At 37.2% G+C, this 484,693-nt stretch overlaps 4 protein-coding genes across 4 annotated transcripts in view; 2 read left to right on the top strand and 2 right to left on the bottom strand.

The window, feature by feature from the left end:
* The first annotated feature begins 26,662 nt into the window (after nt 1-26,662).
* LOC140138705 (uncharacterized) lies at nt 26,663-134,803 on the top strand. Its single transcript, XM_072160458.1, has 28 exons — nt 26,663-27,311; nt 27,821-28,648; nt 43,758-44,081; nt 45,238-45,492; nt 45,677-45,967; nt 46,847-46,981; nt 47,668-47,811; nt 50,030-50,326; nt 50,949-51,275; nt 54,418-54,488; nt 89,502-89,736; nt 90,188-90,496; nt 99,729-100,031; nt 107,202-107,471; nt 115,471-115,886; nt 116,526-116,845; nt 117,627-117,852; nt 119,042-119,084; nt 119,854-119,999; nt 120,378-120,624; nt 129,569-129,679; nt 130,837-131,021; nt 131,404-131,517; nt 131,930-132,000; nt 132,993-133,033; nt 133,828-133,927; nt 134,050-134,149; nt 134,533-134,803. The coding sequence occupies exons 1-28, from the start codon at nt 26,663-26,665 to the stop codon at nt 134,608-134,610; spliced, it is 6,636 nt and encodes a 2,211-aa protein (XP_072016559.1). The 3' UTR covers nt 134,611-134,803.
* Nucleotides 134,804-224,953: 90,150 nt separating this feature from the next.
* Nucleotides 224,954-439,304, top strand: LOC140145950 (protein O-linked-mannose beta-1,2-N-acetylglucosaminyltransferase 1-like). The gene is given in 18 exon segments (XM_072167688.1): nt 224,954-225,045; nt 320,490-320,564; nt 342,423-342,693; nt 401,181-401,274; nt 405,581-405,717; nt 409,284-409,463; nt 412,226-412,352; nt 413,447-413,545; nt 414,580-414,707; nt 415,616-415,718; nt 425,963-426,132; nt 427,533-427,591; nt 429,276-429,477; nt 430,355-430,390; nt 430,392-430,481; nt 431,196-431,441; nt 433,533-433,642; nt 434,167-439,304. Coding segments are annotated over 16 exon segments (1,977 nt in total). The 5' UTR covers nt 224,954-225,045; nt 320,490-320,564; nt 342,423-342,567; the 3' UTR covers nt 434,237-439,304.
* A 20,006-nt stretch (nt 439,305-459,310) lies between these two features.
* LOC140135505 (inactive rhomboid protein 1-like) lies at nt 459,311-468,457 on the bottom strand. The gene is made up of 6 exons (XM_072157033.1): nt 468,243-468,457; nt 466,932-467,096; nt 464,563-464,741; nt 464,095-464,152; nt 460,806-460,996; nt 459,311-459,928 (listed from the first exon to the last, which is right to left on the bottom strand). The coding sequence occupies exons 1-6, from the start codon at nt 468,403-468,405 to the stop codon at nt 459,467-459,469; spliced, it is 1,218 nt and encodes a 405-aa protein (XP_072013134.1). The 5' UTR covers nt 468,406-468,457; the 3' UTR covers nt 459,311-459,466.
* A 10,524-nt stretch (nt 468,458-478,981) lies between these two features.
* The window catches only part of LOC140138694 (uncharacterized), a 7,037-nt gene continuing 1,325 nt past the window's right edge, over nt 478,982-484,693 (bottom strand). Inside the window, exons 3-5 of the mRNA XM_072160448.1 lie at nt 481,637-481,815; nt 480,176-480,275; nt 478,982-479,121 (exon numbers count right to left, since the gene is read on the bottom strand). Coding sequence (XP_072016549.1) covers nt 478,982-479,121; nt 480,176-480,275; nt 481,637-481,815 — 419 coding nt within the window. The remainder of the gene's footprint in view (nt 479,122-480,175; nt 480,276-481,636; nt 481,816-484,693) is intronic.

The raw sequence follows: 484,693 nt of genomic DNA, 5'->3' as shown, positions 1-484,693 counted from the left end.
CAGATTTACCGAAGTATTTGGAGTATGGTGCACGGCTTGCAGGCAACTGTGTATTTCTTTACCTCCGTATAAAATCAATAATTCATGCTGGGAGCCAAGTAACATTCTGTCTGCTTAGTGCATATTGGTATTTTATTTTACTTGAGAGCATATAGAAATACATAAAGACGAATAAGGCGCCATGATGGAAAGCTATGGAAGGTCAGGTCGGGTATCAAAGGTTATTTTAACTTCAAATACTACTTGTGTTTCACACCTTGCCTCTGTCACGTATTTACTTCATGTTATTGACCTCAAGTCCTAATTTTGACTTTGCTATTGCAAAATGTCATTTCATATCAAATTAGTAGACTTTCTTTGAAACAAACATATCACTGGTGCCTGATGGGAATATCCGTCCGCCATTTCATTAAACTGGATCGTTTTCGCCTGGTTTGCGCCCAGATGTATTGAGGGCGCGCTATACTCTCATTGAACAGGCAAAGTTCGCAAAACTAACAACGTTGTTATTTGCCAATAGCAATTAACATGATCCAAGGGTCGAACATGAATTATTCATAACGGATCGATAACTGGCCTCACTTTCTAGCTAGTAAACCAGCGGAATTTTTCATAGGTTTTGCGTTGCTAATAGAACAACCGTGAATTTAGTGTCACCCCTTGTCAATAGTCCTTCTTGATTTGTATTGGTAGACTACTTGGTGAACTGATATATTCAATCACGTACACGTAAATTGTTTGTTATGGTGTAGACTTGGGTTCGAGTCCTTCGAAGTTTCTTAAAAATAAAATTAGAAAGATCTCACCTGTTAACTAGATGAATATCGTGCTTTTTTGCTGATAAGCTGGCTGGAAGATGGGTTGTTTCTTGCTAGTGGCTATCTGCCTGGTACGCACTGTGATAAGCTGGTTGGAAGATGATTTCTTTCTTGCTGGTGGATATCTGTCTGCCTCTTTACGCACTGGTACGGGACTGGTACAGCCGTGATGCCGTAGACTTAATTTCTGTCCTCCCAACAACAACTATACTTTTGTTTCTTGCAGAAATTATGACCACCGGATTTTTATGAAAATAAAATTAGAAAGATCTCACCTTTTAGCAAGATGAATTTCGTGCTTTTTTTGATAGTACGATGGCCGGCTAATGATAACTTCGTTGTCACACACACTGGTACATGCACAGTAGAAATCAATGGTAGGCCTACTTGTACTGTTGTCACGCCTACTGGTGTTGACGGTGTACAATGCAGAAGGTTTCTGAATTCGGCAGTATCACAACATGGGCGGCTCCCAGGTGATGATATTTTGGTCCAAAAGTGCATAAAATGAGGTTCCAAACTTCAAAGTTGACCTCACAGTAGTTGATGATCAGCAAACTTTCAAACAGAAGGTTGAAAAGCCCGTGGAATATCTCCGGGAAATGAAATAAGGTGATTTTGTCGCCAGAGAGAAACACGAACACGTCTGACCTGCGTGACGATGCATACAATAATGTGTGGTCTGTGGCTGTCAATTCTATAGACACAGTGAGAGAGTGCAAGCTTCAATTGTCCGCGTAATCAGTAGGATTATGACTCTGTTAAAATGGAATGGGAAAGACATCCCTATCTAAGTGAATTTTATTTTATTAATTCAGTTTATTTTGTAATCTGGCTCTTGATGTTATAGCGCATGATGGTGCATTTCCACGTGCTACGCTACAGAACGCATTTCTATCATGTCTGTTGGTTCATTTCCATCTGTACAAATCTAATTATTGACCTGGCGATGACGATGTACCACGATATCAATCTGTGAAACTGCAAGGTTTCTAGCAAAGTAGGCCTAATAGTTTTAATTGTTTGAGAACTCCTGGCTAATATAAGACACGGGTCGTTTAAATCACGTACCATGACCCCGGATAAGATATCGAACATTTGTGTAAAGCAAATTAATAACGTGTAAAAGTTGAATTATATGGAAATTAAAGGAGCTTGAACATGCCCAAAGTAGCCGGAAAAAGGAGAAAAGGAGACAAAGTGCTGGCAGTGGCGTAGTGTGGGTCATCACATCACATTGGGAGAGGGGAGGGGGAGGGGCACAAGCCATTTTTTTGGCAATTTTCCTTAATTTTAACATTTCAGATCGATTGGGGCGGGGGGGCACGTGCCCCTATGACGCTACGCCACTGAAAGTGCAGGTGTCAATCACAAAAATTTTCATATTCTCAAGCAAGAAAAAGCACTGACTTTAAAAATGGGTATCATGTTATAACTAAAGTTAGCTTGCCTGGAAATTTCATTAAATTTTGTTGGTTTATATTCCTAGTCGTATATTTTGGTTAATTGTAACACTTTGGGTTGGTTAACAGTTCTTTCTTTCTTATTAATTATATTCATTTTCTTATTAATTAATTAAGTTACCTCTTAAATAGCTCCTCTTGAAGCAATCGTTCCCCATATGAAAGCTTTTGAACGCCTAATTCATAAGTTGTGCGCCTTTTAAAGTGGAAATACATTCCACACTTACCACTTTGATCGATGCTTCAGAATACATCCTCCAGAACACTGTTGCTGGTCATTTTGTTGGAGGGTCTTTATTGACCTAAAAAGGTATTCGACATGGTCAATCATGTTATTTATCTTTAAAAGCATCTAATCTTAGTGATAGAGAGTAGACAACTAAGATTGGTAATGTACTATATCTGTATTCAAAATAATGTTTCAGCTTCGGTTTAGGTGTTCGTCAAGGGACAATTTTGGGCCCACTTCTATTCACGATGTATATCAATGATCTGCCTCTAACTCTGCCCAGTGATACCAAAATCACGCTATTTGCTGACGACACTGCCGTTTTTCGCTCATCAAAAGATATAAATGTGTTCAATGCGCATCTTAATGATGATCTTAAACGAATTTCGTCGTGGATGGAAGTGAACAAATTGACCTTAAATGCTAAGAAGACAAAAGCCATGTTTTTCTGTACAAAATATTTTAATAAAAAGGTTGTTGATGAACTAAGTCTTTACATGAGTAGTGAAAAACTTGAAAATGTTAATCAATGCAAATACCTGGAAGTCATCCTCCAAAATTTAAAAAGGGAGGCACTTTTAACCAAACACTGGTGTGGTGTACAGAATCAGGGAATGGCTATCTACTACAATTTACAAAGCTCTGATTCTACCAAGATTGACTTATTGTGATACCGTATGGGGAAATTGTAATAATAAAATTCTGAATAAGATTGAACGTCTCCAGAACTGAATCTTCTTTATATAGCGTAAAAATTCAATAATAAGCACGTGTGCCTAATAACGGGAACGAGTTTTTAGGGTATAGTTTGTTAACTTTTTCATTATTTTTTCTTTTAATTTACAAATATCTGTAGTTTGTTAAACTTGTTAATTTGTTTCTTTTAATTTACAAATATTTGCAAAATGCGTTTTCTATGTCAAGAACAGCAAGGAAGAGAAATGATCAATGCACAAAGGAAACTTGTAGAATTATGTGGTTTTTGTTTCAGTTTTGTTGAACTTTTCATTTTGCTCCTATGTAGCAAAAAGTTGGAATTAAATTCAAATTTCCTTGTATAGACGAATCCAACGAGCTAAGTCATGGTCAGAATTTGGTCGGACATCTTTGGGTAGCCGCTAGCACCAGCCTGGTGTTTTGAGCGTCCAATTGTGCAAATAAAAGCCGCCTAAGAGTGGGATAGCGTGGGTCATCACATTGGGGGGGGGGCGGCGACCATGATTTGGGGGCACCGGATCTGATTGGGGGGGCACAAGCCGTTTTTCGGCAATTTTCCTATGTGATTTTTTAAAATTTCAGACCGGACGTCCTTATATTACCCACAATCCTTTACGTTGCCTTATTCACCTTCACCACAACCCGATGACCGTGCGTAGATGTTGAAGGACTGGGGGATTTAGCCTAGTGTGTAATTTTGTCCTGTGAGTTCAAAAGAGGGCGTTCTGGATGTAAACATGTGACGTCACCCGTCACCTCATCTATAATAATGGAACCAATCGTAGGCCCTATTTTTATCATTTGAGGTGCAAGGATGCCAAAAAATATTGATTTCACAAATGCAGCCAAATAACATCCCAAATATATGAAACCATTATACTAACATGTATGCAAGTTGATAGTGTATATTTTTGAATGACGATTGGATCAAAGTTTTGATTTTGAGAGCTCTGTTTAGAATGTAGAAATAATTGTAGGCTAATTGTAAAATTTCTGTCGGGCTTGTCAATTTCTAAAGTTACAGGCCCACAGTTATTCATTGTATTTCTACATGCATACTGCACTCAGAACAAGTCAACCGATGGCTATTGTTGTACAAGACTCACTCAGTCTTTTAATGAGGCTCGTACAAAACGATTGAATTTGATGTTGAAATATTTTGAGTTACACGTTTTCAATGTAAAATTAATTTTCTCGGCCAAATGAAAAGCAATAATTTTTATTTTTTCAGTAAATGTCAGGAAGAACTTGATACTATATATATTTTTTCAAATCCTAATGTTAAACTTAGGTATGAAATTCAGTCATTTAGTGTAAGATTCTCGATAGGCTTCAACTTGGCCCGCGAGCTTCTTTTTTTTTTTTTTGATCAACTTTTTAGCTTTTCAAAGTAATATAGTTCGCTAATGAAAATTTTTTCCCAACTTCCTAAAGCACATCACGGTGAGCTATTATCAGCTATATATCATAATTTTGTCAGAAATTTGGTTTTGATTGCACCGATTCCCAATTTTGACAAAATCAATTCGCGAATGTATGGATGGATGATTCTGCAAGCCACAATAGAAATATCGATTATTTCTGCTGGTTATATTAGAAATGAATTTAATTATTGAGTTGGGCATTTTGGCAGTCGCAAGTGAAAAAGGTGAAATCAAAACGGATATTCTGACAAAACTGTAATATATGTGACCATACACGACGAATGAGCCGTAAATTCCTCCCCGGTCAATTTTGTTTTATTTCGTGTTTAAAAAATAATCATAAGCTTTGAAATGCACGGTTATTTTTTTAACAAAACATTATAGCGTTCAATTCTAGACCTGAATAATACCAACAGCTATCACAATAATAAACTGTATACACACATATATTTTGTAGCAATTTTTAACATAAATTTTCGTTTCTATAAATTATCAAATTATTCAACTTTTCTGGTAATTTTAATTTTATAAACTGCACATTCGTGTGCAAATTGATGGCGCTATTTACATATATTTTTAATTTAAATTAGCCAAATAATATGAGTAATACCCTACGTTTCATGATAAAAAGTTTTTTGAAAATTCCCTTGTCATTTGATAGTCTGTTTGCTGATGTTCTAATACCAATTTACAAAACTCTACCCCTTGTAAAGATGCAAACAAGACTTTAGATAAATAGCGCCATCATTGTTCAACTTTTCTTGAAAATGACTAAATTTTACATGCCATCAAACAACCGTGATGGTATATCATTTGACTTCGAACAATATCCAGAAGCGGGGTTATGGTTTGTTGAACTTTGCTCCTTCAACAAAATGGTATCTTTTTTCGTTTCTACATATGTCTCCTTTTCCACATTGCTGGTAATAAATATCCAACAGTCAAAATTGGCGGTCATTTCAAATCATCCCCAAGTCAACGAGGTTCAGGAATGTCCTCTCATTGTTAATTGTTGGTTATACACCCGGTTATACATACCTAGACAAAATACATTGCTTTGAAACCCACCACTTGAACAAGATTTAGCCAAAGCAAACAAAGACCAGAGCTATTAAGAATTCTGTAGACACCTATAGGTAGAAGCTTATTATCCTCTTTAACAATATGATTATTGATTGCTTTAAAAGAGATACATGTCGCACCAACTTGGGGTACCGATGAATACGACCTTCATGCACATTTTACGCTGTAACTCAGAATACAATTTAGGACATTTACGGCTCATTTGTGCTGTACGGTCACATATAGACCCACACGATGTGCCTTACAGAGGTGGGAAATATCTTTCTTTAGGAAACTATATTAGTTAAAAACGCTAAAAAAGAATTCCGAAAAAAGCTCGCGGGCGAAGTCAAGGCTAATAAAGTCATAATCTAAACAATTATGACTTTATGTCGGACCAACAGAAAATCGTCCCGTTTTACTACAAATAGGAAGAATTTGACAGTTTGCTCATAGATTTAAGTTAGAACATGTGTAAGTATTACAAATATGCCAAAAAATCGGTTTTGAAAAAAATAAAGGTAAATTCTGAAAAAAGATCGTACATTATGACTTTAAAATACCTAACAAATTTAGAGATTAATGGTGCCCACTGTCCACCCATTCTAATTATTTAAGAAGCAAATCTTTTGACAATACAAAACTGTTGTTTTTCAATGAATATATAATACTATGTTTGTATGCCTCATTTGAACCAAATAAAATGATTTCCGCTTTGAGATAATGTCACAAAGCTTTTTGGTGTATATCAAAACAATACTGCATTCAGTAGTAAGGTTGTGGTGTCAATTACATATATATAAGAGTGGTTGAACTACTTATGAATACGAACAGGAAAGCTCGTCCTTTTATTGATTTCAACCCATCTCTATTCAGTCTCTACGCAGGACAACCAATTCTTTTGTTATGCAAGGCTCACTCAGTCATTTAATGAGGCAATACAAATGATCGAATTTGGTGTTGAAATTAGCAAAATTTTGAGGTACACCTTTTCAAATTTAAAATTAATTTTCTCGGCCAAATGAAAAGCAATAATTTTCATTTTTTCAGTAAATGTCAGGAAAAACTGTAATGCTTAATACTGGTTTTTTTTTTAAAATCCTAGTGTTAAACTTAGGCGTGAAATCCAGTCATTTAGTGTAAGATTTTCGATTTTGATAGGCTTCAACTCTGCCCGCGAGCCTTTTTTTGGATCAACCTTTTAGCTTTTCAAAGTAATATAGTTCGCTAAAGAAGGATTTTCCCAACTTTCTAACGCATCACCGTGAGCGATATATCATAGTTTTGTCAGAATTTCCGTTTTGATTCAATAAATTTTTACTGCCGGCTGAAAATTTTTCAAATCCACGCGTGAAATCTTAGGCTAATACTAGCATTGTGGATTGATATCTCTGGGTGCCTGGCCTGGCTACAGTGTTGCCAGAACTTCAATATAGCAAAGAAATTACCTAATGTTTCAATTATAGTGCCTTTTGTTTGTGTTCGTTTGAAATTGCTTAAACCCACCGAAAGTCATAATGAAGCAGCCAAAACAACACAAGGTTAAACATGGAAGTTTATAACAACCTATTATAATGACCTAAAGGAAAAATTATTTATGGCAACAATGAGCCTTGCATTGTAAGTCATGGTTAAAATGTGTTGAGTACCACCCCTACCATTCCTACATACACCCCACTACCCACCTCACACACCTCTGCACCCACCCCACCCCCATAGGCCTACATAATATTACATACCGGTACCTAATAATATTTATATAGCACGGCTATAGCTATACATTTAGAAAGTAGGTCCTAAATTATGACAAATAGGCCTACATGTCAAATTAAAAACAAACCCGAACGCAAGTCTGAAGGGTGTAATGAAAATGCCAACCCGCGATGGGGGGGGGTCATTCAAAATTCACCTGGAGATAGGAGGGACAGAAAATTAAAATCCCCTAACACGCGAATTTTTCTAGGTTTGGACAGTGGATTTTCCCATGGACCTCATTCTAGGTAAATAAACAAACAAACAAACAGAAAAAATGGTTTTCATAATCATGGAATCCATAGCCCCTATAAATTGAAATTGCAGGCTACCACGGGAGCAAATTTCCAAAATTCACCTCATTTACCACAACATCCAATTGGGAATTTGGGCTACCAAATCGCTGGTCAGGCAATCTTGGTTTTCAATGGAAAAGGGACCTGGTTAACAACAATTGAAATATCGATTATTTCTGCTGGTTGCTCTCGAGATAAAGTACTGAGTTTGACATTTTTGGAGCATGAAGGAAAAAGGGTAAAATAAAAACGGAAATTCTGACAAAACTATAATATATAGACCCACACGATGTGCCTTACAGAGGTGGGAAATATCTTTCTCTAGCAAACTATATTAGTTTGAGACGCTAAAAATGAATTCCGTAAAAAGCTCGCGGGCGAACTAAAGGCCTATAAATATCAAAAATATCACACTAAAAGACAAAATATGATGCTTGAATTTTAACACCAGGATTTAGAAAAAAATGTATATCCAAGCACTATGTTTTTAACTGACATTACTGAAGAAAAAAAAAATATTGCTTTATATTTGACCGAGAAAATAAATTTCATAGCAAAAGGTGTATCTCTGAATTGTGCTGATTTTAACATGTATCGATCGACTTTTAGCGCGACTATGCATTTCTAAAGAATCGGTTGTCCAGCGTAGAGACTGATTTCATCTATAGCAGGGTTGGGCGTAAGACCATCCACTTAAACTATAGCAGCTCATGCTCGGGTAGTTCTGACCGTGGGCGGAAAGGCTGCATAGTGAGCAGCACTGTGCTGAGTGTAGCTGAGTGTACATGACTAACTACACTAAGCCAAAAAAGAAATTTTTCACAAGGTCATATCTTAAAATCCTGTCTATCAAAATTAACCAAAATTACACACAGGATTGCCTCAATACTCTACTCTAAACACATGTCACCAACTGACACAACAGCAAAATTTACTGACATGCAACACCTTCCTTGACCACATTCACAGCGCAACAGATTTCTTTGGCTGGGTTCCGATTATTCGCCTGTGAATGTGATCCCGGAAGCTGTTCCGTGTCAGAGCATTTTACTGTTGTGTCAGTTGGACAACTGCTTGGTTACTGACATGTGTTTAGTACAGTACAGTATTGAAGTAATCCTGCGTGTAATTTTTGTTCATGTACAGGCGAATAATTGGAACCCAGCCAAAGAAATCTGTTGCGCTGTGAATGTGTTCCAGGAAGGTGTTGCATGTCAGTGCATTTTGCTGTTGTGTCAGTTGGACAACTATTTGGTTACTGACCAGTGCTTAGAGTAGAGTATTGAAGTAATCCTGTGTGCAATTTTTGTTCATTTTTATGGAGAGGATTTTAAGATATGACCTTATGAAAAATTATAAGTTTCTTTTTTGGCTTAGTGTACTTTCTCGAAACCACAGAGCTGGGAAACTGTGCAATAGAATAAGTTTCTTATGTACTGGCTCGTGCCTCAAAATGTTAAGGTCCAGTACTGGTGTCCACAAGATCCCATATTGATCTACTAGCAGGACGACCCGAAGAGTTAAGTAACCTTGCAATGAAAATGGGGGATCGGATAGTATACAAATATTTACTGCTCATGAGGGATCTGGTGGAATTAATTGATCACCGAGGTGAACTGGAGACCGTGGGCCTACTATTTTCCCGAGACCGCTTGTGTGCTTCGCAAAGGAACTGGTACGTTCCCGAGTATGTGGCGAGTTGCACCGACCACTAGGAACTGCGACACGACTATGAGGTCATATGCGCTCAGAGGGAGATAGTACTTTGAATAGTACTCCGTTCCCTCGTAAATCTGCTTTTTGACTGCTTTGCAAAATAGCAAAACTATTTTTGGTCACATGATACTCGTTTAATCAATTAATGAGCCAGAGTATATTAATGAAGGATATAATAGTAAATAGCTAGGAATGGAAATCAGTGCAGAGAAATACAAAGTCATGAAGAATAGACCTAAAGATGATGTTTTCCGAGGCAGTATCTGCAGAGATTTGAGGGGGTGAGCTGGAGACAGTTGTTCAGAAATCAAGATCAGAAATGTTGTCGCTTGCAAATCTGAAACCTATTTATCGGGGCTAAAGCATCACAATGACAATGAGCATAAGAGCGCGGCGCTGCGGGCTGGAAACCTCAGTACTATTGTACGGGTGCGAAATTTGACGACCATAAGTAACATACTGCAGTTACTGTCCGTTTTCCTATACACAATACACAGTGCTCTTACCATTGACGCGTGACCTCTACAAATAGCGTACGTTAAAGGTATGGGAATTTGCCTAGTTAACGTCGCTGTGTTAAAAATAACCGGCCAATATTAAAAGTACTCTTCTAAAGTTCTAGAAAATATAGCTTTGTAACATGTCCCAAATTTTTAGCTAATATTTAGATGTTTGGAAATATGCGTACTTTGGTGTTTTAGTGTATGTTATAGGTAATAGTACATTGCCTAGTTAACGTCGCTGTGTGAAAAATAACCGGCCAGTATTAAAAGTACTCTTCTAAAATTCTAGAAAATATAGTTTTGTAACATATCCTAAATTTATTATTTCCAAAGAAAGAAATTATTTCCAAACCGTGTTAAGTCAACAATCATTACCCAGCAAACACAAAAACGTTTTAAAAACGTTTTAGATAAGTTATATTTTGGCTTTTGCTTCTGTCGGGTTATATAAAGGTCATGATAACGTTTTAAAACGTTTTGTATGAAAATACACTGCAAAAATATTTTTAAATGTTTTCAAAAATGTTATTGTGCAAACATTTTTTGCCAAATATTGTGTCAATACTTAAATAACATTATGTTAAAATATTTGAACCCAGCAAATACAGAAATGTTCTTAAAATGTTTTTTTCAAACCTTTTAATAACATTTAAATGTCGGGTTATATAAAGGTCATGAAAACGTTTTTAAAACGTTATTGAAAATATTTTGGGCAAACATTTTTCGCAAAATATTTTTCAACCCCAAAATAACATTTTGTTTAGAATGTTTTGTATCAAGTTTTCAAGAATGTTTTTGGAATGTTATTAAAACGTTTTTATACCCTTTATATAACCAGACATTTAAACGTTTTCTGAAAAACATTTTTGTTTGCTGAGCAGTAGATTATCAAAAAATATTTTTTAAGGTTATGAAAACGTTTTATACTCTTAATATACCCTTTAAATAACCCGACATTTAAACGTTTTCTGACAACCTTTTATAGCCTTTTGCGAATGATGTCGAAAACGTTTTGTGTTTGCTGGGTATGTTGCTCATTTTCAAGAATGCTGGTTAACAAAAAGCAGACCATTGTATCATTTCAATACCAGCTTATTGCGATACCGCACATATAAAACAGACACATGTGCACAACCAGAGAAGATCTGATTTAATCAGTTGAGCTGTTTTCAATGAGTGTTATCTTGGTTTAAGTCCTGCAAAGGGGTTTAAGTCCTGCAAAGGTCGCGGTGAATTCTACTGTAGACATGACTGCATCATGAATGCAGAAAAGCTTTCGAAGTGAACTGCATATGCGAATACTCCTGCAGATCCACTACACTTTACACACAACCAACAAACAAGGGAACAAGCTGTATTGGAGAGCGTGGCTATCTTATCTCAATTGTGAAATAAAGGCAGCTACAGTTGTTCCCCGGGGAATGGTTCATTTGAAAAAGACTACCTTGCCAACTCTATACTACAAGTAAAAGGACTGGTGAAATAAGAGAGGGGAAGATCAAAGAAAACCTGGATTGGCAACATTAAAGATTGGACATGGATGAACTTTGACCTGCTTCTAAGAACAGCAGCAGAAGATATGGTCTCCTACGTAGCCAGTTTGGAAGCGGAACCGGAAGCGGAACCAAACTGCAGTGCTGTGGAGACTACAGAAGATAGAAACCTGTGGAAATCATGTATTCTAGAGCCATCACCATTGTCGCCCCCAATAATATTTTTACGGTCATTTACTTTCACGTCAGTATCAACCCTCACAGCACATGATCATATCCACACAAAAAGACCAATATTGTATGAAAAACCATTTTATGAAATGTACCAGTAGGCCTGCATTATTTACAGTTATACCATGATATTCATGGTTTTCTAAATCTGCGACATCAAATTGTTAGAGTTGCAAAATTTGAGCGCGAGGAGAGAGTGAACACGGAACTGGGACGCGGAAGTATAAAAGTCCATCATATAGGCTTCGGTATGTATTTTACCAGAATTCTGAATTAATAATAGTATGCGTACTGCAGCTTTGGGAATATAAACCATAATCTGGGATTGAATGATGTGAATCTATTATTAAGGAATATGACTCTATTTTTATATTACACGATTGTACCAGTGTTGATGCCGATGTGCTTCGGTGAGTGAAAAGATTTGATCGCAATATATTTTCTATACGCTATTTACACCCTATTGTGTCTTTTCAATTATTAAAAGCAATATTGTAATAATATTCCCATAAATGTAGATTTTTTTCGAGAAAATGTCAGTTGTCACCATCAGATATATCCCCTTTTACTTTTTGAGCCGAATAGGCCTAAACTAAAACTAAATCTTAATATCATTCCAGCGCGTGCGTGGCCAATGCGTCGATCGTTAATGAAACCGATCGAATGAATATACATACATAAAGGTGATTTAAGGCGCTTATGCAAAAAATTGATCTAAACGCACAAAACTACATTACCAACAACAAACAATAACCAGCCAGTGGAAAACAAGAAAAGTCAATGTAAAGACAAAATGAAAAATACTAAAAATTGTACAAGTGAGTTTTCAGCAGCTTTTTGAATTGTGTGAGAGAAGAAGCTTCTCGTACGTTCCGTGGCAGGCTGTTCCAGATGGACGGTCCAGCAGCTGTAAATGACTTATCACCACAGGTTAACTTGCACATGGGAATGTTTAGGAGAGTTCTGTCCAGGGCAGATCTTGTAACAGGGCCACTGGACGGTGTTGGCTTAAGACTAATTGAATCGATGAGGTATCGCGGAGCAGAGTCAGTCAGGCACTTATAAATCAGAAGACAGAGTTTGAATTGGATGCGGTTGCTAATCGGAAGCCAATGAAGATTGTTCATGAGAGGTTTTGGATCAGTACGTCTAGGGACGGAGAAAATTAGCTTGGATGCTTTGTGTTGAAGGGATTGAAGGCGGCGAAGATCTTGAGACTTGAGTCCATAGAGAAGGCTGTTACCATAGTCCAAACGCGAAAGTATAAGGGCCCGGACAACATGATGTTTAGTGTCCGTATCCAAATGATGCTGTATTCTTCTGATGTTGCGAAGCTGGAGGTTGACAGAGGAAACGATGGAGTTCACCTGTTTTGTCATAGACATATGACTGTCAAAAATCACCCCGAGGTTACGCACATTTGGAGATGGTTTTATAATGCTTTGGCCAACTTTGAGTTCAAGATTCGGAAGCTTTTGAAGGCGATAATGGGATCCAGCAATGAAGAATTCTGTTTTGTCACTGTTCAGTTTGAGTTTATTTATATTCATCCAGTTTTGCAGTTCGTGGATACAGGCTTCAAGAGTTTGTAACGCCTTCTCAGCAGCACCCGGATGTTAGGACAAAAGGAAACATACAATTGAGTATCGTCTGCATATATATGAAATGAGACATTATGTTTACGAATTATGTCCCCCACTGGCAAGGTATAAATAACAAACATCATTGGCCCAATCACAGAACCCTGTGGAACACCAAATACAAGAGGGCTTGAATTGGAAACACAACCATCAATAAATACACGACTACCTAAAATACACGACTTCTACAATTAAGATATGTACGAACCCATTGCAATGCATTACCAGACAAACCAATTCTATCCTGTAAACGTTTGAGCATGATACCATGGTCGATGGTATCGAATGCCGCAGACAGATCTAAAAGTGCAAGAAGGACAACTTCCCTCTGTCTACGGCATTCAACACATCACTTTTCACCTTTAAGAGAGCGGTTTCAGTACTTGTGTTGGCTTTGTAAGCCGATTGATAGATTTCACCTAAATTACAGTCATTGATATGATTTGTTATTTGCTGAGTTACAACCTTTTCAATGAGTTTGGATATAAAAGACACATTTGATACCGGCCTGTAATTTTTAAGTTCATCATGATCAAGAGAAGATTTCTTAATGATAGGAGATATAACAGCTTTGCCAAGAGGTTCCGGGAAAATACCAGATGAGAGAGACACATTAATGATATGAGTAATTGATGGAATAAAACGCTCAATGTGGTCTTTCGTCAACCAAGTAGGGATTGGATCAAGGATACAAGTACTGGTGGAGGAAGCATTGACAAGTTTGCAAACATCTTCCTCAGAGACCAACATGAAATCACTGAACACATGTTCAGTGCGGTAGTCAACAAATTGAGATTGGGTACCAGGATGCAAATCAAGACATTCTCTGATCGTGGTGACCTTATCATTGAAGAAAGTGGCAAACTGGTTGCACAAACTCACAGTGGAGTCTGAGGAAGGGAGGATACGCGTATTTTGGTTCAGAAGGGTTTTTACATTCTGAAACATACCCTTGACATCGTTATTGGCAAATTTGTTTTGATAGAATTTAGCTTTCTCAGAATCAATAAGATTATTAACAGCATTCTTTTGATCAAGATAAGCTCGCTTATCCTCATCAGATCCGGTCTTGCGCCATTTACGTTCTAACTTTCTACGCACTTGCCTTTCTTCTTTGATAGTACTATTATACCATGGAAAGCGGGTTCTTACCGTGCGCATTTTAACAACCTCTGGGGCGTGGTGATCAAGAATATCCCGGACCTTGCTATCAAATAAGATAACCAAGTTGTCAATAGGATCATTAAGTTCAGTAAAGTATTCCAGTTCAGTAATAAGATCACTTCTAAATTGCTCATTATCAATGAGTTTATAATTCCTTACTCTACTGGGTTTCTTGGTTTGAGATGGCCTTTTCCGATTTAGGTAACAATGAACCATGCTATGGTCCGGCAGGAAAATGCCCTGAGAAAGACAATTGTGAACAAGATTATCTTCAGGTCTTGAAATAATCAAATCTAAAATGTTACCAGACCTGTGAGTGGGTTGGTTAACGTGTTGGTGAAACCCAGAGACCTCAAGGCATGTCAAAAATCGTTTGACATCAGATCAATATTCCGTAGATTCACACAAGGACGTATAAATAGGAGGTATACCATATAGTCTCAGTCCCAGTCGATTTCTGCTCCTCCATCACTAAACAAACTGTCTGGTGACAACCTCATAGTACGTCTTTTCTGATTGGCTGAACATCAACTCGGTAAAAAACTGAGGTAAATTGGCTGTCAATCAAGCGCTGGGCTTCAGCGCACGCAGCGGTTGATTGACAGCAATGCGGTGATATAAATCCACACATGCACGCGAGTACTCTACTTAGTATGGATAAAAATTCCCTTTTAAAGGGAAAGCCAGCTTCAATGCAGAAGAGGTCTTGTAATTAGTTTGGGTGGAAGGCATTTTAGGATCACTCTTTTTATGATCCATCATGTTTCATGACAGTTCACCAAACCAGGTGGTGTTCGCATTGCATTTTCATCGTCAACCGTGTAATCATGGGATTATTTAAAACGCTTGAAATGTCACAAACAAATAGGCCTATAATATTTGTTTGTGAAATTAACATATTATGTTAATAAATCATATAAATAAAAGCTAAAACCGTGGGGGTTCGAAAATGAACACCACAAAACTAACCGAGTATATGGAAAATGCGGTTACAAGCTGCCGGCTCTATCATGCCATTCGCCGCCTGCACCAAACCATCAACGATGAGAACATGCAAACAGAAAAACCAAACATTAACTCTTATAACTTCCTGTCAACTCTTTAATTAATTACTCCAAATTGTTCTGTCTTTTTGTCTTTTCTGCCTTTTAGGCTACCCTTAGCTCATTATTATTAATATAAAGAAATACACTGCAGTTTTTAGTTAATTTTTAGTTAATAAAAACTGTCATCCTACTTGCCTTATACATGCACATTAATTTTATATTAATTTATATATTAATTCGCAATTTATACATATCACATTATAAAATGTATAAAGACTGATATTGTTCAATAGGCCTACATGTATATAAATTATACCCATATCAAAAATAGGCCCTGAAATTACATCGAATTTTTCCTGTTGAAAAGACAAAACTGATGTTTAAGATATCAATTATTTCATAAATTACATTTTGAGTAATTTTTATCCATAAAACGATACAGGATATATAGAATATTTTTACTTTGACTTTTAAGTCCATAAAGGTTTTAATCATATTATCAATACACACATCTCATGCTGTGCTGATCTCCAGGAGGTCTGCAAATGTAAATCTAAGAACGCCTGATAACAAGGATATTCGTTGACATGCTGTGGAAACTATTATAGGCCTGGCATATAACTTTTAATGTCATATTTCCTTCAAACCATAACTTTTGAAATTCTCACTCGTTTTCATTCGTTGAAACGGCAAAACATACTTTCTTTTTCTTACAAATCGAATAACAGGTCTTACATATATTTTCACCATAAAAATTTCCGCTAAGTAATTCAAACCAATGCTAGTACCCCGTAATCTCTTTAGCAAACAAAGACGATCTCCGAATTAGATAGCCAGCTCTTAGCTGGCGAAAAGTGCCCTAAAACAACAGAACGTCTGCACGGAGTAATATGCAGTATTATGGAGGACTAGAATTATACCTTTGAGTTGGAGAATGGGCGACACCATCCTTAGTATTTCCAGTGGTAATCTTCGAATAGATATCCTAGCTCAAAGGACCATTTTGGTATACCGTGTAAGCAACACAACCACCGAATTCTCTGCTAAAGCCTACGCAGGTGCTCTCACACTGATTGCCAAAAGCCCAGAAGATTGCCAGAAGTTGATCGACATAGTCATTGATTTCCTCAGGTGGACGCGGAAGCCAAACCAATCAAATGCCGGTCGCATGCAATAAAGATGTTCGTCCCAAATACAGTCAGCTACCTGCACAACCGATTCTTTTGTTCTGCAAGGCTCACTCAGTCATTTCATGAGGCAATACAAACGATCGAAATTGGTGTTGAAATGAGCAAAATTTTGAGTTACACCTTTTCAGTGTAAAATTTTTTCTCAGCCAAATGAAAAGCAATAATTTTCATTTTTCAGTAAATGGCTGGAAAAACTATAATGCTTGATACTGATTTTTTTTTAAATCCTGGTGTTAAACTTAGGCCTGAAATTCAGTCATTTAGTGTAAGATATTCGATTTTTATAGGCTTCAGCTCGGCCCGCGAGCTTTTTCTTGGATCAACCTTTTAGCTTTTCAAAGTATTATAGTTCGCTAATGAAGGATTTTCCCCAACTTTCTAAAGCACATCACCGTGAGCTATATATCATAGTTTTGTCAGAATTTCCGTTTTGATTTCACCATCGGCTGAAAAATTTCTAAATCAACACGTGAAATCTAAAGGCTAGTACTAGCATTGTGGATCGATATCCCTGGGTTTAATAGGAATACCGGCATGGCTATAGTGTTGCCAGAACTTCAATATAGCAAAGAAATTCCCAGACCTATAGCGCTCCTACTGATCATGTTTAACCAGAACACCCAATTGGGGATTTAATCGCTGGTCGGGCAATTTGCTTTCAATGAAAAATTGACCTGATAACAACAAAGGAAATATCGACTATTTCTGCTGGTTGCTCTCGAGATAAAAGTACTCACCATTGCCTACTTTTACTTAGTTTGACATTTTCTGAGCATGAATGGAAAAAGGGTAAAACAAAAACGGAAATTCTGACAAAACTATAACATATAGACCCACACGATGTGCTTTACAGAGGTGGGAAATATCTTTCTTTAGCAAACTATGTTAGTTTGAGACGCTAAAACATGAATTCCGTAAAAAGCTCGCAGGCGAATTCAAGGCCTATAAAAATCAAAAATATCACACTAAAAGACACAATTTGATGCTTAATTTTAACACCAGGATTTAAAAAGAAATGTATATCCAAGCACCAAGTTTTTAACTGACATTACTGAAGAAGAAAAAAATATTGCTTTATATTTGACCGAGAAAATTAATTTCATAGCAAAAAGGTGTATCTCTGAATTGTGCTGATTTTTACATGTATCGATCGAATTTTAGCGCGACTAAGCATTTCTAAAGAATTGGTTGTCCAGGCGGCAGACTGAATAGTATACAAAGACGAGAAGGACAGAAAATTCAGTTTGCCGCATACGACCATGACGACCCTAAGTTAACAACTGATGGAGGATATATTGCTAGCGTCCATAGTCAGCCGATGAGATTTCTTGGCAAGTTAATCTTTAAAGACTTGAAAGACCATGCCATGAGACAAACTGGCACATATGCTAAAAACAATGAACAAGAGCCAACTTAACGTTGTCATGAAGATGTGGATCTACCACAACGCAATCATACCCAAACTGACACGGGAGTTCACCATCTATAACTTCCCAATTACGTTCCCCTATAATCTGGAGGCTACCTGCACCACACATTGAAGCGATGGGCTGAAGTATAAGGTCATGTGTCTTGAGCTCGCCACCAAAAAAAGGTGGCGACGTTACATTTTGCCAAAGTCGACTCAAAACAAATGATGATATCTCCGTCAAACAAGAAGTTATTATCATGCTTGTGGTCTCATTTTATTGCTAAATAAAATGCACTTTCAACACTGTAAAAAGAAATTTGAGAAATTTGCACCAAAAATGGTCAAAAAATGCCAAATTTTCAAAAAAATCATCAAAAAGTCTGATTTTCGCCCAAATTTCAAATATTTTTGGTGAAGTTGGTCAAAATTCAAAAAAATGAAAAAACGGTCCCTAGATATTTTTATCTAGTTTTTAAAAATTAATAAAAATTTTTTTTTGGCCAACCAATTATTTTGTTACGTTGCACGAAAAAATTTGGGCCAAAAAACCCGTTTTTTGGGATTTTCTCCAATAATGAGCATTTTGGCCCAAATTGGACCTCACAGATGAATTCATCAAGTCATTTCCACTCTAAAAATGTATACTTTTATATTCTTTAGACTAATAATTTAGCAGTTATGAGGCCCGAAAGTTTTCATAATTCCAGGGTTCAGACCAATCTTAAGTCTACTATTTACCACTCTTGGAGACACTTATTGTAGTAAAACAGTCTTTAATGGAGAAAGCAATAAGCGATACAGCTTCCGCTGGAAGGATGAAGGATGATTGAGGTCTTTAAGATGTTCAAAAACGGTAGAAAACTTGTGTAGATCTGTAGCTACGACAATCCAAGCTACGCCATGTTTACTGTCTCAACCAAGCCCCCAGAGGAGGCGCTATGGGCTATCGTAGACAAATCTAACAAGCATTAAAGGGGGCAGGACCGAATCGAGTGAGAACCAACAGTTGTGTTAAGCAAGGACAGTGGCTCAAGTGGGACTTCGCTATGCAAGTTGACACACCATGGAAGAAGCTGCTATACGCGTCTACACCCGAGCTGTTGTCTTTCCATATCATTTATTTATTTATTTATTTATTTATTAAAACTTCTTTTGCCTGGGTAACAGTTTGGCCCAGGTGTCAAACTTAAAACATCAAAAAAGAAAACAATACATATTAAAATACATTATAAAAGTATATAACAGATTGCACATTTTAACAAAATTATGAATACATTAAGATCTAGACCAGCTAGGCATAAAAGTTGCATACAAACAACAATGATATATAAAAACAGTGATATTGCACTATAGGACATCATAAGGTGAAATTTACTTGCAAGCATATTTAAAATAACCGACTGTAGCTGGCAACGGATTTTTTGCTCTGGTAGGAAGAAGATTAAAGGACAGTGCACCCCTGGAGGAGAATTTTCTTTTGGCAGAGGCACTTCTGTTAGTTGGAGGGACAAGATTACCTTTGGATGCAGATCTAGTGGATTGGCCATGACTGTTACTGACTGTGGAAAAGATGTTACATAAAGGGAGTGGGAGGATGTTGCTAAGGCTCTTATAGACCATGATGTTAAGGTGGATACTGCGACGGGCATCAAGTTTGTTCCACTTCAACGTATTTAGAAGAACATCAGTGGGGTACAGGGTGTATCAAAATGATTGGTACCGGGCTATGTGACATCTTAAAAAATATATCAAAATTATAAAATTGCTAATTAATATAGTTTTTGTACTATGAATAGAAAGGGGCATATGTTAACTTATTGATCTATTAATCTGAAGTTGATAGGTTGATGCATCTGGGAGCTATTGTCATTTAAACGAAGATCGACGTAATCATGGTTTGACTTACACAACACAAGATGAATAGGTTCACTGCTTGAACCATTTATTGCATACATCATAGTACTCTTCAATATCTCACCTCAGTATACAGAACATAAAATTGCTTTACACATGCTTTTAGAAAGATAGTTCCTGAAGTCCCTGCCTTACGACTCTGGCAATGTGAGGTGAAGCCCTATCGTGAAAGAACTTAACAACTGGGATGGGTCCATTCTGTAACTGCCCATATCAAATTTTGAAGCATTGCAAGTTATAGCATGTTTGCATGGGATACGCCTTGCTCTTAGAAACTATCTCCTAAATCTTCTCTGCACTTCTCCATAGCTTCGTGTCGACCAGTGATTCTTAACTATGAATGCACACTGTAGTGTGGAATACTGTGGAGCCATTCCAATAAATTTTACCAGGTCTAAACTAACCTACACTGTCTACAGTCTAAAGCCATTCTGCCACACCATCTAGTAATCTCACAAATACAATTTAAATTACCGCCCTGGATGGTGTTGATACACAAACTTCTTTCACCCCACCTAAATTATTCAAGTCAATAATATTACTCTCAAGCAATAAATATTGATTATTACATTAATAGGGCCTACATATTATGAATGAAGAAATAGGCAAGGAAAATGGTAAAAAATTTCCATGATTTTCAACATATCATCCTCATAAGGTATTTGCAGTAAAATAGGGTGCACTATTTGAAAATGGTGCACTACTGATCCAGCGTTACGATGAAAAGTGTAAAAACACCTACTTTCCTTTAGAATCATTAAACTTCTGAATAGAATGTGCTATCTTTATGATCTAAAATTCTTAGAGAAGATAAAACTACTATAATTACAAATATTTAAACAATTAACCCCAAACTGGCACAAAAAGTAGATTAAAAAATCGGCAAAAAATCAGAAGTCTTCGGTACCAATCATTTTGATACACCCTGTATCTACGTGGGAGACCAAGAATAATTTTGCCAGCAGTGTTTTGCAACCTGTCAAGCGTTTTCAGAAGGGTCGTACCAGCATCAACGCCATTCATGACCAACTGCCAACCCCACGAACCTGCGATCATGGGGCAAGACAGCAACTGTACACTGTTCCATATCCTAAATGGCTGCAATACTGCAAAGTGGACGATACAACTGGCATCATGACCAAACGTTAAAAGCCATAGCAACTGGTGTGATGCCCTTCATCTAATCAAAGGAAACATGGTATGCCAGAAAATACAAACTACATCACCATGATCACTACTATCGCATTCCGCACTACAGATGCTACAGCCTACTTCCAAAGAAGGAATGTACAAACATGCTACAAAAGGCTAACGACTGGGAAGTCCTGATGGATGAAGAACACAAAGAAATAGTGTTCCCTCCCCAAATAGCAGAGACAGCTAAACGTCCTGACATTACCATCTACTCTCAAAGGACAAGAATAGTTATTATAATTGAACTCACTTTTCCAATGGAGGAGAACCTGTCCAATGCATATGCCAGGAAAAGGTGCAAATATCAAGACATTGTAGCTGAGTGCCAGAATATAGAGGTTGGTGCACCCACTATTTCCCAATTGAAGTAGGAAGCAGAGGTTTTTACAATACCTCACTGAGCAACTGCCTTGCAGCTTTGGTAGTCCCAAGCGGAAAGAGAAAAATCATCATGTACACAGCCACCAAGACTGCACTCAGAGCTAGCTATGTTATCTGGCTATGCCGTCAAAAGAAAGCATTCAACCAGATGGACCTAAGTTCACCAATAAAGCAGTTGGAGGGAAGATTGACGGTTTAACCCGCCAAGTCTGGTCCCAAGTCCAGAGACCTCAATGCAAACTATACTGTGAAAATGGCTTCGATGGTGTTGATGTTCTACCAATGAAAGAACTATTTCTCAATGACACTTTTCATAGCTCTACACTAGTCCTGCCTGCTGCCTTATATCACCCGGGTCGACCGTTGCAACGGTGTGGCACTTGCTAGTGTAGCTTTAGCTCTGTTATTCATAGGCTTATAAGCTGATTTTGTTTGTTTGTAAGGAAGCAAAGATAACACAGTTAAAGGAACTATACAGTGCACAACTTATAAGTTCCCCCTAATGCATTTTAAAATAAATCGAAAATTATTTAACGAAATGTAAAATTGTAAAAAGTTATGAGTAACCTTATCTGTTTTACAAATCTGGGCCAATTTGTAGTGTCACACATCATAGCGTTTGGCCACAATGGTTCATTATGTAAAAAAGAGGGAGTTTTAAAAGTTGCACCTGAGTCCATAGGAGTCAATTGTCAAACAATACAGTATGTTAGGCCTGTCCATGTGTTTGTAATGGAAATAAAACTTAAAGTCTAGATGTTTAGTAGGGGATGTGTCCTTCTGTACTGTTGACAAGTGCATTGCAACGTCGCTGCATGCTGTTTATTAAATTCCGGACCAGTTGCTGGTCCATGTTGTTCCATACATGTTGGATTGCTCGGGTTAGCTCTTGCAGTGTTGTGTTTTCATTGATAAGACCTCATTTTTAACATGTTCCCAACTGAAATTTTGTTCTCAATTTTCGAATTGCATTAGGCGCAACTCCCATACGACGAGCAATTTCTTTCACCGGTACATTTTCATCCAGTAAACCTATTGCTCTACCGCGAAGAAATTCGGGCAAACGCGGCATTATTAAAATGTGACTTTTCACATGTGATGAACTACTGGCGATGTGGTCTATTCTCACTGCAGTACATATCCCTTCCATCTCAGACATTTATCATTAAAAAGAAAAGAATAAAACACCTGCTTTGCTTTTCAAGAAGAAAGAGAAGAATACCAAAGATTAAGTTTTCTTTTACAAACACATGAATATCCCTGGCCTACTGTATTGTTTGAGAATTGAGTCCTATGGACTCAGTTGCAACTTTTAACACTGATTAAAACGGTCTCCTTTTTTTACATAATGAAAAACTGTGATCTATTTAAAAAAATATGTAGGGGGGAACTTATAAGTTGTGCACCCTATATTCCCAAGCCACCTTCACAAGAGAAAACTACAAGGGCTCATCGCATGTGACCCTTTCTATATGTCTCACTGTGGTCTCACTCCCTCATTTCAAATCTTTAGTTTTGTTTCTCTTTTGTTCAGAAACCAAAAATCAAGGGATTAAAAAGTAGAGCAGATCTGGTCTGCAATCATAACACTATTATGCTGGGAGGACACAGTATAGGGTATATAACCAGAAGTATACAATAACCTATTACATAAATATTATCATGATTGATATCGGAAATCTATCCCGCGGACGACAGTTGATGCTCTCTGTCGAAGGTGGCATATTACACTCACGAGTTCTAGGCCTAGAAATCATAGGCCTATACATGCGCGTATATTGAAGGATGGGGTGGGGTGGGGGCTTTGTTTGTTTGTATGAAACATAAACGATGCATGGAGATGATTTGATTATGAATTAGTTTATTATCCCCGGAAGCACAACCCATACCTCTTTAAGAGGGGCTCCCTCCATATATAACCACCTCTTCCCTACTCCTTCTCCCCCTCCTCCTCCCCTGCATTCGATATCTTCATCTCGAGCTCTCCTCCCCCTTCTCTTTCACTTCCAATGCGCTCTCCCATCTGTTTCTCTTTCTCCCGGCCCATACCCCTGGCACTCCCCCCACACACACACATCTCTTCTCTTCTCCCTCTATCTTCTACTTTTGCAGTAAAATTGCTTCAGTAAAAGTCATTAGGTTATTAGGTTGTTAGAGGTCATATAATGGCCTTCCATCGATTCCGGTACATGGGATTAAGGACATGAATCGATTTTGTTTATAGCACCTATACAATTACAATAGTGGCCCCTTTTGTAAAGTCGAATGCAAATATTTCGATGGTCTATATTTTTTCACAGGTGAAATAGCTTAGGCTTATTCGATTTTGTAAACCACGTCCAGAGGGATGACACTTTTCCTGAAGCATGGCAGAATGACCCCTCTATTGTGTTTGTTCATTTGTGTATGGAGAGCCATTATACTAGAAATACCTTTTAAAAGCATTAAATTAGTATCACCCTGGCGGCCCCGTGCACTGGAAAACCAGAATCAGTTATTTAAAAAGAAACGAAAATACAAAAAAAACCAGATCCGCCTGTGTACATATAAATGGGTAGCAAAATTTGTCTCGAATATTAATGAATTAAAAGAAACATACGGGATATAATGAACCATTGACCTGACGCCATGATGGCAGAATTTATTAGTCGTTTTATTCCATGTTTTTATAGTATGTCAAAATCCCACTTCTTGTTTAAATTATAGTGACTTATTTTTTGCATGTTCAATGTGCAGTCCATATGCACAAATGAATACTTATCTTTTCGATATTGAGCTTTTTGTACAACTCATATAACATGTCATTAAAGCAGGTCATATGTGCTGACCTTCTTCTATTGTATTTGTTCATCTGTGTATGGAGAGAAGAACGCCATTGAAACTCCATCGGTATTAGGGCGTAGTTCATTGCACTCACCGGATTGTTATTCCAAGTACTTTGATAATACAGATAATATGTACTAATGGGTCGAGGCGATTGCATTATGTGCTGACCTTCTTCTATTGTATTTGTTCATCTGTGTATGGAGAGCAGACGCCATTGAAACTCCATCGGTATTACGGCGTAGTTCATTGAACTCACCGGATTGTTATTCCAAATACTTTGATAATACAGATAATACGTACTAATGGGTCGAGGCGATTGCATTGAAAAACTAATAAATTATTCATAACAGTTACGTAATCAATCGATAGTGCGGACACTTTTCATTTGCAAACCACCAAAATTCGTAATCTTTTACCGTTGGAAAAGAAACCACGTGAATAGAGTGCCCTCTCAAGAATAACTACTCTCTGCCACGTCTTTCAATGTAGATTACCATGCTCGATTTCTCTCCTCGTGAATATTGCACTGCGAAATTTAAACATGTTCAGTTTTTAACAACTTTTGTTAAAAACTGAACATTTGTGTCAGTCAGTTTCGGTTTTGGTTTCAGTTTCTTATAAGTGGTGTGAATCGTAAAGAAAATTCCTCATGACCAAGGAGCTGTTACAAAGAAAACGGCATTAAACATTCCTTCTAGCCGAGAAGCATCAGTTAAGAGAACTCCTCCTGACCAAAGAGCCTCCCCTAAAACTGTTCCATCTCACCAAAAACTCCAAAAATCGTCCGCTAAAAAAATTGACCAAGGAGCCTCAGCAAAGAAAACAACATCTGGCAACTGGACAATATGTGAAACTCCCTCAAAAATTTCACCCAGTGAAAATGCGAGTGTTCCAGTGCAACATTGTAGCGGTACGTGTAAGACCATCAAAGAGGGCGAAGTATCATGTCGTTGCTTTATTTGCCAACAGGAATTTCACCTTTCATGTGCCAATCTTAGTAGAAGACCCGCTAAGACTAGTAATTGGTGCTGTAGTAATTGCAAAAACGTGCCTTCTCTTATTAGAGAACTAAACAAAAACATAAATGTGCTCTCAGCTTGGCAAAAGACAATGTATGAACAACAGAAAGCATTAAAGGCTGAAAACAAAGCCCTCAAAGAGCAAATATCTGAAATAATTGAAGTTCAGAAAGAAAGCATGTCACAAAGAAATCAACTTCCAACCGTCCCCAGTCCTGATATTAGCGAAAGTGACATATCACTAGGCTCAGCTGTGGACAATGACGAAGACAGCCCGCCTTGGTTCACCGTAACGCACAGACGCAACTCAAAGAGCAAGTCGAAGGCAATAAAGCTGAACGTCCGTAAACAGAAGAGTGACAATCAACGTCACAGAACATTACGGTATGATTCCCGTGAATCTAGCGATCATGACATCCGCTATGCAAAACGAAACACGGAACCAAGATGGAAAAAAGAACATCCACAATTATCTCGGAAATCTTCATATGATCATGACGGGTACACCAAGAAAAATCAAAATGGACACTCAGGTTGGCATAAACGCCATTCGGAACGCAAAGTATACAGTCACGAACAATTTCGGTCTCATGACCACGGTAATCATGATCGCCGGCACAATGAAAGATATGATACATACGAGAGACCTGGAAAATACGATGAAAGAAACTCTTCCAGGAAAGCGTGTTTCAATTGTGGATTAACAAATCATACAAGTAGTGAATGTCATTTCAAATATCCAGTTCAATGTAGAACCTGTGGTGAATTCGGACACAAAAGCAGGTGGCATAGAGATCAAAATGATCTTTACCATGTTTACAGTCAAAATTGACCAATTAGCCAAAAGTCACGTGAACAAGTTTGTGAAGGTAACTTGAAAGAAACTGAGTTTTCATGTAAAAATACAGAGAATAGCTTTTGTGATAAGTATGTTAAAGCTATCTTTGGTTTATCAAATCATAGAAACCGTTTTAGTTGTTTAAGTGTTTCAAATACCAGTTTTGCTGATGATGATGACAATAATGTTAATATACTTGATCTTAAAATTAAAAGAAATTGTGAAAACAAACAAGTTGATTGTACAAGTAAGAATCCATGTACTATATCAGCAAAAAAAGGAAAAGTAATGGTCTCGTGTTTGCTCATTTAAATACTCGAAGTATGAGATACAAAATGGACGATGTAAAACTTATTGCTGCTGATGAAAATATTGATGTTTTTACAATAAGTGAAACTTGGTTAGATTCAACCGTAAGTGATAATGAAGTGAATGTACCTGGTTATCAATTGTATCGAAGAGATAGATCTGCACATATAGATGAACATAATGAAGATGATCATGGTGGTGTAGCTTGTTATGTAAGAGATTCTTTAACAGCAATTCATAGAGAAGATCTTAATGATGATGCAATAGAAGCACTTTGGGTTGAAATTAAGCCCAAGTATAGAAAACCAATTCTTGTGTGTACATTTTACCGCCCACCTAGTTCCTATGTTGAGTATTTTAAAAGGTTTGACGAAAAGGTACAAAGTATTAATGCTGATGACATTGTTATATTAGGTGATTTTAATCTTGATTGTTTATCTGAAAATACCTACAAAAAAGTTCATGAGTTTTGTACTAATAGCCAACTCTCACAACTTGTCGATGAACCGACCAGAGTTACAGAAACGACGAGTACTTTAATTGATCTAATTTGTGTTTCCAAACCAGAAGAGATTTCAAATTGTGAAGTTGTATATTATGGTGTAAGTGATCACTATTTAGTTAAGATGTGTAAGAAGTATAATAGGGTGAAACTGATGCCAAAAACGGTTACAAGTAGGTGTTATAAGCATTTTAATGAATTGGAATTTACTAATGATTTGTCACGTATTGATTGGAGAAATATAACTACCATTGATGAGCCAGATGATGCTTGGAAGCTGTGGAAAAATATGTTTCTTGGTATTTGTGACAAGCACGTACCTTTTAAGACTAGAAAAGTAAAAGGTTATCTTCCCCCATGGATAACCCCTGAATATAAAAACTTTCTCATGAACGAGATTATTTAAAGAGAAAGGCTCAGTTATCTAATGATACAAACGACTGGAAACATGCAAAAGAAATCAGAAACAAAGTTAATGAACTGAACCGTAATCTGAAAAAGGAACATTTCCGGAAGGTTATAAATGATAATGCAAATAATACACGCAAACTTTGGAAAACACTGCGTGATCATGGTGGTCTTGGTAAAAAAAGTAAAAGTATTATTGTAAATGATAATGAGAGTGAGAGTATTGATCGTGCAAATCAGATCAATAATCATTTTTGTTCAATTGGACACAAAGTTATCGATGCAAATAATATGAATAGTACCAATCACGACTGTGACTTGATGAGTAACAACCTTGGATCAATTGGTAGTAATGTATTTAGATTCACAGAAATCACAGAAAGTTATGTGCTCAAGGAGTTGAAATCAATTTCCATATGTAAATCAACTGGTATGGATAATATCCCAGCAAATCTTCTCAAAGTTGCTGCTGCATATATTTCTAATTCACTAACGCACATATGTAATGTTTCTCTAAAGAAAGGTAAAGTACCAAACGAGTGGAAGGAGGCTAGAGTTACTCCCATACATAAGGGTGGCGACAAGGATGACTTAAATAACTTCCGGCCAATTTCGGTACTTCCCATCATTTCAAAGATCCTGGAAAGATCAGTTCATGAACAATTGTACACTTATATACAGGAAAATAATATTCTTTCCAGTAATCAGTCCGGCTTCAGACCAAATCATTCAACACAAAGCACCCTTATTGATGTTACAGATCACATACTGACTGGCATGGAAGAGAGAAAAGCTACTGGAATAGTGTTTCTCGACCTGCGGAAAGCCTTTGATACCGTCAACCACGATCTCTTGTTGAAAAAGCTCTATGGTATTGGCATTCGTGATATGGAGCTTACTTGGTTTACATCCTATTTAAAAGAGCGTACACAGGCTACTGCAATTGGAGGAACACTATCTGATCAAAAATGTATTACTATTGGTGTCCCTCAAGGGACAATCTTGGGACCATTGTTATTTTCTATTTTTGTGAACGACTTGTCAAGTAATCTCACATGTAAGACTGTACTCTATGCTGATGATACAGCACTTATGTATTCAAGTAAATGTGCTGATGATATGTGCACTAAACTAAATGACAATTTAAATAATGTTGAAAAATGGTTAGAAAGAAATAAGCTTTCTCTGAACGTTTCAAAAACTAAATACATGATATGTGGTACACAAAAGGGCATAGAAAAATGTGAAAATATAAATTTATCTATAAGTGGTAAGGACATTGTACGTGTTGACAATTTTAAGTATCTTGGGACATGGATTGATCCGTTGCTAAAGTGGGATGATCATGTTCACAATACCTGTAAAAAGATCTCTCAGCGTATTGGTCTTGTGAGTAGATTAAGAAAGTCTGTTCCACCCAAAGTTACCAAATTACTTGCCAATACACTCGTAATGCCGTTCTTTGATTATTGCAATCTTGTATGGAATAATTGCTCTAAGGAACTTAGTAACAAATTACAAGTTCTCCAAAATAGACTTGTGAGGTTAGTACTTAACGAAGGCCCAAGGGCACGTGTTTTGGATATGTATGATGTTCTGAAATGGAAAACTTTGAAAAACCGTTCTCATATCAATCTTATTAATCTTGTTCATAAATGCTTGACAGGGAATGCCCCAGATTACCTGCGAACTAAATTTTCCTATGTTAACACCCACCACGCCTACGTAACAAAGTCAAGCTCAGGTCTATGTCTTTACCATAACAAGGTGTCGTCAGAAGCAGGAAAAAGAACTTTTCATTATCGAGGTGTTACAGCGTGGAATGAAATGCCACAACATTTAAGGTTAATAAATTACAACTCAAACTTGTTCAAACGGGCACTTCACAATAATTTCTGAACTTTTAATATTTCGTAAAATGTATATATGAAAAATGTAAATAATGCGCCAAAGTTTTACTTTATGACTTTTTAAAGATTGATGTATTTTGATGTATGCTTCTATATTTTGAGTGTTATTAATTATTCTACATATATTATGTTTTATGACCCAGTGAATATGTAAATAACTAGCCAATGTCTTTACTATGATTTTAATGGCTTTAGGTATTATTTGATGTATATATAAGTTGATGTATGTTTGGATGTTTAAGTTATTAATTATTTTATGTATACTAGTATTACATGTATATTTTAAGACACAGAGAAATGTAAATAACTAGCCAAAGATTTTTACTTTATGAATTTAATGACTTTTGATATTTGATGTATTTGATATATGGTTTTATTTGGATGTTTGTATTTTTAATCATTCTAATATGTATAATTCTACCAATTACTATATACTTTATATTTTATGACATGACACAGGGCCCCTGTAATAGCAGATTTATCTGAAGGGTAACCCTGTATAAATATGGTTTTAATAAATAAATAAATAAGTTACCTACTCTAAGTATACAAAAGAAATGTTTAAATTTCGCAGTGCAATATTCACGAGGAGAGAAATCGAGCATGGTAATCTACATTGAAAGACGTGGTTTACAAAACCTAAATTTTTGAGTGAACACGATAATGCGATTGATTTTCTTACACGTAAAATACGGCCAATTCAGAGAGAAAATCTTGTTTCTCGTATATTTTCTTTTTGTTGGCTGACCGCTGAGCTACATCTTTTTACTAATTATAGATACGTCAAAACGTGTTCCCATGTTGAAAGTGTACAAGCTATTTCTACTTGCTTTAGAGAGAGCACAATTGAATGAAGACGATATATTTGTGCCAGGATTTCATTTAATATATCTATTTTTTATTTTAATAATACACCATACCTAACAAGAACATAAGAAAATATTGTAAAGGCCATAAATATACGCACTCATGCATAGGGAGACAAACATGATAAAGTTAATCTGTTCTATTCATTCTCGTTCATTAACCTTTGGAACATTTCACATGCATGATGTTTGCATCAATCCTTCTCGGCAATCTAAGGCCATAGGCCTATAGTAATTTAAATCGTGAAACCGTAGAACGATCTGTTGGTTGGCATAGATATTGAATAAAATTGAATCCCATCACATCAATTCAAAGCTACACCCTTTTATGAAATACTGGTTACCACCGGCTTAAAATGAATTGACAATAACTTGAAATTTGGAAATTTTGAGATAAATCCATATCATGGGTAATGTGAGGGCGCTCTTTTCATTGGTGACATCCTCAAATCACCAAATAATGAAAAGTAATTGAACAAAGTGGTGTTGTTCAACGATGTTTTAATATAAAATTATACACTGACGTTTCGTACAAAAGTACTTTATCAAAGTGAGCAAAATAGAGAATGTCTGCGAGCGCGGAAAACAAAAATGAGAAACGCGATGTTAAAAGGTGCGTACTAGAAATGGCGCAACACCCAAATTAAAGCAGCGCGAGTGAAAGTGGTCGCAGACAAAATGCAAAGAAAGAGGAAGAGAGACTGATGAAAATAAAGGAAGAAAGTAAAGAATGAACAAAAAAGAGAAAAGAGAAAGAAAGAAAGAAAGAAAGAAAGAAAGAAAGAAAGGAAAAAGAAATGAGAAGAAAGAAAGGAAAAAGGAAAGGAAAGGAAAGAATGAAAGTAGGCCTATGAAAGAAAGAAAGAAAATAAGAAAGAAAGAAAGAAAGAAAGAAAGAAAAGAAAGAAAAAAAAAGAAAGAAAGAAAGAATGAAAGAAAGGAAAAAAAAGCAAGGAAGGAAAATGAAAAGAGAAGAAAGAAATAAAGAAAAGAAAAAGAACTAAAAAGGAAAGGAATAATGAAAGTAGGCCTATGATAGAAAGAAAGAAAAACGAAAGAAAGGAGGTAAGAAAGAAAGAGAGAAAGAAAGAGGGAGAGAAAGAAAGAAAGAGAGAAAGAAAGAAAGAGAGAAAGAAATAAGGAAAAAAGAAAATGAGAAAACACAGGAAATTAATACAAAAAACTGCTATAATGGAGAGAATGAAGATCTACCAAATGGGCAGGGCGTGACCAAAAGGAAATTAAAGTTTGAATGCAGAAAATTGGACATTAAGTCCGATGCTATCAGGGCCAGCAAGGGTGCCGTAATGGCATAGAGTATGTATATGAATGGATGAAATAAATTGATTGATTGATTGATTGTATGTTGTTTCTTCAACCAACGCTAGTAATCTGAACCTGAGGTTTGGAGAAGGCCAGTGACTTTAAGATCAGACGGTATATGGGGAATCTCGTTGTAGTGGCGCGTGATGGGAGTGTCACGGTTGTTTTTGCTCACTTTGATAAAGTCCTTTTGTACGAAACGTCAGTGCATAATTTTATATTAAAATATCGTTGAACAACACCATTTTGTTCAATTACTTTTCACTTTTTACCATGCGATGTTACGTGGGACTCTTAACTTTTTTCTGCACCAAATAATGAGATTTATATATTTTCTCAGACATTAGATCTGTTTAATAATTTATTTTATTCAAAAGAAAAACGTCAAGTGTTCAAACTTTAAAGCTCTTTTTCTCGAAACAGCGATTTTAATTTCAAGTTAGATCATTTTACCAAATCAGGGCCAAATTAGGCTGTTTAGCTTAATCATGTGAAGTGACCTCTTGAAATGATATCACACTGATCAGACTGATCTTTATGTTATTACAGTGAGGCCCATATACAAAGTTCAACACAAAGTGAACGATGTTATAGCTTGGACGGCTAACAAACCAACACCGCCAAATTCGACTGACGTGTGTACAACATGGGAAGCTATGAGGAAATTGAACACTCGTTGTCTGATCATACATGTGTTTATGGTTCGGATAACGGTTACTTAGCAGCTCTCGTTCTGCTTGGGTTTATTGAATACACTCTATATATAGTCATCAATATGTCGTTTCCAGTCCCTCGCTGAACTATTGGGTTCAGCTATTAATTTTTAATAATTCTTACCCCATGCAGCTGATTGGGGTGGTTACGGGTCGTCAAAACCACTAACCGCGAAATGAGGATATCGAACTAGGTTGTCCCGCAGGGCTAAAAAGAACCACAAACCGCGAAATATGGATATCCAACTAATTTGCCCCGCAGGGCTACAAGAACTGCTAACCGCGAAATATGGATATTTAACTAGTTTGCCCCTCGAAGCTTCAAAAAACCACTCATCGCGAAATATGGATATCCATCTAGTTTGCCCCGCAGGGCTGCAAAGAACCATTAACCGCGAAATATGGATATCCAACTAGTTCGCCTCGCATGGCTACAAAGAACCACTTACTGCGCAATATTTTTACCTCAAAAAAGAATTAATATCTACCAAAAACGTTTCAAAACGTAAAAAGGAGCCAAAGTTTAAAAAAATCTTTCCTGTGTGGCTTTTCACCCTTTTTTAAACTTGGTCCCATTTATGAAAGTTTCTAAAGACCCATATGAAGTCATCTTTAGGCTACTTGTTTGTTTTCTTAGTTGTCAGTGTTCATTGTAGAGTAAATGAATTAATGTTCGTGCGTGATTGAAGTTTTTCCGTAAAGACGTTATAATGTATTTTGAATTAAGCAAAAGTAGCAAATACTCACTTTGTTAAATTCTTCATCGTCTTGTGCGATTCTGCGCCTCATGTACAAATGTAGGGCCTATATGCAAGTTGACAGTCAATTTGCTAATATAATTCATACTCTACTACTCTCTATGAACACGCAATATAATAAAACATAAACCTTCAAATGATTTTGATAATACATAGCCTTAACAGTCTTAAACCTAATTGTAGAAATTAGGACTCGTTCTTCATGTTATTACTACTTTAGTGAATGGGACCAAGTTTAAAAAAAGGGTGAAAAGCCACACAGGAAAGATTTTTAAAATTTGGCCCCTTTTTATGTTTTGAAACGTTTTTTGGTAGATAAGTATTAGCCTATAAAGGTCGTTTTTAAGAAATTTCCATTTAATTTTATTTAAGAAGGAGATTGGTATAGAAATAGTGGCGTACCCAAAGAGGGGAGGAGGGGGTGGGGCAGATTCGCCCCTGTTAGAAGTCTTGGGAGGTGAGGAATGAGGAAGAGGGGAGGAGGGGATATGGAGAATGAGAGAGGGCTGGAAGAAGGGAGAAATAAAAAGATATAATAACGACAAGTAGATAAATAGAAATATAAGGAAAATGATGAGAATGAGAGAGGGAGGGGAGAGGGGACAAGGAGAGCGAGGGAGTGATAAAGTGTAGGCCTAGAAAGGAATAAGTACAGAGAAGGGAAAAGATGATGAATACATTTAATAATAATTATTAGGCCTATATAATAATTAAACACATAACAGCACTGGGCAGCCAATCGATGATGTCAATGCCTTTATTCGTTACGTAATTAAAACGCCCAGTCAGATGTATTTCACACCTGCCAAACACAAGTCACCCAATTTCGAAAACTGGACGTTGAATGTACACTCTCATGAATATTGATTGGCAACATTTTCCAATATGTCAGCGCTCTAATCGGAAACAATAGAACAATAAACCCTGCAGAGCGTTGGCCTAAATCCCCAATTGGGTGTTCTGGTAAATGAGTAGCCTTGTTCAAGGCCCTCTAAGTTTCCTCCCACATGACCAGCACTTTAATCCTAGTTTCTATAATCTGCACTGCTTTTGGGGCTCGCCAAGTCCATGAAATGAGGGCACAGATTGCGGCTACATATAATCATGCGTAAGATCGATATCGGGTTGAGCCTACGATCCCGCAGGGCGAGACGAGAGCCTTGTATATATTGCCACGATCCAGTCACTAATTTATGCAAGTGACGTCAACATTGACTGAAATCAGCGATCTCATTGGCCACCGGGTACTTGTGCGCCCGCCTGCTTGTCACGCCAATCAAGGAGAGTAAAATGAATATTCAGTATGTTTACTGGCCGAAGACCATAATTTAAATATGTAAATAAACAAATGCACACGCGAGTTTTAACTCAAGAAATTCCCGTCACTGCGATGATTTCATTGCAGTACGTCTCAGGTTTTCTTGTTGAAAATTGTGTTATTTGGATCATTATTATCTCGGCTTCAATAATGGTTCAGACTTCCTTTTTACGATATGGAAGGTGTGCAGGAGCTGACTCCAGCGTAGTTAGTTCCAGTCTAGTCGGACCAAGAAGCTTACCACAATGCCACAATCAGGAAACTCACCAGGAAATGGTGCATGCATAGATTGTACACAGGCGGCGCATACTGCAGTTACTGTCCGTTTTCCTATACACAATACACAGTGCTCTCATCATTGACGCGCGACCTTTACAAATAGTGTATGTTAGAAGTATATTGCATTTGCCTAGTTAACATCACTGTGTGAAAAATAACCGGCCAATATTTAAAGTATTCTCCAAACTTCTAGCAAATATATTTCTCTAACATGACCTAAAATTACAGCTAGGTTAGATGTTCAGAAATAGGCGCACTTTCGTAGAATATGAGTGAAGGCAAGGCATAGCTAGCTCATAGCTAGCCAACTCCCCGTGTTAATTGAATGGAGATTTGACCGAAAATATTGAGCTATATTGGTAACGGACCGCTCCGTTCTGAAGGATGCCACAAAAAACGGTACAAGCTACATTTAAAGTGTTCTATAAAATTCTAGAAAATATAGTTTGTAACATGTCCTAAATTTTTAGCTAATTTGGGTGTTTGGAAATAGTCGCACTTTTGTGTTTTAGGAAGGATATGTAAACGACAGATAACACCAAAAATATGAAGAAATTATTTCCAAACCGAGAATCATTATGTTGCTCATTTTCAAGAATGCTGGTTAACAAAAAGCAGGCCATTGTCTCATTTCGTGAACAACGGTCCACATACCATTGTTTCCTTGCTTTTCCTTTATAATCGGTTACCCAACTGAAGCTGTATTATAGCAGCTCATTGCGATACCGCACATATAAAACAGACACATGTGCACAGCCAGAGAAGATCCGATTTAATCAGTTGAGCTGTTTCAATGAGCGTTATCTTGGTTTAATAGCTTTTAATGGTGTTTAAGTCCTGCAAAGGTCGACGTGAATTCTACTGTAGACATGACTGCATCATGGGATGACATGATCGAGCCGGCATTTTCCAATATACTCGGTTAGTTTTGTAGGGTTCATTATCGAACCCCAACGGTTTTAGCTTGTATTTATATTATTTATCAACATAGGCCTATGTTTGTGATATTTCAAGCGTTTTAAAATTTCAAAATAATCCCATTCAATTACACGGTTGACGATGAAAGTTTACTGAATTTAAAGAATGCAATGCGGCCACCACCTGAGTGCACAGTCTATGGTGCATGATATGCAACAAAGTTTTGGACAAGAATAATTATTCGTCTAGATGCATTTATTTCGGCATGGATTAAAGAACTCCTCTGATGAAATGATCCGACTTGATCGTGTCCTTGGTCACAACATACCGTATTAAGGGATGGGGCCATCTTGTTTCAAATAGACGAGAATCGAGAGAAATTTGCCATGTTTGCTGTGAATTTTTGCCTAGCAATATTGACCACAGGATCAAAATTGATGGTGCACATCAATGACCAATCTCTCTAGTTTTATATTTGAGCATGGTCACTTGTGTAAGGTCATAGGAAATTATGTAAATAGGCCTGTATATATAATGTTCCATATCGGCTCACGCACTTTTTTCACTCAGTCGAGATTTCATAACCTTTCCTCGGGCCGATCTCCGTGTCATTTGGCTAGAATATGTTGGACACTCCCTAGAAAGAATTATGATACTTATTTGGGTCTTCGGACTTCAACATATGCCCTAATATATTTTGTCAAGCCAGACAATGTCATGTGATTTTGCAGGGTCAGAAACGATAATGTCAACATGCTATTTTGTTAATCAAAATCCACGAATTTCCCCACTTTTAAAACGAAAAAGACTTCTCTGGTAATGGCCACAGCGAGGAAAATCAAATTTGCGTGCATTCATAACCTACTTCATGCTCAAATCTTTCAATTAAGTGGCGAGTTCTGCTGATATATGTCGTATCTACAGAATTCGCTTAACGGAAATTTTGAGCATGAATTTATTAATTAAACCTTACCTTTTCAACTTCTCCTCACAAAATTGGACACGTAAGAAGCCCAACACAAGCCTTGCACTGTGAATACAATACTATTTCCGATTTGTATCTTCTGGTAGATATATTCCATATTTTGCTGGCAAACGCTCCTCGCAATACTTCGTAAATGGCACCAACTGTCAGTATAACAAGTTATTCAATCTCAATTTCATCATTTCAAGGGTTCTCATTGTAGGTTGTCGATGTAGGGGGCCTACGCTTAATGTGAATGAACTTAGTATCTGGTGGTGATACTAAAAAAAAGATTTGTTCCTATTCAACGATTTTGCTTACAGCATTGCGACTGACTCAGCGACTAATCGCGCGGGACCGTCGTTTACTATACAGTTATCATGGTTATTGTGACATGTGCCAAGGAACAATGGGAAAGCATGTATCGCTTTGAAGATCTATTCAAGTATAAACCGCGTGATCTAAATCAGTGAGTGAGAAGGACAGAGATGCTAGTTTAAAACGACAGTAAAATTCCGTATTTCATCATGTATACTTATTTTGTGAGTTTTTAGTGACGAGTTATTAGTAGAGTTAGAGCAGAGTGGGGGTGTGTTTGTCGATGGACTGTGGATTTGTTGATGTGGGTGCTGCGGGGTATGTGAGGTACACGTGTGTGTGTTTTAGGGGACTGGCATTTTCTTCGGAAGGGGGGTCCCAAATATGTCGGTGAGCGGAGTCAATTTTTTATGACACCCCCTATATATCGCGGGCAAAAGTTTTTTACGACCCCCCATCTTGGGTCGAAAAATTTTGTGACCCCCTTCCACCTACAAAGACTCAAGACAAATTATTCATCCATAACTTACTGGCACTGTCTTGAATCTTCATGAATGTTTCATTCACTCAAACAGTTACACCACGAAAGTAATGCCACAAGGCAAAGGCAAAAATTAAGAAAATGTACATTATTCGGAAGGCACAATAGATGACGTTTAACGTGATATTTGTACAATATTTCCCAACCTAATTTTTGGACATTGTATTATTCTTACACATGCTCAGCAGCCAGAGGACATTTTTTAATACCTCATTATTTTGACTTAAAATGGACAGAAACCTTTCGTGATAGTTATTACGTATATTATTTCATAATTTTTGGTAATTTATGGTCAATATTAAAATTTGAAAGGAATTTTACATTATGACGTTAAATGTCAATATGCGTAATTATCATGTGGAAATAAATGAAGGTGAAACTGCTTCTGCTATACGTCTTTGTTATTGTTTTATTGATGATGTTTTTAAGGAACATACATTCTGTATTTTACCAATGGTGTAAATCTTAACTTAAAAATAACAAGAAACAAAATGTAATGCATCCACTTCTCACAGACCCTGTGCTATTTCACAAAGGGTACGTCATACAGATAAGGGCACCCTAAAACAAGCACCCCGCGCCCATACACACCCATCACCATTTATAGGCCCTACGCCACACTATATGTACATGCTACCACACACATAATACCCCCGTATTTTATTTTTAAAACGTAGTTTAAAAACTCTGCAAAGTAAATCACAACTCGCCAATACTATATTCCACAAAATTGGACATTAATGTATTCGGATCACTGAGGTGTGTCCAAATGTATCAATTTCTTTGGGCCTGAACTCAGCAATTGTTATACCGTTACGGTTGGTTCATTCAGGGATAGACATGGAATAGTTTTAAGGTGATCGAGAACAGGTGCGTAGTTCGATTCCAAAACCATTCATACCTATCACCTATTTTTATCTGTATTATCATGCGATTGGCCCGTGGTACCTTATACGACTGTCAAAATGTTATTTCAATGAATATGATGAGATTGACTGTGCCATGAGTGACATTGTATTGTATACCCTATATTGCTTTAGACTTGACCAAGTCTTTTGACATGGTTAGAACAGTAAAATTAATGTTCAGTGAAAATTCATGTAGACTGTATTATAATAGGCCTATACCTAAATTACTAAAGTTATAATGGGTGTGCGACATTATCATTATCAAGATATCATAGGCCTATTATTTTGTATTTAACATAGGCTCTACTTTACAGTTAACATAGTAGGCCTACTTTATGAAGTAGTGTCAATGAATCATCAAAAATGAAAATTCATGTAGGCCTATATACCAAAATTATTTAAGTTCAAAATCTTTCAAACAAGATATAAAAGGTATAACTTACGAGGGCACTATTTTGGTGCCACAACTGCATGCATGTAATCTAAGACCAATTTATTGTAGGATATTGAGTTTGGATCTATGATTTGGACAGTTTCCTAAAACTTGTGAGTAGGCCTACACTATTTTTGGTCCTACATGTATGTAATCTAACAGTATGGAAAGTGGTGCCAGGTGCAATGCTAGCCATTTACATGTAAACACTAAAGAAACCACAAAAAGGTAATCAGCACATTTAGACCTATATTTATTGCAAGCTGGATTTGACCAGGGATAAGAGAAGCGTCATCATTCGTATATCATTTTGTATGTGAAAAGTAAGCACAACCCTTTTCAGCATCGCTGTCACCCAGATATCCAGTAGCGTGTCCGGGGGGGGCTTTGGGTGCTGAAGCCCCCGCACTTTGTTAAAAATCATGTAAAATCAGCCGTTTTTGGCGATTTTAGCCATAAAGCCCCCGCATAAATCTGAAAAAGGGGCTTAGCCCCCCGCAGGAAAAGATCCTGGACACGCCGGTGCTATCCCATATATTTTCTAGAACACATGCACTGTCACCCTATAACCTGTATGACCCTTTTTGCATAGTTTCCAATGTTTTGTTCAGTCACCCAACTTAGTGATGTATCATTCGAGTCCGGACTCGGACTCGAGTCCGGACTCTACTCCACTTTTTGTTGGACTGGAACTTGGACACAAAAAGACTCGGCTCGGCTCGGACACAAAAGGACTCGGACTCGAAGCCCGAGTCCGGTCCGAGTCCTGTCTAATTATCCATGTAAAATGTGAAATGATTATCTAAAAATCTCACAATAGATCTCAGATTTGTTGACTTATTTGGCCATTTTTCAAATTAATTGGGGGGGGGGGCTGTCAAATCTCGTGGTGATCTGTCATAATAAATCTACCAAATTATTTAGATTTATCTGTCACTTAGCAGAATCATATTATTGTTATCATTAATGAAATAACTGATAATAAATTAAATGCATAATTTTATTTAATATTTGGACTATATAAAATATCTAAGAGTTCTTTCATGGAACTTTCCAATCCATTTAACTCCTGAAAGAGAGAGAATGCACACTAGACCATACATCTCAGCTCCCACTCTGTAAAATTGGTACTCATCCACACCACACAGTGCTATAGGGTTTGTGTGTACTAACTGTAGTTTGTGTGTACTCACTGCACATTTGTGTGGGACAATTTTGAAAAGATGTTTAGAATTAAAGGTGAATTTCTGTTAGCATTGTTAATATTATGACAATGATGATAACGATGATGACAATGATGATGATGATGATCATAATGTTATTTTTCTATAATGTATTTGAATACATTGCAATTCATTTACACTATGCTGCATGCAGCCTGTTTCAACTGGTTGCCAGTTAACTGTGAATGTACATGTTGTGTGCCACACACACACACTTATACCCCCACACGACTGCTATTACACGGTTTCACGATTTAAATTACTATAGGCCTATGGCCAGAGAGTTGATATTCTTGAGAGGGCACTCTATTCACGTGGTTTCTTTTCCAACGCTAAAAGATCACGAATTTTGGTGGTTTGCAAATAAAAAGTGTCCGCACTATCGATTGATTACGTAACTGTTATGAATAATTTATTAGGTTTTTCAATGCAATCGCCTCGACCCATTAATACATATTATCTGTATTATCAAAGTACTTGGAATAGCAATCCGGTGAGTTCACTGAACTACGCCCTAATACTGATGGCGTTTTAATGGCGTTTAATGGCGCTAATCCTCTCCATACACAGATGAACAAATACAATAGATGAAGGTCAACACGTATGACCTCCTATGTGACATGTTATATGTGATGTACAAAAACCTGAATATCATAAAGATCAGTATTCGTTTGTGCATATGAACTGCACATTTACGTTGCTAGATATTACTCATTATATATAATGACAAATATTGGTATTATGACAATACGGTATATACATTGTATATAAAACGACTAATAGATCCTACTATCATGGCGTCAGGTCAATGTTCATCATACCCCGTATGTTTCTTAAAATTCATTCATATTTGAGACAAATTGCTGTGCCAATTTTATTGGTGCACAAGTAGATCCGTGTTTTTTAAATTTTCATTTCCTTTTAATGAAAGAATTAAGGTTTTCCACTGCACGGTGGCCACAAGGGTGATACTAATTTTAATGCTATATTTTCAAAACGAATACGTGCTCCCGGTTGGCTCTATAGCGATTTCACAGAAAAGGTATTTCTAGTGCAATGCAGCGTCGGACTCTAGCTGAGAGCGTAGCCTAAGTCATTCCGGACTCCAAAAAGGACTCTCCATACACAAATGAACAAACACAAAGGAGGGTAGTCTCCTCCGTGACCGGCTTGATTTCGATGGAGCGGAACCAAATTGGCTGCGGAGGAGACGGGTCATTTTTCCATGCAAATTTTTCAGTGTCAGCCGCCTGCTATGGCCCTAGATTGCCGAGAAGGATTGATACAAACATCATGCATGTGAAATGTTCCAAAGGTTAATGAACGAGTTTCAACGAGAATGAAAAGAACAGATTAACTTTATCATGTTTGTCTCCCTATGCATGAGTGCGTATATTTATGGCCTTTACAATATTTTCTTATGTTCTTGTTAGGTATGGGATATTATTAAAATAAAAAAATAGTTATATTAAATACAAATAAATCGTCTTCATTCAATTGTGCTCTCTTTAAAGCAAGTAGAAATAGCTTGTACACTTTCAACATGGGAACACGTTTTGACGTATCTATAATTAGTAAAAAGAAGTAGCTCAGCGACCACGTTTTGACGTATCTATAATTAGTAAAAAGAAGTAGCTCAGCGGCCAGCCAACAAAAAGAAAATGTCTATAGTAGGCCCTATACGAGAAACAAGATTTTCTCTCTGAATTGGCCGTATTTTACGTGTAAGAAAATCAATCGCATTATCGTGTTCACTCAAAAATTTAGAAAATAAATTCTGGGTTGGGTATCTATAGATTCTATAGAATTTAAGTATGATATATTTTCGATGGTAAATATATTTCACTTTCACAAAGTTTGTAGTTTTCATAATTGCAATTTCTGAATATTATATAAAAAGCACTAATAAGTCTATAAATGTAAGAGTATCGGATAATTTTGAATGTTAATAAATGCGAAACGCCGGCGGTAGACACCAGCAACATCAGGGATTGCCGCGATTCTTGCAGTAGTTTTTATGAATAGACTACAATAGCCGATACATTACGGGCAAATAAACCTCGTCGCGTTGCTAAATTTCACTTCTTGTTTTTCATTAACTTAACCGTTATTTCATTAACTAACCGTTATTTTTTAAACTTTGGAAAACCTCGACGCGAGGTTTTTAATTATGAGGACAATGAAAATGACTCCTTTATTGAGAAAATAAGACGTTTAAAATTTATATTCTGCAAATCCATCTTAAGCGGTGAGTTCCTTCGAACGAGACAGATTTGACCTAGAAAAAAGTTGACGTCATGGAATGAGATGTGCCTGCTTTGAGAGAAGGGACTGTAAACATGTAATGCACAGAACGTGTACTGTTGGTGTTCTCAGAAGAAAACTATGAATCAAGTATTACATATTTAATAGTTTTCAAACATTATGGATAAAATCAGCCGCTTCTTTTTTATATATTAGTAAATTGTGATGTTACAATTCATATGTATATCAACAACATGAGAAATATTTAGGCTAAAAAATAAAAAAAAATATTTTGAGCTTAGAATTTGAGCGAGATCAATCTGAGACTAGTATATTCAGGTATACTAGTCTCAGTGATCAATATTGTATTTATTATACAAGTAAACAATTTTAATGAGAGGTAGCTAACCTTGACATTTGAAGGTCGCGCATTTATACATGAATCATAGATCATTTAGATGATCTATGCATGAATGAACATAAAAAGAGATAATTCATGTGTTATCGTGATCGTAGGGGAAGGGCGGGTAATCCCACTCTTGATATTGATATGGTTTATTCTATCTTACGTTGTTTTAATGTGTAGTAATAGGCTTAAATGAAAAGATGTTCGGGATTATCCCACTCTCCCCTATAGTGTCCGCTTCATTTACTTACGTCATCATCCCGCAGCCGTGAAAATTAACTTTGCTTCGAACGGGGGAAGGATTCGTACGAGCCTGAACTTTACCAACACAATTTCTCTTTTTTCAGGAGAAATACGCATAAAAAATTGCCACCAGTGTCAACTGTAATGTAATAATTATTCTCTTCGAATGGAGTTTAACTTGTTTTTGCAATAGATATGCCCTTTAATAAATTGATAATGTTGATTGGTGGATCAATGGATTGTTTTTTCAATATTTTACATTAGATAATCCTTTCCTCACCTCATGCCATCCTGAATCCATTCATTTATTCATTCATTCTTTCATGCATTCTATCTTTTTTCTTTCCGTTTCTTTTTTTTTCTTTTCTTTTCTTTACTTTACTTTTGTTTTTCTTTCTTTCTTTCTTTCTTTCTTTCTTTCTTTCTTTTTTTTTTTTTTTTTTTTTTTTCTTTCTTTCTTTTCTTTCTTTCTTTCTTTTTTTTTTTCTTTCACTTTTTTACTCATTCTGGGATGCTTTCATTCATTCATTCATTCATTCATTCATTCTGTCTATCAATCCTTCTATCGTGTCTATCCATTCATCCGTCCATCTGTGTGTCCATCCTTTAGTCAGTCCTTCTGTCATGTCTGTTCATCCATCTGTCAATGTCTCTATCAATCAATCCTTCAATCAGCAAATTATCTGATTTATAATATCTTGTGTTCCACAGCTCCTCCAAAACCCTTAAGACCAATATTCAACTTCATTATTTATTGTTTTTATTTTGTAAAGCACTGTGTGCTCCGTAGATTACCCTATAAATATCGTGTAATAATAATGATAACATTTTTTATTTCTCACACAGGTGAAATTTTGGACATCACAGGTTTCAATGTGATGCCCATGTTACCAGAAGGTGAAAACACATTCTTTGGAGGCTACAAATCCAGTACTGATATTGATGCTGTTATCTCACTTGGAAGAGATGTGTACACTGGTACTGGGCCATACTGGCCGCCGTACCCATATTATAGCCGGCTGGATGAGCCTGGGGGCTCATTAGCTGGTAAAGTCACTCGTATAATGTTGCCGTCTAGGATAGGAATAGAGAGGATAGGAGCATTTTATATCAATGCAACTAAGGGCGGTGTTTCACATCGGATGATAACAATTACCATGGATTCAAATGGTGAGTAGATATACAGTAAGCCAAAAAATTAAGGTAACAGTTATGTTCACCCCTTGCATATCCTAAACAAAGACAGATATGTCATAATTAGAACCAGCAGCCAATAGCTGCATCTTTTAGCTCGAATTTAAGACCTCGTTTGTTGAAATTGTTCAATAAATAAAGAAATGACGATCCATAAACCCAAGAAAGATGCCAATGTAAAAGTTGCAGTTTGCTACATTGCGTGCCTTATTGATTTGCACACAATGCGTTCACGAACAAGAGAACCAGTGCCGTGCTTCCATTGATTTTAAGCATGTTAAAATTAGTGTTGTGCTTTCATTGGTTAGAATACGAAAGTGCAACTTTTGATTTCGTTTCTTTATTAGTTTTTAGATCACTGTTTCTTTAATCTTCAACCAATTTCAACAAATGAGGTCTTAAATCAAGCTAAAGAGTACAGGTATTGGCTGTTTTTTGTTTTAATTTTGGCACATGTCTCTTTATATAGGATATACAGGGGTGAACACAACTGGTACCTTAATTTTTTGGCTTACTGTATTTTGCTATATGAGTTGAAATCTTTACACACCCCTATGTAAGATTGGATTGGACCTTATAATTTTCCACACAGGGAGTGTGAATTACAAATGAGCAAAAAGTAAACATAGACAAAAAAGAAAAAAGAAGGGCAACCTGCAAAACGAGGGAAAAAATTACACAAAAAAAATAATAATTAATTTACAGATTTTGGTTATTAGAGTCATTTTGCTATAAAAACAAAACCAAAAAAAAACAAAAAAAACACCAACAACCCAGAACAAACAAACAAAAAAACAATGCGAGACTGACCTACTTGAAAGGTCCATCTGCCCATGAAACAGGTTTTTTGTTTTGTTTTTTCATCACCTTTAATATGTTTAACGTTAAGGTTAGGGTTAGATTTAACATATAGTGAAACCTTTTTTCAAATTCATCATAGCAAACTTTATTTTCAACATAGCAATCCTTTGACATAAACAGACTGTAACTAAGTTGTTGGGCATATCTTATCTTCAATTCATCTTTTCTGCCCTGGCTTAAGCAATTTGCTTGAACATGGGATTGGAATTGCCATGCATGTTTACAGAAATCCACAGCTAACATTAATGTCCACATTCTGTTGTTCTTGCAGCTGGTGTGTTACCAGAAAGTCAGACTAAAACTGTCTACATTGGACAAAACGTGACTCTAACCATGCAATTGGTGCAACAAAACCCCTTATCTATGCTGGAATGGAGATTCAATGAGGTATTAAAAACTAGGTGGGGAGGATCGCCCGTTTTACACATAGGAAGCGTTACGAAAGCTGACGAAGGAATTTACGAATGTTACGATAGCGGCCAACGTGAGCAGGGGAGGCAGGGAATCATGAGACTTATTGTACAAGGTAAACACTTTTGAACACTTTTGAATGAAACTGTAACCTCCCTCATTATGATTTTTGTTGGCTACCCATTTGACAGTGACACATAGCCAGGGCATTTATCAGGGGGAAACTTTGAGGAAAATTGTCATGAATTTCCTAAAAAGTACAAAAAAATCCTTAAAATGTTAAATATTTTTCCTTCCAGAATGCCTTCCAGGGTGGTGGAACCCACCGTCGTGCAACCAGGAATGCCCCATCTGTTACAACGGTGGGATATGCGACGCCCAATCAGGACAATGTGTTTGTCCCCCTGGATTTGGGAGTACTAACTGTGAATTGGTTTTCGGCAGCAATAGTTGGGGCAATGATGGAGTTTTATCATGCAGTGGAAGACAGGATGCGCATGGAGATGCTTGTAAAGGCCGCTTCTTTTGTCGTCCAGACCCCTACGGATGCTCATGTATCGCTGGATATCAAGGATTGGACTGTATGACTGGTAAGAGACGTGTTAATTTTCTGTTTCTAAAGAAAACGTACCGGTACCTAAATGGATGGATATTATATAGGAATTTTGACTGAAAAATAGATTTCAATTCAAATTGACACCCTAAATAAAAAACAAGCCTATAAGAGCTTTTTACACCAATCAATTCATGGACAAAGGTGACAATATTTGAAAAGGATTCAATGTCTGTGTATGACAGCAGCCCTATATCTGTGTGTGACAGCAGCCCTATACTGGTATACTAAAAATACAATGTCCTCATGTTTATTTGAGGGTGCAAAGTAAAATGAAGAAACCTGTTCCGAGTCCAGTTTAGAAGCAGGGGACAGTTTTTAGGTTGGTCAATAGGTGTCAAAATTAGGACATCCGCACACACTGTACTTGCAGCATGTGCAGCACCTCCTGGGAGATATTGTTTGATGACCATGGTCTGGGGCGGACATTTTATAAATAAATTTAGAAGAGCAGCAAAGACACTACTTGCATTACATTCCAGATGTTAAATCTACATCATATGCAAAATTTGAGGAAAAATGAATGGTGACAAAATTTGAAAAGGATTCAATGTCTGTGTATGACAGCAGCCCTATATCTGTAATACTACTAAACATACAATGTCCTGCTGTTTTTTTGATGGTGCAAAGAAAAATGAAGAAACCTGTTCCAAGTCTAGGGACAGTTTTTAGGTTGGTCAATAGGTGTAAAAATTACGCCCACCACACACGTTACAATACGCATACCTACCTACCTTTTTTGTGCTCTAAACATTAATTATTGGTGTTTTGGGAACAAATAATTACAGTGAAAATGAAAGTAACCTCTTCTGCATATGTTTATTATGTAGCATGATTTCTATTGCATTTTCTTCAGACTGTGTGCAAGGTACTTTTGGAGCAGGTTGTACTCAGGAGTGTCATTGTGAAAGTATGTCATGCTTACAGGATACTGGAGAATGCCATCCTGGAGTCCGATGTATGCCTGGATGGACAGGGATTAACTGCCAAGGTAGGCTTGATTTTAAGTATTCTAGCCAGCGGGGTTTGGTTGGAGGTGAGGGAGAGGGGAAGGTGAGGACTTAGAGAGGGGGACAGGTAGAGGGACAGGTATTAACAGGATACTGGAGAATGCTTTCCTGGAGTGCAGTGTATGCATGGATGGAAAGGTGTTAACTGCCAAGGTAGGCTTGCTTTATAGTATTATAGCCAGTGGGGTGGGGATGAAGGTGAGGGAGAGGTGGAGGTGAGGGATTAGGGAGGGGGACAGGCAGGGGGACAGGTATTAACTGCTCATAGGTAGGATTCATTCATATTATTCTAGCCAGTGTGTTGGGATTGGAGGTGAAAGGGAGGAGGGGATGATAGTAGCCAGGAATACCATTGTGAAAGTACTTGCCTGAGGCTCCTGGATGATGGGCCCTGGTGTCTGGATGGAGTAATGCCTAAGCTATAGTGTTGTGTCTTTGATGTGAGGATGGAAGCAGTTATATAGTCGGCATTGCATGTCATGCAGACTGGAAAATAGGACCCTAAAGTTCAATACAACACATTGATTGATTGATTGATTGATTGATTGATTGATTGATTGATTGATTGATTGATTGATTGATTGATTGATTGATTGATTGATTGATTGATTGATTGATTGATTGATTGATTGATTGATTGATTGATTGATTGATTTTTACCTTTCAGTCCGTGATCCCTGTCCAGATGGATATTATGGTTCCCTCTGCACAGAGAGATGTCGGTGTAAAAACAACTGGCCATGTAATCAACAGACTGGCTACTGTCCTGGGGGTTGTCAACGTGGCTATATTGGAGAGGAATGTGTGGATGGTAAGTTATCTATGGGTGTGGGGGTGGATGTATGTGTGGGCATTGGGCCTGGAATCAAGAGAATAGATACTGTGATCAAGGTTGTCAAAATGGCTATATATTGGGGATGAATGTGTGGACAGTATTTTATCTGTGGTTGATAGAGGGATGTGTGTTGGGATGGGGTGTAAAAACAACTGGCCATGTAATCAACAGTATGGATACTGTTATGACGGTTGTCAACCTGGCTGTATTGGAGATGAATGTGAGGATGGTAAGTTATCTATGGGTGTGTGGGGGTGGGGTGGGGGTGGATGTAGATGTAGGCCTAGAATCATCAGAATGGATACTATGATGGAGGTTGTCAAAATGGCTATATTGGGGATGAATGTGTGGATGGTAAGTTATCTATGGGTGTTTAGGGGTGGGTGTGGGGTGGATGTAGATGTAGATGTTGCCCTGGCTTCATCAGAATGGATACTGTGATGGAGGTTGTCAAATGGCTATATTGGGGATGAAAAATTTGACAATTGATATGAGAAAGGTTTTTTTTTTATGTCAAGACATATCAAGGCATTAATAGCTGTTATCGTTACGATAAAGTTGACGGGTTGGCGCCTCGATAGCTATTAACCTCCTCTTTGAAGATGTTCCGTTTCACAATTCCAGGAATGTGAGGCGGGAGTGCATTCCATGTGCGGGCTGTAGATGGAATGAAAGACCGCTAATGACTAACGAGGTTAGATCTTGGAATTAGAACTGCAAGGTCGTGAGATCTAACTAAGCGGCGAAGGCGAGGGTCACAAGTCCCCACATACATAAATGACCGCCAGTGAAAAAAATATCACTGACCATCCAGGATTAAAACCTGGGACCTTCGGATCATGCCTGGAAAAAGTGGGGAACTTGGGAACCACTTTCCCAGGAAATTTTACTCTTAGGAGGGAAATTGTGTCTTCTAAACAAAGAAATACCAACTGTGTGAGTCAGATGGAGAAGAGCAGTGATGTTTTTATCTACAGGCCTTCAGTTCCAATACCCGCTCTCTATTATCTTCTAACAATTGATATATTTTTATTCTGTGTGATACAAGGAACAATTTGAGATACATTACAACATGATGGGACTATCTTTAAGTTTCCCCCAATGTGACCTTCGACTCCTCGTGGGAACCACAGGGGGCATAGAAAAAAATGGAACCAATCTAATTTTTATCATTTAAGGTTTAAGGATGCCAAAAAAAACATTGGTTCCACTTAAATGTAGGAATATAAATCCCAAACCCATAGCTCCTGTACTATTTGCACCATTGTAGTACACGTTAACTGAAATCTCTTACACTCCTGCTTACACTACATGTATCAATATCTTCTCTGGTCTGACTCACACTTTAAATATTATTATGTAATACTCATTACCACTACCTTAATCAGCAGTTTGATTGAAACAACTATCGATTATTGCTAATTAGTCTAGCTACTAGGACCAGTGAGTGCTTCAAAAAATGGACATTTTCACGGAACATTAATTAATTTCCATGCTTTTAGTACTCAATGCAGCAACCTCAAAAATAAAAATGTACAAATATTTTTGTATGCATATGTATCAAACCACACAACTGCAAATTTAAACTGAAAGTATTTCAAAAATCTGCAAAACGCTAAAATTTACATGCGCGAAAATGCCCCATTGGCAGTAGATAAGTCTATTAGTTTATTTACACTATTAAATGAAATTAGCAAGTTTAATTATGTATTGCTAATGGATTGTGTAAATATTGCAGGTTTTTTTCAATTTTTTAAAGTATATTTAAATATGTAACCCCTCGGCACAACTGAGCCCTGAAGTCGCCAATCATCATTTTTGAGATATTCAACCAAAATATTATGCTTGAAATTAGCTTTAAAATGATGTATATCATGTCTATAGTACTTGACATTTAAGTCGTGAAAAATCAATAAAACAGTCAATAAATCCTTTTTTTCCTATTGTTTATTGTTAAGTTCGATAGAGCATATCTCAATAGTGGCACTGGCGACATCCGGGCTCAGTTGTGCTGAGGGGTCACATATATTATTTTAAAAGTTTATTTATTTATTTATTTATTAAAGATGCCTTTATTTCTAATTAAAGCCTGCTCACCGACATATATTACACCTTTTGTTTATTTATGTATTTCATAACAACACACACTGAAATAATTTACAAGAAATATTAATTTTGGTCTCTTTTTTTCCAGATGGTTCCCCAAAATTGGTCAGTTTTAGGTCACAGGAAATTGTCAATAGTGGTCATGTAACCATCCTGATTTGCTCTGTAACTGGCAACCCTATACCATCTACTGCCATGGTAACTGTTACCAACAGTGAGGGAACCGAAATTCCATTGAACATTTCACAAAAATCTGGACCGAATGTATACAAACGAGAGAATCGATATCAGGTGGTAGTCAGTACAACTGGTGCAGAATTTTTCTGCAATTTGACTTTGAGCAGTGGGGTTACATTGCACAAATCATACACAGTTACTGTGTACAGTAAGTAAATGTTTTTTCCTATTAAATTTATTATTTATAAATTTCATAATCTTAAAAGCCTGAAAGTTTTCTTTCTTTCTTTCTTCCCTTCCTTCCATCCTTCCTTCCTTGCTTCATTCTTTCTTTTATTTTTTCGTTCATTCGTTTGTACGTTCGTTCGCTCGCTTGCTCACTCATTCTTCTGCCTGTCTATCCGTCTGTTCAGTGTTCGTCTGTGTGTCCATCCATCCTTCAGGCTCTCCGTTCTTTCATCAGTCAATATTTCCATCCCTTAACCCTAACACTGGGCCCTGCTTTTTGATGTCGGAAGTCAAAGAAGATCCGAAAAAGTCAAGAAGAAGAATTTTTGACTTGGCACCCCCGGGATTCGAACAGTTGACCCCCGCATGCCAAAAACACGATCACGGACCGGTAGCTACATGGGTTATTGCTGCCCGGTGTCGTATGACCGGCCAGCAATTCCGTGCGCATATAACACTTTGGGTGATTGCATCATCGCAGACCCTGGGATTCATGCATGCGCAGAATTTTTCATCGTAAGATTTTGTAAGATTTTTGGGTGTTAGGGTTAATACATATATTAATCAAGTATTCAATTTTATATATATCTTGTGTTCCACAGCTCCTCCAATTCTCACCAACGTCCCAATAATCAACAGTGGCGAAACCACATCCAGCTCTGTAAGCATCCGATGGACCAGATGGGATCCATCCATGGGAGGTGACGGACCTGTCGTGCAATACATCATAAAATACAGAGAAATCACCCCAGATCCGGATGCACCATATACAAATTCTGTTGTGATTATGGATGTTAACATTTTGACGAAAGTTGTCGACGGATTACATTGGCATACAGAATATGATTTTGTTGTGGTTGCAGTTAGGGCAGGTGTGAAAGGAGAAGGCCCACCCAGTCCAAAAGTGGTGGTTACAACAAGATGTGACAGTAAGTTAACATTATATTGTATTTGTATGCAGCAGTGCTGTAGTCGAGACCAGCCTATTCGAGACCAAGACCGAGACCAGGCAGTCTGAGACCGAGACCAAGACCGAGACCCGAGCAGGCCCGAGTAATATCATTAACAAATGATAACTATCTTGGTGACTGGTAAATTATGGGCCATATACATGTACAATCCGTTTTTAGTGCTAGATTTTTAAGCAAGTATACCAAAATTCATTTATTTTTCAAAAGAATCCAAAACAAGAGAAACTAGAGATAATTTGCGCTCACAGAGCGCAGACAATCGCAAGTCATGTAACCTTTTAATGACCTTTTGACCTGACCTTTGACCTTAATGTTTCCTGAGGTTTGTTGTCACCGAAATTCAGCCCCATACCCCTTACAGAAAATGAAATTACGGTATAAGATTTGACCCCAGATAACCTTTGACCTGACCCCTGCAAATTGTTCCAACATATTCCCCTGGTCATTAAGTTTGTTGTCACCGAGTTTGAGCCTTGTACCCCTTACAGATGTCCAAAAAATCCATTTCTAAAATTTGACCTCTGCATGACCTTTGACCTGACCCCTGCAAAATGTTCCCCTGGTCATGAGATTTGTTGTCACTGAGTTTGAGCCCCATACCCCTTACAGATGTCCAGAAAAGGAAATTATAAGATTTGACCCCAGATAACCTTTGACCTGACCCTTGCAAAGTGTTCCAAAATATTCCCCTGGTCATTAAGTTTGTTGTCACAGAGTTTGAGTCCGTATCCCTTACAGATGTACAGAAAATGCATTTCTAAAATTTGACCTCTGTATGACCTTTGACCTGACCCCTGTAAAATGTCCCCCAGGTCATGAGATTTGTTGTCACCGAGTTTGAGCCCCATACTCCTTACGGATGTTGAGATAATGCAATTGTACCCATGATCATACTCTTAAAAGATTTTACCCCCTTAATGACCTTTGACCCCAATTCTTTGTACAACTTTTAAACACTGGCTAAAGGCGATGCAGGTATGCAAGTGACGACATTGTGTTATGTAATTTGTGGAAGAAGAAGCATTTTTAGTGAAAATCACATTTTGGCCATAATGACCTTTGGATGACCTTTGACCCCGAGTTGGTCATGTAACATTTGTCCCCCACCCAATGTTCCTTGTGACCAAATATGGTCACATTGGCTTAAAGCATATGGCTATGATGGCTCGTTAAAAGTTTGACAGAAGAAAGAAAGAAGAACTGACCAAAAACAGAACACTCGCAAATTGGACATTTGCGATTGTAATAAGGCTGTTTAAATGACTCGTTAGTAACATCGAAATGATAATATTGGGCCCAAAATCTATAATAGAGTGCACTCATAAAGCTCAATGATGCAATGCGCCATTGTTTACAGTGCATTAAGCTGGAGCTTTACTATCCGTGCCATGTGTTTAAGTATGGAATTTGAAGGAAAAAAAGATCCTCACCCAAAAAATGTCCCGTTTTAAAGAAATAATAAATGCACTTAATTATTTCAAAATATTATATGAATGACTCTGAAAACACGACGTGTTTGAAACATTAGAGAACATTTTCTCAAAAAGTTGTTTGAGGGATCTTGAATGAGCGTTTTAAGCGTTTCGACAGTATTTTTTGTAGGACATGAGAGCACATCAGACATATCGAATTGCATTCTGAATACGAAGAATGTCTTTCTGATATAAAATAGTTTTCATTTTTTGAAATTCACGATACAATTCAAATTTTATGACAAATTATTTGAAAATTTGATATTTTTCACATTTTTAATATATAACAGTCCTCGAAGTAAATTATAAATCTAATGACATATTCTTAAAGTGTATGTAGCTGGGAGGAAAAGCCGACGATCAATTGAAAAATTTAGCCTTTCATATATGAAGATATGTTTTTTTTTTCCCAAAAAGACCTTTTTTTTGTGGTGTTTTGGGGAAAAAATCCATATCTTCAATACGAAAGGTCAAAATTTTCAATTGATCGTCGGCTTTTCAAGCCACCTACATACACTTTAAGTATAAATCTTCAGATTTATAAAGTTTACTTCGAGTACTGTTAAATATCAAAAATATCAATTTTTAATAATTTGCCATAAAATGTGTATTACATTGCGAATTTCAAAAAATCAAAATTATTTGATATCAGAAGGACATTTTTCGTATTCAGAATGCAATTCGATATGTCTGATGTGCTCTAATGTCCCAAAATAAATACTGTCCAAACCAAAAATTAGGTCTTTTTGGGAAAAAAATCCATATCTTCAATATGAAAGGTCAAAATTTTCAATTGACCGTCGGCTTTTCCTCCCTGCTACATACACTTTAAAAATATATCATTAGATTTATAAAATTTACTTGGAGGACTGTTATATAACAAAAATTTGAAAAATATCAAATTTTGATAATTTGTCATAAAATTTGTATTATATTGTGATTTTCAAAACATGAAAATTATTTGATATCAGAAAGACATGCTTCGTATTCAGAATGCAATTCGATAGGTCTGAGGTGCTCTCATGTCCCATAAAAAATACTGTCGAAACGCAATAAACGCTCATTTTAGATCCCTTAAGATTATTTGAAATAGCTTAAGGGAACTGGAATGAGCGTTTTGAGCGTTTCGACAGTATTTTTAATGGGACATGAGAGCATATCAGACATATCGAATTGCATTCTGAATACGAAGAATGTCTTTCTGATATCAAATAATTTTCATTTTATGAAATTCACGATATAATACAAATTTTATGACAAATTATTAAAATTTGAAATTTTTCACATTTTTGAGATTTAACAATCCTCGAAGTTAATTTTGGGAGGAAAAGCCGATGATCAATTGAAAATTTTGACCTTTCATATTGAAGATATGGATTTTTTCCAAAAAGACTTAATTTTGTTTTGGTGTTTGGGGTCAAAAATCCATATCTTCAATACGACAGGTCAAAATCTTCAATTGATCGTCGGCTTTTCATCCCACCTACATACACTTCAAATATAAATCATCAGATTTATCAATTTTACTTCAAGGTCAAATTTTGGGTTATGATTTATGATTGGAGGTTAGGAAACTATGCCACTAGCAATGAGATCTTAAATTATAATTACCTATTTCTATATTACAGATCCGCCAACAAGTCCCAACATCACCCGTGTATATGCCATCAACTCTACAGCAATAGCAGTTATCTGGAGGGTGAGTTACTTTCTGATTTAGGGAGCGAGTACTATAAGGCGATTAAGCCAAAGTCTTATGATCTTTCCATCGACAGTCAATGTTTGATTGGTCTTTATAACTGATGATAATTGATTGATGATATCAATTAATTGAATATTTAATGTATTGACAAATAACATTTAATTAATTAGTTGATTGTTCATTTATATTAATAACAATCATGATCAAAGCAGCATCGACGTGAACATCAAACTTATTGGGTTGTGGTGCCTAAGGTCCATCCAGCCAAGTTGCTTCCGAGTTTCCTATCGCCCACCGCACTTCATTTTTTTGCCGCCACCGCAAGGATATTACACCTCATACATATTCATGAGTAAATCATGCCAATTAATTGGGCAATCACAAATGACATGACCTATTTCACCGTGCTAGAATATTACCTACCACCACGATAACATCATCCCCATCGTCAAAGGTCGGTGTAATAAAACAAATACTACATGGTGTATATCGTGGAAATTGGGCTAACTATTTTCCCTCGGTACTGGCTATGTATACTATTTTCAGATGCTGTATATCATGAATGGATTGGTGGATTGACTTCAGATTTAGATTTTCAGGATATGTGGCCCCTGTGTTTGAAAGCCTGACCTGTGGTGGGCCATGATCAAAAACTGTTTTGAGTGGTGTTCAAGGTCATATACTGAGGTCAAAGGTCATTTGAGGTCACCTTGGAAAATACCGTAAGACTTTTTGTTAAAATTTGTTGTGATTTGAACAGTTTAAATCCTAATGCAAGTAAACCTGGGTCATGTAATTAAAGACACAGATAAAAAGAATTTATCGCGTCTGACGTCATCTGTCAATCAAATTCGAGCACGGTTTGTTTACAAGTGTCGTAATGATGACTTGCTGAACGCGGATTTATAACCGGGCGCCTTATTGTTAATTTTGCACCTTTCGACATGCAAACCATCTCAAAAGTTAGGTCTTTATAGTAGGAAACTTTCTTAACCGAAGGCACCACGTCCACAATGCCTAGAAAAGCTGCTTTTTGCCTTGTAAAAGTACGGAATTTTTCGCCATTTGCTGCTATTCCTTTTCTCCGATCAGCACCAGATAGATCGGTCTTCCTTTTACGCGCTGATTAACCTGTTGTAACCAATCAAATATCGTTTTTGACAGTGACATCAGACCCGATAAATTCTTTTTATCCCTGTCTCTAATTATAGCTGCATTATGGGTAACTCCATGTATTGGTGGTATCCAAGATCACATACGGAGGTCAAAGGTCATTTGAGGTTATGTTTGTTTGTTTACCACTCATACAGTGTGACATTTGGCTATTATAATATCTTTCCGAATTTAAATCGCCCCATAATGGAGGTGTTGCTCCCAGCTAACAATTTTACGTTGTTAAAACGTCGTCTAAAAGTTATATAAAGTGGAATAAACTTAACATATGGACATTGTAAGTACGTAAATCTGTGAACTCGTATTCGTGTAGTGACAACGTTATTCACGGACGTTAATGTAACGTCATTTTGACGTTGTTTCGACGTCAAGTTGTAAACGTCGAAACAATATCACTACGACGTTACATCTACGAATACGAGTTCACAAATTAACGTAATTTCGACGTCCGTAGATCACCTTGTATCGGGGTCAGACCATGGCATTTATATGGCGTTGCAATTACGTGCTTTATACGTCGAAACAACGTCATAAATTTGCGTACTAACGACGTCCGGAGATGACGTTGTATCTGGGTCAGTTCATGACTTTTAAACCACGTTTTAACCACGTGATTTATACGTCGAGACAACTTGATTATGACATTATATTAACATCCGGCAACAAAAAGGGAGAGCTTATGAAAATTCAAAGTTTAGAACTTCAGGAATAGAACTCTTTACTCTGAGCTTCACGCCTAAAGGCGATCGTCAGACGACACGATAGAAAAATTTTGGCTGGACAACCATCTCCTTCGAATGGAAGAATTTACATTCCATAGTGTCAGCATCCAAACTATTCCATGTCGTTTCAGATACGTATTTGTGTAACGTTTTCTGAACGTATTATTCAAACGTTGTCACCAGGTTTGGTCAAACACATTGCATCAACGTCGAAACAACGTCATAATGACGTTATATTAACGTCCAAAAATCAACGTCGAAAATAACGTAGTCACAACACGAATACGAGTTCACAGATTTACGTATTTACAACGTATTATCCGAATGTTGTTATCCGGTATGGTCAAACATTGCATCAACGTCTGGAATAAACCCTTTCTCGTTACGTGAACCTATAATTATACGGTATTACAACGTTCTAACGGACTTAATAGGGACGTTTGAATAATACGTTCCCAACTACACATCGAAACAACGTCATCACAACATCATAATGACGTTATATCAACACCCAAAATCAACGTCGAAAATAACGTAGTCAAAACATGAATACGAGTTCACAGATTTACGTATTTACAACGTATTATTCAAACGTTGTTACCAAGTCTGGTTAAACATTGCATCAACATCTGGATTAAAACATCATCTACTCACGTGAAGAAAACGCTTCAGAAACGTATTTGTGTCACGTTTTCTGAAGGTACCATTGAAACGTTGTTACCCGGTTTGGTCAAACATTGCATCAACGTCTGGAATAAAACCTTAGAGAGATTTCCAAACGTATACATCGGACGTACGCTGGTCTATTCAAAACCACTCTCCTGTATCGAAGCGAGGTCACGTATTTAGCTATTTTTGAAGATATTCCACGTGCGAAATCGACGTAGATACATCGTTGAAAATGCACAAAATTTGCCCATTTCACAATATGTTAAAGACAGTCAAAGATAATATAATGAACATACGAAGGAAAGTCTAATTATTATTATGATCCTTTTTGTTTGTAACAAATCATTATAATAAAGGTACAGCGATGTGTTAAAAATGGACTAAATTTAAACGCAAAATTCATACGCAGAGATTGTCTATTGAAATGTGTGTGATACTTTGCGTATAAAAATTTAGCTTGCGATTTGACATTTTGGACTCAACGTAGCATTAAAACGTACGTTCCACCATGGTTCCACGTGGAAATAGGCTGATTTTACCTCGAGTCTAGGTAAAGGAAACGTAGAGAACGAGTGTTTCTCTACGAATGTTATAGTCAAAATATCATGTGTTTTTTGTACAGCTGAGGGGTGGTGCAATAACTGTGTGTATCCCCGAGGTGGTGAAGTATTATAGGGGGTGTGGGGGGGGGGGGGCAAAGATTTGTTGGCAGGTCAAAAGGGGGGGGCAAGCATTTTTTTTGCAGGTCGAAAGTTGGGTGGGGGAGGGCAAGGAAATTTTGGCTCAGATATTTTAGGAACATTAGGAACACGTTCAAATATGCACAATTCCTGATCGGTTATTTATTTATTTATTTATTTATTTATTCATTTATTTATTTATTATTATTTATTTATTTATTTACACACAAATTCAAAGTATAGACCTCTGGCAAGACATCGGTTCACTCGCCCCTATAAGATTAGTATTTTTGAAAACAGCTGTATTGTATTCAATCTATGTTTGCAGACATACACAGGTGATTAGTGCAATCTGCTTATGTTAGCATGGTTGGGCGATCTATTCAAACATTGTATTCATCTATTGCGATTATTACGTCACTTCTTAACCTATAGAGGCCCTGCATTCTTTTATCGATTGGCTCCAAACAAAGGATTTGAATCGGTGTCCTTCACCGTAGTTATGGCGGCGTGCAGTTCAACAAAAGCATGATTGCAATCTACCACGACATTTCGGCTCACACAAATAAGAAATGCACTACGATAAAATAGGTTGATGAAAACAGTGCAACAGAGCATTAATGCCCAAAATTGAAAAGCTGTATAATTTATAAACAATATACACTACACATAAAAAATACTACTACAAGGGATTTTCAACATATAAGAATCCAAATAATCAAGTACCAACATGCACAGTTTTGTCCTTATATCACTTTTGGGTTTATAACAAAATGTTTTCAAGCCTCTATCGTGATTGGCAGCTGCATAAGACATCTCCAGGAGGGTGAAAGTGCATAGGAACAATGCCGGAAACTACGTCACGCTATTGTTCGACCTAGGCTACATCATTTTTAACGCATGCGTGTTCTTCAATACAGCTTTAGACTCCTCCACCTTCGCAACACGGTCCGTGGCGTGACTGGAATCACACTGACGGCGGAGGAGAATACTAGCTGGTCAAACAGTTTAATTCTATCAAGCATATAATACCTGAACAATCATCGTCATCTGATCTATTTACTACAGAATATATTGTATACTCAAAATATAATTTTAAAATAGTAAACCTGTTAACTTATATATTTGTGTACTAAAATATAAGGACACGTGAATAAAATCATGTCGAAGACAAAATGGCCGCTAATCCGCCTATTGTGAGACCTAGGATACATATTTCAAAAGAGGGCAGCAGACTAAGATGCCTATCCCTTTGTCTATTATTCCTGACATCTCTTTGATAGCTGATAATGCCCATCTATTCACCAAGTGGCTATTAACTGATGAGTACTGTCATTATGCTAATATGAAGTCATTGTTTATCAACAAAGGCGAGGGACTCGTCTGTCGATATGCTCAAACAAACCGCTACACTGTTCAATGGCTTTCTTGTACTATATGAAATATGGTGGGCGATTTGAAATGCACGTGCCCTGAGCAAACTACGATGCGTACGCACACTGCAGGGCAAACAACAATGGAAATTGTCATAATTCGCGCGCATACTGCCGGGCAATGACGTCACATGTCAAGTGGTCTATACCCGATCAATGTTGGAGTTACCTATAGCCTCTATGTTTAAAATTCAATATGGCTACCGAACTGTCATGTGGTCCAGTGGATTAGTGCGCTGGACTTCTGTATTCTGTATGTAGCAGCAGCGTGGGTTCGAGGCCCACCTGTGCCGAACTGAAATTCCATTTTTTTAAATTTAATATTAGGGAAATGAGACTGGGCGAATTTATGTATGACGTAGAGAGGATTAAGATCCCTTTATTGATCCCTGACCCCACCGACTACCCCGGGCTAATTTCATGCAAAACAAATCACCAGATGACTGACTATAGAACATAGCGCCACAACACGAGCGTTGGTAAAGTATGTGGCCTCACTGCAATACATAGCTACGTAAAACGTACGTGTTAACGTACGCGTTAACATACGTCCTACGTCTACGTTTGGAAAATCGCAATCTCTCTCTTATCTCCTCACGTGAACGTATTATTATACGTTGTTACAACGTTCGACAGGACTTAAAAGGGACGTTTGAATAATACGTTCGCAACTTCACGTCGAAACAACGTCATTACAACGTCATAATTACGTTATATCAACGTCCAAAAAATCAACGTCGAAACTTACGTAGTCACAACACGAATACGAGTTCACAGATTTACATGTTTACAACGTAGATGACAACCTAAGTGTTACGTCAGCGAATGTCGTGAATACGTAGTATGTTAGCTGGGCTAGTTAGGCCTGCAATTGACATGATTGAAATCATTATCAGTCCCAGAACAACGCCAAATATGGATTAAAAGACCTTTGAACTTGGATGTACAACAGCATGTTATGATCTAATGGGAAACTGTGCACATCAACAAACACTATTTCTATAAAAAAGGCAACGTCTGATATAATTTGAAACCACATAAATTACTAGAGTTGGTTCTTCTCTTGGATTTGGACCAAGCTTTAGAATATCGAATGTTGCGTTTTGAAATAAAACAAACCAGAAATTTATCACCCATTGTAAAAGATATGGCACATGTACCGAATACATGTACATACATTGGCTGACCTTGTGGATTTCCTGGCCCAGCCATGCTAACCACATAAGGAGATTATACGATGAACCTAGTGCAGCTATTGTCATAGCAGGGTATTATTATGTAATACTCCTGATCCATATTTGGCGTTCTCTTGGACTCATTATTGAAATTCTACAACTGGGCTATTTGAAATCCATACACCATCCCATGACATGGAGTCGCCCATCCAGGTAATCCCATTTGAAATTCACACTACCTATGTGGAAGATTAAGGTCATGTCTTTTATAGGAGGTTCAACTGGAATAACGTTTCATGGAATAACGTTTCATGGATAGCGTTTCATAGATTTCAACTTGAATATCGTGGTTTTTTTTTATTTATTGTAAAACACATTTAGGAACTTTCAGCATGGCGTACTGCTGTGTAGAGTTATTAAATGTTTAAGGTTACACGAAGAAACGTATAAAAAACGTATAAAAGACGTATAAAGTTGTTCTCTAAAACCGTGTTTTCTCAGCAATCAAATATCGCAGTTAGTCAAATGTTGGTGCATGGATGTATCTTTACATTATTTTTGTGTGTTTATACACATTTTTAGAATCCGTTTGAAAATGCTTCGTTTAAATCATTTTTACGCACCATGTTCACAAGATCAAAAACGCGTTCCATGCAGGTTTTTTTTCAAATGTTCGCTCCGTATAAAACCACACCGAGTGATTGTTTTCTCCTTTTTTGTATTGTACTACAAAAACGTACAAATCGACCAAAAAATAATGTTGCCATGGGGAAGAACCAAATACAGTACCGATTAAATTTTATTGGCCCGTTTTTGGGAACAATTTTCGAGAATCTTGTACCACAAAACACTGTTATGTTACATTATCGATATCTGGATTGTGGAACGTTAATTTTGATTTCTAACTGCCTATATTATTTCTCAAATGTCTGTTGCTTACTTTACCATTTGAATTTCACTCCAAAATTAAGTTATTTTTGCAAAAAACGAGGTTTTTCGCCATCGATACCTCCGACATTTACAGCGGTAATGAGCTTGTTTATCATAAGAGCCATCCATAATAGTCAGTTTGAGATCTATCAATTTCATGTATCCCCCAGTGGCTCAATCGGTTAGCGCGCCGTGCTCACGTTCGACTATATAATAGGCCTACTATGGTTTTGAGCTGGAAAACTTTGTTACGTGTTCGAGTCCCTATTTATTTTATTTTATTTTTATTTTGTCTTGTTTGTTTCTTTCTTTCTGACTGCAGCGATTGATTTTCATTATTTTTTCATTATATAATTCAGGAATTTTTAGGCTATACTAGTCTAATAGGCGCGGCGCGCGGCCTAAGAATATATTTTTACAAATTAGTTTATAACAAAATATTAGTTGTTGGTTTTGTTATTGTAGTTATTGTTATAGGCCTATATATTGCATAATCAGGGTATAAATAGGCCTACTAGGCCTATTATAGCCTATAGAAGCATTGATTTATTTCACGACAGATAGGCCTACCATCCAGGAAAATTTTGAAAATTGAAAATTTAGAAAATCCAAAGGAAAATTGCCGAAAACGGCTGCACACAATCAACCCCCACACCATCAGCCATTATGGTCCTATCATGGTCGCCCCTCCCTATCCCTGCAACATAGGGTCTATAGGATGACTCACGAGCCGCGGTTTGTCTGTGGCCCTAGTTCAGATTGATACACTATTGTACGCATGAGTTCATTCTTTTCTGCATGGCTGTTTCCATTATTGACTTACGCCCCTCTGGAATCAAGCCTTGAAAATCAATTGTATTTAACCTTAATAAGAAAATTTCTGTACAAAATATTTTATCAAACTGCACCACCAAACGATCTAAATTATATAAGCCGATTTGATCCCCGGGATTTGATCACAATAATTATATTGTGTCTATCTTAAAACATAGGCCTAACCTAGCTGCTCTGAAAATGTAAATTGTTATCATCCGTTCCTACTGCGTCGCCGTAATTATAGTCATTATAGTAAAACAATTGACAAGGGAAGGAACAAAATCAAAAATTGCATTTTAATATTCTTATGAAACCTCGGTTCTAGTTCCCTTGTTCGATAACGTCTTGTGTACAAACATGACAAAGCAATATGGCATCCAATGGAGCAATCTGAAATTATTTTTTAATCTCCCTTAGGATTTTGTATCACCGTGTCTTTATTTCTTGACCGATTGCAACAAAATAGGTCTTACATCCAAGCTAAAAGATACAGCTATTGGCTACTGGTATTTCATGACATATTTGTCTTTGTTTAAGATATAAATAAAAATAACCGGTACCTTGATTCTTTTGCTGATTGTACATAAATTGTTATGTTACAGTACTCCCCAGCAAACACAATGTTTTACATGTTTTACAGAAAACATTTAAATTTCGGGTTATATAAAGCTTATAAAACGTTTAAATAACATTCAACAACATTTTTGAAAACTCTGCAAAACATTCTAACATAATATTATATAAGTAATGACAAATATTGTGCAAACATTTTTGCCAAATATATTTTGCAATAAAATTCTGTGAATATAATGACAAAGAACAGCGCAACATGAGAACCGTGAAATTCTGAAATTCTAGTTTTCTATAAAATGTTTTAAAATACGTTTTCATGGTCGACATATAGGTTTTATTAAAACGTTTTTACCAAAACCAAAACCTTTTTATATTAACATGATTTGTATTATTAATTTTTTTTTGACAGCCATAGTGTTACTGTCTATGGTTTATTCCCTGTACTTGAGTCCGGTGGGGGGAGGAAAACATACAAAATAACCACCGGACCCTTCACAAAACTTTCCTGACATATTATATAGGTATACATATAAAAACCTTTAAATAGGGCCTATACTATGCAATAATTATTACACATATGATACTTAAGGGAAGGGGTATGAACGTTTGGACAGTATTTATTGTGGGACACTAGAGCACATCAGACATATCGAACTGCACTCCGAATACGAAGAATTGCCCTCCGACATCAAACAATTTTGATTTTTAGAAATTCGCAACGCAATAAACACTCCATGGCAAATCATTAAAAATTGATATTTTTGATATTTAACAGTACTCGAAGTTAACTTTATAAATCTGATGATTCCTACCTAAAGTGTATGTAGGTGGGACGAAAAGCCGACGATCAACTGAAAATTCCGACCTTTCGTACCGAAGACATGGATCCTTTCCCCAAAACACCAAAAAAATTAGGTCTTTTTGGGAAAAAAATCCATATCCCCAATATGAAAGGCCAAAACTTTCAACCGATCGTCGGCTCCTCCTCCCAGCCACATACACTTTAAGACTATACGGTATCATCAAATTTATAAAATTTACCTCGACGACTGTTATATCTCCAAAATGTGAAAAATATCAAATTTTAATAATTTGTCACAAAATCTGTATCACATCGTGAACTTCATAAAATGAAAACTATTTGATACCAGAAAGACACTCCTCGTATTCAGAACGCAACTCGATAGGTCTGATGCGCTCTCATGTCCCACAAAAAATGCTGTCGAAACGCTCAAAACACTCATTCCAGTGCCCTTAAATGATTAACAAAAAAGATTAACAAAGGATTTTTATTTAACCAATTAACCAGTGCAGAGACTTCGCCATAGTTGCCATTTTTTCGAAAACTTGTTAAACTCTAAATTACATGCTGCTTGATATTTCAGGATATTATAATAATGTTTAATTTCTTGTTTAAAAGCTTTTAAATCTGGGTATTGTTCCATCATCTTTGCTCTATAGATATGCAATTTTGCCACTGTCATTATAAGGGTTAAAGTCAAATCAAATTTAGAACCAAACAGAATTGTCAAAGTAGACATTTCCAATTTCACATTAGTTTGTTCTTTTAGCCATAATTTAATGTTATTCCAAAATATTTGGGAGACCTGGCAATTTACAAAAAGATGCTTAATTGTTTCTGAGTTACCTTTACAAAATGTACATAAATCATCTTCCCTTATATTAAATTTTAGCAACAGACTATTTGTTCCTAAAATCCTTTGGTTAATTCTATATTGGAACCATCTATACTTCGAATCAACAGAAAACTTGAAATTTAAAAGATATAATTGTTTCCACTCCTCATTTTCTATATCAACATCTATTTTCCACTTATTACCCGATTGTTTCATTCTCTTAGCCCCTACAAAGTCATCGTAGAATAGCTTACAACCTTTACTATATTTGAACAATAAGTCCATATTACTAGATCTAAAAGGTGAAACTAATTTTGTCCCTTTTAACTTGTTAATATTGAAATTTGACTGAATTGCTCTTATAATACCATTGTATTCAAGGAAGTTGTTTTCACCTTATACATTTCTTCAAAATCATCTTTTGACATGAAAGTCCCATTTTCTCTCAGTAAATCATTTATATATATTTTCGCCTGTAAATCTGTTTGGAACAAAACCAGTCTGGTCTTCCGAAATTAGATGGTTTAAAACTGATTTTACGCGTGTAGCAATACAAGCAGATGCTAACTTATAGGAAACATTTAAGAGTGATATAGGCCTCCAGTTCTTTAGGAAATGACGAGGTTTATCCCCCTTTGGTAGAAGAGTAACATGACCAAGTTTTTGTTCTTTTGTAAGAGAACCTTTCCTAAAACCTTCATTTAACGACCGAAGAAGAAAAATGGAAATGTCATCCGAAAACATTTGATAAAGTTCTACTGTAAAACCATCTGGGCCAGGAGTCTTGTTATTTTTCATAGCAATTGAGAGCTCAGACAAATCCAGCTCACCTTCTAAATTATTTGACTGTATTTGCGTTAGTTTGTTGAAAATAAAATTTAGATCATCAATATTGACATTGTTTTTTCTTCCTTTTCTTTATACAAAGTTTTGTAAAATAACAAAATTTCTTTTTTAATCTCCTATAGGAGATGTTGCCTCTGTGTTATCTTTCTTAGTAATTGTATATATTTGTTTATTTACAAAGTTTCTTTTTTCAAGGTTTAGAAAATATTTTGAAGGTTTCTCCCCTTCTTCTATCCATTTAGCTGTTGATCGAACAAAACAACCTTTAATTTTTCTAGTACGCAGCTCTTCAAGCTCTTGTTTAGCGTCATTAAGTTCCCTCATTTCTGAATCCATATCTTCTCCAGATGTTGTATCAAATTGTCAAGTATTTCTTCTGTTTTGTCTAAGTCTTTCTTTCTATTGGATGAAAATGCCAAAGTAGCTCCTCTAATTTCCAATAATAATGTTTCGAAGAACAGCTGATCCTCGATAGTAAGAACTAACGTCGACGGATTAATATCATTTATATAGTCTCTATCATAAGGAGAGGCCGCATATATTTTCTTCACCTTAGTAATCGAATCTTTGACAATATTTACATATTCCTCTTCTTTATAAAGCAATTCATTATTCTATTTCCAAGATCCCCGACCATTTTTAATATTATTACCTTTACTTAGGCCAATGATCACCATAGAATGGTCAGTTCTGTAACCAGGTGTTATATCAGCAAAATCGATCAAATTTACCAATTCAGAGGAAATCAAAAATAAATCTAATCTTGCTTGTTTTATTGGATTATTTTTTCTCCATGTAAAACTTTTAGTATTTGGATTCAGAACTCTCCATGGATCGCATATTTCAATGTCTTATTTTATGTTAAGAACCATTTCTTTTGGTTTTGGGTTACTTTTTAGTATTAATATTTACATAATTCAAAGTTTCCATTTTTTGATCCTGAACTAAATTAAAATCTCCGCATATAATAGAGTAAGGGTTTCCAAAAGTTTCCACAACCTCTTTTACACGACTATAGAAATATGGCTGATCATCATTTGGCCCATATAAACAACATAAAGTGATATCTATGGTTAACAAAGTAATATCAAGCACAATTCAATTTCCAACATTATCACGCTGTATATTTCGCACCTTAAAATCAAAATTATTGTTCATCAAAACTGTCACACCTCTTGAGTTGGTAGTGTGACCTGCTATATAAATCTCATAACCCCATTCAGACCTTACCATAAGTAGTTATAAAAGGGGGTTTCCAGCTCATTTTGCCTCGACTAACGGGAAATCCCTGTCAGAAGCACTTAGCTCATTTTACCTCGACTAACGGGAAATCCCTGTCAGAAACACCCAGCTCATTTACCTCGACTAATGGAAAATCCCTGTCAGAAGCACCTTTACTCAGGAGCCCCGCTTAACACCTCCTTTACGAAAAACGTACCCGACACTTTTTCCCGACCAAACGGGAAAATTCCGTCGGAAGCCCCTGCGGCAATGCGCGCATTTTTAAAAATCGATTTAAAAAAAAAGAGGTCGGGAATTCAAAATGGAAAAACTCGCAACGTTGGCCGGGATTGCGAGTTTCAAATCCGAGGCGACGAGAAATGAGCTCTTAAATTTTTCGGCTCATTTCCGTCGACAACTGGGTGTGGAGTATAAGGGATCCGAGAATTTTGTGGAGGCGTGCAAAAACGGGGAATCCTTCGTGGCGTTGAAATGGCTCTTTGACGAGACTCAACTCGAAAGGGCGATGGCATGTGCCGCTGAAGGAGGACACGAAGACATCGTGAAACTCTGCAAAGACTGGGGTGCCACTGATTTTGACGAAGCGATGGCATGTGCCGTTGAAAAAGGGCACAAAAACATCGTGAAACTCTGCAAAAACTGGGGTGCCAGTAATCTTGGTTGGGCGATGGCATGTGCCGCCGGAGGAGGATACGAAAACATCGTGAAACTCTGCAAAGACTGGGGTGCCACTGATTTTGACGCGGCGATAGCATGTGCCGCCGGAGGAGGGCACGAAGACATCGTGAGACTATGCAAGGACTGGGGAGTCGTCGATTTTAATTGGTCGATGGCATGTGCCGCCAGAAGAGGGCACGAAAATATCGTGAGACTCTGCAAAGACTGGGGCGCCACCAATTTTGATCTGGCGATGGCACGGGCCGCCGAAGGAGGGTACGAAGATATCGTGAGACTCTGCAAAGACTGGGGTGCCGTTGATTTTAATTGGGCGATAAAATGGGCCGCCGGAGAAGGGCACGAAAACATCGTGAAACTTTGCAAAGACTGGAGCCACTGATTTTGACGCGGCGATAGCATGCCACTGACTTTAACTCGAAAAAAGCACACGCGCTCGGAATTTCCAAGCGCGTGCTTTTTTTGTGTCGCGACGGAAGCCTTTGCGGCAGCCCGCGAAAAAAAAAAAAATTGACTTAGGATTTTTTTTAATTATAAAAAATGGATCAAGGACAGAGTCTTAAAAAAGTGACGCAGGAAGAAAAAGCGCTCCAGGAAAGAATCGAGGAATTCAAAAAATTTCACGAGATCACAAAAGAAATTTTTCTCGAGTCAAAAACCGAAGGTCATCGATTGCTCGTGTACTTTGGCGAAACATGGATTCCATTGACCCAAAAGAAGAGAGAAAAATTTTACGCCGCTTCGTCTTTGCAATCAAAGCACGGCTTCAAGTTTTGTCACGAGTTGGGCCTGACTACAAAACAGCACTGTTCGAAGGAATATTTTCGCAAATATTACCAGGAGAACAAAAAAAAATTGTGTCAATCAAAAGAAAAAATACGCGAAAAAAAATTGGAAATATTGCTTCCATCATCGCCTGCTTTGCTGTATAATCAGTTAGAACAGAGCCCTCTATTGACTTAACAAAAAAAAACTTTAAAAAATTGACTTAAAAATTGAAAAAAATTGACTTAAAAATTGACTTAAAAAATTTACTTAAAAAATTGACTTAAAAAATTGACTTAAAAAAATTAACTTAAAAATTGACTTAAAAATTGACTTAAAAAATTGACTTTAAAAAACACAGTAATAGCGCCATGTCATTGAATAAATTATGATAAAATCTTACACCGGAAGTCATCGTAAGCTTACCTACTGAACGCAAATTACAAGCATTAGACAGACCTGCTTGCCACCACCCGACGTAGCTACAAGCCTGATTATCAACAATTTTAGTTAAAATTGACAAGCTTACTAGCACAGACACTACCACTACAATCTTCGCCAGTGGGATGCTTCGAGGAAATTTAAAAAGCATCACACGGTCCTGCACGTCATCAACTATACACATGCGCTCACGCATGCGCACTTTTTTGATATAGACTATATAATTATAAAAAAGATGATGCAATCTGGTTAGCACAGTTAGCTCAAATGGTAGAGCGTCAGACTCCCATGCAAAAGAACTGGATTCACCGGGTTCGAGGCCCGGCTCCGGACGTAAAAAAAAAAAAAATTAGTGATTTGACTGATCATCAAAAGCTAATATATATTTGTGCTAACCACGCTATTATGATTGTTAGCCTCCCAGAATCTAGCAATCTAAGCGGATTATTTCTGGAAGGCACTGAGCCACCAGTGACACTCCACACTGGTGGTTAGTGTAAAAATTGGAGAAGAAAAAAAATCCCTCCTCTGGTTGGGATGCGAGCGAGCCAATTTTCTTAAGTATTCTCAATCATGAGGGATTTCCTTTGATCAATCAAAGGTTTTGCAAAAATGTTCTTTGTGTCCCATGCTGTCTTTTGTCAATCAAGGGAGTGAGGCCACGCCTTTTTTAATAATGACGGCTCGAGAGTGCTACTTTTTTTAGCATAAAATGGGTAAATAGGACTATTTTGACCGAGGAAGGTGCTAGAGACTTGAAATTAAAAATTTAGGGGATTATTTTTTTTGGATTAGGATCGGTGTTTCTAGAAAAATTTTGAAAATTTTTAAAATTCAAAAATTTTGGTTTTTCCAAAATTTGTTAGATAAATTGCTGTATCTGGCGTTTTGTAAGAGGTATCGCAACCAAACTTGGACTGTGTGCTAAATTAATGCCGGCAATTTTTATAAGGTCAAAAGGTCAAAAGGTCAACGAACTTCTTGAGTTTGAAATGGGAATTAGAATCGTCTTTGGTACTCGCAGATAGTTACTGTGGTACACACTGCACCAATGACCATTCCAAAGTACCAAGTAAGATTATCAATTTTTCGCTCATTCCTTCTAATTTCTTCCTCATTCAATTCCAGGCTATTTTTCATTTCGGTAAAGTCTTCGTCGATGGCTTCCAGAGCATGTTCCAGCATACTTTTTACTTCGGCCAGCTCTTCGTCGGGGTTTTGATTTTTATTCGCCATACCTTTTATTTCCACACGGTAAAATTGAATTCTAATTTTTTTACCCCCTGGTGGCCGCCTCCGAAGCCCACGGACCCAGGTTGTTTCTCAAGGACGTCAGCGTTTCTTTTTTTCCGAGCTCGACGCCGACCCTTTCGGCTTCCGCGCGAATTTTTCTTTCTCTGTCGGACGTCAATTCTATTAGATCGGCGCGAGTTCGGTGTTTGATCCCGGCCTTATGACCTCTGTAGTTTTCCAACTCTCGCCGAATGTGGTGGAAGTCTTCGTTGCTGACCCGTCCGTCTTCGAGGGCTTTGGACACCAGATCATTCACCGTATTCAAACTGGACTCGGCCGTTCGTTTTACGCTTTCGTGCTTTTCCAATTTTTTCATGGTAGCCTTTCCAAGAGCTACGCATGCCGCGCTGACTAGACCCCCGGCGATGGCGATTCCACCGAGGGGAATGCTTACGATCGCGCCGACCCCGGTTGACTTTGAACGATATCGAGACGTCGGTCCAAGTAATATTCAGGTACATGAACAAATTCCGATTAGACTGAAACGTCAAAGAACAAGCGTTCGCTGGAGCGTTCGGCGGGTTCACTCCCGATTTTAACGAAAAAGAGAGGTTCCAAGGCTGAGCAATAAAATGTGGGTTGTTGAAGAAAATTTCTAAAGGTCTAGTGAGTTGCATGGGGGTCAAATCTTTTCCAGGATTCGGCAAATTCGTAAACCCGGCAGTGATGCCAATTTGCATAGGCCTAGCGTTGAAAGTGTTGTTCATTCCGTTTTTAATTTCGATCAACTTGTCTCTCTCCAAGTCGATGTTTTTCTTGGCTCGGATGGAAACATAGTGCGTTCCGTCTTCGTTCATCCATACCATGAATCTCCCCAAAACATGCAAGCTGGTATCGTGCTCGTGTCCAATTTGCTGGTCTACGTACTCTTTCGTCACAGCGTCCTCGTTGTCCGTGGGAGTTCCGAGACCCGTGACTCTATTGCCGCTCATAGCGAGTTCGCCGGTCATCGAGTCGCCATCCTTCGAAACTTTTCTGTCGTTTAACCATGAGGTTAGGCTGGTTACGGACCCCATAGTAGCTGCATCTTGCGGCTCGGTTGGATTCATTAGGCCCGTTATTTTTTTTCCTCCCATGTTAATCCTTCCGGTCATTCGCGCTCCAGTTTTGACGTACGCGGAAAGATCCACATCTTCGCCAGCTATTGACGTCGATTTTGTTTCGATTATTGGTCCCCAGATAGACATTTTTTCTTTTATTTTATCGGATTTCAAATTCCAAATCCAGCGGTTGATCGTGATTATCGAGCTTTCTCGAAGAATTTTTCCATTCTACTTTGAAGTCGAAGTCTAGCTCGTGGATGGTTCCGTTTTGCAGTTTTTTGAAACTCGGCTTCTCGTAGGTCGAAACGAAGTATTCTCCGAACGCGGCGTTTGAGAGATCTATGGACCCAAGAACCTGGCCTCCCTGCAGAACGTCGTCGTTGTTTACGAGATTGCCCGTGGTTGACAGCTGATTCAGGTACACGAGAATTCTTCGAGGTAAAAATTCGATCGCTCGATCTCCCGTGTATTCACCAGCCGCTAGCCACCCTTCGTCGTCCAATCCGAACATTTCTTGAACGCGGCCCGGAAACCAAATCTGATACTGCTCGGGGATTGTCATGTTGAGTTTCCCATCGCGTTTGTCGACTTCGAATTCGAAACCGTCGATCTGGCTCGTGAATTCTTTCGCGAGCAGGTCAAAATTATACAGCCCCGGGCTTATTTTTAACGCCCTCGAAGGCCCCTGCCCTTCTTGAGCGTACCTCCACTCTAGTTCCTCTTCGACGTTGAACCACCCTACTCGACCCGAGATCCTTTTGATTCCAATTTTCAAGTTCTCGCCGTTGTTGCCTATGCTTTGCGACAGGCGGAAAGGTTTTCCTTTGCCGGTGCCGGTAATTGTCACAAAGTTCATTTTTCTTTATTTTAGCGTGCGCCAACGCTCACTCCTAAAATAAATGGAATATGATGAAGATTTTCGACCGCGAACCGGCGGTTTCTTCGAACCCACTCATGGGTTCAGTCTAGTAAACCAAGAGATTCGAGTAAACAAAAAGAGCGGTTTTCACGTGAGGTTTCCGAACATTTGGGCTAGCTACAAGCTTCCTAAAATTACTGACAAAACCGTGTACGACAACTGGCTGGAGGATCAAATAATCTTCTGGCAGATGCAACTTAATTTTGCGGTCTGGTGCGCTACCAGCGGTTGTGGGGTGTCGAAGGAGCATCTCAGACACCGGGATCCTATGATCAGGTCGGTCTTCAGGTTTCACGCCTACTATCAAATCAGGAGAATTTTGTCGGAAATGAGCTGCCCAATACCCACCGAAGATGCTTGGGATCCTTTGAAGAACGGCGTAGACAAAAGTGCGTTTGAAAGAATCTGCGCGGAGTTTGGGGTTTCTTCCGGGACCAGTTGGAGGCAGAGGTTCGATCTTTCGAACGGAATGGGTAGTTATTTTTTCAACAAGAAATTTTATGATTGGAAGTTCTTCACGACTAAAAAATGGAGCGAGCCCACGAATGGTGGCTCTTACAAGCGGTCGATGAACTGGAAAGTGCATTTTGACGGGCAAGCATTTGGGGGAGTGGACGCGCAAACGGACGACATGTACATCAAGCAGTTATTCGATCACGATCCTGGTATAACCGACGTGTCAATTCGAAAGGGCGATGCCATGGCCGCGATAGGATCTTTCGTTCTGGATCGATCGAGCGGATTCACCAGGGCTGGTGTTATAAGAATTAACGACAGCGTTCGAACATTGGTTTGGGCTATCCTCGGAGCTCAATCCCAAACAAGATCGAGCATTCTTGGGTATGGGAGGGCGTTTGACGCCCAAAAGCAATTTTTGGCGAACGTCGAAGATGCCGTGAATTCAGCGGTAGATCTTCCTGATTCGATCAACCGGTACCAGAGAACTCTCCAGTACGCTAGGAGCAAGCTCGACTTCGTCGTCGGACACGGATTGTACATGCTTCCGAGCAACATGGAGGTCGAAGTTGGAACGTTGAATGGTTATAATAATCTAATCCAAATTGCGTCGGACGATATATCTCTTGGATACAACGTCGAGGTAAATGATGAGCAAAGCCCCGTCAGCGAGCCAGTTGAGGAACCACCCGCCAGTGAGCCGGTTGAGGAACCACCCGCCAGCGAGCCGGCTGTGAAACCACTCGTCAGCGAGCAACTGCCCACAGGCGCAGCCCTGGGGCATGAGGACCCAGACCCGGCGCTAACTCACGATGAGAAGAAACTTTCGTTGACTTTAGGAGCGGCGTTGATGGGAACGGCCGTCGTATATTTTTTGCGGTAAATAAATGACCGATGAAAAAGAAATCGAACTCGCTAAAACGAAGGGCTTGGAAGGATCCTTCACAGAGCCCCCCAGTGAAAGGAAAAAAGCTCGTAGAAGAACGAGAAAAAGCAGCGCACAATGCGAAAGTCGATCTTGCGTTTACTTTTGTGTGGATAGCCTGTTTCGCGGCACAACTTTGGTGGCGGAAGTAGGGAGCAATTTTTTACGTCCACGGCGGGGTTATTTCTTTTTGTCGTAAATTTCCTTGGCAGAAGCGTACACAATTCCGCCGGCGGCAAGGGCGAATACCCAAAGGTGCTCGGCGAGAAATCCGGCCACGGATGAAACGGATTTGAGCACGAAGTTCACGACGGCTCCGATGATTGCCGGCAACGCGACCAAAGCTTTGTCTCCTAGCTTTGCGAGAAGATTCGCGATTTTTTGCAGCTGAGCCTTGAGCCAATCCGTCAAAGTTTTTGGCTTTGGAGGCTCGGGAGGTTTTGGACCGGGGTCGGGCTTAGGTTTTGGACCAGGGTCTGGCTTTGGCTTTGGCTTTGGCGCGGGAGTGACGGCAGAAACCGCCGATTTAGTTGCCGCAACTATCGATGCGACGATCGTCGATATCGTCATGCCGATTGCGGTTATGATCGAAGCGATAGTAACTCCCTTTCGTCGAAACAACGTGCTGATTCGATCGCGCAAACTACCGTCGCTTTCGATGAAATTTTCGATAGATTGCCGCAAACTCACGAGAGAATTTTTGACTTTGGCACCTTGGTCGGCTATGGCCTGGTCAAGTGTGTTGATTTCCTTTTTCAGCTCTTTCAGCTCTATAGCTTCGGCATCTTCTTCGCTTACGGGCAAAAGGGGTTCTCCTTCGTCGTCTTCATAGGTTGGATTAGCGAAGCTAATGGGATCGCGATCTTGTGATGTCAGATTTGCTAACTTTTCCGCTTCTTCGCCCCTCCTTTTCACCAAGTGTTCGTAACTGTCGGACTGTTTTTTGAGATTTTCCTGCGCGCCCAAAAACTTATTGACTTCTTCGTGATTGGTTAATGGATCATTTTGCAGTTGTTCGGCTAATTCGTCCGATTCGTGAACCGACTGTCTAGAATGCTCCGCAAACGGATTTCTACGCGCATTTGACTGATTTGACCGTTGTAACTGGGTATTCTGCGTTTTTTGGTGTTCCCCTTTGTAATCTTTCAACCCAAGACCAATTCTAATGAAATCGGATCCTCCTGGATCTCTACCTTTGATTTGGCTCGCTATAGAGTCTAGAGGGTAAAATTCAATCAAATTCTCTTTGGTCAGCCAAGCACTTTTTCCTCCGTATTTTGCCTCGATTCGTCCGGATTCATCTACCGAAAAAGTTGCTTCTTGAGTGAAAATGGTTCCTTCGTGTTCGTACCCCAATTTTTTTGCGTAATCGCGAAATATGTCCCTAGCCAGCTCCGCTTTTTGCTCGTTTAATACTCGGGTCATTTCATGTACGGAAGCCCCTGGAGATACTTCTGAACTGGAAGGACTTTTATTGCGAAGTGCTTCGAGTCGCGCGCTAAGATCTTCAAAAGATCTTAGACTCTCAGTCGGAATTGCTTCGTTGGTTGGAACGCTTCCTCTACGTCTCTGGGAGTGCACCTCAACCTCTGTTTCTATCCTTCCGCCTCCATAGTCCGCCTCTTCCTGCGTCTGCCCACCAACTGCACCAACTGCACCAACTGTATCGTCAACCGTTGCATCATAGTCTTTTGCGTCTTCGTTAGCGCGATCCATCGCCGCGTCTACGGCTAAGCGGTCCTCCATTTTTGATTTCTTTTTTATTGAAGCGCATTGTAAATAAAGAATGGCGAGTAATTACGGCTACAAATTGGACCCATATCGCCAGCTTCGCAAAACGAGAGGCGTCAAAGGAATCCGTAGAACGATTCGAACTACGCACGTTCCCAGCGAGATCGACGAGAACGAACTTCTCACCGTGCGATTCCCAATCTCGGAAGCAACGATGTTATCGTGCCCGGGACCAGCAAGTTTTCTTTCAAGGTGGACCTGTCTTCGACCGGTGGAAACGCGGACGCGAACAGGAAGATCGTAAATAACCTCGGAAGAGCGATCGTGAGCAAGATAGAAGTGAAGCTCGAGGGACAAAGCGTTTTCAGTCTGAACGACGCGGATATCTTCCTGTGCTACCAGGACCTTTGGAAAACTTCCGAGGAGCGGGAGAATGCGGCTTACCAAGGCATCCAATCGGAGGCCGTGCGAAAAATCAGAATCAACGCGGGGGACAAGGGGGCAAACGCCGTCGACGTCGCGATCGGAACCGCTCTGGGCAATATGTTCTTCATCCCTCTCGACTTCGAAATGCTCTCCTCGCACAACCCCTTTTTCCAGTATGAATTGAAAGACCGACTCTCCTACGAGCTCACTTTCAATCGCTACGGACGGGTTGTCACGAGCACCGACACGGATGCTTCGTATTCGGTTAGCAACATCCATCTGGAGTTCGAGGTAGTGAGCTCTTCCGAGCTGACCACGGTGATAAGAAACCGGTACAACGGAAAAAGCAACATCGTGTACGACAGAGTCGTTAGACACAGCAAGGAAAGCCTGAACAAATCGGACACCATTTGGAATATCAACATGGCCCCGCGTGCCCTATCCATGAAGGGCATACTCATTCTTTTCGAGGATCCTGGCGACGGTGGAGCGAGTTACGCTCGGGACTCGGAAAATTTACAATCCGAAGATCAAAAAAGTTTCCGTGATGATTGACGGAGTCCCGAACCAAATCTTCGCTAGTGGGATGCTTCCTCATCAACACTTCGAAGAAATTCAAAAACATTTTGCCGACGGGAAGCATCGCACGACCCCGCACTTCATCAAGGAAGCCGAGCTGTCGGACGTGACCCTTCCCGAGTACCTCACCACGAAATACGGGCTCTGGATCGACATGCGCTCGAGCGATGATGATTCCCTTCATGGGTCCGGTAGAAAGGTTGAAGGAGTCAGCCAAACTATTCAAATCGAGATGGAGAGAGATGCCGAGACTGCCGGCGCGCTGAATGCCTACGTTTTCTACGTCCAAGATGCCCAGCTGAACTTTGAGAATGGTCAGCTGATGAAATGCTTGTACTAGCGGTAAAAATAAAAATGTTTCCTAAGAAAGCGCACTCCGCGATAATTTGCGGAGCTACCGGCTGCGGCAAATCCGAATTCGTTTTGGACTTGCTCGAAACGGAGTACAAAGGATTCTTCGAGTATATCATCGTTATTTGTCCCACCTGGATGCACAACAACGCGTATTTGAATAGACCTTGGTTTTTCAAGGATGATTGCGTCATTCCGATGGACCCCAGCTGGGTTTCTGGGAGCGATTGGCTGAACGATTCTTTGAAATTTGCTTACGAGACGTTTGGAATTCAAGACTGGCACGTTCTTTTCCTCATCGACGACTGCAGCGCCGACCGCTCGATGACCAAAAAAAAGCAGATGCTGTCGGAACTGGCTTTCTCCGGCAGACACATGGATTGCTCCGTTTGGGTTCTCACTCAAAAGTACAATTCCGTCCTGACCGATCTCCGACAGCACACCAAATGGACGGCGTTGTTTTACACGAAGGACCGCGAGAGTTTCGATAACACTCTGGGAGAAAATGACGTGATTCCAACTTCGGAAGAAAAAAAAGAAATTCAAAAAAAGCTAGCTCAGCACAAGCATTCCAAACTGATTCTGATCACGGAGCAACCCACAGCGTACTTTTGGCAAGAATGTGGCTAGAGTATCTCACGAGCGTCATCGCGAACGTAACGATAATCCTATCGGCAGCCTGGGTGTATCTTAAAATAAAAAGAACGATGACAACGATCGACGAAATAGTTCAAGCCGCTGTGGCGGAACCTCCCCCGCCGGAAACCGTCCAGGTAAAGACCCAGTCAGATTTGCGCGAGCGTTTAATCGAGATAGCCGTGGCGGGAAAGAGCAGAGAGTACCTCGGAAAAATTATAACGTCGGATGAAATCGAGCGCCTCGACCAAAAAAGAGCTTCAAAAACTTCACGCGAGGTACGAAACTTACATGGGAGGGCTCGTTACAAGGTCGTTGAAAAAGCACGCCGTCACGGCGTACACGAAGATTGTAGAATTATTTCTTCCGGGAAACTTGGTAATCGCCAACCGCGATGCGCTGGAAGACTCGTTGAACGAAGGACCGTTCATCGACATAGCTCTGTCAAAGTGGACGTACTGGCTGCATCATAGGTGGGGGCATATGATAGGCCCGCTAGAACTTGCGTTGCTGACTAGTACCCACGTTCAAAGAATTCCACACACGCCCGAACTTCCAGTTCCCATCGAACCCGAAGAAGTGGGTGAGGCTGCTGAGTAAGTGCTGAGCAAGTGCTGAGCAGTGCTGAGCAAGTGCTGAGCAGTGCTGAGCAAGCGCTGAGCAGTGCTGAGCAAGCGCTGAGCAGTGCTGAGCAAGCGCTGAGCAAGCGCTGAGCAAGCGCTGAGCAAGTGCTAAGCAAGCCGCTATAAAAAATTCTTCCCGTAATAATAAAAGATGAGCGAAGAAAAAGCAACGGTACCCCGCCGCCAAAAGTAAAAAATCCTAACAAGGTCGCCGCGGGGAAAGCATCGGCGGCAAAAACAAAAGAAAAATTGGCCAAGCTAAAAGACTACGAGGAAAGGGAAAAAAATAGCGCGCCTCCGGAACCGAATGACAAAGTAACGGCACCGCCATCGCAAAAAGTAAAAAATCCTAGAAGGGTCGCCGCTGGGAAAGAGCTTGCCGCAAAAAACAAAGAAAGGGCAGCCAAGCTAACAGACTTCGAAGAAAGCCAAAGGTGACATCGCCCCTGCCCCGCATTCAGAACCCGCGGCGGGTTCTAGCGTGAGTTGGACAACTGCCGCCGGGCTTGGGTTCGTCGTTGTAACAGCCGGGGGCTATCTGGCGTATCAAAAACTGTCGTCGCGGGTTCCCAAAGTGCCAGCGAAGAAATCGGACATGCGCCCGCCTGAGGTTAAAGAAAAAAAAATTTGACTTTGACGATTTCTAGCGTATAATAAAAGAAAAGATGTCGCAATCAAATGACACCGCAAAGATGATCGTGAACGGCGCCTATCACGCCGGAACACTGAGTGTCTTGACATTCGCCAACGCGATGGTGATGAAAAAATTTTTGAAATGGAAACCCGCGAATTTGAGCCAGCTCGACCTCGAAGAGTTCGCAAAACTGGCGGGGAGTTTATGGACATCCACAATGCTGAGAGACTGGCTCGTCACGCAGGGTTGGCTTCCCGAGAACATCATGGCCGACGCGTAAAATAAAAGGAATTCGCATAGTAATAAAATGGCAAGTGAAAATCCAAACGTTAACATGCTCGTCAATAGCGCTTATCATGCGCTGACGATAAGTGCACTCATGGCAGTAAACTGCTGGAGCGCAAAGAAATTCTTCAAATTCAAGCCCGCAAATCTTGGACAGCTCGACGCGGAAGATATTGGAAAGCTCACACTCTCAGTCGGAGTGGCAACCTACACGAGAGACCTTTTAGTCAAGCAAGGCTTAATCCCCGAAGATATTATCACGGGACAGATCGTAAAATAAAAGAAATATGACATCATTATTTATGCTAGCTGGCGGAGCGGCGGTGAACGCATTCGCCTTCTCCGGTTCAAATTATTTATTTAGTAAAATGACTAGTTCTGCTGAACAGAAGAGGCACGATCTCGCTTTGGAAAAACTTCAACAGGATCGCGATTCGTGGAGCCAGTCTCGTCTTCAAAGGATAGATTATATCAACCAGCAGCTAAAACGGCAGGGTCACGCGGAAAAAAACTTTCGAGGACGTCGACGACGCGATGCGTCAATATTACAATCTAACTGGAGCGCTCTTGGACCCTCTACCACCCGAACCGCATTTATACGACTATCTCGATGAGGAGCAGACTGAGTCTATCAAAAATGGAGAACTGGCCTTGATCGGAGTGGGTATGGCCGCGACTGGGGTTCTCGTATATAACTTTGTGTGAAACCCACAACTGACGCAAAAAAAAAAATTCTGGCGATTCTTTTTTCGAATCGCTAGAATTTATTTTGCGCTTGGGATACCCCCACTAAAAATTTTTTGCCGTGGTCGTGGACATGACCTTGCTCCAACATTGAACTCGTTCATAAAATATATTTCCGATTGGACGACACCGCAGTCCATGCATGTAGGTAGGGGATCAACAATAATGCTCGAGCTGCCGCAGTCTTTACAAACTGTTGATGGGCTCGGAGGAGCGTACAGAAGCCGGTGGTATTTTTCCGCAATCGCAGTGTCGTACTCAACTTTGTAGAAGCGTTCTAGAATCTCGTAGTCGCTCGTGAACCTGTAAGCGATCCTGTAGAATGTTTCCGCGCTTAAAATATCGTACGCGAGTTTGTAAAATTTTTCCAAAGGCGCCCTCTCTCTTCAACATCGCAAAACGAAGGGTCGCAATTTGCAATTTGTGGCAAAGCGAGCAATCATTTCGACTCCCGCAAACGCAGCCCTTGCACATAATAGCGGTTTTTACGTCAAAAAAATTCCCTCGACACTCGAGGGACTTTTTTTGGCAGTTCTTCGAACAGACGTCGAATTCCATTGCAGGCCGAGCTTTTGAGCGCTTGGCTCTTTTTTTTTTTTGGCCCTGGTTTTTCTCTTCTCGCAAATATCGCAAGCGCACCCGCGAAAACTTGGTTTCTCAGGCATCAGTCTTCTTCTTCATCGGACCCGAAGTAAACTCTAGATTCTTCTTCGGATTCTTCCTTGGGTTCCCAGACAATGTCGACCGAGTAATACGTTTGCCCCGCATTTTTTTTTGACTCAACGAGGCCGTTTGACACCATATAGCAACGCGAGTGCCGAAATTTTCCCCTTCCTTTTTTAAGATCTTTTTGCAGCGTAGACGTCGCCCAAAATTCGCGGCCATCCGCGAGCTCAATTACGCACGCTGAGTCGTCGAACCTTGTTGCGATGTATTTGAACCCCTTGATTTCGACAATTTTGCCTCGTTCCAAGTCGCGCCATTTCAAGATGCTCGATTTCTGCTCTTCGCGCAGTTTTTCGAATTTTTCAAAATTCATTTTTCCGCTTTTATTTTTGCTCTATTTCGCAAATTCATAAACCAAATTTTTTTTCCGCCTCGCGGGCTAGGTTGTACTTTTCCAGCGCTTCGGCTATGCGCCTGGCTTCCATCCTGATTCTTCTTTCCGGGGTGTCCAGGAGACACGCGGCGCATACCCAAAATGCGACGATCATGTTTGTTTATTGTAAATAAACCGGCGAAATGGGCGATTCAAATTTTTTTTAGCTAGCCGACGACGAAATCTTCGAACAGCTGGAAGATACGTCCGTGAGCGACTTTTGCGCGTGGAACGGGACGAGTCTCGGAAACCTGTTCGTTGCCGCGAGCGGGTACAACGGAAAGAAGGTAAGAGTTCAGGCGCACGCCTTGCTGCTGTGCTTTGCCGCGTGGTACAAGGATCGGTACAAAATGAGACTGTGCTTGAGGCCACCCTGGATTTTCCCGGGAAAAACGGAAGAAATTCAGATTTTGAAGAAAACGCTCGAGTTTCTTCGGGAAAACTCGGTCGATCGGCGAGATATGAACGCGCTGGAAGAATACGCCAAGAACTTCGGACTGCTAGAAAAATTTCGCGAACTCGCGTGAAAATAAAGAAAATGGAAGGCAAACTTTCAAAAATCTATTACAGTCCGAGAGGATACTGGAAAGGCGTCTCAGCGATAGACAAGTTGGCAAAAGAAGCTGGGACGTCGAAAGAAAAAGCCGCGGACTTTTTGAAAAAGCAGACCATCTGGCAGATCTACCTCCCGCCTCCGAAGTACATCCCTCGAGCAAAATTCCGCGTGAGCACTCCCAACGAGGTTCACCAGGCCGACCTGCTTTTTTTGCCTCACGACAGGCCGGGCAAAGGACGCAAGCTTTACAAGTACGCTCTGACCGTGGTGGACGTTGCGAGCAGGTACAAGGAGGCTGAGCCGCTGAGCTCGAAAGATTCGGGGGAGGTTGCCAAGGCTTTCGAAAAAATTTACGCGAGAGGCCCGCTTCGATGGCCGACCCTTTTGCAAGTCGATCCAGGGAAGGAGTTCATGGGAAAAGTAAACGAACTCGCGAAAAAGCATAACGTCAGCGTGCGAAGAGGAGAGCCCGGTCAGCATAGGGCTCAGGCCATCGTGGAAAGATTCAATCGAACTTTGGCCGAAAGATTGTTCGGTCACCAATATTCCCAGGAAATCTTGATAGAAGCTAGAGGCGGAAACGCGAGGAGCACAGAGTGGGTAGCTAGGCTGCCGGAAGTTATCCGAGCGGTGAACAACGAAGAAACGCGCCTCATCGGAATGAAACCGTCGGACGCGATCGAGAAAGAAAAAGTCGAGGCCTCGCACTCGGCGCCGCAGCGTTGGAAAAATGAAGTTCGGCTTCCATCTAACGTAGCGGTGAGGTATCTGTACAGACCGGCAGAGGACGAGGGGGGAGAGCGAAGGAGAGCTACCGATCCCATCTGGTCTATAGAGACGTACGGGATCGACAGCGTTGTCGAAACGCCCGGCGATCCTGTCCTGTACTACCTATCCGAAGGCGCGCCAAAAAGAGCGTTTGTTCGGCAAGAATTGATGATCGTGCCCGATGACACTCAGCTGCCTCCGGATTCAGTTTTGTAATGACCGTGCGCCAGGGTGTGAATTTTATCCGGCAAGACGATTCTCTTGTCATCATTCGCAGAGAGCGCGATCTTGTTAACCTCTTCGGTGTAAACCTCGTGGGCGTAGCTTCTAATCACGTTCATTCTTCTCATCTGGGGCTCGCCGCTGAGAAGGCAATTTTGTAATCGTCAAAGTAATTTCCTTTTGACGACGGCCTTCTTCACGCCTTTGCATTTTTTTTTCTTCCGAGCCCTCGTGCATTCTGAAAGCGTACAGCTTCGCTCGAAGACCGACAAGCTCCGCGATCTGCTTGCCGCCGGCCTCGTCCTTGAACTTGCCCAGCACTTTCTTGTTTACGCCGGTTCGAATCCCGGACGGATGGTCGGCCGAGTAATTCGAAGTATCGAATCGAGCGTCAAGATCCGGGGCGATGTCTCGGTAAAATCTTCGGTTTGGATTTCGTACGCCAATGAGTCGGTATCTGTGAGTAAAAGCTTAGCCCTGTCTCCGTACATTGGCTTGACGTACTTGTAGTGAAAATTGTACATCGTCGTTTTGGAAATGTCGAGAATAGCCATGCCTAGGTAGATCGGTTTGTCGAAAAGCAGCTTGGTCCTCTTCATGTGAACGGCTATCAAGTTTTCGCCAAAAATAGTGCACCGCTCGAAGTTTGGCTTTGCCGCGAGCTTTTTAGCTTTCTTTCTCGAATTCACCAGGTGAATGTCGACCCTATTCCGAATGTTTTCCATCGTCTTGCCGAACACGGAGTTGTTCATGAGCTTGAAAAAGTCCTTCTCAAACTCGTTCGCGGCTTCCTTGCGAAGTCGAGTGTTCAGGTCGATGTACTCCTTCATAAACGCGCTTTCCTCGAACCGAATCCCGCGATGAATTTTTTCGAGTCGAAGTCCCAAGCTCAAATACTGCTTCAAAGCCGCGTAGTGAATCACGTACTTTTTTTGCCCCGCAGATTCGGAACGAGCTTTTCAACCTTGTCGATGACGAGTCTTTCCGGCGCGAGCGGGTAGTCGCTGTGAAGGTCATGAAGTTCCTTCGGATACTCCAGGTCAACCTCAACGATGCAAGGCCAGAGTCGCCAGTCTCGCAGCTCGTTGACGCTCATCCACTTGAATCCACCCGTCGGCAGAGGCTGGCTCATCGCGTGCCCGTAGAGATTATTGGCGTCGAGGTACTGAATAAATTTTGAGGGCTTCGTCGGGTCAAAATCAGGGCCCATGTACTTGTTGTTCGCCTCGGAATGCCGGGTGCTTATCATCGAGACGCCTCCTCTGATCCCCTTCTCGATCATTTGCATCATGTCGACGTCGTGCAAGAGCTCGAGCCGCGCGCCAGTCTTTTTTAACATGGCGTCGTAGGCGAGTCCAGGCGCCGTGAAGTACCAGGCCGGGTCCAGCTCGTAATTTTTCTGGCAAACTTCTCGAAAACTTTCGAATACGTCCGCCAGCAGGAGAACATCCGACTCAAGATACAGGTCGTGGTACTCTCGAAAGGTTTTCATTTCGAAGCCTTCCCACACCTTTTGAGCGTGCTCGTAATCTTCGTCAGAAATGCTCTCTTCGTTGAGCCTGGAGTAGAAAGCTGCCTTCAGCGGAAGACGGGTTTCCTCCAATTTTTTCAAAGAGTCGACGTGATCGTACGGGTAAACACCTTTTCTCAAAAGCAAGTCAATTTGCTTAGCATAAAATCTCTGAAGATTTTTACAGTTATTCTTTTTCAACAAATGACAATAATATTGATGCTTGAGACTCTCACCTGTCCTCTTTTGGTATGCTTCTTTGTACTCTTTGACTGTGTCAAATTTACCACCAACGAGAGTTTTTATGGCATCATCTTGACCTACCAGATTTTCCACAATCTTACCCAATCCACTTGCCATGAACTTGAAGCTGTCGATGAATCGAAGATCGCGCTTGACCTCGACTTCTTTCCCCTCCTCGTTAACGAAGGAGTCGACGACGATCTGCTTGGTGAAGGAAATGTACTTTTCCTCGTTGTTCGGAATGCAATCGATCTTTCCTTCGGTCTTGCCCAAATTTTTAACGAACAGGTGCGCGTCGTAGCCGGCGAGGTTGTGGAAAATCACGGGAAAGAATTTTGGCTTCCTATACCGCAAGTTGCACTTGTTGTGCGCCGCTCCTCGAAACTTGCCCGTAAAATGACAATGATCTCGAACGACGCGGTTTTCTTCGTCTAGAGGGGTCGGTAAATGCGTCGAATGTCTTCCTCGAGGCGCTCCACAAAAATCTGAGCCACGTCCTCGTCTTCCGATCTTTTGGTATACACGACCGGGTCTTGCTTGTATAGCGAGTCATCGAAGCATTTGATGTAGTAGCAAAATCCCGAAGGCTCGTGCTTCTGGTACTTTTGCGTGTAGCTGCCGTTGGGATCGGGCTGACGGGTGTGAATTGGCTTCGTGAAGGACTCAAAGTCGGCGTAGACGACAAAGGGAACATTTTGCGATCTGTGATGGTTCTTGAACTCTTGGACGGAGTCCTTTTCAGGCATCTCGATCCTCACCGATTTGTGCAAGCGGCAGAGATCGATGTGCACAGCCAGTCGCTCCTTGGAGGTGTAGGACGCGTAGCACCGCCGGCAAAAGGTAGCGAGCAACTTTCTTCTTTGACACCTGCGTTTTCAGCAATCTGCTCAAACTTTTCACGACGCAGTAGTGTTGCTTTTCTTCGTCGGAAATGAGAAGCAAATCGACCTCGCGTTGGCAATCGCGATCGCTGATCCGAAGAGGGTAAACTTTCTTTCCGTCAAAACCGTGCACGTTCACCGAAATGGTCGGATTCCTTCTCTCAAATTTGCCGATGTCGGAAAGGGGAGTCGGAAATGTCACGCCGTCCCAATTCAGCTCGGTGGCTTTTTTTCGAAGGGTCTTGTCGATCCTTTCCGCGTTTTTGCCGACCATGTTAATCGCCCTTGTGACGGCCCACTTGAAGCACGCGTCATCCTCGTTTTTGAGATTGACGATCGCTGTCTTTTTCGCTAAAAACTCCGGGAGAGGGATGTACGAAGAGTCGCCCAACGGCTCGTACTCCGCCGTGTGAAGCTCAAGGCTCTGAATCGACTCAAACGTCCACCCGCTGCCTCTGTTTTGAAAGGTAGAAATATTCTCGAGAATTCTGGCCGACCAGGTATCGTAGACCTCGCCAAGGTCGGTGGCCTCTGGAATAATCGTTTGTTCATAATGAAATACGGCTTCCTTTCTGACTTCTAGCCCAGTCTCAAGTCTGGTCTTCACCATCCAGCAGCGAAGAATCATCTTCGCTTTTATCCCGCGGTTTTCTCCAAGGACACCAAGGACAATTAGTACCCGAGCCTCTTGCAAAAACGTCTCCGGCGCAAAGCCAGGCAGTCCCGGCACCGTGTACTGAATCGCAAACCGTCTTAGCGCGGACTCCGATTCTTCAATATCGCGTAAGTCGAAAAACTCCTGCTCTGGGTTTACAAGCTCCGGCGCTGGGTGGAGACTCTGATATATCGCGTGCTCGATAGGCTCCTGATCCAAGTCAAAAAGCTCCTGCTCTTGGCGTAAAAGCTCTGGATCTGGGTGAATATGCCTCCAATCTATCGGGTAGTCAAAAGGCTCCTGCTCCAAGTCAAAAAGCTCCTGCGCAGGCTCCCGCTCTATCGCGTAGTTATTTCGCAAAAATTGAACCAACTCCGCTTTCCGCAAGCCAGAATAACCTCGAAGGCCGGCATCCATCGCCCGTTTCCGCAAATCTTGAACCGTAGGGGGTTGGGTCCAAAACGCCTCGGACGCATTTCCCTTCTCCGCTGATTAGTTTGAGCTCGCTGCTCCTGAATTCGCCAACGCCGTCGCTCCTCGGAGGTCGGAAATGGAAACTGATTCTCGTTCATTTCTTAGATGTTTCAATTTTTTTTAAACGAATTTTTTTCTTAAACCATTTTTTCTTAAACCATTTTTTTTCTTACACCATTTTTTTGCGAAGTGCGGGCGTTTTTCTAGGCTCGCGCAAATCCTAAGCCAATTTTTTCGCGGGGCGCGGCGGCTTCCGACGGAATTTTCCCGTTTGATCGAGGAAAAGTGCCGAGCACGTTTTTCGCAAATGGGGTGTTAAGCGGGGCTCCTGAGTAAAGGTGCTTCTGACAGGGATTTCCCGTTAGTCGAGGTAAATGAGCTGGGTGTTTCTGACAGGGATTTCCCGTTAGTCGAGGTAAAATGAGCTGAGGTGCTTTTGACAGGGATTTCCGTTAGTCGAGGGAAAATGAGCTGGAAGCCCCCTTTTATAACTACTCCATATTTTCAAATTTTTGGTCCCAATGTATATCCTGAAGACAATATATCGAAAATTTCTTTTTCCTTAGATAATTAAAAACATCACGTCTCTTGACTTTATCATTCAATCCCCTGCAATTTACAGAACATATTTTAACCGAGCTATCCATATGCAAAACATTTATTTAATTTAGATTGATCATGTATAAGAAGCCAAAACTGCGTATAGTGCATTTCACATAAATTAAGCTGTCGCTGTCTGATACCATAATAATATGAAAAAGAGATATTGTCAAAATACAAAAACATAAAAATAGGCCAAAACAAAAAATTAAACCCAAAATCAACTGACAATTGTCAAGGAAAGTCTGACCGTCAAAATGAGCGTACACAAAAATGGTCGACTATAAGCGAATGTTAATAAAGCATTACATGTAAACATTTAATTCATGCATATCAAATTGCTTCAAAATATGAGAAAAGCGTTTTTGATCATCTTCAATTTTTTGTATCCCCTTTTTTTCCTTTTCTTTTTTTAAATCATCTATACGCACGCATGCATATACCAAAAATTTAATATTCAAAACCTCATTAAAAAACTTCAAAAACAATATGATTACATGGGTATCTTTTGCGTTTACATAACTTTATATTATAGCCAAAATGACATCAAAATAAGAAACCAAAAGCACATCAAGGCAATAATTCATATCGCAGACATCATATAGGAGTATAACAAAATGAAGTAAATTGTTTTCAAGTTTAGACCATTAAAGTCACATGACTGAGTTTCAACTGACTCTTGTAGAAAAGTCTTAATTGAGCTGAAAACCTAAGTTTGAATGTTTCCTTCATTTAGTTGTTAGGATTAAATCTCTTCCAATCTCCTCTTCTGTTATTATCCTTAAATTCCAGGACCACATCTAGTCCAATGGTTCGAATACGCGTTTGATTCCCTTCTCGACGTAAAGTCTTTCCATGTTGGACCAGCTTTCCTCTTTCTTGTTTCATGTTTCTTGGAAGATCCGTCTAAGTCATAACAGGCTTCCTATCCTTAAAGAAAGGCCTGATTCGCTGTTGAAGCAAGATCCCATCCCTGTCGAACATAGATCCGAAACGGATGATCACAGGATCTGGTTGTTGGCGTCGGTTATCTTCGCCTTCCCCGTGCTTTCGTGGTATCCTATGTACCGCAACATACCGGTAGTAAATGTAATCAATTTGCTCCTCCGATACACCAAAGTCAGAACGGAAGATATCCCTAAATGTACCGACGGAAATATTTTTTACCGACGGAAGTTGTGATTTGTTGACCCAAAAATTTTTAGCATGGTTTGAAAAAGTGAAGAGCAAAAAAAAAAAAAGGATAATAGGCGCTACTATTGCAATTGTCAATTTTTCATCATTTTCGTTACAATTCTCCTAATTTTTCTGTCCCCCTGGATGGAAAATAGTATATTGTTAACCCAATTTTTTTTTCAACAACGCCTTCCGCCTACCGACGGCCTTACATGAACCGACGCCCATGACGAGCGGGGGGGGCACCGGCCCCCCTGGCCCCCCCCCTGGCTACGCCACTGCATCTTATCTCCTAGCTCCTCTACTGTCTCTCTGGGATTTTGCGGCACACCATAAAACAGGAGATTCATTTTTCTGTCGTGTAATTCCTTCTGCTTATTTTCATTTTCAAGCTTGGCAACAAAATCTTCATTTAAAAAATATTTGTGTGTTTGCTGGGTCTATGCTAAATATAAATTGAGCAGATAGGTCTTTTCTGGCCGATAAACTTACTAGTTCTCTATAGACTGATAGATCTATTTTCTCTGGAAATAACAGCATCGAATAATCGCGTGTGTTGCTTACCTGTAGTATATGGGTATTTCTCTGAAAAGGTGTACTATTGGAAGATAGGCAAATATGAATTTGAAAATGATTATAAAAATGTTTCCTTTACATATCTGTAAGGATGTAAGTCTCTAGTGCATGAAAACAATATTTGGCGCAATCTTTAGGGCGCCCTCTATATTATAGAGGGCGTAATCTGCAGGTTGTGCCAGGTGAGCATCATCTCCGTCACATTTAGGCCAAAAAGTAAAAAAGGAAAAAAAATTGTTAAAACTCTTAATTATGAGTTTTATGGATAATTTGTAAGTTGCTTGATTCATGTTTGCTTTTTTCATTAAAAAAAATATGATTTTGTACTTTCGTCGTTTAGTTGGGACAATGAGAAGCAGGCTGTACGGAAAATGTCATGTCTGTTAGTATTTTTTTATACAAACTTAAGTATATTCATAATTTTGCTTGAAATAACTAAATCAATTTCTATTGACATAGTAAACACACACAATATCAATTACATTTCCAAATAGTAAATTCCATGTTGTCTGGGTCAAAGGTCAAATAAAGGTCAACAACAATTGTGATGGAGATGACAATGCTGTGATGGAGATGATAGTGATGTGACGGAGATGATATTTCTCCACAAATTCCTATAGAGAATCATCTCCGTCACAGACATTTGATTTCAGTAATGTTTTCACACTACTTGAAAATTAAATTCATACAGATGAGAAGGTTTAGAATTGGTAAGCATTTTCTGATAAACTAAACTGGACTTCGCTGTATCTCAAGATCCGGTGATGTGATGGAGATGATGGTGATGTGACGGAGATGATATTTCTACACAAATTCCTATAGAGAATCATCTCCGCAACGGCAAATTGTGACGCCAACTAATGTAGCGGAGATAATGGTTCAGACATTGCTTACGATTAATAGCAGGGTTAAGCTTACCCACGTGTTACATATCACCACAACAGCTTGTGGGACATATTCAACCATCATTATTTTCCGGAAAAATTCAACAATAAGACTTATATCAAATTGATCAGAAACGTTTGGAGATGATGTTGAATAAAGGTACGCGCGTGTATACTTGAAGATACCCTCAAAATTGGCAGGAAAAGAGTGCCAATGTGCACCTATTCCAGGTTGATGTTTTTCGTCGTCTGTAAAAGGCAGCGTACAGGGTCAAATTATTGACCTCTGATATTTGGTCTTCACCTCCAGCCGTTTTGATGCCAATGTGACGGCAATGATGTAAAACCAAGGGACAGCAATTTTTTGACACAAATTTTTGAATTATTCCATAAAATTGACTTTAGAAGTGGTTTTAAGCATTTATACCTTCTTAGACATGATATTTACCCCAGTCAGTGGTAATTTTTACTTCCCACACATGCTCACAAAAATACTACAAAATCACTAAAATTCGGTGCGTGACATCGGGACATGGGGTTTTCAGGGGGGTCGTCAGATATTGAAGAATTTTTTGACTCCAAGAAATTAATTTTTCCCCACTTGGATGTTCTTAACTATTTTTATACATACAAAAGTCCATGACTAAGCCAAAAAAGAAAAAAAAATCCGCTTTTAAAACTTTTATGAACGCCGAAAGTCGCGGGACTTAAAAGTTCCCCTTTTCAGAGAATCACCCATATGTGGCTGCAAACTTACAAGCGTTTATAATTTCAATATACTTCTGTGTTTTATTGTATTTGCTACCTATAGTTTAGCCTATAATCTCAATTTCACAAAGGCTACCTTTGGTCTGAAGTTTGGACCATTTTGTGTCAGCTCGGAAATAGAAATTTTTGATCATGACCAGATAGTCTATTGGTTTTTGTTTTTCAAACCATTTCAGCTCCCACCACCTGAAACCTGGGGATGTAAAAGGGTCCAAGATGTTGTTATCAAGTGGAGAGAAAAGGACAACGGCATGTTCAAAGACCCTGTGTTTGTTCCTGCATCAGAGGAGATGACCATCGTGACATTGCTCAAACCATGCGTGGCATATGAATTCATGATTAGACTCAATAATATTATGTACCTCAGTGGACCATCTTCACCTTTGGTTTCTGGAACAACTGGGACCGCTGGTAAGTTGGCCCAATTATCTAACAACTTTTTTGATTGGTTAGAAATAAAGAGTTTACAAAGATGGCTATGGCATGTATTGAGCCAATTAGAGATATTGTAAGAATAGGAATTAAGCTTACAATTACGGAGAGATCTATTAGTTCTTAGTTTGATTGGTTGCTCATGTGATTATATCATGCCATGAGGGGGTTTCAAAGTGAATTTCAAGGAAGTGGGAAATCAGAAACTGTGTTTAAAATATGTGCAATGTTTGCGCAAAGTAGTGGCTTTTCAGTGATTTTTTTTGAAGAGAGGAAATTCCAGTTTGATCATAATAGCTCATAATTATGTCAAAAAACATTGCAAAAACAAATAACAAAAATAACCTAACACCTTTGTTTTATGAAATGGCAAGGCCAAAGAGTATGCACATTTCTAATCATAATTGAAACTTATTTCATATTCTTCCAGTTCCTGGTCCAGTGCTCAACCTCACAGCATCTGGTTTGACCTCTAACCCCACTCAAATCAGGGCCACATGGAAGCTTCCTACATCTAACATATGTCCAGTTGATAGCTACAGAGTCACGTATCAAAAAGTCGAAGCAATCGCCTGTGCAGGCATCTTCATAGCGCGGAGTATCACTGTGCCATCAACAGAGGAGGTGTTCGTTGTGCGTGATCTTGATCCGTATTCTCGATATAAGATTGTCGTTAGCGCTTTGAATATGGAGGGAGAGGGGGAGGAGACAATGGTCTTGGCAGCTACAACATCTGCAGGTAATATTGGAAGTAGATCAGCATTTACGTCTCAGCATGTACACAAGCCTATGAGTTAGATATCGAGAAAATATATCATATTGGAAAACTTGACGTTAGTTTGATGGATTTGATATCTGAGAGAGGGTATGGTGGTGGGTATAAGGATGGGATAGGGGTATTGAGTTAGGGCTGTGGGGGTTGGGTGGTAGGGGTAGTGGGGTAGGGTGGTGGAGTAAAAGGTTAGGGTGGTAGGGTCAGGGTGTGGTTGGGTAGGGTGTGGTGGGTTGGGTAGGCTGGTTGGAGTTGTATTGGCAGGGTTGTGGGGTAGGAGGGTTGCACTAGGATATGGTTGGGGTAGTTGGGTATTGTGTTGTCGGGTTGGGTGATGGAGTAGCTAGTGTATGGTGGGAGTAATAGGGTAGGGTGTTTGGTAGTACGGTGACGAAGTTTGGTGGTAGGGTAGTGGAGTAAGGGATAAAGGTGGGTAGGGTGGGGTATAAAAAAGTGGGGTAGGGTAGTTAACCAAAAAGAAATTCATATCGAAAGGTTTGGCTACAAAACGATTCTCTTATAAACGCATCTATGCACAGTTTCCACCTCGATACACCTGAGTACACAAATTTGTCCAAGCAAAGTTAGCACAGCACTGTCTTGTCTCTACACAGTCTGCGTTTACACTACACGATTGGGTGCATAGCATCATAAGAGCTGTGTGAGCTTTTAGCTGTTGACTAGTGAAAAATACGGCATTTGTGATTGGTTTTTGTCAAAACCCCAATTGTTCCCTTCACCCAATCAGAAATGTTTTTATATCGAACGAAAGCTAACACTTCCCGCTACAAACATCTATTTCATTACGTCAACAGATGACCCAATTCTAATGTTTATAGCAAGGCGAATGTTTTGATCTGTTGAAAACGGCCTATTGACGCGCAATTTTTGACCAAGATGTAGGTTTCAAAACCCCGAATGATCTTTACAATATTTTTCATATTTTATGTCATTAAGGGCTCTGGTAGCAACGTTTGGACAGTGTTTTTGTGGGACATGAGAGCACATCAGACATATCGAATTGCATTCTGAATACTAAAAATATCCTTCTGATATCAAATAATTTTGATTTGGTGAAATTCGCGATATAATACACATTAATTTGATGGCAAATGATTAAAAATTGATATTATTGATATTTATCAGTCCTCCAAGTTAACTTTATAAATCTAATGATATGTATTTGACAATTTTGACCTTTCCAATTAAAGATATGGATTTTTTTCCCTAACACAAAAAAAAATAGGTCTTTTGGGGAAAAATGTATATCTTCAATATGAAACGTCAAAATTGATCGTCGGCTTTTCATCCCAGCTACATACACATTAAGTACATATCATTAGATTTATATCAAAAAAGTAAAAAATATCAAATTTTATAATTTGTCATAAAATTTGTATTATTTCGCGAATTTCAAGAAATCAAAATTATTTGATATCAGAAGGACATTCCTCGTATTCAGGTCTGGTGTACTCTCAACTCCCACAAAAAATACTGTGCAAACGTTAATATCCGATTCCTTAAATGAAAGAGCACACTATATTTTCCATTATACTAGATTTATTTAAATGAGCAATGGACAATCCTCTTTAAATTGCGAATCATGTGCAAAAAGTTGTTTTGTAATACGGTATGAACAACGACTTTGCTTAAAGGAGTATTTCGTGATCCTAGCATCCTCTTTTTATGACATTTTCAGTAGATATCCACGAAAAAAGCTTATTCCCAAAATTTCAGTTGATTCCGATTGTGCGAGTTATGCATGATTATATAGATGGCGGATACCTTCAAAATACGCCCAAGATAATACCCCTAACCTTATACGTCTAAGATGCAATCTTAGACGTCTAAGATGCATTGCAATCTTAGGCGTCTAAGAATTTCGTGGCATACTTAAATCAACGAATCACAGGACCAGAAATCCCAAACAACCAATCATCTTAGGTGTATTCAATTATTGACCAATGAAATCTTAGACGCCTAAGATTTTACACGCCTAAGATTTCTTACACGTCTAAGATTGATATTTTAGTGGTGGACGGTATCACCAATGTGATAGCTCGCCTAGCTCACATAGCACCTTTATAGAAGACTTCTAGCAGCTCGTATTACAGATAGCCTACCATGCGCAGTGATCCATCATAAATATTCTTACTAGTCCCGTGACTTGAAATAAGTCTACGGCTCTAAGGGAACAACCCAGAAGTTCGATGAAGCCCTATAAACGAAAGTCCTTTCGTTAGAACGCTAACCCCCTCCCCCCCCCTCCCCTCTATTAAACGTTAGTGTCAAATATCGAAAATTCCAACCCATATTCATTGGGCATATGGCCGTCGCTTTGGTCGATGGGGTTGTGGAGGGGTGCGACATTGCTGGGATATTGATCACGTGTAAGAAACGATAATTCCATTTATTTCGAAATATCTTTCTTCATAAAAATTAGGACTTGCTGGATTTTCAAATAAAAAGAATCAAAGTGCGGTAGGCCTACAGCTGCTTTAAAAAATGGACTTGCAAGTTGCAGGTTGCGAGTACTGCACTCTATATTTAGTTGAATTCATTTTGAAGCAACCACTGTAAAATGTCACTATCGTAATTCAGAAAATACTAAAATTTTACAATGTATAATTATATGAAATCCTTTAAAAAAAGATCAACTTTGACCGATGTTTTAACTACTTCTTTACAAACGTAATCGGACTTTTTGACCCCCCTAACGAAAGGACTTTCGTTTATAGGGCTTCATCGAACTTTTGAGTTGTTCCCTAACACTCAGGCTATCATGGTCAGTGGTGTTTAATAAACACACACATGGTCTGACCACTGACTTCTACACAGCGGGTCTGACCATGCGGTGTGTCAGTCACAGAAAGGAACACGTGAAGACCAGCAAACGTAGCGGGAAGCGAGCAGATTCTTGGACACCTACCAGTATTTTGTAACTCAGCCGAGATTCTGCTTTGTGCGATAAAAAGGGAATTAAAAAAAGGTGAAATTTAATATTTTAAAAAGGATAAACTATTTTGAAGAAAAAAAGTTAATATTAAAAAAGGGGAATTGAAAAAAGGGGAAATTATTTCAAAATAGATAAACTATTTGATATGTTAACTATGTTAATATTTAAAAAAAAGGGGGAATGAAAAAAGGGGAAATTGTTCCAAAAAGAATAAACTACTTTGGAAAAAATATATGAATGAATGATAAAAAAAAGATATTAATATTTTTAAAAGGAGGATTAAAAAAAATTAAAAAGAGGGGGGAAATAAAAAATGGGGAATTAAATAAAAAGGAAATTTAAAAAAATCGGGGAATTGAATAAAAAAAAATGAAATAAAAAAAATTGGGGAATTAATTAAAAAAGCGGAATTAAAAAAAATCGGGGAATTGAATAAAAAAAGGGGAATTAAATTTAAAAAAATCGGGGAATTAAATTTTTAAAAAAGGGGGAATTGGCGGAGTTGTACACCGTAATATAGGCCTAAGTTTCGAATATTTTATTCACTATTATCAGGCAGAGGATGTTTAAAGACATTCCCACAACCCAATGGGGTTTCTGACCTTGTATGTCTGGCTTTTGTACGCATGTGGTACAGTTGATCATACCTTGCATTGGGATTGTGTGCAAATATCTGGTGTTTTCATCCTATTATTTAACATTCAAAACATCGAGACTTAGGAATAAAATTAATGCAGTGGGACAATATGATTGTTTCCTGTAAAAAAATCAAATATCAGTCATAAGTCTCAACTATTAGCTCGTTGGCTGCAGTTTTAAAATTACCATTTTGTGTGTGTGGCAATGGGGACTTTGTCTTTAAAATTAGGTTATATTGATCAAATTTCCCAATCATAGTGCATTGTAGGAATGCATTTAAGCCTCCTCTGATTATCAGGGAAGTGCCATTATAATCCGGCCGAATTATGGCTAATCGCCGCCCCATTTTTGTATCAGGTAGTGGGCCTAGATCAGTTTGACCAAATAGCACGACCGCCAACCATGCCAACACAGTCTGCAGCATCATCTACAGGGTCTGACCAACAACAAGGGGCACACCACTAAATCCTTCCGCATTTAGTATAACCTTGTATAGTTCCGGTTAAAATAGCGCCTGAGCGAAATGTTTGAGCCTCTGGAGGGTACTAAATTTAAGTGAATCGTGCTTGTTTTTATGAAAAGAATAGAATAAGACCTCAATATTAAAAATCTTGTTCAAAAAATGTTTCAAATCGATTGTAAATTAGTGACAGGCTGTCAGAATAATATCAAGGCCGGAACTGGTAAGGAGGCGAAATTGTCGGCTGAAATTCGTGAGGGCGCTGTTCAGGTGCCCGTAGCTCAAAAGTTCGACTGGCTTGGTCACAAAAAAATAAATTTTAATTAAATTTCAGACTTTATACTTTAAGAAAATCCATACAACATTTTCGGAACTAAGGGTAGAAAAACGAATTTACTTTCTTGTGTTTTCAATTGGGACGATTATTTAGTGGTGTGCCCCCACAACAGACGCCAGTGAGAGCATCTCTACAGCGTCCGTCGTACGTTTTGATCAAATTTGCGATACCGTCCATCACTAGTCACGGTCAAATGGTCAATCTTGGACGTCTAAGAAAAGCTTAGGCGTGTAAAATCTTAAGCGTCTAAGATTTCATTGGTCAATAATTGAATACGCCTAAGATGATTGGTTGTTTGGGATTTCGGGTCCTGTCATTCGTTGATTTAAGTCTACCGCAAAATTCTTAGACGTCTAAGATTGCATCTTAGGCGTCTAAGAATGCATCTTAGACGTCTAAGAGTGCATCTTAGACGTCTAAGGTTAGGCGTATTATCTTAGGCGTATTTTGAAGGTATCCGCCATCCATATGATTATGTGTATTACACTACTCCATAGACAATGTGTTGTAGTTCTGGTATACCAGAAGTTCCAGAACGAAATTCAAATTTCACGATATCTTTGCTAAACGAATTAATCTGCAAGAAATTTTTGTACATAAACATTATGTAGCAAGTGGTTTCCAGTGATATAAAAATCTCAACTTCTTTTGAGAAAAGTGGGGGGATGAGGCTGTGGATCACGAAATGCCCTTTTAAGGAACGCTTAGAAATTCATGTTACTCATCACCACAATGCATATAATGGCAGCACACCACTAAATTTGGTGTAACCCTTGATAGTCCCGGGAAACATAGGTCGGTAGTGCAAACAAGTGGGTGTCCCTTGGGAGCAAGATGAGTAACCATGATTGTTTATTATAATTAAATCAAAAGATATGCAATTGGTAAATGTTCAGAATATCACAAAATGGTGCATCTTGATCTGGTCAAAACGTTTGGCTCCCAAAACTAATCCGCGTACGGACATGGTAAGGAGGCATTCGTGCAAGCTGAAAATAAGGGTGGCGCTGTTCAGGTCCCCGTAGCTTAAAAGTTAGTCTCAACTTGTGTCAAAAAACCCATTTTCAATTAAATTTTAATCTTTATTTAAGACATTGGTGGTACCAAAATATGAAAAATGGTTTTACATGGGGTAGAAAAACAAACTTATTTCAATGGGAGTTTATTTAGTGGTGTGCGCCCTAATCAGACTGAGGGTATACATCAGAGAGTTGATATTCTTGAGAGGGCACTCTATTCACGTGGTTTCTTTTCCAACGCTAAAAGATCACGAATTTTGGTTGTTTGCAAATGAAAAGTGTAGGAACTATGAATTAATGAAAATAATGAATTATGAATAATTTATTAGGTTTTTCAATGCACTCGCCTCGACCCATTAATACATATTATCTGTATTATCAAAGTACTTGGAATAGCAATCCGGTGAGTTCACTGAACTACGCCCTAATACTGATGGCGTTTTAATGGCGTTTAATGGCGCTAATCCTCTCCATACACAGATGAACAAATACAATAGATGAAGGTCAACACGTATGACCTCCTATGTGACATGTTATATGTGATGTACAAAAACCTGAATATCATAAAGATCAGTATTCGTGTGTGCATATGAACTGCACATTTACGTTGCTAGATATTACTCATTATATATAATGACAAATATTGGTATTATGACAATACGGTATACATTGTATATAAAACGACTAATAGATCCTACTATCATGGCGTCAGGTCAATGTTCATCATACCCCGTATGTTTCTTAAAATTCATTCATATTTGAGACAAATTGCTGTGCCAATTTTATTGGTGCACAAGTAGATCCGTGTTTTTTTTAATTTTCATTTCCTTTTAATGAATGAATTAAGGTTTTCCACTGCACGGTGGCCACAAGGGTGATACTAATTTTAATGCTATATTTTTAAAACGAATACGTGCTCCCGGTTGGCTCTATAGCGATTTCACAGAAAAGCTATTTCTAGTGCAATGCTGCGTCGGACTCTAGCTGAGAGCGTAGCCTAAGTCATTCCGGACTCCAAAAGGGCTCTCCATACACAAATGAACAAACACAAGGAGGGTAGTCTCCTCCGTGACCGGCTTGATTTCGATGGAGCGGAACCAAATTGGCTGCGGAGGAGACGGGTCATTTTTCCATGCAAATTTTTCAGTGTCAGCCGCCTGGTATACATGTAGTGCTGGTTAGAGAAAGCAGGTGATTAGTTAGGTGAAAAAGTTCAATTTGGTGACCACTCTCTGGCTAGTAAGGTTTGACGATTGATTCGACTTCTATGGACCATTTAGAGAAAAAATAGGCACCATGTCCCTCGCGAAAATCCCGGCATTTTTCGCTAGAGGCCAAAATCCAAAATGGCCGCCGCCACCATTTTGAAAATTTAAGTTTTGAACCAGAGCACCTATAATCATGCACAAAGACACTTTTTCGGATATGTCGAGTACAAGGATTCCGATTCTGACATTAGTTTGACATTACAGCATCATTTTCACCCAGAAATCCAAGATGGTGGCCGGCACCATCTTGAAAAATTTAGTTTTGAACAAGAGGACCTAAAATCGTGTACAAAGACACTTTTCCGGATCAGTCGACCACAAGGATTTCAAATTTGACATTACTTTGACATTACGAACCCCATATTTACCCAGAAATCCAAGATGGTGGCCGCCGGCGCCATCTTGAAAAAAATAAGTTTTGAACCAGATTACCTAAAATCGTGTACAAAGACACTTTTTCCGGTATGTCGACCCCAAGATATCCGAATCTGACCTTAATTTGACGTTCTAACATAATTTTTGCCCAGAAAATCAAGATGGCCCCTATTTGGTAGAGCGTAAATGTGATTTTTGAATGAGAGCAGAAGCATAAGTGTGTAATTTCCGCCTTATCTGGGGTTCATGTCCCTTATATGGGGTTTAAACTGCCTTATCTTGGGGTTACATCCCTTATCTAGGGATAAGGCGCCTTACATGTGGTTTTGACGGCCTTATCCTGGGTTTACGTTTCTTACCTGTGGCTAAGATGCCTTAACCTTAGCATATCGCAGTCTAAACCCAGATAAGGCATCTAAACCCCAGATAATGCGCCGTAACCCCAGATAAGGGACGTAGACCGCCGATAAAGCAGTCCAAACCCCAAATAAGGCGCTTTAACCCTAAATGAGTAACATAAACCAAAGATAAGGCATCTAAACCCCACATAAGGTGCCTTAACTCTAGATAAGGGTCGTTAAATCCCAGATAAGGGTCGTAAACCTCAGATAAGACATCTAAACCCAAGATAAGGCGCCTTAACCCCAGATAAGAGACGTAAACTCAGATATGGCAGTCTAAACCCCCGATAAGGCGCCGTAACACCAGATAAGGGACGTACACCTCATATAAACCAGTCCCAACCCCAAATAAGGCGCCTTAACCCTAAATAAGGAACATAAACCTAAGATAAGAGAAGTAAACCCCAGACGGCGCCTTATCTGGGGTTTAGACTGCCATATCTGAGTTTACGTCTCTTATCTGGGGTTAAGGCACCTTATCTTGGGTTTAGATGCCTTATCTGAGGTTTGCGACCCTTATCTGGGGTTAACAACCCTTATCTAGAGTTAAGGCACCTTATGTGGGGTTTAAATGCCATTTCTGGGGTTTATGTTCCTTATTTAGGGTTAAGGCGCCTTATAGGGTTTAGACTGCTTTATCTGGGGTCTACGTCGCGTATCTGGGGTTACGGCGCATTATCTGGGGTTTATATGCCTTATCTGGGTTTAGACTGCGATATGCTAAGGTTAAGGCATCTTAGCCACAGGTAAGGAACGTAAACCCATGATAAGGCCGTCTAAACCACAGATAGATAAGGCGCCTTACCCCTAGATAAGGGATGTAAACCCAAGATAAGGCAGTTTAAACCCCATATAAGAGACATGAACCCCAGATAAGGCGGAAATGACACACTTATGCTTCTGCTCTCATTCAAAATTCACATTTATGCTCTACCAAATGGGGGCCATCTTGGATTTCTGGGCAAAAATTATGCTGTAACGTCAAATTAATGTCAGATTCGAATTTCTTGTGGTCGACTTACCGGAAAAAGTGTCTTTGTACACGATTTTAAGTAATCTGGTTCAAAACTTATTTTTTTCAAGATGGCGCCGGCGCGCCGCCATCTTGACGCCACCATCTTGGATTTCTGGGTAAATATAAGTTCGTAATGTCAAAGTAATGTCAAATTTGAAATCCTTGTGGTCGACTTATCCAAATAAGTGTCTTTGTATACGATTTTAGGTCCTCTTGTTCAAAACTAAATTTTTCAAGATGGTGCCGGCCACCATCTTGGATTTCTGGGTAAAATGATGCCGTAATGTCAAATTAATGTCAGAATCGGAATCCTTGTACTCGACATATCCGAAAAAGTGTCTTTGTGTAGATGTTTATAGGTGCTCTGGTTCAAAACTTAAATTTTCAAAATGGTGGCGGCGGCCATTTTGGATTTTGGCCTCTAGCGAAAAATGCCGGGATTTTCGCGAGGGACATGGTGGCTATTTTTATTCTAAATGGCCATAGAAGTCGAATCAATCGTCAAACCTTACTAGCCAGAGAGTGGTCACCAAATTGAACTTTTTCCCCTAACTAGATCGGTGTTCTAGTGGTTAAAGAACCGGCTTGCTTGGTAGTTTGATTGATTGATTGATTGATTGATATATTGGATCATCCAATTACTGATTGATTGATTGATTGATTGATTGATTGATTGATTGATTGATATATTGATTGATTGAAAGATTGATCGATTGAATTTACTTTCAGTTCCATCAGCTGCACCAATCACAAGTCTAATTCCTCCTATTAAAAGAACAAGTCTCCAATTCTCCTGGCTGCAAGCTGATTGCATGAAGCTTAACGGTCCATTCAATAGCTACAAATACCAACTAATGGACAGCAATGGTAACGTGCTAGCTGCAAAGCTGGTGTGGGATATGCAATACAAATATAATGTGACTTTCATAAATTTGACGCCATGCACAGATTATTTCTTCAGAGTTAGTGTTTCTACTGACAAGGGATTTGGATATTACAGCGAGCCATTAAACGGGACAACTGCGACTGCTGGTAGGTAACCCCAATTATCTAACAACTATTTTGATTACTTACAAATAGTTTACAAAGAGGGTTATAGTGTGTATTTAGCCAATCAGAGATATCGTAAGAGTGACACCACAAACTTACTACTTAATGCAAAAACTTTAATTATTGACACCAAAAACACTTTTTCATGGAAAGACAGGTTTATAGAATTGTCAAAAGCTTTGCTTGAATAATTTAAATGGGCCCGAAGTACTTGAAACTTAAATCTAGATGAGTAGAAATGTTGATTATGAAGAAAAGCAGAGTGTTAAATTTGCCATAGTTAAACTGTAGTAGTGGGCCCAAACAGTATTCCTGTGTGCGCCCGGCCGTATAATTGAGTATGCATGAATATAATAATGCAATGAATAAGTTTGAAATGTATATTTCAATATAATATTTGACACAATTATTATATGTAAAAAAAAATATGATAATAGTAAAGCTAATAATTATTCTAAACAGACCAAGGAAAAACGAGAACAAGACAAAACCCATAGAAAAGAAAAGGATGTATGAAAAACACATGGGATCAATAAACCGTGGTTAATGACGAAGGGCAGAGACCAAACAAGAAAAGTTTTAAAAAAAAAGAAACGCCGTTGTAAGGATGGCTTGAAGAATGAGGGAAATTGTGGGCAAGAGACAAAATATGAAATCGGTGGCGGACTGTCTCCAATTATCCATTATAGACATACCTAGTAACAGCCTGTCAAGTTTGCTTTCATGCCCTGCGGGGCTCTTCTATATTCGAACTCCATTAGATGCAAGTCTTTACTATGGATATCTGCGGCCTCAGCCCTGTCGTGCTTGTGACCTTTTTGTTTTTAAACTCAAACATTTCTTCTTTTATTTTTGATTTACAAAACCTTACGTAACCTTAAAATGGGTGTTGTTTTAATTTTAGAAAAACCTTGCGTAACCTTAGATACACTGAAAAACAATATCAATCTATCACTGCATTAATGATTCATATAATCATTTTAAAAGGATTTCTCCGGCAATCACAACATTATGCAATATAAGAAAAAATTTATCAAGCACGAATCACATGATTTTATTGAAAACAAGCTCATATTGAAAAAAAAAACGAATAAAAAAAACAGCACGAATCATGGCATTATTTAAAATTAACGCATTATTGACCATATAAAACTAATAAGAACAACCCTCTCTCCACACGCGATATTCAAAATTACCGGGCGCAAAAATTGTCTAATGCAATGACGTGACGTCCCCATAGATTAATATTATATAATGAAGGCTCACGACAATTGAGCACAAATACACCATGACAGTCGGTGCCCGGAAATTTTGAATATCGCGTGTTAAGAGACGGCTGTTTTATTAGTTTCATATGGTCAGTATGTGTTATTTGTAATTAATTCCACGTGATTCGTGCTTGATATTAATTTTTCTCAAATATAAGGCATAATGTTTTGATTGCCGGAGACTTCGTTTAAGACCAGCTGTAGAATGATTCATATGATCATTTAGTGACGTGACTAGGTTGGTTGTAGCGCAATCCTTATGCTTATAGACTGCACAAAAACTATAAATACGCCTATAGCTTCAGATCTAATAGGCCTAATTGTTTTCACAATATTGCAATATAGAAAGAAGGATGATTTATTTACACGCATTTTGATACCCCGTGCGTGCGTCCAATTTCGTTCAATACTAACAACACAGCAGTGTTTTTAAAGAAAATTACCCGAATTTAAAAGTTGCAGCTATTTGTATTGATTTGAAGTCAGCGCGAAGATAATGGAGGGTCTTTACGTTCCACAGTGCTTGCGTAATAACCATTAATCGCTGTAAACTGCAACTTGGCATTTTTGTTTAAAAGCACTACTGTGTTGTTAATATTGAACGTCATTTGACAATTGGGGCATCAAAATACGTATAAATAACTCGCCCTGGTTTCCATGTTGAAATATTGTGAAAACAATTATGATAAGGATAATGAACTGAGTGCAATGCATTTGTCAAGATAATCGCACGCGCCGTGGAGTTATTGCATTTAGCTCGAGCGCCGATAGGCTCGAGAGCTAAATGCAATAACTCCATGGCAAGTGCAATTATCTTGACGAATGCATTTGCACGAGTACATTATCCGTCATACACTTTGAGTGTATTAAAACAATAGGCAATATTAATTGCTGCATTCATTATATTAGTTTTAATATTAGGGAAAATATCTTACATTTTAAAAACACCGTCAGGCCATTGACCAGCTAGGTAGCATTTAACTGGTAAAGAAAATCAATCCCTGTATAGTTAGCTATCAATGGTATCGATTGCGCCATACGTCATACTTTAGTAACTTATTCACGCATGGTTTGTAACCAATTGATCCAATGTTGTGATCATTTAATATCGTGGTTTCGAACACAGAGAGCACTGAACCAGTTCACCTGGAAACGATCGATTTGGATGTCCGACTAGTAAGTACTACGGTGAATTGAGATGAGAGAAAAAAAATATCAATATCAACTGGACTTTATAGCTCTATAATTTGAACTTTAAAATCTACCTATATTAAAACACACGACATTGGGATTTTACAATTTGTTCAGTATTATAAAGCATGATCATGATATTATGCGCTAGTGTGTGTTTCCCGGGCCCGGCCATGTTATTTTAGATATAGGCCTACATGTATTTCATTTGTAAAATGCTGAATATTTTGCAATGGTGTCATCTTGTATAATTATGATCCACCTGTTTTTGGCCCTTTTTAATTAATAGAAGCTCGATTATTCTCATTTGATGTTTGATTTATTTGAGGTCATTAATCATAATTTATGACAATGATATTTGCAAAATAGAACACAGTTTGTAACTATACCATTTTAACACCACAGAATGTATATTCGTACTTTATTTATGGTATATATATCGAACAGACAATTATATAGTTATGTGACCTCTGTGTCGAAAGCGCCACCTAACTCTACTATGAGGGCGCACCACCAAATCACTCCACGATTTACGCACCAGTGAAATTCGGTTAAAATAGTCCACCGCTTATTTGAGCTTGTTGCGGCTTTATTTTCAAAACGTATAGTCAAAATTTGCCCATTTTCAGCTCATTTGCTTCCGACAAGTGTGTACATGACAAAATATGAGAAAAAGTCCCAATGTTTTATTTCAGAGATGGAGTTTTAGCGCGAATTTGGACAATGTCCGGTTTCGAAAATTGAGTGATTTTTTAAGGTTAAATTTGCACACTTTTTCTTTGCGGTAAAATAGCAAAAAAAGTAGATGGTCACCAATATATTCTGTTAAAAGAATAATATTCTATACATGATTAGCTTTAATTTGATACCAAACTTGATAGCTGAGTTACGTTTTTGAACTGCTGAGAGCGATCCAAATGTGCGTCTTTCCCTGTGTATTTCAATGGCGCATTTAATGGTGGTGCGCTCTCTTATAAAAGGCTTTCAATGTGTGTTGGGGGTGTACGCGCTTTTATTTCATACGCAAACGCTTTAAATGACTTTTGTGATTCATTTTAGGAATATTTTTGTTTAATTCATCCAAAAAATACAAGTCTGTGACGTTCAGAAAAGCATGAAAAATCACTTTCGTGAGTGTTTTTGCTGCAAATTTATACCAGATCAGAATAACGCATAAAAAATTTGTATTTTTGCTTCAATTGCCAATATCAGTAGGCCTTGTTTTGAAGACAGGGAAAGAGGAGGGGGGGGGTACTTTGACATAATTATGTAAATAGGCATATACCGTAAACGTTCGCCTAATGGCGCTTTTGGATTCTTAGAAATGTGAGAGCGCCATCCTTGTAAAATCTCAACAGCATTAGGATACGTGTATGTTAAATTGAGCAACCTGAGCATACAGAAAAAAATATCGTGACATGACCCAATACTTTAGGTCACTAGGTTAGTTGCAAGAGCAGCAAATGTTTTGGAGTTTCTTCAGGTATTCTTTCTCAAAGTGCCATTGGACTTAATTTGTAAATCGATTCATACATTATACCCAACTCATTTTGGTAAATCTTTTTATAACATTGTAATTTCTTCATATTTTTTAACATTCTTCAGTTCAAAATTACACTATTCTATTGTCTGACCGGTTAGCTCAGTCGGTAGAGGGTACGCCTTGAATGGTGAATGGTACTGGTTCGAATCTTGATTTCTGCCCCCACTTTTATGTGAAGAAGGGTCAAGAAATGTTTTTGGATTTTGTCCCCATTTTACGAACGAATATTGTGAATTTTTTTTAATTTAATTTAATTTTTATTTTCTTATTTTTAGATAAAAAGGCACTGCGAACAAACGGCAACAAAAACCGCTGACAAAATTTGCTCCACCTGCTACCTATCAATGCGTGATATATTCCACTACATTTAACAGTTCAACATGTTAAATGACCTTTGAAAAATAGAACGGCCTCAATGTTTCAAATTGTGTAACTACATTACTTTATTCATTTATGCATTATAAATGATCAGCTATTTTTTCTTTTCTTAAAAGGATCGAACCCAAGTAGATAAGACCATTGATTATATAACTATCAGACCACGAAGTAGTTACGTAACTCCGTGATGGTATCGGAACCAAGCACTGTTTGTATGGCGATCAGTACGATCACGCTATTTTGGTATGCCTTTTTTGTGTACTGATTGTTTCGATCGTGGTTCATTATTTAAGCGCGTGATCCTGTTGACATAGTAACATTACGTAACTTCGATACCGGGCTTCGATACTGAATAGTTGTTGAGTGCACATAATATGGAAAGCCATTGGGGTACTGTGTGCCTTCCAAAGCGCCTTATAACATGTTCTCATTGTGTTGTGGAATCCTAGCCAGTATTCAATGATAGCTATAGAGGCCTTGCGTTTATCGATTGGCTCCAAACAAAGGATTTGAACCGGTTCTTCCCCGTAATCATGGCGCAGTGCAGTCCATTCAATCAAATGTTGTCATCAACCTATTTGATCGTAGTGCATTTTGTTATGTGTGTGAGACGAACTGTCGCGGTAGATGCAATCATGCTTTTGTTGAATGCATTTGAGTAGTCCGCCATATTTACGGGATGATACGTCATATGCACAGCCTCTATTCAGTTTGTTCGTTTACTCATTCAAATTTTATTTATATCATTTGAAGACTGAGCCTATTATGATACATCCTCCGTGGAACAGTTTCAAACAAATATAGCTAGGGATTATTGGGGCAGAGGTTATCTTTTGAATCCTCTTAGAGGGCTATCATTTTTTTCGGAAGGGGGTCCCAAATTTACAAAAAGTCTCCGTCAATAAAATTGCACACCCCCTATTTTGGCAACAAAAAATTTATGATCCCAAACCCCAAAATTGTATTGAAAATCAGACTTTTTGAATAAAATAACACACTTTCTGTGGTCATCGTGTGACTCCTACATTTTGGTCATAAAACATTTTATGACCCCTCCTATTATTCTTTCCAAGACTTTATGACCCCCGTATATTTGGGACCCCCCCCCCCTTCGAATAAAATGATATACCTCTTATGACCACTGATGCATAGGCAAGGACACTCGCGCGAATTGAAAGACTTGTCGCACGCGACAATTCGTCTCACACACATAACAAATGCCTATATTAATCAAATAGGTTCATTACAACATTTGATTGAATGGATTGAGTTGTAAATGAAACGATAAAAACAAAGAATCATGAAAAAAGACACATACAAGATAAAATAATTTAAAATTATATAAACAATGTTAAAAATAAAATCAAGAAAATAGAGAATAAAATTTCCTCAAATCAGAAAAAAAACCATTGACAGACATCATAATCTGTCAGAAATTACTGCATGAGATTCGAACCATCAATCTTCTCCACAAGTTCTCTTTATCCTCGCACTATAGTCTAATGCTCTGCTCACTGGGCCACAACGTATCAGGTGAATGATTACCGCATTATCATGAACAAGTTTGTTCGATCTTGTTCATAATTGTATGTGTCGATAGGTTTCACCCTTTAACTACACGTACCCTTAATAAACAGTGATGATAGTCGGCTTTTACAGGGATGGCGCTCTCTCATTTCCATGAACTCCATAGCGCCATTAGGCGAACGTTTACGGTATTGAAATATTCAAACCATGAATACACACATTTTGTACTTTTCACAACTAAAAAATTAAAATTAGAAAGTATCTTTTGGCATCAAACATTCACTTTTCTGTCCAACATCTGCAAAACTCTGCGTGTTGATGAACATGTTGAAATTTGGGTCTTTTGGTGACTCCGAGCTGATTTTTGGAACATCATTTCTTCCGAACGGAATGTCGCAGAGGGATGAAATCTTGCAAAATGACTAGAAACTGTCTCTAGTTTACCTTAAAAAGTAAAAAATTGGATTTTAATAACTATTGACGTTTATAAGAGGGCGCACCACCAAATCACTCCACGATTTATGTACCAGTGAAATTCGGTTAAAATAGTCCACCGCTTATTTGAGCTTGTTGCGGCTTTATTTTCAAAACGTATAGTCAAAATTTGCCCATTTTCAGCTCATTTGCTTCCGACAAGTGTCTACATGACAAAATTTGAGAAAAAGTCCCAATGTTTTATTTCAGAGATGGAGTTTTAGCGCGAATTTGGACAATGTCCGGTTTCGAAAATTGAGTGATTTTTTAAGGTTAAATTTGCACACTTTTTCTTTGCGGTAAAATAGCAAAAAAAGTAGATGGTCACCAATATATTCTGTTAAAAGAATAATATTCTATTAATGATTAGCTTTAATTTGATACCAAACTTGATAGCTGAGTTACGTTTTTGAACTGCTGAGAGCGATCCAAAAGTGCGTCTTTCCCTGTGTATTTCAATGGCGCATTTAATGGTGGTGCGCTCTCCTATATAGTTATATGAAAGTAGTATTTCTAGTATTTGAGCGTGCACGTATTATCTAGAATATATTGTTTAGCGTGCGGGTTTTAGATAATGCATTGTTTAGCGTGCAGGTTTATATAATTTGGGCTATGAAGGGTAGTTCGCAAAAATAATGCACGGGAGAAGAATACATAACGATGAATAGAAACGGGCACTAGAAGTGTATTAGTAGGTATTGGCTTATTTATAACAGCTGAGTTACTTTTTCTGCAGACTTTAGATTGTTTTCATTGTTATGCTTATCCCAGGTATTGAACGTCTTAGTAACACCAAAGTAAACCCAAACCAGAAAACAGTTTTCACCTGTCTTGCAACTGACAACCCAGTACCTAGCAGAGAGATAGTGATTTTAGAAAGGCTGGATGGGGGAACTAATGGTATCACATATAAATCAACATCAGTGACTGGAGAGACCAGGTCTGTGTTGTTTGATGTGAACTCTGTGGCTGCCAGGGAGAAGATGGTGTGTCGACTCATGGGGACTGAGTGTGGCAAACAGATACAAGCTAACACATTTGGTAGGTTGTTTGTTTCCCGGTTTGTTTGTTTGTGTAGTCTTTTGTTTGAAACGAGTGTGATGGTTACCTGTGATAATATCGTTAGGACTCGAATCCACGTTGTTGGACTCGGACACAACTCGGATTCGGATAGAAAAGACTCCGACAGGACAGAGTCCAGTCCAATCAGTGTTAAACTGGCAATCTGCAGTCAAGTATATGCAGAATGGGATTGGTTTAACATCTGTTTGATATCTTTGATATAAAATCATAAAAATGTTGAACATTGTTCAACTGAAATTTTGGAAATAGTCTATTTTTATGGATACCCATTGAACCATACATACCCTACAAACAGGCTGCTGAAATCACGAAATACCCCTTTAAGATGATTTATGAGTAAGGGAAGGCAAGACAAGGAAAACATTGAGAAATAAAAGGAAGAAGAGGAGAACAAAAGAGGAAACGAAATGCAAACATAAAGATGAAAAAGAGGAGAAGAATTCACTACTTCTCCAGCATATCTATTCACAAAGGCAGTTTGTAGGCACATCTGTATGGATGGCGGATACCTTCAAAATGCGCGTAAGATAATTATGCCTAACCTTACACGCCTAAGATTGCATCTTAGACGTCTAAGAATTTCGCGGTAGACTTGAATCAACGAATCACAGGGCCATAAATCTCAAACAACCAATCATCTCAAGTGTATTTAACTATTGACCAATGAAATCTTAGACGACTAAGATTTTAGACGCCTAAGAATTTCTTATACGTCCAAGATTGATCAAAATTAGTGGTGGACGGTATCATAATAATTAGAAAGATCACAAAAATACTATCGCGACTATAAGCAGCTCGTAACCTATACTATGTGTATGTGAAGGTATCTGATAGGGTCTGTGATGTGATCGATAAAGAACGGAGGGCAAATAATACCACTCAGACCTCTCCCCGTGGACCACTTTTCTGTTATTGCACAGCCCCTTAAAAGTTAGATATGCATAAAAAGTACCTTAAATGTTAGATATGCATAAAACAGTTTTATGGTCTATACCATAAAACATAAAACTTATCATACCAAGGAATCTAGTCAAAACTTTCTCAACATTGTCACACCGGTCAGAAAAAGTAGCTTACTTTCTTGTATTTTTACTACATGTACTTCAATGGGATATTATTTGGTGGTGTGCCTCCAAATAACACAGCAAGTTTATAAAGCGTCCGTCGTACATTTTAGGAGAATCGCGATACCGTCCACCACTATTATAGGTCACGGTGAATGGTCAATCTTAGACGTCTAAGAAGCGTGCAAAATCTTAGGCGTCTAAGATTTAATTGGCCAGTAATTGAATACGCTTAAGATGATTGGCTGGTTGTGATTTCTAGCTCTGTGATTGGTCGATTTAAGTCTACTGCGAAATTCTTAGACGTCTAAGATGCATCTTAGGCGTGTAGGGTTAGGCGTATTATCTTACGCGTATTTTGAAGGTATCCGCCATCCATACAGCTGGATCTCAAACGCGTAAAAGCATTGAAGTCAATTTACATATATAAGAGTGTATTAGGTAAATCAAAAAAGATCAAAGCGCAGTGAATTATAGCACAGATTCTATCCTTCTAGATTCTGTGTTTATAGTACGTACGCACATGCAAGCCTCACAAGCCTCAGTACACTTTACAGGAATTCACTGACTACTGTGGCCCAAGACATACCATATTGTGGCGGATTAGTATCTCACCACTGTCACCACTGTGGCGGAAACTATCTGGTAGCGAGCGTCTAAGGCAACTTGGTGATGACGTGGGCGTGCGGCCAACCCGCACAGTCTTATGAATACTAGTCACACTAATGAGTCAGACGAAGGAGTCGGATATATGTCATTGTTCTCATCATTTATTAGGGTTCTGGGCTGATCAAAGTGATCGGCTGGGAGCGGTAGTAGTGGTTATTGATGCAGAGAGAGAGAGAGGGGGGGGGGGAGGGTATGTCTTGACCAACCTGCCTCGACGGTCGCAGGGTACGGAAGAGCCCAGAATGATCGGTGCACCGGTTTATATACCCTGATATCACGTGACCCGAAATAACTGAAGGGCGCCTTCTCTCTTCTGAATCCATTTCCGCTACACACACCCTCCCCCAAACCGATCCGTCCCGGATCGTACAGAGTCGGGCCCGGGCGGGAAAGTGTGCGGTGATTGTATTTCAGAACTGATCAAATCACACGCAACTGAATCTGTCTAAGGATCGATCACTTACGCCTAATCGGAGCGGGGATCACCAAAAGAGCCAGACAAAGACATGCAAGAGCATGAGGGAGGATACAAACAGATCAGCCATGATCGTGCATTACCCTCACCGGTGCCCATACACATTGCTCTCGGATTCAATCGGCGCTCCACTGGGTCCAAAATCCGGAGTAAAAGATGTTTCCTTAAAAACAATCATCTTTATATAATCTTTAACACTCTATATAACATTTTGGGAGAATTCTTTGAATCTTGTACAACGTAATTGGCCTATCAATAATCTCCAACTTTAAAATTACTTGTCATGCTTTGTGATATTGAATTGTTAAACAAAGCAGTTCTAAATAACTTCATAGCATGTATATTATATGCTGGTAATCTTTATGACATTATGGTTAGAAATCCGGAGTCGCCTTAAAAGACTGTATCATAGCTCCGGTACAAGCATCATCTCTAGTTATTACTCATCAAAAAATATTTGTTACTTCCACGATTACCTGTGTACAGTGTGATAAGTCTTTATTTCTACATCATTTACATCAAATGATGTGGTTTATATTTCACATCACAAGCAAATTATAGCTGTTTTTCAAAAAATTGAATACTTTATTCTTTAAATTTATTTGGAATGGTGGCAATGACAGGGTTAAACGTAAATTTCTACTTAATAATTATAGTGATGGAGGATTGCGAATGGTTGATATTGAGGCATTTTCGCAAGCACAAAAGTTGGTTTGGGCAAAACACTTACTGGACCCTGAATATAACAGTTTTTGGAAACATTTGGAGTTGAAGATTCTTGGTTCATTTCAAAGGGATACTTTAATTTTATGGAAGGCTGACGCTCCAAATTGTGTTCTTACATTATTAAAAAACACCCAATTAGCTGAATCGCTTAGGGTATGGTATGTGTATAGAGATAAGATGAAAGATAATCTTGAATATCAAAACTGCCATCTCCAAGATTCCATTTGGTGGAACAAAAATATTCGTCTCAAAACCAAGAAATTCTTTTTTTACCAAGATTGGTTTGACCGAGGTATTTGTGTGGTCGATGACCTTTACAGAGGGTTTAACATTGTCAAAACCTTTGAGGATCTTGTTATTGAGTTTGATATTTCCATTAAAGATCGAAGGAAATATAATTCACTCATGAATGGTCTCCCTGTTGATTGGTTTTACAATCCGAAGAAGGTGCAGGAAAGCATTTTTGATCAGGTTGTTGCAAGTTTGTTTGATAATGGTAAAATCACTAAATATTCTTACATGATCTTGAAACAAAATGATAGTCCCATTGACACTGAAAATTACTGGTTTGATGCCCTGAATGTTGATGATGTTCTGGATTGGTGCATAATTCATGATAATAACTTTTCTTGTAGTGTTGAAACCCAACTAAAGGCTTTTTACTTCAAAATCTTTCATAGGGCAGTCTGCACTAACAAATTTCTTCATAAGATTGGTAGAATTGATTCCCCACTTTGCTATTTTTGTGATAAATTTGATGAGACTCTTATCCACTTATTTTGTGAGTGTGATAAAATTATTCCTTTATGGGATAATTTGTGGGACTTAATTGAAAGCAAAACTGGTGAGAATTTGCAGTTTTCCAATTTTCAGAAGATGTTTGGTTTGGACATTGAAGATTCTGATCATAAAAATACTATTAATTTTCTTATCCTTTGTATGAAATTTTATATTCATAGATGTAAGTTCCAGAAAGTTGCTCCTAATTTTCAAGCCTATAAGAATTTGGTTAAGATTAAATTTAATACAGAGAAAAAATTGCTGAAAACAGAGGCAAATTGTCCAAACACTTTAAGAAATTTTCTTTTGATCCGAGTTCTTAAGAGGAATTTAATCTCCTGCTTTTCTTTGCATAAGTATTCAAATGTTTTTATTTTTTTTTTTTTTTGTTGTTTTTTTGCATCAGCCATAGATATTTCTACAGAATCTTTGTCTATTTTTTGAAAGGGAACAGTTACCATTCTTGTTTGTCTCTCTGTTTTGTTCTGTTTTTGTGTGAATGTGGTGTGGTGTGGGGATTGTGGGAGTGTTTTTGTTTGGGGATGGGTCTGTTGTTGTTGTTTTTTGTTAAAAACCCTGGGTATGTAGATTTGATCGAGTGTTTGTTCAACCATATGATTATGATGCCTTGAATTTGATTCTCTCTTGAATGTGATGTCTCATTTATATTTCAATTGACACTCACCGCTTATGACAGTGCTGGGATGGTCTTCGTTTTGTGCTTTTGTCAGGCCTGGTTCAGCTTCTGCTTTTTTACTATTCTTTTTCTTATGTCCTGGCTTCAGCTTGTGTGGTGTATACATCACAGCACTTGTGAGTGGTGGGTGTCAATAATTACAAGTGTAACTGCATATCAAACTTTAATTTGTGCTTAAAGGAATAATTGCATATTTGTTTATAATATTGTATGGCTGACATGAAGAAGGGGGCTGGTGGTTTTCTGTAACTTTTCTCCACCCACCAGTCCCAAGTACAGGGAATAAAAATGGAAAAACAAAAAAAAATTATAGGAGTGACCATTTATGGAGCCATCGCATCAAAGAAAGAGCAGGCCAGCGATGAGCAAGAACACAGGAGGAGCCTTCATAGATTGAACATCTATGACAGGCAACCGATCCTCGCTAGTGAACATACCCTTCACCGGTAGACTCCCTATCCGATCCGACGAAACCCCATCCGGAGCAAACAATGTCTCCTAATATCATTTAAAAGCAATCCTATCCTACAAAATCAACCTGATTAATTGTGTTAACAAAATGCAAGGCCATGCTCCCATAAATAATTTTACATGAATCTCTGCACATTGCAACTTTGGTACTCATGCATTATAATCGCGCTTTATAACTGTCTGACTCCGAAATTCCGGAGTTTAAAAACAAAGCCTAGGTGGTAATGTGCAGTGATCTCATCAAATCATGCATTGTAAACAAGCAACATAAGTGTACCAATCATCCCCGTTTCCAGAATCACCAGAAGGGCACATACTGTGGCAGGACGAATGATCCTTAACACCAGGGATCTAGCTTCCCCGCGTGTCCCTCATCGACTGATTCAATAATCAATCCGACTGATAACTAAAATTTCGGAATGACTGATCCACCAATGTGAATTATTGTGCAACATTAACATTTCACTTACGGTAGGCATTCCATTCATTCCTAGCTGCTTTCAGGAATCACCAGAGCAGCAGAAGGGCCCATACAGCGAAATGCAACGACATGGGAAGACTCCGACAAATCCTCAACCAATGCCCATACATGACACCAGGGATCACAACCGATGATCCAACAATTCCCGGAATCCGGAATAAATGGTTTACCACCATCAATGCATTTATATTGTTTAAACTAAACAATCAGATCTTCCAAACGCCAATACTTGTGTAAACTCACACAACAATTGTACAATTTCATAGGATTTCACTTTGTACACGAAATCATGAGATTATGCAGCAAGATATTTACCAATCACATATATTTAAACTTGCTCCGACATTCCGGAGGTTTAAAAGAGTCAAGTTTTGTTGGAGCAATAGACATTGTTAAATTAATTTGTTTCAATAATCAAGAATTATTATAACATTGTATTAACTAATGTTATGGTTTGGAAGGTGAAGATGGGATGAATTATGACCGGAATGTGTTGTGATGGATAGATGATGGAATGAGATGAAAAATGTAATGGATAAATGAAAATGGACAATCATATGAAATTTAGAACATTTTACAACTGGAATCACATCATTATTTTGATCATGCAAATTGCCAATCACACATTAGTTCACATTAATTCCCGGCATTTCTTGCTTGTTTCAACTTCTACGCCGGAGCAACTTCTCCGGATCATCGGTAATCATTCCCACCGGAGCAACTTCTCCCGGAGCCACGTATTTATTTCTCCGGATGCACGATGTAGGCCTAATGATCATTGGCGCCGGAGCAACTGAATAACATTCCTGGTTTTTTTTCACACTACACACTACACATATTCGCATGTGTTGGAAGCCTACCTCCAGTGTGCATAATTATCAGATTAAAAGCAGTTGTCGGCTCACCCTCAAAGTGCAGAGCTACATGTACATCGTATCATGTACTCATCTACTTAAGAATACCGAAGCCTACTCCGGCATGCACCTTGTCACCTCCAAGTCTGCATTATAATCACGGGATTCATCTACACGCTGTCACCTCCAAAGTCTGCTCTTACGTCGAATTCGAATTGCTGCTCCTTTCGGGGTTCTGCTTCTTTTAAATTCGGATGTCTGCCCTTGCTCACCCTCGCGCTTTATCCGCTGTCGAAATACTTCTAATACTACTTCAAAATTAATTATCACTGGTCCGGTTTCCTTTTCCGGACTCTGCTCCAACCACGGCATCTCAATTTCCTCGTGGGAGTCTGCTACCTTAATGCTCCGACCACGGCATATCCTCGTGGGAGTCTCTCATTACTGCTCCGACCACGGCATCACAGTTTCCTCGTGGGAGTCTCTTCATTTCAACTTGATTAACATTATTCGGCAACGGTGAAGGAGGACTATTTCCTGATCAACATGTACATATCCGGCGACAAGTTCATTCTGCTACAGTTCTCATTAATGTACTCCGGTGATTTTCTTATGATTTTTGAATTACTTTTCTCATTCGTTCTCTTTTTAGTGCTATCGGATGTAATCAATAATTTATCCGACGCTGTGCCACTTCCGTACCCTGCGGGCGAACGAACGACGCTTCTCTCAAACTGGTTAGGCCTACTGCATTATCTCTGAGTTCTACAGTATCCTGTATTTCTCGGCTCTCGGAGTGATTCATGATAAATCCGGCACTCCGGAGCAAGTCGTGATGAATCCGGCACTCCGGCTGTCTAAGTAACTCATGAAAAATCCGGCACTCCGGAGTAATTTTGCAATCGTTAATTCATGATGTTATTTCTTGTTGTTCTGCTTGTTCTGCTCCGTTTAGACTTGCAATCCCAGCGCTGCTCACCAATGTGGCGGATTAGTATCTCACCACTGGCACCACTGTGACGGAAACTATCTGGTAGCGAGCGTCTAAGGCAACTTGGTGATGACGTGGGCGTGCGGCCAATCCGCACAGTCTTATGAATACTAGTCACACTAATGAGTCAGACGAAGGAGTCGGATATGTCATTGTTCTCATCATTTATTAGGGTTCTGGGCTGATCCAAGTGATCGGCTGGGAGCGGTAGTAGTGGTTAATGATGCAGAGAGAGAGAGGTATGTCTTGACCAACCTGCCTCGACGGTCGCAGGGTACGGAAGAGCCCAGAATGATCGGCGCACCGGTTTATATACCCTGATATCACGTGACCCGAAATAACTGAAGGGCGCCATCTCTCTTCTGAATCCATTTCCGCTACTATATTAAACCGCTCAGTAGCAATCAGGGTCTTGCAGCTTGGAAGCGCATGCCCTATAGATACCACAATTGACCATCGCAGCCGATCTCGTACGAGTAACCGACACAATAAATACCCAGCAAAAACAAAACGATTTATAGAAACGTGTAATGACTTTTTTATACGTTTTGTACCCTTTATACGCCCTCTATATAACCCCAAATTCCAACGTTATCCCAACATTTAAACGCGCAGGCAATCTTTGCTACCCTTTTGCGAATGTTTTCCATCACGTTTTCTGTTTGCTAGAATGATATTCTTCTAGTTTGATATAAATCTGATACCAAATGACAACAATAGATATACAAGTATATATTTTACAATTACAGTTCTTCCACAACTGACGCAAGAGCCAACTATAGTGAGTGTAAATAGCACATCAGTGAAAATACAATGGAATGCGTGGAATCTTACGAATGGAGATATAGGAGATGGACCTGTGATTGGATACCACATATATTGTGCAGAGTCATTTACTGGTATTCGTTTCAATGGTTCATTCATACCGAGTAAAGATCAAGCTCAATCTGTGATACAAGGAACTATTGGATCATTACTACCAGGTACTGAGTATGTGATCCAAGTAAGCACTGTACGAGAAGGTCTAGGTGGAGAGGGAGATCCCGGTCCTATGATTGTGGTCACCACAGAACCTCCAATCTTAATCGCAGAAGGCATCGAGGAAACGAGTATAACTCTTACATGGCTTAAACATCATATAAACGAAACTATCCTCTTTTACCAGGTAAGTATGTATACTGGACCATAGAAGAAAATGTATCAGCAATACTGAAGAAATAATTATTTTAATGACCCAGATTCATGTGGCGGCTTTCATGTCTAATCGGTTTTGAGATCTGATGGGTTTTTTTTCAAAAAACCAAAACAAATTAGGTCTTTTGGGCAAATTTTTCAAATGATCGTCGGCTTTTCCTCCAAGCTACAAACACTTTAAGTACATATCATTCGATTTATAAATTTTACTTCGAGGACCATTAAATATGAAAAATTAAAAAATATAAATTTTAAATAATTTTAATTTAATTTACCATAAAATGTGTATTATATCGCTAATTTCAAAAAGTAAAAATTATTTGATATCAGGAGGACATTCTTCGTATTCAGAATGCAATTCGATATGTCTGATGTACTCTCATGTCCTACAAAAAATACTGTGCAAACGTTGCTATCCGATCCCTTGATGATCTAGTGTTTCAGTGTTTCCTTTTGCAACAAATACCGACTTGTACAATATAACTTTAGTTACTTGAAATTTACGTGTTATTGATAAAGCTACTGTATATTAATCTGTAGTTGCATACCCTGACAAACCTGCTTTTAGGGCGAAAGCGATAAATTTCCACTCTTTTGTCATATTTGTCAGATTTCTCACCGTGCAATCGACAAACCATACAGGCAAAACTTCCAATCAACAGTGACGTATTCCACATTCTTGATGCGTATCGCTGATGATACTCAAACTGACTTCATTTATGTGGTAGATGATGACTTAGAGCCATCCACTCTTTTTGAGATCCTGGTATCTCCTGTAGGAGACTCTGTTCGAGAAGATCTACAACTCCGACTAGAAGTATACACGAGGGGCGCCTCTGATATACCGACTCCTTCTACTGCTACTGTTCTATCAGCAAGTGACACCACTATTACAATCACCTTTCCTGCGTTAGAGTCTAAGTACCTTGTGTGAGTACAATTGTATTTTGTATTATGCAGATCTATTTTCCGAAGTGCAACCCTCTCCACACGTGTGAACGCGTGTCAACTGCAGACGACAAGTTTCAAATTTTACATTTTCAATATTTGGAATCAGCATGAAAAATGTAAAATGAGTACAAACAACCCTAATATAAGTTCACTTGTTCTTAAGATTGCTATTGATATTTTGAGAAAATATCTCAAGACTTTTTATATTTACGCCTTAAATCGATCTACGAATTTTTAAATAGAAACTTGACAAATTTGACAATGGAAACTATTCATATGGGGACAACACATTTATCTTTAAAATGACTCATCAAAATGACATGTCGAGGTCATTCACCAAACTCAATTGAATGCAACATAATGGAGGGGTATGAACATGTTACAAACACTATTTTAGACACTTTATAGTTATAGTTTATCTTTTCAGAGGGGGACAAAACTGAATCTTGTCAAAATGAAATGGGCAATCTTGTCTATTAATGAATGGAAGATCTTGTCAATTTGAATAGTTAATTGTTAAAATAAAACGGAAACTATTCATTTTGATAAGATTGTCGATTCAAAGTGATACTATACATAATCAAAGTGAACAGTATATCTCATCAAAATCAACAGTTCGGGATCAAAATTTAATCGAATAGGGATTTTATTCATAAAATTAAATAGTACGAAATTAGAGTGTATGGCTAGCACGCAGAGCATTAAAAACGGTGCTCGACCTACCCAGCGAAGCTTCAAATACCTCTTGCTTTTATAACAGATCCTACAAATTCGGAGTAGAAAAAATACACCCAATAACCAAACGTGAAGTACCGAGCTTCAATGACAATGGAGATGCATATATAGCTGCTAGTATCAGTAAATTTGAATATGAAGGGCGATTTACCATCGGTGATGGCAAAGTTTACGGCACATACCAGAATCTACCATTGGAACAAGGTGAAAAGTACAACATATACATTGGTGCCAGCAGTGGATTCTATGAGGTATTTGAATATATAATGTACAAAATCAATGGGATATTGCACATTATTATGTTTTCTATTACCCCCCACGACCCATTATTCAAAATCTCGCACTGTGATTTGTTGAAACGCGTCACGTGACAGACCATTAATTAGCGATAAAGTGTCAAGGGCAACGAACTTTATGTTCTTCTATCATCACAGCGCACAGCACACCTGCTTATGTAGGTGAGAATGGAATGTCAGGGCAGGGGTGTGTTATTGTATGTGCATACCTGCTTATAGGGGAGAATGGAATGTTAGGTTGTGTTATTGGAATGTGCATACGCTTTGGCTACGCGTATGCGCTCCACCTTGAAGTAAACAACTTGAAATATTTGGGCAAAACATTTGATATTTTCTCTTTAAATCACACTATTTTGTGGTAATAGAATAGAAATAAAGGGTGCAACACAGTGGCGTAACCAGCGGGGGGGGGCAGGGGGCTGGAGCCCCCCATTTTTTGAACCCTTGCCCCTGTTTCCCCCCCAAATGAAAAAAGTTAAAGTAGGCCTACTTCTGAGAGTTATTAATTAACCTCATATCTGGTCATTTTAACCTTAAAAAACACAAATTTTTGCGCGCTTCGCGCGCATTTATTCCACTTTTTTACCATATGTCACCAGTTTAGCTTCAATATGCCAACAATTTTCGCGCGCATTTGTACCATACACTTCTTTTGTCGACAAAACGTGCTGGATTCCTGCCCCCTCATTTATTATGTTAGCCCCCGCTTGCCCCCCCCCAAATGAAAATGTCTAGTCTGTCGGCAGTAAAAACGTTTAAATAATGGGTTCGGCTGCGCCTCACCCATTATTTACGTTTTTACTGCCTCGGACACATTATTTTCGTGTAAAGGATCATGCATTAACCTGTATTTCTTAATTGATGTATCCAAGTGTGTGAAAATATTGGATCGAAAACATAATAATTATAACATTGGATGCTTTACGCTCTCGATGTCGCTTTATTGATCTCACTAAGAATTTTAAAATATTGGACGAGACGTATTTAAAACTCCAAAAGTGTAATTGTTGCCAAAATCACCATGCCATGTCAGTGGTGTCCAATAAATTTTAACAAAATGTTGGAATACAAAATCATTTCAATGAGTTATAACCAAAAGTATAGGTATAATAACTTTTGGGACACGCTATTATGAACATTTCAGAATGAAGTCGTAAAATGGAGTGCTGTACCACTGGTCGCAGCAGGTAATACATATTTTGCTACCTTTATCCCAAATAAAATAAGACCTTGTTTGGAAATACCAGTCTTTATGAGCATGGTTAGCGTATTAGGTGGGACGAAGAGGGGCTGTTTACCGAACAGGCTTGCTCGACTACTGAGCAGAACTAGGCCAAAATTGTTTTGTACATTTTCTTTTTGACCCGTTCAACACCAAAATTGTCCCCGTTGGCAGATTTATTAATCTTTTGCAGCAGGCTAGCAGAAAGATTTCACATAACTCCATTCAAGCATTGCATGATATGGGGATTGTACGCCACTAAACAAACTCGGCCAAAATGCTACACACTTTCTTTCTTACCGTTGCCCAATGCTTTAGACAAGTAAGCTTAATGGTATGAGCCATATTTTTCTAGTTTATAGCCATTTAACTAAACAACTACAGTGTTTTTCTTAATATTGACACATTGATATAATAGAAAATGAATCAAGTAAGCCAATAATTGCAATAACTTCCATAGGTCTTGTGGTTCTTAAGTTAAGGCCAATAATTTAGCGAACCGAAAGTTTCGGGCGTTTTCTCCCCCAGGAGAAATATCATGCACAAAGGGCAGAAATGGCACCCCGCATATGAAGTCTTCTGATCTCCTTTATAGAACCCACATCATTCCTCTTGTGTGTCAGCTTTATTTTGCCTCAATATTTGAGTGCTCCCCTCCACCCTCAGAGTATTCCCTCGCAAATGATTAATAAAACTACTGAGCTTTCATCTTTGTAATTTCCTTTTTCCAACAGTCTCTGATTCCAGAAACAGTGTTATATCTGCCACTATTGGAAGTGTTGTACCTGTCGTTGTTATCAGCATTGTTATCATCATTGTGTTGGTGATACTTAAACGAAGACGGGACCGCCAGAACGGATCACGTCAGAAAACCGGAAAGGTTTGGATTATAAAATTGTATACGGTGCTAATCTTTTATTCTATTATGTCTCTTCCACGGTAAATATTGGAGGGGGGGTGTATTGGCCATCCCCATTTATCAAAATATTGGGTGATTCATCCCTCAACCCACGGGATCTACGCCTGTGGCGATAAATATATCATGACGCCTTTGTGAGCATGATGCAATTCGTTAACATCTATTTTTTCCGACTTTGTACTTATCTATAATAATTGAATTAAAGAGACTAGTTTGCGTATGATGTCCAGTCAACCAGCCCAAAAATGCTGTACTGCGCAGGTCAGCAACCAATCACGTTGTCCCTTTGCCCTGACGTCAGACGCAAACTAGTCTTTTTAATTCGGTCTTCAATTATAGGCTAAAGCTGAAATACAGTCGTGTCAGTTTGAGAATGAAACTTTCAATGCCGATGATGACGAGTATGAAGATGTTGGTTTAGATGACCAAGGTTATGAGGAAATAACGTCATCAAAATTGGATATTTCTTGGGACAATTTGGATCTATCTGGGAAGCTACTGGGCAAAGGAAACTTTGGTGAAGTTCAACTTGCGAGAGTATGGATAAATGATAAATGGATAAAAGCGGCTGTGAAGACTTTAAAAGGTAAGACTGATTTTTATATCATGATAATGATACACTTTGATTGATCATGTTGATAGAATTAAGGACATATACTAGATATTGAGCATGTTGAAATCTACTTTCCACACTCCTCCTGTGGAAGATATCTTACACAGGGGGAGTATGACTTTCAAATGGAATAACACATTAACCAACTCTATTTGAACTCACCCTCCCTATGTGGAAGATTCAGATTGAATATTTCTCAGAGGATATATGTAATTCAAATGGAGCTGCCTTATGTGTTCCTTCCATTTGAAATGTCATACTCCCTTTGTGGAAGATATTTCTAACATCTTCCACATGGGAAGTGGCGATTTTAAATGGCATAGCCCTATGTATGCGATAAAGCATGCAGAAATTTTATTGTATTCTGGCAGATATTGTTGTTATCGAGAGAGGGTCTCCTTCATTCACATGGTTTCGTCGGCTATATAAGCAGGGTTTGACAGCACTCCGAGTCAGGTCGACTGGGCTAGTCCGCCCGGGCCGGACCGTCTGTTCGAGTCAGTCGGACATATATTTTCAATAGTAGCTAAAGCTAGCGTATTTGCATAATAATGTGCAGGATATGCTCTGGTGAGCAAGGAGTGTATTGGGCGAATACATCCATGGGATGATTCGATCACTGACTAAGTTTGATAGCCAAAGACACGGGCGTGCAACTTTGCAACCAATTTGAAAATAATCAGACGATTATTTGTAGAGATCCGATAAATGAGGCAAGTAATACTTCTTGTTGAGTAGAACCAATTGAGGGAAGGTTGTATGAATAGGTAACGAGTAGACAATGTATCGGTATTTTTTATTATGTTCGTAATTACAATGCGCGCTTTTCTGATATTAAGCCATGATCGCTGGTTTTTTAACGCGGATCGGAGGAAGCGGTTTCAGTCCGTTCCAGTAGCGCGAATCGCTTTTGGAGATCGATATTCGTAGATTCTACTTGCATAGCTATGACTTCATCTTAGATTGCGGATGATCGATCGGGCAGCGTTAAATGAAGAGAAGAGGAGAATAAAGTTGTGGAAAAGGATAAGCATAAATCATGATATGGTATGGTAAGGCTGGCAGTCGGCCATGCGGTAAGTGCAGAATTTTCCTGTATCCATACCCTGATCCGTACAACGTCGGCTCGTGTCTGGCACTCAAAGCTTGGTGCTCCCCAAAATATGTGTATTTATGTTGTTTGTTTTTCAGGTAGGCCTATGCAAAAAGTAGATGATGGCGGGATTGAAAATGCTTTATTCGCGGTTGAGCTTGCGAATTAGCTAATAACAACTGTGGCTAGTCCGTCTGTAGCCGTGAGTGTAGGAGGTTGATGACTAAACACTGAGCCTCTCTTTTGCTCCGACGCATGCAAACAGTCGCTCTTCGCTCCTGATTCAACTCCGATCTCGTATCAGCCCGGAACCCGGTGTTGAACCTCCTGTTTATTATCTGACCGAGTATGTGTGTGATTCATTATATAACCACCGTCAGGTAAGGAATGGTCCGTACAGCTACTGCCGTTTAACTTTACCGATCGCTACCTTATACCGAATGCCGGTTCCGCTACATATGGTGGCAGCGGTGGGATTGATTTGTCTTCATGATTAACTTAATTTGATGGCTCCGGAAATGCGTCGCATAGTGGCTCCGAGTAATTGATGCTCCGGATCCCACAGAACTCGTTAAAGTGCTTACAATGATTGTCGGCTGTATTCCATAGTGGCGTATAGTGATTTTTGGTCATTTTTTTAAATTGGCACATATGTTTTTATTGATGTTCTTTTCTCATCAGTCAAAACTAGCTAATTAATAAGTAATTAATTAATCAAATGTGTCGTATAGCTACAAAGTGAAATTTTGTGTTTTCCATAGTGGCGTATCGACCATACGCCACTTTTTATACACATTTTATAATTATGAATATCGGCAAAAATGAAAAACATTGTATGTCATAGTGGCGTACACGTATCGGACCTATACGCCACTATGGAATACAAACGACGAAAAGTAACGCCATAGGGATTACACGGCGACCGAGGTGGCGTAAGGTTAACGTTAGGTTAGGGTATTGCGTTTTGTTTGTTTTCCATAGTGACGTATAGTTTTGTGCTTTTTATTTTCAGTTTGCCAGCAATAGTATGTATTTATTTCTTTTGAAAAATATATAACAATAAAATCTATTTAGTTTACTACAGAAATTTCACATCATTTACAAAATATAATGAATGTCTGATTTACACAACTCGATTTTAGATTGACATTTCTTCAAACCCGATTTTCTCGAACAGTTGTTTATTCGCGGCGCCCCACTATACGCCACTATGGAATACAGACGACGATTATTGTGAAATCACAAGAGTACATCAAGAAAAACTCTAGATGACCGTAGTGTTTCTAGATGTCTACAGTCATTACAGAGTGAACAAGGTTCCTGATAGGAACTGAAATATATCTAGTGAGTACTTTCATTTCTATTGGATCTGTACCAGAACGTATTTATTTAATTTGACTTTGAACGATCCTGATGAATCTCATCAATAATCTAGAAGAATGAATTTTGTCGCCGAATTTGTTCATGTTGATAGTGAGCTGAAGAATAAAATAATCAGATCAAGAAATAGTCCTCCGTCACAAGTAGCCGTTGCCGAGTTGCAGACTCTCACTAGGAAACTTAGTTGCCGTGGGCGGAGCAGTGATGTAGCAGACTTCCACAAGGATATTGAGATGTCGTGGTCGTAGCAGTGATGTAGCAGGCTCCCACGAGGCATTTGAGATGCCGTGGTCACAGCAGTGATGTAGCAGGCTCCCACGAGGAATTTCAGATGCCGCGGTCGGAGCAGTGTTGTAGCAAACTCCCACGATAAATTTGAGATGCCGCGGTCTGAGCAGTGATTTAGCAGACTCCCACGAGGAATTTGAGATGCCGCGGTCGGAGCAGTGATGTAGCAGACTCCCACGGGGAGTTTGAGATGCCGCAGTCGTAGCAGTGATCGAGCAGTAGATTGACTGCCGACTGCCGTTGTCGGAGCAGTAGATTGACTGCCGTGGTTGGAACTGAGTCTAAAATGGAACATGACCAAGGGGATTTAAGCAAGTTAGATTTAAACTGTCATTCAACACAACATATATTGAGATAGTTACCTCAATATTTCGATGTGTACAACACACATCCTCATCAGGAGGACTCCAATGATGACTGATGGAGTTGAATGTCCTGCTCTCGACCTTTGATGTCCTTTCTATTGATCGGATTAGGGCATTATGTAATGAAGGGAGCTCAAGTCCTTGATCACGGTTGAGTGCTGGAGTGTGTTTTCTGATTTGAAGGGCCTCCTGCACCAGGCGGGGGTATTCTCTGTCTTTACGATTCAAAACCTTGACATTATCCCAGTCAATTTGGTGATGAGTATCTGTACTGTGTTCAGACACGGCAGACGGTATCCTGCTGGGAGCAGTGGACTTATGTTCTTTAAGTCTCTGTCCCAGTTGTCTTCCAGACTGTCCGATGTAAGATTTTGTGCATTCGTTGCAGTTAATCTGGTATATGCAGCCACAGCGTTTTTCAATTGGAACTGGGTCCTTAGGTGACTCAAGGATTTTGCGAAGAGTCGTGTGGGGTTTAAAGCTGGTGGCTACCCCGTAGGTTTTAAATATACGCTGAAGTTTTTGCGAGATGCCATCAAGAAAGGGTAGGGTGATGAAAGTCTTGTTGGGTACTTGGTTGAGGGAGGTCAGATGTTGGTACCAGAGGGTTGGAATTTTGAGTGGGGGGGTTTATTTCGACAGGTGGAGAGGTCAAAAGCCCACTGGCGGTACCCACAATTTCCAAGCGCACCCTTGATATGTTCAATCTCCTTTTCCCTTTCTTCGGGATCGGTGACAGCGGTATTAGCTCTGTGAGTGAGAGTTCTTATGACACTAAGTTTATGAGAGATCGGATGATGAGAGTTGAAGTGAAGATATTGGTCGGTGTGTGTAGGTTTCCGGTAAATTGTGACGTCCAGTGAACCACTTTCTTTCCTAGTGATTTTGTATCAAGAAAGGCAAGATGTCCGTTTGCTTCTGGCTCACACGTGAATATGATATGTGGGTTTTGGTCGTTGATGAATTGGAAGAAAGATTCTGTCTCTGCTTTACGTAGTATCACAAATGTGTCATCCACATATCGTAACCAGATCTTAGGTTTAATAGTGGAGTTTTCAAGCGTTTCAGTTTCAAAAAACTCCATGAACAGGTTTGCGATAACTGGGCTCGTAGAGCCCCCCATAGTGCAACCCTCCCATTGATGATAAAACTCTCCTTGGGCTGCAAAATAGGCACTATTGAGATAGAGTTGTAATAGCTCAATTACCTGATCAGCGGAAAGATCTGTTTTACTTTTCCAGGAAGAATCTCTTTTGAGTAAATCTGAAACTACTTGGATAGCTTTGTTAACCGGAATGCACGTAAACAAAGAGGACACATTATGGGATACAAGGATTTCGTCTGATTCAATACGAAGATTATTATTATTTTTATTATTATTATTATTATTACAAAGGCATTTATTAAGCGCCATTTCAAGCGATCACAGCGCATATACATAATACAAGCATTATACATTTTAATACCTTTTTAAAAACACAAGAATATGAACAGCATAGTTATTAAAAACAAAATTAAGACAAATTAAAATAGGCAATTAAAAAGCCTATACATAAAATACACATCATAATTTTAAAAGCACGTGGGCAGTGGTGTCATACACAAACTAAAAACGTGGGAAGAGATGGGTTTTTAGTTTCCCTTTAAAACTTGACACAGAAATTGATTCACGGAGGGTGATCGGCAGCTTATTCCATTCCCTTGGAGCAAAAGCCTGGAATGACCGATCACCCGCTGTTACTAAGTTGGTTCGCGGCTCGTACAGTCGTGTAGAATCTTGTCCAGATCTCATACCTTCCCTTCCAGGTAAGCGTTTGCACAGACAGTCAGAAAGGTATGACGGAGCTTCATGGTTAAGACACTTGTACACATAGAGCATGTTTTTAAACAAAATCCTGTCATTCACCGGCAGCCAGTGCAGATCAGATAATAGAACTTCCGCATTCTGGTCTCGAGGAACACGAAACACCAAACGAGCCGCTCTGTTTTGAAGCGACTGGAGACGTTTAAGGTCTCTGCTTTTGACCCCGTACAACAAAGCATTGGCATAGTCCAAACGAGAGGTGATCAGCGACCTAGCAAGATGGTTACAACAGTCAAAATCAATGCACCGACGTATTCTAAACATGTTCCTGAGATGGAAGTTAATAGAGCGACACATATCACTGACATGCTTGGACATGGACATAGTTGTGTCAAAAGTAACACCAAGGTTCTTTACAGTGGGTGAAGCGGCAATTTCTGCATCTCCAATCTTGAGTTTAAGCTCAGGTAAATTGCTTAATTTGTAGGAAGTTGATGTGACGAAAAACTCAGTTTTCTGTTCATTTAGTTTCAATTTATTGCTTGTCATCCAACATTTTACGTCGTCAATACACTTAGACAGTCTAGAAAGAGCACGTTCAGCTTCACCAGGTACACGCGGGTCAAAAGAAACGTACATCTGTGTGTCATCAGCATATATATGGTATCTGATGCCATGCTTTCTTATGATGTGTCCCAAGGTATATGTATACATACTAAATAATTGCGGGCCCAACACGGATCCTTGAGGAACACCAAACTCGACGGGCTGAGGAGCAGAAAAATCATTTTCCACAGTCACGCGAAAAGTGCGATTTTGGAGGTAATTTTGAATCCAATGTAAAACGGTACCAGAAATGTGAAAAGTGTCTTGAAGCCGGCGAAATAAAATGTCATAGTCAACAGTGTCGAACGCTGAAGAAAGATCTAATAATACCAACAATACAACCTGGTGATTATCAATTTCAGCTAAAATGTCGTTCTTTACACGAAGTAATGCCGTTTCTGTGCTGTGTTGCGGCTTATATGCCGACTGAAACTGCTCATATAGTTGGTTAGCACTCAGGTGTTTATTGATTTGATCAGCAACAATTCTTTCAATGATCTTTGAGAAATAGCAAATGTTTGACACTGGACGATAATTTTTCAAGCTGTTGGGGTCCAGTGATTGCTTTTTTAAAATTGGCGACACCACTGCCTCACGAAGCACACTTGGGAAAATTCCACTGGCAAGAGATTCATTTACAATATCAGTAAGTACAGGCAAGATAGATTCAATATTTTCTTTGAGGAGCCACATGGGGATTGGATCTAAAACACAACATTTGTTTGATAGTCCACCTATGATCTTATTTACTTGTTCTTCAGTGACTGGCTCAAATTGCTGAAATTGGTTCACCTGTGTGTATACTTGATTGTGTGTATTCCTGAAAAGTTGGGTTCTCCTGTATGCACTCTTGTTCTGTTTCAACTTCAGCATCAAGCTTTTTTCTGATCTTACCTATTTTTTCAACAAAGAAATTAGCCAATTTATCACTTAGTTCCTGTGGCGAATCTGAAATTGGTAACACTTTAGAACCATTGTTTAACAGCTGGTTTAATGTTCTATACATGCTCTTACTATCAGCTGTGACCAGGGTGTTCTTATAATGCACCTCTTTAGCATTTTGAATTAGCTTATTTACCTTTGTGTGTTGTTCTAAGTACTCGTTGTGATTGTCCATAGTCTTATGTTTACGCCATTTTCGTTCAAGTTTACGCCTAACTCGACGCTCAGTATGTATTTCTGTATTGTACCAAGGGGAGCGATCTCTAATGGATCGGACGCAAGTTTTTGATGGTGCATGGTCATCCAAAACCTCTGTTAGTGATGAGGTAAGAAACTCAAGACGACCATTTACATCCCCATTTGGGTTGTGTGTGTCCAATTTTTGAGACAGAGCCTGTTTGAATGAGTCTTTGTCCATTTGTTTATAATTACGCACAGATTTGACAGATTTTTGAGGTGGTGGTTTGCAGCAATTGATACAACAATCGACAACAAAATGATCTGAACCTAAGCTTGGAAGAACGACACAGCTTTTCACTAAATTATCATCAGGTCTAGCAATATCCTTGACGCGAGTAACAAAGTCTTCAGTATTTTTGATGTGATGATCTGATTTGCCTACTACTGCAGACAAAATATTTGCTAGTAACTTGCCAGATTCGTAGTGTACCGAATTAATGCTAGAAACGATTGGCCGCAATGGGGCTCCCTCCTTGTGTATTTTTGGAAGTCCATAGAATTGGGGCACACAACAGGCGGTAGGGTAAAGCTTGTTATATTGCTTTTCACTAAGGTTGCCGAATTTCTTAAAGTGTCTTAACTTAATGAGTTTGGCTTGATGAGATTTGGTAGGGTCTTTATTGAGCTTATGGTAGGTTTTTGTATCACTCAATAATGTGTTAAGTTTTTGATCATACTGTTCTAGCTCTATCCAAAACAACACACCCTCGACCTTTGTCGGGTGGAAGGAGGATGATATTCTTGTCCTGCTTTAAGTTATAGAGAGCATTTCTTTCTTCGCGAGCGATATTACTTTTGGGAGGTTTAGCTGACTTGAGCGAGCTGGTAACTTTGGCTCTTAACTCAGCTGCTGAGTCTGCATCAAGGGCATTTAATTAGGTAGTTTTAGGTTTCGGAAGTGTGTAAAGCGCAAGGACAGAAATCCGCATCTAAGGAACCAGAAATCCGAATCCAACGGAGTATAATTCGAATTCGACAGAACAGCTATCCGAATCTGATGGAGCAGACTTTGGAGGTGACAACCTCTGCACTTTGGGGGTGAGCCGACAACTGCTTTTAATCTATCATAATTCTGCAGACTGAGGTAGAGCCTCCAACACGGATTTCTGCTTCGTTTGGGGAACGGCGCAAGAAGTTAAGTGTTTGGAGATCTGCGCAAGGAGTTAAGTGTTTGGAGAAAGCAGCACCATTTCTGTGCGAGGATTTTATACGCAAAGAATTATAAATGCAAGTGTACAGTGGACTTCGCTGATTTTCGCAGGACCAGTGAATAAGGATATATACATCATTGCATGATCACCAAGAAGAAGACTACTGGCTAAGTAGTAATTAGAGTGATTATATTTGATTATATTGTATGTGCATTTGTTGTCGCGTATCAAGCATATTTTACTTTCAATTAAAGACTAGAAGATTTTGTTAACTTAATCAAACAGTGTAATTTTGTTGTGCATTTGTGTGAATTCGGGTAAAAGGTGATTTTGGCCTTGAGTCATTACGGCTCGTAATTAATTTTCCCAAATTATCGATATGTTATAAAGTGTTGAAGATTTTCTTGTAATATAATAAAGATGGTTGTTTTAACATAATTTACTCCGGACTATCGGACCCAACAAAGCATCGATTGATTCTGGAAGCGGTATGTATGTGCACCTGTGAGGATAATGCACGGCCATGGCTGCTCTCTCGTCAACAACCCTTTCCGCCACAAAATTATGTTTCTCATTTCTATTACCGGTAGTCATATCTTTTTCAGTTGAATGTGATGGTGGTAAGGGTACTATTACATAATTATAATAATTACGTGATAAACGGTGATCATGGGTTGTAAACCTGATCGTAAACCAGAGGTCCTGGGTTCAATAGAGGTTATCCGTGTTCTATAAGCTGCATATCCTATCAACGACTGCTATACCTTGTTTAGGACTTGCAAAAGAAGTACCTGCATGGGCAATGATGACTGTTTCAAAATAGCCCCCCAAAGTCATGCAGGTAACTCCGAGGTCATCATTGAATTGGTTTGAACGAGGAATACTACGGGAACCAGCGGCTTTAGTTAGAAGTCACAAATGAGTAAAGTGGATAACGTCTATCCCCGGGCGGAATCACTTTTCCTATTTCCTCCTTTAATAATGGCTAGACAGCGAAACTGATCAAATATCAACATAGTTTATAATATTATTACACCTTAATTTACAGATGACACACCGGTAGCTGAGAGGGAACTTTTCCAGGAGGAATTTACGACAATGGTGAAGATAGGTTATCACCACCATGTGGTAAACGTGCTAGGATCCTGTGAACACATGGGTATATTTAAATAACATCAATACATATCACATAATTAACGAAAGATGCAAATGGCAAAAAAAATTATGCTGAACTTATGATGGTAAATTAAACTTATATGATATGGGAAACGTTTAATGATAAGCATAGTAAGATCTAAGATGAGCACACAGGCTCCGGAAGATTTTAAATATTTGGGGATCATCCATATGAGTCGAAGGTTTTGGGGAGCGGGATATGGTACTTGGTCCAGACAAAGCAAAATTGGGCTATTACACTGGAAATCCATACACCCCTATGGAAGACATAACCTTAATCTCACACATAGGGAGTGTGAATTTCAAATGGGGTAACCAGTCTTTAATGGGGTAACCAAGACTGGTTACCCCCGAATGGTTTCCAGAATAGACCATTATTGGGCGGTGGGGGTTTGGGTAAATGTGTAAAGTGGTACCCAGGTATCCCTGATACACGTGTGAGTACAGTTTAGAATTTTCTGTGATTTGCTTTCAGGAAGGACTGAAATTTGTCATAAAATTAGTAATTCCGAAAATATGTAAAATCCCGTTGATCATTATTACAAGCACATGCCTACTCTCTGATTCCAGAAAGATACAGCAATAATTGTTTTTGAATAAACAAATAATTTATTATCTGGTTTTGCTAAATGAAATATAGCTGAATCATTAATTGGTTCTAACTGGCAATAAAAGTCCAATTTTAATATTTTTTGCAAATAAAGGGAAAATGGGCCAAAAACATGCAATTTTGCATGTTTTATTATAATTATGGTGACAAAATCCTAAGCCTTGGCACAAGTCTAAGCATTCAAAATCTTGAGTTTAGGCCAGAGTTAGCTCGTGATTTTAATTTTTTTTTTTAAATTGGTTATAAAAAAGATGTGTTTCCAAAAATTAGAATGCATAACTGGAAATTAGTTTGCTAGATTGTCGCATCATATGAAAATGTCCTAAAAACGCATTTTATAGGCCTATTTCCAAAAAATGTCCAAATAATAAAATTTGACTTTCATTGCCAGTAAGAACTAACTAAAGGATTAGGATTTAGTTATGCTTCATTTGGCAAAAACAGGCTAATATTTTTTTTAATCCAAAACAATTAGTGCTGTATTTTTCTGGAATAGGAAGTAGGCTAAACATGTTATGTTATATTAATAGGTACCCTGTACGTGGTCCTGGAATACGTTCCACATGGCAATCTTCGTAAGTTCCTCCGTAAGAGTCGCAAAGAAGCTGATACAGCACAGCAGTATGCAAATGTTTTATCTCAGCTTGCACCAGAACAACTCCTGCAATTTGGAATTGATGTTGCCAGAGCAATGAAACACATTGCAGACTGTGGGGTAAGCGATACAGCAGAGAAGATAACTTACCCTTCCCAGAATCCTTTGCTACATGATGCATCACCTCATTATACTTAGCAAAGGACACACTTATTACTTTGTGCAGCTGCCCCTGTAAGAAGTATTGCTCCCCCCTCCCCCGATGCTGGCTGCCCTGATATTAAAGTTTGTTACCATTTTCGTCAAAGTCTGCCCCGTTAAAAGTTTTTTCTCATTCTTATAATGCAAATAGATTCCACAGGCAAAAAACACCCGTTGCACCTTTAATGCTCCACTACCGTGGTAATAAGAATCCTAGATCTCAGTTTGTAAAACTAGTCAAATGTATATATTTTAATGATTTTAATTTCCTTCGACCTTCATGGTGTTTTCATGAGTACAGGTAATCCATCGTGATCTAGCAGCGAGGAACATCCTTGTAGGAAGAGGTCTGGCGGCAAAGGTAGCAGACTTTGGGATGTCTCGGGATGAAGACATCTATGTCCAGACATCATCGGTAATGATCGGTTTCAATCTTAATAATAATAATAATAACAATAATAATAATAATAATAATAATAACAATAATACTACTACTACTAATAATAATAATAACGATATGCCTACTACTACTACTACTACTACTACTACTACTACTACTTCTACTAATAAATAATAATAATAATAACGATAATAACAATTACAACATTTTTTTTTATGTGAAAGCAAACTTCGGACATTGTCAGCCATGATAACCGAGATCATACAAGTCAACAAAAGAACAGAAGAGGGAGGAAAATGTTTTTATTAGGAAATGTAAATTGTTACTATATTCACAACAAGAATTAAAGTGTAACATTAAGAGGAAAAAATCAGATAAAGAGTGCACTCAATTCTAACGTTCAAAGATCTTATTCCAAATATTTCAGCGTCGGGTTCCCACACGATGGCTATCTATTGAATCCTTGACAAGGAAAACGTATACCACTAAGAGTGACGTGTAAGTAGATTTGTCTACCATTAATAATTTCATTAAACAAATAGTTTTCATTTCAAGAGGATCTAATATTGAATGTGGAAGAAGCAGGCGTTTCATTAGACAACAAAGCTGATGTGTACCATACCGATTATTTTGATACACCTTGTCACGGTTGTTTGATGTGATCATTTATTAATTTTTCTATCAAACATAATGTTCAATTCTAGACCTGAATAATACTAACAACTATCACACTAATAAACCGTATAAACACATAAATTTTGTAACAATTTTTAACAGAAATTTTTGTTCCTATATTAAATTATTCATCTTTTTCTGCGTTTTTGTGGTAATATTAATTCTATAAACTGTACATTTGTGTACAAATTGAGGGCGCTATTTACATATATTTTAAATTCAAATTAGCCAAATAATATGAGTTATACCTAACATTTCATAATAAAACGTTTTTTGAAAATTCACTTGTCATTTGTTAGTCTATTTGCTGATGTTCTTATACCATTTTACAAATGTCTACCCCTCATAAAGATTTTAGATAAATAGCACCACCATTGTTCAACTTGACATTTAAAATCACTCAGTTTTACATGCAATCAAACAACCGTGTTGTAATGTGCAGTTATTGGTGACAGATTCTCTAGCGATGGGCGTGGGTCAAATGTAGCTAAAGATCTTGGGTGCGGCGTCTTTCTTGTAGGATCAGATTGAGTAGATGGTATCGGAAATAAATAGGTCGCCGCGGTTCGTAAATTGATAGCGGTTGTTGTTGATATTGCGGCAAGTGTCTTTGTTACGTAGCATAACTTGCTTCAATGATCAGGCTTATTTTAAAATCATTCGCATTGCAGAATAATTATTGTGTGTCAAATTTTGTAACATACACTTGTATTTGTTTAAGAATCACTTTTTTGGTTTATTGTATTTATTTATTTATTTATTCAGTTACTTTATTTTGTTAAATGAGTTTTAAATCATCTTTTATTATCTTTTAGCTGGTCCTTTGGTATACTACTATGGGAAATTGCAACGTTTGGTAAGTGCTTACATTGTGTCCCACAATGATTAGTACCTAGTACCTTACCCATTATTTTCACATTTATAAAACTACTAGCGGGATAACCGCGCTTAGCACGGACCTCGCTAGCTGTGTAAACGGGATCGATCACTCAAACAGGCAGAATCACTGAACAGGTAGATGATGCCGAATTGCTTTTTAATCACCTTGCAACCACCCCAGCCACACACACCCACACAGGGGATATTTTAACATGTCTCACTGTCACGTTCGTGCAATGAGATAAAAGTGTTGATGAAGTAGAGTGCGTTTCAAAAATAAAAAAATTGACATTTTTACCTGAATGTGACCGTAAGAAAGGCTCTACCATTGTCTACTATTAAAGCATATCTACACGGATTGTTAATTGTCACTGCACGAATATTTTATCTCGGCACGAACGTGACAGTGAGACACGTTAAAATAGCCCCTGCCCCCACATACCCCCCACACACACACACACACCCCTGACTCAATAACATTTACATGGATCTTAATCCGACCACCAAATACACCAAACTTTTTTTTACACCCTTAGTTTCATCCCGTACCCTTGCGATTTATAAAGTCTCATAATCCCTAAATCCCATGATCCCATACCCTTAAGCATAACCCCGTACCCGTAACCGTCCATGCATCTTTTTCGTTCTCCTTCACTGAAAAGGTAAATTTTATTTATCAAAAAAAAACCATTCTCATGCACCAGATACGATAGAACCTTGTATCGTCATCGAGGTATAATTTAACTTGTATATTTGTATTGTGATTACCAGGTGGCACGCCATATGCAGGTATGGAGACCAAACACTTGGCATATAATCTAACAACAGAAGGCTACAGGATGCCAAAACCAGACAACTGTGAACAGGAAATGTAAGATATATAGTGGTACTGAAATCAATGACAAAATAAATACAGTTCCCCCTAATATGACAACTCACGCTACGGCACTGCTTCCTGTGACAATTTAAGAATTATCTTTTTTTATTATTTAGGTATGAACTTATGCTTCGGTGTTGGCAAGAAGACCCAGACAACAGACCTACATTTTCTGAGATTGTGGATATTCTCAATGACATGTCATCTAACGATAAGGTAAAATATTAAAACTGCTGAGATTTAAATATCCTGGCAATTTAACAAAGGTTATATAAAACCCTCATTCCCGAATGTTTTCGTATCACGTGTTGATCACCTGTTGATGGCGGCATTGCCCTTCGAACGCTTATATAATGGTAGAACTCGAAGGTCGTGGGTTCGATTCCCATCCATAACAATTTCTTTAGGGAGATTATTAATGCTACGCCCTATTTGTTCACTAGTAGACAGTATATTCTTAGAGAGTCCTGCTATAAGTGAGTTTGCAGCTACTCATAATAGTACCCCCTCCGGGAGAAAACAAACCAAACCCAAAACATAATGCAATTGGGACAGTTCGGACAAACAGAAATAAAAATTGTCCTGTTTTTTTTCTTCAGATTTACATGACTACTCAGTACTTGACGTTTAACAACTTCCAACATGCTGCAATAAGTCTGGATAAGGACGATAAGTAGACTAGACAATATAACAACTTCCAAGGTGCACTAAAGAAGTCTGGATAAAGATAATAAATAGATGATGCTGAGAGATTGCACAGAATCATTGAAAAAGTTTTGTGCAAAATATATTTTTCCTCTTTCAATCATCGTCTACTTCCATGCTTCAAAAGACAGTGTGGCAGCAATTTTTCCTGTTGAATTGAATTTCGGGGGGCTCAAAATAATGAAATTACGGCAAAATTGCAAATTCGACTTTTCTTTTAGGGGAGGGCAAGAGTAAAAAGATCTCAAACTGGGGTGGCATTCCCTCATGCCCCCCGTGGCGATACCACTGTTAATAGAGTAAAAATTACAAATTGCAGGACACCTAATATTAAACAATATTAAATAAGATTGTCAGCTTGTATGCTCTATCCACAATAATAACGTTAGTTAAGTAAATACACAGAATTGGGAATACTCTCGTCAGACCTGAAACAACCTTTTGAAAGGTGCTTGATATGAATTGGTTATCATAATTTGTCACTGCATGTATAAAGCTTTTGTAGAATAACATGGCACTTGTATGTCAGCTTAGTTATAGTGATATCTAGACATTGTATTGAAATGTTGAGAGTCTGGGAAAGTATAAAACTACATTTTAGAGATAAAACAGTGTATAGACATCATTTAAAATGACTTACATATAGAAATTATCATTTTGAAGTGAGTTTAGCGATTTGATTGTTGGCTAATTATAAAATTGTAAACTTAGGATGCGTAAACATTGTATATAGACTTGTTATTATGTCATGTACGTTTTGTGATTTTATTTACCGAGTGTGAGTTAGAGTTACGATGCCAAATGTGGTTTGATTTATATATATATAGCGATTTTTCATCTACATCTACATGAGACCTTAACGTCATATTCCAAATTCCGCGTAATTTGTAGAATAACATAAAAGTTTGAATAAGGATAATAAGGTATATAGATAATGCTAAGAAATTGCACCGAATCATTGAAGCAGTTTTGAGCAATTTTTTTTCCTTCTGTTTCAATCAGCTACTACTTCCATGATTCAACAGACAGTGGTGGCACCAGAATTTTTCCTGTGGAAGTGAATTTCGGGGGGGGGGGGGGTCAAAAATCATGAAATTACCGCAAAATTGCAAATTCGATATTCCGTTTCGAGGAGGGCAAGAGTAACCAAATCTCTAACCGGATGGCATTCCCCCATGCCCCCCGTGCAACGCCACTGTCAATGTAAAAACTACGAATTGCAGGACAGATAATAAATATTAAATAAGAGTGTAAGCTTATGCTCTATCCACAATAATAACGTTAATTAAGTAAATACAGTTTGTCCACTTTGAAGTACGAAGTAAGGTACGCACATTTTGCATAAGCGTATCATGCGTCGCGTATTAAGACGCTCATGCATTTGTGTGCGCCTAGCAGTTTGTTAATTCCTTTTGACATTACGGGGCGCAGAAACTGCGTAATTTATTCGTACTTCAAATTGGACAAACTGTAATTGGGAAGGCTCTCGTCAGACCTGAAACAACCTGCTGAGAGATGTTTGAGATGATTTGGTTGTCATAATTTGTTCTGCATGTATAAAGCTTTTGTAGAATAAGATGACACTTGTATGTCAGCTTAGTTATAGCCCGGGGGAGGCACTCGCTATCTGAAATGGCAGGGATGTGCCTCGGCCATGTTAAAAGTAGGGGGCATTCAGGTCAAATGTACAATTACAAAAATATGGGGTCATTCAGTACACAACCTGAATAAAATGGGGTCATTCGGTATGAAACTTTGAAAAAAGATGGTCATTGGGGTAACAAATTGTAAAATGGGAGTTATTGGGTACAGGATTGCCAATAGAGTATCATTAATTACACATAAATAAGTGCCACTGCGAAAAAACAACTTGGCCACCTTGGGAATTTGAGAAATCTTATTATTTCTGGAGGAGAACACAAATACCATCTAAATTTGGGAATTAAAAAGGGGGGTCATTGGGTAGAAGGAAAAAAAAAAAAGGGGGGTCATTGAGTACATGAATCTTTTTGAAGGGGTCATTGGGTAATAGGTAGGACCATAACACAAAAAAGGGGGTCTTTGGGTACAAGCCGGTTTGAAAAAGGGGGTCTTTCCCGAGGCACATGATGCATATCTGTTATGGAAGTGCCCCCCCGGAGTAATAGTGATATCTACTTATGTAGACATTGTATTGAAATGTTGAGAGTCTGGGAAAGTATAAAACTACCTTTAGAGATAAAACAGTGTATAGACATCATTTAAAATGACTTCCATATAGAAATTATCATTTTGAAGTGAGTTTTGAAGCGATTTGATTGTTGGCTAATTATAAAATTGTAAACTTAGGATGCGTCGACATTTGTATGTAGACTTGTTGTTTATAATATGTCATTATGTCATGTATATTTTTAAATCATATTTACCAAGTATGAGTTAGAGTGTATGACGATGATGGGGTCATTGGTAATGATATAATAGTTAATGATATAATAGTGACTTTTCATTGAGCACGTTAGCGCAGCTGCACGGGCTCTGCCTTGTAAATAAGCATAGAAAATATTTTTTGATCGAGTTATCTTCCTTTGTGTACGAATGGGGTACACAGAGGTGGGTGGGGCAAAATCTTCTCTTTTATACTCATCAGGTGAGGCAAATTTTTTTTCGTCTGATTAGTGGGCGTGTTTTTTTTATCTGACTAGTGGTGGAAGTTTGTCTTTTTCAAAAAACTCCTATACCCCCCTAGAAATCAAATGGTGTGCCCCTTATAAAACTACGTTTAGAGATGGAACTGTGTATAAACATCATTTAAACATACCTAAATAATTATAGAAATGATAATTTTGAGATGAGTTTAGCGATTTGATTTTTTTTCACGATTATAAAATGAGAAATATTGTATGTAGACTTGTAGTTGTCATCATGTTGTGTATGTTTTGTGATTATATTTACCAAGTATGAAGCAGACGTAGCATTTACAATTGCAGCTAGCATGTTTAGACTACTCACTATTCCAGAAAAATACAACAGTAATTTTTTGGATTAAAAAATATTATCCTGCTTTGCCCAATTAAACACAGCTAAATCCTAATCCATTAGGTTAGTTCTAACTGGCAATGAAAGTCAAATTTTAATATTTGGTCAATTTTGTGGAATAAGGTTAAAAAACAAGCAAAAATATTAATTTTGACTTTCATTGCCAGTTAGAACTAATTAAAGGATTAGGAGTTAACTATGTTTCAGGAAAATATTTTTTAATTCCAAAAAACTAGTGCTGTATTTTTCTGACGAAACCCAATTGAACCCAGGATGATACAAACAAAAAAAGAATTGGCACAAACACTCCTTGCGAGTCACTTATTATTAATTCAAACTTCCAAGATGGCCGCAACTAAATGATAAATATTAATGTTATAAAGGATCAATGGTCAGACAAGCACCACAAGTTGCAGTTACCCTCCCTTGGAATCACTGAATACGTTAACAAATTCCAAATCCAACATGGCCGTCATTTTTCAAGACGATGCCCCCAAAATGACAAATATTAATGTTACAAAGGATCAATTAATTGTCATACAAGCATAAACATTTGCAGCTAGCCTCCCTTTGACTCATTTTTTAGGAAAAGAACATATACACCTATCCGACTTTGCCATTACTGCGGTGTCCCCGATGTAAAACTGCGGTGTCCTGAGGTCGGGGTTCCATCCATTATTTATTGTGTGCTATACAGAATTGTACCCGGGAATTGTACACAACAGTGATATTCAATTACACAATCATGAGTATTGAATTACGAATTAAATCTCCCGCTCTGGTACATCTGTGTTGCCGTCAATAGAGGGCCAAATACAGTAAACGCTTCTCGGATTAGTGTATAGGATATCAGCATGACCGCCAATGAATGACGTCTAGGCCTATCATGAAAATTGGCGACCATCTTGATTTTTCAAGTGGCCAATGTTGTTTTCCTACAAAGGGCTTTAAGGTTATTAAATATTTTAAACTGTTGTGATTTGGTAGTTCACAGCATCTTACGAATGGTAGTGAGCTTTGCCAAAAACTGCATTGCTCAATTCATAGCCAGCGTGTAGAAGACTTAAAATATCACAGATATACTTTTATAGGTGCTGTGGTTCTTGAGTTATGTTGTAAAGAGGGCTGAAACAACAACACTTTTGTAAAACGTAGGCCTATAGCTCATTAACAACAATAAATTAAGTAAGTTTTCAAAGTATATGATTTGTATAGAATGAACTTTTGCAAAACATCAAAGTGTTATTTTTCAATAATATATTGATCTAGATAATGAAAATCGATTTTTGGTTGCTTCGACCAACAATACCTCGTCTACCCTTAAAGAAAGGGTAACTGCAAATGTACGTGTTTATATGTCCATTCGATCCTAATATTTCTTATTTACGGTTGGCCATCTTGAAAAATGGATGTTGATTCATGAAATGTTTTTCCACTGAAATGTTTGTGCTTTTAAGACCATAACTTTGTAATAGATTAATATGTCATATACTGGCCGCCATCTTTAGAAATGGCAATTATGTAGTCTCACTGTGGTCTTAATTATGGCCCCAAATGGTTTAATTTGTAGTATCTACAGGACAACTGGTTTGATGAACTTGTACGCATATTCCGCTTAATTTGGTTAACATCCTTAATAAAATACACTACTCAACTAAAACTTAAGGATAAGAAAATGACAATCCTGATATGTATTCTTTCTTTTCTTTGGTACTGACAATAGTTTGGCCGAGAATGCTATCTTTTTCATACTATTGTGATTTTGCCACTTAAAGTATATTTTTGATTATATTTTCTCTTTGGGCGTTACAAAATAAGGTTCGAGTCTGGTTGGTTTCAAAATGTTTTAACATTTTTAGCAAACATTTTTACAGGATATTTTGTCAACACTTTAATAACATTATGTTAGAATATATTGTAACAAGTTTTTGATACTTTATATAACAACCCGACATTTAAACATTTCTGTAAAACATTTTGGTTTGCTGGTTAAACATTCAAAACTTTGAATTTTTGTCCAAACCCATGCCAAAATATTTACCTGGTCACAGATTCAGAAACTGTAGTTTGACTTATCAATAGCAACTTATCATTCCCGATAGCAAAACGATCAAAGGTTAATTATTTGGACTCGGTACAACAGGGGTCAAAACATAAAAATGCTCCGATTCTGATGTAAATGGTCTCATATTGTTTTGGTCATTATAACAAGTCTAATAAATACTAGTTTGCATTCCCTAATGTGTTGCTGCCTATAGAAAATATAGCAGAGAAAGTCAATATAGACTGATAATATACTGCGCCAATAAAGTATCCTTACACTTGGAAAAATAATCATAATTTCCAAACTGAACAATATTGGGGTAAATTTGTTTTTCTAATAGATGCACTATCTACTCCTGAACATTATGACACCACATTAAATCCAATGTGACTTCAAGAAGTAAAGTTACAAGCATTTGATTTGACGAAGGTCCAGTTTCAAAAGTGACAAACTGGCCTATTCAAAACTCCACAGACCACAAATCTGGTTTGAGAGTGGTGAATGGTTAATTTATGTGTTTGGCTTTAATTTAAAACAAAAGGAACAAAAGAAAACTGAAACAAAAGAACTGACAAATAAAATGAAAGTTATGAAAAGTACGGAGAAGTTAAAACTGAAATAAAAACTGCTTTAAATATTGCTTCATTGAAGAAACTGTGTTGTCTCTTTGTTGCGCTTGTTGGAATCTTCATTTTGCGCTTTGTATATAGGCCAGTTTGTCACTTTTAAACTAGACCTTCGTCTATTCAATTTGCTTGTAACTTTACTTCTTGAGGTCACATTGGATTCAATGTGGTGTCATAATGTGCAGGATTAGATAGTGCATCTATTAAAAAACAAATTTGCCCCAATATTGTTCAGTTTTGTAATTGTGATTATTTTTCCAAGTGTAAGGATACTTTATTGCCGCAGTATCTTTCGTCTGTGTTACCAGTCTGCCGGTTGCGAAGGACATTTCCTATTGTTTAGGTCGTTTTTATTTTGAATGGCAAACACCAAAAATGACGGTTACGAAATGTAAACATGAACAAATCGCTTTCGTTTTTTGGTTAAATTTCAACGAATTTCTCCATTTTTTTTTCAAAATATCCTGTAAAATTTACCCCAAATAGGGGCCAAATTTTAAAGAAAATCAAGAAATTTAAAATCTAACAGGCTGAAACTTGCTTCACTCCCTTGCGCAAAACTCCCGTCTTTTAAAAATCCTGTATAGGCCTAACTATTCAAAAGGGTTCAGACAATATTTGACATGCAGTAAATAAGGGCATTTTCTGTGAATTTGTTGGAAAGATATATGAACATAAATCTGAAATTTGGAGGTTTATAATTAAGGTATTTCTGACGCTTGTTTTCGCCTTAGTATTTCTTGCTATTTCTCCATTTACGATATACCTACTCACAATTTACAATTGATTGGTGAAGTTGAAAAAATAATTATCAACAACTACCCGTCCTGCTTCGATTTCGGTATAGAAATAGTGCCCTCACAAAGATTTAACAAAGTTAGAATTTATTAAATATTTATCACAACTGAGGGCGCAATTAATCATCAATTAATCAAAACACGGAGCTCATTTACTCGTCACTGAAATTATAGTCTCTCTATGCAGCCGTTTATTGTAATTTACAATAGTCAAGTAATGTTACGAGCTGGGTCATCCACCTTTCCAGCAAACACAAAAAGTTTTTGACATTATTCGCAAAAGGTTAGAAAAGGTTACAAGAAAACATTTTATGTCAGGTTATACGAGGGTCATTCAAAACGTTCTATCTCCATCATCACATCTCTGTTCTCTTACATGCCAGGATATTAAAATTAGTACCCATGAATATGCTCTTAAATCTGGGCTACAAAATAAAAGTTATTTGACTAAAATGTGATTTTTGGTTGTTTAGATATGCTGGTTAAAGTGAATAAAGATTTGGTATGTCGGAAACGGTTAAAAACTGAAGCTGAATGTTTACAAGCACCAATGAAGCACCACCATATTGTAGCTTTTGGATAATCTCTATAAAAATGTTATATAAAGGGTACAAAAACGTTTTAATAACATTCCAAAAACATTTTGAAAACCTGATACAAAACATTCTAAACAGAATGTTATTTTTTGGGTTAAAAAATATTTTGCGAAAAATGTTTGCCCAAAATATTTGCAATAACGTTTTAAATACGTTTTTATGACCTTTATATAACCCGACATTTAAATGTTATTAAAACGTTTTGAAGACTACATTTTTTAAAAAATGTTTTCTTAAAAGAACATTTCTCTGTTTGCTGGCGCGAAATATTTTAACATAATGTTATATAAGTGTTATCAAAATATGTGGCTAAAAAGGTTTGCAAAAATTGTTTAAAATAACATTTTTGAAAACATTTTAGAAATATTGTTGTAGTATCGTTTTAAAACGTTTTCATGACCTTTATATAACCCGACATTTTAATGTTATTAAAACGTTTTTACCTAAACCAAAAGCCAAAATATAACTTTTTTAAAACGTTTTCAAAACGTTTTTGTGTTTGCTGGGATTGACATTTTGGGCATTCAGCAGCTCGAAGTAAACTTTATGCGAATCTAACGATAGGAGGCCTACATAATAGACCTGAAAATGTTAGGTCTTTTGGGAAACTTCGTTTCTCGTAGGCCTATTGCAACTTGGCATGGTACTGCATGGTGTGTCTGATGTGCTCTCAGGTCCCATAAAATACTCCGCAAAGGTGCCCAAATATGTTTCTTGCCCCCCCCTGTTTGCACCCCCCACTTACGTAAATTTCTACTTTTTTGCGGCAATTTTGCGCAAATTTTTTCAATCCCCCTTGAAAAAGTGAAGCCCAAAAAGACAAAATTCCGCCCTTTTTTCTTTAATATAATATCTGTGTACGTTTGCCGCCCTTCTTCTTCTGCCGCCCCTTCCTTTCACTTGCAAGTGTTTTTGTGGAACTCTTAAGGGATCTGGAATAAGCGGTTTGAGCGTTTCGACAGTATTTTTTGTGGGACATGAGAGCACATCAGGCATATCGAATTGCATTCTGAATACGAAGGATGTCTTTCTGATATCAAATAATTTTCATTTTTTGAAATTCACGATATAATACAAATTTTATGACAAATTTGATATTTTTCACATTTTTGATATATAACAGTCCTCGAAGTAAATTTTAATGAATCTAATGATATATTCTTAAAGTGTATGTAGCTGGGAGGAAAAGCCGACGATCAATAATTGAAAATTTGGGGTAAGTGGAACGGTGGGGTAAATGGAACGCCGAGAATACAATTTCTTCAATCAAGAACAAGGTTGGGCAACATCATACCGAGTGTTCCATTTACCCCAACGCCATACGTTCCGCTTTTGTTTCATACCCCAAACTTTGGTGTACTCGGTTTTGAAGTGGAAGAAAATCTCAAAGGTTGTCACTGACCATGAAGTGGTGCTACGGTTCAGTGATTGATTCCTAAATATTTGAATACTGTGCTGAGAGTTGTCATACAATATTGGCAATATGTTTGTTATCTACAATAACATAAATGTCTTAAACAAAAAAATAGCAGATTTTAATGATGAATTTATGCAAATTAACATGCTAATTAGCTAATTAATTGGTTTGGTGTTCCATTTACCCCACAACAGATCCACTTGTGGGAAATGGAACACAGTTGACTATAAACATGTTAATATTTTTTTGCTAATTGGTTTAAATATTATGAACTAACATACTCGAAATAAACTAGTTCATGGTAGATTAGGCCTCCTATTGATTTTTTTTTAAATATGAAAACCATTTTTTCCACTATGTACCAAGAGAAAGTGCATTTTTACGTGGTATTTTACCATGTTTATAAAAAATCATGAAAACAAAATTATTGTTCTTATTCTTTTGTTTAGTCACAAAATATATGTTAAATAAAATATTCTGATATCTTTTCAATGTAAATATAGCTATAAATGTAGGCTCCTTGCAAGTAATGCCCCTTGTTCCAATTACCCACCCCACTGTTCCATTTACCCCAATTTGTCGGGGTAACTGGAACAACATGACCATGTATGTATTTGGACTGGGTACAAGAAACAAAGCATAAAATGAGAGTTAATCTGTTCAAACAAGTTGTAAAAACATATTTTCTACTTATTGAAACCAACAAGAGTTATATATGGACACCCTCCCGACCACAGAAAGTGATTTATTGCTTAAGCGTGGATTTTTACCCAAAAAGACCTAATTTTTTTTTTTTTTTTGGGAAAAAAATCCATATCTTCAATACGAAAGGTCAAACTTTTCAATTGATCGTCGGCTTTTCATCCCACCTACATACACTCGAAGTATAAATCATCAGATTTATTAAGTTTACTTCGAGTACTGTTAATATCAAAAATATCAATTTTTAATCATTTGCCATAAAATGTGTATTACATTTCGAATTTCAAAAAATCAAAATTATTTGATATCAGAAGGACATTCTTCGTATTCAGAATGCAATTCGATATGTCTGATGTGCTCTAATGTCCCACAATAAATACTGTCCAAACGTTAATCTTAAATTTAAAAAAAGGGCCTCGTCGTTTTACTATAGCAAAAATATGTTGAACGATTATCATTTAAATTTGTGTTATACTGTTTATGAACCGCTTCTGTGTTAATTTTTTAATATTTGATTGACCATAACCGTTTCCTGTAGTCCTAGGGGCCGGCACATTTTGGTGAGGGTCGCGGGCCCTAGCTACCCTATCACCGCTCCCAATAATTTAAAGTAAAACTTATAATTTTAGGGTAAAATCTACAATTCATAATAAATTTGCTGAAAAACAAAATAAAAACAGGTTTCCGTATAATTTTGTTTTAGGCCTTTTGAATGTTTGAGGATCATGATTGCATTCTAGAATCATATGGAAAGGTTTCTATACAAAAACGATTCTCTTATAAACCATCATGCGCACAGTTTCCACCTCGATACACCTGAGCACACTTTTGCCTCCAAGAGCTTCCAAGCAGAGAACAACAAGCAGTGAATTCCTCCACCACGGTCTTTGATTACATACACTACACGGTTGAGTGCATAGCAATGTGAGAGCTGTGGAGCTTCTAGCTGAAAAATGGGACTCTTTGATTGGTTTTTGTCGAAACCTCAAGTGTTCCCTTCATCCAATCAGAATTTTTTTTATATCAGACGAAATCTAACACTTCCTCCTAAAAACACCTTTAGTCACTAGGTCAACAAAAAACACAATTTAATGTTATAGCAAGGCAAACGTGGTAAATCTGTTGAAAACTACCTATCCAAGCACATTTTTTAACCAAAATGTAACCTCAAGTGTTCCTTACAATATTTGTCAAATTTTATGTCATTAAATGAAAAGGCACACTTATATTGTTCATACACTAGAGTCACTAGAATGAGCAATGGCAAAAAGTGAATTCAATGAACTATGACTTTGCAAAAAGAGCGCTTACAAATTGATATGGGGTAGGCCTAAATTTGACCAAATATCATGAATATTAAAATTAAACTTCCATTGCCAAAGGATTAGGATTTAGCTGCTGTTCATTTGGCAAAGCATGATAATATTTTTTTAATTTAAAAAAATTAGTGCTGTACCGTATTTTCTTGGCATCGGGAGTAGAACTTTGTGACCTGCATCTGCATCAGGAAAGCGTTTTTCCGCCCGGGCCAACTGGTTAAACAAACAAACAAACAAACAAACAAACAAACAAACAAACAAACAAACAGACAGACAGACAGACAAACATGAAATATAAAAAATATACCAAATGATCTTTCTGACTCGTCTCATGCTAAGTCTTATGATTTCACAAACACACAAAAAAACAAAAAAAACAGACAAACAAACATGAAATATAAAAAATATACCAAATGATCTTTCTAACTCGTCTCATGCTAATTCTTATGATTTCCTTCTTTTTTTGTATTATTTCATTAGGTTTGAAAATGCTATCATCAGTAGATAGGCCTAACAAAATATTCAACCTATAATTTCTTTGTATTTTACAAATAAATACTATCAAGCAAACAAATAAACAAACAAACAAAAAATATCAAAAACAAACTTTCCTAACAGATGTTTTCTAAATTTGTGAAATATTGTCTGTTGTTTTATTAGGCCCGCAATGTTATCTTCAGAAGATAGCCGTTTGCGCGCGCGTCCGAGAAAATGATGCAGATCGTAAATGATGCAGGCCGTAAGTGGGCTCGCGCGTGTTCACAGAAGATGATGCATGTCGCAACTGGTGATTTGCAAATCGCACCGTAAATGGTATCTTGAGTAGATAAAAAACAAACAAACAAACAGACAAACAAACATGAAATATAAAAAAATATACAAAATTATCTTTCTGACTCGTCTCATGCTTTTTTGTATTATTTCATTAGGTTTAAAATACTATCATCAGTAGATAGGCCTAACAAAATATATTCGACCTTTCTCAATTTCTTTGTATTTTACAAATAAATACTATCTTGTGTAGATAGCGTAAAAACCAACAAGCAAACAAATAAACACACAAACAAAAAACATCAAAATAAACGTTCCTAACAGACGTTTTCTAAATTTGTGAAATATTTCCTGATGTGTTGTTTTATTAAACCCGTAAAGCCGTTTGTGAGTTTCGAGAAAATGATGCAGGCCGCGTAAGTAGGCTTCGAGAGCGTTTTTTTTTTGACAGTAGAATGATGCGTGATGTCGCAAAGGGCCTATAATGATTTGCAAATCACACCGTAAATTCTACCTTGAGTAGATAACAAACAAATAAGCAAACAAACAACAAACATGTAGAAACAAAAAAATATACCAAATGAAATTTCTGACTTCTATGATTTTTTTTAAACAAATTAGTTCATACGGTTCCAAATGGTATCGTCAGTATAGATAACAAAATATTGTCAACCTTTCTTACTTACGTTCTTTGTATTTTATATAAAAAAATACTATCTTGAGTATAGATAGCGGAAAAAACAAATAAAAACAAACAAAAAACATCAAAAACAAACTTTCCTAACAGATGTTTTCTAAATTTGTAAAATGATTTCTGTTGTTTTATTATGCCCACAATGCTAGAAGAGAAAATGATGCAGATCGTAAATGATGCAGGCCGTAAATGGGCTCGTGCGTGTTCACAGAAGAAAAGAAGATGATGCATGTCGCAACGGGTGATTTGCAAATCGCACCGTAAATGGTATCTTGAGTAGATAAAAAACAAACAAACAGACAGACAAACAAACAAACATGAAATATAACAAATATACCAAATGATCTTTCTGACTCGTCTCCTGCTAAGTCTTATGATTTCCATCTTTTTTGTATTATTTCATTAGGTTTAAAAATGGTATCTTGAGTAGATGAAAAACAAACAAACAGACAGACAAACAAACAAACATGAAATATAAAAAATATACCAAATGATCTTTCTGACTCGTCTCATGCTAAGTCTTATGATTTCCATCTTTTTTTGTATTATTTCATTAGGTTTAAAAATGCTATCATCAGTAGATAGGCCTAGCAAAATATATTAAACCTTTCTCAATTTCTTTGTATTTTACAAATAAATACTATCTTGTGTAGATAGCGGAAAAACGAACTTAAGCAAACAAATAAACAAACAAACAAAAGACATCAAAACAAACTTTCCTAACAGACGTTTTCTAAATTTGTGAAATAATTATATTTCCTGTGTTGTTTTATTAAGCCCGTAAAGCCGTTTGTGAGTTTCGAGAAAATGATGCAGGCCGTAAGTAGGCTTCGAGAGCGTTTTTTTTGACAGTAGAATGATGCGTGATGTCGCAAAGGGCCTATAATGATTTGCAAATCACACCGTAAATTCTACCTTGAGTAGATAACAAACAAATAAGCAAACAAACAACAATCATGTAGAAACAAAAAAAATATACCAAAATATGAAATTTCTGACTTCTATGATTTTTTTAAACTTATAGTTCATACGGTTCCAAATGGTATCGTCAGTAGATAACAAAATATTGTCAACCTTTCTTACTTACTTTCTTTGTATTTTATATAAAAAAATACTATCTTGAGTATAGAGAGCGGAAAAAACAAATAAAAAACAAACAAAAAATATCAAAAACAAACTTTCCTAACAGATGTTTTCTAAATTTGTGAAATGTTTTCTGTTGTTTTATTATGCCCGCAATGCTATCTTCAGAAGATAGCCGTTTGCGCGCGCGTCCGAGAAAATGATGCAGATCGTAAATGATGCAGATCGTATAGGTGGGCTCGCGCGTGTTCACAGAAGATGATGCATGTCGCAACGGGTGATTTGCAAATCGCACCGTTAATGGTATCTTGAGTAGATAAAAAACAAACAAACAAACACATCGACAGACAAACAAACAAACATGAAATATAACATATATACCAAATGATCTTTCTGACTCGTCTCATGCTAAGTCTTATGATTTCCTTCTTTTTTGTATTATTTCATTAGGTTTAAAAATGCTATCATCAGTAGATAGGCCTAGCAAAAATTTCAACCTTTCCACATTTCTTTGCATTTCACAAATAAATACTATCTTGAGTAGATAGTGGAAACTAACAAGCAAACAAATAAACAAACAAACAAACTCGTCTCATGCTAAGGCTTATGATTTCCTTCTTTTTTGTATTATTTCATTAGGTTTAAAAATGCTATCATCAGTAGATAGGCCTAACAATATATATTCAACCTTTCTCAATTTCTTTGTATTTTACAAATAAATACTGTCTTGAGTAGATAGCGGAAAAACGAACTTAAGCAAACAAATAAACAAACAAACAAAAGACATCAAAACAAACTTTCCTAACAGACGTTTTCTAAATTTGTGAAATAATTATATTTCCTGTGTTGTTTTATTAAGCCCGTAAAGCCGTTTGTGAGTTTCGAGAAAATGATGCAGGCCGTAAGTAGGCTTCGAGAGCGTTTTTTTTTGACAGTAGAATGATGCGTGATGTCGCAAAGGGCCTATAATGATTTGCAAATCACACCGTAAATTCTACCTTGAGTAGATAACAAACAAATAAGCAAACAAACAACAATCATGTAGAAAAAAAAAAATATACCAAATGAAATTTCTGACTTCTATGATTTTTTTAAACTTATAGTTCATACGGTTCCAAATGGTATCGTCAGTAGATAACAAAATATTGTCAACCTTTCTTACTTACTTTCTTTGTATTTTATATAAAAAAATACAATCTTGAGTAGATAGCAAAAAAACTAACAAGCAAACAAATAAACAAAAAACATCAAAACAAACTTTCCTAACAGACGTTTTCTAAATTTGTGAAATATTATCTGTGTAATTGTTTTAATAAGCCCGTAAAGCCGTTTGTGAGTTTCGAGAAAATGATGCAGGCCGTATAAAGTAGGCTTTAAGAGCGTTTTTTTTTTGACGTCGCAAAGGGCCTATAATGATTTGCAAATCACACCGTAAATTCTACCTTGAGTAGATAACAAACAAACAAGCAAACAAACAACAAACATGTAGAACACACGGGCAGTGGCACCCAGACACCTAGACTACCCGGTAGTCCACTTGCCCATTGTGCATACTCTGGATATTGTATTTAAGCTTAAAACTCTGATTTAATTAATGTGTGCACAATTGATAGATTTTCACATCTCACAGTGATCTTTTCAGTCACCCTATACTCCCTCTCTTTGTTAACTTCCCAAGTAGACTACTGACTTTGCCTTGCGGTTAAGATTTTTAACACGGGACTCTATGGAGAGTTAGGCCAATTTCTGGCCTAACTAAAATTAACCATGATGTAATGCATCTTTAAATGGATCTGCCTTGTGATTGGTCGCCTATATCTCGCTATAGTTTAAATCTTCTGGGCCCGCGCCATTACCATTAACTACACCGTACACAACTGTCTGTGGTATTTGCGGCGCTTTTGTGTTGACGCGAAAGTTAAAGCTGCCCGAGCGAAGTAAACCACGCAGACGCGCCGGGCGCGAGTTGTTAATCGGTGATGAACAACGGTGAAACATGATTGAATCCCTTTCAACAACGAAAAGAAGCTAAAGATCGTATAGGCCTAATTCACGATTATTTTACGAGGAATGTCAGTCAATCATTGCCACTCAGCCTTACAAAAACTTCGATGATTTCTCTTTTGATATCAGCAATAAAACTACAGAATAAAACGGCAATGTTTAGCCGCTACCTGAAAAATACTGAATTCCAACTTGTAAGCTGGCATACGCACAAACTTAAGGTTCCAGGCATGACGAATTTTACGTGCTCTCGCGTAACGCGTAGTCTCGCTCGCGTTCGCGTATACGCTACAGTAAAAGTGTGGGTTCATCACGGATTAACAACGGTTGGCTCCTGTACAAAGGTATAGGAAGAGTTGTTGAATCTCTCATCAAACCGGGCATCAAACATCTAGCGCGTACTTGTGGTTAATGGACTGATAAACAAGTATGCTTGACAGTGTGATTTTAGAGAGCAAAGTGCAGGGGGTAAAGTTCTGCTTACAATTCAAAGTACATAGTCGAATTTTCGGGATTCGCTATCAATAAACTGGTAGATTCCAAAATCAGAATTGTTCAGTATTAAAGTGAGCCATTATAATTATGCAAGATAATGTTGCATTCAATTACTTTTATTGTCACCAATCATCTGATATTTTTCTTTATGACCATTTTACTATTGAATACTTTAATTTTAATAAACATCAGTATAATTTTGAGTTCAACGAAATGGGTTCATCATGACTAATAATAACATATTTTAAATAAAATTCGACTATGGCATAGTCTACCAGACACCCCGACACATGTCGCATCGAAGCCCGGGCATATCGAAGCTAAGCTTGGATTGATCATGTCATACGATTTAAAGACGACTGAATTGAAGTTGGCAAGTATATGAGCTCTGTGTATGTCAATCAGGGAATCCCGAGGTCATGGAGGTCAAATCGGTCAATGGGTTTTTGTGTACATTCGCCGTGTATTTATTGTATCGTGCAGTGTCAAATTTATAGAGAAGACCGGATTGTGGAATTACCGTAGTAAAAAGTTTTGCTTTAGGAATATATTCATACGGAAACGATAATTGACATTTGTTGGATTATTTGGAAACAAACACGGGCCTAAATCTGCTCTGGTGTCATCTAGAATTGGTGAGCATTATTTTGCAAATTTTGCAGTGCAGTTTGAGATTGAGTTCATTTGTAGTTATGACATCATGGACATGCAATGCATGAATGCATGCTGATGCTTGAGTTCTGTTCTTTATTATGTTCAGTGGTGATTTTTTGATTTTATGTTTATATGTTCATTGGCATTGCCTTTCCAATGATCCCAAAGTTCTTATTTATGTGTTTACAACTTACAGGTTACGTTACGTAGCATATATACATAAAGTTTGTTTGGCTTATCATGGCGATAGTTCTGCCAGCAAGACTTCAGACTTCAGTCTTTATCATAAACATAATGACATCTACTGACCTGGTACTAGGTATGACGAGTTACAGTTACTGGAACTAATCATGGCGATCGCCAAAATCATGATAATCCAGGGTGAAAATTAAATTATTAAAGGGGGTAACCCTATTGGTTTTGGATATGGATTGTCTTTAAAATTACATAATAATATCAAATATCTCCCCTTTATGCTGCTTTGTGAAAAAGCGAGAGCATTTTCAGCGTAAATGTGAATAAATAGCCAAATTTGCAATCCAATACCTTGTATACGTGAATTGCATTCTGGGTAGGCATGCAACAACAACAATTCCCGTTCAGTATGATTTAATGCTGACATGCTGCAATGCCGGCCCGTATTGAACGGAAAATATTTGTTTTTTTGTTTTTTTGTTTTTTCGTACCGTTTCAGAAAAAAAGGAAACAAATATATTTCCCTTGCAATATGTACATTTCAAATGAATATAAAAAAGTTTGGGTTAAAATGGAGAGGAAAAAACCTTCCGATACCGGGTTTTGAACCGGTACCTCTCGGTAAAAGAACGGTAGCGCTTAGCCAATTGAGCTATTTCACCAACTAAAATAATCAAGGAATTGTTTTAATTATATACGGCGGACCGTCTCCTCAGCACTTAGCGTAGTCTCCTACACAGCCAGTTTGCGTCGGTCTGACACTCGTCGATCCTCGTGATAGCCACATACAGTCTCTCGAGCTACGCTAAGTGCTGAGGACTACACTTAGCGTAGTTCGCTTTTTTCTCTTCCCATGATCCGAAGAAATTTTTATTGTTTACAAACTGGTAACCTGTAAAACCGCTGTGATTCATGATTTCTCCGAAATACATCGACTTGGAGCGTCAAATTTCAGGATAGTAATGAGAAAAATAGTATCTATTATGTGATACCAAAACCTCATCAACAATGAAAAAAATCGGGGATGATGCTGTCGATCGGGTTACGGACCTTTAATATTACGGTAATAATAAACTCAACCCAGAAAGTATTGAAACGATTATAGATGGTCAGATATATCGGGAACTGAAATATATAGCAAAAACTTATTTAAGACCCATGAAAGTCAATTCCGAGTTTATCGTCACTGTTTTTTTCCACTTTTTCATTTTTCATTTTTCATTTTTCCAATTGCTAAAACTGGTGAAAACACTGATACTTTGAAAATAATGAATTATTTTGGCATTTTTGAAAATTTGATGCGGGTATTTTTGGTTCCCAAAAATTGACGCGGGCGGGGAACGATAAACTCGGAATCTACTTTCACACGCCTAATGTACATAGTGCAGCTTTCTCCTGTGCATTTTGATACCTCTTTTGTTGCTCTACGATAGGCCTATCATTTGGTCAAGTCGTGGGCGCTTGAGTGGCTTCAAGTCGGATTTTGAAAGTTGCACTTAGGTCCTATTCAAGCAAAATGCGTTGTACTGTGACCAAAATATAAATGACCATTGCGACGACGAATCCAGGCAGTGATAGACATTCATATTTAAACCTCATTAATATGCGCGAAGCCTGTAATCCAATCAAAAGAAATTGATTGCCTGACCGATGACCGCGCACTTAATTGTAGGTATCCCAGGCAAACCTTAGTTAACACATTTGCTAGTCAGCGAAATTCGCCTAGACCGGGGCCCAAACACAATGCATATTTACATCGAAATATGAATTTTTTTCGAGAACAGGTCGGTGAAGGAAACCTACATATAAATATGTTTTCTATACTTCACTTGACCCAAATTTATATGATTTTTTATGGTGATGAGCCAGTCGCACATGCAATTTTAGAGGGATTTTGATAGTCAGTTCCATTAGGCTAATGGAACTCGATTGTTAGTTTCCGATTGACCGCCCGCATCACATTTTAAATTTGACCAAAACTTTCATTATTTTGATAAAAAAAGTCAATTATCTGAAAATTGAGATGGAAATAACCAAAATTGAAACTCTCAAAATGTCTGACAACCCCTGCTGATCATAATCAGCAGTTTTTCTTAGTTGTAGGGGTAGAGGATGTGGTAAATAATGGAAATTTACGGATTACCTCATCATGTTTCTAGTGATTACAAAACTTGCAAATTTCTTTTCATTTTTAAAATAAAAACAAATTTAAATCTTTTCTCAATCTGTTGCAAAATGTCTGTAATGATGATCTAAGCATTAATACCTGTTTTGAAATGGTCTTTCATCAACAATAGGCCCCCTATATACTTTGGTACTGGTGGGGTACCTAAATTTGGAGAAAGCTGTTCATAAAATCATTGATTTTGTTGACATAATGGATAATGAAAAGAGACCGAATAATGAATAATGAAATAGCGACCTCGTCCTTTTTTTCAAACATCCAATCGGAAACTAATAATCGAGTTCCATTGGCCTTAAACAAAAGCTGCCATCGCCATGAGACTAAGATCTAGCACCCCTAAATGCCGTTTTGGGGAATTTTGTTAGCAGAATCTTTTTTTTGAAAGTCAATCTTTGACAAGATGTAACTTTGTTACGGAAAGTGCTATGACAAAAATGTTTTCAGTTTTGGCTTTGGCTTTAATTTGATACCGTATGTAAAATGATGCAGGTTGATGGCAAATTTGAATTCACCTAGCATACCTACTGGCTACTAATTGCGAGGTCATTAATAACTCACAATGACTCCGGACGCGCAACAATGACTTCTGCGCGCGCGTGCATGTATAAGCTACGCGTTATGGCATCGCACACGCCTACGCGATGCCGTCGCGCTTCTGTGATTGGTATTTCTTGTTGTCGGCGAGAATGTTATATTCGCCTGGTTGATTTTTTTTTGTAGGGTAGGTTACAACAATGATTAAAACTGGTTATATTTAACAGCGTTTTATGGCATAAAATAACATAAAATGGCATTTTGATTTGTTCAAAATATTAGACACGACGGTAATGAATGACAATAATAACTTTGCACCATCTATTTTGTGGTCATTGTGTGAAATTGTTGGGTTTTGTTTTGGGCCTCAATATTTGTTTCAAAAATACCTCAGCCCAAAACAAAACCCTCGGATTTCACAACATTTCTGGTATCATGAACTGCATCACAGAATATTAACCACTGCCAGAATGTAAATTTATTATATGCATGATGCACATTTCACAACTTTGACATTATAACCCAACTTAAGATGCTAAAAGCCGAGTCGTTTTTGCTGAACCATGAAATGGTATCAGCCTATATATGTGAATGTTACTAGCTTACTTACTAGCTTACTTACTAGCTTACTGACTAACCATTTGGTCTTAAATGGACATATCTCTAAATGCCACGAAGGTATGACCCCATGAGTGGTGTCATATGAAAGAGGAAAACATAAAGAATATAATAAAAATAGTTCCAAACGTCAGAGGTCATCCTGGGGTCACAGGGGTCAAAAAAGGTCATTTTAACCGAAAATGCTCCGATTGAGCTCAAATTTAAATGCAATGATCCTTATGACATTCTTAACATGTTTAAAACATTTAAAAATTTATTTAAGGTCATTAAAGGTCCGTAACCCGATCGACAGCATCATCCCCCCGATTTTGTTCAATGTTGATGAGGTTTTGGTATCACATAATAGATACTATTTTTCTCATTACTATCCTGAAATTTGACGCTCCAATTCGATGTATTTCCGAGAAATCATGAAACACAGCGGTTTTACAGGTATACCAGTTGTTCGCATTTTACACGACACGGGAGTTTTGGGTAGTCATAGAATGAAATCGGAATAGATTCGGAAGATTTCACCCCAGTACCAATTCGTCCAAAAAATACATCAAATAGGCCCCCTAATGTCAAACTATAGATGGCGCTATAATGATATAAAACAAAAACAAAAATAAAGAAATACATAAGAGGCGTAAATAAATAAGGAAACATGACCTATATTGTCAAGCATGATACGAGGAATATGAAAAAAATTATGAGAGCACATCCCCCCAATTAAAAAAATTATTTAAAAAATAAAACAAAGAAAAATCATAAATATGTGAAAATGTGCATCATATAGCTAAAAATAAAGAAATAATTAAGCGAAGTAAATACAGCATGGGCTATCTTGTCAAGAATGATAATGAGCGCAGTAATATGTAATGTTTTTTAAGATTAATCAGTATGAATAGAGGGTATAAAAGTATACAGGGGCGAGCCGGTTTTCAGTGCCAAGGCGAACACTTCCTGTTTCCACCGGGACATACGCTCGGCCGTTGTTTGCGATGCCTGACCAGAATGCAATTCGCCCGTACCAGTGTATTGGCTTGCTAATTATGCTAATTATTCACATTTATGCTGAAATTGTTCCCGTTTTCTCACATAGATGGATAAAGGGGACAATATTTGACATTGTATGTAAGTTTGAAGAGAATCCATATCCTAAACCGATAGGGTTACCCCCCTTTAAGGGGTTATAAAGGGTCAAAGGTTAAGGTTTTCAAAATGCTCCAATTGAGCTGAAATTTAAATGCAATGATCGTTATGACATTGTAAACATTTAAAAATATTTTAAAATTCATTTAAGGTCATTAAGGGGTCATAAAGGGGTCAAAGGTCAAGTTTTTCAAAATGCTCCAATTGAGCTGAAATTTATATGCAATGATCCTTATGACATTCTAAACATTTTAAAAACATTTTTAGATTCATTTAAGGTCACTAAGGGGCCATAAAGGGGTCAAAGGTCAAGCTTTCCAAAATGCTCCGATTGAGCTGAAATTTAAACGCCATGATCCATATGACATTCTAAACATGTTTAAAATATTTTGAAATTCATTTAAGGTCATTAAGGGGCAATAAAGGGGTCAAATGTCAAGTTTTCAAAATGCTTCAATTGAGCTGAAATTTAAATGCAATGATGACAGTGGTATAGGCCTACCACAATATACTGCCGACGCCACATGGTTCAGCTATGGTGCGGTTATCGCTCTAGTTAAATGTTAACTTTGTCCGTCCATTTGGACGGACAAATTTGGACTTAAAGCTCCATAAAATTGACAAAATATTTCAGAATTAACTGAAATTATCTCTAATATGTAATACATGTATATGAAGAGCTTTGTTTCAAAACCCCTTACATCCATCCACTTGCCCAATTTTGAGAACACATCAAAAAATCATCAAAATAATCACTGATGAAGGTGTTTTTCAACAAAAGCAGTTTTTGGCAGGATGCTCATCCTACCCAAGCATCCCACCAAAAACTGTTTTTGTTGCAAAACCCCATATATCAGTGATTTTTTTGATGATTTTTAGATGTGTTCTCAAAAATGGGCAAGTGGATGTAAGGGGTTTTGAAACAAAGCTCTTCATATGTATAAAATAAACAATACTAGGCTATTTCAGTCGCTGAGAAATATTTGAACTGCACTTGGCCATATTGCCTTGGTGATTTGCCGTTTATTGTGTTTTCTGTCATATTACAGAACTGCCCAAAATAGTAAAGATGGGTTTTGTAAATAATTAAACGGTAAACTTGTATTGACTACACTGAGCGTCTAGCAACCCCACACAAATAAATACGGTTCCGGTACATGTAGTCTATTTTTGCTGAACCATGAAATGGTATCAGCCTATAAGAGTGAATGTTACTAGCTTACTAGCTTACTAGCTTACTAAGTTACTAGCTTACTAACTGACTAACCATTTGGTCTGAAATGGACATATCTCTAAATGCCACGAAGGTATGACCCCATGAGTGGTGTCATATGAAAGAGGAAAACATAAAGAATATAATAAAAATATTTCCAAACGTCGGAGGTCATCCAGGGGTCACAGGGGTCAAAAAAGGTCATTTCAAGCGAAAATGCTCCGATTGAGCTTAAATTTAAATGCAATGCTCCTTATGACATTCTAAACATGTTTAAAACATTTAAACATTTGTTTAAGGTCATGAAGGGGTCATAAAGGGGTCAAAGGTCAAGGTTCTCAAAATGCTCCAATTAAGCTGAAATTTATATGCAATGATCCTTATGACATTCTAAACATTTAAAAAATATTTTAAGATTCATTTAAGGTCATGAAGGGGTCAAAGGGGTCAAAGGTCAAGTTTTCCAAAATTCTCCGATTGAGCTGAAATTTAAACGCAATGAGCCTTATGACATTCTAAACATGTTGAATATATTTTTTAATTCATTTAAGGTCATTAAGGGGCAATAAAGGGGTCAAAGGTCAAGTTTTCAAAATGCTTCAATTGAGCTGAAATTTAAATGCAATGATCCTTATGACATTCTTAAAGGAGGATTTCGTGATCCTAGCATCCTCTTTTTATAACATTTTTCAGTACATATCCACGAAAAAAGCCTATTCCCAAAATTTCAGTTGATTCCGATTTTGCGTTTGCGAGTTAGGGTAAATACGCCTATTCTCGGTCACTTAAGAAACAACCCGCTCTATTTCTTGCGTAAATGATTATAAAAGTTAGCTATATGGGAACGTGCATTCCACACAACACCCCGTTTAACATACCCTGCATGACATCTTCCATTGAACTTGTATTGGAAGTATAAGGTCAAAAGGTCAAAGTTGGCGACAACTCCTATTCTCGGTCACTAAACTCCTATTCTCGGTCACCGTATAGTTTTCCTATACTTATTCTCGGTCACTCTCTTTTGGAAGCCTGGTTGATCGGTATGATGCGGTTTTGATAACTTAAACCCATAATAAAATACGTGTGCAGTATTCTCAGATATATTGACAAGGAGCGATCCTTTCAAAACGGTTTATTGGCAAAAATTTTCGTATCATCCGATCGGGGTCCGAGGCGGTCCTATTTTGTGGGAGCGCATGGCGGAATGCGGTGGCACGCCCGACTAGTCCAGGAGCAAGAACACACAAGGCCCTAAATAAGGAGTTCGTTTACCCCCACTACATACAAGGTTTGACACCATAGGTAGTTAGTATGGACCCTCTAGATCACTGCTAAGTAGGTAGTGGTCTCAAATTGTGGTAACACTTTTTTACAGGTCAGTTACGTACGTATAATCACGCTTATAAGATATAAATTCCCATAACTCAACTTTTACTTATAATAATGAATTTAATTTGGTATGACTATGTAGCTAATTGATTGTTCTAACTTTCTAGTATTATTTGAAAGCAAACCTAGGTTTCATTAGATCATGATTGGAAGTGGTCAGTCCATACACTAGTGGAAAATGAGATTTTTCACAACAATGCGTAGGGTGGGTGTTTTTATGGCACTGGCTTCAAATTTTACTATTGTGCCAATTTCTATTTTCAAAATTAATTAAGCTCCATTTTTTAATTTTGTTTTTAATATCAAGCATATCTAGGCAAACATTGATGTTCTGGTTCAAATATTTATATAAGTGCATGTTTGCGTGCATGTTGGTTTGTGTTGTGTAGGTTTGGGATAGGTGGGGTGTGTATGTGGGGGTGGGGGTGGGTGTGTATAGGGTTCGGGGTTCTGGTGTTTTACGTGTCTTAATATGTCACTCAGCTGAACTATATAAGTTCCATTAACAAAATTTGTTTGGTAAGTTACCATTCATGTAATATTTTGAATATTAATATGTGCGGGGTGAGATCAACCACTGCTTGTCAGGAAAATAGACTGAAAATGTAAAAAATGGTTACTTTTCCACATGTAGCAGCGCGTGTAACAATATTAAGGGGTAGGGGAAATATAAACCGTCATAACTCAACTTCAACTCATGATAATGAATTCATTTTGGAATTAATATGTAGCTAATTGATTGTTCAAATGTTTTAGTATTATTTTAAAGCAAAACAAACATTATTTGTCAGGTAGATAGACATAAAATGTGAGAAAAGGTTAATTTTTCATGTATAACCATGTCAAATATGGTATTATTAAGGGTTAGGGGAAATAAAAACACACCATAACTCAACCTTTACTCATAATAATGAATTCATTTTGGTATCAACATGTAGCTAATTGATTGTTTTAACTTTCCAGTATTATTTTTAACAGAAAAACCATCAGGTCTACATAAAGTGTGAAAAAATGCTAATTTTCCAATGTGTAACAGTGTAAAATATGACAATATTAAGGGGTAGGGGACGTACAATCCAACATAACTCGATGTTTATTCATTATAATTTATTCATTTTGGCATCAAAACATAGCTATTTGGTTCTTGTAATCTTTTAAAGCAAAATGACCATTAGTTGTTAGCTGTATAGACTTAAAATGTAAAAAATATCAATTTTTCAAGTGTAGAAGCGTAAAATATGACAATATTAAGGGTAAGGGACATACAAATCACCAAAACACAGGTCTTACTGATGAAAATGAATTCATTTTGGTAACAATATGTAGCTAATTGATAGTTCCAACTTTCTAGTATTATTTTAAAAGCAATTAAACCATTAGTTGTCAGCTAGATAGACATAAAATATACGAAAATGGTAATATTCCATGTCTAACAGCGTAAAATATGACAATATTAAGGGATAGGGGACATTCAAATCACCAAAACTCAAGTTTTATTGAAAATGAATTAATTTTGGTATCAATATGTAGCTATTTGATTGTTCTCATTTTCTAGCATTATTTTAAAAGCATTTAAACCATTAGTTGTCAGGTAGTTAAACATAATATATGAGAAATATGTTAATATTCCATATCTAACAGCGTAAAATATGACAATATTAAGGGGTAGGGGACATACAAATCACGAAAAACTCAAGTTTTGCTGATGAAAATGAATTCATTTTGGTATCAATATGCTAATTGGTTGTTCTAACTTTCTAGTAATTATTTTAAAAGCAATTTTAAAAACCATTAGTTGTCAGGTAGATAGACATAAAATGTGAAAAAAAGGGTTAATTTCCATGTGTAGCAACATAAAATAATAACAATATTAAGGGGTAGGGGACATACAAATCACCAAAACTCACGTTTTACTGATGAAAATGAATTCATTTTGGTATCAATACCACTGCAGATCGATCAGTGGCGTAACTACGGGGGGCAGGGGGGACAACATGCCTTAGGGGGCGCCAAATTGACCAATTTAGCATCCAAGCGATGAAAGTCAAATTTTTGCGCTTACGGGCACCTAAACAGCGCCTCACGAATTTCAGCCGACAATTTCGCCTCCTTACCAGTTCCGCCTTGATATTATTCCGACAGCCTGTCACTAATTCACAATCGATTTGAAACATTTTTGAATAGATTTTTAATGTTGAGGTCCTACTCTGTTGTTCCCATAAAAACAAGCACGATTCACTTGAATTTAGTACCCACGAGAGGCTGATACGTTTTGCTCAGGCGCTAGTTTTAACCGGAACTATACAAGGTTATACACTAAATACGGAAGGATTTAGTGTTGTGCCCCCTTGAAGAATAGCACAATAGCGCTAATAGCACGCTATAAGGTCTAGGTCATTTTAAGAATAGCACAATAGCGCTAATAGCACCCTCCAAGTGTACAAGAATTCAAAAATAACATTATTGCGATAATAACGCGCTATATGCCCCCTAAGGCCAAAACAATTTCCAGAGCACAATAGCACTAATAGCACGCTATAAGGCCTAACCATTTTAAGAATAGCACCATAGCGCTAATAGCACGCTATAAGGTCTAACCATAAGAATAGCACAACAGCGCTAATAACACCCCTCCAAATAATAGGAGAACTCAAAAATAGCATAACCATGATAAATGCGCTAATAATATATTAACATTTAAAGTTATTTTTAATGTCCCTAATGGGTTTTTTCTAAGTCCTCAAAAAATAACGCTGTCAATTGCACAAATAGCACACCCATGAAAATAGCGGTGCTATTTGTGCTAACATGTATATAAAGTAATGACAAAATTGCGCTAATAGCACGTGTAGGCCCGAGGAGATAGTGTATGTTATCTGCGCAAGTCAGTTATAGCGCCTTCGGACCAGGGCAGGAACCATTTTGCCGACAGAAATGTGACATTGTTGACCCAATTTTTCCGACCGAAAAAGCTCGAAAATACGAAAGGGTAGGGGATGGGTAAGGGGTAGAGGAGGGGAGGGGCGGGCGGTCACAAATAATTTCTCCTCGCTCATTTGTATTCGACAAATGGCTATAGGCCTGCAGAGCAAAATGCAACACTTCTCATGTGCTCATGCATGATCATTTGTAGGACACATGGCAACAACAATGTCAACATAGCTCATACTAGGGAACACTGACCGAGAATAGGAATGCCAACGAAATTCGTATGCCTATTCTCGGACACCCCTGTTTCTATGGGAATTTACATAAACACAACACCAATCATTTGCTATGGTGTTATTTACGATGCAGATGGATCAACTTGTTAAAATTACAGCTTTAAAATGCATGTACAATTTCGCATCACTGATTATATTACAATATCACCTCTTAAATGACGTCATTATGATTTATAAATGCCGGTATTTCAGGTCACCATACCATTTCAAAATCTATCATTTGAGGTGAACTGTGCTGCCGTGATATTAAAAAGTCACCAAAACCTGCAGCACCGGTACGGCTAAATGATTCGTTCGGAAGACACGGCTGAAATTAAAGCAACGATCGTCAGCGGTTGTTCAATACGCTAACTGACCGAGAATAGGCGTGTGACCGAGAATAGGCGTATTGACCCTATGCATGATTATGTGTATTACACTGCTCCATAGACAATGCGTTGTAATTTCGTTCTGGTGCACCAGAACGAAATTCAAATTTCACGATATCTTTGCAAAACGAATTAATCTGCAAGAAATATTTTGTACATAAACATTATGTAGCCAGAGGTTTCCAGTGATATAAAAATCTCAACTTTTTTTGAGAAAAGTGGGGGATGAGGCTGTGGATCACGAAATGCCCCTTTAACATGTTTTAAATATTTTGAAATTCATTTAAGGTCATTAAGGGGTCATACAGAGGTCAAAAGTATATTATATTCTTTACTTTTCCTCTTTCATTAACACCACTCGCGTGGTCATACCTTCGTAGCATTTCGAGATTATGTCCATTACAGACTCCGGGTGACAGTGGTATATAGGCCTACCACAATATACTGCTGAAGCCACATGGTTCAGCTATGGTGCGGTTATCGCCTAGTTTCACTGTTGCCAGTCCACTATTTTGTGGATGGAATAGAAAAGTACAAAAGATATTGCACTTTTTCAGGACATGTATTGATACCAGAGAAGATATCTTACCCTTCCCAGAATCCTTTGCAGCATGATACATCACATCATTTAATCAAAATAATGACACTTATAGTTCCACTTCCCCATGTTTTCATACAATGTATTGAGACAAGACTAGCGAAACATGGGTTGATCCGGGGGTCAATAGTCAAGAAATATTATTTCAATGCAAGATCTGGATGTGCTTTTCATAAAGTACTTTTTGTTTGACCCATATTACATGAGATAGCAAATCGGTATCAGTAAATTGAAATTGAAGAAATGCATTTTGGGAAGTGTAAGATGTCTTCTTTCAATTGTTACAAGGAGTCTCAAAATCAATTGTATACATCTGACTTTCATGCCTGTTCACACTGTGTCAGCCATGGTGTTGTACGCATGAGTAGTGTTAAACAAAGCTTACTTGTTTCAGTAACAACTCTCTTGCCAGATCAATGTCTAATAGTATTTTTAATTAGAAAGTGTAATTTAACATGTCAAGGTTGGCTCATTGCAAGACTAGCAGAAAAACAAAAGTTTGCTTTGTTCTTGCTCTTTATGTCAATAGACTCGCTGTTAATATACAAGAAACCCCACCTGCATCAGAATTTGCCATCCTGATCACTAAAAACCTGTAATATCCTAAATATGGGAAATTTTAGTAGGCCAAAAAAAAAGTTGTTTTGTAGATAATTGCGTTTCAACACCTGATGCACAGAATGGTGTCACTTCAACGTGTTGTAGTTCTCATCTCATCTCATTATTTTTTCTTTAAAAAAGTTGATCCCTTGATATAGGAAGGTCCTCTCTATTTACACTACCTCTTTGGAAGATTTTGAAAATACATTCCTCAGGGGGATTATGAATTTCAAATAGAATGGACACATTTAGGCACTAGGCAGCTCCATTTGAATTTCATACACCCTCTGAGAAAGGTTCAACTTTAATCTTCCACTGTTGAAGATGAAGGAGCGTGAGTTTCAAATAGAGCTGTTATTTTTTTCATTCCATTTGAAATTAATACTCCTGTAGTCTGTAGAAGATATTTCCAGAATCTTCCACAGAGGTAGTGTGGATTTTAAATGGAATAGTGTATGGAAAAATGCAGAATCATATGGCGGTATCGCCAAAGCAGAAATAACAATAATATTAATGGGTGTATTTGTGGGGAAATTGTCTTCATGATTGTGTTTTATGGCAGATGCAGCTGTTCGATTCTGAAAAGATGGATTCTTTATATCACTATGGATCACAATGGCCTCATCCCAATGGCATAGTTCAATAACCTCAATGAAACAACCATAGCGCAAAATTTGACCTCAAGTTGCAGAGTATGAGTTTTGCACCCAAATTGTCAAAGGTCATTCAATGAATGTGCAAATGTATTGGGGTTAAAAATAACTGTGCCTTGATAGATGAGCATGTTGTGTATTAGATGCAATGCCAGTAAAAAAAGTAAAAAATAAATGTTCATGGGATAATTGTTTGTAGGACATATCATATTTGACCTAATTTACACTGACTCCATATGGTTTACTAAATTAATAATTTCAATGTTTTAAAATGTTTATATAACTCAATATTTTTAGGCAAAATAAGATAGAAACAACTCCTATGCTATCAATAAATTGTAACTCCAAAGTGATTTGAATGTGGATGGGGGGGGTGCTCATGGCTGATTTGGGATGTGAGCAAGGTCTTAGGTAGGATTTGAAGGTTTGTGTGTGTAAATTTAAAAACATGCATGGGTGTCATACATCCTCTGAAAAAGTGGCGGCCTTCTGGGGAAAATATTTTTCTTGCCCCCCCACTTTTGAGGCAAAAACCCCAAAATTATGTAAATTTCCACTTTTTGTGGCAATTTTGCTCAAAATTGGTTGATTTTGCCCCCACACCCCACCCAAAATTCATTTTGCCCCCCCCATGCACCCCTGAAAAAATTTCCTGGTGCCACCCCTGATGGGTGTGTAAATTAATGATTTGTGTACAAAGTATAGGCCATGTGGGCAAAAACTTATTAGGTGTGTAAAACCAGGGATATGATTATGAAACATCCCTGGTAAAACACTCCGTAGCTACATGCCTGCCTTGCCAAGCTCTTGCATTTGAGAGTACAGAATGTAGAGAGGCCTGCCATTTAGTGTCGGGTTCTGCCCAGCGAAGATTTCTTTTTAACATTTTGATGACAGAATATGTTTATGGTACAAATGCGCGCTATATTGAAGCAAAAATGGTGAAATACTGTGCAAAAGTGAAACAAATTTGCAGGAAGCACAGAAAATGGAATACGAGGTCAATTTGGTCAGACTCAAATACAGGCATCAACATGTATCGGGGGAGGGGAGGGTGATTGTATGCCAGGCTATCCTCACCAAAATATGGGGGATTTATCCCTCCACCCCCAGACTTACGTCTAGATGTTTAGTTGCTGTCCATATTATCGGTTCCAACGTTTTATCAGGTGCTATCTTAAGAACCACTGAACCAATACTAGGCTTGTTAGTACTAATTTTAATGCATTTTTAATGTAGATTCTAAATATGGGCATTAAAATGTACAAATTCTTGAATTTGAAAAAAAAAAAAATTGTCATGTGTCATCCACACCTGCGTGGAGTGGGTAAGCACAATATAGCTGCCCTGTGAACATTTGGCAATTTACACACAGAATATTGTACTTATCTACATATGGCAGCTACACATGGCGGCTATATTGCACTTACATGTACTCAGTTCTGGCACTGAGCAGTAAAATGTCATAAGAATCAAAGAAACAAGTCAGAGAAAAATGTTTTCTATCTTGGCAATTGGGTAATTGGTGGATGGATTACCTGCATAAAATCTCTTGATTTTGAGGGTACTTGGCCAAGGGCCTACATTTTTTGGAGTTTCAGTTCTTTTAAAACTTTCCTTCCAGGCTTTCCTTGTGACAAGAAAGTCTCAATATTGTGACGGATGGGGATTATCTGATAAATCTGCTGATTACAGGATTAGTGAGTAGTTTAATTGGAAGGTAATGGAGCAGGGATAATCTACATGTATTGTGAAGGTTTTAGGTAGAGCACTAGCAAAGACCTCCATATCAAGGGCCAAGAACCAGAAATCCGTTTATAACTCATTATGACCACTTTGACCAGCTCTCACAAAATGAGCGTAATGTTGGCTCATTGCTTTGGTATTCAAAAATCAATATTTCCACAATGTCATATGTTTTCTACAGGGTTGCCAAACCCGCGATTTGGTAGCCCAATTGGGCGACTTTTGAAGATTTTTCCCGCGACTTTTGACAATTTCCGGTCTTATAGTAGAAAACAATGGTTAAGAAAAAAATTGGGCGACTTTTCAATATTGGCTCCCGCGACTTCCGCTAGTTTCCTGCTCCATAGAAACCAATGGTTAAGAGAAAAATTGGGGGACTTTTCGATTATTTGAGTATTACCCCCTTTATTACGAGACAATATAACACAAAATCTGTGCATCAAATTAAAAAACTGAAACAGCAAAAAATAAACCCACTGCAAATTTTGATACCTTTGCCTGGATAGCCTAAAATTTGTAGCCATGGTGACTCACTAAGAACCACAATGGCCTCAGCCCAATGGCATAGTTCAATAACCACAATTACGATATCCTTCAAATTTTAAATTTGTTATTCTATACTCAAAATGCTGAAATAATACTAGTAATAATTGTAGGGAAGGGTTTCTGTCCATTTTGAGCTGAAATAATAAGGTAAAGTAAAAGAAACCCTACCGGTACTGGTTATTTTGGACGTAACATAACATGCAGTTCTATAGAAATTTTAGTGAAAACTTTCCTTTTTGGAAAATGAATACTTAATAAAAATGGATATCTTGGAAAAATCTTTAAATTTGCAGCTGAACCCAAAATTCACGATTATACCCACAATTAAGTGAATTTCAGCGTTTTACACATCACAAATTCTCGCAGTATGTGATGTGTTTATTAGAGCAGGGTATTGGAAAAAGATTTCTAGGTTTTCTTTGTTGGGACAATAAAAATATTCTAACAGTGTGTCCCTTTTCAATGTTTTACAAAGTGAGAACCTGTGAATGTGTGAGGCATAGGTACCCCGCCCACTTGAAGTCAAAATTAGACTTCTATGGAAACTAGGCTGTATACACATGTATACAGATCAGTTATTATTTGTGATAATATTCAATAATTTATGTAAATAATAAAATAAAAAGCATGAAAATAGCAACATTTCCGAACCACTTCACACCAATAACAAATTGAAACATCCGTGCCATGCTCCGTTGAAACTGTAGCATGAAATGTTTTTGTGCATGATATTGTTAAATTATGTGTGTGGCAATTTTTGTGAATTTTTCAAGCAGAAATATTTCATTTTCAGTGATCAAAAAGTAAAGGTGTATAAGCCGTTTTACACCCCCATGCCCCCACTTTACCCCAACATGCAGATGTTGGTATCAGGTGAAAGCTTATATTTTGCTTGGATTGGATACCCAGTGAAATTTTATTTATGGAATATGTTTTGTTTCTAAGGCAGTGTAAATGAAAACGAAAACGGTGGTTTGGTGGTTTCCACAAGGGAAGTCACATTATAGGCCACCAGGATACACGTTTAACCACTAGAATCCACACCACTGAAGCAATTCGACTCAAAACTTTGAATGAGAATGTTTGGGGAATGGACCACAGTTAACATGGTTAAAGTGTGAGGAAGGAAAGACAATCATAATTTGACCACAACCTGGTCATGCACCTTAAAATGAGTTACAAATTTGAATACTATCAGCACATTTTATTCTGGATAATATCCAAGAGTCATGGTAATGTGCCTTCAGTGTAAATGTGTTTTGATCCGGGGGTCACTCCCATTGTGGCCTGTACACCATCCGCGATAATGAAAACGCGTAAAAGGGTCGTTTTTAGGTGGGTAGGCACGATACGCTGCAGTATCGCGTTTAGGGTGTCAAAAACATGAAAAATTGGAAAAAAAATTAGCAAAATTGCAATTGCTAAATCGCGGAAATGAAATTTAGGGTATGAAATTTGATGTTAGGAATGAAATCCCTGTTTAGGTTGTCGTTTTATCTAAGGGTTAAATCCTTGTTTAGGGTTCTTTTCAAAAGTTGATTATCGCGGATGGTGTACAGGCCACAATGGGAGTGACCCCGGGTTTTGATAAAAAGTTGCTATTTTTCTGCTAAACCCTTTCCATGCGGGTTTCAACTGCAGACGACAAATGTACATTTTCATGACCATATTTGGAATCAGCATGAAAAACGCATTAAAATGAGTACAAACAAGCCTAGTATTATATTGGTTCAGTGGTTCTTCAGATAGCTCTTGATATTTTGAGAAAATATCTCAGAACATATGACTTTTTATGTTGAAGCCCACAGTGGTTGGCACACAGAGCATCTAGAGGAAGTAGTAAATCATATCATAGGATGCTGTACAGGAACTCAATACAATCTGAACTGCTGATGATAATAGCACAGAGGTCTGGGTCGTAAGAATGACCTAGTTTTTATCTTAATTATGATCAATGTGATGGGTCAGAGGTTAATTAATTACCCCCTTTATTCACACTCTTTGTTGATGTAGTATGTATGCTACCAGGGCCTGTGTGTGCTGTCTAAATATGGACATCCTGATTGGCTCATTGAATCACGTCCATAAAATATAGGCTCTACCTCATTTTAATAATGAAGAAGTAAAATTGTGACCCTGGCGTGACCCTATTCATACTACAATATTTGGTGCCTCATTTAAAGCCATTATGTGTGATTAGCTCCACCGCGATGCCCTCAATTTTTCTTGCATTTCTACTTTTTGCATGATTGTTATGCCCAGTGGTGTACCAAAAAACCATATGAAAGAAAAGTTTTATAATTATATAGGCCTAAAAATCCCGAGATCTCCAGGTTTATGCAGAGTTCACTGAGTGAGTGCTTGCTAATATGTCTTGTGAATGTCAGCTCATGTGTCATTGAATCAGTGACGTATAATGACGCTATAATATGATCGGTGAGCTAGTAATACACACGTTGTAGGCGCTGGAATGAAATAGCAATTTTGCCTCAATTGGCTCGAATTTAAAAGTGGACAGTGTGATCACTGAAAACTAACATTCTTTATGCAAATCACACATTGCTTTAAAATGAAAAAGTAAAATGACAAATGACAAATTGTGACCTTGGTGTGACCTTATTCTGTTTTAATGTGATAAACAGATTGTGTGTTGGCATCAGGCGCATCACATGACGCAACGATCACAAAGACTTTATGAGTGCAAAGGGAAACAGAGATCCTGAAATTCCAGGATCTGTGGTGCAACAACCAAAGCTAATCAAGTAGGCCTTCAAAAATAACTTTAAAAGTTATACTCCATCGCTGAGCGATGAGCGATTGGTATTTAACCAATGAGGTAGTGAGCTTTTCCCGTTGCAATAAAAAGCGTGCCACCTTGGCTCCCGGTCCCCACACTCCTTGCATCAGCGGGTATTCATGCTCGTCGAAAATTCAGATGAAGAAACGCGATTCGCGAAACAAACAAAAAAGGGGTGTTTTTTCAAACCACGTGTTCGCGAAATTGAAAATAAAAAGGTATTTCCATCGAGCAGCCGACGCGTTTCAGCCAGAAAAGAGTATATTAGAAATATCATTCGCGTTTTAGCGAAAATAGGGGTATTGTCGAAGGACAAATAATTCGCAAAATCGCTAAAAAAGGGGTGTTTTTCCTCTTCGCAAAATGAGATGCAAAAGGGGTGTTTTTAAAGTTCACCGACAAGCATGAATACCCGCGGATGCACGGAGTGCGGGGGACCGGGCCTTGGCTAAAACCAATCACCAGTCGCTCAGAGATGGAGTATAAATTCAGCTTAACAATACGTCTGCCCATAGATATTGTCTGCCTGACAAAGTGACATGCCAAACATTTAGCTACGGCCCTGCATAAATCTGTTGGATGATACCACTGCTGATTGTAGATTTATCAAGACAAAGTTACCAATCAGGGCCGCAGCAAGGTTGAAAAATGTGGGGCGGCCATCACAAATGTGGGGCGGTCAAAATACAAATATACGCCAATATTGAAATAAAGATATAAAGAAAAACATAACAAATTTCTCAAAAAGTGGGGCGGTCATGGCATCCCGGCCGCCCTGCTTGCTACGGCCCTGTTACCAATCGTACTATCCACAACATGCTCATCTATCAGGGCAGAGTTCTTAACCCCCAAAAATTTTACATTCATTGAATGACCTTTAAAAATTTGGGTACAAAAAATCATAACTCTGCAATTTGAGGTCACATTTTGCACTACATTGTATGATTGTATTAACAATTGAGGTTATTGAACTACCGTAAATGTTCGCCTAATGGCGCTTTTGGATTCTTAGAAATGTGAGAGCGCCATCCTTGTAAAATCTCAACAGCATTAAGGATACGTGTATGTTAAATTGAGCAACCCGGACATAATGCCTCAGAAAAAAATATCGTGACATGACCCAATACTTTAGGTCACTAGGTTAGTTGCTAGAGCAGCAAATGTTTTGGGGTTTCTTCAGGTATTTTTTCTCAAAGTGCCATTGGACTTAATTTGTAAATCGATTCATACATGTACGTTATACCTAACTCATTTTGGTAAATCTTTTTATAACATTGTAATTTCTTCATATTTTTTAAATATTCTTCAGTTCAAAATGACACCTTCTATTGTCTGACCCGTTAGCTCAGTCGGTAGAGGGTGCGCCTTGAATGGTGAATGGTACGTGTTCGAATCTTGATTTCTGCCCCCACTTTTATGTGAAGAAGGGTCAAGAAATGTTTTTGGATTTTGTCCCCATTTTACTTAACGAATACTGTGATTTTTTTTTTAATGTAATTTTAATTTTCTTATTTTTTTTTAGGTAAATAGGCACTGCGAACAAACGGCAACAAAAACCGCTGACAAAATTTGCTCCACCTGCTACCTATCAATGCGTGATATATTCCACTACATTTAACAGTTAAATGACCTTTGAAAAATAGAACGGCCTCAATGTTTCAAATTGTGTAACTTCATTTATGCATTATAAATGATCAGCTATTTTTTTTTTTTCTTAAAAGGATCGAACCCAAGTAGATCAGACCATTGATCATATAACTATCAGACCACGAAATAGTTACGTAACTCCGTGATGGTATCGGAACCAAGCACTGTTTGTATGGCGATCATTACGATCACGCTATTTTGGTATGCTTTTTTGTGTACTGATTGTTTCGATCGTGGTTCATTACTTAGCGCGTGATCCCGTTGACATAGTAACATTACGTAACCCGATACGGGCTTCGATACTGAAAAGTTGTTGAGTGCACATAATATGGAAAGCCATTGGGGTATTGTGTGCCTTCCAAAGCGCCTTATAACATGTTCTCATTGTGTTGTGGAATCCTATCCAGTATTCAATGATAGCTATAGAGGCCTTGCGTTTATCGATTGACTCCAAACAAAGGATTTGAACCGGTTTCTTCCCCGTAATTATGGCGCAGTGCAGTCCATTCAATCAAATGTTGTCATCAACCTATTTGATCATAGTGCATTTTGTTATGTGTGAGACGAACTGTCGCGGTAGATGCAATCATGCTTTTGTTGAATGCATTTGAGTAGTCCGCCATATTTACGGGATGATACGTCATATGCACAGCCTCTATTCAGTTGGTCGTTGTATGATTTTGTTCGTTCACTCATTCAAATTTTATTTATATCATTTGAAGACTGAGCTTATTATGATACATCCTCCGTGGAACAGTTTCAAACAAATATAGCTAGGGATTATTGGGGCAGAGGTTATCTTTTGAATCCTCTTAGAGGGCTATCATTTTTTTTAGGAAGGGGGGTCCCAAATTTACAAAAAGTCTCGTCAATAAAATTATGCACCCCATATTTCGGCAACAAAAATGTTATGATCCCAAACCCCCAAATTGTATTGAAATCAGTCTTTTTGAATAAAATAACACACTTTCTGTGGTCATCGTGTGACTCCCTACATTTTGGTCATAAAACATTTTATGACCCCATCCTATTATTCTTTCCAAGACTTTATGACCCCCTGACGAGTAAAATGAAAGAGCAAGAGGGTAGATGATGCATAGGCAAGGATCAGTCGCGCGAAAAAAAAGACTTGTCGCACGCGACAGTTCGTCTCACACACATAACAAATGCCTATACAATCAAATAGGTTCATTACAACATTTGATTGAATGGATTGCGTTACTCTAAAATGAAACGATAAAAACAAAGAATCATGAAAAAAGACACATACAAGATAAAATAATAAAAGAATATAAACAATGTTAAAGATAAAATCAAGAAAATAGAGAATAAAATTTCCTCAAATCAGAAAAAAACAACATTGACAGACATCATAATCTGTCAGAAATTACTGCATGAGATTCGAACCATCAATCTTCTCCACAAGTTTTCTTTATCCTAATGCTCTGCTCACTGGGCCACAACGTATAAGGTGAATGATTACCGCATTATCATGAACAAGTTTGTTCGATCTTGTTCATAATTGTATGTGTCGATAGGTTTCACCCTTTAACTACACGTACCCCCGGGGGGGGCACTCACATTTCCCAGCTATACGGGTATGTGCCGCGGCGACGACCCCCTTTTTCAGAGCCACTGGCCGTTCCTTAGACCCTCTGAATTCATTGTTTGCCCGTTCTGAAGCCCCAAAATTTTTCTAGCCGTTCCATAGACCCTCAGATCATCGATTTCCGCTCTCATCGGCATCTTGAGAGACGTGTTTTCTGTCCTACTATTTCAAGCCCAAAAGCAGACCCAAAAGCTACTTTTGCGAGCCCAAAAACTTCAAAGGGAATTTTCCATTAATTTCTTCCCCATTGAAACACGTTGTAAGGAATAAGGTGAACTTTGGGTGGGATTTTGGGCTCCTTTAGTAGTGGCAACACTGGTTGACTGATAATAAATAAACATTGCAGCAATGCCGATCGCGAGAGTCCAGCTGGTGAACATTTAGCTAGAAATAAATGATTTTGAGATCTCTTTTTGGAATAAAATTGCCAAATATGAGGAAAAGTACCTTAATAATTATGTACACATCCTTGCAGCTCTCCATAAACAATGAATTAAAAGGTAATTTACGATCTACTGGTCTAGTAAAATCGGGAGTGGAATGGCTGTCAAATTCTGCACACTTCACTCAATCATCTCATGGTATAAGCATGACAGTTCAATGTAGTCTAAATGTTTTTCTATTCGGCACTGAAAAAATAATTCTTGTGGGTTTGTTTTTATGGTGGGCTTTTGTAATGCTGCTATAATTATCAGTAGGCTAATAGCATAGATTGTAGGTCTACAGGGTCTAGTAATTTTGATTTGAATGCTGTTTTGCTTTGTTGAGGTTTCCATCGTAATGGGCCAAACCAGACCTATTTTGCATTAATGATTTTCCTGATTAATAATTTAATGCACAATTCAAAGTGAAATCGATTCCTTCAAAAATCTGTGGCAAAAATGCAACAAAATTGAACCCTGGTTTGGCCTGCGGGTTTAGTTTCCGAGATTTTTCAGATTTTGGCGGCCGATCAGTTCCCAAGACCCCCCTTTTGGCCAGTCAATCAGTTCCCAAGACCCCCCTTTTGACCGCCAATCAGTTCCCTAGACCCTCCTTTTTGGCTGGCCGATCAGTTCCTTAGACCTCAAGTTCAAAACTGGCGATGGCACACCCTACCAAAAAAAATTGAGTGCCCCCGGCACGTACCCTTAAAGATCAGTGATAATAGTCGGCTTTTACAGGGATGGCGCTCTTTTATTTCCATGAACTCTTTAGCGCCATTAGGCGAACGTTTACGGTATGTCTTTGTGATGAGGCTATTGTGGTCAGTTGACATTAGGGACATCCACACGCAGGACTTGTTGCTTTTAAGAGCAACACGGTTCTGGAGCATAAACTTGGGGAAACCCGCCAGATAAACCTTTCTTGAGGATGCAAATCCCTCAGTTTGCCTCCAAAATTTATCCCCAAATTTATCTCCAAGAAATTTAGGGGATTTCATAATATCCCAGAGTGGACTTCGAGTGGTCTTCGATTGCTACCGCTGTGTGGACGAAACATTTTTGCGATTCTCGAGTACTGAGCTTAACCTATGATCTTAGTTTTATTTTTATTATGGCTCAATTTGGCACGCTCCAATAGATATGGGTCACAGTAAGTGTCTGTTCTAATTCCAACTGACATCATTGCAAGGATTCCAGGCCCGGAATTATAGGTTTCAATTGAGTCAGGGATTGACTTAGGCAAGCATCACTCTGCATCCTGGACCCACCCTCCTCAGAGGTCACCAAATATAGACGTCTATTAGACGCCTAAGCCTGACCCTGACCTATTTGTTGTTGTAGTGAAGTCCTGACGTTCTTTGTTCTTCATTGGGTGAAGCTTCACCTATTACAAATCATGAAAGGTGTGAAGCTTTGACTAGTAATTTGTGTTTTCTGGTGATGTGACATCGTATCCACTACCTGTCGCCATGCTTCCTATAAATCCCCAATGATAGTTGGTTCACAAAAGTGAAGCCTCACCTATGGAAATATTTCAAAGGGTGAAGCCTGGACTAACACATTTGCTGATAAGAGTGATGCTTTGCCTTTGCTTTTTGTAAAGTATGTGAAGTGATGGTGAAATCCTGACGTTACAAATAATTGGCTCAGGTGAAGAAAGGTGATGACCTGAGGAGGGTGGGTCCAGGCTGCAGAGTGACGCCTGCATTAGGAATCAGAATTCTCGAGCACGCTGATCCTTAAGGATTTTATGACCGTCTGAAAATGACTATTTATGCAAGTGGTATTTGAAGAGTATAACATTCAATAGAAATAGATCTCATAAAGCTTGATAAAAGCCACACAAATAAGGTTAAACCCTCCCTGAAGTAGTTGACTGATTACGTCAATTTTTAATCATTTTTTAAGAGAATTGGAAAATTAAAAATTCAAGACAAGAAGTTTCCGTATGTGGAAGTCGAAGAAGAAACTAAGTCAAGTGCCTGTGGGTATTGTTAGGTTACCAGAAATTCAAGAAAACAAAGTAACCATGGTTGCTCGGTGTAAAGAGGTTTTTTGTCTGGTGAATATTCAGAATTTGTGGTTTTGTCTGGTGAATATTCTGAATTTTGTTTCAGAATCATGTGATTTGATGATTGACAGGTTTGGACTGGAGGTGAATGGGTAATCCAATCCCCCTGTTCATTAAGACTTAGGCTATAGGATCAATCTTGAGTTTGAAAGATCTATCATTACAGGTACTTTTCCATTTTTCACCATGATGTCAACATGTTTTTTGCGCATGCATCTATGCAGTGTAATCTCTTGTGTGTACGCCAGGGCTGTAAGCGAACGTTAGCGATTTGAAGGTGTGCCCAATGAAATGCGCACAGACGTCACTGCCACATCATGCTGAAAATGGGCAGTGATACCAATGAAAGAGAAAGTGTTCAATACAAATTGAAATATCTGCAATATTGTATAAATTTTAGATGTGATTTGTTTTTTTTCTACCAAATAAACATTTTTTGTAAGATCTGGATGTGCTCTCTGTTCAGTATTCATTTAGGAATGCACCATTAGACTTCCGGGGTTAGGAAATTGGGGTCGGGGCATTTTTTTGTTTTGGCAACAATTTTTTTTTTTGATTAGATATTGCCCAGGAGTTATTTTTTTAAATTTTCATGCATTTTTACCCACTTGAAGTCTAATGATGCATCCCGTACATTCTTCCATGCTTAGAGGTACACTTCATCACTATATAGACCCATATTTCACTAGATAGCAAATCAGTACAGGAAAATGAAATGCATTATGGGAAGGGTAAGATACCTTCTATGGAGCAAAACCAGCTGCATCACTTTTCCAGTATGTGATTGGCCTGTATGATATATTCACAGCATATAGCATTTAATGTAATAAAATGCAATTTTATGGTCTCTGTATTTACCTGCAGTACCATGATTGTGGTGTGTTGACTAATTATATAGGCCTATAGATTATTTAATACAAAAATGTATTTATTTGGTGCAGTGTTTTGCTAGTGTGCATTTATCAAGTATTGAAACAAATACTTAGCTTATCATAACATGCATGGAAGTATATAATTATTTTCCCACAATGCATTGCAACCATGCATTGGAAACTATACCCAGTGCCACTCTTCGAGTTTGGTAGTGCCGTCACTCTGTGTTTCAGGCTAGCCCTACCCCTACCACAGGCCTTTTTCAGGGGTAGCGCTAGAACAAAACACTCCAGAGTCCGCAGGGACCCCTGAACTTGCAGAAAATAAAAAAGTAGGGGTCCGTAGTAGAATTTGGTGAGTCAAGAGTTGCACAAATATGCAGCATAAATATGTCTGCAGTAGCGCTAGATTGAAAAACTGCCAGGGATCTGTAGGAACTGTATTTTATAAGTGAGTCTGGGACCCCCAAATGCAGCCTATCGCTACCCCTGGCCTTTTTTTTACACACTGTATACTCTGAGAGTGAGACACAATGATATATCCTACAACCCAGTGACAGCTCACAACTTATTGAAAGCTCACAACCAAGTGACCGCTTCTTCCAAATTGGAAGCGGCACAAGGTTTAGAAGCAGAATTTGTTTTAGGCGTAGTAAACGCATGCCGTCCGCATTTGCGAACAGGGAGGGGCATAATACTGTTGCTGTCTATCGGCAGATGGCGTGAGCAGGCAATAGTGCATTGGATGCTTGAAGTAAGCGGGTACCCCAACTACTTACATGTAGTGCATCATGGGAGCGCCCGAAACCATCATGATTGATAAAAAGAGTTTATTTTCACTTTATTTACAGTTCATGCATGTTGTATGAGTGGTGGGTGATTGCATTGTGAATGAATAGCTACTTCTTGAATGGGACAAGTGGAATACTGTCTTTGTGTGTGTATTTGCAGGCCTATTTACGTAACTTATAGATGGAGAAAATCTGAATTTTGTTGATAAAGGTAAAGGTCTGTTGTGTAGAGGTAACTGTTTTTAGTCACTTTTCTTTTCCATTTAGGAAAATTTTGAATTTTCGTAGCTCCACAATCTAAAGCCCCCTATTTTGGTCCAATTTTAGTTGATTAGCCCCCGGGATTAACCCACAAAAATATGTTGAAATTTCAGTTCAGAAGCCCCTGTTTGCTGTAAAAATTGGTACACAGTCCCCAAAATTGGTGCTCTATACCACACACCCCCACCATCCCACCACAAAGTAAGCCCCAGGCCCAGGGAATAGATTCAGTGCATAGTCAGTGCATACCCAGGCTGCTCCTACAAGGGGGGGCCTGGAACAAAAAAACAACAAACTAAAATTATGTACTATATAATTTTTACTGTTTTTCCGCTGTTTTTTCTATAATTAGGGATGACCAATGAACCATCAACATGATTAGAACGCTCCCATAGACATGCAGGGAGCTCAACTGTGCACTGCTTGCACAGACATTTCTAAATTGATCTCATTCTTTTATTTTTCAATATTTTTCTGTACAAATTGGGGAAGTGAATACCAGTTATATTTTGTAACTATCTTGCAAATTACAGCAACACAACTTATTTCATTTTCCTGTAAGTGCGAGTCAAAATTGTTCCATCGCCACAGTGCGTTTAATTGCCAGTGGCTAAGTTCAGCACTGCTCAAGAATGGCACAAAATATTCATGTCAATAATTTCAGGTGAAAAACGTAGCCTACTGAGCTGTAATTTGGCAGAGTTGCCAGTAATACCTCTATCATACCCTCTGTAAAAAGGAAAAAAAAATGAACAAGTAGATCTCGAGTTACAAATTAAATCACCAGCTTCCCTTTGGAATTTCCATACTCCTTCGAATCATGCTAAGAAGACACCTTTCTGAACATAAATGTGAAGTTTCGTGCTCATTCGATGTATTTTTCACCTGATTTCAACCCTAAACGTTTTCTTATATTTAGGCCTATACCATCTACAACTTGCTGCTGGCTATACCTTGTTTAGAACTTTCAAAAGAAGTACCTGAATGTGCAACCATAACTGTTTCAAAATAGCCCGCGAAAGTCATGCAGGTGACTCCGAGGTCATGCATTGAATTGGTTTGAATGAAGAATACTACGACGGGAACCAGCACCTTTTGTTAGAAGTCACACATGAGCATGATGAGTGAAGTGGATAAACTCTATTGTTGTGAATGAGTCAATGACCTTCAATGACACTTAAGATTTTGTTTGCATACACCTACTAATTGGTCATATTAAACCCAATAACATTGACATTTTTGGTTGTGAAAAAAAAAAGTTCACCTGGACTTAGTGCAATTTTGATTTTGTGCCATATCGGCCATCTTGGATGATTTTTGGCAAATGTTCTCTAAATGCATGATTTCAATGCCTCGGTTTGAAAAAAAATAATTTATGCCATTGACTAGTAAAGTGCCATTTCATAAGAAACCCTTTGATACTTTCACAATATGCTTGTTTCATGTTTGCATATATGTTAAAATAAAGAAATATATAAAGGTAAATATATGCTTATGCCAATTTTGCTCCCAATTGCTATTTTTGGACCTTGTCATTTTATTTCGCTCCAATGACCGGTCAGAATGGGAAACTTTGAAAATTCATAATTCAAAAAGTTTTTGACCGATTTTGACCATTTAACCACCAAAATACTTCTGTTGATGAGTTCTATCCAGAAAACAATCTTTTGTAGCAATAGGGGCAACATGAAATTTTGATGGTTATCCCTACTATAATATTTCTTTTTGCTACCGCCTTTTCCTTTTTGCCGAAGCCCCTATCAATATATATGCGCATGATAGTGAATGACTGTGGAGTATAGGTTTAGCATTCATACACCATTACCCCCAAATGAAATAAGGCACATTTTACTCAAAAGTTTTTGCTGGCATATCCGTCAGGAGTATCTCCATTTATTTGTAAACCAGACTTGGATTTAACATCCAATAAAATACGGACCCAAAGGGTACCGTTCCAATACATCAAACTTGGCTTAACTTTTCAAGAGAAAATTTCTCAAGAGAAGTTTACATACATTTATTGAGTCAATATAAATTCCTTAGAAAAGTGCATATACATTAATCCTACTTTCCTGAAGCCGGAAACATTCAGGAAAGTAATCTGATATTTGACATATTTCGCTCAACTTCTCATGCACTATTTCTCAAATTTATTAGTTACGAAGTATTACTATTTGTAAACACTTATGCAATTACCTATGGTGATCCAATTATTTTCATATAATTGGATTCAAGATAAAATTTGTGGCCCTGTCCCTTTTTTACCGCCACAATTTTTGACCTGGATAGTCTTACTTTCCTCGTAATTACAGAGTCCGTTCCCATCTACACACAGTGTCCGCTCACCCGTAAGATACGGGACCCTCCCAGGAATTTCCTGAGCCAATTCCTAAATTACTCACCCGTGAGATACGGGGCCCTCTCGTAATTTCCCGAGCCCATGCCTACATTACTTATCCGTAAAGTCACGGAGCCTCTCGAACAAAGTGTGGCCCAACTTCTCACAGAGAAGTTAACCCAACTTAATTCCTTGTATAAGATACGGGCCCTCCAGGGAATTTCCCGGCCCTTTTGCACACACACAAGTGTGGCCCAATCTTCTCTTATCATAGAGAAGTTAACCAAAATTAATTCCTTGAAAGTTACATAAATGAATGCAATGAAGAAATGAATGAATGAATGAAAATGAATGAGTTGCATATGAGTTAATTCCTTGTACAATACATAAATGTATGAAAGAAAATGAATGAATGAAAATGAATTAATGAATGAATATGGGGCCCTCAGGGTATTACCCCGAGCCCTTTTGCACACACGCAAGTGTGGCCCAACTTCTCTTTTTGCAGAAGTTAACCCAAATTAATTCCTCGTAAGATACGGGGCCCTCCAGGGAATTTCCTTGGCCCTTTTGCACACACACACAAGTGTGGCCCAACTCTTCTTCTTGCAGAGAAGTTAACCCAAATTAATTCCTCGTAAGATACTGGGCCCTCCCGGGAATTTCCTTGGCCCTTTTGCCCACATGCAAGTGTAGCCCAACCTCTTGTTGCAGAAGTTACCCCATACAAATTCCTCGTAAGATACGGGGCCCTCCAGGGAATTTCCTTGGCCCTTTTGCACACACACACAAGTGTGGCCCAACTCTTCTTCTTGCAGAGAAGTTAACCCAAATTAATTTCTTGTAAGATACGGGGCCCTCCAGGGTATTCTCGAGCCCTTTCCACACTCGGCAAGTGTGGCCCAACTTCTTAAAAAGAAGTTAACAGCAATGTATTAACCGGCTAGCTACAGAGCCCTTTTTAAAGGGATTTCCTGAACGCCTAGATCTGTATACCCAAATGCGCCTAACCTCTCCAAGAGAAGTTAAAATGTGCACTTATTGAATCCTCTCCCTTGGTCAGCTACCGCCCTCTTCCTGGTAATTTGCCCATGCCCAGTAGCTACCATTAAAATGCAGACTGCAATACCCCTTAGGTCTATGTACCTCTATATCCCGTACGATATGGAAGCCTTCCTAGCCAACTACTGCTCCTAAGTAACTGTCCACAAAGGTATTGAATACTGGGATATGACCTAATTTTTTTGGGTGTGGTGGGTGGGAAAATTTTCTTCACATTGGAGACCAAACCTACTCCTTTCCATGACAGATAGCAAATGTGCCTAATCCCTGACCAACTGGGCAGTATCACAAGGCTATTGACCACTTCCCATTGGCTACTTCAAACAATAGTCACTAAACCCATTGGCTCTTGCATAAAGCCATTACTATGCAACCAATCAATAAATCAATCGTATTGATTTGTCCAAGCACAAGCTTGGACCAGGGTTAGTCTATTTCACAGGGGGTAAATTTGTTTATTGTATAGATACAATAAACTTTATTATCATGAAGTTTACAACACCGTCCAAAGTTTTATAATACCTCTTAGTTTGTATTGACGTTGCTTATGTACACACAGTGCACTTTGTGTATAATTTTATGCAGGAACAACTTTGGTGCAACTTGCAAAATATTTTTACCTGTGAAAGATAAAGAATTTTAAGCTCTATGTATACTCACTCCACTTTGCAGCCGCGATTTCGCCGGTGGCGAAGAAATTTGAGCTGAACATTTTACGACTTCCGCAAAGGAATTTCCTTTGTGGAGCAGGTTTCTTCGCTTCACAGAGAGTTGGATTTGGTTCAACTTTTTTTGGGGGGGGGGCCAGCAAAGTTTCTATCATAAAGCACAGGACAGGCAACAATTCTTTGCAATACTCATCAACATTTTGATGGTAGTACACACCAATGCTTTCGCGTGAAGCGGCAAATTAATTTTTTTCTTTATATATCGAGCTTTACAGTAATACACTCTAGTTTAGAAATTATGAGATTAGAAACGTTGGATGACTACAGTTTGAGACAGCTTTGTGCAACTACAGCATGGAAAGTTGAACCCCCAAAATGACAGCCTCATAAGCCTACACTGCAGAATTTTTTTTATATATCTGAAATCATTTTCATCCGAAATTTTGCCTTACCATGCATCCTTGAGGTGTTTTATTTACCTGGTTGATTTGATTGGTTCTGATCAGGGATATATATGTTTCAATATAAATGGTGGTATCCATATAATCCCATATTCCTGGGGAAAAAGCACAGAAATGGAGGGCTTTGATTTTGATGAAAACTAAAGCTATTTTTAGAGGAGATTGAAATAAAATTGAATAAAATTATGGAACAGGTGGTTTCTGTCGCTGTAAACATAATCTCCTGATGTACAATGTAGGTCTATAGCTTCAGAATGGGATTTAAAGCCACAATTCCTCAGTTTGAAAAAACAACAACAATCATTCATCTAAGCCATATTGTAAGGTAGGGGGGGGGGGGGGCAGCCAAGATTGACTAAATTTTCACATGGTCTTTAGTTACCAACAAAATGTATGTTATCAAGCAATATTACTATACCTACTAGTATATATGGTGCGAAAAAATTGGGAATTTAGGAAGCTCCTTCCCAGGAAATGTTGGTAACTGGAGGGAAATTTGTGATTTTTTTTTCTACATAAAAACACAAATAAATAGTGGGAAGTTCATCTTAATTCCTGGGAAATAAACACTTTTTTCCCATCCCTGCTAGTATAAATCCCTGTACCCCCCCCCCCCCCGAGTATAAAGTATGGGTTTCACTCTTTTTTCAGATGCAGCTAGCAAAATACTAGTCAAAATCTGTGTAACCCATGTAATGGTACACACAGGCCCGTACGCAGGGGGGGGGGGGGCGGGGGGGCGGTCAGGTTTTTACGCTTTTTTTGTCAAAAAAGGTCCAAATTTGGGGAAGAAAGTCCACTTTTCACAAAATCGCACCCCCTTGGAGAAAAAGTCCACTTTTTCAAAATCAGCACCCCCCCAAAAAAAAATGCGTACGGCCTGGGTACACAAATATTATGTTCAACGTAGGGCAGTGTTGCTGTCATGTCTTTTTGGACATTGGCTGTTGCTGTATTGAAATGTACGACCTGAATGTTTTTCAAAATTCTGATTTTTACATGATTGTAATATAAAGTAATATCATCAAGTTTTGAGAACAATGTTGGTCTGTGATTGGTGGCAAAAATCTCTGAATGTGTCTTTAAACAGAAACAGCTTGTTTGTCCGAAGGATCGTAAGTCCGAAAAGTGTTGAAGTTAGGGTTAAGGGCATGAGGGTATACAGGGATGTGCGGAGATTCAGGGTGCATTTTCAGCCATTTAGTCTTAGATTCAGGGTACATTTCAGACATTTTGGTTCATTGATGGCCCTCAATTTCATGAAAATTTGTGTTTTTTTCAAAATTTTCTCACAAAAGTGCCAAATTTTGCATTGATTTTTAACAAAATTTGCAAATATTTTACACAAATTGGTATAATTTGGGTTTTTTTTTCCATCAAATTTGGTTTAAAGTTGGGTAGTTCTTTAGAGTCCCCACCCAAACCAAAGTTTATTACTCCAATTTGATGGCATTTTCAGCATATTTTTTCATTCCAAATACGGTACTGTATCTACTGTAAAACTCATACAAAAATTACAAGAATATGATGTTAAATGTGGCAAATGATTTTATTATTAAATGGCAAACAACTCATTTGGTTAATGTGCAATTTGTCACATTAGTTGATGTTACAATGTCATCATTTGTGCAAATGTGTGGGTGATTTGGGAATTAGACCATTCCAATTGAAATCCATACTCCCCCTATGGAAGACATGTCCTTAATCTTCCACACAGGGAGTGTAGATTTCAAATGGAGTCACCCATTCAGGTACATTGTATGACCCCATTTGAAACTTGCACTCCCTCTGGAAGATTAAGGTCATGTCTTCCACAGGGGGTATATGGATACCATCTGGAATAGCCCATTTAGACTCAGGTGGTGCTAATATTTTTGTGTGAGTTTAATGGATCATGCATTCATAGGCATGTTCACACAGGCCTTTTTGTTTTAAAAGCAGTGCGGTTCTCAAGCAAAAACTTGTCAGTTTGCCCGAGTCCCAAACACATTATTTAAAAACTTGGGGAAACTGCTGTGTGAACCGTCTCGAGGATACCAATCCCAAAGTTTTCCCCCTCAAATTTATCCCTGTGAAATATTTTACTCTGAGTGATACTTGAGTGACTCTCGAGTGCTACTCCTGTGTAGTCTTTGTCAAAGACCTTGTGATCCTAGGGGGTGGGGCGGCGAAACAAGTGACAGTTTGGCACGAGCATAGTAGAATAAGATAGATAGCGCTCCCACTACGGTGCTGCAGGCAAAGCCTTGTTGAAAGGCTAAAGTCCGGTTCTTACTCCACATCGCAGCGCGATGCGATGCTGCGATGCTATAAAAATTGAAATCTGAGCCAGGTTTTTACGAGCTCGGCGGTGAAAGTTTTCATCGCGCGGTGGAATTTTCGGTCCGCGATGGAGTTGGATTTTGTTCAACTTTATAGCATGGCGCTGCGATATCGCACCCGTGCACGCTTGTGATTGGCTGATAGAAAATGAAGGTCGGCAGAATGACCATAAAAGGAGATGCAGACCCACATGCTTTTAAAACATTGCAGCATCGCGTGATGAAATTAAAATGTACATTTTAATTTCATCACGCGATGCTGCAATGTTTTAAAAGCATCGCAGCGCGATGGAGTAAGAATCGGACTTAATTGTATTTTCTCAAGCTTGCCGATCCTCAAGAATTCTGTGACCATCTGAACACGACTTCTAAGTATGATAAGGTAGATAGGTAACACGCTATTGACATATTATATTAATGATCCAAAACTGTGACCGCATTAACGTAAAAGTAGCAAGTTTTGTTTGATAAATTTGGATAAGGTTTGAAAAAAATTAACCAATTATTTTATTTTATAAGATCATACATGAGTGAACCAGAGAATGGTGTGTAGTGTGTACTGTATCAGTGTGGCCAGCATAGATATAGGGATGGACTGGCAATTAAATGAAGTCTCTGGCAATCACAGCATTATACCTTAATATGTTTGAAAAATAATTATCAAGCACGAATCACATGGTTTTATTTTTAAAACAAACTCATATTGACCATAAAAACGAATAAAAACATCCCTCTCAACACGCGATATTTAAAATTCCCAGGCTCCGAAATTGTCTGGTGCAATGACGTCCCAGTAATACAATGAAGGCTGGCGACAATTGAGCACAAATAACCATGACATCAAAATTGCCCTAGACAGTCGTAACCCGGGAATTTTGAATATCGTGTGTTGAGTGGCGGCTGTTTTTATTCTTTTCTTTTTATGGTAAATATAAGTTTGTTTGAAGGAAAAACATGTGGTTCATGCCTTTTTTCTTAAAATGCGATGTATAGAATGTCTTGGTATATATATGTTACAATGTACATGTACTGCTATGGCTTTCATAGTTATTTGAAAAAAATCTTGAATTACTTGGAGAACGCATCATGCAGTTTTGTTTGAGAATCAGTCAAGCTTGTTATAATAGTCTGTGATACAGACCATGTACCAATATAATCCAACCAAAGTGTTACTCGCCCCTTCACGGTCTTCATGCGCATTCCCCCTCTCGGTCACGAGTACATGTATAATTAAAGACAGAGATAAAAAGAATTTATCGTGTCTGATGTCACTGTCAATTACGATCCTTGATTGGTTTACACAGGTTAATCAGCACGTAAAAGGAAGACCGATCTACATGTATCTGGTGCTGATCGGAGAAAAGTAATAGCAGCAAATGGCCAAATATTACGTACTTTTACAAGGCAAAAAGCAGCTTTTCTAGGCATTGTGGACATGGTGCTTTCGGTTAAGAAAGTTTCCTACTATAAAGACTAAACTTTTGAGGTGGTTTGCATGTCGAAAGGTGCAAAATTATCAATAAGGCGCCCGCTTATAAATCCACGTTCAGAAAGTCATCATCACGACACTTGTAAACAAACTGTGCTCGAGTTTGATTAACAGATGACGTCAGACGCAATAAATTCTCTTTATCTTTGTCTTTCATTATAGTCTTTGACAACGACTAGCCTGTTTACTGTATAATTATCCTTGGACAACATTGTTGACAACAATTCATAATTAGATCTTGTTTTGTTACTCTGGTAATAGTTTCATCCAGGCATAAGTGGACTATTTCCTGTCTGTAATAGCTTCAGACACAACAGGGTCATTCAGCTTCAAAACTGCAGTGATGGAACACCTAAGAAACGACTAAACAACCCATGCGCACACCAATTCCTACACGCCTGGTTCCAGCTAGGGAGCGTTGTGTAGTACCAACTACAGATACAGATACAGACGCACTTTATTTTGTAGAATAGGGTAATTATAGAAGATTCTAGGTACAAAAATAGTGTGCTTGTTTCTGCTTTTGAGTGTCAAGATTTAGCTATTATTTTACTTATTTTGAATTGAACTAACCCAAAGGAGCTAAAACCTGAGTTTTGCCTGTCAATTTGGAAAAAAATAGATCATCAAAATTTGACTCCAGGTGCAAACATTAACCCTAACCGTACCAAACATCAAAAACCTCAATTCAGATCTTTCTTTCCTCCTTCTTTCCTTCCCCCTCTCCAAAAAGCGACTGGGGCGTTAGGGCTAACCAGGCAACGAATATTAGAGATTAGGTCATGCATGTAGGCCCATAGTCGTAAAATGGCATAGGCATTCATTTTTCCTTTCAGGAGGAGCCAACTGCCCAATGCCCTGCCTGAAAGTGGCGATTGAATTTGTGGTAACCAAGACATGTACAAATGTATGCTACTGATGCTAATGCTTTATATTTTTCTACATAACATAGACAAAAACACTTTAAAAGTTTTGTTTTATGTTGGTGCAAGCGTAAAAAGTGCAAAGAGCAATGAACATTATAAAATGTCTGCATAATACAGTAATCATGGTAATTTGGGCTACAGAATACCTTCCCATAATGCATTTCTCTGTATTCAATTTTCAGTATTGATTTGCTATAGGCCTATAGTGCAACATTGGTTGATAGTGACGAAATGTACCTCAATGATCCAGATCTTGCAACACAGGGTTGTAGCGGTGGCAGGCCGACCCGCCCCGGCACTCTTAATTTCCACCCGGCACTCAAGTTAATTTTGAGCCCACATACCCGGCACTCCCGTGAGTCTCAAATGTTTCAAAATCAATGAACAATCACTATAAAAATGAGCAATTCTTATCAAAATTTCAATTTTTTATATACCATTTCATATAAATTTCACCCGGCACTAAAATTTGCCTAGCTATAACCTTGTTGCAAAATATGATTATTTCTTTTAACTGTTGACCCATGTTTAGCCAGTCTATTCTCAAAATGAAAGCAAAGAGAACCTGTACAAAAAGTAATGGGATTGTCATCTGATGTAATGAGGTGATGCATCATGTTGCAAAGGATTCTGGGAAGGGTAAGATTAATCGTCTCTGGTATAGGCCTACTTTGTAAACAGGTAGTTTGACAGGAAAGTGCTCTAATGAGCTAGTCAAGATTGGAACTATGATACGCTTATTGAGATGGAATATCATTCACAACCCTATTTGTTGCCTGTGGTGGTTTCCAATTCAATCACAACACTTATTCTTTTGATTAATTTGCTAATTTAATATGAAGGGCATCCTACATGAATTATTTTAGTTATGAATAGTAAACTCGACCGGAATGGTATAACAATTGAAATGGCAGTGACAGAAAGACAGGTCTCTTGTTCAATTCCACAACCATTCATACCTATCACCTGTTTTATTGTACAGTGTGGGCCAAAAACAACTTTACCCAATTTAAAGGTTCATATCTCAAAATTGAAAAGTCTGCTGCAAATTGTTTTCACATATTCGTAAAGAACATCTTCTTTAAAGTATTTGGTGAAAAAACTATCCAAAAATGTATTAAATTAAAAACGTGGCGCTAGTTTTAAATCAAAGAGTCAAAATTAACTTTGTCCACGCTGAAGGCCTACTAGCTGTCGCGTCGCATCACTTGCAATGGCGAGTTCGATAAAGAATGAGATTGAGAACCACTCAGTATACGCACAAATATGTTCAGCAATTTTATATAACACAATCAAATAAATCAAACATTTAATTTAAATGTCAAGCTATGACATTTCGTCATGATATGCAGCTTTCACGCTGTAAAGATAAACACAATTCTCTTCAAATATGTGCGAAGTAATTGTAACCTCAGACCTGATTTTTTTTGTCATTATGAAATGTTATCTACAAGAAAGTTTGAAGTTTGAAGTTATTGAACATATTATGCGTTAAGTGGTATGTTCGGCAAATTGTTGCGTCGACAACTTACTCTGGGGTTATAGCTGCAAGTTCCCTTTGAACCGCTGCAATATTTGCAGCTGAACGACCAGTTCTTGAACGTCCGCTCCGTGCTTTGCATCTATTCATCACACTTCCGAGGTTGTGAAAGTTGTTCGTATGTAGAGTTATGGTAGGTTTCGACTTACGTTCGGAAATGAATCAGAAATTGACGCTGCACTACCAAAAGCTTTCTGTTCTTAATTAAGTATACCTCTGCCATAAAAGTCATCTCTTGTGTTGTGAATTGCCTTATCTTGACACCTTTCCTATTTAGAAATAAGCCACGCTGTCACAAAATGCACGAAGGCCTATTTCAAATTTAAAAATTACGCCAGATAAAACCTTTGTAATTGTGTAATTTTTATGCTAATTGGAGTGAAGTTCGAGTACATGACAAGTAAATGGGGGTTAAAATCGATTGTATTTCTTTCATGCATGTAAAACAATCCCCGGAAACAATCATTACTTTTCAAAGACAAGCCAAACGTGTTTACCATACATGTATGCCTAACGCATATGTATGCCGTACTCTTAGCAATCGGACACATACCATTGAATTACGTGTGGACAAAGTGATTTTTGACCCTCGGACGTAAAACTAGCACCATTTTGTTAATTTAGCTTCTTTTGGTTTCATTTCTTCATCACATATTTTTAGAAATATATATTTTTAGAATATGTAACAATATTATGAATAGCTCTCCTACAATTCGAGCAGCCACCCTCTGAAATTGGGTAAAGTTGTTTTTGGCCCACACTGTATTATCATACGGATTGCCCTGTGGGACCTTACAGAGGGCAGAATTTCAGTTAAATGGGGACGAGTGACGTAGTATATTCGATAGGGTCTATAAAATTTGGTATTTTAGTTTCGGCTTTGCTTGCAAGGAAAGACATTGATATCATATGTGGAACACTTGATTACATGTATTATACCACAAATAGTTTACTTCCTAAATGTTGTTTATAAGTTTCAACTTTTTTCATGCTGCAGTATTTGAAATTGATACACACAGAGGCACATCATACACCCAGACGTGTGCGTAAAGGTCTGTATGCACAAACGAGTTAGGTCTAAAGTTATACTTGGTCCATGTGGAATTTTAGTCCCAGGAGAAAGGACATTTTCCTTTACATTTGCTAAAAGTTATTTTGTATTATTTTTGAACTTTGCATTTAAATGTTTAGAATTTGCTAGCTACTCTAGGAAGGAAATATAAGAGTAAAGGACCATTCCGGATGGAACTAAATTCCACTTAGACCAGGTCTAACTTTAGACCTGGTCTAACTCTTTTGTGCATACGGACCATAGTTCACAATCACTCCTGTATTAAATCTCTTCTTCTCCTTTCTTTCTTCCTTCCTTTCCTCCCTTGCCAAAAGCATCTGGGGCATTAGGGTTACTAGTAACTTGAAGCCCAGTTGGGCTGTTAAACACCAATATTGGCAACACTGAATGTACTTTTCAAAGTACACAGATCTTAATCTAATCATATTGGGATTAATGAAACTATTTCTCAGGGAAGATATCTTACGCTTCCCATAATGCACTTTTCCAATCTCGATTTTCTGTACTGAATTGCAATGCACAGGCTACTGTAGTGACGAAATGTACCTCAATGAACACATCCAGATCTGGCAAAATATTGACTATCGGATATCGGCCCATGTTTAGTGAGTCTATTCTCAAAATGAAAACAAAGGGAACCTGTACAAAGTATATGGGAGTGTCATTTAATGAAATGAAGGGATGTGTCAATGTTGCAAAGGATTCTGGGAAGGTTATGATATCTTCTCTGTGGTCGAGTGTAACAATTCACCTGTACGCCAAGATCAATTTTCATAAATATTGTTCTCTCCACATTCTTGACCATAAAATATGCTGAAAATTCCATTGAAATTGGACTTGTAGGTATTGATCATCAGTACTGTTTTAGGAAGCTTTAGCGCATTTCCAAGAGTGTGTAGTTCCCAGTATTTTCTCTCCTAAAGTAATACTACAAGAAAGCGAGAATCATTCACATACATAACAATTTCATGAATGTTAAGGTAATACACTATTTTAAAGTGTTGCGATTTGGTAGTTCACAACATCTTGCGAATGGTAATGAGCTTTGGCAAAAATTGCATTGCTCATTTCCTTGCGGCGTGTTGAAGAATTCAAATATCACAGAAATAATTTTGTAGGTCCTGTGGTTCTTGAGTTATGTTGTAAAGAGGGCTGAAACAACAACACTTTTGTAAAATGTACATAACTCATTAACAACAATAAATTAAGCAAGTTTTCAAATTATATAATTTGTAGAATGAACCTTTGCAAAACATCAAGGTGTTATTTGTCAATAATTTATTGATCTAGAGAATGAAAATCGATTTTTTGGTTGCTTCGACCAACAACTCCTCGTCAAAGATATCTCAATCTGATTCAGCCCTCGAATTAAGGATCTGAAGGGGCACAGCAACTTTTTTAGGGCAAATTGATAATTGCCTTGGATTTTCACTGAAAAGGCAAGGCAGCACAGCAGTTTGTAATATTTCAAGAGGGCATCATGGCAACTGTTGAAAATTTGAGAAGGACACCAAGGCAATTTCTCAGAAGTGAAGAAAACACACACAAACATAGATAGATGATTTTATAATGAAGGGGCAGGACTAGGGCACCGACGGCAACTTCATTAGAGGGCACGGCAAGTGACTGCCTTGGGTAAAGGACATATTTTGAGAAATTTGAGGGCATTGCGGCAGTGGCGATGGGCACCCACAGCAAAATGCCATGGGTGCCATGGGTTAATTCGAGGGCTGATCTGATTTCATTTATCGAAAAATTGTGTGAATTTTGCTTAAATTTATGCTGCAAAAATGTGGATTATTTCAAAACGTTTTGTGACACAGAAAGATACTGTAAAAGTGGCAATTTTAGTGCAATTAATTTTTTGTGTTTTGCCAATGTTAAACTGTTTCCCTTTTTTCTAAATTGTGACATGATAAAGGGAAATGAGTCAGTTGTCACTAATATTGATTTTGAGATATTGGCAAAGAAAGAGTTAAAATTCTTTTGTTTTATATTGTTTTCAGCGATTGATAAATTGACGTAACTTCGCAAAGAAAAGCCATATCAACATGGTGTTTTCAGGTTCTGAAAGCTCTAGTCCTAAATGTCCTTTTTAAAAACAAATGTAAAACTCATTTTGGACCAGGGTCGACATGTGACTCATTCCCCTTGATCATTTCACAATTTGCAATTCTAAGTTACCTTACATTGCCTATACACAAAAGAAATATATTTGTGCCTATACACAAAAGAAATATATTTAGCATTGTTATTTTCATGGTAGGCAGCTTGGAGCCAAAAAGCGCAAAAATAAATTTAGCACGAAAATTTCCACTTTTACAGTATAGGCTGTGTTCAGTGTTTACACCATTTCTAGAGGAGGTGTTTCAACTGAAAGAGCTTTTTCAACTATTCCAAACATGGGATACTTTGATTTTATCAGGATAGGTGATCCCCAGCGACTTGTTACCATGGTAACAATTGATATCTACATCTTGACACCATATTTGTGTTCAATTAATTTTTCAGCTTGATGGAATGTAATGGATTTTGTATAGTTTCAATTACAGTGTTGCCAGACCTGCATATTGGAAGCCAAATTACTTAAATTAGGCGGCTTTGAACTATCATCCTGCAACTTAAAAATGGCCACAATGGTATTGCACCTTCTGATCTACTTTTGAGCTTCAGCAAAAAAAAATAATTTTTTGATAAACTTCACATGACCAATTTTGTCTCTTTGACCAGTTAGTTTTGGGTGGATTTTTAGAAATTTGTCTGACATTTCAGGTGTTGCACCGGTGAAATGGACTGAATATTTTTTGACATTTCTCCAAATTTTGGCTCAAAAATCATATTGGCCATTGCTTAAGCGAAAATGTGCATATATTGTTTTGCCAGCAATACACTTGACCCTTATCCCTAGGCCAGACAGACTGTTCTTGAACTTGGGGAAAGGGGATAATGAAGGTACATTGTACACCCTGGTACACAAAATACTACTACCTTTCCAAGTACAGTTGATGTTCTGGCCCCTTGGTGGATCCCAGATGGCCTTGCACATGAGATGCATTTCTCCCGGGGCATTTCTAAATGTTAAACCGTCCAATCAAGTCACGGCCAAGTCACAGACTGACAGGGTGATATTTTGTGTGTGATACCCAGGCCAAGTCCTGAGCCGATAAACCACCATCTTTTTGCCTTGGTCTCAGTGCCCCACCCAAATTTGCGACTCTAAATTGAATTTGGTCTCCCTGAACAAGGCCTTGCACATGCCTGGCCCTGCAGCTGAGACTAGAACATACAGCCCAGAGAGGGGGGGGGGGGCAAAATTTGTGTAAACTCCCTGCCCAAATGTTGCCAAATTCCGGTCAATCCCCAATCCCCAGGTCAGTGCCCAAGGGTCTGGGTTCCAATTGACAAGTGCATTATTTATTGGTATGTCATTGAGAAATATCAGGGTGACCCAGTGTAGAACTAGTTCTAGTTCCTCGAGGGGGGGGGGGGGGCAAAGCGTGCATGGCCAATGAGGCGCTTGCGCCGACTGGTGGATTTTGTAATGTCAGAGAGGGGTTGTCATGGTCCCATACAGGCACTGAACAAGTGCTAACCCAGTGGTCACCTACTTCTTTTTACAGGGATCATCAGTACAAGTGGTCCTGTGTCAAAGGCCCGGGTCAAAGGTCTTTGCAAACAAATGGCCAAACACATCATCTACATCCAATGTCAGAAGACAGTATCTGGCTATGTTAGGGACGCACCATTAGATACTCAGGGGGGGGTAGGAAGTTGGGGTCGGGGGAAGAAATTTTTTTGCCGCCGAAGGTGGCAAGTTTTTTTTTTTTAATTTCATGCATTTATACACAGTTAGGTGGGGAAGGTTTTTTTTTTTTTTTAGTGTTGGTGGGGAAAGTTTTGTTTTTTTTGCTCATGTAGTGGGGGAAGTTTTTTTTTGTTGAAAAACTTCCTACTCCCCCTGAGTATCAAATGGTGCGTCCCTTATGTACACAGAGATACTGTATTTTCACATGGGAGGATGGAATACACATAATCAGACTTCAAAGGTGATACAGGTCTTGTAAATTATCAGTGGTAATAAGAAACAGATGTTCAGTTGAAAAAAAACTTGAAAAGAAAATGTATGCTCAAAGTATGATATAAAACATTGTCAGTGCAATAATAATACATCTGCTTAAGGGGGTACTACACCCCTGGCCAATTTTGTGCCTATTTTTGCATTTTTCTCAAAATCTCTGGAACCATAACTCCAATTGCGATCACAATGCTGACCTTCATTAATTTTTAGTTTTGTCAGCATTGCCATTTGTATAGGCCATGGAAGAAAGAGATACTATAAAATATAAGTTGTGGCATTGGCGAATAGCATAAAATCATTGAGGCTTACCCAGAAGAGGTATCTTACACTTCCCACAATGCATTTCTTCCATTTCAATTTTCTGTACTAATTTGCTTTCTAGTGCAACATGTGTAGGCCTACATGTATGTGTAGCAGAATGCATGACTGCAGATCCGTCGGATAACGCTTTTTTAATAGGAAATGAACTTTGCTGCTTGGATGATGTCATGATGAGGTTAGCATTTATTCCGTATTGAAAAGTGTGTTCCGACGGATCTGCACTCGACCAGCCTCGTAGATAGCGAGATAAAGTACCTCAATGAACAAAGCACATCCAGATCTTGCAAAATCCAGATCTTGCAAAATATGGCATAATTTGACTATGGACTCAAAATGAAAACAAAGGGAACCCGTACAAAGTAATAATATAGAATATTATTTGCTGTAAATGAGGTGATGCATTATGTACAAAGGATTCTGGGAAGTGTAAGATATTTCTTTATGTGAACACCATATGAAATTCAGTCAAGCTGATACCACAGACCTTAGTCACTTGTCAGACTCTTTTCAGAAGTAAGATGGATGACCATTGTGCTCTCAGGAAATGAGTATTAAAATGACAATGCCTTCTGACTTTTAACTGAACCAATTGTTTGATGAAAATTGACTTCTAATGATAGAAAATGGCTGTTTAGTTGCCGTGCTTTATGGCATATCGCCTACTTTCTACCTACTTTCTATATGAATAAAGGTAATGTGTTAGATAAATTCAACATGAATATTTGCTCTGAGTGCAGTATGTGTTGGAATGTTTGATTCATGCTAGTATCGGTCAAAAATTGCATTGAAAAAATCACTGCTTTTCATTGGGAATTGCAGTTAAATTGGGCCCAGCCTTCTACATATTGTGCTTGAATTAGTATTTGTGGTCTATACATGTGTACTACTTTTGTTTTTCAGTGTCAGTGGTATTCCACAATCATTCTTTGTTTTTAGTGGGTTTTGGCAACTGCAGCAGATGGGTTTATATATATTTTTGTGCACTTCACAGTTGAATCGTGTGATAACTTAATTCTGCAGAGCGTATACAGATGTGTACAATAATTAAGAGCTGTATTGTAACATTTGCTGTGAAACTGTGTAAAGACACTATTCGCCACAAAGTGGTTACATAACTCCTTGGTAACTGGATCACTGGAATTGGTAGTACATGTCATAGACTTTGTGTTGCGATCATTTCGATCATGGTGCAGAACTCAGAAGCGTGATCCAGTTGACATAGTGATAATCGGATTACATGTTTGCTGGCGAATAAACATCACTATTAAAGTTGAGGAGAAACGAGGTATAGACATAATTATGTATTTATGTTGATAGTATCTAAAGTTAGCGTGATAACCATGAGTAATGCCGGGATTAATGTTTAAAAATTAGGCTATGAAAATACAAGTTTCAGTGACTCATTTTGAATCAGTCTTTGTAACTAATGTACTGCTAGTTGTGTATGTCATAAAATTATTATGTGTTGTCTTTTATGGTTTTTTTTTTAGAAATAAAATCTAGAATTATGATTTAATTGCAACCTGATGGAGTCACTGATTCATCATCAATTTTTATAATGAATAAAATATGCCATGATTGCACTCTTTAGTTTGATAGCCTACTTTTTAATGATTTTTTTATAACCTTCGGAATATTGTCAATTATGCCTGCAGATTCATAGAGTTTGACAAATGTGTAATTGTGTATTATGCAAAATAGCTGCAGTGATGGGGAAAGACATGAACCCAAAGGTCAAGATAAAGCTTAGGTTTATAAGATTAGACATAGGATAAAGAATTTTTTTTTTAATTGGGGAGGGAGGGGAACCAGGGACCAAATGTCCACAGACTTGGCTGGATTATATTTGTTTGTTTGTTTGTTTACCCAGGTTGGTCCGTGAGGAACACATGCTAATCCACGGAAAACCATGGACCGTTCCAAGCTCATACAAATGCACAAGCCTGAATAGCCAGTGCCTCACTTCAAATATATAGTTTTAGTTTTGGTTTTGGTTTTGGTCACGTGGTTTCCTATTGTCCTGCCTAACCACTTGAATCATAAGATATCAAACTCATTGTTTCTACCTTTTGTTTAAAACCGAACATTTGTGTCAGTCAGTTTCGGTTTTGGTTTCAGTTTCTTATAAGTGGTGTGACGAATAAAATTACAGGATCTTCGAGTTACCTGATCTAAGTATACAAAAGAAATGTTTAAATTTCGCAGTGCAATATTCACGAGCAGAGAAGTCGAACAAAGCAGTCTACATTTGAAAGCATTGATTTAGTTTGAAAGCATTGACTTGAGACTACTGAAATAGCCTAAGCTGATCTCACTGTGAAAATATATAGACCGTCGAAATATTTGCATTCGACATTACAAAAGGGCCACTATTGTAATTGTATAGGTGCTATAAACAAAATCGATTCATGTCCTTAATCCCATGTACCAGAATCGATGGAAGGCCATTATATGACCTCTAATAACCTAATGACTTTTACTGAAGCAATTTTACTGCAAAAAGTAGAAGATAGAGGGAGAAAAGATTGTGTGATGTGTGTGTGTGTGTGGGGGGGGTGGAGGGCAAGGGGATATGGGCCGGAGAGAGAGAGAAACATATGAGAGAGAGCATTGGAAGTGAAAGAGAAGGGGAGGAGAGCTCGAGATGAAGATATCGAATGTAGGGGGGAGGAGGGGAAAGGGGTAATTTAGGGAAGATGTGGTTATATAGGGAGGGGAGCCCCCTCTTAAAGAGGTATGGGTTGTGCTTCCGGGATAATAAACTAATTCATAATCAAATCATCTCCATGCATCGTTTATGTTTCATACAAACAAACAAATCCCCCACCCCACCCCATCCTTCAATATACGCGCATGTATATGATTTCTAGGCCTAGAACTCGTGAGTGTAATATGCCACCTACCGTCGACAGAGAGCATCAACTGTCGTCCACGGGATAGATTTCCGATATCAATCATGATAATAATTATGTTAGCACAATAGGCTATTGTATACTTCTGGTTATATACCCTATATTGTGTCCTCCCAGCATAATAGTGTTATGATTGCAGAACAGATCAGCTCTACTTTTTAATCCCTTGATTTTTGGTTTCTGAACAAAAGAGAAACCAAAACTATATATTTGAAATGAGGGAGTGTAGGCTAATATATGCATGCTGGCCTAGATAGCTTTGATAAACAAAGCAAGAAATGGAAGAAAATAGCTAGGAAAAAGAGAAAAGAGAGAAGGCCACTCCCAAACACAATTGTACAATTTTATTCTTAGCCCTTACTTCGTGAGAAAGGAAACTGGAATTCCAATCTCAGGCCCCGATGCAAAGGCATATTGGACTGACTGGATGTGTGGTTTAGTCCGATCCGGTTGGAGAGTCTATTGGAGCCCCCACACCCAAATTATTGGGGGGGGCTTAGCCTGAAATAGAATGATAATTGATACCATACTGCAACACACAAGCTCATATATTTTGCTACCATGTAAGCATGGTAAGTAGGCCTCCGATATATTTTCAGCATATTTTGATAGGCATGTATGCCCGGTCCCCGCACTCCGTGCATCCGCGGGTATTCATGCTTGTCGGTGAACTTTAAAAACACCCCCTTTTGCATCTCATTTCGCGAAGTTTTTAGGGGAAAATCACCCCTTTTTAGCGATTTCGCGAATTATTTGCCCTTCGAAAATACCCCTATTTTCGCTAAAACACGAAAGATATTTCTAATATGCCCTTTTCTGGCAAAAACGCGTAGGCTGCTGGATGAAAATACCCTTTTTTTCAATTTCGCGAACACATGGTTTGAAAAAAAAAACCACCCTTTTTTGTGTGTTTCGGGCATCGCGTTTCTTCATCTGAAAACACTCCTTATTTCGCGAAATTTTCGACGAGCATGAATACCCGCGGATGCACGGAGTGCGGGGACCGGGCATGTATGGGACATTTCTCCTTTTCTGTCATAGAGCTTATGCATGTAGAGAAATTTTGTGTTTGATAACTATGTAGATAATACAGAGTACCTGAAAACTTGTTTACACCACATTGAATTTGGTGGACGGTAACCAGTAGTGATGATACCTCCTGCTGCATGTGTCTTCCACATCATCTTTGAGAATAGTAGTGAGCCCTCTACCATTCATCTCATCATCTTACATGATACAGCTCCCTCGTCTGTCTGTCATTCATCACAGCAGTAAGCAGTGTCACTAATATTTAAAGATGTCAATTCAGATAACCAGGCAATGTGTGTGTAGTAATTTGAACCATGTATCTTGCTGCTACAGGCAAGGAATGGGGAACACCATCCAGGGATTTTAACAATAACAATGACGATATTAATGATATTTGTGTTTTACCATGGTTCCATCCTGGTGGAGTAAATCTTTTATATTTCTATAAATCTTATATTTTTCTCATGTTCAGACAGAGAAGACATCTTACACTTCCCATAATGCATTTCTCCCATTTCAATTGTCTGTATCTAGTGCAACATTGGTCAATAGTCATGAAATGTACCTCAATGAACAGAGCACATTCAGATCTTGCAAAGAATGTTTATTTCTTGACTATAAATTGACCCATGTTTAAGATAGTCTATTCTCAAAATGAAAATAAATTGAACCTGTACAAAGTAATAAAAGTGTCATTTGCTGAGGCGTCTTGACAAATGAACTCAAAATAGTAGATGATGAGCCAGCTCTTCAATCACAAAACATTACCATAACTAGTCTTATACTAATAAAAAAATGTTTTAAGTTACAAAACAATAACAAGGAAAAATCAAGCAAACAAATAACATATATAAACAAAATTTACAAAACAAACAAGAAGGAGTGATGAGTGCCCAGATGGTTCTATATAATTTTTGTCATGTGCATAACAGGAAATGGCCTATTTATGGATACTATCCCTAATAATTGTCATTTTATTGTTTCAATAGTTTTCCAATTTCCTGTGTATTTTGTGCACAGGATTTGAAAGAAGTATAAACCAGGTATACCAACAGGGGTGTCAATACTGTGCTAATAGGCGCACTATTGGGCTGATTTGCGATCATTTGCTGCTACTACATGTACAATAACCATACCACTTCTTGCCTAAAATTGGGCTACTTTCGTCAGGAATCTTAAAAATTGGGCTACTTGAGACTCATTCGCTGTGGCATGGTGACCCAATTCCCTGCACCTTGGCACTGAAATGTTTTGGTAACACTGGTTCTGTGGTTACCAAACCCACAATTAGTAGATGCCCAATTGGGTGACTTTGAGATTTTTGCCTCAATTTTGTAACATATCTTGTCATATAGAGAACATTGGTTAAAGGAAAATTGAATTACATTGTTATTGTCCACCACAAGTTGAGTTATTCAGTCATCCCATTCAGGTAACTCTATCTGAAATTCACACTCCCTGTGTGAAAGATTAAAAGTCATGTCTTCCATAAGGGGTGTGTGGATTTCAACTGGAATAGCCCAATTTTTAGATGTCTTGTCTTGTCCCCTACTACTTTTTGATGCATTTGACCCACGATTTGGGCTAAAATTGTTGGTATTAAAGAGGAAGTCCCGCTTGAGCAGTTCTTCTAGGTGAACCAATCCTTCCTGGTTATCAAACTAATCAGTGACAAGATTAGCTCTGAATTTGACAGGTTCTAATTGATGTTTTTATATTATTGCATCAATTAGCACCTGAAAAATTCGGTTATAACCTTGTCACTGATTAATTTGATAACCAGGCAGGTTTGGTTCACCCCAGAAGAACTGCTCTGGCGGGGCTTCCACTTTAAACCTGGAAGTAATCACACTATCTTCTTTTGATTTCTTCACAGACTTTTTCCTATCTATTGATGAGCAGATATAGTACACCTTAGGCAAGGGCCAGCGCATCTTGGGTGGTGACGGAAGAACAGTGATGATAACGGACCTCATTCTACTTAACTTGGATCTATGAATCCAACCTAACTAGGCTCCCTCAGGTTATCAGCTGTGTTGTGTATACACACACAGACAGACTGGGTCAGTTGGAGTGTCAGTGACGGCTGTTGTATGCCCTCACTCAGTACACTATAATATAGTGGATGACACTTTATGAGATGCTGCATATGGAATACTGACAGTATGTATTGGAGTATGCTGTAGCTTACGTCTCTGGCTCAACATAGTGGATTTATATGTGGATATTAATATATTGGAAGAGCTGTACTGGGTATTGTGAGGATTTACGTTATTGTGGAAAGGTAGTCCCGTATTTGGGACAGTATATGACTTTGTAACTGGTGTGGATATAGTTGAAGAAGCCCATTGACTGAGAATACACGTACAGACACAGGATTACACAGGTAAGCTTGCTTCAGAAATTGTAGCATGCAACTTGCAAGTATAACTAGAATTTGGTAAGTAGATACGAGATAGGCTTTCTTGATGGGTATTCATAATAAGTCATATAGGCTTAGTATTTCTACAAGTATGTACGCCATGGGTTATCACAGTACACAAAATGGTACAGGTACTGGTCCTTGTATGAGTGGTCGACTGAGCTTTTTGTCAGATGTGTCTCTGACTTTGTCAGGACTTATCATGTCGGAGACACATCTGACGAAAGCTCGACCGCTCACACAGGGACTAGCTGGTATACTGTGATAACCTACGGTGTGTTCATATATAGAAATACTATGACTTCTTGTAATTAGGTATTGTAAGGATGAATTTGTTTTTTACATTACAAAAATTTGTGGCAAATAACATGAAAGCGGTTCACCTATTGGGATAAAATCTTAGGCGTAGATCAGCTTTGAAGCCCATAGAGAACACACACAGCAGATGTAACACAGGTAATATTGCTAGTATCACGCCAGTATATATAAACAATAACTTGTAGTTTACTACAAGAACATCATAATTGTGGAAGGTATTCCCTAAGTTTTGGACAGTATCTGAGACCCAGTTTGGATAGGAAATAGCCCATAGAGAAAACGCACACACAGGCACATTATAACCCTTGACAGGTAAGCTTGCATTAGCATCATGAGTATGGACTACAGTATAGTGGCATAGCAGCATTATTCATGCACATGGCTATACACACACTGTACTCCCACATCATACGCATAGTATGAGGAAATGTAAGGTAATAGAGACTGTGTACAATATACGCAGAGGGTAAGGTGATAATATATGGCCATGTTATATTGGGTATCATCAAGCATCATAGGATTTAGAACCAGAAGGTCCTATCTGTATTAGCTGTCCAATAGACATTTTTGACAATTTCTGCATTCTATATTGTACACAATCTGAAAATTTGTCATCTGGCAGCTATTGCAGATATAGGGCCTTCTTACCCTAAACCCCCAATTTTTTTTTTTGTATTGCTGATACATGTAACACTTTCATGTTGAGGGATTAGTGCTAGAAGGTGCCTGCAATAGCTGCCTTGTAGACATTTGAAAATTTCTGCATTCTATATTGTGCACAATCTGAAAATGTGTCATCTGGCAGCTATTGCAGATAAGGCTTTCTTGCTCCAAACCCACGATTCGAAAGAATACTATGAAGCTGAAAATTTGCAGGTGCACATGCTCCCCCCCCCTGCACAAAATATTGAGAAAGGTCTAAACAGGGGGAGTGGCATAAATGGGTGAGGGGTGCTTATTGGAACCCTTGCACTCCTTCCTGCTTTTTCCCTTCCCCTATGAGTTGACTGTGTGAACAGAGCTCTTCCACGGAGAAGATTGGCATTTTGACCCCCATATGATGGACAGGCTCCCTGTTCGTAGATTTAAGAATTAATGAACATATAAAATTAGAAAACACAGTGATTTACTCTTTTCTATTTAAAAAATTTAATTTGGCTAAAAACGTACCGTATTCATTCCAATAAGCGCCCAGGGCGCTTAACAAAGTCACTTTGGGTGGGCGCTTATTTTTTACCTAATTTTTTTTGCAAGGGTTGTTTAAAAGGGTCCTGAGACGTTCTAGTAGCTTTTCTGATGCAGAAAATGTATTGCAAGTTTACGCAGGACTTGTAGTCCTGTAGCTATTTCACTGTATCAACATCTATAGTGTCACTTCAACAATAATGGTACCCATAGCAAATTAAAACTACCCTGGGTGGGCGCTTATTGGGGCATGAGCGCTTATTGGAACGAGTATGGTACATGTAGGCCTATAATAAGGGTTGAGAACCAGAAAACCAATATTGTCAATTGCCAGTTAAAACTTTCTGGTTCTCAACCCCAGATTTCTATGAAGTGTCAGAAATGATTTACAAAGATCAAATAAAGTATTGAGAAAAATTGCTTTCAAGCAGCTGGTCAAAAACCATGGAAGTGCATGTGGAGGCAATGGTTAAAGGCCTAATCAGTTATCACTGCGAAGGTGTAAAAGAAATCAAATTTTTCATAAATTGCCTAATGAGTGAAGGATATATAAGTCATTAAAATTGTCATTTTTAAGGTATTTTTGCTATGAAAATTTTGGTCAAAAAACGAAGAACACAGTAGGCAATGTTGAATCCCCATTCAAAGACTTTAATATCTCTACTTTATAAGTACCAGTACAATGTATAATTTTATAAAAATTACAGATTCTTGTAAAATATCTCTTTTTAGCTTTGTACACACTTTTCAGCTTAACCACTAGTACTACATGTAGCAGGCTATGTTAGCACACCTTTGACACTAACGAAGGTGCCAAAATATGAATTTTGATGATTTGTACAATCCTCAGGATGAGCAAATCACTGATTGAATAGGCCTTTAAACCAGGGAAGTGCCAGGTTTTAAACCATAGACTGTAGCATGTGTATAAGCTACAAGATTGTTGCACTTGCACCTGTCTCAATTTTGTTTTAAATTATCACAACTAAGGTCAAGTATCAAGGATGATAAGTGGGTTGAGAATAGACAGTGGGCTCAAGCCAAAAGGGGTATTCTGAGATGTTGCAGGGATGGTCAACCTACTGTAAAAGTGGAGAAATTTTTGCCGCACATTTATTTTTGCGCTTTTTGCTTTCCAAGCTTCTACCCCAAAAATAAAATTTTTCCAAATATGTACCTTTTTGTAGGTCATTGTAAGGAAACTTAGAATTGTGAATTTAAAAACAAGGGAAACAGAAAGAATTAGCAAGGCGCGGATAATTAATCACACGGAAATGTCTATTTTTACAGTAGAGGGCTTACTCTACTTATAAATACATTTATGTACAGTACAGGGGAATTAAGGGGAGGAGGAATTGTAGATTTTTTATGAAAAGCACATAAAAAAGAACTATTTTGGGTGTGAAAATCTCACAAATCATTTTACCGCTAACGATTGGTCAATTTGCAAAATGGCCGACCCAAAAATAGGCATATATCTTGAGCTTTGATAAAAAAATTGCCTCCAATAAATGCCCCCTTTCTTTTGGGATGTGCAATGCGTGCGGGGATACAAGTCGTGTTCACATTTTGAGTTACACCCGGCGTAAACTTATGCTAAAATTGATAAAAATTCTATATTCTCTACTCCTACTGCCAGGGGCGTCGCCAGACCTTTTTCATTAGGGGGGTGTAAGAGTCAATGATTGCCGACGAGCCGTCTGTGTGCCGACATACCAAATACTAGAGCGGTTGTCACCATGTAGCTGAACCATGTTGCATCAGCCGAGGGGGGACTTTGTTTTCATTTTACACCTTGGGAATCATAGGCATACCTTCTTGGCATTTCGAAATAGACCAAAATATGAATACTGACATTTTAAATGTCAAAAGCAGAAGCGAAAATGGTCATTTGATTGACCACAACGTAGGGGGGTGTCTGAGGGGATTTCCCCCCTCAGAAGTAAGAAACTTTTGCAAAATGAAGACCCAATTGAAGCGATTTGGTGGACCATTTTGACACTACATGTATTAGAGTGTAAAATATTAAAGCATGCATGTATTGATGTTGAAGTCAGCACAGAGTCCGTCTTAATATAATACTGACTTGGTGACAAAATGTGACGACGGGCCCTGCATTTCGGCGGGCCGGCAGTAATTTTCACATGCTTTTAGGACGAGGACCCGCCTTCAAGCAATGCCTAAAATAATAGCAGGCCTATTATAAGACCTACTTCGATCGACCCGACTGCATGTTTTTTAGGCATAGGCCTACTATACGTGCAATTTAACTTTTTCTCTCCTCTTTTCTCCCTTTTCCCCTTTCTCTTCTCTTCTCTTCTCTTCTCTTCTCTTCTCTTCTCTTCTCTTCTCTTCTCTTCTCTTCTCTTCTCTTCTCTTCTCTTCTCTTCTCTTCTCTTCTCTTCTCTTTTCCTTCTTCCCCTCTTTCTTTTTCTTTCCTTTTCCTCCTTCTCCCCCTTTCTTTGCGATTTGCCGACGACGGCACGATTTTGCCGACGGATTTGACGATTGGGGTGGTGTCACACCCCCATACCCCCCCTCTAGCGATGGCCCTGCCTACCGCGTGTCCACACATAACTTACTCCTAGCACTTCACCGACCAGTTCCACCAAGCATTCGGCTACCACTTCCAGTGCTTCTGTGACCTCACACGATATGTAATTTCTTAGCAGCGTTCACATTGCAACTTACGCCTGGTGAAGATTACACCCAGCTCGCTACTCTCGACTCAGGAGTAAATCGACGGACGTACGCCTAACGGAACTTACGCTGACCATCGTTCACACTGCCACTATTCCTCGCAGAGACTACCGCTTAACTCCTAGCAACTTGTGCCAACTAAGTTCCCCCCGGGCGTACGTCCGACAATGTGAACACAGCTACAGTAGCTTTTCAATGACAAAAAACAACAACCTGTTATTTTATACTATCATTCTATACAAGAGTAGCTTTGACTTTTCTATAAAGGTAAGTCCAGGCATCCATCTTATTGTATTCTTTAGGCCAATTTCAATGTAGCATTGAAGCAAATTTGATAGCAATAGGTTGATGGATGCTGTAGACAAGTAGTTGTGACAAGAGATTGCAAACTAACTTGACTACATGAATGTGAAAGTAGTGATGCGTACCCAGAGAAGGTATCTTACACTTCCCACAATGCATTTCTTCCATTTCAATTTTCTGTAATCCAGTGCAACTGGAGTCGAAAGTGACAAAAAGTACCTGTACCTCAGTGAAGTGCACATCCAGATCTTTCAAAATATGCTTATTTCATGACAATCGACTATATGATTACCATGTTTAGCCAGTGTGTTGTCATGAAAACAAAGGGAACCTGCACAAAATAAATAAGACTAGAGTGTCCTTTGTTATAATGAGGTCATGCATCATGTTGCAAAGGATTATGGGAAGGGTAAGATCCCTTCTGTGATGCATACTGGAGGAAACAGCAGCTGGTACTGCTGTTACTTCTACTGAATGAAGAAGGGCATGATGTAGAGCATGATATTGTAACAGTATTCACATGTAGTTGTGTGATTTTTTTAGTTCTAAACAGTTTTGTGGCTTGTTTAATTCACGGTTTCAAAGTTTTATACCATACCATTTCTGCAAATATTTTCTGTAAAGATTTAGCAGCCAGTGTACAGGTGCAGGTCGGAGTTTGCCTTAATATAATAAAAGGCACTGGACCATCTACCCAGCTCTATTTTTACATAGATCTTTTTGGAAAGTGAAAAGAACTGGCCTGATAGCATTGGAAATTCATTCTCTTTCCTAGATCCTGACTCTAGTTTTTATGTACAGCTTCATTGATACAAAGGCCTTAAGTCCGATGTATACTCCACTTCGCGACCGCGATTTCGCAGGCCGCGAAGTAATTTGAGCTGAAATTTTACGACTTCATGAAGGATATTCCTATAGCAGGTTTCTTCGCTTCGCGGAGAGTTGGATTTGGTTCAACTTTTGGGGGTAGGCCAGCGAAGTTTCTATATATGAAAGCACAGAGCAGGCAACAATTCTTCGCGATACTCAGCGATATTTTGATGAAGTATACATGAATGCCTTCGCGCCAAGCTGCGAATTAATTTTTTCATCACAGCTTCTCGCGAAGTAGAGTATACATCGGACTTTACTCTTAGCATTGCAATTTGTAAAGGCAATGTTACCTAAGTTGCAATATTACTTAAAATCCATCTGCTGAATGATGATGAGAAAAAAATCCAGTGCGCTGTATTTCAAATTTAAAACCCGGTGCCTGTTATAACTGATTCCATAAATTATGGATTTTTAGTAAAAGCCATCTCAGCAGAGCTAAAGCTATGTTTGTTTAAATTAAATGCATCAATGATGATTGATTTTGTGAAAGCATTAGGTGGATCAACAAGGGGATTTCCCATTTTCCATGCATTTGATTTCTGCATCAGAGCACAGGTGTTTGTGATGGTTTTTGTGAAAGCCATTTTACATGACAGAGAAACCACATGTTTAAATCTGAGTTATTCTAGCATGTAGACCAACTAGGTTCTATGCCCCAGTGATGTTCTGTTTGGGGTGTGCATATAATATGTAAAGTCTGCGCAAAAAGTAACTCAGCTGTTATACACCTATAGATTCAGAACTACGGTAATAATTGTTTTCACAACATTTCAACATAAAAAGAAGGATGATGTATTTACGCGCATTTTGATACCCCATTTGTCCAATTTTGTTCATTATTATGTTTTGATGGATCCAAGTTGTGATAATATTGGATCCAAAACATAATAATGATAAAATTGATGCTTTACTAATATTTATTGGTCTCGCTATGAGTTGTAAAATATTGGACTCGACTACGTCTCGTCCAATATTTTAAAACTCATAGCTCGACCAATAAATATGGGCTCAACCGATCCAATTTTATATCAATATTGACAATACAGCAGTGTTTTGAAAGAAAAATACCCCAATTTAAAAGTTGCAGTTATTTGTATTGATTTGAAGTAAGCGTGAAGATAATGACGGGCTTTACGTGTTTACAGTGCTGGCATTATAACCATTCATCGCTGTAAACTGCAACTTTTAAATTCGGATATTTTTCTGTAAAAGCACTACTGTGTTGTTAATATTGAACGACATTTGACGAATGGGGTATCAAAATGCGTGTAAATAAATCATCCTTCTCGCTATGTTGAAATATTGTGAAAACAATTATTAGTTCTGAATCTATAGGCGTATTTATAACAGCTGAGTTACTTTTTGTGCAGACTTTATTTAAGAGTCATCACTTTTTGTTTTCATTCTATTATGGAACAAATAAAAAAGAAGTAAAAGATCACATTTATTAAAATGACAAAAATGAACCTCTAAAGACTGTGATTGTGATTGTGTTATCTACTGAAGATAGCAATATTTACTTGCCAATGTCTCATGGTATTAATGTTGTAAATCAAACAGAATGCAAAAGGTTTGTAAAATGAAAACAAGAAACATGAGGAAGAAGGGTAGATAGAGAGAGGTAGGGCTTTGGGGAAATAACAAAAATATTAGGGCCTCCCCGTTTTTATGACAATGTTGAAAAAACCTTTGCAATTGCAATTTTACACATAAATGAATACTGAATACTGTATTGTTTGTAATAAACGCTCCCCCTCTAATAAACGCTCCCCCTCAATTTTTCTGTGAAAAATTGACAAAAATGCGAACATTTCCATGATTATCGTGTAGGTAAGCTTAAAACTTGCATCAGTCATGTCAGTCACGATCGCTAAATTGAATGGACAAAACCTATTATGACTCAATTCCCATCCATTTCACTGCCTAATTATGGTAGAATTTCACTAATTCCATGCACTTACAGGTGTAATTTTGTTGTATTCCCCACGAAAATATCATTTTCCGTAGGCGCCGCCATCATGTATAGTGTGAATCCTCCTTTTAATAGGAGCACCATCGGAAATCGAACATGATTTTTAAGCTTTTTCACTGACAATTCACTTCCAATAAACGCCCCCCTTTTGGAAAAATGCAACGCCCCGGGGCGTTTATTACAAACAATACGGTAGTCAATTTGTAACAAAATAACAAATAATAAGGGCCTCCCACACAAAATTTTAAGAAAGCTCGGACGATATACATGTTATTTATTTTACTTGGCCTAATTTATTTGTTATACATATTGCAATCTATTAAAATCCTATGTAAAGCATTCATTAACATTCAGTCATTCATAAGTTAATACTGAGGTCAATGTGCTACAATTCAAATGTCACAGCATTTAGTATTCAATCATTCGCTGGGACTCAATCAAAAACCACATGAATACAGATTGGTTGCGTGACTATGACGCACATGTGAGAAGAACAATATCAATATGGTGGTGTGGGTAATGATTATAAGAAGCCATAGAGTTCGATGTTGTACATGTACCTAACAGCACCTTTGTTCAAAGCGGACATTTTATAATGTCAAAGGAGATATTTTTATGATTTAAAGGATGTGGTGTTATATTGACTAGTGCACTATTGAACCATCTAGTTTACATGTGGAGGGTCAGAACCAGAAAGCTTTATATCCTTTCTGAGTTAAGGCTACCCACATATCATGTCAAAAGAGCCAACAACAATTACATTCAGTGACATGTAAGGCCCTTGAAAGTCTGTTCTTTGTGTCCCATTACTTTCCTGCTTTCCATAATTTTCCTTTTTTTACCAAAACTAAAAATGTTTTGTGAAAAAGTCAATTTACTGAATATTTTTGATCGAATATTACACATTTTGAGCTCTCAAAATTTCAGCCATTTCCTGCTTGTAAACAAACCTCTGAATGATCTGCATCCAACTTTTCCAGTTTGATTTTACCAGGCAATTCTCGCTGTTGTTTTGGCTCCACTCCTGTTGCTTTGGCTCCCCTGGTACAATCATGGGGCTGCCATTGGGGGTGTTGACCCATCAACGGTCGCCAGCACCCCCTAATCATTATCAGAGACCAGTTAGCCCCCGATGCACAAAGGTGTAGGAATTGTCGAGCATAAATGTGAACAAAATTAAAAAGACAAGATGCAGCCTTGAACTTGCACAAAGTTTCATCATCCATATCATTATCAAAATAATGTAATAAAATGCGGTGGATCAAAGTTGATTTTATGGTCTGTTTATAGTGTGTGACGCTGTGTCTCTGACAATGTCAAATCCTTCATGTTAAATTATTAAGCTAAATGCACTTTAGATATCTTACATTTACTATGTACATTCAATGTAATCATGGTTTTGTATAAGTTAATGGACTTGAACTTGTGTGTAACTCTATGTAAACTACTGTCTTTCTTACAGTGCCTCTCATTGGTTAATTATGAGATGTAATCATCTGAGTAACCAATGAAAATAGAGCTTTAGATTTTAGCACATAAGTCAGCCCTACTGACTTTTCTTACCATATCTCTGATTGGTTCAATACATGATAGCTCTTTTATAACCAATCAAAATAGTTCTTATATTCTGACATTGGATGGTAGCAGTCATGGGGTTAAGGATCTGAAACATGCTCATCATTAAGCCTAAAAAAACTCCAAAGTCAGGTCAGCCGGTCATTGTTTTTTTTCCTTTTTTAATATTTTGCCAGGTTTGTCAGGCTTGATTTTTAAAAAGTTGTGCTGTACAAAATACAAATAGGCAAAACATTTTGTGAATTTTATGTATCCAAATAATATATGCAAATTCAAATATGAAGGGGAAAAAATGTAACCCTATTTTATGTCTTAAATTTATTTTTTTAGGCCTAATATCATCTTCCAGGTCTTGACTTTTCATTTCAACCATAATATTATTACACATATTCATAGAATAATTTTTGAATGTGTTAGTTAGATTAAATTTATACACACACATACCACATAACTTGAGGTCAGATTCATTTGAGGGTATGTTTTATAGACGTTAAGGGGGTACTTGCGTTTTACATCAGTGATATACTACTTTTTGGCTTCTACCTTTAAAAGCATGTAAGCTACATTGATACAGAACAAGAAGATTTGCCCCTTCATTTTGCATACCACTTTGTCCAATTTTTTTTCTCATTTCTTCACAAAATGCAAAAAAAATGCAATGGGTGTAGTACCCCCTTAATGAATTGGAAATGTAACTATTTTGACACAAGTTATACCCTTTATATAACCCGACATTTAAATGTTTTCTGTAAAACATAAAATGCATTTGCTGGGATATCACATTAAGAAATGGCTTTAAATAATGAATATTTCTTTCATGCCAGAGATACAGCCTGGACTCAAAAGACTTGTTATCCTGTGTACAAATGTATATTTGATTGATCAGACATATGGGGGATATTAGAATTAATGTAACAAATTGGTTCTTGTTAATTTCAAGCTGATTCTGTTCATTGTGAGCAGGGCCGTATGATCATTTGTGATCATGTCTTTGATCATACCCGCTATGGTATTCATTCTTTTATTATGATATGGATGCAGTACTGTAAAAGTGGAAATTTTCGCGCTACATTTATTTTTATGCTTTTCACGTTTCAAGCTGCTACGCTAAAAAACAATGCACAAATATATTCTTTTTTTGTGTGTATAGGTCAATGTAAGGAAACTTTATTGCAAATTTAAAAACATGGGAAATGGTTCATATTGGGCAATGCACGAAAAGTTAATTGTGCAAAAATTTCCATTTTTTTACATATTATTTTCAAGGTTTTATCGATATTATTAAGTTTTCTCTTGTTCTGTTTGGCTTCTTAAGATTCTTTTTTTCTTTAAAGCACAACTTGCATTGATATTGATTACGCTCAACTAGATTTCTATTGATGAAATCTTAATTGTATGATTTGATCCATTACCAGTACAGTATAAAGCTGATTTCAGTAAGATATAATAAGAGATATTGTTTGTTTGTCGTAAATAAAATTGTCATGCCCCCAATCTATTTGAAAATTTAGAAAATCCCAGAGGAAAATTGCTGAAAAATGGCTTGTGCCCCCCCCCCATTCATTGTCAGTACCCCCCCTTCAATATGATTATTCATGCTTCACCACTGGGCCTGTAGACTAGTAATTTCATTTTGAAAGCTAGCAACTTCTGTCATATCCATGCCTTGAAATGACTTTCCCCAATATGAATAAAATTTCAGCCTGTCATCATACATACTTTATAATTGACAACAGTTTACTTTTTAACTGGGTAAAATGCTAATATAAATATTTATTTTAGTACACATTAAGTTACAATTGATTGGAAATGCACAATATTGACCCAAATGTTATTTCTGTGTCAAACTAAATCAATTTAATCAATTGACTCAATTAGTGGCCTTTTATGTCATTTGTCTATGGCACTTAATATGTCAAAGATTATGTTAGAAGCTTTTTGATGTATTCTTGATTGACATCATAATTTGTTTGTTGCCTTTATATAACTAAACATGATAGACTAGTGTATGGCTTGTTCCATATACAGATTCACAGACACAATTTTCATCACCATGATCACGGTACGCGGTAGACATTGAAAGACCTTTGTGAATTTTCACGAAGAAAATTTGCGCTTGCAAATTTGAGTAAGAGTCAAGATTTTAAGGTTTCCCAGATCAGAAGTAGCAGTCTGAAAAAAACAAAAATTTGCTGGAACTGCTATCTACTGAAGAACGCAGGTATAATGACTTATGTTGTCTTCTACAGGTACACATTTGCATATATCTACTGTCTACTGAAGATAGCAAAATTATTGTAGAGTGCCCATCAGATGTGCTGTTAAAAGATGTGCTATCTAGTACTAAACAGGGGTAGCGCGAGTACAAAAAAACAACTGGTCCAATCTCATTTTTCTGGACCCTTTGGTACCTGTAAAACCAACATTTAAGGGGTCCAATGAGAATTTAAGGAGTCGACTTGTCCGAAATCCTAAACATTGGAAATATTCCAGTGAAATTATTAGTGTCGATGTCTTATGGTGATTTGGAAGATTTACGGATCTTTTTATTTTTTAAACTTTTGATCGACGATTCTTATACTGATTTACGCCTACGTGCATCGTAAAACTAAGGAGTCCATACAGTTTTTATCGGACCCTTTGGTCACTTTCAACTTGTGATTTAAGGAGTCCAAAATGGCCAAAATAAAAAATAAGGAGTCCCTGACGCAAAACTCCTTTAAATGCGACCCTGGTACTAAAAAGATAGCAGACCTGTATAGCAACTGGTTTTTGCCTACTGAAGATAACATGCCTGCTATGTACCAAAGTTTGTGCTACCTACTAAAGATAGCAGGTACAGTGATATATGTTGACTACCACATATAATTTTACTGTCTACTGTAGATAGCAATTGATTGTCACCTACTGGAGATAGCGTACATGCCTGCTATGTGCTAAAGATTGTGTTATCTACTAAAGATAGCAGGTATGTTTGTTGACTACTACAGGTAAATAATTGTACATGCTGTCTACTGAAGATAGCGATTGGTTTCACCTACTGAAGATAGCATGCCTGCTATGTACCAAAGATTGTGCTATCTACTAAAGATAGCAGATATTATCTATGTTGTCTACCACAGGTAAATAATTGGATCTGCTGTCTACTGAAGATAGCATTTGGTTTTCACCTACAGAAGATTGCATAAGATTGTGCTATCTACTGGAGATAGCAGGTATAATGATGTACATGTACATTGTATGGTATCTTCCACATATAAATGTAGGCCTATCTGCTGTCTACTGAAGATAGCATTTGGTTTTCACCTACCGAAGATTGCATCAGATTGTGCTATCTACTGGAGATAGCAGGTATAATGATGAACATTGTATGGTATCTTCCACATATAAATGTAGGCCTATCTGCTGTCTACTGAAGATAGCAATTTGTTTTCACCTACCGAAGATAGCATGCCTGATGCCATATGTACTGAAGATTGTGCTATCTACTAAAGATAGCAGGTATATGATGTATGTTGTCTAACACCGGCAAATAATTGGATCTGCTGTCTACTGAAGATAGCATTTGGTTTTCACCTACCAAAGATTGCATACATGTTATACACTTAAGATTGTGCTATCTATTGGAGATGTCGTCTACATATAATTACTGAAGATAGCCATTGGTTGTCACCTATTGAAAATAATGCACATGCCATATGTACTAGAGATTGCACGATCTGTAGATAGCAGGTATATGCTGTGTACTGAAGATAGCAACTGTATGGTTTTCACCTACTGAAGATAGTATGTATACCTGCGATCTAATTAGGACAGAAGTGTTATGGTAAATGTTGATTTTAATAGTTAAAAATGCTGGCTTGTGCCATGTTTAAATATTTATTTCCAGATTTGCTCTAGAATCTTTGTTTTAAAACACTACACTGATGACCTAATTTAATAGTTTGTGTTGAGCTACTGTGGAGTAACTTACACAGAAAACCATGTCAACTCCTATTAATTCCAATCATGTAACATATAGAGTTTTCTCAGAGATGATATCTACCCTTCCCAGAATCCTTTGCAACATGATGCATCACTTCACTAGTATCAATGGACATTCCCATTACTTTGTCCAGGTTCACTTTGTTTTCATGTTGAGAATGGACTGGCTAAACATGCATGGGTCATTCATTGGTCAAGAAATAAACATATTTTGCAATATCTAGATTACTTTGTTCATTGAGGTACTTTTTGTCATTATCGAACCATGTTGATAGCAAATCAGTACAGAAAATTGGAATGGAAGAAATGCATTGTGGGAAGTGTAAGATGTCTTTCTGGAGTTTTCTTCAAAAATCTTGAAGAAGCCTGTTGAACTCGGAGAAGCAGCTTACTTATTCAGCTACCTCTGTTGTTCAGCAGGTTTGCTAATTTGTAATACAATTGAGCACAATTCAGTTATATGTTGGAGAAAATGAGTAAGCTTAAAACAAGTTTGCTGCCGGGGTGGGGTCATTCAATTTTTATGCCACATTTAGCAAATTGTAGCAATTACAAATGTATAATTTTATCATTGTAATACTCTACTTTATGACATCATATACGGGTGTTAATGATCATAACAATCCTATAATATACAGCAATTGTTTCGTGACATTTTCAATTAGTACGTCTCCCATAATCCTGTCTCCATTCGGCTATTCCAATTGAAATCCATACACCCCCTGTGGAAGACATGACCTGATAAATTAAAATTTCCCACACAGGGAGTATAGATTTCAAATGGAGTCACCCATTCAGGTAACCCCATTTGAAATGGTTTAGAAATGGACTATTCCAGTTGAAACCCATAGTGTAGATTTGAAATGCAGGTAATTCCATTTAAAATTCACACTCCCTGTGTGGATGATTAAGGTCATGTCTTCCATTGGGGTGTATGGATTATAACTGGAATAGCACATTGAAGATACATTCTAGATATTGTTTAGTGTCACTGACCTACTTTGTGTATTTTGTATGTGTGAAGTAGCTTGAATGGTTTAATTTCTGCGGTTTCCTTCTTACAAAGTGTTCTATGATATGATTTGGCATTCTCTTAATGACAGTGTTGACAATTTCATTTGTTTAGTTACGATTACCGTTATTGTTTTAAGTGCTGTGTACAATATGAAAATACATAACTGCTAAACTGTTATTCAGTAGAAGTGGTGGTACTTCTAATGACTTGGTGTTTATTTTGTGATATCTCCACCATATTTTTATGCAATATTATGTATTGTTGGTTTGAAGATTTGAAGATGATTATTGAATTAATTCTGGTATTGTTTTAGATATAATGTGTGGGTTTCAACTATGGCTTGTAATATGGATGAGGAAGGAGATGAGTGAAGATGATGATGATGATGATGATGGTGATGGTGATGATGATGATGATGATGATGATGATGGTGATGGTGATGGTGATGGTGATGATGATGATGATGATAACGATGATGATGATGATGATGATGATGATGATGATGATAATAACGATGATGATGATGATGATGATGATGATGATGATGATGATGATGATGATGATGATGTTGGTGATGATGATGATGATGATGATGATGATGATGATGATGATGATGATGAAGATGAAGATGATGACAAATACAATGATGATGACAAGAACATTGACAATGGCAAATTTTAAGGGGGTACTACACCCCTGGCCAATTTTGTGCCTATTTTTTTGCATTTTTCTCAAATTGATAGTGCATTGTTGACAAGTAAGATATGTATATTATAGGGGCAAGGACTACAACTACTGTACTGAACATTCAGCAACTCAAAGCAAGTATTTATTGATTTATTGATCAAATATTGGTTTTCCCTCATTTTTGACTGTAACTCCACAACTGTTGTCTGTGTTGAAATAAGATTTCCAGTGCAGTAGTTGTAGTACTTGCCCCTATAATATACATATCTTACTTCTTACCATTGCACTATAATTTTTTTTTAAAGGGAAAAATAGGCACAAAATTGGGCAGGGGTGTAGTACCCCCTTAAGAACATCTAAATTAAATAGATATTTTTTGTTTTCACATCTTGTACCCTATAATTATTGCAGCTGATTAATTATGTTATATCGTATTTATATTCTTTGTATTTACAAACCTTTTTTTTCTTTTTTTTCTTTCTTTCCATATCTGCTTCTGGATGTATTGGACGATGCCATGTTCGCCATTCAGGTATGTTTTCACTATTTGCTAGTTCACCCATATATGTCCTGAACAAAAAACAAAAAACTGATCAGCAGAAAATACATACCCTTTAGCCAGTGTTCGAAATATGCCTCAAAAAGTTACCGGCCAGCCGGGCTTGACCTTAAAAAGTTACCGGCCAGCCGGTCGGCAACTAGATGCCAGTCAGAAAAGTTACCGGCCAGGCCAAAAAGTTACAGGCCAATAGCCGGCTGACCAGCCCTATTTCGAACGCTGCCTTTAGCTCTTATTTAAAGACCTCATTTGTTGAAATTAGTCGAAAATTAAAGAAATTGTGATCTACAGTGTAACCCAAGCAAGGAGTGAAATCAGAATGTTTCTAGTCAGTGCAAAACACAGCGCTAGTTCTCTTGTTCGAAAACGCTTTGTGTACAAATCAGTAGGGCATGCAGCGGAGCAAATTGCAGCTTTTAAATTTGCATCTTCCTTGGCATTTTGGAACATTGTGTCTTTATTTCTTGACCAATTTCAGCGAATGAAGTCTTAAATCGTGAGCTGAAAGATGCAGCTATTGCCTGCTGGTTCTAATTAAAACATATGTCTGTTGATAGGATTTGGGTGATTTATTTTTAGCTTTTGTTAATGTAATATTACAGGAATGCAAGTTTTGATCAGGTTTTTGCAAAATTTCAGGCATTATTTGTCACATTCTTCAATATAATTTTTATTAAAATGTGAATTAATCAGGCGTTTTCCTGTTAGTTTCTGCTTTCATTCCGACGTTGTTTTGGTTGTGATGAATATAGCATACAAATTAAATGATTTCACGTAACATTCATACATGCCTTGCATGCAGACATACATGTACGTACCTGTTGTATAGTCTAAAATAATTAATGACGGAGATGAAAAATGAGACTCGCCTTTGTTTGGTTTCTCTCCATTATGTTTGGAGAAACATAAAATGTTACTTGCATTTGGATTTTGCAGCTGTCGAATGCACTAAATGCTATAAGTGCAGATAGGTCTTCGACTACTTTCCTGTGAAAATAATATATTTAGACTACAGTTTTGAGGAAAATTTCATTTTCTGAAAGGAAACATATCTATCATATGTTAACTTGAGCAAGTTTATTGCTCCAAACATGTTATTGTTGTAAACATCGTTAAAAGCTTTTTAAATTGCTGAGTGTCATACAAAATGCAATGCACTGCATTGGAAGTTGTGAATAAAAGAAATTCAAAGTGAAATTTGATCGAGACATAACGCTGCATTTTAAAATTTTATCGTAATGATTGAGATTTGAGGCATATGAATTTGTGTGTTCGATATCTGGGCCGCTGCTTTTAGTTTATAATGCATTATTGAATTCTGAAACAGATTTGGCAAGGATTTCCTAGTGTGGGAAATAGTAGGTGAAAATGACTAGTGTTGACATCAGTAACAAACATACACAATAGTCATATTCAGACAGTGACTTATCATTGACAGTAACTAATTGAAGAAGAGGCCAATTAACCCTACATGTAGCTACCCTCCTAGTGATTTTTGGCTGTCACTCGGAAAGGAAAGAAAAAACGAAAAAGGAGGGAAGGTAACAAAGAAGTTGCTTGGTACCCTTGAGGTTTCGACCCCTGGACCCCTCGCGTGCCAAGCAGTGCATGGCCGACAGGTAGCCTCAGATGTTTCACTGGCCCGGCCAACGAAACCGTGCATAGGGCGATTGCGTTATCCCATCACACAGGATGCATGCATGCACAGTGGTTTCGCTTTGTTAGATTTACTGGTTAGGGTTAAAGATTTTGTAATTTCATGAGTTTGTGCTTCCTTCTACAGTCTACGGTGGAAATACATGAAAATCTGTCAAACATCCCAGCAAACAACCTGTCCACTCTAAAGATGCCTTAAACATCTTCAATCTTCATGTTATTTTATCAACTCTTATCAATTTCATCTGTCATTGGTCACCCTAGAGCATGTACTCGGATCTTAAACATACTCATCTTTCTTTACACAGTTCTTTAAAGAGTGCTAGTCATAAGTACTTCAACATAAAAAGTGGCAAGTTTTGAGATATTTTCTCAAAATATCAAGAGCTATCTTAAGAACCACTGAACCAATACTAGGCTTGTTTGTACTCACTTTAATGCATTTTTCATGCTGATTCCAAATATAGTCATGAAAATTTGCATTTCTGAAATTTTTGAATTTTTGAAAAAAAAAATCTTGTCGTCTGCAGGCCTTCGTGGATAGAGTTAACCCTAACATGTTCCTACATTCGTAGAATGACCTCGAATGTTTTGGGTATTTATACTCATACCCAGTAACTTAATAGTCAGTATTTGGGCTATTGTTGTTCAGTGGAGGTCATTGAACTTTGCCAATGGAGATGATGACATCTGTCATTGGTCGCCTCAGAGCATGTCATCCAGGTGTCCTATTGTGTGACTATAGGGATAGACTCAGAGAATCAATAAATCAGCGCATCGTTTTCCCCGTCACTTGGTCCATCCCTCGATGCTCTGACAACAGCACAACAAGGAGAACAAACTCTTGATGTTAAGGTGGATCTGCAATGCTGACTAGAGCTCTAGTTACAGTCAAAATAGAAACGCAACCAGTCAGGTAGTTAGATTTTAGTTAGGTTTACTGATATGTTTGTTTGTTTGAATGGCTGAGTGTTCCATGCAGAAACATGCTAGAGGTCTGAAAGGACCGCTTAGCAGGAGCAAATTGCTGAAATCTGGCTTTGAAAACCCTTATAATTTATAGGGGGATAGCCTAAAGAGTAGTAGGCTGAAGATACAGGTTGCAGAAGAGTACCCAAGCCTATGTTAGGCTTGATGCAGTGAGAAATTGGGTCTGTAGGTTGTAATTTAAGGTTAGGATTAGGACTTATTTAGGGGACAGAACCATTCATACACACATGCATATAAAAGTATGATCTTGCAATTTAAAAATTAAAAACAAAGTTTCTTGAATCAGTGAGAACCACCTTAACCTCGCCAAGTTTCAATGATTTGTTGAATGGATCGAGAAAGAAAGAAACGGTGATGTGTGGAATTGTCGCACACAGGAGAGAGGATGTTATGGGCTCGAGGGCGCTTTCAGTTGTTTGTTGATTCAGTCAATTTGACGGGTTCCGGGATTTGGAGACTGTCGGTGAGAAATTGATAAGAATTGATTTAGTTGTTGACAAAAAACCGCATCCATATGTCATGTTTATATTTTAGTTTGTCTCAATTTCAACAATTTGGATAATTAAAATCAAATTTCTGGAAACTATACTAAAATATTTTGGAAATATCACCATGTGACAATATTGACCAGGGTCCTATTTCATAAAACTTTAAGATCATCTTAAGTCAGACTTAAGATGAATTAATTCATCTTAAGTCTTGAACTCCTCTTAACTTTAAGATTAATCTTATCTTCTATATTAAATTTGCACGTTTTTTCTTTGCGGCCTATTAGCAAAAACAGTAGATGGTCACCAATATATTCTGTTAAAAGAATAATATTCTACACGTGATAAGCTTTAATTTGATACCAAACTTTTTATCTATATTACGTTTTTGCAGTGACAAAACGCCATCCAAACGTCATGTATTTCCTGTGTAATCCAATGGCGCAATCATTGGTGGTGCGCTCTCTTATAAGCGGCTTTTAAAGTGTGTTGCTATGTATGCGCATTTTACAAAAAACATAGAATAAGGGCAGAAGTCTTAATAAATCCTTTTATTTCATTCGCAAATGCTTGAAATAACATTTGTGATTAGTTTTAGCAATAATGTTTTTTTATTTATCCAAAAATACTGGTCTCTGACGTTAAGAAAAGCATCAAAAATCTACTTATATGAGCGCTTTTGCTATAGATTTATACCAAATCAGAATAACGCATAAAACTTGTATTTTTGCTTAAAATGCCAAAATCAGTAGGCCTAGTTTGAAGACAGAGAACGAGAGGGGGGGGGTAATTTGACTCAATTATGTAAATAGGCCTATATTTAAGGTACTAAAAATATTTGTACACACATAAAGTACTTTTCACAATTAAAAAATTAAAATTAAAGAGTATCTTTTTGCATAAAACATTCAATTTTATGTCCAACCTCTTCAAACTTCTGCATGTTGATAAACACGTTGAAATTTGGGTCTTTTGGTGATTCGGACTGATATTTAGAGCACCATTTCTTCCGAACGGAAAGTCGTAGAGGGATGAAATCTTGGGAAATGACTAGAAACTGTCTCTAATTTACTTAAAAATGTAAAAAATTGGATTTTGATAACTATTGACGTTTATAAGAGGGCGCACCACCAAATCACTCCACGATTTATGTACCAGTGAAATTCGGTTAAAATAGTCCACCGCTTATTTGAGCTTGTTGCGGCTTTATTTTCAAAACGTATAGTCAAAATTTGCCCATTTTCAGCTCATTTGCTTCCGACAAGTGTCTACATGACAAAATATGAGAAAAAGTCCCAATGTTTTATTTCAGAGATGGAGTTTTGGCGCGAATTTGGACAATGTCCGGTTTCAAAAATTGAGTGATTTTTAGGGTTAAATTTGCACGTTTTTTCTTTGCGGCCAAATAGCAAAAAAAGTAGATGGTCACCAATATATTCTGTTAAAGAATAATATTCTACACGTCATAAGCTTTAATTTGATACCAAACTTTTTATCTATATTACGTTTTTGCAGTGACAAAACGCCATCCAAACGTCGTATTTCCTGTGTAATCCAATGGCGCAATCATTGGTGGTGCGCTCTCTTATAAGCGGCTTTTAAAGTGTGTTTGCTATGTACGCATTTTACAAAAAAAACATAGAATAAGGGCGTAAGGCTTAATAAATCATTTTATTTCATTCGCAAATGCTTGAAATAACATTTGTGATTAGTTTTAGCAATAATGTTTTTTTTATTTATCCAAAAATACAGGTCTCTGACGTTAAGAAAAGCATCAAAAATCTACTTATATGAGCGCTTTTGCTATAGATTTATACCAAATCAGAATAACGTATAAAACTTGTATTTTTGCTTAAAATGCCAAAATCAGTAGGCCTAGTTTGAAGACAGAGAACGAGAGGGGGGGTAATTTGACTCAATTATGTAAATAGGCCTATATTTAAGGTATTAAAAATATTTGTACACACATAAAGTACTTTTCACAATTAAAAAAATTAAAATTAAAGAGTATCTTTTTGCATAAAACATTCAATTTTATGTCCAACCTCTTCAAACTTCTGCATGTTGATAAACACGTTGAAATTTGGGTCTTTTGGTGATTCGGACTGATATTTAGAGCACCATTTCTTCCGAACGGAAAGTCGTAGAGGGATGAAATCTTGGGAAATGACTAGAAACTGTCTCTAATTTACTTAAAAATGTAAAAAATTGGATTTTGATAACTATTGGCGTTTATAAGAGGCGCACCACCAAATCACTCCACGATTTATGTACCAGTGAAATTCGGTTAAAATAGTCCACCGCTTATTTGAGCTTGTTGCGGCTTTATTTTCAAAACGTATAGTCAAAATTTGCCCATTTTCAGCTCATTTGCTTCCGACAAGTGTCTACATGACAAAATATGAGAAAAAGTCCCAATGTTTTATTTCAGAGATGGAGTTTTGGCGCGAATTTGGACAATGTCCGGTTTCAAAAATTGAGTGATTTTTTAGGGTTAAATTTGCACGTTTTTTCTTTGCTGCCAAATAGCAAAAAAAGTAGATGGTCACCAATATATTCTGTTAAAAGAATAATATTCTACACGTGATAAGCTTTAATTTGATACCAAACTTTTTATCTATATTACGTTTTTGCAGTGACAAAACGCCATCCAAACGTCGTATTTCCTGTGTAATCCAATGGCGCAATCATTGGTGGTGCGCTCTCTTATAAGCGGCTTTTAAAGTGTGTTGCTATGTACGCCAAGCATTTTTACAAAAAAACATAGAATAAGGGCAGAAGTCTTAATAAATCCTTTTATTTCATTCGCAAATGCTTGAAATAACATTTGTGATTAGTTTTAGCAATAATGTTTTTTTATTTATCCAAAAATACAGGTCTCTGACGTTAAGAAAAGCATCAAAAATCTACTTATATGAGCGCTTTTGCTATAGATTTATACCAAATCAGAATAACGCATAAAACTTGTATTTTTGCTTAAAATGCCAAAATCAGTAGGCCTAGTTTGAAGACAGAGAACGAGAGGGGGGGTAATTTGACTCAATTATGTAAATAGGCCTATATTTAAGGTATTAAAAATATTTGTACACACATAAAGTACTTTTCACAATTAAAAAATTAAAATTAAAGAGTATCTTTTTGCATAAAACATTCAATTTTATGTCCAACCTCTTCAAACTTCTGCATGTTGATAAACACGTTGAAATTTGGGTCTTTTGGTGATTCGGAACTGATATTTAGAGCACCATTTCTTCCGAACGGAAAGTCGTAGAGGATGAAATCTTGGGAAATGACTAGAAACTGTCTCTAATTTACTTAAAATGTAAAAATTGGATTTTGATAACTATTGACGCTTATAAGAGGCGCACCACCAAATCACTCCACGATTTATGTACCAGTGAAATTCGGTTAAAATAGTCCACCGCTTATTTGAGCTTGTTGCGGCTTTATTTTCAAAACGTATAGTCAAAATTTGCCCATTTTCAGCTCATTTGCTTCCGACAAGTGTCTACATGACAAAATATGAGAAAAGTCCCAATGTTTTATTTCAGAGATGGAGTTTTGGCGCGAATTTGGACAATGTCCGGTTTCAAAAATTGAGTGATTTTTAGGGTTAAATTTGCACGTTTTTCTTTGCGGCCAAATAGCAAAAAAAGTAGATGGTCACCAATATATTCTGTTAAAAGAATAATATTCTACACGTGATAAGCTTTAATTTGATACCAAACTTTTTATCTATATTACGTTTTGCAGTGACAAAACGCCATCCAAACGCATGTATTTCCTGTGTAATCCAATGGCGCAATCATTGGTGGTAGCCACTCTAATAAGCTGCTTTTAAAGTGTGTTGCTATGCAGCGCATTTTTACAAAAAAACATAGAATAAGGGCAGAAGTCTTAATAAATCATTTTATTTCATTCGCAAATGCTTGAAATAACATTTGTGATTAGTTTTAGCAATAATGTTTTTTTATTTATCCAAAAATACAGGTCTCTGACGTTAAGAAAAGCATCAAAAATCTACTTATATGAGCGCTTTTGCTATAGATTTATACCAAATCAGAATAACGTATAAAACTTGTATTTTTGCTTAAAATGCCAAAATCAGTAGGCCTAGTTTGAAGACAGAGAACGAGAGGGGGGGGGTAATTTGACTCAATTATGTAAATAGGCCTATATTTAAGGTATTAAAAATATTTGTACACACATAAAGTACTTTTCAAAAAAAAAAAAATTAAAATTAAAGAGTATCTTTTTGCATAAAACATTCAATTTTATGTCCAACCTCTTCAAACTTCTGCATGTTGATAAACACGTTGAAATTTGGGTCTTTTGGTGATTCGGACTGATATTTAGAGCACCATTTCTTCCGAACGGAAAGTCGTAGAGGGATGAAATCTTGGGAAATGACTAGAAACTGTCTCTAATTTACTTAAAAATGTAAAAAATTGGATTTTGATAACTATTGACGTTTATAAGAGGGCGCACCACCAAATCACTCCACGATTTATGTACCAGTGAAATTCGGTTAAAATAGTCCACCGCTTATTTGAGCTTGTTGCGGCTTTATTTTCAAAACGTATAGTCAAAATTTGCCCATTTTCAGCTCATTTGCTTCCGACAAGTGTCTACATGACAAAATATGAGAAAAAGTCCCAATGTTTTATTTCAGAGATGGAGTTTTGGCGCGAATTTGGACAATGTCCGGTTTCAAAAATTGAGTGATTTTTTAGGGTTAAATTTGCACGTTTTTTCTTTGCGACCAAATAGCAAAAAAAGTAGATGGTCACCAATATATTCTGTTAAAAGAATAATATTCTACACGTGATAAGCTTTAATTTGATACCAAACTTTTTATCTATATTACGTTTTTGCAGTGACAAAACGCCATCCAAACGTTCGTATTTCCTTGTGTAATCCAATGGCGCAATCATTGGTGGTGCGCTCTCTTATAAGCGGCTTTTAAAGTGTGTTGCTATGTACGCGCATTTTTACAAAAAAACATAGAATAAGGGCAGAAGTCTTAATAAATCCTTTTATTTCATTCGCAAATGCTTGAAATAACATTTGTGATTAGTTTTAGCAATAATGTTTTTTTATTTATCCAAAAATACAGGTCTCTGACGTTAAGAAAAGCATCAAAAATCTACTTATATGAGCGCTTTTGCTATAGATTTATACCAAATCAGAATAACGTATAAAACTTGTATTTTTGCTTAAAATGCCAAAATCAGTAGGCCTAGTTTGAAGACAGAGAACGAGAGGGGGGGGGGTAATTTGACTCAATTATGTAAATAGGCCTATATTTAAGGTATTAAAAATATTTGTACACACATAAAGTACTTTTCACAATTAAAAAATTAAAATTAAAGAGTATCTTTTTGCATAAAACATTCAATTTTATGTCCAACCTCTTCAAACTTCTGCATGTTGATAAACACGTTGAAATTTGGGTCTTTTGGTGATTCGGACTGATATTTAGAGCACCATTTCTTCCGAACGGAAAGTCGTAGAGGGATGAAATCTTGGGAAATGACTAGAAACTGTCTCTAATTTACTTAAAAATGTAAAAAATTGGATTTTGATAACTATTGACGTTTATAAGAGGCGCACCACCAAATCACTCCACGATTTATGTACCAGTGAAATTCGGTTAAAATAGTCCACCGCTTATTTGAGCTTGTTGCGGCTTTATTTTCAAAACGTATAGTCAAAATTTGCCCATTTTCAGCTCATTTGCTTCCGACAAGTGTCTACATGACAAAATATGAGAAAAAGTCCCAATGTTTTATTTCAGAGATGGAGTTTTAGCGCGAATTTGGACAATGACCGGTTTCAAAAATTGAGTGATTTTTAGGGTTAAATTTGCACGTTTTTCTTTGCGGCCAAATAGCAAAAAAAGTAGATGGTCACCAATATATTCTGTTAAAAGAATAATATTCTACACGTGATAAGCTTTAATTTGATACCAAACTTTTTATCTATATTACGTTTTTGCAGTGACAAAACGCCATCCAAACGTGCATATTTCCCTGTGTAATCCAATGGCGCAATCATTGGTGGTGCGCTCTCTCATCCTGGATGACCAAACTCATGAATATGCAAATTAGCTTCTTCAAGAAATACATGGTATACTGTTAAACTATTTAAGAGGAATTGAGATAAGATTAATCTTATCCTAAGATGAATTATATGTCTTGACTTAAGATGAATTGCAGTTAAGATGAATACTTAAGATCATCTTAAATAGAAGCTTTATGAAATAGGACCCTGGACATACATGTATCATATACTATGATCAGCTCGTAATTTTGTTACTTCGTTTGTCAATAAAGTCCCAAATCATGCCCGCATAAATTCACAAAAGCATTTGTCAGTCACGCAATATGCAAAGCACAGTTTACATAAAGGGCTGCGTTCAGTCTGTATCACTTCATGATGTTACGAGTCCCACCTACATGTAGCTATTACACTATGGACCACAATGGCCTCATCCCAATGGCATAGTTCAATAACCTCAATTAAACAATCATAGTGCAAAATTTGATCTCAAGTTTCAGAGTATGAGTTTTTGTACCCAAATTTTCAAAAGTCATTCAATGAATGTGCAAATGTATTGGGGTTAAAGAACTGTGCCTTAGATAGATGAGTATGCTGTGGATCCTAGTGTATTACGAACTGATCATAGTATAGTATGTACCAACTGACCAACTGACCACGGTGACCACCTGACCACATCACATGTCCACCTGCCATCGCAACCTGACTAAACGACCAACCGGACTCAACTTAGCGCAAGTGTACAAAATCCAACATAGTTCAAAATCTATCATACACATAGTTCTTATTTCAAAATGTGTTTAGCATAGACTTGTGTGAAATTGGGATAGAGAAATAACATAATAAATGTTCAACCAGCCCTTTTACTTGCAGAATTGTTTTGAGACCCAGCCATGTCTCCATGCCTGATATAACATGGGAGATAGCATTATTTTAGAAGTGGAACAATGACCTAGCAGTGTCTCTCTCACCTGATATAACATGGGAGATATATATAGCATTGGGTTATTCCATTTAAAATCCACACTATCCCTGTGGAAGATTTAGCTAAAGTCTTCCACAGAGGGAGTATAAGTTTTGAATAGAATAGACAATTGGGTAAATACTCACTGCAGTTGTGGAAGATATAGGTAAAGCTTTAATACAGTGGGAGTATGGATTTCAAAATGACTAATCCTGACCAATTACATTTGAAAAACATACTCCCTCTATGGAAGATATTTCCAAAATCTTCCACAGGGGTAGTGTTGATTTTAAATGGAATAGCCCATTATTTAAAGTACAAGGCTGCACACCGAGTTGTTCCACGCAATAAATGGGTGGGTCTCAAAACAATACTTTTTTCTCATTCTTGAACAGATCACATGATCTTAATCTCCCACACAGACAGTGTGAATTGAAAATGGGGTTACCGGAATGGGCGACTCCATTTGGAATCTACGCCCCTGTGTGGGATATTAAGGTCATATCTTCCATAGGGGGTGTAAGGATTTCAATGGTAATAGCCCAATGACCAGTTATGCACCTTCAGATTCAGCATCAACCTTTAGCTTGATTATGGTGTCAACCTGCACAGCATAATCTAGTTTACTTGTTTGTGATTTGATTTCAGCTAATGAAATCTACGATAAAACGGAAAAAGTGAAGAACGTTAGCGGGGTTAGGAAAATACACTGCGCCAAATAGGATTGCATGTATAATAAATAGGTATGTTCATATGATGATGCTTTTTGTTCTGGATTGATGTAGATTAATGGGGAATTTGATACCCCTCTAAAGATGTTACTTTGGATTTTGACACCAAATTAGGGCTGAATATTTTGCAGTAAAGTCTTAAAATCAGATGAAAAGTATATCTTTGAGTTGGAACATTTTACCAAATTAGAGCCAAGATGAATAGTTATTGAGATTGAGATTGATTCTTGTAATGTGGGACAAAATTCTACCCAGGACAGACAGTGCTGAACTATGATGGTCCAGATGCACATTAATGCATTGTATGTAGGTAGGCACGTAGCTAGGGTTGTGTGTGGGGGTGTGCATGTATGGGAGGGGGAGAGTGACTTGCATGTGCACAGGTACCCTGTAAATTACAAAACCTATTGATACATAATAATGCATTGGGTTACACATTATTTGGTACTAATTCAGATTATTGTTTGTAATGCAGATGAAATCTGGATTCTTATTAATCCACATTAGTTCGCATGAAAAACATTTTGTGAACGTCTTTTATAATCCTGCCATTAAGTGGATTGTGCTAGCGCTAGCTGTATTATTCAATTGGCAAATCCTTGTTTGTGTTGTCAACACAATTAGTCAATTGGGACTTTGAGTAAAAGTGTTTTTTATACAGTGACATTTTTGACGATCCACTGATGTCGTAGAATCTAATATGCTTTAAAAATAAACATTAATGCACAGGTCTGTGCATACATTGTATTATGTGCAAGCAACCTCCCCCACACACACCCATGAAAGAAACAAACACCACACAAACATGCACGTAACAATTGTTTTTAATGTTCTGGGTGCCATAGTTTCAACATAAACAAGAATTGTCTTTAAAAATGATAAAGTTCATCCATGGACCAGGTGTAAAGTAGGTCCCTACTTTGTTCTAACTTTCATGCAAAAGGAACTAGTCATTTGTATTATCCTTCAAACAAATTCGTAAGTTTTGAGATAATTTCCCAAAATATCAAGAGCTATCTTAAGAGCCACTGAACAAATACTGGGCTTGTTTGTACTTATTTTAATGCAGTTTTTATGCTGATTCCAAATATGCTTACAAAAATGTACAATTCTGAAATTTTCGAATTTTTCAAAACTTTTTGGAACTTGTCACCCACATGAGGAGAGTTCAATTTATAATAACTGCTGTCATTTTAATCATCTTGGACACACAGGATTGCACACACCACCACAACAATAACAGATTCTAGTTATGTCTAGTAAAGTTTTCAAATCAAATCTGCCATGAAATACAAAACGGATGTTGTTTTTAAGTAATATAGATTGATGGTCTAAGATAGAGTGGCAAGTTTTGCGTGATTTAAAACTCCAAATTCCGCGATTTTCCGTGCGTGGTTTTAAATACTAAATTCTGTGGTGTCATTTCCGTGTTCACATTCAGGGTAAAATGAAGTTACTTGCATTATCTTTTTAGTTGTTTTAAGCCTGATATCTTTGAAGATGGACTTCATTATTTTCATTATTTTAACCTCACATCTCATTATTTTTTCTTCATTTTTATTTTCTCAAGGAAAAAACATGTTTTCCCCGAATTTCCGTTTTTTTCTTAAATTCTGTGATTTGTCCATTTTTCCGTGACACGGAAAACTTGCCACTCTAGTCTAAGATGATACACTTTTATTTGATTTTATAAATCTAACACGATATAGCAATATGATTCCTTTATTTTGTGATACCAATTTTCATATTCTCATTTAATTGTTCTTTCCAATTAACACCTGCAAATATTCTGAATACTCTTATCAATATTAGTTTTATAATTCTTAAGATACAATTATTATACCGATGCAGATAAGATGAGAATATAACAGAAATTCAACACGTCTTATGGCCGTATCACAAAATTAATATCAAACGACTCGTCTAACTTCATCGCATCGCATGTAAATAATTCAAATGGAAAGGTGTAAACAAAATATTATACAGCACCGAAGGTGACGTTGTATAATTACTGTGAATATAAATGACCTACTTAGTAGGCTCTTCCATTTAAAATACACATTCCCTCTGTGGAAGATTCAGCTAAAGTCTTCCACATGGGGAGTATGAGTTTTGAATAGAATAGATAATTAGGTAACTTTCATATGAAATACTCACTCCAGTTGTGGAAGATAGGTAAAGCCATAATACAGGGGGAGTATGGTTTTCAAAATGACTAACCCTGACCAGTTACATTTGAAATTCATACTCCCTCTATGGAAGATATTTCCAAAATCTTCCACAGGGGTATAGTGTGGATTTTAAATGGAACAGCTTACTGTCGTGTTAGGATAAGAGAAGCAAGGAAGTTAGTGTGTTGTCTTGACAGATTTTGTAAAAATGACTGCATCATGTGGGGGACACGTAACGTATAGGTAAAGTAGGTCTTCTTCATTTTACTCAATCATCAAGGCTTTTAAAGCCACATTATAACATTTCTGTAAAAATAGATTAGCATTTTATTTTCCATAAAATGTTAAGCTTTTACTGTCAGATATGGCCCCTTTTAATTTTGAGCTGAACAAGTGTGGTAAAGCAAGGAAGATTGGAATTTATACTACTAGCGCCAATGCATGTTACTCCGGTGGTAGTAATACGATATGATCCCCTGATGTAGGGGTGTGTGTGTATGTGTGTCCCACACACTGTGTGTTATAAACATTGCATATGTGTTTGACTTATATTTTCCATCGTAATAATTAAACGACGGTTCCTGCGTTTTATTGAAAATCTCAGATTTTGACAAAACTACAGCACCGTAAAGTCTTGATTTTTGCAGAGTATCTTTGTTTACTAAAGTACATACAATTGTGTAAAATCCAGAATTAAACATTTTTTTGAGGGCGTTCTCCTCAGCAAGTGTTATAATATGGCTTTAAGTAGAAGTTTTTGAATTTTATGGAAATAATTATGTCAAATTGAATGGGGCAGGCAGGCAGGCAGGGTCACATTAAGGGTAGACGAGGTATTGTTGGTCGAAGCAACCAAAAAAAAAATTGATTTTCATTTTCTAGATTAATATATTATTGACAAATAACACTTTGATGTTTTGCAAAAATTCATTCTACAAATACTATACTTTGCAAACTTACTTAATTTGTTGTTGTTTTAATGAGTAATGTACATTGTACAAAAGTGTTGTTGTTTCAGCCCTCTTTACAACATAACTCAAGAACTACAGGACCTACAAAAGTTTATCTGTGATATTTGAATTCTTCTACACGCTCGCTATGAAATGAGCAATGCAGTTTTTGCCAAAGCTCACTACCATTCGCAAGATGCTGTGAACTACCAAATTGCAACAGTTTGAAATAGTTAATAACCTTAAGTGGGAAATTTTATACATTGTCTTGTATTGTACCTTTAAAAATAATGATGATAAATAAATAATAGTATACATTTCTGGAAAGAGAGTGAAAATTGCTCCTAAAAGAGACAATCACTCCTAAAAGAGTGAAAATCACTCCTAAATGAGTGAAAATCACTACTTAAAGAGTAAAATCCACATTACTCGATAGAAGGGACATTGGAGTGATTTTCACTCTTCTCACTCCGTTAGGAGAGATAATTTTTCTCTTGTTTATTCTAAAATCAAGAGAAGATATCGTTATAATATGACAAAATATCTAGCTATATGAAGTGAATACAATGCACATTATAAATGTATCAAATTAAAGTCAATGACAGTAACAGCATGGAACTCAATGCATTACTCCAGGCTTGAGGGTCCACTTGTTAAAAGCAGAATACCTGTAACATATACTGGCCAATGACTTCTACATAATAATAAAGGCAAATTTTGAAGGATGTATTATATTCACATCAACATTTAAGTTTGGTTTTCTTGTTGAAATTGGACTAGAAAAGGCAGAAAAAAGGTTGGTGGTTAAAGAACCCTAAAAAGAAGCTTACATGTATGTAGGTTTGCATTGAATGTCTGAAGTGCTAACATTAAGACTTAAGCTTTAATTTTATGCAACTTGTTTACAAAAAGATGGGGAAAAGGAATATCATTCTTCATATAATTTGTGGATTGTTTTTTCTATGTAAATGTACATATTTTGGTGAAAACGTTTTAGAAGGCAAACAGTTAATTCTGACAATTGGTAAGTGTTAAGTGAAAGGTCTTTGACCAGTTAAAAGGTGCAATGGCTGTGTGTCCATCTATTATATTATGGCTATTGGCTAACAGTAATGTACTGTCCTGTTCAACAGCCTTTTTGTAAAGCCTTTTTTGAAATTTCTTGAAATAAACCTCACTATACACAGTTAAATTTCTTTAGAAGATTCAATTTGCTAAATTATTAACTATGCACTCAGACAAGATAAACTATTAAATACATTTGTACATGTCGATAAAAACTTGCTAAATGGATACAGCAAAGCTCTATGATTAATTTGGAATTGATGGGACTTAATTAAAGAGAGCTACTTTACTTTGTGTACTTTAAAGAAAATTACCGACATACTGAAACTTCCAAGAAATATTATTTAAAATGTAATTCTACATGCATTTATACAGCAAATTATACTGATAGTGCCCTTATTAAACTTTTCAGTGAATTACTTTTATTGAATAATTGATTGCACAGACAATATGCGTTGAATGTAAATGACTCCAACATCTTTGTACAAATCTGCATGTTTAATTTTGCATGTGTTGGGGATCAGGGCACAGGCTAAATGGATTAACCATGACTCAGATGTGGATCAGAAAAGATGCCTCACCCTTCCCAGAATCCATTGCAACATCACACATCACCTCGTTACATCGAATGACATACCCCTGTGTGTAATTGCCGCCAACCGAGGACAGTGTGTATTGCTAGCTAACCGTGGACGTGTGTATCGTGTTTTCATCGCCTAACCATGGACTAAAATGGTGGATTTTTTTGTGTGTATGATACTTACTAAACAGAATTTTAGCCATATCAACTGCTGACTGTATTTTTTACACACATGGTCCGTAGTTTTGAGCAATTAACGCTCAAATGCATTAAGCATGCATTTGAGGTCTATTGGAACAGTTTGAGACTGAGGACTGTCCTCGTTTGCAGGTAAGTCCGCAGTTTAGAGTGAAAAATCATATGTGTGTCCTCGTTTGCAGGCAAACACTGTCGCTGAGTGACGCACCTATTACTTTGTTTTCATGTTGAGAATGGCTAATCAGGGCCAATAGTAAAAAAAATAAACATATTTTGCAAGATTTGAATGTGCTTTGTTCATTAAGGTACTTTTTGTCACTATCGACCCATGTTGCATGCTTTGCATGCACTAGATTGCAAATCAGTACATAAAATTGAAAAGGAAGAAATGCATTGTGGGAATATTAAGATATCTCCTTGATGTGTATACTTTCTAGAGTACAAATATTGTGGGTTGATTCTCATGACAATTTCATTACCAACATGACAGGAATGTGAGTATTGTGCTTGATGATGGGGAGGGGCAGTCTGGATTTTAGTGAAGTTTGTTTTGTGAATGTGTAGCTAAGATTCTGCCTGAAAATTGAATCTGAGAATAAACCATAATATATAGGGTTACCTGCGTTTTGCAGAGTGATAGAAATGACCTAATTGGCGGTTACACACATTTCAAGAGAGGGAACAAAAGCATGGTCACCCTCTCTCTCTCTTTTGCTTAAATTTGAAAACTTATACAATAACACGCCAAGAGAGCCCCTCCCAGGCTCAAATCCAAGAGCGTCCGGGGGGAGGGGGTGTGGCGGCTCTACGCCCTACAACCCTGCTCGGACTTTACCACCAGGGGCCTAAGGCAGGCCCCTGGACCCTACCCCTAACATGCTTCACTCGCTTACATTGGATAGTCTTCAGGTTTATTTCATTTCAGAAACTGCACTTGAGAATATCCATTTGCCTGGTCTATAAAGCATTTCTTTAGTGCCTTTTATAGTCCACAGCATCACATGGGTAATGTGGATTTCAACTGGAATAGTCCAATATTAATAAAACACAAAGTCAGGGAGTCAGTGCAAGACTAATGTGACCTGACACAAAATATCCACCTTTCTGTAGTTTCCATATGTTTTGGCCAGAGTCATCTCAGGATATTGACCATATCATGCCCTCAATCTGTTATACCATGACCGCTAAGCTTTCCTTGATCCAGAACGGAATTGTTCACTTAAAATTGATACAAAGAAATTCACCTCTGTTCATGGTTTGTTAATTATCAAGTTGAATATATTACCATACCAAATTCCTTCCAATGGTTGCAAATATATTGTCCATTTGTGATGTATAATAATTTGTGTTTAGCTGTTTGTCAGATATAGTTGGGTGCCTTGTAGAGGTTATCTGAGGAGGGGGATTTTAGAAGTAAACTTGAACAGCTTTCTGGTCATCAGGTTGATAAACATTTGGGCAACTGCAATGGGAGCAGGGGGGAGGGGGTTCTTCCTGGTTGAAGGTGTCCGGGGATGTGCCACAGGTTTGGGGCAACTGCAATGGGAGCAGGGGGAGGGGGTTCTTCCTGGTTGAAGGTGTCCGGGGATGTGCCACAGGTTTGGGGTACCTGTTCAGCGATTTTGGTATATTAATGGGTAGGTTTTCAGTGGAGTCCAATGTGCCCAAATTGAGCAAATTTGGGCAAAAGTGCCTTTAAAAGCACCCAATTTGGGCAAATTTGGGTGCTGATAGGTTGCAAAAACAGCAGAGAGGAGGTATAGAGAAAGTCAGCATCTGAATGCTTGTGTAGCCCATCCTCATACAATTTTTTTGATGAACCCCACCCATCCGGTTGCAATTTAAACATTTGTTTTACTAACGATGTTTCTTCAGGGAGAAGGTTCTTAGTGAAATGGTGTGTACAGGGATGCGTGGCACGTTTGGGTGGATTTCCAAGGTTTTTGGAAGAACTTGGGGGTTGCCAGTTTCAAAAAACTGGTTTCACCCAAACCCCCATTCTGTTATTTGCATAAGTGGAAGGAAGGAAGAAAGAAGATGAAGGGAAAATTTGTTTTCTCTGCCTGGGTTTTGAACCACCGATCTCTCGGGTGCCAACAGAATGGGGATAGCAAGCCACTATTGTAACCGTCACCCGGCCAAAATGCTTTTGTGTGTGTAGTTTGGCAGGATTATGCAATCAATTCATTAATGCGGGATGCATGATCTTGCAGTCACTTCATGCTGTAGGCCTATATTGTAGTATGGTAGCATTAGGTAGTATTAGGGTTACAGAGTTATTCAAAATGTTTGATGGGGATGAGGCCATATATGGTCCATAGTATATAAATACAAATGCACAATTGAAGTTACACTTGACATTGGACCTTAATCCTTCCAAGTGATTAAACCATTATAATTACTAAGACAGAAAAGGTTAAGTGGTTGGAAAGGCTATTCATACAGTGTTTTAAAACAAGATCGATCTAGATCAGGGTTACTTCCTGAGTTTTGGGGTCTTTGAGCTCAGTAAAATCATGAGGGACTCCGTATTTGTCAAATCTTGAAATTTTTGGGTTCACTTTAATAGACCCCATCATTTGAGACTAAAATGTGGTACATGTAACTGTCAGGATTTGTGTCCAAAGAGGACCAAAAATTGTTTAGGACCCCTTATGTTTTCAAATTTGGTAGATTAGGCAGTCCAATTGGACCCCATAATATTTGGACCAAGCAGGAACCCTGATCTGGATCATACCCCAAACTTCAAGGTAGACTAAAATGGGGTAACTGTGTCAGGATTTGTGTCCAAAGATGACAACAAATTGTTTGGGACCCCATAGTTTTCAAATGAAACAGATTATGGGGTCCAACTGGACCCCATAATATTTAGACCTACATGGAACCCTGATCTGGTTCATACTCCGAACTTTAAAGTAACAATAATTGAAGAACTTTGGAGAAACAATTTTCAGCAGCATGGACAAGTTTCTGGTTTTAACTTCTATATTGGGCTCTGATATCGGGCTATTCCAGTTCAAAACCTTACACCACCTATGGAAGACACACCCTTAATCTTTCACATAGGGAGTGTGGATTTCAAATGGGTTACCTGAAATCTACACCCCCTGTTTGGGAGATTAAGGCCATGTTTTCCATAGGGGGTGTATGGATTTCAGCTGGAAAAGCCAATTGGCCCTGGTAGTGTACATGGTGTATGACTTGATAAGGCTGGTTTAGTTTGTTACGGATTTTAAGCCATCGTTATCATGGTTATGGCTACCCAAAGGCTGACTGGACTGCCAGGGCTGCACTGGACTGGCAATGTGAGCCAGTTGCCCTAAAAACATATGAAAAACATCCAAAGATATCAAGAAGCTACAAGAATGTTTTTAACCACAAGACAAAGGCCACAACTTGACTCTTTGAGTGCTTATAAATGATTGGCTTTTGTTTGAAAGGCTTTATATCCTCGGGTTGGTTTTGAAAAATCTTTGATTACAAGGTCATTGTTTAGTGCATTTTTTCCCAAAATTACAAAACTTTGTTAACATGTAAACTATAGAATCACACCCACAAAAAAAAGTGAGTCACCCTGACTCAAATTAATGCGTCATTGGTTTGTCCGTATAACGAAACACTTGAAGGATCATGTGAGTCACGATGACTCATTACAAATGAGTCTGATTACTCTAAGACTCACTTACAGTGAGTCTTCATGACTTGCTAGAATTTTCCAGATGAGTCATATGACTCAGTTTATATCACTTGAATGAGTCATTAATTTTGTCCGTATAATGAAACACTTCATTCATGAAGTGAGTCAAGCGACTCATTTCATACATGAAGTGAGTCAAGAGACTCAGAATGGATATATGAAATGAGTCCATTACATGACGATGTGATGAGTCATACGAAATACAGGCCTTGTCTTTTGAGGTATTTGAGTGCGATAACACACCATCACACACCTAAAATGGTCTTGAGGAGTGCAATTTTCAGCACAACTAATTCTGGTAAAATAGGGAAAAGGTACTCTAAAAGTGACCAAATGCAAGTCACAATGATACAGAAAACTAGCATGTATTTTTACTTTACATGCATATAGATCATTGGAAAAATTGAATGGATTTGCAAGTCTCTTAGATATGCCTATTATAGCATAATGGACCTACTTGTACACAAACAATTTTAACAGAACAATCTATAATACTTATAACACACACGGTCACAATCAGTTTAAGCAAAATAATTAGCATTGATAAATACATGTCATCTTATTTATTTTCTCTCAAAAAGAAACATTCAGGATTACATTGATGTACTTATACTAACATCAAAGTGGCTTTCATACAACAGTGATATCCATTATAGAGACATCGCTAATAAATGTTCAACTCAATGAAAGCCCCTGTTGTACACTATGGTAGCTACCTTAAAACATGGTGGAGTTTCAATTGTGAATATTGCGTTTTCTGCTGGTTATAACCCAACACTTGTTAAGATTTAAGATTAATACAAACCACAGATATAGAAGGGAGATACCAAAATTCTAGTTTTAGTTCTTGTCTCTTAAAATTCAGTATAAAGCATAACAGTTGTTTATCAAAAAATTATTTCAGTTCTAACTTCTTTTATCTTAAGCTTCAGCACTATTAGCCTCATCATTAATGATTGTATTCGAGTTGTACAGACACCTCACTGTTCATTTAGCACCTTCTGAATGAACGCGAGTGTGTTTACCATTTTTTTGTTGTATACCAAATTGAAATTGTAATGGACCAGCATATTAAGTAAAGAGACTGCTGATATCAAGTCGTTGGTGGTGCAAATTACTTCATTCTCTGCCAAGATGGTGAACGATTTCCTGGAATTTGTCAGTGCACCTGGCTTTACTCTCGTAGAGAATTCTTTCCATGGTCCATCCGTTGCCTGGAAAGGAAAACAAAAATGTGAAATAATTTTATTTCTGGTAATGTACACAGGACACAATTAGGTGAGATGGAATGGTCATGGTCACCAAACTCCCTAAAATTCCATTGCATATCAGGTTTGGACATCACCTCACATTGAATACTGGTAAATAGTTTCCCTTTTCAAGGCTAGTGCATGTGCTGTCCTGTAACTTAGTGATTTTCCCATGAATAAATTAACTTAATTAAGTTTGACCGATTTAACTGGTGCGATGACCCATCATTCAAAGTAGGAAACTCCATTGTGAAAAATTGGACCATGCACCTTTAAAATTAATTTTTTGCCAAAATTGTATAAATAATAAAAAAAAAATCTTCATGAATAGGTCTATACCTCACAGTACTTTTACCTTCTTAAGTTCAGGTCTGAAACTTGGCCAATGTGTTCCTATGGCCTAATATCAGGGTGTGAAGGGCCATTTCACAAAAAGAGGAAAACAGGCAAAAACAAGGAAAAACACCATAAAATTTGGGTAAAAAGGCCATAAATATTAGGCTGAAAGTAAATGAGAAAGCTAACATTTTTGCAATCAGCTGAAAAGAGGAACTTTACAGCTGATACCCCTGTAAAATATTAACATATTAATTAACCTGTCATGCTAACTTGCATAATAAAAGCTAATTAAGTATGCAAATTAGCATGACGGGTTAAAATTGAATACACAAGGTCATTGGAAAACTAGAGCAAATGAACCCTGTGACTTGCTTACTTGTATCTAACATACGGCCTGCCAGCATAGCTGCATCTAAATCAGCCATGCCTGCAACGCACATCTTCACTAACTCAAAAATTCTGCACAGAAGTTTACACCAGCTTGAACCTAATGTTCTGTTTTAAACTTACCTTGCTTTGCTGATAAAGTAGTGCCTTCTCTCCCATCAGTGTAGTGTAGGAATTAAAAGAAGTGCCCCTGATGATATGATCACTGCAAATTAAAAAGAAATCAAGACTGGATTCATTAAATATTATATTATTCATTAATAACCTATCTTAGGTTTAAATGCGTATCACTTGTTGGGAGTGAAATTGTACAAAATAATGCACACGTACTGAGATGTTGATGCGTCTAATGCACGAGCCCCAAGGGGGGGGGGGGGTGCATTAGACGCATCAACATCTCAGTGTAAGTGCATTATTTTGTACAATTTCTCGAGCAACAAGTGATACGCATTTATTAACCTATTTCATACACGAGAAAAAAATCCTGTGATTTTTGCTATTTTTATAACAAAATTGCTTTCTTGCCCTCGGGCTCTTCTATATTGGAACTCACTTGGAGTGTTTATTCGTCAGATCGGAGTCTCCGACCTCGGGCCTGCCGAACATCAAGACGTTTTTATTCTAAGAAATTGGAGGAAACCGTTTTTTACTTATCCTATAATTTAGTTCAAATCCGTGAAATCTAAAATGGACTTTCCCTTTTACAGGAAATTTTTGTTTTTCTAAAAGGTTTTTTTTTTTTCACCTTTCCAAAAGGTAGCTATACATAAGTATGCAAATACCACAATTAACCTCTACGCCTACCCCCCCCCTTTTTCTGAGAAATTGAAAAAGACAACTTAGTATAGGCCTTCGAAAACGGACCTTCCCTTTTATAGGGAATTTTTATTTCTTCAAAAGGTTAATTTTAGATTCTACCTTCTCAAAAGGTGAATGCAAAGATGTGTAAATACCATAATTAACCTCCACGCCTATCCTCCCTCTTTTTCTGAGAAATTGAAAAAGACAATTTAATAGCCATTTGTTGCCCAAATTTGAGAAATCAAAAAATGACCTTCCCTTTTACAGGGATTTTTTAATTTTTTCAAAAGGGTTAATTTTATCTTTTACCTTTCCAAAAAGGTGATTACAAAGATATATAAATACCATAATTAACATCCATGCATACCCCCCTTCTTTTTCTGAGAAATTGAAAAAGACAACCAAATAGGCCTACCCTTCATATTGTCCAAATTCGAGAAATTGAAAATGAACTTTCCCTTTTATAGGAATTTTTTATTCTTCCAAAGGGTTAATTTTATTTGTATCTTTCCAAAAGGTTTATATAAAGGTATGTAAATACCAAAATAAACCTGACTACCTGTCCCCCCTCTATTTCCAAGAAATTGAAAAAGACATCTTATCTGGCATATCCTACATTTAGTCCAAATTCGAAAAATCTTAAATGGACATTTCAAAAGGTTTATTCCTATTTGTATCTATCCAAGAGATGGATACAAAGGTGTGTTAATACCACAGTAAACCATACTACCTGCCCCCCCTCTTTTTTCAGAGAATTTGTAAAAGACATCTCTATTGGCATATCCTAATATCTAGTCCAACTTCGAGAAATTGAAAAAGGCCCTTTCCCTTTTATAGGGATTTTTTTCATTTTGCCCAAAAACTTTTTTTCCATTTTTATTTTTCCAAAAGAGCTCAAAAGGTTGATATAAAGGTGTGAAAATACCATAATTAACCTCCACACCTATCCCCCCTCTTTTTCTAAGAAATTGAAATAATAACTCATTAGGCCTTCCCTTATAGGAACTTTATTCGTCTTTTTTTTCAGAGTCTGTAAATATTCAATAGATATAATTTAAGCTTACATAAGTTTTCAGTCCGATAGAGCTTTTATTAGGCAGTCTGCCTAAGCTAATACTGGCTGAGAGTACTGATACTGGATGGTTCAATGTAATACAATAGACAAGATTCAGCCGGCGAATCCAGTCATAAAAATCGCCTCTAAAACAATATAAATAATTACCTATGCGTACCAATATTGCTCTCGTTCTCTTCAGTAAATCAACTTCTCCGCTGGCTTTCGGGTGTCACTGATGAAATTATTCGTGAAACTGCACGATTGAAACGATTTTATTCACAGATCTCTCACTGGCTGCAGAGCAAAATGGCGGCGCCGGCAAAAAGAACACAGCCTCGCTTTCAAGTCAAGTTGACTCACATTTTTTTCTAAAAAGTCTCAAAATACGATCTTGACTCATTTTTTACGACCAAGTGAGTCAGTCGAAACATTTGCAAATGAGTCAGCTCATTATTGACACACTGTTAAAATACAAATGAGTCAATAGAGACTCATTGGTTGTTGCTAATGAGTCAATTTTCACCTGACTCACGAAAATTGTACACAAATGAGTCAAGTGACTCACTTTTTTTTGTGGGTGCACACACATTCCAGTCTCTATTGGACTTTGTTCTGCGTGTACATTTATAAGATGAACTTGTTATATATTTGATTTTTTGGCCCGGCTTATGTTACCATCCAAACTAGGCGGTTACCCATTTTTGGCGGTTCTCGGCCGGGCGAGATTACCTGGCTGATGGTGACTCTACCCACCAAGTTTCATGCCCATATGACAGTTTTTACTAATTTGACCTCAGATGACCCGTGGGTGACCTCAGATGACCCGTGGGTGACCTCAGATGACCCCAAGATGACCTTCCAAAAATTTGGCTCTAAATGTTGACTGTACCCACTAAGTTTCATGCCCATACGACAGTTTTTACTAATTTGACCTTAGATGACCCCTGGGTGACCTCGGATGACCCCAAAATGACCTTCTAAAATTTTGGCTCTAAATGTTGTCTGTACCTACCAACTTTCATGCCCATACAACAGTTTTTAGTAATTTGACCTCAGATGACCCTTGGGAGGGGGCCCCGGGGTCAGATGACTTAACGAACATAAACTTCTTCTTAACAGGACAGAACTACACCCACCCACAGAGTTTGGGCCCCGTAAGACCTCACGACGGCCTCACACGACAGTTTTAGTAATTTGACCTCAGATGACCCCTGGGAGGGGGACCCGGGTCAGATGACTTAACTAACATAAACTTCTTCTTGCCAGGACAGAACTACACCCACCCACCAAGTTTGGGCCCTGTGCGACCTACAGCGGCCTCACATTAGCAGTCACAGACAGACAGACAAACAGACAGAGAGACAGAGAATAGCGTATTATTATATAGATGGTTATTTGTTTGCTTGTTTGTTTCTTTGTTTTATTAATGAGCTTATTTGCATATTTTGCCTATATTTTCATTAATCCACTCTGCATCTTAAACACAATAACCAATCAACTTCAAATTTGGTGTGGTGATTGGATATGGTAGCCTGATGTGATGTATATAGTTTTGTGTCATATTTGCATATTTATGAAGATTAATGAGCTTATTTGCATATTTTGCACATTAATCCACTCTGCAGTTTAATCGCAAAGGCCGATCAACTGACTTGGTATGTGGATTGGATATGATGGCCTGATGTGCTGTATAGTTTTGTGTCATGTTTGCATATTTATGAATATTAATGAGCTTATTTGCATATTTTGCACATTAATCCACTCTGCAGTTTAATCGCAAAGGCTGATCAACTGACTTGGTATGTGGATTGGATATGGTGGCCTGATGTGCTATAGTTTTGTGTCATGTTATTTGAATATTTATGAATATTAATGAGCTTTGCATAGAAACTGCATAATTCTAGTTTACATTTATTCTTATTATTACATCATGTCAGAACTAAGTGTAGAAGTACTGCATTTATTTTAACTTCTGTGGAGTTAAAGAAAAAAAACTTCTTGGAAGAATTTTGTGGTTGAGAAAGAGAAGACTGATCAACTTGACAAATTATCAGCTTACGTACATGCAACAGTCAATGATTTGTGTTGCCTAGTTTGCTACTTGGTATGTACTCTACTGTCTTTAATATTGTCTAATGCTCCACCTTGTAACATACCCTGTGTAGTTCCAGTTTAAAAGCTTTTTTCACTGAAAATTGGCTTCTACTAAATGCCTCCTTTCAAAAAACTGCATGCCCCAGGGCGTTTATTACTGAGAATACAGTACACAATTTTTTACTGGTAGCTATATGTATATTAATTTATTATGGGGATGCGCTTTAAACTATTTCTTTTTACAATTAAAAGAACTGGTCTCTACACCTATAGAGTTGGTCTCTCCCTGTATCTCTCTCCTAATTGATAAAGAAAAGTTTTGTCTTTTTGAAACAGTTTGGTTTTTAACCTTTGTGTATAAATTGTTTCATTTTTACCCCCAATGGATGTTGTGTTACATTTTTGCTGTTTTTAAATTTACCCTAGTACATGTAGGCCCGGGTCCTTAGGTTCCCTGCTAGTCAGTTGGAATAGAATTGTCTAGTTTTTGCACATATTTTGTTTGGATGGAAATTCTTACTTTCATGCAACCATCCAAGCAAATAAACAAGCCAGGAAGCAAACAAACAAATATTTGAAACATGCCTGCCCAGGGTGTGTGGCTGAAAAAAAATCTGAAACATGCTAATGATGGGGTTGACATCAACTATTTTAATCAGTTACATTATGAATGTTAAAATTGAAATTTAGTTCAGGAAAATACTGCCTTGAAGACTAGTTGAAGTGCTGTCACACGCTCTAAATAAAATATTGTGGCAAGGCGAGTATGTATTCTGGAATTGTTTCAAAGACTGAAGGGAATAGAGCTTAAAAGTTGCCGCAAATTCATGCGTTTACTATCACTATGGACCATAATGGCCTCATCCCAATGGCATAGTTCAATAACCTCAATTAAACAATCATAGTGCAAAATTTGACCTCAAGTTGCAGAGTATGAGATTTTGTACTCCAATTTTCAAAAGTCATGCAATGAATGTACACAATGTGTATTGGGGTTAAAGAACTGTGCCCAGATAGATGAACATGTTGTGGATCCTATGAATACTCTGCAGAGACTAGAGAAGATCATGCGAGATGATGAGAGTTGCGCTATTCCAGTTGAAACCCATACACCCCCTGGAAGACATAACTATAATCTGCTCAAAAATGGGTTATTCCAGTTGAAATGCATACACCCCTATGGAAGACATGACCTTAATCTCCCATTCAGTTAATAACCCCATTTGAAATTCACACTCCCTGTGTGGAAGATTAAGGTTGTATTTTCTATAGAATGTGAATGGATGTCAACTGAAATAGCACATTGCCTTACTTGCCTTGAGAGCATACAACCGCCCATGTGACTTCTCATTTTGAAGACCCTAGATTATCACGGTATCACGCGGAGTCTAAATATTTAGATACCACTAAAAATGCTAGTGACCGTAATCGCTGCGGGTCAGCGCACAGCAGGGTGGCGACGATCATTGATGGTTAACTTGCTGTTAATATGATGTGTAACAACGATGATGATCAAATTAATCATTTATAACGTGATAAGAGGCATTGAACTGCAAGTTTGATAGTGAAATAAGGGGATGTGTTAGTGACTTTTTGGTACTAATAGATGCAGTTTGAACGTGTTTCTATTTCGTTTTCATGTTCAGTTTGGAATATGAGTGGGATTTTGGTACTTATGATTAAACATTGAAAAGCTCCGTTTCAGAATTCTGCTCCTTTGAACCTTAGAGATTGTTTTTTTGTGTCTTTCCAAAGTAATGTGTTTCTCATTTTAAAGATTAAATGTGTTGCAGATATTTGTGAGAGTGACAAACCATAGACTTTATAGTTTAGAGGAAATAACTACCCATTGGATAATGTGAAAAATGTAAACATTTTGCCTTTGGAACCCAGGAATATCCCAAGGCGCGATATTCTGAGGTCCAAAGCAAAATGCTTAGATTTTTCACAATGCCCAACATAGTTGAACTGTATTGATCTCTTCACTTTACAAAATAACACAAAATGTTCCTCAAAAGTTTGTAAAAATAAACAATTTTTAAATACGGCTTGTACAGAGCATGGAGGTTACTACTAATTTACTTTTTACATTGTGAGATATTAATTACCTTAAGGCCAGAGTAATGGAAGACACATTCGTCCACGACCGAATTTGAGATTTTTTGATATTTATCAACACTAAGATGTATTCTTTCACTCGAAACTGATAAAATACAACTTGCCAATATTTATTCGTATTTTTGCTTGATTGATTTCACTCTTTTCAACTCTAAAAAGTCACATGGCTCAACACAGCTTAGTAAATTGGCGGGGAATAATGAGTCAGAAATGCGCGAATCACGAAATATTGTGATTACATACGCGATTCGCGTCGGCGTGACGTGGCCAAGCAGCTCTGCCGTATATCCAACGCAGTCAAGGCGCATTCGGTATGTTGTTAACGCCAGCAAATGTGATGTAAACAAAACAAAAATTTGTAGTGAAAAAGCCACTTAGATTTTTTAATTATTTTGGATTTTGGCGCACTAAAACCAGACATTATAGATTCATTGGTGCAAAAAGATGCATATTTAGACCATGCACCAGATACAGCTTTTACAAGCGTGAAATTCTTACCGTTTAAAAATATACAGATGTTATGTGCATTATTTTGACATTTTTTTACTAAAACATCGATTTCTCAGAGTTCATTTTTGACAATATTGCACGATTTTTATGACAAGATAACTCGAAAAATATGCAAGCAAAAGGTCAACTTTTTGCACTATCGCTTAGAGCACATCAAAGTCTGGGGAAGGTTTTCTCATTTTTTCAAAATATTTGTTTTGAACAAAAATATACACCATTATGTGCAATTTTTTGCTTAATAGAGTGACAAAATTGCTTTTTTCACATGTTTTTTTTTAATATTTTGAAAAATAAGACGAATTTCAAAAAAATAAAAAAACCTTCCCTAAGTTCATGTCTCTTCTCCATGAAAAACTAACTAAAATATTTTTACTCCGAACGGATTTTTTTTTAATTTTTCACAAAAAAATTGGGGTAAAAAGTGTATTTTTGTGATTTTCTCAAAAACTCGATATTCTTGAACAAATCTGACGTCACCATGGGATTCCTTGACTCATTTCCTTTCCAAAAATGTATAGTTTTATATACTTTGGACATACAATTCAAAAATAATGATGCTCGAAAAGGTCCATGTTCTCTCCCATTACTCTGCCCTTAAGAGACCTTGTGTATAAAAATCAAAGATGTGGTGGCAGACTTAAAAAAAAATCGATTTTCTTTATACATTGCACATGGTTAGACATTGAGTCAACATGTATAAATTTGGTTAAAATTTTACCTCTTCATCTATGGTTACCATGGTAACAGCCAAAATATGAATTGACCCAATTTTCACTATTTTTACCCTTTTCACAACTGGAAAAATGCTTAAATATTAGGTCATATTTCTGTATGAAGAACGTGAATTAAAATAATCTTCTCCCATACAATGAAGTATCCATCCTTGTCCTTTCCAAAAATGAAGTAAACAAAACAATTAATTATTTCAATATGGTAGATACCATTTTGTAAAATAGGGTGTTTTTCATTAATTTAATTATGAAAAAAATGATCTTTTTAAAAATGACGTAACCTCCAAAGTGGTGCTTTTTTAAATTATTTTTTGCAGGGTAGGTAGATAAGGTATTGGTCTCTATCTATAGAAAAAAAAGTTCTGGTAATTGTTTTACTGGAGAGCAGTGTTGCCAGAAACTTTGAACTTTTAGGATTGTTGACATTATAAGGTAGTGTGGAAAAATATGGATTTTGAGCATTTACTTTCACTGAAAATCCTGATTAGGGTTGATACAATGTATGTACCAAAAGAAATTGGCATCAATACACCGTAAAGTGAGACACGATTTGATAATATTTTAATGACAGTGTTGCCAGAAAAAACGTCTCTCAGTGAAGCTGTTGCTCATCTTGTTATTACCTATCATACAGCTATGCTGAAAAACGGCCAAATAGACCAGGTTAAAAATGAGCTAAGTCCCACACATGAAAGGAGAAACTGAGGAACAAGAATGTATAAGGTAAAAATCCTGTATCCTGAAAACTTTCCTGTGAGGGCGCTTTTTTTTTCAAAATGGCTGCCAAAATCCAATGAAAAGCAATTATGCTCTTAAAATAGGCGGATAAAAGATAGAATTTGTTAGATTATGGATTTGTATTTATGAAAGTAATGTATAGTCGGTATATTAATAAGAAGGTACCAGGAGGTCACAGAGGGGGACGCTTTTCAAAATGGCCACCAAAATTCAAAGAAAAGCATTATACGGTTACCATAGTCAATTATGAGGTATAATTGACCAGATTTTGGTTTAAGTATTGATGTCAGTAATGTAACGCTAAATTAAGATTTCAACAGGTAGCTACCAGGAGGTCACAGTTGAAGACGCTTTTTCAAAATGGCTGCCAAATCCATATATATGGTACACCGTCACTTAAGAGGCATAATTGAACTGAATTTGGATTAATATTTATCAAAGTACAGTATAATCAGCCACAAAGCCTCAGATAATGTTATTGAAAAAAATATTTGAAACATTGAAATAGTTGTCTTTGATGTAATCGTAGTCTTCAATCATTGTCACCTCTAAGTTATCGTTTTGATGGTGCAAAAGAACCAGTCACCAAGTCAAGATGACCACTAAAATGTCCACAGGAATAATTTATGTTCACAAAGGGCAACATATTAACTAAATATACTGCACTAAGAAAGTATCCTTACCCCAGGGGGCCACTCAACTTTGGAAGCGATGGTATGTGCCTGTCAACCCTCTTTTAAAGTCGACTAATACCCGATGACCCCCTTTTTTTTAAAAGTCATACCTGATGACCCCCTTTTTTAAGTCATACCCGATGACCCCCTTTTTTTTGGTTGCGGCTACCCAATGCCCCCTTTTTTCTAGAAGAGCATCATCAAAATGCAACAAACTAATGTCAAAACTTTCAAATTTTGCTCCATTTTTTCAAAAATTTCTACCGATGACCCATTTTTGAAATCTTATACTCAATGACCCCCTTTTTTCAAAATATTATACCCAATGACCCCTTTTTTATTTTGTTTGTACCCAATGACCCCTTTTTAAAAATAACGCTTTGTTACCGATAGGCCCCTACTTCGCGACACCGGTAGGCACATACCTGTCACTTCTAAAGTTGAGAGCCCCCCCCGATCCAAGTTACACTTGGAAAAATAAGCACAATTATTTCAAAACTTAACCATATTGGGGTAAATTGGTTTTTGTAATAGATGCACTATCTAATCCTGCACATTATGACACCACATTGAATCCAATGTGACCTCAAGAAGAAAAGTTACAAGCAATTGAATAGACGAAGGTCCAGTTTTAAAAGTGACAAATTAATTGGCCTATACGATGTGCAAAAAGATTCCAACAAAGCGCAACAAAGAGACTACAGTTTCTTCGATGAAGCTTTATTTTAAAGCAATATTTATTTCAGTTTTTACTTCTCTGTACTTTTCATAACTTGTATTTTTGTCAGCTCTTTTGTTTCAGTTTTCTTTTGTTCCTTTTCTTTTAAATCAAAGGCACACCCAAATTAGCCATTTACCACTCTCAAACCAGATGTCTACAATGTAGTCCGTGTTGTTTTGAATAGGCCAGTGTGTCACTTTTTAACTTTGCTTCTTGAAGTTATGTTACAGCAGAGGCAACTGGCATTGCATGTGCCGTTGACCCGATGACTTTAGTCAGGACATTTACACCTACCAGTCATGTATGAGGATTTCGCTTTTGCCAGTAGGCCTATATGCAAGACAATTGATCATTGTTGCATTTTTCCTTGACATAAAGCATCAAGTATGTTGAGAGACAAACAAGAGGTATGACAATAATGACATCCAAAGTTATCGCCAGGTAATCACAGTTGTCTTGTGATTTCAACAGTTTCTTTACCAACATCGAGAACAAAGCAGTCTATTGGTGTCAAAGAAGGAAAAGGTTTTAGCAGACTCAAAGTGCAGCTATCTTCTTTTCAGAGAATGCAACGTTTTCAGAAAAGAAGATATATATGACCTATATGCCGCTTTGATTTCAGATAGGCTAGATAATGAAGAATAATTTTCTTAATGTAGTGATATCGATGTGAGTGATCTCAAGATAAACACACAATAAAAAGAATTCAGTGAAACCAAGAAGAGTATGAAGTAAATATCCTGCCCTTTGTCAATAGTCAATACATAGGGACAATTCTCTGGTGGTCATTTTGGAGATTTGGTGATCATATTAGCCATCTTGACTCGCTATATAGCACTTTGTAGCTCGCTATATACATGTAGCACTCTGAAACACTTGCTTAGAGGTGACAATGATCAAAGACAACTATTGAATGATTCATCAAAGACAACTATTACATTCTCTTATCAAAGACAACTTTCTTTCTTAACACTTTTATCTGTGGCTTTGTGGCTGATATCATGCAGCTCTTTTTGGTGGCCATTTTGAAAGGCAACCTCAACTGTGACCCCCGGTATCTTCCTATTATTACATTGACTTAATTTTACTGTACTGGGATCAAAATTAATTCAAGATCTGGTCAATTATACCTCTTTTTAAGTAACTATTTTAAGTTTAACGGTGTACTATGTTGGTCCGACATTTTGAAAAGTGCCCTCAGCTGTGACCTCCTGGCACCTTCCTATTAATATCTTCAGCCACAAAGCCACAGATAAAAGTGTTAAGAAAGAAAGTTGTCTTTGATAAGAGAATGTAATAGTTGTCTTTGATGAATCATTCAATCATTCTTGACGTATATTTACATTACTGCTATCAATGCTTAACCAAAATCTGGTCAAGCATATACAGTGGCGTAGCACCAGTTATCATATGGGAGGGGGCACCAACCAATATGGGTGGCAGTCCGTTTTTTTTTTTTCTTAAAATTCAGATCGATTGGGGGCCATGTAATCCAGTGCTCCTATGACGTTACGCCACTGCAATCATACCTCATAAGTGACTATTTTAACCATATATATGCTTTTCATTGGATTTTGGCGGCCATTTTGAAAAGCGTTCCCAACTGTGACCTGTTGGTACCATTCTATTAATACCTTGACATAGTTATACATTACTTTCATCAATACAAATCCGAAATCTAGTCACTTTTATCTTTTATGCGACCTTTAAAACGTATAGTAGCTTTTCATTGGATTTTGGCAGCCATTTTGAATAAAGCGCCCTCACAGGAAGTTCTCAGGATACATGGTTTTTATTTTTACCTCATAAATTCTTGTTGCTCATGAAAAACTGGTCCAGAAAAACTATGTGAGAATGTTTCCTTTTCAAAAAGATTCCAACAAGCGCAACAAAGAGATTACAGTTTCTTCGATGAAGCTTTATTTTAAAGCAATATTTATTTCAGTTTTTACTTCTCTGTACTTTTCATAACTTGTATTTTTGTCAGCTCTTTTGTTTCAGTTTTCTTTTGTTCCTTTTCTTTTAAATCAAAGGCACACCCAAATTAGCCATTTACCACTCTCAAACCAGATGTCTACAATGTAGTCCGTGTTGTTTTGAATAGGCCAGTGTGTCACTTTTTAACTTTGCTTCTTGAAGTTACAGCAGAGGCAACTGGCATTGCATGTGCCGTTGACCCGATGACTTTAGTCAGGACATTTACACCTACCAGTCATGTATGAGGATTTCGCTTTTGCCAGTAGGCCTATATGCAAGACAATTGATCATTGTTGCATTTTTCCTTGACATAAAGCATCAAGTATGTTGAGAGACAAACAAGAGGTATGACAATAATGACATCCAAAGTTATCGCCAGGTAATCAGTTGTCTTGTGATTTCAACAGTTTCTTTACCAACATCGAGAACAAAGCAGTCTATTGGTGTCAAAGAAGGAAAAGGTTTTAGCAGACTCAAAGTGCAGCTATCTTCTTTTCAGAGAATGCAACGTTTTCACAAAAGAAGATATATATGACCTATATGCCGCTTTGATTTCAGATAGGCTAGATAATGAAGAATAATTTTCTTAATGTAGTGATATCGATGTGAGTGATCTCAAGATAAACACACAATAAAAGAATTCAGTGAAACCAAGAAGAGTATGAAGTAAATATCCTGCCCTTTGTCAATAGTCAATACATAGGGACAATTCTCTGGTGGTCATTTTGGAGATTTGGTGATCATATTAGCCATCTTGACTCGCTATATAGCACTTTGTAGCTCGCTATATACATGTAGCACTCTGAAACACTTGCTTAGAGGTGACAATGATCAATGACAACTATTGAATGATTCATCAAAGACAACTATTACATTCTCTTATCAAAGACAACTTTCTTTCTTAACACTTTTATCTGTGGCTTTGTGGCTGATATCATGCAGCTCTTTTGGTGGCCATTTTGAAAGGCAACCTCAACTGTGACCCCGGTATCTTCCTATTATTACATTGACTTAATTTTACTGTACTGGGATCAAAATTAATTCAAGATCTGGTCAATTATACCTCTTTTTAAGTAACTATTTTAAGTTTAACGTTGTACTATGTTGGTCCGACATTTTGAAAAGTGCCCTCAGCTGTGACCTCCTGGCACCTTCCTATTAATATCTTCAGCCACAAAGCCACAGATAAAAGTGTTAAGAAAGAAAGTTGTCTTTGATAAGAGAATGTAATAGTTGTCTTTGATGAATCATTCAATCATTCTTGACGATATATTTACATTATTGCTATCAATGCTTAACCAAAATCTGGTCAAGCATATACAGTGGCGTAGCACCAGTTATCATATGGGAGGGGGCACCAACCAATATGGGTGGCAGTCCGTTTTTTTTTATTCTTAAAATTCAGATCGATTGGGGGCCATGTAATCCAGTGCTCCTATGACGTTACGCCACTGCAATCATACCTCATAAGTGACTATTTTAACCATATATATGCTTTTCATTGGATTTTGGCGGCCATTTTGAAAAGCGCTCCCAACTGTGACCCGTTGGTACCATTCTATTAATACCTTGACATAGTTATACATTACTTTCATCAATACAAATCCAAATCTAGTCACTTTTATCTTTTATGCGACCTTTTAAACGTATAGTAGCTTTTCATTGGATTTTGGCAGCCATTTTGAATAAAGCGCCTCACAGGAAGTTCTCAGGATACATGGTTTTATTTTTACCTCATAAATTCTTGTTGCTCATGAAAAACTGGTCCAGAAAAACTATGTGAGAATGTTTCCTTTCATGTGTGGTAACATTTTTAACCTGGTCTAACTCTTATTTTATGGAAAAATACCTATCTTTATGGCAACACTGTTTGTCTATATTAAAATTACCAGAACTTTTTTTTATTTATTTGGGTACAGTACTATCTAGTCCAGCCACACTGAAAAATATAACATATAAAAAGCACCACTTTGGGGGTTACAGCTCATTGAATATTGCTATATTTCAGAAAGTCAAAAATTACGAAAAACACCCCTATTTGAAACAATGGAATATCCCAAGTAGGACAGACTGTTTGTTAAAACAACTGTATTTTTAGAAAGCTTAGATGTTGCCAATTATGTCGTGGAACTCTCAAGGTTTACTTCTATTTTTCCTTTATATGGTGAATCCTGAAACTTGTTATTTTTTCAGCCTTGTAAAAGTGCCGAAATAGTCTAAAACCGGTCATTTTGATGTTTTGGCCGTTGCTATGGTAACGAAGGTGCAGTGATGAAATAATTTTGATTTTTGTAGACTTTGACCAAAGTTGCATCCTGATATAAAGTAAGAAGAAATTCCATTTTGTCGAAGTCTGCCAACTATTTTTGATTTTCTTTGATTGGTACGCAATACTACTCTTAATTTGTGTTCACGTTTTTACAAATAATAAAATATGATTGGATCACATGCATTGTGCATATTCATGCGGTTATGAATATAATACGGTGTATGACCAAAAGAACATGTTTAAACTGAGCACCTCGCTTTACCGCAAATTCACCTTCACTCACATTACGGCGCATTCATCTTCACCTGATGGGCTGTTCCCACATATTCCTCACATCACCCCAAATGAACTTGAATTCACCCGCAACCATGAATGCACAGCAACCATTTGCTCAGTAGAAACACACTCATAGTCAATTTACTCAGTGGTGTGTCGGGGGCTTTTGGGTTCTGAAGCCCCCAACTTTGTTAAAAAAATCAGCCATTTTTTGGTGATTTTAGCCATTCCCCCAGCATAACTCTGAAAGCCTCTCTGAGCCCCCAGCAGGAAAAGATCCTGTACACGCCGGTGCTACTTGACAATTTTTGAAGAAAAAAAATGTAACCAAATGTACAAATGTAGTCATATCATGATTATAATATTTTTATATATGCAAAAGCCAAAGACCCATAGGTTCACATCTGTTCTGCCTGGTGCAGAAACACATGGAAGGCAAATTACCAGCTGCTGGGAAAATATTGTTTTGGATAAACATCAGTTGCGAAGGAAATGGCAGATTTTGTTACCCAGAGACCCCATTACTGAATAACATTGAATGATTGGCATTTAGGAAAAACATTTTTGTGTCAATTTTGAGTGTTAAAGATAAAGTCAGCCGTTGGAGAAATAGCTGAGCTATAGCTTCAATCATAGAGTGTTGGGACACATAAGCATTTCATGCATCCATATGTTCCCCCTTAACAATTTCGAGTGCTGAATGCAGTAGCAGTTCATCGTCTATTTTGCAAGCCCGTTTTGATCACCAATTTGCCAAACAGTTGCACCTATCCACAAAAACCCAACATATTCACAGCTTTGCTCAGCTCAGGCATTGCGCTTTTTCTCTAATCCCAACATTACTTGGAGGGGATGGGGAGGGAGTGGAGGGGGAGGGAGTGGAGGAAGCACAAAATCTTCAAATTTAGGCATGTTTAGACAGAGGACTTTTTGCAACACAGTTTTCAAGCAAAAACTTGGGGAAATTCACCATGTGAACTGTCTTATTAAAATCCCTAAGTTTGTCCCCATATTTATCCCCAAATTGCAAAATCCCCCATTTTTCTTGGAGATACATTTGGCAAATTTATCCCCCAGAAATTTAGGAATTTTGTGATTTCCATAAGTTAAAGCCTCAAGTTAAGTGGTCCTTGAGTGCGACTCCCATTTAAACAAGCCAATTTGTCATTCTCAGTTTTCAAGTTCTCAGTTTACAAGCTTCTGGTTGTAATCCCAAAGTTAAGGTTTAAAAGCAGGCTTCGGCTTTGCAAAACTTGAGGATTCCAGTCTTCAATTCAATTGTTTGGACAGACAGTTTGGGGATTGACTTAGGAAATGCAATTCTCGAGTATGCCGATCCCCAAAAATTCAATGACCGTCTGAAAATACCTCATTATATTGTAATAAATATTTTTGCAGGGGGCTAAAATTTGCGACTGCCTGTTCGATCACAAAAATGAAACCCCCAGCCTTCAAAAATTTCCCGCTATAGTGAGTAGCATGCATTTCCAACCTTGCCTACAATTATTGTGCATTGAGGCTTAAAACCGTAGTCCTGTAAATTGTAAAGTTTTGCATGAATTCATGCCAACAAGGCTTTAGTAAGCCACTGTTGCTCTTATATGTCACAAATTGTAGTTGATCATCAGTCATTCAATTCAAGTTTAAATGAGGCCCTTATTGATTGTCATTGAGTGTGTAGATTGAAAGCCATGCTAAGGCTTAGTGATTATCCATAAGCGCATCATACTCGCTTGATGGAATGAAAATGGATGATGTAAATCACCCTGGAGCTTGTCAATATTTGCTTGAAGTAATTTTACAAATTTTCACACACATTAATATGTTTTCAGCATTTTGTATGTGGAAGGTGTGATGATGGCAAGGTTAATTTTTACTACGCAAAATCAAATTACCAGCGCATTCAATATTGCTTTCAATCAATCATAGACTCTGGAAGCTATGGAATTAACAGTTCATTAATTAATAGATTTTTCAAACATGATGGCCATTGGCGCATACCTAAGCTCTTGCTGATTGACATTATTCATCCAGAAAACATAAGATGTAGCACCTTTTGAAACATGACTTTCCTACAGGCGCTTGATCTCGCATACTACGTACCCATGCCTTGCACTTTGTGCTCGCTGACTGCTCGCGCTCATGCACTTCTATTAGCCATTCATTTGTTGTTGTGTATATGGCTCTCTCTACCATACCTTTTGTCGTTATGTGATGTGCATGTGTGAACCAAATATAATTATTGTTTGTTTCAACCAAAACATTACATAACATTGCACATGTATACACCAATGTTGACATGCACATAATATGCGAGGATGCATTATGATTGGTACACAATCAGTTTTGATGGTTATTGAAAAGCCCTTTTCCAAATGCAACACAGGGGCTAATCTTGAAATGACCATGACTTATCATGATGTGTCGATTATGTCCATAATCCCCTGGAAACTGATGGGTACCAATCATTTTGATACAGCCTGACTCTACTTCAGCACACCCACCCCAACACCACACACACATTAAACATGGATGCACATCTGCCCTCCCCCTACCGACACACACCCCCGTGATACTCGTCAAGACCTACAAATGAGGACATACAATCTGTTCCTATCTAACCGAGGACCCCTGCATACCTGAAGCTAGGCTCTTTTAATTACTCTCAGTGGCGGCGCCACAGGGGGGGGGGGCATGAGGAGCCAGAACTCTTTCCCCCCTGTTTCCCCCAGTAAAAACCCAAAATTACACAAATTTCACCTTTTTGCGGTAATTTTGCGCAAAATGTGTTGATTTTGCCCCCTCTGAAATTCACTTTGCTCCCTCAATGCCCCCCAGAAAAAATTCCTGGCGCCGCCACTGATTACTCTTCCAACTATTACAACGGCAAAGAAGACATAATATATATGCATTTTTACATTGTTTGTAATACGCTAAGGTGGAAGGAGCCATGGACGTCATTGGTTAATGGGTATCCTACATGTAGGTTACTCTGTTCTTTTCATGTGCGTGCATCCACATTCGCATGGCTTTACATATGCACTGACACCCGTGACCAACCCCTCCAACCAACACCTACACCCCACATACAAACACCCATCATCCAAGTCCCCCATGTTGTGTTCCTGTGTTAATCTTGATCCAGTTTCTTGACAATTTGTCTCTGTTACTCGCCTCGGTGATGTGCTATAACCATCACATCTTGCCAGGCACGTGCCAACAAAATCTAATAAAAGTCTATTAGATGAGAATTTAACGTAATTATCTACCAGGCCAGAGGAGGTCCATTTCACCTTTTTTTTTTTTCTTTCATTGATCACCGTGGTTTCTATTTTCTTTCAGTCACTGTATAGGATTTTAAACAGCCTCATCTGTGGGGACAAAGTTCATTAACACTAATATGCTTGTACATTCACAAAATGACCTTTAATGCTCTGTGTGCTGGCCATTATAGACTTCAATGTAAAAAGTCCCAAGTTTTGAGAGATTTTCTCAAAATATCAAGAGCTATCTTAAGAACCATTGAACCAATACTAGGCTTGTTTGTACTCATTTTAATGCATTTTTATGCTGATTCCAAATATGGTCATGAAAATGTACAATTCTGTATAAATGACACATCAATCAATTTGGATATTGTGCAAGATTATAAACAATATTAATAAGGCATATAGCATTATGAAAACAGTAGAATATTGATGTGTTTTACTAGTGTCTAAAGATATTTTACAAATACTATGGACAGCATTTGGAATTCGACATCTGTATGTAAAAAAAAAAATCCCGACCGACCGACACAATTTCTGAAAGTGATTCGAGGACAAGCAAACAATTTTTTTATTGGCCTCATGTGATGTGGCTAAAATAGCGGAAATAAAACACTAACTATGAAGTCCATATTGGAAATATGGGGAAAGCAAACTTACTTGATTTCAGATGTTGAACTTGAACAGAAATATTTATACCTACACAGCCATTGCAGTTTGCACATGTAGTGATCTTCTCAGACAAAATTAGATAATAAATCAATAAATATTCTGAAAAATCAATGGACATCGGTCAAGCGACTCCCCTTTTTTCATTGACATTTTTTGTGATCGGCTCATCAAACACACAATGAAATTAATTTATTAATTAAATACTTTTCTTATCAATGGTGAGTTATTGATCATGGTGACTTTATTCATGACTTTTATTATTCAGTATTATTTATTACTTTTTAGCTCATCGGAAATGAAATGATACATTATTCGTAATTATTTTCAAAGTCAATAATTGATCATTATTTCTGCAGTAATCAAGACTGCAGTCGCCATGTGTTTTTTAATCTTCACAACTATGCATAACAGCTCATCAAACTATAGATTTCCCTAAAAAACAGCTTGGTTAGTAGAATGAGGGAGTAAATGACAATGAGAAAATAAATAATATGAATTTTTGTGTTTACTATTCTCTACTGTGTGATATACAAACCTCTACAGTGTGATATACATGTACAAACCTCTACCATGTGATATACAAATCTTTGACATAGTGACACTTTAGCATTGCGAGCCTTGACATAGCAAGCCTTTGACATAGTGAGCCGTTGACATACATGTAGCAAGCCTTTGACATAGCAAGCCTTTGACATAGTGACTCTTTAACAGTTTGACATAGTGACCCTTTGACACAGATTGACATAGTTTCACTTTGACATATTTTGACATAGTGACCCTTTGACAGCGACCCTTTGACATAGTGAGCCATTGAGCAATCCTTTGATATAGCGAATCTTTTGGCATAGTGAACCTTTGACATTGTGACCCTTTGACATAGGAAGCCTTTGACATAGTGAGCCGTTGACATACATGTAGCAAGCCTTTGACATAGCAAGCCATTGACATAGTGACTCTTTAACAGTTTGACATAGTGACCCTTTGACACAGATTGACATAGTTTCACTTTGACATATTTTGATATAGTGACCCTTTGACAGCGACCCTTTGACATAGTGAGCCATTGAGCAATCCTTTGATATAGCGAATCTTTTGGCATAGTGAACCTTTGACATTGTGACCCTTTGACATAGCAAGCCTTTGACATAGTGAGCCGTTGACATACATGTAGCAAGCCTTTGACATAGCAAGCCATTGACATAGTGACTCTTTAACAGTTTGACATAGTGACCCTTTGACACAGATTGACATAGTTTCACTTTGACATATTTTGATATAGTGACCTGACAGCGACCCTTTGACATAGTGAGCCATTGAGCAATCCTTTGATATAGCGAATCTTTTGGCATAGTGAACCTTTGACATTGTGACCCTTTGACATAGCAAGCCTTTGACATAGTGAGCCGTTGACATACATGTAGCAAGCCTTTGACATAGCAAGCCATTGACATAGTGACTCTTTAACATAGTTTGACATAGTGACCCTTTGACATAGTGACCCTTGGATATAGTGAACCTTTGACACAGTGAACCTTTGACATATCAAGCCTTTGACATAGTGAACATTTGACATTGCAGGCTGTGCGGTGATTTAGACAGTCTCCTTAGGGCCACACAATTTATGTTGTATCCTCTATTACTAGTATGCACATCTTGGAGAAATCTTTTGGGTCATGCCCTGGGTGTGATGCATCTGTGATATGCAGTACATGACCCGTGTGCACACAAGCACACACACCCTCACAGATAGTACTACTGGCAGGTGTTATTTAGAGGCTATTCTTCTTTTGAATATACCGTATTTCCTTGAATAAACGCCCCATGGGCGTTGCATTTTCCAAACAGGGGGCGTTTATTAGAGGTCATTTTCAGCACGACAATTCCCGTGAAAATCATTAGGTAAGCTTAAAAGTCACGCTAAAATGACGAACTATGAACTAGAAACACTGACTTTTGGTTGAACAAAGTGGTGGGGGCATTTATTTGAGGGGGGGGCGACTATTTGAGGAAATACGGTATATAGGATAGAACTGAACAAAATCAAGATGTGGTACAAAATTAACACTAAGATGGTTGAAACAAGTTGGTACGTGTTGCAGAAAAGCAAATTCTGTTTAACAAAAAAACTAAATTATCCAGTATATGGGCTAGTATGGTGAAGGTGACAGAATAATTACACTGTAAAGTCTATATCTAGACAACTGGACACTAGCCTAGCTGGTCAGTAAAGGAATCTAGCAGGTGAAATAGTCCTACATGTATCCACAATTTTAATCTCAAAATTTTCTAATGGACAACAGGATGCTTTTGCGTTAAACTACACACAGAAGCGGTCTGGAGTAGTTTAACTATGGGACAAATCAGTAGGGGTAGGTAGCCAATCAGTGGTCTGACCGGGGGTCAAGCTTCAAGACATTTGCTGGATGTAACACCAAACATGTATAATGCTAATGTGTGTAGCCATTATTACATTGTTTTCAGATTCATCAAAGTTTATCAAAGATAATATGTATTTTTAGATAGATATATTTACATATATTTTTTGTAGGGACTCTGAGATACTTAACCAGTAAGCAAATCAAAATGACAGTGGTAGCTATGCAAGTGATCATAGATTAATGACAGAAAGGATAAAATTGCTTTGGTCTACATGTATGACAAGATGGAAGAAGCAGGAAAAAAGGAATCTGTTTTAGTTGGACTTAACTGTCCGTGATGGGTTGGCCATGATGATAGAGTGTTAGAATGTTATTAAAATCTCGCCATCCTCCGATCTCGTAATTAAAGTTTATAAATGGCTGACAGTTTACGTCCAAGGATTCCGTGTTGATGAGGATAATCGCCGATAGCTGTACATGTACAAGTTGGCTAAAATTGGCTAAAGGTGTGAGTCAGCATCATTCTTTAAGGCAGGTACATTCTTTGTACATTTCATTAGAGCTCAGGACTTCTTGATGTCCATAGATAGGGAAGCTCCAGAGAAGATACCTTACACTTCCCATAATGCATTTCTCCCATTGATTTGCTTTTGCTCTTCCTTGACTATCGAACCATGTTTAGTCAGTCAAAGGGAACCTGTACAAAGTATTATAGGAATGTCATTTGCGATAATGAGGCAATGTGTCATGTTGCAAAGGATTCTGGGAAGGGTAAGATATCTTTTGGGTTCTGACAGGTGCTGATGGCTATTGGCTTTTTGGTTTGGATTTGTATCATCCTGTCAGGCACAGTTCATAAAGTCATACAGATTACTGGAATGTGTTATGGGAGGTTGAGTTATATTGTTGATTGCTTTTACATGCTGAAGCTTCTATTGGTTGTTGGTTTCAATTAGAACTCATAGTCGCATACATGGTTCTGTTTAGTCTTGAGGTAATTGTATCAAAAACTAAGGACCTCTGGTATGTGTGGCATGAGGATTAAATCGGACATTACCAATAGTTTGCAAGTCACAATTGGTTACCAGTTTAATAGATAAGCACAGTTTGTGAATCTTTATTTATATGTTTATCAAGTGGTGCAAGATTTCTGGAATATACGGAGATGAGTCAGATGGGCCTCTGGGGAATGAGAATGAAAATTTATCTGTTAGACAACTTATTTAAGGTTACACAAAGAGACGTATAAAAAACGTATAAAAGACGTATAAAGTTGTTCTCTAAAACAGAGTTTTCTCAGTAATCAAATATCGCAGCGAGTGAAATGTTGGTGCATTGGATGTAGCTTAACATTTTTGTGTGTGTTATATACAAATTATTAGAATAAATTTGAAAATCCTTCGTTTAAAGCATTTTTACCCACCATGTTCACAAGATCAAAAACACGTTCCATGAGGTTTTTTTCAAATGTGCGCTCCGTATAAATCCACACCGAGCGATTGTTTTCTTCTTTTTCGTATTGTATTACAAATCGACCAAAGAAATAATGTTGCCATGGGGAAGAACCAAATACAGTACCGATTAAATTTTAAAAGCCCGTTTTGGGGGAAAATTTTGGAGAATTTGCTTGAGAAAAAGCTGGTTTGTGAAATTATCGATATCTTGATTACGAGGCGTTAATTTAGACATCTGAATACCTACATTATTTCTCAACATTCTGCCAATTGCTATTCCATTTGATTTTCACTCCAAATTGAAGCTAGTTTTGCAAAAAACGAGGTTTTCCTCCATCAGTTCGTTCAAAATTTCAGCGCCGACATGCATGTTTATTCTAAGAGCCATAATGCGGACGCGATTGTAATCATGTAATTATAGTTATATCATCCGCTTTGAGAGCAGTCAATTGCGTAAGCTGATCTATGGCCGAGTGGATAGAGCGTTGGACTGGGAATCTAATATGAACTATTTTTGTGGGTTCGAGTCTCCGTGTGGCTGAATTTTCTTTTTTTTCTCTCTTTTCTCATTTTTGGCTCCAGCGAAGCTAAGGAGTCATCGTCATCAGAACCGTAGGGTTACACAATACAGTGTTGGTTTTTATGCTAAGGAATTTTTTGTGCTTGGCTTTAGGTTTTCAAATTGGTTTCTAAGTTTTGCTAAATTATTTTTTCATCGATTGCACTCCCGATAGAGTTGAAATTCAGTTGAGAAAATGTGATTTTTTGTTAAAAAGCCACCATAACGAGTTATTACTTGGTTCCCCAGTGTGCTAGAGATTATTTTGGTCTGTATAATTTAACCTTGCGTGACAATGGCGCAAACCAACGGAAGTTTAACATTAAAATGTCTTAAGATTTTAGTACTCTCAGGTTCAGATTCAAAAGTTATTTTGACTTTCTTAACTTTTCTTAACTATTTCTTTACAATTTAAATAAAGAAATAGTTAAGGAATATCAAAAAATAGTCATGAAAATTGTCGAATCTGGAATAAATAAGAACAAAATGCATTTCCTAGTGGACTATTTTCCTTATGCAAAATGCAAATTTTTGCTTTTTTCGATAACGCGTTATCTCCCAATGATGTAATGCGTAATTATCCAATCAGTGCTGTCCTTAGAAATTAGCCCCAAAATGAACCAATCACAGACATCGTAATGAACAGTCTTTGGCAGTGGAACAAGTCAAGGGTGCATGCCACTAAATCCGCGTGTGAAGCGGTTTCCGGTAAAAGTTTATCACGACTATAGGCCCAACTTTGCATAAAAAATGTGCAAAATCGGTATAATATTAACAATTTTAGTGTTGCAAATCGTGTTTTGCTAGAACTTGTGAATGTGATCTCTACTAATTTGAACAGAAAACGCGAAAATTTGAGTGATGTTTACGATGATGAGCGCATGAACACACGAGGTCAAAACGCGGTTAGCAGTCGGACGTAAACACGGGAAAATCGGGTCTTTTATATAGCGCTATTTTTCTCAAAAAGTAGACCTAAAATATGGTGTCATTTTCAGATATGTTATGCAGAATTTTGTTCTGATTAAGATGATATCAAATATATATTTCAAAGTAAGACGTAACTTCGACTTATAGCCTAAAACGTGACCCCTATTTTGCACGTAAAGTCTATGGAAAGCTATTTTGTGGCATGTACCCTTTAAGGAGCAATTCCATGCGTTTTCCGCTGCGTCTTTATCTATTTAAAATGCACGCGAAGAAAAGAGGAGGACATCAACAAGCGCGTTCATGGACGCCGCCAGGTTTTTTGCTGTATGTGCGTTTGCCGCGAATAGGCCTGCTTTTATTTCCAATTTAATAAAAGTTCCGATTTTGGTAGAAGTTTGAAACCTTTTGATATGAATAAAGAAGAGTTTCAAAATATTGAAAACATTTTTTATTGGTGTTTAAATTACAAAGAAGTTTTTCAATTTCATTGTTATTTTTTAACCAATTTTTTTGTCATTTAAACTCAAGTTTTAGCCTTCAATTTTAATAAAATTACATAAAATATTAGATTTATGATATCTAAGTTTCTAGTTTGCTTTATTTATACCACTGTCCAGTATTTTAAATTGTTATAACATTCAAAGTTTAATTTATATTAATATTTAATTTCAAATAGCCATTCATTACATTTGCTTTTTGGACAAAACGGGTTAAAAGTGACGCTGAAGGGGGGGGTAGGCCTACTTGATTGACATTTCTTGTCTTTTTAAATATTCTGCAGGTACTGGGAATGTTTTAATTTTGAAGTTATGCACTTGTAAAAGATGTTTAAAGAACGTTTACTCTTAACATCAATTAATATCTTCATGAAAATAGCAAATCAGCAACCATTGTGCATTCATGTGCATCATAATGACGAAAAATGGCAATTGTCGGCTATCATGCTTGTGCTTGAAATCGACATCCTGTGTAAAGTATGAAAGAAAATAACCCAAAATTTCTTACAATTAATTCAAAATGTAGTGAAAAAGATAACAAAATCATTTTCAAGGCCTAAAAACGATGTTTTAGCCTCTTCAAGGGTGCATGCCACTAAATCCGCGTGTGAAGCGGTTTCCGGTAAAAGTTTATCACGACTATAGTCCCAACTTTGCATAAAAAATGTGCAAAATCGGTATAATATTAACAATTTTAGTGTTGCAAATCGTGTTTTGCTAGAACTTGTGAATGTGATCTCTACTAATTTGAACAGAAAACGCGAAAATTTGAGTGATGTTTACGATGATGAGCGCATGAACACACGAGGTCAAAACGCGGTTAGCAGTCGGACGTAAACACGGGAAAATCGGGTCTTTTTATATAGCGCTATTTTTCTCAAAAAGTAGACCTAAAATATGGTGTCATTTTCAGATATGTTATGCAGAATTTTGTTCTGATTAAGATGATATCAAATATATATTTCAAAGTAAGACGTAACTTCGACTTATAGCCTAAAACGTGACCCCTATTTTGCACGTAAAGTCTATGGAAAGCTATTTTGTGGCATGTACCCTCAACAAACAACCAAGATGTCAGCCCCCACATGAATACGCCGGCGAAATTGCACCACGATAAGTCGTAAACATGGTTAAAACAAATGAAATTAAATATGTCAAAGGACAGATTGTTACTCTATTTGGTAAAAATATCCCAAAGAGAGATCGCAAGGTGTCTGGGAGATAAAGGAGTAGGAGCAGTACTACCTCTACGATCGATGCAACTTTCAAAGTCGGAAACCACTCGGTCATCAGCCATCATCATGGCATATGCTCATGCACATGATGCACTCATGGACTACATAGCACTGGTACATCATGGGTACATGTACGTAAACCCGGGACGTAAACATGGTAAAGTCATAGTATTACTACTAGCCACTGGCTTTTCAAAAAAAAAAAAAAAAGATAATTACGATGGCCCAAATATTTTCTCAAACATAAAAATAATGCCCAAAGACAAGTAATAATAATATAATATTGAATAAATTATGCCCACATTACGCAACGTCTATCTGTCTGTCAGTTTACTCCAGAACTCTAGTTTCGAATTAGCCTCAAAGTACATCATGGCCCTGTTCCTTCCTCACTAGGGCCCTGAATGCCATACGTCACGTAAAAAAGGGCACTGTGAAGTCACGTCAGCGGTGATGATGTCAGTGTGAGTACCTCGGGCTAGTTTCGAATTTGTACACGTTCTTACGCATTCCATGCTAGAGTGCTTTGCTATCGTTTTTCAGGCAGACAGCAGTGCAATTTTTTGCAGTTTGCACCGGAGGTTCATTCTGTTAATGTTGAAATTTGGATGAAAGTTATTTCGATGAGTCAACTGCATCTTTTGAGCAAGATTTGCCTTTTTTGCGAAGAGTGAAATGTAATTTTAGCAACATTTTTGATGCAATCGCCTGTTGTGATCGGCTGTGTTTACTTCTGAACTTCCATTATTACACGGTGTCATTCTTCAGCAAATCCGACTAGATTTTGAATGCAAGCCAATGTAGAATGTGAAGCTATCGGTGAGCAAATTCTTATTTTTTCGGAGACTAGGGGTCGCGTGTTCCTCAAACTTGGTGGGTGGGTGCATCTTGACCCGAGACAGAACAAGTTTGTTTTGGCAAGTGGGTCAAGGTCACCCGAGGTCATTTGAGGTCAAATTAGTAAAATTGTCATGGCAAGAATTAGAAACTTGGTGGGTACAGTCAACATTTAGAGCCAAATTTTTGGAAGGTCATTTCGGTCACCAGAGGTCATCTGAGGTCAAATTAGAAAAAACTGTCCTATGGGCATGAAACTTGGTAGGTACAGTCAACATTTAGAGCCAAATTTTTAGAAGGTCATTTTAGGGTCACCAGAGGTCACACGAGGTCAAATTAGTAAAAACTTTTGGGCGGGCATGAAATTTGGTGGGTACAGTCAATATATAGAGCCAAATTTTTGGAAGGTCATTTCGGGGTCCACAGAGGTCATCTGAGGTCAAATTAATAAAAAGTGTTGGATGGGCATGGCAGGTACAGTCATTATTTGAGTCATATTTTTGGAAGGTCATTTTGGGGTCACCAGGGGTCATCTGAGGTCAAATGAGTAAAAAGTGTTGGATGGGCATGAAACTTGGTGGGTATAGTCAACATTTAAAGGCAAATTTTTGGAAAGTCATTTCGGGGTCACCAGAGGTCATCTGAGGTCAAATTAGTAAAAACTGTTGTATGGGCATGAACATTGGTGGATACAGTCAACATTTATAGCCAAATTTTGGAAAGGTCATTTCAGGGTCACCAGGGGTCATCTTGAGGTCAAATAAGTAAAAACTGTCAATGGGTGTGAAGCTAGGTGGGTATCGTCAACATTTGGGAGTCAATTTTTGGAAAGACATTTGGGGGGGTCAACAGGGGTCATCTGAGGTCAATGTAGTAAAAACTCTCGGACAGGCATGAAACTTGGTGGGTAAGTCAACATTTAGAGCCAACTTTTTGGAAGGTCATTTTAGGGTCACCTGTGGTCATCCAGTGTCTGAGGTCAAATTAGTAAAAACTGTCATATGGCCATGAAACTTGGTGGGTACAGTCAACATTTTAGAGCCAATTTTTGAAAGGTCATTTTGGGGTCAACAAGGGTCATCTAAAGTCAAATGAGTAAAAATGGTCGGACAGGCATGAAACTTGGTGGGTACAATCAACATTTAGAGCCAACTTTTTGGAAGGTCATTTTGAGGTCACCAGAGGTCATCTGAGGTCAAATTAGTAAAAACAGTCATATGGGCTTATAAATAGGTGGATACAGCCAACATTTATAGCCAAAATTTTGGGAAGGTCATATCTGGGTCACCAGGGTTCATCTGAGGTCAAATTAGTCAGAACTGTCTTATGGGCTTGAAACTTGGTGGGTACAGTCAACATTTGGAGTCAAATTTTTGGACGGTCATTTTGGGGTCACCAGGGGTCATCTGAGGTCAAATTAGTAAAAACTGTTGGATGGGCATGAAACTTGTTAGGTATACATGTAGTCACTTTTTAGAGTCAAATTTTGGGAATGTCATTTCAGAGTCACCAGGGTCATCTGAGGTCAAATTAGTATTAACTGTCATGAAACTTGGTGGTACAGTCGCCATTTAGAGCCAAAGCCTTATTCAGACTAACACTATTCTTGACATAGGCCTACTCGCCTGTATATAATTATATTTTGATGTGTTTTGGCCCATTTGGACTCATTTCCACCCGTTTCAATCCATGTCGCTAATTCCCTAAATTGATTGATGTATCATTGTATGCTCTGCAAATGAGATAGCTACCAACCTACCAGATGTACCTGTTGGGGGAATGTGATCTGTCACATACTCAAATGATTTCACTTGTTGCCCATGCGACTCCAAGAACAATTACTTTCACTGTCACCAAAAAGCGCAGAGCCACAGCGCCATTGGTGCTCTTGTTACTTCCTTTCTTTCCTCTTTTCTTTCTCCCTTTCTTTTTTCATTTCTTTTTTTTTCATTTCTTTCTTTCTTTCTTTCTTTTTCGTTCATTTTCTTTCTCTCTCTTTCTTTCTCTTTTTCACTATTTCTTTATTCTTTCTTGCTCCTTTCTTTTTAGTTTTTTTTGATTGATTTGCTGAGCACTGAATCGTGATTGATTGTTTTTCACTTTATATAATTCAGAAATTTGTAGGCCTGCTAAGTCTGTCTTGTTGATTTTCATCCCAAATTCGATTTACAAATAATTGCTTTTTGATATTGTTGTTGTTGCCTACCATTACATTGTAATCAGGGAATAGCAGCATTGATTTCATCAAAGATATCAAGGCTATAAATTCAAAATCAACACATTTTCCAGGGCGTAGCTTGACGAAGTGCCCCCAATCAATTTTAAAATTTATAAAATCCTTGTGAAAATTGCCGAAAACGGCTTGTGCCACCCCCCCGGCATCCGAGCTCTGGGCACGAGCTAAGCCAAGTTTCATAGCCTTTTCATGTCTTGACCGTGGATCGATATTCTATTGTAAGTAGGCCTACGTCCCCCCGGTACGCTTGTTCATTTTCTGCATGGCTGTTTCTGTTATGAACTTACGCCCCTCTGAAATCAAGCGCATGAAAAACTCTCGGCTAACCTTAAAGCATTACTTAATTTTGGTTATTTAAATTTCAATTAGTGCCAGGCTTGATGTTCTCAAATCTGTTGTTTGACATGACATGGGGTAGCACCAGATTTTTTTTTTGTGGGGGGTGACTAATTTTGCACAAAACTGCCGCAAAATAGACATTTTCATAATTTTGGGTTTTTACTGGGGTTTGGGGGAAAGTGATCTGACATGGGGGAAATTTCCCTCATGTGGCCATGCCCCCATCCCCCATTTGTGTTATTGACTAATATGACACATCAGCTAGTTGCCATTGGATTGGTGCAAATGTCAGTGTTTTTTTTAAACCTGACATTTGTGCTAAAATACTTTTAAGTACCAATTAATCATATTTGTGCATGAAAAAACAACCCATTTTAACTTCTTGACATTATCTAAATGGCAATTGTCTGTTGAAAATGATGGATTAGCAGGTTGCTATAGTGGAGACACTTGAATAATATATTATAGTGAATGATGTTTAAACCTTTATTAAGATACAAATTTAAGATTCAATTCATTCTCATTGATTCTCATTCATTCATTCATTCATTCAAATCTGCAATGGAGAATACCTGTTCTTAGAATCCATTATCATATAAGGCAAGTCCACACAGAGAGTTTTTTGCCTAAGCAAGACTGTTCTTGAGCAAAAACTAGGGGAAATCTGCCGCATGAACTCACTACCTCGAGTATTCTAAATTTCTAATCCCTAAGTTTGCCCCAAAATTTATTTAGCCAAAATTAAGGGGATTTCACAAATCATGATTTCCTCGAGTGATCCACAAGTGGCCCTCGATTGATATCGCCGTGTGAACGATACATTTTGCGATTCTCAAGTGCTGAGCGTAACCTATGACCTTAGTTTAAATATATTTAATATGGCTCAATCTGGCACAAGGCATTAGCTAGAAAGGGTGTCCAGGTGTCATTTGGACACCCTGTTTTCAATTTGGACACCCTAAATTCCTGATTTTTATAATGAAGTGGACACCCTAATTTTGTAGAATAAAAAAAGGTATTTTTGACCATTTTGGACACCCTAAAGACACCCATCTGGCTAATGCCTTGATCTGGCGTGCCACTAGATGGATCAACAGTAAGTTTCCGGTTGTAATTCCAGAACTGACATCATCCGGAATTACAAAACTCAAAGATTGCAGGCATCAGTGGATTCGTGTGGACACACACTCGGGAATTAACTTAAGAATCTGAACATGAGTATTGTATCAAAGAATATACGGTGAAGAAGTCTTTCTCATCATACTCTACTTGATCACCAAATTCAGAATGCAGCTTGATTTTTTTCATTGACACCTTCAAATCATGCAAAAAATGTGTTAATGTAGTTTTGCTTTTAACGACATGAATTGAAGATCCCTGTCATGTCTCCTTTAAGTGATGAATTTCATTAGCGCTTCTTTTCCACGTTAATACCTATCACAATGTCATTAAAGTGCATTTCGTGGACAACCATTGCAAAATTAGATCACGGTTTTCCAAGCCCTCTGGCAATGACAATAGAGATGCCGCCTTGACTGGAGTGATTTCCTTGTGGTGATGGGCTTATAAGAACAGATCCAGCTGGTTCAATGTAGGGATGACGTTTTGGTCATTTAAAGGCCATCCGATGAGCCATGGATGACCAGGGATTGGAGTGAAATGGCAACCAGACCGTGTTTTGAGTTTTGACTTACAAGAGGAGTGAATTATATGCTTATTAAAAAGGCTAAAAGTTGTTCAAAATTGTGATTTAGAAGTAGTGTAGGTGGGATGATGTTTGATCGTATCATCATCATCAGCCGTATTCAGCCCATGATCTATCGTATTATTAGGCTGATTAAGTGTGAAAATAGCGAGTGAGCTCGAATTACAAGCTCGTAGTGCAAGATTCACATATTTTCATAAACAAAATATGTAACAAGCTTGTAAAACTCTGTACGTTAGCACATTGGGCTGTTTAAGTTCAAATCCATACACCCCCTCCCCAAACAGGGGGTGTAGATTTCAAATGGAATCACACATTCAGGTAACTCCATTTGAAATTTGCACTCCTTACATGGGAGATAAAGGTCACTTACTCCTTGTGTGGGAGAGAAAGGTCATGTCTTCATGTCATGTCATGTGTGGGAGATTATAAGGTCATGTCGTCATGTTATGTGTGGGAGATAAAGGTCATGTCTTCATGTCATGTCATGTGTGGGAGATAAAGGTCATGTCGTCATGTCATGTGTGGGAGATAAAGGTCATGTTGTCATGTCATGTGTGGGAGATTAAGGTCATGTCTTCATGTCATGTCATGTGTGGGAGATAAAGGTCATGTCTTCATGTCATGTCATGTGTGGGAGGGAGATAAAGGTCATGTCTTCATGTCATGTCATGTGTGGGAGATAAAGGTCATGTCTTCTATAGGGGGTGTATGGATTTCAACTGGAATGGCCCATTTATTTGCGCTTTAGATGTAACATGTTGGGAGTTAACACTTGTCGCCTCATCTAAGTAGGGAGATGGATGTGATAAGTCATCTCAAAAGTTTGATTGCTGCTCTGATCAAATACATGCTAGCTCCTGCTTGAAGCAAAGATCTGTTAGAAGATGTGTTCAGATGAAGAATAACCTAAAAGGATTTGAACTCTGAGTGAAGAAATTATTAATTTGGCCATTCCTTGTATTGGGAGTTTAGAGTTGTTGCCTCATGTAAGCAGTGGCGGTGCCACGGGGGGCATGAGGGGAAAATGCCCTCCAGTCAGAACTCTTGCCCCAGTCTAGCCCCACCAGTAAAAAACGCAAAACATCTACAACAATGATTTACCCTTTCTCTCCCCATCAATCAATGTTGGACACATTTGAAAACTGTTGAAGACAATGGCATTTCTCAACATTGCAGAAATGCATGGGGGGAGAGGGGGTGACAGTTTTCCTTTCTTTTGCGCAATTTCACAGATTGTATTTGTTTTAGAGGATACATGCCGAACTTAAGAGAGTTGCAACACGTCCAAATGTGTTCACATGGTCATAATGATAGTCTAACCCAAAACTCAAGAGGCTCATAATCTTGAAAGGAACAGTGGTTCATGTGAACATGCCTAGAATAAGATTGAAGGAGGGAGGCAAAGTTGGATTTGCTGCCACTTGATTTTGTGTTCCTCAAGTGTCTGTTAGTGTTGAGAACTTTCCATCAAAGCACAGGATGTTTATTTTGTGGATTCAAGTAAGGCTAAATGCTTTTTTTGTGAGTGCAAGTGCATCTTATGCGAAATAGAACTAAATAGCTACGTCATGTAAAATGAGTTCTACGTGTGCACTTTTATGTAGTACAACCAAATCATTTTGGTGTGAATGCAAGTACATCTTACGTGAAAAAAATAGAATAGAAACGCTGCTTCATGGAAAACTCATTCTATATGTGCAGCACAAACAACATTATTGTTTTCACTGTTGTCCTATAGTATTTGGCCGGCAAGATCCTTCACCGATGTCTGATGACTGCTTTTCCTGATTATCGCTTAAAAGAACTAGGTCATGCATTGCTAAGCAGCTTGATCGGCGAATGAGGTGCTGATGTGATGATGACATGATTCAATTAGTCATTCAGAACCCACTTCCATGTTTACGCTGTAAACAGCGGCAGACCGCTGAAGAACCTTGCTGAAAAACTACAGTGGCCCAATGAACAGAGAGATTAAACTCAAAGAGTAGCAATTCAAAATTGCCCTGTGTGTAACATTTAATATTGTAAAATCACCATATTGGTTTGTCACTCATGAGGGCAAATAGTATACCTTTGGCATTTACTGGCAAAATACCAAAATCGAACAATAATTTGCATCTATAAGCTTGAGCATTAAAAAGGTGTGCACATGCAGCCCTGCATTTTGAGCACAGGGCATTACATGAAGAATGCAAGCAACTACGCACATCTAGTTAAAGTTTAATGTGGGGTATGCGCTGGTCATTGCATGCAGGCTACCAGTATATCACCCAACATTTGCACAGTAAGGTCCTAATAGTATCTATTGATTGTTGACAGCTGGAAGAAGTTCCACTCACAGGTCTTCACCCTGAAATCAAAATGTTGTTTTAACCACTTGTCCATCTACTGAAGATAGCTGGTGGCTGTAAACATGGTAAGGGTCAGTTGAAACCCACTTAGACCATAGACCCTACCCATGCTTACAACTCTTACCTGTCATCTAATGTTACTTGCAGGCAAGGTTATATCAGCTTGGGATCCTTGCTGACAGCATTATTTGGTAGACACAAAGGTGTCATTGTCTGTATAACTCTTAAAACATCCTTTGTAAAATCAACACTTTAATAGCTTAAACTTTGTATGTGCTGACAAGTTTTATAGAACTTGTTATCATAGACAAAGTTTAAGTTAGAGACTCCTTAAAAGAAGTCACTAACTTAGGCGGTGGCATAGTTAGGGGGCATTTAGTGGCACTCTGCGTGAAAAGTCTTGCCCCCTGTTGGATGTTGGCTGGCTTGATATTTAAGTTTTTAAGCTTTTTTGTACTTTTTAGCCCATTCCTTACCATTTTGTTAAAGTCCCCCCTTGAAAGTTGCCTTCTCCCCCCCCCCCCTCCCCTTGGCATACATTGTACCCCTTTGAGAAAGAGCTGGCTACACCTCTGAATTTGGGAATGACTGGGATGTGCAAATTAGCCGCAGTCTGTGGCCCTCACTGACTTAGCGAGCGCGTAGCCCGAGGAACCGAGCGCATAGCACAAGACGTTCAATCCTGACGCAACCTCTCTGGATAGTATACTAATATAGCAACAGAGCCCGAAAGTAGTGCTAGTGCAAATGTGAAGATGAAGGTCTTGTCTTTCATAGGGGGTGTACATGGTTTTCAATTGGAATTTACGAATTTACTGAAATAGTAATAATCTTTTGTAAAATGTTGATATCATTATTCATTTTAAAATGTACTTGCAGGGCCTCCTTAGAAATCAGTGCTTTGACATTGAAGGGCTATCTTGCCTAAAGAAAGTTTAAATAAATCTATAGACCCATTCCATGTCAACTCCAGGGATGTGCACCGCAGCACCTCTTCAATTTTTTTCTTTTTCTGTGTGGTGGTAGATATTGATCTGACTGGCAAAAAAATGGACAATAAAATTATTTTTACTTTTGGTGTTCTGACCCCCCAAAGTTGGTCCTGGATGGACGGTTGCATTTTGAGGGCCCTATATCTTTTAAAGTAAAGGAGTTACAAGTTTTCTGATGCCAGATTTGAATTCTACACAAATAAGTATCCCAGGATACATACTTTTCAAAGTTGTAAAGGGTTCCCTTTATACATTTATGGACCTCAAACGTCGTCTTTTCAAGCATTTACGACACATTTTTATGCTGACCCCTAAATTTCAAATTATGCCAGGAAAACGAAATGGAGTATGAAGCTCAAATTTTCAGGATTTTACTTTCTCATCAATATCTACCACCACACAGAAAAAGAAAAAATTGAAGTGGTGCTGCGGTGCACATCCCTGGAGTTGACATGGAATGGGTCTATATACTAGTAGTACATGTAGATGACACATAATTTTTATAATTCTTTCAACTTAATGTAATAGAAGTGACCACTCACATCGGAGAAACAAAGAAGATACAGGTCTTTAAACTACTTATGAATTTCATTGCAAAGTCATCATGGCTTAAATTGTATATTGGCAGTATTGCTGGTTTACTTTGCTAGAATTTGTTGTGAAAGGAACAGTAGCTGTAAAAGACAGAAAACAGAAATGACAGAAAAAACAGAAAGACAGACGCAAGTTGAATACTAAAATTGTAATCTGCTATATACATGTATATGAGTGGATATTCACTATTCAATATATATATGTATTTGTGTACTTGTTTCATATTACTGTTTCTAGAGTATGTAGCATGTAAATGGTTAATAAACATCTTAACATCTGCATTAGTTGTTGGTTGTACAAACAGCCTTTAGCAAGGATAGCTGATAGATACTTAATTGCAGGTCTTGGGCAGAATGTAGGAGGTTCAAAATTAACTCAGATTGTATTTTCAGATTGACAGATAGATAAGAAGATTGCTTGAATTCTGAGAGTTGTTATAAATTCACAATGTTATAAATAGGAAGAGAGGTTGGTAATGACAATGAAGATGGACATAATGATGGTGAGGACGATGGTGAGGATCCGAGATGAGGATGAGCAAAAGGAGAATAGTAATGTAATGGTATTTTAACTCTCTCCACATGAGTATCGACTGCAGACGACAAGTTTCAATTTTTTTGATAAATTGTAAATTTTCATAACCATTAAATTGGAATCAGCATGCAAAATGCATCAAAATGAATACAAACATTGAGCCTAGTATTTGTTCAGTGGTTCTTAAGATAGCTCGTGATATTTTGAAAAAATATCTCAGAACTTGGAACTGTTATGTTGAAGCCTATGGCTAGCATGCTAGTGCTGTATTAGTAATAACACTTTGTAAATGATTGAAAGGTATTATTTTTCATATACAGATAAGTTTTGGGCTGTTCCAGTTGAAATTCTTACACCCCCTATGGAAGACATGACCTTAATCTCCCACACAGGGGGTGTAGATTTCAAATGGAGTCACCCATTCAGGTAACCCCATTTGAATGTCAACACTCCATGTGTGAGTCTTTCAAAGGGGCTGTATGGTTTTCAACTGGAATGGCCCATTTCATGTATAATGTTTATTATTTCATCTTATCTAATTTGGTTATTATCTTTATTTTCCTTTTCATGTCTGCATCGGGATGTTTTGGGTGATGTCACATTCACTTGACAGGTATGTACACTCATTTTGATTTGAAGATACACTTTGTCATAATTGCGTATGTTTGGCTTGTTTGTGCACAATGCAGGTCAGATTTCACCTTATTCTGTCGCATTTGAGCCCATCCTTTTTGTTTTTTCATATTGGCCAATTTTGTATAAAAGGGAAAAAGCCTGATCTTACAGGAATATGTGCTAAATACAATGTGTGCTAATGAACATAGTATGCTGAAATTAGCATAGAATGTGCATTATGCAAAATCCTGCAAAATACACATTTAATAACAGGCTCTGTTAGGGGACTCGTTGTCTCTGATACCGGCATGATAATCTAAGCTCGCCGTTCTCTTTGCTCGCTATTCGAGGAGCATCATGGTTTGCGAAAGGGGCTAGTTCTAAATACACAAATGCACTACCTAGTGTACCAAATGATGAATAACAACATGAAAACATTTTAAGTGATAAAGCACATAATTTTTACCTTTCCCTTTTATACTTATCGTGTGCACCATAATGTTATTATATACTCAACTCAAGGCACTTGTGAGTATCAGTTTGCAGTCACAGTTAACCTTAAGGGTGTGTCACTGTTCCACCCTTGTGAAGAATAACTTAGGCTATATGCCTTGCCACAGGCTGACCCTATCATACCCATTAGTCTTTATCACATGCTTCCCCATGCTGTATGCTTTGATATTATTAAATCCACTTGTTGAATGATGCATGTTACAGAGACTTCTTAAAATTTAGGGATCTCTTTCTTCCATTCGCCCAAGGTTAAGTTCAGTAATCTCCATTCTCATGTTATTTGTCAATTTATTTTATCTCGGCTTTAATTTGTAGCGTAAAGTGCTTTCCAGTGTGTATTATCAACTAAAATGAAGATGTTTCAATGTGAGAAAGTCTTATGCATATTTCAATTTGAGGCTACTCAACATGAGTAGTGGTTTTCGGAAAAGACTGAGGATAGACCATTTGTGCATTACATGGTATTAATGCATCAAAATATCTTGGATTTCAATGCATGCACAGTAACGTTCTGAGAGTTTCATTCATTATGTGGTTTACGTTGAGGTAAGGCAACAGAAAAAATCGTTGTTTTACAGGCGGATGGAAATGGTTGTGTACATGCTGGCTATCTATAAGGAACCTTCCTTCCAACTACTGTTTTGTTTCATATCAAAATGTTTCTTCAGAAAAAATAGGGAAAAAAATACCATTTTCTAAATATATGTGCTGTAGACTTTAAAAGAAGTTGTACCCATAAACTTGGGGTCAATTCTAAGTCTGCACTCCTGAATACAGGTCACTGAACTGTGTCATTGGGATTGGGATTGTCCAAGCATATAGTTTGCTTTTCACTGGTTCTCAAACATGCTCATTTGGCAGTACACAGTTCTTTAACCCCAATACGTTTGAACTCTTATAGAATGACCTTTGACTTTATTGAGTATAAAAACCTCATACTCCACACAAGACACAAGGTTAGGTCAACTGTTGAGCTATGCCTGTTGAATGCATGGTTATTGAACTCTGCCACCAAGCATGATGATGTTGTGGTTCATAGTGTCTGGCTGTATATAACCATGTTAAAATACCATGCTTGATCAGGCACGTGATTCAATCAGCTTGAGGGAGCTTTAATTTAGATGAAGACAGAGTAGAGAAGATGTCTTACCCTTCCCAGAATCCTTTGCAACTTAATACATCCACTCATTTCAAAAAATGACACTCCCAATTACTTTTAACAGGTTTCCTTTGTTTTCATTTTGAGAGTAGACTGGCTGAACATATGTCAAGAAATAAACACATTTTGCAAGATATGGACGTGCTCTGTTCACTAAGGTAGATTTCGTCACTATTGAATCATGTGGCACAACATAGCAAATCAGTACAGAAAATTGAAATGGATGAAATGCATTATGGGAAGTGTAAGATATCTTCTCTGAAGACAGTGAGAAGTGAGAAGTAGTGAGCAAAGAAGGAAGGGTATATGTGTAAGAAGTAGTGAGGAACTCTAAATATGGGCATCAGATTGCCTAATATGGGCATCAGATTGCCTAATATGGGCATGAGATTGCTAAATATGGACATGTGATTGCCTGGTTTGATGCGGTAATCAGGAAGAAATGAGGGAAATTAGAACAAATGAAGAGGATAGAGATGTGAAAATTTGAGCAATTTTTGCAAGTCTGCCAGTCAGCTAACTAAGATATGTTGGAAGATGTGTTCAGTGGTGCCTTAAATAGGCTTATATAGTGTTGTGAGCTTTTTGCGCAGTCAGACTTTGCAGTTGCTAAGAATTGTATTGTATGTAAGAAATACATAATGTGTTATGTTAGGGTTACATTAAAAGCTACATAATGTTGGTTTGAACATGAACATAATTTCAAACGGAGACAGTATAGAATATATAGAAATTTCCAGTATAGAATAATGACAGATTTGGCTGAAGTTTTAGAATTACGGGCAGTGTGTTTTGATATTAATTTAAGCACACTTAAAGCAGATCGGAGAGGAGTATGACCTACAGTAGTGGTGCTTGAACTCAAATATTGAGACAAATAAAGCTGGCACACAAGAGGAATGGGACGGGTTCTATAAAGGAGATCCCAAGAATTGATGCAAGGGGTGCATTTCCACCCTATGTGCATGATTATTCTGGGGAGATGGAAAATGCCCAAAACGTTCGTTTTATTATTGGCCTTAACTCAAGAACCTCAAGTTTTATGGAAATATAAATGTGATCATTGGCTTCCTTTCCTGTAAGAGCAACATATAGTCTGCAGTTTTGTTAATTGACAGCCTCATCCCAAACTTTACCCTATCAAAATCAGATTTTGGTATCAGGTGAAAGCTCCTATTTTTCTCATTAACATATTGAAATTAGGCATTAGAAATCATCAAAAAACTGTGGAATTAGTCTCAAATGTGGTATACATGTAACACGTTTTTGACTAATTCAGCACTTTTTTGATGATATCTTGGGAAATACACCGTTTTGGAACTCCTAATTTCAGTATGTCAATGAGAAAATAGGATCTTTTATTTAATATCAATTATTACATGATCATGATGATTATCATTAATAAAAACAGTTTTACACTGTATTAAATGTCAGTAATTCCATAAAGAATTAGTCGCATTTACAAGGAACATTTACATGATCTTTTTGCATGAATGTTTGAAAGGGACAGCAGTTTGTTATACATAAGTTTGAAAGAATTTGATTTTCCAAATATATCAGGTCACCTTCCTTTTAAGTAAAAGCAATACCACCTAAAGTTTATATTCTGAAACCATATTCTAAACCAAGACCGTTGCAAGCGGAGTGACCAGGGAGGCCATGTCTATCCCACTTTTGAAATTTGTTATGTTTTTCTTTAGCTTTCTTCCAATTTTGCCAAATACTTATATTTTGGCTGCCCCACATTTTGATGGCCGCTCCACATGTTCAACCTTACAACAGCTCTGAGGTAAACCAACCCATACATACAGTAAGCCAAAAAATTAAGGTACTAGTTACGTTCACCCCCTGTATATCCTAAACAACGGCAGATATGTCATAATTGGAACCAACAGCCAATAGCTGCATCTTTTAGCTCGAATTTAAGACCTCATTCGTTGACATTGTTCAAGAAATAAAGACGCGACGATCCAAAAACCCAAGGAAGATGCCAATTTAAAAGTTGCAGTTTGCCACATTGCATGCCCTATTGATTTGTACACAAAGCGTTCGCGAACAAGATAATTAGTGCTGTGCTTTCATTGATTAGAACACAAAAGTGCAACTTTTTATTTTGTATCTTCATCAGGTTTTGGACTCCTATTTCTTTAATTCTCAACCAATTTCAACAAATAAGGTCTTAAATCAGAGCTAATTTTGACACATTCGTCTTTATTTAGGATATACGGGGGTGAACACAACTGCTACCTTAATTCTTTTGCTTACTGTATTTAAAGTCTGAAGTTATCTTTGTTTTGGGGACAGGGGTGGCTAGTAATTCTAACCAAAATATAATGAACAAAAACCAACTAGAATGTTTGCAATACCTAATTACAAATATAATGGATGGCTTTGTAGTACATACATATTATATTCCCGCAATTAAGAAGGTCTGGTATTACTGAGGTACAATTTGATTAAAACCGATCATCCATAGGAGTAATCTTATCTATGTTAAATTATTATATTACAGCAATTAGTTTCTATTTATGGAATCATCCTTCTATTACTCTAGGATTGTTCACACAGGAGCTTACCTCCATGTTAGCGTAACACGGAGGTAGTGTGAGATAATCTTAACACGGATGCTTGTCCACACGGTCCCTCCTCAAAGCTGTTTTAACTCTAAGCAGTCTGTATTAGCAGTGCAGCAATCGCTTTGTGTTAGTGCACTACCAGAGGGATTTCTTCTTTGTGTTAAGCTTTGTGTTTGTTAACACAATTTTTGTTCAGATGGGCACTAACACTAAGCTACCACAGAGGTAGCTCATCTGAACAGGGCTTCTATAGTTCCTCATTTAAAAACATTGGTATAAGATAATAAAAACTAATTAGAATCTGAGTAATTTTATCTATAGAGCACATTATTGTATTACCGAATGCCAATTTGTTTTCTAAATGCAGATTATTACATGTAGAATATGTAGACACACATATATGTAATACACATGGCGTGATGTGAATTCTTTTTGTTGGTATTAGGCCAAATAAAAAATAAACACGTTTCACATCCCCTCTTGCTTCCTTTTTGGAGGTTTCTTCAATTATATTTTTATGCCTCCACCGCGAGGCATACTGTTATACTGTTTTTGCAATGTCCGTGCTTCCGTCCTTCCGTCCTTCCGTGCTTCCGTCCGGACGCTATATCTCGGGCATGCATGGGCGGATTGACTTCAGATTTCCAGGATAGGTGGGTCATGGTCAAAAACTCTGGCTACTTTTTTTTGGGTGAGGTTCAAGGTCATATACTGAGGTTAAAGGTCATTTGAGGTCAGGGGCCCATTTTCCTTATTTACCTCTTTTCTCAGAGACTAGGGGTCGACGTTCCTCAAACTTGGTGGGTGGGTGCATCTTGACCCCAGGCAGAACAAGTTTGTATTGGTTAGTGGGTCAAGGTCACCTAAGGTCACCCAGGGGTCATCTGAGGTCAAATGAGCAAAAACTGTTGTATGGCCATGATACTTGGTACATACAATCAACATTTAGAGCCAAATTTTTGGATGGTCATTTTGGGGTCATCTGGGGTCACCCAGGGGTCATCTGAGGTCAAATTAGTAAAAACTGTTGTATGGGCATGAAACTTGGTGGGTACAGTCAACATTTAGAGCGAAATTTTTGAAGGTCATGTTGAGGTCATCCAGGGGTCATCTGAGGTCAAATTAGTAAAAACTAGCATATGGGCATGAAACTTGGTGGGTACAGTCAACATTTAGAGCCAAATTTTTGGGAGGTCATATTGGGGTCATCCAGGGGTCATCTGAGGTCAAATTAGTCAAAACTGTCATACGTGCATGAAACTTGGTGGGTACAGTCAACATTTAGAGCCAAATATTTGGAAGGTCATTTTGGGGTCATCCGGGGTCACCCAGAGATCATCTGAGGTCAAATTGATAAAAACTCCCTTTGGTGGAGGCATCACGGTCGACGCTGTGCGTCGAAAACCGCGACATCCGAGAACCGCGGTCCATCTAGTTATTTGTTGATATTCAGTCATAACTAGGAAGTTGAGATGCTTCTTGCTAATATACAGAAACACTTTTGGAAGGTTTTGTGATCATTAGAGGGGCCTACCTCTCAGAACAGCAAAACAAAAAATGCCTCCTCCTTTTACCTTGATGTGATTAAGGTCAAGCACAGGAGGCAAACATCATTTTTGAAGCCAAAAAACACACCACAATTTTCCGAAAAAAGGATCCTAATTTACTGGTTATTGAAGGAACCAGAGAAATTCTGAGTTTTTTTTTCAAAGCCTGGATAAAGTTGTTCATTTTAATTACTTTTGCTTCTATATTGAACAGCTAGCAATGCATGTTAAACTTTTCTTATTTCTCACAAACGTTGAAATTGCTTATCGAGAGGAAGCTTTCATCCAGTATTCTCTTCGACGTCTTCAGCCCCAATATTTGGCACGTGGGGGCGCAGTTGGCTATTCTGAGCCACTGACAACAGACGGTATCATGTTAATTCAATTAATATGTCCCTGGCTGTTAGAAGCAACAGTAATTAAAATGTACAACTTTATCCAGCTTTGAAAAAAACACTCTCATTACTTCGAACACTCAGTGCAATCCGACCATGCACTCACCTTTAAAACCTGTGAATGACAAGATACAAAACGCTTCCCTGATCATTATTCATGTGGGGTTTGGCTCTACCGGATAGCAATTAGTGTTTCACCACAGTAACAGACACATGTTAAACATTTGCGCTCCGTATTCCATTTGAATTGTAAACAAGTGTATGTGTATTATGCTGATTGACTTCAAGTCTTGATGTAAACATGGCCTGAATTCCCTGTATATCATGTATAGTAGAGAAGGTTTGGAAAGGATGCATTTTACATTAGGGCTTTTGATCTTGAAATTTGTTACATTTGTTTGAAGTGGCTTCACTTTTATAATGCATTAAGAGATGTTCACGTTGAGAGGCATGATGCGTCCCAAGTTACCATTTTATCATTTTATGAACACCTTTTGTCTTCTGCTTCCAATATAGTACAGTCCGCACATAGCGTATAATAGAACTTTTTACAAGGTCAGTTCTTTCTCTAATTTACTTAAATTCTGTAGGATTAAATTTTATATTTATTTTAAAAGGGCATTTCGTGATCCACAGCCTCATCCCCCCACTTTTCTCAAAAAAAGTTGAGATTTTTATACCACTGGATACCTCTGGCTACATAATGTTTATGTACCAAAAATGTCTTGCAGATTAATTCGTTTAGCAAAAATATCGCCAAATTTGAATTTCGTTCTGGTATACCAGAACGAAATACAACAGTGGCCTATGGAGCAGTGTAATACACTAAATCATGCATAACTCACAAACGCAAAATCGGAATCAACTCAAATTTTGGGAATAAGCTTTTTTCGTGGATATCTACTGAAAAATGTCATAAAAAGATGATGCTAGGATCATGAAATCCTCCTTTAAATCATAGTATGCTCATAATAAAATGTTTCAAGAACTCTAAACTGTGATAGAGGTTTGTGTTTACAGCACTGCAAAAACAGCAGACCAACACTTAATAAACACTTGATAAACACTTCTTTGTACAGTGAAGGTATAGGGGTAATACTAAAACACTTTTTAATATGAAGATGTTTATGTTTTTTAAACATATTTTAAAATATGTTTATGTTATTTTAGTGTTTATAAGTTAACACCCCAAAACCTTCAACTGCAAGTGTTTATTAAGTGTTTCTCTGCTGGTTTTTTTCAGTGAGGGGCATAGCTGGTGGTGGTGGGGTGCAGGGGGTAGCTGGGGGATTGCCCCCTCCCCCCTCCAAAATTGTCAGGGTGAAAATGAGGATTGCAAAGAGTAAAGTGATATTAAAATGACTAAAAATGGGAGGAAATATTGACAATGGGGACAAAAGTTTGGCTTTGCCCACCTCCCCCCCCCCACACTGAAATCGTGGCTATGGCCTAGCGTTTTCACGCCGTCGTACAAAACACAGTTTTTTAATGAAAAATACAGATTTTCAGAATGTGTTTGGAATTTGGTGCAAACAAGAAAATAAATAATGGAATTTGTGAATATAGTCAACAGGTTGAAAATGGAATTGTCAAAATAAATGAGATTTTGTGAACTGAAATCTGCCTAGCAAAATCAATCGGAATAGGTACAAATATACCTACTATTGGCTCATTGGATCTTGTGATATATTTTAAAATTATGCAAAAAAACTAATTCGGGCAACTCATGTAGGGTAGTACCTCCAGCTGCGTGTACTCTATTAGATTGTATTGTAATTGCAAGAAAAATGTATGCTTAGAAAGGCAATGGCTGCCACAAGGCAAAAACGATTGTTCCATGAAGTGTGACGGACGAAACATACATACCGCATATTTTTACAGGCATTCGCATCAACACAAAGACACGCGATGCTCTATCACGTATATGCCAAGGTACACAATGCTGACATGATTGGTAGACACGCATGATCGAATGATCAGCCCTCATGAATATGCAAGAATTCACAGCATACAAAGCACTGGGACTTTTGACTGTTTGTAGTTCGTCTGTAGTAGTCTGTGACTACGACCAAACTCAAGCTGAAACAGGTTATACATACAGCAGCTATTAGTTCCTGATGCCAATATGTCTTATTTTGCAGGAGCTATTATTTTCCCATGCCAATATGTCTTATTTTGCACATTTTCACAAGACATATGAACAGAAATTCTGTATCCGCCCTCAGGGAACTAACAAATTGGAAAATGTTACTAGATATTGGCTCTTTATACCCAGTTTTGTGATGCAGGTAAAACACATTTATGGAGTAGATGCTTTTGTTTAGCTTCCCTACATTTGGAGAAAAATTGGTTAAAAAGTATTCATTTGATGTGCAGGCATCACTAGGATCCACAACATACTCATCCATCAGGGCACAGTTCTTTAATCCCAATACATTTGTACATTCATTGAATGACCTTTGAAAATTTGGGTACAAAAACTCATACTCTGTAACTTGAGGTCATATTTTGCACTATGGTTGTTTTATTGAGGTTATTGAACTATGTCATTGGGATGAGGCCATTGTGGTCCATAGTGAGGCATGTCAAGTGTTCCAGTGACAGTTTCCATTTATCTTCAGATACAGCATTTATATATAGAATATTCTTTCCATTAAATTTGACCTAGAATTTTGATCAAATTTTAAAGTAAAAGGATCGGAATGCGAGATATACGGTACCGTATCTTGATAAGATAAAAATGTAGAAAGGTGTTTGGCACAGGTATAAATGAGTATGTATGGCAAGTAATTAAAAAATAAAATTGTGAGGAAAATTGAATGTGATATATTTGAATATTTTCTAGAAGAATACTTGTTATTGCTGTGATGGGAATCGTCTATGGTGTCTAATCTACAAGATTACAGCCTAGATTTTGCCCCTTACTCCATTATCCCCCTTTTAGGAAATACAATAAATTTGTTAGCAAAATATATTTCAATTTTGACATCCGCCTTAACACTTTCCACACATTTGTCAAACTGCAGACGACAAGTTCCAAATTTGGTTTAAAAATTCAAAAATGTCAAAATTGTACATTTTCATGACCATATTTGGCATGAGCATGAAAAATGCATAAATATGAGTACAAACAAGCCTAGTATTGGTTCAGTGGTTCTTGAGATAGTTCTTGATATTTTGAGAAAAAAAATCTCAAAACTTTTTATGTTATCTTAGAAGAGCTTTTCTCAGCTAAAGTGTCACAAGTTCAATTATCCAAATCGGCATTGGAAGTTTGCAATGCATTGTGGGACAGTTTTTGCAGTTTTGGGACACTAAATTGCCCTCTGACCTATTGGGAAAATTCAGACAATTTGGTTTTTGTGCGTACAAAATGTAATCTAAAATGTTTTATAAGAATGAAAACAAACCCAAAAAACATGATTATTGAATAAAATAATTATTTAAATATTTTCAATGATAACATTATGACAATAATAAATGAATTAATAATAATTACAGCAATTTCCCCGATATGTCAGAGGTCAAAGTGTCCCAAAACTGCTCCCAAAAACCGGAAGTTACAATGCCGATTGGGCTTATTCAATGAGAAAGGTGAACAATACAACAAAAATAACACACTCAAACTTGCCTATGTGATGACATTGCAATACTAAACACATGATATAGCACACATGCTATTTATTTGAAGTTGCTCTATTTTATTTTTAAAAGATGAATGAAAAAATAGTTTCAAATAAGATTCAGTATAGCATGGTGCCATGGTCAGGTTTTAATTATTCATAAACTTAATATTTGATTAAAATATTAATAAGGTGGTCGTACGTTTCAGGTGTTGAAATGAAATTGCTGTATCACTGTTATAAGTGTGAAACATATGCTTATGAAACAGTCTTTAAATCAAACACCATTTGAAACGGATCATTCAAATAATTTGCATACAATGATATTTGGGTACATATGCAGGGTATCTCGTTTGATAAAGTAAAAGTGACAAGTCTAGCCACCACTTCATTATTTAGCAATAATTTTCTCTACAAGGTACATTCACTACTTAAATGGCTTCATCAATCACTTGGAGCAGTTTGTGGTCAAAATGGTTAATTTGTGTAAAAGGAGTCACTTGTTCAAGAGATCAATTTTCATATATATGTTGATATCATATTCATTGGATATGATAAGAGGCTATTTCCAATTGAAATCCAATCCATACACCCCCTAGCCTAGACATTCTCTCAATCTCCCACATAGGTAATCAGGTAAGTCCGTTTGAAGTTCACACTCCCTGTGTGGGAGATTTAGGTCATGTTTTCCATAGGGGGTGTATGGATTTCAACTGGAATAGCCCAGTATGCTGGAAAAAAAACCCACCAAATTTAACCTAATTTAAGCGCCTAATAAGCCACCACCTACATTTTTAAGTAAATGAAGAAATTATCAATAATTTGCCATTGAATAATATATTTTTTATTATAATTACCGTATATATTTGCCTTTTCCAGAGGTCTATACTTTGAATTTGTATATATATATTTTTTTATAAATTTGTTGTATTGTTTGGTTGAGTTTCTTCGCTTGTTGTTCCGACATGTATAACATTAACAATCTGTCATCTGTCATGGCATTATTTGTATTTACTACTTTGCAATAGCCTGAAAATATGATTGCTATCTACAGTAGATAGCAGGTGGACATAATGTCAGAGATATGGGACAGCAAAAACTAGGTTTAAATTTGTTATTGATATTTCCTGGTCTCATACATTTTTCATTTGCACATAAATTTGGCAGATGCCTTCTGATCTGCTGTTAAAGTAGAAATTTTTGTGCTACATTTATTTTTGCTGTTTTCAGGTTCCAAGCTGCTACCACAAAAATAACAATGCGCGTATATTGGCTCCTTTTATGTATAGGTTAATGTATAGGAGCATAGAATTGCGAATTTAAAACATTGAAGTGATACAGTTAACATTGGCAAAGTGTGAACATTACTTGCACAAACATTTCCACTTTTAAAGTATTCTGTTTAAATTCAATATTTTTTAATATTGTTACTTTTCAAAAGTATGTCAATTTTAGAAAGTGGTCTGAATTTTGAAAATGCTGAGTGACAAAATAGATTTGCACTGACATTTTTTAGGGCCTTAATTTTACAAATCCAGAAATTCAAACTTTTAAACTTTATTTCAATTTGTGGTTATTGACATGAAGCTGGGCTTCTCACAAGATTCTTAAAATTAAATTAGTTAATGTAAGTAAATTAGTTATTAGTTGTGACAGTAATGGTATTGATTTGCTTGCTTATTTGCTTAAAAGATGAGTGGTGTCCTCTAACTACAACAGCACGCCAAATCCTTGTCCTGCATGGTCGTTCCTAAATCCATAACATCCAGTCCAGTGTCCTGTTTCAATACATCCATGTATGTTAGAGAGGGTCTATCAGGTTTTCTGTTTCCATGTTTTGGTGTCCAATGGATCAGCTTGGCTACAGGCTCATTTTTGCTTCTGTACGCATGCCCAGTGAAACGTGTCCTTCTCTCTGATCTTCCGTGAAAGTTTAGGTAGGTCACCGTACAGCTCTTTGTTCATGATGTGCTGCTTCCAATTGATGTTATATACTGCTCTAAGCAATCTTGTGTAGCAACCATCAAGTTCTTTACATAATCTGGGAGACATTTATTTAATGAGCCATTTTCTTGGATATGTCAAGTGTTGCAGCAGTGTGAAGCTGTTTGAATGACATTCCTGGAATTTACTAAGTGTCATCTACTGCAGGCAGTCCATTTATCTAACACAGAATGTATCAAGGAGTGTCTTAAAGCAATAATGTGTGATTTGCATAAAGAATATATTCTATTTAAGTGTTTGTTTTCACTGATCACATTATCCCCTTTTAATTTCGAAACAAACAAATGAGGTATAACAAAGAATATTGCGATTTCATTCCAATGCCTACAATGCGTGTACTACACTCGCTGATCGTATTACATTTAACTGCACGGAGAATCGCGCTCAACGAGTGTACATACAAGCTGATATCCACAGTACACATGGTACATGTTAGCAAGCACTCGATCGTTGAACTCTGAATAAAACCGGGTCGACCCGGTTTTAATACAAAAAGTTAAATTTTACTGTTATTAAAGCACTTCAGGCTTAGTCTTTTACGTGGTATTTTAGTATACCACTGGGCATTATAATCATGCAAAAAGTAGAAATCCAAGTAAAATTGAGGGTGTCGCTGTGAAGCAAATCACACATTATGGCTTTTAAACAATGTCATACTTTTGTTAGGTTGAGATTTATTCAGATTTCGATCTCTATGTGTTTGAATTTTTAATGTTTGTACACAATTTGGTAGAGTGAAGGGGGGGGGGGGATTCGTAGTAGAATGAGGGTACAGGGATGTGTGGCAGATTCTGGGTGCATTTTGTTTAGACTTTGTGCATTTTCAGCCATTTTTGTTTATTAATGGCCCTCAATTTCATGAAAATTTGGTTTTAGAAAGGATGTTTTTCAAAGTTTTTTAGCAAAATTGGAAATTTGCGCAACATGGGGTTATCTTTGAGCTGGTACTGTTTGACCATATATCTTGCAGTCGTCTTCAGTAGATTGACTTTTGACTGTTTGGTAAAGTTTTTCTATCCTATGATCATGGTTCAATTTTAACATTTGTCCACATTTTTATCATAATCTGCAATCTGTCATGTTTTTTTAATTGTCAAAATTGTCACAAATATAATTTTGATTACAATTTGTTCAATTTTAATTTTCAATACTTATCACTTTCAATCTGTAATTTTAGTGTGAATTTTGATAACAGCATCAACAGTGGCTATGTCCATCTAGTCCCTTAGGTGCAGTAGGATTTGTGGATGATACTAAGTGACTATATAGATTGTGATGACTTATATCAGATTTATAGCTGCTAGCTGATGGTAGTAATATCACGGATGATTGCCAATGGCTAATAACACACACAGTCTGTACACATCCCAGAAAGCATCACTATACCATATTTCACCCTGATGTGGCAGTGACATCAGTACACTATTCATTAACGCCTTTTAGAGGTATGGTGGACACAATGGGATGGCGCTGCACGAAATGGGTAAAGGCTTTTGAATTTGACGGGTGTTACCCATATTGAATACTCTGCTCTCCTATTGTGTACACCATGTTTCAAAATCGCTGATTGGGTGCAGCTTCAAATAGTTTGTGTTCGCTCAAAGCGCTGGCGTATGCACGGACACATTTCAAGACACCGCATAGATGTGCGTGTGAAACAGCTGCCTCAACATGTGGATGTCACTGCCACATCAGGGTGAAAAATGGTATAGTACTAGTTTGTTTCTCTCTGGATTCGATCCCAGACCTCGTTAGCTGCTAAGCACTGGATTGGTGACCAATAGCCAAGGGTGTTTCGCTGGTCCGCACAAAGAAACCAGTGAGTAGATAGTCTACTCAGACTACTAACATATGTAAGTGTCGCATTGGATTGTGGGATAGTGTTTAGGGTTCAAGTTGATGGTCAATAACCCATGCACTTAGAGTGTAGGGATGCACCTGTAAACTATCACTATCTTGTCAATGTATAGGTCAGCTATGATGCAAAAATATGTTGGATTTCCCAGAATAAGGACGCAAATTGTATTAACCGGGGGCAGTGCTGTGCAAATAATGAACTAGCGTTTGTTTTGTTGCTTGTATGCTTGCGCTGTGCGGAAACATGCATGTATCTTGATGGGATGAGACTTAAACAAAATACCTCAAACCAAGCTTCTTGCGTGAATATTTAGTATATTGCTGTGATCATTTTTTGGAGGTCAACATTTTGAATAAATCTCACAAAATCTTGCAGCACAATGTCACTGAGCATGCATGCATGCCTCCTAGAAGCTTGGAACGTAAAAAGCGCAAAAATTAATATACCTTGAAAATTTCCACTTTTACAGTAATATAACTGGACATTTTTAGGCGGTTTTATTTGTGCACTTTTCATGGTTAATTTCAAACACACAAACTTGAAAACCTGTGAAAATATTTTGCACCGGCATCAACTGCAGACAAGTTTCATTCTTTTTTTTTTAATTTAAAAATGTCAGAATTGGCCATGACCATATGTGACCAGACACTACGAATCAGCCGCAGGTCAATTTTGTTTTATTTCGTGTTTAGAAATTATATATCATAAGCTTTAAAATGGTATATCATTTTACTTCAAATCATATCCAGAAGCGGGGTTATGGTTTGTTGAACTCTGTTCCTTCAACAAAATGGTACCTTTTTTTGGTTCTACATGTGTCTCTTTTTCCAAATTGCTGGTATTTAAGTCATAATTGGCAGTCATTTCAAATCATCCCCAAGTCAACGAGGTTAAGGAATGTCCTCTCATTGTTAATTGTTGGTTATACATACCTAGACAAAATACAATGCAATTGTAACCCACCACTTGAACAGGATTTAGCCAAAGCAAACAAAGACTAGAGCTATTTAATGATTCTATAGAAATAGGTAGAAGATTATTATCCTCTTCAGCAATAGGATTATTGATTGGTTTAAACGCTATCAAATGAGAAACATGTCGCGCCTAATTGAGGTACCTATGAATACGACCTTCACACACATTTTACACTGTATCTCAGAATACAATTTGCCGACTTTACGGCTCATTCGTAGTGTACGCTCACATATTTGGAATCAGCATGAAAAATGCATTAAATTACAAACAAGACTGGTATTGTTTCAGTGGTTCTTAAGATAGCTCTTGATATTTTGAGAAAAAAGCTCAAAACTTTTCATGTTGAAACCAATAGCTAGCATGCAGAGCATTAATATCTAACTGTTTGGAAACTGTAAATATTAACCCCAAAACTGTATGGAACAGTGAAAATCATGAAAAAATGATACCGTTAAAATATCCCGCTATGCAGTAATTAAACTATGCGACAAACCCCTTTTACAGCAAGCGCAAAAACGCGCAAAAGTGCCGCCGACTTAGCGAAATGAACACCCCTTTGAATCCCTCCTAAACTAGAACCTCTTTTAGATTGAATACCTGTTGAATTTAGGTTATCCCTGGCAAACACACCCGTCTTGTTTGATCAGCGACGCAAGTGTCCTCATTCACAGCATCTTCACTAATCAAGTTGCCATGGCAACCGGTGTGAAATTGTGTTTACCTGGCTCATTCTTGCCAATTGGAGACAAGGTCCCAGGAGTGGTAATCAATGATGGTGCAGTCTCAAGTGAGGGCTGAAGATTTTGTTGATGAAAATATTGACTCGATATTTGGGTGAGTTGAAATGAAAAGACATGTTTTTTTGACTTGGCTGATGTAGAATTTATTTTGTTGGCTGATGTAGAATTTAGTTTGTCTGAGAAAAAAATGTAATGCTTCTGCTTTTGCTGCTCATGTAAATATCCGGCCTGTATTCTTGAAATCAGAAAGGTTTTGAAAAATAGCATTGACAAAGGCCAAAACAATATCTCAGAACTGCCATATTGTCACATTGTTTTGTGATACGTGTTTCCAAATTGTGTAGCAAATTGATAAAATTGTGTAACATTTTGCTACACGATACCAGCTGCTTATGTCGAAGAAATTAGTCAATTTAATTTCCCCAAAAATTTTGTTGGAAAATGAAAGAATTTTGTTAAAACACTGGGAATTAGTGAAAATATTTTATTATGTGTATAACATGAATTAAAGTTTTGCTATCGCAAGCTTATTTTGACTGAGTTTGAGTTGAATAAGGAGAACAAAGTCTGAAGTATAAATAGGATCAACTACATGGTTTAGTGAGAACTATTAGAGAAGGATTGTGATGTAAGTTTGGTCCACAATGGTGTCTTTATGCTATCAGGTTTATCCTCATTTCAAGTGTCCGAAATAAGGAAAATATGGAGGTTATCCCGAGGATAACTAAAGCATAAATTCTGCTTGTCCTCAATACATTTTGGTTGTCCCCAAAATGTGTCATACTTTTGGAGATAAAATATAGTGGTTGTCCAGGGGATAAGTACATAGCTCAATATGGTTGTCCCCAGTGATTTTTGGACAAGAGGACAAGAGGATAAGTGCATATTTCGAACACTGTTCAGAGTACTATGAACGTATCATCTACCATATTTCATGGTCCACCATGTTCATGGTCCTGATTGGTCCACCATGTTCATGGTAATTTCCCACCAAAATTTTGACCTGTTCTTGCCTACAATATGTAATGATGTCGGTCTTTAGTTGCATTACAGATTTGAACAGTTTCCCAGAGTATTTTTTGACAATAAACAATAGCCACTATTTCTGGACTGGCTTAAAATAAAAAGAAATTGAATCCCCTTTAGTAGGCATGCTCAGACGTCATAGAATTCTTGAGGATCTAGAATTACGAATCCCAGACTGCTTGTCCACACGGTCGACTTTATTGAAGTCTGGAATCCTTGAGTTTTGTGATACATGATGACGACAGATATTCGGAATTATAATCCAAACTTTACTGCTACCGACCTCTCTAGTGGCGCACATATTATAATTAAACCAAGGTCATAGGTTAAGCTTAGCACTCAAGAGTCGTAAAATGGCTCGCTCACATGGGCGATAGTACATGAGAACCCCTTAGAGATATCGCTAAATCCCCTAAATTTCCTGGGGATAAATTTGGGGACAAACTTAGGGAATCTACAAGATAGTTCACACGACATATTACCCCAAGTTTATGCTTGAGGACCTAGATGCTTAAGCAGAAAGCTCTGTGTGGACACGCCTAATGAAGTTAAGATGCTGTAAATATTTAACAGCCATAAATGCATTATGAGTGGAGTGTCTTGTGTAGGGATTTGGCATAAATCTCCATGGATCTTGTAACTTGGAAATATTACAAGGGTTGCTCAATGCCATGATTCCATGCAGCCAAAACTCTGTTTAGGTCAATCAGATGGCTTTGGAGGAGCCCAATTCAGGTACAGACCACAGACTTGTGTGTGTTTTATGTAGGGGGTACCATATGGGTTTTGATTAGCCCAATTCAGGTACAGACTTGTGTTTTATGTAGGGGGTACCATATGGGTTTTTATTAGCTCAGGTACAGGTACAAAGAGACTTTGTTTTATGTTTCTGCTTCTACTTTGGTACTCCTCAACGCTACAATTGTTACCAGACGAGAAGGGAATGTGCATACAGAAGAGTAAACATGGGCTGCTTCACCTCAGCACTAACGAAGCAGCCTACTTTTGAGCCCAGGTTTTTGTGCAATTTTTGTTTTAGCAGTAGAATAGTCAATGTTACAGGGTGCTAGAAATGAATAGTCAATGTTACATCCACATGAAAAAGACTGATGATGATCGAAATATTAATAAAAATCCCCTTTAAAAGGGAAAGCCAGCCTCAATGTAGAAGAGGTCTTGTAATTAGTTTTGGTCAATGTGAAAGGCATTTTTAGGATCACGCTTACATCTACATGACAGTCCACCAAACCATCAACGCGGATGAGAACATGCACACTGAAACAGCAGAAAACATTAATTCCTAATCTCATGTCAACTCTTTTAATTCATTACATGTACTCCAAATTGTTCTGGTCTGTTTGTTCTGTTGTTGTTGTTGTTGTTGTTGTCGTTGGGTTTTTTGTCTTTTCAGCTTTTTACCCACGATATCTCAATTTCCAATTTTGTAATACCAGAACTTACGAACTCAATATCTTCGCTTAGGAATGTCCGATTTCACTGCTTTTCGATATATACACTGCCGGTTTGAGTTAACTTACATGTACATTTTATTTTAAAATAACTTAATTAATTCGCAATGTATAGTTTAAGCCTACTATATTATAATAGATAGTGGCCAGCACATTTATAAAGGACTGGTTACTCACTACAATCTTCACTCTTAAACTGTGTTTTTCTGAATGTGCTGATCATGTTGATTGCTAGTCGGAAACTCCTGCTTGAAGCTATGGACATGGCATCTTACATACTCCATTCTATAACAGTCTGCCTAGTGCCTTGTGTGTTTTCTCTTCAATCATTTTGTTGAATGTAATTTTATGAATCAAATAGTTATGTGTCATTTTATTTATAATAAAGAAGTTATTAAATTAATAAAGTAAGACAATTTATTTATCTATAAGTGCATGTCAAATGGGGTACATTGTTCAATACTATATGCATAAATTATGCCCATATTATAGCTAGGCCCTAAAAACTTTATTTTGCATCGGATTTTTCCTGTTGAAAAGACAAAACTGATGTTTATGATAGCAACCATTTCATCAATAACATTTTGAGTCATTTTTATCCATAAAACGACACAGGATATGATAGATAACTACTTTCACATCAATATGGTCCATATGATCACAGATTGTTGAGAATCTGTGATATGATCCGGGGATATGATGAAGATTTTGATTCTATAGATCTGTTATCAACATGATATCACGCTGTTCAGTGGTCAAGGAGTAAGGACCCCGGTCAAGGACACTGATATGACATCATAGGTGATGTCAGATTTTCTTCTGCTGACCATATGATGCTATATATATTAACTATTATTGTTACATTTAGGCCTTTAAACTTTTAAAGTCATAATTAATTAGTTCAAACATAACTTTGGTAATACTCACTGCGTTTTAGTTCGTTGAAACGGCAAAACATACTTACTTTTCCTAACAAATCAATTAAAATATTTAAAAAAATTTAACCACAAAAAGTAAAAAAAAAATCATTCCAATACCACTAAAATATAATCTCTTGAGTAAACTGACCCCAAACCTGAAACAGGTACCAGCCCGAATGGGCTGGCGAAAATCTGTGTAAATAATTTGAAAAAATATTTTAGCTTGCCAGATTTTTTAACCATTGAAATTTAATGTGGAGCAATTTTTTCAAAAAAACTTTGTTTGTAGACTATCACTGCTGGTGGATACATTGACAATTCGTAAAAGCGGAGTGGACAATATGATGGCACCCAATTGGGTGTATTTATGCATCATGTGGCAATCATGAAATAGGAGCAAATCTTGACAGTATTGAATTACCTATCCTGCTTGTCTGCATTATCTAACCAAAATTGGGCTATTCCAGATAAAATCCATACACCATCTATGAAAGATGGAGTCACCCATTTTGAGGTAACCCCATTTGAAATTCACACTCCCTGTGTGTGAGATATCTTCCACAGGGGGTGTATGGATTTCAACTGGTACTAGTCAAGTGATTAGTGAGTCATCTGGTGGGAAAGTTTTGCAAAGAGATTATGCAAATTACTGCTCCATTGCTTTCCTCTAATTGTTTTTAGTAACATAAGAATTGATGTCATATTACTACGCTGAATGATTCTGTACAAAATGACTTCCTTATCTGCTAGAAGAATTTATTAATGAGCATGCCTGCAGCCAGGATTTTTTTTTTGGGGGAATACAGGAAGGTAAAAAGTGGATGTTTTGTCTATTTGTGAATTTAAAAAAAATTCCAGAAAAGTGAACAATTTGTGCATTTTTCCTTCTAAAGAGGGCTGATTTTCAATGCTTATAGAAAAAAAGGACCTTTTTTCCAATTGGCTTTTTTGTGTGGTTGGAGGGGGGGGGGTGCAACCCCAGTGAGTACAGCTGTACTCGGTGAGCACAGCCAAACCCGTCTTGTAGAATATGTAGTTCATTCATATGTCAATGAGGCAATACATGGATTGGGTAAACACGTACAACAAACTGACGAAAACATCAGCTTTGTTATCACGGTACGTGATAACATCTGTTTCCGAATTATGATATGCCTATAGGCTTTGTGTTGTGATCATTTCGATCAGTGGTTGGTTACAAAGAAAGCATGATCCCGTTGACCTAGCAACGGTCGTATTTTAACATGATTGGGTGATTGCTCATAAATATTCATGTTTAGCTATCGACATCTCATTATTTTCTGTATTTAGTATTCTTAACCCCCTGTGAATATTAGGGGATTCACAGATATTTTATTCAGGTATCTAGAGCCCACACCTATGGAAGGCTGTTACTGCCATAATGTCATATAACTTGTGTGCACAACACTACGCAGATACAGTACATGTATGTGGCTTTGGGTTGATATTGGATTAAATCAAGACTTGGGGTTCAGGTGAATTTGATTCATATTTTGAAATGATTCATATTTCATAAATTAAAATAAAATAACATTTATGGGTAGTAATCACCAACTGCACTTGATTGAAATGATTGATAATTTTAATAAGATTTACAGCTCTTATCAACGTGAAGTTTCTAATATAATTTTCAATTATCAATTTAATCTGCTTTAAAATGAATTTGATATAACATATTAAATATTATACTCAGTTGTTGACATTTGCAAAACGTAGTGATCAATCATGATTTTATGATTTAGATTGGTTTTTTTGGTAGTGGAAATTCAAATCTAATGAGTAGCGTGATGTAGGCATAAATAATTATTGGAAATTTAAATTTGTCTTAATCTAAGCTTAACCTTCAAGTTTTATTTTCTTTTAAATCACAATAATTTTTTCATTTTTTTTTTTTCAAGATAGCGGCTAAACTACAGGGGCATTCATATAGTCATGGTATAGTTTTGACTGAATTTATGGTTTTCAGTTGTAACCAACTTTTATTTTGCTCAAAAAAGTCTTCTATTATGATTGCCTTTTCAAGAGTGCACTCCAGAGTCTGCTGGGACCCCCGAACTTGCAGACAATCTGAATATAGGGGGTCTGTAGTAGAGTTTGGCAAGTCAGAGTTGCACAAATGCAGCCTAGCGCTACACCTGAGCTGAATGCTTTGAAAATTACTCCCTGAGCGTAAGACATCGTTTATTTGCTGCCGTAGTGCGCGATAGTAACCATTGGTTACTGTTCAAGCCTGGGCTCATACATCTTTTCCTAATTATGATATGCCATAGGCTTTGTGTTGTCAGTCAATGAATTTTGAAAAAAGCAGGTGTGCTACAAATCGCACTCCTGGAAATAGTCAGGCGAGCTACATGTGTGCTGTTAATTGCACTCGGTAAGGATTTTAGGTGTGCTATCATTTGCACTCGGTAAGAAGTTTAGGTGGGCTATTTGAATTATTGCACTTGATATTCAGATAAGAAGCATTTTATGCAAATTTCCCAGCACTGCCCCACGCACCCACTGCATGACATCACGTGCACAGAACTGACGAATCGTAAAAGTGCGTAGGGATCGGTGAAATTTTGGTAAGAAACACCTCGTGCATATTGTCTGTCTCCGTTGAAAAACTGGATCCTCCGCAGTAAAATCCACCATGACCACTTGAAATAAGCTTCCAGCAAAGTCAGAAAAAATATACCATGTCCAACAAAAAATTATAACTAGGCCGGCAAAAACACAATTTTTGAAGTAAAAACGAGATCCTAAATTTTGAAAAGCGAGATTCCCCCCGAAAAATGGCACAAGAAGCTTTAAAAACGCCCAAAAAAAAAAAAAAAAAAAAAAAAATCCCAAATGTTGCCTGCCCTCTGTTGTTCAGATTAGGTCAGTTTAAATATAAACAAGACTCACTGAACTGCCGGCGTAGTATGACTGAAGTATGACTTTTCCACTCGTCCATTAAAGCTTGCAATGCTGCTGAATTCTGCACTTTGGCGAAAATGGACGAACTTTTATGGCATAAAGCAACATTTTTACAGTAAGTGCACTGCTTGGAAACAAGGTGCGCTATAAATCGCACTCGGTAAAGTGATTTAAGGTGAGCTCTATGCGCGCGATCGCACTCGCGCGCCTTAAAATGCATTGACTGTGTTGTGATCATTTCGATCAGTGGTTAGTAACAAAGAAAGCGTGATCCTGTTGACCTAGCAACGGTCATATTCTAACGTGCACTACGCCAGCGAATTATACCAGGTTTTGATTGAAACAACTTTAATATTTTTTATTTGCCAGAGAAAACCAAATGTGAGTGTAAGGGTGGGCATGATCACCAGGGTTTTCCATGTCGCAATAGCGCAGCAAAATTTATGGCGATATCGATCATATCAGGATAAATTGATAGACCAGGAAACTTGAATGCTGTCCATGTTCGGCCTGCTTTTAATATTGAATGGATTTATGGAAGGGGTGCATCCTAAGTGCTTCATAATTATATAGAAAGGTAAAACCTGTCTACAAACTTGGAATGTTATTGCTAAATTGGCAACTTTATTCATTTTGGAGTTGTTGAGTTTATAGATTATTGTGTGGTCATCTTTATTAAATTTTACACACCTTGTATGTATGTCAAAATTTGCCATTTCCCCTGTTTCATCTCAAGAGAACCCTTTAAAACTCGGGATGCGATAACAGTCAATACTGCATCTTCACATTTCTCCATCTTTGGTGTATAATTTCTGCCCATTTTGTGAAAGATGAGAGGTTTTGGTTTTACTCATCAATATGGTGTTGACCCAATTATGACAACAGGGAAGATACTCTCAACCCTCAGGGCTTAAATCACAGAGGTCATGACTGCAGTATGGTAATGACATTGACCTGGGTATGAGATATGATACCCAGAATACACTTGGTGTGGTTGTCAAATTGCAAGTCATTGAACTGGGTCTTTGAGGTTGAGACGTCGGGTATTTGGTTTCTGATTTGCATATTTGAGAGGAAGTTTTAGATGATGCTACTTAATTTTAGCAGCTTAGGTAAGACCAGAGATAGCTGTAGGGTGCTGTGTTATGGAATTTAGTGGTTACTGCGGCTGTGAGAAAATAAATTGCTGGACAATGTAGAAAATCATTGTATTTAGACAACTTCTCAAATGCCCTTTAGCTTTCTACCACAATATTTTTGGGCTAGAACAAAGCAAACTGTATTTCAGAATTATTAAGGAGCATTTTGTGATTCCAGCATCCTCTTCTGGTGGTATGTTTCAGTAGATATCCATTAGAAAAATTTCCCCAAATTTCAGTTACTAGTAATTTGGATTGTTTTTTCATCAAAATGAATTTCTTAAAATTCACAAACGCCAATCTGCACAAAATGATGTCTAAAATCGGAAATAGACCAAAATGTAAAAAAAAAAAAAATGAGAAAATGTTTTCTTGAGCCGGTCTTGCTTTTTACGATGAGCATAATTGCTAATCTATGGTGTATTTATGGAGTTATTGAGTTATTGTGTACTTAAATCGCCATCTTACATTACAAAGTACATACATATCAAAAAAAGCTCAATTTCGCGAAAGAAACAATGTCTAGAGTACACAGCTGCGTTAAAGGAAAAAGCTTAGTTAGTGCACTGATATTAGGTATGTAATAGGTATTTAGCATTATTTATATAATTAAAGCATGTTGAGAGACTAATTAACTGGGAATCCACACCACATTAAACATATTTAACAGCAGCAAGAGCTAATTAATTAATTAATGCATGCTTTAGCTGCTGATTGGATTTGCTCAAGATTAGGCTGTGTTGAAGTCCTTGCAATGGCGCTAATAGCACTACTTTAGGGCTCTGACGCTCTATAGACTTATAGTATTACCATCCAGAGGAGGTATCTTGCCCTTCCCAGAATCCTTTGCAACATGATGCATCACCTCAAGACATCATTGATTGATGGATTGATTGATAGTTGATTAATCGGTCGGCCATCAACGTTCAACAGACTAATTGATTGTATATTTCAGTAACGCTGTACTATAGACCATGCAATTGTTTTTCAGCTCTATACTAATTATATATTTCTAAGAGTAATTATATCGGGGTCTAAGAAGTCTTCCAGAAGGACTACGTCAAGATATGTTACCAATATGTTGCTGCTGCTGGAGACAAGCAGTGCAATGATCTTGGACTATTCCAGTTGAAATCCATACATCCCTATGGAAGACAAGACCTTACTCTCCCACACAGGGTGTAGACTTCAAATGGAGTCACCCATTCAGGTAACCTCATTTGAAATTCACACTCCCTGTGCGGAAGATCAAGGTCACTAATCTTCTACAGCGGGTATATGAATTTCAACTGGAATAGTCTATTACCTCAACAGACATATAATATAAGAAGGCATTTTCTGTATTGGTGTTTGTTATATATATAGCAGAAAATTGCAAGCATTAATTAGAAATATTGCCTATAGTCAATTTTTAATCTTCATCAGCCAGGCTCATAAGTTATAGGCAGATTTTTTTTTAGGAATGCAGGATTTAAAGGAATAATTGTAACAAAAAAAATAAAAAAAGGATTTGTATTTTTTCCACAAGATGCTAGGTTTCACTATCAGAAATGTTGTCTCTTAATTTTATTTATTTCTTTATTTGGTTTTTATTTTATTTATCTATTATTTATAAATTTATTTATTTATTTATTTATTTTTTTGTTTATATCTGTCTCTGTCTTGCTTTGCCTTTCTCCCCTCCATCTGTCAACTTCTAAAGGACATTTTCAAGTTTTAAAATGTCAATTTCAATGACAGTTGAAGGTATGAAATACAAGTGAAACTTGTTCGGAAGTGTTTTCAAGTAATTCTTTATTTACAATGGCTACTCAAGGATTCCGTGGGCATATGTAAGACTCTGAAGAGGGTTTGCATTGTAAGACATGATTAAAATATTGAAGTCCTTCCCACTCAGTAAGTATCAAGTCTGAATTCATCTTGTAAGGCCCCTGTGTGTATGGACACTACAGTATATCTCAACAAAAGTGGGCTGCAACAATTGTGTTCCAATTTCTTATTTTGCTATTCTATGGTTCATGGTTAGTGTCTCAAAGTTTCAAATTTGAGATTATGCAGAAATTGCCAAATGGTCTATACAGCTATTGCAGATATAGTCTGTCTTGTCTAAAGTTGAGAGTAACGCCATTTTGGATTTAGAGTGGCAGATTCGAATCATGCCCATTAACCTAATCCCGCCGGAGTGTATAAGCACAAGTAGATCACAGGTCTATTTGAATGTACGCTGGTGGCACATCGCATACGCACACCGATTCAAATCTTCCACTGCGAAATCCAACATGGCGTTATTCGCAATTTGAGACAAGACACACACTATTAGGGCTTTCTTGCCCTAAACCCTTGACATGGTCTCTATAACTGGAGTTGGTTGTCTATGTTTAATTTACTGGAAATAGGTATAAATTAGCCTGTTGATAACTTGAATACATAAATTTTTAGGGCATAACAAAATTGAAGGCATTTTTGTTTTACAAGACATGTGAACTGATTTTTTTCAGAGACACACTATATGATAGAGTGAGAGTGATAGAGAATCAATACAGCACAAGGCATGTTCACACCTGTACAAAACTTCAGAGTTTTCTAGCCGTGGTGTCATGATGACGGTGACGAACTAGCCGGTGGGGGGGGGTGCAAGGAAGGCAGATGTCCTCTCTGTCTATTGATCATGGTCATGTGATGATATCGTACTTGTGGCATATCAAGGAGAAAGGCTTTCCATGCCAGCAACAAATGAAAAGAACTGATTGATGAACTAATAGCAGATGGTTATCATGCATGGATGAATTTAGAAGATACATTGTATGAGTAAAATTGGAGGAACATTGATTTATGGATTTTAATCGATATTGAGTGGCCAATATATCAATTTTATTTTAATCCTGACATTGCAGTCTGTAGTGCATGGCACAAAGTCCTGGGTAAAGCAGTATCTACCAAAAAAACGTTGACAACGTAAAGAAATCAGCAAGTTTAAAAAAAACCACCTCGGCTCACTTTTTGAAACTTGGTCCCATTTGTAAAAGATACTGATTTAAACTTTATCATATTTATATAAATTTAAAACATTTCCAGTAGTGTTATATGTATCTTTAATGTGCAAATGAAACGACCTGAAAGGTTATTATCTTGTTCTTGCATGGTAAACCAATATCCTATTGTGTTTTGTTTTATAATAATCATGATTAATGATTGAATTAAACGAATAACAAGTAGGCTTGTAATCTTGTTGGAAACGCTGTATTCTGTTGAAATAAAATAAAAACAGTGATTTGGTGTTGGTGTTCAAAATGGGACCAAGTTTCAAAAAGTGAGCCGAGGTGGGTTTTTTAAACTTGCTGATTTCTTTTACGTTGTCAACGCTTTTTTGGTAGATTTCTTTTGTTTTTATGAATGTAGCCAAGCAGCACCAAGCTTGGAAAGTCATCAAGTTACTGAAGTGCTCCATAAAACGAATAAAACGAAAAATAGATGTTTGAGATTGCTATTCTTGATTCATGACAATAAAAATAAATTAAACAAAACTTTATCAGTCGTTTGTTTTTAAAACTTGCTCGTCACGCTGCGTGACTGTAATGTTAATATACATTTTAATACAGGTAAATATGTAAAGAAAATGTAAATATGAACAACACACACCCAATGTTGACAATGCCAGAGAGACACAGAGAGTAATTCCGATGTTTGTGGTTCTTTGTAGCCCTCAAGGGCAATTTACTTTGGCTATCCGAATTTCGCGGTTTGTGGTTCTTTGTATAGACCTTCGGGCAACCTAGTTGGATATTCCTATTAAGCGGCGGTTGTCGGCGATCTTTAAATGGTTTGTTGTTTTCAGTAAGCCCTGCCCTCTATCGGGAGCTAATTTATAGTTTAAGCTTGTTGGATATCCAAATTTCGCGGTTTGTGGTTCTTTGTAGCCCTACGGGGCAATCTAGTTGCATATCCAACTTTCGCGGTTTGTGGTTCTTTATAGCCCTGCGGGCAATCTAGTTGGATATCAATATTGAGCGGCAGTTGTTGTTGATTTTTCGCGGTTTGTGGTCTTAATTTGATGGATATCCATTTTTCATGGCTTGTGGTTCTTTATAATCGATAGGCCTGCGGGCAATCTAGTTGGATATCCAAATTTCGTGGTTTGTGGTTCTTTGTAGCCCTGCGGGGCAATCTAGTGTGATATCCCTATTAAGCGGCTGTTATCGGCGATCTTTTGTGGTTTGTGGTTTTAATTTACCTCATCAAGCCCTGCCCTCTATCGGGAGCTAATTTATAGTTTAAGCTTGTTGGATATCCATATTTCGTGGTTTGTGGTTCTTTGAAGCCCTGTGGGGCAATAGTTGCATATCCAAATTTCGCGGTTTGTGGTTCTTTATAGCCCTGCGGGCAATCTAGTTGGATATCAATATTGAGCGGCAGTTGTTGGCGATCTTTCGCGGTTTGTGGTCTTAATTTGTTGGATACCCATATTTCGCGGTTTGTGGTTCTTTATAATAGATAGGCCTACGAGCAATCTTGTTGGATATCCAAATTTCGCGGTTTGTGGTTCTTTGTAGCCCTGCGGGGCAATCTAGTTGGATATCCCTATTAAAAGGCGGTTGTCGGCGATCTTTCGCGGTTTGTGATTTGAATTTCCCTTTTCAAGCCCTGCCCTCTATCGGGAGCTAATTTATAATGTAAGCTTGTTGGATATATCCATATTTCGTGGTGTGTGATTCTTTGTAGTCCTGGGGCAATGTAGTTGGATATCCAAATTTCAGCGGTTTGTGGTTCTTTATAGCCCTGTGGGGAAATCTAGTTGGATATCAATATTTAGCGGCAGTTGTTGGCGATTTTTCGCGGTTTGTGATTTTAATTTGTGACAATTTATAATATTTTATTCCAAATATAATTTCAGTCTGAGCTTTAAACAGAGCCACTGATAAATTGTTTGTTTGATGAAAAAAAAAAATAATATCACCATACCAATGGGTGTTCAAAATGGTGTTATTCTTGATTTATGACAATAAATTGGTTAATAAAACATTGAAAAAAAGGTGGTGGGAAGTTTCAACTTGAGCAAAAAGTCATAAATGGATTAGAAGTCCATGGCCTTAACCGCTTCACCACGGGGACGACTCGATATAACGACGTGTAAAAGTGGAGTATTTATTAATATGAATGTATGCTGTGGTCCGGAAAGAATAAAAGAATTGTGAAAAACTTGATTTTTTTTTTAATGGGATCCAGAATTTGTATGGAGGGTATCCAGGAAAATGCTAGGGTATATTTGGAAGTGAATCTCAAAAGGTAGTGCGACAGTGACAGCCATGTATGGCTGTAGCAGTGTCGAAAGATTCTGGATATTCAGTATGATTAGCTATGATTTGCCACTAATTTTGGCTATAAAATACCGCGTGAAATGAAGCAAGAATGTTTGTTTATTATCAAACAATCGGATTGACTGTAAGATTGGTGTAACATTTTGAATTAATGAGTTATTAAAATATTACACTTTGGACAGTAAATAAGATTTAGCATGGTTTTAGATATATTTTGTACCCAACGAAAAAATATCATAGAACAATAGCGTTTTGTTTCGTGTAAATATAGTCCCGCTGTGCATCTGTTTATTCTTCTTAATAAGAAAAAAATTTTTAAAACTTGCTGGTCAAGCTACCGCGGACTCTAATACAGACTTTTTATTATGCGTACAATATTGTATGTACATGTATATACGTTATTTAATCTATTGCCATTCTATTTCCAGTACTTGTTTAAGTTCTAACGAATGTTTGATGACGTAAAATCGATAATATATTTCTCCTAGATATTGTATGTAACATATTATCGATATTTCGTCATCAAACATTCGTTAGAACTTAAACATTGCTGGAAATAGAATGGCAATAGATTAAATAACGTACATATTGTACATACAATATTGTACGTACAATACTCGGAGTCTGAAGCGCTTTACAGAGTTAGGTTTATGTGTATTATATTAATTCCCATCGATCATCCACCTTCAGTTATACTGCAATAAGTTTTAGCTGAACCACTAAGTACTGTATAAGTACAGTTATTTCCACGATTTTGAGTTACAAAGACATTTTTGCAGTTATTTTCATGATTGCCTAGTCTTGCCCTATCGTTGCAATACATTATTACATATATATATTCGTGAAATCAGCGAAAATAAAAACTCTCACGAAAATGACCACTTCTACAGTAGTTGAGGAAACCATCGCATTTTGACACCTCAAAATGAGGTCAGACATGAAACTCCCAAGTCCATCCATCGAGTCAAAAACCAGGGACTGCCTTTTGAGGAGAGCGAGATGAGGAGAGTGAGAGCAATCGCTCTCAACTGCTCTCCATAAATCTGCTATAGAAGAGTGATTTTAGCTCTCCTTAGTTGACCATTCTCTCCTTACATTGTATTGTGAATGCTCTAAACAGCTCTCCTTGAAGACTCCAGAAGAGCTATTTAATGCTCTCCTGCAAATTCCAAAAGACAGTCCCTGAGAAACCCCAAATAAAACTTCAATTTTCCATCACTCCAAGTATTATCTTCTGTGTGGACACGACTATTGATGAGTGAAGAAGATACCTGTAGCGAATCTGGACTGTGATATTATTATTGGTCTGCATGGCATGGTCTGCGTGATTTGCTGGAGGGGAAGTGGTTGACCAGAGACAGGGAGAGAGGTGCTAGGCTAGCCAGCAAACAACAAATATACATCAGGAAAAAATGTATTTTTTCAGCAACAAATAGTGTTATATTGATCGAGTTTTCAACAAATGTGAGAATAGAAAATTCTTAGGAGGAACCCTAACAGAAGCTTAGGACACTGTAAGGAACTTTTTTGGTTGTATGAAAGTTATTTAGAACCTTTCTGATTTCCAAAGGGTTCTAAATCTTTAAGAACCTTTTAGGTTCTCCATAGAATCTTCAACATGTTCAAATTCAAAAGGTTCATTAATATTTAAGAACCGTTGGTAAAATCATTAAATGTTCTATGTGAGTTTCAGAGAACCAAAAAGTTTCTTCAAATTGCCCTAAGAACCTTTGATGGATTCTCTGGAAATGACAATATGGTTCTTTTTAGAACATTCTTTTCTAAGAGTGTGTCATTTAAGCCAAATCTTTCCTCAATGAAAAGCAGTGTGCGATTTGCATAAATAATAGATTCTTATTTGTTTTCCTCAAAATGTTAGTTTTCACTGATCACAGTGCCCCTTTTTAATATCAAGCCAAACAGATAGAGTTCCCTACATGTATGTCAGATATTTGGATCCCACTGGTTTTGCTTTCCAAAATGGATTTTGGCACGTAAATCCAGCAGGAATGCATAGGGAATGGGATATTGGGAACTGTACTATGAGGTAAAAACAAAGAAAATTGCTATTTCATTCCAGCACCTATAATGTGTGTGTTAGCTCACCGATTCTTTTAACATTGAGTAAAGCTTCACATAGCTGTGACATATAAATAAGACGTAAGACGAATAGCGATATGCACACAGTTTATTCAAAGATCCTAAAAAATAAATTTTTAGGATCTTGTTGGATATATCCATATTTCGTGGTGTGTGATTCTTTGTAGTCCTGCGGGGCAATGTAGTTGGATATCCAAATTTCGCGGTTTGTGGTTCTTTATAGCCCTGTGGGGAAATCTAGTTGGATATCAATATTTAGCGGCAGTTGTTGGCGATTTTTTTTTTTTTTTTATTTTAATTTGTGACAATTTATAATATTTTATTCCAAATATAATTTCAGTCTGAGCTTTAAACAGAGCCACTGATAAATTGTTTGTTTGATGAAAAAAAATAATATCACCATACCAATGGGTGTTCAAAATGGTGTTATTCTTGATTTATGACAATAAATTGGTTAATAAAACATTGAAAAAAAGGTGGTGGGAAGTTTCAACTTGAGCAAAAAGTCATAAATGGATTAGAAGTCCATGGCCTTAACCGCTTCACCACGGGGACGTGTCGATATAACGACGTGTTTAAAGTGGAGTATTTATTAATATGAATGTATGCTGTGGTCCGGAAAGAATAAAAGAATTGTGAAAAACTTGATTTTTGGCTTAATGGGATCCAGAATTTGTATGGAGGGTATCCAGGAAAATGCTAGGGTATATTTGGAAGTGAATCTCAAAAGGTAGTGCGACAGTGACAGCCATGTATGGCTGTAGCAGTGTCGAAAGATTCTGGATATTCAGTATGATTAGCTATGATTTGCCACTAATTTTGGCTATAAAATACCGCGTGAAATGAAGCAAGAATGTTTGTTTATTATCAAACAATCGGATTGACTGTAAGATTGGTGTAACATTTTGAATTAATGAGTTATTAAAATATTACACTTTGGACAGTAAATAAGATTTAGCATGGTTTTAGATATATTTTGTACCCAGCGAAAAATATCATAGAACAATAGCGTTTTGTTTCGTGTAAATATAGTCCCGCGGTGCATCTGTTTATTCTTCTTTATCAGTCGTTTTTTTTAAAACTTGCTGGTCAAGCTACCGCGTGACTCTAATACAGACTTTTTATTGTACGTACAATATTGTATGTACAATATGTACGTTATTTAATCTATTGCCATTCTATTTCCAGTACTGTTTAAGTTCTAACGAATGTTTGATGACGTAAAATCGATAATATATTTCTCCTAGATATTGTATGTAACATATTATCGATATTTCGTCATCAAACATTCGTTAGAACTTAAACATTGCTGGAAATAGAATGGCAATAGATTAAATAACGTACATATTGTACATACAATATTGTACGTACAATACTCGGAGTCTGAAGCGCTTTACAGAGTTAGGTTTATGTGTATTATATTAATTCCCATCGATCATCCACCTTCAGTTATACTGCAATAAGTTTTAGCTGAACCACTAAGTACTGTATAAGTACAGTTATTTCCACGATTTTGAGTTACAAAGACATTTTTGCAGTTATTTTCATGATTGCCTAGTCTTGCCCTATCGTTGCAATACATTATTACATATATATATTCGTGAAATCAGCTTAAAATAAAAACTCTCACTTAAAATGACCACTTCTACAGTAGTTGAGGAAACCATCGCATTTTGACACCTCAAAATGAGGTCAGACATGAAACTCCCAAGTCCATCCATCGAGTCAAAAACCAGGGACTGCCTTTTGAGGAGAGCGAGATGAGGAGAGTGAGAGCAATCGCTCTCAACTGCTCTCCATAAATCTGCTATAGAAGAGTGATTTTTAGCTCTCCTTAGTTGACCATTCTCTCCTTACATTGTATTGTGAATGCTCTAAACAGCTCTCCTTGAAGACTCCAGAAGAGCTATTTAATGCTCTCCTGCAAATTCCAAAAGACAGTCCCTGAGAAACCCCAAATAAAACTTCAATTTTCCATCACTCCAAGTATTATCTTCTGTGTGGACACGACTATTGATGAGTGAAGAAGATACCTGTAGCGAATCTGGACTGTGATATTATTATTGGTCTGCATGGCATGGTCTGCGTGATTTGCTGGAGGGGAAGTGGTTGACCAGAGACAGGGAGAGAGGTGCTAGGCTAGCCAGCAAACAACAAATATACATCAGGAAAAAATGTATTTTTTCAGCAACAAATAGTGTTATATTGATCGAGTTTTCAACAAATGTGAGAATAGAAAATTCTTAGGAGGAACCCTAACAGAAGCTTAGGACACTGTAAGGAACTTTTTTGGTTGTATGAAAGTTATTTAGAACCTTTCTGATTTCCAAAGGGTTCTAAATCTTTAAGAACCTTTTAGGTTCTCCATAGAATCTTCAACATGTTCAAATTCAAAAGGTTCATTAATATTTAAGAACCGTTGGTAAAATCATTAAATGTTCTATGTGAGTTTCAGAGAACCAAAAAGTTTCTTCAAATTGCCCTAAGAACCTTTGATGGATTCTCTGGAAATGACAATATGGTTCTTTTTAGAACATTCTTTTCTAAGAGTGTGTCATTTAAGCCAAATCTTTCCTCAATGAAAAGCAGTGTGCGATTTGCATAAATAATAGATTCTTATTTGTTTTCCTCAAAATGTTAGTTTTCACTGATCACAGTGCCCTTTTTAATATCAAGCCAAACAGATAGAGTTCCCTACATGTATGTCAGATATTTGGATCCCACTGGTTTTGCTTTCCAAAATGGATTTTGGCACGTAAATCCAGCAGGAATGCATAGGGAATGGGATATTGGGAACTGTACTATGAGGTAAAACAAAGAAAATTGCTATTTCATTCCAGCACCTATAATGTGTGTGTTAGCTCACCGATTCTTTTAACATTGAGTAAAGCTTCACATAGCTGTGACATATAAATAAGACGTAAGACGAATAGCGATATGCACACAGTTTATTCAAAGATCCTAAAAATAAATTTTTAGGATCTTTGGTTTATACACCCTTACGGTCTGTACTGCAATCACTGAAAATAAATTTAATCATAACATTGAAAAGAAATCCCATACCAAAAAGGACTTGAAAGAAAGTTCTTCTTTAGGGTAACAATATTCTTGGAAATTCACCCCCAAATACATCAGGAGGGGGCTTCACTAGGGGGGGGGGGGGCATCCATTACAGAATGATACAGTAGGTTATTCCCTGTCCATGCATTATACAGTCCTGAAAGCATGTTGCATTGAATTCTAGAGCACATCAAATACCATAGGTTATCAGCTAGGTCCCCAAGCTCTTCAGGCTATTCCATTTCAAATCCACACCCCCTGTGGAAGATTTCACTGCCATCTCAATTCCAGTCTGAATCTTATGTGTTCAATCCAGTTACACATTGGGCTATTGCAGTTGAAAACCACACTACCTCTGTGGAAGGTTTTGGAAATATCTTCCACAGGAGGAGTATGTTTCAAATGTAAAATTGGTCTTAGTTAATCATATTGAAACCTTTACTCCCCCTGTATTATGGCTTTACCCATATCTTCCACAACTGGAGTGGGTATTAAAAATGGAAGTTACCCAACTGTCTATTCTATTTGAAACTTATACTCCATCTGTTGAAGCTATTTCCAAAATCCTCCACAGGGGTAGTGTGGATTTCAACTGGAACAGCTCATTGCTAGTGTTGCCAGTTGATAATTAATTAATAAAATTCCATTTTGTACAATTTGTCTTAATATTAGACAATTTTTGTTTAGAATTCCAAAATCTTCCATACTTTTGCCATTTGTTATGATAAAAATTGGTTGGATCTAGAATAATAAGTTTTTGTGAATTTGGTTTGAATTCCCAAATCTTCCACAAGGGGTATGTTTTTTAAATGGAACAGCCCAGTGAATCATAGTATTCCTACAGTTGACAAATATTTCATGTTACACTATGCAATCTTTTCATAACGCCCTGATAAAACGTGATTTGGGATTAGGGCGGCATTTAGTGCACTCAATACACTGTGTTGTGAAGGCGAAACGATACGGGCAAAGTGACAGGGTAATGAGGATTTGCCCGTATTTGCGACGGAACGGCCGCCTATGGCCGTAACTGATCTTGTGGCGTAAGGCTTGTGAGGCCCCTTGAGTCGATTTTGTTTTGTGTGGTTTTATGCTTGTGTTTTCCACTGAGGGTGTTTTTGTTGATGATGCTTTTTGAAATATTTGTAAATGATAACAAAAGAGGATCCAAAACATGTGCATCTATTAGGGCACAGTTCTTTAAGCCCAATACATTTGTACATTCATCGAATGACCTTTGAAAATTTGGGTACAAAAAACTCATACGCTGCAACTTGAGGTCAAATTTTGCACTATGGTTATGTAATTGAGGTTATTGGACTATGCCATTGGGATGAGGCTATTGTGGTCCATTGCGTACCTTTATGGGCTGTGATAGGCAATCAGGGTTGGCAGGTATATCAGGTGTGTGTGTGTGACAAAACAGTATACCATAATGTAGAGCAGTGTACAGGGTGTATCAAAATGATTGGTACCCATCAATTTTTGATGTTTATTGAAAAGCCTGCTCTATGCAACATTTGGGATATTCTTAAAATGTCCAGAATATAGTTTATGACTTGTTATATATATAATACAATTAAAGTCATGTGTGATCCCCAGTTTTTATTTGCCAATTCCCCCATATAGCTCCACACTTAAGTGGCCAGGTGGTTTTCTTTCATTCACCAATTCCCCTATCGAGCTCCACAACAGTTAAGCGGCTAGGTGGTTAATTTCTTTCATTTTACCTCATTATTTTGTGATTAAAATGATCAGAAAACCTACACGACATTATGGGTTTTATCTACAAATTAGTTGGATCATAATTATGTTGAATGTGTCAGACTCATCCATTATGATCAATGGAAACTGATTGATACAGCTTTTATTATGTAGGTTATTACAATGATAGCTGTGTAAAATAGCAATGCAAACTGATGGGTACCAATGTAGGTCATTACATGTACTGTATGTAAAATAAAACTATACAAGTGAGATTTGTAGGATAATGTCATTGATACATTGATTAATAGTATCTGGTCAAAATGGTGTCCTGGTTTTAGGAGAAATGTGATGATTCAATGGAGGTGCCTGCTTTGGTGTAAAGTTATTCAAATAATATCTATTTTTTTTCCAAATTGTGTTGTTAAAACATTTTAATTTTATATATTTGTTTAAACTTTTTATTATTGTTTTGAGGGAGGGGTGGGAGATGTGTTTTACTCATGAACAGGTCAAATGGTTCCAAAATAGAGGCCTTTCTTTCCTCCTTTTAAATTGTCCTCCTTACATTAGATTTAATTCCCTCTTTACTTGTTGATCCCTGCTTGACCTAGTATACCCCTGGTGGTATCACTTTTAGAAGAAAAAAAGTGTTCTGTATGTAGAACCTTCGAAAGAAAAGATTGAAAATTGAAAGAACCCAAAATGGTTCTTTCTTGTCTTTTTGAGATCTAAAATGGTCCTTTCTTGCCTTTACAGAACCCTGTTAGGTTCTTCATAAAACCATTTATTTTTTTACAGTGCAGCACAGCTCAAGAACCTGCTTTATACTAGGACTCTTTTCTAAGAGTGGATAAGTCTGTATAAGGTGACGGAAAAATCCTATTTTAAGGTGGGCTTTTCAAGTAGGGTCATCAGCCAGGATTTTTTGTTTGGAGGCTAAAATAACCCTAGGACCATATCATCGAAAGCTTGAAAATTTGGCCAACATTTGTGCTAATTTTCAGTCAAAATCTTTTTTTTTTTGCCTGATTTTATTTTAGCAACAAAAAATTCTCCCAAACCAGGTCAATAAAATGGTGTTTTTCTTTTTTGTTGTCTAAGCATCCCTTTATCTTTCTGCTGCAAGAGACAGAGACTATTGGCCCAATTAAGCACAGAAGAATATATGGCATGCCACACAAACTGAGAGACGCGTATCTCAAACATGACAATCTATTCAGGACACAGTTCATAAGCCATCATGTAATACAGTAGTTGTACACTCATAAGACTGACCTTTGAGCATACTGGGTACACATACTCATACTCAACCACTTCAGGTCAACGTTGAAGGTATAGAGGTCATTGAACGATGGCATTGAAATTGAGACAGCTGTAGTATAGTGAGAGTACAGATTGATAACAGTGACAAGCCTGAGGACATTTTCATCTTGGGAAGGGAGAGAGGAATGGATGGATGGATGCAGGACCAGGGTTACCAAGCCCACGATTTAGTAGCCCAATTGGGTCACTTTAGAAGATTCTCCCTGTGATGACTCTTGACAGTTTCTTGCTCCTAGAAACCAATGGTTAATGCGACAAAAGAAACTCCTGTTTGTACGGGCTGATGGGCTTTTCAAGTAGGGTCGGTCAGTCATGATTTTTTTCTAGAGCCTAAAATGACCCTTAGATATCACCAAAAGCATAAAAAATTGGCAAACATATTTTGAAAATGTTTAGATTTTTTTTCTCAAAATTTTATAGTCAAAACTAATAACTTTTGGCTTCAAAATGGCTCATTTTAAATGCAAAAATGCAAAATCTGGGTCGGTTAGGCCTGTAAAACGGGATTTTTCTTTTGTGATCTAAATTCTAATAGACAGAATTTTGTAACATTTTTAAAAATTTGCCCCTTACGATCTTCATTAATTTACTGTCCCTTAAAAGCAAATGGTTAAGAGCGTAAAATTGGGTGACTTTTTCGGTGATTGGATTCGTCAATTTGGGCTATAAATAGCTGGCAACCATGTGCAGGACTTGATTACCATTTTCGCACATTCTGTCTTCTCTGCTAGAATTCCATCAAATTAAACTCACCTTTATTAGGATCTATCCTCTGTCTTGCAGTGCAGGGTTGCCAAAAGATTTCAGCCCAAATAGCGGGTCAAATTAATGGAAAAATCACTCATATTTTCTCTTAACCATTGGTTTGTATGGGACAGGAAACTACAGGAAGTTGTGAGAACCAAAACCGGGTATTGAAAAAGCACCAATTTTTTTTCTTAATTGACGATCGTTGGTTTTTATGGGACAGGAAATTGTCAAAAGTCGCTGGGAAAATCTTCAAAAGTCACCCAATTGGGCTACCAAATCACAGATTTGGCAACCCTGTTGTAGGGTTGTGTGTCTTCAGATATTTTAAATCGATTAGTTGGCAGTAAATAGGCACAACTTAATTACCATGTCTACTGCATTCTTCAACTTTTTTCGCTATTGTTTCATCTTAAAGAGGTATAGCAATATGTCAAATTATTTCTTTGTACTTCCTTCATATTCCTATAAGTTGCTTTTGTTGTACAATAACTTAATTCTGTGATATCATGGTTACAATATTTATTAGAGGCTGACATTTTTATTAGAGGTTCAAATGTCTACAGACTAAATGTTTTTGATCAATTTTCTTTTGTAACATTTGTAAGTTACAAGATTCCCCCTATCTTCAGAATTCTTGCACTAGTATTTTTTGTGAAAATCCATGAATCTTGTTTTCCTATTCATTTGTGGGGAGTGAATGTTTATTAATATCTATGTACTTTTGCTGATACTAAGTGTAATAGCTGCAGCCATGTCCTCCATGGTGAATTTTAAATGCAAATTTATAAATATAGTGTAACATGGCTGATTAAGATATGACATCTTTCAGTGCATTCAAATAAACAAACATATAAAGAGTATTGGTTCAGGATTTTTTTTTTAATTTAAAAACATGGGTAAAAAAGGATCAAAATTTGACTTTTTTAAAAATAATTTTGAACAAAATTTGGTATATTTTAAGGTATAAAAATAGTATAAGGTCCTAAATCACCCCTAATTCTAAAATTTGAGAAAACTGTTAACTAATTTGGTGTCTTTAGAACTTTGAAGTTCTAAAACTGCATATTTAAAACATATGCAGTTTTTATCAAGTTAGAAATATGAGGTAAGTTGTAATGGAGGCAAAAAAAAAGAAGAAAAAAAAATAGCATGGAAAATAAAATTTGATGCTTTTCTCAAAAACTACTATTTTTTTTTTCAGAAATCTGCTGTGCTAGTTGGATTCCTTACATCTTATTCTCTCTGAAAATGTATACTTTCTGTATTTATCATCATAGCTATGCTGATGAGCCGCATCTTACTCAGAAAATAACAGACCACCATTTAACTAAAAAATCAATAAACTGCATTTTCCCTTAAAAGCAAATGGTTAAGAGCGTAAAATTGGGTGACTTTTTCGGTGATTGGATTCGTCAATTTGGGCTATAAATAGCTGGCAACCATGTGCAGGACTTGATTACCATTTTCGCACATTCTGTCTTCTCTGCTAGAATTCCATCAAATTAAACTCACCTTTATTAGGATCTATCCCTCTGTCTTGCAGTGCAGGGTTGCCAAAAGATTTCAGCCCAAATAGCGGGTCAAATTAATGGAAAAATCACTCATATTTTCTCTTAACCATTGGTTTGTATGGGACAGGAAACTACAGGAAGTTGTGAGAACCAAAACCGGGTATTGAAAAAGCACCAATTTTTTTTCTTAATTGACGATCGTTGGTTTTTATGGGACAGGAAATTGTCAAAAGTCGCTGGGAAAATCTTCAAAAGTCACCCAATTGGGCTACCAAATCACAGATTTGGCAACCCTGTTGTAGGGTTGTGTGTCTTCAGATATTTTAAATCGATTAGTTGGCAGTAAATAGGCACAACTTAATTACCATGTCTACTGCATTCTTCAACTTTTTTCGCTATTGTTTCATCTTAAAGAGGTATAGCAATATGTCAAATTATTTCTTTGTACTTCCTTCATATTCCTATAAGTTGCTTTTGTTGTACAATAACTTAATTCTGTGATATCATGGTTACAATATTTATTAGAGGCTGACATTTTTATTAGAGGTTCAAATGTCTACAGACTAAATGTTTTTGATCAATTTTCTTTTGTAACATTTGTAAGTTACAAGATTCCCCCTATCTTCAGAATTCTTGCACTAGTATTTTTTGTGAAAATAACGTTTTGAACCACCAGGTTAAAAACCAGTTTGACCCCTGCAGAAATAATGGTTTGGTCCTGTTAGTTTATTGCTAAAAGATCAATATGAAGTGATATAAGATCAATATGAGGTGATACATGTGTATTGTCTATTTGTTTATCATGGGCACCATCAGTGTTCATTGGGCCAATCAGCGATCACATTTAACAAGGCTTGATTCTTGTGTGTGTGTATGTACCACCATTATTCTGTCAACATTCATGCAGACAAGTCATGTGGTGAATTTGTTCTCACAAATTTCGTTGGAGAATTAAAACAAATTTGTCATGATCGTGTATGAAGGAAATAAATCGTACTACTGTTTATGCTCTCTCCATTCATATGCCGCGCTGTGTTTTTTGTGGGTGGGGCATCTTGTAGTAATGTCAATGACCATCGGGAAATTTAATGAGCCGCTTTAATTCTGAATGGTGCACTCGTGTGCAGTTTTAATTTTGAATGATTTTAATTTTGAATGGTGCACAGGTTTTGCTGATAGCAATCGTCATAGCAAATTGTAAAATGGTTAGCAGGTTTAATATTCAAGGCAATCGGTGAGCGTCATGTAAATAGAGATGCTTGTGTATGAAACTTGCGGAAAATGTCAACAGAAATGAACAGCACTATAATAATTTTACCATTTGGAAGGTCGTTTAAGGGTTTCTCGGACAGTAGACTGCCTCGTACTCCACTTATTTGCATACATGTACTCTGGCTGTTAGTATTACATTAAATTAACACTAATCATTTGACCACTTAATGTTGAATACAGTAATTGTAAATTGAACGCATTCATAATGGTTAACATTTATTATCGAAAATAGTCTATGACATATTCTATTTTGTCATAGGGCCTATATGCAAAAATTGTGATTTTTAATGGAGCTTATTTATCATCAGGAAAGCCAAAGTGATAAACAAGTTGTTGGATCATAGTCTATGGTCTATGGTTGGATTGCCCAAATTCTTCCAGCTAATTTGCCGAATGCTTATTGATCAATGAGTCCAACTCGGCATAGTTTACTTCAATTGTTTACTCCACTCGGTGACATCTTTATGTACCGGATTTTCAAAAAATGAGTAAATATTTTGTTTTTTCTTTGAGTAAGGTATTTTCATTAGGCTTGTGTGTATATGTAGGTGAAGGACTATATGCTTGCACAATTTGCTCCTCCTTGTTTCTCTCTTCTTCATTGCAGATTAAATACTTCTATAGTCGGGTAGCAGAAGGGAAGATGCTTTGCCTGTTTTAAGAGTCGCAATTACCACAGCTACTTGACATTGATCCCATCATTAACCTACAATACCTACAGGGCTTACTTTAGCCACATATAACAATGACTTATATTGGTATAGTTTTGCACATAACATGGAATGTTACTAAGGAGGCTAAGGATGGATGCAAATACCACTGAAGAAGTTACTGCATGGTCCTTTATTAAGCAGTCAAAGGATGATACAAGAACAGCGTACAATATATTCAGCACAGATTAATAAATATACTCGATTAACATGATAATGGTATAATTAAACACTAGGTATAGATGCACTTCTGCCTAGGTGAAGAAGAAATTGTATAGTATTGCATGTTGCATTTATAAGCTACACAAGGACTGTTTCGATTGCTTGGGTTAATAAGCATAAAATAAAACGGCATGCAATCATGTATTAAAAAAAAAAAAAAAAAAAAAAAAAAAACCCATGTACTCACTTCTTATTGAGATGGGACCAAAGTACTGGAATTATGTGATTCAATTTATCGGAACATTTGACTGGCTCACCAGCATGTATTATACAGCATTATCAAATATTACTTTCAGTTGTTGTGTATCGGTATACTCCAAATGTCTGCTTAATGGAAGTACATGTATGGAGAAAGTATATTTAGCAATTGGAGTGCTCAAGTTATAAGTTTACAATTGCTGACACTGTGCAGTGGATAACTTACATTGTACAAGAACAATAATTATTAAGAATTCAATTGTCAGGTTGGCGTAAGTTAGTCAGTGACCAAACTACATTTTCACATTTTCTCCAGAAACTTAAGAAACAGAATTACGGTGCCCGCAAATTTCAAGATTATTTTCATATATAGTATTTTGTCGCTCTCGTGATGTGTCTTGTTCTTTTCATTTGAGCATTATACCTGGTGTAGATATGTTTGCTTCGCCACTTTGGTATTGTTAGTTCATATTTTGATATTATTGTATTATTAATAATTGTGCAATTTTGGTTATTAATTATATTTAAAAAAGTGTGCAATATGTTTCGTGATAATATTTTGCCTACTCACTCAAGTTATTTTCTTGGTTGTTCTCGTGATTGCTCTTTTCATTGAGTATTATACCTGGTGTAAATATGTTTGTTTCGCCACTTTGGTATTGTTTGTGTTAAGTATCCATTTGTTTGGAATTTTTCATATTCAATTTGATACTGTGTTAAATTGCCATTTTGATATTGCATTGAATTGATCATGTGTTTAATTGCTTTGCAGTATACTTCATTTTCATTTTTTAGTTTTCAACTCACGTGTTATCTATGTAGTGTACAGCTTGGCTTTAAAAAAAAAAAAAAAAATTGTGTTTTATGATTCTAATTTCATCTTCTGTTTGATATCTGTTTGCAGTATATTGCCGTTGTTTATAAAAAATTACTTTGGTTAAGCTTATTTTGCTTTATTGCTTTTGCCGTCACTTTAAACATTTCACAGAGTTGTTTCTTTGCTCATTTTGCATGTATTTTTTCCGTAATCCCTTTTGTGCAATGTTCATCGTGTTCCTCATTTAAAATTTAATTGTTATTTTTTAATGATGTATATTTATAGTTCTATGGGCATTTTGTTTTTACGTACTCATGTTTTAATTGTAAAGCGCCTTGTGGTCCTTGATATAATGCGCTATATAAGATTAAGTTGCTGATAATCTGATAATCATGCATAACGGGCGATAACAGATCTATAAAAGGCCCTCGCAATATGTTGGCTACAATATGTTGGCTACAAAACTTTATAGTTTTATGAGGTATGGATTACAAATGGGTCACAAAAACTCACAAATTGTTTGACCAAAAGGTATTCACAATATAACGTTTAGCAATTTTCCATCTATAACTATTCAGCCACAGTTACATTGTATTGACGATGAATGCATTAAAGTTAATCGTATTATGCAGGTGATACTGCTTGGATTATTAACACTTGTTACTCAAATGCACTCATCTATTTCTTGGCAATACCAAATAATGCAAAAAAAAAAAAAAAAAAAAAAAAAAAAGGAAAGGCAAAAAAAAAAAAAAAAAAAAAAAACAAAACAAAACAAAAAAAAAAAAAAAAAAAAAAAAAAAAAAAAAAAAAAACAAAAAAAAAAAAAAAAAAAAAAAAAAAAAAAAAAAAAAAAAAAAAAAAAAAAAAAAAAGGGCTAAGGGAGTCACTTGCATACATTTTAATGTATGACTAGTGCCTCCTTTGGCAATGTTTTCTAACATGTATTTAATTATGTACATGTATACTTTATATATTTTCATATTGGATTAATATACTATTTTATATCCAAATTAACCTTTCAGGAATTTCTCTCCTAGGATTCCAGGAAGCAATCTCTTGGAAGAACAGTATTCATGCACAGTTATCGTAAAGATTCAGCCCACTATTCACTAATATAATTATTCATTTGTTTAGTTATGACATGATCAGCTCCTGATTCATGATCAATTCAGCTCCCAGGTAGATTGTTCACTGGGGAGGTACTAGATTCCAGGTAGATTGTTCACTGGGACGGTATATCCAATAATATATTCATTATGACATGATCAGTTCCCAGGTAGGTTGTTCACTGGGTTGAGGTAACTTAGGTAGGTTCATCTAGGTCCTGATTCATGATCAATTCAGCTCCCAGGTAGATTGTTCACTGGGGAGGTACTAGATTCCAGGTAGATTGTTCACTGGGGCGGTATATCCAATAATATAGTTTTGTTATGACTTAATCAGCTCCCAGGTAGATAGTTCACTGGGGAGGTATCTTAGGTAGGTTCATCTAGGTCCTGGTAATAATACTAACTATATTTTCAAAGTATTGTGGAAGCTGTTTTCTTAATGTGCATGCTAATTTATTGTAACATATGATATTTGATGCAAATAAATATATGAATGTCTGTCTGAATGCCTGACAGATACGCAATTGGTGTTTAGGTCGAATTATTTCTGTCTGGGGGTAATAACGTTTTGAACCACCAGGTTAAAAACCAGTTTGACCCCTGCAGAAATAATGGTTTGGTCCTGTTAGTTTATTGCTAAAAGATCAATATGAAGTGATATAAGATCAATATGAGGTGATACATGTGTATTGTCTATTTGTTTATCATGGGCACCATCAGTGTTCATTGGGCCAATCAGCGATCACATTTAACAAGGCTTGATTCTTGTGTGTGTGTATGTACCACCATTATTCTGTCAACATTCATGCAGACAAGTCATGTGGTGAATTTGTTCTCCCACCCACCACTCCCTATTGCAAGGTGTGCATTTAAAGCCATTAAAGGTTTGAAAATAGTATAATAAAAGCCGAAAGTTTATGGCTAATTAAAAAATGTTGATGTATAAGAAAGAATAATCTTGGATAATCAAAGAAAATTTAATAAAATATGTGACATTATCTGAATAAGATTATATTGTAAATTAAATTTAATACTGTAACAAAAAATGTGCAACTCACTTTGCTTTGTTTGTTCATTTAAACTACTGGGTGAATAACCTACACCAGGATATTATCTACATAAGTGTGGTACCAGTAGCAATTATAGCAAAGATGTATTAATATCGAATTGTTGGACTCGTGGAGCAGTTTACCATTGGTATGTTATCTAACAGTCCTGATGATCTTTTTCAAGGGCTTATTTAATCATTTTAAATATCTAATTGTTTTTGATGTAGTGCTTATAGATGGGCAATATATGTATTTTATAACGTTTTTCTGGCTTAATAAAATGAAATGAAATATGTAATTACTTACAAGAGTTAGGGTGTGCAATTTGACATATATTCATATGCTCTGGGCTCTTTTATATTTATGATGGCGGTATCAGCAAAGTTCGCTTGCGATAAAAATGTCATAAGACCACCCTGTACTTGGCTATATTAAAGAATAAATTTTGCAGGTACTTCATCTTGTAGAAAAAGTAGTTTGGCGGTAACTCTTCTCTGAGCTAGTTTAACATGTCGAATGAACTGTTCTATGGGTGTGATTTAACTTTCACTATAATATTATCAAGGATTACTCAATGTTAAAACAGTCAAGTAAGGCAATGTTTTCTAACATGTATTTAATTATGTACATGTATACTTTATATATTTTCATATTGGATTAATATACTATTTTATATCCAAATTAACCTTTCAGGAATTTCTCTCCTAGGATTCCAGGAAGCAATCTCTTGGAAGAACAGTATTCATGCACAGTTATCGTAAAGATTCAGCCCACTATTCACTAATATAATTATTCATTTGTTTAGTTATGACATGATCAGCTCCTGATTCATGATCAATTCAGCTCCCAGGTAGATTGTTCACTGGGAGGTACTAGATTCCAGGTAGATTGTTCACTGGGACGGTATATCCAATAATATATTCATTATGACATGATCAGTTCCCAGGTAGGTTGTTCACTGGGTTGAGGTAACTTAGGTAGGTTCATCTAGGTCCTGATTCATGATCAATTCAGCTCCCAGGTAGATTGTTCACTGGGAGGTACTAGATTCCAGGTAGATTGTTCACTGGGGCGGTATATCCAATAATATAGTTTTGTTATGACTTAATCAGCTCCCAGGTAGATAGTTCACTGGGGAGGTATCTTAGGTAGGTTCATCTAGGTCCTGGTAATAATACTAACTATATTTTCAAAGTATTGTGGAAGCTGTTTTCTTAATGTGCATGCTAATTTATTGTAACATATGATATTTGATGCAAATAAATATATGAATGTCTGTCTGAATGCCTGACAGATACGCAATTGGTGTTTGTGGTCGAATTATTTCTGTCTGGGGGTAATCCATGAATCTTGTTTTCCTATTCATTTGTGGGGAGTGAATGTTTATTAATATCTATGTACTTTTGCTGATACTAAGTGTAATAGCTGCAGCCATGTCCTCCATGGTGAATTTTTAAATGCAAATTTATAAATATAGTGTAACATGGCTGATTAAGATATGACATCTTTCAGTGCATTCAAATAAACAAACATATAAAGAGTATTGGTTCAGGATTTTTTTCTTTAATTTAAAAACATGGGTAAAAAAGGATCAAAATTTGACTTTTTAAAAAATAATTTTGAACAAAATTTGGTATATTTTAAGGTATAAAAATAGTATAAGGTCCTAAATCACCCCTAATTCTAAAATTTGAGAAAACTGTTAACTAATTTGGTGTCTTTAGAACTTTGAAGTTCTAAAACTGCATATTTAAAACATATGCAGTTTTATCAAGTTAGAAATATGAGGTAAGTTGTAATGGAGGCAAAAAAAAAGAAGAAAAAAAAATAGCATGGAAAATAAAATTTGATGCTTTTCTCAAAAACTACTATTTTTTTTCAGAAATCTGCTGTGCTAGTTGGATTCCTTACATCTTATTCTCTCTGAAAATGTATACTTTCTGTATTTATCATCATAGCTATGCTGATGAGCCGGCATCTTACTCAGAAAATAACAGACCACCATTTAACTAAAAAATCAATAAACTGCATTTTCCCTTAAAAGCAAATGGTTAAGAGCGTAAAATTGGGTGACTTTTTCGGTGATTGGATTCGTCAATTTGGGCTATAAATAGCTGGCAACCATGTGCAGGACTTGATTACCATTTTCGCACATTCTGTCTTCTCTGCTAGAATTCCATCAAATTAAACTCACCTTTATTAGGATCTATCCCTCTGTCTTGCAGTGCAGGGTTGCCAAAAGATTTCAGCCCAAATAGCGGGTCAAATTAATGGAAAAATCACTCATATTTTCTCTTAACCATTGGTTTGTATGGGACAGGAAACTACAGGAAGTTGTGAGAACCAAAACCGGGTATTGAAAAAGCACCAATTTTTTTTCTTAATTGACGATCGTTGGTTTTATGGGACAGGAAATTGTCAAAAGTCGCTGGGAAAATCTTCAAAAGTCACCCAATTGGGCTACCAAATCACAGATTTGGCAACCCTGTTGTAGGGTTGTGTGTCTTCAGATATTTTAAATCGATTAGTTGGCAGTAAATAGGCACAACTTAATTACCATGTCTACTGCATTCTTCAACTTTTTTCGCTATTGTTTCATCTTAAAGAGGTATAGCAATATGTCAAATTATTTCTTTGTACTTCCTTCATATTCCTATAAGTTGCTTTTGTTGTACAATAACTTAATTCTGTGATATCATGGTTACAATATTTATTAGAGGCTGACATTTTTATTAGAGGTTCAAATGTCTACAGACTAAATGTTTTTGATCAATTTTCTTTTGTAACATTTGTAAGTTACAAGATTCCCCCTATCTTCAGAATTCTTGCACTAGTATTTTTTGTGAAAATCCATGAATCTTGTTTTCCTATTCATTTGTGGGGAGTGAATGTTTATTAATATCTATGTACTTTTGCTGATACTAAGTGTAATAGCTGCAGCCATGTCCTCCATGGTGAATTTTTAAATGCAAATTTATAAATATAGTGTAACATGGCTGATTAAGATATGACATCTTTCAGTGCATTCAAATAAACAAACATATAAAGAGTATTGGTTCAGGATTTTTTTCTTTAATTTAAAAACATGGGTAAAAAAGGATCAAAATTTGACTTTTTTAAAAATAATTTTGAACAAAATTTGGTATATTTTAAGGTATAAAAATAGTATAAGGTCCTAAATCACCCCTAATTCTAAAATTTGAGAAAACTGTTAACTAATTTGGTGTCTTTAGAACTTTGAAGTTCTAAAACTGCATATTTAAAACATATGCAGTTTTTATCAAGTTAGAAATATGAGGTAAGTTGTAATGGAGGCAAAAGAAAAGAAGAAAAAAAAATAGCATGGAAAATAAAATTTGATGCTTTTCTCAAAAACTACTATTTTTTTTCAGAAATCTGCTGTGCTAGTTGGATTCCTTACATCTTATTCTCTCTGAAAATGTATACTTTCTGTATTTATCATCATAGCTATGCTGATGAGCCGGCATCTTACTCAGAAAATAACAGACCACCATTTAACTAAAAAATCAATAAACTGCATTTTCTGGTCTCATTTCTGGCACCTGTTTATATAAATGTTGACATTATAAATATTTTCAAAACCCTTGCGGCGGGTTGTAATGACCAAGCGTCCAAAGTGGATAGCGTTTGGTCAAATATTCATTAAGTCACCACATTTTGTTATCATTTGGCACTGGACATCATCTTCAATATCTCTTATAAGCAAAATTAATTTCCAAAAATCAAGCACTCTAACATTCATTTATACATTATGATGAAGTCGTTGAACTCACAGACAATGATTGGTTAATTAATGATGGCTACTGGCTAACGGACGGATTATACGTGACAGAAAGTGAGATCAAGAGATCATAAAATTGGCAGTTAGAGTCTTGTGTCCGTCTGCGAAGATTATACAGCCGCTCATTATTAAGACTGCTATAACACCTATGATCATGGGCTAATAATTCAATAACGTTCACACATTGGGAAGTTCCATTTGAAATCCGCACTCCCCCTGTGGAAAATTTAGATAAAGTCATCCACAGAGGGAGTATGATAACACCTATGATCTTGGGCTAATATAATAATTCAACGATGCTCACACATTAGGCTATTCTAGTTGAAATCCACACCCCCTGTGGAAGATTTAGCTAATGTCTTCCACAGAGGGAGTATGGGTTTGAAATAGAATAGATAACTGGGTAACTTCCATTTGAAATACTGGCACCAGTTGCGGAAGATATAGGTAGAACCATACAGTGGGAGTATGGGTTTCAAAATAATCAACCCTAACCAGTTCCATTTGAAAAACATACTCCCTCTGTGGAAGATGTTTCTTAAATATTCCACAGGGGTATGGCAGATATTAAATGGAATAGCCCCTTCACAACATTCGATAGACTTTCTGGCAATTTGAAATTATACAATGCAGTGCCTCTAGTGCATACTTGCACTGATTGCAAAGATGAACAAGACCGGGAGTTATGGGCTAATAATGTTCACACATATAGAACATGGGATAGGCCTTGTGGCTATCATTAAGAACACTGATAATTTTTATCTTTAAATTATCTACAAGTAGTTATTGAAGAGGTTCGTATGGCTTTGGTAACCCTAAAAACACCCACTATCATCTAAACTACTGAGCCGGTTTAAACTCTGTATTTGAAGCCTATACTTATGAGTTTTTTAGTGACCCTAGTGCCTTAAAAGCGGTTGCGCAGCAAGTATGCCGACAACGTGCGTATAAATGTTCTGTTCGTGTGATTGAAATGTGACGTTTACCAAACACACGCCTACATCACTACCAAACTTGCCTTGACACAAAGTATAGTTGAATATTTGATGTTACATACTTAATATTTCTGTGACATCAAAAAGTGTAATTGACATCGAATAAACTGTACAAGCTGTATCAAAAAGATGGGTACCCAACAATTTTAATGTTTATTGAAAAACCTGCTCATATGCAACACAGTTGTCAAAGCTGCGACTTATCAGACGTGGCTCCGACTTTCATCAGCCATGGCCCTGACTTCATCATGATGAAGTCAGAGCCATCACATCTGAAGAAAGCTTAGGCACCACCAGAACCAAATTTGTTCAATCTTTGGATCGACCGTCGATGCTGTTTCGATGCTAGTGAACTATCAACTAATTAATCAGAATTACTGGTAAATTTTGATTGGTCAATATCATTACATACACAGATTCATATGTAATCACAATTAACAATAGTCCATTAATTGATTTTATAAATACTAAGGATCGACTAAGCATTGATGGTTGATTGAAAGATCAAACTAATTTGGTTCTATTGCCTTAACTTAGCACTCACACGGTGATCTGCTGCACTGGTACTGTACGTCGTAAATGGCATACTCATTAAAACATTGTAACTTGTTATGAATTCCTGTCGAGATAGCCTATCTACTTTGATAATATTTTTTTAATTCAAAAAAATTAGTGCTGTATTTTTCTGGAATAGGGAGTAATGCTTTTACGTTTTCATATCTTTATTCATTCCATGTCTTGTATTTCAGGGGAGATCAAACTTTGACAAGTAGCCTATCTTTCTCCTGTTTTAAGATGTAGAACATTTTCTAATGGATTCTCATTCTTGTTATTTTTTTTGCAGGATTTCTGTGGGTGGACTTAACACTAACAATGATGATGGTATAGTTTCATAGGAATAAAACATACTGACTAAGAGGTAGGTGGCTCAGAGAACATATCTTATGCTTCCCATAATGCATTTCTCCCATTTCAATTTCTGTACTGATTTGCTATTTAGTGCAACATGGGTCGATAGTGATGAAATATAAAGTCTGCACAAAAAGTAACTCAGCTGTTATAAATACGCCTATAGATTCAGAACTAATAATTGTTTTCACAATATTTCAACATAAAAAGAAGGATGATTATTTACGCGCATTTTGATACCCCATTTGTCCAATTTTGTTCAATATTGACAATACAGCAGTGTTTTGAAAGAAAAATACCCCAATTTAAAAGTTGCAGTTATTTGTATTGATTTGAAGTAAGCGTGAAGATAATGTCGGACTTTGCGTGTTTACAGTGCTGGCATTATAACCATTGATCGCTGTAAACGGCAACTTTTAAATTCGAGTATTTTTCTGTAAAAGCACTACTGTGTTGTTAATATTGAACGACATTTGACGAATGGGGTATCAAAATGCGTGTAAATAAATTATCCTTCTCGCTATGTTGAAATATTGTGAAAACAATTATTAGTTCTGAATCTATAGGCGATTTATAACAGCTGAGTTACTTTTTGTGCAGACTTTACATCAGTGAACAGAGCATATCTTGTTAAGTCTTTGACCCTCGACCCATGTTCAGCCAGTCTTTCAAAATGAAAACAAAGAGAACCTGTAGGAATGTAATCGGAGTGTCATTTGATGGGATGATGTATCATGTTGCAAAGGATTCTGGGAAGTGTAATATTATATCTACTCTGTAGGTGGCTATTGGCTACACTTGAACATAGCAAGTGTTTTATAAGGCGTAAAAATTGTTTGATTGGCGTAACCCAGCCGACTGCTAACGAATATGAAATTTACAATTGGGACTTTATTAAACAATCAAAGTAACAGTGTAGCATGTCTGAAGTCAAAATTATTATTATGGTTTAGATACAAATTTTGTTTAGGCATTTATTGACAGAATTTAGTTGTATGTGTGTTGTTCCCTCGCTTAGCCGGCCTTGCACCACCGAGTCCTGGGTTCAAGCCCCGGCCGTGTCCAAGGGCTGTTTATACAATTGGTTTATCCCAATCCATACTTGCTCTTGGCTCTCGCTGGTTATCTCTGGGATCTCTGGTTTCCTCCTGCTTTCTAAATCGGTGATTAGTTGTTTGGATATCAGAAACTTCCTTCGCCCAACAGAATTTGGGGAGCTGCACAGATAATTGATGGATGTAACAATATAAGCGCGGATAGGTTTGCGCCAGGTTCGGCTGCAAACCGGTCTAGTTGATGCGATCCCGATTCTGATAAATTCTCCAGTGGCAGCAAAATCACATCGCTTTAAATCTTCTGGGAAATTGTGCTAAATAAAGAAATTAAGCCAAAATTTTACAGCTGCATTTTACAGAGGCATTTAGCATGCTTAGACCCTAGTGCATCACTTGAACAATTCTGTAGGGGTGTATCAACATGATTAAGGGAGTAAGGTCATAATTAGGTCAATATGGTAATGAGTAAAAGTGTCGCATCAAATGGACCGAAATGACACTATACTTGACATGGAGAATAAGGGTGTTTTTTTTTTTTTTTTTTTTTTTTTTGCTTTCCGAAACATAATTACAAGACATTATACCTGCACAAAATTATTTGAAAGTAGTGAAAGTTATACATCATAGCTGTCTAGGTAATCTTTTTAATGTTTTGAGGAGCACATCAGATATGTAACATCAAGTGAACATACAATGTAGTACACCCCTCTCACTTATATTAATTTCCCATAATACATTTAGGTATTTCATAATGAATATGCAATTATGCGTTCCTCACATACTGTCAACATGATTGAGAAATAGAATGAGCAGATTGGAATGTGAAAACCTGGAATGCTTTATGAACATCACAATAGTGCGTAATGTGTGTGTACAAACCTGATTCATACAACTGACTCCCCCATTCAAGCAATTTATGAAGCAAGAACACATCCTTCTATGGAGTAATGTAGGATGCAAAATAAATTAACACAAGCTAACATGACTTCTATGATATGAATAAAATTGCACTTTTTTCTTCTCCGTCCTATATACGTGCTTCCCGAGCACTGGTTCAGGTTTGGATGTAGCCTATAGAGAGTTCCCGTGTTTTCAAGCGGAACGGACTACAATAGTGTTTATAACGTGATTCGAACCGCCGTATTCCTCATTCCTTTGATTTGGTCAATGACCCTATTGGTGCTACATTCTACAAAATAACATTTGCTAATTATTGCGCCGAGTGTTGGTATTCTGAAAATTGTAAACGGAGTTTAGGTTTCCCTTCAAGATGGTGGGTAACCCAAAACATGGGAACTCTCTATACAGCCATCCCTGGCAATCACTAGTCACCGTCCACACCCTGGTGGGCTTGTTGACTGCTTTGCAACGATGCATGCTATTAAAGAGCATCGCGATCAGAGGATTCTAGTGCTTACCTCAAATTGAGTATTCACTTCAAATGTTTGCACTGCACAACTTTTTAAGCAAAATTGAAAGAAGTATAAAATGCACTTGCAAACTGCCGGTAGTGAGTCTGACTGACATTCTTTCGTATAAGGTAATTTACATAACAATAGATACAGCTGGGAAGTTAATCCGTCTCCTTTGTTACCTAATAACGCATACAGCTCGGAGGTTAATAAATCTCCTTTGTTATACAAGACGCATATTGTATTGTGGGAAGGAATTTCCGCGGGGGGAATTTCAGCCAAACTGACTTTTGATAGACACTAGGATCCACAACCTGCCACTGGAATGAGGCCATTGTGGTCCATAGTGAGAGAAAGCTAGGATCCACATATTGGTGGATTTAAAAAGTAAAGATGCATACAATTATGCATTTAAAATTTACCTCTTTTATGGTACTAATCATGCTAATACTAGGAATGTTTGTTTATATTTGACTACATACAATATTGCTATGAAAATATTGTCTTATTCAAGAATTACATTATGGTTCTGCACCTGCTTGCTCTGTCATTCACATCTGTACATGTAATGTCAAGCATGCAACATCAGGAGGAACTTTGAGCTTTGTGTATGTTACGCGATTTATTTGTGTAGCACTAGCAAGATGGGTCGGTACCTCCACAGAAATTTGACTTGTAGATGCGCATACACATTTATTGTGCTTGACCGACATTATGATTGTGCCACAGGCTTGTTATGGTGACTGGGAGGGATGGATGCAATCCCATAATGCAATGTGAATTTCTGAAAGAAATCGGGATGACAGGTGTTTGTGAGTGTAGATAGTCCTTCAAGAAGGACCTTGGCTAAAGGGGGAATGTGGCAAAAATGGGGAGGAGAGCCTTGTTGTCAGAGAGCCTTGCTGTGACCGATAGCGAGTAGTCAAGTTTTAATCTCAGTCCAGATGTAATAAAATAGACAGTTTTTGCAAACTCAGGTTGGATTTTGGGTGCATTTTCATTTGATTGGGCTTAAAGACTGCACACAACTGCCTTGGCTTGGTGCTCACTGCACCTTTGGGCTGCGGAATTATGGCAATCCTGCTGAATTACTTGGCTGGAACCACCCCAGTGATGAGCAAAGAACCGTCTAGTAGCATAACATTAGCTGCGCTCCATTTCCTATGAAAGGGAGATGGGGAACTTGCAGGTCGGTCAATGGTTTGTGTGAGATTTCCACATCAAGGATTTACGCAAGTGATTACACATGAGAGTGATAACGAATTAGCAAATTAAGTGCAATTAGTAGCGGTTGATGGCGGAATGTATGTCAGTTAGACTCCGGCAAGATTGCGGTTTTATCTCTAAATTTTTTAATGGGGCCAGCATATTGAGAGACCAAGACTGCCCCGCAATGCAAACATTTGGTGTGTTAAGTATAAAATAGGGCTTCTGGGCTGGTTTAAGCTTATATTTGATTGCAATTGTGTACAAATGCAATAGTTTTTACAATTTTACAGGATAAATCACAGTTAAGGTGTGAAGCTCTGTACCCAAATAAAGGAACAGGGGACAAGTTCTGGAGATATGACCCCCTCCCTCCCCCCATGATTAACTTCTTGGCTGGAATAATTTTTAAATACTATTACTAAAAGGTATAATTTCTCAAGCATTAAATAACATGCAAAACATTGGGCTATTCCAATTGAAACCCACACACCCCTTATGGAAGACATGACCTTAATCTCCCACATACAGAGTGTAGATTTCAAATGGAGTGAGTCACCCATTCAGGTAATCCTATTTGAAATTCACACTCCATGTGTGGGAGATTAAGATCATGTCTTCCATAGGGGTGTGTGGATTCCAAGTGGAATAGCTCATATCTATCAGGATACATTTCTTCAATACCAATATATTTGTACATAAGCTCTCTGCACACTGGGGTTGACTGCAGATGGCAAGTTTCAATTTTTTAAAGGAATTTTAGAAAATTTCAGAATTGTACATTTTCATGACCATATTTGGCATCGACATGAAAAATGCATTAAAATGAGTACAAACAAGCCTAGTATTGGTTTAGTGGTTCTTAAGATAGCTCTTGATATCTTGAGAAAATATCTCAAAAACTTTTTATGTTGACCCTTTGGACACAACGTCATCTAACAGCATTTTTTGATTGGTTGATAACTTGAAATGCTTATTTCAGTTGCCAATTATGACTAGGCTTTAAACTATTTATGGTCTAACTTTTTTTTTCTTTTTGACTATTTATGGTCAAACTTGCATTTACAGATGATCTTATTATTAATACCCTCCATGGTTGGTTCAAAATTGGACACAATATTCATTTTGGCCAACCAACAGGTTGTTCTCATTGGGTTAATAGAAATGACCTTTCAATATATATTATTGGATACAACCTCACACTCCACAATGTTGAGCTATGGGTTTTGAACAGGGGGTCATTGAACTGTGTCATCAGGATATACACTTATGGCTCTCGGGCATAAATTTTCCATGAAAAGTTGGCTTTTATTTTCAGCATTGGGCTATTCCATTTGTAATCCATACACCCTCTATGACAGACATGACCTTAATCTTCCATACATGGAGTGTGAATATCAAATGGGGTTACCTAAATGGGTGCCTCCATTTGTAATCTACACCCCCTTTGTGGAAGATTAAGGTCATGTCTTCCATAGGGGGTGTATGAATTTCAACTGGAATACCCCATACTGATATCTTCTCCCACCCATCTGATCGTGCTCTCATGTAACATCGTTTATAATGTTGTACAGATTTGCTGAATATAAATGATGTTGTGACAAGCAGTATTTGATTCCCATGTTCTAAGCCATAAGCTCCTACCTTTACCCCCAGCCTTGCAGAAAACCAAACTTCCATTATATGTTATGAATATTAAAGATATAGCCTACATATAGAAATTCAGATACAAGCTGTGATATAAGCCATGAGCTGCCTCTTGTAATTCTTTCTCAATATTCGAATGTAAGTTCATACGTGCTGGTATTAAACAATTTCCAAAAGTTTAAACTGACTTTCAGCACAAAATTCACTAACCTTTTGAATTTTCGATGTGACACATCTTCATCAGAAGAAGTCCTAAGATGTTGTGATGGACTTGCCCATTTGTTGACCATTGGCGACTTTTTGGTCTAATGAGGCGTTGTATAAGGTTGGCAATTCCAGTCCTTGATCGCGATTTAGTTCTGGCGATTTTTTCTTGATCTGGATGGCCTCCCGCACTAAACGGGGGTTGCTGTTGCAGAGCATAAAACAGACTCTCGCCACAATATTGACTGGGAATCCACAAAGGTTTTAGCCAAGGATGATAGAGAGTACCCCGTTTAGTGCGGAGGCCATCCAGATCAAGAAAAATCGCCAGAACTAAATCGCGATCAAGGACTGGAATTGCCAACCTTATACAACGCCTCATTCGACCAAAAGTCGCCAATGGTCAACAAATGGGCAAGTCCATCACAACATCTTAGGACTTCTTCTGATGAAGATGTGTGTCACACATCGAAAATTCAAGGTTAGTGAATTTTTGTGCTGAAAGTCAGTTTAAACTTTTGGAAATTTCTCAATATTGTTATTGAAAGTGTTATTTATTCATTTAAATATAATAACACTGTTTCCAAAACCAATCGAAGAGATGTCATCTTGAAGATGCCAGTGAAAATCAGGATGCAAAGCGAGCAGCCGGGGTGCGCAGATGAGATTGGGTACTCCAATAAAGACAAACATTGTTAAAATTACTCATCCTAATTGTACTCATCCTAAACATGGCAGCTATTGCACTTACCCACTTCTGGCACTTAGGAGTCGAAAAGAGGAAGAAATCATAGGATGAAATTGCATTCTTGCTCGAGGAGAATTTGAAACAAAAATAAAAGTTGCTCGCTAGATGAAAGATAATACCCTATGAATAGAGATTGGGGAATATTAAACAAAAATGACATTTTAGAATTGCTTTTTGAAATCTTTGTAAGAATGAGTAGTCTATCTGGTAGGCCCTCTTTCTCCACCTATCTATATGCATGTCAATATTTGCTCTGTGGCCGTATAAGTGTTGTGATTTTGACGCAGTGAAAATTAGATTATGCAGAACAGATTTTCAATTTGCAATTGAAAGTTTGGTAAATGGGTCTTTTTTGAGAAAATAAATACTGTATTGGTCCCCTTTCCTCCACCTATCAATATTCACTCAGTTGCTGTATGCTGTGATTTTGATGCAGTAAAAATGAGATTTTGCAGAACAGATTTTTAATTTGCAATTGAAAGTTTGGTAAAAATGAGTCCTCTTTGGAGGAAAAAATACTGTAGTAGTTCCCCTTTTCTCCACCTATGCATATCAGTGTTTGCTTAATGTGGCCGTATGTTGTGATTTTGATGCAGTGAAGATGAGATTTTGCAGAAATATTTTTAATTTGCAATTGAAAGTTTGGAAAAAATTTGTCCTTTTTGGAAGGAAAAAAATACTGTATTACTATTAGTTCCCCTTTTCTCCAGTTATGCATGTCATTGTTTGCTCTGTAGCTGTATGTTGTGATCTTGATACAGTGAAATAAAATTTTGTAAAACAGATTTTCCATTCACAATTAAAAGTTAAGTAAAATTTAGTGTTTTTGGAGAAAAATACTGTATTTCTTTCATCAGATACTTAGAGATAGAGTGAATCAAACATTGGTTGTCGTTTGGACCGGACATTTAAAAAAATAAATAGGAAAAAACGCTGACGACAACACTTGAACGACAATCAAGATGTTAAATCTTCATCATATGCCAAATTTTTGGGAAAGAGGAATACTGTTGTGTTTCTCACCCCCCCAACTCAACACTAAAGTTGGCAACCATGACAGTTACCAAATGTTTCAAAGACCCACTTCACAATGATTTTTCATCAAATTTACCCTCCTTTTTGTGATTCCCTGGGGTAGGTAAAGGGTGGAATGTGGGCGAAAAACCAGGTTGGATGTTTTTAAGATCGCAGGCTACGTAGAAATTCCTAATGACATTTTAGTGCTCTGTAATTAGATAGTTTTTGAACAAGTGTAATTAATTCAAGGTTGGATGGGTTTCCAATGTTATTAAACCCTGCACTTTGCATGTCTTATAGGAACTTTTTTTAAGTGTAGTTTCTCTCTTCTTTTTTTGTGAGAATACTATGTATACATGGGGATCAAAATCATGAAAACTTTGGGAATACTAATTAAAATGGATGGCTTGTATGCTCTTCATTTAAGCAGGGCATAAAACAATACAAGACACAGATAACACAAGGGTTTTGTAATTAATGCTCATGTGCTGGCCATAGACTTCAACATAAAAAGTCGCAAGTTTTAAGGTATTATCCCAAAATATCAAGAGGTATCTCAAGAACCTCCGAACCAATACTAGGCTTGTTTGTACTCAATGTAATGCATTTTTCATGCTGATTCCGAATATGGTCATGAGAATGTGCCATTCAGAAATTTTTGAATTTTTGAAACTCCTCGTCTGCAGTCGACACTCGCGTGGAGAGGGTTAAGAATGCAAGCCTGAGATGCTTAGTTCTTGTGTACGTTCTAAAGTATTAATCTTAACTGGAGTAGTCTTTATAGTTTTCGGTTTAAATTGAACATCAATGAAACACAGGTATCGGTTTACACAGTGATCCAACAGATAAGATATCTTAGACTTCCCATAATGCATTTCTCCCAATTCAATTTTCTGTACTGATTTGCTATCTACATGTATAAGTGCACATTGGGTCGATAATGATGATGTACCTCAGCAGTCCAAGATCTTGCAAAATAAGTTTATTTCTTAACTATTGACCCATGTTTAGCCAGTCTATTCTCAAAATGAAAATAAAGAGAACCTGTACAAAGTAATAGGAGTGTCATTTGATGAATTGAGGTGTCGCAACACGATGCAAAGGATTCTGGGAAGGGTACCATATCTTCTCTGGTGATCCAAGGTGAAAACGTACAGTTCCTTGAGCATTTCTGTCGGCGTTTCAGGATGATATTGATGCATGCATGCATAGCTTTGATGTATCGCACATGTTCGTTATACATACTGTAGTTTAGTTTTCCCCATCCTGCATTGTGTGAATATTAAGTATTTACCTTTTATTTAGTGAACATACTCATTTAGAAAATTGTTGCACAAGTAAGGCCTAAAAATTGTTTGAATGGCTTAATCTATATAATAATACGCTATTCTCTGTCTCTCTGTCTGTCTGTTTGTCTGTCTGTCTGTGACTGCTAATGTGAGGCCGTCGTAGGTCGTACGGGGCCCAAACTCGGTGGGTGGGTGTAGTTCTGTCCTAGCAAGAAGAAGTTTATGTTCGTTAAGTCATCTGACCCCGGTCCTCTCCCAGGGGTCATCTGAGGTCAAATTACTAAAACTGTCGTGGTGAGGCCGTCAGGGTTGTACGGGCCCAAACTCGATGGGTGGGTGTAGTTCTGTCCTGGCAAGAAGATGTTTATGTTCGTTAAGTCATCTGACCCCGGGCCCCCTCCCAGGGGTCATCTGAGGTCAAATTACTAAAAACTGTTGTATGGGCATGAAACTTGGTAGGTACAGTCAACATTTAGAGCCAAACTTTTGGAGGGTCATCCAAGGTCACCCAGGGGTCATCTGAGGTCAAATTACTAAAAACTGTTGTATGGGCATGAAACTTGGTAGGTACAGTCTACATTTAGAGCCAAACTTTTGGAAGATCATTTTGGGGTCATCTGAGGTCACCCAGGGGTCATCTGAGGTCAAATGAGTAAAAACTGTTGTATGTGCATGAAACTTGGTGGGTACAGACAACATTTAGAGCCAAATTTTTGGAAGGTCATTTTAGGGTCACCAGGGTCATCTGAGGTCAAATTAGTAAAAACTGTCATATGGGCATGAAACTTGGTGGGTACAGTCACCATCAGCCAGGTAATCGCGCCCAGCCGAGAACCGCCAAATATGGGTAACCGCCTAGTATAAAATAATAGGGTAGTTAGGGAGGGATTTTTAAAAAAAAAATTAAAGCTTTAAAGCTTTAAAGCTGTAAATTCTTTTTTTAATTAGATTTTTAAACATTTGTACATATTAACATAGTTAGATATGTGGTTATGCAAAAAGGACTACCATGACCAGTGATTCCTGTCAGTACACTATAAATCTATGGGACTTGCAGAGAACTAACTCAGTTTGTGTACTGTCACGCCCATGAATAGCGCAAGCAAAAAGAGCGCAATATGTCCTCCCTTCAGCCTTTATCGGTCTATTCATGTATAGCAGAGGGCGCTGAACTTTAAAAGGCATAAAAACTATGTTTGGACTTGGTTTGAAGAAAAAAGGTTGGTCTATTACTTTTTTAAGACGACCAAATTTAAATACTAATACAGTATTATAAATGTTTCCTTTTCTTATGACAGGATACGTAACAGTTAATAGTATGTGCAACACTTAGTATGTTTGTGACACACTTAGTATGTTGTTCCAAATAAATATATCATATGAGTATTCGTTTTGGCAAATTTTATAGTTTGAAACTTTAGACAACAAGCTTTGAATAACCAGCCAAAGCTTGTCTTCCAAATAATAACTAGGTATTTTCCGTCCTTTCAGAGAAAGAGAATTCCCTTCTGATCATCATTTCTGTACACTCTTAGAAAAAATTGCAACTTAGAACCTTTTTTGTCTTGTATGAAGAACTCTAAGCAGTCTCTAAATAGGCCTAGGGACATTCTAATTAATTAATCCAGGCACTCGTTACAAAGTTCAGAAAAGTAAAAAGTAGTGTTAACCCTTTATGGTACTAAAAATCATTTTCTTGGATAAAGAACCTTTTTTCTTAAAGGTTCCTCAAGCTTAAGGTTCTAAAAAGACCTTTTTCTTGGCTACAGAACATTTTTGGTTCTACAAAGAACCCCATTGAAAGCCAATGTTTGGTTTATGTGTTAAAATACCAAAAAAATACACACATTTGCTGATTTTGATAATAAATATAAGTATTAACTTATGTAAATATTACTAATATGCTTTTAAAATCAGAAAAAACTCAATTTAATTCATAAAGATTTGACATAATGACTTGAATGAATAACAGAATACATTCACCTGAAACTGTAAACAAGCAATTGTATTTCCAATTCTGCAGGTGTTGACGTAATTAATGAAAACAACTTGGTAATGTTTGTATACTTGTCTATAGTAAAAACATGTTTTGCTTTTGAAGGAAATGAGAGTGACACATTCAGTTATCATTCATAGAATCCAAATTGCACATGACACTTTGAAAAACACTTTATTTCCTCTGCAAGATTATTTTTTCTATTAAAGGGTTGCACCATTAAAGCGCTCGAAAAATTTAGATATTTTAAAGCTAAACTGATGAAATATGGTGCAAAAGAGGAATAAATTTTTTGTGTGCAAATTGGTTCCATTTTTCATCACATGTAATATTTTAACGTCGAACTGGTAAGTATTTTGTGTGCATTTGTTCATGAAAAGATATTCTGTAAGCAAACAAAAATTGATTCACTCTACTTCTCAGATTTTCACCAAAGTCCACCCCATTTAAAAAAAAAAAAATAAAAATGCCACACTGATGGGAGCCATACCCGGGGATGGATGGTAGCAAGGGTGAAAACAAAATTGTTACAGTTAGTGAAGAAAAATTAATCTCATGGCAATTTTAGTTTTTAAATTGGGAGCCATACGTGGGGGTGGATGTGGGTATGTTTTTTATGAAAGTATAAATCCTTAGAAATAGATCTCCTTTGAAAAACTTGCCATGTGAATGCATTTTAATCTTAAAATTAATTCTTTTTTGGGGCACACAAAATTTAGGTGCTACAAAATGTAGAAATGGTAATAATATGGACTTGTATTAAACAAAATTTGTTGCAAATATCCCCCCAAAAAATTCTTGGAAATTGAGAACTTTACGATTTAAAAAAAGTCACACCAAGGAGTAAAAAAAAGCTTGCTGTGGTTTAAAAAAATTGCTTCAAAAGGTGCTAATAAAAGTGTAACAACCCGAACTACCCAGCCCCCCTTTAATTGACATCGAATGGTGTGTCCCTAAAATGCCTACATCTGTTAGATGTGGCCTAGATAAGTTGGGATTACACCAATTAAAAAAAATCGAGTGAGATTAAAATAAAGAATAGCTGGTGAATATCATCTGTTAAATTGAAAGGAAACCTGCCTAATTTCCTTTCATTATGCAGTGACAAATACCATGGCAAAATGCAAATACTGACAGTTACAGGAGGGTCTCTGAAAGAACTGTATCATCAGAAACTGAATTTTTTGAGTATTTTAACGCATAAACCAAACATTACTAAATAACCGATGTGGTTGAGGAATATATCAGCTATTACATACTTTTTGAATTTTGACAATTGACCACTCCGTTTTTTGACAAAATTACATCATTTTCAAATTATTCCACAGAGTCAAATATCTATTAATGACAATAGACTTCTCATGTGCTGATGATGCGCAGTAATTAGCACTCAAAATACAGATCATCGATTGATATTGGAATCAGTGGAAAGGTTTGAAAATAGGGAGTTTTGTAATATTCTTATATTTTTAGAAAGGTGTGATCAATAAATGTTAAAATTCAAAAAGGATGTGATAGCTGATTTATTTCTCAACCACACCAGTTATTTAGTTATAATTGTTTAGTTGTGGCATTAAAATGCCAAAACAACAAATTTTTCTGATGATACAGTTCTTTCTGGGAGTCCCACCCTGTATTAGGTAAAATGGAGTTATTTTGATTTAAGTTGTTCAATTTGATACATTTTACATATTGTTTGCTCTATTAAATGTGTAACATTTTCAAAAGGGGGTAGTTTATTAGAAGTGAATTTTCCATAAATTTTCAAAGAAAAATGCTCAATTATTATAGGAGTATTAATTAGGGAACATATAGCAGATATTTCTTCATAAGTCGCAGGCTGTTTTTGTTTGCTTCATAGTGTTTGGAAGAGCTCTCATGAGGCAGTTACCCAATTCAAAATCTGAATTGTGTATTTAAATTTTGATTCAGATTTTCCATAGTCAGTACCAGAGCAATGGAATCTAGCATGGATCTTCTGCAGTCTTAGACAGAAATCTGATATAGGTTCTCAAGTTTGTAGGCCACACAGTACACATTTGGTTTCTGGGAGCAATTTACTGAATTTTTTATGTTCAGAAAAATATATTCAAGCAAATAATGAATGACAAAATGTTTTTTCTCCTCATAGATTTTAGTAACACATAATATGAAATCAGTGAATAAAAAAACCACTAAAACTTAAATTTTCATATCTACCCTACTTTTCACTGATTTGACAATAAATGTAACTCTGATTTGAGGCATATCACTATAATAATGGCTCTTAAAATAATATTAGTATAATAAAAAAATAACAAACCACATTTCACATTAATAGGTTTCCAGGCCAACTACTAGTACTACAGGAAGCAAACTTTTTTTTTTTCCATCATAGCCTTATCCTATAATGACACAATTTTTGGCTTGATAGGAAATTAATTTTACATGATCGTACAATTTTCAGTGGAATATGATTTATAAAAGTCAATAAATACAAGTAACATCTTGATTTTAAAGTAGTGTGTATTATATTGTTGTATAGCCTATATGTATCTATGATAATACATCCATAATTCATGGAATGATAGATGTAGAGTATTTACAAATGGTGAATTATCTCTGCCGGGGTTTATCCCAGATAAGATATCTTACACTTCCCACAATGCATTTCTGTCTTCTCAATTTTCTGTACTGCTTTGCTATCTAGTGCAACATGGGTTGAAAAAGTACCCCAATATGAACAGAGCACAGCCAGATCTTACAAAATATGTCTATATCTTGACTATTGATTCATGTATAGCATGTTTAGCCAATATATTCTCAAAATGATAACAAAGGGAGCTTGTACAAACTTAATAGGAGTGTCATTGATGAAATGAGGTGATGTATATGTTGCAAAGGATTCTGGGAAGGGTGAGAAATCTTCTCTTGGTTTATCCTAGAATATTACTTGGAATGGATGTGGCATCATATTCCTTGTCATCTCTATAGTGTGTAGGGGAGAGCGGGGAGTGTTCGCCCTATATTTTTCTGACCAGCCTAGCGATGTCAATTTCAAGGTTAGGGATGACCTGATTAGCCCATGTGAAAGCCCTATGTCTTAGCTATATACGGCCACAATCCCAGAACTATAGGCCTTACAATAGCAACAGGGTAGAGCAAACAAAAAAGTTTTGCAAAGTGGCGAACTTGCCCCATGTTGGGGCAGGTTCGCCCATATGGTGGGGTAAGTTCACCCTAATCACAAAAAAGGTTGCAAACATTGCATAACAATAACATATTAAATGCAAACATTTAGCAAGAGTATACAGGGCATTCATTCTTTTCTGGGGAGTCACTAAATTTGTTGCAGGGGTCGGGTCAGGGTAAAATGTAGGGGTCCAAGGTGAGCTTAAACGTATCATGTTTACAACTTCGGATAGATTATGGATTAGGACATTAACGGTGGTATGAGTAATACTGATACCACATAACTTTAAAAAACATGCTTTTCAGTAGTTTTACCCAGTTTTACCTTGTTTAATGGTATAATTGTGAATTATTTGCATAATACGCTGATGGGGCAGGTCCGCGATCCGGCGTCCACCGAGATCGACCCTCTTTCCCATCGCGCCGCTCTGCCGATCTCTGCCTAAGACTTGCATTTAAGATGTGCACATTTTTGTATTTTCTTCAGGGTATGCAAAATACAAATCGAATAAGGAGTTTATAACTGCATTAAATCTTTGACAAATCCCAAATGTTCCCAATACAGATTTCCATTAAAACCATCTGTATTTATGTACCAATGATAATACAACATTATTAATGCAAGAAAAAATTACGTTTTGGTGTAATTATTTTGTTTTGGCTGCAGTTCGATGAACACGTCCCTATATGTCGCGTAGCTAATATAAGAAGTTTATAATGGCCTATGTCACCTAATTTTACCATCACCAAATTCCCCGATAGCCGTAGTGCTGAGAAACAAGGGGTGGGCGAACCTGCCCCTAGGGCGAACACTCCCCGCTCTCCCCTAGTAAAAAAGCAACTCTCTACAAAATAGTAGCTCATCTTCTGAGTCTTGATGAGTACTCAATAAAGTTGTTATCTTATAAACCAAATTTTAAAACCATGACCTACCCTCTCTGAGCTGCACCAGATATATTGGCTGCCTGCGGTCACTTAATATTTCACGATTCAGATCTTTATCATTCGCCAGCGAAGTGTTACGTATAATCCAATTATCACTATGTCAACTGGATCACGCTTTTGAGTTCTGCACCACGATCGGAATGATCGCAACACAAAGTCTATGGCATGCCCTACCAATGTCAAAAGGTGCGTGATCCAGTTACCAGGGAGTTATGCAGCCACTTCGATATCGAACTGTTCTGATAATCTATGTTCAATGCAAAGGAACAACGTAACATCTAGTGCAGGGCAATACATTCAAAAATAGTGTAAACTCATTGCATTGGTAGTTAATCCTGTTACATCAATGCTTCTACGACGAATTGGAAATTAAATTTTGATTTTGCTTGACAAACAACTTATTTTGCTTGCTAAATTCATCGCATCACACATTTGGTAGATCTATGTATTTTTATTGGGACATTATATATAGATTGTTTTTTACTCATGATGTTGATTGCTGTCTGTGTGTGGGCATTTGTCATGATTGACTTCAATAATGGCTTCTCAAAATAGGCAAAGAATATTTCAGTTAGTAATGTATGCTTGCATTATAATTCACAATTTAAACCAATGTCCATAATTGTTCAGATAGATGGGGGTATACCCTTATTCTGTAGGTCTGATGTGTCCGGTGGCAATCCTCAGGTGGGCAGTTAATTTCGGTCTGTGGGGGTCCACTGTTTGTTGGGTCATTTTCTGGTCAAAAGAAAAGGTCCATGGTCGCTTATCACACGGTAATGTATTGTACACATCGGCCTTATGTGCCGGACACAATGGTCTGCTAGTGTTTGAACAACCTTCCATCTCGAGTCAATGTCTGTACCACTCGTGCCATTGTCATCTCAAACAAATTAAGAGTCCAACCATTTTGTACCCCTGGATGAAAATGGATCACATTTGAAATTTCGAATATTATGAGTCATATCTGTATTACTTGCAAGAAGCAATTTTGACTGGAGTAGCCCATTGACACCAATTACTATACCACTTCAGTTTCAAAGGTGTTATTCCATATGAAGTTCATACACCTCCTGTGGAATATATGACCTTAATCTTCCACACAGGGAGTGTCAATTTCAAATGGGGTTACTTGAATGGGTGATTCCATTTGAAATCTGCACCCCCTGTGTGGGAGATTAAGGACATGTCTTCCATAGGGTGTATGGATTTTAACTGGAATAATCATTGGTGCTGTCAAATCGCACACAAATTATAACCTTTATTATAACACTTACAGAGTAACCATAATTCCAGTACGCAACACATGATACATTAGCACAGATCGTAATAGAAAATGTGTCCAATTTAAAGCAGCTGTCCTTCCTTAGCGTGCGCATGCATCTGATCATTGGAGGTAATTGGCGTGATTATACAGAGGTGTCCTATATGCAACATACTCATAATGGGCTATTCCATTTAAAATCCACACTATCCCTGTGGAAGATTTTTGGAAATAACTTCCACAGGGGGAGTATGAATTTCAAATGGAATGTAAACATTAGGCAGCTCCATTTGAATTTCATACACCCTCTGAAAAAGATTCAACACAAATCTTCCACAGAGGGAAGGTGAGTTTCAAATAGAGTTGATTAATGTGCTAATTCCATTTGAAATTCATACTCCCCCTGTGGAACATACTTCCAAAATCTTCCACAGGGGTAGTGTGGATTTTAAATGGAATATCCCAATTGACTGATCCAAGGCTGTGTACTTTGTGTGTTTGTACACATACGAGGGGCGGTCAATAAGTTCGTAGAACAAGGTACTTGAAAGAGTGCTGGCCAAATTCTTTCTATCTCTCTCTTGAGCATGGTCACTGCAAACCTTAATACACCCGTCGCAATTTTTCTTGAAACCTTCTATGTCAACAAAATGGAAGTCTTGCGATAGCTCCTTGAGCCACTCTTCAGTGAAGGCTCACCAGCATTGATCACCAGCAAACCTGATATTATGAAGGTAGGACTTAAAATTCTAAAATAGGTTTCACTAACTGGAGGCTATGTCTGAACCACAATGTGGTTACTTTAGTTACCGGACCACTCTATCGTGAATGGCAGCTTGACAAACTAAGAATAGCGTGACAGGAAACAATCTGAGAATCGTCACATTCCTACCATCAACCCTCTTCACATGATGGCTTGCCTCAATTTTTTCTATCAAAATTGTATGATATATGCCTATGATTGTACTTTCATTTGGCAAATGATCTGTCATCGAGACTCTCCCTGGATCTCAGAAATAGCGATAAAAACCTTGCACTATGGTGACCGAGTGATGATCTTCTTAGGGGTGGGAGATCCAGGTGCTTCCACTAAATGCACTCGTAATTTCAGTGATTAATGTATGTCTAATCACCGTTAGCCACATATAGATTAAATTTGCCTCGGTCCTCATTCTAAGTGTATAGAAGGTGTGGACCTGAATGTGTCAATTGGTATCAATTTTGTACATGAAGATTCTGGGACCCCCATCTAGAAGACTCCCTGGAATACCCAATGTTAATGGATTAATGTTGGAAACACATTCATCAGAGTTGTCATATTTTGTGGCTATCTCATCTTTCTTATTTGGCTATTTATTCATTATCAATGCCACTGTACAAGCACGTATATCATTAGTGGTGTCGTCAGCAAGCCTTTTGGACCTTGGATGATCTTCAAGGCCGCTGCTCCATTCTTGAACTCTAAGAACCATTTCGTTGCTGTTGAATACCAAGGACTTCATTACCATTTACAGCAACTGTACATTGTTAAATTTCATTTGAGTTTTCACCGCCGTCCGGAGAAATTTCCATAATGACCCTGTATTCACTTCTGGTAGTACCTGTGAATTCCTGGAGGTATGCTTCCTCTGAAGAGTGTCCTGCCCACATACAGTGATGCAAAAATCTAATATCTTTGTAGTAATGTTTTGAAGGAACAAGCTTTCAAATGAGACCAAATTTAATAACGTATGACAAAGTAGTATACCGAAGTTCTATTTAACTTTTGACCGCCTTGTATGTAGTCAATACCGGGGTGGGTTCTTCATATCGGTTTGGGCATATGTATGTCAAATGTGTGCATGTGAATTAATATAGACTCTTAGTTGGCAAGCAATCAATGTGTAGTGAGCAGTTTTACTATGGGACATGCTATAATCAAAATGAAAGTTTTGGCATGATTGGCAACCATTTAATATATAAATTGCATTTTCTAAGAAAGAGCAAATTCACCTTCTTTAAATTTGGCGAACAGTTTTGCAATCATCATTGCATTTAACATATTGACTAAAAAGCTACAGGAATTTTACTCCTGGACATATTGTAATGAAACAAATTGAACACCATCTTACTGTAAAAGTCATCATTTCACCATATTTTACGATGTTTGTATAAGCTTTTTTATTTTTATATTGTATTTATTTAATGGATGAATTTGATGAAATAAAACTGAACTGAACTGAACTGAAAAGTGGACTTTTTTGTGTGATTTATTTTTGTGCTTTGCTAATTTATAACTGTTTCCCTTGTTTTTAAATTTCGTGATTCTATTAGTTTCCTTTGAACTGTACACAAAAAGAATATATTGGCATGTTGTTATTGTTGTGGTAGCAGCTTGGAAGGTGCAAAGGGCGAAAATAAATGTAACTTCAGTAGTTGGTGATGAAGTGGTTATCAAAATGTCAATCAAATTGATTGAACACGCACAGCATAAGAAGTGCCTATATCACAGACAATTTAATGCAGATTGCTTCCAAAAGTAGCAAATATTCCACAATTTCATTAGCAATTTCAATCTGGAGCAGCAAAATGCAATGCATTACAAATTTAATAGGAATGACCTAATAGTAAAAGTCAGAAAAAAAACCTGTGTCTGACATCCCTGTCAATCAAACTTCACACAGCCTGTGATTGGTTAGCTTTGCCAGCAAGTGGGCGGCGCCTTCCCTATTTTCCAATTTCTTTCAAGCCTGATAATAGGCAATCAGAATTAATAGGTAAATTTTCACGGGAAAATTTTCTGGACACGTGACACCCATGGGCGCAGACATATTAGCATTATGGAATGTGACCCCGAGCACAGCGGGTGTTCTTCCCAGGCTTCCCGTTAGTGTGCGTCATTGCGTCCAGACGCATATTTTACAAATTTGGACGCAAGTTCACATGGCTAATCAAGTATTTTAAGCGTCCATGTAACATACATGTGGACGAGACAAAACTTCAAATTTTATCATTAATTGATGATAAAGATAAGAAATTTTATTCTTTTATATTTTAAGATAATAAAAGCCCCAAAATTTTGACCCACCTGCTGAGAATTGAAGTAAATTCTGCAATATTTGTAAATGCAACGTCAGGAAATCGTGCACTTTTAGCATGCTTTCCGAACGATCGCTATGGCCTGGGGAAGCCCCGATTGATTTGTTTACATGCAAGCACGTGCAGTTAATGTTTATTTATATATTTATCACAACCTGACAATATTCATTTTTTAATATTTTAAATTTATTTTCTCATAAATAATCTAGGTTTCCTTTATTAGTATTATTGTTACGATGAATAAAAGCAATTATAAAAACAAAATCCAAATGATAACCCTTTTTAGTATTATTTGTGGCAGCGCGTGTTTTAGTTTTTGTAGCATCAACAGCACGTTAATTTAAAAACAGAAATGCGGAAGTGAAAGTACAAACGAAAATTGCTCAAGATTGACAGACTTTGCTCATGTTTTTGCACCTGTTTTTGACCACGTTTCGGACCAAAACTGACACAGAAATGAGAAAAATTATCATAGCGAATGGAGATGGAATAACATGGTGAAATGCACTTTTATTTTTTTTTTAACAATCGACATTTGATGAGGTGTAGACCCGGGGTACGTGTGTATCGTCATAATTGAGAATTTCAGATGGACGCACAAAAATCTGTTTGGACGCAAGTTTTTGCAACCTCGTCAGCAAACTTGCGTCATTACGGACGCACATTTTTAAAACCTTAACGGGAACCCTGGTTCTTCCAATGTATTTGAATAGGAAGAATTCCTCCTTTGATGCAAAATAAGTTACTTGTCGCAAGTTAATAATGTTATGGTAAGAGTTTCCGTAGATAAATATTTTTTTCTGTAGATAGATATTTTTGAAATTACGTTTTGATGATATTGTGAAAAAATTAAGATAACATAATATTCAATAAATTTGCAATGCACAAATTTCTATCAAAATTGCGGTCAAAAATACTATTCCAATTCAAAATTACTAAGACTTGAATAGCGAGGTCACTGCCGGGGGTCAGAGATCAGGCTCGAGGTTACACTCACATTGATATACATTGGTCACGTGTCCAAAAAAATTTCCCGTGAAAATTTACCTATTAATGTTGACTGATAGGTGATAATTATAGACCTTCTCAGAATTTGCAGATGGTAACTGTTTCCAACCTCACAATCATGAGTGAAAAACCTGTTCCTCCGACCAAGCTGCTGTACCCTCGCATGCTCTCTTTATAGAACTGGAAAATATCTTTTATTCATGGACACCTTATATATATTTGACCAGAAACGTTTCCAACCAGTTTCGTCCGAGTAATTTATTGACTTAATCATGCAAAGCTCACTGGCAAAAGTTTATTAATTAAACATCAGGCTATTCTATTTACAATCCACACCCCTATGGAAGACTTGAGCTTAATCTTGCGCACAAGGAGAATGCATTTCAAATTGAGTTACTTGAATGGGTTAACCCATTTGAAATTCACACATCCTGTGTGGGAGATTAAGGTCATGGGTTTCATAGGGGATGTATGAGTTTCAAATGGAAGAGCACATTTAACAGCCATTAAGGATCTGCTTAACCGATAATCTGCAGTACAGTAAAGTCAGAACAGTACTCCTGATTTATATTTAATACTCCTTGTAAGAAATCTGCAAGAAAGCTAGAGTAATTTAGCAAGAAATTTTACTCCTAAACACAGTGTATGAACCTCTAGCATTTGTGTGAAAACCAGCATATTTGATCAATCCATCTAAAGCAATTGAATCGTGAAGGTAGGAGAAAAGTCTATTAAACATTGACGGAACAGATTCTGTTAAAGCATTTAAACGTGGCGCTAAATGGATTGCTTGTCTAGGTGATTGCAACGTCTGTGCCATGGTGGTATTGTCTCCTCGGAATAATCAGCTATTCCAGTTGTAATCCATACACCCCCTGTGGAAGACATAATCATAATCTTCCACAGAGGGAGTGTGAATTTCAAACGGAGCCACTCATTCAAGTTTACTCCATTTGGAATTTACACTCCTTGTGTGGGAGATTAAGGTCATGTCTTCCATAGGGGGTGTATGGATTTCAACTGGAATAGCCCAATCAGGCAATTAGATTGAAAACCGTGAGACATAACAGATCTCTGATGATGAATGTCTTATGGAATTTGCTCCTGCATCGGGAGATTTGTTGATGGAACTTAAGCTTTTTTATTATTATTTATTTGCGGGCTTGGTTTTTTTACCAATAAATCAATATAGTTGTCATTCAGTGAACTGAGTCACAATCAAGGACAGGAGAGCTACACTGCAGCATTTTTGCATGGGCTATACAGCATCATGAGATTTGACACAATCAAGGAAGTTAGACTAAGAAGAGTTCAGACTCCACCATTGTTGCATGTCTCCCGGGCATGATGTCTATGCCTTGGTAAGATTATCATGATATCTCTACGAATAAACAGGCAATTTGTAGATTGATAATCTGAGACACAACAGATTCCTGATGATGAATGTCCTTAATATGGAATTTACTCCTGCATGGGGAGATTTAGGTACACTATTTTCTCCTCCATGAGCAAAGGCAAACATGGCAGAGCTGGTACTCTTTGAATTTAATCTCTTTGGGATCAGCTATCTCATTGAATTGACCTTTTTGGTAAATCCCATAATTCCTTGCTGTTAGACCCGACATGTGACGTCCGGCCAATGCGCACCACATCGTGTAGCAAACATCGTTGCTGCACATTGCAATTCGGCGTGACGTCAAGTTATGACATCTCGGGTATAACCACAAGGAATTATGGGATTTACTGAAAAGGTCAAATCTTAGTCAACAACAGCTATTTGTCACTTTTACTAAAAATGTTCTATCTCTTTATTTCCATTTTTTTCTAGGTATGATTTCATCAACAGCTAATCTAACCAGCACCGCTTCCCTTCACAACCATCACCACCACATAAGTCTGTGAATAGAGACTACACACTGTGCAGGGTTTACATTAACCCAACTCTTCCAGGCTGACATCCTTCTTCCCTTAACATGGATTCATGGAGACCCAATCCCAGAGCACAGCCCTTTGTGCCGCGCAGACAACACTCACCATTCACTGTCCGAGGCACATATCAGAGGGTCACCACAAGGAGGATCATATCCAAGTTTTTCCAGGTAAGTGACAAGTCACTATGGACCACAATGGCCTCATCCCAATGCCATAGTTCAATAACCTCAATTAAACAAATTGCAAAGTATGAGTTTTGTACCCAAATTTTCAAAGGTCATCAATGAATGTACAAATGTATTGGGGTTAAAGAAATGTGCCCTAATAGATGAGAATGTTGTGGATCCTAGTGAGTATGATGAGGCCATGGGCTATTCCATTTAAGATCCACACTATCCCCCTGTGGAAGATTTTGGAAATATCGTCCACATAGGGAGTATGAATTTCAAATAGAATAGACAGTTTGGTAACTCACATTTGAAATACTCATTCCAGTTGTGGAAGAAACAGGTAAAGTCATAATACAGGGGGGGTATGGGTTTTGAAAATAATTAACCCTGACTAAATACATCTGATAAACATTCCTGCTGTCATATTTCCAAAATCTTCCACAGGGGTAGTGTGAATTTTAAATGGAATATTATTGAAAAGAAATGTGTGACACCTTCTGCTGCAACCAGCCAAGTAGTAAACAAATGTGTGCTATCTACTGAAGATAGCTGTGTCTACTATAGGGTATATTTCAGTTTCCATTTCTACTGCATACCATAGACTTGAAGGACATTTTGATTTTTGTGACGGAAAGGCAGATACGCTCTAATTTCGCACTATAATTTTTTTTTTAATAGAATCCCTACTCATTTATTTTTTATCCAGTAACTATTCGTTTTGATATATGATTTTTTTTGTGTGTGGTGAATCTTGAACTATTTTAGACAAAAGGTAAATCTTTGCCTGAATTTTTTTTTTTTTTTGGATCAAGTTGAAGGACTTGAGGAGGGTAGGTTCAAGATTCCCTTTTTCTCCTGCGTTAACCCTAACTCTATAAAATCATGCATGCGCCATGAAACCACAGTTTTGTTAGCCGGGCCAGCGAATCACACATGGCGACCGGTTACTGATGGAGTGCTTGTAACGGAGGGGTCCTGGGTCGAATCTGGGAGGAAACTTCGAATTCTTTGTTCATCGTCTTTCCTTTTTAATACCTTATTTCCTTTCCGATAGCCAAAAACCATTTTTAGTTAGCGTTAGGATTAAAGGCATCTGACTTACAAAAGTACAATTTTAAATCACAATCAACTGAGCTAAATGTGTAAGTGTGTAATACAGCATCTAACATCTGTGTTGCAACTATCATGATATATAAATTGAGGGTATAATAGAATGCCCCTTTAATAGTACATAACACTTGAAGTCTAAAACAATTTGGTATAAAAAGGTATGGGAGTGTGTGTATTCCATACCATGTCTGACAATTTGTAACAACAAAAGTCAACAAGCGCAAAATTGAATGCGCTCATGAAACATTGCCAAATGGGCTCTTACAAAATCAGGTTACAGCGTCACAACCTGTTACAGTTGTCCCTGGATACAAAAACAGTGGCTCATTACAAAGTTGTGTGGGAAAACTATACAAATCTAGATATTTAGAATGGCTGAACCAATAAGGCTTATTGTGTTCATTTGAAGGCAAAATTTTATGTGGATTATTTTTAGTTGTGAAATTGTGAGGTTTGTAATTTGTTTTTTTCTAAAAAATTTGCTGGTTTAGTCAGTGAATGTAAGGGTTACTTAAATCTCTCCACGCTGGTGTCGGCTACAGAAAACAAAGTTTAAAAAAAAAATTTAAAAATGTCAGAATTGTAAATTTTCATGACCATATTTGGAATCAGCATAAAAACTTGATCAAAATGAGTACAAACAAGCTTAGTATTGGTTTAGTGGTTCTTACGATAGCTCTTGATATTTTGAGAAAATATCTCAAAACCTGGATGTTTTATGTTGTTGCCTATGGCTAGCACGCAGAGCATTATTATGTATAGAGAATCAGGTTAAAGCATTCTAAGTGATTACTCTGTGTCTGCGGTGAACCTAATTGTGTTTCGTTTCAAGGGAGTTGGACAATCAAAGCAGAATAGAATAGCGGGATGAAGAGATGATGAGTAAAGCCTAAAAGCGACACGCTAGCCCTGAAGCAAAGTTTGACAAATCGGCCATTGTTATTTGTAGTAATTTGAATAAATCAAAGGTGCTTATTAGCACCATGGTTGCCGAAAGATATATATATATATATATTAAAAAAAATGAAAGCTTGAAATCAGGTGATAGGTAGTTTGCTGGCTGATAGGGCTCTTCCTGTTTGAATCAATACACCCCTATGGAAGATACAATTTTATTCTACCACACAGAGGGTGTAGATTTCAAGTGGAATCACTCATTAAGGTAGTCCCATTTGAAATTCACACTCCCTGTGTGGAAGATTTAAGGTCCTGTCTGCCACAGGCAGTGTGAATTTCACATTTTACGGCAAAAAAACTAGAAAAAAACCAAAAAACTTGGCGTTTCAGCTGAAATGACGCAATTCCATTTAAAATCATTTAATCACTTCTGCCTACCCGTCTGCCTCCCTTTCTCTGTTTTAAAATATGTGATAATGGATAAAGCAAATGGTAATAGCAAATAAAATCTTTTGCGTAGTCTTATCCATCTCTCTCTTTCACTCACTTTGTCTGTCTGTATGTTTGTCTTTCGTTGTCTCTTGCTTTCCCTCAGTGACCTTACATAAGCTTGTTATTTCCAATCTTGTTTTATTAAGAGCCAATTTTGGACAAACAAGTGATATTCATTGCAAGATTAGGTAGAGATTTACTTTCAACTGACCTGCATCCATTTCCAATCTAAATTCAGTGCCTTATATTTGTGTTGCAATTTTTACGGAAAAGTAATACATTAATTTTTAAGTTTGCTCCGCCTCAGGTGTGATGTAACTTAGAAATAGGTTAATTTAGTAAAGTTTAATGCCCTTTGTATCTTTAGTTTTTCTGTTTTTGTGAAAATTTCCATTGTTTCTTTTATGATATGTCGTTGTCTGCATCACATATTCTCGTATCTCAAAAGGCTGCCTTGTGTGGTTTTTATTATCATTTTTGTATTTCTTATTGATATTTTACATTTTAGCATGCTTTTTTCTTTTATCAATGGGCATGAGATTGTAATTATATGGCTAAAGTTAATTTTACAGTGTATCTTATCACAATTAGATGACATAAAAAAATCACAAAAAGCAGCCTTTTGTGATACGGCAGTATGTGATGCGGGTCGCCGGATGACAATGTCACAAGAAGGAAATTCTTATTTCTACAACTGCATGTTGTAGAACTGTCAATGAGGTACAAAATGTAGCTATCAATAAATATTTATTAAGGATGGGTTAGTTATAAGGATCACATTTGTTGTACGAAAAAGGGATAACTCAAGTAATTCTGGAAGCTAAAAAGGATTTTTTATGTGAACTTCTGAATATAGAGGTTTGATGGAAAAAAAAAATTCCCCCGTCTTCTTCCTGGATAAAGCAACATAAAACCCCTATCCCAGAGCAAAAAGGACAGCGATCTTTTTTTTTTTTGCACGCAAGGAGCAGTCTTCTTCCAGATATCATAGGTTTATGCACATGTAATGTTACACTACCATACCTACATGTATATCATTAGTAATTGTGAGAAGAAGGTTTGACAACATCGGCAAAGACCAGTGGCGGCAGAAGCATTAAAATTCCTCCCCCCTCGCTTCCATCAGCGTATGGCCAAGACTTGAATGCCGAGTATCTGTAACATGATGAAGTTAAAGCAGAAGCCTAGTATAGTAGTATATAGGCCTACATATCAATGTGATGATTAATATTAACACACATGTAATTGGTACTGTGAGTACACAAGGAGCAGTCTACTTTCAGATTTCTTTTAAACCAAGCATCAGTATGTCAACAAACGGAAAGGGTGAGAAGTTTTGACCACATAGGCCAAGACTTGAATGTCAAGTATTTGTAATGTTACCAAGTCATGGCTGAAGCCTAAATAGTAGCAAGGAGCCATCTACTTTCAGATTTCTTTGATCTAACTAATACACTCTAGATTCAAGGGACACTAGCATACATACCTATATCATTCCAAGCATTTGTATGTAAACACTGTTTTCAGATTGAGAAGAAGTTTTGACAACATAGTCCAAGACTTGAATGTCAAGTATTTATAATATGACCAAGTCATGGCTGAAGCCTAAATAGTAGCAAGGAGCCGTCTACTTTCAGATTTTTTAATATAATACACTCTATATTCAATGGAAACTAGCATACCTACATGTCAAGCATTTGTATGTCAACACGGTGAGGGTGAGAAGAAGTTTTGACAACATAGGCCTAGACTTGAATGTCAAGTATTTGTAACATGATCAAAGTCATGGCTGAGCCTATTACCAGGGTGATGATTAACAACCTAACTCCGCCAAGGCTTTTTGGCGCAGGGGAAGGAAGGAGATGAAGAGAATTTTCATTTTTCTCGGGTACGGTTTTGAACCCCCGATCCCTGTGGTGTTAGACACACTCACGGCCCACCTTGCCACGGGGATTGCCTTGGCCGACCAAAGCTTTCCGCGACCATATGTGCTTTCGTGTGATGACGCAATCACATGATGTGGAATATTAAGCTTGCAGTTTCTTGCTCTTGTAGCTTTTTATGCCTCCACCGGAGGTATTATGTTTCCTGGTTGTCTGTCCGTCCGTCTGTCTGTCCGTCCATCTGTCCGAGCTTGCGAGTGCAATTTCTCGGAAGTGGTTAGGCGTATAGTGATGCAATTTGGTGGAGGGGTGGCAATTGGTGGTCTCCAAATTTTAGCAGGTTTTCATCGCAAGATATGGTAATTAAGTATCTAATTTGTATAATTTATGCATATCAAGCAAAATAACCTTGTGCACAGATTATCTGGAGATCTGTACAAGTTACAGTGATGAAACTTGGCAGAGAGTAGCACAGCCAGAGGTTCTTGACTTGATTTGCTTTTCAGTGCAAAATTTGTGTAATCGCAAGGTCATTGTGAGGTTATTTGGGGTCATCCGGGGTCAAATCGCCATATATTGTTGCAGGTTCATGAAATTTGATGTGAACGACTACTGTAGGAAGAAAAAAAATGTCAAGGTCATTTTGGGGTCATCCAAGGTCATCCAAGGTCAAATCGCCATAGATTGCCGCGGGTTCATGAAATTTTGTGGGGACGACCACTGAAACAAGGCAAAAATGTCAAGGTCATTTTTGGGTCATCTGGGGTCAAATTGCCATAGACTGCTGCAGGTTCATGAAATTTGGTGGGAACGGCCACCTTAGTGAGGCAAATAATGTGAAGGTCATTTTTTGGGTCAAGTGAAATTGCACCGGTTAAAATGATGGGCGTCAAGGTGGAGGCATTGCGGCCGACGCTTTGCGTTGAAAACCGCGCAGGTTGAGAACCGCGAAATTTTAGTGTGGCTTTTTATGGCTACGGTTAGGTTTCTTTTGTGATACATCTCCTTGATTCAATTTCCAAGTAAAAAAAATTTTGATGCAATTTCAGTGGAGCGATCCTAGGGGTGAGGAATCTTCAGTGGTACTAAGGACGTAGAGCAACAGAAGGGGGACATTTTCCCCTGAATTTTCCAGGGACAGAACCTGCTAAAAATCCTAAAAGAAGTAAAAATCAAGCAATAATTTCCCTGTGCATCTTAATGTTAGCATTGTGCTCTTCCAGTTGAAATCCATACACCTCCTATGGAAGATATGACCTTAATCTCCCACACAGGGAGTGTGAATTTCAAATGGGGTTACCTGAATGGGAGACTCCATTTGAAATCCACACCCCTTGTGTGGGGATTAAGTCATGTCTTCCATAGGGGTGTAATGGATTTCAGCTGAAATAGCGCATAAGCCAGCATTGATGGCATATGAATCTAAGGATCAAAGAATAAGCTTCCCTTTCTAGGATGATGAATTACTATAGTCTCTAAGTAATAGCTGGATATTTTTATGAACTTTTAATTTTTGTGTATTTTTTTGCAAAATTGTTGTCCTCTGTGAAAGTTAGAGACCTATTTGGTGATTTGCTCACCAGGTGGATCGTACAAATCATCAGCATTCAGATTTGGGCACCTTATGTTATAGGTTGTAGATTTTCACCCATTTCAGGTAACTCAATTTGAATACACACTCCCTGTGTGAAAGATTAAGCTAAAGTCTTCTTGAGGGGTTGTGTGGATTTCAATTGGAATAGCCCAAATTACATACAGTCTATTGTCATAATGATATTGTTGTAGGTTTATGTGCATTATTAATGTTCTGTTCTAAATAATTGGTGTAATGTATAATGATGTATTCATGTGATGATAATTTGGCATGTTTTGATAAATAGGGATAATTTCTGTGCTATTTATCATGTTCTAGAAATTATGCCTCTTTTAAAGTAACAGATAACATTTTGAAAATATGCTGTCTCCTGTAGATAGCACTCTTCAAAATATGCTGCTACAATAATGAATAAGTGTCTGTGCCGGGGAGTTTGTAAAAGGTGTTTGCCAGCAAACGAGGACACACACTTGCTCTTCACCTTTAAACTGTGGACCGCTCTGCAATGGGGGACTGTCCTTGGTTCAAGGAGATCTGCAAACGAACACAATTGCATGTGAAATGGATTTGCGTAATACGTCCTCTATCGTATGTGAGATATAACGTCTGCAGTTTCTGGGTAAAAGTTTGTACACACAAAAATACACACTAGCACAATTAAACATGAAATCACAATGCAAACATAGCGTGCATAGGCTAATAACCCACAGAAAAATCCTGATATACCTGCCTGTGTGAGGACTTGAACTCCAGACCTTTTGCTTATCGGGCGGACGCTCTGCTACACAGACTGTCACCTTATAAACAGGGTATTGAAAATACACACTAGCGCAATTAAACATGAAATTACAATGCAAACATAGCATGCATAGGCTGATAAACCACATAAAATAACCTGATATACCTGCCTGTGCGAGGACTTGAACCCCGACCTTCCGCTGGTCGGGCGGACGCTCTAACCACTGAACTACACAGACTGTCACCTTATAAACAGGGTACTGGTTCCCATACAGGCAAGTATGTCCAGAGATTTTCTCTGGTTTATCTGCCTATGCATGTTATGTTTCCATTGTTATTTCATGTTTTAATTTGATCTTGTGCGCTAGTTTGTAATGTTTGAATATGTCTATGTTCCATTGTATGATGCGTAAGCCTCTTCCCTTGTTTGTATGCATACTTCAAATAAACTAAATTGTCAAGAATATACCTGTTGGGAACAGGTACAGGTATATATATATATTAAAGATGGCTGACAGTAAACACATGTAGCTTACTAGCTCTATATCCTTCTGCTCCGTCTTGGCTATGCCTTGAATGGCAACAACCGGTCGATTCCCATGAATTTGATGCCGTGGACAAACAGAACAAGCTTGAATGAATAATGTATATTCCATCTCATCCGCTATACGAGTTACACAGCAATTGGTAAGCATTGCAATACTACTTACTCAATTATTTCTTTGCATTGCTACTATAAAGTGGAGCAACTTTATATACATTGCATTTGTAACTTTCTAGAGTGTGTTCCAAGAAAGTTGCCTGATTATGTATCTTTGTATTACTTAAAGTTATACAGCAATTTGAAAGCACTGGAATAACACTAATACTTAATTATTTCTACAGCAATTGGCAAACAAGCATTGGAATACCACTTACTCAATTATTTCTTTGCATTGCTACCATAAAGTGGAGCAACTTTATATGCATTGCATTTGTAACTATCGAAGAGTGTGTTCCAAGAAAGTTGCCTGATTATATCTTTGTATTACTTAAATACTGTAAGGGTTAAAGAGGTCAATTAACCCTAACCTGATTTTAGTGGTTTTTGGCTATAGGTGAGGAAAGAAGGAATACAAAAAAGAGATAATGACCCCAGGACAAACAATACCTAGTCTACCGTTAAAGAGACAAATGTCTCTGCTACATTGTATGGCCAATGAATCTATACTAAAAAATATGAACTCCAAACTGTTTCACTCACATCTCTTTCTCTCTTCCCATGTCTAAAACTCTGACAGTAAATTCAAATTACCATCAAATTGGAATTTCAAATTTGACACATCTTCGTCCCACACTCTCAAGACATGGCAGCGTAAATTGGATTTTTGACAAACGTTATTGAATTAAAGAGACAAGAAATGCCTCATGAATACTCCGCTATCAACAGTAACCCGGCAAACTACGTTAACCCCGTTTTGACACTCATGCTCCACATGTCAATAGGGGAAACATATATTCATGGAAATTTTGTTTTGGAAGTAAAATAGTTTATACTGCCTTAAATTATCGTTTCTAACATGTACGGTATTCGTTCCATTAACCTCCCAGGGTGCTTAAGAAAGTCATTTTAGGTGGTCGCTTATTTTTTTTATATTTGTTTCCATAAAATTATGTAGGGCCTATAGTACATAAAAATTACCAAAAATCTAGATTATGTGTTGAAGGTTCTGTGTTTGGATCCTGCACATAATGATGGAGGGGGGGGGGGGGGGATTGTATAGCTGGATCTTGCATATGGAGGATCATCTGTAGTTATAAGTCTGTGATGGGCATGAGCGGTTAATGGAACAATTATGGTATATAAATCTTCCGTAAGGGGGAATATATCGTTAAATATGTTTTCAAATGACAAAATGAGATTATTGATTTAAAATAATGCTTAAAATGTAATCTTTCTTTTGCTTCAAATTCGATTAAAATCGGATCTTCCTTTGCAAAGTTACAATAACTTTTGTGTGAAAGGATGGTGAAAAAGTGGTAAATTGTTTATGTATTTCCTATATATTTTGAATTCTTTTGTATTCTATTGTTTTATCTTATGTATTGTATTGTTTTTGAAATACGCCAATTTTAGGTGGTTTGTTCCAATTGCTGCAATTAAAATTCACATTTTCGCATCAAAATAACAATTTTTACATTGTAACTATGTGTATTCATCCATTTGCAATAACTTGAAACTAAAATTGTTCAAAAGTACTATGAATTTTTTATTACTATTTTTTACCAAAAATTGCACTCTCAACGATATATTCTCCCATAAGGGGGCAATCCATTCCCATGTTCCAAGTCTTTGGTTTTTATGACTCAATTGTCAAAAAACATGTAGAAAATGCTATGTTTTTGGCTTTTTTTTCTTCAAGAAATTAGAAAAAATAGTGAGCTTTTTTTTAATATCCACTTAGTACTAAATGAATGATTAGGATTGAGCTATGTTTCATTTGGCAGAAGTTGATAATATTTTTCTTAATCTTAAAAATTTAGTGCTGTATTTTTCTGGAATGGGGAGTAGTCTTGATTTACAAAGATTGTTTTACTCCCACTTCACTAAATTGTGAGAAATATAGTGATTGGTGCATAGAATGTATGCTGTTTTTCACTTTTTGTCAATTAACCCTAACGCCCGAAGAGCTTTTTGGTGACTGGAAGGGAAAGAAGAAAGGAATGAAGAGCGAAGAAGTTGTTTGCTCAGGATGAGATTCGAACCCCAGACCCCTCGCATGCCAAGCACTAGGTCGACGACTGTGACTTAGCCACAGGTCTTTCACTTAGGGTGATTGCGTCATCACAACCCGTGGGATGCGCACACACGTGTGGTAAAGTTGTTTGTAGTATTTTGTAGTAGGCCTACTCAGGCCTGTTAGAGTTAATGTTTCACATCAAAAACTGGTGGAACTATATATATATCATCATAAAATCTTTAGTTGGAAAAGCTTTCACAACATTAACATACAATATTCGTATAAGTCAATATCATTTATATCTCAATGATAATTTACCATTAATATCTTTTTATCTTTTAGTGATTTGTGAGTGGGAGCTTTATTTATATGTGATCTACACTACACAGCAGAATTAGGCTACACTTTTTAGAGCAATATATTTGTAAAGTAAACAACTTTTGAAACCAGAATAATATTAAAGTGGAGTGCTCAAACACTGATGTTTGACAAGCACGGTTAAAAATTAGACAAATAGCACTTGTAATTTGTAATTGTAAATATGAACAATAGTAACCCAATAAAAACTATAAATGTGTCATAAACATATAAACATATTTTGGTCAACCTTTTTTAATAATATTTAAATTTCAGGTTATATAAAGGTCATGAAAACATTTTGAAAATATTGGCAAAATGTTATGGCAAAGTATTTTTTTGGCAAACATTTTGGCAAAGTATTTTGTCAATGATTAAGGCCTAAAAACAAATTGTTTGATTGGCGTAACCCGACCAACCCTTGAGATATTTTCTCAAAATATCAAAAGCTATTCCAAGAACATTTGAATCAAAACTTGGCTTGTTTGTACTCATTTTAATATATTTTTCATGCCGATTCGAATATGGTCATGAAAATTTACAAATCTGAAATTTTTGAATTTTTAAATTTTTTTTGAAACTTGTCATCTGCAGTCGACACCTGCATGGAGATAGTTAAGTAAATGCTGTACAACCAATTTTCCCTGTAGGCCAATTCAAGTGTGTTGTCCCAAATTACCATTTTGATTTCAGATACCTGGAATAGGAATATACAATTTTGAGTACCCAGTCCTCCCCTCCGTAAGTTCAGGACATTTCGTATAGTGTGACCCCCGCCTGTCATCAAATCTATCTTCCGATAGGTGGTTTTATAAAAAGAAGTGAGTGATATTAAAGAATAATAAAAGATTAGAGAAAAGCCGGGTTTAACTGGCAATAATTCCTGCAGCCCAGTTGTTATGGTACCAAGCGCTGGTGTTTTGTCAAGATGTATAATTAAAGGTCAAGGGAGTGTGAAGGAGATAAAGATGAGCTCATGAGTTTGGTATTGCCAGTTTTTTAGCCCAAGTTGTATGCTGTTCCATGAAAGAAGATGAAATTGGGCATCTTTGATATGTTGACGGAATGCTGTCGAGGAGTCCAGCATCTTTCTTTTCTAATTTTTAACCATCTTCATGCGGGTGTTGTCTGCAGACGACAGGTATCAAATTTTGTTTAAACAGTCAAAACTTTCAGAATTGTACATTTGCATGACCATTTTTGGAATCGGTATGAAAAATGATTAAAATGAATACAAACAAGCCTAGTATTGGTTCAGTGGTTCTCAAGAAAGCTCTTGATATTTTGGGAAAATATCTCAAAAATAGCTCAAAAAATGCAAGTTTTAGATTTATACAATATGCATTCTTATCATGAAAAGAAAAAGAATTGTACTGTTTTGTTCTTGATTGGTTTCTTGTGGAGTTGAGACTATGTGAAGATGTATTTGGGCCCAAACGTACCACCTTTGGTAACAGTTGATTTGCAAGCTGGCAAAGCTGTGATGATAGGAGGAAAAAAGAGATAAGGAAAAGCCTGTTAACAGACGCTTATACAGCTGTAGACCCAATATTGAATTTAAAGTGGTGGAGACTAAATTGTTTTTGTCAAAGATGTTGAATGGAGTGGTGAGAGAATGGATTGATCAGGTTTGGATTACAACACATGTATTTTATGCTTTTATATTGCAACAGTGAAAAGGTGTGCTGATGATGTGTGTTATGTGCAAGATAGGAAGTTTAGAAGAGGAAGAGAGGCTGAGAGAGAAAGAGATAGACTAATGATATCTAACTGTGTTGCTATCTACCAAAGACAGCAATTTTGGGTGAATATAATTTAAGTTATTGCTATCTATAATTTGGTTCACTTCAAGTTTGGTAGTGACGTCAATTCTTCTTCGCGGTTGCGCTGCAAACGTGCCAACAAAACGCCCATGTACGCGTGTGTTTAACTTTACGTGAGTGATTTAATACTGCGGCACGGGAAATATGCACATACGTCACTACCAAACTTGAGATGAACCAAATTATACTAAAAGATAGCAATACTGAAGATAACTTACATTGTTGCTATCTACTGAAGATAGCAATACTGAAGGTAACTTACATTATTGCTATCTACTGAAGATAGCAATACTGAAGATAATTTACATTATTGCTGTCTACTGAAGATAGCAATACTGAAGATAATTTACATTATTGCTATCTACTGAAGATCGCAATACTGAAGATAATTTACATTATTGCTATCTACTGAATATAGCTATACTGAAGATAACTTACATTTTTGCTATCTACTGAAGATAGCAAAACTGAAGATAATTTACATTATTGCTATGTACTGAAGATAGCAGTACTGAAGATAATTTACATTATTGCTATGTACTGAAGATAGCAATACTGTAGATAATTTACATTATTGCTATCTACTGAAGATTGCAATACTGAAGATAATTTACATTATTGCTATCTACTGAATATAGCTATACTGAAGATAACTTACATTGTTGCTATCTACTGAAGATAGCAACACTGAAGATAATTTACATTATTGCTATGTACTGAAGATAGCAATACTGAAGATAATTTACATTATTGCTATCTACTGAAGATAGCAATACTAAAGATAATTTACAGTATTGCTATCTACTGAAGATAGCAAAACTGAAGATAATTTACATTATTGCTATGTACTGAAGATAGCAATACTGAAGATAATTTACATTATTGCTATCTACTGAAGATAGCAATACTAAAGATAATTTACAGTATTGCTATCTACTGAAGATAGCAAAACTGAAGATAATTTACATTATTGCTATATACTGAAGATAGCAATACTGAAGATAATTTACATTATTGATATCTACTGAAGATAGCAATACTAAAGATAATTTACAGTATTGCTATCTACTGAAGATAGCAATACTAAAGATAATTTACATTATTGCTATCTACTGAAGATAGCAATACTGAAGATAATTTACTTTATTGCTATCTACTGAAGATCGCAATACTGAAGATAATTTACATTATTGCTATCTACTGAATATAGCTATACTGAAGATAACTTACATTGTTGCTATCTACTGAAGATAGCAAAACTGAAGATAATTTACATTATTGCTATGTACTGAAGATAGCAATACTGAAGATAATTTACATTATTGCTATCTACTGAAGATTGCAATACTGAAGATAATTTACATTTTTGCTATCTACTGAAGATAGCAATACTAAATATAATTTATATTATTGCTATCTACTGAAGATAGCAATACTGAAGATAATTTACATTATTGCTATCTACTGAAGATCGCAATACTGAAGATAATTTACATTATTGCTATCTACTGAAGATAGCAATACTGAAGATAGCAATACTGAAGATAATTTACATTATTGCTATCTACTGAAGATAGCAATACTGAAGATAATTTACATATTGCTATGTACTGAAGATATCAATACTGAAGATAATTTACATTGCTATTTACTGAAGATAGCAAAACTGACAATAACTCATATTATTACTATCTATTGAAGATAGCTATACTGAAGATAACTTACATTATTGCTCTCTACTGAAGATTTCAAAACTGAAAATAACTCATATTATTACTATCTACTGAAGATAGCTATATTGAAGATAACTTACATTATTGCTATCTATTGAAGATAGCAAAACTGAAAATAACTCTTATTATTACTATCTACTGAAGATAGCTGTATTGAAGATAACTTACATTATTGCTATCTACTGAAGTTCGCTATACTGTAGATAACTTAGATCATTGCTATCTACTGAAGATAGCTATACTGAAGATAACTCACAGTATTGCTATTACATTAGTACTATCTATTGAAGAAAGCAATACTGGAGATAACTCATAATACAGAAGATAACTTTCTGTTGCTATATACTCAAGATAGTAATACTCACCTGTGCTGCTATGCTATCTAGTAAACATAGCAGTGTTAAAGATAATCAAAAGTGTTGCTATCTTCCAAAGATAACTTACATTATTGCTATCTACTGAAGATAGCAGTACTGAATATAACTTACATTATTGTGATCTACTGAAGATAGCAATACTGAAGATGACTCATTGTATCGCTATACTGTGTAAAATTTTTGTGGGTTTTAATTTTCATGCTCTTCATGGTCAAACAGGCAGATGCAAATTTTTAACCCCACAAAATATTTATTACACATAGTACATGGATATATTTAGACTGGCCCCCAGTCTCGGTTCGGTTCTATCTCTGGATAATGTAACAATAAATAATTACATAATGCCCTATGAAATAAAAAATGCCAAAGTCCTCTACCCCCCCCCCTTATTTTGTTCAATGCCAAAAACCCATTCCTCTTCATCCACAAATCGACGCCACTAATTACACCCACCACAGTCAACCATGCAGCAATATAGAAATATACTCAGTATTATAAGTGAACGCGAAAGTCCATTGAGCGCTGATTCCGAGACTGGTCCAATCTGTTAGAGATCTCACTTCCAAATATTCGCTCAACGAAAACGGTGATTCGATGTCAATTACAAAAGCCCGCCCCAGTTTCAATTCAAATATGGTAGCACAAAGCTATGCAGCGGGATGTGACGCGAAGATCGGATGGGACACTTGTCAACAACTGAGAGGTATTGAGCTCAAGTGGCACGCTGCGTCTGATAGACCCATGGTATCGCCATAATAATAAAAGGCAACCACTGACTCGGACTTAGGCCTATTGTCCATATTATGTATATTATCGCGGCGGTTTGCAAATGTTTGCACATTATTTAGCTAGGGAAGCCTTTTCAAATATCCCCGCTGCCAAGCTGCGTTGATTGGTCGGATACAATATCGTTGTTTAGTCGCTACACAAACGTTAATGTAGTGAAAACATGGACGTGGTATATAGAAAGATTGCGTGACTCCAAATCCGTAAAAGTGAACTCCCAGCATTTTGTGGGAACTGGAAGTCAAATTGCTTACAGACTGGGAGGGTCCATGTATTGGGTTGATTTTTAATGCTATGTAATCTACATTACCAGTCGTTCTCCATGGACCCGAGGGAGGGTCTAGGATATATTTGGAAACACGAATTAAACTCCTGTGGACTGAACTGTCCAGAATTGAAAAAATCTCGAAAAATCAACCCAGCGAAAATATTCCACTATACAATATCTACTGAAAATGGCTATACTAGAGATAACTCACAGTATTGCTATCAACTGAAGATAGCTATACCGATCTTCAGTATTGCTATCTACTGAAGCTAGCAATACTGAAGATAACATAGCAGTCTGCTGGCAATAGCAATTTGCTGGCAATAGCAACAGTAAAATGGCACTGGTATCACATGCAAGAACCAATTTTTTTTTCAAGATGTAATGTATGCTCAAAATTGCTAATATGATTGTACATCTCAATAGCGTTCAACTGTTGAATCTTATACCAGGACACTATCTGTCATATACTGGTACTTTTAGGCTAATATTGAGTAGTGAAACACTGCACTGTATTAGACATTGTTGATAGAGGTTTGAGGGGAATTATATTAATTATGCCAGGAGCTCTTTCGTCTCAAAACAAGACTTTATCCTAAGTCAATATAAGAGATCAAAACATAATATTTGTATGGCTGCTTAGTTGCCCAAGAGATATAGGTGTACTAAATCAAGACTTGGAGTTGTTAAGAATTAGCTGAAGGGAAAAAAATCTCATCTCTGATCAATTTTGACCATTTCATACCAAACCGGGAACATGCCAAAATATTTACTTTTCATGATTTTAATATAACTATAAAGTATAGCATGAGCCAGAAACAATTTTTTAAACCATGGAAGCATATTCTTTTGAAATATGAGAACAGCTTCATCCAGCTATGATGGGACCAAGCATTGTCCGGATGTGTGAAAAATCTGATGAATTATTAATTTCAAAGATTTTTTTTCATGCATAACTTTTACACTATACAGGCATAAAAAAGAGATGCTACTTGCTGTTTGAATCAAACATGAAATAATAAAAGGCCTATTCTGTGATTCGCTCATTCAGAAATCTTAAAAATCATCCAAATTAAGTTGTTTGCACCTTTGTTGTTAATAGCATGTGCTAACATATCCTGCTTGTGATTAAGCTGAAATCCATGTATTTAAGACAAAATAGAACATTTTACATGAAAATTTAATTTCTCTACCTAAGTAGAGAAATTATAGCTGCATGTATCTGAATGGGGCTTCAACTTTGTCAATACTGCTAGTTTTGTTGTTCTTTGCCAAAGTTTTCACTCCATTTCACTTTCGCTGGCACCACCAATATGCCTTGAATACAAATAGCCTTTTCACACCATGAATAACTATCATATTACCTATTCAAAAACAATTTACCATTTCCAGCTGAAAATGTTGTTCTTACTCGGATGGCTGTCCATCTGATTTTTATCTTCACTATATTACAAGTGTTTCACAAGTTGATTTCTCATCTTTAACTGTTTACACACGGCAGACGACAAGTTCCTAATTTTCTTTAAAAATTCAAAAATTTCAGAATTATACATTGTCATGACCATATGTGGAGTCAGCATGAAAAATGCATTAAAATGAGTACAAACAAGCCTAGTATTGGTTCAGTGGTTCTTGAGGAAGTTCTTGATATTTTGAGAAAATATCTAAAAACTTTTTAAAGTTGAAGCCTATGACTTAAAGCCTTGTTTCGTCATGTTACAAGTGCTCCTCATAAGTGTATTAAACTATCCATTTACAGCTTATTATGACAATGCCATTAACTAAATAAACTCATTGCAATCTCCCGGGGATGCTAATGGTGGATTGCTTTCTGTTAATTACTTTTACTTAAAACAATACTTGTGGCAGCAAAAAATCAATAAGTTTGTTGAAACAACTTTTTCTAAATGTACTTGTTAAAAGGTACGTTTCGTGATTAGTGTCTTACTGTTTTTCGTTGCTATATAGGTTAGCCTTTGAGAAGATATTGTATCCTTCCCAGAATCCTTTGCAACATCGCCTCATTTCATCAAATGACACTCCCATTATTTTGGATAGGTTCCCTTTGTTTTCATTTTGAGAATAGACTGGTCAAACATGGGTGGATAGTCAAGAAATAAACAAATTTTGCAAGAATTGGGTGTGCTCTGTTCATTGAGGTACATTTTGTAACTATCATCCCATGTTGCGTTAGATAGCAAATCGGAACAGAAAATTTGAAATAGGAGAATTGCATTATGTGAAGTGTAAGATGTCTTCTCTGGGTTAAACATTGGTATATCTGTATAGCTGTGTAATGATATGGGGAATCTGCTATATTGGATTGTCATGTTGGGAGCCAAAATGTGTATATTTAGCATTTTTGGCAAAATGCACAAAATTGAATGATTATCGGTAACTTCATATGTGATGTTATGTTAGGATGCACATGTATATAATAGCCCTTAGGTATGGATGGCCAAGAGTCTAAAAACTATGATTATATGCCTAAACTTGGATGTCCAAAATGCAATCTTGAATGTTTGTCGGGGTTTATAATCTTAGGGCATGTTTTAAGCCCCTTAACCATCCATATTGGGCTATTCCAGTTAAATTACATACACCCCTATGGATGATATGACCTTCATGAGATTATAAATGGAGTCACCCTATTTCACACCCCCTGTATGGGAGATTAAAGTCATTTCTTCCATGGGGGTGTATGTTTTACAACTGGAATAGCCCATTTTGTTCACAAATGTATCCTCTTATGTTTATAACTTCATCTTATCTGATTTTTTTCATTATCTTTATTTTCCTTTTCATGTTTACATCGGGATGGTTTGGGTGATGTCACATTTACTTGACAGGTATGTACATTCATTTTGATTTTGAAGAAGAAAAAAAGGAAGTGAAGGGGTCGGCCCCACCTTTGCCCCATATTTTTTGAGGGGCCTGGGAGCATATCAGACATTGAATTGCATTCTGAATATGAAGAATGTCCTTCTGATAGCAAATGATTTATGGCAAATTATTAGAAATCTATATTTTTGATATTTAATAGTCCTCAAAGTAAACAATATTTACTTAAAGTGTAGGAGGAAAAGCAGATGATCATTTGAAAAATTTGACTTTTCGTACTAAGTAAAGATATACATTTTGTCCCCCAAAAACCCTAAAAATACTGTGCAAAGGTGGGTGTAGTATTCAAGGTTGGATACCGGAGATAAATACTTTTGCTTTTATTGAACAGCTAGCAGTGCATACTAATTGCAAAATGTCCCTGGCTGTTCAATAGAAGCAACGGTAATTAAAACTTTATCCAGCTTCGAAATCAAAATTTTCAAAATAGAAAATTGTGTAGGAGGAACATTGGCACCTTTTTGTAAACCATTTCAGTGTTCTATCCCGTCACAATGGCGCGCCCAGAAGTCACGCTATGCCATGGTCCGTGATGAAAGTCACTCTTGTATATTTTCATGTGTCCGTTACATTTTGGATGTTTGTTTTTCAGTTGTCGCTAATTGGATCATCCTTTCAGTCCACATCACTATAATGAAGTAGCCCAGCATAAGACATTGTGCCTGTTGAAATTTATAGCAGTTGCCCTGGTCAAATCAAGAAAAATGATACTCAACGAAAATTTGAGTTTTGGTGAAAATCACATTTACCAGTGTTTTTGATTAATTAGATAAAATTGAACAAGAAGCATCAAAGGAGCATCAATGTTCGATCCAAAGATTGAACAGATTTGGCTCTGATGCCTTAATAAGATAATATGGATTCAGGTCTGGGTGATTACAAAACATTGATCCCATCCGACGGGCTGTATCTCTAAATTAGAGCCTTCATCATGCACTTTTTTCCACTTTTATGATTACCTAGCTCTTATTATTTTAAGAAAATGTATGTACATTTGAAGCACCCAGTAGGGGATAAAATTGCATTTTGATAGCTGTCATTTTGCACAGTATAAACACATATTGGGGAATGTATGAGTGGTTTTAACCCAGTAGTAAAACTTCTCCCAAAAAAAGAAACATTTTGAGCTGTTCCATTTAAAATACACACACCCCCTGTGAAAGATTTCACTGCCATCTCAATTCCATTTGTACCTCATAGTCAATCCAGCTCTAAATATTTGCTAGTGTAATGTGAAGCTCCAGCTGAGAATTGTTGAAATGTATAAAATCAAGTTTAATTTTTGCACAATTTGGCCTAAAATTAGACAATTTTTATTGGAATTTTAACATCTTTCACACCTTTTCTACTTTTATAGATAAATTGTGGGACTTTACCTAAAACTGCTGAATTTGGTAGTATTTCCAAGATCTTCCACAGTGTGGGTATGGTTTTCAAATAGAATATGTGCGTGCCCTACTGCCATGCATACAGGAAAAAACTTTTTAAAGAGGAAGCCCCACCAGAGCAGTTCTTCTGGGATGAACCAAACCTGCCTGGTTATCAAATTAATCAGTGACATGGTTATCTCTGAATTTGACAGATGCTAAATGATGCAATATCAATTAGTACCTGTCAAATTCAGAGATTACCTTGTCTGGCGGAGCTTCATCTTTAAGCCTTATCATTCTTTCTTCTACAGTGGGAGGGTGGTTTTCAAATACAACGGCCCAATATGTGTGTGCCCTACTGCCATGCCTACAGGATGCAAGCTTGTATCTTTTCAAGCCTAATCATGCTTCCAATACTTGACTGTTTACATTAATCTGTAAGTCTGTTTTAAGAACCTTGAAGATGATGTTCAACTTGATTGAATGGTTTGGGGCAGTGTCTTCATGCGATGTACAGTGTTGCCAAATGTACAATTTCATAGCCCAATTGGGCCACTTTTGAAGATTTGCAGTGTGACTTTTGATTGCTTCCTGTCCTACAGAAACTAAGGATTAAGAACAAAATTGGGTGGCTTTTTGACATCGGCTCTCGTGATTTGTGGTAATTCCTGTCCCATAGAAACCAATGGTTAAGAAATAAGAAAAATTTATTTATTGGGACTTTTGGGTGATTTGATCTATGATTTGAGCTGAATATTTTATGGCAATCCTGGATGTATGTGGACTGAGAATAATAACACCAGGATCTCAAACATGCAATCAGGACACAGTTCTTTAACTATATATGATTCATGAAATGACCTATGAATGAGTTAGATTGCAAAAACTCATACCCACAACTCAAGGTCAAATTTTGAGGTATGAATGTTGAATGGAGGTTAAAGAACTTTGCCAGTGGATATGAGGTCTTTTTGGCTCAAAGCATATTGGGCTATTCCAGTTGAAATCCATACACCCCTATGGAAGACATGACCTTAATCTCCCACACAGGGGGTGTAGATTTCAAATAAAGTCACCCATTCAAGTAGGCTCATTTGAAATTCATACTCCCTATGTGGAAGATTAAGATCACGTGTTCCATAAGGGGTGTATGGATTTCAACTGGAATAGTCCTTGGTGTGATCGTGGCCTGTGGAGAAAGGTGTGTAAATTTTGGTTATTAACTACCAGTAAGCAATTTAATTAACTTCCAATAAGCAATAGATGTGTAGCTTATAGCTAATCTAAACAGACTGATTCATTGACGACATTGAGTTACAGGCCCGGGGTACTACTATATAATTTGGTTTGGTTAGGGACATGCCTCCTGGAATCTGAAAATGGACTGATAATATTTATACACATTTTTCGAAATAATTTGACCCATTTTTTATGTCAAGCATATCTAGGCATTAACAGCTGAAATCTAGGAGATAACGCTGACGAAACTTGGGCCAGGCACAAGTGACCTGGTTAACGAAGGGGGTCGCTGTAGATAGCTGGTCAGGGGATTTTTGCAGGACAGTCAAGTGTAGCCAACAATCTGGCTTATCACCCTGACCGGAGCCGACTGTAACAAGGTCTTTTATCATGGGTCATCTGTCCCGCCATTACCAGGTGAGCTACTGGGTGATTTTCAAATTTATCCTGGTCAAAAAGTAGACAAAATCCTTTAGGATCTACTACTTTGCATGTATTTGTGTTATGCTTGTAGTGCATGACGACTAAAAAGTTATCATCCGTATTGTGTCGGACTCATGAAAAAATTGTCATGCGACTAGTAGTCGTGTGCCATGGCGGGACCTCTTTCTGGCGCACATGTCTTAGCACGCCGTGGTGACAGGACCGTGCTCTGAAGTCCTAAAAATATGTGTTCAATAACAAATGCAGTCAAAAGTTCAATTTGGACACAATTGGGAGTGAGTCTCAATTCCGCAGGATTCTGTTGAAAAATCAGATACTTTTTAAGATAAGTTTCTCAGTAGTCAAGCCAAACGATTGACAAATGAGTAATTAGTAATCTGTGAAGGCATCATGCAAATGAGGGAAGGAAGTAGAGTGGATAAGTCAAGTTGTTGACATGCATGCAATGCATTATCAGGCCTCATGCATATTCATGTTGTGTGTGGTAAGACAATGGTTTCTAAACATTGTTTATAACAAAGTAGGCAAGAAACACAGTGTGTTGATATTAAAAGCTGCAAACTTGCCTCTGTATTTTTGTGTTGTTTCCTTTTTCCCCATTTGGTGCAGATATTAACATTTTCGTGTTGTGTGTCATGAATCAATGGCATCTATACATTGTTTATCTCAAAATAAGCAAGGTGAATGTCTATTTGTACTGATATCTCTCTTTTAAACCAGCTTAGTCGATTTGACTCGATTTCTAGAATTAGGTCTCACACACAATATTCTATAGCAATTTTCTCCTTGATGCGGCAGTGACGCCAGTGCGCATTTCATCGTGTGCAACCTTTAATCACTAGTGTTTGCTCACAGACACACTTTAAGTTGCCGCATAGATGCATGAGCAAAACAGCTGCCTCACGGCCTCACTGCCACATCAGGGTAAAAATGGTAGTCATATTTGACCAGAATGTGTGTTCGATTTTACTGAATTATGGTCAAATTTGAAGAAAATAACTTGTACTAGTAATTTAGCTAAAACAACTAGATAGTTAATCAGCATGCTCTGCATTTCTTTGCCACTTGCTACCATACAGCAGGGACACTCTTGATGTCTGTGTATAAAAAAAAACAAACAGATTGTTAGATTTTCCATTTTGTCTTGAACTAATTATAGTAAAAGGGACACCTTTGATTATGACGGTTACTGGCATGACCTACTAATTAAGTTTTCTTTGAAATGTTTTTTTTTTAAACTCTAAGTACACTTGAAGCACCTGTGATAATATGTGGTCAGAATACTGGAATGTTTAGTAGTGTTATCTGAAGAAGGTAGGACATTGTAATTGGGAATGATACAGGCTTCACATGTTTAGAATAGTGCTATCTACTGAAGATAGGACATTGTAATTGGGAATGTTACAGACTTCATGTTTAGAATAGTGATATCTACTGAAGATAGCACATTGTAATTGGCAATGTTACATACTTCACATGTTTAGAATAGTGCTATCTACTGAAGATAGCACATTGTAATTGGGAATGTTACAGACTTCATGTTTAGAATAGTGATATCTACTGAAGATAGCACATTGTAATTGGCAATGTTACATACTTCACATGTTTAGAATAGTGCTATCTACTGAAGATAGCACATTGTAATTGGGAATGTTACAGACTTCACATGTTTAGAATAGTGCTATCTACTGAAGATAGCACATTGTAATTGGGAATGTTACAGACTTCACATGTTTAGAATAGCGATATCTACTGAAGATAGGACATTGAAATAGGAATGTTGCCGACTTTACATGGTTGGAATAGTGCTGTCTACTGAAGATATAGATACGCTGTTGTAAGCATTTAAAATATTGCTATATAGTACAACATAAAATAATATGGAATGTTGCACACTTTGCACTTCCAATGTTCCACATATATATAATACTGATGTCTACTGAAGATAGCATATGATAGACATGATAAATAGGAATGCTGTATACTTCAAATGTTGATAATAGTGCTATCTGCAGGGATTTTGTCCTGCTTGAATGAACTGTCTTGAGGAAGAGGTTTATAAACACTTTTTGAAGATGATAAGGTTGATTTTATTAAATGTATGTTAGAAGACCTAGTGTATGACAAAGAGCACAATCAATACATTTCGATGTATAGCACATAACGAGCATTGATAAATGTATACTATGTAAATAGTAAGGGGTGATGAGGCGATGGTTTAATGGGTAATGGTGATTATAAATTACTTTGTTGCTATGACAATGACGACACTAAATAATGATGTTGCTGTGATTAATTGTAGACATTGGCGTCTTAAAGAGCAAAGGTCTAGTTATGATGCAAGTGAAATTATGAAAATATTCTAGCATCAAAACTTTCGGAAGATGCTCGGGTTTATCAATAAAGATAAATATTATTGTAGTCTGTTGAAAAAGATGCAAAATATGTAAGGACATTGTTTTTAGTCCATTGTGACCCATATCTCAAACACTGCAAAACCTGTTCCACACCTCAACTATGATAATGATGTGTTCAAAAGTGCTGGGTTAGAGAACAGTCAGAAGGAAGATTTTACCTCTGAAAATGTCGAGACCCATTATCATGATCTGAAACAACAAACAACTAAGCAAACAAAAGATATAGTTCTCTGTTAAGTATTTTCCCCACAACAGTAACAATCAGATTATGTTAGCCCACATCAGAAACAATTGGATTATGTTACGTTTCATAAACAAGATGATGACAACTTAAGGGTCAATACATTGTGCAACAGTGGCCTGTTTATTACGACACATATAGCATGTCCACTCAACAAAACAACATATGATCCAATGGTCCCATGGCATTCTTTAGCCTGCTTTGCTTTGCTTTGTTACTAGAGGGCCGGCTGAGTGTATCGTAGTGTCCGCATGGGAGATGATATCTGGAGAGTTTTGGAATCTTGAGATTTTTTTTGGTTGGTTGGAATGATGTCACTTGCGATCACATTAGTTGTTTTTGCTGGGATTTGCTTTTTCCATCTCACACCCTCTGACATGAATTGGAAGCTTATTATCGCATTCAATGAGTGAAATCGTGAAACGGGTCATAAAATGAATACTTCTTTGTGACACAATTTTGGGCTTGATTGCAACAACATGTGAAAAATACCTTACAACTAAAACTAATGCTTTTGGCCCTTATGTATAAAAAAGACCAAAAATTAAAATTTGACTTTTAGAGCTAGCTAAAAGATTAGGATTTAGCTATGTTTCATTTTTCAAAACAGGATAATATTTGTTTAATACAAAAATGGTAGTGTTGTATTTTTAGTGTTGAATCAGGAGTATGCACGTAGGCCTACATGTTTTCTGTAAAATTTGTATTTAAAGAAGTGGTCATTAATGTTAATATTCAAAACTATCATCCTGTGTCGGTGTAAGCTTGGAAAATTTCTGCCCATGTGAATATGTCCTTATGTCCTAATCAAGTTTGTATTATTCCCATATTGGTTCGTATAGTCAGAAGGTAGCCATATTGGTAATCAGATAGCTGTGAACGGCCTGACATTTTACAGACATGGGTTTTACAAAGTTACTCTGATTAGTGGTCAGTTACTTGTTTCCTTTGAACAATAAATCAGGCAAAACTCTTCCTTGTTATAGTCTGCAAGTACAAATTGGGCTATTCCAGTTGAAATCCACACTACCCCTGTGGAAGATTTGGGAAATATCTTCCACAGGGGGAACATGTTTTTCAAATGTAATTGGTCAGGGTTAATCATTTTGAAACCCATATACTCTCCCTGTATTATTGTAAGACAAATCTATTGTAATGTTTTTTGGTGAGGGTATTTGCCTGTCGTCTCTTTCGTCAAAAACTCCCTTTTTAGAGGCATTATATGCTTGTAGACGGAATGAGTTATTCCATCTAAAATCCACACTCCCTCTGTGGAAGATTTAGCTAAAGTCTGCCACAGAGGAAGTATGAGTTTCAAAAAGAATAGATAATTGGGTAACTTCCATTTGAAATACTCACTCCAGTTGTGACAGATATAGGTAATAATACAGGGGGAGTTTAGGTTTCAAAATGATTAACTCTGACCAATTACATTTGAAAAACATACTCCCCCTGTGTAAGATATTTCCAAAATATTCCCTAGGAGTAGTGTGGATTTTAACTAGAATAGACCATTAGCCCCTTAGGCCTCACTGGTTGGGTGGAACAGATTGCATCAGTAACACACCAAAAGATTCTGTCACAAATTAAGAAATTGAAGACTGATGAACTTTCCTTGCAAACATTAATTGTTGAAAACATTCATCATAGGTGCCAATGTATCTGATAAACTTTATTAATTTATATGAACACTAGACATCGCTGAAAGCAAGTTATGAACAATGCATACAAATAACACTACATGTATGCAATATTTAATGTACATTGTATGTGATGAGCGTTGTATAGCGGGTTATTTTTGCCAGGTTCTTATTTTCATGCATTGGGCTATTCCCTTGTGTGAGAAACAAAGGGGGTGTATGGATTTCAACTGGAATAGCCCTTTAATTTCAAAACCACAAGTTTAAACATACGCATTAATGTGAAGTATTTGAAATTGCGAAATCAGAGAAACCACAAACTGGTGTTATTCACCTATTGCACGCTTCCGCCATATGCGAGGAGCCTCGAACTGGCAATAGGCATGAAAGGAAGTATTACGTGACTTTACGCAATGCTATATGACTGGTTCAATTCCCATTCATGCATGCTGCCAGATCGAGGCTGCTCCTTGCATATAGCGTAACCGTGCAATGGGTGAATAGGCCTATTCAGTGATTTGCTCATCGGGAGGATTGTAAAAATCATCAAAATTCAGAGGTTGGCACCTTTGTTAGTGTCATTGATGTGCCTAACATAGCTCCCAAAATATTTTTACTTGTTCCCCCTCCACTCAGGCTGCGACAAATCGCCTGTCCGATAGCCCGGGGCAATCACATTTTTTGTCGGGCAATTAAAACTCTGAAGAGCTGTGCCCGATCGGGCAAGTCTAAATTTAAACCAATTAAAGCTTGATGATTTAAAATGGAGTATTTGTGTCCAACTTGGCGTGTTCACAGAAGTAAAAAAATGTCGAAACAAAGTAGAAAACTTGAAATGGAACTCAAATTTCGCCAGGCACTCGTATCCCACACCAGACTTGCAGACATATACATGTATATAATATATATGCTAATGAACATCATGCCGTTACGTGACGTATTGGAAGTTTGGCCAATTATAGAACCTGTTTCGTGCAAATATCATGACGTCAATGACGTCAGCCATGTATTTGCATATGATTGAGATTGAGATGTACTAGTGGTTGGCGAAATACGTAAATCGCTGTGACTTTACTGACAAAATTTCACATAAAATACACATTATTTTCCACATGTAAGAAACAAACAGTGAAATAATTGAATGAAATGTTCATTTTTATGCATTTCATGAATACTCATTTATTTATCAACTTAACTGAGAAAAGTATTGGATTTCCGTAAGAATGAAACTGCCAAATTCGGCACACTTACGGTACTATGCACTACACTGCATGATGAGTACGGTATGTGACTTTGTCGACAATTGTTGCCGGGAATATGGGTTAATTTCGGGCAATTTCGGGCAACCAATTTTTGGATATTGCCTGCCCGATCGGGCAAGCTAAAAAATAAAATTTGTCGCGGCCTGCCTCCACTTTCAGCCTTAAAAACCCTATATTACACAAATTTCAACTTTTTGCGGGCCTGTAGCGTAGTATAATAGAGGCACAGAGGCACATGCCCTCCCCATTGACTGCAATATTTAGGAAATCCCATCAGGAAAATTGCAGAAAATGGCTTGTGCCCCCCAATCAGACCCGTGCCCCCCAATCATGGTCGATGCCCCCCCCATATGATGACTAACACTGCTACTGAAGGAAACTGACAAAACTACAAGGTTGAAAAACAGTCGATTAGCAATTAGAAATTAAAAAACAACATACTTACAGTAGAGTTTGTTGTCAAAATCCCAACCGTTTTAGAATAACATAATTTTGCTTTAACAACACATGACGTATCCAAATGCGATATAAAAAATAGTGATATCACATCTGTTCCTGCTCTGTTGAAATCTGAGGTTTTTGTAGCACCCTCAACAGCTACTATCTCCATAGGCTTGGGCTAATATTTACCAGGGAATTTATTATCAGATTATTTTTGTTGTTGTAAATTTGACTGAAGTGGTCCCTCTACAAGGATTTAAGCTTGTCTTTTCCAATTTCAAGGAACTCAAGTTTCATCGTCATTCATGAGTGCCTCACTGTGGCCTCTTCGTAATCCTTTGTACCATATGCATTGGTTTGTCAAACATGTTCAGCTTTGAGATAGGTGATGGGTAAACAACAAAACATGTCAGCGGGTTTTGTGTTGGTGTTGTCAACAAAATCTCATTTTATTATTTTACATGTCTTATTAGTAAAAATTTTATTATTCAGTGCACAACTTGTAGGTTTTTATGTGAAGATGGGAAGACAGATTTGTAATATCACTGAAATTTATATAATAATATAATAAAATGATGCTAGGATCAGATATGAAATTATGATTGATTGAGCTCATTTTGCATCAAAATCTTAACCCCATGGGCACTTCTTACAATCACCCTGATTGGGTAATTACATGATATAATCATCTGAGTAACCAATCAGGATAGCTTTTGCATCTGTTTGCAGTTTTAAGCTTAATGCTCTTCAGCCCTACTGACTACTGGTACCATATCTCTGATTGGCTCAATACATGATACAGCTCTACTTTTAGCCAATCAAAATGGTTTTTAGTAGCTGGTAATTTGGCTAGTAGTGCCAATGGGGTTAACTAAGACAAATGTGCTATTCCAGTTGCAATCCATACACCCCTTATGGAAGACATGACCTTAATCTCCCACACAGGGAGTGTGAATTTCAAATTGAAATACCTAAATATATGACTCTATTTGAAATCTGCACCCCCTGTTTGGGAGATTTAGATCATGTCTACCATAGGGGGTGTATGGATTTCAACTGGAATAGCCCAATAAATCTACTGTTTAGATGCATGATCTATACAATACATTTCATATACATTTTGTTTTCAGGAAGATAAATGTAACAAAGGTGGATATATAAAATGTTGACAACTATTTCAAAGATCAAAAAATGAAGATGATTGCATTCGTCAGGTTTAGTTAAAAAACATACAAGTTTTAATTCATGTGATATATTCCTTACATGATGTTTTCAGAATGTCAGAGATCAAGATAGTTATATACCCTACATAGATATGAGATGTATTTTTACAATGTTTGAAGAGGGGACAGTATTTTGGGGATGGTTTGAAGTTGCCATCCAAGTATAAGGTCAGATTGGGTGTGGGACATGGCAGTGACCATAGGTAGTCTGATTGGAGGAAGATAAAGAAAAATACCTCCAATAAACCTTTAGAGGTCTCAATCTCATTGGTACAACTGGCCGTATATATTAGCCTCTAAGAACTCTTTTGATTGGTTACAAAGAGGGCTATATCATGTATTGAGCCAATCAGAGATGTGGTACGAATGATGGGATTTTTTTTTTTAATTGTTTGTACGGGGATGTGTCACAGTGATTTTTTGATGCTGACTTTCTCTATACCTATTTTTTGCTGTTTTTGCAACACATCAGTAAACCAATTTTTCACATTATTATGTTTTGATGGATCCAAGTGTGTGAAAATATTGGATCCAACACATAATAATGATAAAATTGGATGCTTTACGCCCAATATTTATTGGTCTCGCTATGAGTTATAAAATATTGGACTCGACTACGTCTCGTCCAATATTTTAAAACTCATAGCTCGACCAATAAATATGGGCTCAACCGATCCAATTTTATATCAAAAGCACCCAAATTTGTTCAAATTGGGTGCTTTTAAGGGCACTTTTGTGCAAAAGTGCCCAATTGGGCGCATTGGTCTCCACTGAAAATCCACTTGCTGAAAAGTTACCTCAGAACCGTGGCGCTCACCCAGCTGACCTTCAACTAGAAAGAACCCCCCAATGGGATTAAGCTTCCAAATTGCTAAGAGATCTAAAAGATGTATTTTGATTGGTTACTCAAATGATAATATCATGTAACTAACCAATCGGGGACACTGAGAAAGGAAGTACCCAGCAAACACAAAACGTTTTCGACATCATTCGCAAAAGGTTATAAAAGGTTGTCGGAAAACGTTTAAATGTCGGGTTATTTAAAGGGTATATTAAGAGCATAAAACGTTTTCATAACCTTTAAAAACATTCTTTGATAATCTACTGCTCAGCAAACAAAAATGTTTTACAGACAACGTTTAAATGTCGGGTTATATAAAGGATATAAAAACGTTTTAATAATATTCCAAAAACATTCTTGAAAACTTGATACAAAACATTCTAAACAGAATGTTATTTGAGGGTTGAAAAAATATTTTGCGAAAAATATTTGCCCAAAATTTTTTCAATAACGTTTTAAAAACGTTTTCATGACCTTTATATAACCCGACATTTAAATGTTATTAAAAGGTTTTGAAAAATATTTTAAGAACATTTCTGTGTTTGTTTGGTTCAAGTATTTTAACATAATGTTATTTAAGTATTGACACAATATTTGGCAAAAATGTTTGCAAAAATAGTTTACAATAACATTTTTTGAAAACCTGTAAAAATATTATTGTAGTGTGTTTTCATACAAAACGTTTTAAAACGTTATCATGACCTTTATATAACCCGACATTTTAATGTTATTAAAATGTTTTTACCTAAACCAAAAGCCAAAATATAACTGAAAACGTTTTGAAAACGTTTTTGTGTTTGCTGGGTAGTGCCCATATGGTATTAATCATGAAGTGGAACTTTTTATAGTGATCTAAACAATAGTAAACATTGAGACAAACCTGTTTCAAATATATTAAATTGAAACTATGTTAATTAAATCACATTTTCCTACAAATATGACACATTCTGCTTGTCCCCTTGAGGTAAAAATGCCTAATATAAATGTAGCATTGCAAATTTAGGTAAATTAAAAAACGTAATCCTAGAAAATTGTCAAAGTGATATTGTAAAGCCAGTATTGTGTGATACTTGACTAATTTATGCAGGAAAAACAATTTGATTTGGATAAATTATTAAAGCTTTTACACAATCATGTCAAAATGATAGGACTTAGTATTCACACACCATTGTCAGCGCTCTTCACACTAGATTTAAAATGTCAGGGTAATATTGCAAAAATTGTAACATTCATTTTCCAAGCACACCCTTGGGGCTTTGACTAAACCAGCGTTATGTTTTCAACAATGTTATTTTGAGTAATTCATGCAGTTTGATCAACTTGAGTTGTTGCAGAGAATAAGTTACAAATCAGGTTTAAGGTGATGATCATCTTGAGTTGTTGCAAAGATTAAGTTATAAACCAGGTTTAAGATGATGGTCAACTTGAGTTGTTGCAGAGAATAAGTTATAAATCAGGTTTAAGGTGATGATCATCTTGAGTTGTTGCAAAGATTAAGTTATAAACCAGGTTTAAGATGATGGTCAGCTTGAGTTGATGGAAAAAACTAAGTTATAAATCTGGTTTAAAGTGGTGGTCAACTTGATGATCAACTTGAGTTGTTGCAGAGAATAAGTTATAAATCTGGTTTAAGGTGATGATCAACTTGAGTAAATAACTTTTAAATCAGGTTTAAGGTGATGAGCAACTTGAGTTGTTGCAGAGAGTAAGTTTTAAATCAGGTTTAAGGTGGTGGTCAACTTGTTGATCAACTTGAGTTGTTGCAGAGAATTATGAATCAGGTTTAAGGTGAAGATCAATTAGACAACTTTACAAATTTTACAAAAGGACTTCAAAGTTCTAAAATGTCAATTTTTAATCATTCTTTATAGGATTTCTCTGCATTAATGTTGATAGAATAATGGTGATACGCGCACAAGCAGGATCAGGACCTATCGCTGATCAGGTGCCCATTGTAAACAAACCAACAAAACTCATGTAGCAACGGATATTGAACTTACATTGATAAACTACGGTATCAAACCATTATTTCCGCAGGAGTCAAAATCTGTTTTTTAACTGAGGGATTCAAAACGTTATTTTGTATTGCATCGCGAATTTCAAAAAATCAAAATTATTCAATATCAGAAGAACATTCCTCATATTCAGAATGCAATTTGGTGTGTATGATGTGCTCTCAGGTCTCACAAAAATACTGTGTGAAGGTGGGTGACCGAACCCTTAAAAGGTAACTTATCAAGCAAGGATTGTATACTAAACCCCGCATTTTGGTAGCCCAATTGGGCGACTTTTGAAGATATTTATATGCAATTTTTCTATTTCCTGTTCAATAGAAACCAATATGGTTAAGATAAAAATGAGATGACTTTTCGACACTGGCACTCACAACGTTCTGTACCGGTACTTACCTGTCGCATCCTACAAAAAAATACAAACCAATCGTCGTCAAGAGAAAGTTTGGGCGACATTTTGATGATTTGACCCGCAATCCGGAGTAAAAATTGTTGGCAACTATGTAACTTACTGATTGTGAATATATAGAATTTTAAAATGCAAATACAGCCGTTGAGTTGAGTTGTACATGACATAAGTTGTGTTCACATTGTCGAACATACGTCTGGCGGAGCTTGGTCTGTGCAAGTTGCTAGGAGTAGCGGTAGGCGCTGCCAGGACTAGTGGCAGTGTGAACGATGGTCAGCGTAAGTTCCGCCAGGTGTACGTCTGCCAATTTACTCCTGACAAAAGTCAGGTGTAGCGAGCTGGGTGTAACCTCTGCCAGGCGTAAGTTGCAATGTGAACACTGCTACTCCTGGCACCCGGTGTAAATTTTTCCTTTTCTTGGTTGGAACTAAGACATAACATATTGGTTGAAAAAGGTCACAGAAACACCAGAAGTGGTAGCCGATGTTTACGCCGGCCAGAAGTGAATGCTTGGTGGAACTGGTCGGCGTAGTGCTAGAAGTAGGCTAGGTGTGGACACGCGGTAGGTGTAGCGAAAATATTTATAGAATTTTTATCAATATTAGTGTAAGGTTACGCCGGGTGCAACAAAAAATATGAACACGTCTTTATATACTGAACTTGCTTACCACATATGACAAGGCATTAATAAACTTCTTGAACCACAGAATCACAGAAAGTAAAATGTCACCTTGTGTAAATCAGGATGTCACGCCTGTGTTAATTGGTAAAAGTTATAACCACTTGGGACTTAGTTCAACTTGACCATTACAACGATCAACTCTTGTATCGGTCAGACTAACACTGTGGATACAGTTTCATTTTGATTTTTGATCGGTAATGGAGTCACATAGCACAAATGTCAACTAAATGGAAATTGTGGACTAATTGATCAAAGTAAAAGCACAGGGGACCCAGTTCAGATTGACCATAAAGGTGACCACTTCCATGTAACCTGTTCCCACCAAACACAGAATATATCAGCGGACCTGCTTTTGAAATAAAGCCCTTTAAAAGAAGCATGTCAGCTAGCCACCCATCCACCTGTCATTTTGGACGAGCAGTTTCAGTTTGCTCCTGGGGCATGTGTTAAATACTAAAAATAATGCTTGAACAAGTTCTGTGAACTTAAAACAATACCAAACAAATCAAAGGCTATAGCAATAGCAATAGCTATAGCTATTTGAACTGACTGGTTTTTTTTGTGGTTTTTTTGAAGGGTCAAAGTTTGGACAGGCAGGTTTTGGTGAAAATGACTGGCACTTGCAGAATTATAGCTAAGAACCAATATTTTTCAGTGTGTTTGGATGGGATAACCTTAACACAGCACATAAGTATTTAAAGGGAAGGATTTTTTTAATCAATTGCCATTCATCCCAATGACACTAATATCATAAGCACTCTGACAAATGGCATCCTGTCTTTAGAGCTATATAACAAATTCCAAAAAAGTAACATTTCAAAATGTTCCAGGTTTTGGTTGAACAGGTCACATATATGGTCAAACTCTCTTTCACTTGGATCTTGTAGCTTCCCTACTGCTCTACATGCTGGTCATAGGCTTCGACATAAAAAGTCCCAAATTCTGAGATATTTTCTCAAAATATCAAGAGCTATCTCAAGAACCACTGAACCAATACTAGGCTTGTTTGTATTCATTTTAATGTATTTTTGTGCCACTTTCAAATATGGTCATGAAAATGTACAATTCTGACATGTTTGAATTTTTAAATAAAATTTTAAACTTGTCGTTTGTAGTCTACACCAGCTTAGGAGGGTTAACATAAAATGTCAACTGATGTAAATAGTGGTATCACAGCTTAGTAAATTGACCAAGTCAAACCGCCGGGGACTGATGAGTTGCACTTCACCAAGTAGACTTCATCATGGCCACATACGATGGTCAAACAAAGATTCAGCATAGGTATTGATTCAGTTACCAAACAAACATGTAAGGTGTTTTCCAGTCTAAAGCAGATTCTTCAATTTGTGAGTTTGTGAGGCAAAACAGACACAGCTAGGTAATGGGGGGGGGGGGGAGAGATTGCAAACTGTGAAAGAGGCTAATGGGGATAGAGTTGAGACTGTGAAGAAGGCTAATGGGGCTATAGTACAGACTGTGAAGGAGGCTAATGGGGAGAGAGTGTGGGCTGTGAAGGAGGCTAATGAGAGAGTGTGGACTGTGAAGGAGGCTAATGAGGAGAGTACAGATTGTGAAGGAGGCTAATGGGGAGAGAGTGTGGACTTTGAAGGAGGAAAATAGATATGCGAGGCAGATGGAGCTAAACAGACACAGCTAATGGAGAAAGAGTGCAGACTGTGAAGGAGGCTAATTGGAAGAGAGTGCAGACTGTGGAGGAGGCTGGAGAGATGGAGAAAAGACGGGAAGTGATATGGATGAAGTAAGAGAGAAGGATAGAGAGAAGGGGAAAGAAAGATGACAATTTAGAAAAGGAGAAGGGAAAACATTACTCAATTTCAAAACTTATTTTCTTTACTCTTATAAATGGATTTGAATCAAAAACATGAAGGCAACATGGTCAATGACTTGTGTCTTGCAAATGGTTAAAAACACTATTTCAACAATAATGTACCCACCACTCCATGTGTTCATCCGTCAGTATTCATTCTGAGGGCTTTTGATGCAATGTGGTTGAGATACAGTAATTTTGCAATTCACAATTCAAAATTGTATATACATGTATTTGCCCAAATTGGGTCATTTCAGAGAGAGGGTGAGAGATATTGAGTGCTATATGTCGCCTACATCAAGAAAACACTACCTGGATCACATTTGCATGTCTTTGGTTGCAAACCAAACTACTAATATAGACTATGCTGACCACATCGCGTCCTTGATGTCCATCTCACGATATAGGCCAGATGAGATGCGGTGTAAGTGTGCTCGTGTTTCCGATGGGATCCCTACAGATGAGTCGTTAACTGTCCGCTTGAAATGCAATATTGACATTGGATGTTTGCGTGTTGTAATGACCGTTGGTAGTGACCAGTGAAGAACTAAAGTAAGTATATTGAGGATGTTGACTGGACTGAGCAAAATAACTGATTAGTCTTGTGTTACAGGTCTTGAAATGGTAGAAATTAAAGGCAAAATGATTCAAAGTGGCCTAAAATTCACCGATGAAGCTACTCTTAACAATTTATGAAGTTCCATCAAATTCTGCAACAAGGTTCTGCAAAACTGTTTTCCCATGTATTTGCTTTGCAAAATACTACATCAGGGAAGCGAGTTTTCCGGATTTTTTTTTTACATTTCCGGAATGGGATGATAATATTTCATCATAAAAAGACCACAAACATTTGTTAAGGGATGGGGTGATACGCTGTAGTCTGTTCCCTGGACAAGCTCTCATAAAATGTTTGATGGCTCCCATCTTTCAATATCGGAGGGTCTCACGGACCCGCTGACAACACATGATGGCTTGGTCCAACATTGAATTGGGGGGGGCAGAGATATACCAAAAGGCAGGTAAAGTGTGCCAACATTTTTCCAGGATTTTGGTCTACACAGAAGACCCATATAGGGGGATCATTCTGCCCTTTAATCACATAACAGGTGCTGCATTGCATATGTGGATGTAGTGTAGGTTAATCCAAATCAATCTGGGCTCAGAGCATCCTGTTGTTTGTCCGCAATATTTCTCAAAACCGTATTAAGGTATTTCAGTTAAAATCCACACACCCCTATGGAAGACATGACCTTAATCTCCAACACAGGGAGTGTGAATTTCGAACGGGGTTACCTGAATGGATGACTACAATTACAAACCACAACCCCTGTGTGGGACATATAGGTTATGCCTCTCATAGTGGGTATGAGGATGTCAACTGGAATAGCCAGTTGACATAAGCCTGAACCATATTCTTTGTTTTGTGCGTAGGAATATGATATGTGTAATAAGGGTACGGACATATCTAGTGTCATGTAAGAACAGGAATATGAGAGTTTATGTGGGATGGACAACATGAAGTATATTGAGAAATTGAAGATTACGGACGCAAAGCCATGATACATTGCCATGCGCTGCCTTGGGCTGCTTTTTATATATTGTTTTTGATCAATTTATGTTTAAAAGAAAATGAAATTTAGGTTAGAATTTAATGCGCATAATATTTATTTATGTATAGTCATTTTGTTGACTTTGTTAGAACGGGTCCCAAACATTCAATGTAGTTGATGTTTTCGATGTTTTTTATTTCAATTTCAATGATCAATGTTTGTTTTTTGCTACATCATAACAGCTTACGGTATTGCTATCTACTGAAGATAGCAATTGAGAATATAATTTCTAGTAGTGCTATCTACTGAAGATAGCACTACTGAAGATAGCAATTGAGAATATCATTTCTAGTAGTGTTATCTACTGAAGATAGCAATTGAGAATATAATTTCTAGTAGTGCTATCTACTGAAGATAGCAATTGAGAATATAATTTCTAGTAGTGCTATCTACTGAAGATAACTGGCAGTATTGCTATGGATAAAATGAATTACAATATAACTATGTACTGAAAATTAAAACACTATACAATGTAACTTATGGTATTGCTATCTACTTAAGATAGTTATACTGAAGATAACACACTCTATTGCTATCTACTGAAGAATACAGTACAGGCATAACTTGGAAGATAGCAAATTATGAATATAACTGACAGTATTAAGGGAAGGGGTATGAATGTTTGGACAGTATTTATTGTGGGACATTAGAGCACATCAGACATATCGAATTGCATTCTGAATACGAAGAATGTCCTTCTGATATCAAATAATTTTGATTTTTTGAAATTAGCAATGTAATACATATTTTATGGCAAATCATTAAAATTGATATTTTTGATATTTAATAGTACTTGAAAGTAAACTTTATAAATTTGATGATTTATACTTAAAGTGTATGTAGGTGGGATGAAAAGCCGACGATCAATTGAAAATTTTGACCTTTCGTATTGAAGATATGGATTTTTTTCCCAAAACACCAAAACACCAGGTCTTTTTGTGAAAAAATTCATATCTTCAATATAAAAGGTCAAAATTTTCAATTGATCGTCGGCTTTTCCTCCCAGCTACATACACTTTAAGAATATATCATTAGATTTATAAAATTTACTTCGAGGACTGTTATATATCAAAATTTGAAAAATATCAAATTTTAATAATTTGTCATAAAATTTGTATTATATCGTGAATTTCAACAAATGAAAATTATTTGATATCAGAAAGACATGATTCGTATTCAGAATGCAATTGACACGCCTGAGGTGCTCCCATGTCCCACAAAAAATACTGTCGAAACGCCATAAACGCCATTCCAGATCCCTTAATGAGATGGCATGTGTTTACATTTTATCACCCTCTGTTGGTCTGAGATAATAACAAAAAAAATATTGTTTACATGGAGGAAGTTGATTTGTTTGCATTAACCATGGTTTCAAACAAATAATGGAACCAAAAATATTATCAAACTTGCTTACAGGTGCTTCAAGTTACATAATATCACACACTAAAAACAATTAACATGTAGAAACACCAGAGTGAGCAAGATTCCTGATAGAAATTGAAATATTTCTGAGAGAGTATTAGTTTTTGGATCTGAAAAAGAACTTCTTTACTTAATAAAACAACTGATGTTTTCTGCCAGATTCCTGTCTTGTTTTGCCTGGCGTGAAACAACAGAGGGAAGTCTCAATGTAAACATGTGATATCACAGGCCCCCACTCTATCTACTGAAGATGGCATCTTAACATTGATGTGGTCTGCCCGATTCCTGTATTGTTCTGAATATAAATATGTGACATCACGGTTCCACTCTTGCTATCTACTGAAGATGACATCTTAACATCTTATTTCAAGGAAGTACTCGTATTTAACTCCCAAATAAATCACAAAGAGGATTGAGATGGGTAGAGGGGATTAAATTTAAAATTAAAATTTCCAATTAAAGCATTACTTGGTGAACTACTTGTTAACAAATTCATTAATATGCACAGGTTACATTATTCAACTGTAATAATTCATGCACTTCAATAACTCCTTGTACATGGCATATTACAGGTTTATTTACATTCACTATGCCTGTTATACCCATAATGTCAAGTGTCTTATGCAACTGGGAAATTTCAACTGTAAATACCGTAAAAACTCGATATTTAGCATATGTGCTTACTATCAAGCGCTTTTGAAAACATGAAATTGTACCAAAGTCCAGGGCTTTACCAACTGAGCTAATGGGTTGAGACACAAATGTGCAGGTTTACTTGTTTGTATATAACTATGTGTATCGATGATTTGCTCAAAACCCTTTACACTTTTGTGGATGGGGCTCTTAATGTTTGCATGATGTTTGCAATGATTCCCATTAATTATGCTTTGATGAATCCAAGTGTGTAAAAATATTGGATCCAAAGCTCGACCAATAAATATGGGCTCAATCGATCTAATTTTATATCAAACTTGAAAATAACATCCTCCACGAAAGATACAACCTGTACAAGCCTATTGAGGCTTTGCATAGTTTTTCCATCTTATAAATAAATCATTGGCATGTCAGTTGGTACCTCATGTTGTTGAGAAGCAAAGTAATCTGGATGGAGACTTCATGAACTTGCATTTATCATTGTCAGAATTTTAAAGTCAAGCTCATCTGCACTTAGCCACTTGATTTTAATGCACAAAATTAATCTTTTTGCCCCACATGTCTCCAATAAATTTAATTCTATTACCCCCACGACCCATTATTCAAAATCGCGCACTGTGATTTGTTGGAACGCGTCACGTGACAGACCATTAATTAGCGATAAAGTGTCAAGGGCAACGAACTTTATGTTCTTATATCATCACAGCGCACAGCAAAGCGCACAGCTTATGTAGGGAGAATGGAATGCCAGGGGTGTGTTATTGTATGTGCATACCTGCTTATAGGGGAGAATGGAATGTTAGGTTGTGTTATTGGAATGTGCATACGCTTTGGCTACGTGTAGGCGCTACACCTTGAGGTAAACAACTTGAAATATTTGGGCAAAAAATGTGATATTTTCTCTTTAAATCGCACTATTTTGTGGTAATAGAATAGAAATAAAGGGTGTTACAGTATCCTTTACACCCAAATAATGTGTCCTCGGCCGTAAAAGCGTAAATAATGGGTTCGGCTCGCCTCACCCATTATTTACGCTTTTACTGCCTCGACACATTATTTGGGTGTAAAGGATACTGCATTACCCTTTATTTCTTAAATATATGTGCATCAAGAACCACCAATACTAGGCTTGTTTGTACTCATTTGATGAATCTTAAAATAGATTTCAGTCGATATTTATACCACTATTTATTGATGTAAACATTTTGATGTCGGGGCCTGCATCAGCACACAAATGGGATAAAATGTTCAAACATGTGGCACTTGACATACATGGTTGAGTGTACTGCTTAATGCGCAGTATGCTGGCCATAAGCTTCTCAAAATATCAAGAGCTATCTTAGGAATCACAGAACCAATACTGGGCTTGTTTGTACTCATTTTAATTCATTTCACATGCTGATACCAAATATGGTCATGAAAATTTATAATTCTGAATTTTTGAATTTTTACTAAAAAATTGTAACTTGTCGTCTGCAGTCGACACCCACGTGGAGAGGGTTAAGTGGACATTTTATGCAGCGTTTATTTTCATGCTTGTCTTATTCTTTTAAATGGGCACAAACAATTCCAATAGTTAGTATTTTAGTCTTCAGAAAAATTGGCAAAAATTAAACAAACAAAAAAAACCACCTCAAAACAAGTGAAAATTGTTGACATTGTTGCAGCGTTAAAAAAGTTCATGTAAAAAAATTGCCAATTTTGGAGTTTGTCGTACTTTCAATCATTGATGGAGTCCAACATGCTGGACACAATCCTTCTGTGTTCAATCTATGCTAATAGGAGCCAATATAACATTGAGAACCATGCAGACAAGGAAGAATGACTGTATAATGATGGTCATTGGTCAGTGTACAGCATGTTTCACTTTTATATATTATAAGTCCCCTAGTTTGCTTCATATTGATGGAAGATATAATGTATACAGGGGAGTATGGGTTTCAAATTAATTAGTGCTAGGCAATTCTATTTGAAAAACATGCTCCCTCTTTGGGACACTTTTCTTAAATCTTCCACAGGGGTTTATGCTTTTCAGCCTGTAAGTCAAGTTTCTGCCTATGAACATAGAAAAAATGAGCGTACCTTTATAGAAGAAAATAAGCACACCTTTATGGACTACAGTTAGTGGTCTTGTATGAGGACACAGGCTATATTTAAATCTTCACCTTTTGGTAAATACTCATGAGTATACATACCCATTAGTTTTATTGAATTGTGTCTGGGAAAAATTCATGTCGGCATATGTGTTGTCCGAATTGAAAGTCAAAGCGAGACAATTGCGTTGGTAGATAGTTGTCTAGCTATATTTTTTAGGCAGTGTTATCAAAAATCGCTGTCTATTCTGTATTCATGCACAGTTGACTCACACACATCCACCCATCGCGCGCCCACCCCTACACAAACTGACCCAAACAGACATTCAAGCAGTGGTGTAGATTGTTTACGACAATGCTGAAGTAGAGAGAGGTAAACATATATGCAAGCTGCACAACAAATTTCGCTATTTGTTAAAAGCTAAAATGGTCAAATATGATGTATATTTGAACAACTTGGCTTGAAGCATGTGAAAATTCACAATTTTGAACCCGTAAAAATTGTAATATACCGTAAAACCCCGTCTACAAGCATATAGAGTGCTTCTGATGAAAGCTAAATTATTCCAGGCGCCATTATGGAGTTTGAACAAATAAATTACAGATTCAAGCATATAAAAACAAGTATTATTGTAAGACCAATCTATTGTATTGGTATATATACGCCTAATTAGTATTAGTTAAGGGATCTAAAATGAGCGTTTATTATGCGTTTCGACAGTATTTTTTGGGACATGAGAGCACCTCAGACCTATCGAATTGCATTCTGAATCTGAAGCATGTCTTTCTGATATCAAATAATTTTCATTTTTGAAAATTACAATATATCTAAATTTTATGACAAATTATAAAAATGTGATATTTTTCAAATTTTGATATATAACAGTCCTCGGTAAATTTTATAAATCTAATGATATATTCTTAAAGTGTATGTAGCAGGGAGGAAAAAGCCGACGGTCAATTGAAAATTTTGACCTTTCATATTGAAGATATGGATTTTTTTCCCCAAAAGACCTAATTTTTTTTTGGTGTTTTGGGAAAAAATCCATATCTTCAATAATGAAAGGTCAAAATTTTCAATTGATCGTCGACGCTTCATCCCACCTACATACGCTTTTAAGTATAAATCATCAGATTTATAAAGTTTACTTCAAGTACTGTTAAATATCAAAAATATCAATTTTAATGATTTGCCATAAAATGTGTATTAAATTGCAATTTCAAAAATCAAAATTATTTGATATCAGAATGACATTCTTCAGATTCAGAATGCATTCGATAGGTCTGGGGTGCTCTCATGTCCCAAAATAAATACTGTCCAAACGTTCATACCCCAGCCCTTAAGCTTTCATAAAAAAAACCTATATATGCTTGTAGACAGGGTTTTACGGTATGCTATGTGGTGTAAAACACACACACACACACACACCCCATCAACATAAGAGGGAGGAAGATGATTGCATGGACCATCTTCCCTGATCAAAATATTAAGGGGTACATCCCCTATCCCCCCATCCCGATCTATGCTATATTCAAGAATATGTACAGGCTGTACTCATGTATAAATATAGTCAAAAGTACTTTGATGTTAATGACTATTTGACCTCAATTCTCTATACAGTGAGGGAAACCTAAGTCAAGTGAACAAACAGCATTCGGCTATATTAACATTGTCAGATGCGGTTACTTTTGAAGGTGACATGAAGAAATATGACATGACAAGACTAAAGGCCAGCCTATATAGCCCTACGTCTTCACAGGCAATTTATCGTCGTGACAGACATCATCAGCGACTTTTGGTTCTCTGCTTTGATTTTGGTCTATTCCAGTTGAAAGCCATACACCCCTATGGAAGAATGACCTTAATCTTCCACATAGGGAGTGTGAATTTCAAATGAGGTTACCTGAATGGGTGACGACTCCATTTGAAATATTCACTCCCTGTGTGGAAGATTAAGGTTATGTCTTCCATAGGGGGTGTATGGATCTCACCTGAAATAGCCCATTAGCTTAGTTCAGGGCTTTGTTTTCCTTCTCGACGAGGAATGGCGCTGAGGTCAATTTTAGACGCTGGCAGAAAAAAATTAACGGTTGCGTTCATCTTAACGAAATATTGGCCGCAAGACGTCGGACAGTATGTACACTGGCTCTAAGGAATATTTTGCTTGACTGAGGGGTCATTTTGAGCTCCCACTCTGGTACCAAATACTTCTAGGCTTTGAACAAACTAATTTAAAATCAAAATAATAATCTATGCCCAACAGAGAAAGAGAGGATGGAAAGAAGGAAGGAAAGTAGTAGAGAAAGGAAGAAAGAAAATGAAGTCAAAGATTGATTAAGACACTAGTATTGCTCTACCTAAAGTAGGTGGTAGATGATGGAGTTGTAGTATTATCAAGCACAGGGAAATCGCTAGTTTTGAGAGTAAAACACACAAGCCAGTTTTTGAAAATGCGCATTTTACATGATTACAAAATACATGATTTTTATCCCAAAAAAGTTCAATATATGCAATAATAATAAAAAAATTTACTGTTTTTCTTCTATATTTTCTTGCAAATTTTTGCAACGGCCTATTTTCAATACTTTGTTTAACATGGATTGCGTTGCAGATCATTATGGATTCTTTGATTATAGTGACAACTTAAAGTTTTTGGAAAATGAGTATTTGAAAAATAATTATTTTGGGCAAATCTTAATTGGTCATATCATTATGGATTCTTTGATTTTAGTGAAATTTTCAGGTTTTTGGAAAATGAATACTTGAAAAATGGTTATTTTGGGCAAATCTTGAAATTTGCGGTCATACCCAAAATGCTTAATTTTCTGCGTTTTTGCACATCGCATATTTTACCTGTCCTTAAGGGCTGGGGTATGAACGTTTGGACAGTATTTATTTTGAGACATTAGAGCACATCAGACATATCGAATTGCATTCTGAATACGAAGAATGTCCTTCTGATATCAAATAATTTTGATTTTTTGAAATTCGCAATCTAATACACATCTTATGGCAAATCATTAAAATTGATATTTTTGATATTTAACAGTACTTGAAGTAAACCTTATAAATCTGATGATTTTTACTTAAAGTGTATGTAGGTGGGATGAAAAGCCGACGATGAATTGAAAATTTTGACCTTTCGTATTGAAGATACAGATTTTTTTCCCCAAAACACAAAAAAAAAATAGGTCTTTTGGGAAAAAATCCATATCTTCAATATGAAAGGACAAAATTTTCAATTGACCGTCGGTTTTTCCTCCCTGCTACATACACTTTAAGAATATGTCATTAGATTTATATAATTTACTTCGAGGACTGTTATATATCAAAATTTTGAAAAATATCAAATTTTTATAATTTGTCATAAAACTTGTATTATATTGTGATTTTCAAAAATGAAAATTATTTGATATCAGAAAGACATGCTTCAGTATTCAGAATGCAATCGACAGGTCTGAGGTGCTCTCATGTCCCACAAAAATACTGTCGAAACGCATAATATACGCCATTTTAGATCCCTTAAGTATTATATTTTTTTTAATGGGGGGAAAAACAAGAAGAAAAGTTAATTGAAGATAATTTTGTTATTTCTTCAGAACTTTTGGATCACTGTCCTTATTTTGATATTCAAATGAGCACAACGTACATGTTAAAGTTACTCATCCTGTATTTTTCAAGACAGTGTACCACTATCCTCTGAAACATGGGGGTCCAAAAAGGATGTCCATAGACTATTTGCTAAATAGGGGGGGGTGGGGTAAGTAGGTATAATTAGGGTCCCCAACTACAAGTTAGTGCCAACTCTGTTCCAAGGTCACACTATGTGAATACAGTGTCATTGAACCATGACAGCAGAAGTGAGGCTGTTGTTTTTACTCATCACCACAGAGTGAAATGCGAAAATGTCACCGTTGCTATGCGGTTTGAAAACAAACATGGCTGCCGATGATTCTTAGTGACATCCAACTCCTTTTGCAAACATACAGCTGGGGCATAAAGACTTGGAGCAGGATGTCAGTGTAAATCAACATAATATACATCAAATAATAGAGCAACGAACGGATTAAAATGGACTTGACTTGGAGAGGTATGAATCGGAAGATGAAGACAATATTGCCACAAGGCGCGGTCGGTTGACTACCATCACTATGGTTTGCATTGATAATTCTGTTTGATGTATTACTTGGATTTCAAACAAACTCATCTACAAGGACACTGTTTATTAACCTCAGTATACTTGTACACTTATGGTTTGACCTTTGAATGAGTTGGGTACTCTATACTCTGCGACTGCTAGCCATAGACTTCAACATAAAAAGTTTTTACATATTTCCTCAATATCAAGAGCTATCATAAGAACCACTGAACCAATACTAGACTTGTTTGTACTCATTTTAATGCATTTGTCATGCCGATTCCAAATATGGTCATGAACATTTACAATTCTTACAATTCTTACAAATTTTTAAAAGTTGAAAAAAAATTTGAAACTTGTCGTCTGCAAGTCAATACCCGTGTGGAGAGAGTACTCATACTCATAACATGAGGTCACCTTTTTAGCTATATACTATGGAATGAAGCATACTAAACTTTGCTAGTGGAGATGATACTATTTTGCATTTAGCTCATACTATTTGGTTTGCTCAAATGTCATGGTTTAAAGCCACTTTGTATTTTCGACAGTTTTTCCAAGTAGCGTGAAGTATATCTTGGTTGTGAGTAACTCTATCTAGTTTAGATTATGAAGCCACAAATTTGGACTAATTTTGTACTTCAAGAATGATTATATGAACAGGTTGACGTCACTAAAAATTGCCTACAGTCATCCATCCCCTAAACCAATGAAACAATGTCAGAGGCGTGTTTGGACTCATTGGAGTGCATTCATTGCCAAAATTGTTCATCATTTTTAAATTGTAAATTTGAAATGTGAAGAGTGTGAATATATTTATAGAATTGTTAATTGCAATTTTAACATTTAGCTGAGTTCTTAAATAGAAAATGTTTTAATCTTTTTAAATCAGTTTCAACTGTTGACATTTCGACTAGACAAACGGAAAATAAGGACATGGCATGAAAAAGTAATGGTGTGGAAGATTTAGATACATTACAAAGGAAAAGCTACGGAGTCAAAAGCTGCCTTGAATGAATTTCTTTGCAGTTATTTGAATGCATGGACACATTTGAAGAGCATGTGAATGTAAAATTGATTAATTTTCTTTTCTTTATTTCCCCACCTTGTGCAATTAGTGTTTTTAAATTCCAAACTTCAATACGAGCAGAATTTCTTACAAAACAGCTCCCCCAGGAATAAAACCTTCAAACAAACAAATAGTGCACAAACTATTTTTATCTTTTAAGAAAAGAAACTCTTTATATCTTCTGAATTTCCTGCATGGCATATTTTTTGCTCATTTTTAGTTCAATACAAGCAGAATTTCTTACAAAACAACTGTAAGGTTCCATGATTCCCCCAGGAATAAAACCTTCAAACAAACAAATAGTGCACAAACTATTTTTATCTTTTAAGAAAAGAAACTCTTTCTATCTTCTGAATTTCCCGTATGGCATATTTTTTGCTCATTTTTAGTTGTTGAAAAAAAAGTAGGTTAAATGATGATCATTTTTCAAAAGCAGGTCAGATTGTGAGAGTAGATAGAAATAAATGTAACAGATAAAAGCAATTTTCATTTTCTATACTTAAATTAATGCATCAAATTTGTTAAACCTTATCAATCAAATAAAACTCAAAGATGAGGCTTTTATTGCTCACCAATAAATTACTCACAAATAAAGCCAAGAAGGAATTGGAAAAATTGGACTATTCCAGTTGAAATCCATACACCCCCTATCGAAGACATTTCCTTAATCTTCCACACAGGGAGTGTGAATATCAAATTGAAATACCTGAATGGGTGACCCCTGTGTGTCTTCTATTCAGTGTGTATGGATTTTAAATGGAATAGCCTGTTTGAACAAAATATCACCTAAAAATGGCTACTTTCACTCTACAAGCGTGACTTTATTTCAGTGCCATATAGTTATTGACACTGTTATGTCAGCGATGATAGGCTCTCTTATCCCTCATTCAGAATTTGTTTCCATTAGTGTGTGCATGTCAGATATGGTGAGGGTAGCCATGGTACTATGTAGCAGCATGTCCAATAAGTGAGGGAGGATTTTTTCCCCAAATGGAATTCACACTTCCTCCATATTGGCCATTCCATTTAAAAGTCACACTTCCCGGGTGTATGAATTTTAAATGGAATTAGCACATTGATAACCAACTCGTTTTGAAACTCGCCCATCACTGTGTGGAGATTCAGATTGACTCTTTTTCAGAGAGTGTGTGAAATTCAAATGGAGCTGCCTAATGTGTTCATTCCATTTGAAATTCATACTCCCCATGTGGAAGATATTTACAAAATCTTCCACGGGATGGGCCAGTATAGCTAATGGGCACGGCAACATGATTGCCCCCCCCTTCAGCTTTTTTGGAAAAATGTGTGTGAAGCACGTGCAGAATTTTGCCATATTGGAGTTAATGGTCAAATATGATTGATATTGGAACAAATTTGTGTGAAGCGCACAGAAATTGGCACTTTTTAAGCTGAAATAGTCAATTATGAGATTCATTCAGTCAAAACCACACACACAGGCCCCTTATGTGACTCCTGGGTCCAGGCCCACTTGGCTCAGTGGTAGATCCATCCCTGGTCTTATTAATCCATAATCACAGAAAACCGATGTGTAACCATCATTTTGATACATCTCCGAAAGACAGGAAGCTTTACATTTTGATTTGAAAGACATGGTATGCATTTACATGTTCCCTTGTGGAGTAACACGATACAAGAGATTGAATAGCGATGGACAGGCACAGCTGAAATTGATGACTGAAAACCTATGAATATCAATGCTACAGTAATTCACTGTGTGTTCTTTCTTATAACTGTTTTGTATGCTTCTGTAAGACTTTCTTTACATAATCTTCAGTTTCGATAGATTCTACATGATATGAAATGAATACCAGCCAACATGGATGTATTGGAGTATTTTGAATTGATAGAAAAAATCCTAAAGAAATGATAAATTTTTAATATTTGTACTCGGACCATTTTTGAAACCCATACTCTCTCTGTATATTGGTTCTACACATATTTTCCAGAACTGGAGTGAGTATTTTAAATGGAAGTTACCCATACTCCCTCTGTTGAAGACTTTAGCTAAATATTCCACAGGGGGAATGCAGATTTCAAGTGGAATAGCCCCATGTTCTACTTGAACTGAACATATCATCCTATAGATTTGTTTAAACTTGTTTCAAAACTAGATTTTTAGGTTTTCACCAACCACTAAGCTTTCAAACTCCCAAGGATTACTTTTAATATGAGAATCAATTCATTTTGTATTCAAGTAAATGCGTTTTGAATGTATTTTCAGAATTATTAACTATTGACAATATTGCACTTAACAAATTCCAGGAAAAAGATACTGTCAAGAAATTTCAAATGCCAAAATAAAACATCACCAATACTATGCTCGTACTTATTTTGATGCGTTTCTTCGCCTTGATTTAAAGAATAGTTAATGAAGATTTTGAAATCTGAAAATGTTAGGAAAACAAACAAGTTTTGGACTATTTGTCAGCAATTCGGCAGCAAAATGGTTACATAATTCTGGATCAAGCACCTTTTGGAAGTGACAGTACATGTCATAGACTTTGTGTTGTGATCATCTTGATCATGGTGCTGAACCCAAAAGCGTGATCCAGTTGACATGGTGATAATCGGATTACATGTAACACTTCGCTGGCTGAATCTTCCACAGAGGGTGAGTTTCAAATTCCTACTCCCCCTGTGTTAGATATTTCCTAAATCTTCCACAGGGGTAGTGTGGATTTTAAATGGAATAGCCTTCATTCAGCACACAACATGCAAGAGTCGCTACCCTATTCGCTGCCACTTACTGTAAATTGTTAGTATTTTGGAAGTAGCTATCAAGCACTTCAGTAGAGGTCTTGTTACAAGTAAGAGTGAATTAAGTATAGTTGTCACGTTTTTGACATTCAAATAGAACGATGTGTTGAGAAATGTAATAACATAAAAGACAAACTTGAAGTGGACATGGTAGTTCCTTGAACTTGAAGTTTTAAGGCACACTAATTGTAGATTAAAGGCATATTTGATTTGTTCCACAGTGACGCCCTCAATTTTTCTTGAATTTCTACTTTTTGCATGACTGTAATGCCCAATGGTGTACTAAAATAGCACATGAAAGACTAAACCTGAAGTGCTTTAATTACAGTCAAATTTAAGTTTTTATATCCTGACCATAATCTTTTTTCTTTAAAGAATTGATTGATTGATTGATTGATCAGTACTGGATGATTTAATAATCCAGATAGAATAAGAAATTAAGGAAGTAACAAACAAACAGAAAGAAAGATGAAAATGAACAAACAAACAAGCAAACAAGCAAGCAAACTGATAAACACACATACCAACAAAAAATTAAAATCGAAGTAACATGGTGAATATGAATAACCTTTGATAACCTATTCAAATTGTGCTATTTCAGTTGAAATCCATACACCACTTATAGAAGACATGACCTTAATCACCATAGGGTGTATTGATTTCAACTGGAATAGCCCATTGCTGAACTGGTCAGCATTGGCTTCAATCCTGACAAGTGCTTTTAAAAATAAACACCAAAAATATTGACATTTAATATTTTGTAATGAAATGTTACTAAATTATTTTTAAAGTTCAATAAAACATGGTGTTCTGTTTCTTGCACACCTGAAGTAAAATGGCTTAAGGTTAGCAGGTGGTTTCTATAAAAAGGTCCGGGTTTCCAACGATTGTGTCTAAATGCTGCGTCACAGCAGACAAAGAGAATTCAAACGTAATGAAGAAGAAAAAAAATGTACAGAATTGTGTAAAAGAAGAAGTGTCCATTTAAATTAACCATGTTATTCTTTTATATATGGTTGTGATCAATATCAGAACTGCATTCAAGTAGTATCTTTTGAAACCAACCCATCATGGATGGCATGACACTATGGGCGGGTTTCTTGAAGCATGGCTAGTTGGCAAGCTTCCAATTAGTCCTTTATACCAGTGCTTACAATTTCACATCGTACATTACCTAGAAAGATAATCAATAAAATGGATCCACATTGGTAGGGCTAGCCTGCTGGCTTAGGAAGCCTGACCACTAGCCAAGCTTCGAGAAATTGGACCAGGCTGGGATGGCCAACCCTCTTTGACATGAGGTAAAGGGTGAAGGTGACAAACCTGTGTTTCTTCATTTTCAAAATTTCTGACTTGGTTAAATCATGGCAGGATTATACTTTTTTTTGTCATTGAAGTGGATTTGAAGGAACTAACCACATGGGTATAACTGCCATTTTTACATGTCCATGATTGGTTAATTACATTATAGCCAATCAGAATAGAGCTTTTAGAAATCTTGGCAATTTTAAGCTTAATTTCAGCCCTACTGACTATTCTTACCATATCTCTGATTGGCTCAATATGTTATATACCCATCATTGTAACCAATCAAAATTGTTCTTAGAGGCATAATTTAGCAGCCAGTGCTCAAAATCAGAATATACAGAAGAAAATGTAAAGAACTGGTTGATTATTTTGATTGAGTGTTATTGATTTCTTCAAATATTGTTTCATTTAAACAAGGACCCTTTTCATGTGCAGTATATGAAAGGTATGTTTTCATACATCTGTATGTAAACACGCAATCACAGCAGAATGTTGAATATAATATTACCTGATAAGTAGACATCTCAGACTTGTGTTGAAGGAGAAGTGTTCAACTTAATCATATAATATTCTATCAACATGTTACTAAATACCCTCATGAAAAAAGGCATGTTTCCATGCATGTTTGAGAGCAAATACTGCACGACAGAAAACATAACGATGGGTAATGTTACTTGTAAACTCAGACTTCTGTGAGTATTCAAATTAATCACATAATATTCAATCAAAGTGAAATATCTTCAAGAAAAAACAGCATTTTCCATGTGTACTTGCGCAACAAAAGAATTGATAATGTTACTTAACTCTCTCCATGCGGGTGTCGACTGCAGATGACAAGATTCAAATATTTTTTAAATATTCAAAAATTTCAGAATTGTATATTTTCATGACCATATTTGGAATCAGCATGAAAAATGCATTAAAATGAGTACAAACAAGCCTAGTATTGGTTCAGTGGTTCTTCAGATTGCTCTTGATATTTTGAGAAAAGATCTCAAAACTTAGAAGCCTATAATGGCTATTGAACAGAGCATTAAGAAACTTGGGACTTCTTTAATTTAAGTGTTTAAATTTTGTGGTGGTATGAAAAGGGCACATTTTCATAGAGCTATGCTTGAAAATAAACATTGCTACATACAACAGACAAATGTGTAATATTATTAATTTGAGAAAAGTAGAATTGTACAAATAAATCATTATAAACAATCCATACCAACCTGCAACAAATTTGACCATGTACTTGAAAACTTTGCATTTATACAGCAGGAAAAAGTCAAGTTGACTATAAGTTACTTAAAAAGACAATATATTTTAAGAACTGATTAAGTTACATTGTATCTTAAAGCACAAGCAAACAGAGTGGGTCTTTTATATCTGATTAATTTCTATTTTACGTTTAAGAGCCAAGCTATCAAATATCATGAAAGTCTTTGTCCCAAATCAATGTCGGTTGCTAAAAAGTGTATTTCTTGAAGAAATCCAGCAAGTACACCATCACTTCAGTGTGGCAGAATTATCATGGCATTATATAGTAGGCTATTTCAGTGATTCTCTGTTCCCCCAAAAATCAACAGTGTATAATAATATTATATACTGCATTGATATAAAATTGGATCGATTGAGCCCATATTTTAAAACTCATAGCGAGACCAATAAATATTGGGCGTAATACATCAAATTTTATCATTATTATGTTTTGGATCCAATATTTTCACACACTTGGATTCAACAAAACATAATAATGACCTATATTGGGCTAAAATGATTACATTTATCATTTTAGGTGAAGATAAGTGTGTAGGTGAAGATAAGTGTGTACCTTCCAACCTAACAGATTTGACTACTTGTAAGTGTATAGTCTAAGTTCACAACTTAGGAGCTCTGAATACACACTGGTAGTGTTTCAAAACCAACACAAATGTCATCTAATATTGCTATACGTTTTTAGCGTTAAAAGCTAGTTTATAATAACTTGGTTTTGTTAATGGTGTTGGGCAAATGATGTAATGTGATAATGACATATCAACTTCTTTGTTCTTAAATTGCATAATTGCAATTAGCAGAATTGAATGAGATTCAGGGAGAGCTAGAGAGAGGGGGTAATTGAGGGAGCCAGAGAGAGTGGCTACTGAAGATAAAAATACTGGAGGGAGAGGGAGAAATAGAAGGATGGTGAATGTGATAGATAACCTACAGTATAATATTGCTATCTACTGAAGATAGCAATACTAAATTTTAGTATTGCTATCTACTGAAGATAGCAATACTAAATTTTAGTATTGCTATCTACTGAAGATAGTGATACTAAATTTTAGTATTGCTATCTACTAAAGATAGTGATACTAAATTTTAGTATTGCTATCTACTGAAGATAGTGATACTAAATTTAAGTATTGCTATCTACTAAAGATATAGTGATACTAAATTTTAGTATTGCTATCTACTGAAGATAGTGATACTAAATTTTAGTATTGCTATCTACTGAAGATAGTGATACTAAATTTCAGTTTTGTTGTCTACTGAAGATAACAATACTAAATTTCAATTTTGTTGTCTACTGAAGATAACAATACTAAATTTCAGTGTCTACTGAAGATAGCAATACTTGTATTGTTGTTTACTGAGTGAAGTGATGGCAGTTTCATTATTGCTGTCTACTGAATATAGCAATGCTAAATTTCAATATTGCTGTCTACTGAAGATAGCAATACTAAATTTCAGCATTCCTGTGTACTGAAGATACACAGGATTGGATTGCTAAATTTCAATATTGCTGTCTACTGAAGATAGCAATACTAAATTTCAGCATTCCTGTGTACTGAAGATACACAGCATTGAATTGTACTGAAGATATCAATAATAATTTTCAGTATTGCAGTGTACTGAAGAAAACTATCAAATTTCATTATTGCTGTCTACTGAAGATAACAGTACTAAATTCAGCATTGCTGTCTACTGAAGTTATAAATACTAAATTTCTGTATTGCTGTCTACTGAAGATAGCAATACTAAATTTCAATTTTGCTGTCTACTGAAGATAGTGATTGCTGCCTACTGAAGATAGTAAAATTCAGTTTTGCTGTCTACTGAAGATAGTGATTGCTGCCTACTGAAGATAGTAAATTTCAGTTTTGCTGTCTACTGAAGATAACACTTTTTCATCTGGTGTTTAAAAAGTAACAACTTAATTGTGCTATTTCAAAACATGAGAGAGCTACATGTAGGATAGAGAGAAAGATAACTTACAGTATAATAGCACTGTCTATATCCATGTTAATTTAATTGTTTGTCTCAAAGCTCCCAGGCACATTAATAAAATCTTGCACATTAACGACCAGGAAATTTAAATTTCATTTTTATTTCCTTTAAATTTTATTTTCCAAGTTCTATTATTAAATGCCCAACAAAATGGAAAAAATAAATGAATGCCTATTTGCCTCAGCCCAAGCACTTTGTTGAGTGTGTTTAATTCAGTAAAAGCTTTTCTTTCCACCTGCAACATACAACATGCAATTGTTAAACCCGGTTGACCCACACATAGCATCTATAGTCAAACTTATTAATAAATAAATGAAATAAAACAAAGTAAAACCATATTCAGCATTAATACTTACATTTCTGAAGAGCTCTGTAACAGACAATTAAATTAATATGACCCAACAACTTTCATCTTGTTTTGAAAGCAAAAACAAGATTTTGAAGAAGCGCAAAAGAGAGTTAGAGAGACAAAGAAAAAACACAATTATTGCAAAGTGGTATCATAACGTTTGGAGCTAAATTTTACTTAAACCAAAATCAGACGTAGACATGGAAAAATTGTATTAGTCAATTTGTAGAGTTCCGTACATGAATATTCTATTTTTATGTATGAAATATAATACAAATATGAGAGGTTCTGATTAAGACTATGAGCGAAGGTGACCTCAATGGAAGTACTATTTCCTGGGGGCTGTCGGGCCAGAAGGAAAACATTACTATTGAGGTCGGCAACAAGGGGCCATAGTTTTGAACGACAGACAGTATGTTTGTTTTATACTTCATTCATAGATTCGTTGTTCATTGATTGGTTAAAAGATTTATACTCACTTATGCAAGCCTAAATTAGGACTAAGTGTTGACTAGGTGTACCAGTCATGGGCTATTCCATTTAAAATCCATACTACCCCTGTGGAAGATTTTGGAAATATCTTTCACAGGGGGAGTATGAATTTCAAATTGAATGAACACATTAGCTTAAACTAAACTTGAATCATTCAGTGTTTTAAGGCTAAGCAAAGTTAAGAAATAATTAAAAAATCCTGTACATGTACCTTATTCTATTCCTTCATTTTCTCATTGTGATAAGTTCATCTCAACTTTGTGTGACGATCTGAACTGGTAGCACTAGCAGTTATTTTTGCAATCTGTTTTCATTCCGGTTCTTGGCTTAATCTTCGCTCTTCGGTGCTTTACTGTAATATTCCCTATGCATATCGTGGATGGCTTGGCCTATCCCAAATCACCCCGGCCAGCACCCATTTTTGAATCCATACACTTTATTCAGGAACTTCATTCTTGATTTGATCATGATGTTTCCTTCATGTTATTCTTACTTTATTGAAGATATTTTTCATGTAAATTAAGTTGACAATGACTGAGTTCGTGCATTGGCCCGATGCATGCCAGTAATGCATGGACATTGTGTTTACAATCAAACCCGGAAGTAACTGTGTGTCCCTGAGCTGACGTCATCAACGAAAACGCCCAATTTGAACCATTTCGTTTTGTAATTTAGGGGGTTGCCAATATCCAATCTTTGCATGGAGATTATGTCTATCCTGGTACGTTAGGCAAATAAAAAATATTCTTTTCTGCTTCCTGACATCATAAGCTTTCCATTGATATATAACTTTATTTTCAATGAGGTTCACCTTTAAGTTATTCTCTTTCAACCAAACCATAGGGACATGATTATATCATTGTAATGCTAATTTTAAAAAGAATTTACCTGTTCAATATCTCAAACAATGAAACTGGTGACATTACGTACAGCCCCATTTGGGGTGGACGGTCACATATGATCTCAACCCTAGGAGGCTAATTTCCATTCAAGTTTAATAATCTCATCTCTATTCACTCCTAAAGTGAGAATATCATGCTACATTGGTTTTCACCCTTTCTCTGCTTTTATATCAAAGCTTATGCCAAATTAAAATGTGCAAAAATGTTATAGTGCGAAAGTAGATAAAGAATGGCTTTAATGTTTGATAGGAGACCAGTAATAATTTGCCTAAAATGCCAGGAGCAATTGTTTCTCATTTAAGTAGGCAACCTAGTATGTGGTTGATTATTCTAGATGTTAAATTTGCTTGTTTAACTGATTTATGATCTTGGTGAAGTAGAGTGCTGTCTATTTCCCCCGGTATTTCCCATTAGGAAGGATCAGAAGAAAACAAACAAACTAACAATAATAAAGCAGAAAAATAGGAGAAGTTTCAAAAACAAGCAAAAATCTGTAAGTTGGTATTTTGTGAAAAACCAACGGCGTGAAAATTTGCAGTTTTACAGTACAACAGGCATATTGGGATGCCATACGATCCTCTTGAGAAGAGAGGGCCCTAATCGACTCAACAAGGATTCAGGTACTATACATAGTCAAAATCCTGGTCTAGTGTAGGATTGGATGTGCACTTGACTGGACATCAGGCCATAGGCGATTTAACGCTTATGAAGCTAACAAGTACAGTGAGGCCTGCCGGATGGACAGAGTAGGCCGTCATAACACTTGGCAGTGTTGAAAGCACTTTAAAAGGGAGCATGATACAAACTTGTATTATGAGATGTTTTGTGCAACATGGTTGAATTATGTTCATCCAAGTTGCTGTATGTTTTCCAGTTTGGTTAAAATTGATATTATCTGGAGAACTAGAAGTCAAATTTTGATGAGTAGGCCATCATATAATGCTTGGCAGTGTTGAAAGCACTCTAAAAGGGAGCATGATACAAACTTGTATTATGAGATGTTGGGAGCAACATGGCTGAATTATGTTCATCCAAGTTGCTATTTCTTTTCAGTTTGCTTGATGCTCAGTGTACTGACCATAGGCCTCAACATAAAAAGTCCCAAGTTTTGAAATATTTTCTCAAAATATCGAGAGCTATCTGTTGAGCCTCTGAGCCGATATTATACGCTTGTTTGTACTCATTTTAATGTAATAATAAAAAATTGAAACTTGTCATCTGCTCTCAACACCAGCATGGTGAGATCTGGAGAACCAAAAGTCAATTATTTTGATGAGTTGCTTACATTTATTGATGTATCTATGTATGCCCCTTTAAAATGGAGCATGGTACAAACATGTACCAAGATGTTGTGAGGGACTGTTGAGTAATGTTTGTTAGAAATAAGCGTCATATGAATTAAAATTGGCATTTTATATATGACAATGAAATGAAAGCTCAATGTTAATGTCTATTCGCCATCATAGGAGGTTCAGGCTTGACACCAAAAAGTGGCATTTTAGCACGTTAAAAGTAACAGAAATTAGGCAGTAACATAGTAGGATTTTTCCATAGGTGTCCTAACACATTTTGATGATGATTGTAGCTACACTCAAGCCTAACAGCCTCTGTGTGAATACATCTTGACTGGTCAAAAAAATCCTGCCACTGGATTTGGAGGATGAGAGAAGATTACATTGCGTTATTGCATTTGAAATCCATACACCTCCTATGGAAGACATGACCATAATCTCCCTCACAGGGGGTGCAGATTTCATATGGAGTTGCTCATTTAGATTTTCCATTTGAAATTCACACTCCTTGTGTGGAAGATTGAGGTCATGTCTTCCATAGGGGATGTGTGGATTTCAAAAGGAAAAGCCCATTTACATAGACAAATCGTTGTGTTGCTTCATCCTTTAAGACTAACTAAACTCAAGTATAACAAGCTCTGTGTGAGCATACCTTAAGTGGTCAAAAGAATATTCTACGATGCTGGCCTGAATTGGATAACTAGGAGTAGATTACGTTTTAATCATTGTGTGGCTTCATCCTTTAAGACTACCTAGACTCCAGCATAACAACCTCTGCGTGGACACACCTTGACTGGTCAAGAGATTGGTCTGTCATGGTAGCTTTAGAGCATTGAGTATTATTACCTAGTCAATCATTGTGCTGTTTTCAATTAGTTTTGTAATGAAGACTGCAATCCTAGTAGGTTTTATCTTGTCTCAGTCAGTCTTCTTGACTGTGGCAATGCTATTATATCTTCGATTGAGTGACTGTAAGAAGGGCGTAAGTGCATAATAATTACAAAGCACTTATGACATTCTTGCGCCCAACCATTGTTGATATGTTTGTCAGCTTGATTTAGGAGCTAAAGCTTTTTAGCTTAATTGTCTTGATGGATAGTGATTTTTCTACACTTTATTCAGAAAATCAATTGCCAATGAAAACCTGATAATGATACCTTCTAGGAACTACACATTTCTTATAATTTCTTTATTGCGTATACACATAAATTGGTAATGTCAATTGTGATACAAATTTGATAATTTCAATATCCTTGTGTAAATGTGTAAGGAGATGGTCACCAGATTGTACCCCTAAATGCCTCCATTCCGAATTGGTTCCTACGACCATGGTCATATATGGTTCAGGTTATGTTTAGAGTGTAGGCTTAAGGTTGGCAAGAAATTGCATTGTTTTACCCTACATACACTTCTAGTGCCCGTTTCTATTCATCGTTATGTATTCTTCTCCCGTGCATTATTTTCGCGAACTACCCTTCACAGCCCAAATTATATAAACCTGCACGCTAAACAATGCATTATCTAAAACCTGCACGCTAAACAATAGATTCTAGATAATACGTGCACGCTCAAATACTAGAAATACTACTTTCACATAACCATATAGTAGAATTAGGTGGCGCTTTTCGACACAGAGGTCACATAACTATATAATTGTCTGTTCGATATATATACCATCAAAAAAAATGCGAATATACATTCTGTGGTGTTAAAATGGTATAGTTACAAACGGTGTTCTATAATAGGGTACAATTACGAATAGGGTGCAACTCGCTAGACTTGAGTCCAGTCCTCGTTTACGGAGTTTAGGGTTAGGGTTTAGGGTTGGGGTAGGGCAGTCTTGTAATAAGACTAGTAGAGTTGCACCCTATAGAGGCCCTGCATCATTTTATCGATTGACTCCAAACAAAGGATTTGAACCGGTGTCCTTAACCGTAGTTATGGCGGAGTGCAGTCCATTCAATCATGTTGTCATCAACATATTTGATCGTAGTGCAGGGTTATGTGTGTGAGACGAACTGTCACGGTAGATTGCAATCATGCTTTTGTTGAATGCATTTGAGTAGTCCGCCATATTTACGGGATGATACGTCACATGCAAGGCCTCTATTTGGCAATATCATTGTCATAAATTATGATTAATGACCTCAAATAAATCAAACATCAAATGAGAATAATCGAGCTTCTATTCATTAAAAAGGGCCAAAAACAGGTGGATCATAATTATACAAGATGACACCATTGCAAAATATTCAGCATTTTACAAATGAAATACATGTAGGCCTATATCTAAAATAACATAGCCGGGCCCGGAAACACACACTAGCGCATAATATCATGATCATGCTTTATAATACCATAGGCCTTCAAACACATGTGTTGAAGGCCTATGATAATACTGAACAAATTGTTAAATCCCAATGTCGTGTGTTTTAATATAAGTAGATTTTAAAGTTCAAATTATAGAGCTATAAAGTCCAGTTGATATTCACCGTAGTACTAGTCGGACATCTAAATCGATCGTTTGAACTGGTTCAGTGCTCTAAATGATCACAACATAAAGTCAATTGGTTACAAACCATGCGTGAATAAGTTACTAAAGTATGACGTATGGCATAATCGATACCATTGATAGCTAACATACAGGGATTGATTTTCTTTACCAGTTAAATGCTAGGTAGCTGGTCAATGTCCTGACGGTGTTTTTAAAATGTAAGATATTTTCCTAATATTAAAACTAATATAATGAATGCAGCAATTAATATTGCCTATTGTTTTAATAGGCCTACACTCAAAGTGTATGACGGATAATGTACTTTCGTGCAAATGCATTAAGTCAAGATAATTGCACTTGCCATGGAGTTATTGCATTTAGCTCTTGAGCCTATCGGCTCTCGAGCTAAATGCAATAATTCCACGGCGCGTGCGATTATCTTGACGAATGCATTGCACTCAGTTCATTATCCTTATCATAAACTGTCAAACAGTGCTAGTGAGTGATCATTCAATATATAACTATGATTACAGTTCTCCATAATCTGTGTTCATAACATTGCTTTGTTTTCTCCAACAGGCAGTGCCTGAATGTGCACTACTTAATGACTGTGATTATTTAACTAAGATTATATTTTCCTCATCTTTCTTCATATCATTGTTCTTGTTTTTCTGCAGAAGATACTTGTTGGTGTACTTCTTATCAGTTATCATGAATATATTATAACAAAGATTATATTTCTTTCATCTCTCTTCATAATCGTATCTTTGTTCTTGTTTTCCTGCAGACGGTACTTGTTGGTGTACTTCTTATGACAGTTATCATGAATATATTATAAAAAATATTATTTTTCCTTCTTCTCTCTTCATAATCGTATCTTTGTTCTTGTTTTTCTGCAGACGGTACTCGTTGGTGTACTTCTTATGACAGTTATCATCAATATCTTATTCATCGCTGATACGGGACGCAGACTCAGGGAAGCCCAATTTGAAGGTAAACATCTTCACAAAATACAAACATCAAATAACTCTTTAATCTTTGTCAAAGACTATTCATGACTGGGGGTGAGTTGCGAAGTAGAGATGTGCGACCAAGGGGGGACGACAGGGTGCCGACAGAGCAGCAAAGTCGGGACATACAAGGATTGAGTTTTAAGGCACGCGAGTGGGCTAGTACACCTTAAATCGCCAGTCTGAGTGCGATTTATAGCACACCTGACAGCCTGCCTTAAAATTTCCAGAAGCGCAATTTGTAGCACATCTCTAATTTCAAAACTCAACCCCTGCTTCTAGACGCGAAGTCGCGAGTACCACATGTATAAACCACTTTGGTTTCTGTGAGTGTGTGGTACCCAGTAGTTTCTCTCCCTATGGATAATATAGGTGCATTGTCAGTAGCACAGACCAATAACTCTTACAGTGTTACCGTACACACCCCAACGACGGATGTTATTTATAAATGCTTTTTATCATGGGGTCTATTCAACACCGTTTAGCATTTGGGGTCTATTTAACCCCGTTTAGCATAAGTACGGATGACTAGGTAGTATATCCCTAGTTGCTTAGCTTTGTCTCATGCATATATCCCCGATTCATGGTGTTTACAAATGCACCCCCCACCCCCACACACCCCCACACTTAATTGTAAGATGTGTGAATTGGGAAGATCTGTGTGTAGCTATCCAAGTGGACAATCCAACCGTGACTTTGCTATGTTGCTATGCATGTGTGGATATATCCCCACGATGCTGGAAAAAATCATGTGTGTGTACCCCCAGTTATATAAGAAGGAAACGAATATGTCTATATCATCTGAATCTGTACTATGCAATAGGGGATCTCACCCTCCTCCCATGTCTAACTAATGCCCATAATAAGCAAACCAAGGGCATCTCTGTTTACAGGCATATCCCCAGTTTATCGGGATGGAACATAAATGTATCCCCGTTCCACACATCTTACAAACACATGAACACCCCCTGACATTTGTTTACAATACTCTCCTACATGACAGCCCATTTCTCTCGATTTTAAGACATGCATGGGTATGATACCCATCATTATTACACACAAAATATGATACAGCATGCATGAATGTTTTCCCTTCAAGTGATACTATTTTGAGTGATACCGACTGTTGATTAAATGCTAGTAGAAGTATAGGTCCTATCCATTTCATAGCTTGCAGAATACTTCAGATCAATGGTATTATATGCAGTTGAATAGTTGAAAGAAATTTGACAATCTGGAATCTAGTTGTATCATCTGTCTTAAAGGAATAGTCTACATTTTTTTCTGGTGTAACAAATTCTTCAAATAAGTTCTAAGAAAAAGTGGGTTTTGTTTTTTTTGAAAAAATAAAAAAATCTTTTCAATTCTCCCTGTCTTGGTTTTTAAAAGCAAGTGTGAAACTATACATTTCAGGAGTGGATATTCAAATTTGAGATCATTCATATAGGATGAAATAGCATGGCATAAATCGGATCATCCATTTACCAGTGGCGGCACTACGGGTGGCATTGCCTCCCCCTAATATTTTTCTTGTCCTCCAGTTTGCCCCCCCCCACACACACACACTTTTAAGGCAACAAAAAAATGTCCACTTTTTGTAGCAATTTTGTGCCAAAGGTTAACATTCGATGTATTGATGACAAGGTGTAATCTCCTATACTTTTTTGGCTGACCTCAAAGTCGGTAGTGACATCAATGCTTTTTCGAGGTTGTGCTGCAAGCAAGCTAACAAGCAGCCCTTGTATGTATATGCCCCATGTGATTTAATATGTACGTGATTAAACACTGAAGAGTAAAATATGCACCTACATCACTACCACACTTGAGGTGAACTAAAATATAATACCATCACTGTGTATATCGAAAAACTACATGCTTAGAAGTTAGAGGTGTTAAAATTGAAAAACCTCAATGTTTGGAGCATAACCAAGTTTGGAAGCACCTTGCAGGGAACTGTTGGAGTAAAATTTTGCTCTTCCAAATTTGTAAAGAATATGTTGAAAATGTTATCCAAAGTTTTGGATAAAATGGTTAACTTACTAAGTAGGGTCTAAAATTTAAAACAAAATGTCAATTTTTCAAAAAAGTTTCAGTTGCCAAACAACCATTCAACTGAAAAAATAAACAAAAATCCCCAAAATGCAAAATCTGGGTCGGTCGGGCCCAATAGAACAGGGGTTCTTTTTGTCGCTTTAACTTACTTTTTTCAGTGTACAAACCATATACTAAAACTTGCTTGATTTATTGTTCATACATACTCACGATATAACGACGTTTCTGATTGGATTTGGGCCCTTTTTTGTTGGTCATAAATTCCGTTTATGACCAGTACGCAGGGCATCAACAAGCTGCGTCACGCAGCGTTGGAACCCAATTAACACAATCCACGATTTGCTAGTGTTGCGTACACGCGCATGTCACCGCGCCCATCTCACGCCCAATATAACGCGTATCACACGTTCATTCCTGGCCGTTGACCTCATGAGCCGAGCTGCTTCCTGCAAGTAGGCCTACTCATTTTCTTCCAATTTATGAAGGAAAATTTTCTTCCAATTTATGAAGGAAAACGGTATGGAAATGTTATTTAAACTTGTAAACCCTTATTATTTTCATCTGTATTGAATTGCTAAGAATGTTGGGTATGTATGAACGGGGTTCATTCATAGGATTTCGGGCATGATCGCTGTTTATGCCCTCGGCTCACGCCTCGTGCGATAAACAGCGATCATGCTTTCAATCTTATGAATGAACCCCTAATTGTCAATGAGTTATGTACATTTCACAAAGGCGATGTTGGTTTTAGCCCTCTTTACAACATAACTCAAGAACCACAGGCCCTACAAAAGTATATCTGTGATATATGAATTCTTCTATAAAAAAAAAAAATTGCTCGCTATGTAATGATCAATGCAATTTTTGCCAAAGCTCGCTACTATTCTCAAGATGCTGTGAATGACCAAAATCGCAACAGTTTAAAGTAGTTGCTAACCTTAATCAACTTAATTTCTCTACAAACTGATGACCTGTAGTTTCCTAACTAAGCATCTGTTCTTCAGCAATGCATTTATATATTACCATCAAGTCCCTGATATAATCGCTAAATTAACCAGGACACGGCATGAAACCAGATCCTTAAATAACACAACATAAATTGGCTAAGACACAAAGACCTGCCTTAATCTTAGTCCAAATATTATACGGCCATCTTAAATGTCGCTTAGATATAGGTCTGATGTATAACGAGTGACAGCGACGCTACGACGACCTACGAGAACTACACGCTTTGCCTCGAGGCCGATCTTCCAACCAGACAAGCTACGTAAGGCGGTGGTTCAAAGCAATGCGCAGGGTTTTCATATATATCAGTAAGAAAGCTAGCTTTAACTCTCTTCGCGCGAGTGTCGACTGCAGACGACATGTTTCAAATTTTTATGAAAATTCAAAAATTTCAGAAATGTAAATTTTCATGACCATATTTGGAATGAGCATGCAAATTGCATTAAAATGAGTACAAACAACCCTAGTATTGGTTCAGTAGTTTGTAAGATAGCTCTTGATATTGTTAGAAAATATTTCAAAACTTTTTCTGTTGAAGCGCATGGCTAGCACGCAGAGCTTTAAGCCTTAGGGAAAAGTACACATTGTTTCTTGTTTCAGCACAGAGGGTGTATTACTGATGATAATTGTTACATAATATCACCAAATTAGGACTCTAATTGGTTGCTAAGGTTTATTTAGGAGGGATCCAAAGTGGATATATTATAAAACAGGAAAACATTTTCATGCTACTTTTATTTTTGTGATTTTCGCTTCAAAAACAGATACCAAGAAAATAATGTGTGAATATATTACTTTTGTGTATAGATCAAAAAGGACATTTAGAATTGCAATTTTAAAAACACCAAAAAAAGTGAAATGGTTCAAAAATTGACCCGCAAACAATATAATCATGAAAAAAATGTCACTTTTACATTAAATTATCGTCTAGCTTGAAGTGGGGATACTTCTTGATATTCTCCCAAAGTGGAAATGCAACAAAATTGAACGTGACAAATTTGGTCAGCTAGTTTTGTATGATATCCGAAAATACTTATTTCAGCAAAATCATTTTGATTTTGTTGTTTTTAGATTATGCATTTGTACCAACCTCTTAGGTTGAATGTGATGCACCTAATTAGTAAAATGTGGTCAATCTTTTATCCTTTTTTTTAGAGAAACTTCAAGCATCCTTTTTATTCTATTTTTGATTGTCGACTTAATTTAAATTATAATATTCTATTTGTTCACAGCCAATGCTGAGGAAGAGTTAGCGGCCGATGCAAGAGATTTAGACAACAATGACATCATATCTAGCCTACCCAATGAGATTGAGATAGAAATCACATCCAGTGCAAATAAAGTAGCTGTTTCAGTAGAGGGTACACCAGTAAGTATAAAGGTCAAAGGTCAGAGGTCAGATACCAATGACATATCTAGTCTACCCAATGAGATTGAGATAGAAATCACATCCAGTGCTAATAAAGTAGCTGTTTCAGTAGAGGGTACACCAGTAAGTATGAGGGTCAGAGGTCAGATAGCAATGACATATCTAGTCTACCCAATGAGATTGAGATAGAAATCACATCCAGTGCTAATAAAGTAGCTGTTTCAGTAGAGGGTACACCAGTAAGTATAAGGGTCAAGGTCAAAGGTCATAGGTCAGATAGCAATGACATCATATCTAGTCTACCCAATGAGATTGAGATAGAAATCACATCCAGTGCTAATAAAGTAGCTGTTTCAGTAGAGGGCACACCAGTAAGTATAAGGGTCAAGGTCAAAGGTCATAGGTCAGATAGCAATGACATCATATCTGGTCTACCCAATGAGATTGAGATAGAAATAAAATCTAGTGCTAATAAAGTAGCTGTTTCAGTAGCGGGTACACCAGTAAGTATGAGGGTCAAAGGTCAGAGGTCAGATAGCAATGACATAATATCTAGTCTACCCAACGAGACCTAATGTTTGCCACGCGATTGGTATCGGGTTCGAATCCCGACTAAAACAAACAACTTCTTTGTTCATTTTCTCTTTTTAATCCTTCCTTCCTTCCTTCATTTTGATTCGTTCAAAAGCACTTGGGGCATTTAATAGGGTTTAGTGGAAATCTATGAAAGATGGAATCTTACCCATCCATGATATTGCATATGATGCAACAACATTTGGATGAGGCTCTGTATAGGTAGTAGATGAAGTTCCAAACACATCAGGAATGAATGTGTGAGAGTAGTTATATGGCATATGTAGGTCAGAGGTCATATGCAGATTGAAAGTGAATGAAATATAAGATTCAAGCCTGAGTGGATGAGCAATAAATAAAGCACAATGCAACATCCCAATGTGATGGGAGGACAAGCAGCGCATGTACCTAAACTTGGTAGAGGGTCGAGGAGTTGGGGTTTGTCTTGTAGAAAGCAAAATGATGCCAAGAATAAATTACATTTTGGATGAATGATGCCATGTTATAGAGTTGATACATTTTTAAGCCTGGTACTAATACCGGAAACGGGAAATCAAGTACTGCTCGAAAATTGTGATACCCTACAAAAACCAGCTGCTCGATACCCGAAGGACATGATGTAATATATTTACAAGCCTTGCCCTGACCCAGTTTTGGTGAAACATTTGCTTGCAAAGTCGAATGGCAGCAAAGTGAGTTGATAAACTTGGCCCCTGTGGTATATAGCAGTCAAGTTAGCTCAATTGTTAAGGTGTTCAACTATGGTGCGAGAGGTTGCGGGTTCGAACCCTGATGGTGCCTAGTACGCTCTCGTGGAAAAAATTGAGTTAGCTTGAAATTCCCCTGGACAAGCAACATACTGCTAATTTGTCTAGTTGTAACCCGTACGAAACTTGGGGAGCTGATCCTGGTTGCGAAGGTTATTTGTGGAATGTCTAGGGTGTGCGCTCTTGAAGCAGCAAAGTCCCTGATTTGTTGTTTAATGGTTTATGGAATGATGTGGGGCCGTAGTGGTCAGTGACAACCTGTAAAGTGTGCTGAGGCTTGTGGATCAACGTCTAGGCATTGTGCCTGTGCGTAGCGCACTATAAATCACTGGGTTTTTTTTTATGGTTGCCCCAAAATCCAATTACATGAGGCCAAAGTTCAATGTCAAAGAAAGCTGTTGTTTAACTTGTTTACATAAAATATTTTGCTGGTATATATTTTAAAATAATATTTTTGCAACTGTTTGGAGACCATTTAAAGAAAATAAGTGCAAGTTTTGCACTCCCATTTTGACTTGATCCCCAATAATACTTGTACCCTAAATACTTGGGTACCCACACAAAATTACCCAAAAATCACAACCTTATACATTTTGGATTTAACTATATAGTCATCCAAAATGAGTACCTCCAAGACCTGGTACTTCCTTAAATAAAAATCCCTTTAAAAGGGAATACCCAGGCCGTACGGAGGTCACATGACTGCACAACCCCGGACTGCCCCACCTTAGCTCCACATAGCTGCAAAGAGGTAGGCAGTGTATGCAGTAAGCCTATATAAAACACAGGTCTTCTAATCAGTCAAGAAGGTGGTGATTCAACCAAAGAACTAGTACTCCACAACTGAGCTATGATTGCTGAATAGGCCTAAGTATATGAACTACCTGTGTGCTACTAGCCATACTGGTACTACATGTTGCCCTCTGACTGCAGTCAGAGAACATCAGTCCCCATTATGCCAATATGTTTGTATGTATATATATGAATGCATGTGGTGTTACTATGCTATAGAACATTTGGCTCAGAGGTCACAGCTAGGATATCAATTTAAAGTAAATGAGTTGGTACATGAAGATCAATCAAAACTAATTATGAACTTGTGGACGGCCAGATTTAGTGACCTTCTCTGTCAAACATTGCACAGATTCTCATGTTGAGTATCTGTGATTTTTGTGAGTGAGAATGTTTCACTGGCAAATGCTTAATCAATACTTAATTATTTTGATAAAAGTAGGCCTATATCAAACAGTCTAAGTGGAATAACTTGCATGATGGGAGCAGGAGGATTTTTTACAATTAATTTAGTGTCCGATTATAATAGGTTCATTCTAATGGTTCCTTCTAATTCAGTCTGTGATGAGAACAACAATGCAATTCAAATCATAGATGTTTAAGAAGTGTGACCTCAGACCAGCCAGCCAGCTAGCCAAGTTCATGAATTAGTGGCCATGGCCATTCACCGGTCAACTTTCATATTGCAACATCATCCCTATATGTCAAAAAATAACTTCATAGGCTACAGAACAGCTGTAGGAATAATTGTCATGGGGACTTGAATGAGGTTAATATTCCACCCATTCCCTGGGTAAAGTCAAGCTCTACTGAATATAGTTTTATGAATTTTGTCATGGGGAGTGAGGTTAGTTTTTAGTAGCCTGCAGATCCATTAGATACTCTGCATTATCCTGTAAAATAATTTTAATGAGGACGCAAATGCATTTGGCTACTTCGTTTCAAAGTAGCCAATTTGGGTTCAAAGGACAAGGTCTAAACTGAATGTAATATCACCCAGGGCTGAAGCCTGGGTGAAAAAACATTGTTGCCAATCAAACTAGGTAGGGAGCCACACCAAAACAGAGGTGAAAAACACTAATTCTGGATTACGTACATTTCATGTCAGAGCTGCTCATATTTGGAACAGTTTATCACCAATGATTCGAACTGATATGGAAAATATGTCTTTGAGACAATTCAAAACAAATGTTCTCATGTCATCTTAAAATGTGTATAGTCTATCAATTCATAATTATGATTGCATTTTTTTGTATATCTTGTATTGTATCACTTTTGTGTACTATTATTATATTATGTTTTGTATTGACTGAGGGCCTGCTTGGAAAGCAGTGCTGGTCACTGAAGTTGTTACCCTCAATAAAGAAAGAATAAAATAAACCCTGCCATGGTTTTCAATCATGTTAACACTTTTGTAACTTTTTTTCCTTACAGATTCTAGAGAATGAAGAGAAGGACAAAGGGCGTGGTATCCATATATTAGTGTTGAACCAAGGCACAGGTAGCGTGATGGCCCAGCGTGTATTTGATACATACACTGCCCATGAAGATGCAGCAATGGTACTCTTTCTTAATATGGTGTCCAGTGGAAGGATTATCATATTTGCTATCAAGGTGGGTAGTTGAGTGATTTGCATATATGGTATGGTATCCATATACATGACGATTTTTGCGGTGTGAAATCCTGCGATGCTCCGCGCAGTTTGCTCATCGTTGCACAATAAGATTTGATGCAAAGCCATTTGACCTTTCCGTGCAATTTGTTACCAATTTCATGACAAATTTCAGCAAAACAAGGGGTTTTGCTACTTGCTTTCTGCCATTTAGCCCCTTAGCTCATGAAAATTGATTTGACAACCTTGATGTAAACCTTGCAAAAATGCTGTTCTTCAAACCTGTGAAGTCGTCAAAACTCTGTGCAAACAACTACAAATTAGCTATTTTCCACACAGTTTCCACGCAATTCCCCGTGAAATTAGCTATTTTTCTCAGCCTATTTCTGTACAATTTTTTTCTGTGCAATTTTTTTTCCGCACAAAGTGTTGGACCCTGGATGGTGATGCAGTTTGTTGCAAAGTCACTCCTTTTGATGTGACTGGGCATAGAATACATAACAGACAGTAGGGCAGAAAGGGGAAAGAAAGAAATGAGGAGAAAATGAAGGAAAGGTACCAAGCTCATATAGATGCAGTACATATGCTCTGTATTTAATATATGATATCTAGTAAAGGAATTATATTTATCCAATAAAGGTTTGCTAGATAGATTAATAGTATTCACACGGATGCTTGTAACCTGGCCCACTTACGAATAGAAATACTAAGGACTCTACCAGTATTCCCAGCAATGGCGATGCTTTAAAACCTACTGCAAATAATTAATGAGAAGCAGTTGGGCTATTATAGTTGAAATACATACACCCTCAATGGAAGATATGATCTTAATCTCCCACACAGGGGGTGTAGATTTCAAATCAAGTCACCCATCCGGGTAACTCTGTTTGAAATTCATACTCCCTGTGTGGAAGAGAAGATTAAGGTTGTGTCTTCCACAGGGGGTGGGTGGATTTCAACAGGAATAGCCCTCGGTGATAATTGATGCATGCAGTTGGAATCAAATAAATAAACAATTCATTGACAGATATGACAAGCGATGCATGTATTCATAATGATACATTTGACGCACAATAACAACGTTCACTATAGCCTGACCAGTGAACCCATCAAACTTAGCCTGATACAATATTAGAGGAGACTAATGTAGTTTCTCATGATACTGTAAACTGAGTATAGCAAAATAGAAGTCAGCTTGTCTTGACTATTTACTTACCTCAGACTAATTACATTGAATGACTGAGGTTTATATAAAGGTCATCCATCATGACTGGAGTGGATGTACTATAGACGTGACATTAAACATAGGTGTTGAACCATGCTGATGTGACATATTTCATAGCTTCAACAGGCTATTCCAGTTTGAATCATACACCCCTATGGAAGATATGACCTTAATCTCCCAAACAGGGGGTGTGAATTTCAAATGGGATCAACTGTATGGGTGACTCAATTTGAAATCTGCCCCCCTGTATGAGAGATTAAGGTCGTGTCTTGTATAGGGGGTGTATGGATTTCAAGTGGACTTGCCCAATTAATCTCTCCACGCATTCATGAAATTGACAGTGATGACATAAGACACATGTACACAAGTGTCTAATTGGATGAGTGGACATTTTTTCGCAGGGTTCTTTTTTCATGATTCTTATTTCTATATGCTTTAAAGCTAATGTTCTCTTATAATGGTGGGAATCAAATTTCATCTGATTGGCAAGAGTCAGTCAGGTGAATTTTGCAATTTAGATGACAATATTGAATATTTGGAGTTAACAGCATCACTTGAAATGTGAAAGTGAGAGTACAACTGACCAGTTGTAGTCCAACTATTGTTGTCTGAGTCTTACTATGTATGGCATATTGTGTGGCCTAGGGGGAAGTCAGATGCTGTGACACGATCTGGTCCATGGAGGCCAAAGGCGGCCAATTTGAAATTGAGTTAAAGGCAAAAATAAGGAATAAAAAACAATAAAATACAAAAGAAAATAGGCATCACAAAACTTTAGAACTTAAGAACCAAGTATAAGAGGTTTTAAATATAGTCTGTCTAGTCTCAAGTTGAGAGTAACACCATGTTAGATTTTGCAGGTTGGCAGATTCAAATTGTGCGCACTAACCTAATGCCGTGGGTCGTATGCATACAAGGGCGATTGTCAGTACGCTGGCAACGCAACCACATAAGCACATTGATTCGAATCTGCAACTGTGAGATCCAAACATGGTGTTACTATCAACTTACAACGAGACACAACTCATAGTAAGTAAGTTATGCTCCAGAAGGGCTACATTGATGATATATGTGAGATGTGGTATATTAAAAAGAGACGCTTTTGGGCAGGTTATCAATTTTGAGTGTTTTACATATCTTAAATATATAGATATTTTGCTTCACAATGCCATTTTCCCCAATGAAATTGGACATTCCTAAGCGAATATATTGAGTTCATAAGTTATGATATTATAAAATTGGAAATTGAGATATCAGTCTTTAAAACTAGTATTGACAATGTTGAGAGTAGGAATGACCTTGAAAAATGTCTGAAAAAATACAAGATGCCAGTTATATTCCGGTCTGAAACTATCAGACAATAATTTAAACATTATTAACATTACAAATTTGCAACAAACCCAAATTGTGAAAAAATCACCCCGAGCCGATTTTTTACGATTTCTCCATTTACGATCCTGCCCAAAAGTGTCTCCTTTCGATATAGCACATCACATATATCTCAAATAATTTTCTTCCTTCTACTTTCTTAATCTCAGGATGAAGGGACATTCCAGTTGAAGCAGTCAGCACGTGCCTTACTCAAGAATCTAGGCAGCACAGAAGCAGAGGTCGTAGGGTGGAGGGATACATGGGCCTTTGTTACTCAAAAACAAAAGAAACATGGTAGGTGTAGAGGCCATGAATTAAAAGTTCTCTTGATCATTAACCCTAAGACTGTTAATTACTAGAAAATACCATAGTACGAAGTGACTACAGGCGCAAACATCCCCAGTGATGTGATTGCGCAGTGAAACAAGCAAAAATATTCACACGAAAATACTGGCTGGGCACGAAAACACCACACAGCGTCATCATCCCTATATCTTCGTGTCAAAAATTGCGACGAATACTCTCGTTTTTCAATAGCTACGCATGGCGATTTTGTTCGAGATAGGCCGAGCGACTCGGGCTAAGCATACCATTTACACCATACGACTATCATATGAAATACCACCAAGTTTCTATTCTACACATTATTACGATTTGCACATGCTCTAGTACCCCATATGATGTTGCTATTACAAGAAAATTCGATTTGTTTTCAGGTAAAACCCAGGTTTTGTTTTTAATACAATAACTTGAAATGCAATACACTAATTAGCGGCCATTGCTGTTTGCTGTGGATATATTTTACTGCATTTTATGCGTAACGATTTTTAAATCGTAAATCAAAATTGTGATATATTTAATTTTGAGAATTACAATTATATAAAGGAACACATTTAGCCCATTCACCTAAGATCCAGGTGCTTGTATAGAATATTCAATCACACGTCTATAACACAATGCATATGTAAACTTTCTTTATCTGTGTCAATAATAGAATATTGATTTCAATAGAATTGAATACATTTTGAGTTTGTACTTTACCACTGAGCGATCTAGCGATCGATTTCTAGCCAATCAGATAGGACTCCTTTTCTTGCGTTCGGTGCAATACCAATCGCCCGTCGCTCACCAACGGAGTATGGAGCTGTATGGAAAAAATATTTATAATATAGGGTGTTAACACTGCACCATGCATGGTTAGCATGCATGGCTTGTTATCCTTGGTCTTGTCACCAGCACCCTAGGGTCTGTGATTCCAAACCGGACATCAGCAAACATTAAAATTGCAACTGTTTTTATGTAACAGTGTCTTTGTCCATATGTGTTCCAAAACAAACAAGTTTCTTGGCTTTAATTGATTCAAAATACCATTGCTTCTTTTTCTATAGGTCACCCATTTGCAGAGATGCACAACAAAGCTCCGGATCTAACTAGCTGGGGTGCCCCTACTCTACTCAAAACCAAAGTGCCATTAGCTACCAAAGAAGGTAAGAATGTACTACACATATGTGTACATCCATATCAAAACGATGCACTTTTCGGCTGCTACATGTGTCTCATTTCACATAATAGCTATAAATACCAGATACATCTCAAGTGGAGGTCACTTCAAATCATCCCAAGTCACATGGTTTAGGAATACAGATAACATTCCTTAACCATGTGATTTAGGATGATTTGAAGTGACTTCCACTGAGATGAGTCTGTATTTATTCTAGCTATTATGCGTGAAATGAGACACACGTAGTAACCGACAAGTGCATCGCTTTTGATATGGATGTACACATATATGGTTGCATCCCCCTCATAAACACACACCCAACCCACCCCCTATGCATGTTCTCCTCCAAACATGGACACAGTTTAGGACTATGCAAAAGCGGGTGTCTCAATTAGCATTCTATCGACATACTGAGGACTTTTTCCACCATTTTTGTGTGTTTGTGTATAAGATGAAATTTTAGATTCGCAACTGTGGACGGTATGTCTAATGCATGGTATACGAGAGGTTGTATCTCACAAATGCATTATAAATGCAGTTGTGTTCATGTGCAGATCTCTGAATGTTGTATGTGTCTTCATTTGTTGGCAAACATAAACGCATATAAACAAACACTTCACTAGTTTCATCTCAAATTTGGTAATGGCATCGATGCACTTGTGCTGCATATACAGACAAACCACCCTATGCTTGTGTATGCTTTCATGAATTAGGTTATCGCATATGATTCAACTGTGATGTGATCCCAATGTGCACCTATGTTGCTACCAAACTCCAGATGAAACAAGGTACACACACACACCCCAACACCCCACCTTTTGGAAGATGCCAAACTTGAAGTGTGTAACTACGGAAAGGCAAGTTGTTATCAAAATGTCTTTGAAATTCCTGTGTTTTCCAACGCCTCTTTCTTGGAAGAGTAAAACAGGAAAAAATCTCCAAATTACTAAATAATTCTTCACAAATCAATTGTACCATCTTTATTTCAACATATCTTTTTTCCCTATCGTTGATACACAGATAGTGAATGCAACTGGCCTGACACAGAAGCCAACCAACGTCGTCATGAATTCTGTAGTAAAATAGAAGGCTACGGCAGTCTATGTAGTTGTGAAGATCCTGCCCCTATAGAGCTCAAGCCTGAACCTGTAAGTATCACAAATGAGTTATTCCAGTTTAAACCCATACACCCCCTATGGAAGACATATCTTAACTTCCCACACAGGGGGTGTAGATGGGATGTGAAATTCACACTCCCTGTGTGGGAGATTATGGTCATATCTTCCATAGGGTGGATGGATTCCAAATAGCCCAATGTTTTGTACTAAGTATATTCCCTACGAGTGTAGTGTTTTGGTGACATATTTCATGTCTATCTGGTCACTCTGTTGGAAACTTGACAAAGCGAGATATTGTCACTGAAGTATAAGTGCATTTGTCTTAAACCAAATGTAGAAGGCTTCTTTTGGTCTATACACAAACGACTTATAAACACACAATCACAGGTTCGAGTCTTGGCAGGACCAAGCTAATGGGTACTTCGACTGAGGGAAGTTGATGTCCATGACAAAATGGTGGCAGTGATGCTCCCTGGTGTTTCTTAAATCCAGGCAGACCCACCCATTGAAACACCTGAGCCAATGATAGCCTTGAGAAGAAATTTCTGGATATGCCTTGTATCAAGGACCAGGACGTAAGGCACGAGGATGTGCCTTACGAGAAGGGGAGGTTTATCACTGATGGTACAAGTGCATTATTGTCATGGACCAGATGTGGAAGTCGTGTTTTGGTCTATACACTAGCGCGCTCAACTTTTAAACCCAGGATCACAGGTTCGAGTCTTGGCAGGACTAAATCACAGAGTACTTCGATTGAGGAGAGTTGATGGCAGAGGCCATGACAAAATCATGAGAAGTATATTTCTTGAAAGTGACCCCAATCTTAGCCTCTAGTAATACACAATTTTTACTAGTAATGAAATAATTAATTCAAAGAGTTACTTTTTCACTCCAATATCATGTTTCTCTTATATCTTTCTTGTCATGTGTTTTTTTAGTTAAACCCTAACCACGTGAGAGATGTACCTGTAGTCATAATAGCAAGTGATAGACCCAACTATTTATACAGAATGCTGAGATCGCTACTGTCAGCACATGGAGGTAAGCTTTAGACAGTAGACATTTCAACCATTCTAGTTAAGAAACACAGAAACAATAAAGAAATCTGTGCAGTTTGTGTTATGGGGAAAATACTGGTAGATTATCAGCCTCTAAGAACTAATTTGATTGCTTACAAAGAGGCTACATCATGTATTGAGCTAATCAGAGACTGGTAAGAAAAGCCAGTACGGCTAAAGATGATTACACTTAAAACTGCTAAGAGATCTAAAAGCTCTACTTTGGCTTCTGCAAACATATTGTTTATATTCTTTAATTTCAAAAATGATACTGTTTTGATGACAAAGAAATCATGAGGTGAGGTGTAGTGAGTGGCTGAGTGCAATTCCTTGATGACAAAACTTCAACTTGTATAATTGTTACAGACCATTAAATCTATCCATACCATCTTAATATTTGAAGACAGTCGGTGTTGCCATCATTTTTTAGGCTAAAAGTGTGGCAAGCACCTTGCCAATGTGGCAGGGCAGATGGTGCTTTAGTAGCCCATGCAATGTTTTAGGCTAAATGCGTTGCAAGCATCATGTTAAGGTGGCGGGGCAGATGGCGCTTTAGTAGCCCAATGCAATTTCTACTGTAAGAATTTAAAATAAATTAACACACCACACAATCAGTGAGGTTACCAGGACGGTGCGAATGTGTGCAGTTATGTGTGCATCTAAAATGGCATTCTGTGTTTATTTATTTGAAATTCTTATTGTAATCAGTAGAAAATGTGCCCAAAATCATAAGTGAGCAATTTTGCTAAAAATCCAGGAAAATTTCACCCAATTACAACAAATTGATTGAAGTTCCTTCCCAGTATTTAGTAATTAATCACAAGAATGGCCAGAAACTGTTGAACAGAGCAAATGCGCCTATTCCAGACTCAAAACCTTGTCAACATTCAAGGAAATTAGCACCACACCTGCATTTTTCAATAGTAAACCCAATTTTTAGCAAAGCATGGTGACTTTTTCTAAGGCACAAGCGACCATTGATAGAGCCTATTTGTGCAGTTAAGGTGCATTGGTGGCAATTCTGAAGATGGTCCAGACTCGAGAAGATATCTTACACTTCCCATAATGCATTTCTTCAATTTTCTGTATTGATTTGCTATCAAGTGCAGCATTGGTCGATAGTAACGAAATATACCTCAGTGAACAGAGCACGTCCAGATCTGGCAAAATATGTTTATTTCTTGACTAGCGACCATTTATCAGCCAGTCTATTCTCAAAATGAAAACAAAGGAAACCAGTACAAAGTAATAGGAGCGTCATTTGTTGAAATGAGGGGATGTATTATGTTGCAAAGGATTCTGGGAAAGGGTAAGATATCTGGATCCAGACCATCTGGGTATTACAACAAGACTGGTTACATGAGGTTTGACCGGATTTTCTATTAAATTGTCTGATGTGGTTAACGCTTGGTTACTCATGTTGTGAAAAACACTTTCATCCTTGTTATCTTTCAAATTCATAATATATAATTCATTTGTCGGACACGCAACATCTGATAAAAGTCCATGTGGAAAATCATTTAATTGTCTGTTTGATGTGTACTGTCGTTACAGTTAAACTTGAAACTTAATGGTTATATTTTATTTAGACTTATTGTGTCAAGGTGTTAGGTTGACCCATTTTCTTGTGGGATTGGAGGGCAGCCACACACACCAGAAAGTTAAAGGGAGGGGGGGGGGGAGGATCAAAAGTATGATTTTCATCTGATTTCAAATATGCAATAAAATAATTAAGTAAAATAGGCTCTTTTTTAGATGGAAAAACAGATACTCACTCAGAAATAATTTTTAGATGGGCTTTTTATTTCAAAGGATGGATATGTTTTTGGCACAATAAGCAAAATAAGTTGTTTTTTAGCTAATATTGATATTGAATTCTGGCCAAAACAAGTATTCAATATGTTTTAGTTTGTAATTTTGTTTTACGCAGCATACAGATCTATGAATGTTAATTGGAAACAGTGGTGGTTCTCCTTTGATGGTTTATGGTATTTTCCCAAGTTTTGGGGGTACATTTTAAGCAGTTTTGGTATAGCAGATTTGAATTTAATTAGATTCTGTATGCAGCTAAAAGGCATAATAATTTTAAAAAATGGAAAATTAATACGTAAAATGGAAAATAAATTAATATAAAAGTTACTTTCGCTCCACGCAAGTAACTCATTTTGGTGGATCTTGTCATATATCATAGTCGTCAATACTGGTCACAGTGTCTGAATAGTGGCAGTCGTAATTGCCCTGTGCTTAATGGTCTGTATCTAGATTGTCAGGTTTATCACCAACTATAAATCATCATGTATCAGATTTCTCTTGTCCATGACACTACATGTATTGTATATTGAAAACGGCCACATTTCTGATAATGATCAAAGTTACTTTTACCTAGAGCAGAAGTAGCTTTGATACCAAACTTAGCTGAGTATTAAGGTCCCATCTTTATTGATATTGTCATTGAGTGAGTTGACGGTCAAAGTTAACATTCATATAGTTGATGTATACTTAATGATCTGTATCTAGATTGTCTGGTTTTTCACCAACTATTAATCATCATGTATCAGATTTCTCTTATCCATGACACTGTTGTATATTGAAAACAGTCAAATTCCTGGTAATGATCAAAGTTAGTTTTACTTAGAGCAGAAGATACCGAACTTAGCTGAATATTAAAGTCCAATCTCTATTGATATGTCATGGAGTGAGTTGATGATCATATAGTGTATGTAATTGGTGCAATATATTGCCATAATTGCTCAGAATGTGGTAAAAGCACCAAACTTGGCACAGTTGTTCTTTGGGCTCTACTGATCATTTCTAGGGGTAGTGCCAAAAATAGCAAAGTGTTACTTAGCAACCGTTGCTATGGAAGGAATTACCTTAGTAACCAGCTAATTGGACCTTTTAGTCCCTTTTAAATGATTTAGATAGGTTGATAATAATGTTTCAGGACATCAGAACTATCAGCAGACTATTCTAAGGTCATTAAAAACCTTAAGAAGCCCTAGCAACAGTTGCTAGGCAACAAATTATCTAGCAACAATTGTTTAAAGTTATATTAGTCTACATAATAAGGCAAATCTATGTAACTGGCTAGGAACTATACTATTTAGCAAAATATTAATAACTTTCAGCCAGTTAGCTGGTTAGTTGGAATAATAGTGTGAAATTTACTATATTCATATTACATATTCTGCCGATACTTGAAGGCATCACCCGGAGGCTTCAGCACATTCAAAGTTAGTATCCAGTCATTTTCAAGTTCATATGACCTTAAGACTGTTTGCGGACCTTGCCACAGTTAGGCATTGTCACAATCGCCCTTGCATGTGCAATATACATGTACAGTGCATTTTAAGAGTGCCCTTACACATTTACAGTCTCTACATCTGCTCCTACATGCACACTTCAGCAACTCTGGTCAAGACACTCCAGTATCTGGCATATGTGTCCACAAGGGCATCCACTGTTCTGGACAAGTAGAACCCCAGTCAGCAGGCGATGGCATTTGACGATATGGTACCGTAGTACTAGCCCAGATATGTCCACCTTGCAAAACTGCTCTTCTAATATGTTGCTGTATAGCAGCCCTGGTGGGAGGAAGAGATGACATCTGATGGCCTTTGTGTGTGAACAGTGAAGAGAAGCTCTCGAACTTTCCTTGATAGAGGTGCATATTGCTGTCCTGTCATAGAGAAGTATAGTGAAATACTCCAATGAAGCTCCTGTCTCTTCAGATATTTGCTCAATGCAAAGTTCTGCTCTTCCTAGCTGTGACAGAGAGAAGCTACTTCAAGCACAACTACGTCAGTATCTACTGTTCGAACGAGGTCCTTTGAAAGCCCAGCATGATGGCATCTGCAACGTGTACCATGATTCTGGAATCTGCTTCCTCATGGTTGCAAGGAGCTAAGTTGGTCATGTCTCGAGAGAGGGGTCGAGCAGAGTGCAGTGTCGCCATTGGTAACAACGAGATACTTGTCTGCAGTGGCACTTGTGATAAGTTCACTGTTATAGAGTTTGAACAACTCTGTCTTGTTCTCGTTCAAGCGGAGTAACGGTTTCCATTTCCTTGGTACGGGACTAGACAACTTCACACATCTTCCTTGAGTTGGTCCTGCACTACGCTTTTCTCTGGTTTGTGCTTTTAGACTGTTGTCGAAGTACTGGTCCCACACAATGTCTACTCTTTGAGCCTGATTTTGTTCCCTCTGGATGTAAGGAACAAACACCTTTGCAGTGTAGTCACCAAATACCTTGCATCTGACAGGTTTCAGAATGCTGACGAGTACCGCGCCGTCCATTATGCTCACATCAGTTCTTGGCCTTGCATTATAAGTAGTCTCCACGTATTGCTCAAGACAATGCATAAGGTGAGACTTCTGCAACGGCAAACGATGCTGCCCATAAGAAGATAGAGATGGTGGAAATGGGTGGTTCTCGTGGCTGAAAAAGTTGTCCAGGTCACCATCTATTGTCTGGCATGCAATATACTGCCTTGAGAAGAGAGCAGATTCACTTTGGAGAAGTTGGCCTTTGAACCTGCCTTATTAGAGCGTTGTGCTTGCTTGTATCACCTTGTATCTGGTGATGGGAGCTGTTATTGGCTTGCTATTTGTCTCAAGACGCTCCTCCACATAGGTTGCATACTGCTCTTGTACTCAATTGATTCCTTATCCATTATGTCCCTTGAGTGTAGTCTGAGAATGTCTGAACTCTCCTCCTCAAATGGGTTTCCCATGTCATCGATTACATCCACCAGTGAAGTAAGATGTTTGCTCATGGTGGTTTGTTTGACTGTCATTCTCTCTCTTTCCGACAATGGATGCTTCAAACTCAGAAATGACGCTTGAATGAGTTCTGGCACAGCTACAGCCCATCGCAAAAGAGCGTCTTCATCCTGTGTCAGTCCAATTATTCCACCTTCATCTTTCATCACTCCATTATTTTGCTGATGGCCATGGTCAATGGTGATCAAGGAGAATTTTCTCTGAGACTTGGCCAGAACGAACTTGCCATTCCGGAACTCTTGAGCAACATCAGGATGGGTTGCATCGAGGATACACATATCTCTTATATACATCCATCGGGCATAGTGTGTGTGGTTTAGACTGAAGAACCAAGGTGTCAGCTTGGTTAGGGTGTCTACGTACAGATCATGTCAAAGTCTCCTATCCGTAAAGAACGCACAAATGCCAACATTAGCAGCTGCAACTCAAGTGCTGTGTACCAGTATAGGAACTGAGGATGCTTATCCCTCCGTCGTGTACACCAGCAGCTGAAACTCTCTGGGGGACCTTGGGAAGGTTGTCCAAATACACATTGTATGCTTTCCTCATGAGGATATGTAATGCACAAGCAGTAACTTGATGGGCATGTCGGGCACGGGTGACATGGGATGCTTTCAGGAACGATTCAGCAATTCCTGGAGTTGCAATTTCTGCCTCTTGTAGAGCTTCCACCCAACCACTACCTTCCAACCAGTGGCCCAAGACTTTGTTGGCGGTCATCTCTATGTGCAGCCCCCAAAAAAAGCAGTACAAATTTGTCTTCGCCATACAGATTGTCCATGGACCATTGTAGCTCCTTCATTTTGGCAAAGAGAGATTGGTCAACTGTTAGTCTGCCACCAGGGTTGGTATATTGCACAGCGGCGTAAATTACGTCAAAGCAGTGACGCAACATTGAAGGAGAACTTACTTCTTCAGCAAAGAGGGGCAGCATTGCATTTATAGAAGGCAATATATTTGGTTCTAGTAGATGACTGGCATGATATGCTGCCTAAGATATGTTGGACTCAGAGGATATTACTTAGATTCTCGCAGGATGAGGTCATGTTACCAGCAGTAAGAGGAACGTACAGACATCTCTTGAAGGTAGACCTGTAGGCTTTATTTCACTATAAGAAAGAGGCAAGGCCTTCAAGTCCTTCACCTTTCTCTGCCCCTTCTGAAGTGTAATATGATGGCTACGGATGCTAGTATCACAATATAAATGGAGATACATAATATACACATTAAAAACCATCGGAGACCATACTGTTGCACTGGTTGCTAGGGAAATATGTTAATTTGTAATGGTTGCTACGGAAAATAGTGTCTAGTAACTGTAAAAACCTATTAAAAGTGCTCCAAATGCATGTAAACATGGAGATTGATATGTTAGGCATAAGAATATAGGACTATCTGCCATATAATGTGGTCTCTGACCACCGTATATGCTGGTTTCTAGGCAAAATATATTGCCTAGCAACCGTTGCTAAGGAACACAGAATTCAAATTGGCACTACCCCTGAAAATGTTTGTAATGTTGTTACAAGTACTTGTGCCAAGTTTCATGCTTTTACCACATTCTGAGCAATTTTTACACCAATTACATACACTAATAGTCCTTGCTTAAATTGTCTGGCTTATCACCAACTATAATCATTATGTATCAGATTTTTCTTGTCCAAGACACTTGTATATTTAAAACAGCCAAATTCCTGATTATGATCAAAGTTATTTTTACCTATAGGGTATAAATGGCTTTGATACCAAACCTAGCTGAAAAATTAAAAGTCCCATCTCTATTGATATTGTCATTGAGTGAGTTGATGGTCAAAGTCTTTGACATTCATATAGTTGCTGTATACTTAATGGTCTGTATCTAGATTGTCTGGTTATCATCATGTATCAGATTACACTTGTCCAAGACTATAAATTTGAAACAATGTAATTCCTGGCAGTATTGATCAAATGCTGGCATGCAATAAAATCATTTTACAGAGAGGGATTGGTATATATGACAAGGGTGCCATCAATTTCTTGGCTTGTTTTTGTTTTGTTTTTGTTTTGTTTTTGTTTTGTTTTTTTGTTTTTGTTTTTGTTTTTTTGCTTATTTACAAGATTCATATAATTATGCTCACTAGAGTATCAATATCTAACTGAAGGAATCAAGCAAAAAATAATTTTCATCCACACATACTTGGTTTTTGTTGGGAATCAGTGCAGCTGGGATTTGTACTCAACCTTAAATTAAACCAAATTTAACAAAAAAGAGACCCCAAACTATAGTAATTGTCTGAATTTTGAGATGATATCTAAAATGAAATGGATTTTGAAATGATTTTGGAAATGTTTCAAACATTTTGCTGTAAACTAGTGAATTATAGGCACATTTTCAGGTTTTGTTGAGAATTTGAAGAAACACCCCTTTATAACCTAGTTTTCTGCATTTTGGTAAGCCATTGTTATTCCTGAGATCCAGACAATGCAAATCCCCTCAGCTGCTCATCCTCACCTTTCCACAATATGCTCAACTATCAGGGCACAGTTCTTTAACCCCAATACCTTTGAAAATTTGGGTACAAAAACTCACACTCTGCAACTTGAGGTCAAATTTTGCACTATGATTGTTTAATTGAGGTTATTGGAGTATGCCATTGGGATGAGGCTATTGTGGTCCATAGTGTTTATCATGATGTCTTTCAGCACCAACTTAAAATAACAATGTGAATATGATTCAGGTGGCTGGTCTAAAACATTGCAGAAAACTGAAACTAGCTCAAATTCTGTGTCAATCTCTAGCTTAAAAGGAGTATTTTGTGATTTTAGCATTCCCTTTTTATAGTATATTTGAGTAGATATCCACAAAAAAAGTGTATTTTCAGTTGATTCTGATTTTGCATTTACGAGTTATGCATAAGCATGTATATTATATTGCTCAAGATATGCCCCTGTGCTGTAATTTTGTTCTGTTAACAAAACATAAATACAGATTTGACAATATTTTTGCTAAGCAAATGAATCTACAAGAAATTTTTGTTTTTTTGCACACAAACATTATGTAGCCAAGAAAAGTGAGGGTTGAGTCTATGGATCACGAAATGCCCCTTTAATATAAATTATTCTGAAATAACATTAGTTCAGGTGTGATTTACAATGCCACCTTGCATCTATCTACCACTATCTTGTCTACCTTACTGATAGACCATAAAAAATTCATATCATCCCACAATGCATTGCTCTGAGTCTTTTACCAGGTTAACCAACACTGATGCAGGAGAGTTCTTATTCAAAATCGGTGCGAATCCCTTTAAATTGTGAAGAAATAACATTATTGCAGGTGTTATTTACAATGCCACTCAATGGCCTCTATCTTGTCTACCTTACTGATAGACCACAGAAGATTGACAGCATCCCATGATGCACTGCTGTGAGCCTTTTATACCAGGTCAACCAACACATAGTTCTTATTCAAATTCGGTGTCAATCCCTCTTGTGAAGAAATAACCTTACTATAGGTGTTATTTACAATGCCACTCAATTGTATCTATCTGTCCCTGTCTTGTCTACCTTACTGACTAAAGAAGATATTCACAGCATCCCATGATGCACTGGGCTATTTCCAGTTGAAAATTGAAGATTTTTTTCTTATCTTCAATACGAAGGTTCAAAATTTTTGAATGATGGTCGGCTTTTCCTCCCAGCTATATACGCTTAAGTACATATCATTAGATTTGTTAAGTTCACTTTGAGGACTGTTAAATGTCCAAAATATCAATTTTTAATACTAAATTTGCCATAAAATGTGAACTATATAGTGAAATTCAGAAGGACATCCCTTGTATTCAGAATGCAATTCAATATATCTGATGTGCTCTCAGGTCCCACAAAAATATGGTGCAAACATTGCTATCCCATTCCTGGTTATTCCTTCATGTAATTTTACACGAAATTAGGGTTAGGGTTAGTTTATGGTTAGGATTAGGGTTAGGGTTATGATTAGGATTAGGCTTAGGTTTAGGATTAGGGTTAGAGTTAGGATTAGCTTACACAAAATAATTACATGAAGGATCGACCCGATTCCTTAAGGGCAAACAAGCATTTTTTATTGGCCTTATCCGATATGTTTTATCAGATAAAAGTAAGTCACATTGGACATAGTGCTATGTTTAGTCCATAATATATTATGTATGTGATGCTGTGAATATCGCCATAGACATGTGTCATATAGTTATATACAGACTCCAATCTGTCACCTGTCTTAGGTATATTGCCTGTAGACATATTAATACATCATGTTGTATGTGTTAAACAAGGGAAGTCATTAAACATATTGATATATTGTTGAAAGCGAAGTGTATGTTGTTTATCAAATTCATGCTTGTATGGTTGCTGCAGGTGTGTGACCTAAATTTGTATCAAAATTAAAACTGAATCTGGAATTGTATCAAAATAGAAATACAAGACTGTTGGAACTAAGATGTTTTGCCGAATTCTTTTTAAGCATAGTCCAGGCATGTGCATAGGACCTTTAGTGCAAAATTAAATGTGCTGGACGGTTATAGTATGCTTAATTTGTTAAATACCACCTCAAATATGGTATGGTATGTTCTTGTTTTGGTTTATTGTTGGTGTTGTGGGTGTTTTTCAGTATCCTTCTTTAAGGGATCGGATAGCAATGTTTGCACAGTATTTTTGTGGGACATGAGAGCACATCAGACACCAAATTGCATACGAGGAATGTCCTTCTGATATCAAATAATTTTGATATTTTTTAAATTTGCGATATAATACAAATTGTGTGTTAAATTATTTGGGTCTTTTAGGGGAAAAACGCATATCTTCAATACAAAGGGTCAAAATTTCCAAATGACGGACGGCTTCTCCTCCCAGCTACAAACACTTTAAGTAAATATCATTAGATTTATAAAGTTTACTTTGAGGACTGTTAAATATAAAATATATATATTTTTGCGATTGGAAGTTAAAGAAGAAACAAGTTAAAGAAGAAACAAAAAATGAGAGAAGATGAACAAAGAAGTCACTTGGTACCCCTGATATTGGAGTCTTGGACCCCTCGCGTGTCAAGCACACGATCACCAACTGGTAGCCAAAGGGGTTTCGCTGGCCCAACCAGCAATTCCATGAGCGTATAGCACATATACAGTGATTGCATCATGGCATCATGTGGGATTCATGCATGTGCAGTGGTTATCCTTGTGGTACTTTTTGACCATACAAAACAATACAGCATGACACGACTGCAAGACCATCATGCATCCCATGTGATATGATTACAGTTCAGTTATTCAAAACCTGGTCAGAGAAAACAACTTTTCTCTTCATATTTCTTTCTATTTTCTTTCCTTGCCCTTATAGGCAAAAAAGCAATTTGGTAGTTGAGGTTAATTGATTAAATAATTGATAGAGTAATCAACTGCTTCATCGATTGATTTCTATTTTGCAGTGAACCCCAAGATGGTGACAGTCTTCATCGATGGTTACTTTGAGGAACCTCTAGAGGTCGTCAAATTATTTGGACTGAAGGGTATCCAACACACGCCTATAGGTGTTAAGAATGCTAGGATATCTCAGCACTATAAGGCCAGTCTAACAGCTACATTCAATATGTATCCGGTAAGTTACAACGCAGGCTATTCCAGTTGAAATCCATACCCCACTGTGGAAGACATGATCGTAATCTTCCACACAGGGAGTGAGAATTTCAAATTGGTTTACCTGAATGGGTGATTATATTTGTAATCTACACCTCCTGTGTGGGAAATTCAGGTTATGTATGGATTTCGACTGGAATAGCCCGTTATGTCACTCATACATATATTCTAGACAGTTCATTGCCATTAGCAATGCCTTAAATAATTTTTAAGTGTTAAACAATTTTTATCGTTGCAACAATGGGCAGTTCCACTTGAAATCCATACACCCTCTATGGGAGGCATGACCTTAATCTCCCACACAAGGTTTAGATTTGAATACAGGCACCCATTCAGGTAACCCCAGTTGAAATTCACTCTCACTGTGTGGAAGATTAAGGCACGGTTTAGATTTAGAGTAGAGGCAGCCATTCAGGTAACCCCAGTTGAAATTCGCTCTCACTGTGTGGAAGATTAAGGCCATGTCTTCCAGGGGGTGTGGACTGGTATATAGCCCAATGCTTATGTCACACCCAGTGATGCCAATGCTGCACCTTAGGCGCACAATTGGGCTACTTGGCAATCACTTGCTGCTACTCAAAAAACATGCCACTACTTGCCTAAAATCGGGGTACTTTGCAAAAGTCAGGTCGCTGCAGTAGTTTGATGTATTTTCCTTTCAGTTTAGCGCATTTATAAAGGTTTTGCGTCTCTGAAGCTCCCAATTTCAATTACAAAGGGTTTTGTGACCATTTATTGATCGGTTCAATAAGTCAAGTGCTTTAGGATGTACACTTTCTAAATATGGGTCAATCCGCCCAAATATCCAGTATTGGGCACTTTTTTTGGAAGCTTAAAAATTGGGCTACTTGAGACTCCTTTACTGCAGCCTGGCGAGCCAATGTGCCGCGCCTTGGGACTAAAAAGTTTTGGCAACACTGGTCATACCACAACCATATCACACAGGGAAGAGATTACTTTTTTGTTTAACTTGCTTGTGCGTTACCTCTCGGACTCACTGATATTTTTTTTATAGGAAAATGATTGGTAATCTTTTTAATTTTGTCACTGCTAAACTTGGTTTTGTGTTGATAAATGTATATATTAGATAGTTTGAAAACGAACTTATGTTAATACAAAACAAATTGTATGCCTTAAAATACATATAATGGTAGAAATTGGCTTTTCCATTTCAAATCCACTAGCTGAATAAAACCACTCGGTGTAAACTTTTCTGTTCCATTTGACACACCTGTTGACTTGATGTGATCTAGAACCATTCCATTTTTCACCTTGTTTTAGTGTTGAAACTATCATACTTATAAGAAGGTATTTTGTGTAATAAACCTTAAACATATATATTATTATTTCTTTGTGTCATAGAATGCACAATATGCAATTATTATTGAAGAAGATCTTGATGTCTCAGAAGATTTCTTCAGGTGAGTTATCATATGGTTGCCAAAAATGTTTTTGTTTGTTTTGTTTGCTGTGTTGCTTATAAGATTATTTCTTGACAGCTGGAAAAGAAAACCAAATTTATTTTACCTCAAAAATCTGGTCAGCAACACTCACTTTTTGAAGCGAATAGTTCAGAGAAACCATTCTTCATCATCAATGGTGTAATGATGTTGGTAGACAGACTGTTGATTCTCTAGTGATTCTAGATGTTGACAATGTCCTTAGTGATGGTCTTTCTAGAAGATATTCATATATTCTGGAAAATTTTGGTCCAAAAAGTTGATGTTGACCTCCAATAGTCATCAAATAGTCCTATTTAGCACATCAGACTTTTTAATATTTACCCAGAGCATCCAGCACACATAAACATTGAAAAAAAAACTAGTGCATCTGGTTGGATTCAAACCAGCGACCCTTGTAATACCAGCACAACGCTTTAACCAACTGAGCAACAGGGGCACGCTGGAGAAGAGGGGATGATTAAACTTGGTTCAAATTTTGTTCATCACATTCCTAGCAGATGGTATCTGAAATGCATATACAAATAAACAAAGTCACACAGGGATGAAAAAACAAATGTTTATGTTGCTGGTTGCTCGGGGTTAAGATTTAAAATTTTGTTCATCCGATCATCCCAGAGAACTTAAGTATTTTAATTTCATCATTCAACACTAATGGTTACATACGTGATTTGTAGAATGCCATTACTCAGTATAATTCCATTATAACTTCAATTTGTGTAATTACCTGTGTACTGCATGTAATGTATATATGGATTTAATGTAAATGAGATGACTTATAAATGCCAATGCTTTCTATAGAAAACAGGTTGGTTAAGCTGAGTTAAACAGGTTGTTAGCATGCCTTAGCTAGTGTGGAGATGCGGGTCCCAAGAGAGACGGAGCACTCAACTTCAATTTAGTCTGTAAGGCAATGAAATAAACCCTCTGTTTTACGGGCATGATTTTTCAAGTAGGGTCAGGTTTTTGTTTTACTGGATTCTGAAAAATTTGGTGATTTTTTTGCAGTCATTTTTTGAAAATGTTTTGGATTTTCTTCAATTTTGGCCAACAAAATGGCTGAGTTGATATGATTTTAACCAAATTTTTTAAAAAATCTCTGATGGTGAAAAGTAACGTTTTGTGGAAAAGATTTTTCTTATAGAAATGTTACAATATTGCTGTAACGAACTCAATACCTTGACTTGAGCAATCGAGTTAGCTCAATCCATAATGTGATTGACTATGGTGTTAGAGGTTGCGGGTTAGAACCCTGGTGATGGTTTAGTTTGCTCTTGTGAGAATATTGAGTTCGCTTGAAATTCCCCTGAACAAGGAACTTATTGCTATTTGTCTTGTTGTAAACCATATGAAACTCAGGGAGCTGATCCTGATTGCAAAGGTCAATTGTTGAATGTCTAGCACTCTCAAGTGGCAAAGTCCCTGAGTTGTTGTTTTTAAATGGTTTGTGGAATGATATGGGGCCGTAGTGGTCATCAGCGACAACCTGTAAGGTGTACTGAGGCTTGTTGAGCAATGTCTAGGTTTTGTTCGTGTACATAGCGCACTATCATTGCCCTTTCAGTGGCCAACTAGACTTGATATGCAAAATATATGTAAATTAGGTACCTCATTTGCATCATATATTTGTATTCTGTTTTAACAGTTATTTCAGTCAAACAGTACACCTATTGGAAGAAGATGACAGCTTATACTGTATATCAGCCTGGAATGACCAGGGATATGATAATACATGCGATGACCCAGCATTACTGTATAGAATAGAGACTATGCCAGGTCTAGGATGGTTACTAAAAAGGAAATTATACAAGGAGGAACTAGAACCAAAATGGCCGACACCAGAAAAGGTAAATGTGATATTCATCTTACCCGGGTCAAAATAAAAAATAACATAATTAACCACTCAGTACTACTTTTCCTATTAGAGGCTATACTCTGACTTGGGTGTTTAGTAAGCCAGAGACTATTAAACCACTATGTATGATAACCAAAAGAGTGATACTAGAAATATTTCACATAACAAAACGGGCGATACCAAAATATCAATGTATTCTTAGGTGTGGTCACCTATACATGCTTGCTTCTAAGAAGAATGACACTTGTTTACCTTTTAATATGGCACACACACAAAATCATAACAACAGAAAGCTAATCTGATTTGCAGCTTATGCATTAAAGCAGGTCAAAGCTTCGTTTAGGCGCCCATGAAGGGAAAACAAAGACTCACCTATGTGGCTCATTAACAGCTAGGGTGTGCACATTGATAAGTGCAAGTGAACGCTGTCCTCTGCCAGCTATTTCCATGATTAGGTCTGGCGACTAAAAAGAAACTTTTTTGAGGAGGAGCTACAACCATGGCCAAAATGTGTTGGGACACTTATGGAAAATGTACACTATATGATGGCCTTATTTCCGTTATTGTTAACGTGATAAAGTGGAGGTTTCTTTGGTGACAAGCCTAAACCCTTTCCTAACACCCCAACCCTTCCCCACCAATCAATGTTGGGTGCCACTAGGCGCGTGTGACCAAAAAAGTAGGATTCAACATTGATCGGGGGGAATGGGGGGCTTATTTACATTACTCTATCAAACCGTCCCAACACTTATGGCCAGCATTGTAGTATCAAAACAGGCATCAGGAAAGATTTTTTTGATTGTGTAAAAGTTTCAACATAATATGACAATAGAGTACTCATGCCTGTTTTCTTTGACATCTTATTGCAGCTATGGGACTGGGACATGTGGATGAGATTACCAGAGATACTGAAAGGGACGCGAGTGTGTGATACCAGATATATCAAGAACTTACCACTTTGGTGCTAAAGGAATTAATATGAATGGTTACTTCCAGGTAAGAATATACATGCCGTGTTTGCCGTCGTAGTGAATAGTCATACCTTAACTGGTTCAAGCTTGATTTGCACACCTGTTAGCAACCAATTAACTTTGTGTTGTGATCATTTTGATCATGGTTCTGACACAGATATACCATTATTCACCCTGATGTGGCAGTGATATCAATGCGTTGAAGCAGCTGTTTCGCTCATGCACCTGGGCAGTGTCTTTAAGTGTGTAGGTGTACACTAACTAGCGCCTTGAGCGGATGCTAGTGATTTGTAAGCTGCACCTCATGAAATGTGCACTGATGTCACTGCCACATCAGGGTGAAAAATGTATAGTGTGAACCAGTTGAGTTGACCTGGTAACTATCAATTTTGATGGCACACTAAGACAGCGAATTGCTCCTAATTAAATCCCTAGGGTGTGACTAAAGGTGGGTATATTACGTGCAAATTTTCAAATTAAAAAGCTGAAAAATTAGGGTTTTGCGCGAAGTACGACTTTATTTACGGGGTTCAAATCCAAGCTTAAATTTGGTAAAAGATCGAAAAGCTCTACTTTGATTGGTTACTCAGATGATTATATCATGTAATTAACAAATTAGAGGACTAGGTATAGTGCCCAAAGTCAAATAATCTTTTTCATTATTAGACATCATTCCAAATATTATATTTTAACTCTACTGATCTGAAGTTTTATGTAATTCTTTTCACATTTTCTGCAGGATTTATACTTTAAGAAGAGACCATACAACACAGTACCCCATGTGAAGCTAAAGGATGTGCAGAAATTAACTAAAGACAATTATGAGGATGAAGTTAATAGACTTCTAAGTCAAGCTAGTGTGCTTGACCATAGTATCCCTCCATGTGAGGAGAGATTTGTGCCTGATACAATAGGCAAAACATATGTCATGTATATACAGATGTATAATGAGCAAGATTACGAGACGTGGTCCGTCCTAGCAAAGGTGAGACTCTGTCAATGTTTGTCTGTTTGTTTGTGTACTAACACAATTTGATGCTATTCGCCCTTTGCACGGATCCGCCATCTTGCTATGAAAATGAGGTTCTCCCTGCAAACGCATGTTTCTCGTGTTTTTCTAGCAACATGCCAGAAGGCTTTTCAATGCATCGTGGTTTATGGAATGATGTGGGGCCGTAGTGGTCAGCGACAACCTGTAAAGTGTGCTGAGGCTTGTGGATCAACGTCTAGGCGTTGTGCCTGTGCGTAGCGCACTATAAATCACTGCGCTTTTTTTTAAATTAATGCATTCGTTTGACAGGCGTACGCACACACAGCACGCACTTAGTGGGTAGAACCTCGTTTTGAGATGACTGTGCGATCGGCTAATAGTCCATCTCGTCTCAAGTTGAGAGTAACGCCATGTGCGTATATCGCAGTGGCAGTTTCGAATTGTGCGCTAACCTATAGTATTTCAGCAAGGTCCTTCAGTGGTGTTCAACTGCTCAACCTGATTTTTGCGTAAAAAGAACTAGGTTACATGATGCTACGCAGCTTGATCGGAGAATGAGGTGATGACGTGATTCAATTAGACAATCAGAACCCCCACTTCTGTGTTAACGCTATAAACAGCGCCAAATTGGCAGACAGCTAAAGAACCTTGCTGAATATTGTAATCCTGTGGGGCGTATGCGTAAATTATTTTGCCACGTGCCTGACAAACTTTGATTTATAATGTGTGCTTATTTGCACTCTGTATGTAATTCCCACAGACTAATTAATACAAAATTTAAGTCCCTGTGCTTTGTATGCTGTGAATTCTCGCATTTTCATGAGGGCCAATCGTTTAATCGTGTGTATCGAACAAATCATGCTGACATTGTTTGCCTTTGCGTTATGTGATAGAGTGTTGCATGTCTTCAGGTTTACATGTAAGACTAAAGATATGCTGGATGCATGCGTAGAGGTTTCGTAGGTCGCACTTCAGTGGAACGATTGTCCTTCATTTATATGCTGGGACTATAATGAAAGACAAAGATAAAAAGACTAGTTTGCGTCTGACGTCACTGTCAAGCAAATTCTCTACGATCCTTGATTGGCTACTAGCGCGTATAAGGAAGGTCAATTCATCTGGCTGGTGCGGATCGGAGAAAAGGAATAGCAGTGAATGGCGAAAAATTACGTATTCTTACAAGGCAAAAAGCAACTTTTCTAGGCATTGTGGACATGGTGCCTTCACCAAAGAAAGTTTCCTACAATTAAGACCTAACTTTTGAGATGGTTTGTATGTTTGATGGGGCAAAATTAACAATAAGGCGCCCGGTTTTACCGCCGTGTTCAGCAACTCATAATCATCACGACACTTGTAAACAAACCTTGCTCGGAGTTTGATTGACAGATGACGTCAGATGCAAACTAGTCTTTTTATCTTTGTCTTTCATTATAATTAGTCTGTGGTAATTCCTTGTAACGCTCAAGCTCAAAGATATAAATTATTATATACTTCATTAATATATTCTTGTTCATTGATTGGTTAAAAGTGGATCACATGACCAAAAATAGTTCTACCATCAGTACTCCTATCCGTAAATAGTACCTCTAAGCCGTAAATAGTATTTTCAATGTCCCGGATGAGCCGTAAATAGTACCTCCAAGCCGTAAATAGTACTTTTGACCATGCCTTCCTCTCGCGCATTTCGATGCGACGGAACAGTTCACGCACGCTTGAAACTGCTAAAGCGTCATTTCGGCGCTGCTGTAATTGGTTAGCCCGGTTTTAGGCTATTCGATTTTTTGAAGGGTAGGTTGTGCTTAAATTAGCCGTGTTGTTCACTCAGGATAGAAGCGGGAGAGTCAAAACGTCAATAATTTTCTTTTAACAAATCAATGAACAAAGAACATATTAATGAAGTATATAAAACAAATATATACTGCCTTTATTCGAAGTTCTGGTTAAAACTCAATTTAATACTATTTTCCTTCGGGCTCGCCCTCAGGAAAATAGTACTATTGATCTCACCTCGAACCCATAGTTTTAACCAGAACCTCTCATAACAGTATATATTTGTATACTATTATTATTTTGTTGCCTTTACAGTGCTTCCACATCTGGGATCTAGATGTACGAGGCTTCCACAAAGCCATGTGGAGAATGTTTCTAAAGAAAAATCCTGTGTTTATAGTAGGCTATCCAGCGTCACCATATTCGTAAGTTGTCATTATTTATTATTGGAAACAGCCATTTTCTCTGAAGGGTCATTAGTCCGAAAAGAGATCAAGTTTGGGTTAAGGGCATGTTGGGGTTAGAATAAGGGCCAGGGACAGGGTTAAGGATGGGGATAGAGTTGCATATCCGCTTTCGCCAAACGTTTGACAAACATTAAGCGAATTTGTTTACGAATATGGTTGACAAACGTTTGTGATCAGCAATTGTGTGCCTAACATTTGGCGAGAACGAGTGTGATAGGATAGGTTTGGGGTTAGGACTTTGGTTATAGGTTAGGGTGAGGGTTGGGTAAGGTATAGAAGCCATTAAAGAAGCCATTAAAGAAAAAGAAGCTATTAAAAATAATTTGGAACCATGAGTCTACTAACAAGCTTTCTTGTTGAGGCTTAGAACTTTTTGATACCCCCCTCGTATATCAGATATGCTAAGAAAACTTTTAGTAAAGAGCTTCTTGGAACACACATTTTTAAATTCAATCATGTTCTTTATTTCTTTTCTTTTGCAGCAAATATAAACCATCTGAAGTCACCCCTATTTATTTGAAGAAAGATGACAAAAAAGACAACAAGTCATGACGTTAACTTCATATTACCGTGCTTTATGTGTGTTTTTTATATCCAGCAATTTTACTAAAAAGTATTGGGGTATTTCAGTTGAAATCCATACACTCTGTGGAAGATATCACTTTTAATCTTCCACACAGGGGGTGTGAACTTCAAATGGGTTTACCTGAATGGGTGATTTCATTGAAATCTACACCCCATATGTTGGAGATTCAGTTCATGTCTTCCATAGGGGTGTATGGATTTCAACTGGAATAGCCATTTGTCCAAAGAGATTTAGACCAAGGAGTACTGACTCAGCCATGTTGGATGCGGGGTTGGATGTCGCTCATGGAGGGCAAAATAGTGTACCTACAGATTTTTTTGCGGTGCACTCGGCAAACTTTCATTCAAAGTGTGTGCTTAGTGCATTCTGCATTGCGCCAGTAGCGTGTGCTAAACGCTACTTGCGCAAATCTTTTTTATGCTAAAGTTCAAATGTGCAAATTATTGGCTATTAAATTCCAGAGGTTCACTACTACCGTAACCACTCGGGTATAAGCCCTCCCACCCCCCCTTAGATGGCAGATTTCACTTCAAAAAATTGGGGTGGGCTTGTAACCAGGGAGGGGCTAGTACTTGAATTTTAGAAATAAGATAAATCATCCCCATTTGTATATGCCCAAATGTACCAATAATTTCTGTCATCTATGTCAATTTCTTAAAATTCAAAGTGTGGAATGTTAATTATCAACTGATATTTTTAAAATATTTATTCTTGAATGTGGGAGAAAAGCATTGATTTGATTTAAGAACTTGGTCAAAATTTAGTACTGGGCTTATAGCCGAGTGCACCCTTGTTCCCAAAATGTTTTGAAAAATAAGGGGTGGGCTTATACCTGAAGGTGGGCTTATACCCGGGTGGTTACGGTAATTTGGTCTCCATTGCATGACCATAGTGTACACAGCAAGTCTGAGTTGGTACTCTCCTGGTGTATTCTCCTTGGTGCTGTCAAACAAGTTACTTTATAGTGCACACTTCAGCATGCATTGCCTGTGCAGCAGGCAATATTTTAATCCTAGTCAACTTTTGTATTGCATATATCCAAGTATGTGAAGCTCTAGATCACACGTTTTCATAACACTGATTTATCAGGATTAATTCCATGCTCCCTGTGGATGATTGTGAAGGTACAGTTTTTGTCACAAAGAACAGCACTTGTTTACATTGCGAGAGAGTGGGGTTCTGATTGGCTGAATCAGTCGCCTGACAATCATAGCAACAGACCGATAGTCTGAGATTGGCCGATTGTGCGCCAAATCGTTGATCGGCGCAAATTGGCGCCCTTGAAGTGAACACAGAGCTCCGTGTATGTCGCTCATTAATAGGGCGCTCGCGTCAATCTGAGCAAGGGACTGCCGTTCTTCTCTGAAACCCAGTGTAATAATAGCCCAATACACCCTTGCTCTCAAATTCGCACACATGATCAATAATGAACCTTGGTTCTGACTATGCATGAGGTTTCTATACAAATGTTGACTAGGAAAAAGATATTGTGTGCAGCAGACTACAACAAACATTCTGCCAATTTTGCCATTTTTGGCCAGCGATGTGAGGCCGCCTTAATTCCTTGTCGCTAATATTGATTTTGAGGTATAGCCAATAATAGTGCTCAACATCCTTTGTATTGTATTGTTTTGAGCAATACTAAAATGACCATGTCTCTGGAACTGTAAGTCCATTGGTGGTGGATCAGTCATCAAAATAAAGCTCTGTAAATGCTGCATATAATGACCTTCAAAACTGAATTTTGGATTTGCCGAACATATGACATATTTTACTTGATCGTATCACATATTTGGGTTGAAACTTGTCAAAAATTGATATTTTTGCAGATTGGAATGTTTTGTTAATTTTTCCCCATTTTGGCTCACACTGGCTCAGTATCGGGCAGGTGAAGGACTTGATCCAGAAAAGTTTTCACTGGTTCATATTTTTGTGAAATAACAGTAACACAAACACACTTTTTTATGAATATTTTATAATCTTCCAAATTGTCAACAATGGCATAAATAATTAAACTACACTTTTTTGAAGAATCTTCCAACAAAATTTTCACTAAATTTTCAACTGAAATTTCCAAAAATCACAAAAATATGTAACTAGTGGGAAAAAAGTTGCTTGTTTGACAGAACCTGTATGTCTTTTCCCCTTGCATAGTGCAAGAATTAAATAATGGTACTAAAGAGTATTCACTGTGACTTGTGCTATGACCTTGTCCAGATTGGCTAGAGGTTATGGTATGATGTACACAGTAAAGAGTGTTCCATGTTATTTATGCTGTGACCTGTATTAAACTCCCTGACCACTACCTGCCGATCTAACATTGCCTCTGATTGGTCAATTACATGATATCTTCACTTTAATCACCAATCAGAATGGAGCTTTGCAAATAATTCACCCCAATTTTTTGTGTGGTGAAATTATTCTAACAATGTTGCTGATTGGTCCAATTGATAGTGAAAACTTCTTTTTGGCCAATCGGCAGGTAGTTCTCATGGGGTTAATGAGGTCATTATGTTGTACAGTTAAGTGAACCATAGTTTTAAATGCAAGTATTATTCAAAGCTAAGCAAAGTGGAGCTTGGGTGTTGCTATTACCTAAAAGTGTGTCACAATTTGTTGTCTGCATCACATACTGTTGTATCTCAAAAGGCTGCCTTGTGTGATTTTTATTATCATTGTTGTATTTCATTTGTTATTTTATATTTCAGCATGCTTCTTTCTTTTATGAATGGACATGAGATTGTAACCCAGGGATTGTAATAATGTTGTGATAATTCCTCTAATTTAATATAGAACGTTAATTTTACAGTGTATCTCATCACAATTTGATGACCATAATATAAAAATCACAAACGGCAGCCTTTTGAGATAAGACAGTAAGCGAAGCAGGCTACAAATTTTTAGCGAGACATGTACAAAATTGCCTAACTACTCCAAGAATGGATTAATAAGTATCAAACAGGGCGCAGAAAGAAAGTTTGTGTATGCTGGAAATTAGTTTACGAGAAATGGTTTTTAATAAACACAAGTCTCCACATACATAAATGAAAGCCAGTGCAAACTAAATCATTGATAATTTTAAAACTTATTCTACAAGCAAAATGAAAACTCACACAGAAGTTGTCCAGGATTTGAACCTGGGACTTTCAGATCACGGTGCTGATGCTCTACCAACTCAGCTAATGCGTCGGATAGGGACGAGCAGGGACCTTATAGGTGTTCAGATCAACACCAAAGACACTGTATTAGGAGACTTGTTTTAAAAACCATATCTAGTAATCAAACAAGTCAATTTTATCGTAAGTTATAAGTCATGTTTTTTGATTAAGTAGCTCAAGGTTTCCTTCTGCAAGTCACTGCTGGCTTACTGTTTGCTAACCCACATGTGTTCAGCATGGTCTCTAAATTTGGGTCTTTTTTTTGTCCTCTGGGACAAGAAACTCTGCAGCGTATAACTTATGTTATAGATGCACATGTGTGCTGATGGTATTCCACAAGGTAGTGTGCTGGGTCCGATACTACAATTGCTCTTTCAAATCAGTCTGGACTACATTTTATTTGTACATTTATCTGTCTCCTTTATTAGGGAGTCAAGTTAAGTAAGTCAGTTTTAATATATGTACGCATGCCTGGAAAATCTTTTGAGAGGTTTTTAAACATAATCATGGATAAATTAAGAAGAAGAAGTTTGTGATAAGGGTTCCACTTTGCATAAATATTTTTGTAACATGTGTGAGCTACTACATACAGTATTGAAATTGTGAAACTTTGGAAACCAGTGTGTTATTAGAGTATAAGTAATGAGGAAGAAAATTTTGAGAGAAATTATTAAACATATTTTCTAGAAGTTTCATTTTTGTTATCTTAAGCAAGTATGTATCATCATTTGTGACCCATCACATCAAAACATGGCAGTTGTCGAAAGCTCTGATTTTAAGATAATGGAGAAAATAGGTATAAAGAAAATAATAAGGAATTTGAACTCTATTTGTCACATAAAATCACCATTCTACATGCGACATCAATGGATGAGGTGTCATTTTAAAGCATAAAAGCAGTCCTCTAACTTCGTGCTGAAATCACGGAGTCCATTATTGACAACAACTGCTGTGTTTCGATGTGATGGGTCACATTTATTCATTTGTGGCTCAATAAATTTTAAACTTTTGTTTCTTTTATGTTGTAATTATTTATTGAATAAAATTTTAATCTTTTATTTGGTCTAAAATTATTTGCTATTCCATTTAAAATCCACACTACCCCTGTGGAAGATTTTGGAAATATCTTCCACAGGGGAGTATGAATATCAAATGGAATTAGCTCAATAGGCAGCTCCATTTGATTTTTATACACCCTCTGAGAAAGGTTCAACCTGAATCTTCCACAGAAGGAGGGCAAGTTTCAAATGGAGCTGCCTAATGTATCCATTCCATTTGAAATTTATACTCCCCCTGTGTAATATATTTTCAGAATTTTCCACAGGGGTAGTGTGGATTTTAAATGGAACAATCCAATTCAAGGACACCGAATTCTGAGAAATCAAAATGTACCCACCATTGGTAAACATTATTTTGTATAAATCACTTTTTTGTGTCTAAAATTCGGACATTATCTATATGGACCAATTTTCTTATTTATCAAAATCTTGTAATTAAGTTTTCTTTTTGGTTGAGTATGTAGGTATGTGCATTATGCACGTAGGTGTGTGCATGTTCATGTGTTCCATTGCAGAATGCAAGTACATCTTGTATAGTCATATTTTGTATTAATGTATAGTGTACTCATATGTACAGTTTTGTATTCAAAACGGTCAGTATAATATAAGGGTTCAAAGGTTATTTTAATCATGTGTGTAGTCTTCATTTTATGCGACAGCTGAACTATTCAAGTTTTGATGATGAAGACGATAATAAAAAGTATCAGTGCTAATAATTGTAATCTGGATTTATACAGTGTAATTTGCATACAATCATCAGTTGGTGTACAACTAAAAAGACAAAAAAAAGAGTAAATTGCATAATTTTCATAACAAAATCAACAGATTCGACAATTGCCAAAGAAATATGTACAATAGCATAAGTGAAGAAATTAGACAAACAGCGTCTGTGTGCAGTGTCGCATGTGTTGTGCATGAATGTGAAAATCCTCAATCAATTAGCTCAATCACTGTTGCATGACACATGTGGCACTGCACACAGAGGTCAGAACAAGACCAGATTTATGGTGATGTTGGTGGTATCTCTAGGAAAAGGGTCTATGCTATTTTTTCTCTATGTGCAGTCAGTGGCTATGGATCAAGGCTTCAGAACCATATGTTAACACAGTAGCACTTTTAGTATCTTTGGTGGAGCAGACTTACATATTTTGCTGAGGTTGTTACATGCTCATCATAAGCTGCTGTATTATAGTTTGATCAGCTCATAATAGGCGGGAAATGTTAGGCTTTTACCACTAAGCTGAAAAGTAGACCCACGTTAAGAGTGCTATTAGTTGACCTGTCTGTCCAATATTTTGTGTGTTAAAGAAAGTAGACAAAGTATAGGACTTGAATTAATAATTTGTGATGCTTCTGACAAGAATATTCTCAAAATAAACTATTTTGATATTAATCTGCGATGTTATAAGGCCCGCCGATTACGAGCTGATCAAAGTATACATATGTTTTGACATTATGCTCCATGCTGGCCATCCAATTGTGGAGATCTGTGTAACTACTTTGGTTTTTCGTAAGGGGCAAATCATTGAAAATGTTGTGCTGGTTTGTAGCAAAACACGCTCCAAAAGGGATCATTTAACTTAAATTGTTCAGTCTATCCAAATTTTTCTTCAAGAGGAAGAACAATCCCTCTCTCGATCTGGGTTGAATCCTCATGGTAAGTCGGGTCAAACTTAGTAGAGATTTGATTTCAAGCGTGCGTGTCGAGCGTCACGTGGAATCTATTCAAAATCACTCTCCTGTGACAGGATTTTTAATAGATTCCATGTACGTTCGATACTACGTTTGGAAATCGCAATCTCTCTAGTATATCTGTTTTGAGTCCGAGTATGTGCATTCCCAGCTTATTCTTTGCTCAATTCATATGTGGCAAGGCTTATAACTGTACACAGTCGGGCGCAACCACAGACATTTGCAACCAGTCAAAGTCTCAGCATCACCGGATAATGAGGACCAATTGTTCCATGAAATGCAACTACCGCATATTTTTACGGTCTTTGGCATAAATGCGAAGACACATGAACACGCAACGCTGGTGTGATTGTTAGACGCAAAGATGGGACAATAGGCCCTCAAATGAATATCTTGAGAATTCTCAGCATACAAAACACAGGGAATTGGACTGGATGCAAATGGTCTGTAGTAGTATGTGAACGCAACAGCTGCACTAAGTGATGTGACCTTTCCATATTGAGTGACTGACATTTGCTTTTACCAATTTACAGGAGTAAAATAGTACTTTATTGAGGCATTCAGTAACAAAGCAGAGGGGCCATACATGGGCTATTCCAGTTGAAATCCATACACCCCCTGTAGAAGACATGACCTTATTCTCACAAACAGGGGATGTAGATTTCAAATGTAGTCACCCATTCAGGTAACCCCATTTGAAATTCACACACCCCGTGTTGGAGATTAGGGTCATGTCTTCCATAGGGGGTGTGTGGATTTCAACTGAATGGCCCAATGGAGACAGAGGTCACGGCACACAAACTAGCCATTTTGAATTAGCAATTTGTTATTGATAATAAAATATTTTCTAATAAAAGAATTCCACATTAATTTCAATTCAAACATTGTCTTTCTACCAATCAGATGATAGGTGAAAATATGCAATATTGTTTCCCTTAAAGGTGGGTGTCGTATTGCATCACTAGATGTTTTACCTTAAAGGTGGCTGGTACAATTGCATCCCATGTTTTCTACCTCCCATAGAGGGGGAACTTCTTGCTACTCAAACTGCTTATGTCACCTTAGTTGTTTATTTATGTACAGTTTATTTATTTATCTTTATACCCACCTAAGTTTGTTGATTGTCACATGTTGTAAAAAATGATTATTATTATGCAAGTATTGATATTGAATTGGCCTTTTCCGTAAATCCCATAATTCTATGCTGTTATTCCTGAGATGTCGTCACGATAGGTGCACATACTAGTTATAGTATGCTTCACGGCTTGCATAGTAACGATGTTTGCTAAACGATGTACACATCAGTGTGACATCAAATTGCGACAAATCAGGTCTTAACTGCATAGTATTGCGGGATTTATCGAAAAGGTCAATGAATACTATAGCTAGGACATTGCCATATGTGTGATCATGGGATTGCAATAAATCTACCCTCCCCAAGTAAAGTAGTGTAGTATATGTTATGTCACTAGTGATATATAGCATATTTACTTGGCCTAACTGTGTTTGTGCACAAATATTGAGACAAATAAAGCTGACACACAAGAGGAATGATACAGGTTCTATAAAGAAGATCCCAAGGCTTGGTGTAAGGGGTGTTATTTCCATCCCATGTGCATTATTTTTATCGGGAACGCCCAAAACGTTTGTTTTGATAGGTATATACTAAGCCAAGGCTAATAATATATCAAAACAAACGTTTTGGGCGTTCCCGATGAAAATAATGCTTGGCTTAGTATATACCTATTAGGAAAAGTAAAATTAGCATATAATATCCTCCACACTTTCTCAAAATTTGGCAAGGGAGACCCTTTTCTTATACACTTCTGTGTAAAATTGCAATTGGCAAATGACAATGTAAGGGAGCAAATAAGAAAAATATTTGAAAATCTCCCAAAATCGGTGATGGCGGGGACGATATAGTAGTACATGTTATTTATTTGACTTGACCTTATTCCCCATGATTTGTTGCATTCTCATGATGGTAAGAGAAATTTGTAATGAATTCCATCGTAATTTTATGTTAAACAATCTTGTGTTTCTAACACATCACTTTCATCATTTTTGTGTTTAAGAATGCAATATTATATTCCGAATGACAAGTACCTATTTTGTTGTAATTATGTCAGAAGAATTAATAAGGAAAGTGGATAACAGTTTGCTAAATCAACAAGTTGCAATTTTTATTTTGTATATATGTCAACCAGTATTTTGCACACATGTAAAGGTATGGTATAGAGTGCAGGGGTACTCATGGGCAATGCAAGGGTGAACTTTATACATGGAATTAACCTTTTGTCAAAACTTTATTGACAGAGTAGACATCTTCTGCAATACTGTACCCAAATTGTGCTATGTCATTTAAATTCCACACTACCCCTGTGGAAGATTTTGGAAATATATGCTACTGAGGGTGTATTAATTTCAAATGGAATGAACACATTCGGCAGCACCATTTGAATTTCATACACCGTCCGAGACAGATGCAACCTAAATATTCCACTGAAGGAGGGCGAGTTTCAAAAAGTGCTGCTAATGTGTTCATTCAATTTGAAATGCATACTCCCCCTGATGAGGAAGATATTTCCAGAATCTTCTACAGGGGTAGTGTGGATTTTAAATGGAATAACCCAATGCGTTGTTGAGCTATTTAGTGTCTTTCTAGATTTCCAAAGGAAGTGTCATCTTTTAGTTTTCCAAATGTTCTGTATCTGCTCTTGATGTATATATCAAATGTTTAACTGCAATGGTGCTTTGGGCTATTCCAGTTGAAATCCATACACCCCATATGGAAGACATGACCTTAATCTTCCACACAGGAAGTGTAGATTTCAAACTGATTACCCATTCAGGTAACCTCATTTCAAATTCTCACTCCATGTGTGGACGATTAAGGTCATATTTTCCATAACAGTTGTATGGATTTCAACTGGAATAGCGCATTACAAGTATGCAAGCTGGTCTTGCTATATTCATTCAGAAGATCATGCTAATGGTAGCGATTATATTAAGGACAAAAGGTCATTATGTAAGTAGACCTTGTTTTTACATCAAGTTTTGTAGTGACGAGGTGTGCATTAGATTCGCATCTCAGTGGAATTGCGCACGCTTATACGTATGCTACAAGGGGATTTTCTACGCCTGCTTGCGGCGCAAATAAGTAAAAGCATGTATAAAACTAAAAGCAATTTCACTAGCTTTTCATCGGTTCACTTTTAAAGTTAAAGTTTGGAAGTGACGTCAATGCTTCTTTGTGGTTGTGCCGTAAGCGTGCCTGACGTATCACCTGTGTACGAGTATTCACATAGGCTCTGTGCAATTATCTTTACGAGCGTGATTCAATTCTGCAGCCAGTGAAATAAACACATTCGTCACTACTGAATTCGGTGAAATAAAATTTTAGTCGCAGTCTTGTTCTGTGGATTAGTACGATGCCATGCATAAGTTATGATTGAAAGAAGATGTGTAGGTAAAAGGTTTTACTGAATTTGTTAAGAGATAAAACTGTTGTATTGATAGGTTAATAAAATTGCCACCTGCCAAGTAGTTTCAAATTCTACAATGAACAAGAAAAAGTGGTTACATGCTTAGTTTAATTTTGCTTCACAAGACGTAACTTCGGTTTTGAGTACTTATGCTGGTCTCATACTTTCCTGCTGCTTGCCGCTTTGCGCTCTGGCGATGAGTTTGCTTCACTGCATGAGTCGCACCAGAAATGCTCATCACTCCACAGAGTGGCATATCGCTCATATAGTTGAATTCAAGTCAAGTCGGGAGCGGTACCACTCTTATCTGATGTATGAGAACGGGAAACAATTTTTGGCGGTGCTGAGCTTTCATAGTCATGCCGCTGGTATGATGAAGCGCACGCTGCAAGTATGAAACCAGTATTCACAAATAATGTATTACAGCATACCGTAAAACCTTGTCTACAAGCATATATAGCATTTTTGATGAAAGCTTTATTAATATGAAACAAGCGTAAATATACCAATACAATATATTGGTCTTACAATAATACTTGTTTGTATATGCTTGGATCTGTGATTTATTTGCTCATACTCCATATAATGGTGCCATTTAGCTTTCATCAGAAGCATTATATGGCTCTATATGCTTATAGATGAGGTTTCTCATTGTTTCCTGGTCAACTGTATGATGCTGCTTTGTCCTGTACCATGCATGTTCAAACTAATAACAAGACAAGTCTGAGACAGTGATACATTCCAGTATAGAGGTAGTCATTGTGATGTCAACGCCGTCATCTTGTGGGTACGGAGTGCCTTGCTTGACTGAAGTGGTGCATCACGTGCTGCGACTTCTGCGTAATGTCTAACGCATGACATACAGAACGCCAGTACCCACAAGATGGAGGATCCCGCGGAAAAGGCTGACGGCCTCTATGAACACAGATTTACATAACAACCTAAATGGCAAGTAAAAGCCTGAAACCAGTTGAAGACTTTTTTGTCTTGAAATAAAAGCCCAGAAAGGTCTAATCACTTCATCATGAGAATATAATGTGGCCAAGTGCACGTACATTTTTTCCATTGGTCCAATGTTTAAATAAGCACTCTGACATAGTTTTTACCTGTACACAGTTTTTAGTCTATAATTTGTAAATATGTAACTGTGTGTGCTTCAATATAATTCTGTATTATTTTCACCTTTATTATGTTTATGTTAACCATACTTGCACTGCATGTGTTTTTAAATGGGTGTTCAGTAAACAAATTTGAGATTGGTACTCTACACACTTTTGTCTAAAATCAAAACAAGCATATACAACTCCTGATGGGGCCTATCGTGAATAATGACATGTACACTTTCCCATTTTCTGTAAAAGAATTTTCCTATCCCCCTCCAAGTGAATCGGTTCTACTTTTCCAAAACTCACCCACACTTCCTATTGGACTATTCCAGTTAAAATCCATACACCCCATATGGAAGACATGACCTTAATCTTCAACACAAGGAGTGTGAATTTCAAATGGGTTTACCTTAATTGGTAACTCCAAATATAGGCCTATACTCCCTGTGTGGACTGTTAAAAGGTCATGTCTTCCAGGGGTGTATGGATTTCAACTGGAATAACCTATTGCATTAGACTGGAATTGCAAAAATCACTCAGTGCAGAAAGGAATTTTCTCCTAATGACTCAAAATGGACTGAGTGAGTTTTGGAAACCCATTCTTCAATGTCTTTACTGCATTGTTCCTTACTGAATCTACATTACATTAGTTTAACCTAATTGTCACCTGTTTTTGCTCTTGACATAGTACAGTGGAGCCTGGTTAACACAGAGTCGTTAGCGTCTGCTAACTTTGTGTTAACAGGAATTTATTATGTAATTTATAAGAGACATGTTTAATATTCTCCAGGTTCGTTAATTTACAGATATTTGATCCGTAAATTTAATGTTCTGAATACACATTAAGCAGTTTGATGTTTAAAGGATCTTAAAGCCATATTGTAACATTTGCTGAGGAGGTAGCCCTCAATATTTTTCAAAATTCTGTTTTTTACATGATTGTAATGTATATGTGGGCTATTTCATTATAAATGACAACATTGAGTCCCAAAAGGGGTCAAAATTCAAACTCATTTATTTCATGCAAATTCATTATCATTTCAAAGTTCAGATGGTGTGTCAATAATTCTCAAAATATTAGAGCGTCAAACCCTCAGGAACCATTAAAAAAAATAAATTGAATTTTTGCTGTGTAAAACATAGCTGCCGTCTGGAGGGGACATTTTTTTAAACAATTTAATACACAACTTTGAAAGAGTATATGTAACCAACATTGGGTTCATACTTATTCATATTTAGTCTGTAATAATTGTTGTATGTTCCTTTACACTTCAGTGTCTTAAATATGCCAGTTTCAATATAAAACAATTAGTAAATTGATACTAATCCAGATAAATGGTGCAAAATTACTACATATTTTAAGGATAAACTTTATCTTCACATGAAAAATTCATGAAATAGTCATTTTGTCCTGCCCAATAGCTACACTGATGCATAAGTGAGTATTCTGCGTCAATCTGTTGTACTAGTCATGGAAAACCTAAAATAAAAGACCCCTCCTGTGTCATTTGTTCTGGATAGGACACATTTTTTAACACATAATAAAGCATACTTTAACTTTAGAAATAGCTGCATCAATATTATTGCATCAATATTATTGCATAAAAGATCCCCAGCATTTAAAATCCACTACAAACAGGGTTAATATTCTGGTTAAATTAGGAATATTGCAATTTTTAGCTAACCGAAGTTCAATGCAGAATAATATCATATGTGTTCTCAACAACTGGACAATAATTTGAACACTAAAGTGGTTTGTAAGCATAATTTGCAATAAAATGCAAAAAATTTCTTGTGGGTTTGGCTCTTTGAAATTTTTATTTTTAGTTTGTTTACCAATTCATGGAAATGACATAATTGTGCTGGAGAGGACATTTGTTAAATTGCAAACAGAATCGTGGATACAGGCTTGCAAAATGCAACAAATACCAAATCATGTGCCACCTTGGTAGAAGGAAGACCACTCTTCCTCTACAAATTTCACATTCTATGATATAATCCTTCTTATTTCAACAATTAGTAATTAACTTCAGTTCTGGAGAGGACAAATTTTTAACGCGTTTCTGTGGTATCAAGAACAAGTGGTCTACTGTATGTAAAATAAATGAATTCCTCAATCAGTGCCCTGTCCCATCAATTGGTAATATAACACAGATTATACAGGTAGGGTAAGGGTTTATATTTCCTCTTTAATGTTAACAAAAATGGAGGCATGAATTGGAGAGGACACTCATTTTTTATTTAACATAAAATGCCAATTTTGCAAGAATCTCTGAATTTTAACATTTTTGCACCAATTTTCACCATTCAACTTGCATGATGTTCCACACATATCATATTTTCATTGCAACAAGCACATTGCCATAGAATGTACCTACTTTTTCAAAGAATTAATTCAGAATACATGGGCAAAATGAAATGGGACTCCAAAATTGGGTTAAAAATGTACCTTTTGGCAATTTTTTTATACAAAAAATAGACAGAATTCTGTAAAAATGCTCATGTAGCTTGTAGTTTGTGGCATACTTAGAATTAAGTTAATAACACTGCATTATCACCCTAATTATATCAACCAGATATGATAAAAGCCATTTTTGTGAACGTGTCATTTATAATGAAATAGCCCATGTGCTGTATTAAACTACCATACCCTGCAAAAATCAAGACTTTAGGTCAAAATCCGAGATTTTGAATAAAGCGCAGGAACCGTTAGTTTATTATTACAATAGATACATTAGTTGTACATGTACGCTATGTTCATAACACAGTACGTACATGGCGTGTGGGATGTTCATACTCACTTCAAAGGACTGTGTCGCAGCACGACCGACAGAGTGACATGCATTAGTGACATCGGTTTGCTTTACCCGAGTTTGGTTCAAAATTATAAGAACACATGTCTGACAGTAAACGCTAACATTTTATGGAAAAGAAATACTAATCTATTTTTATGGAAATGTTACAATGTGGTTTTAATGAACCTGGTGATCTTTATCTTAAATCCGGGTTATGGATGACCTTTAGAACAATGTTCCTTTCAGTATTGGGCTAATCCAATTGAAATCCATACACCCCCTATGGAAGACAGGACCTTAATCTTCCACACAGGGGGTGTGAATTTCAAAATGGCCTACCTGAATGGGTGACTCCATCTGAAATCTCCACCCCTGTGTAGGAGATTAAGGTCATGTCATCCATAGGGGGTATATGGATTTCAACTGGAATAGCCCAATGTTTGATAGATAAATGACCACACATACAGTTTTGTATGTTTCGCTTGTGTTGGTATGCGGAGGGAAAAGTGTGTCGTATATCAATGGGAAGTACAATACAGCAAAGATAAATATTTGTTTGAATAAAAAAAGTAAGATAAATAAAATTGGAACTAATTTGTTAGTGTGTTTGTTATTATAAATCTCTTTTAAATTAAACACTCTTGAGATACAAAATACGGCAAATTAAAACTTGGCAAATTTTGTAAAATAAATCAAAAAATAAAGTGAATACAAAAAGATAAGAAAAAATAATTTAAAAATTGGCAAATCAGCTACTTAATTAGCATGTTTTGTGCCGAAAATCTAAATCTCTGGCCAAGTGATATCACTGTAACCTGCAGATATTTGGAATAAAAATCCCTTTAAAAGGTATGTACCGGTAAAAGGATGAATTACAATGAGTAACATCAGATTTCTTTTTAAAATATATAAATTGTTAAGTGTAAAGATTATGGTTGTTTGAATATTTTGAGTCATATTCCATTTGTTGTGATTCTCTCAAAATTGGTCACTTTCAAGTTGCAAAATTCTGAATTCTGATAACTTAATTGGATTTCTTACGTCATCTGGATTCCACATATATTATTTTTATGGAAACCCAAACCATAATTGAACATTACATACACACACAGAAGGAATACAACATATAAGGCAAAAAAAAAAAAAAAAGGTTTGTCTCAAAGCTCACAAGAAATTTAAAAACAAATGCGAAATGCGTTTTTTATTTTTTATTCCGACTTTTTTCATGGTATTTTGAGAAAAAGTCTGATTTTCGCCGATTTTTTCTGGAAAAAACTTTAAAAATTTTTTTTTTTTTTGAAATAAAAAAAATTTCCGCATTTGTTTTTTGTCAAATCGTGGGATTTTACAAACGCAAGCTTTGAGACGAACCTTTTTTTTTTTTGCCTAACAAAGCCAGGGAAATAAAAACGGCATATTCAGTTTAAATCCACATGCCCCTATGGAAGATATGCCCTTAACCTCCCACACAAGAGGGGGTGTAAATTTTAAATAGGAGTCACACTCCCTGTGTAGAAGATTAAGGACATGTCTTCCATAGGGTGTGGAGTTTAACTGTAATAGCCTAATATGAATGATGTAATACAATCAGTTAAACTTGTGCTGGCTCTCCTTTTGTGTTATGAATGCAATAATGACCTTTAGAATGTTTAGTTTGTGATAATAGTTAATTATACTTAGAAATGAAACAACACCTGATATTAATAAAACATACTTGCACAATTTTTTTCTCAAATTTCCCCTTGTATATATTTAACTCCTCCATGCTGAATATTAAAGGCAATATTTATTGCAAGATATTATTGCAAAATATGTTTGCAAACATTTGTGCAAAATATTTTGTCAACATTTAAAAGGGCATTTTGTGATCCACAGCATCACCCCCCCCCCACTTTTTCTCTTTTTATACCACTGGAAACCTTTGGCTACATGTTTATGTGCCAAATATTTCTACAGAATGAAATTACAACACATTGTCTATGGAGCAGTGTAATACACATAATTATAGTAACTGCAAAGTCGGAATGTAATTTTGGGAAAAAGCTTTTGTCCTGATATCTACTCGAACATACCATAAAAAAAACCAAAATACTCTTTTAAATGAATGTGCAAAGATTTTATATACAATATAGTTTGGTTTTGGCGATAACAATTTGGATCATCAGATTTCTCCAAACCACCTATATATATGTATATAAAACTATACAACATAAATCAGGTACCAGTTACTTTAATGTTGGTGACATTTGACTAAATATCAAGAACTGTACTGTTTTTATTTTGCCCATTCAAAATTGACAGGAAAATGCGAGATATGAATATTGCCTACTTTCGCTGGGCTCATTTTTGGCGATTTCTGAACAGTTTTGTGGGTGTTTTGCGTTTCCAAATATATTTACATCAGGGGCTGTGCAATAATTATGAGCTCTAGTGGGAGGGTAAAATGGGGGGGGCAAGAAATTTTGGCGAGCTGAAAGAAGAGGGGAAGCAATTTTTAATTTTTGGCAAGCTGAAGGGGGGGGGGAAGCAATTTTTGGCAAACATTCATCATGGGCCACCTTTTAAATAAAACACTCTAAAATGGCTCAAGAAAACAGTATGGTTTGCAGATTGAGATCCAACAAATTTGGCATGTGCAAAAAGGGGGGGGCAAAGATTATTTTAAGCAAATATTTTAGCAGTCCACAAATCAGCAACTGCAAGACGCGCATCTTTCAGAATCACCATATCCCATGAACAATCCAATTTCCCTGTGGTAGTCTTCCCAACCAACACACCTGTTGTACTACAATACTGTAATATTTCGCCATGACCATATAATGGCCCGCTCTTATCACTCAGTAACTTTGTACTACGCCCTACTAATAGACTATCGGTAGCTTCTTGATAGCAAAGTCCAAGCGCATTTGACACTTCGAAAGTTTGGACATTGTTTCCTGAAGTTAAATCGATCACTAGAACATTTGAGGTTTGGAAGTTTGATATAGCGATACAAGAACGTGGCAGGATTGCTACGCATCGTGGAGCGATGTGTGTCTTGAAACTTTGTAGCATTTCCGATAGGTCTTGTAAGAGTATAGTGATAGTACAGTTATCAGTGTCTGCTACAAGGACTTTGCCATCAGGGATGAGCTTAATCACAAGTGCTTTACCTTGCGTTTTTAACGAGCCCTCAAGAGAGCCTTGGGATGAGTAAATCTCGATTTGCGAGACGCGGGCAACTAGGAATTTTCCATCGGCTCTTACAGCGACACCACAAGGCGTATTTGTATCGCTTGAAGCCAGCGCAAAATTTTTACGCAACAAGTATTTTCCATTCACGTCTTTCTCATACACGTACAACTGGGTATCTCTGCTTGTTTTATCAAGCAATACAATTCCACCTTGTGCCGTTTCTGTAATTGAAACCAACCCATCAAATTTACCAAACTCGTCTACTTTTTCAAGCTTACGGTACTCTACTACTTTACCTAATGATACACTGGGTGGAGTTGATGAGAACACAAATTTAGTCTTATCTACCTGTCGGTCTACCCCTTCACCCTGATCCTCCCCCAACATCGCCTTCAAACCTACTACTAACTGGCGATGCTGTGTAACATACTCATTGGTAGCTGTTTCATCAAGAACTTTCCCAACTTGGTTGTTCTCTCCGCGTATACCGTCTGCATGCCTTTGTAATCGTGTCACATTCTCTTGTATATCCGTCAGCCGTTCTTCTTCCATCTGTTGTAGTTGTGCCCTCTGTGCTTCCGCTTGCTTCCTTACATTCGCTAACGCTAATTTCTCCTGCTGGTTGATTTTCTCTTGCTCTGCAAAAAGTGACGTTTTGATATTTTCTGCAAGTTCATCAAGTCTTGCTCTGCTTTCGTTGCAAAGTTTCCCTTCTCCGTCCATTTCTTCTAAAACCGCCATCATTTCAGCCATCTGCACATCATACGTATCTCTCAGGCCTTCAATGACACAAGTTTTGTGCTCCAAAGTTACACAAACATGACACAGAGTTTTGTTGCATGAAGTGCAGTAGAAGTGCATCTTTTCGGGGGTGTGGCGTACGCATTTAGGGGGCACAAGTACTCTGTTGCGCATGTAATCAGCGTGAATCTTAGCTAGGTTCTTCAAGCGTATATTGGTCTTCATCTTTTTAACACCTTCTTGTGGTATGCAGGTTACTTTGCGACACTCTGGACACTCAACGACATTTCGCCCACCTGCAATATGTTGAATACACATTTGACAACATGTGTGAAGGCAGTTTAGATCTATCGGGATTTTGGGCTCCTCAAAGATTTCTTTACACACGGGACATGATAACTCAGCGTTGTTACGACTTAGAAATAAAGAAGTTTCTGTTGAAGCCATGTTGGTTTGTATCAATCAATCAATTTGTTATGAATATGAATCAATCAGTTAGTCAAGTCGTGGCCTTATCAATCACAAACAGGTTTTTGATTTTATTAATTAATCTGTTTATTAGCCAATGATCAATTAATCAATAATCAATCAATCAATCAATATTCAATCAATCAATAGCCTTTCTGCATTCACTTGTCAATAATCAATCAAGTTAATGTTAGTTCGGCAAATCAAAAATAATGTTACCATGCAGCACCTTGGCAGTCCAAGTTTGGAGCTAATGTCATATACTAGTATCATAACTGCTCATAGCAAATACTTGCTGCACACAATCAAGTACTCAATCAATCTAGTATTTAATCACTCATTTGATCAATCAATGTTTGCATCATAGTTCAAATGGTTACCAGTTTGTAAAGTAAACTGCTAATGTAAGTTCTGCAAGCCAGCAATAATCAGTTCATTCAAAGTTCATAGTCAATTCAAAGCCACCAATATGTTGGGTAAAACGCAAAAGTCAGTCAAATAAGTATAAGTACTATTTGACAATATACTTCAATAGCGAATGGCAGAGTCACATAACACCAATGTTACACGTTGCAATTCCTAACTTTCACAAAATGTTTCAGTCCTGGTTTCAGTAAGTCCAATGTAATATAGTCACTCCACTTGGCAATCTTTGTATCGCCATGTAAACATGTTAGAAGATTTATGGTAGAATGAAGATATTTATATACATTATGTTAAAATCAGACTGTGATCAAATGAACCATGGACCACTGTTAATCAATCACCTGTATGTGGGCGAGTGGAAAGTCCCTGGAATCTGTATCATTAAAGTGATACTACCATGGACAACTTACTTTAATTAATAATGAATTTTAATTAACTGATTAAATAATTGAAGTTGTAGAATGACAGTTTAATATGAATTAATGACTTGTCACTCTGGGGAGGGGGTGCAAGGGAGGAGGGGGCATGTGTGATATCTTTATTCCTTTGGGCTTGTTTCAGTCCACATCTTATGAAAGTCCCCCTCCTTCCCCTGTTAACTGATCCCAGTTAAAATCTATACACCCCCTACGGAAGACATGACCTTAATCTCCCACACAGGGAATGTGAATTTCAAATGGGATTACCTGAATCGGTGACTACATTTGCAATTTACACCCTCTGTGTGTGAGATTAAGTAGGTCATCTCGTTCATACGGGGTGTATGTATTTTAACTGGAATAGCCCAATTTTCCTAGAGGAGCCTACCTCCCTGACCCCATATCAAGTTAGCCACCCCTGACAAATTGAATCCTGGTTTATATATACTGCGCCAATAAAGTATCCTTACACTTGGAAAAATAATCAAAATTTCAAAACTGAACAATATTGGGGTAAATTTGTTTTTTTAATAGATGCACTATTTAATCCTGCACATTATGACACCACATTGAATCCAATGTGACCTCTAGAAGTAAAGTTACAAGCAATTGAATAGACGAGGGTCCAGTTTTAAAAGTGACAAACTGGCCTATACAAGGCGCAAAAAGATTCCAACAAAGCGAAACAAAGAGACAACACAGTTTCTTCAATGAAGCGTTATTTAAAGCAGTTTTATTTCAGTTTTTACTTCTCTATATTTTTCATAACTTTCATTTTATTTGTCAGTTCTTTTGTTTCAGTTTTCTTTTGTTCCTTTTGTTTAAAATTAAAGCCAAGCGCATAAGTTAGCCATTCACCACTCTCAAACCAGATGTCTAGTATGTGGAGTTTTGAATAGGCCAGTTTGTCACTTCGTCTAATCAAATGCTTGTAACTTTGCTTCTTGAAGTCTCATTGGATTCAATGCAGTGTCATAATGTGCAGGATTATGTAGTACATCTATTTAAAAAACAAATTTACCCCAATATTGTTCCGTTCGGAAATTGTGACTATTTTTCCAAGTGTAAGGATATTTTATTGGCGCAGTATAGAATGTCACTACATGTCCCTTTAAACAGTAATTGATTGCAATTAAACAGATGTAACCAATGGCAGCCAGTTTATTTATATATAACTAGTAACAAAATATAGGGACAAAATATTTGTGTGGCTTAAATCCCACTGAACTGTGAAATTTGTCCTGTTCACTGCAAACAAATTTTCTCCACTCAAAACCCGGAGGGGGGGGGGCACTCACTAAAAATGGGTGACATGGATGTGCGGCCACATTGACCCCCATTTGTCAACTCCCTCTCACCCAATGACCCCCTTTTTTGTTTTACTGAACTCCTTCTCACCCAATGACCCCCTTTTTTGTTTTCCTGTCACCAAAAGACAACCTTTTTCAAAAGTTTTGGGAAAATTTTTGATAATCTCTCACTGAATGACCCTGTTTTTTCATAATTTTTCTTCAAATTTTTTCAAATTTTGATAACATTTTTGAAAAATTTTTGTATCAACTTTTATATTTTGACCCAAACCCAACATTTTTCCCAGTCTCATTGAATGACCCTGTTTTTTGGTAAGATTTTCCCTAGTCTCACAGAAAGACTCCCTTTTTTAGGGCCTTCTCACTGAAAGACCCCCCCCCCTTTTTTTTGGTGTCTAGGCTCTCACAGAAAGACCCCTAGTTTCGAACTGCAGTCTGCACAATGGCACACATCCCTGTCACTTCCAAAGTCAAGTGCCCCCGGCTCAAAATTGTTTTTGTAATTTGTGTATGTGTGTTGTTTTTGCCTTATACTGGCTTTTTTACTTTTTACTATTAACAAAGTAAAATTGACAAAGCAAATACTGCCTATATACTAAGGAAGGTAACATAGTCCACAGGAAATTTGAAATGTTTATGCAGTACTGTTTCCAACCCTGCCAATTTTTAAACCCAATTTCCACATTTTTTTCTGTACAATTTGTTTTCATGTAAATCACTGGACCCTGTATACAACACAATGAACATGGGGAATCCCCACATTGATAAATATTGCTCAATATATATAGGACAACTAACTCTGGACTACACAGTGACAATGCAAATCCTGATTTGCTTTTAGATATGAAATGAATGAAGATAAAGGTCCAATGGGAAATAGAAAACAAGAATTAATGAGTCAAAGTGGAGCTACCCCAGAGGAGACTCTAAATATTGATCAATAGGAAAACTTTAACTCACCATGATGTACAATCTTTTTTAATGAATTAGGTGAATTTTTTAAAGCCCAATTTTTTGGTAGATATTTATAATGTTTATATATTTCCTGAATTACACTTAATTGGAATCAGCAGAATTTGTTCAGTGTTTAAATTAATGTCTATTAAATCCCCCAATAGAACAGTGTTCAGTAGCCAAGATAGTAAGCTTGGTTTCATTCATTTGGCCCAGACATTTTTTCAGTGTCTATACCCAGGGGTCTATGTTTTGCCTCATTCAGCTTAAAATGAGAAAACCTTCCCGACAGTTGTTACTAACATTATTTCATAATTTTTGCAGCAGTGCTGCATTAATTCTGAATTGGCTGGGTGTTACTATACTGAAATTTTCGAATGTGAAAGGCATTTTGTACCACTGAAGTTTTTCGTACACATCGATAGCTTTATTAATATAAAGATTGACTTTTGTAGAATTTTGGTTGTGTATCCATTGATTTTATATGCGATTTCATTGAAAGAAGTGTTTTTTAATGCAATTATTTTCAACAACACACTCAACCTGGGCTCCTTGCATGAGGAATATTAGCTACAAGCATTAGCTGAGCATGCGTCCTGTCAATTTCTACTCTCACACCCCTGATTTAGCATAGGGATTGGGCTCGTTTGCATATGCATGAGTTCGTTGAGTTGGTCGTGGCGTCCTTGGAGATAGTACATTTCTAGTAAAATGGTATAGATGAGTTTATAGTCAAAATGCGTGATGTATTTTAACAGTTTAAACGTAGGCCTATGTTTTTGTAAATGTGCATAATTTCCAATCACGTCGCAGATGGCAACTATCACAGCACAAGTAATAATTTATCCTAGTGTATTGCCCCGGTAGAATACCTTGCATATGCCATAGACAAATTTTGATAACTTGGTTGGTAGACAGAGATGACGTCAGTGGTACTGATTTTGGTTTAGATCTGAAACCATATTATACCTCAGGTTTAGATTGAGAAAGTATAGGCCTACATATCAAGTAATTATCTGGTGGGAATTGTTTTATTGTTGTATTAATTGTGGTAGGCCTATACTGAACCCGACAACCACATTTGAAGAAAATAATTATAACTATGATTAATTTTATCATGGGCTATATTTTTGCCGGCGGAGGAATGTGGATTTAGCCTGGGGAGTTAGCTTTCAAAAACTGTATCACGTGTCATTACATGTGGATGGGATGGGTGAAGTTTCGTGTTACCAAAGTATGGTGTGTTACCATTACAACAACAACTTACTTATTTACATAGTACATCCAATCACAGCGTGCTGATCTGTCTGAAGTAATAAACAAAGGTTGTTCAGTCGCACAGTAACAGTGCATGCACGCGTCATTAGAGGCGCTGTAGTTTAATATGGATATGCAAACGAGATGGCGGTGACCGTGACTCAACTGTAAATGATTATTCTTCGGGACACCTTGACGGATTTTCCCGCAATTGACACACCGTGCTGTATTAAAGCATGGTAAAGTGAACCTGTAAAATGTACCAAATGCAGTTTTTGATATTGCGGTACATGTCAGCTATTTTTATGCAATTTTCGACCGTTGTTTCGCCTACAGTTTGTTTAGGACTTCTGTGTTGTGGACCATACTATTTTGTTTTTACGAAAGTGGTAATTTCTCCATCATTTTGTTTCAAGTTGCTTTATTTATTACTAAATAGCCTATTCGGTCTGGGTATTAAATTGATAGGCCTAATGGCGCAGTGTAAAAGGACCATGCGGTTATAAGTTGAGACTCCCAAAAGACTGACGGCGTGACATTTTTCTTGAACAAATGAAATGATAATGATATTTTCAAAATGAATACTTACACCCCTCATAGGGGTCTATGTAAAACAGTCAATTATCAGAATTGCAAGTGTAGTCTAAAAGTGACAACGAGATATTGTATTCTCTGGTTTGGAATGAGTATTTATGACTGAAAGCAGTTTAAGCAGCTAATTAGCACTAATTAAACCTTTTGAATAAATAATTAGGTCTGTTTATTTTGATCACCCTGTATACATAGAAGCAAACATCGCACCCAAAATAAAGTATATTTCTGGTTGGCTTTTTCAATTCAAGCTCTGTTTGATTTTGTGGTCCTCAGATTGAGAAAATATTCCTGAAGAGAAAAATATACCACATGTTCCTTAAAAGTTCATTTTACACACTGTATATCGTCTAGTACACCCTGAATATTGATTTGAATTTTGGTCAGTTTAATCTCTGTTCTTAATGCTTTCCAGAAATAGGCCTACCTGTAATTGGTTCATAAAATGATATAACTATTCATCGCAAAATTGAAAAACAATGGCCATACCCGATGTCAGTCAATGGTATATCCAAACCACAATATGAACCTGAAGACTCGTCATCAGACTTAGACACTATCCATGCTATCAATGAGGAATTGCTATTACCCCATACCACAGTATTATGTTTATAATCATTCCTAGGCCTTATTAAAGGCTCAGATGCATGAAACTTTTTAACCCATTTATGTTAAGTACAAACTTGAGAATATGTTCTTCATTTTAAGTAAATGTCATCATATGTTATTAAGTATACCAAGAAATGAACTAAGTACTCAGCATATAAATTAATTTGCCCTCATTGTGGGTTTTTAAGACAAAATAAAATAAAGGAAACAAACATCATTCTCCTTTTTACAGTGTCGTTTCTAAAAGCTCATTTTTAAGCCAAAGGTCCTCTCAGTGAATGTGAAATCCAAAATTTTTTCTTCATTCACTGCGCCGTCTTTTTTAAAGACATTTCTTGTTAGCACTGAACTTAATAAGGCCAAATAAAAGAATAGATGTGTCTCATGTCCCCCTCGTGAAATTGCAGAAGTTGAATTTTTCATTTTTCATTTCTTATTTTTTATTTTTTTTATCATTTTAACAAAAATTTTGCTGAAAATCTACGATAATATTTAATTCTCAGTTTCAAATTTGCTTTGGATTCAATCGGCAACTTCAAAAATGTATTACATACAGCTTAAATGCATCTTGATTACTTGAAACCCATGAAATTGCAACAGTGTAGGGCAAAATGCTATTTCAATACTATTCTGTAGGTCTTACTATAACCTACATGGGGTGTGCTGTATGACAACATTATAGAATTGCATTTTGGATATACCAAAAATTGGCATTGCTGAATTATAAAAAATAAAATTTAAAAAAATTGCATACCACATTATATTTTCTATTAATTCCCATGGACATGAGGCAAATCAATTTTTTTGGTTGGCCTATATAACAAAAAGCTAACAAAATTGAAATTGGACTGAAATCATATAATCTGGCTTTGACTTGACTAACAATAACTACATTTGTACAAAATTCAAATTTAGAGGGGGAAGCCCAGCAAACACAAAAATGTTCTTAAAATGTAATTATTTGCTTTTATTCAAAACATTTAAAGGAAGTCTCCGGCAATCACAACATTCTGCCTTATATGTAAGAAAAATAATTATCAAGCGCAAATCAGGTGGTTTTATTTTTTTTAATTTAACTCGTAGTGGTCATAAAAACTAATAAAAACATCTGTCTCTCAACACACAACATTCAAAATTCCCGGGCGTCGAAATTGTCGAGTGCAATGACGTCCCAGTAATACAATGAAGGCTGAGCACGAATAACCATTACGTGATTGCACTTAGACAATTTTGGCGCGGGAATTTTGAATATCGCGTGTTGAGAGCCGACTGTTTTTATTCGTTTTTGTGGTCAATATGAGTTTGTTATTAATAAAACCATGTTGATTATTATTTTTCTAACATATATGGCATAATGTAGACCTGCCAACCTTCTGAAGTCAGAAAGAGGGACATTGAGGCCAAAACTTTGCACATGCACACAAACCAGGTATCGACATATTCAAAGACTTGAGGAAGGTTTTGCAGGTCTAAATTTATCACAATAGATTAAAGAATTTTAAAGTGAAATTTGCATATTTTCTGCAATTCTTACATTTAAATTTGCCATCACTGAAATTTTCAAAAAGCAGGTCTGTCCCTCTTTTTCACTTTGTAAAACTCAAAATGAGGAACAGGTGTGCATAATGTTATGCTGGCTCCCTTATATAACATTTAAATGTCATGTTATATAAAGGTTATAAAAATGTTTTTAAAACATTTTATATGAACAAACACTACAACAACATTTTAAAAATGTTTTCAAGGAGTTATTGTAAAAAGTTATTGTAAAATAGTTTTGGCAAACATTTTGTGAACTCTTAAATAATGATATGTTAGAATGTATATTGCATCAAGTTTTCAACAAAAAAAATGATTATAGGGAAGGAAAAAAAAACAGAAATAAAAGAGCTGAAAAGATAGGTGAAATGAAACATAAAAAAGGTAATAAATGGAAAACGAAATAACAAAGTACTACACTGACGGTTGTGGGTTATACCATGTACTATTACACAAGTATAGCGTATAGGGTATACAATTGATATACTGACAAGCAGTACAAAAATCAACTGCTTGTACCACATAAAACAACAGCAATAACATTGACAGTACTGCAACCAATGATGGTATAGCCAATATTAAGAGAATCCGACGTCGTCGTGAATGCCACTGTCCGAAAACGATATACGGTAGAAATATCACAGCGGCTAAAGACCCCGCGACGAATCCACCAAGATGGGCAAAGTTATCGAGATACGGAAGCGTACCGGATAGCAGAAAGACGATGAGGATTGCGACAAGTTTAAGTATGAGCTTGTGAGGGCGCTGGACTAGTACCCAGCTTTGTGCTAGTTCTATGGATTGTACTGAGATAAGACCGCACACTGCTGCTGAGCCGCCTAGGTGGGGAAGGTAGGGAGTGAAGAGTGAAGCCAGCTGAAAGAAATGGAAAGAAAAAGAAAGTTTTTTATTTCGGAAAAAATAATCTGGGGATAATATACAAGGTTTAATTAACATCTTGAGCCAGGGCAATTAAAATTAATTTAAGAAAGTACATACAGCAGCAAGATTCAAAGCATGTCTTAAAAGAACGGTTGGAGGTTTTTCCTCAATGGTTGTGAAACTGTAGCCAGGATTTTTTGCAGGGGGTGCTTAATTTCCAAAAAGTGGACTTGCCACCCTGAACAGGTTAACATGAAACAGTGATTCCTTTGTTAAGTTTTCTTTCTATTTATGACTTCTTGGGTATATTTTAGAATGTTTCCCCTGAAAGTGGATCTTTTTGTCTGGGGGAGGGGGGAGTTGCCCCCCTGGCTATTGGACCCATTGCAACATGAGTTGCAATGGTCATCATGTGGCATTTGTAAACATTTCAAAAGCTGGTAACAAGACTGATTGAACTTGTTTGCTATTGATTATTCATGCTTAATTATTATTATAGACTTGTCAGTTAATTAGCGAAAACCCTGTACAGTGGTGGCACCAGGGGGGCATGAAGGGCAAATGCCCCCAGTCAGAACTTGTCAGTTAATTAGCACAAACCCTTTACAGTGGTGGTACCGGGGGGCATGAAGGGCAACTGCCCCCCCCCCCAGTCAGAACTTCTACCATCCCAGTTTCACCCACACACAAAAAAAACCCAATATTACGAAAATTTCCACTTTTTGCAGCAATTTTGAGCAAAATTGATTGATTTTCCCCCCCTCCCCAAAGTTCACTTTCAATTCACCAGTAATTCACTTTGCGCCCCCCCCCCCAAGCACTGGGGCCGCCCCTGAACCTGTTAAATTCAGCCTTAAATTACAGTACTCACCAGATTTCCTGTTACTTCACTCACAAAATAGATGAAAAACAACCTGACACCCCCTGCCATCCTTTCGATTGGAACAGCAAATAACAGTTGTGGAATGAGCACTAGTATTAAATGGAGTATTCCATTATGGTAGAAAGGGGAGATCAGCAATCGCCACCATTGATTTGGTCGAGTTGGCATGTATGGAGTTTCTGAAAAATCAAACAGAAAAATATCAGCGTGTTTACAGTGAAGATACCAAGTTTTAAGTATACTGTATACGATAGTCCTTGTATATGGTCAATTCCAGCCAAAGCGGGACAAAATTCTCTCTGGGGGCCATTTTGAAAATGTTTTCCTTTTCAATTCTAGACTTATCAAATGAGACGATCATATCTAGTGAATCATCAGGTGGAAGTGCCATCGGATTGAAAAATAACTTTTCTTGCTAGACCAAATAAAGTGTTAAATGCGCATATGCATGTTACCCACAATTCAAGCCTTTTTCACCTGTTGTACGCCATAAAATTTCACTTTCTTTAATATCTTTCAATATTTTATGTGTGACTCATATACACTAGAAATCGGTGAAGACTTTGAACGTAAAATAGAATTTTATTACATATATCTACAAAGAAATATTTTGGTTATTACAAATTTTAAGAAAGAACCAGGTGTACAGTCAAGATTGTGTGGCTGTCATTTAACATTACTGTATTATTTCGAAAGATTAGAATAAATGCTTCATATAAATATAAAGTTAGATTTTGTATCTCGTCGCAGGATGAGGATCTCGGATGGATTCGTGGGTAACAGCGTCTGGAAAATAGCAATTCCTATTAATTTTTTAAATAAAAATAAAAATACTTTTCCGTATGTCAATAATTCAGGCTGCAATAGCACTAAACTGAATTTTAATCAAAATACAAACTACATGGAATATTTAGAATGGATCATTATGGCATTTTGGTATAAATTTTGAGAATAACGAAGTTACCTAATTCAAATAGACAGAGCAAACAGTTTTATATTATTATTTTAGTAAAATCATTCCATATTTTCATGCAGCAATATTCTATTAACTCGTGTTTGACAGTTCCTATGAACTAAAACACTATCAATACATTGTTAACTATAATTTAAGTAGGGATTCGTGGGTAACCAAAATGTTCGTGGGTAACACATATTTGAAGGTATGTATTAGTAAGCGGCAAAATAGAAAATATTACAGAAGGTTGGAAACCAGCATGCGGTTATTCCTCCATTGTGTTTCAATGATTCCCGTTTCTCTAATCAATTGCATTTACCCAAAAATGGTAATTTAGGATAATCAATCAAAACTTCATGATACAGCTTCAGTATACCTTCAAGAGGACGCTATTAAACAGGACTGTTTTGGAACCTATTTCGCATGTTTTCAAAATGTTAAGATGCATAAGAAACATATAATTTACTGAGTAAATCCTTGGATTAGTGGGTAACGCCCGAATTAGTTGGTAAAGCTATAAGTACTATAGTACCATTTGGGGTTTGCGTTTCTTAGGTGCATAAATTGTAAGTACTGTAAAAATTATAGCATACCCATGGCTTGAATATGTGCTGATTTAAAATTACAATAAACAATCTCCTTGTTTTTCAAGGTTAGCATCTATTCGGGATTCGTGGGTAACAAAAGTTTAAACTGTCGTAGATTCTTTTTTAAATCTGTGAACGTATTTTTACGATTAACAATTTTAAGCGCTTGTCAAACTAAATTCAGTGTCCAAAGTCATTAAATGTTAATTTAAGTTATGGCAATTATATTTGCTGGACTCGTGGGTAACAGTTGATACGTGGGTAACGTCAAATTTGATGTTATGGAATTTTATGGGTAAAATGTATTTGCATAAAATAATCACTTGGACCTCAGAATTATAAAACGAAACTTCGTTTCATGATACGGTCATTTATGGCATATTCACTTAACATTTTTCAGAACGATCATTTTATTTTTGATACACGGGTAACAAAATTATTAGCCATATTGACTTAATGGCCTCTAGAGTCCACAAACTTTGGTGGAATTCAATCATTTTACATATGATGAGAGATCATGCAAACGTCTTTCTAACGGTAATAATTTCATTTTGATTGAAGGACATTCAATGACATATATGGTGCTTTATCTTTGAATTAAGTGGGTAACGCCAATTCATTTAAGCCATCATAACTTGTCCCTGGTATGACTTGCTAGTAAAGGCCTATATGCACAAAGAGAGCACATTGGGCGTGACATGATATGCTCCATCAATAACGTGATTTCCTTTATTAATGACATTTTAAAGTGGAAAGTTAACATAGAGAGAATTTTGTCCGCTTTACGCTGGAATGGACCATATATACCTGAACTCTTGCCAGGCCCGTACTCAGGGGGGGTGCGTCGCACCCCCCCCCCCAAATTTGCCAAAGTGTACAAAAAGTCCCAAAATTTTTGAATTTGCGAGCGTAGCGATTAAAAAAAATCAGGTTATTTACGGGTTTTTCGTAAAAAAATGTCCAAATTTTGGAAAGAAAGTCCACTTTTCACAAAATTGCCCCCCCCCCCTTGGGGAAAAAGGTCCACTTTTTCAAAATCAGCACCCCCAAACAAAATCCTGTGTACGGGCCTGACTATTGCTGTTTATAGTGAGACAGTTACTGCACAAATTATATACCAACTAACATTACCGTACATTTGCAATGACCCCGAGGTCACACGGGGATGTGTAAATATTGTGGCGCGAGCTATTAACAGCCCATTTAACAGTGGCGAATATGTAGCTTCTGTTTTGATAAGCCTTGGGGGTGAGAAGCGTTCTGAATGTTCTGCGCGCATGCTATGCATCATGAAGAAGCTGCTACTTCCGGCAATACAGCACACAATTTATCCTTGTGTGTGTATAAATTTAATTACCTGAAACTCTTTGTAACACATCTCTGAAAAAGTTAATGTTTTCACTTTGATTTTTTAGTTTTGGTGTCAAAAGCTGGCTCCACCATGGAACAATTTTCAGTGTACACCTTATTAATGGCAATCTATCAGCAGGAGTTGGTGGCCTGATGGATAGGACAACTAGTAAATTGATGGTCATGGGTTTGAGCAGTGTTCGAAATATGCCTCAAAAAGTTACAGGCCAGCTGGGCCTGTAACTAAAAAGTTACCGGCCAGCCGGGCCTGCAACTACACTGCTAGTCAGAAAAGTTATCGGCCAAGCCAAAAAGTTACAGGCCAATGGCCGGCTGACCGGCTCTATTTCGAACACTGGGTTTGAGTCCTTACACTCCCACTCACCTGGGTCAGCTTGCATAGATAATCCACCCACTCCACATATATCTGCTAGACAGTTCACCTGAAGAAGGGCAAATTGTAACAATATATCAAAATTATGAAGCTATACTTACAGGAATCCAAGTGGACAGCAGTGGCGTAGCCAGGGGGAAAAGGGGGAAGCTGCCACCACCCTGTGAGAAGTCTTGCCCCTCCCCCTCTTTTCAGGGAGAATTTCAGGGTTGCAAAATTAGCGGCAAAATTAACAAATTTTGCAGAATTGCAGCAAAAAAGTGACACATTTACATGTATTTTTACTTTTACTGGGGGGAGTTCTGATCTGACCAGTGGAGGGCATCTATACCCCCCCCATGGCACCACCATAACACATACAGAGCAATGTATATGCTTGTTAGTGTTTCTAGAAGTATCTACTTGACAAATAAATAATAAATGATATTAAAGCTGCGTCATTCAGGTCCAACTTCTTACCTTGCTGCAGTGTTCTGGGCCCTGTGCATGATAGTAGCCACCCAGAAATGTACAATGTTGATGTGTGGTCAATTTACATTCCCCAGTCAATTGATAGCAGCATGGTTTCAGTATGTGTGCAATGTTGTTAGCTCCTGCTGGCCTCAGACTACACTCAATGGAAAGCCAATAGCCAACATCTGTTAGAAAATCACAGTAAAGATGAGCTTTATTCAGTTTCACAATGCTGGCCCCACTAGGCCTACTGTACAGTTCCCTTAAACAATATGCCATTTGTCACCACTTGCTGATGTGTGTTAAATTCACATTCCCTCGTCAATTGATAGCAGCATGGTTTCAGTATGTGTGCTACGTTATTAGATCCTGCTGCCAGTGCCCCCCCCTGAAATTCACTTTTCCCCCCTAATGCCCCCCTCCCCGAAAAAAATCCTGGTGCCGCCACCGCCTGCTGCCCTCAGACTACACTCAATGGAAAGCCAATGACCAACATCTATTAGAAAATTGAGAACTGTATGAACATCTGCTATGCTGGCCCCATTTCTGTACAGCTCCCTCAAACAATATGCCATTTTTCACCACTTGCTGATGTGTGTTAATTTTATATTCCCTGTCGACTGATAGCAGTGCTACATTGTTAGATGCCCTGAGACTACACTCAATGGGAAGCCAATAGCCAACATCTATTAGAAAATAACAATAACCAAAAGAGTGGCTTTGTTTAGTGTTGCTCCAATTTACTATGAATTCTCCCGGTACATTAAAAATGATCATTATAAGTAAGTTTTGGGCCTATGAAGGTTTGTGCACTCTATTACACAAGGCATCACATGTGTATCATAAACAAGCACAATCCTTAGATCAGCGGTTCCCACACATTTTTAATTAGTGCGCTAACTTGAAATGCTCCTGGCCCTTTTTCAAATGTGACATGTTCTGTCAAAATAGACTCTTCTGGCAAATTGTCAAAAATGGGTATTCATATATTATTCACGAGTAGACTTTCTCCTTTACAATGGTGGCTCAATTTTTTAAATCGGATATTCCTGTGCAAGGTTAAGACATTTTGATTACACAAAAAATAATAGAAATATAATAAAATTAATATCATATTTTGGCTATAGATCCCACTCTATAAATCCCACAATTTTTGCCAGAAGCGTCTAATTTTGACAGAACACATCACAAATGTCCTGTGACCCCCAAGGCAGCCCAGTTTGGGACTGGTTGCTTTAGATGAAAGTCTACACAACACTATTTTATCCTCTGTGTGTATTACACGGCAGAGCTCTTTGGTGCAAAATTACGTATTTGGTGTTAAAATGGTCCACTTCTAGCCGACACATTTTAGTACCCCCACATGCCACCTAGATGAACCCGGATTGAAATAAACTCACTATAAGCATGATCAGTATATTCATTTCTCAATTTTACATGTCTAGAGGTTAGGCATCGGTAGGTCTTTGCTTGCACTCTTGTCACAGTTGTGATACTTGTGTGTGTGTGTGCACACATTTAGAATTTGGATGGTGTCACTAGGCTTTGGATTTGTGCATTTCTTGACATTTGTAGTTGTAACAAAGGAAATATTCCCCCAAACCTGGTCTGTGCTTTTCAACATCCAAGAGGATCCAAACTCTGGGGACCATTTCACAAAGGCATAAACAATCTGTCATTTTATAATAAATCAAATCAAATGAAAAATCAATCACCAAGTCTTTTAGAAATGGGCCTCTGATAGTAGGCCTAATGTGAAATGACACACATCTTTTAAGGGGCAGTTCCTAGACTAGCTTTCACAGAAGAAATGTACTTTCTTGTCTGTGGTGAGAGTACACAGCATAAACATGGAAGTGGGGTGCTGATTGGCTAACTCAATCATCTCACAATCATAACAACAAACAGGTAATCTGATTTGCCAATCTGGCATCAAAGCTTTGTTCCGCGCAGAGAGGCACTCATGAAGGGAACACAAAGCCCTGTGTATGTCCCTCATTAACAGAGCACGTATGTCAAGGTTCCCTGCACCTTGAAGCCTTTAAAATTCAAGGACTTTTCAAGGAATTTCAAGGACCAAAAGCATGATTTTCAAGGACTTATCACAACACAAAAATCATGATGTGGCTCTCCATGTGGCACATATTACCAAAGTGACAGCTCCTCTCCACTCCCCAAATTTTGTCAAAATTATACTTTAGGTAAAATTCCAATTTTCAAAGACCATGTGCAAAAATTCCAGGACTTTCAAGGCCTTGAAAAGGTGTTTTCAAATTCAAGGACCGTGGGAACCCTGGTATGTGTATCAGTCTTTAATAGCAAAAAGAGCATGCCATTCTGAAAGCTAGTGTAACTTTAGATTCAAATACACTCACTGTATGTATATTCATAGCACTGTAGTTGTGTCGTTGTTCCAGCAGTATTCCTTGCCTCAACCTCACAACATCCAAGTGGATCAGAAGTCTGATAGTCCTGCTTAGACAGCATTACGTTGATCTTGTGATCACTCCGCAGACACGGAGCAAACAAGGCACCATGGCCTGAAATGATAATGACACAGGGCTGTCAGCTCTCACACATTTAGTGCAAGTCTCACGCTTTGGGCCACTTTCTCATGCTCTTACACCAAGGTAGTAAAATCTCACACAGAGGTGCCAACTCTTATGCATTTGCATGCCTGGGTAGTAAAATCTTATGCATCATCAAAATTTTGTCGAGCCACTGGCGAAAAAAATTGTCGCTCGCAAGACATAGTGGCGTATCAGCCATTTTTGACAAAATGAGGTAAGAACAGTTTCATAATCTATGTATAATGCTGTACATTCTGACAAACTTTCAAGACATGCATGTCATTAATTAAGTATTATCACTAATTAGGTTTGGCGTATATCACTCAATTGAATTATTGTGTACAACATTCCCCTTGTTTTGGACGACATAGTGGCGTATCAGTGACATATGCCACTATGTCGTAAATATGTGACATACACCACTATTTTGGTATATTGTGGCTGTGTGGCCAATATGGATATGAATTCAACTATTTTTCGACATACTGGCGTATCACATGTCCTATGTCAATTTTGAATGGAGAATAATTGTTAAAAAAATTTGACATACTGGCATATAAGTTTAATGACTAATTACAATTAATTGGTGAATGACAACAATGTATTTTATGATACACCACTATGTCTTGCGAGCGACGAAATGATTGCAAATTTTAGTAAGCAAACAATATTTCTGTTCCAATATGCCCCTTAACAATATCTCTCTCCATGTAATTCTAAAAAGTTGACAGTGCTGTCACATTGTTAGAATTGCAGTAGTGTATAACCCAGGAATTTTTTTTACCAAATAATGGGATTTTCTGTGATTTTGAAGAGGGATTTACCAAAAAGGTCACTTTAAGCAGAAATTACTTGAGCTAATTCGGAATAAAAGCATGACATCCTTGGGCAGGAAAAACCTCCTATATGCTTGTGGCCCCTGAACATGTTTAAAACAAAACTGCCAACAGGTTACATAGGAGGTTTTGCTTTAAACATATTCAGGGGCTAAGGACACATAGGAGGTTTTTCCTGCCCAGCGACAATGAGCTTTTGAGGCCATTCTTGGATCAGTTGCCACTGTCTGCACTCTGCATCTGCAAACCGACAACAACAAAACATGATAATCATACTTACGTATCCAGAATGCAGCGTTAGGCCCTATCCACACATTGGGGTATTGAACACTCACTACCATTTCTGTACCTCTGAATGTCTTCACGTTATCAAGATACGCTGCCTTGGGTGTCAAACCAATGGGTGATATCCCGCCAAAGAAACAGAGCACAAGAAATGTCATAATCTGGGCAATGGTGATGATGACTGTTACGTAGGGTTTGTGGTCTGGCAAATCTGCAATGAGAAAATATCAAAACAATATTATCATGGAAGTCGGGTAATGAGAGGCGGGCAGGAAGCTGGAAAGAGGCTTGCTAAGCTGATAGCTGCAAATCAGCCATATCCCCTGTACAAGAACCTATTAAAGCGAGTAAGATCACACACAAAATAGACTGGGGTAACATAAAAATACTGAAGGAAACAAAAGACTTTGACAGGAGAGTCCTGGAACCCGGGGGGGGGGTTCTCAGTACAAATGGCCATACGGGGACGTGCCGCAAATATGGGTAGCCTCTTGGTATATCAATGACCCCTTTTTTAAAGCCTATTTTGGTATATGAATGGGTCCTTTTTTCAAAATCTTCTCAATTTTTTCGGAAAATAGCCCAATTTTTCGTTAATTTAGCAAAAATTTTGCAAAATTAATTTGTAAAAACTAGGACAATTTGGGTTAAATTCGGCCGAAAATATTGACTTTTGGTACATAAATGGGTCAAAATTTCTTGAAAAATTGGTATATTTATGGGTCCACTTTCAAATTCTCAGCTGCACACGTCCCTACCAAAACCAAACTTGAGTACCCCGGTCCTGGAAGCCATTCAGATCAAGAAACAAGTACCTTCATTGAACCAAGACACAGGATTGGAACTAATTAAATCCTGTGTGGCACAACCTGATTAAACCTAGCAAGACCAGGGGCAGGAATTTTCCAACTTATGTGACATCACAGTAAGTGATCAGGTTGGTCTCTAGCCATTTCCAAGAAAACATCAGAACTAACAACATCTGCTGATGACAAGGAAGTTCCTCGAAAGTGTCTCTGTACAGCAAAATAAACAAGTCTAATTTTAGTCAGCTGCCCTAGTTCGAATCTGAGTTGGATGCGACTTGACTGCACTTTTATTGGGATTTCCTCCAAAGTGATTTAAATCCTTGAACCAGCTTTCTGATTGGTTGGCTCATGAAAGCAGACCTGTGATTGGCTTCATCTCTTACCTTCTAATATATGAGCTGAGAGTTGGATGTGGTTTGATTGCATTATATTGGGACTTTCTCCAAAGTGATTTAAATCCTTGAAACCAGCTTTCTGATTGGTTGACTCATGAAAGCAGACATGTGATTGGCTACATTTCTTACCTTCAATTTGCATTCTTATATGTGAGCTGAGAGTTGGATGTGGTTTGATTGCATTATATTGGGACTTTCTCCAAAGTGATTCAAATCCTTGAAACCAGCTTTTGGATTGGTTGACTCATGAAAGCAGACATGTGATTGGCTTCATTTCTTACCTTCAATTTGCATTCTTATATGTGAGCTGAGAGTTGGATGTGGTTTGATTGCATTATATTGGGACTTTCTCCAAAGTGATGTAAATCCTTGAAACCAGCTTTCTGATTGGTTGACTCATGAAAGCAGACATGTGATTGGCTACATTTCTTACCTTCAATTTGCATTCTAATATGTGAGCTGAGAGTTGGATGTGGTTTGATTGCATTATATTGGGACTTTCTCCAAAGTGATTCAAATCCTTCAAACCAGCTTTCTGATTGGTTGACTCATGAAAGCAGACATGTGATTGGCTTCATCTCTTACCTTCAATTTGCATTCTTATATGTGAGCTGAGAGTTGGATGTGGTTTGATTGCATTATATTGGGACTTTCTCCAAAGTGATTCAAATCCTTGAAACCAGCTTTCTGATTGGTTGACTCATGAAAGCAGACATGTGATTGGCTTCATCTCTTACCTTCAATTTGCATTCTAATATGTGAGCTGAGAGTTGGATGTGGTTTGATTACATTATATTGGGACTTCCTCCAAAGTGATTTAAATCCTTGAAACCAGCTTTCTGATTGGTTGACTCATGAAAGCAGACCTGTGATTGGCTTCATCTCTTACCTTCAATTTGCATTCTTATATGTGAGCTGAGAGTTGGATGTGGCTTGATCGCATTATATTGGGACTTCCTCCAAAGTGATTTAAATCCTTGAACCAGCTTTCTGATTGGTTAGCTCATGAAAGCAGACATGTGATTGGCTTCATCTCTTACCTTCAATTTGCATTCTTATATGTGAGCTGAGAGTTGGATGTGGCTTGATCGCATTATATTGGGACTTTCTCCAAAGTGATTTAAATCCTTGAAACCAGCTTTCTGATTGGTTGACTCATGAAAGCAGACCTGTGATTGGCTTCATCTCTTACCTTCAATTTGCATTCTAATATGTGAGCTGAGAGTTGGATGTGGTTTGATTGCATTATATTGGGACTTTCTCCAAAGTGATTCAAATCCTAAAACCAGCTTTCTGATTGGTTAGCTCATGAAAGCAGACATGTGATTGGCTTCATCTCTTACCTTCAATTTGCATTCTTATATGTGAGCTGAGAGTTGGATGTGGTTTGATCGCATTATATTGGGACTTTCTCCAAAGTGATTTAAATCCTTGAAACCAGCTTTCTGATTGGTTAGCTCATGAAAGCAGACATGTGATTGGCTTCATCTCTTACCTTCAATTTGCATTCTTATGTGAGCTGAGAGTTGGATGTGGTTTGATTGCATTATATTGGGACTTTCTCCAAAGTGATTCAAATCCTTGAAACCAGCTTTCTGATTGGTTAGCTCATGAAAGCAGACATGTGATTGGCTTCATCTCTTACCTTCAATTTGCATTCTTATATGTGAGCTGAGAGTTGGATGTGGCTTGATCGCATTATATTGGGACTTTCTCCAAAGTGATTTAAATCCTTGAAACCAGCTTTCTGATTGGTTAGCTCATGAAAGCAGACATGTGATTGGCTTCATCTCTTACCTTCAATTTGCATTCTTATATGTGAGCTGAGAGTTGGATGTGGTTTGATTGCATTATATTGGGACTTTCTCCAAAGTGATTCAAATCCTTGAAACCAGCTTTCTGATTGGTTAGCTCATGAAAGCAGACATGTGATTGGCTTCATCTCTTACCTTCAATTTGCATTCTTATATGTGAGCTGAGAGTTGGATGTGGTTTGATTGCATTATATTGAGACTTTCTCCAAAGTGATTTAAATCCTTGAAACCAGCTTTCTGATTGGTTAGCTCATGAAAGCAGACCTGTGATTGGCTTCATCTCTTACCTTCAATTTGCATTCTAATATATGAGCTGAGAGTTGGATGTGGTTTGATTGCATTATATTGGGACTTTCTCCAAAGTGATTTAAATCCTTGAAACCAGCTTTCTGATTGGTTGACTCATGAAAGCAGACCTGTGATTGGCTTCATCTCTTACCTTCAATTTGCATTCTTATATGTGAGCTGAGAGTTGGATGTGGTTTGATTGCATTATATTGGGACTTTCTCCAAAGTGATTCAAATCCTTGAAACCAGCTTTTGGATTGGTTGACTCATGAAAGCAGACATGTGATTGGCTTCATCTCTTACCTTCAATTTGCATTCTTATATGTGAGCTGAGAGTTGGATGTGGTTTGATTGCATTATATTGGGACTTTCTCCAAAGTGATTTAAATCCTTGAAACCAGCTTTCTGATTGGTTGACTCATGAAAGCAGACATGTGATTGGCTACATTTCTTACCTTCAATTTGCATTCTAATATGTGAGCTGAGAGTTGGATGTGGTTTGATTGCATTATATTGGGACTTTCTCCAAAGTGATTCAAATCCTTGAAACCAGCTTTCTGATTGGTTGACTCATGAAAGCAGACATGTGATTGGCTTCATCTCTTACCTTCAATTTGCATTCTTATATGTGAGCTGAGAGTTGGATGTGGTTTGATTGCATTATATTGGGACTTTCTCCAAAGTGATTCAAATCCTTGAAACCAGCTTTCTGATTGGTTGACTCATGAAAGCAGACATGTGATTGGCTTCATCTCTTACCTTCAATTTGCATTCTAATATGTGAGCTGAGAGTTGGATGTGGTTTGATTGCATTATATTGGGACTTCCTCCAAAGTGATTTAAATCCTTGAACCAGCTTTCTGATTGGTTAGCTCATGAAAGCAGACCTGTGATTGGCTTCATCTCTTACCTTCAATTTGCATTCTTATATGTGAGCTGAGAGTTGGATGTGGCTTGATCGCATTATATTGGGACTTTCTCCAAAGTGATTTAAATCCTTGAAACCAGCTTTCTGATTGGTTGACTCATGAAAGCAGACATGTGATTGGCTTCATCTCTTACCTTCAATTTGCATTCTAATATGTGAGCTGAGAGTTGGATGTGGTTTGATTGCATTATATTGGGACTTTCTCCAAAGTGATTCAAATCCTTGAAACCAGCTTTCTGATTGGTTAGCTCATGAAAGCAGACATGTGATTGGCTTCATCTCTTACCATCAATTTGCATTCTTATATGTGAGCTGAGAGTTGGATGTGGTTTGATCGCATTATATTGGGACTTTCTCCAAAGTGATTTAAATCCTTGAAACCAGCTTTCTGATTGGTTAGCTCATGAAAGCAGACATGTGATTGGCTTCATCTCTTACCTTCAATTTGCATTCTTATATGTGAGCTGAGAGTTGGATGTGGTTTGATTGCATTATATTGGGACTTTCTCCAAAGTGATTTAAATCCTTGAAACCAGCTTTCTGATTGGTTGACTCATGAAAGCAGACATGTGATTGGCTACATTTCTTACCTTCAATTTGCATTCTTATATGTGAGCTGAGAGTTGGATGTGGTTTGATTGCATTATATTGGGACTTTCTCCAAAGTGATTCAAATCCTTGAAACCAGCTTTTGGATTGTTTGACTCATGAAAGCAGACATGTGATTGGCTTCATTTCTTACCTTCAATTTGCATTCTTATATGTGAGCTGAGAGTTGGATGTGGTTTGATTGCATTATATTGGGACTTTCTCCAAAGTGATTTAAATCCTTGAAACCAGCTTTCTGATTGGTTGACTCATGAAAGCAGACATGTGATTGGCTACATTTCTTACCTTCAATTTGCATTCTAATATGTGAGCTGAGAGTTGGATGTGGTTTGATTGCATTATATTGGGACTTTCTCCAAAGTGATTCAAATCCTTCAAACCAGCTTTCTGATTGGTTGACTCATGAAAGCAGACATGTGATTGGCTTCATCTCTTACCTTCAATTTGCATTCTTATATGTGAGCTGAGAGTTGGATGTGGTTTGATTGCATTATATTGGGACTTTCTCCAAAGTGATTCAAATCCTTGAAACCAGCTTTCTGATTGGTTGACTCATGAAAGCAGACATGTGATTGGCTTCATCTCTTACCTTCAATTTGCATTCTAATATGTGAGCTGAGAGTTGGATGTGGTTTGATTGCATTATATTGGGACTTCCTCCAAAGTGATTTGAATCCTTGAAACCAGCTTTCTGATTGGTTGACTCATGAAAGCAGACCTGTGATTGGCTTCATCTCTTACCTTCAATTTGCATTCTTATATGTGAGCTGAGAGTTGGATGTGGCTTGATCGCATTATATTGGGACTTCCTCCAAAGTGATTTAAATCCTTGAACCAGCTTTCTGATTGGTTAGCTCATGAAAGCAGACATGTGATTGGCTTCATCTCTTACCTTCAATTTGCATTCTTATATGTGAGCTGAGAGTTGGATGTGGCTTGATCGCATTATATTGGGACTTTCTCCAAAGTGATTTAAATCCTTGAAACCAGCTTTCTGATTGGTTGACTCATGAAAGCAGACCTGTGATTGGCTTCATCTCTTACCTTCAATTTGCATTCTAATATGTGAGCTGAGAGTTGGATGTGGTTTGATTGCATTATATTGGGACTTTCTCCAAAGTGATTCAAATCCTTGAAACCAGCTTTCTGATTGGTTAGCTCATGAAAGCAGACATGTGATTGGCTTCATCTCTTACCTTCAATTTGCATTCTTATATGTGAGCTGAGAGTTGGATGTGGTTTGATTGCATTATATTGGGACTTTCTCCAAAGTGATTTAAATCCTTGAAACCAGCTTTCTGATTGGTTAGCTCATGAAAGCAGACATGTGATTGGCTTCATCTCTTACCTTCAATTTGCATTCTTATATGTGAGCTGAGAGTTGGATGTGGTTTGATTGCATTATATTGGGACTTTCTCCAAAGTGATTCAAATCCTTGAAACCAGCTTTCTGATTGGTTAGCTCATGAAAGCAGACATGTGATTGGCTTCATCTCTTCCCTTCAATTTGCATTCTTATATGTGAGCTGAGAGTTGGATGTGGTTTGATTGCATTATATTGGGACTTTCTCCAAAGTGATTCAAATCCTTGAAACCAGCTTTCTGATTGGTTAGCTCATGAAAGCAGACATGTGATTGGCTTCATCTCTTACCTTCAATTTGCATTCTTATATGTGAGCTGAGAGTTGGATGTGGCTTGATCGCATTATATTGGGACTTTCTCCAAAGTGATTTAAATCCTTGAAACCAGCTTTCTGATTGGTTAGCTCATGAAAGCAGACATGTGATTGGCTTCATCTCTTACCTTCAATTTGCATTCTTATATGTGAGCTGAGAGTTGGATGTGGTTTGATTGCATTATATTGGGACTTTCTCCAAAGTGATTTAAATCCTTGAAACCAGCTTTCTGATTGGTTAGCTCATGAAAGCAGACCTGTGATTGGCTTCATCTCTTACCTTCAATTTGCATTCTAATATATGAGCTGAGAGTTGGATGTGGTTTGATTGCATTATATTGGGACTTTCTCCAAAGTGATTTAAATCCTTGAAACCAGCTTTCTGATTGGTTGACTCATGACAGCAGACCTGTGATTGGCTTCATCTCTTACCTTCAATTTGCATTCTTATATGTGAGCTGAGAGTTGGATGTGGTTTGATTGCATTATATTGGGACTTTCTCCAAAGTGATTCAAATCCTTGAAACCAGCTTTTGGATTGGTTGACTCATGAAAGCAGACATGTGATTGGCTTCATCTCTTACCTTCAATTTGCATTCTTATATGTGAGCTGAGAGTTGGATGTGGTTTGATTGCATTATATTGGGACTTTCTCCAAAGTGATTTAAATCCTTGAAACCAGCTTTCTGATTGGTTGACTCATGAAAGCAGACATGTGATTGGCTACATTTCTTACCTTCAATTTGCATTCTAATATGTGAGCTGAGAGTTGGATGTGGTTTGATTGCATTATATTGGGACTTTCTCCAAAGTGATTCAAATCCTTGAAACCAGCTTTCTGATTGGTTGACTCATGAAAGCAGACATGTGATTGGCTTCATCTCTTACCTTCAATTTGCATTCTTATATGTGAGCTGAGAGTTGGATGTGGTTTGATTGCATTATATTGGGACTTTCTCCAAAGTGATTCAAATCCTTGAAACCAGCTTTCTGATTGGTTGACTCATGAAAGCAGACATGTGATTGGCTTCATCTCTTACCTTCAATTTGCATTCTAATATGTGAGCTGAGAGTTGGATGTGGTTTGATTGCATTATATTGGGACTTCCTCCAAAGTGATTTAAATCCTTGAAACCAGCTTTCTGATTGGTTGACTCATGAAAGCAGACCTGTGATTGGCTTCATCTCTTACCTTCAATTTGCATTCTTATATGTGAGCTGAGAGTTGGATGTGGCTTGATCGCATTATATTGGGACTTCCTCCAAAGTGATTTAAATCCTTGAACCAGCTTTCTGATTGGTTAGCTCATGAAAGCAGACATGTGATTGGCTTCATCTCTTACCTTCAATTTGCATTCTTATGTGAGCTGAGAGTTGGATGTGGCTTGATCGCATTATATTGGGACTTTCTCCAAAGTGATTTAAATCCTTGAAACCAGCTTTCTGATTGGTTGACTCATGAAAGCAGACATGTGATTGGCTTCATCTCTTACCTTCAATTTGCATTCTAATATGTGAGCTGAGAGTTGGATGTGGTTTGATTGCATTATATTGGGACTTTCTCCAAAGTGATTCAAATCCTTGAAACCAGCTTTCTGATTGGTTAGCTCATGAAAGCAGACATGTGATTGGCTTCATCTCTTACCTTCAATTTGCATTCTTATATGTGAGCTGAGAGTTGGATGTGGTTTGATCGCATTATATTGGGACTTTCTCCAAAGTGATTTAAATCCTTGAAACCAGCTTTCTGATTGGTTACCTCATGAAAGCAGACATGTGACTGGCTTCATCTCTTACCTTCAATTTGCATTCTTATATGTGAGCTGAGAGTTGGATGTGGTTTGATTGCATTATATTGGGACTTTCTCCAAAGTGATTCAAATCCTTGAAACCAGCTTTCTGATTGGTTAGCTCATGAAAGCAGACATGTGATTGGCTTCATCTCTTACTTTCAATTTGCATTCTTATATGTGAGCTGAGAGTTGGATGTGGTTTGATTGCATTATATTGGGACTTTCTCCAAAGTGATTCAAATCCTTGAAACCAGCTTTCTGATTGGTTAGCTCATGAAAGCAGACATGTGATTGGCTTCATCTCTTACCTTCAATTTGCATTCTTATATGTGAGCTGAGAGTTGGATGTGGTTTGATTGCATTATATTGGGACTTTCTCCAAAGTGATTCAAATCCTTGAAACCAGCTTTCTGATTGGTTAGCTCATGAAAGCAGACATGTGATTGGCTTCATCTCTTACCTTCAATTTGCATTCTTATATGTGAGCTGAGAGTTGGATGTGGTTTGATTGCATTATATTGGGACTTTCTCCAAAGTGATTTAAATCCTTGAAACCAGCTTTCTGATTGGTTAGCTCATGAAAGCAGACCTGTGATTGGCTTCATCTCTTACCTTCAATTTGCATTCTAATATATGAGCTGAGAGTTGGATGTGGTTTGATTGCATTATATTGGGACTTTCTCCAAAGTGATTTAAATCCTTGAAACCAGCTTTCTGATTGGTTGACTCATGACAGCAGACCTGTGATTGGCTTCATCTCTTACCTTCAATTTGCATTCTTATATGTGAGCTGAGAGTTGGATGTGGTTTGATTGCATTATATTGGGACTTTCTCCAAAGTGATTCAAATCCTTGAAACCAGCTTTTGGATTGGTTGACTCATGAAAGCAGACATGTGATTGGCTTCATCTCTTACCTTCAATTTGCATTCTTATATGTGAGCTGAGAGTTGGATGTGGTTTGATTGCATTATATTGGGACTTTCTCCAAAGTGATTTAAATCCTTGAAACCAGCTTTCTGATTGGTTGACTCATGAAAGCAGACATGTGATTGGCTACATTTCTTACCTTCAATTTGCATTCTAATATGTGAGCTGAGAGTTGGATGTGGTTTGATTGCATTATATTGGGACTTTCTCCAAAGTGATTCAAATCCTTGAAACCAGCTTTCTGATTGGTTGACTCATGAAAGCAGACATGTGATTGGCTTCATCTCTTACCTTCAATTTGCATTCTTATATGTGAGCTGAGAGTTGGATGTGGTTTGATTGCATTATATTGGGACTTTCTCCAAAGTGATTCAAATCCTTGAAACCAGCTTTCTGATTGGTTGACTCATGAAAGCAGACATGTGATTGGCTTCATCTCTTACCTTCAATTTGCATTCTAATATGTGAGCTGAGAGTTGGATGTGGTTTGATTGCATTATATTGGGACTTCCTCCAAAGTGATTTAAATCCTTGAAACCAGCTTTCTGATTGGTTGACTCATGAAAGCAGACCTGTGATTGGCTTCATCTCTTACCTTCAATTTGCATTCTTATATGTGAGCTGAGAGTTGGATGTGGCTTGATCGCATTATATTGGGACTTCCTCCAAAGTGATTTAAATCCTTGAACCAGCTTTCTGATTGGTTAGCTCATGAAAGCAGACATGTGATTGGCTTCATCTCTTACCTTCAATTTGCATTCTTATGTGAGCTGAGAGTTGGATGTGGCTTGATCGCATTATATTGGGACTTTCTCCAAAGTGATTTAAATCCTTGAAACCAGCTTTCTGATTGGTTGACTCATGAAAGCAGACATGTGATTGGCTTCATCTCTTACCTTCAATTTGCATTCTAATATGTGAGCTGAGAGTTGGATGTGGTTTGATTGCATTATATTGGGACTTTCTCCAAAGTGATTCAAATCCTTGAAACCAGCTTTCTGATTGGTTAGCTCATGAAAGCAGACATGTGATTGGCTTCATCTCTTACCTTCAATTTGCATTCTTATATGTGAGCTGAGAGTTGGATGTGGTTTGATCGCATTATATTGGGACTTTCTCCAAAGTGATTTAAATCCTTGAAACCAGCTTTCTGATTGGTTACCTCATGAAAGCAGACATGTGACTGGCTTCATCTCTTACCTTCAATTTGCATTCTTATATGTGAGCTGAGAGTTGGATGTGGTTTGATTGCATTATATTGGGACTTTCTCCAAAGTGATTCAAATCCTTGAAACCAGCTTTCTGATTGGTTAGCTCATGAAAGCAGACATGTGATTGGCTTCATCTCTTACTTTCAATTTGCATTCTTATATGTGAGCTGAGAGTTGGATGTGGTTTGATTGCATTATATTGGGACTTTCTCCAAAGTGATTCAAATCCTTGAAACCAGCTTTCTGATTGGTTAGCTCATGAAAGCAGACATGTGATTGGCTTCATCTCTTACCTTCAATTTGCATTCTTATATGTGAGCTGAGAGTTGGATGTGGCTTGATCGCATTATATTGGGACTTTCTCCAAAGTGATTTAAATCCTTGAAACCAGCTTTTGGATTGGTTGGTTGCTTTCTTACTATCTGCAAAGTTTATATTTAGATGAAAAAGTGACAAAACATGACATATCATTAAAACACAAACGTGCCAGCTAAAGGATTTAACATTTTATTCATTATGCAAATAACCAATTTCCATGCAGATCTTGTGTATCTATCAGGGACATGGGATTTCTGGTGCACTTGTGTAATGATAATAGAGAAGCAATGGATTATTCCAGTTGAACCATTCACCCTCTATGGAAGACATGACCTTAATCTTCCACACAGGGGTGTAAATTTCAAATGGGACTACCTGAATGGGTGGCTCCATTTGAAATATAATGCTCCCACTGTGTGGGAGTTTAAGGTCATGTCTTCCATAGGGGGTTTATGGATTTCAATTGGAATAACCCACTGACAAACAGCCGATCCGATAGTGTGGTACTTATCATGTGCCTGTCAATAGACCCCCTTTTTTGAGGCAAACTCTACACCCAATGACACCTTTTTTCATCAGATTACACCCAATGACTCCCAACTCCTTTTTTTAAAAAGAAACTTACACCAAATCTGCACATTTTTGCGCACTTTGAACATATTTGTGGCTCTCTTTCTTTCTTTCTCTCACCTCTTGCTCTCAGATGATTCAATGGCATTATTTCGTGCCTAGGTATACTATATTTTGTATTCTAGGGTATCAATAATCATGCTCATGAATCACAAGTACATTCTTAGAAAAAAAGTTTGAAAAGGAACCATTTTTATCCTCTCAGGTTCTTGCATGAATCACTAAAGGATCTTAGAGCACTCTGACAAACTTTTTTTGTTCTCAGAAACTCGTGCAGAACCTTTTTTGTTCTACAAATGGTTCTCAGATCTTTACAAACCCCTTTTGAATTTGACAGTTCTAAAGGTAGCCTCCCTATTCCATTCATAAGGTTCTTAAAAATTTAGAACCTTTAGAGAACCAAAAAAGGTTTTAAATGACTTTCAGAAAAGTTACTCAGTGTCCTAAGATCCTTTTATGGTTCCCCTTAAGAACCTCTAAGGGTTCTCCTGAGGACAAAATAAAGTTCCTTTTGGAACTTTAGCATACCCATGGCAGACTCCATGACAGCATCAAGTAATTCTTCTTTTTTCTTCAGACTTTCCAGAAGTCCTCGCTCTCTCTCAGATTCGATAGCTTCTTCCCTTGCCTGTAAATCATTAACATAAAATACTTGGTATGAGAACGCTTAGGCTTAGGTCATGTCTCCAGAAGGTGCCTTATTGTATCTCTGCATTTTTAGCATTAAACATTAAGCATAGGTTATTTTATAAATGGCCATTTTGATAAAAGGCATTTTATCATGATGTGACCAGATGGGCCTGGGCAGATGGGCGCTGACATTACAGCTTCTACTGTCCATTTGAATTCCTCAAGAGAGTGACGTTGATGTGTGCTTAGTCCGACGAATAGGACCTGTCTTTTCTCAGTTACCAACTATACTCATGCAGACTCTGATCACTCAAGAAAAATTGGCCGCAAAAGTCCACTAATCTCCCCGCCTGAAAAAAAAAAAGGGCGGCACGGTCACTGGAGTTTCGCGATTCGTCTTTCTTGCGCCATATGAGTTAGTGATCATAGTTTGAGCTGAACATAATCTGGTTAGAAAAAAAAGTCCTACTCGTCGGACTATGGGTGCCCCAGTGCACGTAGTAGTAAATCGCACGCATGGACTCAAAGAGCTGGTATGCTTACACCTGCGATCAAAGGTGGTCTGGCAAAGTACTTACGTAACTCTCTTGAGAAAGCCAATATTGATTGCTGGGGATAGGGGAGGGTTCGAGGATAGGGAAAGGTTTAGGCTTGACACCAAAGAAAGTGTCATTTCAGCATGTGCAAAATAGTGGAAATAATACCACAGAACAGCAAAGGTCTCCAAACAACATTTGGCAAGCATTCATATGAATTTGTCGTGTTCACTCAAGCTTCATTTTCAGCGCGACTTGTTTTCGGGTCAGAAAAGGCTTGAAAAACCTTGAAAAATGGCCAATTTCGCACGGTTTTTAGTCCGTTCTTTTGAATGGAAAGGTCTTTTTTCATGGACGAAAAGGGTTTGTTGAAGCTTAGTTTGTCACCAATCTTGTAGTATAAAATTTATATTTATATCTTGTAAAAATCTGCCGTCATTTAATTTTTTCTGTTCACAAGTTTCGCCAAATTTCCTGTGGCGTGATCATTTTTAGTCCATGGTGACCAGCCTCCTCTTGAATACTCCGGCGTGTATTATTTATTTTGGACGAAAGCCGTATCATTTTGCTGACAATCTTTGGCAAATGCTGATATGTGCAATCCAAGTTGAAATTCATACATCCCATACAGAAGACATTACCTTAATTTCCACACAGGGGTGTAGATTTCAAAATGGAGTCACCCTTTCAGGTAACCCCATTTGAAATTCACGCTCCCTGTGTGGAAGATTAAGGTCATGTGTTCCACAGGTGGTGTATGGATTCAACTGGAATGGACAATTATGGATTCTATTCTCTAACCCTAGGCCTCTTACTACCTTACCTTACAAAGTATCTCATAGTAGTCTAGTGCTGCACTCCCTGTCAGCATGTCACCCTGGTCTATTGATGCTGATTGGTTTGCTGCACCGGGATCCTGATGGAGCGCACCTGCTTTAAGGTTTTCAACTTTCTTGGCATCTTTATGAGACAGGATGCCCTTTGGCTTCAATGTGACAATTTCTTAAGTGAAAAAGGGAAGAATGTAACTTTTCAGTTCAATATCCATTCTATTTTAAATGCTGAGGTTTGTTTCTGTCTATCTGTCTCTGTCTTGTTCTCTCTCTATCTGTCTATCTATCTGTGTCCCTCTCTCTTTATACCCGCATGCGAAGCATGGACGGGTATATTGCCATCCTGTGGTTTCATCTCCTTCTCCTCCTCCTTCTCCTCCTATCAAACACATCATTCTGTCAAGGCTAGCGATAAAACTACAAGGGCCCCAGGGCCCATATGTGGTACACTTATGGGCCCTCCCCCGTAGAAGTGCCTTTTGCCCATCTCGGCCCCAGAGGTCAAAGGTCACGGGCCCCAGGGGCCCAAATGTGAAAAATACAAAGCACGCCATTTCTCATCACATGAAGCAGCCTCAGGGCCCTGAGTTGGTACGCTGGTAGCCCTAGGGGTGCTCTATATTTACAAATATACAAGAGCCCCATATGTTATATATTATGGGCCCCAGGGCCCCAAATGTTAAAATATGGTGCAACAGATTGACAAGCCTAGCTCTAAAAGTACAAGATCACTAGGGCTCATATGTGGCATATGTATGGGCCCTAAGTTGTAGATGTGCCTTTTGCCAATTTTGGCCCCAGATGTACAAGGCTGGGGGCCCCAGAGGCCCAAATGTTAAAACAAAGGGCCGGCCGTTTCTCAGCAAATAAAGTAGCTACAGGGTTCAGATTTGGTACACAGATATGTCTTTACTATTATATTGTCATATGTATATAAAACCCCCATATGTGACATAATATGGGCCCCAGGGCCCCAAACGCTAAAACATAGGGCCGGCCGTTACTCAGTAAATAAAGCAGCTACAATGCCCAGCTTGAGTCTACTGATAACACTTGAGAATCATACTTCAACATATGTACATGAGCCACATAAGTCATATGTATTGGGCCCAGGGCTCCAAATGTTAAAACAAAGGGCCGGCCGTTTCTCACCATATAAACCAGATTTATGGCTCAGAGTTTGAACACAGATTGCACCTGAGAATGATCATATGTGGCACATGTATAAGCCCTAAATTGTAGATGTGCCTTTTGCCCATTTTGGCCCTAGATGTTCAAGTCTAGGGGGCCCTAAAGGCCCAAATGTTAAAAAAAGGGGTCGGCCGTTTCTCAGCAAATAAAGTACCTACAGGATTCATATTTAGTACACTAATAGGTCTTAAGCATTATATTGTTATATGTATATATGAGCCCCATGTGTCACACAACATGGGCCCCAGGGCCCCAAACGCTAAAAAAATAGGGCCGGCCATTACTCAGTAAATAAAGCAGCTACAATGCCCAGCTTGAGTCTACTGATAAAACTAGAGAATTATACTTAAACATATGTATATGAGCCTCATAAGTAAAAAATTATGGGCCCCAGGGCCCCACATGTTAAAACAAAGGGCCGGGCGTTTCTCATCAATTAAAGCAGCTTTAGAGCTCAGAGTTTGTACACAGATTGCATCTGAGGATTATATTGTTGTATGTACATATGAATCCCATATGTCACATAATATGGGGCCCAGGGCCCCAAACGCTAAAACCTAGGGCCAGTCGTTACTCAGTAAATAAAGTAGCTACAGTGCCCAGCTTGAGTCTACTGATAGCAATTGAGAATCATACTTTAACATATGTACATGAGCCCCATAAGTCATATATATTGGGCCCCAGGGCCCCAAATGTTAAAACAAAGGGCCGGCAGTTTCGCATCATATAAAGCAGCTTCATGGCTCAGAGTTTGTACACAGATTGCACCTGAGAAGTACATTGTTATATGTACATATGAGCCCCATATATCACATAATATTGGCCCCAGGGCCCCAAACGCTAAAACATAGGGCCGACCGTTACTCAGTAAATAAAGCAGCTACAATGCCCAGCTTGAGTCTACTGATAGCACTTGAGAATCATACTTTAACATATGTACATGAGCCCCATAAGTCATATATATTGGGCCCCAGGGCCCCAAATGTTAAAACAAAGGGCCGGCCGTTTCTCATCATATAAAGCATGCTTTATGGCTCAGAGTTTGTAAACAGATTGCACCTGAGAATTACATTGTTATATGTACATATGAGCCCCATATATCACATAATATTGGTCCAGGGCCCCAAACGCTAAAACATAGGGCCGGCCGTTACTCAGTAAATAAAGTAGCTACAGTGGCCAGCTTGAGTCTACTGATAGCACTAGAGAATTATACTTCAACATAATTATGTACATGGGCCTCATAAGTCAAATATTATGGGCCCCAGGGCCCCAAATGTTAAAACAAAGGACGGGCCGTTTCTCATCAAAGAAAGCAGCTTCCGGGCTCGGAATATGTACACAGATAGCACCTGTGAATTATGTTGTTACTAACACCCACACACCCCACACACGTAGGACTAAACAGACATATCGTATTATATCATAATTGGAAATACCAGCGTGAAGCGTTAAGGCTGTTCCAGTTAAATTACATACCCATTGGCTGTTCCATTTAACTTACATACTCCCTCTGAAATGGCCCCAAAAAAGGCTGTTCCGTTTAATTTTCATACTCCCTCTGAAATGGCTGTTCCATTTAATTTACATACTCCCTCTGGAATAGTTTCCCCTGAATCATATTGGATAGCCTCACTGACAACAGCAACCTATGGAAAGTAAGAGAGCGACTCCACTGGGAGGGACTTTTTACAATTTCTTTATTTTAAGTGCTACGACAGTGCAACCTACATTCAATTAAAGCTTGTGACTTGGACTTTCACTTTTTACACATTTTCTGCTCAATTGGGCGACTTTTTACAATTTCTTTATTTTAAGTCCTCAGCAAAAAAGGACTGTAAGTTTGGGTACACCGA

Source organism: Amphiura filiformis, chromosome 2 (genome assembly GCF_039555335.1).
Source record: "Amphiura filiformis chromosome 2, Afil_fr2py, whole genome shotgun sequence".
Lineage (NCBI taxonomy): Eukaryota > Metazoa > Echinodermata > Ophiuroidea > Amphilepidida > Amphiuridae > Amphiura > Amphiura filiformis.
The sequence above is the reverse complement of the archived record's forward strand: the minus strand, read 5'-3'. Positions and strand labels throughout refer to the sequence as shown.

Bases quoted from the DNA above. Each gene is read 5' to 3' on its own strand.
- LOC140138705 (XM_072160458.1), top strand. From the start codon at position 26,663: ATGGACGATGTAAAACTTATTGCTGCTGATGAAAATATTGATGTTTTT. The intron at 44,082-45,237 runs GTGAGTAGATAT...TTGTTCTTGCAG, and splicing joins AATTACCATGGATTCAAATG to CTGGTGTGTTACCAGAAAGT. The intron at 131,022-131,403 runs GTAAGCGATACA...TCATGAGTACAG, and splicing joins AACACATTGCAGACTGTGGG to GTAATCCATCGTGATCTAGC.
- LOC140135505 (XM_072157033.1), bottom strand. From the start codon at position 468,405: ATGACATTTCTTGTGCTCTGTTTCTTTGGCGGGATATCACCCATTGGT. The intron at 467,097-468,242 runs GTAAGTATGATT...TTATCATTTCAG, and splicing joins TAACGCTGCATTCTGGATAC to GCCATGGTGCCTTGTTTGCT. The intron at 464,742-466,931 runs GTGAGTGTATTT...ATTTTCTAACAG, and splicing joins GTGCTATGAATATACATACA to ATGTTGGCTATTGGCTTTCC.